This window comes from Rhinoderma darwinii, chromosome 7, assembly GCF_050947455.1.
Source record: "Rhinoderma darwinii isolate aRhiDar2 chromosome 7, aRhiDar2.hap1, whole genome shotgun sequence".
In the NCBI taxonomy this organism is placed as follows: domain Eukaryota; kingdom Metazoa; phylum Chordata; class Amphibia; order Anura; family Rhinodermatidae; genus Rhinoderma; species Rhinoderma darwinii.
The window spans coordinates 134,650,346-135,227,061 of NC_134693.1; the positions used below are offsets into that span (position 1 = coordinate 134,650,346).

The window sequence follows — 576,716 nt, forward strand, 5'->3', positions numbered from 1 at the left end:
TTTATTTTCCTACATGGCGCAATTAAAGAGTTTGTCTCGCAATGACAGTCTCTCTCCATATACACTATAAGGGTTTGTTCACACGCTTAACAAAAAACGGCTATAAAATACGGAGCTGTTTTTTGAGGCGTTTTTTTACGGACGTTTTTAGAGCTATTTTCCGTCCTGTCGGAGTGGAACGCCGTTGTTTGGAGGTGTTCAGCCTCCGTATTTTTAGCCATTTTTCGGGGCGTTTACGGGCCAAAAAACGGCTGAAAATAGGCCGTGTGAACATACCCTTAGTGTTTATGGACATAAAATAATTGGAATGGGGTCCCCTGCTACATGTGCCACCATACAGGATCCGTGTATGCAGAAATATAACTTGAAGCTTTGGGGCCGCCAATGTAAAATCTGTAACAGAGCCCCCACCTACCATGTGTAATTTATAATACTGGTGTCTTCTTATGTGGCAGAGGGCACCATGGCCCGGCTTGCGACTGGTACCTCTGCACCCCCTGAGATGCTCTGTTCCCAAATTCTTCTGCATGTTTACAAAGGCAAAGGAGCTTGGAAATACAAGACATTGCAAGTCAGAATAAAATTAAATTCCAATAATGCATCTGAAAAATATTGTTGATGTTTTATTATTTTATGGGTGTTGTTGGTTAGTCATGTTTATGTAATGTGCTTTATGTAGAATTGTCTTTCTAACGCTAGCAAAAAAAACATAAAACATTTTCATAAATGGCAACAATACAATAACAAAACAGGTGACACCATTCATTCATTCATTCATTCATTCATTCATTCATTCATTCATTCATTCATTCATTCATTCAGTCTAGCACCTGATGGTCCAAAAGACAGGATGAGTCCAAAATAGCATTAAAGGCATTGTCTGGTTTATAAAAAACATTTTTATATACCCTATAATAATGTTTATTTCCAGGTACATAGACAGCTCAATGATTTCCCCCTGTGGTGGCGCTGCAGGAAAATTAAACACTCACTGCCATGTCCCCCACAGATTACAAATGATTGCTGGAGGTCCTAGCCTTAGGGACACCATGTAACCAGCGTATCCTTGCAGGACCCTTTTAACAAAAATGGATCATTCAAAGTGCACAAGTCCTTTATATTTCATTTTAATATAAAATCATAAAATAATTCAGATTTTTTTTTAGGGTCAAATTCTAACATAAAAACTCCAGAAGCAGAGAAATGTGGTTGCAACTTTAAAGCACCTTCAACCATTGGCCTGATAAAATAAACTCAATGGGACATATATACTAGTATGCTCAGCAGAGGGGAATTTTAGTGTAGTGTGCATCCGCACCAAAGCACTGACCACCATAGCGGCACAAATCTTTCTTTAGTAAATAGGTCGCACAGTATGTGATTTGGAAGTCATGCCTGCTTTTTTCTTACACTTAGGCTTCATGCACACGACCGTAGCCGTGTGCATGGCCGTGATTTTCGGGTCGGCCGGCTGCGGACTGTCAGCCGTGAGCCGCCCGCAAATCGCGGGACATGCACATGGCTGCGGCCATTATTTTCAATGAGCCCGGACCGCAGAACACGGCCGTAATAAGACAGGTCCGTTCTTTCTGCGGTGCGGGCTCCCGGGCTATGCACGGACCGTAAAAACTACGGTCGTGTGCATGGCCCCATAGAAATGAATGGGGCCGCAATTCTCCCGTGGATTTTCGGGGGAATTGCGGCGGCAAAAACACGTTCGTGTGAATGGGGCCTTACTGCCATTGTATCTACAATATATAACTATAATACTGCCCTGTACATACAGGAATATAACTACTATAATACTGCCCCTTATATACAAGAATATAACTACTATAATACTGCCCCCTATATACAATAATATAACTACTATAATACTGCCCCTATATACAAGAATATAACTACTATAATACTGCTCCTATATACAAGAATATAACTACTATAATACTGCTCCTATATACAAGAATATATCTACTATAATACTGCCCCTATATACAAGAAAATAACTACTATAATACTGCTCCTATATACAAGAATATATCTACTATAATACTGCCCCTATATACAAGAAAATAACTACTATAATACTGCCCCCTATATACAAGAATATAACTACTATAATACTGCTCCGTATATACAAGAATATAACTACTATAATACTGCCCCCTATATACAAGAATATAACTACTATAATACTGCCCCTATATACAAGAATTTAACTACTATAATACTGCCCCTATATACAAGAATTTAACTACTATAATACTCCCCCTATATACAAGACTATAACTACTATAATACTGCCCCCTATATACAAGAATATAACTACTATAATACTGCCCTCTATATACAAGATTATAACTACTATAATACTACCTCCTATATACAAGAACTTAACTACTATAATACTGCCCCTATATACAAGACTATAACTACTATAATACTGCCCCTATATACAAGAATATAACTACTATAATACTGCCCTCTATATACAAGACTATAACGACTATAATACTGCTCCTATATACAAGAATATAACTACTATAATACTGCCTCCTATATACAAGAATATAACTACTATAATACTGCCCCTATATACAAGAATATAACTACTATAATACCGCTCCTATATACAAGAATATAACTAATATAATACTGCCCCTATATACAAGACTATAACTACTATAATACTACCCCCTATATACAAGAATATAACTACTATAATACTGCCCTCTATATACAAGACTATAACTACTATAATACTGCCCCTATATACAAGAATATAACTACTATAATACTGCCCCTATATACAAGAATATAACTACTATAATACTGCACCCTATATACAAGAATATAACTACTATAATACTGCCCCTATATACAAGAATATAACTACTATAATACTGCTCCTATATACAAGAATATAACTACTATAATACTGCTCCTATATACAAGAATATAACTACTATAATACTGATCCTATATAGAATATAACTACTATAATACTGCCCCTATATACAAGAATATAACTACTATAATACTGCCTCCTGTATACAAGAATAGAACTACTATAATACTGCTCCTATATACAAGAATATAACTACTATAATACTGCTCCTATATACAAGAATAGAACTACTATAATACTGCCCCTATATACAAGAATATAACTACTATAATACTGCCCCCTATGTACAAGAATATAACTACTATAATACTGCCCCTATATACAAGAATATAACTACTAGAATACTGCCCCTATATACAAGAATATAACTACTAGAATACTGCTCCTATATACAAGAATATAACTACTATAATACTGCCCCTATATACAAGAATATAACTACTAGAATACTGCCCCTATATACAAGAATATAACTACTAGAATACTGCCCCTATATACAAGAATATAACTACTATAATACTGCCCCCTATATACAAGAATAGAACTACTATAATACTGCCTCCTATATACAAGAATATAACTACTATAATACTGCCCCCTATATACAAGAACATAACTACTATACTACTGCTCCTATATACAAGAATAGAACTACTATAATACTGCCTCCTATATACAAGAATATAACTACTATAATACTGCCCCTATATACAAGAATATAACTACTATAATACTGCCCCCTATATACAAGAATAGAACTACTATAATACTGCCTCCTATATACAAGAATAGAACTACTATAATACTGCCCCCTATATACAAGAATATAACTACTATAATACTGCCCCCTATATACAATAATATAACTACTATAATACTGCCGCTATATACAAGAATATAACTAGTATAATACTGCCCCCTATGTGCAAAACAGAGTATATTAACATCTTCGTGTATATTTTGATTCTGTTCTCCCCCCTCAATACTTTAATAAGTAACTGATGTCTATGAAGTGTACATTACAAGAGCGCACTTGACTGGTGTCTCATTCAGAATAAACCTCCTGACTTACTTTTCGGTTTTGCAGGATCCTCTGGACGTTCTCCTGTATTTTATTTCACTAATGAATGCAAAAGATTGGACAACGGAATCCCAAAAGCAGCTGTTGTGAACAGTTCAGCTGCAGTTGGGATCCGTTAGCTGATCTCTTGCAAGTTCGGCAAATATACTTTTTTCCCCAAGATGTCTTCAGCCCAGAAGTCAAGGCATGATCTTGAAATAACACACTGTTTAGAAATTCTCTAGCTGTTATGGCTTAATGATCAACTAAGAATGTGGCACAGAAGTGCCCTTATCACTGTTTGAGGATGAAGAAAGGAAGAAGTTCTGCACATAGAAGGTGAAGAAGACAGTCTGTGGAATGTCGGAACATGACCAGGTACGTTACCAACCACACCAGTATCTGGGGTGTAAGTACAGGGGCTAGGGAGGTTGCAAGCCCCAAAAGCCCCTCTGCCATATAAAGAATACTGATAGTATAAATTACATAAAATAGTTGAAGGGGCCCTGTGACAGATTTTGCATCAGGGCCCAGGAGCTTCAGGTTACACCTCTGCCACTAACAGTTACCCCTACAAATGAATGAAGTTACAGCTATAGACTATATCATCAGTAACAAAAGACACAAGGGAACTTGCAGGGGGACAGTAGAGATTGTCTGTTTTAGAATATAACTACTATAATACTGCCCCCTATATACAAGAATATAACTACTATAATACTACCCCTATATACAAGAATATAACTACTATAATACTGCCCCTATATACAGGAATATAACTACTATAGTACTGCCCCTATATACAAGAATATAACTACTATAATACTGCCCCCTATATACAAGAATATAAATACTATAATACTACCCCTATATACAAGAATATAGCTACTAAAATACTGCCCTATATACAAGAATATAACTACTATAATACTGCCCCTATATACAAGAATATAACTACTATAATACTGCCCAAATATACAAGAATATAACTACTATAATACTGCCCCCTATATACAAGAATAGAACTACTATAATACTGCCCCCTATATACAAGAATATAACTACTATAATACTGCCCCCTATATACAAGAATATAACTACTATAATACTGCCCCCTATATACAAGAATATAACTACTATAATACTGCCCCTATATACAAGAATATAACTACTATAATACTGCCCCCTACATACAAGAATATAACTACTATAATACTGCTCCTATATACAAGAATATAACTACTATAATACTGCCCCCTACATACAAGAATATAACTACTATAATACTGCCCCCTATATACAAGAATATAACTACTATAATACTGGCCCTATATACAAGGATATAACTACTATAATACTGCTCCTATATACAAGAATATAACTACTATAATACTGCCCCCTATATACAATAATATAACTACTATAATACTGCTCCCTATATACAAGAATATACCTACTATAATAGTACCCCTATATACAAGAATATAACTACTATAATACTGCCCCTATATACAAGAATATAACTACTATAATACTGCTCCTATATACAAGAATATAACTACTATAATACTGCTCCTATATACAAGAATATAACTACTATAATACTCCCCCTATGTACAAGAATATAACTACTATAATACTGCTCCTATATACAAGAATATAACTACTATAATACTGCTCCTATATACAAGAATATAACTACTATAATACTGCCCCTATATACAAGAATATAACTACTATAATACTGTTCCTATATACAAGAATATAACTACTATAATACTGCTCCTATATACAAGAATATAACTACTATAATACTGCCCCCTACATACAAGAATATAACTACTATAATACTGCCCCCTATATACAAGAGTATAACTACTATAATACTGCCTCTATATACAAGAATATAACTACTATAATACTGCTCCTATATACAAGAATATAACTACTATAATACTGCCCCCTATGTACAAGAATATAAGTAGCACAAGGACGAGAAATACATTCTATGAATAAGGCCTAACAGATCCATCAACACTAGCTTGTTGACAGTTTCCAGGCGGTATTGCATATATTTATTACCCCAGAAAGATTTTAAAAACGAACCTAATAATAAGTAAAACAGCAAAAATCTAAAAAGACATATCACAATCATGCTGGTTTTACATGTGCTGAATGAAGAGCCAAAGGTGGAGCTTTGCTTTAATGTGTCACTGCAAATTACGCATTGAATAATAATTGAAAAAATTATGAATTTACTTCTTCCTCCTCTTCTGGAGTGAGATAAATCTAAAGATAGTTACTTATTTCCTGCATGAAACCACAGCTGCCGTTAAAAAAAACCAAAAAAACAAACAAACCATGCACTAAATTGAAGTGCCATCCATCACCCTGCAGCAGGCTGACTGTAATGGGCCAAGCCAAAATATAGGGGCACAAGGCGCATTATCTGTCTCTATTAAAGGGGTGCCTCTGGCTCAGATGGCATGAGCACCCAATGATTGCACACCCTATCCCACCCTTGCTGCACTCAAATATCAAACGCCCGAGGGATAGGTGCATGGTAGAAGGATTCAAAGTACACCAAAGAGAGAATCTCTGTGTCATGCTCCGCCCCTTTCAGACACTGCAGTAGACATAACACAGTGTATCAATTTGCCCGGAGTATTCCTTTAACCCATTAACCCCATCTGCCGTACATGTACGGCGGATGTGAGCCACAACAATATGGCTTGGGCTCAGGAGTTGAGCCTGAAGTGTATGCAGCGGGTGCCGGCTGTTCGATCCCCGATGTTTAGCCCCTCAGATACCGCTGTTAATAGCGACCACGGCATCTGAGCGGTTAGACAGAGGAAGGGGGCTTCTTCTGTCCCCTGATCGGGCCCATGGTAGCCAGTGGTCTAGTGAAAGTGCCTAGGTACGCCTTCTGTGTTTGATTATTTAGCCATGCCAGAGGCAGTGCTTAATAGTAGAGCACAGAAAAAGGCAGTACACAAGTATGAAAGTGTATTGCATGAGTGATCCAGTTATTGCATGGTAAAGTCCCATAGGGGGACAACAACAAAAAAAGAAAAAAAGTTTAATAGCATTTTAAAAAATATATAAAACCAAAAAAGTAAAAAAGTAAAAAAAACATTTTTCATATAAAAATATATAAACAATAAAAAACATAAATAAAATTTGTAAAAGTCCAAACTATAAGGCTATGTTCACACAAGGTATTTTGCCAAGTTTTTTGACGCGGAAACCGCGTCGCAAAACTCGGCAAAAACGGCCCGAGAACGCCTCCCATTGACTTCAATGGGAGGCGTCGGCGTCTTTTTCCCGCGAGCAGTAAAAATGCCTCGCGGGTAAAAGAAGCGACATGCCCTATCTTCGGGCGCTTCCGCCTCTGACCTCCCATTGACTTCAATGGGAGGCAGGAGAAAGCGTATTTCTCGCTGTTTTATGCCCGCGGCGCTCAATGGCCGCGGGCGAAAAACGGCGCGATAATCGCCGCGAAAATCGGCGTGCAGGGAGAGGAATATCTGCCTCAAAGTTCCAAATGGAATTTTGAGGCAGATATTCCTCCCCCAAAATACTCCGTGTGAACATAGCCTTAAAATACCAGATTATTTAACCCGAAGAGTGAAAGACGAAGGAGAAAAAAATTCACAAGTTTTTTGGTCACCTCACTTCCCCTTAAATAATGGAATAAAAAATGTATATGTACCCCAAATGATATTACTAAAAACTAAAGCTCACTCCGCAAAAAAAACAAGCCCTCCCACAGCTTCATCGATGGAAAAATAAAACAAGTTATGGATCTCAGAAAATACAAAACAAATTTTATTTTTTAACTAATTATTTATATTTTTTAAAAGTAATAAAACAAAAAATATATATATATATAAGGCCCCATGCACACGACGGTATATTTCCTTCGTAATTATGGACCTATTCATTTCTGTGGCCCGCGGACACCTTCCCGTATATTTACGGGAAGGTGTCTGTGCCGTAAAAAGCTTCCGTAAAAACAAAAAGGACATGTCCTATTTTTTTATTTTCCAGACCGTGCTCCCATACTTTATAATGGGAGCACGGCCCGCAAACGCAGACGGCTGTCCGCGGCTGGCCGTGCCCGTAATCACGGACCTTGATCATTGGCACGGTCGTGTGCATGGGGCCTAAATTTGGTATCACTGTAATTGTACTGACCTGTAGGAAAAAGTTAACATGTAATTTTTTTACACACAGGTGAATGCTTTAAATCAAAACCTAAAAAACAATTGAGAAATGGCTGTTTTTTTTCCATTCAACTACACAAATATTTTTTTTTAAATTTTTCAGTACATTATATGGTGCCATTAAAAACTAGAACTCGTCCTGCAAAAAAACAAGCCCTCCTACGGCTATGTCGACGGAAAAACTAAAAAACTAAAAATAAAATATGGCTCTTGGACGGTGGGGAGGAAAAAAAGAAAAAAAAAAGAAAGAAAGAAAATTGGCCTGGGGTAAAGGGGTTGCACCGTGAAAAAAAAAATGATACCTCCCAGGCAATATATATGAACTTATTAACGCATCTCTTCATCTTTATTGAATGTTGTGTTTATCTATGAAGATTATTTCACTTTTTGTATTTATACTTCCCATTTCAGGAAGCCACGCCCACTTCCTCTTCCCGACCTTGTCAGTGACCTTCAATAGTATTCCGGCATGGTACAGACTCTACGCAGGTTATATGCTATTGAGATGTAGCTAGGCGGAAAATGAAATACGATAGTTGTACATATTCCATAAAACAAGGGATCAGAAAATGATATACATTATACACAGCCAAGATGGTGCTGGAAAGGCCCAACAACTGGCCCAAGCATAAAAATACCTGATTTAAATTTTTGTATAATATTTTCTGTACAAATTCCTATTATTAGGGCATGACCACACGTGGCGGATTTCCTCCGCAACTGTCCGCATCAATGCCGCACAGAATCTGCGTTGCAGATTCTGCTGCGGATCTGCACAAAATGTGCAGTACATTGATGCGGACTAGCTGCTGCGGACTGCGGGGAAAGTACTTCCCTTCTCCCTATCAGTGCAGGATAGAGAGAAGGGACAGCACTTTCCCTAGTGAAAGTAACCGAATTTCATACTTACCGGCCGTTGTCTTGGTGACGCGTCCCTCTTTCGGCATCCAGCCCGACCTCCCTGGATGACGCGCCAGTCCATGTGACCGCTGCAGCCTGTGCTTGGCCTGTGATTGGCTGCAGCCGTCACTTAGACTGAAACGTCATCCTGGGAGGCCGGACTGGAGACAGACGCAGGGAGTTCTCGGTAAGTATGAACTTATATTTTTTTTTAACAGATACATGTATATTGAGATCGGTAGTCACTGTCCCGGGTGCAGAAACAGTTACTGCCGATCGCTTAACTCTTTCAGCACCCTGGACAGTGACTATTTACAGACGTCTCCTAGCAACGCTCCCGTCATTACGGGAGCCCCATTGACTTCCTCAGTCTGGCTGTAGACCTAGAAATACATAGGTCCAGCCAGAATGAAGAAATGTCATGGTAGTAAAACCAATACGCTCCGCAGCACACATAAGATCTGCGGACTTCATTGCGGAATTTTGACTCTCCATTGAAGTCAATGGAGAAATTCCGCCATGAGTCCGCCACTGCTCCGCAACAGACAGAGCATGCTGCGGACACCAAATTCCGCTCCGCAGCCTATGCTCCGCAGCGGAATTTTCAGCCTCGTCTAAACGAACACTGCTAAATTAAAGTGTAAGTCAATGGACAAACGGCTCCGCTGCGGATTAACGCTGCGGAGTGTCCGCAGCGGAATTTAAGTGAAATTCCGCCACGTGTGAACCCAGCCTTAGGCCTCATTCACACGACAAGGTTTCCCGGCCGGGTGCCGGCCGTTCATAAATCGGCCGGCACCCGGCTGCATTAGGAATAATAGACCCCTAATGGGGCTATTCACACGACCGATTTTTTGACGGCCGGGAAAACCGGCCGTCAAAAAATAGGACATGCTCTATTTTCGGCCGGGTACCCGGCCGCCCGGCTCCCATAGAAGTCTATGGGGCCGGGTAATACACGGCCATCACCGGAATGTGTCCCGAGTGATGGCCGGGTTTTCCGTCGCTTGCGCTCTATCTCCTCCTCCTCACAGTGCAGAGTGCATGTGAGGAGGAGTTGATGCCATTCGGACGATGGCTGTGTGCCTGTGTGGCAGGGCCGGGGTGTACAGCAGGTGGAAGGGAGCGCTGCGCTGGCTCCCTTCCCCTGCTTGTTTTAAAAGCGCCCTGGCCCGGCGACACCTTCCATGGCGCCGCTAGCAGCTGCTGCTACATCTATAGTGACGCCACTATAGCAGAGCGGGGAGGTATCTCCCCGCTCTGCTATATGCTAGCTCCATTTTAGCTCCCTGAAGGAGCGGAATCCACGTGTGTTCGGGGATTCCGCTCCTGGACAGAGCGCTTGATGTCTCTGTCCATATCTGGGCAGTGACATCAGGGAAAACTCCTGAAGCGGAATCCCCGAACACATGGGGATTGCCCTTCAGGAGTTGCCGCTGATGTCACTGTCCAGATCTGCCCGGCCCGCAACGGATGCAAAAATAATGCAAACCGGCCGGGAAAAATGGCCGATTTTACCGGCCGATACTCGGGCTCGGGCGGTACCCGGTCGTGTGAATCCCGCCTTAGAGATCTGTATCCCTCTCATTCTCAATGGTGGGACTCTTCCTGGAGTACCAACGTATTTACAGAGGACACGTCAGCTCTTCTGACATGCCCGTTTTTGTATACCCTGTGAAATAACAATTCTGGAGCATCTTTTAGAACTCTGCGTCGAGCCATTCCTCTGTCATTCCTCCTGGAAATGTATGAATAAATTGAGGGGTTACTATTCCCATTGTAAATAGGGTGTGTTATTACATACTGACACTATCCAATCACTGCTGAGTGTATAGGGACACGCCTCAATGGCAAGGTGAATGGTGAAGCCTAGTTGTCAATTTATTTTTACATTTCCAGGAGGAATAACAGAGGAACGTCACAATGTTGAAATCTAAGAAAGAATCCTACAGAATTGGTTTATTCATGGGAAACGGAAGTATTTACTAAAATAGTAACTAATGCTAGTTGTTAGGCAGTGTTTCCCTAGACACCAGTCTGTCTCAAATGACAGAATTTTGGTGGAGAACCCAGTAGCTCTTTCATTCACATACAAGACACATGAATGGTCTGTTACAGCTGGAGGGAGAGTAAGCTATAGTTTCTTGCCGAGATTATCGATACAATATTCGATCGAATTATTAATAATCAAACAATATTTTTTAATTTTATAGAATCCACACCAAAGGTCTCTGATGGCTATATGTTACAGTATGTGGCAGCATACAATAGACACCACAGACAAAACCAGTAAGAAACTGAGATGATCAAGCCTCCTCCTGAAGACCCATGGACACCGCTTTAGAGAGACCCTGCCCTGGAATGACACGATCACTCCCGTTGAGCCCAAGCACAGACTCGCCATCGGGAATATCGTGTCGCTCCAAAGCTCTCTCTTCCACTGCAATGAAGACGGCTTCAGTAATAGACCACTGTGTAAAATGCTGCATTAGAATATACAATACATTATACTGCGGCCTCTATATTAGGGATTTTATCGTATAATGTGGAAATTCTTCTGCATGAATTAAAGGGCAATTATATTTACAACTGATAATACTGAAAAAAATAAAATTTTCTGTTGCTGGAAGAATATAATTACTATAATACTGCCCCCTATATACAAGAATATAACTACTATAATACTGCCCCCTATATACAAGAATATAACTACTATAATACTGCGTACAAGACTATAACTACTATAATACTGCCCCTATATACAAGAATATAACTACTATAATACTGCCCCTATATACAAGAATATAACTATTATAATACTGCTCCTAGATACAAGAATATAACTACTATAATACTGTCCTATATACAAGAATATAACTACTATAATACTGTCCTATATACAAGAATATAACTACTATAATACTGCTCCTATATACAAGAATATAACTACTATAATACTGCTCCCTATATACAAGAATATAACTACTATAATACTGCTCCTATATACAAGAATATAACTACTATAATACTGCTCCCTATATACAAGAATATAACTACTATAATACTGCCCCTATGTACAAGAATAGAACTACTATAATACTGCCCCTATGTACAAGAATATAACTACTGTAATACTGCTCCTATATACAAGAATATAACTCCTATAATACTGCCCCTATATACAAGATACTATAAGGGTATGTTCACACGGCAGCGTCTGTAACGGCTGAAATGACAGGGCTGTTTTCAGGAGAAAACAGCTCCGTAATTTCAGCCGTAACGGCATGTTGAGGCGCTTTTTCGCTGCGTCCATTACGGACGTAATTGGAGCTGCTTTTCCATCGAGTCAATGGAAAACGGCTCCAATTACGTCTCAAGAAGTGACATGCACTTCTTTGACGCGGGCGTCTTTTTTACGCGCCGCCTTTTGACAGCGGCGCATAAAAAAAATGACCGTTTGCACAGAACATCGTAAGACCCATTCTAATGAATGGGCAGATGTTTGCCAACACTATCGAGGCGCATTTTCGGACGTAAATCGAGGCGTAAAACGCCCGAATTACGTCCGTAAATAAGCCATGTGAACATACCCTAATACTGCTCCTATATACAAGAATATAATTACTATAATACCGCCCCCTATATACAAGAATATAACTACTATAATACCGCCCCCTATATACAAGAATATAACTACTATAATACTGCCCTTATATACAAGAATATAACTACTATAATACTGCCCCCTATATACAAGAATATAACTACTATAATACCGCCCCCTATATACAAGAATATAACTACTATAATACCGCCCCCTATATACAAGAATATAACTACTATAATACTGCTACTATATACCAGAATATAACTACTATAATACTGCCCCCTATATACAAGAATATAACTACTATAATACTGCCCCTATATACAAGAATATAACTACTATAATACTGCCCCCTATATACAAGAATATAACTACTATAATACTGCTACTATATACCAGAATATAACTACTATAATACTGCCCCTATATACATGAATATAACTACTATAATACTGCCCCTATATACAAGAATATAACTACTATAATACTGCCTCCTATATACAAGAATATAACTACTATAATACTGCTCCTATATACAAGAATATAACTACTATAATACTGCCCCTATATACAAGAATATAACTACTATAATACTGTCCCCTATATACAAGAATATAACTACTATAATACTGCTCCTATATACAAGAATATAACTACTATAATACTGCCCCTATATACAAGAATATAACTACTATAATACTGCCCCCTATGTACAAGAATATAACTACTATAATACTGTCCCTATATACAAGAATATAACTACTATAATACTGCCCCTATGTACAAGAATATAACTACTATAATACTGCTACTATATACAAGAATATAACTACTATAATACTGCCCCCTATATACAAGAATATAACTACTATAATACTGCTCTCTATATACAAGAATATAACTACTATAATACTGCTCCCTATATACAAGAATATAACTACTATAATACTGCCGCTATATACAAGAATATAACTACTATAATACTGCTACTATATACAAGAATATAACTACTATAATACTGCTACTATATACAAGAATATAACTACTATAATACTGCCCCTATATACAAGAATATAACTACTATAATACTGCTACTATATACAAGAATATAACTACTATAATACTGCCCCTATATACAAGAATATAGATTTGAATGGGTAGTCCAATTTATATATTTTTTTAAATCTAACTGGAATCTTTACAGGTTATTTGTTTGCCAGAAACCACTGACTTCATTGAGGGCAAGGTAAAAAGAGAATCACATGCCTTATTTGTTGTTTTTTTAGATAGATTTTTATGACTGGGTCAGAATAACAAACTCTTCTGGACATATTTACAATATTTTTTTTTTACTGCGGGTGCTTCAAGTCTGAGTATAAAATGTGTATTCATATAACTATATCAGTTTATGATAATCGCGATCCTGTTGCTGTAGACAGTCAGAAGTTGGTCTGGCGTGAAAATAAATTCTCAGATCACCTCTTGGCTGTGCGCAGCATCCAGGGAAGGCAACATGTCTCTACATGATTTATGCTGGATCTGCTCATCTTTTTTATGTTATTTCCACCAGCAGGTGGCACTGTTAAATTGCCCTCAATTTATTAAAGTGGCGAATAAAGAAAATGTTGTATGTAGCCAAACTATTGAACATCTTTTTTTCATATCAACTTTCGCAAATAAAGAGACTATAAAATATCACTCAGAATTTATTTATTTGAACCGGTTGTTGACAACTTGGGTAAAGAAAGATATATATGTCTCAATTGCCCAAGGTCCCGAAGTCTCTAGGGAGCCCCCAGGAGGATGGGGCTCATACTTGTGTTTTTATATAGTGCAGCTTTCATGGCCATACTATTCAATCATTTACAATAAGGGGCCCCAATCAGGATGTCTGTCCAGTGCGCCACTTTAGCTAATGAAAGCCCTCTTCTAAACAAAGGGCACTGTTTCAGGGCGTAAAATATGAGAAAAGGTAGCATTACATATTGGGTATTCAAATGAATGGCGGTCCATGTAATGCATGGACAAGACGGGTCTGGCAGAGCGGTTCTCCGCTCCGGCACATAGGGGGAGGTACCAAACAGGGGAGCCCCCCCCTCTATAACGTTCATATGCCATAATAGGGAATATGGACAGGGGTTGTTGTCCATCATTTGGGGAAGAACTTTGGAACTTCTATATCCCAATGTTACAATCTGCCTAGACAACTGTATATAATACAAGTATAATGAAGTCGTTTGGAGAATAACAATCATTTACTTTTCTCTCGCTGCTGGTTAAACAAATAACTCTACACGTTACCATTATCACATGAGGAACCACCAGACGCAGAGAGCAAATTTATATAATTATGAGAACTGAATTTTATTTGTGACTCTAATCTGCATAGCAAATACATTTATTTGTGTATTCTAAATAGCTTCAGGGTAATGGAGGGGGCTAAGACTAAAGCGCCATAGCAAGACTGATGTGATTTTAATGGGATTGTCCAGGATTAGAAAAACATTGCTATCTTCCAAAAACAGCGCCACACCTGTCTATGGGTTGTATCCGGTACTGCAACTCAGTACCACTGAAGTGAGTGGTGGTTACGCTGCACAACCACACACACAACCTGTGGACAGATGTGGTGTTGATTTTGGATGACAGCAGCAATGTTTTTTTTAATCCTTAACAAGCCCCTTAGGCCCCATGCACACGACCGTAAAACCGCAGACCGGCTTTACGGACCCATTCGGTTCTATTAGCCGCGGACACCTTTCTGTAGCGCTACGGATGGGTGTCTGTGCCGTAGAACTGTGCCGGGAATTATGGAGAATGTCCTATTTTTCGGGCTGTGATTACGGGCACGGCCGTGTGCTTGGGGCCTTAAAAAGGAGTTTTCCAGGAGTTCACACGGAGTCTTTTGCAGACAGAAAATTCTGCCAGATTCAACCAACTGGAATTTTGAGGCAGATTTCGATCTGCCTGCACGCTGTTTGCCGCGTTTTCCGCTGCGTTTTTTGTAGCCTTTTTCTCCCATGGCCATTGAACGCCACGGACAAAACTGCCGTGAAAAACGCTTTTTCTAACCCCCATGTCAATGGGTGGTCAGAGACGTAAACGCCCAAAGATAGGGCGTGCAGCTTCCTTTTCCCGGTTTCACCGCTCGCGGGCAAAAAAATGCGTCCGCCTCCCATTGAAATCAATGGGAGGCATTTTCAGACGTTTTTTGGCGCGTTTTCCGACGCGGTTTCCACATAACAAAACTCTGTGTGAACATACTGAGTTCACACAGAGTTTTTTGCAGGAAGAAAATTCTGCCTCAAAATTCAGTTTGGGATTTTGAGGCAGATTTTGACCTTCCTTTACGCCGTTTGCTGCAATTTTCGCTGCGTTTTTCGCTCGCGCCCATTGAGTGCTACGGGCAAAAAATACGCTTTCTCTTCCTCCCATTGATGTCAATGGGAGGTCAGAGGCGTAACCGCGCAAAGATAGGGCATGTCCCTTCTTTCTCCCGCGAGGCGGGAGAAATCAATGGGAGGCATTTTCGGCCGGTTATTGACGAGTTTTGCGGAGCGGTTTCAACAGGTGTAAACAGGGCCTAATAACACATATGAAAATGGCATATTATAATAAACTAGCTTTTATACCCGGCGTTGCTCGGGAGGTCGACTTACGGTATAGATAGAGTAAAAGCTCACTATTTAAATACCTCTCAGTATGAATGTAATTGCTAGAGAGTGTAAATAATGTTATTGGAAGCACGGACAGCAAACGGACGACATCCATGTGATGTTCGAGTTTTAGGTATCAATTACATTGAAGAAAAAAATAATAAAAAAATTGTGAGTCCGTGAAAAACACATGCCACACGCAAAGCACACTGATGCAAAACGCAACGCACAGATTTACGCGCGTAAACCTGATCCTGCGTGGTCACCTAAGACAATGTCCTTTGTTGCTAAGCGACGGCCTGATGATATTCAGCTGATGAAATGTTATCTATCATGAAGGTATTTTGGGTTACGTATAGATTAGTATCAAAATTCTTACACCGCTCATTGATCGGTTATCATAACTAGGCTCGGGCTCTACGACGACACATAGTTTCCCACCATTTGTTTTAAAATTGTGTGATTTCAGGGATTCTAACAACCTGGGGGAGGGGGAACAAAGTTGCAAGAATTCCGACATGGTGAGAATTTTTGTAATCATTGCAAGTCGGCAACAAATTTTTGCCTCATAGGGAAACATCGAGGCTTCACGGGGCAGCGGCGAAGCCTCAATTTTACCGCGACTCACGAACAAGCAAATGTCACATGTCACAGACTTGTCAGAAGTTGCATCGGTGGGGGTGTGTGTTCTGTAACCTGCATGTAGTCCCATTGCAGTTTCATAAGATGTAGTCGGAAGACCTCTGACTACATACTTGGAAGAACACCATATAAAATTCTTCTTAAATCCTCTGTTCTCCATTGTGTAATGTCACATGGTCATATCGCTCACTGGCTGCTGCGGGACGTCACGTCACTATAGAGGAAACCACTGCAAGCCTGTGATCGCACTGAAGCACGGGAGAAGTGCAAGTTTGACGGCAAGTATAGGCGAAAGTTTGTTTTTCTGTTTCTTGCAGGTTGTGGGGGGGGGGGGGGGTGGAATTTTATCAAGTCATAGAAAATATCTAGAATTATTTTTCTTTCAATGTTTTCTCTAAAATTATGAGAGATATCACAGAATATATTGCTATTCCTACAAAGTTGCTGACATAATAGCGTTGCGCGCCACTTGAGATCCATAAGTGTTATTAAGGGACGCGGGTCACATGGGTGCAAGTTGCCACATATCCTGAAACTAATAATACAGAAATAACTTCTGTCACCCGATACTGTCTATATAGGGATATGATGAAATCTGTATATTATATTACTATATAGGATCACTGCACTGATGGTAATATCCCCCCCACCTGTATACTGACAGCAGGTCACGTGACCTCACCTGTGGAAGTTCCTGCCGTCCACTCTCACCACCCAGCAGTTCGGTAGACAAGCGTCCTGCACCTCGAAATCTCTCACGTACTCAAACTTGCTCTTTGCCATCTCCCTCCTCAACCGATGATGACCCAGTGAACGCGAATAATTCAATATAGTCAATCCACACTTCAGCATTGGCGGAAGTAACGTTAGCTGCACAGCGGCGTCTCTATGGTAACGGCGCATGGTCCATTTTAAACCAATGAAAAATCGGCCTTTAAACAAACTTTCGAAAATATATATAAGAAGAAAGACAATGGTGCATTTGAAATAATATATATATTATTATTATTATATATGTCACCATTTTCTTGTGTGCTGTATATATTTGCAGTCACGGGCGTTCTTGCACCTGTATACACGTTTTGTTTCATTTTGTTGGAATGTGTTGTTCAAACTTTTGTGTTGTTTATGTGATTTATATATGTGGGTTTAGTGACTGCCTCCATTTTTGATCTTGCCCTCCTCCCATTCTGCCCTGGGTGATTTTAATTAGTTTAGTGCTGGTTCCTACCATCCCCAAGAATGTGTAGTCTAAGGCCTCATGCACACGACCGTAGTGTTTTTCTGGTCCGCAAATTCCAGGACCGTGTTCCGTGAAATGTCCTCCGCAGTTCATCCGTATGTAATCCGCAAAATGCGGATAAAAAAAAAAGCCTAGGTAAAACAGGATGACGACAGAACTCATTCCCGGTCGTCGCCTAGCAACACTTCCGCAAATCTGCAAACTGCGGTTGACACACGGAGGTGTACCCGCATTTTCCACGGGCCCATTGACTTCTATGGGCGTGTCCGCATCGAATTTGCGGGCCGTAATAAGACATGTCCTGAGTTTGTGCGGCACGGATTTGCGGACATGCGGGGACCCGTGAAAACACGGATAGTGTGTATGGGCCCATAGAAATGAATGGGTCCGCAATTATCCCGTGGATTTTCGGGGGAATTGTGGACGCAAAAACACGTTCGTGTGCATGGGGCCTTAGTCCCAGTTCTGGGTGTATGTGCGGCGTAGGTTCCCACCTCATAGAGGACGCCTTGTCGTGGCCGGTGGGCTCACACAATTTGATCAAAATATGCGCTAAGAACCTCCCTATTTGTAAGTAGATTTAGCAGTAATGCATATTTATTTATATTTAGTGGCTTAGGTGGCATTAGTGTTCGCAGTGCGCTGTCGCCATTTTCTTGTGTGCTGTGTATGTATATATATACTGTTTATTTTCTCTGTATTACAACTGCTGTATCATCCCCGATGTTTACACTGCTGAGCAGCTTTATAATGGGTGGGACTACAGTGTTACTGACAAATCTACTCTGTTATGCCACAGTCCTGTGCTGGGAGATCACTGCACACAGTGAGGGGTTAACACTAAGGGCGGAGGTCCCTATTGCAAAATCAAACTAAAATCGATGGGATCTGTTACACAACTTGTTGAGAAGGATCTGGGTGTAATAATCTGCAGGCATCATATGTCCTAGGGGGAGCTACACTGGGGGAGTCACTTGTTGAGAAGGATCTGGGTGTACTTGTAGATCATAAACTAAATATCAGCATGCGATGTCAATCAGCTGATTCAAAGGCCAGCAAGATATTGTCGTGTATTAAAAGAGGCATGGACTCGCGGGACAGGGGTGTAATATTACCACTTTACAAAGCATTAGTGAGGCCTCATCTAGAATATGCAGCTCAGTTCTGGGCTCCAGTTCCTAGAAAGGAGGAAAAAAAATACAAAGAAGAGCAATGAAGCTAATTAGGGGCGCGGAGAATCTAAGTTATGAGGAAAGATTAAAAGAACTAAACCTATTTAGCCTTGAAAAGAGACGACTAAGGGAGGACATGATTAACTTATATAAATATATTAATGGCACATACAAAAAATATGGTGAAATCCTGTTCCATGTAAAACCCTCTCAAAAAACAAGGGGGCGCTCCCTCCGTCTGGAGAAAAAAAAGGTTCAAACTGCAGAGGCGACAAGTCTTCTTTACTGTAAGAGCGGTAAATCTATGGAATAGTCACCGCAGGAGCCGTCACAGCAGGGACAGTAGACACCGCAGGAGCCGTCACAGCAGGGACAGGAGATGCTGCAAAAAAGGCAAAGATCATTTCCTAGAACAAAAAAAATATCACCTCCTATGTGTAGAAATTTTTCCCTTCCCTTTTCCCGTCCCTTGGCTTGAACTTGATGGACATGTGTCTTTTTTCAACCTTAATACTAAGGTGAAGACATATTTGCATATTGTCCCCACATAACCTCACATGTGAGCAGAGAACATACGCTGATAAATTCTACTATAGCCGACAACAGTTTACAACACGTGTGATGTTATCTCGGAGCGCACAGCATGATATTCCCTAGAATGAAACATTTAAAGGGTAACTAAACGTTCAACAAATTTCTGACATGTCAGAAGTTTTGATTGGTGGGGGTCCGAGTCCTGAGACCCCCACCAATTGCTAAAATGAAGCGTCAGAAGCGCTCGTGTGAGCGCTCAACCGCTTAGTGTCTGTTCGGCTTTTTCCTGAAATCAATGTAGCGGAGTACTGACTCAATAGAAAGTCTATGAGCCTGTACTCCCCTACATCGGCTTTCCGGAAAAAGCCGAACAGAAACAAAGCGGCCAGCGTTCACACGAGCGCTTCTGCCGCTTCGTTTTAGCGATTGGTGGGGGTCTCAGTGCTCGGACCCCCACCAATCAAAACTTCTGACATGTCACTATGACATGTCAAAAGGTTGTTCAACGTTTAGTTACCCATTAAATGATTATATTAGAAAACATTTTTGGAGAATTTTTAATAGTTGAGCACAGTCAGGTCCATGTCCCTTCTAAAGTGGTAATTGCCTGTTTTGGAACCAATGGCTATGACTGAATAAAGCTATATAGGCAATTTTCCTTCAAGCAAATGTAGTATCATAAAAAGTGATTGTGATTGGCAGGGGCAGGCTGATAAAAGGTTTCGGCTCCTGGGCAATAATGGTCATGGGCCTCTTACCAACCACCATAGTTATAATGCACTCGAGAAAGGTTAACACAATGCCATACTGCACTATGAGGGTATGTGCACACGTAGTGTTTTCAGGCGTATTTTGGGATGTAAACATCCCGAAAAATGGCTGAAAAATTGGAAGCAGAACGCCTCCAAATATCTGACCATTGATGTCAATAGGAAAAACAGCTTTCTGTTCTGACGGAGCGTTTTTTACGTTGCTGTTTTTGTAAATGGCCGCGTAAAAAAAAAAACGCCTGCGAAAAAGAAGTGCATGTCACTTCTTGAGCTGTTTTTGGAGCTGTTTTTTATTGACTCTATAGAAAAACAGCTCCAAAAACGGCCGTAAAAAACGCAGCGAAAATCGCGAGTGGCTTAAAAAACATCTGAAAATCAGGAGCTGTTTTCCCTGTATTTTCAGACGTTTTTAATTTTGTGTGTGCACATACCCTTACGCATCGAATCAGGGGCTGAGGGTCCCTTTTCGCCATGGGCCCTCGGGCACTACCTTATAGAGTAACTGCACTTTTAAAATGTCATAGTGACATATCAGAAATCTTGAACGGTGGGGTCCAGGTGCTGAGACCGCAACTGTCGCTAAATCAAAGGTGCAGAAGCCCTGCGCTTAACACCCTGCACCTTCATCTGTGATCACTGCTCCTTGTCAGGCTGATGACTGGCTCACATAGAACGTATATGAGCCCATCTTCAGCATAATGAAGAGCGCCGATATCAGCCAAAGGTGCAGGGTGCCTACGTTTCAGCGGCGGTGGGGTCTCGGACCCCCACACCAATCAAAACTTTTAATATGTCTCTATGACATATTTAAACGTTTTGTTTTTTTTAAAGTGCAGTTACTCATTAAAGGGTCATTCCCAACTTAGACATTTAAGGCGTATCCACGGATCCCCAGGTCTGGGACCCGCACCTATTTCCAGAACGGGGGTCCCCTGTCCAGCCTGGTAAGGCGACAGCCATATCCAGGTGGAGAATGAATGGAGAGATGGCCAGCTACTCTCCATTCAATCTCACTAGGCAGGACAGGGGTCTGGTAAACCCCATTCTGGCGAAAGGCGTGGGTCCCAGAGTTGGGACCCACATCTTTCAGACATATTTATGGCATATCGGGGAATACCCCTTTAATGCCCGAATAGTCAGTGCATTTCTGGTACTTGGCTCTTTCGGTCTCACATTCACAATAATGGAAAGTGACATGGCATGCACGGCAACTTCAGGCACCAACATTTTTGGTAATCAGTGGAGGTCCCAGCGATTGGACTCCCCTCAATCAGACATTTATGGCGTAAATTCTATTAATAAGATACAATTTCTTAATTGTACAGGTGTATCTAATGGCGTACAAGGAAAAAAAAACAACCTGTTTGTTGCTATGACAACAGCCTCATTTAACTTTTTATTACTTACATTCTAATAAAGAACAATTGAGTCCATATTTTTAAAGAAAATACAACAATGATTTCTAGCACGTGTATGCAATGTAAGAGTTTACTCATTTATAGTAGGTTAATAGTTAATAAAACAACCTCAAAAACTATTTGCCACAACCAAAATGGCCTCTTAAACAACACACCTCTTACTGACGTCATATTCTGCGACAGGTCGCCTTTGGTTCTACAGAGATCTCCTTCCGCCAGACAACTAAGCAAAGCAGGAAAGTTCCGTTACAATCCGACATGGAGGCTAAGCCCTGCGGAACAGAACCAGTCTGGGTATCTGTAGCTCTTCGTGTACTGGGCAACGCACTGGAGGGCTCCTGTGCGCCCTCTACTGTATGGTTTAAAGAAAGCAGCCAGAAGAACCTGAGGAGCAGAGACTTCTTGGTACCCAGAGGAGCGCTGAAGAAAAGCTTCCCGGATGGAGAGGTGCATGCAGGTCACATGGGGATAATTAGTGGTGGAACTACAAGTCCCAGCATGCTTGCTGGTCCTTGTCTACCTTTGAGTTATTAGTGAATGGAAATATGCATTAGACTCAAGTCACATGATCTAACTGCGCAGCCAGTGTATCTAAGCCTATCATATGAATATACTGTCTGCTCAGCCAGTGTATCTAAGCCTATTATATGAATATACTGTCTGCTCAGCCAGTGTAACTAAGCCTATCATATGAATATACTGTCTGCTTAGCCAGTGTATCTAAGCCTATCATATGAATATACTGTCTGCTTAGCCAGTGTATCTAAGCCTATCATATGAATATACTGTCTGCTCAGCCAGTTTATCTAAGCCTATCATATGTGATACAGTCTGCTTAGCCAGTGTATCTAAGCCTATCATATGTTATACTGTCTGCTCAGCCAGTGTATCTAAGCCTATCATATGAATATACTGTCTGCTCAGCCAGTGTATCTAAGCCTATCATATGAATATACTGTCTGCTCAGCCATTGTATCTAAGCCTATCATATGAATATACTGTCTGCTCAGCCAGTGTATCTAAGTCTATCATGTGTGATACAGTCTGCTGCTGGGCTGGTGTATAAAATCTTATAATGTGTGATACTGTCTACTAAGTTGGTGTATCTAAGCCTTTCATGTGTGATACTGTCTGAGCTAATGTATCTAAGCCTATCCTGGTTGATACTGTCTACTTGGCCGGTGTATTTAAACCTAACATGTAGTACTGTCTGAAGTCTCATGTGTGATACAATCTGTTGCTGTATCTAGACCTATCATGTGTGACATTGTCTGCTCGTCCGGTGTATCTAAGCCTTTTTTTAATGTCTGATCCTGTCTAATGAACTAATGTATCTAAGCCTGGCAGTTTTTGGACCTATTGACTTCATCATCCCTTCCGCTCAGTTATTTGCTGTTTTTTTCCCCCAGGTTCCAGAAGACATTATACAGAGACTGACATCCCTGGCGGTCCGCGGCCTCCCCCCAATGAAGAAATGTCTGCAGTCTGAGGCCGGACTCGTCGTTCAGTTGGACAGACCTGCAGTTTTCCATCGAGTTCTCAAAGACTTGACTCCTTATCTGAAACCTCTTCCCTCCGTAGACGATGGACACGACATTATCATCCTGAACTGCGCTGCACTGCACAGCTCTGCACACCTGGACGCGTTCAGACTGAGCCACCTGAGGGCCGCGGTGTTAGCGGATCATCTGGCTGAAGTTCTCACGTTGACGGGGTCAGTAAATGCCTTCTACTCCATTCACAACTAAAGCTGCATGCAGAACTCCGTTGGTTATCCAGCTACAGAACCTCAAATCTTCCTGCTGGTTCTTTTTCTGCTTTGCTGTGTTGCATTGTGGGAGATGTAGTGGACTTACCAGCCACTGTACAGTAGTCTGATATAGGAAAATGTACATTTCCAACAATGCCATTCATTAGCGTGCTTTGCACTCCTGAGCCTGATCTTAGAGTGCTTTGCATTCTATTAATTACTAAACAGTTAGGAATCTGACGGCACTGTGTTGACAGATTCTAAATAACAGCCAACGGAATTCTGCGTGCAGCTTTGGATGTGACTGGAGTATAAGATATGATTTATCTCTGTGCAAGATAAGCAAGTTTGCAAAATTACTGGGTCTGCATTTTGTTTGTTTGCTTTACTAGAAAACAAGTATATCGGGTGCCCACAGTGCTCTGTAAGGAGGTGGAAGGATTCTTCAGTCAGCTGGGAATCTCCTGGCCTTGTTCAGTCGACACACCATCTCTAGAAGACACTATTTTAGGTTTTAAGGACTTCCTAAAAGACTATATTAAAAATAGCCATGATGTGGACTGTACACCGTCACCGGATGTAATCAGCGTGCAACTTAAAACTTTTGCAGAGAAGCACAACCTATGCCTTCAAGGATATGACTCCAATCTAGACTTCTTCCTTGGTAAATCCATATCAGATCACGTGTTTGAATTAGTTGGCAATAAGTGAACTTTTTTTAATTTGATTAAAATATCATCTTTCATTTGTTTATTGATATTAAATTAGCAGTAATGATTTTTCTTCAGCTGTGATGGTTGCAGTAGCCTATCACTGCCAGCAGATGTCACTGTTTTGAGCAGCCGGTATTGAGCTCTGTACAATAGTGACATCTGCTGGTCATATAGAAGTACTGCATGTGGTTTGAAGTTGCAGCTTTAATGTAAAACCCTTCACTCATAAATATTTTCCATAAATAGTAAATGAAGAAGATCTAAGACAAGTGGCGAGGCTGCAGAGATCAGTCCAGGAGACCGTGGTAAGTAACGACATAGTCTTCTTATTAATGTCCATTGATTTTCCACACCTCATACTCTAAATATCCCTATAATTTGGATTTATGTACCTTTGCAGCAGACATCACCCTGCACTGTGTTACACATCGTCAGCTGTGAGGACGAGTTCCATCAGCAGAAGCTGGACCTTCTCTGGAGATTGATGATCCCCAGCACTGGAGATGTAGCTCAGGTATAAACCAAAGCTAGGATGTATGTATCATCCACTGTCCCCATATCTAGCGGAGCAGTTAGTGAATATATTGATCATGGTGGGGTATACGGTTGTGTAGTATTTTGTATACCTATAACATACTGCAAGCGTTCAAGCTCCATTGACTTAACATGTTGCTTTTTCATCCCCATTTAAGTGCAGGTTTTGGATACAGCAGTTGTCAGTTGTTGCCATGCTGGGAGTTGTAGTTTTAACATCTAGATGGCCACATGCTGCAGAGCACTGATCTATAACATTGTACAGTATTACTGTGTCCGAGGTATACACAGACGCTGTCAATCTGGCTGCAGGGGGTTAATATGAGCTGCGGGATAAGACACTTCCTGCAGTTACAGCTCCTGATCCTGATCTGAGATTACAGGGGCTCAGCTTCCTGTTCAAAAAAAGTCTGGTCCAGCCCTTTATGTATTAGGCTCTGTTCACACAGTTTTTTTAACGCGAAAATAGCGCCAAAAAATGGCCGAAAACGCCTCCCATTGATTTCAATGGGAGACTAAGGCATTTTTTTCCCGCGAGCCGGGAAAAAGAAGCGACATTCCCTATCTTCGGGCATTTACGTCTCTGACCTCCCATTGACATCAATGGCAGGTAGAGAAAGCGTTTTTTGCAGGGTTTTTGCCAGCGCCGCTTAATGGCCACGGGCGAAAAACGCGCCAAACGGCGTGCAGGCAGATCAAAATCCGTCTGGAATTTTGAGGCAGAATTTTCTGCCTGCAAAAAAACTTTGTGTGAACAGGGCCTAAGGATGTATTTAAATGTTCCAATACGTTACCAGAACCTGATATATTTTGGGCATTGTATGCAGGGTATTGTTCTCATGTATCAGCCATGATACATTCCCATACCGTTCGTCCAGTAGCGGGCTCCCCTTCTTCACAGGTGCCACAACATAAGGGAGGGGGCTGGTTGAACAAGCACCATGCCCATATGTCCTTGGGGGTCACGTGAACCAGCAGGGTGGCTGCTTTCTTAGCTCTGCTCTTTGAGGGCACAGCTATGATCAGTGACTCTAACGTTACTGCATTGTCTATTGGAGTCTGAGATAGTATGAAATCAATCTACTGCCTCATCACTGGCTCAGGCTGCAGCTCTGTCCGTCCCCCATGCTTTACACTTCTGCAATAGTTGTTCAGATAAGCTGCTGTGTATATGCACATGCTCAGTAGGAAGTCAACTAAACTACCAGTAGGAAAAAGAAGATTTGCAGGTCGTCGCCACGCGTAGACTCCATAAAGGGGGACATCGCTTTAATCGGACGTTTCACTGTTGCTTGTATTGCAGAAACATTTGATATGTGGACCAGTGAAAGTTCTCAACTCCACATCACCCATCGGTTGCTCCCAGTACTTTCAGTAAGTTCTTCATAGATGTCTATATGGAACTTATCAGCAACGAGCATACGTCAGTTCTTCTGTCTGGTGGTTTGACTATAAAGAGGCGGCCATATTAATAACAGGAGAAAATTTGAGGCTTATGGTTGGCAGCAGTGATGTATTCCAGCCTCAGCCCTCCTCTTATTCCATTAATAGATTCTCCAGAATATTTTCTGCCTGTTTCGACCACAAGGGGGCAAACTTTCTGCAGCTTCTATTAGGATCAGTTGCAGCAATAACCAGATGTATACAGATCGCCCCCTAGTGGTGGCAACAGGCAGCCGATATTTTACATTATATAATTATTTACATATTTGATTTATACTTCACATATTTATATTGAATGAATCTTTGTATTAGGCTCTGTTCACATTTGCGTTTTTTTCCGCCAGGTTTCCATTGCTTCTTGAAGGTCAGTATTGTGTAGCACGCTGCGCTATTCTATCCGATAAAAAAACAAAACGCATAGCTGATGAAAATCTGACAGGCCCATTATAAGTCAAAGGGAGTAAAAATAAACACCCCAAAAAACAGATCATAACTGATAATAACATATCCGTCATGAATCCTGTGAAATGGGAAACCAGTGTGAACAGAGCCTAAGTGAGACGCAACAGTATTTGCTGATATGGGAATATTGGACCTTATTGGAACTTCTCTGTGCTCTTTTCCTCCACAGGCTCCGAAAATCTCAGATGCTGGAGGCCTCAGTCATGAAATATGGAGAAAGTGTTCAAGGTTGTAGATTGTGTATTTTAAATCTATATAAAGAATCCCGTTCACATGTCATGGCACAGAGCCACGTGGAGTGTAGGGCAACCCAGGTCTCCAAACAACACTGCACCTGACTGTTTACAACGGGAGCTATGATCAGGATCTCGCAGTAGTGCAGCCTCAGGCTTTCGGGCCTGTATCTTCAAGCAATCAAATCTCAGCATAGAAGTAAGGCCCCATGCACACGACCGTAAAACCGCGGACCGTACCATGGTTCGCGGTTTTACAGACCCATTCGGTTCTATTGGTTGCGGACACCTTTCCGTAGCGCTACGGATGGGTGTCGTGCCGTAGAACCGTTTCGGGAATTATGGAACATGTCAGTTTTTTCGTGTTTTACGCGCCGTGCTCCTATACTTTGTATAGGAGCACGGCCCGAAAATGCCATGCCCGCAATCGTGGGCTCTGATTACGGGCACGGTCGTGTGCACGGGGCCGAAGATATTAAAAAACGGGTTTCACATTTTTATTCTACGCTAGAGGACTTTCTAGGTAGGTCTCCCTTAATACCTGTATCTGATGAATAGGGATTAGCAAATCGATTGGCCGGCCCCCAGAATACAATGCGAGACACAAATGAGGAGACCAAAATGTGCTCATCTCTACTGATGATGTCATATGTTGGGGGTGGGGAGATGTCTTGTCATATGATGTCACATCTTGTGCTTGTTTCATGTCCAGGTGAGAGCTGGAATGACATTATTAACTCTCTAACCTCCGCTGCAATCAAGTTTGAGTTAATGGCAACACCTCATCGCTCTCAGGTAATTTATTCCTCCAATTGGAAAACGCACATTTAGCATAAATTTACATTAGTTGTTTGTATTGCAATTTTAAGAATCGTGGCAAAACTGTTGCAACTTTTACAAAATCGGCAAATGCAACAAAAACTACTCGTGTAAGTACACCCTTAGGCCTTGTTCACACAAGCGTATTTCACATCCGTGCGCTGTGCAGTTTTTTTCACGGACACCACACGGACCTATGAAAATGAATGGGGCTATTCAGGCATGCGTTGTTTTTCACGCCCCGTTTATCCGCTGCGTGAAACGCACTGCATGTCCTCTTTTGGTGCGTTTTTTTGAGCACCACGCAGTCCATTGAAGTCAATGGGTGCGTGAAATAAACGGACAGCACACGGACGTCATCCGCGTGCTGTCCGTGATTCACGCAACAGTTGCTAAAGAAATGAGGAAAAAAAACACCTTCAGTTTTTTTGCTGACGTAAAAACGCAGACGCGCACCGTACACTGTCACACGTAACTGCAGCGCAAGAAAAACGCTGCATTTTTTACGTGCGCAAAACGGACCCGTTCGTGTGAATAAGGCCTTCGTGTGAGCAGAGGAAGGGGATATGTTGGCATCCGCTCTGCTTTATATCCTACGGCTGTCAGGGAATGCTGGGAGTTGTGGTCTCTCAGCAGATGGAGAACCACAGGTTTGAGACCACAGTAGTAGATGGTGCCAAGGGAGTGAAGTAAACACAGGACTGCAAGATCTGACTACACAGGGTTTATATGTAGTCTGTAACCATGGTGACACATAGATCTGCATAAGAGGAATTGGGAAAAGCTGAAAATAATATATGATCCCAATCTAACGTCGTGACTTTTCTGTACTTAACTGGACTTTTTGTTTTCGTGCGCCTTACAGGTGAATCTAAACTTGGAGGAGGCCAACATCACAACCAAGGGAACAAAAAGTGGAGCATTTGTGATGTATAACTGCGCCCGGCTGGCCACCATGTTTGATCATTATAACGGCGCGGTCAGTCAAGGTACAGCCTCCTCGGCAGCAGCGGACGGTATTGTGGTTAGATCAGGTTGTGAACCATGTTCTTGTTTTTTTTCAGGTTTCTATCCGGAATTCCCTCCGGCCGCAGAGCTCAACTATTCCAGTCTACGGGAAGAAGTGAGAGAAAGCAACTTGTATTCTTATCAGATGATATTTTTCAAGACAGATTTAATTAAAGAACTCAGCGCCCCCTAGCTTTATATTTTCATATAACTAACCATTTACACATTGGCACGACTACCTGCAGGGCGGAAGCTTAAAAGCGCAGATCGTGTTCTGTTTTGGAAGGTTGCCCATAGGGGCGGCTCACTGCTTCTGTTTCATCACACAGGGAGAATGGCTTCTTCTCTTTAATTATATCGTGATGTTCCCAGAGGTGCTCAGTCAGTCAGCACAAATGTCCACGTCCTCCGGCGGGATCCGGGTCACAGCCAACACCGAAGTGGTAAGATATCTCCTGGGCTGGTTCACTACCATAGGAAAAGAGACTAGGACATTACTGAGTGGATACAGACGCAGCAGTGCTTTCCAACCTGTGGCTCTCAAGCTATTGCAAAACTACAACTCCCAGCATGCAGCTGTCATGGAGTTTTAGTTTTGCAACAGCTCCTCTGCTTTAGGGCCCCTCTGCAGTTGTTTTGTACCATTAGAAGGCTCCTTACCAGTCCCGATCGAGGGGGCTGAAAGCTGATTCCATCAGATGATTGACAAAAAGGGGGCACTAGCATATTTAGGCTCAGGCTACACGGCGACTTCGGTCGTGTGACGTGAAGATCGTAATGTGACATTTCAAAAAATGATTGTGATCGCCTTACGCCACGTGACTGCGACATGACAGTCGCAATAACCGGAAACTGCTGTATTTTTTTTTTTTTTTATTACAAGTTGCACGCGACTTTGCCTACATAGACTTCAATGTAAGTCGCATTTCGATTCATTTGTGACATGTCGGCGATTTATTTCTTTGACTTTCTTTTAGATGTTGCAATGCCTAAATCGCATGCAGCTCGCAAACAAATTTTTTTTTGTGCGACTATGTCTTGCCACCGAAGTCGACCTGTAGCCCCGGCTTCAGGGTGTAGCCACACGTGCCGGATTTGTGATCTGATTATCACAGCAAAATAAACAAGGCGATTACGCAAATGTCTTCATTTATGACGTCTCTTATGTATTGGGTTTATTTCAGGTTTGTAAATTCCTGGTCAGCCTCAGTATGGATTTCAGCTGTTACTACAACAGGGTGCACATTCTGGGGGTGAGTTATACCGGACGCCTTTAGAAGGAGCTTTCTTTTATTTCCACCATCATAAAACAACGCGTTTCGCGGATTTTGCAGGAGCCGCTACCTCATCTCTTCGGTCAGATGTTCGCTCGCTTGCAGCTGATGAAAGCCGTTCAGAGTACGCTGCATACTGCACTGAAGACGCTGCACATTTTGCCATTGACTCAGATATAAAACGGTCCCTGGAGGATCGCGGAACAAGGACAGAAGGGACTGGCGGGTTTCATGAACTCTGGTCACAGCATCAGCCTAAACACATGCATGTGGACTGAGGTTACAAAGTGGTCACATGTCCGAGTATGACCTTCATCCAGTAAATGGAGGAGGGGGTGACACCATAACCACCTCCCCATTTACCTATTGTCCAATTCTATTGTTTGCCTTCTGGAGATAAGCAGCGCCTGATCAGTCTGGCAAGTGCTTATCTTACTCCTCTATTCACATGAGGCGTTCAGGCTCCTTCCAAACATATATCTATGTCTATCGGGATTTTAGGGGGAGCAAATCGAGACAGTGGCCAATCTGGGAGGATAATTTCCAGCTAAAAAAAGATGAATATTTTTGATATTTCAGATTTAGCATTTATTATATGTTTTCATCCAAGTGTTTTTATTTAAAAGTGAATTGTATCTTAATGTGTTCGTACAATAATAAAGTTGTTATGAAATACGTCTTATTATAGAAGTGTATTGTGGTTTTATTTTCTTGCAGCAGATGTTTTAGTTAAATGTCTCACATTATCACAAAGCTTTAACCCCTAAAATCAAAGACTTCAAGTGTTCAAAGATCATATCCAGCTGTTTGGTTATATCTGTTTCTGGGAAAGCTGGGTGACAAATACAGCTGCTATTATAGCTTCCACAGGTGACATGTCCATTGCACCTTAATGGCATGTCTGTCAAGATATATTGTAGTATAGTACTATAATACTGCCCCCTATATACAAGAATATAACTACTATAACACTGCCCCCTATATACAACAATATAACTACTATAATACTGCTCCTATATACAAGAATATAACTACTATAATACTAACCCTATAACAAGAATATAACTACTATAATACTGCTGCTATATACAAGAATATAACTACTATAATACTAACCCTATAACAAGAATATAACTACTATAATACTGTCCCCTATATACAAGAATATAACTACTATAATACTGTCTCCTATATACAAGAATATAACTACTATAATACTGCCCCCTATATACAAGAATATAACTACTATAATACTGCCCCCTATATACAAGAATATAACTACTATAATACTGCTCCTATATACAAGAATATAACTACTATAATACTGCCCCCTATATACAAGAATATAACTACTATAATACTGCCCCCTATATACAAGAATATAACTACTATAATACTGCTCCTATATACAAGAATATAACTACTATAATACTAACCCTATAACAAGAATATAACTACTATAATACTGCTCCTATATACAAGAATATAACTACTATAATACTAACCCTATAACAAGAATATAACTACTATAATACTGCCCCTATATACAAGAATATAACTACTATAATAGTGCCCCCTATATACAAGAATATAACTACTATAATACTGCCCCTATATACAAGAATATAACTACTATAATACTGCCACCTATATACAAGACTAACTACTATAATACTGCCCCCTATATACAAGAATATAACTACTATAATACTGCTCCTATATACAAGACTATAACTACTATAATACTGCCCCCTATATACAAGAATATAACTACTATAATACTGCCCCTATATACAAGAATATAACTACTATAATACTGCCCCCTATATACAAGAATATAACTACTATAATACTGCCCCCTATATACAAGAATATAACTACTATAATACGGTCTCCTATATACAAGAATATAACTACTATAATACGGTCTCCTATATAGGAGAATATAACTACTATAATACTGCCCTCTATATACGAGAATATAACTACTATAATACTGCTCTTATATACAAGAATATAACTACTATAATACTGCTCTTATATACAAGAATATAACTACTATAATACTGCCCTTATGTACAAGAATATAACTACTATAACACTGCCCCCTATATACAAGAATATAACTACTATAATACTGCCCATATATACAAGAATATAACTACTATAATACTGCCCCCTCTATACAAGAATATAACTACTATAATACTGCCCCTATATACAAGAATATAACTACTATAATACTGCCCCCTATGTACAAGAATATAACTACTATAATACAGCCCCCTATGTACAAGAATATTATTATAATACTGCCTCCTATATACAAGACTATATCTACTATAATACTGCCCCCTATATACAAGAATACAACTACTATAATACTGCCCCCTATATACAAGAATATAACTACTATAATACTGCCCCTATATACAAGAATATAACTACTATAATCCTGCTCCTATGTACAAGAATATAACTACTATAATACTGGCCCCTATATACAAGAATATAACTACTATAATACTGCTCCCTATATACAAGAATATAACTACTATAATACTGCCTCCTATATACAAGAATATAACTACTATAATACTGCCCCTATATACATAAATATAACTACTATAATACTGCCCCCTACATACAAGAAAATAACTACTATAATACTGCTCCCTATATACAAGAATATAACTACTATAATACTGCCCCTATATACAAGAATATAACTACTATAATACTGCCTCCTATATGCAAGAATATAACTACTATAATACTGCCCCCTATATACAAGAATATAACTACTATAATACTCCCCCTATGTACAAGAATATAACTACTATAATACTGCCCCTATATACAAGAATATAACTACTATAATACTGCCCCCTATATACAAGAATATAACTACTATAATACTGCCCCTATGTACAAGAATAGAACTACTATAATACTGCCTCCTATATGAAAGAATATAACTACTATAATACTGCCCCTATATACAAGAATATAACTACTATAATACTGCTCCTATATACAAGAATACAACTACTATAATACTGCCCCTATATACAAGAATATAACTACTATAATACTGCCCCCTATATACAAGAATATAACTACTATAACACCGCTCCTATATACAAGAATATAACTACTATAATACTGCCCCTATATACAAGAATATAACTACTATTATAATGCCCCCTATATACAAGAATATAACTACTATTATACTGCCCCCTATATACAAGAATATAACTACTATAATACTGCCCCTATATACAAGAATATAACTACTATAATACTGCTCCCTATATATAAGAATATAACTACTATAATACTGCCCCCTATATACAAGAATATAACTACTATAATACTGCCCCCTATATACAAGAATATAACTACTATAATACTGCTCCTATATACAAGAATATAACTACTATAATACTGCCCCCTATATACAAGAATATAACTACTATAATACTGCCCCTATGTACAAGAATATAACTACTATAATACTGCCCCCTATATACAAGAATATAACTACTATAATACTGCCCCTATATACAAGAATATAACTACTATAATACTGCTCCTATATACAAGAATATAACTACTATAATACTGCTCCTATATACAAGAATATAACTACTATAATACTGCCCCCTATATATAAGAATATAACTACTATAATACTGCCCCTATATACAAGAATATAACTACTATAATACTGCCCCCTATATACAAGAATATAACTACTATTATACTGCCCCCTATATACAAGAATATAACTACTATAATACTGCCTCCTATATACAAGAATATAACTACTATAATACTGCTCCTATATACAAGAATATAACTACTATAATACTGCCCCCTATGTTGTGAAATTATTTTATTTATTGCAGAACAGCGCATTGTGAATAGCAGTTTATTGCAGCTGTCTCATTAACATATACACATATTTCTGCCGCTGGATCCAGTGCTGGGGACCCTGGTGTTGAGGCAACTCAAAAAATGAAAAGCTGAAATTGCGGCTGAAGTTGAGCTCGGTCACTGCGGGGACTGGAGGTAATTTCAGGTTGTAGAATTTATTAAAGGACCGTCTCTTGGTCACTCCGGTTCTGCCCCTGAGTTTAGCTCTACCATTACCCTTGTCTTTTACTGGTGTCTGTTCAGGGGGACTTGCCTTCAGGCTCCAGCTGTCCTGGTTAGCAGTCTCCCTCTGACTTTGGCGGCAGTCGGCCATGTTGTCGGAGCACGTCTTTGGGGATGGGATGCTGTGAAGGAGACCTGACATCGAGGTCTCTGAAGGAGAAGCTCTAACCCATGGCGTCATATCACTGGCAAGGATGGGCTGCTTCTCCCTGGTCTGTGACATCTTCGGGTCTGTTCTCTTTCCGGTATTTCCGATGCTAAGCGCTAGATTATAAAGTGATATTAGAAGAAATAATGACAGCTCAGCATGATAATATCTACTGCACTATGATAAAGGACTCCAGACTGAAGGGGTGGGCACTACCCAATGGCCCGCAGGAATAGAGGGCACAGGGGCCAACAACCATCATGGTAACTGCCATGGGGCCCAGCAACTGAGACCTGCCTTAAACTTCCACTCATCACACACCGGGGCCAAGCCTCAATGGGTACATCAAGGGGCACTGGTTCAATACAGGTGCCAAATGCTGGCACATACTGTAAGCCCCTGGACCACCAATATTACCCAGGCCCAGATCAGTTACCTGCAAGTAGTCATTTTGTAGGCTGTACCTGCAACCCATACAAGACTTTGTAATACATTTTGAGAACCGGCTACTTAAATAATAATTAGCCCAATAATTAAACGACAGTGAAGCCTTAACAGCGTCTCAAATTGTAAAATAGTAATACGGTATATATTTCATGACCATATTTTAGAGTTCGGTTTAAATATGTCCAGTATAGAAAAAAACCTTTTGTTGTTGGCTGGAAACTGTCAGCAAGCCTCTGTTGACAGATCTTACAAACCATATGTGTCTTAGATGATCTGTTGTTAACGGGCTGCGGATCTAATTGACTTATTAGTTATTACCCTAATACCACCTGCAGCCTGATTAAGATTAAGGGTGCCCATCATGTGGAGGGCGTGTGCCAGGTGGCAAAAAGGCATGCGGTTTTACGATGTGGGTTTTGGCCTCGAAGCTGAATGGCCGATACGTATATACGGGCACCCCAACTGCTTTTGAGTGTTAGAGCGGGCTTCATGAAGGGTTTGTAAGATAGAAGGGAATCTTATGATTGAAGCCGACTAGGTAAGTATATCTGGAGTCGGTGGGAAGCGGAGTTTAACTATGTAGTTAGTATGGAGCTAACCTGCTTGTTGACGGTTTCCTGGTAGCAACAAGGTATTTTTATTTTCTACACGGTACCTGATTCTTATAACAAATATAACATATACTAAAATAGGACAGCAAAAAAAAGGTAAAGAATTAAAAAGATGCTGGATCTTACTTGTGCTGTCTATACTGGACCAACACTGCTTAAACAGGTTGCACAGGATAATAAAAACACGAAAACATGTCTGCTTTCTTCCAGGAACGGCGCCACACCTGACCATAGGTTGTGTGTGGTATTGCAGATTAGCCCCATTCACTTTCATGGAGCGGAGCTGCAATACCAGATACAACCCATGAACAGGAGTGGCGCTGTTCCTGGAAAAAAAACAGCCATGTTCTTGTACTCCTGGACAACCCCTATAATAGTAGGTAGAAAAGTATCGCTTCATGACTTATTTCCAGTCATATGGATGCAAGAACAATTGCGCAAGTAGAGAAAATATGGCGTACAAAATTATAAACTGTTGCTACATTAAGAAAAACAAAAACGGTCACGGGAAAAACTAATTTCTTACACCCGTCACTAATAATACAAGATCAATATTATCTGGTTCATCTTATGCTTCTATTTTCTAAAATATTTACCCGCAGAATACAGAATTATATTAGATACCCGACACCCGCTGCCCGATTACCGAAACCTCCGCCATGACCACCAGTTATATACAGGAGCAGATGGCCACATATGGATTGATATGAATAGATTAGACTGTGAACCTGGCATCAGGTCGAGGCACCTGTCCTGTATTTTTAGTAAATTCTCTTGTAATGAGAGTGCAGAACGCGGGTGACGCCCCTGACATATAATCTGAAAACCATCGCACTGCGGGCGAGACTGACACCCACCTTAACGTGCCAAGTGCAGCGGCAGCCAGGCTTTGTACTGGATGCGCACCTTTCATTACCTGAAATTGTCATTTATGGGTGTCGGCAAGTGCCAATGATTTTATGTGGCAGATGGATAATTACAGCTGGTGGTGCCTGGCACTCCCTCAAACAGCCAAAGCCCTATTGAAGGCACAATTTTGGGCGGAGGCAGACAAGACTTTGAAAGTGCCGGACAGCCACGGTTGACTAAATACGTTTCCTCGCCCCCAACACACCTGCATTGGGGAGCTCTGCATCTCCCTGTGGCAGCATGGCATAGACAGAAATGCCTGCCCTACCCATATGCCTCTTGTACTGCCCATACCTGTGACCCTATTTGCTCCTTTCTTGATTAACGGCAAAGCAGATATTTTTCCTCGCTGGGCCACGTGTTCGGTTGAGGTGTTTTCCGGGCATCTGGCGTCGGCTGACGTCTGGGATACAAGAAGAACCACAACAAAAATGAACGGATGGTAAAATGAGACAAGGAGATTGTTCTATATCAGTGGAGTGGGGGAGGGGGAGATAGCGATTCGATATATACTATATTAGGTGACTGCAATTTTTTGAAGACCATTTACACCAAATATCGAGAGTATCTGGTTGACTCGCTCAGGGACGGCCATATTGGTTGTTCACACTTCGTTATTGCCCTACCTTTGGCTTATCGTATCTATAGGGCCTCATTCACCCTGCGTATCTCAAGAGTGCCCTTTTGGCATACGCAAGGCTGTTTTTTGTTTTTTTTACTGTATGGAATAGCGTAATAGACTAAGCTACTCAACGCAGAGCCATCGATTTAAAAAAAATGGTATACCGCACAGAATACGTTTTCTACTATTGGTTCGTTCGGATGACTAATGCCACTATAGCATATGTTGCAGCCTTCCGTCAGAGGTATATACGTCAGGAAATCCTCAGTGCTTACCTCCACTGGAAGGCAATAATGGTTTCCTGATGCTACGCTATTCCATACAGTGAAAAAAAGGATATGGAGTTACAAAAAGTTACAATTGGCATACACCGGGTGAACGAGACCCTATAGATACGTTCGGCCGAACGTAGGGCAAAAACAAAGTGTGAACACGGCCTTAGAAACGACTCGACAGAAGAGGGTGACTCATACCCCATTACTAACAACCCCCATCTCCATTGATTACAGTCTGCCACCCATAATCAACTTCAATTTTGACTTACCTTCTGCCGTGTTCCTCTGTTGCTGTTCCTGTCACTACAACCTCCTGGAGATAAAGCTGAAGACTGTTCTGTATTTTTGTAGGGCCTAGGGGTCAACGATACCACATGTGTGCCAGCTGCAGCCTCGTGACCAGGTACCATCACAGTCACCCTCTTAGAGGTCCCTTGATCTGACCTTCCTTTCTTGGAGACACTATTCCGGTGCATTGCAGAAGAGGTTTCTGGTCTTCAGTGGACCCATGCGAACATTTTAGCATTTTCAGGTCATGGAATAGTTATCCTATGTCCACGGCTCTGCATGGAGGGGCATCCAAGTTCATTGTCCAAGTGCAACTGGTGAACCAAAGAGGTTCCTGCTAAGGACTCAGATCAGAGGAGATGAATTATTCATTAAGACTCTTGGGTTGGGAGTAGATGAGCCTATCATGGGTGGCAAATACTTAATAATTCAGGCAGGCATTGGCAATGCACATTAGTATCCATTATAAAACCTGTCAAGAGAGCAACAGGCAGTGAATGGGAACCAGAGGATCATATTCAGACCAACAAAGAAGAGGCAGCTCAGGACCTTCCTACTATGAAGGTCAAGATCAGTGTAGGACATATACGTGTATCCATGAAGTCTTAGAATAGAAAACGCTTACTAAAAAATCCTGATACTTCAGAAACTCCTTTAGTCTGGCACCAGAAGATCCAAAAATCTTCTAGAATCTGTCAATTCAGAATGTTTACTATATAATCCTATAGACCAGAATATAACTACTATAATACTGCCTCCTATATACAAGAATATAACTACTATAATACTGCATCTTATATACGAGAATATAACTACTATAATACTGCCTCTATATACAAGAATATAACTACTATAATACTGCATCTTATATACGAGAATATAACTACTATAATACTGCCTCCTATATACAAGAATATAACTACTATAATACTGCATCTTATATACGAGAATATAACTACTATAATACTGCCCCTATATACAAGAATATAACTACTATAATACTGCCCCCTATATACAAGAATGGAACTACTATAATACTGCCCTTGTATACAAGAATATAACTACTGTAATACTGCTCCTATATACAAGAATATAACTACTGTAATACTGCTCCTATATACAAGAATATAACTACTATAATACTGCCCCCTATATACAAGAATATAACTACTATAATACTGCTCCTATATACAAGAATATAACTACTATAATATTGCCTCCTATATACAAGAATATAACTACTATAATACTGCCCCTATATACAAGAATATAACTACTATAATACTGCTCCTATATACAAGAATATAACTACTATAATACTGCTCCTATATACAAGAATATAACTACTATAATACTGCTCCTATATACAAGAATATAACTACTATAATACTGCCCCTATATACAAGAATATAACTACTATAATACTGCCTCCTATATACCAGAATATAACTACTATAATACTGCCCCTATATACAATATAATTACTATAATACTGCTCCTATATACAAGAATATAACTACTATAATACTGCCCCCTATTTACAAGAATATAACTACTATAATACTGCCCCCTATGTACAAGAATATAACTACTACAATACTGCCCCCTATGTACAAGAATATAACTACTATAATACTGCCCCCTATATACAAGAATATAACTACTATAATACTGCCCCTATATACAATATAATTACTATAATACTGCTCCTATATACAAGAATATAACTACTATAATACTGCCCCCTATTTACAAGAATATAACTACTATAATACTGCCCCCTATGTACAAGAATATAACTACTACAATACTGCCCCCTATGTACAAGAATATAACTACTACAATACTGCCCCTATATACATGAATATAACTACTATAATACTGCTCCCTATATACAAGAATATAACTACTATAATACTGCTCCCTATATACAAGAATATAACTACTATAATACTGCCCCCTATATACAAGAATATAACTACTATAATACTGCCTCTATATACAAGAATAGAACTACTATATTACTGCTCCCTATATACAAGAATATAACTACTATAATACTGCCCCCTATATACAAGAATATAACTACCATAATACTGCCCCTATATACAAGAATAGAACTACTATAATACTGCCTCTATATACAAGAATATAACTACTATAATACTGCTCCCTATATACAAGAATATAACTACTATAATACTGCCCCCTATATACAAGAATATAACTACTATAATACTGCCCCCTATATACGAGAATATAACTACTATAATACTGCCTCTATATACAAGAATAGAACTACTATAATACTGCCCCTATATACAAGACTATAACTACTATAATACTGCCCCTATATACAAGAATATAACTACTATAATACTGCTCCTATATACAAGAATATAACTACTATAATACTTCTGCTATATACAAGAATATAACTACTATAATACTGCCCCTATATACAAGAATATAACTACTATAATACTGCCCCTATATACAAGAATATAACTACTAGAATACTCCCCCTATATACAAGAATATAACTACTATAATACTGCTGCTATATACAAGAATATAACTACTATAATACTGCCCCTATATACAAGAATATAACTCCTATAATACTGCCCCCTATATACAAGAATGTAACTACTATAATACTGCCCCTATATACAAGAATAGAACTACTATAATACTGCCCCTATATACAAGAATAGAACTACTATAATACTGCCCCTATATACAAGAATATAACTACTATAATACTGCTCCTATATACAAGAATATAACTACTATAATACTGCCGCTATATACAAGAATATAACTACTATAATACTGCCCCTATATACAAGAATATAACTACTATAATACTGCCCCTATATACAAGAATATAACTACTATAATACTGCTGCTATATACAAGAATATAACTACTATATATACTGCCCCCTATATACAAGAATATAACTACTATAATACTGCCGCCTATATACAAGAATATAACTACTATAATACTACCCCTATATACAAGAATATAACTACTATAATACTGCTGCTATATACAAGAATATAACTACTATAATACTGCCCCTATATACAAGAATATAACTACTATAATACTGCCCCTATATACAAGAATATAACTACTATAATACTGCTCCTATATACAAGAATATAACTACTATAATACTGCTGCTATATACAAGAATATAACTACTATAATGCTGCCACTATATAGAAGAATATAACTACTATAATACTCCCCCTATATACAAGAATATAACTACTATAATACTGCTGCTATATACAAGAATATAACTACTATAATACTGCCCCTATATACAAGAATATAACTACTATAATGCTGCCCCTATATAGAAGAATATAACTACTATAATACTCCCCCTATATACAAGAATATAACTACAATAATACTGCTGCTATATACAAGAATATAACTACTATAATACTGCCCCTATATACAAGAATATAACTACTATAATACTGCCCCTATATACAAGAATATAACTACTATAATACTGCCCCCTATATACAAGAATATAACTACTGTAATACTGCCTCCTATATACAAGAATATAACTACTATAATACTGCCCCTATAAACAAGAATATAACTACTATAATACTGCCCCTATATACAAGAATATAACTACTATAATACTGCTCCTATATACAAGAATATAACTACTATAATACTGCCCTCTATATACAAGAATATAACTACTATAATACTGCCCCTATAAACAAGAATATAACTACTATAATACTGCCCCTATATACAAGAATATAACTACTATAATACTGCTCCTATATACAAGAATATAACTACTATAATACTGCCCCCTATATACAAGAATATAACTACTATAATACTGCTCCATATATACAAGACTATAACTACTATAATACTGGCCCTATATACAAGGATATAACTACTATAATACTGCCCCGTATATACAAGAATATAACTACTATAATACTGCTCCTATATACAAGAATATAACTACTATAATACTGCCGCCTATATACAGGAATATAACTACTATAATACTGCTCCTATATACAAGAATATAACTACTATAATACTGCCCCTATATACAAGAATATAACTACTATAATACTGCCCCTATGTACAAGAATATAACTACTATAATACTGCTCCTATATACAATAATATAACTACTATAATACTGCTCCTATATACAAGAATATAACTACTATAATACTGCCGCCTATATACAAGAATATAACTACTATAATACCGCTCCTATATACAATAATATAACTACTATAATACTGCTCCTTTATACAAGAATATAACTACTATAATACTGCCGCCTATATACAAGAATATAACTACTATAATAATGCTGCTATATACAAGAATATAACTACTATAATACTGCTGCTATACATACACTAAATGTACAAGTATATTGATGGAAACAAGTGCTAATTTACATGTGACTGGTCTCTCTTGTATGTTGGTTTAATGTACGTAAAACACGGCAAGAACTTCATAAAAATATAAATTCTATTTTATTTTTCTTCACACGGTGATACTTTTGTATCTTGTATTTTTAGAAAACAGTAAATATTCCAGATTTCTAGTATTTGCACTTCACGATTTCCAGGCCTTGTCCACAGATCACACATAGTTGCTCTTTATCCTTATTATGCGTCCAACAGTCTAACTCAGACACATCGGCCACGTGACAGAATCTGGTGGCCACGTGCTGCAGACCACTGTCCCCAAGTTCCCAAAGAGTCAGACGCTGATCCACAGACACAGATGCTAAGAGGTCATCCCGGAGGATGTGCAGGCCGGTGACGTGAGCGGAGTGAGCAGAGACTGACCGGAGAAGTTGGACATCTCCTCTTGGACCCTCCTTAGACATCTGGTCCAATGTTAACCAACAAACGCAGATGGAATTGTCATCTCCTCCGCTGGCGACCAGGTATTGACCATCCTTAGTCTTCTGGATACAGAGACTGTTAATCCCACACTGGTGAGCGGAGATAGTAAAGCAAACAGGTCCCAGATCTGTAAGGAACCGAATTCTTATTACTTTTCATTATAAATTCCTTATCTCCTGATCTGTTTTGTCTGGAACGATGTGATGTCGATTTTATTTTAATAATTTATTTAAAAGGAACATTCTAGGCAAAATTGATACACTACGTTATACTGAGTGCAGGGCCTGAGGAGGCGGAGCATGACACATGGACAGAATCCCTGTATCATGCACCGCCCCCTCAAGACCTACACTAGGCATAACATAGTGTATCAGTTTTGCCCGTTGTGTTCCGTTAAAGCGCTTGTCCACTTACCGTGTGCCGTTTTAATAATTAGGGAGGCCCTCAAACTCCCTAACGCAGTGTTCCCCAGCCATTGCCCCCTATATTTGGCTCCCCAACTGATGGTAGCTACAGGTACTGTTGTGCACTAGGGATGTGATAGCATTACTATAACTTAGGGGACTAGGGTAAAAACCATAACACTTGGCTAATCGCGATATAACTTTTAGTAGCTTTTTTTCTTTTAATTTTCAATGTGGCTCAATCCCATCTAAAAGTGGCTTGTGACCTACGAAAGGTTGGGGACCTCGGCCCTAATGAATCATTTTTCAATCACTGTGTGAGATAAACAATGACAGATTTTTTAGCTGTTTCCTAGCAACCGATGCAGCAGCTACTGGGTGACTACCACAGAACTTCTCACGCCTGTGGAAAACAAGGTAGACACCCACTATAAAGTCACAAAGTGATTTCTTTAGTTATTTTATACCACGTTTAAATGGGAACCGGTCATCAGTCTCCCCCCCCCTCCCCCAACCGTTACCCCTGCTAAATAGGTGCTGCGGAAACAAGTACCCGTGTTTGCAATTACAAACCCAACATAACCAAGAAAGGAAACTTTTAATCCCTTTGGTTCCATATGCAAATTATTCTTAAAGTGTCCGCTGAGCGTTCTTTCATCTGGAAAGTGTCCTGAGTTCTGGGCAGCAACCCCACCACATATAATTGACATCTCCTGCGGTCCTCCAGGGTTTTGAGGATAATACGGGAGACGTCAAGCATGAGCGGAGGGGTTGCCGCCGTGCATTTAGGACACTTCCCTGAACGCAGTGGACACTTGAAGGGAGAGCGGGTAAATTTTGTTTTGTTATTAATCTAAATATTTGTAATTGTTTATTTGTTGGGTGTTTTTGAAGTATTTTTTGTATTCTTTTCTAAGACTGGATCCAGGAGTCAGACATAGAGAAGATGCCAGACGCACAGAACCCTCCTGGTCATTAGCAGATGTTGTTTATGTGTCATGGATCGAATAACCCCAGAGACGTCACTCAGCGCTTAATAAATGTGTAATGAGCCTCTGCAATGTGCTCTGGTCCTAACGTGCTCTCACTACCTCCCCAAAGGCAACCAGCGCGCGCGACAATAACACGACTCAAGACCGGCGCTCCTCTGATCTGCCCCCTTCAGTAAACAATACAATCCACGGACGAGGACATAATCCACTTCAGTCACAACCGTCTTTACAATCTACGAAGATCTGACTTACGATCCGGTTATCATGATAATGGCGGACCATTATGGTTAATAATTTTTAAAAAAAACGAATGCTACATTCACACGAGCGTGCCAGATGTACGCGCGTAAATCTGTCCGTGTGCGTTACGTTATTGCATCTGAGCTTTGCGAGTGGCATGCGTTTTTCACGCACAGCACTCGGATATGTGTCCGTGTGCTGTGCGTGGTTTTCACGCACCCATTGACTTCAATGGGCGCGTAGGTGCGTGAAAACTCCTGCATGTGTGAACGGCCCCATTGAAATCAATTGGTCCGTCTGTGATTTCCATGCACTGCACACAGATGAGATTCATGTTCGTGAGATTGGGCCCTAATGGTCAAATGAGCCGTTACAAAGATCTTCTCTGCGAGCGTCGCCTCATCCATGCATTACATAGATAGCTTATTGATTTAAATGGGCACCGTGTAATGCTTTATTTCTCCTGTCGTGGCGCTGCAGGGGAATTGAACACTTGCTGCCAGATTCCCCAACAGATTACAGCTGATCGCAGGGATCACAGAAACAAAATGGATGGATCTGGCTATGGCAACTACTATAAAAACCTCAATGGTTTACACTGCAGGCTTCATCCAGAGAACTGGAGAGGTTTAGGTTACAAAGTGACTTCTTTAGTTTTCATATACCCCGCTTATGGGGCCAGCATATAGGATTTTGGTGCTAGTGACTAGTTATAAATGACGCACCCTATGTATAAAAGTTGAGAGACTCACCCTGCAAATTTTCCTTCTCCAGCATCCGGTCAGCCCGGGATATTGTACCAGATATATCCCAAAATGCAATGCGCCCATCAGTAGCAGCGCTGCACAGCATGACTCTAAGAGGGAGGAAAATTATCCAGTATCAGAATATAGTAAATTACAAAAACATCACACGATACATGAGGAACAAGGGATAACGTACGGCCCAAAATTCTCTCAGTTGTCTTACATGTTCAGATGAACTTGCGAGGGGGACGGGGACTAGTCAGAGTGTGGGAGCTGTAATGGCGGTCATATCGGTGGTCAACCAAAAAATAAAAACTCAGCAAAAGGTGAACAAAAACTTCACAAAAGAAGACGTAGGAAAAAATTCTATATATGATTTTTTTCTTATTATAGAGATAAATGGCCTTAAAAAAAAAAGGAGCGGTCTCATTAGGACAGACCCTGTCCATATGCTTTATGGATGTCACAGAGAGAGCACCTCGGATAGTCAGAGCCAAAAAGAAAAAGAAAAAAAAAAAATCGCTGCAGAGAGCGGCCCATGGGGTGGTGGACTCAGTGTGACATGTATTACATGGTTGCTAATTTATTTAAATGGAGGCCATGTAATACCACATTTCTCCTGTAGTGGTCACTGCAGGAAAAATGTGTTGGCATACCGCCGCTTCTGCGAGTGATCGCCAGGGATTTCAGATGCCAGTCCTCATTTTGAGACGTAGTAGCCCATATGGGACAACCCCTTTCAGTTAAATATTAATTGTTTTATGAGGTATAACATTTATCTGGTGCTTTACCTCGAATCATTGCCAGAAGTATGGACAAAAGTCTCTATTTTCAGTACACAGCGCTGGTGGTAGAAGGACTCCGCTACCAAAGTCATTTTTCGAGAACTCTCACTCATCACAAAAAATCTACAGAAACATAAAAAACATTAAATAAACTAAATAACACGATGATAATGTATTTCATGTCACTATGAACAGTCTAATATAATGAAGGGTTCCTGCCACCGGATAGACTTTTTAAAAGGGGTTATCCATTGATCGCTGGAGGGAGGAGGATTTTGTTGCTGGTGCCCTGCTGCGATAAGTGCCCACCTTTGTACATGTATATTACGCTAAGCTGAAATACCAGACACAGCCCATGAACTAAAGTGGCGCTATTTCTGGAATAGACTTATTTTAAGGCATCTTATACACGACTGAATATTTAAAGTGCACCTATTGTTGATTAATTTTAGAATACATATCCCTATGGGGGTTGGAGCTTCATTTTTCGTATATAGACCTTTAAATTCCCTGCATAGACATAGAGTTAAATGATAACATCCTGGATGCCTGCAGTCACCACTAGGGGGAGCTCACTGACAAAGAATTTAAACAGCTTCCATTGAACTCTATAATAAATTTGTCTTCAGTAAACTCCCCCTGTTGGTGGCTGCAGGTACAGGTTAAAGGGGTTTTACAGCTGGTAGGCCATCAATAGCTGATCGGTCGGGGTCCGACTCCCAGGTGACAGGTATACCCTTTAACTACTTGATGGGAATTTTATTGGTAATTCACACACACCTTACAGATCCATCGCTGCAAGCAGCCGCCAGATACACGCTGGAGGAATCAGGATTCACGCTGCCTGGAATCTTATCCACTGCCGTTATTGACAAGTATCTGACAAGAGGCCGGACAAAAAGACAATACATGAGACGCTGGAGGTTACCAATAAAACGTATGTACCGTTAATATTGTCCATGTACTGACAAGGAGGGAAATTTTGATATGTGCTTAGTGGAAATTAAAGGGAAATTTCCCAACGTGCCTCCGCTCCCTGGATGGATGGGGGAGGGGGTGTTACATATATTGGGCCCCTTCGGCTGTCACGGTAATACTCTGGGGCACATTTATTATTAGTCTCCTAAGAATGTCACATTATAATGAGACAGAGTCGTTTAAATTCTGGCGCTCTGTACAGAGGACAGATCCCCATTTAGGTTAATACAACCTAAGGCGTAGTTCACACGTAGCGGATTTCCCTGCGCAAAACAGTCGAGCATCTAAAGAATGAAACATTATAATCTCCTCCTCTGGCAACGCTGGGGGTCGGTTGTAGAGGGACAGGCGGGGGACCAGGAAAGCGTAGCCACAGGAGAGGAGAGTATTGTGGGTTTGTTTTTTGTATTACAAACTTTTATAGAGGCTCTGTCACCAGATTATAAGTGCCCTGTCTCCTACATAATCTGATCGGCCCTGTAATGTAGAGAACAGCAGTGGTTTTTATTTTGAAAAACTATCATTTTTGAACAAGTTATGAGCAATTTTAGATTTATGCTAATTAGTTTCTTAAAGACTAACTGGGCGTGTTTTTACTTTTGACCAAGTGGGTGTTGTAAAGAAGTGTATGATGCTGATTGGTCACTGATGAGAAGTGTATGATGCTGATTGGTCACTGATGAGAAGTGTATGATGCTGATTGGTCACTGATGAGAAGTGTATGACACTGATTGGTCACTGATTGGTCAGCCTCATACACTTCTTTACAACACCCACTTGGTCAAAAGTAAAAACATGCCTAGTTGGTCTTTAAGAAACTCATTAGCATAAATCTAAACTAGCTCATAACTTGCTCAAAAATGATCGTTTTTCAAAATAAAAACCACTGCTGTGATCTACATTACCGCGCCGATCAGATTATGTAGGAGACAGGGCATTTATAATCTGGTGACAGCCTCTTTAATATAGATTTATTTATTTTTTTTTAACGTAACTAGACTTGCGGATTTTGCAGTGAATCCGCAGGTAACTTGCAGCGAAATCCGGAACAATAAGATCTGCTTGCCGATTTCTTCTTCCGCATTCATTTTAATAGGGAAAATTGCCACGAAATCTGTGCACTTTCTGCAGCAGAAATTGACATGCGGTGGATCTAAAAAAAAAAAAAAATCTGAAACCGCAGGTCAATTTCTGGACGGAAAATTTCTGCAGCGTTTGTTTAAATCTCATTCACTTGGCGGCTACTTTATTCCTCTGCAGATTTTCTGTCTGCAAACCCGGACGGAAAATCTGCGGCAAATCAGCTCCGTGTGAGCTCAGCCTTACCGGAACGTTACCTGGTTTCAGGATCCATCTTCAGCATTCGATGTTTATTCTTGATTCTATCCCAGTGCTCGTCCAGGCGGTGGGAAGCTAAGTGGACGACTTGACACGTAACGCTGCCGTTAACCTCCTTCACTTGGATCAACAACCGATAAACCTCAATCTGAGCTCTACCCCCGGCTGTGAACAATAGGGTGGAGAGACCCTCAACGTCACGTGTGGTCCTGGCTAAAGCCAACGTTTTCACGCTGGAGAGATGGTCACTTATGGTGGAAAGGCAATGAAAGTGTTTGGGGTTTCTATTGAAGGCCCATATATTAACGGTGGTGTCTTCACTGCTTGTAATAAGAACGTCAAGATCTTCCTGGCACGAATTCTTGATCGTTCCGGCAAACTTAACGCTAGTCAGTTCTCGGCCATGCAGGGGTTCCTTTAATACGTTCTGGACTCTTTCCACCGGTTGACTATGGAAGGCGAATACATCACCAGATTTGATGTAGGAAAACACTTCTGTGGGACCTTCTTTCTTGTAGCTCCAAGACCGGTGTCCTCCACCACAAGGGATACAGAGCAGCTTCTCATTGGTTCTCGTACTCCACACCACAAAGTCAGTGGAGTGGAAACCAAGAAGGTCTAAGTCTCCGGCGGGTGTGAAGGACACACTTTCAATCCATTCCATCCCCTTGCAAGACTTGAGTTTGCGGAGCATGACCAACTGGCGTCCTTCCACCTTCAACTGCCGGTAATATCCATCTCGTCCACTGCTGTACACGAAGCCGTCGTGGCACGCCACCGATGTTACACCTAATTTTCCATGAATGCCAAAGAGAACGTGGACTGGCTCTTGGATGGAAAAATGAGAACTTTGATGGTTGGTGGCACTTTGTGAAGATACGTCCTTGACGGTTTCACCACCGGTTTCCCCAGAGACCTTCATAGGAAATAGCGCCAATGAACCTCTACGGTCACCACATACAATGAAACCTTCTTCGGGCACAAATGCTAAGCTGGTGTGCCATCTTTGCCTGCAGGTGGGTAGAAGAAACCTACACTTCTCCGTGACAGATGTGATATTTCCAGACACACACGTGACGTCAAGCAAAACTATTACGCCATTGGGACCAGAAGAAAACAGGCTACATGTATCTGTGGACAAACCCGATGAGGAGACAACCCAAGTCAAGCTGTGGACTTTACCTTCATGGTGCTTGAGCTCCTTGCAAGAATGACCACATGAAAGTGAGAAGATCTTAACGCTGCCCGTTATATTACCGATGGCACATAGGGTGGAGTCAGCCAACCGGACCACATCTAGGAGACCGTATGATTTATAAGTCCTATCTTCCAGGACCAAGGTCCATTGCTTGCTGCTAAAATTATAAGTGTATATAAAACCCAAGTCCGTCATTATAACAAGACAATTAATATCCGCTAACGTTATCGCCTTCGGGACCCCAATGTTCTTTGAGGAATCAAAATTTAGGTTCAAAAGGTTGCTAGACGGGGAAGATTTTTCTTTAATTTGCCAAAGTCGGATTCCAGAGTCTGCTCCACCAGTGGCCACCAAACCAAGGTGGTCTTGGACGGCGACGGCACGGATGCCTCGACCTTTGTGACCTTTAAAGGAATGAATAAGATCTCCACTGTAGCTCCACACGATACAAGCAGAGTCTTCCCCGATACTGATGATATGGTCGGGGAGAAGTCGGACTGACCACACTCGTGCTTGGTGCCCGTACAACACGAGGAGACACTGGACATCTGGATCGCGGTTCGCCAGACTGCCCACGTTCCACACCCGGAGGCTGCGATCATCGGAGGCCGAAGCCAAAATACCTCTCTGCGGTTCATAAAATATGCTGAAAATGACGCCATCGTGCCCGTTTATTCTCCTTCGAGGCTCCACTCTTCCTTCTTCATCGGTTTGGTCGGACATACCCCATATGACGAGCTGGTTGAACACCGTCCCGGAGATTAGAGCCAGCTCTGCCCAGGTTCTTCCTACAAAATGAGCAGAATACAAGATGCATTTTTCCGAGCAGTGAATTTCCTTCAGGACCTGACCCGTCCTGTAGTCATAACATGCTACAGAATTGTGCCCCAAGGCTACGCCAAGGTAAGCGGTAGACGGCGAGTCACCCCCGAGCCACTGAATGTCCCATATCCAATCACGCAGCTCTCGGAGTTGGCAGACTTTGGACAGACTTATATTGTGATCTCTTCTGCCGACATTCAGGACGATAAGACCTTTACTTCCAAACACACACAAGACAGAGGAGTCCGAGCCTTCCGCACTGGACGTCTTTATTCCATGGATGGTGTAACCCGCAAGAACGTTCTCCGTGACCCTCAGTGACGTCAAACAGCGGCTTCTCAAGCTATAAACGGTCAGATTAGGGCCTTCACCTAAAAAAAAAAAAAATACTTCATATTAGTTCTTAGTAATAGAGCTGTGAACTGTATGGCCGCTATTACAGCGGTTCTCATCCAGCTTTTCTGGGCTCCTGAATGGCAAACCTGTCTGGTTATATACCAACGTGGGATTCGTCAACATGTAGCTAGACCGGCTTGTCATTGAGGACTAGCAGGAAAGCTGGGTGGGAGCTGCAATGGTGGCAATAGTTGTCACCCAGCTTTCCTAGAAATAGATATAATCAAGAAATGGTGAGTTATTCAGCAATATGGGAGGGGGATGTGTAACCAGACAGGCTTGCCATTCAGGAATTTTGGAAAGCTGAATGGCAACAGTGGGAGCTGCAATAGCAGCCATATTTGTGGTCACCCAGCTTTCCCAGAAACAGATGTAACTGAATGGACGACAACTTGACAGAAGAGGACGACTGAACGACTTGTATTTATTGTAGGTGGAAATGTTCCTAAATAGTGACCCTCCGGTCCCGGGACAACATTTTAAATACGATGTGGTATGTGGAGGAATATTACCTGGTGCCCTCCACCTGCGCCCCCCACCTGCGCCCCTTTGCCGTGAATCCACTGTTTTAGGGTCCCCTCTGTGTTGTTTCAAAATGGCCACAGCGCTTCTGAGACTACGAGTCTGACACACTCCCACTGTTCTTGGATTGGTCAGAGCTGCTCACATGAGCAGTTCTGACCAATCCGTGAACAGAGGGAGTGTCTTAGACTCAGGCCTCGTTTACACGAGTGTGATATAGGCGTCGCACGGACCTATATTAGTCTATGGGGCCGTGCAGACAGGTGCGTGATTTTTACGTAGCGTGAGTCCGCTGCGAAAAACTCACGACATGTCCGTTCTTTCTGCGTATTTCTGAAGTCAATGGGTGCGTGAAAATCATGCGCACCACACGGAAGCACTTCCGTGGGAGGCGCGTGATTCGCGCAACAGCAGTGAAAAGGATGAATGAAAACAGAAAAGCACCACGTGCTTTTCTGTTTACAAACATCCAAACGCAGCCGCGCATCATATGGTGATAACACACGGAGCAGGTAAGTGGCTTTTGCACACGCAAAACGCACAAGCTCGTGTGAATCCGGCCTAAAACAGTGGATTCACGGCAGAGGGGCGCAGGTGGAGGGCACCAGGTAATATCACTATATATACCTCGTCACATTTATAATTTTGTTCTGAGACCAGGGGGTCACTTTATATATATATATATAGAAGATTCACACACATATTTATATATACACACATACACGCTTACCAGCCAGAAGATGATCACCCACAAACTCCAGTGCGGTAATTGGGGCCACCAGCAGCTGTGACTCCATCTTAGTCATACAGAGAAGTCTCATGGAATCACATCCAGAGAGGTCTCCCCAGGTGTCTCCATTAGTCTAGACGTAAATAAGAATTTTCGTTCACAATATAAAGCCGGACGTAGATGCAAAGCTCTGCCCCCGATCAGACAATGTAGTGCTTCTCCTATAGAGAATATGGGATCAACCATAGATTAATGGTCCTGTCCAAGATTAGAAGAACATGGCTGCTTTCGTCCAAAAATAGCGCCACACCTGTCCGCAGGTTCTGTCTGGTATTGCAGCTCAGCTCCATTAAGTGAATGGTGCCGAGCTGCAATACCGCACACCAACTAGGACAGGTGTGGCGCTGTTCTCGGGGGGAAAAAAAAAAAAAAACAGCCATGTCTATTTAATTCTGGCAATAATTTTAAAATAGTTATGTCTACAGCAGTATTCATCAACCTGTCTCTCCAGTTATTGCAAAACTACAACTCCCAGCATCGGACAGTCGGGGCCTGCTGGGAGTTGTAGTTTTGCAACAGGTGGAGAGTCACACGTTGACCACTACGACACTAGAGCAGCATACAGAGGTGCAGGATTGCAGTGGCCATTACAGCAGGTATATCAGGGGGTGGACCACAAGTGCCAGCATGCCTTGCCTCCCTATGCATGTGGATAAGAGCTGCCTCGCTCTGAACTGTCACCACTCATCATCATCGCAACTTCTCTGACTTTGTCCGCTACAATTATCAGCCATTTATTGAAACAGTGTATCAAATTTTCATCTTTTCAATGAATTGCCAGGCTTGTCATACTCACACACGCTTTTCAGACTCACTTCCGCCCGAGTTCGTCATGTGTTTCCGCTCATATCTCTTGTCCTATCACAAAACAGAATACTGCTGCCACAACCTCCGGGAATGTAAGCTAAATCGTGATTGGATGATTGGCGATAGACCCTGAAAGAATGCCTGGAAGCCGTTGCTAAGAGATGAGCAGCTTGGAACACGTGACCTGCCGGACCGTGTGACTTGCGGATGCAGCTTTGTAGGGTTCAGTTTGTAGTTATAGGGGTCATCGGAAACGAACAAAGGGGGAGATATTTGTGTATTAAAGTAGCCCCCAGCCCCCGTCCTTATCCTAATCTCCAGCCTCAGTCTATGAGTGGCAGGCACCTGATAATTCCTGCACCTGGTTCAGTTTCTAGTAGTTTATTCTTCCCTTGTATTGTAAATCATCTGTTCATGCACTGATTTCATGTCGTCGTTGTTGTGCACAGCAGAAAATCTGAACAATCAATGCTGCAGTGTAAAGCAGTAGGGATAGAGCAGCAGCCTGAGCATTTGAGGTTGATGTTACACTCCAGTAGACAATTCCACAAAGTTGGAGTCACAGAGCGGCTCCCGTTCTGCCGGACTCATTCTTATGTGGCTGCAGAGCAAATGCGACTTGACGCGGCTTTAAAGGGGTATTCTCAGAATTGACAATCACAGGATTAATATTCTGGTCACCCACGACTCCAAGAACGTAGGTCCCAAACCCCCCCCCCCCGTTCCTCATTACTGCACCCCCTTCTTGAATGAAGTGGCGGTCGTGACCGGAGCTCCATCCAATTTTTATGGGACTGACGAAAACTGTCAAACTCCTTCTTACTGAAGGGGGTGCAGGAATGAGGAACGGGGGGTAGGGGACCTATGTTCGTGAAGTTGTGGGTGGTCCAGGCAGTGATCAGACAATTATCACCTATCCTTTAGCTGGGTGATAATTGTCAATTCTGGGAATACCCCTTTTAATAGAACCCGTTTGGGGGTTGCATGTGATTTCATGTGACCCTATAGGAATATAATATATGCGATATCTCGCTGCAATCTAAAATGATTACATAAGTGCAATAATCAGACGTGAAAAGCAGCAAACGATGAAGAAAATGAACAGCAGATCCATAACCCCAAAGGTCGGGAATTCCTCCATTCGTCACCAGTTGCTTTACCACTTTTTTTAGCCAAGCGCTGAAATTTCATTACCAGAATCCAAATCCCATTCTATATTATACTGGGAAAAAGTAATATTAGACTACTGGTTAAAGGGGTTATACAGGATTTTAAAGGGGTTGTCCACTACCAGACAACTGAGGACCGATCCACTGGATACGTCATTAGTATATGACCGGTGCGGGTCCGACGCCCGGACCCCGCACTGATCAGCTGCTCCGGGTGCCTGCGGTCACCACATGTCATTGCACAGTATGCAATGTACGGAGTCGGAAGTGGTTGGCACCATACGTTGCATAGTGGCCGTGCTGCAGAATTGCAGCTCTGCTCCTATTCACTTGAATACAGTACCGCAGCTCGGCCGCTATTCTGTGACCAGAAGTTCCAGCATGGACGTCCGGTGCCTGGAGGCAGCTGATCGGTGAGGGGTCCGGGTGTTGGACCCGCACCGATCATACACGGATGATCTATCCAGTGGATAGGTCATCAGTTGTCCGGTAGCGGACAATCCCTTTAAAATCAGGACCTTGGGATAGGCCATTGATATTAGATCAGAAGGGGTCCGATTCTCAGCATCAGTTGTTTGAAAGGGCCGCGAGGATCGTGCGAGCGCTGCAGCCTCTTTATTGTTTACATCGGTTTCACTCTGGTCCGCAAACAATGAAGAAGCTGCAGCGCTCACACGATCTCTACGGCCCCTACAGACAACTAATCGGCGGGGGTGACAAAAGTCAAACCACCAGCGATCTAATATTGATGGCCGATCCTGAGGATTCCAATTCTAAAATCCTGGATAATCCTTTTAATAATCTTTGTAGAATAATATATAGGTGTTAGTGCATCACCTGTTGGCCAGATAGGGTACTGCGACTTTTACATTTCAAGTCAACAATTATACCTCTTAGGGTATGTGCACACACACTAATTACGTCCGTAATTGACGGACGTATTTCGGCCGCAAGTACCGGACCGAACACAGTGTAGGGAGCCGGGCTCCTAGCATCATACTTATGTACGATGCTAGGAGTCCCTGCCTCTCCGTGGAACTACTGTCCCGTACTGAAAACATGATTACAGTACGGGACAGTTGTCCTGCAGAGAGGCAGGGACTCCTAGTATCGTACATCACTATGATGCTAGGAGCCCGGCCCCCTGCACTGTGTCCGGTCCGGGTCTTGCGGCCGAAATACGTCCGTCAATTACGGACGTAATTATTGTGTGTGCACATACTCTAAGGCCGGATTCACAATTTCACACGCAGCGTTTTGCTACATTTTCATGGCGTTTTTCCTTCTATTTTTTTGAATGCGTTTTTGTTAGTGTGGCCAGATGTTATATTAAAGTCTATAGTAAAATATCAAACGCACTACACACAACTGCGTTTTGGTTTGTGGTGTTTTTGAAGTAATTTTGTGGTCAGTGGCATTTTGTTCCAAACGTAACATGTTCTGGGTATGGCGTTTTTTTTAGGCATTTTTCCCATAGGCTTCTCTATAGGATTTCAAATACGCCACCAATGAAAAAACGCCACCAAAAGCGCTTTAAAAAACGCATTTTACATTTTAATAACGCTAGCGTTATCAGAAGCCTTTTTTGATGCCATTCAAATTGGCAGAAAAATTCTGTGTGTGACTGAGGCCTAAGCAGTCCACTGTTTCTTCTCTCTAGTGGTATTCAACCCATTTACGATCCACTCCTGGTTCACTGCACTGTGTGAATAAGGCCTTAGACTATAATGGGGTTGCCATGTATCTCCTGAGGAAAGCTGTGCCAACAGGAACTGAAGATGTATGACATTCGGGCAAGTGCAGTAATTAGTTTCAATGATCAGCGGCGGTCCCAGTGCTCGGATCTCCACTTATCGTACCTTTATGGCATATGGTATGATAGGCTTAGGTTTGGCTCCAAGGCTCAGGATCTTCAAGCTGCAACATTGAGTTATTGGGAATTACTATGTAAAACAATATTCCAGAGTAACATAAGAGAATAGGCTTTATTTACAGGTTTATACATATCGGCAGCATAAAATAATAGTTGTGTCCAGCGTTATCTCCCACATTTATTGATGCCAATCCATTATCAGATTATAATCACTTCTCCTTGTAGACACAGCGGATGATGTCCGGATTATAGTCTTGTATCTGGGGCTCCCTGTAAGACAGAGGATTGTTGTACATAGGACTTCGCAATAGTTACGGATCGTATAAGATGGGGGCACTTAGTTCTGTCAGACCAGGGTGTGTACACTTTCGCAACCAATTCATGAACATGAAAAATGAAGCAGCTTTGCTAATAGTTTTGATTAAAAATCGATTGTTTTGTGTATGCAGCTCCTATGCAGACTATTGTGTCACCTTGGTTACAGACAACAAACACAACCTTTGTAGTCTGATCCTGCAGTCAGGTGTTGGCTGCGCATGATACCTCTAAGGCCGGATTCACACGAGCGTGTGCGTTTTGCGCGCGCAAAAAATGCAGCGTTTTGCGCGTGCAAAAGGCACTTAACAGCTCGGTGTGTCATCACCATATGATGCGCGGCTGCGTGATTTTCGCGCAGCCGCCATCATTATGACACTCTGTTTGTATGTTTGGAAACAGAAAAGCACGTGGTTTACTGCTGTTGCGTGAATCACGCGCGTCACAAGGAAGTGCTTCCGTGTGCTGTGCGTGATGCGCAAAAAACGCACAAATATAGGACATGTAGTGAGTTTTACGCAGCGGATACACGCTGCGTGAAACTCACGGACTGTCTGAACGGCCCCATAGACTAACATAGGTCCGTGCGAGGCGCGTGAAAATCACGCGCGTTGCACGGACGTATATCACGTTTGTCTGAATAAGCCCTAAGGGTATGTTCACACGGCTTAGCAAAATACGTCTGAAAATACGGAGCTGTTTTCAGGCGTAAACAGCTCCTGATTTTCAGACGTTTTTGTAACTACTCACGTTTTTCGCGGCGTATTTTACGGACGTAATTGGAGCTGTTTTTCAATGGAGTCAATTAAAAACGGCTCCAAAAACGTCCCAAGAAGTGACATGCACTTCTTTGACGCGGGCATCTTTTTAGGCGCCGTCTTTTGACAGCGACGCGTAAAATGACACCTCGTGGGAACAGAACATCGTAAAACCCATTGAAAGCAACGGGCAGATGTTTGTAGGCGTAATGGAGCCGTTTTTTTCAGGCGTAATTCGAGGCGTAAAATGCACGAATTACGTCTGAAAACAGTGCGTGTGAACATACCCTAAGGCCTCATGCACACGACCGTAGTGTTTTTCTGGTCCGCAAATTCCAGGACCGTGTTCCGTGAAATGTCCTCCGCAGTTCATCCGTATGTAATCCGTAAAATGCGGATAAAAAAAAAAAGCCTAGGTAAAACAGGATGACGACAGAACTCATTCCCGGTCGTCGCCTAGCAACACTTCCGCAAATCCGCAAACTGCGGTTGACACACGGAGGTGTACCCGCATTTTCCACGGGCCCATTGACTTCTATGGGCATGTCCGCATCGAATTTGCGGGCCGTAATAAGACATGTCCTGAGTTTGTGCGGCACGGATTTGCGGACATGCGGGGACCCGTGAAAACACGGATAGTGTGTATGGGCCCATAGAAATGAATGGGTCCGCAATTCTCCCGTGGATTTTCGGGGGAATGGCAGACGCAAAAACACCTTCGTGTGCATGGGGCCTAAGTCAGTGCACATATAACGGCTCCATGAGCCTGCAGAGTCACTACTGTATTTTGTTAGTTGGGATAAAAAAAACTTTTGCGACCACCAATCTTTGCGAGGTGGAATGAAAAAACAGCAATTTAAAAAAAACAAAAACAGCGGTTTTGCTTTCACTGTGTTCACCGAGCGGAAAAATGACATGGTATTCTTATTCTGTAGGTTGATACGATTACGGCGATACTAAATGTATTTTTTTCTTATGTTTTCCCAAATATTCTTTTATGTTTTGCAAAGTAAAAATAAAAATTTGTTTAAAAAAAAAATTGCTTTGCGTCGCCATAACATTTTTTATTTTTCCGTAGATGGAGCGGTATAAGGACGTGGTATGCAGCGCTCCTCATATCTCAGCTTCCTTTATATAGGATCCAATGACCACCATGTAAATCTGATTTAACCCTCTCATTACTCACATTGGCTTCATGAATGGAGATCTGCTCGTGGTCCATCGTCAGGTACGTCACCGCATCATGGATGGCGGGAAAGATTTGGGACTTGGTGATATTTTCGTTAAATAAGTTCCCATCCTCCAGTCCGGTTATCACTGTCGCTGTTGGAATAAACATTTAACATTGTACATGGACATAGAATCCTACAGGGATTTTAACCCAGCTTTCCCAGACCCCTGAACTACTTACCTGTACAGTTATGCAGTTATACATCCCCCACTCCCATATTTCTGCATTACAAGGCAGATTTGCCGTTCATGACTCTAGGAAAGCTGGGTTATAAACCCGTGGAATCTGTTAGGGGCCCCATATAGCTGAAGAGGACGACTCCAGGACATATATTGCTTTTAATAACGTATTGTACGGGTGGATAAAAGATCAAATATTTGATGTTTCACATGTGACCGGGGAATATGATCTGTACATTGCTGAGTCTCGAAATACGTTCAGGTCATGTGACCAGATTTGCAAAGCGCCAATTAAATGATTAGCACAATTATTCCTCTAATTAATTTTTTTACCATTGCATCCGACCAGATAGACGTCCACTTCAATCTCAGCAAAATTCTTGAAAATCTGCAAAACGAAAAAAATTTAATAATAATATCCCGAGATGCTGCAGTACAACAAACGTGTCCCTAGATATCAACAGGAAAACAAATTATACATTTATACAAATATTTTTATCTTCCAGACCAGTTGAGGCTGGATTTTGAGCTGATATTCTCCCTCACTTGCAATAGGTCTGTGTGAATAAGGTTGTCAGGTCTTAGGCCTCATTTACACGAACGTAATATACGCGCGTGCGACGCGCGTGCTTTGCACGCATGTCGTACGCACCTATATTAGTCAATGGGGCAGTTTAGACGATGCGTGAATTGCGCTCAGCACGTGTGCGCAGAAAAAAACTCACGACATGTTCTATAATCGTGCGTTTTTCGCGCACTCACGCACCCATTGAAGTCAATGGGTGCGTGAAAACCACGCATGCCGCACGGAAGCACTTCCGTGCGAACTGCGTGATTCGCGCAAGAGCTGTCAAACTCCTGAATGTAAACAGAAAAGCACCACGTGCTTTTCTGTTTACAAACATCCAAACGGAGTGTCAAATTCGAGATGAACGCACCGAACTTCACCGGGTTCGGCCAAACTCGTTTTGACCGAAACCGGTAAAAAATGTTCGGGTACGCGACGTCAGGAGACAGTCACTGTCCACGGTGCTGAAAGCGTTAAACTGGTTCAGCACCATGGACAGTGACTTCCACTCCGAAAATCCATGAACCTGTAAAAAAAAAAAAAAGTTCTGACTTACCGATAACTCCGGTCCGACCTCCCGGGATGACAGTTAAGTCCAAGTGACAGCTGCAGCCAATCACAGGCCAAGCACAGGCTGCAGCCAATCACAGGCTGCAGCGGTCTCATGGACTGCGGCGTCATCCTGGGAGGTGGGGCCGGATGACAAGAATGGGACGCGTCACCAAGGCAACGGCCGGGAGCCCGGACTGGGGGAAGCAGGAAGTTCTTGGTAAGTATGAAAGTCTTTTTTTATTCACAGGTTGGTGTATATTGTGTTCGGCATTCACTGTCGAGGGTGCTGAAAGAGTTACTGCCGATCAGTTAGCTCTTTCAGCACCTTGGACAGTGACGGGCGTCGACTAGCCTCATCTCTATGATGGCGGCTGCGCGAAAATCACGCAGCCGCGCATCATACACGGATGACACACGGAGCTGCCAAATGCCTTTTGCGCGCGCAAAACGCAGCGTTTTTTGCGCGCGCAAAACGCACACGCTCGTGTAAATCAGGCCTTAGCCTCATTCTGTACTGTGTGAATCAAGTTGTCAGGTATTATTCTCATTCTGCACCGTGTGAATAAGGTTGTCAGGTCATACCCTCGTTTTTCACTGTGTGAATAAGTTTGTCAGGGCTTATTCTCTTTTTGGACTGTGTGAACAAGGTTGTCAGGTATTATTGTCAATCTGCACTGTGTGAATAAGGTTGTCAGGATTTATCCTCATTCTGCACTGTGTGAATAAGGTTGTTAGGATTTATCCTTATTTTGCACTGTGTGAATAAGTTTGTAATGTATTATCATTCTGCACTTTGTGAATAAGTTTGTCAGGGCTTATTCTCATTTTGGACTGTGGGAATAACGTTGTCAGGACTTATTTTCATCCAGAACTGTGTGAAAAGGGTTGTCAGGTATTATTCACATTCTGTACTGTGTGAATAAGCTTGTCAGGGCTTATTCTCTTTTTTGGACTGTGTGAATAATATTGTCAGGACTTATTTTCATCCTGGACTGTGTGAAGAAGGTTGTCAGCTATTATTCGCAATCTGCACTGTGTGAATAAGGTAGTCAGGGCTTATCCTCATTCTGTACTGTGTGAGTAAGGTTGTCAGGACTTATCCTAATTCTGCACTGTGTGAGTAAGGTTGTCAGGACTTATCCTCATTCTGCACTGTGTGAGTAAGGTAGTCAGGACTTATCCTCATTCTGCACTGTGTGAGTAAGGTTGTCAGGACTTATCCTAATTCTGCACTGTGTGAGTAAGGTTGTCAGGACTTATCCTCATTCTGCACTGTGTGAGTAAGGTTGTCAGGACTTATCCTCATTCTGCACTGTGTGAGTAAGGTTGTCAGGACTTATCCTCATTCTGCACTGTGTGAGTAAGGTTGTCAGGACTTATCCTCATTCTGCACTGTGTGAATAAGGTTGTCAGGACTTATCCTCATTCTGCACTGTGTGAGTAAGGTTGTCAGGACTTATCCTCATTCTGCACTTTGTGAGTAAGGTTGTCAGGACTTATCCTAATTCTGCACTGTGTGAGTAAGGTTGTCAGGACTTATCCTCATTCTGCACTGTGTCAGTAAGGTTGTCAGGACTTATCCTAATTCTGCACTGTGTGAATAAGGTAGTCAGGACTTATCCTCATTCTGCACTGTGTGAGTTAGGTTGTCAGGACTTATCCTCATTCTGCACTGTGTGAGTAAGGTTGTCAGGACTTATCCTCATTCTGCACTGTGTGAGTAAGGTTGTCAGGACTTATCCTCATTCTGCACTGTGTCAGTAAGGTTGTCAGGACTTATCCTAATTCTGCACTGTGTGAGTAAGGTTGTCAGGACTTATCCTCATTCTGCACTGTGTCAGTAAGGTTGTCAGGACTTATCCTCATTCTGCACTGTGTGAATAAGGTAGTCAGGACTTATCCTCATTCTGCACTGTGTGAGTAAGTTTGTCAGGACTTATCCTCATTCTGCACTGTGTGAGTAAGGTTGTCAGGACTTATCCTCATTCTGCACTGTGTGAGTAAGGTTGTCAGGACTTATCCTCATTCTGCACTGTGTGAGTAAGGTTGTCAGGACTTATCCTCATTCTGCACTGTGTGAATAAGGTAGTCAGGACTTATCCTCATTCTGCACTGTGTGAATAAGGTTGTCAGGACTTATCCTCATTCTGCACTGTGTGAGTAAGGTTGTCAGGACTTATCCTCATTCTGCACTGTGTGAATAATGTTGTCACATCTAATCCCAATTTCACCAGAGTTTTTTGGACTCTGCATGAACTGGACAGTTTTAGAAATGGAGCTGGACAAGGTCTGACAACTCTGTTCCCACACTGCGGAACCTCCCTGAGATAAGAAAGACCACTACCAACATCAGAAACTGCTGTCTTACATAAGTAGAAAATACTTGGGTGGGAAATAAAGCAAATTCTGCCAAAAACCTGACACTTTTAGCAATTTTCACAAATGCATTAACATGTTCACACTTACTTTTCTTAAAACTTTGACACAGACCGTATCTACAAAATTCACCGAAGAGAAATCCAGTATTAACGAATGGAAATCCAGTTTCTCCAGACCCAATGACTGTAGCGTGTTCTTTCCACCTCTCTCTTCATTCGTAGTATGACCTGGTACAACTATGATGGATCCCTCCGCCATATCCTGCTCCTTGTGCTATTAGGGTATAGAAAAATCCTGGGTTTTATTATTACACACTAAATATTATACTATTACAGTGGTCTCCAACCTGTGGCTCCCCAGCAGGTGTGAAACTACAACTCCTATCGTACCCTGACATGCCCTGAGAGCAAATCAGCAAATCTGCTGACTGGCCCTTTAAATTTTACCTCTTCTATTTCATATTCAAGTTTTCCAAGTTCGAGGCGGTCAAAGGCGATGTTGTCATGTCCTTTCATCTACGAGAAAGAGAATAGTATTGTATTATGGTAGGAGAGGACGCCATATCCACCGCAAAATGGTAGCCATAGTTTATTTGCATTATGGAGACGTGAAGAAGTTGCATTTTGGCGCAGCTTTGGCGAGATTTGGACCTGTCGCACTCCAAAAGAAGTGAATGGAGGCCAGACATGTGACTTCTCCCGTTCACTAATTTCGTGCAGTTGTCGTGCAGCAATAGTGTGACTTTTCCATTGTCTTTCATAGGTAAGATGGGTGACTCTCTTGCAAAAGGCATCGTGGGACACAAGTTGTCGTCTGGTCCGAACCTTACAGCATCATGGTTGTAACTTCAGGTCAAGCAACCGCAGACTCCGCTTGTACAAGCAGAATGCTGGAGTGAGAGCTGCTTTGCATCATTGGAAATGTAGATGAGAAGCTGATCTGTAAAGGGTATGTATACTTTAACACCCATTTTTTTTATTTTTTTTTATTTTCCACCGCATCTAAAATAATAAATTAAGCAACTTTACAAATAGCCTTGATTAAAAATCTCCTACTGTTGTTTATACAGCTCCTATACAGATCTATGTGTCTCCATGGTTACAGACTACAGACAAATCCTGTGTAGTCTGATTCTGCAGTTATGCGTTACTATCTTTCCCATGCCTCCTCTTCTACTGTCTGTAGGTTATAAAGACGAAGGGTCAGAGAGAGTGGAGTAAGAGATTACTGCAGGATCAGACTACACAGGGTTTGCGTGTAGTCTGTAACCATGGATACACATAGGTCTGCATAGGAGCTGTATACACAAAACGATACAACATTTTTAAATGAAGACTCTTTACATAATTGCTTAACTTTTTTTTTAGATGTATTAAGGCAGTAGAAAAAAATGAGTTCCTAAAGTATACACACCCTTTAAGTTGCCAAATCAACTCTGTGGAGAAAAGTCATACAGGCCGACTAATAAGTACACATTGGGGTAATTTACTATTCGTTATACGACTGGCGCAGAAAATGCGTAAATGCCGCAATTTGCACAAAAAACCCAGACTTCTGCTTTGCTCATGGCACGTTACCAAAAAGTAGGCGGAGCTTAGTCAAAGGGCACAACGTCTTCAGCGGCCCAACAAATATACTAGAATTTTTAGAATCTGTATGCAATGAGCTCCCTCTAGTGGAGGCTACAGGTGGCGGCTATAACAGTGTTTAAAAAATGATTGCGGAAATCTATGCCAGATCGTAGCTGGCATCAATTTCCCTTTGTGGCACACGGACGGCCAGAGATGCGCCTAATATATTAAAAGGCGTACGCCTCTTAATATATAAGGTGCATCTTACTCCAACCTATTTTGTTTTTAGACTAGAGTATAAAACGCCAGTCTACGTAAATCTCCCCATCGTTCTCACCTCATTGCAGGGCTCATTCTCTTTCTTCGCTTTTTTCATCGCTTTAAGTTCTTTTTTCTGTTTTTTCTTTATGGCTTTCCTCTTCTTCTCGATCAGCTTCTCCACATCTACCCTGCACTATAATAGGCGATATGGACAGTGTAAATAGACCCTCACTCTGACAGACATTGACTTTAAGCCCCACTCATCCATTAACCACTTGTTATATAGAATGTTTTGTTGCTTTTGTAGTTCTGCTATAAGGCTGTGTTCACACCTTGCGGTAGTGTCTTGCGTGGTCATAAACTGCACGGCAATACCACATGCATTTTACCATGTGTTTTTTTACCATGCGGTTATTGGATTCACCGCATCACACTACCGCAAAGTCTGAACACAGACTAACCAATGCATCTCAATGATCATGTCCAGATAACAAAGGTGCAGAGCTCTTTATAAGTAAGAGCTCTGATACATTGTAACAAGCCCTGCACCTGTATCAGATGGACAGGATCAGGTCAGGTTTTCAGCTTCTGGCTGTAAACAAGAATGTTCCAATTCACTGACAGCAAACAGAAATTGACAATGGGACGAAATTAAACAGAGGGTATGTTAGAAAGTCCTTTAAATTCCCTTTTATTTTTACCTTCCGGTAGAGGGTCTCCACATACTGATCTGCATTGGCGTAATAGACGGTGGAGGAAGAGTGGAAGATTTTTATCCTCGGTATCTCCTTAGCCTGGAACATGGAAACATAAATGTATAAGTTGTAGCAGAACGAAAATAATCGATATTTATAATATGACAATATATTAAAGGGGTTGTCCCACGTAGGACATATATCACCTATCCACAGGTTTATTGCTGGCACCCCCCAATCACTAGAATCGGGGTCCCAAACGCCCCATGCCTGCGCTTGGGCACTGAGGAGGAGATTGAATGGAGCAGTGGTCACGCATGCCCCCTGCTTGTTTCCATCAGCCACATAGACAATGATTGGAACGGCAGCGCACATGTGTGACCACCGCTCAATTCCTCACTGTGGTCGTGCAGGGGGCTCCGACGTTCTATTGATGAGTGGGGCCCCCAGCGATCAGACGTTGATCATTTATCCTGGAAAGAGGTGATGACTTTCCTTTGTGGGACAACCCCTTTAAGTGAAGCTCCACCTCTGATTATCATTGGCTGTAATTTCCCTTTGCTGCATGGAAACTATCAACAAGTTGCTACTGACTGATCTGTTACCATTACAATGCCTATAAATGCATAATGATGTTTTGCCATTAATAGACTGCGGCCGCCCGGCTCATTATTACATGAATTCTCAATGCAAGTATCCAGAATTCATACATTAATCAAACTATTTGGATGTTCATGGGTTAGGAAACTGCTGCCGTGAGTAATACAAAAATAACATCATTTTAAGATCCGTCATAAGCAGCTATCCTGCTTACTGATTGCTTCTATGTAACAAGATTTTACAGTAAGTTGGGGTTTTACGACAATCGGGGAAACTTATACAGATTTAAAGGGAAAAGTTGCCGTTACCTGATCACACCTCGACACGTCTCTGTAAACACTTGTTTCATATACTTGGCCTAGGATGGAGTAGTTTGATCTGAAACAGATCAATAATAGACCATAAAAAATCAGATTGGGCCCCAATCCCTACTCAGAGCTTCACCACATGTGCCGAATGTACCCATTCATTGATTTCATCCACCACTAGGGGGAGCTCACCACATATGGGTTTATACAGCTAGTATTGAACTTAATGGAAACAGTGTAAATCTGTATGCAATGAGCTCCCTCTAGTGGAGGCTGCAGGTGGTGGCTATAACAGTGTCATAGATATTGGAAGCTGTTCAGTGTCGGGCCACTTCCACATGGGGCCCCATAGCAGTCGCATGCTCGGCCTCTATGTTAGGTACACCACTGATAGGATAGCACAGCAGACACAAGGACTACTCACAGCTGCGTCCTAAAGATAACGGTCAGCAAGGAAAATGCGACAGAGATGGCCAGACCTATGTCCATATTGAACAGAATTGTGGCAGCAAATGTCACCAACCAGGTAAACTGCAACAAAAAAAAAGAAATCAGTAACTAAACAATGTATCAGTGCAGGTAAAATGTGTCAATCTGGAGTCCAGACAGTTTAGCTCACAGTGGAATGTCCAGACTGGATACAATTGTAGCAAACCCTCAGCTGTGAGAAGTATTAGGCTTCGTTCACATTTGCGTCGGGACTCCTTTCATGGGTTTCGTCTGACCTTTCCATCAAGGGAACCCATAAACGGAATCCATAAGTTTCTGTTTGCATCACCATTGATTTCAAAGGTGACGGATCCAGTGCAAATGGTTTCCGTTTGTCACCGTTGTGCAAAGGTTCCGTCTTTTTGACGGAATCAATACCGAAGTCGACTGCGCTATTCATTCCATCAAAACTACGGAACCCTTACACAACGGTGACAAATGGAAACCATTTGCCCCGGATCCGTCACAATGGAAATGGTGATGCAAATGGAAACCTATGGTTTCCATTTGTTTCAGTTTGGATTCCGTTCTTGAGTTCCCCCGACTGAAAGCCCCGACCCATGAATGGAGTCCCGACGCAGATGTGAAAGAAGCCTTAGGTCTGTACTGGGTTTCAAACATTGTTTCTGTTCACTGACATCAAATAGAGATCTTGAAAAGGGTGAGGAATTGAAATGCAAACTATATTAGAAAATCACTCCTAGTGATATGCCATCACTATAAAAGGTGGGAATACCCCTTTAATGGTAATAGTATGTAAGTCACTGAAAATGGGATCAAACACCCCTAAGGGTTGGAAGGGTTTGTTGGGTAACGGAGCCATTTTTCTGTGGGGTCCTTCCTTTATAGGTTTAATTCCTTTCCTCTATTAAAGGGGTATTCCAGCCTGAAACATTTGTCACCTAGATAGGTATTACATCTTAGATCAGATTACTGGGATCGCCACTTATTGCTAAAATGGGGGATCCCATTTCCCCCAGCCGCACGACCACAGCTAGGAGGAGTTTGAATGGAGCGGCTATTGAGCATGCTCCATGACCCTCCATTCAAAGTCTATTCCACTGAATGAAACAGCTGAGCGTTAGGTGGGGGCTCCCAGTGATCGGACCCCCACTGATCTAACATTTATCACCTATCCAGTGGTGATAAATGTTTCTGGCTGGATTACCCCTCGTATACCATCCGCTTTACCAGAACTCCCTGATTATAATCTACGAGTGACATCATCAGGATCCCTGGATACGCTCAGTACTGACCAAGTCAACTCTGTTCCTTTTCCATAAGACTCTAACTTCTGAGAACTGTTTGAACATCCCCTTCAAATTGACAATGATGATTGACGCCAAAATTGCCTGAAATAAAGGCAAAAAAATACAACAATGTGAATTTCCCTGTAGAAGACAATTCCATAAATAAGATTAGATGACAGCTATTTAAGCAATTGCACAACCTGCCTGTTATTAACAGATCCCTTTCGCAGCAAAAGGGTAATAGGTTTCCCTGTGTTAAAGGGGTTTACCACTTTCTGAAAACTGATGACCTATCCACCGGATAGGTCATAAGTATATGATCGGTACGTGTCCGACACCCGGACCCCGCACCGATACGGCACTCCGGGCGCCGGATTATGTTGCCGGAAGTAGTTGGCTCCGGTAAAAGAATAGCGGCCGAGCTGCAGCACTGTATTCAAGTGAATAGAAGCAGAGCTGCTGTTCCGCCGAATGACCGCTATGCAATGGTCGGAGCCATCTGCTTCCAGCTCCAAGTACTGCATCCCGTTCCAAACATCTGGTGCACGGAGGCCGCCGGAGTTGCGGATCGGTACGGGGTCCGGATGTCGGACATGCACCGATCATATACTGATGACCTATCTGGTGGATAGATCATCAGATTTCAGAAAGTGGACAACCCCTTTAAAGAATTACTATTCCCATCTGAGACATTTCTGGCATATCCACAGGATAAGCGTTTTATGTAACTGAGTGCAGAGATGCGCACATGGACAGTCACCTCTTCAGTCTGGCGGAACGGGGTCAGTGGGGGATGTGCTAGAAATACCTTAGATCAGAGGTCAGCAACCTTCGCCACTCCGGCTATTGAGAAACTACGTCTCCCAGCATGCTCTGACAGCCAAAGGCTTTATTATTCAAGGCAAAGGCTGTTTGGACGTGCTGGGAATTGTAGTTTTTCAACTGGAGTGCTGAACCCTGTCTTAGATGGGAATATTTTTTGAGCAATAGTACAACCTTGTATACTATTTTCAGACTTCTCTCATAGGTATTGGGCACGTTCCTTAAAATCCATCCCATACATATGAATGGGGCTGTTTCTGCAGCATGTATATGGATTTCAGCCAGCCCCAATTAGATATGTGGGTCCAGTCGCAGGGGCAAACGCAGGATTTTTAAAGCGGGATTTCAAGTGCGTTTGTGCCCATAGCAGAGACAGTAAAATGACCGCTATTATATGGACTTTGCCAACTTGTACATAAATTACATCATACACTTTTAGGCTTTTATTCACAGGAACGTGTGTTAAATCGGCCGCGAAAAAAGGCCGTTTATTTACGGCTGATTGCATCCATGCGGGACCTGTTTTCATAGACCCCTCATAGTCTATTGATGGAGCAATGAAAACGGGCAAAAATAGGACATGTTCTAATTTGTAAGGGACCATTCACACTGTCCATTAATGAAACCGCATAGCAGCACGTTGATTTTTATGCAGCACTGTGACGGCCATTCGTGTGTATAAGGCCTTTCATGGGTTAGGGGATTCCAGACATATTCCTGGTAGTATAGAGTGGTTTAGCTGTTAGTACCTAATATCTCTGGTGGCCTAAGATGAAGAATGGGTTAATTTTGCTATACATGGTGGTTATGGGTTAATATCTAATATCCCTGGAGGTCTATGGTGCTTTAGTTTTTAACTCTTAATTTATTGAAGTTATTTAATTATATTTTATTGTTTAGGATGGTGCAGGGGTAGGGGTGTCTCGGGCAGGAAAGTATAACTATAATTTTATTTAATTTAATAAATTGGTCCAGAATTATTTTAAAGGTCGGGGTTCTGTTTTGTTTTTTTCCAAATCCCCTTGTTCCCTTTCCATAGCCACAGTGCAACATGATAAAAGTCTGTCTTCCTGCAGCTGCCACTAGAGGGAGCTCACTACATAGAAATTGTTACAGCTCTGATTGAACTCAATAATAAATCCATATGCACTGAGCTCCCCCTAGTGGTGACTAAAATAATTTCAGCCTTTTAAATATTTTGTTTTTCTGGAACTGCTCAGGGGTGGGTTTCTAGGCACTAGGACACCCCATCTAAATGCACCGCTGAGTCAGAAATTTCTGTAAGAAATCTGCCATGTTTGAACTGTTGCACCTTGTAGACCGATGTAAGGTTATACTGTATTTACCTTTGGTAAATCTTGAAAAAGTTCCCCAGCTCGCAATATAATGATGAAGATGACAAAAGACGCTACCGCACTGGCCACCTAGAATAGAGGATAATGTAGAAAAAGATGTTACAACCTGGTCTCTATCCTTTGGCTCTTTAGCTGTTTCAAAATGACAACTCCCATCATTCCCTGGCAACCTGCAGCTGTCAGGACATGCTGGGAGTCATAAAGTCTCATCAGCTGGAGAGCCACTAGTTGGTGATCTGTAATGGCGGCCATATTGGTTGTCACCCAACTTTTTCAGGGACAGATATAACTAAAAAATGCCTGAATGGAACTTGTATCAACTTGACAGAAGAGGGCGACTCTGCATGACGTGGATGACGTACAGGTAGATAACACACCTGGCTGTTTCCTCCAGTACTTTCTTGAACGAGAGACCTGGACACAGAGGCGCTAATAGCGAAACACTGGAAAAAGCTGCCGACCAAGTTACTGAAGCCGATAGCTATGAGCTCCTGTAAGAGAACACACCATTACCACGTCTGGGACCACCCTAGAACATGACGAAAACCGACCTAAGACATAGTATAATCGAGGGCACAAAGAGGACAATTCCTTTAAGTATCTTTAGTTCCTTAGCTTTTTGCTTCTTCAGCCTTGTCAATCATGATTTCTTACTGTTGGCAAAATACTATGAATATTTTTGTATTGCTCTAATGCATCTAATGTAAAAAATAACAAACTGCAAATAGTCTAGATTGAAAATATCCTATCGTTTGTGTATACAGCTCCTATGCAGACATAGTCACTGGCATCCATCTGCACCCACTCCTACTGTTTGTAGCATATCAAGAAGAGGGAACAGATAGAAAAGATTTACAATATACATAAGTGCAGGATCTGACTACACACAGGGTTTGTTTGTAGTCTGTAACCATGGAGACACTTAGTTCTGCATAGGAGCTGTATACACAAAGTAGCAGGACACTTTTTTTTAAAATGCATTGGAGCAATAAAAACTGGTCCAAAGTCTGTTCCAGCATGTATTTATGTTCTGAATATTTTTGTGCGGACTTTGATTCTACTCCGCATATCCCCAAATGTAGGTTTGTAGCCTCAACACTTGGCCTAATTATGACTACAACTCCCACCGGATTTGCCACTTGTATCTTGAATGGCCTAGTTATGCAGAATATAGGGGCAGGGATTATATCACTGTCTGGGTGAAAACTTTGGGCATTGTAACATATTGGTTGTAACTCCACTTTCCCAGAACCGTATTGAAATATGAAACTGCTGAATAGACTTTGACAGACTCCAGGATATTTTGGGGATTATTTCTAATTTTACGTGGAAATCTTTAATAATAAATATTAAGGAGCATAGGATTCTCACCCTGCAGCTGCATCCCCCCGTAACTCTACAACCCCTATAACCAGCTTCAGCCCTTCACTTAGGATCCTATTCTGCACAAAAGCATTAAAAGTGGCTGTGATCACTCACCTGGTTACTGTCCACTTTGTATCCGTGCTTAGAGGCAAACACTTTCCCCAAAGAAATGGTTATGGCGTAGCCCACCACAGCAATGGCAAAGGCGTTTCCAACAATATCTCCAAACAGGCTGAAGTCCGGTGACATAGGGAGCTTCAAGCTAAAGAAAATAAAAGGTTATTTATACATAGTTACATAGTTACATAGTTACATAGTTAGTACGGCTGAAAAAAGACATGTCCATCAAGTCCAACCAAGGGAAGGGAAAAGGGAAGGAAAAATTTCTACACATAGGAGCTAATATTTTTTTGTTCTAGGAAATTATCTAACCCTTTTTTAAAGCCATCTACTGTCCCTGCTGTGACGGCTCCTGCGGTAGGCTATTCCATAAATTCACCGTTCTTACTGTAAAGAAGCCTTGTCGCCTCTGCAGCTTGAACCTTTTTTTCTCCAGACGGAGGGAGTGCCCCCTTGTTTTTTGAGGGGGTTTTACAAGGAACAGGATATCACCATATTTTTTGTATGTGCCATTAATATATTTATATAAGTTAATCATGTCCCCCCTTAGTCGTCTTTTTTCAAGGCTAAATAGGTTTAATTCTTTCAATCTTTCCTCATAACTTAAATTCTCCATGCCCCTTATTAGCTTCGTTGCTCTTCTTTGTATTTTTTCCAACTCCAGGGCATCCTTTCTATGAACTGGAGCCCAGAACTGAACTGCATATTCTAGATGGGGCCTCACTAATGCTTTGTAAAGTGGCAATATTACATCTCTGTCCCGCGAGTCCATGCCTCTTTTAATACACGACAATATCTTGCTGGCCTTTGAAGCAGCTGATTGACACTGCATGCTGTTATTGAGTTTATGATTTACAAGAACACCCAGATCCTTCTCAACAAGTGAATCCGCCAGTGTAGCTCCCCCTAGGACATATGATGCATGCAGGTTGTTGGTACCCAGATGCATAACTTTACATTTATCTACATTAAACTTCATTTGCCAAGTGGACGCCCAAACACTTAGTTAGAAGAGGCTGGACGCAGCTGCAGACTTGAGGGAAGCCGACATGACCGTCCTGGTAGGGAAAGGGTTAATGTTAAGAGGTGAGGGAAAGGTGAAGGAGCTGAAGGAGGGACGGGGAGGAGCTAGGGGGGACGGGGGGGCCGTTACTGCGCTTCCCGCTGTTTCTCGGCATTGAGCCGGAAGCAGCGGGAGGAGTAATACACAAGAAGCAAAGCTCCCCGTTGCCCGGCTTTTTAGTATGGCAGAGGCCCTGATTTTAGAGCGGCTGCGTGCCGCTGCTGTGCACCACGGTCCCGGATGGCTGGAGGAGACCGTGGCTGCATTAACGCGGATCCCGGACGCCGTTTCGCCACGTCGGGCACGGCGTTCGGGGTCTGTTGTAAGGGACAGGCTCCCCTCCCCCGGCCCCCCTACGAGCATGGCTATGGCGGCGGGGGGGGAGTCGGCAACAACCGCTCCTGCGCTGGGCAGGCAGAGAGCGGTAGCAGGGGTGACGGCGATGCAGGCTGTGTCGACCCGTCCCTCTCGGCGGTCCCGACCTCCAGAGCGCCTGAGTCCGGAGGTAGTCCCGCGGACACGGCGTCGCAGAGGGAGCCCGATCCCGGACGCTGCAGGCCAGGCAGCTGGGAGGACCGCCCCTTCCCGGGCCCTGCGTCCTGGCAGGAATCCCAGGCCGCGACGGGGTCCGGCGGTAAGCAGGGAGTCGCAGGCCGGGCTCCCTGTCACCCCTCCCCCATCAGATGGAAGATGTCGAGAGCAAGGTACGGCCGCCCCGCATGGTGATGTTCCGGCCAGGGGGCAGGCTTCGTCAGGATCGTCTAGACGGACGACTAGATCTGCAGCGACGTCGAGGCAACAGGTCCGGTCGGAAGTCTGGGTCCCGGCGGTCGGGCGGCAGGTTGCCGGCCCATCGGTCAGCGCGTCCTCATCCCCTTTCCGAAGAGGTCGTTGGGAGGGACAGTCGTCGGCGAGAGAAGAACTGGAGGAAGGTGAACTGGACGTCTATCGTCGAGGTCAGGATGGTCCGGCTGACGGGAACACAGCGCCTGTGCAGCCCGGTGAGTGTATAACTCCATTATTGTCTTATCCAGCGATTTTTATGTCGGGTGTCGGCGGGGGGGCTGCTAGCATAGCATCGGGGGCCGGTAGTGGCGCGGGCGGACGCGACGGAGCGGGTTTGGCAGATTTAGTGGGTTGCTTACGGGAGCTGGTGGGGCGCCTGGATAGGGCCGCGGCGCCGGTAGTAACGGAAGTGTCCCCTGCGGTAGTTTGGGAAGGCCCCAGGGAAGTGGGATCGTTGCAGGCGCGTCCTGTGGTGGCGGTTAGAGAGGCGGTCGCGGTGTCGGTGCAGACTGAGGCACAGAAGGACGGCGATCGAGTGCGCATGGACGATCGTGCTCGGGGGGAGGTGTATGTTTGTTTTGAGGGTCCGTTGGGGGCGCATTTAAAGCAGGAGGTGCGTGATCGGATCTGGAAAGATGAATATGTTGAAATTTTTTCTCTCTTGCCGCTGGCTAAATTCAATTTGGATAAGAGCAAGCGGGATGAGAGTAAAAAGGACGAGGAGGAACGGCGGCGGTATAGGCTTATCCCGCAGACGTTCGTTAATTGGTCGCAGGCGTTCGCCATATTGGCTAGTGTGATAGGGGAAAAGGCGCCGGAAAATTGTTCGGCGTTATTTTGTTATTTTGATGCTATTGGGGAGGCTCATAGGGCGTATGGGGGTCAGGCGTGGCTGCGATATGATGAGCAATTCCGTCAGCGGAAGGCGGTTCGGCCGGCGATTCGGTGGGACCAGAAGGATATTGCTCTCTGGTTACGGGTTACGGCTCCGGTTAGGCAGCCCTTTCCCGGGAGCGGTGGCCAGGGAGGCCAGACTAGTCAGAGTGGACCAAGCGGCGGGGGAAAGGCGGGGTTTTGCTGGCAATTCAATGAAGGCCAGTGCAAGTTCGGGGCCACGTGCAAGTTCAAGCACGTGTGCTCCGAGTGTAATGGGGCATCACACGGGGCGGCAAAATGTCTGCGGAAAAAGAGGTCCGGGAACCAGCACGGGGCTGGTCAAGGGGGTGTCGCCGGTGAGGGTGGAAAAGATGGCCCCTTATCTAAATGAGTATCCGGATAGGGCGGCAGCTAAGTTGCTTTATGAAGGGTTTAGTGTTGGTTTTGTTATTCCTCCGCCTCCTTATGAGGTTCCGGTTACGCGGAGAAATTTAAAATCGGCTTACTTGCATGCGGAAGTCGTGTCGGAAAAGTTGTTAAAAGAAGTTTCGTTGGGGCGCATGTCGGGGCCATTTGTGGAGTCGCCGGTGAAAGATTTAGTTGTGTCCCCTTTGGGTATTGTCCCTAAACGCGAGCCCGGAAAGTTTCGTTTGATTCAACATTTATCGTATCCCAAAGGTTCGTCGGTAAATGACGGGATTGATCACGAGTTGTGTTCCGTAGTTTATACCTCGTTCGATAAGGCGGTGGGGTTAGTGCGGGCTGCGGGTCCGGGGGCGCTGCTAGCAAAAACCGACATCGAGGCGGCGTTCAGGTTGTTGCCGGTGCATCCAGAAAGCCAACGGCTGTTGGGTTGTTTTTGGAATGGGGCCTTTTACGTGGATCGGTGCCTTCCGATGGGGTGTTCTCTTTCTTGTGCATACTTCGAGGCGTTTAGTAGCTTCGTGGAGTGGGTAACGAGGGGAGTATCCGGGGTCGATTCGTTGATCCATTACTTAGATGATTTTTTGTGCGTTGGCCCGGGGGGTTCGCCGGTTTGCGGTAACTTGCTTCATGCCCTGCAGAAGGTGGCGAGGGATTTTGGGATCCCTTTGGCGCCGGAAAAAACGGAGGGCCCGGTAGCGACGATTTGTTTCTTGGGAATCGAAATTGACTCGGTGGCAATGGAGTGTCGGCTCCCGGCGGATAAGTTGGGTGCTTTGAGGCTGGAGGTGCGACGGGCTTGTAGAAGGAAGAAAATGTCGCTGAGGGAGCTTCAGTCGCTGCTGGGGAAGTTGAATTTCGCCTGCCGGATTATGCCGATGGGGAGGGTGTTTGGTAGAAGGTTGGCGGCGGCAACGGCGGGAGTGCGGGCGCCGCATCATTTTGTGAGGCTCAAGGAGGAGCACCGAGCTGATCTTCAGGTTTGGGATGACTTCTTGGGCCAGTACAATGGTCGCTCGCTATGGATGGCCCCAGCGCAGGATACGAGTGATCTGAATATTTTCACGGATGCGGCTGGGGCGGGTGGCTTTGGAGCTTACGGGGGAGGTCCGTGGTGCGCAGGTCAATGGCCGGCTAGCTGGGTGTCCAGTGGATTGACGCGGAATCTGGCCCTGCTCGAGCTGTTTCCCATCGTGGTGGCGGCTACCATTTGGGGGGACAGGCTCAGGGATAAGAAGGTCCGTTTTTACTGCGACAACATGGGGGTGGTGCTTGCCATTAATAACATCACGGCGTCCTCTCCTCCGGTAGTTCAATTGTTGCGACATTTAGTGTTGGTGTGTTTGTCGCTGAACGCGTGGGTGGTGGCGGTGCATGTCCCGGGTGTACGGAATTGTGTTGCTGATGCTCTTTCTCGCTCGCAGTGGGACCGGTTTCGGCAATTGGCCCCGGGAGCGGAACGTCTCGGTTTGGCGTGTCCGGATCATCTATGGGATCTGGTATCGGTCCCGTAGAGCAGCTGTTACAAAGGTCTTTGGCGCGCACGACGTGGAGGGCTTATGCTGCTTGTTGGAGGCAGTGGGAGGAGTGGGTAAGAGAGTTGGGTGATGTTAATACGGATAGAGACAGGTTGGTGGCACTTTTGTATTGGTTAGGGGATGCCTGGGAGGGGGTGTTTTCAGTAGCGAAGGTGAACCGGTTTATATCCGCGGTGGCGTTTGGGCTTAAGTTGCGGGGCTTGCGGGATGTATCGAAGGAATTTCTGGTATCGCAGGCTTTGAAGGGGTTGCGCAGAGGTAGGGTGGAGGCGGATAGTAGAAGGCCGGTGTCGTTTGCTTTGCTGGGCTTGTTGGGCGGTTCATTGGCATCGGTATGTCGTTCTTCAGATGAAATGGATTTGTTTCGGTTGGCTTTCTCGTTGGCGTTCTTCGGAGCATTTAGAATAGGTGAGTTGGTGTCGCCAAGTACTAAACAGGCAGGGGGGCTGAGATCTGGGGAGGTGAGCCTTTTTGCAGATCGGTTGGAGGTATGGTTGCGTAGATCAAAAACTGACCAATTAGGGAAGGGAAAACTGATAGTTTTGTTCGCTCTCCCGGGGTCGGTCATGTGCCCAGTAGAGTGCATGCGGGGTTTTACAAAAAACAGGGGGTCTCCAGATTTGCCTTTGTTACGTCATGTGGACGGGTCGTTCTTGTCCAGGTTTCAGTTTGGAGCTGTTTTTAAAAAATGTTTGACGGCGGTTGGGGTTGCGGCAGGCTCATATTCATCTCATTCCTTCCGGATTGGCGCAGCAACGGAAGCAGGGCGCTGGGGGTTGGATGATGAGGGGGTGAGGCGTATTGGTCGTTGGGAGTCAAAAAGGTTTAAGTCCTATGTCCGCCCCCATATGTTGTAATTTTGTTGTTTATGCTTGCAAATGTTATATGGTGGTGCCTAACTGTGTTTTCCGTTTCAGATTCGCCTCCTTGTCTGGTGTGGTTGATGGGTCATTCGTACGTGCACTGGGGGGCTTTGAGGGCGGACGTCCGCCCGGATGGTCGCCAGTTGCGCATTCCGCGACAGGATGCGGTTGTGCATTGGCTGGGGTTTAGAGGTATGTCGTGGAACAGGGTGTTGGCGGAATTCCAGACATATGTGCGGCTTGATAGGGTTCCGGAGGTTTTAGTGTTGCACGTGGGTGGGAATGACTTAGGAGTCCGCCCTTTTCGTGAGTTGGTGCGGGATATCAAACATGATTTGTTGTGTTTGTGGGTATCTTATCCCAAGTTGGTGGTAGTGTGGTCGGACATAGTCCCAAGGAAGCATTGGCGGTTAGCTAGATCGGTGGAGAGAGTCAATAAAGCTCGGATAAAAGTTAACCGGGCGGTGTCCCGTTTTGTGGCAAAGAACGGGGGCATTTGCGTGAGGCATAGGGATTTGGAGTCAGGATTGGGGAATTTCTGGAGGAGTGACGGGGTTCATCTGACCGAGGTTGGCATTGATATTTGGAGCTTGGCTATAGCAGAAGGCATAGAAAGGGCGGTGGTGGTGTGGAGGAACTCACAGGCTTAAGGTGGTCAAGGCCTGTTTCGCGGTGGCGGGGGGAGTCCTTGAGGCCAGTCAGTACAAAATGGTGGGGGGGTCGCATCGGGGGTATGCGTCCCCCAAAAAAGGTACATGGTTGAAGACTTCATCGGGTGTTATCCCTTTGAAGTGGTCTTCTGGTAGAAGGTATGTCACTTGAAGGCTTCATCGGGTGTTATCCCTTTGAAGTGGACTTCTAGTGGTCGGTATATCACTTGAGGGCTTCAACGGGTGTTATCCCCTTGAAGTGGACTTCTAGTGGTTGGAGCCATCTGCTGAGGTGAACGGTGCTTCCGAGCTGGTTTACGGCTGGAGGTAATTAGTGGTTTGCAGATGGCTAATTCGGTGTGTTCTTGAAAGGAACATCTGAAGGGGCTTCAAGGACTTCCTCTGCTCGGGTTAATGTTAACGTTTAATTGTTATTTATGATTCTGACCCATGTTGGGTCATGTGAATTATTAGGAGGAATTCTCTGGTGGATTCCTAACTAGTTATCCGAATGTTTCGGATTTAAATTGTTTTTATAAAACTGTGAAATTAATAAACGGCTGCTGTGGCCATTTCACATCCAACCTCGGTGTCATGTGTCGTTACTAAATGGGGGTGGGGGATAGTATGGTTTAAGGTTAACACACGACTCTACCTAGGCAGGTCAAGAAGAGGCTGGACGCAGCTGCAGACTTGAGGGAAGCCGACATGACCGTCCTGGTAGGGAAAGGGTTAATGTTAAGAGGTGAGGGAAAGGTGAAGGAGCTGAAGGAGGGACGGGGAGGAGCTAGGGGGGACGGGGGGGCCGTTACTGCGCTTCCCGCTATTTCTCGGCATTGAGCCGGAAGCAGCGGGAGGAGTAATACACAAGAAGCAAAGCTCCCACCCTCCCACCCTTGTTTTGTTACTCCTTAGGTCTTCTGTACGTCCGTATATGAGCGTTGTGTTTTATTTTGTGTGTTTATTTAACATGTTTTTCTTTTTTCCGGAGTAGGTTCTGTTGTCATGGCAGCTGGCGGGGGGAGTCCTTGAGGCCAGTCAGTACAAAATGGTGGGGGGGTCGCATCGGGGGTATGCGTCCCCCAAAAAAGGTACATGGTTGAAGACTTCATCGGGTGTTATCCCTTTGAAGTGGTCTTCTGGTAGAAGGTATGTCACTTGAAGGCTTCATCGGGTGTTATCCCTTTGAAGTGGACTTCTAGTGGTCGGTATATCACTTGAGGGCTTCAACGGGTGTTATCCCCTTGAAGTGGACTTCTAGTGGTTGGAGCCATCTGCTGAGGTGAACGGTGCTTCCGAGCTGGTTTACGGCTGGAGGTAATTAGTGGTTTGCAGATGGCTAATTCGGTGTGTTCTTGAAAGGAACATCTGAAGGGGCTTCAAGGACTTCCTCTGCTCGGGTTAATGTTAACGTTTAATTGTTATTTATGATTCTGACCCATGTTGGGTCATGTGAATTATTAGGAGGAATTCTCTGGTGGATTCCTAACTAGTTATCCGAATGTTTCGGATTTAAATTGTTTTTATAAAACTGTGAAATTAATAAACGGCTGCTGTGGCCATTTCACATCCAACCTCGGTGTCATGTGTCGTTACTAAATGGGGGTGGGGGATAGTATGGTTTAAGGTTAACACACGACTCTACCTAGGCAGGTCATGTTTAAATCTGCCTGCAATTCACAAACATCTTCCATAGTCTGAACTATATTACATAGCTTGGTGTCATCTGCAAAAATAGAAATAGTGCTATTAATCCCATCTTCTATATCATTAATAAATAAGTTGAATAATAGTGGTCCCAGCACTGAACCCTGGGGTACACCACTTATAACCGGTGACCATTCAGAGAAGGAATCATTGACCACAACTCTCTGGATACGGTCCTTGAGCCAATTCTCAATCCAATTACAAACTATATTTTCTAAACCTATAGTCCGTAATTTACCCATTAGGCGTCTATGGGGGACAGTGTCAAATGCCTTTGCAAAGTCCAAAAACACTAAATCCACAGCGGCCCCTCTGTCTAGACTTCTGCTCACCTCTTCATAAAAACAGATTAGGTTAGTTTGACAACTTCTGTCCTTAGTAAAACCGTGCTGGCTGTCACTTATAATGCTATTTATTGTCACATAATCCTGTATATAGTCCCTCAATAGCCCCTCAAACATTTTCCCCACGATGGATGTTAAGCTTACTGGTCTATAATTACCCGGGGAAGACCTAGAGCCCTTTTTGAAAATAGGCACCACATTTGCCCTGCGCCAGTCCCTTGGCACTATACCAGTCACTAGAGATTCTCTGAATATTATGAAAAGGGGGACAGAAATAACTGAACTAAGCTCTTTAAGAATTCTAGGGTGTAACCCATCTGGTCCCGGAGCCTTGTGCACATTTATTTTATTTAATTTAGCTTGGACCATCTCTACATTCATCCAATTCAGTATATCAACTAATATATTAACAGCACTGGCACCGGCTACATCAGCTGCTCCTTCTTCAGTTGTATATACAGAGCTAAAGAACCCATTTAGTAACTCTGCCTTCTCTTGATCCCCTGTGATCAACTCCCCATTACCATTATCTAGGGGTCCTACATGTTCAGACCTTGGCTTTTTTGCATTTATATGCTTGAAGAATTTTTTAGGATTTGTTTTACTATCCTTGGCCACCTGCCTTTCATTTTGTATTTTTGCTAATTTTATTACATTTTTACAGATTTTATTAAGCTCTTTATATTTTACAAAGGCTACAGCTGTACCCTCAGATTTGTATTTTTTAAATGCCCTTTTTTTGTCATGTATTGCCCCTTTCACAGAAGGTGTAAGCCATGTGGGGTTTAATTTGAGTCGTTTATACTTATTACCTGTAGGAATAAATTTTGCACTATAATAACTCAAAGTAGATTTGAAAATCTCCCATTTATCATTTGTTCCATTATTTGACATTAGTTCTTCCCAGTCCATATCCTGAATTGCAGCCCTCATCCTGGGGAAATTGGCTTTCTTAAAATTAAATGTTTTTGCCCTCCCAGCCTGCGTTTGTTTTTTACAGTATAGGTAAAATGTAACTATATTGTGATCACTGTTACCGAGGTTTTCACGAACATTGACATTCCCAACAAGATCTGCATTATTAGAAATGACCAGATCCAACAGAGCTTCACCTCTAGTCGGGTCTTCCACAAACTGGCCCATAAAATTTTCCTGCAACAGGTTGAGGAAATGTCTCCCCTTTGCAGTTGAAGCCGAACCATGACACCAATTAATATCCGGAAATTAAAATCTCCCATTATCACTACAGTACCCGCCTGTGCAGCCCGCTCCATCTGTTTATATAGCTGAACTTCCATCTCCTCAGTTATATTGGGGGGTCTATAGATTACACCAAAAGTAATTTTTTCAGTGTTTACCTCCCTTTCTAGTTCCACCCACAAGGTTTCAACCTCCTCACAGTCTTCACCCACTATTGTCTCTTTCACACTCGCCTTCATATCACTTCTCACATACAGACATACACCACCACCTTTCCTATTTGTCCTGTCTTTACGAAAAAGTGTAAAACCCTGTAGATTTACAGCCCAGTCATGTGAAGAGTCCAGCCATGTTTCAGCAACACCAACTATATCTATATTTTCTTCCAGTATCAAGGCCTCCAGCTCCCCCATTTTACTTGCTAGACTTCTGGCATTTGTGAACATACACTTTAACTTGCCTGTCAGTTTTTCACTTTTATTATCAGAAATGTGATTTGACATTAATCGGTCCTTTTTATTTACACTGATGTTTTGTAACGAAAGGATCTCCTTATCCTGTTGTCCAGTCCTCTCCCCACATTCTGTTTCTCCCCCCACCAATATAGTCTGACCCCTCTCTAACCTGGCTACCCCTTTTTTTTCTACATTGACCTCCCTCCTCAGCCCTAGTTTAAATACTCCGCCACCCCAGCTAGAATTCTCTCCCCCAGCACAGCGGACCCCCTTCCATTTAGGTGCAAATCATCTGCAGAATACAGTTTGTACCCCAATGAAAAGTCAGCCCAGTGCTCTAGGAACCCAAATCCTTCTCCTCTACACCAAGACTTCAGCCATGCATTTAACTCCCTAAGCTCCCGCTGTCTTTCCTGTGATGCGCATGGCACAGGCAGTATTCCTGAGAATACAACCTTGGAGGTCCTTCCCTTCAGCTTGTAGCCTAGTTCTTTAAAATTATTCTTAAGGCTCCTCCACCTACCATTTATTCTGTCGTTGGTACCGACATGGACCACGACAGCTGGATCATCACCAGCCCCTCCCAGCAATTTGTCCACCCGTTCCACCACATGCCGAACCCTGGCACCAGGGAGACAGCAAACCATTCGGTTGAGGTGGTCTTGGCGACAAATAATTCTATCCGTCTTCCTGATTATAGAATCCCCTACGACTATCAATTGTCTTGGCTTACCTGCATTACCATCCCGCCGACTACTAGCTGGGCTGTTCTCCCGGCTGTTAGGGAGATCAGTATCCACTAGGGCTGCCATTTCTGAGACTGACACCCTCGCATCATCACCCAACTTGGCAATTTTGCCTGGAATGTCAGAAACCGGATCGGCCTTCCTTGTCTTTGACCCCTTCCTACTGCCCCTAACTACATTAACCCAGCTACTTACCTGATCCTGAATCAATCACCAATTGTCCATTAGTTCCAGCCGAAAATTCTGTGCTTATTTTTTCATATAATTTACCTTTAAATTAAGTTTTACGGTTACAAAGCTTCACATTTACTGCATGCATAGAGTTAAATGGCACAATTCTGTCTACCTGCTGCTACCACAAGGGGGAGCTTACTGCATACTGAGTTCAATATGAGCTGTAAAATCCCTATGTTGTGAGTTCCCTTAGTGGTGGCTGCAGGTAGACAGAATTTGAAGCGTTTTCTTACAAACTTTTAAGACATATTATTCACTATTCCAATTATATTTATTTTATCTTGACAATGATTAATTGTTATATACGCTACAACTCACCCAACAGGGATGTGCCCAATGCTCTCAATCCCAAACTTGTTATATAATCCGACACCATATGATATTCCAGTGGAGACAACGAGCTAAAAATAATAAAAATTAAGTCAAATTTCACCTTTACTTGCTAAGTCATTATACAGTTATCTCTATAGGAAAATGTTTATACCTAGGGTGATTTAAAGGGCACTGGCCGCCTATACATAGTGGCAGCCATTTTTGTGTAAGCGGCTAATATAAAATTACACCTTATGGATACCCCAGGAACCAGGAGATCCCGCAGAGGTTGAAATGATGATTGATAATTGACAAGAGTTTATTGGTCCACATCCCACATTATAGGAGGGGCAAATGGGACTATTGCATTGGGGCTCCCACTATCTATGGACCACTACCACCGGAGTAATGGGTCACCTTGACAAGAATATCCAATTTTATGAGGATGCCTGATGATTTGCAGTTCACCCTGTGTCATTGATTAGGACTCAACAATGTTGAGAAATGTTTGATTCCTGCTATAGGTAAGCTGCTGAATTGGGCACTGCATGGCATTGTTATTTTGGCACTATATGGCAGTATTATTTTGGCATTATATGGCAATGTTATTTTGGGCACTGTATGGAACTATTATATGAAGACTGCATGGCACTGTTATTTTGGTGATGTATGGCACTATTACTTTGGCACTATATGGCAATGTTATTTTGGCACTATATGGCAGTATTATTTTGGCACTACATGGCAATGTGATTTTGGGCACTGTATAGTACTATACAGTATTATATGGACACTGCATGGCACTGTAGGGCAGTATTATTTTGGCACTATATGGCAATATTATTTTGGGCACTGTATGGTGCTGTTATATGCACACTGCATGACTGTTATTTTGGCAATGTATGGCAGTATTATTTTGGCCACCGTATGGTACTATTATTTGGACACTGCATTGCACTGTTATTATAGGTCTGTATAGCAGTTTTATTTCAGCGCTATATGGCAATTATATTGTGAACTCTGTATTGTACTATTATATAGACACCGCCTGAAATCTTTATATAGGGACTGTATGAAACTGCTATTTAGCTGCTCCCAGAGCTGCAACTTGAATCACCTGTACCAGAGCTTCGCAACTATCATGTGCCATTTATTATACCAGTGACTTCTCCTGTAGCAAAAAGGTCTTTGAGCCCCTTCAGGGCCCTGGTGCGACTGTCACCTATGCTTTTCCTATAGCTATGCCCCGGTCGCTGTATGCCAATGTTATTTAGCCACTGAATAGTAATATTATTCCTGCTACATGTGATATAATTATAGTTTCTTAATTATAACTTTGGCCATAAAAAACGACAACCAGTTTGGCCACCATATAACTAAGTAGATTTGATATCAGGAATTTTAGAAAGTTGGGTGTCAACTCTTGGGTGAGCTGCAATGTCAAATAAGTTGTCACCCATCTATCCCAAAAACAGATATAACTTAGAATATAAAAATACCTTACACTGGAGGGACAACCTATATTTCTATATTTTTTAATATTTACCATGATCAGTTCAATGGGAATTGGAATTACAAGTTTGGAAACAAACTTCTCATTCAGAAATTTCATCAGCAGGATAACGACGATAGCGATGATACTGGTAACCAGTGTGCCAATGTTTGTTTCTGTAATTCTTGAGAAGATTTTAATGATGGTCTAAACCCAAAGGAAAAAACAATGAAGTCAATGAATCAAGTCAAGAGGTTGTCACAGCCCCGCCCCTGTTACTAGCATCAGGGAATAGTCAAAGTTGGAAATCTCCACCCACTATATATTCGTTTTATTTATTTTTTCCATTATAGGTGGGCATATACTTTAATTAACCAAATAACTGGGCAGCAAATACGACTGATTCTCTTAACTAAAACATAGAAGGGAATCACCCTCCCCACAATGTAACTTACATATATTAATGACAACGGCTCGGTCTTCTGGCTCATTCTAATGCCAAAGAGGTATTTCAGTTGTGACACCAGCACATGGACAGCAGACGCTGTGGTGTAACCGCTTATTAGTGGGTCCGAGAGATAAGTGACCACAAACCCAAATTGAATGAGACCCAGAGCTATCTATGGAAGTGGGGAAAGAAAGAGTTAATAAAGATTAATACTGACTAGAACTGTAAAAAGTGTATTCAAATAAATATCTATCCACTATACATTACATTACTTATCCTGTACTGATCCTGAGTTACATCCTGTATTATACTCCAGAGCTGCACTCACTATTCTGCTGGTGGAGTCACTGTGTACATACATTACATTACTTATCCTGTACTGATCCTGAGTTACATCCTGTATTATACTCCAGAGCTGCACTCACTATTCTGCTGGCTTCAGAGCGTAGATTTCCCAGCATTCCTACACAGAGCTTGCTTTGGTAATTTGTATTCTGGGAATTGTCATATTTACACCAGAGACTGTACAGTAATCTGATGTAGGATTAACTAACTGTTCAGCTAGGCGGCTAGGAGTGTGTTTTACAACAAGCTTATTGACTGTTTCCTATAGCAACCAGCAGAATAGTGAGTTCAGCTCTGAAATATAACACAAGCTGTAACTCAGGATCAGTACAGACAAGTAATGTATTAACAAAGTGACACATTTTTGCTGCTCAAAGGGTAAGATACACTCTAATGACCAAACGTATAATTGCATTAGATTAGCACGTATAATAATAGAATTATTACACAGCGATATCTTACTTGAAACAGTCCTACAAGAAAAGCTAGAGCCATAGAGAGCTCCACCCTCATCAGGTCTCTGGCGACCGTGTCTATAGCAGTCGAATTGTCTCCAAGCATGAAGTTCTCATTGGGAGCCAGGGATTCGGTCACACTGGCGATCATGACACACACCACTGCAAATGAACCTGGATCACATAAAAGAGTCCATTAGTATTAAACATGTTCCCTGAGGCGTAGCTATAAGGCCCAGTTCACACTGAGTTTTTTTTACACGTTTTTTGAGGCGGAAACCGCGTTGGAAAACGTGGCAAAAAACATCCGTAAATGCTTCCCATTGATTTCAATAGGAGACAGAGGCGTTTTTTTCCCGCAAGCGGAAAAAAAACGCTTGCGGTAAAAAGAAGCAACATGCCCTATCTTCGGGCATTTATGTCTCTGACCTCCCATTGACACCAATGGGAGGCAGAGAAAGCGTATTTTGCGGCAAACGGCGTGCAGGCAGATCAAAATCGGCCTCAAAATTCCAAACGGAATTTTGAGGCAGAATTTTCTGCCTGCAAAAAAACTCAGTGTGAACAAGGCCTAATAAAGGGGTGCAGAGGTAGGAGTTGCACCCGGGCCCTGGGACCTTTAGGGCCCCTCTGCCACATAAGAAGACACCAGTATTATAAATGGCACATGGTAGGTCCGGGCCTGTTAGAGATTTTACATTGGGCCCCATAAGCTTCTTTGTTCCTGTATAATTTGAAGGGCCACTAAACATAAAGTCGGCACATTATAAAAGTGCAGCTGCGTTATAAGAGCGGCTAGTAGCGGTCACATAGGGCCAGATGTCCTTCATATGCGAGTGCCATTAAATAAGACTAGAGTCAGCCCCTCCCCAGCCTAAATTGGCTGATAACAGGGACCAGTAGAGATAAGATCGATTGTAGGGCAGTGTCTCTTTTACTGAGTAATAATCACATACTAATAGACGTTTTTGGGAAAAGACAAGCAAACCCAGGTTTTCATACTCTTTGGGGGGTAAAAAAAAGGGGGTGATAGCTTTGTACTATCCTTGAAATCAGGGGTCTTCAACCTGTTACTGTCCAGCTGTTGTAAAACTACAACCCCCAGCAGCTGTCAGGGCATTTCGGGAATTGTAGTTTCACAACAGCTGGAGAGCCACAGGATGAAGACTTCTGCCCTACATTGTGATGCCCTAGATATAAGGGTATGTGCACACGGCGGGGGTCCGTAACGGCTGAAATTACGGGGATGTTTCAGCCTGAAAACATCCCCGTAATTGCAGCAGTACCGGCATGTGCAGGCGCTTGAACGCCGCGTCCATTACGGCCGTAATTAGCGCTGCTATTCATTGGAGTCAATGAATAACGGCTCCAATTACGGCCAAAGAAGTGACAGGTCACTTCTTTGACGCGGGCGTCTATTTACGCGCCGTGATTTGACAGCGGCGCGTAATTATACGCCTCGTGTGAACAGACAAACGTCTGCCCATTGCTTTCAATGGGCAGATGTTTGTCAGCGCTATTGAGGCGCTATTTTCAGACGTAATTCGGGGCAAACACGCCCGAATTACGTCCGTAAATAGGCCGTGTGAACATACCCTAAACCTTAAAAGGGTTCTTTAGGTTGGGGGCGGTTTTTCATACTGATGACCGATCCAAAAGATAGGTCATCAGTAAATGATCGTTGGAGGTCCAACACCCGGACCCCGCACCGATCAGCAGTTCCGGCAGCTATGCAGTGGTCCGTGCCAGTAGCAGATGGCTCCGTATACTGCATATCGGCCGTGATGGGTTAATGCAGCTCTGCTTCTTGAATAGGGTGTCTGACTTCCACTGATCATATACTGATGACCTTCGTTGGATTGGTCTTCAGTATAAAAAAAAGGTTCCCTGCCTGAACAACCCCTTTAAGAGCCGATATGAGAAAATATAGAGCTAGGTATAGGATTACTGATGTCATTAGTATATATATAAATGTATCCCTGATCAATATTGTCCTGGTAGTAGCACTTTGTTGCACCCCTGATACCCAGCACAGGGCTCACCTACAGATATATGTCTAGAGGTACCGAGAAGGAAGTATATAAGCACGGGAAAGAAGGACGTATACAGGCCAAAAACAGGTGGCAGGCCAGCCAGGAGAGAGTACGCCAAGCCTAAAAAGAAAACAGTGTTAAGATGTTGTACACGGAAATATTCTGTATTCTCATTAACGTACACTATATGGCCAAAAGTATGTGGACACTTGACCATCACACATATGAGACTGCAGGACATCACATGCCAAAACTGAGATAGATAGATAGATAGATAGATAGATAGATAGATAGATAGATAGATAGATAGATAGATATTAGATAGATGATAGATAGATAGATAGATAGATAGATAGATAGATAGATAGATAGATAGATAGATAGATAGATATGAGATAGATAGATAGATAGATAGATATTAGATAGATAGATAGATAGATATTAGATAGATAGATATTAGATAGATGATAGATAGATAGATAGATAGATAGATAGATAGATAGATAGATAGATAGATAGATAGATAGATAGATAGATAGATAGATATTAGATAGATAGATATTAGATAGATGATAGATAGATAGATAGATAGATAGATAGATAGATAGATAGATAGATAGATATGAGATAGATAGATAGATAGATAGATAGATAGATAGATAGATAGATAGATATGAGATAGATAGATAGATATTAGATAGATAGATAGATAGATAGATAGATAGATAGATAGATAGATAGATATGAGATAGATAGATAGATAGATAGATAGATAGATAGATAGATAGATAGATAGATATGAGATAGATAGATAGATAGATAGATAGATAGATAGATATTAGATAGATAGATAGATATTAGATAGATAGATGATAGATAGATAGATAGATAGATAGATAGATAGATAGATAGATAGATAGATAGATAGATATTAGATAGATATTAGATAGATAGATAGATAGATAGATAGATAGATAGATAGATAGATAGATAGATAGATAGATAGATAGATAGATATTAGATAGATAGATATTAGATAGATGATAGATAGATAGATAGATAGATAGATAGATAGATAGATAGATAGATAGATAGATAGATAGATAGATATGAGATAGATAGATAGATAGATAGATAGATAGATAGATAGATAGATAGATAGATAGATAGATATTAGATAGATAGATATTAGATAGATGATAGATAGATAGATAGATAGATAGATAGATAGATAGATAGATAGATAGATAGATAGATAGATATGAGATAGATAGATAGATAGATAGATAGATATGAGATAGATAGATAGATAGATATTAGATAGATAGATAGATAGATAGATAGATAGATAGATAGATATGAGATAGATAGATAGATAGATAGATAGATATGAGATAGATAGATAGATAGATAGATAGATAGATAGATATTAGATAGATAGATAGATATTAGATAGATAGATGATAGATAGATAGATAGATAGATAGATAGATAGATAGATAGATAGATAGATAGATAGATAGATAGATAGATAGATAAAGAGATATAGATATGAGAGAGATAGATAGATAGATAGATAGATAGATAGATAGATAGATAGATAGATAGATAGATAGATATGAGATAGATAGATAGATAGATAGATAGATAGATAGATAGATATGAGATAGATAGATAGATAGAAGAGAGATAGATAGATAGATAGATAGATAGATAGATAGATAGATAGATAGATAGATAGATAGATAGATAGATATTAGATAGATAGATAGATATGAGATAGATAGATAGATAGATAGATAGATAGATAGATAGATAGATAGATAGATAGATAGATAGATATTAAATAGGTGAGAAAGATATACAAGAGTGACACGATCCTTTATGATTTACCTTGAGGTAATTGGATTATTCCAACGCTAAGTCCTGAGATCAGGTCCCCCAATATCCACTCCCTGGCCGGATACCGTGGAAGCCACCTCAGGACAGGGATATATTTCAGCAGCAAGGATTTGGCCATGGCCTGAGAACATCTTCAAAACAGATATTTATATTAGTTTCTTATGTGTAATCCCGGTAAAGCTGAGTGACCATTAAAGCTCCCACAGGTGTTGTCATCCAATTTTTCCAGACCCAAGAATGGCAAATTCTTTTAGTATCTCTGTATGGGGGCAGGAGCTGTACCTCTGTATAAACAGCCATATCTGCCATTCAGAATTATGGGACAGCTGGATGGCAGTCCTATCAAAGCTGTAATGGCGGTCATTTTGGTTTCCGCCAGCTTTCTCAGAAGCCGATATAACATGGAAAAACTGGATATAAGTTTTAACAACTATGTATGTATAGTTACTGGTCATATATATATATATATTTTTTTTTAGATTTACCGTGTCCGGTTCTTGAGTGTTCTCCAGAGGGGTGGTCTTACCACACTGGTCCTTGGAGCTATCCTGTCCAGATCAGCTTCACTTATCGCCTGCTGCCCCGCACATTGCCGGTGTACAACATTCTGCTTGTCCTGCGTCATCATTATCGGCTATAGTTGGGATACGGCTAAAGACATGAGCAGCGAAGGACTACAAGCTCTATGGCATTACTTCTATATAAGCAACTGTCAAGGAAAGAAATTCCCATTATTGCATTAACCCATCATGAATAAGACAACAGATTTATCAAAGAGAAATGTCAAAATCTATAGGGTCATTAACTGCTGGCTATGCCCATCTCTGCAACCATTTTTTTTTTTGTATTGCTCCAATGCACCTACAATTACAAATGAAGCAACTTTGCAAATCGTCTTAATTAAAAATGTTCTATCGTTTTGTGTCTACAGCTCCTATACAGACCGATATGTTTCCATGGTAACAGACAACAAACAAACCATGTGTAGTCTGATCCTGCAGTCATATTGCCTTAAACAGACAACTAATGATATAGCCACAGGATAGGTCTTCAGTATATGATCGGTGGGGGGCTGACACCCGGACCACGCACCGATCAGCTGCCTCCAGGCACCAGATGTCCATGCCGGAAGCAGATGGCTTCGGTCCAGAATAGCGGCCGAGCTGCAGTACTGTATTCAAGTGAATAGGAGCAGAGCTACAATTCTGCATCACGGCCGCTATGCACTGTACGGAGCCATCTGTTTAAGACACTGGTAACTGCATGTAATCCGGCGCTCGGAGGAAACCGAAGCAGCTGATCGGTGCGGGTTCCGGGCCCCCACAATCATATACTGATGACCTACCCTGTGGATAGGTCATCAGTTGTCAGCCTTTAATAATCTTCTGTCGGTCCGCTGTTTCATGCTCACTTACCAAATGTATGTTAGAAAGAATTAGGGGACTGATGGAAAGCAGTATGACTGCAGGATCAGACTACACAGGGCATGTTTGTTGTCTGTTACCATGGAAACATAAGCCTGTATAGGAGCTGTAGACAAAATATAAACATAAGACGATTTACAGTTGTTTCTTAACTCCTTTTAGATGCATTGGAGCAATAAAAAGGTAACTTAGTCGTTAAAGTAAAAATAAATCTAAAGAGCAGCTTATAATAGTACAGCAGCATTATAAGAGTCACTAATACCGGACACACATCTGGATGAAACCGTGGCTCGCCGCGTCTCCAAACTTCCGGTCATTCACTCCAGTCAGACTCAAATGGATGATACCAGGGAACAGTAGATTACTCCTAACAGCACAGCCACAACCCCCCCCCCCTGCAAAAAATGCACCATTGCTAGTGTGTTTAACTTTTCCCTATTAACTTCCAGCTAACATGTGGCCGCAGCAACCTTTGCGCCCCCCCCCCCAAAAAAAAAAATAAAAATAAAGCAATGCCGCTAAAAATGACAAACAAAACGGGGCATTTTCCCTGAAACGCTTTGTTCAAAGGCACCCTTAGGGTATGTGCACACGACAACGCCAAATATATCTGAAGTTACGGAGCTATTTTCAGGAGAAAACAGCTCCAGAATGTCAGCCGTTTTTACAAGCGCACGTGTTTTTCAATGTGTCTTTTACGGACGTAATTGGAGCTGGTTTTCTTTGGAGTCAATGAAAAACTGCTCCAATTACGTCCCAAGAAGTGACCTGCGCTTCTTTGACGCGGCCGTAATTGTACGCGCCGTCTTTTGACAGTGACGCATAAAATGACAGCTCGTCTGCACAGAACATCGTAAGACCCATTGCAGGCAATGGGCAGATGTCTGCCGACGTATTGGAGCCGTCTTTTCAGGCGTAATGCGAGGCTTAAACCGCCTCCATTACGTCTGAAAAGAGGTCGCGTGCACATACCCTTAGACATTTTGTGCAGGGGCTATGTACTGACTGGAGGAGTCGTCAAGCATGTCTAAATAGTCAAATGCAAACCTCCATCATGCCCCGAGCACACTGGGAGGTGTAGTCTTACAATAGAACAAGGTTACAGATCACCACCATAAAGAACATAATTGAGATGTGACTGCAAGTAAACCCAGTATCTCAGGAAGCTGAGATATTGGGGGTTGTTTGACAGGGTCCTGAGGAACCTGAATTGCCAGTAGTTGTTGAGGGAGAGTCACGGGTAATTTGAGCATGCTGTTACTTGTAGTTCCACCATGCCGCACGTTGCTGAAGCCTCCTATATACAGTATATAAGGTTATTATTTCTTAACTTACCATACATTGAATGACTTCCATCACATATAATACAAGTATTGACCTTCCCGGGCTGCAGATCAGTAATCCGGCTACAATACTCCCACGTGACTTTCTCCAAATCCTATGAAGGAGTTGTCACCGCTGCATTTATACTGGGTCACCCATATTATTGCCCAATAGCGTTTACACTGCCCCCCAGCATTGACTACCCTATAACAAAGGTGCCATAGAGATTACACCAAGTGAAACTTTTTATTGTCTTAACCCTTTCCTTTGTATGGACGAGGCTCGTATGATGATTTCACCTGCCAGTTATTGTACAGTGACCTTGGCGATGCCAGTCACATGACCCCACAAATATTGCAGCGGAACGTTTTATCAAAAGGAACTATTGTGTTCCTGATTTGGCTGCGCCCTTTTTTTAGCACATTGTAAACATCCAGGTTTACACATTTTCCCGTGTGTAGACAACAAGCACAAATATTTTATAAAAACTCTATTATCAAAGCACGGCCCTACAAAGATTGTGTAAAACAGGCCTGAAGTATGAAGCACAATGGGTTATTATTAACAGTCAGGTCTTATAAGGACACCTAATAATATTTCTTAGAAATTGTAAGAGGTACTTTATATAATACACACTCAACTTGTAGGACCAATGGGAGAAGAGGTGGGAGGAGCTTCATGGCAATCACTGGTTATGTCTATTGATGGATCATTGTGAAGCCCCTCCCCTTTAGTATATAATGGTATAGTTCAGTGCCGCAGCGGATTATCCTTGAGAAAGGGAAGGAGGATTCATTGCATTTACAAGGGACTGACATGTAGCCCCTTTTGAGGGTTAAGCAGCAGGGGAGGGGGGTGGGAGAGTTAAGTCTCAATTTAGGGTCCTCGTGGTCATGATCTATTAGTCCACTCTGTTCTTATAGGGGTGCAGAGTCTATATAATAAGTAGGGGCCTATATTGATATTCCAAGACAGGACTGTTTGCAGTCGATCAGTATGGTATAGGGAGCGCAGACCCCAAGTATCAGGATGTTATGAACATCCTAGTGTCACTATTAAAGCATCACCTCTAAATGCCGTATGTCATTGTTCACCAATTCCAGACAGCCAAGGCTTCTTAATCCTGGTAAATTAAAGGGGAGGTGTCTAGGATTGTGAAAAGCAACTTTTATTTTTCCAGAACAGCGCCACTCCTTGCAGTGGCTGTGTCTGGTATTGCGGCTCACTCATTTAATGTTGCAATACCAGACACAGACTATGGATATGAGAGGCACCGTTTCTGGATAAAACAAGCAGACTTTTTTTTTCTAATCTTGGACAACCCCTTTAAATGAGAAGATAAATGATTGTACGTTGGCACCAAAACTATCATACCTTAACTACAAACATTCCTTTATTCTCAAAACACATTAAAAAAAAAAAAAAAAAAAGGACCGTAATATAAGCATGAAAAAAGTAGAAGTTTTATTAAATTTAACATGTATATCAAATGTCCCAGTAAAAACCATTAAGACGCATGACCCTGGCTACTTTTAAATAGTAGCATCATATACTGATTTTTTCATCTCCCATCTGTACATAATGGAGGTTTTTTATTCTCATTCTTGGCAAAGATTAAAAGTAGAAGTGGATCATTTATTTTGTTCACAATCCCAAAATAAAAAAATATTACGATATAAATCTGATATTGCTTGGAAGTTACAACCGGAACGTCTATATATTATCCTGAAGACCCACAATCTGTGCATTCAAGTGCTGGTAGGAAATCGTTGCGCTCATATTCTTGTAGTCCAAGTCTGTAATAATAAAATACAGAGATTCATTAATATTTTCTGCTCTTAAATGGGAACTTATCATAAAATGGAACCTAATTTTGAAAATTTACACAGTCCGACTGAATGAAACATTATCGAATTGGAAGTCGATTTTGAATTACTTCCTTATATCTATTAATGAGTATTTAAAGCAGTTAATAAATCTTGCAGGCTTCATATTGGCCACTAGATGTCAGCACAACAATGACTGTTCCCACCTTACTTTACAGCTTGCTGTAAAGATTGAAGCTTGAACACAAACACTTATTAGATTTGTTTACACTGAATTACAGTAAAATCTATTAATTTTCTTGCAAATTGGGAGACGTGATCTTTTTCCAACCAACGTGAGGCTGTGACGCTTCCATATAATTAAAGGGACCATCACCTTTTCCTTCTAAGTCCTATTTTATAGGTAATTTTTTTTTTCTCAAGCAAAGAAATTACTAGTTAAGATATATATATATTTTTTTAACACTTACATGTTCTTCTTTTAGAGATTTCTTACTATGAATCCTTGAAATATAAGTGACGGCGTCATGGATGGAACAAAAAAGCTGGTGTTTGGTGATCGTCTTACTGAAGAAATTCCCATGTTCCAGCTGTTCTAGAATATTCTCTGTGAAGGAAATACACATTAGAATATCTGGAAGTTACTCACTAAAATAGTTCCATGGGTATTAAAAATATTGGGCCCACCAGAGGAAATAAGTCTTAGGGCCCTCCATCTATACAGAACAGGTGTGCATTCAATATTAATAGCACCGCAAATCCTATAAGAAATAGATCCTATTGGCAAGTAATTGGCACCAAAGTCACCGCCAAATGGGGATCCATTATTGTGTCAGAGCCCGAGCCCGCCGGAAGATCCCCTGTTACTCTGGCGGGCTACTCCAGATGTGTTAACACATGATTTAGTCTGGAGGTCCAGATATCCACCTCATCACCCCCAATATCTTATTCGGACCACCCACCACATCTCCAGACCGGGTGGCACCACCAACTTAGAAATACAAGTGTATAGGTAGCCGTTATTACATTACCATGACATCCAACCAGATAGACAGTCACATCAATTTCTTGGAAATCACGAAATATCTGAAAAATAAGAGAAGGAATACTGTACTATAAGGCTGTACAATTAGGAAATAACAATTAGGACATGAGCACGTCAGGCACTTTATACATTTATTAGAGGTTGCATTTTATTAAAGGGGAATTACACCTAAAATGTATATTTGACAAAGCCATGTCTGCATAGAACATGTGTAAGGCTCTATGTACTGATCTCAAAAATAGGGACCACAGAGCTCTGTAAAGCACCCCAAACTCTTTGTCGGTGCTCATCACTGTGCTCGTAATAAAGCGTCAGTGAAATCAATACTGTGGGCTGCGTCAGACATTGCAAGCGATGGAAACTAGTCTCTGACCAGCGCTGAATGGGTTTAACTCATTGGAAGAGGTTTAGATCTGTATGCAGAGAGCTCTCCCTTGTGGCGGCTGCAAGTAACTACAATTGTTATAATTTAACTCAATTACCATAAGAAGGAAAGCAGTGGGGGGCCAGTGTAGTGCTGGGCCTCTTCTCACCATAAGGGCTGATTCAGACAAACGTGCCGTTTTTGCGCACGCAAAAACCGCGGTGTTTTGCGTGCGCAAAAGGCACTTGACAGCTACGTGTGCCCTGTTCATATGGATGCGCGGCTGCGTGCTTTTCGCGCAGCCGGCATCATTATGACACTCCGTTTGGATGTTTGTAAACAGAAAAGCACGTTGTGCTTTTCTGTTTACATTCATTCTTTCACTGTTATTGCGCGAATAACCCTTGTCCCACGGAAGTGCTTCCGTGGGGCAATGCGTGATTTTCACGCACCCATTGACTTCAATGGGTGCGTGATGCGCGAAAAACGCAGACACATAGAACATGTTGCGAGTTTTACGCAGCGGACTAACGCTGCGCAAAACTCACGGACTGTCTGCACTGCCCCATAGACTTCTCTAGGTCCGCGCGAGCCACGTGAAAACCACGCGGCCGACAGACGCAAAACACGTTCATCTGAATCCGCCCTTAGGGTATGTCCACACGGCAAACTAAAAATGACAGTAAAATACGGAGCTGATTTTCAGCTGTTTTTAAAGCAAACGTTTTTACGGACGTTTTTTGGAGCGGCTTTTCTATTGCCTCAATGAAATACGGCTAAAAAACAAAAAAACAAAAAAAAAATGGCCCATCGGAATGAATGGTAGTTTTTTTCCCATTGAAGTCAATGTGCAGATGTTTGGAGGTGTTCAGCCTCCAGATTTTTAGCCACTTTTTTGGGGCGTTTATGGGCAGAAAAAAAAATGAAAATAAGCCGCGTGAAAATACCCTAAGGCTTATGGTAGGGGTGTGGTCTGCCGCTGTAGTAGGCAAGGCTTGCCTTAGACTTCATTCACATCTGCGTCGGGATTCCGTTCATGGGTTCCGTCTGAGTTTTCCGTCAGGGGAACCCACGAACGGAATCCATTGATTTTAATGGTGATGGATCCGGTGCAAGTGGTTTCCGTTTGTCACCATTGTGTAAGGGTTCAGTCGTTTAGACGGCATGAAAAGCGCAGTCGACTAAGGTATTGATTCCGTCAAGACGGAACCCTTGCACAACAGTGATAAATGGAAACCATTTGCACCGGATCTGTCACCATTGAAATCTATGATTTCCGTTTGGATTACGTTCATGGGTTCCCCTGACAAAGTTCAGACGGAACCCATGAACGGAGTCCTGACGCAGATGTGAACGAAGCCATAGAGGTGTGCGAACCGTGGTGTTGCACATCAGCCAACCATGCTGAAGGGGGCGCCACTGTTGACTTGGAACACAAAAGGTTGTGACCATTATCTTATTAATTTTATAGCAGTTTTAGTTAGGCATTGTATAGCACATTATTAGATCCCTTTATGTATGGAGCAGTTATATGGTCACTGTTGGTATTACTTCAGCACTGTATGGCCGTATTTACTTTGTGTATACTGTACTGTGCCTAGGTAGCTTTGTGTGTCACTGCTACATAGGCACTATACAGTGGTGGCTGCCTCTCTAGCATTGTTACTTAGACAACTGTAGGGAAATGTTATTTGACCAATGTTTGGAGGGGTTAAAAGGGCACCATATTGTATGATGTTATAGTTAGACACTGTATAACAGTACACCAATTGAGGGGCACCAACAGAAGGTACCACACAGTGCATCACCCAATGTAACGCTGGCCCTAATAGTGGGTATGAAATTAGGAGACAAAGGTTTCTGCCCCTCCAGGTCTCATATGTGAAGAGAAGGAGAACATAGAACACCATAAGATACTGGTCATATGGGATTTACATTTTTCAAAATCTTAATGCTGACTGTATCCACAAAGTTGACAGTGCTCAGATCCAGGATGAGCGAGTGGAAGGGACACGTGTTGGATCCCAGGCTCCTTAATGTGGTCTCTTCCACTACTTCATTAACTACTGGTTCCCTGATAACAGGGCTGTGGGGATAGATGTACTCAAGCTCATGTGCCTGGGGGGGAAAAAAAATAAATAAATTATAAAAATTGTGAAAATTAGGAATCAAATTAATGAATATTACAAATTAATAAGTTAAGTAAACAATTACAATTAAATTACAATAGAATATGAATGACAAGATAATACGCTGATCCATGATGAACAACATAAAGCCGGAGGTTGCTTATAAAAATATATATATTAAAACATTGGCTATTGTCCATATGCTAATGAGAGGCGCTGTCCTGGGTATTTACATAAGCCATAATTAGAATTAAAATAAAGACCTCAATAACATCAAGCCTGCTTGTTGATGGTTTCCAGCAAGAGAGATTTTATTCTATACAGTGCAATATGAAAACAAATTAAAAATAGGCAAAACAGCAAAAAGGGTAATGAAGACATATTATGAAGATGCTGGATATTACATTTTATGAGCTACATTTTATATATTCTACTGAATATATAAAATAAAGGGGTAATCTGGTTACAACAAGATACACCCTCTCCATAGGGTAAGGGGTAACTTGCTGATAGGTGGGTGTCCAACAGCTGGGATCTCCACCGTTTACGTAAACGGGGACCGCAAATTTGCCCGAATCCTTAGTTTGAACCAAGCGGCAGGTCGCTAATGCGCACTGCCGCTTTATTCATTCTCTATGGGAGCGCCGGAGACAGCCGAGTGCAGCGTTCAACGCTTTCCAGAGCTGCCATAGAGAATGAATGGAGCGCCTGCCACTCGGTTCAAACTTGGGGGTTCGGGAAACTTTGGGCTCCCCGTTCTCGTAACTGGTGGGGGTCTGAGCGGTCGGACACCCACCAGCTCGATCTGCAAGTTACCCCTTTACACTATGCATAGGGGGTAACTTGTTGTAACCGGAATACCCCTTTAATCTACCTGAAAACTGGAGTAACTCTGTATAAACATTATTCATCATGTAGTAATCCTAACTTACAGCCTGTATTATACTCCAGGAGCTGCACTCAAAATACTGCGGACCTCAGAGCTAAAATCCCTCATCATCTCCTGCTTGTTCAGTTTGTGCACAGAGATGGATCTAGTGGTTTATATTCTGGGAAACGTCGTCATCATACCAGGCACTGTCCAGTTATTTGATGTAGGAAACATTAACTGCCCCCCCTTCATTATAGGAGCTCGGCAAAGTTGTTAGGGGTGTGTCGACTGTTTCCGATGACAACCAACAGAGCTGTGAATGCAGCTCCGATATAAAGTACAGAGTCAGTACAAGTTAAGTAATGGAATGCATTTATAAAATGACGTCATGTAGATAATATCTATATATAAACTTAAGGTCAACGCTCGTTCATATCGTTTTAAACGCCTTAAATATTTGTTGGCAGCAGATCTCCTGGTGTAAACAGGGAGACGTGCTGCCGACATGATGATGATGTCAGCGGAAAAAAAGCCGCCGAAAAAAATGCACATAAATTGACCTGTGGTGCGTTTTCCTCAACCGCAGCATGTCAATTAATGCTGCGGAATCACAGCCCTTCGGTTGCGGGTTTACCCCATTGAATTGGCTGCAGTGGTCACATGGCCTGCAACGTAACCCCAGGAGGCCGGCCTGCGCGCAGAGAAGAGGGAGGTCTGTTTTTAAAATCTGCCGGCGCGGCTTTACGCAGCTTAAATTCCGCCAGAAAAACGCACCACAACGTGGGGAGATTTTTCCGACGGCCGTTCAGGGCGGATACGCTGCGCAGCTCGACACAGAGTGTCCGCCCTGAACATGCTGGGTGTGTTCGTACCCTCAGTGTCCAAAGGGAGCATACCCCTTAAATTAACTTGCTCTTGCGACACGCCTTATCTGCCCCTTTACTTTCAGGAAGAACATACTTTTTCGTTTAAAACCTCAGAATTCTTCTTTTCCTTTAACCCTTTCTTTGCCTCGGCCTTATCCTGCAGTTGCTTCTTTTTAGCTTCTTTCTTCTTAATCGCAATAAGTTTATCCACATCAGTACCGCACTGTAAGAAGGAGACAAGCTCTTTTATTTTGCACACTAAAGCCTAACAAATAAATGAAAGACATGGGATTCGTCTTCTGGAATTTTTGTACCCACCATCCTTTTAACAGCATTTGCATATAATTCGGCATTAGCAAAGTAAAGAGTGCAGGAAGACCTGAAGATCTTTACACCAGGGACCTCAAGAGCCTGCATGATAGATAAAAACACCAAAAGCACTCAGGCATATATTCAACAGGGCCAGATATTAAATATGTCGGAAATTGGTGTGTGTATATATATATATATATATATATATACACATATACACACACACAGATTTTTTTATTTGTACAGTATATGGCGGCATCATTTATTTGTACAGTATATGGCGGCATCATTTATTTGTACAGTATATGGCGGCATCATTTATTTGTACAGTATATGGCGGCATCATTTATTTGTACAGTATATGGCGGCATCATTTATTTGTACAGTATATGGCGGCATCATTTATTTGTACAGTATATGGCGGCATCATTTATTTGTACAGTATATGGCGGCATCATTTATTTGTACAGTATATGGCGGCATCATTTATTTGTACAGTGTATGGCGGCATCATTTATTTGTACAGTATATGGCGGCATCATTTATTTGTACAGTATATGGCTCATCAAAAAAGGAAAATCAAACCAGCACTCCAAGTGAAATGTACTCCAATGTGATACTGAACAGGTGCATAGCTAGGGTGGGCTGGAGGGCATGTGCTCTGGGTGCAAGGTGGGGGGTGCCAGTAGTTTACTCTGTCTTGGCTAGGGTATATAGATACGCAGAGGTAGGGCAGAAAACTATATCTTTGCCCCAGATGAAGGAAAGCCTATCAACAAGTCTGTATTCAACTAAGCTACTGTGACACATAACTATACTACATAAGGAAGAATACGGCCAGTGTAGTGCCACCTATTGGTAGCATTGCCCTAAAAGACTCCCTACTTGCTCAATCTTTACAAACAGAATCGGTACCCTTCATAAAATTCTAATAGAACAGTGACCTCTATGCCCACCTGCTGGCCAGAGGTGGTATATTCCACAATACGGATCAATAATTCATACCAATGTGACGCCTTAAATCACATTTAGCGTGACATTCGCAAAAAAAGCGACTTTTCCTCGCTACTCAACAAACTTGCAAAGTGAGAAGAAAATTGAGCGTGGTCTTAAAGGAAACGTCGTTTTGGCCACATTTATTAAGTAAACTAAATGGAAAAAGGCGAACATTTTGGCGCAAATCTACACCTACTCATAGCATTAATAATTAACCCTTTAGCTGAAAAGGAAGCTCACTGCAGGTCATAAACATAGGTTTAGGTAGTACAGGCCTCCAATATTGGGTATTGTATCTCCATATTGTGGAGTGTTTGTCCTTTATTTTGAATGAATCCTGTATTTTGGGCAGAGTTACCTTTTAAATCACTTTACCTGCTTATACTGGGACACATCTCTGTAAATATCTGTACTGGAAACCTGCCCAAGCATAGAGTAGTGAGGCCTGTGAGGGAACAGATCACCAAATGAAAACGTGTGGATTATCCCAAAAGACATTAAAAAAAAATCTTTTATCCAATAACAGATCATAAAACATTATCTGTGGTTTTACATAGGACTGCAGGTAAGCCTGCAGTCCTAAGTCACAAAATAAGTAGCTAAAAGACTCGGTCAGCACTGCTACATCTACTGTTAAATCTGTGAATGCTCTTCACATTCTCCGTCTCGTTTCATAGAACCCGAAAATACTCACCACTGTGTCCTGAAGATGACGGTCAAGAGGGAAAACGCCACCGACACAGCCAGACCCAGGTCCAAGTTCAGGAGTATTGTAGCTACAAACGTCACTAACCAGATCATCTGTAAAAGCAGGACACATCAGTGTAGTGATAACAACTTACTCTGGAAACTTTAGTCCTGCTTAACATGTGCCATGCAGTTCAAGACAATCTATTGTTCTCGGTTATCAGCTATTTTAGGCGGTAGTGTTCTTCAATGGTAGGATTGACAGAAAGTCCAGAAAACTTCCTGCCCCAAATGAGCATAGCAATGGATTAATCAGAGATCGATCGATCGATGCGAGATCGATCGATGCGAGATCGATATTAGAATGCATCCATCCTTTTAGAAGCTTTAGGGTTTGTAGACCTTTAAAGAAATATTGGTCAGACAGGACGAGAGAAAGTTTCTTACCAGATCAATTTTGTTTGATCTCCAAAGCGCTGGAATATCCATGAACTGCTTGAAGATTCCCTTTAAATTCACAACTACCACTGATGCCAGTATAGCCTGGGTGAATAGAGAAGTAAAACATGAATAAATATTTAGCCCAAAATTAAAAATGATCTACCATGATGTAAACCATGATTGTAAGTGTTCACTGACAGCAAGCAGAGATCTTGAAAATTGTGACGCATCGAAAGGAAAAAAAAAAAAACAATTATAGATGCAGCTAACATGGCTAGAAGTGTCTTCAATGACAGGGGAGTCATACAATACAAAAAAATAAAAATAAAAAAAATAGTCCAGCACTTGATAGTCCAGAAATCCACATGCACTCAAAAATGTGCCAGTTAACGGTACGTATAATTTCACAAAATTGTCTGGACTATTGATATTTCTGTTTGAAGCGAAGGACGAACATTGCATGGTAAAAATAAAATAAAAAAAAAAAAAAAAAAAAAGAAACTTTTTGGGGATTAAAAAAAAATGTAAGAAAAAATTAACAGAGCTATTCAGCATAATTTTAACAAGTGATTTTTGCTTAGATACAATTCTATGCTGTATCTAATCCTATGCTATGGGCCAACCTATTTATTAAAGGGCCCAGGACGCACGTAAAACTGAACTGAACAACAAAAAATAAGAAAAACAGTGGTGTTAGTTAATTATAGATTACAGGAAGGTCACCAGCTTTATTATTTAATTCCCACATAGCCAGAAGGTTATTACCTATTAACAATATTCCGCCACAATGTTAAGGTGGTATGATATTTACACAATACCACCATGGCTCAATGTTTTTGCAGGAACAATAGCCTAATAATATCCATCATTGTACACAAAGCCTCATTTTCTTGCTCGCACCGGCTAAACTAACCCAACCTGTCACAGGGGACAAAAACAGTTCTCTGATAAACTCACCGTAATGTAAATGAACTCACTTTTGGCAGGGACTCAAACAGCTCGCCAGCCTTAAGAATAATGATGAGGATAACCAAGGAAGAAACGGCACCGGCTACCTAAATACAGACAGGGATTAGTGTTTGATGGGAGATCATATCCAGGAGGGTACTGGGATATAAAGTGCTCAGCAGCATAAATACCATCTCATATTAGGTCTTACAACATTATTTATGTGGGAAAGCACAAGTTCTCCATCTGAATTTGAAGATCGTAACAATCTATATACAATAAAATAACTACTATAATACTGCTCCTATATACAAGACTATATCTACTATAATACTGCCCCCTATGTACAAGAATATAACTACTATAATACTGCCCCTATATACAAGAATATAACTACTATAATACTGCCCCTATATACAAGAATATAACTACTATAATACTGCCCCTATATACAAGAATATAACTACTATAATACTGCCCCATATATACAAGAATATAACTACTATAATACTGCCCCTATATACAAGGATATAACTACTATAATACTGCTCCTATATACAAGAATATAACTACTATAATACTGCCCCTATATACAAGAATATAACTACTATAATACTGCCCCCTATATACAAGAATATAACTACTATAATACTGTCCCTATATACAAGAATATAACTACTATACTACTGCCCCCTATATACAAGAATATAACTACTATAATACTGCCCCTATATACAAGAATACAACTACTATAATACTGCTTCCTATATACAAGAATATAACTACTATAATACTGCCCCTATATACAAGAATACAACTACTATAATACTGCTTCCTATATACAAGAATATAACTACTATAATACTGCTCCTATATACAAGAATATAACTACAATAACACTGCTCCCTATATACAAGAATATAACTACTATACTACTGCTTCCTATATACAAGAATATAACTACTATAATACTACCCCCCTATACAAGAATATAACTACTATAATACTACTCCCTATATACAAGAATATAACCACTATAATACTGCTCCTATATACAAGAATATAACTACTATAATACTGCCTCCTATATACAAGAATATAACTACTATAATACTGCCCCCTATATAGGAGAATATAACTACTATAATACTGCCCCCTATATACAAGAATATAACCACTATAATACTGCCCCCTATATACAAGAATATAACTACTATAATACTGCCTCTATATACAAGAATATAACTACTATAATACTGCTCCCTATATACAAGAATATAACTACTATAATACTGCCTCTATATACAAGAATATAACTACTATAATACTGCTACCTATATACAAGAATATTTCTACTATAATACTGCCCCCTATATACAAGAATATAACTACTATAATACTGCTCCCTATATACAAGAATATAACTACTATAATACTGCCCTCTATATAGGAGAATATAACTACTATAATACTGCCCCCTATATACAAGAATATAACTACTATAATACTGCCCCCTGTGTACAGGAATATAATGTTACATTGCTCTCAGTACAGATAAGGTTCAAATTATTTCATGAATCGGAGGTCTGTACCTGACTGTTTCCTCCCGTGCTCTCCTGCACCAGGCTCCGGGACATGGCTGTTCCAATAGTAAAACACTGGAAAAAGCTTCCAAAAGAATTACTCAGCCCCAGCGCTATGAGCTCCTGAAATACAAACAGAGCATTATATGTTACTATAATCTGTGAATAGGTCAGTATAGTTATATACATGTAGAAGGAAGATCCAGCTTGGAGCAACTTCAAACCTTTGGCATACAGAGAAATCCTAACACCCCATAGAAAAACTTAGAATGGGCCCCACTCCCCGCAGAGAGCTCCGGAATATGTTCTATGCTTTTATTAAAGTGTCCACCATTCTTGTTTGTAGATCCAAAATGCTGTGCTGATTAATTCTATTATATATCTGTATAAGTCTATAAGGCCGGATTCACACGAGCGTGTGCGTTTTGCGCGCGCAAAAGGCACTTGACAGCTCCGTGTGTCAGCCCTGTATGATGCGCGGCTGCGTGCTTTTCGCGCAGCCGCCATCATTACGACACTCTGTATGTTTGTAAACAGAAAAGCACCTGGTGCTTTTCTGTTTTCATTCATCCTTTTCACTGCTGTTGCGCGAATCACGCGCGTCCCACCGTGTGGTGCATGTGATTTTCACGCACCCATTGACTTCAATGTGTGCGTGATGCGCGAAATACGCTCAAAGCACAGACATGTCGTGAGTTTTTCGCAGCGGACTCACGCTGCGTAAAAATCACGCAACTGTCTGCACGGCCCCATAGACTAATATAGGTCCGTGAAAATCACGCACGTTGCACGGACGTATATCCCGTTCGTCTGAATAAGCCCTAATTCTGTCTGCCTGTAGTTACCACTAGGGGGAGTTAACTGCATTTAGAGTTATATACGAATATTAAAGAGGAGCTGTCCCCTTAACGGACATCTGTTTTAGTAAACATTTGTATTCCCCATGAAACAACATCTCTGGAGCATCTTTACTTACAATGATACATTGTACTGTACCTCTGTTATTCCTCCATGAAATTTAGGACTAAATTGACAACTAGGTGTTACCAATTGGGGGTGTGTCCCTACACAGACTAACACTGTCCAATCAGTACTGACAGAGTGAGATTGTGTAGGGACACTCCCCTATGACAAAGGGAATGGTAACACCCGGGTGTCCATTTTTTCTAACATTTCCAGGAGGAATATTAGAGGAACGGCACAAAGCAGAGATCTAAGAAAATTTGTTTCAGAATTATTATTTCACGGGGAAGACTAGCAAGCACTAAAATAGACATGTCAGGAGAGCCGACTGGTCCTATAAAATATGTATGTAGTGAGCTCTCCCTAGTGGCGGCTGCAAGTATTGTCACCACAAGAAGATGAAGCAGTGCCCCTTCACACCAAGGACCTCATAATAGACATATGCCATGCCCCTGTAGTGGGTGCACTGCTTGAATCATTACATAAGACAACTGCAAACATAACAATCCCCTAACAGATCATAACAATTGCTTCCTTTACAAGCAAGAGCGATGTGCTAATACCAGGCAGGAGCTCAGGGAATTTATACGCTAATTAATGAATGGATTGGGGGGGGGGGGGCTTAGATCCCAAATGCCCCCTTTATTTAATAGTGGGCAGCAAATAAATGGTAACTCATATGTTAAATTATTGTAAATTCAATATATGGATTGAAATGTCATCACATATTTGATAGAACCGACCTCACCTGGTTACTGTCCACGTTGTAGCCATGTTTAACAGCAAACATCTTAACCAAAGAGATGGTGAAAGCATAGACAACCACGGCAATAGCAAAAGCATTGCCAACCACGCTGGCAAACAGGTCAGTGCTTGGTATTATAGGAGCTTTCAGCCTAGAGACAGGAAAATAAAACGGCTGATAGCAGAGAACAATAGACTGCATTCAACTAAATGAATATTAGACAGACTTTAGGTTCAGTGTTTTAATTACTTGCAAGTAGATATAAACATTGACTTTGCGCCAATTAGATTAGTACCAGTTATAGATTCATGAATTGTAGGTTTCTATGAAGGGAGGGAGACAAATGGTCAACAATTCCTCTAGTGGCGCTTATCACAGAATCAGACAGGTTAAAATCCAATGGTTCCCCTCAGGGGTATACCCAGAAATCATAGCAAAACTCAGAATAGGCCAAAAACTGCACCATACCTGTTCAACAGGTTGGGTGTGGTTTGCAGCTCAGCCCCATTTACTTCAATAAAGCTGAGCTGCAATTCCACATACAACCCATGGACAGGTGTGGCGCTGTTTTTACAGCAAAGCAGCCATGTTTTTCAATCCTGGACAACCCATTTAATGTCCAAAATTCTACTTTTAGGTCCAAACTTCTGTGCTGAATATTTTGTAATATACCTGTAGAGGGGAGCTCTGTTTTTCTGATAACTAATATTCTAGCTGCCTGGAGCCACCGCTAGGGGGAGCTATCTGTGCATAGTGTTATACAGCAAGTATTGTATCTGTATGCAGAGAGCTCCCCCTAGTGTCACCACAGGCCTCGAGCAGTCATGTTCTCTGCTTCTATGGAAAATAAAGCAGAAGTTTCTACCAATAATTATCTAATGTCTACGGACTGATGAAGCAGATTATAACCCTTCATCTGCAACAACTTCTGCTCTGTGTATTATTTAATTACTTGATGTTTAAGCAACATATTTAATGTTTTCCTCTGACGAATGGTCTTATTAATTATTTAGTACTTACCCAGTTGGGATGTTTCCTACAATATCCACACCATACGCTCTGTTCAGATTAACGCCATATGATATCCCAGTGGCAACAATTATCTGAAAACAGAGACAATACCGTAATCAGGACGAGTACAGACTTACTAATTATATGGGGTGAGGGCTGGGAGTACGTGCCGAACAATACCCCTATGACCGCTACTTACGTAGGCACCTCCTGAATGGGAATACTACGGACTACGGGCATTTGGTCTTAAAGAGGCTCGGTCACCAGTTTATAATCTCCTACCTAAATAGGCACTTTGATGCAGATGACTACGCTTTTGGTTTTTTAAAATTACGTTGATCATTGACAAAGTTATGAACATTGTTCAATTTATGCACATTTTTTCTAAATGCCCAACTGGGCGTTCATTTCCTATTCACCAAGTGGGCGTTGTATAGAAGAGTGTAGGACGTCAGCGTCATACACTTTTCTACACAACACCCACTTGGTGAATAGGAAAAAAAAAACGCCTAGTTGGGCATTTAGAAAAAATTTGCATTTTTAAAAAACACAAAAAAACAAACCAGTAGTTTGACATCAAAGCACCTACTAGATAAGGTAGGAGAAGGGGAAGTTATAAATGGCACTTCCATCTTAATTAAAAAAAATGTATATTAATATGGCCAACATTAGAGTTCCCATAAGGCTGGATTCACACGCGCGCGCAAAAACCACTTGACAGCTCGGTGTGTCATCCGTGTATGATGACAATCACGCAGCCGCCATCATAGGGATGAGGCTAGTCGACGTCAGTCACTGTCCAGGGTGCTGAAAGAGTTAACTGATCGGCAGTAACTCTTTCAGCACCCTCGACAGTGAATTCCGATCACCATATCGAGCAACCTGTTAAAAAAAAAAAAAAAGAAAAGACGTTCGTACTTACCGAGAACTTCCCTCCCGGCCGTTGCCTTGGTGACGCGTCCTTGGTGACGCGCCTCTCTTGACATCTGGCCCCACCTCCCTGGATGACGCGGCAGTCCATGTGACCGCCGCAGCCTGTGCTTGGCCTGTGATTGGCTGGAGCTGTCACTTGGACTGAATTGTCATCCCGGGAGGTCAGACTGGAGGAAGAAGCCGGGAGTTATCGGTAAGTCAGAACTTTTTTTTTTTACACGTTCATGTATATTGGGATCGGTAGTCACTGTCCATGGTGCTGAAACAGTTTAACTCTTTCAGCACCCTGGACAGTGACTATCTCCTGACGTCGCGTACCCGAATTTTTTTGGCCGCTTTCGGCCAAAACGAGTTCGGCCGAACCCGGTGAAGTTCGGTTCGGTTGTCCGGGTTCGCTCATCTCAAAGACACTCCGTTTGGATGTTTGTAAACAGAAAAGCACGTGGTGCTTTTCTGTTTACATTCATCCTTTTGACAGCTCTTGCGCGAATCACGCAGTTCGCACGGAAGTGCTTCCGTGCGGCATGCGTGGTTTTCACGCACCCATTGACTTCAATGGGTGCGTGATGCGTGCAAAACGCCGAAAAATCACGGACATGTCTGCACGGCCCCATAGACACATATAGGTCCGTGCAACGCGCGTGCAAATCACGCGCGTTGCGCGGACGTTTTTCCCGTTCGTCTGAATAAAGCCTAAAGGTTCATACGTCCCCTGCCCTCCGAGAGGGATTGTCATTCCACTTTTCCAGTTTCCTGAATGGCATATTTGCAAAGTAATTCAGGGATATGGAAACAGGATGTATCAGTTTGTAGATAGAAAAGTTTGCTATTCAATAGTCTGGAAAAGTTGGCTAACACACTCTTAAGGCCTTATTACATGGGCCAATGATCGTATGAACGCTCACTCCCGATCCTGTGTGATCAGGGCAACGATCAGCCGAGCGACCAAACAAAAAAACGCTCGTTCATTGGCCGATCTGCTATTTATGCAGAATTAAAAATCATGGTTTTCGGCAGCACATCTCTGTGTAATCACGATGAAAACGTATAGGGATGAGTGATCAGAGTAACGATCGCTCGTCCCTATGCATAAGCAATCATTGCTCCGTGCGAAAGTAGTAAACGAGCGCCGAGCGGTTTCGTTCATCGGCACTCGTTCACACAGCCCACGTCGGGCCATGTAATAGGACCCTTATGGTGGCTAGATTAATTGTCACTAAGGTTTTTTATAGACACATAACTAAGAAGCTGCTGTGACCTCCAACGATCAGCTGTATTGTGGGGAAGTATTTAATACCCCATCAGCGCCTCCACAGGGAAAATTAAGAATGACATCTTCCCTATTGATATCAATGGGCTGTCTGTGTAATGCACGGAAGAACACAGAGACAGACTTTCTAAAACCGATCTAGCTATTAACCCAGAATTCCCTCATGGGGCATTTAAAAATATTTCTAAGCCAGTCAACCTTCAACCCCTAGGGCCAGATCTCCACAGTCTTTTGCAGAATGAAAAAATTCCCCACAATGCACTTAATCAGAAGGCAATGTATTAAAGGAACGCCAATAAGCTGGGAGGGGGGTGGATAAATGTAGTGCAGAATATTACAACCAGCAGAATTCTGAATGCAGCTCCTGGTGTGAATAGAGTATAGGATAATTGCCATGTTTTAAAACAAAATACAGGATACTAGAATAAATTATACATAGAGTAGATTTATTATATACTCACTGTAATCAGTTCTATAGGTACTGCTATCCGTATTTTTGAGTTGTATTTCTCATTCAGAAACTTCACTGCGAACAGGACAACGATGGCAATGACTCCAGTGAGGAGGGAAGCAACGTTGGTTTGTGGGAGTTTGGAACAAATATTCACAATGGTCTATGGGGGGATAAGGAATATTTACAAGGTGGACACATTACACAAAATGGCTATATATATATATATATATATATATATATACACACACACACACACACATATAAAAAATATATATATAATATTTTTTTTGTATTAACTTTTGTATCAACCAACAAAAATGACAGCTGTTAATTTTCCCAAGGCAGGTAGATAATAAAAGAAAACCTGGAAACCATGGGCAACTCTATCACTAATTCTATGAACTCTTACATAAATCAGAGACAAAGGGTGGCTCCGCTGGGTTATCTCCACACCCAGGATACTTTTTATCTGAGACAGTGTCACGTGGATAGCAGCTGCGCTGGTGTAACCCCGGACCAGGGGCTCAGAGAGGTAGGTTACTACAAAGCCAAACTGCACCAGTCCCAACAAGATCTGTAAAGAATGAGACAGTAGTAGTTCTATTCTTGTATATAGGGGGCAGTATTATAGTAGTTATATTCTTGTATATAGGGAGCAGTATTATAGTAGTTATATTCTTGTATATAGCGGCAGTATTATAGTAATTATATTCTTGTATATAGGGGGCAGTATTATAGTAGTTATATTCTTGTATATATGAGCAGTATTATAGTAGTTCTATTCTTGTATATAGGGGGCAGTATTATAGTAGTTATATTCTTGTATATAGTGGCAGTATTATAGTAATTATATTCTTGTTTATAGGGGGCAGTATTATAGTAGTTATATTCTTGTATATATGAGCAGTATTATAGTAGTTATATTCTTGTATATAGGGAGCAGTATTATAGTAGTTCTATTCTTGTATATAGGGGGCAGTATTATAGTAGTTATATTCTTGTATATAGCGGCAGTATTATAGTAATTATATTCTTGTATATAGGGGGCAGTATTATAGTAGTTCTATTCTTGTATATAGGAGCAGTATTATAGTAGTTCTATTCTTGTATATAGGAGCAGTATTATAGTAGTTATATTCTTGTCTATAGGGGGCAGTATTATAGTAGTTATATTCTTGTATATAGGGGGCAGTATTATAGTAGTTATATTCTTGTATATAGGGTTAGTATTATAGTAGTTATATTCTTGTATATAGGAGGCAGTATTATAGTAGTTATATTCTTGTTTATAGGAGCAGTATTATAGTAGTTATATTCTTGTATATAGGGGCAGTATTATAGTAGTTATATTCTTGTATATAGGAGGCAGTATTATAGTAGTTATATTCTTGTATATAGGGAGCAGTATTATAGTAGTTATATTCTTGTATATAGGGAGCAGTATTATAGTAGTTATATTCTTGTATATAGGGGCAGTATTATAGTAGTTATATTCTTGTATATAGGAGGCAGTATTATAGTAGTTATATTCTTGTATATAGGAGCAGTATTATAGTAGTTATATTCTTGTATATAGGGGGCAGTATTATAGTAGTTATATTCTTGTATATAGGGGCAGTATTATAGTAGTTATACTCTTGTATATAGGAGCAGTATTATAGTAGTTATATTCTTGTATATAGGGGCAGTATTGTAGTAGTTATATTCTTGTATATAGGGGGCAGTATTATAGTAGTTATATTCTTGTATATAGGGGGCAGTATTATAGTAGTTGTATTCTTGTATATAGGAGCAGTATTATAGTAGTTATATTCTTGTATATAGGGGCAGTATTATAGTAGTTATATTCTTGTATATAGGGGCAGTATTATAGTAGTTATATTCTTGTATATAGGAGCAGTATTATAGTAGTTATATTCTTGTATATAGGAGGCAGTATTATAGTAGTTATATTCTTGTATATAGGGGGCAGTATTATAGTAGTTCTACTCCAAATATGTATAGCAACTGGCTGAGACCAGTTGCAGTGCAGGTTTAACATTTAACTTATTTTGCAAGTGTTTCCACACCTAGAAAGAGCATCTGCAAAAATAATAAAAAAATGTTTTATGCTAGTCTAAGTATATGTGCAGATAAAATGCATTTCTTCTGTGCTTAGGTCACGAGTCAATTACATTATTCCCGGTCTACTTCCAAAGTCAGATAGAGCAGACATATCGGTTAACAGCAACACGTTAATGATTTCCAGACAGCAAAATAATATATTTATCTACATTATCCAGAAAAAAGAAGTCAGGAGGATTCAGGGTGCTATACTCTTAAGCCTGAACTATTCCACATCTTACCTGAAAGATGCCAACCAATAATGTTAAGGCGGATGCCACCTGAACCCTGACTGCGTCTCTGGCAACCGTGTCAACTACCATTGAATCGTTCACTGGTATCATAAAATTATCAGATGGCGCCAATGATTCCGTCACACTTCCCACCATCACAGAGATCACAGCAAAAGTTCCTATTGTGGCAGAAAGGGTTTGCATGTAAATATAGCCTCTCCCATTTCATTTATAGAGTGTTATTATACATGTATTTACCTGCAGAGATGTGTCGGGATGTGCCGAATATGGTGTAGAGGACTACAGGATAAAATGATGAATATAAGCCAAACACTGGGGGGACGCCGGCCAAAAGAGCATAGGCCAAACCTATAAAGATATAAATGACAAACAATAAAATTCTTAAGAACGATAAAAGTAATCAATACTTACCAACTCTTCCAGAACGTCCGAAAGATTGCCAGAAAAGAGGTCCCACAGGTGCCGCAACCTGACTAAATACTCACCTCTCCTCATTCCTGCAGTCCTCATGACTCCCGGGAACTGCCACAGACCACGTCCTGACACTAGACAGGACAGGACCAGGATACTCTATTATATATAGACTTTCTATTGAGCCCGTACACCGCTCCGAGGAAAGCGGATCAGAAACAAAGCGGTACGTCGCTCAGCCAAGCGCTTTTGCAGCTTTGTTTTAGCGATCGGTGGGTTCTCGGACCCCCACCAATCAAAACTTCTGGCATGTCACTTTGACATTTCAAAAGTTTAGTTACACTTTTAGGGTCAATTCAGTTTTTTGGCACCGATTTTGACACAGAAACTGCATCTAAATCAGCGACAAAAACTGGCCGAAATCACCCCCCATTGATTTCAATGGGAAGCAGAGGCGTTTTCTTTACGGAGTGTGTTTTGGCCGCTTGCGGGTGAAAAAAGCGGTATGTCCATCCTCACCGCGGTTTCCGTCTCTGACCTCCCATTGAATCAATAGGAGGCAGAAAGAACCCTTGCATTAGCTTCAATAGCCATAGGCGAAAAATACAGTAGATAAATAAGGGTAGGCAGTTCAAAATCTGCCGCAAAATTCCTGAAGGAATTCTATGTCAGATTTTTTTCGGTCTGCACAAAACTGTGAACAGAGCCTTGGGATGTCATCTGGGGTCTGTATATGTTTTTTTTCTAATGGCTTCATTTAGGTTCCGTTGGGTTTCCGTGTTTTTAGGTCACTGAATGGCTAATCTGCGTGTAGATCAGACAGCGGTTTAAACAGCAAAGCTGCAGAAGAAGTTCACATCAGATTTTTCCATATGAAAAATCTCCTGTGTGAACATGGCCTAATACCACACACTGGAGAGATTTAGTAAAATTCTGACTTGTGTTTTAGACACTTTTTGCTGCAAATAAAAAGGGTCTAGTAAAAAAAAGGGGTGTGGCTAAGAGTAGTAAAATGCACCAGATTTATTAACAAGGTGCAACTTTTTTTGCCGCAAAATAATGAAGCAAAGTACGACAGCCGTGAGCTGGCAAAAGGATAACCAAAGTATCTAAAATATAAAAAAAAAAAAAAATCTGGCCCATTTTTTCGTAATGGGGTTTTCCCGTCAGACATTTATGACATATCCACAGAATAGCTGAAATGTCAGATGCGGGTCCCACCTCTGGGACCCGCACCCATCTCTAGAATGGGACCCCCTAAACCCCGTTCTACCGCTCTGTTGTGGTTGAAGCGTGTGATTTCCGACCATAAATTATGGAAACAGCGTAACTAGCTGAGCTACGCTGTTTCCGTAACTCCCATAGTAGTGAATGGCAGTTACGGAAGCAGCATAGCATGCAAGCTACACTGTTTCCGTAACTACCGTTCAGTTCTATGGGACTTATGGAAACAGCGAAGCTCAGCGAGTTACGCTGTTTACATAATTCATTGTCGGAAATCACACGCTTCAGCCACAACACAGAGCGGTAGAATGGTGGTGGTGGTGGTGGGGGGGGGGGTTTAGGGGGCCCCATTCTAGAGATAGGTGCGGGTCTCAGAGGTGGGAGCCGCATCTGACATTTCAGCTATCCTGTGGATATGTCAAAGGTCTGATGGGAAATCCCCTTTAAAGAAAAAAAAAAAGTGGCAGATTTTTTCTCAGAAATAGCGCCACCCCTTGTGAATAGGCTGCGTCTGATATTGCAGCTCAGTCCCAATCACTTGAATACCACAACAACAGACACAGCCCATAAACAAGACTGGCGCGGTTTCTCATAACTATTCAGAATCAGGTTGTCTGGCTGCTGGTCCATATCAGTAGAGCATGAATGGTCATGAAAGGCATGTAAATCTTTTTTATTTTAATTTTCACAGCAGGGGTCCTGTACAGGGGGGAAACCAACTCCAACAACACCTACGGACAGCTGTACGGTACTTCTAATAAAGGCAACAGTGGTCCCTTATATCAAAACTCACTGAAAACCATTGTCCCTGTTGTCCATAGCAATAAACTAGTCTTGAAATTGAAACCTGAACTCTGGTTGGATGGTTCGATGGATAGAAACCAATCAGCTCCCTTCTTTTATTTTATAACCTGAACTTCAGAAATTAAAGCTGGCATCTGATTGGTTGCTAGGGACAACTGTGCCACTGGTCTGAGTTGCCTATGAATACACAAGGCCCGGTCCATGTTTTACCTTGTGGGAGCTGAATGATACCGACACTGATCCCGGATATGATGTCTCCTAGAAGCCATTCTTTGACCGGATAACGCGGCAGCCAATTAAGGATCGGAATAAATTTCAGCAAAAGGGATTTTGCGATTGTCCCAGAACATCTGGAATACAAAAAAAAACAACAAAAAAAAAAAAAGTGACTATTGCAGGATAATATGTAAATGTATAATTAGCTCATTAATATGTACATTTATAATGGAGCAATACACCGAACGAGCAGAAGACCATAAGGAATAAAGTTAGATTCGATTGGAGGAAACCCATGTAGGGCATACATTACATCTACATAAAATGTTAAAGAGGTTTTCCGGTTTTATGTAAATAAAGGTTTACTGTTGTATAAGGAAATGTTCGTCAACTTTTTAATATACTTTGCATATCAATTCTTCACCATTTTCCAGATCTCCGCTTGCTGTCCGTGAATGAAAACCTGTACAGGCCTTCTACTTCTAACAGCGGAGTTTTCTACAAGTGTATTTAGTCTAAACAATCCCCTGCAGTGGCGTAACTATAGGGGGTCGCAGTTGTGACCAGGCCTCATAGTCCAGGGGGCCCATAGACACCCCTGCCAATTGCGTAACAACCCACCCCCAAACTAGTACACCGGGACCCGTTATCGAGCCCCCTCTAGTCCCAGCAGGCGGCCCCCAGGAGTCGTCTGGCAGGAACCAGTCATGGGCAATGTCGGAGAGGCTGCTGAACACAGCCTTTAGCAATACCAGTGTGGGTGTACAGGTGCTTGGGAGGAAGCAAGACCCGAGCAGCCAGCACTCTAACCCACATGAAAAGGCCCCACATTGCAGCAGACACAAGACCACAATGGGACCCAGAACCTCCGCATCCCGTGGACGGTCAACAAAAAAGTGCTTGTCGCGACAGAAGGCAGCAAGCTCCATGGGCCTGGTGAGCCCCAGGGGCATAGGGCTGGATTCGGGGGTTTGTGGGGCTGAAGATGGGGTGTCTGTAGATGCTTCGGGGCTCCATTTAAGTTTGTTATGGGGCCCCGCAATTTCTAGTTACGACCCTGATCCTCTGTAAGCAAAATACATCAGCACAAGTCCCTCTTCTGTCCTGATAGTTTGCTACAGTGTATCAGTGAAAATTTATCCGCCTGGAGTCCAGACTGTTCTAGGGTGGATTCCATTGAAGCAAACTCTCAGATGAGTAATATTAGGTCTGTACAGGTTTTCAGCCTCTGGATATAAACAAAAATAGTCCCATTCACTGACAAGAAACAGAGATATGGAAAATGGAAAGGCATTGAAAATGGTAACAGAGGCACAGGCACGATCCGACATGCTTTGTCCAGAATCTATGGGTACTTGATCTCGCCCCCCAATTTGCCGCCACCTTCATACTTGCGTAGCTGGGAGAGGGACTTGGGCGAAACATTCACCCCTGAACAACGAGACCGCCTGTTCACCATGACGCATAAGTCTTCCATGGCCAGTAGATTTCAAGAGGCAGGATTTAAGATATTATCCTGTTGGTACAGGGTACCTTCCAGATTGCATGTTATGATCCCGGCGGCCTCGCCACTATGCTGGAGATGTGGGGATCATGTGGGTACAATCCTGCATATTTTCTGGGACTGCCCACTCCTGACTGGGTTCTGGTCCGAGGTGTGGCGTATTTCCGCAAAGTTCACGGATTGTCCTCTCCCGCGATCTCCGGGCCTCTTCCTGCTTCATTTGTGCGAGGTCCCACTGCCCTTGTATAGACGTTCGGTAGTTCGACACCTGGTAAACGCGGCTAGGGCATGTGTTCCTGCACCGTGGAGACAGTCCTGTCCGCCGACGGTGGGCATGTGGTTCGGCAAGATCCAGGAGATCATGAGAATGGAGGACCTCACGGCATCAATGAAGGGGACTCATGCCTCCTTCCTAAAAACATGGCGTGAATGGATTCGTTTCCAAACGACCGAGGAATATAAAACCATCATGGCCTCGTGAATTCCCGTCTAGACACGGTATGTCAGGTCAGCTCCCCCCCTCCCCTCTTTTTTGTTTTCTCTCCCCCATTCCCTTCTCTTTCTTTCCTCACTATTTTTGTCTTTTCTTCTTTCTGTCTCTGCATCTCTCTTCTCCTTTGATGCACCTGTGCGCACTCAGGATATATCATGCACGGCTGCGGGTTCAGGGTGCATATCGGAGATTCCTTAATTAACTGTATTTAGCGACATGGTACTTTCAGGTGACCCCATGTACTTATGCGGGGCAGATAACTGACCAGTGAAACGTAGACTGTTCTTCATTGCCTTTTGTCGCACTGTGTTGTGTATATTCTGTACGATTTGTAATATAAAAAACAAAAATGACAAATAAAAGAATTTATAAAAAATAAAAAAAAAGGTAACAGAAAGCAAAATTATGAATTTATTCATTATGGAGCCTAATATCATAAAAGGAGAGAAGTAAAAAAAATTATAAGTTAACAAAATTTTATGTAGATTATAGCTGCAAAATTGCTGTTTAAAGGCACAGTGACTCATATTAAAGCGACTCTCCACCTTTTAACATCATGCCATTTTTAGGTCCAACATTCTGTAATTATTCATCTCAATATATATCTTTATAGCGGACGGAGCTCTGTTTTCACAATACAGAGCTCCAAACACCTTGTATAGGCACATAGTCAAATGACAAAACTCTGCAGCTGCCACCACTAGGGGGAGCGATTTAATGCGGGTTTTATCGTGGAGTTCAAAGTATGTGATAAGCTCCCCCTAGTGGTGGCTGCATGTAACTAGAATATCATTTAAATGGTCATTCCACGTTCCCCTATCCTACCCCCCCCCCCCAACCACATCAAGGGGTGTGCATGAAATTTACAGCTGTGTATAAGAAAAACAAATCTCTGACTGCTATAAAGATTAATTCATAAAAAATTCTAGAGCCATTTAGATAAAAAACAAAATGGTGCCTTAGGGTCGACATGTCTATCGCCTATTAGTTCTTGACTCACCTAAACTTACTTCTTACTCTGGTTAATAGATGCCATCTGGAATCGTGAGACCTTGGAGCGATTTCTTCCAGTTCAGCCTCGGTGAAGATCGGGTTCTTCTGTAGATCACCGGGGCTGGGTGGATCAGCCATTTTTTAGGGCAGCAAGTCTTAAAATTCTAAAAAAAAAACAAAAAAAAACAGAAATCACCTTCATTGGGAATCCAACAGCAGAACCTCGTTATCCCCTGCCAATACACAACTGCAGGATCAGACTACACACAGGGCTTGTTTGTAGTCTGTAACCATGGAGACACACAGGTCTGCAAAGGAGCTATATACACAAAACGGTAGGACATTTTTAATTAAGACGATTTGCAAAGTTGCTTAATTTTTTTGTTTTAGATGCATTGGAGCAATAATAATATAGCAAAAATCTATATACCCTTGATGCATTTTTTTTCCCCCATTGAAGTCAATGGGAGTGTATTCACATGTGTGTATGGGCACATGCATAATAACTGAAAATGGCGCGCACACACTTGCACCAAATTTATAAAAGCATCTGGTTTCTGCTGGCTTCTCTCAACAGATCAGACCAGGGTCACACAAGCAAAAAGTCAGATTTCATTTATTTGTGTGACATTTTAGGCTCCAAAAATCAGTTCCACCACCAAACTTATATACAAGCCTGGCACAATTTAGTGAATTTGGCGCAGATACGAGTACATTTTGCACCATAGTTATTGATAAAAAAAAAAAAAAAAAAAAAAAAAAAAAAGGCCACGAAGGCCCTCATTTATTAATAATTGTGTATTTTACACCAATAAAATCAAAAGGTGGTAGTTGGCGAGAATGGCACCTATTAAAACGCGCACCCCTATTAATAGATCTCGTGCATTTGCCGTGAGCAGCCGTACATTTGACCCACCGATTTGTGAAATTCAGCTGGTAAACCCGCAGCACTTCCGTCCCGTGTGGAGCCGGCCTTTCCAGCTTTTACTACGCCCGTTTTTCCTTTTTGTAGCGAGAACGTCGCAAATTTGGCACAATTTTAGATGCAGCATTTAAATCGGTGCCATTTTTTGCCCAAATCAGGTGTAAACTGAATAATAATCTGGGTCAAAAACTGGGTACATGTAAAAATCATCATCATCGCAAGCATAGCTTAGGCCTAAGGGTCCACGCACACAGAAAAGCCTCCTGTGTATTCCCAGTGCGGCGGCACATGGAGTCCCTACGATTCACATTACGGAGCCGTAGGCACCCCCTGTGCCGCCGTATAATGCCTCCATGACACAGCATACAACGTACACCACCATATGAATCTGAGAAATAAAAATTGGAAATACAGTACGGGTACCATAGCAGGTTACGGGTGCCATATTACACAACACAGATCTGTAATATGGCCGTGTGTAGGAGTCCTAATAGATTCAATATGATTTCCTATGGATTACTAGCAGTATCACAGTCCTACCTACACCGGCAGTGGAAATCTGTGCCGTCCCAGCGGGCAGATAAAGGTCCTGTTTGTTTCGCAGGCCTTACTTTTCTCCTATTTAAAGGGACTTTGACCGGCACAGATCACTCTGGTCCAATGAATGATTCATAAATTACTAGTAAATCTGAACTTGATTCGGCATTTAAGGATCCGTCAGCACTTACCCTTTACTCCTCTTACTTCTTAAGTGAAGGCTTGGTAGTGTCTTGAGGGGGTGGATCCGGGTTAATTATATAACACCCGGCTATGTCTGAACTCGCTGCATCAAATCCAAGTATAACAACTACCTCTAGTGTTTACCGATGGGCCGGCGAAGAAAACTGCACTCCTCCAGCAGCCCGAGCTCTGGGCCTTTAAGGCCAGGATCACACACAGTTTTGATGCAGTTTTTGGAGCCAAACACAGGAGTGATCACAAAAGATCGGCGACGCATCAGTCTTTTCTATACGCCTCTCCTTCCTTTTGGATCCACTTCTGGTTTTTGCGTAAAAAAAAAACTGCACCAAAACTGCGTGTGTGTGGTCCTGGCCTTAAACTTGTTTACAGGTGGCCCTAAGGCTATGTTCACACAGGGCATATATGCTGATTCATCCGCCCTGGTCGTCGCAGGGAATTTCAGGCGAAAAACCGCACCAAATTGTGGTGCAGTTTTTCGACCGGAATGTCCGCAGCCGGAAACTGTACTTTTAAAATAATAAAAATCCCTCCTGGGATGACGTTTAATGACATGCGACCGCTGCAGCCAATCACATAGGATGAAACGTCATCCCAGGAGGGCGGCCTGGACGAAGAAAAACAGAATTTTGGGTAAGTGCTTTTCTGAGTTGGGTTTTTTGCGGCAAAAAAACGCAACATCTGCTATTTGTTGCAGGTTTTAACTCCCCATTGAATTCCATGGGGAAAATCCGCAACAGAAAACCAGCGATTACGCAAATACAATAGGCATGCTGCGGATTAAAATAACGCACTACAGGTCGATTTCTGAGCATTTTTATTTCCGCTTATCATTTATGCAGCGTGGACTTGAAAAAATCTCATCCACTTTGCGGCTACTGTATTATGCTGTGGATTTTCATCCGCAGTATTTACGCAGCCTGTGAACTTACACTGAGGGTGAAGGTTCACCTTTAGGCCAGGATCACACACAAACTTTTAATGCCGTTTTTGCTGCCGTTTTTTGGCTCCGTTTTTTTAACACAAAAAACGGAGATGCATCAGTCTTTTCTTTATATCTTTCCTTCCTTTTGGATCCACTTCTGTCTCAAGCTAAAAAAAACTGCACCAAAAACTGCATAAAAGTTTTGTGTGTGATCCTAGCCTTAGATTGGTTTTCCCATAGGCTTCTCTATAGGACATATAAAACGCAAGTACAAAATGACACTAAATGAAAAACCCCATAAAAAACGCATGTTAAATTTGAAAAACGCTAGCGTTTTTAGGAGCATTTTTTAATGCAGTTTAAAACTCCAGAAATTTTCTGTGTGTGAATGAGGCCTTAGTAAATTTTCTTTGATGTACTAAAAATGGCATGAATACCAATTCCCTAATATACTTCTGTGATGGTGCATTATATGTGGTTTATTGTGAGTCCTCAGCAGAGAGGGATAACTCTCTAATCAAGTACCACAGGTCGTGTCTCCAGCCTATGGACAATTGGACGAGTCAGAGGTGAAGTCCACAAGACAAAGTGTTGTCATTGTCCAGACCCCACAGGGGGTCATCAGGAGGCACCACAGTTATATTCAGCTCAGGTGCAGACCAGCAATCAAGGGTGATCCAATTATCTTCCCCATTGTGTTCTCATCCTGGCTGTGGCAATCCACATAATAGCACAAAGGACCACAACTCACTTACAGACAGTGTATGACTACAAACTAAAGTCATTATAATGATGGTGACTAGAAACTGCCAAGATGTTCCTCCCCCTGAGTGGATATAAGGGCTTGTCCTGGGGAGGATGGAGATCTTCTGGATTTAGACCTTCAGGAGAGCTGAAGCTGAGGCCAGCGCTCTGAAGATGTTCCTGGGATCACCTTATTTTGTGGACTGTGTGTTGTTCCTGCATTGAACGTGACTTGTTCTGTCAACATTGGATGCAATAAACCCTGTTGGAGTTGCCCTGTCGTCTCTGGCTCTGTTGATCGTGTATTAACCTAACTAACCCCATGACAACTGGTGTCAGAAGTGGGATCAACAGAGTGCAGGAGAGATGGACAGAGGTCTGCACACCAGGATGTCTATCGTGAGGAGAGCAATTGTGTTTTACCAGGAGGCAATGGACTGCCTTGGACCAAAGTTTACAGAAGACATTGAATGTTGGGCTTGGGATAAGTCTCTGACTATGGCAAGGAAGGAACAAGTTCTTGTGCGAGCTCGGGAGTTGCACCAGGAGACCATGGATGCTCTGGGATGTTTGGCCTCCAACGATGATAAGTTCTGGGACTGGGACTGGAATTGGTGTCTGGCAACAGCGGAGCGAGAGGTGCCGCAAACATGGTGTGAACGGCCAGCACAGTGTTATAAGGATTGTGCTGCTGCTCCAGGCTCTGATCGCTACAGATCTCCAGAGAAAGCTCCAGAGTGTCCTGAGGTGAGTGATGTGACGTCTGTGGGCAGCTTATACCATAAGACATGGGAGCACCAGGAGGAAGTAAAGGATTCTGGGCTTGATTCAGGACCGGAAGGAGTGCATACAGGGGATGTCAATGTATCTGCAGAAACGGGTCCTGTGGATGATGAAGATGCAGGAGATGTGGCTAGCACTGGTGTGGATGATGACACAGGAGATATAACTAGCACTGGTGTGGATGATGAGGATACAGGCGATATAACTAGCACTGAACCTCCTGAAACCTTTGGCACTGAGATCACCAGTGCCAGTTCTGAAAGCCCAACTGAGGTTAAGTCACACGATACAGCCCCACTAGTGAGCAATGATGTTTGTGCTTCTCCTGGCGATGTGTTTCCTGCATTCCCTTCACCCCAGGATTTCCAAGAGGTTGAGGAATCCAGCTGTATTATTACCTTGAGGTCTGATTTGTCTTTGTCCAGTGATGTTGTGGATATTACGGTCAGTATGGCCTCTCCAAGTGCACAGTCTTCCAACATGGATGAGGATGACACTGGAGTGTCAGCGAGTTGTATGGTGGAAGGAGTGTTGGAGGAGCAAGACTGCGAAGGACAAAAAGACACTGGTCCCAACAGCAGTGATGACCTTCATGATGGTGAGACTTCAGACCCTTTTCAAATATGCCCATGGCCCTTGTTTTCTCAAACCGATTGGACTTCTATCTCCCCATCTTCTGCCACCAACTTCTCTGGACTCACTACAATTCTGAACAGTGACTGTATTTTCTGGAATGATCTTTGCCTGGGTGATGGGTCAGATAGCCGGCCAGCATTACCCAATATATTGTGGTGGGATGCAGTGGGGAGGAAAGCGTCTGGATGGGCCATGTGGAGTCTGCAGAAACCTGTAAACTGGATAAAAGGTCCCAAGAAACCCCCTGTCATGGGGTTAGTTAGGTTAATACACGATCAACAGAGCCAGAGACGACAGGGCAACTCCAACAGGGTTTATTGCATCCAATGTTGACAGAACAAGTCACGTTCAATGCAGGAACAACACACAGTCCACAAAATAAGGTGATCCCAGGAACATCTTCAGAGCGCTGGCCTCAGCTTCAGCTCTCCTGAAGGTCTAAATCCAGAAGATCTCCATCCTCCCCAGGACAAGCCCTTATATCCACTCAGGGGGAGGAACATCTTGGCAGTTTCTAGTCACCATCATTATAATGACTTTAGTTTGTAGTCATACACTGTCTGTAAGTGAGTTGTGGTCCTTTGTGCTATTATGTGGATTGCCACAGCCAGGATGAGAACACAATGGGGAAGATAATTGGATCACCCTTGATTGCTGGTCTGCACCTGAGCTGAATATAACTGTGGTGCCTCCTGATGACCCCCTGTGGGGTCTGGACAATGACAACACTTTGTCTTGTGGACTTCACCTCTGACTCGTCCAATTGTCCATAGGCTGGAGACACGACCTGTGGTACTTGATTAGAGAGTTATCCCTCTCTGCTGAGGACTCACAATAAACCACATATAATGCACCATCACAACCTCTCCCCTCATATAATAAGTGAGCTGGCCATGTGGCCTACACAGGCCGCTGGCCACCTCACTCATAAGCCACTTATTACAGTTCAATAAGAACAGTCCACAGGCTGTAAAGAAAGTCCAGTGCACATGTATATCCGGGGCTAAGAGCAATGTCTGGAAACACAATCACAAAGTTCAAGACACTTCCACAAAAGTTCCACGTCATCTGTTCACTTTGGAAGAGCTGATCCGGAGGCCTCCAGGACAGTCCCGCCCGTGAGATGGAGTCTCTGGGGTCAGGGGGTGTGATGGTGCATTATATGTGGTTTATTGTGAGTCCTCAGCAGAGAGGGATAACTCTCTAATCAAGTACCACAGGTCGTGTCTCCAGCCTATGGACAATTGGACGAGTCAGAGGTGAAGTCCACAAGACAAAGTGTTGTCATTGTCCAGACCCCACAGGGGGTCATCAGGAGGCACCACAGTTATATTCAGCTCAGGTGCAGACCAGCAATCAAGGGTGATCCAATTATCTTCCCCATTGTGTTCTCATCCTGGCTGTGGCAATCCACATAATAGCACAAAGGACCACAACTCACTTACAGACAGTGTATGACTACAAACTAAAGTCATTATAATGATGGTGACTAGAAACTGCCAAGATGTTCCTCCCCCTGAGTGGATATAAGGGCTTGTCCTGGGGAGGATGGAGATCTTCTGGATTTAGACCTTCAGGAGAGCTGAAGCTGAGGCCAGCGCTCTGAAGATGTTCCTGGGATCACCTTATTTTGTGGACTGTGTGTTGTTCCTGCATTGAACGTGACTTGTTCTGTCAACATTGGATGCAATAAACCCTGTTGGAGTTGCCCTGTCGTCTCTGGCTCTGTTGATCGTGTATTAACCTAACTAACCCCATGACAACTGGTGTCAGAAGTGGGATCAACAGAGTGCAGCTCCATGGAGAACCACCCAGCGAATGAGTTCCGGAACTGGACCGTACTTAGTCTCCAAGAACGAGCCCGAGGACTTGGCCTGAACTACCAGGGACTATCTAAAGAGCCATTAATTGATCTACTGGTGAGTGCTAGCCAGGTGACCTCCTCCCAGGTGGCTAATGGACATGCTCCGGAGACAGGGGCTCTTACCGCTAAAAGCCAATGGTTAGTGTGGTATGAGGAGGAAATGGCAGCTCTGGGATCAATCGTTACTCAGGAGTATCAGCTGGAAGCTGCTAACATGGCAAAACAGAGACAGGCTGCAATGGAGGCCGAAAGAGGGCAGAATATTACCTGGGGTGAGAGCCGAAGAAACCGGGAAACTTTACGGGTCACCCGGAAGGAATTCAAGCCGTTTAATGAGGAAACTGGGGATGTGGAAGGGTTTTTCCAGGACTTTGAACAGCAGTGCGCCCTGCTGGATGTACCCACCTCTGATTGGATGCGTGTTTTAGTGGGGCTCCTTGAAGGGGGAGCCGCAGAAGCATACCGGACCCTAGACGCACAGTGGAACCGGGACTATGACATTGTGAAACAAACTATTTTGGACTACTATGCCGTCACCCCAGACTCACATCGGGCCCAATTCCGAGACCTTCCCTGTACTGCTGGTGGATCTTTTAGGATGTATGCCCATAAAATGTCCCGGGCGTGTCAGAGATGGCTGGAAGCCGAGAGCGCCTTCACTGTGGACGATATTCTACAAGCGTTCCTGAAAGAACAGTTTTATACCAAGTGCCCCCAGGAAATACGGGAATGGGTCCGCGAACGTAAGCCACCAACATTGAATGGAGCTGCAGCCCTGGCTGATGAGGCACTTACCATCAAACCTCAGTGGAGGAGGCTACTGGACAATAAACCTCAATCTAACCCAGCCCCCCGGCCACCTCCTGTCATATACGGCCCTCAACCCATCCGCAGGCCAATGACAACCATCACAACTTCTATTACTTGAATTGCCCTCGTCCAAACCCCATGAAGGGTTTGGACGAGTGCTGTTTATGATATTTGGGTTGGGTTTATGGAGAGGGTTTGTTACAATGGCGTCAGCACATCAGCCCCTTTCTACCCTCCTTTCAGAGAACCTAGGCATCTTGAACGGCCGCAGTATTGATTTCTGCACAATTGCCGTCCTATTACCCAAATTGGTCCTCTCGTAAAGGAAGTGATTTGGGTAATAGGAGTATATTAGGGAATTGTTGTATGAGCAATTCTCCGTTATACAGCCAAAGGTGAACCTACTGCTCCGAGCAGTGGTGTGCAGCATGAAGCCCTATAGATTGTGTGATGCAACAACTCCCAGGCTGATAAAATATGCTGGGAGTTGCAGTTTGGCAATAGCTGGAGAGCCACAGAACCTGAAGCACAGGTTTCCCTATAAACTGAGACTATTAGGGTATGTTCACACGCAGTAGCAAAATACGTCTGAAATTACGGAGCTCCTGAATTTCAGACATTTTTGCAAGTACTCGCGTTTTTTGCGGCGTCTTTTGAGGACGTTATTGGAGCTGTTTTTCAATGGAGTCAATGAAAAATGGCTCCAAAAACGTCCCAAGAGGTGCACTTCTTTTGACGAGCCACCATTTTACGCGCCGTATTTTGACAGCGACGCGTAAAATAAAGGCTCGTGGAAATAGAACATCGTAATTCCCTTTGAAAGCGATGGGCAGATGTTTGTAGGCGTAATGGAGCCGTTTTTTCAAACGTAATTAGAGGCGTAAAACGCCCGAATTACGCCTGAAAACACTGCGTGTGAACATACTCTTAATAATATTCACATATATACGGTATTTGTAAAAGTTTTTATACTTGTATAGGAAATGAGATTGGGGGGAAATTTAGGCTATGTGGCAGATTGATGCCCCAAATTACAGCATAATCCAAGTGGATGGGGTTATAAAAAATATGTGCAGAATTCAGGATACGGTGAATATTTTCAAATTCGCTGCAGACCTATTATGTTGCGGAAGTGTTGAAAAATGTTATCACAGATTTCATCCTTCTGCAAAGTGGATTTTGCAGCAATTTGCCACGGGTTCAAGGCAAAATCTGCAGTGGAATAATTCTGCCAAGTCTGAACTCACCCTTATTAATACTGTCTAAAGTTGCCCATCCACACAACCGTAATTTTGATCAAGTACGGATCCATTCATTTCTATTGCCCACGGACATCTTCCCGTATATTTATGGGAAGGATCTGCAAAAAAGAGGACAATGTCCTATTTTTCAACGGACTGATCACATGCTCCGTTGAAACAACGGTCGTGTGAACGGCCCAATTGAAATACATGGGTCCGTGTGATGGCCGATGCTTTAACGGCCAACACATGGACGAGAGTCACGTTCGTGTGAATGAGCTCTTAACCACACTCCTTTTTGTAGCCCCTTTTTAAACCAGATGTAAAAGTGCTCAAAACACACTTCAGTTTTCTGATCCAATTTGCTTAGTAAATTCCCTCCATTGTGTTTAAGACTTGATGAATGCGCAGTATTGTTCTATGTCATCAGCCATTCATCCTTGGCAAGCTTGACAGTAGTGTTTATTGAGGAACTTCTTCCTCACTTCATAACTTGATTTCAGATACAAAGAGATGGTAGAAAATCCAGCACCTGTTAGACCAAGATAAATTAAAAGCAGCCAAGACATGTTGTATCCGAAGTTCTGCCCTAGGGCCTGGGGGGGGGGGGGGGGGGGCAGTGGCCAATCTGCCACATAGGGGAATTTCCAGTGCCTATACTCTGTAGCGTGACATCACTGTATATTACCCCTGTACTGTCACATCACTGGGTTTATTATCTCTGTACCGTGACATCACCCTGTTTATTATCTATGTACTGTGTCATCACTGTGTTATTATCTATGTACTGTGTCATCAATGTGTTGTTATCTCTGTATTGTGACATCACATTGTTTATTATCCCTGTACTTTGACATCACTGTGTTTATTGTCCCTGTACTCTGACATCACTGTGTTTATTGTCCCTGTACTCTGACATCACTTTGTTTATTATCCCTGTACTGTGACATAAGTGTTATTATCTCTGTACTGTGACATCACAGTGTTTATTATCTATGTACTGTATCATCACTGACTTATTATCTCTATACTGTGACATCACAGTGTTTATTATCTCTAAACTGTGACATCACAGTGTTTATTATCTCTATACTGTGACAACACAGTGTTTATTATCTCTATACTGTGACATCACAGTGTTTTATCTATGTACTGTGTCATCACTGACTTATTATCTCTGTACTGTGACATCACAGTGTTTATTTTTTCTATACTGTGACATCACAGTGTTTATTATCTCTGTACTGTGACATCACTGTGTTTATTGTCTCTATACTGTGACATCACAGTGTTTATTTTCTCTGTAGTGTCACAGTGTTTGGTATAAAATATGAAAAACAGCTGTAAAGGGCACAATTCTGGTAAGGAGAGGGATTATTCCCCTACAATGCCCATGCAGCCTGTACTAGGCCTCAGTATTTCCTTACCTTTCATTTTCACAGAATTGTCTTCTCCTGAACTCAGACTCATTTCCTCAGCGTCAATCAGCCCCTTAGAATCAGAAAGTGCCTATTATCCCGTTTTCCCTGAATCCTAGTGCACAAAGAAGGATTGAAGGTATAATAAGACCTCCCTCTGGTTGTAGTCATAGGATATAACATCTTCCTGGCTCTCCTCTGGTTATTTAACCCTCTAGCAGCTACTACAGCTCAGTCCGCACAGGCAAGAAATATCGTACGGCCTTGTAACTATTTTTACATTTGCTTTTAGCAGTGGTTGGCGGGGGGAAACAGTTCTTGGAAACGGCCCAGGAGCAACGTATTTTGACGCTACTGGATTTTGCGTACATTATTGAATTTTTTATAAATTTGCTGCACGCCATGAACGCCGTGAAATAATTGCGGTAAATATTGCATCGAGCTCCTGGAAATTCAAAACTTCATATGTGACCACTGACTAGGAAGGTAAAATAAGCAAAAAATACTGTATAAATTCAGCAGTGGCCGCTGCAAGGGACATGTATCTTCCCTGGTGGTGATACCAGCCGATCGCTGGGAGTTTCAGGAGCCGGCCACATGATGAGACAAACCCTTTAAAGTCTAACTCCATTGCAATATCGGCATATATGTTGTTAATTTTCTTCCCTTCCCCTAATGTATTCTGGAGGCTGTAGTATTGAAGGTTGCCTAGCAACTAATTGCCTCCCAGTCTGGGTGACTACCATTTGACTACGTGCAGTCAGGCCCGGATTTACAATCTGTTGACGCAGTTTCCAGCGTCGCTCAGAGTAATAAGGCCTCATGCACACGACCGTATTTTTTCCCACCCGTAAATACTGGCGTAAATACGGGTCCGGTGTCACACGTATTCGACACATTTGCACCAGTATTTACGGACCCGTGCCCGTAAATACGGTTCCGGTGTCACCAGTATTCCACCCGTATTTACGGGCACGTTTTCGATGCAAAATTGCACTGCACTAATCGGCAGCCCCTTCTCTCTATCAGTGCAGGATAAAGAGAAGGGGCAGCCCTTTCCGAGGTAAAAGCAAAAGAAATTCATACTTACCCGGCCGTTGCCTTGGTAACGCGTCCCTCTCTTGACATCCAGCCCAACATCCCTGGATGACGCGGCAGTCCATGTGACCGTTTTGGGCCGTTTTTCCCGGCCGGTTTGCATCCGTTTTGCATCCGTTCCGATTCCGTTCCGAGCCGTGTTGCCGTTTTTAACGGCCGATTTTGACCCGTTTTGCATCCGTGTTTTTCCCTGTCCGTTTTAAAATCGGATGAATTTCATTTAAATTTGTTGCCACACACAGCCCTTTGTAGATAATGCCACAGCCCCCCTGGTAGGTAATGCCACCCAGCCCCCTGTAGGTAATGCCACAAAGCCCCCTGTAGGTAATGCCACCAAATCCCCTGTAGGTAATGCCACAAAGCCCGCTGTAGGTAATGCCACCAAATCCCCTGTAGGTAATGCCACCAAATCCCCTGTAGGTAATGCCACCCAGTCCCCTGTAGGTAATGCCACCAAGTCCCCTGTAGGTAATGCCACCAAGTCCCCTGTAGGTAATGCCACCAAGTCCCCTGTAGGTAATGCCACCAAGTCCCCTGTAGGGGATGCCACCCAGCCCCCTGTAGGTGATGCCACCCAGCCCCCTGTAGGTGATGCCACCCTGCCCCCTGTAGGTAATGCCACCCTGCCCCCTGTAGGTAATGCCACCAAATCCCCTGTAGGTAATGCCACCAAGTCCCCTGTAGGTGATGCCACACAGCCCCCTGTAGGTGATGCCACACAGCCCCCTGCAGGCGATGCCACCCAGCCCCCTGCAGGCGATGCCACCCAGCCCCCTGTAGGCGATGCCACCCAGCCCCCTGCAGGCGATGCCACCCAGCCCCCTGCAGGCGATGCCACCCAGCCCCTGTAGGTGATGCCACCCAGCCCCCTGCAGGCGATGCCACCCGGCCCCCTGTAGGCGATGATACCCGGCCCCCTGTAGGTGATGCTACCCTGCCCCCTATAGGTGATACCACCAAGCCCCCTGTAGGTGATGCCACCCAGCCCCCTGTAGGTGATGCCACCAAGTCCCCTGTAGGTGATGCCACACAGCCCCCTGTAGGTTGCACCCATCCCCCCCTTCCAGGAGAAGTCACTGACTTCAATGTCCATATATGGACAGTGTAGTCACGCACTTCTCCTGTAGCGGAATCCCTGGCCATAGAGTCGGGGATTCCGCTGCAGAAGTGAGTGACTTCGCTGTGTCCATATATGGACAGCGTAGTCACTCACTTCTCCTGTAGCGGAATCCCCGGCCATAGAGTCGGGGATTCCGCTGCAGAAGTGAGTGACTTCGCTGTGTCCATATATGGACAGTGTAGTCACGCACTTCTCCTGTAGCGGAATCCCCGGCCATAGAGTCGGGGATTCCGCTGCAGAAGTGAGTGACTTCGCTGTGTCCATATATGGACAGTGTAGTCACGCACTTCTCCTGTAGCGGAATCCCCAATCCCCGGGCCGGGGATTGGGGATTCCGACTCCTACAGGGAGCAAAAAAAGACCCTCCTCCTCCTCACATGCACTCTGCACATTCCGGTGATGGCCGTGTATTACCCGACCCCATAGACTTCACCAGATTCTCAAATCCCTATCTCCTATTGCATGTGATCGGCGCTGCAATGTAGATAACAGTAAAGTTTTTGTTTTTTTAAAAACGTTCATTTTTGGCCAAGTTATGAGCTATTTTATATATATTCAAATGAGGTTTGAAATGGACAACTGGGCGTTTTTTTTCGTTATGTCCAACTGGGCGTGTATTGTGTTTTTAACTGGGCGTGTTTACGTGTATGACGCTGACCAATCAGTGACCAGTCAGCGTCATACACTCATCTCCATTGATTTACACAGCAGCGATGTGCAGCCACATACACAGAGATTAACGTTAATCAAGTGTCCTGATAATGAATACACATGAAATCCAGCCTGGACGTCATGTGTATTCAGAATCCTGACACTTCTGAATCTTTTCTGTGAGATTTGCAGCAAGGGAAACGAAATCTCGTTTACCTCCGTAATCTCGCGAGATTTCGTTTCCCTTGCTGGAAATCTCACAGAAAAGATTCAGAAGTGTCAGGATTCTGAATACACATGACGTCCAGGCTGGATTTCATGTGTATTCATTATCAGGACACTTGATTAACGTTAATCTCTGTGTATGTGGCTGCACATCGCTGCTGTGTAAATCAATGGAGATGAGTGTATGACGCTGACTGGTCACTGATTGGTCAGCGTCATACACGTAAACACGCCCAGTTAAAAACACAATACACGCCCAGTTAAAAACACAATACACGCCCAGTTGGACGTAACGAAAAAAAAAACGCCCAGTTGTCCATTTCAAACCTCATTTGCGTATATATAAAATAGCTCATAACTTGGCCAAAAATGAATGTTTTAAAAAAAACAAAAACGTTACTGTTATCTACATTGCAGCGCCGATCACATGCAATAGGAGATAGGGATTTGAGAATCTGGTGACAGAGCCTCTTTAAGCTTATTGAAAAAAATATTAAACATTTTGGCGGAGCTCTCAGTACATAGTGTTTGCTATGAGGCCCTACGATTTTTGTGTACGCCCATGGTAGCTAGTCAGACCAAAAGAATAACCCTTACTAGCCTTATCATAGAAAATATATAAAGCCCTTCAAAAGTAAATATTATATATACTAGTCCTTCTCAGTGAACTAGAATGTCATCAAAAAGTTAATTTATTTCAGTAATTAAATTCAAAAAGTGAAACTCATATATTATATATGTGGTAGTTCAGAGCGCACAAGACCAGGGAAGGTGCATGAATAGGGTCCCAACCCAATCTCGTAGCGAAAGAAATATTCGGCACACAGGTTAGTGATTTTAGCAAATCTTTGAGTTTTATTTTATCAATAGTCGATGCCAGAAGTTTAGTGCGACGTTTCGGTCAGAATTTAGACCTTCATCAGGCCGAGTTCCTCCTGGTGTCTCGTTTATCCAGTTGTTGGCGCTACGTGTTTTAATAGCGGCTAACCGCTGTATTTTGTGCCAAATACATCGGCAGTTAAGGCAGTTGTCCAGGAGTAGAAGACCATGGCTGCTTTCTTCCAGAAATAGCACCACACCTGTTCATTGGTTGTGTCCAGAATTTCAGCTTAGCTCCATTGAAGTGAACAAGGCTGGGCTGCAATACCACATACAACCTGTGTACAGGTGTGGCGCTGTTTTTGGAAAAAAACACCTGTTTTTTTCTCCTGCACAACCCTTTTAAGATGATGAGGGATATTATTCTTCTTGATGCTAACCCTATGGCAATAACTCAGTACTTGATTATTACACCTTGTGTTGTTAGTATCTGTTACAGGAGCATATTGTTCCCATCCAGACACTCTGTCTTATGACCACATAAAATATACCTGGTAAATAGATATAGTATATACTGATATTATTCAGTGGTGTTCACCCTTTGAGGTGGCAGTATGCTCAGAAGCCATTTGGTCATAGATTCTTATCTACTGCCTTATTAGCATTACAATGGACCTCAGTACAGGAAGGAGCCATTGTAAACTGGATGTAGAGACAGCTGAGTATACTGGGAATAGATTTACCTATACTGTACAGATGCACATTGGAAGGTGTATGGGTGGTCATAAGGCGGAGTCAATTGAATGGGTGGGTTCAACCCAGGGATAGGAACATATAGGTCATGGGAAGCTCTTGGTGCTGGCTCTTTCCTGCCAGCCCTGGACGCTCAGCACTTAACATCAGGAGCAAGCTAAGTTCTATTATATGTGTGCTTTCTGTGTATGTATATAAGTATAATTATATTACAGCAGACTTTATATGTGTACATAGAGATATTCTAGGAATCTTATGTGGATTATAGATGAGTAGATATATATATGCTGTTTATGCATGAGTCTCTATATGTACATGTACTAATGGTCAGGCGCTGTATGTGGCTTGTAGTACCAGGAGACCGTATAAGGTTGGTACCTGGATTTATATTATATATACATACACATTACTAGTCACATGTGCAAAGTGTCCAGGGAAGGTAGGAACAGAGGCAGTTGTGTGTGGTTGTGTTGTCTATGTAATGTATTGTATCTTGATGTAGTGTAGTGATGGTTTGTCACGTCTATGTTATAAGTAAAGTATTTTTATATATTTAAGTATCTGCGAGGGTTGTATGTTACTCCTGTGGTGTGTGAAGGACTGGAGTGTGTGCACATTGTGAACAGTACAAAGTAAGCGGACTATATGAGAAACGAAGGTAACGGACTAGGAACGGAGAAAAGGGAGATAATACAGATAGTCATTTGCCCCCTTTAACAGTATCAATAGGGCGCTTCCAGGGCATAATTATTATAAACAAAGGAGTGAAAACTTTTATCACCTTGAATATGTTTTTATTCTTTTTAGTTGTTTATGGATCAATATTTACATCATATTTTAAGCAGGACCCATGAGTTATCATTTTAGCAGAAGTAGGTTAATCATGTATGGCATGTTTTGTGTTTTTTATCTATTTCATTGCTTTGGTCAAAATAAAAAAAACGTGAGACACAAAAATATTTTTTTAATTTCACGTGTTGAAAAAACAGTTATGGAGACATTGTGTGGGCATCACATGGTCATTACTAGATGCCCGCTGTATGAGACACTTTGGAAAACAAACCTACCTTAATTAAAGGATAACTCCACCATTAGGTATGTTTTTAGTTAAAGGGATTTATGAGGTTCCTCCAGAAACAGCGCCACTCTTGTCCTTGAGCTGTTTGTGGTATTGCAGTCTCATTCAAGGGCCCCCTTCATTATATCATAACATAGAAAGCTGACCAGACTCTTTTAGATTGATAAACACAGGCTCTGAAGAGAGGGACGTGTCACCATGACTACGGCCGGGTAAGCGCGGTGCGGTGTATCAGACAGAATGCCTTGCGAGTTCCAGGGCGGATACGCTGTGTAGTTTTATGCAGTGTATCTGCCTATTGTGTTCCTACCCTTAAAGGGGTTATCTAGAAAGATAAAATTGATGGTCTATCCTCAGGATTGGCCATCAGTATCTGATCGGTGGAGGTCCGACTCGTGGCACCCCCACTGATCAGCCTTCGTGCTGACATTGCTCAATACTGTAAAATGCTGACACTTCACTTGGGAGGTTATAATACTGTGAGCCGCTGCTACAAGTGTGTCTGCGTTTTATCGTATGGAGCATTGAAAGGAATGAAAAGGAAGCAGCCCTCGCAAGAGCCCCGCGGACCAGCTGATTGGTGGGGTTGCGGAGTGTCGGACCCCCACCGATCAGATACTGATGGCCTATTCTGAGGATAGACCATGCATTTTATCTCTCCAGATAAACCCTTTGATTATTACATATATGGGTGTCTGACCAAGATTCGCCCAGACTGGTGGGTTTGGCAGAACTTCAATAACCACGACGTAAATGGGGTAGCCGTAGCCCACAACTACTATTCACTGTTGGTCTTGGTGTTTACCATGGTGTGACACCCATAGTTTATAGGGAACCTATAGACAAAGGCATTTAGCCGAAACGTGCGTCGGCATGGGCGCCATTCCATGTGAACTAACATGGGTCTGTACAAAAAGTCTTTGTACTTATAGCATACATATGTATAGTATGTATAGATACGAACGTATCTTACATTTTTTTTCACTATTAAACGTTACTTCTCAGGTTTAGCACCAATATCATAATCATGTTTAGCTGTGATATACTGAATTATACATTTAATCCGTAAACAATGTTTATTTTTTTGTGCTGTTGGACTTGTATGATTATTTGGAGTAATAATACAGATATCTTGTTTTTTTAATTTTTTTTTTAGCTCTTTTGTGCACTTTTGTTTTTCTTCAATGATTTAAAGAGTCATGCGTTGGAGTGCGGCCTTTGATGATTTCCTGACATACTGCCCCTATACTATTTGAATAACCTTTTTGAGGTTACAAAACACGTACGTCTTCTACTATAAGGGTATGTTCACACGCAGTGTTTTCAGACGTAAATTCGGCCATTTTACGAATTACGCCTGAAAAAACGCCCCTAATACGCCTAAAAACATCTGCCCATTGCTTGCAATGGGTTTTACGATGTTCTGTTCCCACGAGGTATAATTTTACGTGTCGCTTTCAAAATACGGCGAATAAAAAGACGCCCGCGAAAAATAAGTGCATGTCACTTCTTGGGCCGTTTTTGGAGCCGTTTTTCATTGACTCCATTGAAAAACAGCTCCAATAACGACTGGAAAAACGCGAGTTGCTACAAAAACGTCTGACAAAACAGGAGCTGTTTTCGCCTGAAAACAGCTCCGTATTTTCAGACGTTTTTGGTCACTGCGTGTGAACATACCCTAATTGGTTTAAATACTCACATATATACAGTAGTACCGGCAGTCAATGATGTAGCAGGCTCTGGTACGTTTGCTGTTTACCGTTGTTTCTATGGTAGAATGAAGAGTGCAGAATCCTTCAATCTCGACTGTTTGTTCACCAGAAAATAAATCATATAGCGGGTCCTGTATTTCTATTTGGCCTTGTTATATACTGTTTTGTGTACTATGTATTCAGTAAAAGGAATCGAAGGCTATGTTTACGCGGATAAATTTTGTGTCGGATTCTGCCGCAAAATTCCACCTCCCATTCATTTCAATGGGAGTCGGACGCTTCAATTAATCAGCTAGCGGGAAAAAGAAGCGTCCTGCTCGATGTTTGGGTGGATTCCGCCCGAACCTCCCATTGATGTCAATGGGAGGAAGGAACAGTGTGAACTAGCCCTCTGTTTTGTGACACATTCCTTCAGGGACGGCATTAGGGGGGCAAACTGGGCAATTGCCCAGGGCCCTAATTCTCAAAGGGCCCCCTGCTTCAGCACTGCTGAAACGACTGTGAGCCCAGAACTGCTCTCTCCACGCTGACAGCACTGTGTGCTAGGAGAGGAGGCCCCGCCCACCTGCAGACCCGGCTAGTTGCTCAGTCTCTGTCGGCTCCTGCATCACCTACCTCAGCCTAGCTTGTAGTAACTTGATACAGCGTAACTTGATACAGCGTATTTAGCAGTCGGGCCAGACTTGAGGGGGAGGGAGACTGCAGACACTCAAACGCAAGAGGTTTCCTGCACTGTAGTGTCAATGCTCCTACACACACACCAAACTTCATCTGGTTAAAAGGTTAGTCTATGTGTAATGTGTGTATGTGTATATATGTATGTAATATATATGTTGTGTATGCAAATACTGTGTGTATAGTGTGTAAATACACAATATGTATGTGTATTGTACGTACTTGTGTGTGTATATATATATATATATATATATATATATATATACATATAATTATACGCACGCACGCGTTTCAGTCAGAATAAATTTACCATGAAAGTCCCTCGATAGCCCTGTCGGAGACAAACAGCAATCGGGGCACTTGTGATTCCATAAAAGTTAAAAATACCACCTTCTCTGGTCTTTCGTAGCGACGTGTCCCTTCTGGTAGGTGAGATAACATAGCTGTCCAATGCGATCCCTGCAGCCAATCACAGGGGACAGCTACGTCATCTCCCTTGCCGACAGGAACGCGTTGCGAAGACCAGGGGAGGCGGTGAGTATGGTGTTTTTTGTTTTTTTTTAAAATCTCCACTTCTACCCTTTTTTGTTCTATAACCTACATCTTGAATATTGCTGCGTCAAGAACTTCAAAGGTTTAGGATTATGGCTAATCGGAAAAGTTTATACAATTTGCACAAATTGAATTCGGTCCGAAATCGGTTCACTCATCTCTAAGGGTATGTTAACACGACTTATTTTCGAGCCGTAAACGGCCCAAAAATCAAAAGCAGAACGCCTCTAAACATCTGCCCATTGATTTCAATGGGAAAAATGGCGTTCTGTTCCGACGGGACGTTTTTTTTTACGTGGCCGTCTTCAGCTGTTTTTGGAGCCGGTTTTCATTGACTCTATAGAAAAACGGCTGTAAAATACGCTAGTCGCTGAAAATCAGGGGCTGTGTATTTACAGCCGGTTTTTGTTAAGCGTGTGAACGTACCCTGATACTTTCCCTCCTGGTTCTTATGTTTTAGCTTGGGTGCCACTGTTCTGTGCCCTGACGCTGTCACACACAACCTTGTGATTTTTGATGGCGTCAGGACACAGTACAGTGGTGGCTGGAGCTAAAGAGAAGCCATGGGAGGGTAAATAGGCAGCAACAGTTTGTGAAGTTTAATGACATTTTAGTGTGTAAAACCAGTCCACATTGTATACAGGACCTATATCAAACCCTGATCGCCGTGTAGAAATGACAGGAGCTGAGTGGCAGTAGAGAGTAACAGGCGCAAACGGTCATGTGACCTCAGTCGCAAAACAATAGCGCCACTAGATTTGGAATTCCTCTCCTTTCTACACGGCAGTCAGTTAATGTCCTCTATAGATTGAAGCCTCACACAAGTGAGGACTGATTTATACAGTCGCTCAAATAAAAAGTTATGTGCGTAGTTGTAATTTATATTCATAATAAGACGGAACCTAATGCCCTGAAAAAATAATAAACCACAAAGAAAAGTAAAGAAAAGTGGTGTGATGGATATTAGTCGACTACGCTATTGATTCCGTCGGAAAACCAGAAACCAGCCGGAATGGTGACGAACGCAAACCATTAGCGATGTTTCCGTCACCATTGAAATCAATGGTGACTGAAACGGAAGCTGTGCTGTCACTTTCACTTTCCGTTGCGGGTTTCACCCGACGGAAACCTCCGATGGAACCCCAGAACGGAAAGCGAACGGTGATGTGAACAGGCCCTAAGGCCTCGTGCACACGAACTTATTTTTTCCTCCCGTAAATACAGGTCCTTGGTCACACGAATTCGACAAGTATTGCACCAGTATTTACTGACCCGTGCCCGTAAATACGGGTCCGGTGTCACCCGTATTCCACCCGTATTTACAGGCACGTTTTCGCTGCAAAATTGCACTGCACTAATCGGCAGCCCCTTCTCTCTATCAGTGTAGGATAGAGAGAAGGGACAGCCCTTTCCGTAGTAAAAGAAATTCATACTTACCCGGCCGTTGTCTTGGTGACGCGTCCCTCTTTCGTCATCCAGCCCGAGCTGCCTGGATGACGCGGCAGTCCATGTGACCGCTGCAGCCTGTGATTGGCTGCAGCAGTCACATGGGCTGAGACGTCATCCCGGGAGGCCAGACTGGAGGAAGAAGCAGGGAGTTCTGGGTAAGTATGAACTTCTATTTTTTTTTACAGGTTGATGTATATTGTGATCGGTAGACACTGTCCAGGGTGCTTAAAGAGTTACTGCCGATCGTTTAACTCTTTCAGCACCCTGGACAGTGACTATCCCCTGACGTCGCCTAGCAACGCTCCCGTAATTATGGGTGCACACACGTAGTCACCCGTAATTACGGGAGCCCCATAGACTTCTATGGGCCTGCCCGTGATGTAATTACCACCTGAAATAGGACATGTTCTATATTTTTCAACGGCACGAGCACCTTCCCGTAAGCAGGTACCCGTGGCCAATAAAAGTCTATGGGCCCGTAATTACGGCCCGTGATTACGGGCGTTTTTACGTTCGTGTGCATTGGGCCTGTTCACATCAGCGTTGCCTTTCCGTTGAGGGGTTTCCCCGACTGAAACGTCCGACAGAACCCCTCAACGGGAAGACAACGCTGATGTGAACACAGCCTAATAGAAGGGGGGAAAGTGCTTACTTTAGTGGGGCATACTTCTAGTGTAATTGTATAAGAAGGTGGCCGTTGGTAAGGGTAATTATTCTGAAAATTTATTGTGACCATGCGGATTTTTTTTCCTGCAGAGTATCACTTCGGTAATTGTCTGCAATATACCCTTGTATTAAAGCGGTATTCCCATCTCAGACATTTATAGCATATCCACATGCCAGAAATTTCCAAAAGAGACTGGTCCCGCACCTTTCTCTAGAACGGTGCCCCCCTGACCCCCGTCCTACCTTCTGTTGCTGGACTCCAGGAATTATCTGACGAGGTGGCTGGATTTTTCGGAAACAAGAGAGCACGTTCTGCTACACTGTTTCTGGTACACAGATCTCCCGCAGACAGTGGGCTATCCTGTGACTATGCCATAAATGTCCGGAAAGGGAATACCAGATAAACACGTGTTCCGCCTGCTTAGCGAAATTTGTCTTATGTGCCGCTGATGAAGCGGTAAAAAACAAAACTAATACTTGTCGGTACAATATTTCCAGATTTGGGTCCCCACTTTTAATTTTGCCCAAGGCCACACTTTGTCTAAAACCGGACCTGCATTCCTTACATAAGTCCTATATGATAACACGATACATAAGCACATATACATCTTGCTGCCGTCTCCGTATCCTGGTGAGTTTATAGACTGCAGAGTATCCCGTTAAATTGCAGTTATTTCTGACAAGGAGCTGGACTCGCTGCTTTGTCCGTTAGAAACGTAGGAAACGGCGTCGTGGATTGAAGCGAAAATTGAGGCCTGCGTAATGTTTTCATTGAAGAAATTGCTGTTCTCGAGTTGTCGTAGCACAGCAGCTGCAAGAAAAGAACAGATTCATTGTCAGGGTGTCGGACCATACATGACGGCGCATGCGCGCTATCTCAGACGAGATATTGGCATTCAGGGCGGGCCAGTTTTCTGCGGTGAGCGGGCATAAGAAGAGGAAAGAACGAGATTGCCGGATTATTACCATAAAAGGCGCAAAATGTTTGCAGACCGTTAATTACGGTTAGAGGAGGAGTTTAGGAGAGGGGATAACGGCAATTAACTTTTGACATCAGCGGCCAGCAAGGGGTGAGTAGAGTTCAATAGGTGAATGCTGGAGACCGGTTCCCTTTAATTATTATTTCCTAAATTTATCACTAGAGACTGATCGAAATTCAAACAATTCTAGAAAATGTGGCAACTTACAGGGACAGTTTACAATATATACTTCGACTTCAATCTCTCGGAATTCCTTGAAAATCTAAAAAGGAAAAATAAAAAGAACTCAAATAGCATTAGGCCCAATATTTGAAAAGAAACAAAACAAAAAAATCACTTTTTTTTTTTAGTTTTGTTCCATTTATATCAATTTTCACTTACATTTTTCAACATTTTCGTTCCTACGGTGTCTATGAAACTGACGGCTGAAAAGTCCAATACAAGGGCATGGAAGTCCAGTTTCTCCAAACCCAACGAGCGGAGGGTGACAGGACTCTGTGGGATGGACTCACTCAGAGTCTTCAAACTTCCCATCAATCCTTCTTTGTTTGTCAGAAATTCCAATCCACTTCCCTGGACAGAATATAAACGACAAAAATATTTCACTATGAACATGATACACCTAAAAAAAAAATCACCTTTGATGTATCTTCTGTCAAATTCTATTCAGCGATTTCTTAGTTGAGTGACAATTAACACTATACTTCTTCTAGTGTATGGTCTACCTACAACAATCCATTTTCAGATACCCTTAGAGAATTGTCTCCCTTTAAGGACCCTCATCTATTGACTATATAATGGAGCACGGTTACAAGGAGTGTGTTAAGGATCTGCCAGGCACAGCTTCTGTATAGGTAATCAGTCTGCACCTGCTTCTATGTCTGTGAGACTGACTCCATCTTCCACCACTCAGGATGGCAGGCTTAGGAGTGGGAGAGCCTATCACAGCCTGGCTAGACGGAGCTAGCTCCCGCCCTCTGTCTATTTATACCTGCCTTTCCTGTTCCTCCTTGCTTGTGATTCTTCTCTGTTGGTTTCCTGGCCCTGCTGCAGCTTCTTGAACTACTTGTCCCTGCTTCGTATTGACCCTGGCTTACTGACTACTCTTCTGCTCTGCGTTTGGTACCTCGTACACTCCTGGTTTGACTCGGCTTGTTCACTACTCTCCTGCTCTGCGTTTGGCACCTCGTACTCTCCTGGTTTGACTCGGCTCGTTTACTACTCTTGTTGCTCACGGTGTTGCCGTGGGCAACTGCCCCGTTTCCCTTTGTTCTGTGTTTCCTTGTCTGGTTGTCTGTCGTGCACTTACTGAGTGTAGGGACCGTCGCCCAGTTGTACCCCGTCGCCTAGGGCGGGTCGTTGCAAGTAGGCAGGGACTGAGTGGCGGGTAGATTAGGACTCACTTGTCTGTTTCCCTATCCCTGTCATTACAGAGTGTCTCTTGCTCTGGAGAACCCAGCCTGTCTGTGCCATCTCGCTGCTATTTTTGTAATGCGGTTCAGAATTAAAAGTAATAATCTGATTGGTTGATATGTTTGACCCCTCCCATGAGGAGCCTAAATGCAGTTACCAGTTACACCTGTGTCTCCCCTCACCTTTTGTGTTTTAGCCAGAATGACTTTGGCCAAATTGATGACTTTCTGCAGGCCTTTGCTTCTCCTCTGAATGGCTTTCTTCTTCTTCTCTATCAGTTTGTCCACATTCACCCCCATCTAAAAAAAAATCATTTTTTTTGCAATCTGAGAATCATAACAACAATTTGAGGATCTTATTATGTCCCTCATTCTTCAGACACCAAACATCTACCTTAATCTTCAAGGATTTTGCATACAGTTCTGCATTGGCGAAGTAAATGGGTGAACTTGATTGGAAAATCTTTACACCGGAGATCTCTCTGGCCTTAAAACAAACAAAAAACTTTATCTATTTGGAATGAATAGTCCTTGAGTTCTCCATATTTGACAAGTCCTGTCATATTCTGTTTATTTCTCCCAGAATTATCTTGGTCTAATTCATGCTGAATTTTCAAAGGTCAAATATAATGGAAGCCACCGCAGTGCCCAGGGAGGTTGTCATTGTTGGCTCCCCCTAGTGGTGGCTGCAGGAAGTCAGAATCATATAATTTATCAAGTCAGAAAAACCGGAGATCCCCCTATACAGATATAATCTGAAATTAGTCAGCACAGAATTCTGAACTGGAAAAAAGCCCCATGATAGTGCAGATTAAAGCTAATATAACGGGAGGGCCTTCATTTTTTGTGATGTACAATTGGTGGAACTCTCAGTGGAGACAATTCTGACATTTGCTATGCAGCCCATCTCCCCGTGTGTGCCCCTGGACCATATTGAAAAATAACAACCTATTCTTGGTCTTTTTAAAAGCTGGTTGACAAGCCCTATAGGGACTGTTAGGGTATGTTCACACGAGGGCGTCCGTTACGGCTGAAATTACGGGGATGTTTCAGCCTGAAAACATCCCCGTAATTTCAGCCGTACCGGCATGTGCAGGCGCTTGAATGCCGCGTCCATTACGGCCGTAATTAGCGCTGCTATTCATTGGAGTCAATGAATAACGGCTCCAATTACGGCCAAAGAAGTGACAGGTCACTTCTTTGACGCGGGCGTCTATTTACGCGCCATCATTTGACAGCGGCGCGTAAATATACGCCTCGTGTGAACAGACAAACGTCTGCCCATTGCTTTCAATGGGCAGATGTTTGTCAGCGCTATTTTCGGCGCTATTTTCGGACGTGATTCGGGGCAAAAACGCCCGAATTACGTCCGTAAATAGGCTGTGTGAACATACCCTTATGGTTGCCAAGATTTAGCCCGGACCTCAGGCATATTATCTTTTGTATGCAATGGCCATCCTGTAATATGTCTGGGTTGCCCGTGTTATTTACCAAGGTATTTTTTTCAGCATCTCTGTAGATATCAGACTCAGCAACTTGTCCCAGAATGGAGTAATGAGGCCTGCGACAGTAAAAATATTATGTGCAGATAATAGTTTGTAATATAATCTTCATAATAAAATCATCATATAATACCATACAAAGAACATTACGTGTCAGTGTGTCATTATTATGTACCCCAAGGAGGCAGTGTATATGACTGCTATGTGGCCAGTGGTGAGAAGAGGCCTGGCCAATGAAATGTTTTTTCCCTGCTTACCATGACATTGCCATAGTAGTTACCTGCAGCTGCCAATAGGTGGAGCTCACTGCATACAGATTTTAAATCTCACATTGAGTTCCATACAAGCTGCATGAATACATAAACTATGAGCTCCCCCTAGTGGCGACTTCAGGCAGAAAAAAAACATATTGTTTCAACCAGAAACACAGAGCGCCCCACATATATAATGAAAATATTATAAAACTCACAACTGAGTCCTAAAAGTGACTGTGAACAGTCCAAATACGACAGAGACAGCCAGTCCGATGTCCAGGTTTAGACAGATGGTTGACAGGAAGGTCACAAGCCATATTAGCTGCAACAGGAGGCGTCTATCAGTCTTTGAGATGCACCATAATTAACAGCAATCTTATTACAGTAATTTCCTGCCATTTCGCATGTATCAACAAAGACGGCAAATATAACACAATACATCTCCCTGCATCACAATAAACAGAAGTGAAAAACAACATTCTTGGCAGCTCTAAGTAGAAATATTTATCGGCAGATGTCTCACTGCCAGTTTTTAAATTAGTTTTACAGCTAAATGTAACTGTGCAGGCAATTAACTCTTTCACAATGGGAAAGACTGTTTATCCTAAGCTTCACGGTTTGTGAATAAAATGTTAGAACTACAGTAAAGACTGACACAAATGCATTGCAGTAGGGGCGAATGAGGTGATGTAACAATGCAGTAGTAGATAGTAGGAAAAAGTAACCAAAAAAACTCATTTGCTGTTCGGGATCCGTGGAAAGCTGGAGGGGGGGGGGTATGCCATAGATGTTCAGGGGCCAGGGAAAGCAGGGTGGCCATCTTTTGGTTTTATTTATTGGTACTTCAGATAACTGAACTGTAAGTTAGAATTATATACATACACACAATATTTTTTGGGTTCTCCACAAATTTCATGAAAATGGTGACCCACAAATCAAACCCATAAACCCCATAGTACGATAGTGATGACAATGTCTGTACGGAATATGTTAGCGCTATATAAGAGCGATTACAGCTGTGTGATTGTGTTACTCACCAGATCATACCTGTTGGTCCGCCATAGGAGGGGTATATCCATGAACTGCTTGTACATGCCCTTCAGGTTGGCTATGACGATGGAGGATAGTATTGCCTTTAGAGAAAACAAAAAAAATCTATAATATCACGTTATAAAAATGGACCACTACATACAGATGTAGAAAATGATTACAATGGTTTGTTTTTAATGCAATCAAATCATTGTCTGCGGTTGTGCCCGTAATTACGGGTCATAATTATGGGCACGGTCGTGTGCATGAAGCCTAACTCCCTGAGCTAAGATAATGTGATCGTTTTACTCACAGTCCAATCAGAATCAATAAATGTCAGACAAATTACAAACTCTGCTCTGCTACATCTGTATGATTATGTGACCCTGTATAGCACAATCTAGTGTTTTTACATGATTGTGGTATTGAGGACCATAAAATCCGTGCACCCCTGCTCTGCCGTTCTGTTACAGGTCTAGTTGAACAGACATAGGGACCCATTACAACCTCTATTGCATCTACAATTACAGAACATTTAGGCCTTATTCACACGGAAGTGTCCGTTTTGCGTGCGCAAAAAAACGCTGCGTTTTGCGCTCGCAAAAGGTCCGTGTGTCAACAGCATAAGGTGCGCGGCTGCGTGCTATTCGCGCAGCCGGCATCATGATGACACTGGTTTTATGATTACAAACAGAAAAACACGTGGTGCTTTTCTGTTTTCATTCATTGTTTTTACTGCTGTTGCGCGAATCACGCGCAGCACCCGGAAGTGCTTCCGTGTGCCGAGCGCGATTTGCACGCACCCATTGACTTCACTGGGTGCGTGCAGAGCGAAACACGGCCAAATATAGGACATGTCGTGCGTTTCACGCAGCGGACATACGCTGCGTGAAATTCACTGACAGTCTGGACGGCCCCATTCAGTAACATAGGTCCGTGCGACGCGCGTGATTTCCACGCGCGTAGCACGGATGTATTATACGTTCGTGTGAATAAGGCCTTATCAAGGGTATATTCACACGGTGCTTTCTGCTACGAATTTGCAAAAAAAATAGTGTCAGAAACCACAATATGACTGCCCCATGTGAATATACTTTTACACTAAAATAAAAATCTCCAGTAAACGTTAGTTCTAGAGTAATTTTATCCTTTCCTGGCAAAGCTGGATTACAACCAATATGACAGCTATAAGCGAATAAATTCTTACCCTAGGAAGACAAGTAAAGAGCTCGCCCGCCTTGAGAATGATCACCAAAATAATGATGGCAGAAACCGATCCAGCAATCTGAAAATTATGACATAGTTTATTGGGAGAAACATTATATTACATTAATAGGCTGAAAACCCACCTCGAACATGTCCTACTCGCAGAGGTGCTGGGCTCGTTACAGTGTTAAGAGTTCCCTCCTGTAACGAGCCCTGGACCTGTGAGAGCACGACATAATCATGGCAATTTTTAGCTTTTGGATGTAAACAAAACATTTAATGACAGTAAGCCGAGATCTTGAATTCAGACTCCAGACCAGCCAAATAAAATAAAAGTTCAGACACCAGACCATATAATTACCCTCCACTGTCCCGTCCCCTCAGCTCTAGGGGGCCGCAGCACGGAGTCCTGATCCCACGGCACACTACGTCCTAACGCTGGATGGCATCAGGACCCACTGCTGCAGCCCCCGGAGCTGTAAAGGAGCCCGGCAGTGAGGAGGGTACGTATCCTGGCCATTATCTATTAGATAAATCAAATCTTTTTTTTTTTTTTTCTTAAATGTGGAAGGGATCGCTGCCGCACCCCCTCCACATTCTGCGCCCGGGACAAGTTGCCTTGGTAGACCCCTAGCTATGCCGTTGATTTACTGCCATGTATGCCCTTCCCTTCTATAGGTTGGCAGTGTCTCCCTTTCCTTCTTTAGACCACATCCCTATACAGGTTCCAACCACACGTTAAAATGGGGACGTGACCAAATTAGATTGTTCTCCCTCTTTCTCTAAGGGCCCCATAGTAGATGCATTCGCTGCCTCTATGGTACTCTGGCCTCTGCCATGTTCTCCTATCATTACCTGAGTGTTCCCTCCTGTGCTCTCCTGTACAAGGCTCCTGGACATGGATGAGGTGACGGCAAAACAATGGAAAAAGCTGCCGGTGAGATTACTTAACCCGAGTGCAATCAGCTCCTTAGAGGGGGAATGAAAATATAAAAATCGTGTTACTATCAGATAATGGATACTGGAGGGTTATTATAATTCGCTATTACCTGGGTTACATTTCTAATGTATAACGTAAAGGGGTTTTCCCATAATCAATATTTATCGCCTATCCACAGGATGGGCAATAAATATCTCATCGGTGGGGGTCTGACCGCTAGGACCTCCACCGATCACGAAAATTGAATTACTTTGCCGTTACTGGGTCCCCGATAGGAATGCGCATGCTCGACCACCGCTCCATTCGTTCATATAAGGCTGCCGAGCGTTAACTTTGACAGCCTCATAGAAATGAATGGAAAACGGGCCAAAAAACGCACCGAAAAAAACGTATCAAAAAACGCTTGTTTAGGTGCGTATTTTCCGCAGCAAAATACGCAACATGTGCATGTAGCCTTATCCGTACAATGATTGCATCCATATATTGATTGCCCCTTCCCAGTCTATATCTAACCATAACCACTGAGGAGTTTGTCATATTCTTGTTTTCTATTCCGTATCTTTAGTATTTGCTCATAGAACATGATCTATGATCTCCATGAAGTGTAAAAAATTATATCAGAGCTACAAGACTGAGAGTAACTTTTAAAAAAGAAACAAAAATAAAAGTGATAAAACGTACCTGGTTATTGTCTACCTTATAACCGTGCTTCATTGCAAACATTTTAGCCATAGATATAGTGATAGCATATCCAACCACAGCAATGGCAAAGGCATTCCCTGCAACATTTGCAAAAAATTCAGCATTGGGTACGGTTGGCGCTAGCAACCTGTAACAGAGAATGATAATTAAAATACAGATGTACAAGAATATAACTACCATAATACTGCCCCCTATATACAAGAATGTAACTACCATAATACTGCCCCCTATATACAAGAATATAACTACTATAATACTGCTCCTATATACAAGACTATAATTACTATAATACTGCTCCTATATACAACAATATAACTACTATAATACTGCTCCTATATACAGGAATATAACTATTATAATACTGCCCCTATATACAAGAATATAACTACTATAATACTGCTCCTATATACAAGAATATAACTACTATAATACTGCTCCTATATACAAGAATATAACTACTATAATACTGCCCCCTATATACAAGAATATAACTACTATAATACTGCTCCTATATACAAGAATATAACTACTATAATACTGCTCCTATATACAAGAATATAACTACTATAATACTGCTCCTATATACAAGAATATAACTACTATAATACTGCCCCTATATACAAGAATATAACTACTATAATACTGCTCCTATATACAAGAATATAACTACTATAATACTGCCCCTATATACAAGAATATAACTACTATAATACTGCTCCCTATATACAAGAATATAACTACTATAATACTGCTCCTATATACAAGAATATAACTACTATAATACTGCTCCTATATACAAGAATGTAACTACTATAATACTGCCTCCTATATACAAGAATATAACTACTATAATACTGCCCCTATATACAAGAATATAACTACTATAATACTGCCCCTATACACAAGAATATAACTACTATAATACTGCCTCCTATATACAAGAATATAACTTCTATAATACTGCCCCCTATATACAAGAATATAACTACTATAATACTGCCTCATATATACAAGAATATAACTACCATAATACTGCCCCCTATATACAAGAATATAACTACTATAATACTACCCCTATATACAAGAATATAACTACTATAATACTACCCCTATATACAAGTATATAACTACTATAATACTGCTCCTATATACAAGGATATAACTACTATAATACTGCTCCTATATACAAGAATATAACTACTATAATACTGCTCCTATATACAAGAATATAACTACCATAATACTGCCCCCTATATACAAGAATATAACTACCATAATACTGCCCCCTATATACAAGAATATAACTACTATAATACTGCCCCTATATACAAGAATATAACTACTATAATACTACCCCTATATACAAGAATATAACTACTATAATACTGCTCCTATATACAAGAATATAACTACTATAATACTGCTCCTATATACAAGAATATAACTACTATAATACTGCCCCCTATATACAAGAATATAACTACTATAATACTGCCCCTATATACAAGAATATAACTACTATAATACTGCTCCTATATACAAGAATATAACTACTATAATACTGCTCCTATATACAAGAATATAACTACTATAATACTGCCCCTATATACAAGAATATAACTACTATAATACTGCCCCTATATACAAGAATATAACTACTATAATACTGCTCCCTATATACAAGAATATAACTACTATAATACTGCTCCTATATACAAGAATATAATTACTATAATACTGCCCCCTATATACAAGAATATAACTACTATAATACTGCCCCTATATACAAGAATATAACTACTATAATACTGCCCTCTATATACAAGAATATAACTACTATAATACTGCCCCTATATACAAGAATATAACTACTATAATACTGCCCTCTATATACAAGAATATAACTACTATAATACTGCTCCTATATACAAGAATATAACTACTATAATACTGCCCCCTATACACAAGAATATAACTACTATAATACTGCCCCCTATATACAAGAATATAGCTACTATAATACTGCTCCTATATACAAGAATATAACTACTATAACACTGCCCCTATATAGAAGAATATAACTACTATAATACTGCCCCCTATATACAAGAATATAACTACTATAATACTGCCCCCTATATACAAGAATATAACTACTATAATACTACTCCTATATACAAGAATATAACTACTATAATACTGCCCCCTATATACAAGAATATAACTACTATAATACTGCCTCTATATACAAGAATATAACTACTATAATACTGCCTCCTATATACAAGAATATAACTACTATAATACTGCCTCCTATATACAAGAATATAACTACTATAATACTGCCCCCTATATACAAGAATATAACTACTATAATACTGCCCCCTATATACAATAATATAATCACTATAATACTGCCTCCTAAACAGTACATAAATATGGGGGTGAACAAGTAGGAAGATCTTAGTAGAATTTCCCTTAATTCAAAGTCACATACCCAGTAGGAATTTCTCCCACAATGCCTACGCCATAATTTCCATGAAGATTCACTCCATATGATATTGCAGTAGAAATGATGAGCTGGTAGACAGAAGATATGAGCACAGATGAGTCATGTTAATTATGTAATATATTGACCTTATATAACACCATGTAACAGAAGGAGATTCCAATATGAGCTGCTGCAGATTCACCTCATACAATAGAACAATTGTCCTCGATGACCAGCTGTAGGTGCAAAAGGGAACTATAAACACATAACTATTTTTTCATTCAATATATTAATTTTATTTTAACAAACCTAAACTATGAAATAGTGAATAAACTGTACTTGCAATACCACTCCTAACCACATGGTGTGCTGTTAAGAAACAAATAAAAGACTATGGGCAGTATTCTTATACAATACTCTTAAGCTCCACCTTGTGGATAAATATTTAGTTTCCTAATAGGGGACCTAGCTATACATGGGGGTGGGATATAATTTGACCTTTATTGTATCAGAAAGTAAATGAACCCAGTACTGGATATACACATAAAGATGAAAACGACCCCAGGTAGTTGGCAGGCACATTAATGAATTGCAGGAAAAGAAAGTGTCGCCCTCAGGCGACCAGCCTAATTTCCCAACTACCCTACAGAAAAATTAAAAGTATATCTTTATTAGCTACTTATAGCAAGACGACAACATACACAAATTTAAAATTCTCACTGTCAGATGACCGGATAACAATATTTTGCCTGTGGTGCAGGCTTGAAATAGCTACCAATAAGGTACGCATTAGCAAGTGTAGTAAGTTAAATTGTTTGACAATGGTCTACTAAATGGATAACCAAGTGAAACCGGTCAGTGATAGGATTTAAAAATTAGAAAGCCCCCCCGACATGTTTCGCTACTGAGTAGCGTCCTCAGGGGTACACGGGGCTAATGGCGACGCGGCGAGACGGAAGCTCTTGATATGGGCCAGTAACTGACGTTTAGTGAGGGTGTGTCAGCAGAACAGCCAATCCTGTCAAAGGTAACATGTCCGTAGCGTGGAGAGGGAAACACAACAAATGAAAAACTATATGAGTTTAACCAATAGCGCAAGGGCTATGGCACAGGCGCAGAGGAACAAAATCGGACTTAGTCTGTGTGTGTCACCTAAGTATAGCGGCGCCAGACGGCGCATGCGCAGATATCGTTTACACTGACTCAGAAAAAGAATAGCAAGTTACCATCAGTTAACGACAGAGGCAACGTAGGTGCAACCGACAGTCTATGTACATAGAAAAGTTGGTAAGTGAATTATAGAAATAAGTGAAAATAAAGGTATTAACGTAAACAGATGATTTTAAATTTAGTATAATTTAGTAAATTTTTTTTAAAAATATTACCAAGTCGGAAATAAACGAGGCGTGCATGACAAGTGCACGGCTCATTGGCGCATGCGCAAAGCGACTTTGATGTAACTCGGACGAAGGATGACACATATAATGACAAGGGAACAAAAAACCCACCCCATCATCACTACGCCACCAGAATGACAGGAAAGCATCAACCTATAATAAGTTAATGCAACAGATCCACCCAGTACGGCATAATAAAAAGGGTCCACATCAAGAGAGATAAGTCCTTTTCATAAATAGAGGAACAGTAAGTACCGTCCCCCATAAAAATAATTCTTAATATGTCGCCATATTGTGTAATAATCGTCATAAGAGTGGATAGAATACACATGTATGTAAGACCCCTACACTTAAAGTGTGGGGACAGTGAAATAATCCCCAAAATATTACAATACCTTGGAGAGGATACGGCAGGGAGAAGAACTTCAAAGTAGAAAGTAAATGGAACAGTGTCAATAAAGTATCCACTATATTTTACTGATGATAGAATAGGTCCAGAAAGGCTCATAGGAAGGCACTGAAAGTGAAACCCTCGTTAAGACCCCTAGGAGACATGGTGTTAAGGCGGTAAATCCACCGCGCTTCCTCCTGTAGGAGTCTGCGGTCAAGGTTACCTGCTCTGGGGCCCATTTTAATCTGGGTAACCCCCCAGAATTTAAGCAGCCCTGAATTGCCCCCATGGTACTCGTGGGTATGTCTCGAGAGGGTGGTGTCCTCCTTGAGCCTGATGGTACTTAGATGTCTGGATACACGTCTTCTCAATTCTTGCACTGTTTTTCCCACGTACAATTTAGGACATGGGCATCTAGCAATATAGACAACCCCTTTGCTCTGACAGTTGAGAAACTGTTTGACAGAATAGGTTTTGCCATCGGTCGGGTTAATGAAATCCTTAACAGTGGGCATATATGAACAGAAAGAGCACCTACCGCAGGGATGAAATCCCTTTACTGACGATGTAAGCCATGTAGATGGAGTGCTAGTTATAGTTGAATAATGACTATGTACTAAAAGGTCATGTAAGTTTTTCCCCCTGCGGTAGGTAATGCTAGGACTCTCAGAGATTGCCCCCTCCAAGTCTGGGTCAGCGATAAGTATATCCCAATGCTTCCGTAGAATCTGGGAAACTTGAGGGGAACAGGCATCAAAGGTGCCAATGCAACGAATGGCACTGGATGATCCGGTTTTAGCAACTATAGTTTCCTTATTGGACAGAAGGTCAGTTCTCGGAGCAGCCCTTGCCCTAGCGTAGGCCCTATGCAAACATTTCTTAGGGTATCCTCTTGCTCTAAATTTATGAAACAACTTATCACACTCCAGTTGGAATGATGCTTCACTGGAGCAGTTCCGTTTCGCTCTCAGGTATTGGCCTATAGGTATCCCTTTCTTAAGGGCTGGGGGATGATGACTTTCCCAATGTAAATAGTTATTTGTAGCTGTGGCCTTTCGAAATATGTCAGTTTGGACACCGCCACCAGGATCCAAAGAGATCTTAAGATCAAGGAAATTAATGACATGATCATGTATCTCATAAGTGAATCTCATGCCTATATGATTCGTGTTGAGTATAGACATAAAGTCAGTGAAAGTTTTGACATCCCCATCCCAAAGGATGAGGATGTCATCTAAATATCTACCCCAAAAGGAGATATGTGAAGTGAAAAAAATTAAATCATCGGAAAAAACCATAGTGTCTTCCCACCACCCCAGGAAAAGATTCGCATAAGTGGGTGCACAAGTAGTGCCCATAGCCGTGCCCTTAATTTGATGATAATATACTTTATCAAAAGTGAAATAGTTGTGTGTGAGTAAATAACGTAAAAGTGATAACACAAAATTGTTATGTTGTAGGAATTGAGTACCTTTAGTGCTCAAATAATATTTTACAGCAGTGAGTCCCAAATTGTGCTGAATATTAGAATACAGTGACTCTACGTCTATACTCGCTATCATTGTAGTGGAGGTGACATTGATCTCATGGATCCTGGTGACGGTGTCCTTAGTATCCTTAAGATATGAGGATAAAGAGGAAACGAAAGGTGACAATATTTCGTTCACATAGAGGCTAATACCTTGGGTCAAGTTATCATTACCCGACACAATGGGTCTCCCAGGGAGAGGAAGAACTGCTTTGTGGACTTTAGGTAATGCGTAAAAAGTTGCAAAGGTGGGAGTAGCATTATAAAGAAATTTGAACTCATCAGTGGTAATGAGGTTGTCATTCTTGGCAGTATTAAGGAGATTGTACAATTCAGGTAAGTAGGTAGCCGTGGGGTTACTTTCCAAGATGGCGTAGGTGGTAGTGTCATCCAGTAGTTTATGGACCATACTGACATAGTCAGTACGGTCCATCACCACTATATTGCCCCCCTTATCAGAGGGCTTCAGGACTAAGTTGTCATTTTTACACAGATCATCCAGTGCCATTCTCTCATTGTCACTAAGATTGCCAAAGATCTTAGATCTACCACCCTTCAGTTTTTTGAGATCGTTACAGACCATTCTGACAAAAGTGTCAATATGACTAAATTGAGAGAAGGGGGGAGTTAATTTTGACTTAGGACGTAGTGATGAGAGTGGCCCTACAACATCAGTGACACCAAATTCACTCTCATAGAGGAGGCCTTCCAAGTCCCTCAGGGTGTTAGACTCCAAACGGTCTTGTCGAGCAACATCTGAAACATTGCCCTTAAAATATTTATACAAGGCCAATTTTCTTGCGAATAGGTTTATGTCCTTGACCCATATAAATTCATCGAAACCTGGTGTAGGGGTATAGGAAAGGCCCTTCTTCAGTAGAGTTAACTGATGTGTATTCAGATGACTAGAGGATAAATTGAATATTTGCAACTCTTCGTCCTTTGATAAAAATGTATTTAATGTTAAGGTTTGGTCCCCCAGTTTAGACTGGGTGGGCCTAAAAAAGGAAAAGTAGCTCGGGGGCCGGCGACAGAATTGGCCATGTTGTCCCCAGGGTTCTGACTCAGATTTAAACGTGACTGTATATGATTGATCGGAGTGTTCGTAATATTTGGTATAGATGTTGAGGAGGATGCAGAAGGCATAGACAAAAAGCTGGAAGTAGTAGATGGACATCCTGACGCACGATTAGGGTAATTAGTACTTATTTGTTTAGATGTAGTAAATGTTCGTTTAGGTAGACTAAGTCTACTATTCCTGATTTTGCGTTTCGTGCCCAATCTTAAATTGTCAATATGTCTCGGTTCCTCCGGACCAGAAGTGTCCGATTCTGAGAAATCTGTGTACACAGTAGTACGTTTTGAGGTAGGATATGAGTTAGTTTTATATGTATAAACCTGTCCCAAGTCAAAATCCCTGCGGTCACGAATGTACTTCCGGTGTTTCCGCTCCTTAATTTCTCCCTGTAATTTTTCAATATTTTTTTGCAATTTAATTTCAGATATGCTAAATTCAGGGCAAGAATGAAAAACCTGTATATCTTCAATTTCTTTCTCTAATTGAACACTAATCTTACTGTAGTTCTGTCTCTCAAAGTCCAACAAATACTGAAGCATACGTATGGAGCTATCAGTAAGGAGTTCTTCCCAGCCTTTAATAAAGGTAGTATTATCCCTATAAGAATTAGGTGAAATATTGATTCTTAGACCCCTATATACTATTTTTTGTTGTATATAGGTCTCTAAGCTGGCCACTTCCCAACAGGATCGTACGTATTTTTGATATGTTTTTTGAAGATCCCTAAAGGCTGTTGATACATCAAATTGGTGCAATGGGATGTTCTCAACGGAGAAAACGATGGCAGCATCAGCCGACAGTGTCTCTATATTAGGTCTTTTAGACAAAAACCCTGCCATATCAAAACGAATACACTAATCGCTCAGTAAGTTGTTCCAGTTAGGAACGGGGTCATATAACGGGTAATTAACCCAGCATTATAGAACACAAAAAGATGAAAACGACCCCAGGTAGTTGGCAGGCACATTAATGAATTGCAGGAAAAGAAAGTGTCGCCCTCAGGCGACCAGCCTAATTTCCCAACTACCCTACAGAAAAATTAAAAGTATATCTTTATTAGCTACTTATAGCAAGACGACAACATACACAAATTTAAAATTCTCACTGTCAGATGACCGGATAACAATATTTTGCCTGTGGTGCAGGCTTGAAATAGCTACCAATAAGGTACGCATTAGCAAGTGTAGTAAGTTAAATTGTTTGACAATGGTCTACTAAATGGATAACCAAGTGAAACCGGTCAGTGATAGGATTTAAAAATTAGAAAGCCCCCCCGACATGTTTCGCTACTGAGTAGCGTCCTCAGGGGTACACGGGGCTAATGGCGACGCGGCGAGACGGAAGATATACACATGACCCGTAGAGAGAAATATTTACTTACCACCACCAGTTCTATAGGGATGGGCATACATAATTTGGATTGGAACCTCTGATTGACTTCTTTTACAGCAAAAAGGAAAACCAGGGCGATGAGGCTCACGACCAACGTGCCAATGTTTGTCTTGTGGATTCTGCCGAACAAACTGACTAAAGACTGAAGAGAAAGTAAGAATATAATATCCATACCCGATGATCTTTAATAACTTAGGCTGTTTTCTCACGGTTGTAATGTGGCCGTAGCTTTTGTATTACCAGGGACCGATTATTACGAGGACACGATGCTGCGATAGCGATCAGGTAGGTGGGATGGGGTCCTTACCAAAATTTTGCCCCCCAGCCTTTATTCGGCCCAGTGTTAAAACCTGGACCCGTTCTGTGGTACCACGGTCATCTGTGATATGATATGAAGTCCTGTTCAGCAGAACCTCGGTGGTCCGGGTGAGGTGAATATCTGCATGTCTGGTCTAAGTTCTGGGGGCTGTATTTCTTTGGGGTCTGTAGGTTTGAGGTCTGTATTGGGGTCTGGATCTGTATGTATATAAGTGGTCTGTACTCCTTTAGGGGTTCCTGTCTGGGTCTAAATTTGTTTAAGCGGTCTAGTCCTGTATTTATTTCTGGGGTCTATTTATTTAGGGGTCTTCTGTGTGTTCTCAGTGGCATAACAATCCCGGTTGCAAGGGGTGCAACCACGGTCGGGAGGGGGCCCATCACGGATCCCCTCAGGCTGATATATCAGGCGGTCTGTGCCGGCTGTATACAAGGTCCTGACGCTGGACGTTACGTGCTGCGTTGCGTGCAACATGCTGGACGGTGTATGCGCCGCGGCACAGACGGGACCTGATGTGGCAGCCTGAGGGGAACCCGGGGGGGACTTCCTGTGGAGAAGAGACGGAGGAGCAATGAGTAAAAGCTTTGTTTTTTTTTAATGTCTGGGGTTCTGATCTGAGAGGGGGTCAGACACTGGTTACTCCCCTTTGTGTTCTGTATTAGTTTAAGGGGTCTGTATTAGTTTTGGGGTATGAAAAAAGAGGATCAAATGCAATAGGTTGGGTGTGTGTCCTATATAATTGGGTGGGGTATCAGAAAAAAAAATGGCGCGCGTGCCGTTTCAAACGCCACTCTGTAAATCTCTTTGCTGTTCCTTCTCAAAAGTTGGCAAGTATGATTAAAATGTGTGTTTCCGGTGGGCCGCTGTATTGGATTTAAATGTTTTGTTAGTACGCAGTACTACTGTAGCTATAAGGCCTAATTAACACGAGCGTGTCCATTGTGCACGCATAAAAAATGCAGCGTTTTTCCTGCGTTGCGGTTCCGTATGGCATCCGTGTACGATGCGCGTCTGAGTTTTTTTTTTTATGCGCGGATGTCATCTGTATGTCAAGCGTTTTTTAGTACGTAAGTTTCGCACAGCGGACACGCGCTGCGTGAAAAACACATTGTCTGAATGGCCCCATTGAATTACATAGGAATGTGTGACGCCTGTTGTTTTAATGCGCATAACACGGAGGTGAAACACGCTCATGTGAATAAGCTCTTAGGGTATGTTCACACGCTAAACAAAAAACGCCTGTAAAATACGGAGCTGTTTTCAAGGGAAAACAGCCCCAGATTTTCATCCGTTTTTAAAGCATTAAGCATTTTTTTAAAATGCGTTTTTGGAGCTGTTTTTCTATTGAGACAAAATTGGCTCCAAAAACGGCTCAAGAAGTGACATGCACTTCTTTTTTACGGGGCGTTTTTTTACGCGTCATTTTTACAAAAGGCCGCGTATAAAAACGCCCCGTGGGAATGAAACACCGTTTCTCCCATTGAAATCAATGTGCACATGTTTGGAGGTGTTCAGCCTCTGCATCTTTAGCCGTTTTTTGGGAGGGTTTACGGCCCGAAAACCAGCTGAAAATAAGCCGGGTGAACATTCCCTTACACAGGCAGAGCCGTAGGAGGGCGGAAGTGATCTTAAAGAGGCTCTGTCACCAGATTTTGCAACCCCTATCTGCTATTGCAGCAGATCGGCGCTGCAATGTAGATTACAGTAACGTTTTTATTTTTAAAAAACGAGCATTTTTGGCCAAGTTATGACCATTTTTGTATTGATGCAAATGAGGCTTGCAAAAGTCCAAGTGGGTGTGTTTAAAGTAAAAGTCCAAGTGGGCGTGTATTATGTGCGTACATCGGGGCGTTTTTACTACTTTTACTAGCTGGGCGCTCTGATGAGAAGTATCATCCACTTCTCTTCAGAACGCCCAGCTTCTGGCAGTGCAGACACAGCCGTGTTCTCGAGAGATCACGCTGTGACGTCACTCACTTCCTGCACCAGGTCCTGCATCGTGTCGGCACCAGAGGCTACAGTTGATTCTGCAGCAGCATCAGCGTTTGCAGGTAAGTAGCTACATCGACTTACCTGCAAACGCCGATGCTGCTGCAGAATCAACTGTAGCCTCTGATGCCGATGTGTCCTCGCTCGTCTGACACGATGCAGGACCTGGGGCAGGAAGTGAGTGACGTCACAGCGTGATCTCTCGAGAACACGCTGTGTCTGCACTGCCAGAAGCTGGGCGTTCTGAAGAGAAGTGGATGATACTTCTCGTCAGAACACCCAGCTAGTAAAAGTAGTAAAAACGCCCCGATGTACGCACATAATACACGCCCAGTTGGACTTTTACTTTAAACACGCCCACTTGGACTTTTGCAAGCCTCATTTGCATAAATACAAAAATGGTCATAACTTGGCCAAAAATGCTCGTTTTGAAAAAAAACAAAACGTTACTGTAATCTACATTGCAGCGCCGATCTGCTGCAATAGGAGATAGGGTTGCAAAATCTGGTGACAGAGCCTCTTTAAATAACAATGCAACTTTTAATGGCATTCTGATTCTGTGGAAAACAACAACACCAATGGGCCAAGACTACCATAGTGATTGTCCATATAGGAGGCCAAGGCCAGAATACACAATATATAAAATGAAGATTGTGGGGATTTTATGGTCGTCGTTTATCAAACTGGTCTGACAGAAGGACTGGCCTTGTTTCCCATAGCAACCAATCAGAGCTTTGCTTACATTTCTTAAACTGCTGTGGAAACATGAAAGCTGCACTGTGATTGGTTGATAAATGAGGCTTATAACAACCAATCACAGTGGAGCTTTCATTTTTCCACAGCAGTTCAAGAAATAGGCTCTGATTGGTTGCTATGGGCAGTTTGGCTGTTACACGGTTTTAATAAATGAGGCCGATGCGTCTGGTTTATTTGTTATAGAAAGGAATTATCTTTAGCTGCAACAATAAGACTAGGACAATACAGCTGCTTGCTGTCAGTGAATAAAAACATTCTTGTTTAAATCAACAGGAAAACTGGAATGTTCCTAGCTGTATCCGTTTATATTAATACAGCTTAAGAAGACAAACACTGACACTCGATCCAGTCCAATATTCCTAAAAAACGGAATAAGAAACTCACATAAATCAGCGACAAAGGATGTGACCTTTCACTCAGAGGGAGGCCAAATATATGCTTCAGTTGGGAGACGGTAACGTGAATTGTAGCGGCGGTGGTGTACCCCCGGACTAGCGGCTCTGAGAGGTAAGTGACCACAAACCCAAACTGCACAAGTCCGAGGATAAGCTGCAAAAAAGACCATAATTACTCACATATGTCATCATATGCTTATAATTTACATCTCTGAATTAGTCAATTAACGAGCCCAAGTCCTTGAGTCACTCACCCTTTTGTCAAGTAGTGAAAAATTCTACTTGGCTAGATCTTTGTTATATCTGTTTCTGGGTGAAGACCTTATTGGGCACTGTAATGGCGGCCATATTGGTTGCCATCCAGCTTTCCCAGAAATAGATATAACAAAATGGCTGCATTTTAATTACAGTTCCCCTGGGAGTTGTAGTCCTACGTTTAGCAAATCTTGAGTAGTAAATCTGCCTAGTTCTGCAGGGTTCAGGGTAACCTAGCAACCACTGGACTTCCTGTCTGAGTGACCACTCGTTCTATTTGCTATGTGACAGACTGCCTCCCCGTGCTACACAGGCTCCGGCTGCAGGAAACAGAAGAAGATTGCTGCTTTAGAATAAAAACGAGCAAAACTTGGAGGAGGGGTAGGATAAATTCTGTGCACCATGGAACCAACCTGGGCTGGTCACCCTATCTCCAGGGGCCCCTATAGCAGCCACATGCAGCTCCCGACAATGACCTGACCAACAGAGACCCTTACCTGGAATAACCCCACCAGTAAAGTGATTGCAGCCACCAGCTCCACTCTGGCTTTGTCTCTTGCTACGGTATCGATGACCGTTTCATTTCCTGGCAATATAAAGTTGTCATTTGGTACCAGAGACTCAGTGACGCTGCCGACCATGATCGAGACCACGGCAAAACTGCCTGGAAGGAAAGCAAAACGCATAATCCAAACCCAAACCAGTCCCGCTGTTGTACAACGTCTGACTCTATTTCCCTATAACTGCATATATATATATATATGTAGATACATTATATCTTGTCTTGTACTGATCCTGAGTTACATCCTGTATTATACTCCAGAGCTGCACTCACTATTCTGCTGGTGGAGTCACTGTGTACATACATTACATTACTTATCCTGTACTGATCCTGAGTTACATCCTGTATTATACTCCAGAGCTGCACTCACTATTCTGCTGGTGGAGTCACTGTGTACATACATTACATTACTTATCCTGTACTGATCCTGAGTTACAGCCTGTATTATACTCCAGAGCTGCACTCACTATTCTGCTGGTGGAGTCACTGTGTACATACATTACATTACTTATCCTGTACTGATCCTGAGTTACATCCTGTATTATACTCCAGAGCTGCACTCACTATTCTGCTGGTGGAGTCACTGTGTACATACGTCACATATCCTGTACTGATCCTGAGTTATATCCTGTATTATAGTATTCCCTGCTTGTTCGGTCTCTACACAGAGCTTGCTTTATTGATTTACATTCTAAGAAGTGTCTTCTTTATACTAGTACAGTAAACTGATGTAGTAAAAACAAACTATATTATAGGAGCTCAGCTAAACAGTTAGTGTAATGTCTGTCGGCAAGCTTGTTGACTGTTTCCAGCGCACGGTGAACAGCCAGACCCCTTTGGTACTAATCAACTCATCGATTTTAGTGGATCCATGGCCACATATACCATATACTGCAGCATGTATCAACTAATAGTAAGCTAGCTTTCAATAAAACCCTACATGTGGTTCATCCAAAGTTCATTTTACCAAGTATTTACTTTTTTAGTTTACATACAATTTCTGCAGTAACTCACCCACTGACACGTGCCTAGAGGTGCCAAAAAAAGAATAAACAAACACCGGGAAAAAGGAGGAATATAGTCCAAAAACAGGCGGCACACCGGCCAGAAGAGCATACGCCAAACCTGTGGACGAGAAAAGGGAAAGATTGTTAAGGGTGGAACCAGAACTGTGTGTAATAAACTGTCCGAGTGTATAGTATTGTCATGTAATAATTCCGCTCAACATCGGTCATAGCTCATATAACCAGCGGCGTAGCAACGGTGACTAACAGGTACCCGAGTACTGGGGATGCCAACAAGTCTCTTTACCTTGGACAGGGTATTTAGATACAGGGAGCAGAGATCGGAGGCTTTGCCCCAGGTGAAGGAAAACCTACGGACAGATGCCTAATATAAATGGGAGGGCTATAAAATCCATAGAAGGAAGTGACTGTCAATTGACAGCTGCTCCTTCTTCCCTACATTGATATCTGATTGGTGCAGCAACAGGAAGGTTCATGTGTTTGGCTGACTGCATTTTACTTTCCGTTGAAAAGGTGAATAATATGGGAATAAAGGGGCAGATAATTAACCATTGGATACCAGGTAATATGCCATGCCCGGGGAACTACTAGATGCAAATAGTAAGGACTTTTTTTTTTTTTACAGTGTGGGTAGGTAAAAATAATTTTTACATCTATGCTCAGTCAGTCCATCTTCTATATAACATACAGATTAACTAGGAGGGTGCCTAGAATATGGTGGTGGACTTGCATTAGTCCACAGTGGGGGGGGCGTCGGTCCTCGGTGGGTTAGTCAGGCCCTGCTAGAACAGTCTATAGGAACACGGTAGTCAGTTTTAACTTCATTTTGTGGCAAAATAACTTTACCTTGTGGAAGCTGAAGGATCCCTACGCTGATCCCAGACACAATATCCCCCAGAAACCATTCCTTGACTGGATAGTGAGGAAGCCAGTGGAGAATCGGGAGGAAATGAAACAACGTGGCTTTTGCTGCTGATCCAGAACATCTAGAAAGTAGACCAGGATGTGTGATGATGATGATGATGGTGGATGATGATGAATATTTGACACATTTGGTAGTCCATCAATATCCTTCTAATCAGAAATGTAGTGTGAAGTTTCAAGGCCCAGGTGCCTCTGCACACCCTATAGTCATGCAACTGCTCATTATACATCAGATGGCACTACCAGTGCTGCATCTGGTCCTTGAATTCCCCACACATTAGAATAAAAATGTTTTTAGCAGTTTCTGATACATATTTTGTGCATTCTTACAAATCCCATTAGTGTCACACAGTCTATGGCATATAACATAGAGGTAGCTGCTGCAATAGCAATGGGGCGCATGGTGGCTAGTCTTCATGATGCGTGATGTGAATCTGCTCGGGGCTCTTACTATCCATAGGCAAACAATGGCGCGAGAAGACTGGTTGTGTGAGCATGCTAAAAAATTGCCGGACCCTACTGTCCCGAGAAGGAGTTATGGTGGTGCACCTATTTTGAGTTTTGCTATGTTGCCAGTGGCGTAAATACCGCTATAGCAGCCGTAGCCGGAGGCTCCGCTAGCAGCTGCTATGGCTCCTACAGCGCGACGCCACTGAAGGGGTTATTCATACAAAAGACATGCATCCCCTATCCTCAGGATAGGGCATACATGTGTGATCGCTGGGACGCCCAGCGATAAGGAGAACGGGGGACCGAAAGTCCCCCGAAGTTCTCCATGACAAACCTCGGACTTCCGGGGTCTGTTGGCAGTTCCATAGAAATGAATTGTGCACCGGTTGCGCATGCGTGACCAGCGCTCCTTTCATTTTTATTGAGCTGCGCAGACTCTGGAAGTCAGAGGTTTGTCATGGAGAACTTCAGGGGACTTTCGGTCCCCCGTTCTCCTTATCGCTGCCAGCGATCACACATGTATCCCCTATCCTGTGGATAGGGGATACATGTCTTTTGTAGGACAAACTATAAGCCGTTTTTTGTTTTTTTTGGGGGGGGGTGTGCTATATGGCGTTATCTACAGGGGGGGGATGTATGGCATTATCTACAGGGGGGGGGCTGTATGGCATTATATACAGGGGGCTGTATGGGGTGATCTACAGGGGGGCTGTATTGCGTTATCTATAGGGGGGCGCTGTGTGGTGGAATCTATAGGGAGGCACTATCTACAAGGGGGGGGGTTGTGTGATACCCAGCGGAGGGAGGGGCCCAGTCAAAAGTCTGCTATGGGGCCCAGTCTTTTCTAGTCACGCCCCTGTATGTTGCCCTTTCTTCTATGGACAACTAGTGGAAGGTGCCCAATCCTTTGGTTGTATAATGGGACCCCATCTTCAAAGAAATCACAATGCTTGTTTTTAATGATTGCAACATATAAATAATAAAACAATGCAGGTCATCTACTTAAAAATAATGGTCGATTGCCCACTTACCTGACTTTACGTTTGGCTGCACCGACGAGGGACTGAATGGTGCTCGTGGAACTGGGCAATGATTCCCCCAGTTCTTGCTCGTGAAACACGGGACGTTCAACACAGTATCTCACATCTCGATACTTCATCTCCTTGTTCTCCATGACTGAGGATCGTGAATCTACTAATGCCGTAATAATCTCCTTTTACATGAATGACCTAAGTGTTCAATTCTACAAGTATTGGAGAGGAACCTGCCAAGACACACACAAGCATCTTCAACTGCCTAAACAGTGATCGGTCTGTCCTCTTGAAGATGTTCATGACAAGACTTGTATTATATTATATTATTACCCTACTGCTTCCCAAATCACCCTATAAAATCACACATTTTGATATGATACTGCATCCATTTTTGTGCTTTATGCACTTAAAGTAATGGTGGCCATGGACAGGTTGGCGTCCGCTTGAATTCTTCAGACCCCAGTAAGCAAAAAATAAATAAAATAAGATTGATCATTATATGGAAATTTTTCAACATGGCGGAAAATCTTGAGCAAGACCGAGTATTCCAGTCTTTGGAGGCACTGGTTATCCCTTCTTAAGGCTTCGTTCACATCTGCGTCAGGGTTCCGTTCTGGCGTTCCGTCTGAGCTTTCCGTCAGAACGGGACCCTGACTGACACAAACGGAAACCAAAGGTTTCCGTTTCCATCACCATTAATTTCAATGGTAACGGATCCGGTGCCAATGGTTTCCGTTTGTCTCAGTTGTGCAAGGGTTCCGTCGTTTTGACGGAATCAATAGCGTAGTCGATTCCGTCAAAACAACAGAACCCCTTCACAACTGAGACAAACGGAAACCATTGGCACCGAATCCTTCACCATTGAAATCTATGGTGATGGAAACGGAGACCTTTGCTTTCCGTTTGTGTCAGTCAGGGTACCGTTCCGACGGAACATCAGAACGGGATCCTAGCGCAGGTGTGAACGAAGCCTTACATGGTGCCTTTCTTTGCCTGATCTTCGTATTTCTGCAGGCAGTAGCTATGATATCTATAGGTCTCCTGAGGCCTTGCCTAGGCATCGCATAGGGAGGTATGTCCAGATTGTATCAGAAGCGATAGTTATGTAGATAATTCTAAATTGTAAACCGGATGCTGTAGTCACAAATGCAGGTGCAAGAAAAGGCACAGGAGAGGCTGCAGACTGTGCCCTGTGCAGCAGCATGCAGCATGTCACTGGCAGTGTGCAAACTCCAGCCTATTGAAGGAAGAGGCATAGACAATTGGTTTTCAATAGCCTTACATGGAACAGAAAGCAGTCTGGAGGAGATTGTGACAATAGGTCCTTTTATAATGCTACCATATTAAGAGATCTAAAGCTGTGAGCAGATAAGGGCACCTGATGGCTGCTCGGCAGTGAGGCTGGGTTCACACGACCTATTTTCAGGCGTAAACGAGGCTTATTATGCCTCGATTTACTCCTGAAAATAGGGCTACAATACGTCGGCAAACATCTGCCCATTCATTTGAATGGGTTTGCCGACGTACTGTGCAGACGACCTGTCATTTACGCGTCGTCGTTTGACAGTTGTCAAACGACGACGCGTAAAATGACTGTCTCGGCAAAGAAGTGCAGGACACTTCTTTGCAACATAATTTGAGCCGTTCTTCATTGAAGTCAATGAAGAGCAGCTCAAGATTTACGAGCGTCAAAGACGTTTCGCATAATGCGAGGAGGAGCTTTTACGTCTGAAACGACGCAGCTGTTTTCTCCTGAAAACAGTCTGTCTTTTCAGACGTAAAAGGCACTTCTCGTGTGCACATACCCTAAGGGTATGTGCACACGCTAGCTTGCTTTTACGTCTGAAAAGACAGACTGTTTTCAGGAGAAAACAGCTGCGTCGTTTCAGACGTAAAAGCTCCTCGCATTATGCGAAACGTCTTTGACGCTCGTAAATCTTGAGCTGCTCTTCATTGACTTCAATGAAGAACGGCTCAAATTATGTTGCAAAGAAGTGTCCTGCACTTCTTTGCCGAGACAGTCATTTTACGCGTCGTCGTTTGACAGCTGTCAAACGACGACGCGTAAATGACAGGTCGTCTGCACAGTACGTCGGCAAACCCATTCAAATGAATGGGCAGATGTTTGCCGACGTATTGTAGCCCTATTTTCAGGCATAAATCGAGGCATAATACGCCTCGTTTACGCCTGAAAATAGGTCGTGTGAACCCAGCCTTATTGTTCTCCAATGCTCGGTCTATTGTAGCAGAGCCCCACATGTGGTGGTAGAATGGTTTAGTCCCATATGGTCATGGCTCTAGAAAAAGTGCCCTTTTTGCCCATTCTATATTTCGGTCCTGTGGGTTGTACTGGCTCTTTAATTGTAGGTCCCGATTTTACTAATTAAGCTTTGATTAATTTCATTTTTTGGAGATGCAGCCCTTAGGTGATAATTCAGAACTTATATTAGACAATGAATCTATGATTACAATGTCCATTCAGGGTTGTCTCATAAAGGACTGTTGTTTTCTCCATTTCATTACTTGTATATGTAGCTGTGATATGCCACTGTGCAATAAATTGGCAGCCCAAATTGGTGGCGTCACTCTCATCAATAGATGTTAATATTGCTAAATGTTTTCATATTTGGCGACCGTTCTCGCTATTTAAATGTTAATTTAACTTGGACAAACTTTGTAGTGGGCATGGCCGTAACCAAGCCGTTCCTATTTTGCAACATCGCATAGTTAAAAACTGGCCTGTTCTGATTACAGGAACCCTTTAAAGCCTTAAAATCGGTCATGTTGCAAATACATAGATTTACCTATTCTACTTTATGACATATACTCCAGTCACATCCAGAGCTGCTTTCAAAATGATGCTGGTTTCCCTTGTAAACGGACCGTTTATATGCACTATGCAGTAAGCCATGTGATCTTACAGCTTAGCCTATTGTGCAGCTATCGCCCAGGCTCCCTCAATGCACTGTCCTCGCAACAGGAAACCAGTAGAACTCAGAATTGAGCTTTGGCTGTGATTGGAGAAGAAAATGTACAAGCAAAGTATTTACAAAGTCACTCAATATTTCATGATACGCTGTAAAAGGTTCCTGTCTGTAACCAAGCCAAGCCACTAAAGATTATGGCATCTGTAGTTTAGCCAATTTCAATGAGTAGCACAGACTTGGTTACAATGTTCACACAGGTGCAAGGTTCGTTACAATACAGAGTTCTGATTACTGTAATGTAACAAGCCACGCGCGTGTGTGCGTGTGCGTGCGTGCGTGTGCACTGGAAGTAAACATTGATGAAGATTTCTATGGAATGACAGCAAGCAGAGATTTTAATAAACTGAAGAATCGATACAAAAACGATATATCGAAAAATTGTATAACTTTATTATACAATAAATAACCTTTATTTGTAGAAACCGTAATACCCCTTCATGATTTATATTTACTGGTGATTTTTCAGCTTTTTAATCCGTTATAAAAAAATAATTAATTCTAAATTAAATTCCGTAGTGAATAATAGGAGACTCACATGTGGCGCGTCATCTGGGTTTCTTTGCTTCCAGGACGATTTACCATCCTATTCCTAACGAATGCCTTTATATATAGTGCAGAGGTGGGATGTGCGAGTGAGAGAGATCTGTATAATATATTACCAATGTCCCGTAAACCGCTGATCCTTGAAGACGTCCTCTATAGGAAGAACACGCTGCCCCGACCTATTTACGCATGGGGCCAGCAAGGAACATCAGGGCAAAGGGTCCAAACCCAGGAGCAGATTCCTAATACAAAACTAGACACTATCGATATTCTAGATAAATTTTGGCAAATGGGAAGGGGGGGAGGATTTGATTCTGTAAATGAGGAACCCCTCCACCCACTTTGTCAGGAATGGACCCAAGTTTAATATCCTTTTATGGACGCGGCGATAACAACTATGTAAAAACATTACTTTATCAGGAAAAGGATTTATTTTCATTTTAACTTTTTTTGGTATATTAAAAAAAACCTTTATAATCCTTTTTTTTTTCTCTTCCCTTTTAGCCCCCCTACAAGACTTGAACGAGCGAACGTTTGGTCGCTTGCACAATATGCTGCAATACTTATGTTTTTCAGTGTATAGTACCTTAACTGGCTCCTATTAAGCCCTGCCAGAGCGGAAGGGTGGCAACCATCGGTACTCCGTGATCATGTCGCGGGGGGAGGGGGGACACCCCCTCCTTCTAAGGTCTGAAGCGACCGTGGCATCTAAGTAGTTAAACGACCGGGATCGGCGTTATCTCAGGTTTCTGACGTTGCAGTTAGGTTCATCTGTCACATACAGTCCACACCTGCGGAGTAAGGAGCAGGCTCTGCCCGTGAGCCCGCCTCGTGCTCCCCCCCCCTCCCCCCTTGGCAGCTGTGATGCCATTACATCACATGTCGCCAAGGGGTTAAAGGTGTAAGAAAACCCATTGTTACATACTCTATTAGGGTATTCTGAATTAATAAAAGAGGGTCTCCAATTCACATCTACAAAGAGCATATCTCTCTGGAGGACCCACCACATCCATGCAGGGCCGGCCTTAGGTCAGACGGCACCCCGTGCGAAATTATCTTTCGGTGCCCCACTCCCCTTCATTAAACAAAAAATGCCCCATAAAGTATAATGCCCCTTTTAATACAGTATAATAATATTTTATATATTACAACCCCTTCAAGGACACAGTATTTTGACCTCTAATTGTGCACACAATATTATGCCCCATGTAGTACCCCTACACAGTTTAATGTCCGCCTAGTGGCCCCCACACAGTATAGTGTCCCCAGTAGATTCCCCCACCTTTTCCTTGTAGATCGTGCCCCCAAACAAAAATTGTACTCGCTTAGGCCCCGTTCCCACGACGAACTGAGCTGCTCCACAACGGGATCCTTGCGTGACCTTGTAGTCTAGTACAGAGTTTACCAACGTTTTCGGACTCGAGGCAGCACTGGAAAAATAAAATTTCCTCAGGGCCCCTACCAAAAATTGTTTCAAGAAAGACCGAAAACGGCTAAAAACAAGCACTACACTCGTAGGGTATGTTCACACAGCGTTTTTTGTAAGGCAAAAAAAATTCCTTCAGGAATTGACGGCGTTGTTTTTTTTGCGTTTTTTTCTTCAGCCGTTGAAGCAAATGCAAAAGGCGCAGACAAAAAAGCTCTGAACGGGCGCCGCAGGTATTTTCTGGCTCCCGTTAATTTCAATTGGAGGTAAGAGGTGGAAACCACTTGAAGACCATCAGCCCCCCACTCACAGTAAAATGACCATCAGCCCCACACTCACAGTAAAATGACCATCAGCCCCCCACTCAGTAAAATGACCATCAGCCCACCACTCACAGTAAAATGACCATCAGCCCCCCACTCAGTAAAATAACCATCAGCCCCCCACTCACAGATTCCCCCTGTAGATAGTGCCACACAGCGCCCTGGTGGGGAGTGCCACACAGCCCACAGCCCCCTTGTAGGTAGTGCCACACAGCCCACGGCCCCCTTGTAGGTAGTGCCACACAGCCCAGGGGTTGGATCCGGCCGGTGCGCCCCATGCTGCCCTGGCGAAGCACATGATGCTCGTCATTCGGCACTTTAGTGATGATGCAGTTTGCGCGATGACGTCATAGCGCCGCTCGTTGTTCCGCTGGAGGAGGACTGGTGTCGCTGGAGGATGACGCGGCAACGGGACAGGTAAGAATATGTTATTTTTCCTTTTATTGTGGGCCTTAACTATAGGGGGCAATAACTACAGGAGAGCACTATATAGGGGCAATAATTACAGGAGAGCACTATATGGGGGCAATAACTACAGGAGAGCACTATATGGGGGCAATAACTACAGGAGAGCACTATATGGGGGCAATAACTACAGGAGAGCACTATATGGGGGCAATAACTACAGGAGAGCACTATATGGGGGCAATAACTACAGGAGAGCACTATATGGGGGCAATAACTACAGGAGAGCACTATATGGGGGCAATAACTACAGGAGAGCACTATAAGGGGACTAACTACAGGAGAGCACTATATGGGGGCGGCAATAACTACAGGAGAGCACTATATGGGGGCAATAACTACAGGAGAGCACTATATGGGGGCAATAACTACAGGAGAGCACTATATGGGGGCAATAACTACAGGAAAGCACTATATGGGGGCAATAACTACAGGAGAGCACTATAAAGGGACAATAACTACAGGAGAGCACTATATGGGGGCAATAACTACAGGAGAGCACTATAAGGGGAAAATAACTACAGGGGAGAACTATATAGGGGGCACGAAATACAGGGGAGGACTATATAGGGGACAATAACTACAGGGAAGCGCTATATAGGGGACAATAACTACAGGAGAGCACTATATAGGGGACACCAACTACAGGGGAGGACAAGTGGGCACTAACTACAGGGAACGCTACTTTCTACAGGGGGCTATATGAGAGACGCTATAGGGGTTTTTATACTGGGCAGCTATCGGGCAGACCAGCGTTCTTAGAACGCTCGTTGCCGATAATTGCCCTGTGTAAACAAGGCAGCGATCAGCAGATGAACGAACAAAATGCTCCATCATCTGCCGGTCGTATAGTCTTAAAAAGTTAAATCTTCTCGTTGTCGGCAGCACATCTTCTTGTGTAAACAGGGAGACGCACTGACTGCGTGATCGTAATGGATGGGGAAGATTGTTCGGAGTAACGACCGCTCGTCCCCATCCATAGCTCCATGTGACAGGAGCAAACTAGCGCCTATCAATGATGTATCGTTGATCGACGCTAGCTGCATCGGTTGAATATCGGCAGGTGTAAAAGGCCCTGTGTGTGGTGCATTACTTTACAGTGTTTGACACAATTTTATACAGGAGCACAGTGTATAGTACTATTATATTCAGGAGTGCAGTGTATAGTATTATTATATTCAGGAGCACAGTGTATAGTACTATTATATTCAGGAACACAGTGTATAGTACTATTATATTCAGGAGCACAGTGTATAGTACTATTATATTCAGGAGTACAGTGTATAGTACTATTATATGCAGGAGCACAGTGTATAGTACTATTATATTCAGGAGTGCAGTGTATAGTACTATTATATGCAGGAGCACAGTGTATAGTACTATTATATTCAGGGGCACAGTGTATAGTACTATTATATTCAGGAGTGCAGTGTATAGTACTATTATATTCAGGAGTGCAGTGTATAGTACTATTATATGCAGGAGCACAGTGTATAGTACTATTATATTTAGGAATACATTGAATAGTACTATTATATTCAGGAGTGCAGTGTATAGTACTATTATATTCAGGAGTACAGTGTATAGTACTATTATATTCAGGAGTACAGTGTATAGTACTATTATATTCAGGAGTGCAGTGTATAGTACTATTATGTTCAGGAGTACAGTGTATAGTACTATTATATTCAGGAGTACAGTGTATAGTACTATTATATTCAGGAGTGCAGTGTATAGTACTATTATATTCAGGAGTGCAGTGTATAGTACTATTATATTCAGGAGCGCAGTGTATAGTACTATTATATTCAGGAGCGCAGTGTATAGTACTATTATATTCAGGAGAGCAGTGCATAGTACTATTATATTCAGGGGCACAGTGTATAGTACTATTATATTCAGGAGCACAGTGTATAGTACTATTATATTCAGGAGCACAGTGTATAGTACTATTATATACAGGAGAACAGTGCATAGTACTATTATATTCAGGAGCACAGTGTATAGTACTATTATATTCAGGAGCACAGTGTATAGTACTATTATATTCAGGAGCACAGTGTATAGTACTATTATATACAGGAGAACAGTGCATAGTACTATTATATTCAGGAGTACAGTGTATAGTACTATTATATTCAGGAGTACAGTGTATAGTACTATTATATTCAGGGGCACAGTGTATAGTACTATTATATTCAGGAGCACAGTGTATAGTACTATTATATTCAGGAGCACAGTGTATAGTACTATTATATTCAGGAGCGCAGTGTATAGTACTATTATATACAGGAGAACAGTGCATAGTACTATTATATTCAGGAGCGCAGTGTATAGTACTATTATATTCAGGAGCACAGTGTATAGTACTATTATATTCAGGAGCGCAGTGTATAGTACTATTATATACAGGAGAACAGTGCATAGTACTATTATATTCAGGAGCGCAGTGTATAGTACTATTATATTCAGGAGCACAGTGTATAGTACTATTATATTCAGGAGCGCAGTGTATAGTACTATTATATTCAGGAGCACAGTGTATAGTACTATTATATTCAGGAGCGCAGTGTATAGTACTATTATATACAGGAGAACAGTGCATAGTACTATTATATTCAGGAGTACAGTGTATAGTACTATTATATTCAGGAGCGCAGTGCATAGTACTATTATATTCAGGAGCACAGTGCATAGTACTATTATATTCAGGTGCACAGTGTATAGTATTATTATATTCAGGAGCACAGTGTATAGTACTATTATATTCAGGAGCACAGTGCATAGTACTATTATATTCAGGAGCACAGTGTATAGTACTATTATATTCAGGAGTACAGTGTATAGTACTATTATATTCAGGAGCGCAGTGTATAGTACTATTATATTCAGGAGCACAGTGTATAGTACTATTATATTCAACAGCGCAGTGTATAGTACTATTATATTCAGGAGCGCAGTGTATAGTACTATTATATTCAGGAGCGCAGTGTATAGTATTATATTCAGGAGCACAGTGTATAGTACTATTATATTCAGGAGCACAGTGTATAGTACTATTATATACAGGAGCACAGTGTATAGTACTATTATATTCAGGAGTACAGTGTATAGTACTATTATATTCAGGAGTACAGTGTATAGTACTATTATATTCAGGCGTGCAGTGTATAGTTTTATTATATTCAGGAGTACAGTGTATAGTACTATTATATTCAGGAGTACAGTGTATAGTACTATTATATTCAGGCGTGCAGTGTATAGTTTTATTATATTCAGGAGCGCAGTGCATAGTACTATTATATTCAGGAGCACAGTGTATAGTACGATTATATTCAGGGGCGCAGTGTATAAGGAGCACAGTGTATAGTACGATTATATTCAGGAGCACAGTGTATAGTACGATTATATTCAGGAGCGCAGTGCATAGTACTATTATATTCAGGAGCACAGTGCATAGTACTATTATATTCAGGAGCACAGTGCATAGTACTATTATATTCAGGAGCACAGTGTATAGTACTATTATATTCAGGAGCGCAGTGCATAGTACTATTATATTCAGGAGCATAGTGCATAGTACTTTTATATTCAGGAGCACAGTGTATAGTACTATTATATTCAGGAGCACAGTGCATAGTACTATTATATTCAGGAGCATAGTGTATAGTACTATTATATTCAGGAGTACAGTGTATAATATTATATTCAGGAGCACAGTGTATAGTACTATTATATTCAGGAGCGCAGTGTATAGTACTATTATATTCAGGAGCACAGTGTATAATATTATATTCAGGAGCGCAGTGTATAGTACTATTATATTCAGGAGCGCAGTGTATAATATTATATTCAGGAGCACAGTGTATAGTACTATTATATTCAGGAGCACAGTGTATAGTACTATTATATTCAGGAGTGCAGTGTATAGTACTATTATATTCAGGAGCACAGTGTATAGTACTATTATATTCAGGAGTACAGTGTATAGTACTATTCTATTCAGGAGCGCAGTGTATAGTACTATTCTATTCAGGAGTGCAGTGTATAGTACTATTATATTCAGGAGTACAGTGTATAGTACTATTCTATTTAGGAGCATCGAGTGCTGGAGCATGACAATTTTATCTTTTGTTTATAGGTGCGGAAATGTTGGAAAAGTGAGAAGCTGAAGACATCTGAGCGGCAAACTGCAGTAATGAGTCGTGGCCGGGAGAAGTCATCATAGAGGACCAAAGAAAAGAGAAAAACAACGATTCCAATCTGAGAAGTCGTCACCGGTGAGTTACTAAATGTAAATGTTTGTTCTCCTTGTGACTGATCAGTATTATCGTTCTTTTTTTGTGAAACAACAACTCCCAGCATATCCTTAACATCATTCTGGTCATACTGGGAGCTGTAGTTTTATGCCATACAAACTTATATGACAGGGCTTAAACTGAATTTACAAATTATCTCTGTACTGAGCTGCATTTGTGCTTGTACTGAGCTTAGTTCTGATGCTGTATACATGTACTGAGCTTGGTTCTGGAGTTATATACATCATAACAACCAAGCCCAATACATATAAACACCACCAAAGAGAAGCTCATAACATATATTCAACTCCAAAACCAAGCTCAGTACATATATACAGCACCAAAACCAAGCTCAGTACATATATACAGCACCAGAACAAAGCTCAGTACTGCTATACAGCACCAGAACAAAACTCAGTACATATATGTGCTTGAACCAAGCTCAGTACATATATACAGCACCAGAACAAAGCTCAGTACATATATACAACACCAGAAACAAGCTCAGTACATATATACACCAGTTCCAAGCTCGGTACATATACTCACCAGAACCAGGCTCAGTACATATATACAGCACCAGAAGAGAGCTTAATACATAAATACAATACCAAAACCAAGCTCAGTACATAAATACAGTGTTGAGCTTGGTTTTCGTGCTGTATTTATGTACTGAGCTTGGTTCTGGTGAGTATATATGCATAGAGCTTTGTTCTGATGCTGTATATATGTACTGAGCTTTGTTCTGGTGCCATATATATGTACTGAGCTTTGTTCTGGTGCTGTGTATGTGTATGTATATGTATATATATATATATATATGTGCTGAGCTTGGTTCTAAGTGCTGTGTATTTGTACTGAGCTTTGTTCTGGTGCTGTATTTATGTACTGAGCTTTTGTTGTGGTGCTGTGTATATATGTGCTGAGCTTTGTACTGGTGCTGTATTTATATGCTGAGCTTGGTTCTGGTGAGTATATATTTACTGAGCTTGGTTCTGGTGTTGTACTTATGTGCTTGGTTCTGGTGCTATGTATTGTACTGATCTTGGTTCTGGTGCTGTATATATGTACTGAGCTTTGTTCTGGTGTTTGTATTTATATACTGAGCTTTGTTGGGGTGCTGTGTATATATGTACTCAGCTTGGTTCTGGTGCTGTATTTATATGCTGAGCTTTGTTTTGGTACTGTATATATGTACTGAGCTTGGTGCTGTATTTATATGCTGAGCTTGCTTCTGGTGAGTATATATGTCCTGAGCTTGGTTCTGGTGTTGTATTTATGTGCTTGGTTCTGGTGCTATGTATATATGTACTGATCTTGGTTCTGGTGCTGTATATATGTACTGAGCTTTGTTCTGGTGTTGTATTTATGTACTTGGCTTTGTTCTGGTGCTGTATATATGTACTGAGCTTGCTCCTGGCACTGTATCTGTGCATTAGCCGGGAGAGTCCACAGCCTAACTAAATGGGCTGAGCAGGCTTTAGATATTGAATGTACATAATGGGTGTTTCATTTTAATGAGCGTCGGTAGGTAGGTATATGTACGCTTATGTAATTATATACATAGTGTGGAAATCCACACTAAAACATTCTGGACAGGGAATTTCTTTATTTAAAGTCCACTTTAATATAGGGCGTATTTGGAACATTGTAATTGTTTTATTTTATTATTAGAATAGTTTTTCATGGCGTGATACACCGCAAAACAACGCGACCCCCCCCCCCAACGCATAGATCTTTGTCCGCAAAACAGGGAACATGTTAAAAATTTGAATCCCCCCCCCCCCCCCTTGCTGTAGATAGCACCACTGTAGCTCCCTAAAGGAGCAGAATCCATATATGGACATTGACATTAGGGGCAACTCCTGAAGCGGAATCCCCGTCCACAGCGTTGCCGACGCTGTGACTGGGGATTCCACTCCGGGAGAAGCTCCTGTCATCTGTGTACATTTATGGACAGTGACATCATTGGCTTCTCCTGGAGTGGAATCCCCGGTCACAGAGTCGGCAAAGCTTCAGGAGTTCCACCTGATGTCACTGTCGAAATATGGACAGAGACATAAAACTGAGCGCTCCAGGAGCGGAATCCTCGACCATATGGGGATTCTGCTCCTTCAGGGAGCTACAGTGGCGCTAGTAGATACTCTGCTATAGTGCCGTCGCTACCGCTGTGGCTTCTAGCGGCGCTGCCACCCATGGGGGAGCCCGACGCGGACGCCCTTGTGCCCGGTGTCAACGCTAGCAGCCACTATAGCTGCTACAGCAGTAGCAATGCTACTGAGTGAAGAATCGCCCGGGGCGGAAAGGCGACTGCTGAGTCGCCAGGCCTGGGCGCTTCTGAAACAAGCAGGGGAAGGGAGCCAGAGCAGCGCCCCCTTCCACCTGCTGGAGTGATGCACCCTGTGCAAAGGCACAGGTCGCACACCCCTAAGGCCGGCCCTGCATCCATGCATTACACGGACAGCCATTGATTTCCGTTGAAACAGTGTAATTCTTAATTTCTCCTGTGGTGGCGCTGCAGAGAAATTAAACACTGCTGCCACGTTTCCCACATATTACAGCTCATAGACTTCTATCAAAAAGGGGTTTCCCAAGTAGACAGCCCCTTTGAAGAGCATTTCATCCTAGCCATAAAAAAATTATTAGGCTGCCATGACACAGCTTTCCCGTATTCATGATTATATATATGGAAATGCTGGTGGTTTTTCTGCTCTATAGACATCTGTTAATAATTCCTGGAGTCCTCTGTCCACACGTAAATCCATAGCACGGGGCAGCAACATAAACATTTCAGGTCCACTGCACCTACAGACACAAATTCTTCATGCAAGCTGCAAATTAAAGTAGGGCAAATAGTTGTGAAAAATCCTGTATTTACACTGTCGATCTTGTATAATGTCCTCTTTGGAGAATATAATCTTGTCCCTTATGGAATTGCATGTTTTTCCATGATTTCTGGGGCTTTTAATTGGAGAAAGATGGGGCTGTAACACGTAACACAGGACTGCAGCATTAGACTACAAACAGGGTTAGTTTGTAGTCTGTAACCTTGGAAACACACAGGTTGGCAGAGGAGCTGTATACATTGTTTACAGAGTAAAGTTGCTTCATTTTTATTTTAGCTGCAATAGAGTAGAAAAAAATAATTGTAAAGGTAAACTCACCCTGTAAAATGATAAAGTTCTGGCTGCCTCCAGCAACCACTAGGTGGAGCTAGACAGTTTTATTATTGAGGGAGAGTTCACCCCAATGGCAGCAGCAGGCATTTAATTTTTTGTAATAAAGAAATAAAGGTAAAATAGGACCAAAAGCCTCTATGGTAGTGGCCTCCAACCTGTGGCTGTTGTAAAATGACAACTCTCAGAATGATGGGAGTTGTAAGGTTTCGTTGTAACATCTAGAAGACTTTGACCAGACACCGACAAACTCATTTTACAATATTTTTATTGTCAAATCTGGAGCTTTACTTTTACAATTTTACAAGAAACAAATGAAATAACTTTTTTTTGTTTCATTCTTCGACCAACAAATGAAAACCAAAAACAAAATTTCATACAAAAGAAAATCTGTCCCATAATCGTCTGCAGTTATTTATATTAATGCAGCATCGTCTAGGTGTTTGTGGCTTTTTTCTTCAATTAAAAATGTGGAAATAAATCCCTATGACAAAAAAAAATAATATATTTTTAATTGTTGCTCTGCGTGTGTAACTGGAAGGCCGGTTTCCCACGGGTCGGATACGCTGCGTAAAAAATGTGCAGCGTAAGTGACCTGGAACCTGCAGCACCTTCCGTCCGAAAAATCGCACCACCTGGCGGTGCGGTTTTTCGGACTGAATTTCTGTTGAAACGTCATCCCAGGAGGGCGTTCTGGATAAGTATGATTATATTTGTTTAATGTACCATTAATCATAAAGTACAGAGGAACCATATTGGGCCTCAGAAAAACGTGCTGCCTCCCTACCTGATAACCACACTGCAATGTTGCCGTGTATCAATATGAACCACCAGCCCTTCTGTTTTCCTTCGACTGACACCACAGCAGGGTGGAGATTGCCTGTGGTCACCCAATGCTGTTGGCAACAGTTGCTAGGCAACAAACCTTATTGAGGCACTGCCTAGCAAGTTTGGTGTTTGAAAAAAATCTGATTCAAAAGGAAATTCTCCCAACTCCCTAACAAATAATTACAATGATAAATTTTCTGGAGTTTCCCTTTAAAAAGAAAGTGTGCGTGCGCGCGTGTGTTTTACATATAAAGTTTGAAAAATAAATTTAAAACTAATGAAAGTGAATACTGCCGTTTTCAGAAATCTACTCTCTCTTTCCTCTGCATAAGACAATTAAAAGGAAAATAAATGTAAAAAAAAATTGCTGAAAAAAATAAAAAACACCCAAATTTCATATTTTCCATTACAATCTTATTTGTTTAAAAAACTAATAAAAAAAAAAAGATTTTGGAGTCTTTTTTTTTTGGGGGGGGGGATAATAACCATCATAAATATTTATCAAAAAACACAAAAACAAAAATTTGCTTACAAATGAGTCACGTAAGTAAAATAAATAGGCCGTAGTATAAATATGCGTAACAAATAGAATTTTGAGATTCAATCTTTATATACATTTCTGAAAAAATAAACACGTTTGTTCATTTTTCTGTTTAAACAACAGATAACAAAGAGCCAAGAACAAAAACACGCCAAGACCACACGCACACGTAGATGTATGCCGCTATACACACACGTATATGTCGGCATACGGCACCGGTTTCTGGGTTGCATGAATACTTTTATTTATACGTTGGATTACTTTTTCTGTCCTTTTTTTTTTACATAATGTCCATCTGCAGGATTCACAGCGCTGGAGCTCCGCGGCACAGAATATTACCATATTTTTTTCAGCCATTGCAACATTGATACATGCAGACATTGTGCCAAAAGTGATTGAGAGAGATCGGAACGCTTAATTCCTTATTACTTCATTAATGTTTTTGGTTTATTAAAGTGCACCTCCACTGTGTTCCCAGGTCGGGGTTTGTAGTGTCTTCCAAAAATGTCTATGTATGTGGAAACTGTCAGCAAGCAGTCTAGCTGTTGTAGATAGCTGCTGAACAGCAATTCTATAGAATGTTTATATATTTGACCAGGTGGCCTGGAAATCCACATATCTGGACAGAGCTAGGCCAGATAGGTGGATCTGAGCATGATTTGGGTAAAGCTTGTCTGGGTCCCGATTAAGGCCCCATGCGCACGACCGTGCCTGTAATCGCGGTCTGTGGTTAACGGCACGGGCGGCCGTGGACAGTCATCCGCATTTGTGGGCCGTGCTCTTATTATGGGAGCATGGTCCGTAAAATCAAAAAATAGGACATGTCCTATTTTTTACGGATGCTTTCTACGCCCGGACACCTTCCCGTAAATATATGGGAAGGTGTCCGTGGGCCATAGAAGTGGATGGAACCGTATTTTGATCCGCAATTGCAGACCAAAATTACGGTTGTGTGCATGGTGCCTAAGAATGTCAACATTTTGGAACGTTTGGGTTGAAACATCACACAAAAAAAAAAATATATCAGTGCATCACCGTTTGTTATTGTAAGGGTAAGGTCACATGGGGCGGCCGAGACACCATTTTTCAAATTTATATTTATTTTTTTTTACATAACCAATTTATTTCTAATATCCCCCTACCATGTACCTGGTCCGGAAAAAAAAAATACAACCAAACAAACAAATTTCCTCTTCCTTTTCCCTCCCTCTTTCTTTCCCTTTTAATTCCTTTTACTTCCAAATTCCTACCAGTTTTTCCAAATACTTTTCCCGTGATCTATTTCTTCCTTATTTTTACATCATGTCCTTTCATATTCTTTTATTCTGTTTACCATCCATATAATGAGGAGGATTCTCGCAGCTTGGCCGGAAAAATTACTTTTTAAAATTAAAATTTTAGATTCTGCTTATTAATTAATTCAAATTTAAAGAGACGCTAGTTATATTTTTAAATATGTAATGGCATGGGTCTTGTTATTTCATAACTCACTGCATTTCATACTGCTGTTTACCGGCAAAATCATGCGGCCAATAAAGAGGATGTCGCAGAATTAGAAAAACATGGCTTCTTTCTCCATGAAATAGCGCCATACCTGCCCATGGGTTGTGTCCGGTATTGCAGCTCTGCTCTAGTGAAGTGAATGGGACTGAGCTGCAATACCACACACAACCTGTGGACTGGTGTGGCACTGTTTTTGCAAGAAAGAAGCCGAACAGTATGTTGTTGCATTTTTGCGTCTGCCTCTCAGCCATGTCTCGGGCCCCCCCCCCCCCCTTTGTTTGGCCTTACCATAAATATATTTTTTATAAATGATTGGAAATGCTGTTTAACTGTCAATCAAAACCACAACTTCGCCTCTTCTGACTGCAACTGCATTACATTGATAAAGGGAGGTGATCATTTGCACTGAGGGGTTTTTCCTCAAGTTTAGAATAAAAGACACAAGGGATTGATGAAATACGGCTAATTGGTCAGAATCAAGCGCTGATAGGTGCTTCAGATTTTGCTGTAACTTCCTGCTGGGAGAGTGGGAGAGAGAGCTTTGTTATTCACAGTCTGGACACAGAGCTGTATACATGGCTGCTGCAAAGATAACATACTGTGATATACTGTAAAATAAATAACAGCAAAAACATTGGGGTACATTTATCTATAGTGTCAGAACAACGAAGGAAAAACAAGACGTTAAATTTAGCACAAATTGCGGCAAATGTATCAAAATGGCCCAGGATACATTATATATTTGCTACTACTGAAGTAATACTAAACACACCCCTACCCCACCTACGTATGTCCCCCAAGTAGAAAAAAATATATAGCACAAGTCGATTATATATTTGGCACAACCAAGAATAAATATGGTGCATGTCATTTGCGCCATTTTTTCTAACAACCATATTTAGCGTTGTTTATTTGATAAATGTGTCCCGATGTTTTTCTGTTAATGAATCCCGTACGCATTCCAAGCATGGGCTTTGACTTTCGTGACCGTTTTTGTGTTTTAACCCCTTTGTGACTGGATGTGAGACCATGTGGGTGTAACCGGCTCATCCTGCTATATTGAGAGGCCATTGGAGGTTATATTACGTACAGTCGTGCTTGCATACTATAGTCACAGGCAATCGACCAGGAGAATTCAGCAGGAAGCAGAGGAGACATGGCTACACCTGCGCATCGTTGGACATTCTATAAAAGTAGCTCTGTTTATATCGCTCTTTAAAGGAAGAGCAAATGGAGTGTAATATTTGGACAATTAAACACTTCTTAAAGCTCCAATTAAGGTTTGTTTCAAGTAACCCTGCCTCCGACTCCCATCTGTTAACATGTTACCTACACAGACTACAGCCAATCTGCGAATGTTGCCAAGAAATTCAGAAGTAACATCATATAATAATATCATCAAAGAGGTATGAGGCACAGAGTGTCTCCAATGAATTAGGAAGCCTTACACCTCGGGGTCCTCACTGGCACCCAGGACCGAATTGTGCGGACCGCTAGAGCAGAACAGGGAATTTTGTAATGACTCAAGAGTAAGGTCTTGCAAATTTACCCATGACCTATAGGCGATGCACTACAGATATTGACAAATCAGTACCAAATATTGAGGAGGCTTCCGTTTATACCTATTTTTCGGAAAATATAGATTTTTGGACCCCATTCTACGCAGCAGGGTCATGTCCTTAAAGGATATGTCCACCTTTCAACAGCACTGGTTGTCCAGTATTAGAAAAAAAACCCACATGGCTTTCTTCCAAAAACATCACCACACCTGTGATCAGGTTGTGTGTGGAACTGCAACTTAGGCCACATTCACTTCAATGGCGCTGAGTTACAATACCAAACACAACCCAGTGTGGCACTGTTTTTGGAAGAGCAGCCATGATTTTCCAATTCTGGACAACCCCTTTAACTGCTTATATATAGATATAATCTGCATAAAAAGGTCAGCATTTATCTTGTACTAATTCCCAGTCGCAGCCTGCAAATCACCAGGAGCAAGCTCTGTGCAGACACTAAACCAAGCAGGGGATGCGGCAAGATTCCAGCTCTGAAGCCGACAGAATTGTGAATGCAGCTCTGGAGTATAAATCAGACTCAGTACAAGATAAGTAATATATTTATAAAATGACTGAACTTTTCATGTAGATTAATGATGGACATGCCCTTTAAATTTCCCAAGGAATGTTGAGACTTGGTGCAGCCCACACAATGGCTGCCTGTAGTCTGTAAAGGCGAGGGGTATACCATACATTTCCCATATGTAAGGAACTCCAGACACCATAACATTTTCATCATAGTTTCTTTTTATACAATCATATTACAATACACACATTTTTCCCCCTCTCACCCTGTGTAGTAAGTTCCTCCTAATCCATCGGATTTTCCACTACGTTTTTCAATATCCAAACGTCGTCCCATTTTTCTCCTATCCCCCTTAAGCAACCCCCAACAAGGACATTGTCTGCATTGGAATGACATCGACAAATTGCTCCCAAAAATAAGGATAAAAATTTTCTGTTTTTTTTTCTTCCTTTTTTTTTAGCTCTGGTTACAAACGTACAAAAATGTATAAAAAAATGTCTGTTCAGTTTATGTGAACCTCTGTCCCCCTGATGACCATCTATTTAAAGGAGTCTCCCGCAGCAAGCGTTTCGGACGATACGTAGATACAGCGTTTGGTTGCGTCAGCGCTCTGACACACTTCCTTCCCGTCGTGGTTGTGCGCACTTGTTGATGGTCGATCTTGGCTTCGGTATTGCAGTTGGTAAATGGTTACCTGAGATTTCTGACCTCCTTCTGCTCAGTCACGTCTCAGGCCAGCGGGCGGGTGGACTACAGACCTCTGCTAGCAAATATGTAACCAGGTGCTTGCATACACAGCTGCCCATAGTATCTTCCTCTTCTTCTGCTCCCGTTGGGGTTTTTTTCAGGAATGACCATCATTTCTCACTAACCTGAAAAAAAAAACATATATAAGACTAGTTTATATCCGTCCTCCATTGTCCTCTTTACAGCCTTAACGCGAAAGGTTTTTTTTCCGGTTTGAAGTAAAAAAAAAAAACACAAAAAAACTTAATCATTGTATAATGAAAAGTTCTGCAATTTTTTCAAATACTTCCTGTAAAAATTCCTCACCATTTTCAAGATCTGTGCTTGCGGTCAGTGAAAAGAAGCATTCATGTTTTACACCCAGAGACTCAAACCCCTCCAATAACGCCAGGGGCATGGCTCATCACAACAGAAAGTTCTGATATACTGTAAGGAGCTGTGCACCTGTGTCAGTTGGACATAATCAGAAACAATTACTGCTACAGTGGAAAACAAAAATGGCAATCTCTCTAAAAAAAACACAAAACACAAAACATCTTAAAAGGGTTCTCCGCATTGTACAATCCCTACTTGTTAGAAGGGTTTCTTCACCATAAGCTGATCCCAAAGTGTCATCCTACTGGGACCACCAGCTGTGATCTGTGAGAAAACCTGGCAGTATGTGTTCCATTTCCCTGCAGTGCCACCACAGGGGAGATTAAGCATTACACAGTGTACATTCATATCAATGTGTTGTCTGTGTAATACAGGACCGGTCCACCAGAGAGAGAGGCGCTCTATGTAACCACTTCCCACTCTAGCCAAGAGATGAGGGTCCTGAACAAAGGACCCCCTTCTATTAACTCAGAATTTTCTAATGGGGTGTATGAAAATGGGTTTTCTAAACCAGACAACCCCTTCAAATCTATCGGATATATCGACAGGCAGAGTCTCATCCCCTGATTCCAAGAACAATGCAATTCTACTTGCATTTGCAATTAGTGAGCAGGTCTATCTCCATTGCTAAGGAGAGCGCTGGCTGTTTTCACAAAAAAATTTTGGGGGTGTTCAGCCTTTCCCTAGAGTCAACACATGGATTATGTAGGTAGTCCTCTGTATAGCCGATTCTGTTTGTCAAATTTGAAAAAAAATTCCACTTATACATAAAATGTTTTCAATAAAATGTCAGATTTTCTACCCTTAAATATCTTCTGGGCTTTGACTTACTCAGAATCTGCAGACATCTCGGATATGCTGTGTGATGTAGCAGAATGTGGTGTAGAAGAACACAGCAGAGATGGGGTTGAGGAGTTTTGCACTGAAGGGCTCACTGTTTGCTGGGCTGAATTATTGGATGAAAGGACGGATGTATTAAATGACGCGAGGATCGATGATAGAATATCTAGCTGTTCGGTGGACGGATGTCGACTGGGAACGGTGTCTAGATTTTCTCTGGAAGGTTGTCTTCTAGAGAGAGGTTCAAGGTTGTCCCTAGATGGAAGCCTTTTTGAAAGAGTCTCCAAATTTTCTCTAGATGGTTGCCTTCTAGAAAGAGGTTCTAAGTTATCTGTACATGAATGTGTACTAGGCACTGTGTCCAGGTGGTCTCTGGAATTAGACCTTCTTGATAAAAAGTCCAATTGTTCCCTCGACAGTTGCCTAGTAGATGCTAGCTGCTCTCTGGAAGGATGTCTTCTCAGCTGAAGGTCTAGCTGTTCCTTAGAAGGATGTCTGTTTAATATAGAGTCCATTCTCTCCCTAGATACTTGCCTGCTCGGCAAAGTGTTTACCCATTCTCGAGACCGCTCTCTTACCGGCCCCGGGTCAAGTTGCTCTCTTGACCCATATCGGTTATGAATCTCTTCTAGGTGCTCCTTAGATGCATGCCTTCTAGGTATATTATCCTTCCTATCACTTCTCATGTCGGACTGGTCTAAATGTTCTCTAGAACCGTGTCGGCTTGATATGCTTTCTAAATGTTCTCTTGATCCATGTCGACTGGAAATACTATCCAGATGTTCTCTTGAGCCATGACGGCTGGGGATGGTATCAAGTTCTTCTCGAGATCCATGTCTACTGGGTACGGCTTCCAGAAGCTCCCGGGAATTATTCCTACTCAGTTGCTCTCGGGACATCTGCTTTCTCATCAGCATGTCAAGCTGCTCTCGAGAAGAGTATCTGCTGGTCGGCTGAGAGAGACTGCCAGCTCCAGAATACATTCTGCCATACGAGGCTGCCGGTACCGCTCTGTGACCCAACGTGGAGGTCTTATACCACGATAATTCATTTGTCATCCTACCCATGGATGGCAAACCTTGTGGATACTGAAGTCGATTCTTCAAGATTCCTGAGTGGGAAAAAAATACAACATAAGTATCTATTAGGAAATATTTTTGGAAAATCTATTTTGGAATTCTTAAAGGTCTAGTCTGTCCTATAACTCGGTGCACCTGGTGAAAATGATAACCATATTTGTTTTTGCCAAATTTACATGTCATCTTTAGTTAGTATGATGTAGGTCAATGGGTGCAACCTCTTAATGGGGTTTTCCCAACTGCACAGCCCCTTCTTAGAGTAAAGCCGTCCCCTATCCTCTAATTTAACTCATGGTGATCTATTAGTGCTGGGGGCAGCTCCGTGCGGCCACTCCTTTCCCCTATAGCCATTCATTTACATGGTCACGCCGAGTACGCCAGCAGGGGAACCCCTGTAAAGAGGACATATGGAAAGGGGTACTCCAGATAGGACAACCCCTTTAAAAAGCAATACTACACAAAACATTCATACACATTTAATGCATTTGTGAAAGTCCGGTTTGTGTATGACCCTAGTCCAGTTACCTTTTCTCTGTCTATGGGAATGTGTGAGGGAATTTTCATCCCCACTGGTCAGGTCCGGTTGGTTATTGTTAGCTGCGTCTTTGTTGAGATCGAGACCAAGTTTCCTTTCAGACCCCCATTTCTGCAATGAGTTTGGCGGCCCTTCTGTTTCCCCCAGGGCCGGCCAATAGGACATCAAGTCATTGCCATCCATATCTGTAAGGAAAGAGAGGTGTCTACTCATTATTAAGCGTTGTAATGTCACTGAATATACTAAGTGTTCCATATAGACGGAACTTTAGGGCTTCGATGGGGTTATAGCCTTGCACTGAAACCCCTTTTGCACTGCTCAGAGATTTCGGTCACATTCACACTGCCATTGAAATCTCTGACCAGTGCCAAAGTGGTTTGAGTTCTGTGTAGAGCCTTTGACTCATGAAATTAGAGGTCAAGATCATCGACTCCAGAAATGTGATCTTCTCACATGTATCAATGACATTTTAGAAGATCGTTGGGACTGGAGTTCCCCTTTAAGAAAGGGATGCATGTGGCTGCACATGGGAGAGCATTATATAATATGAAAATTTAGAGAAGATATATTGAACTCAGCCGTCACCTTTAGGACTGTGATTCGCTGGGTTGGTCAGGAGTCTCTCACTGTGGGCTGCCCGTTTAAACTGACGTGGGAACCTGCTACGAGGGCGGACATTTTCTTCACTCTCCGATGAAGGTATAGACAGGCTGTGCTCTTCATCCAAAGAAAGGTCACTGTCCGAATCAGAATCTTGTCCTAGTGAGATTACATTGGCTATATTATTTGGGAGGCTAAACTACAGGGTATGTGTCACCAGGTAGGCCCTGTAATGTTAGGGTATCTATAAAATAGATGCCCCTAATATGAATGGGTGTGCCTAGTGACACATATCCTTTAATAAATCCAAGTGATGGTCAATGTAGATTAATCCGATCAGCTTAACCTGGCAGGTGTGAGGAAATGTGCCCCTTAAAGGGGTTTCCAGGATTAGAAAACCAATGCTGCATTCTTCCAAAAACTGTGCCGCACCGGTCAACGGGTTGTGTGTGGTATAGCAGCTTAGCTCCCTTGACTTCAATGGATCTGCAATATCAGACACAACCAATGGACAGGTGTAGCGCTGTTTTTGAAAAAAAGCAGCCATGTTTTTCTAACTTTGGACAACCGACCTTCAAAGCCTTTTTACATGGGCCAATAATCGAGCAAATGACCAATCATACGGACACTCGTTCCTGATCATTGCCCTGTGTAAACAGGGCAATGATCAGCCGATGAACGAGAAAACGCTTGTTCATCAGTTGATCTGTTCATTTATGCAGCCAATAAAATGGTCGCTAGTCGGCAGCGATCAATCGTCCCCATACATTACCAATCATTGCTCTCGTGAAAGCAGCAAACGATCGCCGATCGACAAGCTATCTCGTCGATCGGCGCTCATTTTCACGGTCATTATTGGGCCATGTAAAAGGACCCCTACTTTACAAAGCATTCTAGTTCTATTTAGGGAGAGTCTTCTTACCTCCTCCAACATCTCGATGAAACATTGCCATGTCTAGGTCAGTAGGACCGGAGTGATGACTCTGATCTTTGGCGGATCCCTGGCGAGCTGCAATGTTTTCCCTGCAGAAAAGTCAGCAAGATAAAAATAAATAATAATATAACATCTGTAAAGGATCTGCCAGGCACTGCTTCAGGGTTAACTCCCAGAATTAATCAGTCAACACCTGAGTGTACATCCCTGAGACAGACACCAGCTTCCTCCACTCAGGCTGGCAGGCTTAGGAGTGGGAGAGCCTATCGCAACCTGGCCAGACTCAGCTAGCTCCCGCCCTCGGTCTATTTAAGCCTGCTCTTCCTGTCCATCTGTGCTTGTGAATTCTTTCCTTGAGGTTTCCTGGCCCAGCTACAGCTCCTGCTACTTTTTGATCCTGCTCCATACAGACCCTGGCTTACCGACTACTCTTCTGCTTTTCGCTTTGTACCTCGCACTCTCCTGGCTTGACTCGGCTCGTTCACTACTCTGTTGCTCACGGTGTTTCCGCGAGCAACTGCCCATTTCCCTTGCTTGTGTTCCCTTGTTTGTTTGTCGTGTTTGTCATGCACTTACTGAGCGCAGGGACCGCCGCCCAGTTGTACCCCGTCGTCTAGGGCGGGTCGTTGCAAGTAGGCAGGGACAGAGTGGCGGGTAGATTAGGGCTCACTTGTCCGTTTCCCTACCCCCCCCCACCATTACAAATTCACAAGCCTTATACCTAGTCTACCCTGGTCCCTGACACCATTATGGAACCCCGTGAAACCCTGGCTCAGCAAATGCAGGGTCTCTCCCTACAGGTCCAGGCCCTGGCTCAGAGGGTCAACCAGCCTGATGCTACCTTGGTAGTTCCCCTCACCGCACCCCTTGAACCCCACCTCAAGTTGCCCGACCGGTTCTCAGGTGACCGGAGGGCTTTTCTCTCCTTTCGGGAGAGTTGTAAGCTTTACTTTCGCTTAAAGCCTCACTCCTCAGGTTCTGAGAGCCAGCGGGTGGGTATAATTATGTCCCGGCTCCAGGAAGGGCCCCAAGAGTGGGCCTTCTCCTTGGCTCCTGGCGCCCCTGAACTTTCCTCCGTTGATTGTTTCTTTTCTGCCCTCGGACTTATTTATGACGAGACTGACAGAACTGCCTTTGCCGAGAGTCAGCTGGTGACCTTACGTCAGGGTAAGAGACCTGTTGAGGAGTATTGCTCTGACTTTCGGAAGTGGTGCGTAGCTTCTCGGTGGAATGACCCTGCCTTAAGGTGCCAGTTTAGGTTGGGTCTGTCGAACGCCCTGAAAGACCTGCTAGTTAGCTATCCCTCTTCTGACTCCCTAGACCAGGTTATGGCTTTAGTGGTACGACTTGACCGACGTCTCAGGGAACGACAACGTGAACGTTTATGTGTTTTTTCCTCCGACTCCCCCATGATGCCTCCCGAAGTCCCGTTGCTTCGTTTGTCCCCTAAAGACTCAGAAATACCTATGCAACTCGGGGCCTCCGTGTCCCCTCAACAACGTAGAGAATTCCGCAGGAAGAATGGTCTCTGCTTCTACTGTGGGGATGTCAAGCATCAAGTAAACAACTGTCCCAAGCGTAAGAATGCTGCCAGAGAGCTCCCGCGTCTAAGTGATCATCGGGGAGGTCACTTGGGCGCACAGGTATTTCCCGTAAATATGAAACGTACTAAGATATTGCTTCCCTTTCAGGTCTCGTTTGGTGGTAGGTCTGCTACCGGCAGTGCCTTCGTGGATTCAGGGTCATCTACTAATATCATGTCTGTGGAATTTGCTATGTCTCTTGCTATGCCTCTGATTGATTTGCCTAAACCTGTTCCGGTAGTGGGTATCGACTCCACTCCTCTTGCTAATGGTTATTTTACACAGCATACCCCTGTTTTTGAACTCCTTGTTGGCTCCATGCATTTGGAGCAGTGCTCTGTACTATTGATGCAGGGATTATCGTACGATTTGGTTCTAGGTCTTCCCTGGTTGCAGTTGCATAATCCCACGTTTGACTGGAATACTGGGGAGCTAACCAAATGGGGTAATGAATGTTGTACGTCATGTTTTTCTGTTAATTCTATTTCTCCCCCTAAGGAGGTGAATACGCTACCCGAGTTTGTTCAGGACTTCGCTGATGTTTTCTCTAAAGAGGCCTCCGAAGTATTACCGCCTCATAGAGAATACGATTGCGCTATCGAATTGGTACCAGGAGCTAAGCTTCCTAAGGGTAGAATATTTAACCTTTCCTGTCCCGAACGTGAAGCCATGAGGGAGTATATCCAGGAATCCCTGGCCAAGGGTTACATTCGTCCCTCTTCTTCTCCGGTAGGTGCTGGCTTCTTCTTCGTAGGGAAGAAGGATGGGGGTCTTAGGCCATGCATTGACTACCGTGGCCTGAATAAGGTCACGGTAAGGAACCAGTATCCCCTTCCTTTGATTCCTGATCTCTTTAATCAGGTTCAGGGGGCCCAATGGTTCTCTAAATTGGATCTACGGGGGGCGTATAACCTTATTCGCATCAAAGAGGGGGATGAGTGGAAGACTGCGTTTAACACGCCCGAAGGCCATTTCGAATACCTCGTCATGCCCTTTGGGTTGTGCAATGCCCCTGCGGTCTTCCAGAACTTCATAAATGAGATTTTGAGAAATTACCTGGGGATATTTCTTGTAGTGTACCTTGATGACATATTGGTGTTTTCCAGGGACTGGTCCTCCCACATAGAGCATGTCAGGAAAGTGCTCCAGGTCCTTCGAGAAAACAAACTGTTTGCCAAAATCGAAAAATGTGTATTTGGGGTACAGGAGATACCATTTTTAGGTCAAATCCTCACTCCTCATGAATTCCGCATGGACCCTGCCAAGGTTCAGGCTGTGGCTGAATGGGTCCAACCTGCCTCCCTGAAAGCGCTACAGTGTTTTTTGGGGTTCGCTAACTATTACAGGAGATTTATTGCTAACTTCTCGGTCGTCGCTAAGCCTCTTACGGACCTCACTCGCAAGGGTGCTGATGTCCTCCATTGGCCCCCTGAGGCCGTCCAGGCTTTTGAGACCCTCAAGAAGTGCTTTATCTCGGCCCCCGTGCTGGTTCAGCCCAACCAAAGGGAGCCATTTATTGTGGAGGTTGACGCGTCCGAGGTGGGAGTGGGGGCCGTCTTGTCCCAGGGTACCAGCTCCCTCACCCATCTCCGCCCCTGTGCTTACTTTTCTAGGAAGTTTTCGCCCACGGAGTGTAACTATGATATTGGCAACCGCGAACTTTTAGCCATTAAATGGGCATTTGAAGAGTGGCGCCACTTCCTGGAGGGGGCTAGGCACCAGGTAACGGTCCTTACCGACCACAAGAATCTGGTTTTCCTAGAATCTGCCCGGAGGCTAAACCCGAGACAAGCTCGATGGGCGTTGTTTTTTACCAGATTCAATTTTTTGGTTACCTATAGGGCCGGGTCTAAAAATATTAAGGCGGATGCACTGTCGCGTAGCTTCATGGCCAGCCCTCCTTCGGAGGAAGATCCTGTTTGTATTTTGCCTCCAGGTATAGTCATTTCCTCTATCGAGTCCGATTTAGTCTCTGAAATTGCTGCTGATCAAGGTTCAGCTCCTGGGAACCTTCCTGAGAACAAGCTGTTTGTTCCCCTGCAATTCCGGCTAAGGGTACTTAGGGAAAATCACGACTCCGCACTATCTGGCCATCCAGGCATCCTGGGTACCAAACACCTCATTACCAGAAATTATTGGTGGCCTGGTTTGCCTAAAGACGTTAAGGCCTACGTCGCCGCCTGTGAGGTTTGTGCCAGGTCCAAGACTCCCAGGTCCCGACCAGCGGGCTTACTGCGTTCGTTGCCCATTCCCCAGAGACCTTGGACACATATCTCCATGGATTTTATCACCGATTTGCCTCCATCCCAAGGCAAGTCGGTGGTGTGGGTGGTGGTAGACCGCTTCAGTAAAATGTGCCACTTTGTGCCCCTCAAGAAACTACCCAACGCCAAGACGTTGGCTACCTTGTTTATCAAACACATCCTGCGTCTCCATGGGGTCCCCGTCAATATTGTTTCTGACAGAGGGGTACAATTTGTTTCATTGTTTTGGAGAGCCTTCTGTAATAAGTTGGGGATTGATCTGTCCTTCTCCTCTGCCTTCCATCCTGAAACCAATGGCCAAACGGAGAGGACTAATCAGTCTCTAGAACAATACTTAAGATGTTTTGTCTCTGACTGTCAATTTGATTGGGTTTCTTTCATTCCCCTCGCCGAATTTTCCCTTAATAACCGGGTCAGTAACTCGTCAGGGGTCTCTCCCTTTTTCTGTAATTTTGGGTTTAATCCACGGTTCTCCTCCGTTTCACCTGGTTGTTCCAACAATCCCGAGGTGGAGGTCGTTCATCGGGATCTGTGCACAGTCTGGGCCCAGGTTCAGAAGAACCTAGAGGCGTCCCAGAGCATACAGAAGGCTCAGGCCGATAGAAGACGTTCTGCTAACCCCCTGTTTGTGCTCGGGGATCTGGTGTGGTTGTCATCCAGGAACTTGCGTCTCAAGGTTCCGTCCAAAAAGTTTGCTCCCCGGTTTATTGGGCCGTATAAGGTCATTGAGGTCCTCAGTCCTGTCTCTTTCCGGCTGGAGTTACCCCCGTCTTTTCGTATACACAACGTGTTTCATGCCTCCCTCCTGAAACGCTGCTCCCCGTCCTTGGCCCCCTCGAGGAAACCTCCTGTTCCCGTCCTCACCCCTGAGGGGGTGGAATTTGAGGTGGCCAGGATCGTGGACAGCAAGATGGTCCAAGGCTCCCTCCAGTACCTGGTCCATTGGAGAGGATACGGGCCCGAGGAGAGGACTTGGGTACCCGCCCGGGATGTTCACGCTGGGGTATTGGTCAGGAGGTTCCACCTGCGTTTCCCCAGTAAGCCAGGTCCACTTAGAAAGGGTCCGGTGGCCCCTCATAAAAGGGGGGGTACTGTAAAGGATCTGCCAGGCACTGCTTCAGGGTTAACTCCCAGAATTAATCAGTCAACACCTGAGTGTACATCCCTGAGACAGACACCAGCTTCCTCCACTCAGGCTGGCAGGCTTAGGAGTGGGAGAGCCTATCGCAACCTGGCCAGACTCAGCTAGCTCCCGCCCTCGGTCTATTTAAGCCTGCTCTTCCTGTCCATCTGTGCTTGTGAATTCTTTCCTTGAGGTTTCCTGGCCCAGCTACAGCTCCTGCTACTTTTTGATCCTGCTCCATACAGACCCTGGCTTACCGACTACTCTTCTGCTTTTCGCTTTGTACCTCGCACTCTCCTGGCTTGACTCGGCTCGTTCACTACTCTGTTGCTCACGGTGTTTCCGCGAGCAACTGCCCATTTCCCTTGCTTGTGTTCCCTTGTTTGTTTGTCGTGTTTGTCATGCACTTACTGAGCGCAGGGACCGCCGCCCAGTTGTACCCCGTCGTCTAGGGCGGGTCGTTGCAAGTAGGCAGGGACAGAGTGGCGGGTAGATTAGGGCTCACTTGTCCGTTTCCCTACCCCCCCCCACCATTACAACATCAGGCGTTTTCCGCTTTGGACAATCCCTTTTTGTTAGAACGGTCCCCGGAAGATAAGCTGATCATAATGGTGTCCTACTGCTGAGACCCCCAGCGATCAGCATCACCTTGGGAACATGGCAGTAAGTATTCAATTTCCCTGCAGCGTCCCCACAGGAGAAATCAAGTATTACACAGTTTTCTTTAAAATCAATGGACTGTTCATGTAATACACAGACATGCTAGGTCCTCTTTGTAGCTCTGCCCTGGCTAATAGATAGAGGTCCTGAACAGAGAACACCCCTTTAACTCAGAATTCCCTAATACGGTATTTAGAAATGGGTTTTCTAAATCAGACAATCCCTTTAATATGTTCCTAAAAAGTACCCATTTCAAATTTTACAGAATCCAATGCATTAAAGAGGTAGAGAGAAGCCTGGTTAAAGTACTAACAATCCTCTTTTCCTTGACAGACCTGAATCAAACCGGTTGCTAGGTTGTAAAGCCCATGGTTGTTAGGATGAGTCATTCATAGCAACCAGTCTGTTTTAAATGACAGCAGAGAACAGGAAAAGCAGCTTGGTAGTAGTCACACCGTGTCCCATGCGTCCCACGCTGCACTATCAATCAGATTTTTGGAGTGAACTGAACTGGTCTACCTCAGATAGGCTCTGTGACTGGAGTGAGTCCGTGCGGTGCGGACACTGCTGACGGAGGAGACTGTGGACGCTCCTAATGTGATCCTGATCAGACCGCTCTCCTCAAATAAGGCCGTGTTATTGTAAGCATTGGGACCCTGGATGTAAAGCGGGAAAACAAAAATAATTATTGGTTCAAGGACCATTTGAGCTGCATCAGATTCATATATAACACAATGGTTACTACTAATACCAGCATGCAAAAACAAAACCGTGTATTACCCCCATCGGAGCCTGTCTGGACGATTCCTCTACCTGGCCCTTCTTGCCAAGACATACGATTTTCCAACCCTCTTGGACCTCTTCGTTGAATACGCAAAAAAGAACCAGCACCGCCAAACCCTGTGGGATCATTAGACATTGCTTAGGGGATTCATACATTATACAAGTCACAATTAGAAGCTTCGTGAAGCAAGAGGCATGTAGGAGCGGAGCGATAGAATATGGGATACGATGGTGATCAGGGCATCTGAATGACAGGCAGGGATGCAGTAATGGTACACGGGGGCGCAAATATGTTAGGGACCGGGATAACTTGGGTATTGTAATGACATGTGGAGGCTTATGGACTATAGGAAGGATATGTAAGGAAACAAAGATGGCGCATGGAGTCCTAGTAATGGTATACAGATGCAAAGTGATGACATAGGGACATAGTAATAACATGTAGAAGCACAGACATGGTACGCGGGATTAGTAATGATGTAGGGGTAAAGTATGGGAAATTAAGGGGTAATGGAATTGATATGATCAGAATGGCGAGTAGTTGGTATACTACTACGGGGACATGTTAAACATTAAAGAGGGGTTCCATCTTCAAATATACTATAGCTAGAACCTCTGATCTCAATACAGACCCCTCGTATCATAGCCATGCACTTACTGTGTCAGATCCTCCCGAATATAAATACAGACCCCCAGACGTGATCATCAGAGGTCCCAGATATGCATCAGTAGAAGGAGCTTTATTATTTTAAAGGGACAGTGCAATAACTTGCAACAGATGGAATATCACTCCTCTAAATACCAGGCCAGGAATACAGCGAGCGCACAAACCCCAACTACAGAACAGTCTTCCCTCACATTATAGTATCCGCTGTCCGCATTTTATTGCCCTGTCTATTATATAAGGCAGCGCTGAGATGAGACGTGCGCGATCAGATACAGATCTACCCTGGAAATGAATTATTCGTGTTGAGCCGTAGGAAATGATTTTACCTGCAGACTGCAGAGGAGAACATAGAGGTAGTGAAAGGCCAGAACGCTGTTATTTACAGCCAGCAGACCGAATAGCCAGGCAGTGCTGATAAACAGGAGAAGAATGAAGGAGCTTCGTATAGTCATGCTACAGGGAGATAGGAAGAAGCAGCAGAGAGCGCAGACATGGAGATTACACAAGGAAAGAGAACATTAACACAGTCATGTATTCTGTATACAAGGGGTCACTGTAAGGGTATGTTCACACACACTAATTACGGACGTAATTCGGGCGTTTTTGCCCCGAATTACGTCCGAAAAATGCGCCTCGATAGCGTTGACAAACATCTGCCCATTGAAAGCAATGGGCTGACGTTTGTCTGTTCACACGAGGCGTGTATTTACGCGCCGCTGTCAAATGACGGCGCGTAAATAGACGCCCGCGTCAAAGAAGTGTCATGTCACTTCTATGGCCGTAATTGGAGCCGTTATTCATTGACTCCAATGAATAGCAGCGCCAATTACGTCCGTAATGGACGCGGCGTTCAAGCGCCTGCACATGCCGTTACGGCTGAAATTACGGGGATGTTTCCTCCTGAAAACATCCCCGTAATTTCAGCCGTTACGGACGCTGTCGTGTGAACATACCCTAAAGGTCATGGCAGGGGGACAACACTAGGGAAGGGGGGGGGTCACCATATTCTTATTGCATGCCCCATATTACATTTCATTCTGTGCGTGCTCCTTGATTGCACCTCACGCAGGATTATACAAGACGTTCCATGCAAAACTGAATATACATCCAGTACAATATATCATTTCTCTGTTAGGTTGTTAGTTGATCCTTGGTTAACCAAGGGCGAGTTCATGAGGTCCATCATGAATCTATTAAAGGGACACTAAACCTAAGTTTTATATCCATTATTGCTATAAATGTGAATGTAATCTATTGTTCCCTGTTATCAGCCAGTTCAGTATCGGGAAGTCTGGTCATTACGTAAAAGTAAAAAGAATACTTCAGAAAAAAACACATACACGGTACTATGCTAAGTGCAGGGCACGAGGGGGTGGAGCATGACTCAGGGATCAAAGAGATTAGTCACGATCCGCACCATCAGACATAACACATTATATCAGTTCTGCCTGGAGTGTTCCTTTAAGAGGTGTATAATATAACATAATGGTAATATACTTACCCTGCTGCAATCCAGCGAAGTCGCTTCCTGCCGGCCGCAGAGCGCCTGGCCTGCCCAACCAATCAGGGTGCTAGGTGCCTTATTTAAAGTGCCAGCACGCTCGCCTCTGTGCCGGGTAGAATTGTTTGTTTAGCTAGCATCTACCTGTGTCTTCTGTTTTGACCTTATTTTTTTTTGTCCCTGACTATTCTTTTGGATTATCCTCTGTACTTCATATCCGCATCTGCTATATCGAGGTTGCCAAACCCTGTATTGCCTGACTACCATCCTGTACTCCCGAACTGTATCACACGCCCGATTCTGCTACATCACCATGGCCGATCCTTGGATTGCTTGACTGTTGCTGAGCTCCCAACATACCCAACTCTGCTATATAACCAATGAGGATTCCTTTTTATGTGAGTCGTCCTTCTCTTTCCTGCAATTCATTATTGGACTGTTGGCCGTTAAGGCCTTTTACATGGGCCAATTATGGGGGGCAAACAAGCGTTCCTGGTTATTGCTCTGTGTAAACAGCAACGATCAGCCGATGAACAAGCAAACGCTCAATCATCTGCTGATCGTATCGTTTATGCAGCCAAAAATATTATCGTTGCCGGCAGCACATCTTCCTCTGTAAATAGGGAGAAGCGCTGCCGACATGATGGAAATGCATAGGGATGTGCGATCGCAGTAATGAGCGCTCGTCCCCATACATAGATCCTTGTGAAAGGACCCATGAGCGCTGATCAACGAGCTGTCGGGCCGTGTAAGAGGACCCCTACTCTTAGCGCAGTATCCAATCTCCCAGTCATTTGTCTGGCTCCCGTTTCGCTGACGTTATCCTGAGAATCAACCAGCGGGCTAGCTAGAGGCACCGAAGTCCTGGGGCCAACCATCTAACCAATGTTGGGGGAAAGGGGGTAATATAGACGAATTGTGCCCTCCGGTGCGTTCTTTTTCTGGATATTGTAGGGACCGGACCGTAACAATAAAATAATATAATCACTTGAAAAAGAACAGGATACTGAACCCTGGACACACTTACAGAACAGATTTTTTCTTTGTTTCCTTCTGTCCGGGGGAGCAGGCAAGTTTGGCCACCATGAGGAACATAACACCATTAATCTGAAACAAACCATAAAAAGCAAGATGTAAGGAGGTCTGTACAAAACATTAAAAAGAAAGAAAGCAAGAACTGATAAAAAGATACAGTATGCTACAATCATTCTTGATGTGGGACGGGAATGATCAAATCATGGGAATAACTAAAGCAGCAGGAGAGGAGTGTGCTGATCTTGTGGGGGGCAGTGACCGGTCCACTCCTGTGATTATATTAGTGAGGACAGGCCTGTATATGATAGGGGAAGTGTCATGATGTAGGGAGGTTAATATGGAATGGGAGGTCACAGACAGGAAGTGACATGAGCAGGCTCCCCAGCAGTACAGAGAATTTCAGGCGAGGAACGTGTTGATCCTGTGTGATAGTGAGCTAGAAAAAAAAAAAGGGTCACATATGAGAATTAGATGGAGAAAGAATAGGAAACCATAGCAGCAGAGGAGCAAGGTCCCCAGCAGCACAGAGTGTTTTTAGGAGAAGAGTGTGCTGATCTTGTGGGAGGCAGCGACTTATCCAAATATGTGATGATGTTAGTGAGGACAGGGATACATGTAAGGAGGGTCGTGGAGGCAAGTGGGAAGTCAGAAACACAGCCCACAGCAGCGCAAAGTATTTCAGGAGGTGAATGTGCTGGTCTTATAGGAGACAATGAGCAGTTTCCCAGTTCAATAGGAGCTCTATCTAACAATAAACTGTTGGAGAACCTGCATTTCACACTGGGTATTGGCAACTTAATGGGTTCTTGCCCGATATTATTCATCCCACCTACCCACTACAATACTTTATTGTTACCTGTAAAATTGGGTGAAATTGGAGCGTATCCTCCAACGTTTTGCACAAGATGCCACAATTCCTGTATAAATGCTGGGTTTTCTTAAATTCCAGAATAAACTTAATTCATGGAGATGGAGCAATGTATTTAAATGATGGATTAAACCAAAAAAAAAATTAAAACAAATGCAAAGGATCAACCTTTAATGGCTATTATTAATGGAGGAATATTCACCACAATGACAATAGCGATGGGTCCAGCAAAACTCCATACAAGTTTATCATGGATTGAGATCCAGCAAAAGTCGGGGTTTCCATAACCTTCGGGGTCAAGTCCCACTGCCAAACCTGGGAGGAAAGACATTTATTAAGATTTGTGCTATGAGCGTAGGGTTTAGTGCTCAACGAGTCCTGGGCTCAATGGACAAATGTGGCCCTCCAAACCCTATCATTGGCCCTCACATTATAAGATACATACCTGTAATAATGGCTGGGACACCCCAACCAATTGCATGATAAAATCTCATGGCTCCGTAGTTAACGTTCCTGACTTCTGTCTGCATGCGGTAAATATGGAGTCCATCCACAAATAACCAGGCGAACGTGGACAGGAAGAAATAATGGAGCAAAATGGCAATCACGGTGCAGAGGAACTGATGAGAAATACAAGAGAACAACACAATTTATTTACTATGGCGTCTAGGGTCAAATAGATGCCTTTTAAGACTTCCATCACATCAAGGCGTTAAAAAACATCTGTCTCTGAGAAAGCTGGGTGACTACTATTTTAGCTCCCCTTCCCTGCACAGCGTGATCTCAGTCTCTATCACGAGATCCCGCTGTGCAGGGAAGGGTAAAAGCTTTATGACGCGGATAGGACCGTGTCATACAGGCACCGCCCCCAGTGAAACCTCAGCGTTACCGCCCCTTTGGGTAGTATGGCCTAATTAGCATAGTAAGAAAATGGCTAATAACTCGGAAAGTAAAAAATGTATTGGGATACAAATTACACTGACATCATCAGCGTGACAGTGCCTATGACATGAGGTAGGAAATTGGGCTTTACTGAACTGGTGACAGGTCGTCCACAGGATATGCCATAAATGTTTGGTAAGTGGAAGTCTCATCTATTGGGAAAATGGGGGTCCCCTGATCTTGTTCCGCCAGGTTAGGGGGATGCTGCATCCAGGTGGGGAGTTAATGGATAGGTGACCGCACACATGTGCACAACTCTCTCTATTCAAGTTAATGAGAGTTACGGAAACAGCCGAGCAAACATGTGGCCACCTCTCCATTCACTCTCCGCTTATATACAGTGGCTGCTCCACCTAGAAAATCAGTGTTCAGGGGCCGCCCGTTCCCTCATCCCAGAGATGAGACCCCTCACCTATCAGACATTTTGCACATATCCATGGATATTCCATAAATGCCTAATGTGGGAAAACCCTATTAACAAGTAATGTTAATTCATAAAGATCTCTATCCTCTTACCTCGTTTTCCGTGCTGTTGATGCCCAATAGAAACACAAGCTCAGAGAGAAAAAGTGCAGAGGCAATATTAGAATGGATTCCCCGCGTGTTGGATTTCATCCCCTTCAGAGATGTCAGGATCGCAAATGTTGACAGAAGAGCGGCCAGCGAGATGGACACACAGGTGTAGGAGACTATGGCCAAGGTGTCCAGATCCCCCTCCATTTGCTGTTTTATCCCCCAAAAAAATGAAGATTGACTTATAACGATCACACGTATTATATATAAGACAACGTCATCCCCCTCCCCCCCTACTGTACATTATAAGACCAATACTAGTCACAGAGAAGCTTCTTGGCCATATACAAACATAAGATGAATGCTATTATACAGGTGGAGAAATCCTACAGCTGAGGTCCGTTCTCATAATCCTCACTATAGTATTATGAAGCTTTTCTCGCCATGTGAGGCAATCAGATCAGAGAACGGAAACCCACGTGATCGCATGGAGAACGTATAAACTTCACAGAGGTCGCATTTTGTTCTGGACCCATAAACCCTAATAATTCTTTATATACTGTACTATAGATCTGGATAATAGCAGGACATGCTGGGATTTAGTTTCACCAAGATTGCAGATCATAGAATCACCTCACTTTGGTCTTTTAAATCTATTACCATTACAGCACGTTCATATTTCCCTTCATATCGTTTTTTTATGGATTATAAAAGTCCTGTAATGTAGAAAGCAGCAGGAACACCATAATAAAGAGAGTTCAGTGTATTTACCTCTCGATGGGAACCATCCATAAGGACTCCAAAACTACCGAACTGGGAGCACTGGCAGCGCACGTGTGTAGTGTTCCTGAAGATCAGCTCACAGTCCTTAGCTGTCCAACTCCCCGCTTGGTCTAATCTGAAAGTATAAGATACAAGGAAGATGTATAAAAAAAATAGATATTTCTATCTATGTATGTCATTATCTATCTACAAAGTATCTATCTCTTTAATCTATCCACCTATCTACCTATCTGCAAAATATCTATTTATCTACTCACAAGAGAGTCCAGATCAGCACTGTTTAGGCATCGTTCACATCTGCGTCAGGGTTCCGTTCTGGCGTTCCGTCGGATCTTCCCGTCAGAACGGAGCCCTGACTGAGACATAGGTTTCCGTTTGCATCACCATTGATTTCAATGGTGACGGATCCGGTGAGAATGGTTTCCGTTTGTCTCATTTGTGTAAGGGTTCCGTCATTTTGACAGAATCAATACCGTAGTCTACGGCGCTATTCATTCCACTAAAACGACAGAACCCTTACACAACTGAGACAAACGGAAACGATTGTCACCGAATCCGTCACCACTGAAATCAATGGTGATGCAAACGGAAACCTATGGTTTCCGTTTGTCTCAGTCAGGGTTCCGTTCTGACGGGAAGCTCCGATGGAACACCAGAACGGAACCCTGATGCAGATGTGAACGAAGCCATAGTAAGGCAAATCGTAGTGTGTAAGTAATAGGAATTAGGCTAAGTTTCTCTGGTAGTCAAATCCAACAAAAAAGCAGCACTCCCATTTAGGTGAAGCAAAAAAATGGACTTTGCATAAGCGATGTTTCGGTCAACAAAGGTCTATGGCTTGAGAAAGGTCTATGACCGAAACGTTGCGTATGGAATAGGTGTCAATTTTTTTGCTTCACCTAAATGGGAGTGCTGCCTTTTATCTATCTATCTCTCTCTTATCATACCTATCTATACAGTATCTATCGGGGGTGTATATATATATATATATATGAGGTGACATACTGGGTTGTATGATTCCACTGTACACAGACAGGTTTGCTTCTGTTCACTGTTTCCAGCAGTTGAAAGTCTATTATCAATGGCCCCTCGAGATCTCCATGGATAAAGGTCTGGTCTCGGAGAACGGACACACTCACGATGGGGGTATTCATCACCGGATTCTTAGGGAGCCTTAAAAAGAAATAGAAACAAAGCTTGTAGCGCTATTCATCATGTGATCTGCAATCTGTGCCGTTCCAACTTTTACAAAACTACAACCCCCAGCATTCCAGCTCCTGATTACAGTTGTAGTTTTGTAACATCTGGTGATCAACAGGAAGCAGACTGCTGCATTATAGTGTTGAAGAGGTTGCGCTGGAATGGCATGATCTATAGAAAGAAATCATGGCACTCACTGTAAGCTGGGCATCCAGGAAGGAAAGAGTTAAAGAAGTGCCAACGTAGGGAGCAGCACAAATATTTTTTACTCTATCATTTCTGGATGGCTCAGCTTAGACATATTGGGGCTCACCTGAGACTCCTTTTCTCTGTATTGTAACGTGCCGGCAACAGGTGACCCAGGGTGCGGTAAACAATGAGAACAAGTATGGTGGGCGCAGGCTCTGGTTCTGGGATGACTCTCTTTGGCGGGGGTACAGCTGTGCTTGCGTTGCTCTCCGGACTGGTTGAAGATGGCACAACTGTGGGTGGCGCTATAAAAAATAAATGTATTCACATGTAAGTTCCCTTTAAGACAAGAAGTGCGTGTATTCTCATATAGAGGAGCATTTACACCCCATAGGGGATAATGGAACAAAGTTAGAAAACAAAAGAAGTGCGATAGTGAAGTAGCCGAACGGCAGCAAGATTTTAGTTATTTTTTGCCATTTCCTGTACGGACACCAAATATTCTATATGTTCTAAAAAAAATTCTATACAGTAAATATATTAGTAAAAAAATCCCTTCAGTCGTCTTCATCTGTCAAGTTGTTATAACATCAGTTTCTCCGTTATGTCAGCAATTTAAAATGATATATTTTTGAAAAAATAGATGATAAAAACTGCATGTTGGAAAGCGCTACTCAAATGAAAGGATAAGCAGAGTGATGCTGATAGGTAGATTTATCGTACAAAAAGGAAGGGCAACGCGTTTCAACGCAGAATCTGCGTCTTCGTCGGGCGGAAATAAAGTAAAAACAAGCATGCCATACATCTTAAATACACATGTGGATGAGGGGGAGGGGATCAAAGGCAAAAAAAACGCCAAAAAAGAAACAATCAGGTACATAGATAAAAACAGATGTGAATGACGTCATCAGGTAAACTTAAGGGGGGAGTCACACGAACGTGTATTCGGTCCGTGCGGGCCGCGTGGTTTTCACGCGCCACGCAAAGACCAATACAAGTCTATGGGGCAGTACAGACAGTCCGTGCTTTTTGCGCAGCGTTTGTCAGCTGCGCAAAAAACGCGACATGTTCAATATCTCCGCGTATTTCGCGCATCACGCACCCATTGAAGTCAATGGGTGCGTGAAAACCACGCAGGTCGCACGGAAGCACTTCCGTGCGAACCGACTGAAACAGCGCACCAGCTGTCAAAAGGATGAATGTAAACAGAAAAGCACCACGTGCTTTTCTGTTTCCGAACATCCAAACGGAGTGTATTTTTAGATGAGCGAACCCGGACAACCGAACCGAACTTTACCGGGTTCGGCCGAACTCGTTTTGGCCGAACCCGGCCAAAAAATTTCCGGTACGCGACGTCAGGAGATAGTCACTGTCCAGGGTGCTGAAAGAGTTAAACTGTTTCAGCACCATGGACAGTGACTTCCGATCCCAATATACATGAACCTGTAAAAAAAAACGAAGTTCTGACTTACCGATAACTCCCGGCTTCTTCCTCCAGTCTGACCTCCCGGGATGACAATTCAGTCCAAGTGACAGCTCCAGCCAATCACAGGCCAAGCACAGGCTGCAGTGGTCACATGGACTGCGGCGTCATCCAGGGAGGTGGGGCCAGATGTCGAGAGGCGCGTCACCAAGGTCGCGTCACCAAGGCAACGGCCGGGAGAGAAGTTCTCGGTAAGTACAAACTTTTTCTTTTTTTTTTAACAGGTTGCTGTATATTGTGTTCGGCATTCACTGTTGAGGGTGCTGAAAGAGTTACTGCCGATCAGTTAGCTCTTTCAGCACCTTGGACAGTGACGGGCGTCGACTAGCCTCATCTCTATGATGGCGGCTGCGCGAAAATCACGCAGCCGCGCATCATACACGGATGACACACGCAGCTGTCAAATGGTTTTTGCGCGCACAAAACGCAGCGTTGTTTGCGCGCGCAAAAACGCAACGTTCGTCTGAATCTGCCCTAATACCCATTTTATGTACCTCACGATTTTTGTAACTGTGACTGTTTACCCGATTACGTCATTCACATCTGTTTTTATCACCTTTCTGGCGGTATGGCCCCATGCACACGACCGTATTTTTCATCAATCTGTAAATACTGTCCGTAAATACGGATCCATAGTCATTTATAGTCATCCGTAAACCATCCGCATATACTGTAAATATGGTCCGTAGTGCATCCGTATTTACGGATCCACCAAAAACCTGGGAGGAATCTAGGGTAATCTCCTAGCGTCACATAGCAACGCTTCCGTAATTACAGATGGCTGCGGATGCACATCCGTTGCCGTCCGTAATTACAGAAGCGCCAATAGAGGGAAGTCCATGCCATAATTACGGATAAAAAAAATAACATGTTCTATCATTTCTATGGCACGGACACCAATCCATAAAAATACGGAAAGGTGTCCGTAGCCCATAGAAATGAATGGCTCCGTAATTACAGATGAAAAGTACGGTCCTGTGCAGGGGGCCTAAGACACGTTTATGGCTGGAATACCCCTTTAAGAAATAAAATCTGAGCTCTGATTGGTTGCTATGGGCATAGTTTCGGGGGGGATGTATCCCAAATCGTGCATAAAAAAAGTAGAGGTGCTGCCTAAAGCAACCAATCAGATTGCTTCTTTCATTTTCCAAAGGGCCTCTGAATAATTGATTGGTTGCTATGGTCAACTCCTCCACTTTGCAGCAGTTTTGATACATTTTGCTGGTTGCGTCATACATGTATTGAGCTGGATATTATATAGATATAATGCTGGTTATTATAGATTACAATATATATAGAGGTTCAATCGTATTGTATAGTTACCTTCTGATTTAGGCGGCTTGAGGACCGAGGACGGCAGCACCACATGAGTGTGAGGATCCCAGGAAATCTGACCCCGAAAAAGACTGCTGTGATACCTGGGAAAATGTCTTCTTGGCGGGATCTGATTATCCACTCGCTCGATATTAACAACTGTCACAAGGAAAGGAGGAAGCAGAGTCTCAGGAGCTCCTCTATACAATCTGGTTGAGTTTGTGATGAATGTGTAGCAATAATTGCAAACCCACAATATCTCCAGACACTAGAGCGCGGTGCGGGCAGCCGGGAAACGCAACTAATCACATTGAATTCACATTTCTTTTCCTCGAACGGCTGCAAAGTGTCAGATGCACTGACGTTTATGCCATTTGGCAGTTTCCTCAGACGCCAGGGATTCGGAGAGAGCCACCTTATTGCCAGTCGGCATTGGACTTAATGAAGTTTCTTATTGTTGCTTCACAAATCACATCATTTCTCAAGAACGTTAGCAAAAGGTCAGATTTACAGTCATGGATTCTCACGGCTAACTTGCTAAGAGGAACAAATAATTAACTTTTAGCGATTGTTTTGCCATTTACCCATATGATTCATGTAGTAAAGTTGGGGAAAGTTTCTATCAACAGTTTTAAAAGAAGACTGTCCTTATAAATAGGTTGTTCTTTTCCAATACTATAATGTTGACTAATTTAAAGGGATTGTCTGGTTTAGAAAACCCATTTTTAAGTAACATATTAGGGAGTTCTGAGATAGTTCTTAGGTCCCCCTATTCAGAACCGTCATCTAATAGCCAGAGTGGAGAGCGGCTACAAAGATCATCTGTCCCTCTGGAGGATCCTGCACTTCAGTGTATTACATAGACAGCCCATTGATCTCAATAGGAACTGTGTAATGCTTAATTTCTCCTGTGGTGGCGCTGCTGGGAAATTAAACACTTGCTGCCAGGTTCTCCGCAGATTACAGCTGATCGCTGAGGGTCTAAGCGGCAGGACAACTTGTGATCAGCATATCATTTGAGAGCCCTTTTAATAAAAAGGGATTATACAAATCCCTTTTAATTTTGTTTGAATTAAGTACTATATTAAATCCATGAATGTAATGTGATGTGATAAATGTTATGAAGTTGGTTGAACAGTTTAGGCATTTCCTTCTCTTTCGTGGCCTAATAAGGCATATGGATAGGATTTGTCCCCTTTAAAGGGTAACTAAAGGTTCAACAAACTTCTGACATGTCATAGTGACATGTCAGAAGTTTTGATCGGTGGGGGACTGGGAACTGAGACCCCCACCGATCGTTAAAACGAATCGGCAGAAGCGCTCGTGTGAGCACTGAGCCCCTTCGTTTCTGTTCGGTTTTTCTCGGAAAGCCGTTGTAGCGTTGTAGACTTTCTATTGAGTCCGTACACTGCTTCATCGGCTTTCCGAGAAAAGATGAACAGAAACTAAGCAGCTTAGCGCTCACACGAGCGTTTTAGAGATCGGCGGGCGTCTCCGTTCTCAGACTCCCACCGATCAAAACTTCTGACATGTCACTATGACATGTCAGAAGTTTGATGAATGTTTTAACTAAAATTACAGAGACACTAATCGTAGGTTTGTTCACTTTTATTACGTCCAACAGAGAGGATGTTTGTTATGCAGAATTCCATGTTATCCCTTTGTGCCAGACTATTGTATTGAGAAGAGATATCTATAATTTCTAAAGGACAGCACAAGGATTGAACAAGATCAAAGGGATATCCGAGGAAGAGAAAAGGGACTAATGGGTATATAAAGAATGGTGAGTTATAGCTTTGCTTATGCCACATTGCTCATCCGCAGACGGATTTTTTACAATTACATAACACATAATTATATTACACTACTTGTACTTACTAATGTTTGGCGTCACCAGGCCAACTGGGTTCAGATAGGTGAGTTTCATGTTCCTGGCCAAGGTGCTGGCATATTCCTGAAACAGTTCCATGAGCCCGGCGCTGCCACGGTCACTCTGCAGGAGTGTTTCCCAATGTTCCTTGTTATGCAGAGTTAAGATAGAACTCCCTGTCCGGAGAAGGTTCTAGAAGAGGACAACAAAATGACGGTTATTATAATACACTGTATGTCCAGTATATCTCATACTCCAGTCACATCTAAAGCTGCATTTAAAATTCTGATGGCTGCCTGTTAGCTCTGACCTCCCACATCACCCTCTGCTGGTTCAGTGACTGAAACTGGGGCTATAAACAGAATCTCTCGCTCTGGAGGACCCAGCATGTCGGTGCATTACATGGACAGCCCATTGATTTCAAAGGGAACTGTGTAATGCTTCATTTCCCCTGTGGTGATGCTGCAGCGGAATTGAACACTTTTTGCCAGATTATAGCTGATTACTGGGGGTCCCTGCAACAGGGACAGCATACAACCCTTTAAAGAGGCTCTGTCACCACATTATAAGTGGCCTATCTTGTACATGATGTGATCGGCACTGTAATGTAGATTACTGCAGTGTTTTTTATTTAGAAAAAATATCATTTTTGACGGAGTTATGACCTATATTAGCTTTATGCTAATGAGTTTCTTAATGGACAACTGGGCGTGTTTTACTTTTTGACCAAGTGGGCGTTGTGGAGAGAAGTGTATGACGCTGACCAATCAGTGACCAATCAGCGTCATACAGCAACATAAACCCAATATAACGTTACTGCAGTGTCCTGAGAATGAATATACATTACCTCCAGCCAGGAGGGGATGTGTATTCAGAATACGGACACTTCACTAACACAATCCCGACAATACAGCACAGCAAGCGTAATCTCGCGAGATTACGCTGTAAACTGTCATTTCAAACAAGATTACTCTTGCTGTGCTGTAGTGTCGGGATTGTGTTAGCGAAGTGTCAGGATTCTGAATACACATCACGTCCTGGCTGGAGGTAATGTATATTCATTGTCAGGACACTGCAGTAGTGTTATAGTGTGTTTATGTGGCTGCACATAGTGATATAGCTATATCGCTATGTGCTGTATAAATGAATGGAGAGAAGTGTATGACACTGATTGGTCACTGATTGGTCAGCGTCATAGACTCCTCTGTACAACGCCCACTTGGTCAAAAAGTAAAACACGCCCAGTTGTCCACTAAGAAACTCATTAGCATAAAGTTATTATAGGTCATAACTCGTGAAAAATGATCGTTTTTCTAAATAAAAACCACTGCTGTAATCTACATTACAGCGCCGATCATATCATGTACAATATAGGCCACTTATAATGTGGTGACAGCCTCTTTAAGCATCTGGGCCTTAGTAAGTAACCTTGAATACCTGAGCACCATTGATGGTGAGGACAGAGTGTTCACCCTTCATTGGTTTGGCATTGCCCCTCTCACACCAAAAGCCACTGCTCTACATTAGACCCACGCCCACTAGGTACCAGATATGCCTTAATAGCATCTCACCTCTGTGAACTGGGCGTCTTGGGTAGCCGTTAGACCAAACCCTTCCTGCCTGTTCTCAAACTGCATGAGCAGAGACAGCAGGCGGTAGGTTATGTGGACGTCATTCCCGAAATACTGGTCCATGTGGTCTGTTACAGAGCGAAGACGTAGAGACAGTTTCTTGGACTCAATGGTATTTAGTTCCGTCTCGTTTCTCTCTAAATTGTCCAACTGTAAAGAGAAGAAAATAAATATGATTTTTTTTAAAGCACCAAACAAATAAGGGCAGGGTCACTTACAGGGAACCATTCACATTTACAGACCCATATATATATCCCTCCACATCTGTAAAGCGTCTCAGTAGGGACCATAAGGACTACATGCTATGTCAATTTATAAGCTAGAAAGCAAAGGGTCCACATACTGTTAGTGCAGAGGGGCCCGCAACTTTGTGTCTGCTCCTGGTCACATGACACACGTCCCTGCAGCTTTAAGAAGCAATGAGGCTTAAAGTCTATGTACACCTTTGAAATAGACTGTTTTTTATTTAAAAAATAAAAAAACAACAAAACTATTTGTGTGTTTAGTGCAACTTTCTAAATAGATTTTATTAAAAATTATTTTTACTTTGTGAGATACAGCTGCTTTGTATTTTGTATACAGAGTAGCAGTATCTTGTGCAGAGACCTGAATCCGTCAGGTCAACGGCGTTGATGGGATCAGTGTCAGCGGGTCCTGCGTGTAGGATCCACCTGTTATCGATCACATCTAAGTTATGAACTGTCACGCAGGACCCGCTATCACTGAACCCGTCAGTCCCGTTGACCTGACGGATTCAGGTCTCGGCACTAGATACAGCTGCTCTGTATACAAAATACAAAGCAGCTGTATCTTATAAAGTAAAAAATATTTTTTAATAACAAGTATTTAGAAAGTTGTACAAAACACACTGATAGACCATTTTATTAAAAAACAAACAAACAACGATTCCAAAGGTGTACATAGCATTTAAGCCTCCCTGCAGGGAAGTGTGTCATGTGACCAGGGGCGGACACAGAAGGTAGCGGGCCCCTGTGCACGAACAGTATGTGGGCCCTTTGCTTTCCCGTTTCTAACCTGACCTAGCATGTGGTCCTTATGGTCTCTACTGTATAATGTTTGCACTTCTTACCAATGTAGACAGTTCAGTGAAAGCTGGTGAGGTACAGTTAAACAGGTCTGGTTCAACCCAACCCCTCACATCATCACAGTGTCGAATGGCGGCTCCTGTAAGTAAGACATATAATGTATCTGGGTTACTTTAAAGAGGGGATTACACCGGAAGCAACATATAGCAAGCGACATTCCAGGCATGATCTTGCACTAGATTTGGGTCCGTTTATTACAGAATTAGGGAGCGTGCAGGCAGCTGGGATCAGTCATAAGCACTTCATGTTGCAGCAATGGCTGGTCAGGCAAAGGGATTGGATGCGGTGGCTATTACTGGGGAGTCAAATCACATAAAGCACACATAAGTAGGGGCCCAAGGGCCAATGGGTCAACTCAAAATCCTCACCTGAGCCCCTTACACCTGCATAATGGAAAGAGAAAGGGGCACGTGGCATAGGATAAAACAAGGGAATTAGATCATTAAAACCACATTATAACCCCAAGTGCACACATAGTACAAATATAGACCTGTCACTTTAAATATACAACAAAAAACTTGCAAAAAATAGCAGTAAACTAAAACAAGATTCAATCCAGAATACAATAACATCCGGGGGGGTTTAAAGTTGCAATAATGTGTTTGGGTGATGGAATCTAACGTCTCCCTGCTGGAGGTCTCCTTTAAAATTGTTGTGGGGGTGTTGACTGTGGCTGAAGCTGGGTGGGTTTGTATAAATATAATCATATCTCTCATTGTTTACATTAAGCCTTAAACAGGGGAGGGGGCCCCATAGCGAAATCAAAATGGGGCCCCCCCTCTCCACACCATGGAAGAGATTAGAGGCAGTGTAAAGGTTAGCAGGGATAATCATCGGTATAGGGCGATCATTCTATGATGTTAGCAGTCAGTAAAGGATACCTGTATGCAGTTCTTAAAGGGCCAGTATCATATATAATTATTCTTATAGAGCATTAACAAATTTTAAAGAACCAACTTCACTTGACTTTAAGATGGATCAATGGATTGATGTCTATTAGATGAAGATGGTAAATATTGTGAATGGCAAGAAAAGCGTATAGCCTCCTTTTTTAATTAAACGGTGTATCACCCCTCGGCATAACCACAGATTCAGTCATATTTATTTATCGAAACCATTAGAAGGTTTAATATCGCTATTAAATGGAAATTAGGCTTTACCTGGCATCTTACACATCTGAACATCGAGAAGCCACAAGGCATCTCTCCAGCTCCCTGACAGCCGAGTGACAGGCAGGGTATAAACAAGGTGGGCAGCGATCGGCAATGTTTAATGATTCTCTGCTGAGCGTTTGGCATAATTCTGGAAATATTTGGAGTGATGCTAATACGGAGCAATCTGTCTGATGAGAGCGCACTTGTTGGGGTGGCAGGATTGCAGTCTGCTCGTGGGTGATGTGATGACATGACAGCTAGTGGTAACATGCGTTCCAGCACAGTCGTGTTTTATTACTTACCTAAGGAGCCTTTTGGGCAGGGAACAGCAGCCGGGAGGCCAAACTTGGTCCTGGGCCACCAAACGCCTGAAGTTAAAGTTTTTGGACATCCGTCATAAATAACTGCAAAGCAGAAGGACATTGGTGAGGAGACAAGACTGCAGCCCCCGGCGCCTGTCTCATATGAGATTACATGTCTAGTATTATTAATATTTTCTATACATTACTGGTACCACGTCCTTAGCAAGCAGGTCTCCCAGAAATTTGCTTTTGGGACCCCCAGCGATCAGCTGGTATTGCCTGGTTCATAAATAGAATGCCAGACTTGTATAGGTCAGTACACACGGCGGATTCTGCTTGGCAGGTTCCGCCGCGGAATTATTCCTCCTTTCATACACTCCGATGGGAGGTTCGGGCGCAATCCGCCCGAAGATCGGGCAGGACGCTCCTTTTGTCTGCTAGCTGAAAAAAACAGCTAGTGGGAAAATGAAGCGTCCGACTCCCGTTGAAATAAATGAGACGCAGAATTTTGCGCCTGAATCTGCGGCAGGTTCCGCCGTAAAAATTCTGCCATGTGAGCAGGGCCTTACTGTTATGGGAAAAGCAGTAGGAGAGAAGAAGCAAAAAGGTGTAATACTACAGAACAATCCACCTTTCAGAGAGAGGTCCATTCAGGGTCTATGGACAGCTGGGTGTTTAAAGGAACAGTACCGACCATATCCATTATAAAGTATTATACATTTGACATATTGATATTAACAGCTGATTAGTATGAATTGGTGAGATACGGAGATGAACTGTGAGGCCTATTAGGAATGTCCCAGCATGTCTAGACACGAGTCCTTGCTGAGGAAATATAAGATCTGTAGGATATATAAGATATGTCTATCTAATTGCATTTTCAATTGAGAAGCCACATGATCTCTATCTGGGAGTGTTATTATATACTGATACAAAAATGATTACATTTACCCAGGATGCAACATCTGCTCAGGTTAAATCAATTAGAAAATGATTAGGGAGGAACAAGGGGAGAAGAATGGATGATTGGTGGTGGCGGCGGCAAGTTCTTTCACCACCTGCATGGTCGGACTGGCCCACCAGGATCATAGGGGATTTATAAATGGGCCCAGGCACTGACACAAGAATGGGCCACAAAGATCCAGCAGAGGGCATCCCAATTCGGAGTTGACTTTGGAACCGATCACTTGTCACTAGGGTCTAGAGGTCCTATTACACCGCCCGATATGGGCTGTGAAAACGAGCGCCGATCAATGAAGCAGCTCGTTGATCGGCGCTCGTTTGCTCCTTTCACAAGAAGCAATGATTGGTTATATATGATTGTTAGTATGGGGACTATCGTTCGTCCCCATACATTTCCATCATGTCGGCAGCACATTGTTTACACAGGGAGATGCGCTGCCAACAACGATAATATTTATTGCTGCATAAACGATACGATCAGATGAACGAGCATTTCCCCGTTAATCGGTTGATCATGGCCCTGTTTACACAGGGCAATGATCAGGGACGAGCGTTCATATAAACGCTTGTTTGCCCGATCACTGGCCCGTATAATAGGGCCTTATTTCTTATGGGATGATTCAGAAATAACCTATTACATCTTATTGATGATGTGTCCAGTGTACAAGGATTACAAAGCAGTTACATGTTCTGTCTGGATGGAGCGGGGCCCTTAGGATCATCTTTGGTGGGCTCAAGGAACCGCAGTCTGACACCTGCAAAGTATCCCAAAAGCATATCGCCTCCCATTGCCTGATCATAGAGATCTCACCTTCACAGCCACTTGGCGAAACCTCAGCAAACGGGCTGTCGCAGCTGTTGCACTGGCGTCCAATCACTCCAGGTCTACAAAAGCATTGGCCAGTATCTAGATCACATGACCTTGAAGAGGATCCAATAGGGTAACAATCACAAGGCAAACATGTATCGCTTCCTTTAGGATGATAATGATACTCCTGCATTATAAAAGCAATGAAAGAATTATTATTTATATACTTTTCCAAAACCCATAAGGCCATATACAGTTGATCTTGATAGTGGCATACCTACCATACAGGCAGGAGATATCACTGCTATAAGAACTGTTCCTTCTAAGTTGTGCGGTCTGGAAATGATAGGGTTAAAAACTTTAAACCCTACAGACAACTACTGCTGCTATCGGGGTTATTAACCTCATTGGTCTATGTTCACATGTGTCGGATTGACTGCAGGATCTCAGATTTCTGCCGTGGATGTGCAGTTTGATACGAGACGGATCCACGCGCAGATCAGCCCCATTCCATGGGGCTTATCCGCACGTGGAAATCTGTTGTCGTTTTTCACCACATTCTTGCCACATATGCAGATTTGCCATTGAAGTCAATGGAAGGCGGATTTCATGTGGATTTTGGCAACTCCTACCCCTGTCTTCAGATTTTCAGAGCGGCTAGGATTGTGTAAAATTGCTGCCAAAAATGGGGAAAAGGTGGCAGTGGGGCTGTGTATATATGGGCTGCCAGCAGAGGGCATGGTAGAGCAGAAGGGATGGGATAGTTGGGTATAGGGTGGGATATGGGTGTATTGGTGAAGCGGAGACGCCTTCCTCCTTATATATTATAATATAATGGTTACTATGCTGGTCCCTATGTGCAGCACCTATAGGTTTCTATGGTAGATGAAGCTGATATTTTATATGGCATAATCATAAAGTAACCAGCTGATAATAAAATAATGCTTTAATGACTTTGTGTCTTTTTTTTAGCATCTATTTACCTTGCAGTGGCACTGCCCATTCGTCTTATTGCAGTTTGGATCAAAGCCCTTATTGACGTCACAGTTACACGGTCCACAGGTTCGATTCCCCCACCATCCTTTAGGGCAATGATGGTCCATTCTAGGACAATCAGAAAGTAGCAGATGAGTATATAATATATAGGGGGGCTATGTTGGTGTGATTTATAGTCATACCCACTTCTTCACTCTCATAATGCTTACCTGTGCTCGCAGTATCTTCCAAAATGGTGCCCTGAGCACTCACATGTATAATCTAGAGGATGGTCTGGACGATGAGTGCACACTCCTCTATTTTCACAAGGGTTCAGCTGACAAATATCCATACAGCTATCTCCGAAGTATCCTGCGTGGAAAAACACAGGAGCCGGTTATCAACCAGCACCTAGAACCAAGCCGGACACTTCTATTGAAGAATTGCATTATGAGCAATACAGAGGCTTTGCTCTTTGATGTAATTTTCATTGCATAATGAAAGGTTTTGCTTATTTCTAATATACTATGTGTTTCAATTCATCACCATGTTGAATAACGCGCTTGCTGTCAGTGAATGGAAATGTTCTTGTTTGCATACAGAGACTGAAAACCCACCCTACCCACACAGCTGCAGGAGAGAGAGAGCTCTGATACACTTAACAAGCTGTTGGGCATGATCAGGCTGGGTTTTCATCATCTGGGCATAAATATTAATGTTTTCACTCACTGACAGCAAGCAGAGATCTTGGAAATGCCAAGGCATTTAAAGAAAAAGTGCATTAGAAAGTTGCAGTTACTGGAATAATTCTCTTAGAGCGGGGCACTTGCAGATGTCCCAAACTCTCTGCTGATTTCCTGCCGATGCCATCAACAGAATACAGGTGCTGTTTATGGAAGCCTGTACTCTGTGTATGGCGTTCTCACAGAAAGTTTTACTATGTTTTCATATTCATACAATACAATCTGCCGTAAATGGCGCTTTTACAAGGCAGTTGTAGGGAATCTGATTTTCCTGCAGCTCACTATTGCACCCACCTCTGCTTTAAAAAAAAAAATGATTCCAATATTAATATTAGGGGACTGCACAAAATGTTCCCCAATATAGTAAAGTGTCTATAAGCCTGGACTTTACTTCAAGTTGTATATCCAACTAGGAACATCATTTAATTTATAGGTCCAAAATGATGTGCTGATTAAATTTATAAAATATCCTTTATTCTGAAACAAAGCTTTAAATCCCCTGCTTCCCTTCACGCAGCCTCAGAGTTACATGATAAAATTGTGGCTGCCTGTCACCACCACTAGGGGGAGCTCACTGCATACAGATTTATTACTGCGTTCAATGGTATGTGAATATGCAGTGAGCCCCCTCTAGTGGCAGTTGTAGGAGGACAGAATTGTATAGGAGCAAAAGAGAAGACAGGAAATGCAGCAAAAAGACATTGATGTTTATAATGTAATTCACACCTGGGTGACAGACGCAGACATGACCCAGCCACGTGTCCACACAAGAACTGTTCCCCTGGCAGGGGTTAGGATCACACGTGTTGGTGACGTTACAGCCATTTTTAACATTGAAGACGTTACTTGGCTTGGGCAAGGTGATGCCACTGGATGTGTCTCCGAGACGCAGCCCCTAAAATGCAATAACAGTTTTGGTGATCAGTACAATATGCACAGAATGGGTCGTTTTCAGTGTGAGAATTATTTCAAAAGTGGAATATCACATAAATGTATCTTATGATGTCATATTAGACAAACAAAAAGGAAAAATACATATCTGACAAAGGCAGATAGGAAAATAGTCCTCACCTGTATACAGCCCTCCAGACCATTCTGTACCTCCTGGCCTGTCAGAATCCCCCCCACATACAGGTGTTTAACCCTCAGTCCATGAAGTTCATTCCCAACATTAACAGTGTCCTACAAAATGAGAGAAAATTCATCGTACATCTGACCCTTTTATGCAAACGTTCTAATTTACTTTGTGTTTCAATTTCGCATCATTTTCCAGGTTTATGCTTGCTGTCAGTGAATGGAAGCATTCCGAGGCTTGAAATCAGTCCTCCTCACACAGCTGCGATTTTGTAACAATGTATCCACCTAGGCAATCCACATCAGCACCACAATTCTCTGTCCTGGACTGTAAGCTGACAGCTGTCACCTACACTGATACATTGTAACAGCCTTCAGCTATGTGAGCAGGACTAAAACCTAATTTAGATGGTTGCATTGTATTAGCGTTTGAAATATTATATTAGGGAATTGTATGATTAGCCATTTCCTAATATAATGTTATTATCAAGCAGTTGTGATGCCAATAATATAGGTCTCCAGAGCTATGCAAAATCTAACTGCGTGCCATGGCCGGCGGGCATCATCAGAGGTGTAATCGGCCTGCCCACAGCGGCTGGTGCAAGGTACTGATCAGGATAGCCTCTATAATGCAGCTGCTCATTGGCCAAGTAGGATCATTTTTGGAATTGCTCACAAGACAATTCCCCAATATACGGGGTATCACTTTAAACGTGCACATACATATCGATCACATATAAAGCACTCATTTAAATGAGTAGAGTACCTGGTAAAACCCATAATCCAAATTGATGGTTATAACATAACGTGTTTCACGTCCGCTCCGCACATCGCGCAATTCCATCTGCAGGTCGTGCCACCTCCCATCATTCACCTGCATCTGGTCCAACAGGAGGGTGGAGGCTCTACTGGAACCCCGGCTGACGGAGAACGAGACCTGTCCAGAAACCAGCTGCAGGGAGAGATGGCAAAACAAGAGTCTTTGTAAAAAAATGTGGGGGGCAAATACTAATACAAAAGGAAAAGCTGCAAATAAACAATCCGATTCTTACTATCACTTTTATAATGCAAGGACACAAGAAAACGATGAATACTTGCCTGGCATTGAATGGTGGTATATTGACCAGCATGCACCTGCAGAAGCAATCCATCAGCTCGTCGTGTTCGGAATGCCAGCCCCATAAACCAGGGAATGGAGATTTTCACCTCGTTTTTAAAGTCCCAGGACAGAATTCCGCTCCCATTGAAACGATAAGGATGGTGCATTGCTGAGGGGATAAAAGTTTCAGGAAACTTTAAGATTTTCTAATATTAGGATGTCCATGTAACCCATATATCATGCTGAGAGGGGTATCCCAGTTTCAGCAAGTAAATGTTATTCTTTGTATAATGAAAAGTTATACAATTTTCCCATATACTTTCTGTATCAATTACTCACGGTTTTCAAGATCTCTGCTTGCTGTCAAGATCTCTGCTTGCTGTCAAGATCTCTGCTTGCTGTCAAGATCTCTGCTTGCCGAGGTGATGAAAATCTTTTCTAGTCATGTGATGAACACACAGGTGCCTGGCTCATTACAAGACAAAGCTCTGATAACTCTACTGTAACGCGCAGTGCAGCTGTGTGTGTCTCATATGACCAGGACAGATTTTTCTCCACTGGATGTAAAAAATGAACATTTATATTGAATGACAGCAAACAGAGATCTTGAAAACTATAAGAAAATAACACAGACGGTATATATAGACAAGAATAAACTTTATTTGCTGAAACTGGAATACCCCTTTAAAACCAGGAGCTGCTTTTCCTATTTATGGCCTCTAGAGGGCAGCAAATTTCTTCTGCTTCCTGCTCTGCACAGTCATACACACTTTATCATGTATAGTTCTATATGTTATATGCAATTATTACTTCCCATCACCCATGTGGTCATGAACGACACTTTCAGATCTATTTTTTTTTAATGTCTCAATTTCAATTGCAAATTAAAAAAATAAAAACATAAAGGAAAAAAAGGAACATTCAAGTACTCACCGATATTGCAGTCCTTTCCTCCAAAACCCAAGGAACAATCACAAGTGTATGTGCCCCAACCTAATGTACAGTTGCCTCCATTTTTACATGGGTTGGGGTCACAAAATGATTGCTTTGCATTACACCCTGAGAGAGAAAGAACACAAACACGAATTGGAATAGGACTGGAAAGGAGTTTGCAAAAGGGAACATTGCTGGGAGTTGTAGTCCATAGAAAGTTCGGCTCTTTGTTATGCATAGTTAGGGAAAGTTTGTGTGTTCTTCCACTAATCCCAACCGCATGTAGCACTAAGCATTGCATGTAAATGACTTGGAAGCAATGGAGGGCCTGCTCATAAAGTTGGCCATGAGATACTGTATATGTCACCAGATCCTGCAGATTTCGATGACATACAAAGCAAATTGAACAGGTGTGATTTAAACCCTTCCAGAACTATTATTTCCCCCAGAAAAGTGGTGCCAGAGAAGTCTGGTAGCCGCTTATCCACCTCCATCCTAAAATGCCTGCCATGCGTGTCCTACCTGCAGAGGTTCCGTTATTTGCTATGTATGAAGCCAGGTCAATCTTTCTGCTATCTATATACAGATCCTTCATACATCCTATGAACTCTCTGTGTGTCACTGGGAAGTTTTCCGGGAGATTGGGGACCCCGCCAAGAAGAAGAGGACCGGTGAGATCCAGGGACCTGCACGGATAAAGGAAAAACATTGTGTAACTGGAGTTGTACTGACTTATCATTAAACCGTGAGAAGACGTATGTACTTTATATAGAGGGGGCCCCAATCAGGATCCCCCCTATTAATGTGGAGAGCTGCTTCAAAGAGTGACTATCCATCGCCGGACCCACTTTGGAGGAAATTTATAAAACTAGTGCAGGGGATCATTTGCTTATAGCAACCAATCAGATTACTGCTCTCACTTTTCTGAATGCTTTTTAAAAATGAAAGCTGTATTGTGATTGGTTGCTAAGGGCAACTTCTCTATTTTCCCCCCATAGCTAGTTTATATAAATGTCCTCCTCTTATGTCCTAAACAGAGTAAAGCGGATTATGGGGGGGGGGGGGGATTTATGAAAATTAACAGAAAAACTGTCCTTGTTGCCCATAGCAACCAATCACAGCACAGCTTTCATTTTTCAAAAGCACTATAAGAAATGAAAGCAGAGCTGTGATTGGTTGCTATGGGCAGCAGAGACATTTTTCCATAAATCTCTCTATATGTACTTACTTTTTAGAACTGGACTGGACTCCTTCAGCCGCACATGTATAGTTTGCAATCTCATTGCTGAATTTTAAAGCCACAGAAATGTCGCAATCATCCACCGCCAGCACAGCTACCTTCTTCTTGGAGGGTCCTTGGGCCACCCCCATAGATCCGGTCTTAGGCTAAAAAAAATTATAAACATTCATGAAAACAAAATTAAAAATTCTCCTGTAACTTCGAGCCTTTGAGTCGTCCTATTCGGTCAAGCCACATGGCAACCAATATGGCCGCCAATACAGCCAACAAACGAGGAGCCACCCAGCTTTTTCCAAACTCCCGAATGGCAAATATACTGTGTTATGTACCAAACATCCCCTGTCCCCATAATACTGCATTACTGCAGATTTACCATCCAAGAGTCAAGGAAATCTGTGTGGTAAACTTCACAGGAGTTGTTATGGCGGCCATATTGGTTCTTGCCCTGTTTTCCTAGAAAGAGATATAACTGAGAAACATCAAAATAGTTATTTTCTTTTATGACGAGGACGACTCAAGGATTTATATGATGTGGGATGGTCCTTAATGAGAATAAAATAGTCATATCCCATCTACGTATACAGTCGGTGGGGTCATGTATGAATGTGCTGGATTAATGGAATAGGGAAGACGACCTAATGTAATGGGGTTACGACACCCATCAGCAACAATAGAGTAATCCCTACCTTGTTATAGTAGCGGAGCTGAACTGTGTGCCATTTGCCATCGCTGACCCCTCCAGGGACGTAGGGGGCCACCAGGGTGCTGGATTCACCTAAAATAACACCGAAAAATAATTTCCATCAAAACCGCGAACACGTAAATCCAGTTTTATCGACGACCCGGCCTCAGCATGGAAGGTGCAACTGCTTAATTCTGCCCAGGCCACCCTCATCATATTAATTCAAGGTGTTCCTGGGTCCCATTGCCCTATCAGCCCCCATTTATAATATAACAGATGTTCTTGCTAATCCAATTTCTGCAGCATCCATTAAGAAAAGGACGAGGTGTAATTAATAAAGTGGATTGTGTCTATCTCGTCGTCCATTAATGATACACTCAGCTCTGCGTTATTATACAGCAGAACCAAAACCGCACATTTATGCCGTGGATTCAATAGCAATTAAGGGGTTAGGAAAAAGCTAAATCTGCTTGCTGTCTGGGCTGTGGCTTCTCTGTCACAATGAGGACGGATGCGGGAAGATTTACAACATCGGTTATTGCATCTAAAGGGACCATCAATCTGCTGCCTGGGGTTCCTTACACACGAACGATGCAAACAGGACCGGCCGAGCTGGCGCTAATGCGCCATTTATCGAGATGTTTCCCCAACACATACGTGTCAAGGCCTCGTCGAGGATGGATGTGGCAGACGGGACTTTGAATGCTTTCCAAAGTGACTTTAACACATCCGACGTCAGACTCGTAACGTTAAATATTAATGACACCAAGGAATACTCACCATTGTATTTGCTGGAGAATGAGGGGGGAGAACACAGTTCTTTGGCTTATATTTGTTCTATTAATAACATGGGATATCCTCTAATCACTATAGACCCCCACAGACCCCCCCCCCCCCCAATCACTAAAATGTCTTTATTCCAGAGATTGGTGGGTGTCGTTCTTCAATGACTCATCTTACTTGTTCGTGAATAGAATGGCAGTATTACAGTAAAGACTGACACCCACACAGCAGAGCAGTAGGAGAGATGGAGCAAGGAGGGGAATGTAACTGCATAACAATGCAGATCTATATGTTGTCACCCTGTTACCTGTATATGAGTCCAATACAACAGAATGCTCATGGAGTTACAATATATTTCCATTCAATTTATATTCGTCTTTTAATATTTTTTGCACGACATGTAAAGATATGACCTGCGGGTGAAATGAATAGACATTTCCTTTTTCTGTATAGTGAAAATTTTCATGGGTGGATCTGAGGTATCTTAGTCCTACACTGACTACATGATCTTACTAGCCACATCATTTTCTTAGTAAACATTTGCAATTCTGCTGGTTGTCATGAGAAACCATTGACAAGATTGTCGTCAGACACTCCCCTAACAGATTAGCTGAGCTCATATAATGCAGGGGGGGGGGGGGTGGTGTAAACATTGCACTTTTCAGAATGGAAGACATCACTATAAGCTCTGCGCAGACACTGAACCAAAAGGGAATGCTGTGAGATTTCAGTTCTGAAGCCTGCAGAATTGTGAATGCAGCTCTGGAGTATAATACAGGCTGTACCTCAGGATCAGTACAGGATAAGTAATGTATGTACACAGTGATGCCACCAGCAGAATAGTGAGTGCAGCTCTGGAGTATAATACAGGATATAACTCAGGATCAGTACAGGATAACTAATGTAATGTATGTACACAGTGACCCCACCAGCAGAATAGTGAGTGCAGCTCTGGAGTATAATACAGGATATAACTCAGGATCAGTACAGGATAAGTAATGTAATATATGTACACAGTGACTCCACCAGCAAAATAGTGAGTGCAGCTCTGGAGTATAATACAGGCTGTACCTCAGGATCAGTACAGGATAAGTAATGTATGTACACAGTGACTCCACCAGCAGAATAGTGAATGCAGCTCTGGAGTATAATACAGGATGTAACTCAGGATCAGTACAGGATAAGTAATGTAATGTATGTACACAGTGACTCCACCAGCAGAATAGTGAGTGAAGCTCTGGAGTATAATACAGGATGTAACTCAGGATCAGTACAGGATAAGTAATGTATGTACACAGTGACTCCACCAGCAGAATAGTGAATGCAGCTCTGGAGTATAATACAGGATGTAACTCAGGATCAGTACAGGATAAGTAATGTAATGTATGTACACAGTGACTCCACCAGCAGAATAGTGAGTGAAGCTCTGGAGTATAATACAGGACGTAACTCAGAATCAGTACAGGATAAGTAATGTATTGTATGTACACAGGGACTCCACCAGCAGAATAGTGAGTGCAGCTCTGGAGTATAATACAGGATGTAACTCAGAATCAGTACAGGATAAGTAATGTAATGTATGTGCACAGTGACTCCACCAGCAGAATAGTGAGTGCAGCTCTGGAGTATAATACAGGATGTAACTCAGAATCAGTACAGGATAAGTAATGTAATGTATGTACACAGTGACTCAACTATTAATGTAGATTCATTCTATATGTAAACTGAGGAAAAATTCTGTCCACCACATATAACACAAAATACAAACCTGTGGAGTATTTCAGCTGCACTTGTCCGTCGTTAATCTCCACCGCAATGAAGTCGTGCTTCTCATTGAGCCGTCCATTGTAAAACAGGAGGCCGTTCTTCTCTTTGGTAGCAAATCTGAATAGGTAAAAAAGAAGCAAAATGTAATTCATAGTTATCTTAATAATCAAATAATTATTATCAGTGATTTATATTTTTATATATTGTTTTGTATTCAAACAATTTTTATTGAGAATGTCAAAAATCATGGAAAAAATCATATACAGTACATTTTCACAAACTCAGTTTTCCATTTTTGAGAATAAACTATTATTATATATTATCAGTTTTTTATATTATATATTATGAGTGATATATATTATTATTATATATAGTCAATAATTATTATTGTATAGCGTTGTAAAGAGGACCCATTCATTTACATAGGTTCCTGGCCAGTGGAGCTTGCAATCTAATGACCCTATGTCAAACATACACAGACACTAGGTCCAATCCCCTTAGAAGGCCGGTCACATATTCTGTTGACCAAACTTGGGAGGATTGCGGTGTCTATAACTCCATATGGTTGCGATTTGAACCTAGAGACCCTGTGCTCAAAGAAACCCTGACCATCAATGTACCACCATGTCACCCACAATATCCACTGCATTCATAACTATATTACATTACTCATCTTGCACTAATTCTGAGTTACATCCTGTATTATACTCCAGAGCTGCGTCCACAATTCTGCAGACTTCAAAGCAGAAATCTACCAGTACTCCCTACTGGTTCAGTCTCTGCACACCTGCTTTGGTAATTTGCATTCTGGGAAGTGTCAATTTCTCACCAGGCACTGTGCATTAATGTGATGTAGAAAAAACTAACCGTGTGCATGACATGAGCTAATGCAGTATCTGTCAACAAGCTTGCTGACTGTCTCCAATAATGTAATGTATATACACAGTGACTCAACCAGCAGAATAGTGAGTGCAGCTCTGGAGTATAATATAGGCTGTAACTCAGGATCAGTACAGGATAAGTAATGTAATGTGCATACACAGTGACTCTACTAGCAGAATAGTGAGTACAGCTCTGGAGTATAATACAGGATGTAACTCAGGATCAGTACAGGATAAGTAATGTAATGTATGTACACAGTGACTCCACCAGCAGAATAGTGAGTGCAGCTCTGGAGTATAATAAAGGATGTAACTCAGGATCAGTACAGGAGAAGTAATGTAATGTATGTACACAGTGACTCCACAAGCAGAATAGTAAGTGCAGCTCTGGAGTATAATACAGGATGTAACTCAGGATCAGTACAGGATAAGTAATGTATGTACACAGTGACTCCACCAGCAGAATAGTGAGTGCAGCTCTGGAGTATAATACAGGATGTAACTCAGGATAAGTAATGTAATGTATGTACACAGTGACTCCACCAGCAGAATAGTGAGTGCAGCTCTGGAGTATAATACAGGCTGTAACTCAGGATCAGTACAGGATAAGTAATGTAATGTATGTACACAGTGACTCCACCAGAAGAATAGTGAGTGCTGCTCTGGAGTATAATACAGGATGTAACTCAGGATCAGTACAGGATAAGTAATGTAATGTATGTACACAGTGACTCCACCAGCAGTATAGTGAGTGCAGCTCTGGAGTATAATATAGGATGTAACTCAGGATCAGTAATGTAATGTATGTACACAGTAACTCCACCAGCAGAATAGTGAGTGCAGCTCTGGAGAATAATACAGGATGTAAGCGAGAAGGAGTAGAATATAAGTAACGGAATGTATTTTTATTTTATTTTCCGATGAATGACTCATTTCACATGTATTGTTCTTGCTTTACTAAATATTCATTTTAATTACTGCTCTGCAGTATGTTGATTTCGATCTGTAATTAAGCCGCCACCGGCAATGCGATGTTGTGTTTGTAAATCTATTTATGAAGTGTGATACACAATGGTCGCCACACCGTAAAGATTTCAGTACAAGTTTCACACCAGGAAAATCAGTGGAGATGGAGAGGTATTAAACTGAGGATGTCCAAATCCATCTTTGGGGATTGCGCTTAGGTGGGGACACGGGCTGTGACCTTTAGTTGAAATGTTCCTCTATGGGGATTAAGCAGTTAGACATTGACAAGAAATTAATGTTTTTCCTTCAGCTTGAAATGTTCCCTTCTGCCGAACCACTCAGTTCTTATTATCACACCGAGCAGGATCCTTTCGCCTAGTCGTGTGGAGATTTTAATGGCCTTACTTAAGAGGGTCAAGTGGTTCAAGAGCGTCATTAGCAGATATAAATATCTACGAGGAGAAATGACAATGAAGAATACGACCTCGAATATCGCAAAGAGGCTGATGATACTTTATACCTGCCAAACACTAACAGAAGGATGAGTGCAAGCCATTGGTCTTGTGTGAGAATATATTATTGGACACACATATCCGGTATTAATGAAGGTTTATTGATTGTGGTAGGTTCCACAAGCAGAAGGACTCGATGGTTATTGGGTGGTAGAAAAATAAGATCCTATACGACAAACTGGAACTAATCCATGCCAATAGTAGAGAATGGAACAGCTGTCATGGAGCAGCTGTCAGGACTTCCAGTCATGTGATCTACAGAAAGACTAGGGGAGGCATAGCTCTTAGCCAGGCAGGGGAAAAAGATGCAACTTAGCTTATCCCAATAATGGACCTGGTAGACCTGGTAGAAGAGGGGTAAGGAAGGTATTCCAAATCACCCCTCATCCCACTACTGTTTAAAAGGGAGTTGAACATGTAAGTTAAAGGGGCTGTCCCTTTTAGGGAATTCTGAGTTAATAGATGGGGATTACAAAGAGATCTGGAGGACCAGGCACATCTGAGCATTACACAGACAGTCAATTGATTTTCCTGGACACCATGTAGTGCCTCAATTTCCCTGTGGTGGCGCTGTAGGGAAAGTGAACGCTTGCTGCTGTGTTCTCCCATAGATTACAGCCAATCACTGAGAGTCCAGCAGCAGGACTCCATGTGATCAGCTTTTTGGGGGACCTTTCTAACAAAAAGGGATTGTTTAAAGTGGACAACCCCATTAAGCTGGACACAAAGTTAGAAAGTCATTCCTGATGCACATTGTAATATTATTCATATTCTGGCCGCTCACACAATTTCAACAATTTTTGTATTGCAGAACAAATTCGTTCTCTTACACTACCAATAAAAATATTGAAGCATGGTATTTCCATCATACATCTCCACAGGATATGCCATAAATGTCTGATAGATGCAGGTGTCATCTCTGGTCCAGAACGGGAAGTTCAGAGACCCCCGTTCTGGAGATAGGTGTGGGTCTCAGAGGTGGGACCAATATCTAAAAGATACTTATGTCATATGCTGGGGATATGCCATAAATGTGTAAGATGGGAGTACCCCTTTAAATTTAAAAGAAAGCTTCTTCTACTAAAATCAAGTGGAGTAGCTCTCAGATGACAGCTGCTCCACTCTCTTCTTCTAACACTGATAATAGCCGTCGTTAAATTTTTTAGACAAATGTCTCGGCATACATACTATAGAGGTAGACAATGCGGCTGCTATGGGCATCTTGGAGAGAGGGGGCTCAGCCCTGGTAGGTGTCATCACCTTTGCTACTGGGTGGCGAGAACCTGGGCAGGACCCTTCTAAAGAGGAACTGTATTGTTAGCAAAGAAGAGGGTGGGTAATAGGCTCAAGGGACAAGTAAAGATCGTGGAGGTGAAACAAACACCAGACCCTTCTGTCATTGGTGTCAAACCTGGCACCATTATGATTTTTGCTCTGGGGCTCCCTCTCTTCTATGTACACCACTTGTCTCTGTCCACCTTCAAACTGACCATAAGCAAAGGGAGTTTTAGTTGATGCAAGAACAAGTGTGTCTTGTGATCATCCTTGAGTTTCTGATAATGAACAGTTATAATATTGGCTACTCAACATTGTAGATCAGCTGGACTGGTTGACGATTTGTGGTAACAAGCCTGTTGTTCGAGATCTAGATTGGTCATTGCTTTATTGGCAGCCCTCCCGTTCGTGCCCGTGTAATTTATCCCGTTACATTGAATGGCCTCAGGTCGCCCCGGTAGAGATGTTATTAAACGTGACCTTTTTAGGGCAGGAGATTAAATTTGCAGACTCAAAAGCTCATATAAAATATCCTCATAGATAATCAAATCTAATAAAATGTGACAAAAGTAATAAAAGACAGAAGAGACTAATTACTCCGTCTATGGACTGGAGCAGCTGAAATATGTAGAATTTATAATCCATAGAAAGTAATCAGGTGTCACTCTGCAGAACAGTGGGGGCACTGCCAGTCTACGGTGCAGGGGGGCTCAGACTGTAACATGCCCTATGCCTCGTTTTCCCCTGTTAAAATTTATTGGGGAGAAACGTATGGAATAAGTGTGATTGTGGCAGTGGTCGAGGTACAAACGTGGTACGTCTGTGGTGAACACACCCCTAAAGGCATTAGGGTATGTCATCAATGTGTAATCATGGGGGGTCCAGCGCCCACTGATCACCAGAAAGAAGTGACAGGGGCCCCTTCAATGTATTATGCAACCTAGCGCCACCCTTACCCATAATGTTGCACCTGGTATTGCAGTACAGTCTCATCTATTTCAATAGGATGAGCTGCAGTACCAGACGCAGCCACACTGGCACAGAAGGTGCTGTTTCAGTTACTGAAGTGAAGGGGGTGAGGTACTTGTTGGTTGTTCTTCTGTTCAATGTAGGTCCCTGGGCTCAGACCCCCACCAAGTAATTACACATGGAGGATAGGCCATATATGCTATATTCTGGAAAAACCCTCTAAGCTGCCTAGGCAAACAATCTAATGTATGTGTTATCAGGGAACTTTGGATGGAACTGTTATGGGGGCACTGTGGTTTTTATTATAGGGAACTATAGTTGGCTGTGTCAAGCAGGCACTGTGGCTGACATTATTACGTCACTCTGGATGGAACGGTTATGGGGCAATGTGGCTATTATTATAAGAGCAGTCTGGAGGGAACTATTATGGGGGTGCTGTGGTTGTCATAATTAAGTCACTCTGGTTGGAACTGTTGTGGGGCAATGTGACTATCATTATAAGGGCAGTCTGGATAGATTTGTTATGGGAGTACTGGTTCTCATTGAGGGAAACTACGGTTGGCTCTATCAAGGGGGCACTGTGGCTATCATTATGAAGAAACTTTGGATGGAATATTATGGGGACACTGCTGTAATTATTATGCGTGCAGTCTGGATAAAACTGTAATGGGGGTACTGTGGCTGTCATTATTGGGAACTATGGTTTGCCCTGTCAAGGGAGCACTGTGGCTATCTTTATGCGGCTACTCTGGATGGAACTATTATGGGGGTACTGTAGATATTATCATGAGGGCACTCTGGATGGAACGGTTATGAGGCATTGTGGCTGTCATTATGGGGAACCATCTTTGGCTCTGTTAAGGAGGCATTGTGGCTATCATTACAAGGACACTCTGGATGTAACTGTGGCTAGAACAGGAGAGATCCTTGTGGGGGCACTAAAGTTTTCATCATTGGGAACTATAGTTGGCTGTGTTAAGCAGAAACTGTGGCTGGAACTATTATGGGGGGACTGTGTCTTTCATAATGAGGGCAGTCTGGATGCAACTCTAATAGTGCACCTTGGTTTTCATTGTGGGGAACTATTGTTGACTCTGTCAAGGGGGCACTGTGGCTATCATCACTAGGCCACTTTGGATGGAATTATTATGGGCACTGTGGTTGTTAGTATTATTTATGCAGTCTGGATGGAACGGTCATGGGCGCTACGGTCGCTGTTATTATGGGGGCACTGTGTCTGCCTTGGTTCTCTTATTCCTCATCTTCTAGTAGGGAGTTATGCCAGGACTTTATAATTAAATAGACTACAAAATGTTATCATTTCCTGAAAGATAATCTTCATAATAATTTGTGATTTGTCCCCGCTCAGAGTCAGGCCGGATATTATATAAGACAAGTCCTGTCCTGAGCGCTAATCAATATCCTGCTTCATAAATGGATCGCTCCCATCAGGATGGATCAATCGTGAGTGTAAAAGCCACAGACTGATGGTCACAATTAAAATGATTCACTAACAATTACCGGCAGGAGGATCCTATGAATATTTCAGCAGCACGGAGATATTAATCCACTAAACTATCACACCTATCATCCTCAGACTAAAGAGAATTAAAGGGTTTTCCCATCGCAAACATTTATGACATATCCACAGGATATACTATAAATGTCTGATAGGTGGCCCGTCCGGCCTGGTGAGGTTTCTCTTCTGGGAACTTCCTTTACTCTGGCATCCAATAATCCAGAATGTCTGACATTACAGCACTTTTTGCGTTAATCATTGTTGTTGGGTTTTCTTCCTGAAGGGTCTCTTCCCTTATTGATGAGTTTTTATACTTTTCTATGAACATCCAATAATCCAGAATATTTGATAATCCAGCATCAGGTCCCATTGATAGAAGATTAAAGGAATTTTACTATCCCTATCTGAATGCTGTTAGTGCCTATTAATATGAGCCGCCGGCCCTTTTATTGTAAGTGATAACACTGGATCTCAGAATTGTCACCCACTGGCAGGCAGCGCCCGTTGCTAGGCAACCATGTTTCAGGCACTGAATAGCAACCACAGCTCTTGCAAACATTCAATATTCAGTCTGAAGGATTCAGCCGTAGAGAAGTGAGCCCTTTGTAAATCCTAGTGTATGGATCAGTCCGCCATCTTTTCCAGCATGGCTGAGGTCCGTGATTTGCTTGTTAATTCCCTATGACTCACAGTCTCAGATGAGGTAATGCCCCAAACATATAGGAAAAGCAGAGCTGTGACCGGATTGGTGGAAGGAGGGGCTGCTAATGACATCATCATCAATCAATTCTAATTCAATGAGTAATTGCTCGGCTTTGGTAAGAGGCAGGAACATACAAGACGGGGGGAGGGGGAATAAAAGGGACTGCAAAAATACAAGGAAAAAGATGAGGGCGATTTGCAGCCTCCTGGTTAATGTGGGACTACAAATCCCAGCTTTTTCCTGGAAGGGAGAGATCTGGTGACATCATACAAAGCCAGGAGAAGACGTTTTTTTTAATTTTTGCTATGAATATGCTATATAAATAAGGGACATGACTATTATGATTAGATAGATAGATAGATAGATATGAGATAGATAGATATGAGATAGATAGATATGAGATAGATAGATAGATAGATAGATAGATAGATAGATAGATAGATAGATAGATAGATAGATAGATAGATAGATAGATAGATATGAGATAGATAGATAGATATGAGATAGAGAGATAGATAGATAGATAGATAGATAGATAGGTAGATAGATATGAGATAGATAGATAGATAGATAGATAGATAGATAGATAGATAGATAGATATGAGATTGATAGATAGATAGATGATAGATAGATATGAGATAGATAGATAGATAGATAGATGATAGATAGATATGAGATAGATAGATATGAGATAGATAGATAGATAGATAGATAGATAGGCTGTGTTCACACTGTGTTTGCAGTGTACCTTTAATGTTTATGACAGGAAAGCACCTGGCGCATACATTACACGTATTCATAGGCCTCCGTTCACCTGACGGAGGCCAAAAGAGTGTCCTATTGGCCTTGGTCAGGTGTTATACCTTTTTTAGGCTGGAGGGAATATCATGGTTCACGTCACTATTCTATTCCAGAGGCATCCAGTAAAAAAATGTATACCGCGCGGGTAACTCCTGTAGCGGATTCCTACCAGTGGAATCTGTCTCCCATGGTCTATTATGACATCTATTTAATAGAGAAGATCCTATGATGTATGCTACATGTCACGCATCCGTCACAGCCTCCGTTTATAGTAAACGTCGCTAGCTTTTCCCGGCATATGCGTCTAACGGATACCATAAACGCAGTGTGAACATAGCTTTATCTGACATGTTACTCTTACTAAACCTCGAAGATGATGAGAGTTTTCTTTTCACCAGACAGACAGACAGACGGACGGATGGATGTACTTACGACAGTGACAGACTCATATGGAATCTCTGCCGCAGTCCACGGAACATCATAAACGATTTCGGAGGGAAGGAGCGTGTTGACAGTTCGCAGTATGGTTTCTCGAAGCCTCCAGATGGACACTGGCATGTGAAGCCGCCTTCCGCCAAGTTAGTGCACGTCCCCCCGTTTCTGCAGACACCGGGAACGCAGCGTCCTGAGCGGCTGTCCACTTCACAGTTGTCACCTGTAAGGAAAGAGAGAGAAAAGGTTTATATCGTCCTCACTGCTGCGGATCACCTAACTTTATAGGTGGATGGACTATTATTAGGAAACTGTTTGGTGCAGTTACGGTGTGGCCATCTTGTGGCTATAAGTGCAAGTGCGCCCATAAAACACCCAGAAGTGGAAACCTGCATGGTCACACAGGGCGGATATGCTGCGGAAAAGCACACAGCCTATCCACTCTGGTCACCGCAGGGAATTCCAGCCCCGAAAAAACGCACCAAATTATAGAGTGGTTTTTCAGACGGAACGTCCGCTGTGGAAAACTGCAGGTAAAAAAAAAAAAAGTTTCATACTTACCCGTAGCCATGGCGACGCATCCCTCTGCCGTCCTGCAGCCCGGCCTCCATGGATGATGTTTAATCCCATGTGACCGCCGCAGCCTGCGATTGGCTGCAGCGGTCATGTGGGATGAAACATCATCCCAGGAGGCGGCATGGACGAAGAAGCACAGAATTCTGGGTAAGTATAAGATTTTTTATTTTCCTGAGTTGCGATTTTTGTGGCAGAATCGCAGCTTTTCCGCTGCAAAAATCGCACCATCTGCTATTTGTTGTTTGTTTTATCTGCCCATTGAATTCTATGGGGAAAACCTGCGAAAGAGCAGCGATTACGCAAATAAAATTGACATGCTGCGGATTAAAAAACAGGCATTCTATGTCATTGGCCCATATGTTCATAGAAATTTACAGACCACGTTTGTCTGACCAATAAACAACGGTTTTCTTCACATACACACTGAATGGTTGCGTCTGGTGCGGCCATGTTGGCGCAAATTAAAAATGATATAAAGTTATTTAAAAAAAAAAAAAACATAAAAAAAAAAAATACCATCAGCTGAATGAGTCACTATATTGCAGTAACACTGAGTCACTGACTGATGGGATCTGAACTCTCATCATCTTCCCATCATTTAAGCAGCCAGACAGACCAATGTCCTTTGTACAACTCTTCTCCAGAAAGCAGAAAACTGTCTCTCTAGTGCCCCCTATAGGCGGCTACCCTATAAGTCAGTGTCCGACCCCTGAAACATAACTCGGTCATCTTTGTTCTGGCAACTGGTGGGGAGTCCTAACTCCAGTGATGCAATCTTTGAGGTGTCGCTTTACTGTTTAATGAAAAGTGCTGCAAGTTTCTTGTCTTTCAATTCCTCACCATTTTCAAAATCTCTGCTTGCGGTCAGTGAAAAAAAATACTTTTTCTATTCCGAGGCTGAAATCTTATCCCGATCATGCCTTGATGACAAAAGGTGTTACTGTGTATCAAAGCTTCCCGTCTCTTATCACTAGCCCTGCAGCTGTGTGAGCAGGATGGGGTTTTCAGCCTCTGATGTATACAATATTGTCTCCATTCATTGATAGCAAGCAGAGACTTTAAGAATCGGAAAGAATTAAAACACACAAGTATATTGGAAAGTTGCCAAACTTTTTATTATACAATGAATAAGCTTTATTGACACAAACGCTTGTAATATTCATGACGGGCAGAGACTCTCCTGGGCACTTGAGCGATTACTACTCTCGGGCACAGTGAAACATTTAACTGGCCAACCGCTTGCATGTCTAAAGCTAGGGGTGTAGCAGGAGTGGGGGGGGTGGCGAGAGATCTGCTCGGGCGCTGGATGCCAAAGGGGGCGCCAATAAGCCTTGGCCAGGCTCCTTAGACAAAGGATTCTCATTTGGGGGCAGATGGGGGGCAACTGACTACAGACAGACTGGTTGGCGCATCCCTAAATATAAATAATAAGAATAATATGGTCGTGCAGGATTACTGATATTTGCCTAATTGGCCTCCACTTTGGAAAAATAATTTTTTTTTTCAAAAAGTTTCTTTGTAATGATGGGACAATGTCAGAAAGTGGGGGCAATGCCCGGCAGGACAGGACAAGCTCTTGTTTACGCCTGAGGTAGGAATGATTGATACAGTCTCTACAGGCCACATATATAAGATTTCCTCTCTGCTGCTGGCATCACTATCACTTCACACAGCCCCATAGGAGGCAATTTCTTGGGCATACGGTGGAATGTACGGCTCCTGGCAGGAGTCATCCGGTGAAGCTTTGCCATGAACCCCTAAGTTGCTGGAAACAAGTAGTCAGCGCATACACAGCAGAGCCTTACACGTCGGTGCGGTGAGAAGAGTGTTAATGTGCCCGTTGAGGGTAGCATAGAAGGAAAAATACTGTGTCTTTGATGCCAGTGACAGATGGTACAGGCGGAAGCCCTCTTCTTCAAGGAGAATTCTCTTCCTCCTCAAACTTTCAACAATTGAAGAACAAAGAAACTTAAAGGTTGTAGAATACTTTGGTATATTGAAACGTCTTTATTTAAGCCATCGCCAGTGTAGCTCCACATTAGATTAGCAAGGGCTCTAAAGTCAGAGGATGTGCTACCTGGAAACTGTCAGCAAGGATGTTAGTTGCTTGTGATGGATCTTATTCGTCTTAATATTAGGGAGCTGCTATACATGCAATTCCCCTAATTTACCTACTATTTAACATCGCTGCTTTTATTGCCATACTTGCCAACTTTCCTAGAATGCCTGGGAGACTCCCAGAAAAATGGGAGATCTCCAAAACTCCTGGAAGAGCCAGAAAATCTCCTGGCTGCGCCGCGTCCTCACGACATACTCACCTCTGCTGTTCCTGCAGTCTTCTTTACTCCCGAACGCCGCTGCAGGAAAGGGGAGAGGTAAGTATGTGCTGGTCTAGGGTCTGTATTCAGGGAGAATGTGTTTATTTAGGGAGTCTAGTCTGGGGTCTGTATTTAGAGGGTCTGGGTCTATATTTAAAGGTCTGGGGTCTGTATTTGTTTAGGGGGGGTGGGGTGTTCTGACATCTATATTTATTCAAGGGGTCGGTGTATATTTAAGGGTCTGGGGTCTGTGTTTGTTTAGAAGGTCCGGTCTGGAGTCTGTAAATATTTAGGGGTCTGGCGCCTGTATTTGTTTAGGGGGTCTGCTCTTGGGTCTGTATTCATTTTGGGGTGTGATGAAGGGGGTCATATGCAGCATTTGTGATTTAAATGCCTTCATTTTGGGGTGTGTCCTACATAAATAGGCGGGGCATACAGGAAAATATTTTGCGCACTTCTACGCGCTGCTTCGTCTACCGATTTTCAGAATCTCCCTGATGTCCCTACAAGTTTGATCTGCTGCTATTTTGGGTTCACAGTGCAGATTTTTGCCCCCGCGATCATTACATTAGGAAATACCATCATTTGGAACAAAAAGAAACGGGAGGCCGGTTCTAGGGCAGGAAGCCAGGACTCCAGAACACAGATCCTGACAAAAGCAATTATAGGTTTTAGCAGGAAATATGCAATTGGCCTTTAAGTAACCCCCCCCCTGGAGATAATGCTTCCTCTACATGTGCTCCATTCATTGGAATTCATTTCTACCCTGTTCCCCTTTGCTTTCCAAAATCGTAAACGTACACAATGTAATTCACATTATAGTATTAAACGCCGCGTGTTCATTCTGCCGCCATCTAAACCGCAGACCATTTCCATTTAAAATAACAAAAAGACCTGCAAATGTGTGAAGTCGCTGATATCTCCTATTCAGGTAACCGATACGGGGTGACAACAACTGACGGCAGCCATTAACGCGCCCGTAGTAGTTGTCATATGGCATATAAATCAGGACTGCTAGACACCGTTATAGCTCTCTTTACCATACATCCCAACCGTTCCCTTATACGAGAGATTGTCCTGCTAAATGGACCCAGAAAGGGGCAAAGTTTATGTAAATATACCCTGACGTGGGTGTTCCTGGGTGGATCAGGGGCAAGGCTGGAATGCCCAGCAATTGGGGATTCAAAAGTTGGGAGGCATGGTCTCTACTATTGCCCTGCCAGTGACGGTGTCAGTATTTACAAAGTCCTGGAATTATATTCATGCACCAGGAAGATCAGGATGAACAAAGCTAAAGTTGCATGTACTTGTGATATGAATACTACTACAATAGGCCACCCATTTTTGTAAGATTTCAGGAAAAGTACATATATATGGGTGTTGTCAATCTTTGGCATCATTGGGATAACCACAGACACAATGATACTAGAATAATAATAAGTATACACGGTGTTTATAGTAAATTATTGTATCCGTTCTATTATCCAGAAATATATGATAACACTCATACTAGACCGGCAAAGATTTCTAGACCAAATCTTATTTCTTATTGCTGTAATTGGATAACTACTCAGATCAAGCAAAAATATTGGAACATTCATCGGATCAGGGTAAATGTGCTTGTCTACGACTTGGTTTATTTATGAGATGACATTTTCCAGACTCAAAGTTCTGCTCAGTATGTTAAATATTAAAAAGGCAGCTGGAACAATGAGAACAATTAGTCTGTTTGGAGGATATGAAAATCAGCAATTTCCCTTAATGCATGTTTGTTTCAGCACAAAACCGTTCATACTCTAAAAGCTTAAAACAAGAATTGTTCCCCTGCCTTCAACAGCTATTACTATAATACTGCCCCCTACGTACAAGAATATAACTACTATAATACTGCCCCCTATATACAAGAATAACTACTATAATACTGCCCCCTATATACAAGAATATAACTACTATAATACTGCTCCTATATACAAGAATATAACTACTATAATACTGCCCCCTATATACAAGAATAACTACTATAATACTGCCCCCTATATACAAGAATATAACTACTATAATACTGCTCCTATATACAAGAATATAACTACTATAATACTGCCCCCTATATACAAGAATAACTACTATAATACTGCCCCCTATATACAAGAATATAACTACTATAATACTGCCCCCTATATACAAGAATATAACTACTATAATACTGCCCCCTATATACAAGAATAACTGCTATAATACTGGCCCTATATACAAGAATATAACTACTATAATACTGCCCCTATATACAAGAATAGAACTACTATAATACTGCCCCTATATACAAGAATATAACTACTATAATACTGCTCCTATATACAAGAATATAACTACTATAATACTGCTACTATATACCAGAATATAACTACTATAATACTGCTACTATATACCAGAATATAACTACTATAATACTGCTCCCTATATAGAAGAATATAACTACTATAATACTGCTCCCTATATACAAGAATATAACTACTATAATACTGCCCCCTATATACAAGAATAACTACTATAATACTGCCCCCTATATACAAGAATATAACTACTATAATACTGCTCCTATATACAAGAATATAACTACTATAATACTGCCCCCTATATACAAGAATAACTACTATAATACTGCCCCCTATATACAAGAATATAACTACTATAATACTGCCCCCTATATACAAGAATATAACTACTATAATACTGCCCCCTATATACAAGAATAACTGCTATAATACTGGCCCTATATACAAGAATATAACTACTATAATACTGCCCCTATATACAAGAATAGAACTACTATAATACTGCCCTATATACAAGAATATAACTACTATAATACTGCTCCTATATACAAGAATATAACTACTATAATACTGCTACTATATACCAGAATATAACTACTATAATACTGCTACTATATACCAGAATATAACTACTATAATACTGCTCCCTATATAGAAGAATATAACTACTATAATACTGCTCCCTATATACAAGAATATAACTACTATAATACTGCCCCCTATGTACAAGAATATAACTACTATAATACTGCCTCCTATATACAAGAATATAACTACTATAATACTGCTCCCTATATACAAGAATATAACTACTATAATACTGCTCCCTATATACAAGAATATAACTACTATAATACTGCCCCTATATACAAGAATGTAACTACTATAATACTGCCTCCTATATACAAGAATATAACTACTATAATACTGCTCCCTATATACAAGAATATAACTACTATAATACTGCCTCCTATATACAAGAATATAACTACTATAATACTGCCCCTATATACAAGAATATAACTACTATAATACTGCCTCCTATATACAAGAATATAACTACTATAATACTGCTCCCTATATACAAGAATATAACTACTATAATACTGCCCCTATATACAAGAATGTAACTACTATATTACCGCTCCTATATACAAGAATATAACTACTATAATACTGCTCCTATGTACAAGAATATAACTACTATAATACTGCCCCTATATACAAGAATATAACTACTATAATACGGCTCCTATGTACAAGAATATAACTATTATAATACTGCCCCCTATGTACAAGAATATAACTACTATAATACTGCCCCCTATGTACAAGAATATAACTACTATAATACTGCCCCCTATGTACAAGAATATAACTTCTAGAATACTGCCCCTATATACAAAAATATAACTACTATAATACTGCCTCCTACATACAAAAATATAACTACTATAATATTGCCCCCTATATACATAAATATAACTACTATAATACTGCCCCCTACATACAAGAATATAACTACTATAATACTGGCCCCTATGTACAAGAATATAACTACAATAATACTGGCCCCTATGTACAAGAATATAATACTGCCCCCTATATACAAGAATATAACTACTATAATACTGCTCCTATATACCAGAATATAACTACTATAATACTGCCCCCTATGTACAAAAATATAACTACTATAATACTGCTCCTATGTACAAGAATATAACTACTATAATATTGCCCCCTGTATACAAGAATATAGCTACTATAATACTGCTCCTATATACCAGAATATAACTACTATAATACTGCCTCCTATATACAAGAATATAACTACTATAATACTCCCCCCTATATACAAGAATATAACTGCTATAATACTGCCCCCTATGTACAAGAATATAACTACTATAATACTGCCCCCTATGTACAAGAACATAACTACTATAATACTGCCCCTATATACAAGAATATAAATACTATAATACTGCTCCTATATACCAGAATATAACTGTTATAATACTGCCTCCTATATACAGGAATATAACTACTATAATACTGCCCCCTATGTACAAGAATATACTATAATACTGCCCCTATAAACAAGAATATAACTACTATAATACTGCCCCTATATACAATATAACTACTATAATACTGCCCCTATATACAAGAATATAACTACTATAATACTGCCCCCTATATACAATAATATAACTACTATAATACTGCTCCTATATACAAGAATATAACTACTATAATACTGCCCCCTATATACAAGAATATAACTACTATAATACTGCCCCAATGTACAAGAATATAACTACTATAATACTGCCCCCTATGTACAAGAATATAACTACTATAACACTGCCTCCTATATACAAAAATATAACTACTATAATACTGCTCCTGTATACAAGAATATAACTACTATAATACTGCTCCTATATACAAGAATAGAACTACTATAAAACTGCCCCCTATATACAAGAATATAACTACTACAATACTGTCCCCTATATACAAGAATATAATTACTACAATACTGCCCCCTATGACCTGATTTTCATAAGTTTTGCCTGCAGGTAGTATATACAGACAATGGTATCATATCTAATGTCTTCCACAATCTAGTATACAACCCTGGCTTCCTATCTTACATGTGGATAGCTTGTGGAGTCTGAGGCTAGACAAAAAGTCAATGGTTCCTGCGTTGTCTTAGCACATCAAAGAGTTGAGCGGATGGAATTATCCCTATAAGCGTGTTCCTCGGGACTAATAATTAACAGATTAGTATATTAAATACCAATTAAGTCTAACAAAAATGTAAATTCTCAAGTGGGGGGTCTGCCCAGAATAGAATGAAGGTGAATGACGAAACCGTTCCTTCAGTCTGACAGAAGATCTGTTTGACCCTTTGGGTGCTGGTGAGATACTCAGCATGAGATTCAGGAGAAGAGATATTCCTGGCTTATCAAAGGAAATAAAAGGGTGGAAGAAGCCGCATACAGAGCTAATGAAGACCTGAGTATTGTGTGTTTGATCTTATCTGTCTTCCAATCCAGGCACAATCCCTTTATTGATCCACTGTCCTGAATTAAGAAATACATTAACACTTCTCCGAACTCCACAAAACATGTTCTACTGCAACTGGCAAAAAGGCTTTTGTAACAATATTGTAAATTGAGAGGTGGACGCATATACACAGGTACAGACCATGTCACCCCCTATATATACTGAAGATACTCTACCCCTACACATAGGGGGCAGTATTATAGTAGTTATATTCTTGTATATAGGGGCAGTATTATAGTAGTTATATTCTTGTATATAGGAGCAGTATTATAGTAGTTATATTCTTGTATATAGGGACAGTATTATAGTAGTTATATTCTTGTATATAGGGGCAGTATTATAGTAGTTATATTCTTGTATATAGGGGCAGTATTAAAGTAGTTATATTCTTGTATATAGGGGCAGTATTATAGTAGTTATATTCGTGTATATAGGGGCAATATTATAGTAGTTATATTCTTGTACATAGGGGGCAGTATTATAATAGTTATATTCTTGTATATAGGGGGCAGTATTATAGTAGTTATATTCTTGTACATAGGGGCAGTATTATAGTAGTTATATTCTTGTATATAGGAGCAGTATTATAGTAGTTATATTCTTGCACATAGGGGCAGTATTATAGTAGTTATATTTTTCTATATAGGGGCAGCATTATAACTATTATAATACTGCCCCTATGTACAAGAATATAACTACTATAATACTGCCCCTATGTACAAGAATATAACTACTATAATACTGCCCCCTATGTGCAAGAATATAACTACTATAATACTGCCCCTATATACAAGAATATAACTACTATAATACTGCCCCTATATACAAGAATATAACTACTATAATACTGCTCCTATATACAAGAATATAACTACTATAATACTGCCCCTATATACAAGAATATAACTACTATAATACTGCCCCTATACACAAGAATATAATTACTATAATACTGCCCCTATATACAAGAATATAACTACTATAATACTGCTCCTATATACAAGAATATAACTACTATAATACTGCTCCTATATACAAGAATATAACTACTATAATACTGCCCCTATATACAATAATATAACTACTATAATACTGCCCCTATATACAAGAATATAACTACTATAATACTGACCCCTATATACAAGAATATAACTACTATAATACAGCCCTCTATAGACAAGAATATAACTACTATAATACTGCACCTATATACAATAATATAACTACTATAATACTGCTCCTATATACAAGAATATAACTACTATAATACTGCTCCTATATACAAGAATATAACTACTATAATACTGCCCCTATATACAATAATATAACTACTATAATACTGCCCCTATATACAAGAATATAACTACTATAATACTGACCCCTATATACAAGAATATAACTACTATAATACTGCCCCTATATACAAGGATATAATTACTATAATACTGCCCCTATATACAAGAATAGAACTACTATAATACTGCCCCCTATATACAAGAATATAACTATTATAATACTGCCCCTATATACAAGAATATAACTACTATAATACTGCCCCCTATATACAAGAATATAACTACTATAATACTGCCCCCTATATACAAGAATATAACTACTATAATAATGCCACCTATATACAAAAATATAACTACTATAATACTGCTCCTATATACAAGAATATAACTACTATAATACTGCCCATATATACAAGAATATAACTACTATAATACTGCCCCTATACACAAGAATATAATTACTATAATACTGCCCCTATATACAAGAATATAACTACTATAATACTGCTCCTATATACAAGAATATAACTACTATAATACAGCCCTCTATAGACAAGAATATAACTACTATAATACTGCACCTATATACTATAATATAACTACTATAATACTGCTCCTATATACAAGAATATAACTACTATAATACTGCTCCTATATACAAGAATATAACTACTATAATACTGCCCCTATATACAAGAATATAACTACTATAATACTGCCCCTATATACAAGAATATAACTACTATAATACTGCCCCTATATACAAGAATATAACTACTATAATACTGCCCCTATATACAATAATATAATTACTATAATACTGCCCCTATATACAAGAATATAACTACTATAATACTGCTCCTATATACAAGAATATAACTACTATAATACTGCCCCTATATACAAGAATATAACTACTATAATACTGCCCCTATATACAAGAATATAACTACTATAATACTGCTCCTATATACAAGAATATAACTACTATAATACTGCTCCTATATACAAGAATATAACTACCATAATACAGCCCTCTATAGACAAGAATATAACTACTATAAGGGCGGGTTCACACATGGCGGAATTTCACTTAAATTCCGCTGCGGACACTCCGCAGCGTTAATCCGCAGCGGAGCCGTTTCTCCATTGACTTTCACTTTAATTTAGCAGTGTTCGTTTACACGATGCGTACAATTCCGCTGCGGAGCATAGGCTGCGGAGCGGAATTTGGTGTCCGCAGCATGCTCTGTCTGTTGCGGAGCAGTGGCGGACTGGTTGCGGACTCATGGCGGAATTTCTCCATTGACTTCAATGGAGAGTCAAAATTCCGCAATGAAGTCCGCAGATCTTATGTGTGCTGCGGAGCGTATTGTTTTTACTACCATGACATTTCTTCATTCTGGCTGGACCTATGTATTTCTAGGTCTACAGCCAGACTGAGGAAGTCAATGGGGCTCCCGTAATGACGGGAGCGTTGCTAGGAGACGTCTGTAAATAGTCACTGTCCAGGGTGCTGAAAGAGTTACGCGATCGGCAGTAACTGTTTCTGCACCCGGGACAGTGACTACCGATCTCAATATACATGTATCTGTAAAAAAAAATATAAGTTCATACTTACCGAGAACTCCCTGCTTCTGTCTCCAGTCCGGCCTCCCAGGATGACGTTTCAGTGTAAGTGACGGCTGCAGCCAATCACAGGCCAAGCACAGGCTGCAGCGGTCACATGGACTGGAGCGTCATCCAGGGAGGTCGGGCTGGATGCCGAAAGAGGGACGCGTCACCAAGACAACGGCCGGTAAGTATGAATTTCTTTGACTTTCACTAGGGAAAGTGCTGTCCCTTCTCTCTATCCTGCACTGAATAGGGAGAAGAGAAGCACTTTTCCTGCAGTCCGCAGCGGCCAGTCCGCATCAATTTTCTGCACATTTTGTGCAGATCCGCTGCAGAATCTGCAACGCAGATTCTGTGCGGCATTGATGCGGACAGTTGCGGAGGAAATCCGCCACGTGTGGTCATGCCCTTATACTGCCCCTATATACAAGAATATAACTACTATAATACTGCCCCTATATACAATATAACTACTATAATACTGCTCCTATATGCAAGAATATAACTACCATAATACAGCCCTCTATAGACAAGAATATAACTACTATAATACTGCACATATATACAATAATATAACTACTATAATACTGCCCCTATATACAATAATATAATTACTATAATACTGCCCCTATATACAAGAATATAACTACTATAATACTGACCCCTATATACAAGAATATAACTACTATAATACTGCCCCTATATACAAGAATATAACTACTATAATACTGCCCCTATATACAAGAATATAACTACTATAATACTGCCCCTATATACAAGAATATAACTACTATAATACTGCCCCTATATACAAGAATATAACTACTATAATACTGCCCCTATATACAATAATATAATTACTATAATACTGCCCCTATATACAAAAATATAACTACTATAATACTGCCCCTATATACAAGAATATAACTACTATAATACTGCCCCTATATACAAGAATATAACTACTATAATACTGACCCCTATATACAAGAATATAACTACTATAATACTGCCCCTATATACAAGAATATAATTACTATAATACTGCCCCTATATACAAGAATATAACTATTATAATACTGCCCCTATATACAAGAATATAAACTACTATAATACTTCCCCCTATATACAAGAATATAACTACTATAATACTGCCCCCTATATACAAGAATATAACGACTATAATACTGCCACCTATATACAAAAATATAACTACTATAATACTGCTCCTATATACAAGAATATAACTACTATAATACTGCCCATATATACAAGAATATAACTACTATAATACTGCCCCTATACACAAGAATATAATTACTATAATACTGCCCCTATATACAAGAATATAACTACTATAATACTGCTCCTATATACAAGAATATAACTACCATAATACAGCCCTCTATAGACAAGAATATAACTACTATAATACTGCACCTATATACAATAATATAACTACTATAATACTGCTCCTATATACAAGAATATAACTACTATAATACTGCTCCTATATACAAGAATATAACTACTATAATACTGCCCCTATATACAAGAATATAACTACTATAATACTGCCCCCTATATACAAGAATATAACGACTATAATACTGCTCCTATATACAAGAATATAACTACTATAATACTGCCCCTATAGACAAGAATATAACTACTATAATACTGCCCCCTATATACAATAATATAACTACTATAATACTGCTCCTATATACAAGAATATAACTACTATAATACTGCACCTATATACAATAATATAACTACTATAATACTGCTCCTATATACAAGAATATAACTACTATAATACTGCTCCTATATACAAGAATATAACTACTATAATACTGCCCCCTATATACAAGAATATAACTACTATAATACTGCCCCCTATATACAAGAATATAACTACTATAATACTGCTCCTATATACAAGAATATAACTACTATAATACTGCTCCTATATACAAGAATATAACTACTATAATACTGCCCCCTATATACAAGAATATAACTACTATAATACTGCTCCTATATACAAGAATATAACTACTATAATACTGCTCCTATATACAAGAATATAACTACTATAATACTGCACCTATATACAATAATATAACTACTATAATACTGCTCCTATATACAAGAATATAACTACTATAATACTGCTCCTATATACAAGAATATAACTACTATAATACTGCCCCCTATATACAAGAATATAACTACTATAATACTGCCCCCTATATACAAGAATATAACTACTATAATACTGCTCCTATATACAAGAATATAACTACTATAATACTGCCCCCTATATACAAGAATATAACTACTATAATACTGCTCCTATATACAAGAATATAACTACTATAATACTGCTCCTATATACAAGAATATAACTACTATAATACTGCCCCCTATATACAAGAATATAACTACTATAATACTGCCCCCTATATACAAGAATATAACTACTATAATACTGCTCCTATATACAAGAATATAACTACTATAATACTGCCCCCTATATACAAGAATATAACTACTATAATACTGCCCCCTATATACAATAATATAACTACTATAATACTGCTCCTATATACAAGAATATAACTACTATAATACTGGCCCCTATATACAAGAATATAACTACTATAATACTGCCCCCTAACTACTATAATACTGCTCCTATATACAAGAATATAACTACTAGAATACTGCCCCTATATACAAGAATATAACTACTATAACACTGCCCCTATATACAAGAATATAACTACTATAATACTGCCTCCTATATAGAAGAATGTAACTACTAACTATATTATTGTACATAAGGGGCATATAGTAGACAAATGGTCTTGACTGTGCTCATGTGTTATATGGTTATTTGTGGGATATTCTAAAGCAAAGTATCCTGGGCTAATGACACATTCCTATTGTTGATGTGTGAATTTCTAGGGGTTATTGTTTTAGAAGACCTGAGACTGTACAGGAATCCCACCATTGAGGGTTTATAGCTCTGTATAGATGAAACCTCCTTAGTGCTATGTAATCTGATAATCCCAAAAACCTAATGGACTCTGCTGTACCTCCAGCGCTGCATCTGTCCTGAGAGGAATAATTGACAGATGATTCTATTAAATGGTATTTAAACTCGGGTCTGGATTATATTAAACATCAGGGCGAAAGTAGTCATACGGATAATATCCATATATTCCAAAATACAGACTGTCCGGGCTGTAAGATAAGAAAGGGTTAATTGGGGCACAGGATTTGCCCGACCTTTCACATGGAATAAGCAAAATAATCTGCAAGTATAAAATGACCAGTGGCATATCTGCTATACTACTGATATGGGGCCCATGGGAGAAGGAACCCGGTGCCAACCTGCACTTAGCGCAAATCTCAGATTCTAGAAATGCCACTTGAGTAAAAATCGTTTTGGTGCTGCCCCCTCAAGCCTGAAGAGGGCGGCTAAAACAGTCGATCAAGATCAAGGGTGTGAGGATCGCCAAGGATACATTGCCTAATAACCACAATGGGGTTGTCAGCTCATCCTAGACGACCAGTCTGTCCTATGACGCAGGAATTACCCTGAACTAAGGGCAATAAGGCTATGTTCACATAGTGTGGACACCCTGCATAAGAAGGTACGCAACGTATCCACACCGGCGACCGCAGGGAGTTCCGGACGAAAAACCGCATCTAATTGTGGTGCAGCTTTTCGGCCGGAATGTCAGCTGCGGAGAACAGAAGAGGTAAGAAAATCCATCAATTCTTACCCTCCGACGTCCTGCAGGCCGGCCTCCTAGGATGACGTTTTATTCCATGTGACCACTGCAGCCGGTGATTGGTTGCAGCGGTCACATGGGATGAAACGTCATCCCAGGAGGCCGGCCTGGACGAAGAAGCACAGAATTTTGGGTAGGTATAAGATTTTTTTTTTCGGAGTTGAGATTTTTTGGGCGGAATCAAGATTTTTGCGGTGGAAAAGCTGCAACATCTGCTATTTATTGCGATTTTTACCTCCCCATTGAATTCAATGGGAAAAACCCTCAATAAAAAGTATTCATGTTAGGTGTGAACTCACCCTAAGGCTTTCTTAGGAATTAAAGGGGTATTCCGGTTACAACTATTTACCTCCTAGCCGTAGGGTATGGGGTAACTTTCTGATCGGTGGGTGTCTGACAGCTCGGACACCCACCTTTTATGAGAACGGGGGTCCGGAACTCCTCTTTTTAACCCGAGCTGGAGGTCGCTCATGCGCACTGTTCCATTCATTCTCTATGGCAGCTCCGGAAGAAGCTGAACACTGCACCTCGGATAGGGGTTAACTTGTTGTAACCGGAATACCCCTTTAAACTACCCTTTCCAACCACTCTAAAGGCCATTTTGTTGTAGCCAGAGAGGTCGTCACTGCCCTTTCCCCTAAATATTAAGATACGTGTAATGTATAACGTACTGGTCTCAATGGCATTATAGAGTGGGCAAATTGGCCGCCCATCCCAAAAAAATACAGAAATCCATTTTACGTTGGTGGTTTGGAGGCCTCCTACCTTCTCCGTCATCTGCAGTTGCCACATCTCATCTTGTTCCTGATTGAATTTTCTGCTTTAATTAATAAGATTTCCTTTGTTGACTTCTCCCGGAATTATGAATGTTTTTGTATGCGGCAGAGAAAATCGCGAACGTGAACCAGATACCGTCATGAAATGCTAACGGAGTGCAGATGGTTTCCAATGGCTGGGGTTAATTATTGCAGGCTTAGCTTATCTTACAAATAATTACACGTTGCGGAGGAATTCAATAGATTTGTTTTTGAGGCTTTTGTGCATCTTCCCAGACATTTTTTTTTTTTAGCAATTTCCATTTTTTATTTATGGTTAATATATTCACGTGTGGGGAAAGCGCTGCAGACACCTTCATTAATGTTGTCCTGTCAGCACGGCGTGTGCCAGTAAAAGCCAAGGGGGGGAAATAAAGGAACGGATGCCACAGGCTGCCAGGCGAAACATGATTTATGATTGCACGCCCTCAGAATCCCCCCTCCCCTCTCCGTTTACGTGTAATGGAAACGCTGCACCCACCTGAACTGCATGCACCTCATAGCTGGGCACGCCTGGCACATGTTAACTGGTAATCATGGAACTCTAAAGAGCATTTTCAGCCATATTGTAAAATTGGACCTGATGGCAAGTAAACTGGTGACTGATCTCAGCTTCCCCTTTTCCCTTTGACAGTTCTACAGAACTACATAGAAAGTCTTCTCTACCATCACCACCAGGGGCGTAGCTGGGGGAAGGGCTCGTGGGGCAAGAGTCACGGGTGCTCAGTGCCAGGAGGGCTGGGCACTAAAAAGCCGCTATGCCTTGGCCAAGGTATTTAGATAAAAGGGCTAGGTTAAAGCCTAGCTACGACCACAAAGTAACGGCTGAAGACAAGTGGGAACTGACCTGGGTGCCATTTTGGGGGTTCCCTTCCCACATACATATGAAGTGAACGGAGATGTTTGACATTGTCTCTTTGTCGAATACCACCATGGTCCTAAAGACGAAAACGAGTGTCACTCCAAGAGATGCCATATGTGTGCCATGAGTGCCATCTTGGTTTCTCCATCTTACAGAATCTCAGAAAAGTCCCATTAGATGAGATCAACCAAGTTGGGGACCATCATAATCCATCCATTTCTTTGTCCTGGCCATTACAGCAATAGTTGCCCCCATACAGGTTATCCTGAATAATTTTAAACCACTCTCATATGTGATCTTCTATAGAAAGCATCATCTGCCCATGACACTGTCCCTTTAAGACCAGCACCCTCGGAGATTCCTCTATAGACACACGGATGTACGGTCCTTCAGTTCGGCATGTACTATTAATAGAGGATAAATGAGAACTCTGCATCTTTTTTGGGGAGGGAAGCGGATATGTCTCACCCCAGATCACCCGGAGAGTCTGAAAGAAACAAATCGTTCTATCTTCCTTTTCTCCATGCCGTATGTCCGCAGAGACGCCGATGACGCTGTCACTTCCTCTCGGAGGGACCACCCTGGATACCAGGATCCATACATCCGTATCTCTCATCTCTATATCTCTGCCTCATTAGAACATTGCAGAGCGATTAGACGAGTAACTGCACATTTTTAATTGCCGAGCGTCTTCTTTTATAGAAAAACATTTATCTGAGGAACCAATCAGAACAAGCCAAGAGACAAAATTATCCGACTAACTAATAGAGTTGGCCGGCGATAGAGAATAGATCTATCACAATCTATGGTGACTGCTCGATGATCCTACCAATTCCAACCTTTCCAATGAAATTTCTTACTCTTTTCGAGACAAGTGGCAGCAAAGTGAGTATTCGCTCATCCCGCTACTGATGACAGGCAAGTTCAACTGAGACGACGTTCATATTTTTGTCTAATTAGAACGGTCAGCTGTCTATGACCACAAATGTAGACTATCCCAAATGTGGTACCTACTGGAGATCTCATATGCTTATTCCAGATCTAAATGGGGGCACCCCTCTAATAGATTTAAAGGGATTCTCCCATCACACCCCACTCATAATAGCCCCGCATAACCATTCCCCGACCCTCTGAACCATAGGCCCAAAGGATCGAGATCGATGATCCACCCCCCTTGCCGAAGCTTGCACCTCCACTCCGAAGAAGGGAGGCCGGTGTTGCAGGGAAAAAACGGAAACAGAGGGCCACACATTTTCCCCCTAGACCTCGGGAGGGTCCCAAAATACTTGTGACAAAACGTGACGAACGCACAGTGAAAAAAATAAATAAATAAGTGAATGTGCGCTGTGATACCGCCTGGACATCCGCCAGGTATAAAAATTCCTCATCTCCCAGTCAGAAAGCCGGGCAAATAAAAGGTGTGTGCTCGAATAGCGTGAAAGACAAGTGCGTGCAAATGTGCCATCGCTCAATGGGATCCCACCCCCAGTGAGTTAGGGCACCCCAGGGTCACCAGCCCTGGGGCATTTAGCAGCTCGGGCTTCCAAGCTACCCAACATCAAGACCTCGATCCGGCGGTTGCCTGATCACCTACAAATGGTAGCTTTAGACCAAACGCGTACACCAGAGCAATGACCGTGTGGTTCTCTGCCCCTCACCTCGGCGTTCTGTCACCGCCGGGGAGGATTACGAACCTCACATAAGAACAGATACTACACTTGATCTTTGCCGAAAGGCCGAGAAGCGAGAATCCATATGCCCTTACCATTACGTTTATGGGTAACTTTAGGAAAAAGCTTGTCAAGAAACACTGTAGGGCCGTCTATCAGATGTCCTCGCGGAGGTGGTTGAGGGTAAACTCTGTTTGCCCATAATGACTTGTGCAATTTCCCCATTGGAGCCTAAAGAGTTAATTGAAGATTTGCCCGAGCAAGTCGTCTAAACAGAAACACATTAATGCCGCCTGCGCTTCCGGTCTCAGAAGCTTGGGTTTTAAATTAATAATCCTTTATCTTTTTCAACCACAAGACATTCCTTAAGGAATCGAAATGGAAATGTTAGGCAAGGAAGAACACATTCCTATAATCCCGTGTACTGCCGGGAGCTGAGATGTCGATGGAATCCAGGGACCGGATACTAAAGGGTAACAGCTTAACAAGGGTTAAGGAGAGCGCTTACATGGGTTAAGGGTGGAGAGAAAGAGATTTTTAAAGAACAATACATTTTTTTCTAGTAAGAAGGCGAAGTTCTTGGAAATTCGCTTAGTGGTTGCCAGACAAGAGCTGGAAATGTAATCATTTCTCTTCCTAATGTCACTTTTCTAATATACAGATATAGCAGGAGCCAAATTAACATTTGGCGGCACATCCAGCAGTGCAATCGATCACAAAATATTTCCCTTTCACTGTCTCCCAGTAGGTGGCGCTGTCCTAATATAATGCAGTTCAACCTGACTGAGGCACAATTTGGCACCTGTTACATCCGTTTTTCTTATTAAAAGATCCAAAATCCGTGGCTTACAAATGTGCAGCGATATAAGAGGAGCTGCGGATATCAGCACCAATCATACATCCTAAGGATAGGTCATCAATATATATTCTTGGGAATCCCCTTTAAGTATCCAAAAATTAGATTCAGCTATTTTTTGCTATATCTGTTCAGGGAAAATTGGGTACCAAAAGGTTACAGTCATTACGGCTCCCACGCGGGTTGTCGCCAAGCACCCCCTGCTTCAGTATCTCTACATAACTAAGCACATTTGCCAATCGGAAATCTAGGAAAGTAGACGACAACCCCTGAGGAAGCTGTAAAAGTGGGCCATCATGGTTGTCACCCGGCTTGATATAAGAGGAAACTCAAAAATGTATAATTATTGTTAATTTTTTTTTTTTTTACATTCGTTAGAAATTCACGTATTTTTTTAAGAATATGAGTGACTGCCCTGGTACCAGGTATTTTTGGCGCATTTCGTAAATGCTATTTATTTATTTTCTTTGGTGAAGATGAAACAGTGCCTGCGTTCATCCTACGACTTGACCGTGCGTATTCATCTCCTACAAGACCAATTCCCCAGACGCTGCTCAGAATTCAGTATAATCTCCAGTTTCATGATGGTAAACAGACTCATACTGGGTAAACAGCGCAGAATTACAGTACGGCACCTGTTGGCTTGATTGTCAACTAGCCAACCACATAAAGCCCCCCGAGGGAATGCAGCCAGCGGATCTATAATGTTTGCTGAGCTCAACTCAAGAGGACGTAAAGCATTTTTCTGCTCAACTAGTCAACGATCGTAATACAAACAAACACAAAAACAATAAAAATGTACCATAAATAATTTTTTTTAGATATTTTTGGAAACATGAGTAATTCGCTGGTGGATAAATCCCGGGAGCCACCGGTGCCAAACTTTTTGAGACTCTTTGTATGTCTATGATTTTTGATCGGCAAAGTCAAGCTGGATCCTGGAGGGGTAACTGGTTCCAAAAAGTTTACAATGTTTTTCCACCCCTTGGGGCAATCATGTTTATGGTTTATTTTTACTAGGAAATGGGAATCTATGGTATCCATTCATTTTCTCCTGGTTGTCTTCATCTTTGAGGTCGGTGGCTATGGAAATCTACACAGATAGAAAAAGAGAAGCACCTCCAGCTCACCTTGATATGCAGATGTAGTTCTAGGGAAGTTCATGCACGGATCCTTGTGTCGGCACACATTGGACAAGACCAGAGAAATTGGGTTGAATCCAGCACGGACAGTTAATTAAAATGGAAGAAATAATTCCAAGTTTAATTGGCCAGTATGTTTGGCAGGTTAAAATCAGGAATAAGGAGCACGGTGTGACATCCTGATGTTGTGGGGAAAAAATTGTGGTAGTGGTAGATAGAAAGCCTACGCGTTTCAGACGCTCCAAGCGTCCTTAATCATGGCTTCAGCGCGTAGGCTTTCTATCTACCACTACCACAATTTTTTCCCCACAACATCAGGATGTCACACCGTGCTCCTTATTCCTGATTTTAACCTGCCAAACATACTGGCCAATTAAACTTGGAATTATTTCTTCCATTTTAATTAACTGTCCGTGCTGGATTCAACCCAATTTCTCTGGCTATGGAAATCTAGTTTATCTTGAAGGTTCAAGTCCAAAGTCAAAAATATCAACACAACAATAGCATCCTGGTTGTCCAGGATTAGAAAAACATGGCTGCTGTCTTCCAAAACCAGTGCCATACCTATAAACAAGGTTATGTGTTGTATTACAGCTCAGTCATTCATTTCACTGGAGCTGAGCTGCAATACCACACACAACCTGTAGACAGGTGTGGCGCTGTTTTTGGAAGAAAGCAGCTATATATTTCTAAACCTGGACAACCCTTTTATTGCTGGTTCTAGGTACATTAGGGATGAAGAAATTAGTGTAGAGTTCAGGAGCTAGACCACTCCAAGTACCAGGTTGACTATGTGTTGGGGGCAGTAAGACCTTTCATAGACATCAATAGAAAATAACCCAAAAAGTTTGGTAAATCACAATTGAAGCTCCTTGGCGCTATGATGTTAACCCATTTCGCCAATATATATCCAAAAAATGCCCTAATGTAAACCGGTAGTGCCACCAAATTAGCCATGCATTCCAACACATAGACCTGTAATGCCACTACGTTAATCATTAATATTACCATATTAGTCCAGCGTACCAACCACAGCTCTATAATAGTAACATATTACACCACTATCCCAACATAAAGCTCTAGAAAGGCATCATGTAAGCCTATAATGCTACCATATTAGCCCAACATACCACCAAATAGCCCGCAATACTACCATGTAAGCCCATCATGCCACAATATTAGTCCACTATCAGGCTCCATTATGCCATTGTATATACTTATGGCAACAAAATCCACAGGATGTACCCAGAAAATATTAGCAAATTTGTTCCTTGAACGCAGGGTACAATTTTTTGTGGAGTTCTAAAAGGTTAATTAAGTCATTAGAACTCCTTATGGGCATTTACTTATGACTCCATAAAAAAATATAATCACAAAAACACTGACCTGTAAAGCGTTCCTGGCATATACACGTGTAGCCTCCTTCTCTTCTGGCGCATACGCCTCCATTTTGACAAGGGTTAGAGTAACAAAGATTAATCTCGATTTCACAATAATCCCCAGTGAAGCCTTGAGGGCACCGGCAGCGTAGACCAGTGATGGGGTGAATTGGACGGAAAAGTATGGACTCGGAAGCAATGAAAGGGGCCGAGCTGTCAAACTTGAGCACCGATATGCACTTCATATAGTTTTCACAGGGTTCACGTAGACAAACGTTATCATCAAATGGTAGGACCTCCAGCATGGAGGCCGAGGTCAGCGTCATCCTCTTCATGTACAGTTGCTCCTGAAGCTCTTCTGAGCTGAAAAACTGTGAGCGATCACCTTGGGGAACGAGAGCAGAAAAGCTGATGTTGAGTATGGAGCTCTTCACGTCGGTGTCATTCTGGATGTTGAAGATAAAGATGTCCTCCTTTGGGGTGGCCAACACGGTTGATACTCCCTCTAAGAAGCTAGTCAACAAAGGAGAGAGGAACCGCTCCTGAGACATGTTCTCCAGACGGACCGTGATACTGTTAGACAACATGTCTTCTGTAATGATGAGGACACGAAGGACACATTGGGCTGTCACACTATGGATGCCGTCTACAGAAGAGACAAAGGGTAGAGATCATTACATCATCGTTATTACATCATCCTTACATCATCGTAACAGCATCATTACATCATCGTTACATCATCGTTACGTCATCGTTACATCATACTTACATCATCGTTACATCATCATTACATCATCGTTACTTCATCGTTACATCATCGTTACATCATCGTTACATCATCGTTACATCATCGTTACATCATCGTTACATCATCGTTACATCATCGTTTCAGAGAAAATATATAAAACATTCTGCATAATGGAGAGCGAGTGGCCGATGTAATTTGTAACTAGCTTCTAACTTTTTGGATTACTTTTTCTCCTAACTTTTTGTGGTAGCCGTAAAGGTGGCCACATTGATGGGTCACCAAGCTTTTCCAAAAATGTATGTAACGTAAAAAAAGACCTGAACAGAATTTTTTTGGGACTAAAGACGACAATTCAAAGACTTGAAATGTTTTTCCTTTTAAAGGCGTTACACGTTTTTTTAAAATTGATGGTCTATGAGCGACCATATTGGTCATTGTTGGGATTGTATTGTATTACTGTTTTTTTTTTGTTAAAGCAATAAAAAAGAACAGTGGATACTAAAATTGATGGCCTATCCTTATACCTGAAACACAAGACAGACACCGCTATTTTTTTTATGATGTGCTCATGAATGTGATGGACATTAAGGATTGTACAAATTTATAAAAACATGGCTGCTTTCTTCCAAAAACAGCTCCACACCTGTCCATGGGTTGTGTTTGGCATTGCAGGTGACAGGGCAGATCTAGCAGATAATAGCACTTGCAAGTGACAAGGGCAGATCTAGCATGTAATAACAATACTTACAGGTGACCAGGGCAAATCTAGCAGATAATAACACTTACATGTGACCGGGGCAAATCTAGAAGATAATAATAACACTTACAGGTGACATGAGCAGATCTGGCAGATAATTATAGTACTTACAGGTGACCTTAGCAGATCTTGCAGATAATAATAACACTTACAAGTGAACAGGGCAGATCTAGCAGATGATAATAATAACAGCATTGTGAGAAACTAGACATGGACCGCACAATCCACAGTATATACGTTGATCTGAGCCGCTAGGCATAATTTAGAAACATGAACATGAGGTTCTTTGTAAACATTTTGATCAAACTGTATAAGCCCACTTGCCACTTCACGGCGACCTCTTTAAAGTGGGTCCCTACTCTAGCGGTTGCAGCACCGCATGGCGGCTACCACCACCGCAGCACCGCTCCTGCAGAGGGAGCAACCCAGGGGCCCAAAAGCACCCATGCCTTCAGACCGTGCCAAGCCTCCTTGGCTCTGGGCCACGTCCCCCCACAAGTGCAGCACTACAGCAACAGACACCACCATACAGCACCACAACATGTGAACAGATGGAATGAGCTCACCTTGCCATGCGCCCCCAGTGGCCAACTGAGAGCACAAGCAAGAGCAGGAACACTTATGAGGTAATTCCTGAATTAAAATCAGCTGGGTATTTTTTCAAATGCGTGGAGTGCTGGTACCAAGTAAAACAAAGGAAATGAGGAGCGCATGGCAAGGTGAGCGCACTCTGCAGGAGCGGTGCTGCGGTGGCGGTAGCCGCCATGCGGTGCTGCAACCATTAGAGTAGGGACCCACTTTAAAGAGGTTGCTGTGAAGTGGCAAGTGGGCTTATACAGTTTGATCAAAATGTTTACAAAGAACCTCATGTTCATGTTTCTAAATTATGCCTAGCGGCTCAGATCAACGTATATATTGTGGATTGTGCGGTCCATGTCTAGTTTCTCACAATGCTGATGATAATAATAACACAAGTCACCAGGGAAGATTTAGTAGAGAATAACACTTACAGGTGACCAGAGCAGATCTGGCAGATGAGTAATTTCACGGAGACGCAAAGGTGACATCCTATGACAGCGTCACATTTAAAGTCGCATATATCTTTAGTATAACCCATACTACTAGCAATGTTTTTCTATGGAGAATGAATGGCTGTGTGCTTGATTTTATGCACCCTTTTGCAATAGGTGTGGCTAAAACACCTGAATTAAATAATTAGAACAGCTGTCCACATAGTTTTGGCCATATAGTATATATGACCCCATCTGTGCAAGACCTTAGGGTTTAGCACAGCTTGATACCTGTGGAGTCACTCAACATAGGGAAGAAGGGCTGATGGCGGGTATTGATATGTGTCGCCATATTATTTGCTCCCAGTATGGCACATGAAGAAGACTTTTGCCAATCCCTGGAGGGTGCTCTAAGATCAATAAAGGGGTTTGGGTAAATGGAGGAGCGGCCGGCAAGAACCAGTCATATTCCATAATGACAAGTAGAACTTCACGGTTTGCTATGGATAAGTCTTCAACTCTTCTTCTGCTCTAGGTTCCATGAATGAGGACCATTGGCTTTAGACATAGCGACTATTGTCCCTCGTGTTAGAGAAGTGCAGGCACTTGGTGTAATGATGACCTTGGGTGTCCCGAGTTCTCTCTTAACTTGGAATTTTGGGAATTTGGCCACCAGGTCACCATAGGAGATAGATACACAGGACTTGATGGGTTAAAGTTCTAGTGACATTGTGATTTACAGTTCCGGTAATTCGGTGAGTCAGGAAAGTTATTATTTAGGTCTGTCAGGCTGGCCATATAAATGATTCATAACGCAAAGTAAAAGCTTTATGGCCAGCGACCTGCCTCATATGATCCTACTCTGAATAGGTTAGGGAGAGGCACGCGCGCTTCTTCTCAATTAGCCACTGATGTGATTGGGTAAGGCACAACAGTTTGGAATAGGGTCGGACCGGACTACAGGATCTTCCATTGTGGCCTGGTCCTGCAATGATAATAGGGGTTATACATTTTTGGGATTTTTTTAAGGAGTACCCTGTATGTCTTTTGGCCTGTTTGTGTAATGATAACAAAAGAATGAATGCATTTATTCTATATATCTATGTTGGCCTTCAGAAACACTTTCTCTGATGGGTCCAAGGAACCATAGTCTGGAACTGGCTTGAATACCCTAAATCAAAAACACAGTTCCAATAAGTAAATTCTTTATAACTGCAGTACCAGTTATGACCACCAGATGGATCATACCATTCCCAGTGTAATTTATAGCAATGTGTCATTTGTACATTACATCGGGCAGTAACCGTATATACATTATATTCTTTTTATTCATTTTTTTTAAAGGGGAATACAAAACCTGATACTCAAAGTACACAGCAGCACAGATCTCTTTGCCTCTGATATTGTCGTTACTACTGTTTATGCATTATTGAGAATTCCCGGGGGCCGTCACTGATGTTGAATTCCGCTTTTCCAGCTTTGCCTTTCAGTGACATAGTTATTCAGAGTCTTAGACCAATGAAGCAGTTCTTCACCATTAAGCATCTACTATCCAGGAGGCATTTTTCTCTACATAACCCTACAATGCGTCCATTTCTAAATTCACTGCCAGACCCGACACTGCACATAATTGTATTTCTAGGTGTCATTTTTCATTTGTGTTATTTACAGCGGCAGCCAAGGATGAATGGGTGCTTATACTGTATGAAGCAAAAAAATAAAAAATAAAAGTCTTTCAAGAAAATTTTCACATCATCATGTCGTCTTTAGTCTAAATACGGTGCTGATTTTTTTCTTAATATATTTTTATAGCGGTTGAAGCACCATTTTTCTGATACAGAGCTCCTAATCCCCTGCATAAATAGAGTTACTTGGTAAAATTCTGATTGCCTGCACTTGCCACTAGAGGGAGCTTATAAGCTTACTGCATACAGTGTTATTATTGTGTTCAATGTATGAACAGTATGCAGTAAGCTCCCTCTAGTGGTGACTGCAGGCAATCAACATTGTATGATCTACCTCTAGATGCGTAGGATTGAGCTCTGTAACAGAAAAACGGAGCTCTGATCGCTATAAAGATATATAGAGAAATTAACCTGCAAAGAATATTGAACATATATATATTTATAATGTTCAAGTGTGGACATTTAGTTTACAGAAGTTGTCTTTTGAGGGGCACTAACAATAATGAGCTCCCACAATCAACCGCTATCGCCTTTGGAAAGGTTTAGTAAATCGATGACACACCACTCTTTGATATAGCTAGGGGGGTCCTAACCAGGGCCCCCCATTACCCTCATAGGATGTATAGAAACATGTTGTCCATCCCCAACCCCTTTATGTTGTCTTGCTCTACCTAGATATGCAGTAGGATGGAAGAGTGTTGTATAACCGTCCACATAGGTAGACTTGCCATTCAGGAATCTGGAAAAGCTGACCCCTGTGGGATTGTAAGGGCAGCTATACTGGGCGGCCGGTAGCCCTTACAATGCTGTCTCTTTCTCCTGGTGTAATAAAGAACTGAACAAATCGATTAAAAAAAAAGAAATAAAAACAAGCGGCAAAGTTAATCAAACTTTTTTTTTCCAATTTGGACTGATGGAAACAGATTGCACCTTCAAGAAGCCAAAGTCATTTCTTAAGCTCGATGTGGAATTTTAATAAACCCGGTTTAATCTCCCGGTCTAGCTGAATGTTCTGCCCTTTAGGATTCACCAGGCAGCTCGTCAATATTTACTGCCACCCCTTAGTGGCAATGCAGGTATTGATCAGCTGGTGTCTCTCTTCGGCACACTGACGGTCGCTGCAAACCTCTCGGGTCGTAATAAGTACATCAATCACTATTGTTCCTTTCCAATAAAAAGCGCTTTAACCATTTCACGGGGGCAATTTGTACTGTAGAACATTTCCACAGTATTCGCTAAATCAGTTACTAGAAGGTAAGATTTAAAGGGGATATTACAGGAGACCACCCCCCCCCCCCACAGATGATTGCAATCCCGGATATAGAATCATATAATTTGTCCGTCCACAATTTCGAATAATGAAACCTATAGGACTGTTCATCCTATTCTTCCTGGTTCATAAGAAAGATACCAGAATTCCAGCGATGAATAACACACTGGCAGAGCTGCAGGTGCGAGCTTTGCATTAGTGACCACGTGCATGGACCCAGTGCACTGCCAACCAGTTCCTTGGCACTATATTATCCCCTAAAATATTGGAACACCAATTCTGTATGGGCACCTAAGATATTCTACAGCACGTAGAGGTTCAGGACGGGCCCACAGCGGTTAATCGGTACCGAATTACGGATTCGTGCAACACAAATCCATATGATAATTGGTGGAGCTCTTGGGCAGGGCAGATATTTACGATAACATCTGATGAAACGATCAATCACTGAACAGATATTCCTCCCGAGTCCGCTCCAGTAGAAGTTTAATTTTCCTTAGTGATAAGACCTGATTAGTCCTGTAATTTATAGGTCGGTCCCCCTTATATATTTCATAATAGTATTTGCAGAGCTGTAGATCAGACGTCTACAACCTGTGGCTCTCCAGATATAGCAAAACTAGAAGCTTAAAGAGGCTCTGTCACCAGATTATAAGTGCCCTGTCTCCTACATAATCTGATCGGCGCTGTAATGTAGATAACAGCAGTGGTTTTTATTTTGAAAAATTATCATTTTATAGCAAATTATGAGCAATTTTAGATTTATGCTAATTAGATTCTTAATGACCAACTGGGCGTGTTTTTACTTTTTACCAAGTGGGCGTTGTAAAGAGGAGTGTATGACGCTGACCAATCAGTGACCAATCAGCGTCATACACTTCTCATTGTTCCAGCCCAGCTTCTTTCACTGCACAATCACACTGTAACAATGGACTGGAACAATGAGAAGTGTATGACGCTGCTTGGTCACTCATTGGTCATTGATTGGTCAGCGTCATACACTCCTCTGTACAACGCCCACTTGGTAAAAAGTAAAAACACGCCCAGTTGGTCATTAAGAAACTCATTAGCATAAATGTAAAATTGCTCATAAGTTGCTCAAAAATTATTGTTTTTCAAAATAAAAACCACTGCTGTTATCTACATTACAGCGCCGATCAGACTATGTAGGAGACGGGACACTTATAATCTGGTGACAGAGACACTTTAAATAATTATTACAATTAAAATCTATAGGGGCCTATTGTCCCGTAATAGTCCCTGAGTAGCTGCATGGACAGTATGTCCTTCCCTGCCTCCTATATAATAAATCTAGCCTTGATCCTCTCTATATAATTTCCGGCTTCTTCCCACTGAGCAGTGTTTGCCGTATTGACCTCCGGAGACGCAATCACGGGTCAGTTATTCAAAAGACTCCAAAGAATGGCTTCTATTTCTGAATAAACAATGGCCGAAGATGTGCTGCATGGAGAATCAGGAATATTTGTCCCGTTCAATGACTAATTTATAGTGGGTTCATTCATAAGGGCCTTGGGCAAATAAAACAAAAATGTAAAAAAAATTCTTGACTACCCTCGAGCCATTTAAGCATAATGCACCCCTGCTATTTGGCCCTTTTACCTAATTACTCGGCCTCAGAACCATCGGGGGTGCCATACAGCTACAGGGAGGCAAAAAGTGAAAGGTCCGGCAAACAATGGCTGACGGTAACAAAGACACAATGAGCATTGGGGAGGACCAGAACTCAATGTAACGGATCTGAATAGTAGATGGCCCTGAATACAATAGACGGCGATGCATTGTTTAATTAACCTTTCGGCTGCCAGTCATCCCCCGAAGCATGCGTGCATGCATCAACGCAATGACATTACATGTCACCGGCGTTCTATCCAAGCTGTCATGTGTACACGCTCAACCATCGAGGGACAGGTTGCTTAGGTAAGATGAAGCAATATGATTCCTGTTAATGTTAAATTGTATTGCTATGTGCCTGGAATACAGAGGCGGGGGGATAACATATACACACATGGTAATGGGCTTATGCATTCGGCAGACTGTTTGCAGACTATCCCCCTGTCCAAAGACAGATAAAGTCATTCCAATTTATTACACCGAGGCCACAGAAGCGAATACTCGCCTTGAAAGAGCGGCATGAAAATGAGCGGTCCGTCTGCGTGTCTATCTCCACCGGAGCACAAGGCCCGTCCTGTTTGATAGGTCTCATGAAAGACACGCGGAGAACTTTTGAAATTGCGCAACAAAGGGATAGGGAATAATTATAGCGTTTGAAGAGCCTTCCCAAGCTCTTTATTTTTCGCCAACAATGACATCTGTCAAAGTCATAAGCGAACGTTGTAATCAGACTGTGAAATTAGGAAGCAAATATGAAAGAGGTTCCGAGACAGATGCTAATCATTCCGTGAGTTAAGTCTGAAAATCGTACAATCTTTACACAGGAAATCGAGGTAATGGGCAGGAATAATGCACTTAACCCTTAAGCGCTGGACAATAATGTTGTTCTAGCTGCTAAAAAGCTCACAAAATTGGTGGGATAAAGCCAAAAACCGATATGGCGTCTCATACAGGTGCTGGTCTGGACCACTACACCACCATCCAAGACGAGAAGCTTGGCCCAAGGGCTTTTTTGAATCCTTCTCTCGGAGAAGAGCCGTATGACCTTGACATTTTGGCATACCGATGGAGCCAGGGAACCCTGCAAAGGGAATGGGGTCACCCTAGTCAAGGGCGTCCTTGGCATGAGCGCCAAAACACCAACATGGGTTATGTCTGCACCATTCACACCCGTAAACTGTTCACTGGTCTGCATGGAATAATACGACTTTGGTTCTACCATACAATGGGTTTGTGGTCACAATGGACAACTTATAGGACAATATCTTGTTCCAACCTTTACGTGGTCCTTCCATCAGACAACCTCTTTTTATATGCCCCTTTAGGACACAGTTAGGCGCCTGCAGCGTACGCTCCTGGGACATATGTTAAACGGACCCATGGGCCCACATTAAGCCAACGAAGGGCAAAAGAGTATACTTTTGGCCTCCATCGGGCCGGTATCCAGTCGAGGACACATTTTTCCTGTTGTAAGGAATATCGGTAATCCATACAGAGACATTCAGTAAAGGCACGTGTCCCTCTGCAATAAACGTTTTTCAAACGTGGGATTCGTCAGAGGTATCTGTCGGAGGTTATCCGCCAGGGTGTCCTCACGACGGAAACTTCAGACGGACACTATGAAAGGAAACTTGGCTAACAGAGGGTTGATCCCCACCCAACTGAGGACCACGGCTCTCGAGGACAGAGGTCTACAATAAAAACAACAATAAAAGAACAATTCCTTGAAATCATGGGAATATACTGGCCCTCGACCTGCAATAAAGACGTTCCTAATGCATACCCAAAGCCCCTCATGGTCTATCCTTTGCATAGTGAAGATAAGCAGAAGATTTCGGTGCAGCTAGAAATAGTTTCTCCGTAACATCTCCATCCGACTGTCTTCCTTGATAAGCCCTGTTGCGCCTCACCCGTTATTTTAATCCGCATGAACTCGCATAGTGTGACAGGCAGGGATCTCTAGAATACAGGGCTGCAGGGCAGAGTTCCTGCATTATTCCCCTCCTACGTCTCAGACTCCGCGTTCTTCTTTCCAAACTCAAGACTTCAAAGAGATTTCATCAGCTTCCTTCCAGCAGGGCATTTCTCTCCTTAGCAAGACGGTCTGGCAGAGGGATGATTCTCGTATTCCAACAGCAACAATTGATCTCGGAGGGATTTTAACATAAACTATCCCTCGCAGTGATGTGTGCCTGTTTGTTTGGTGGGAAGGAGAATTTGTGTCTTGAGCGGTTGCAAAGCGTCAGAAGAATTGGGTTCTCATGATTAAGAAACGGTGGCGTACACGGAACAGGAGAAAGATCTATTTATAGCGCATTAACTCAACGTATGCATTATAAATGAACATTCGATGAGCTGGATTTCAGGAGTTATTAAAGCCCTGCCAAGCCGGAGGGCCCACAGTGAGACCTGAGATGTTCACACATTGCAAGAAGTGGGTCAACGCTTCTTCTCTGGCAACTACAATCATAAGGACTTTTATTGAGTATGTAAAAGTTTTCGGAGGTAACTCCATATGTTTTTTCATCCTTCTGAAGTGAGTTGTCTTGAGTCAAGTGAAGAAGCTCCATCCAAAGGGGACACTTCGGGAAACTGTAAGGGTATATTCACACGGCTTATTTTCTGACGTTTTTCGGACCGTAAACGGAAGAAAAATCGAAAGCAGAACGCCTCCAAACATCTGCCCATTAATTTCAATGGGAAAAACGGCGTTCTGTTCCGACGGGGCGTATTTTTAAAAAAAAAACGGCCGCGAAAAAGAAGTGCATGTCACTTCTTGAGCCGTTTTTCATTGACTCAATAGAAAAACAGCTCCAAAAACGGGCGTAAAAAAGGCAACGAAAAACGCTAGTTAATTAAAAGTGGCTGAAAATCAGGAGCTGTTTTCCCGTAAAAACAGCTCCGTATTTTCAGAGTTTTTTTGCTAAGCGTGTGAACATAGCCTAAAGGTTTCACTTTTGGAAGTACTTTAGAGATATACCACTTAGGCTTCGTTCACATCTGCGCCGGTGTTCCGTTCTGAGGTTCCGTTCTAAGGTTCCGTTACATACATAGTTACATAGTTAGTACGGCTGAAAAAAGACACATGTCTGAGGTTCCGTCTGAGCTTCCCGTCAGAACGGAACCCTGACCGAAACAAATAAAGCATAGGTTTCCGTTTGCATCACCATTTGATTTCAGTCGTGAAGGATCCGGTGCAAATGGTTTCCATTTGTCTCAGTTGTGTAAGGGTTCCGTCGTTTGAACAAAATCAATACCATAGTCGACTGCGCTATTCATTCTGTCAAAACGACATAACCCCAGCACGACTGAGACAAACGGAAACCATTGGCACCGGATCCGTCACCATTGAAATCAATAGTGATGGAAACAGAAACCTATGGTTTCCGGTTGTTTCAGTCAGGGTTCTGTTCTGACGGGAAGTACTGACGGAACGCCAGAACGGAGACCTGACGCCGATGTGAACGAAGCCTTACTCGTAAGGTACTGTTCTTAATGTAATTACTCCCTTTAGCAGCAGAACCTTTCTTATACGACATTCGGCATGCCCCCCGTATTCAAAAATTCAACTCAGATTACAGACTGCTGTTTATGGCAGCCTGTAGTCTGTGAGTGGCATTAGAAAAGTCTGGCAGGAAAGACACAGGACATTGCAGTTCGGCTCAGTTCACATTTCATTTTCAGGCACATCGGAGGTAGACGCCGGGAGTATTCCCCAACATATGCCTGAGTATGGTATAGAGTGGCATGTGTTGTCCATTGACTCCCATTGTAAGAAAAATGTATACTGCGCGGTATACGTTTTTTTACTGTGCCCCACTGCATTTAAAAGTGTAACCCACTACAATATTTGAAAAAAATATATGATGCATACCAGCCCAGCGTATGCCAAAAGGGCACTCTTTTGGCATATACTTGGTACATGGGGGTCTATGGGCACATCAGAATATACATGTTGGTATATACCTCCGACGTGCCTGAAAAACTAGATGGGACCTGAGTCTTCCTCTGGCAGCCCCCTGTATAATTGGAACAATTCTGCTGCTAGTGGGTGCACTTTTATATTAACATTATATAAGCCAATTGTTATATGGAGGTACCATGACTATCCATATGTTCATCAGAACCTATGGCACCCAAGAGTCATTTCCAGATGATACTGTGAAGGTTCCCAGCAGCCTGGCCAATAGAAATGGAGACTTAAAGGGGATGTCCATGATTAGAAAACAAGATCTGAATTCTTTCTGGAAACAGCGCCACTCTTGTCCATGGGCTGTGTCTGGTATTGCAGCTCAGTGCCATTCACTTGCATGGGGATTAGCTGCAGGAATGGTGCTGTTTCTGGAACATGGCAGACATATTAAAGAGGTTGTCTGGAATTTATTATGGCCATAAGTAGACAGGTTATAGGGGATAGAACAACTTTACCCGCCTCCTAAGCTTAAACTAGATATGGCAAGTACGGCTCAGCCCATCCTACCCCTCCCAGTACATTGTACGGAGAACAGCTAATGGTAATAGATCTGGCGCTGGCGGGTATGCCACTTGTGTACCTCTGCCACTTGCACCGGATCCGTCACCATTGAAATCAAATTGAAACTTATGGTTTCCATGAACGGAATCCCGACTCAGATGTGAACGAATCCTTAGAAGATGTCCATTCTCCCTTACTGCCATAGGGGTGACTGGAAGTGACAACCACTTCAAGGATATTCTGTGCTTCTAGCAATGGTTGTCACCTTCTCAGAAGCCCCCCCCCCCTTCAATAACCTTGTGATCCTTTAAAAGTAGAATTTTACAATAAAAAGTTGAAACATTTTTTTTTTGTCTTTTCAGAATAAAATTATGGAAATGATGCTTTGGATAAATTAAATCTACTAAAAGTAGTGTTTTTTTTTTAATAAGAAATTCTTCAGGATGCCGGAAATTAGGAACTGAATGCCTCAGGCGCGCAAAAAGTCGCAGTCCGTGGGCAGGAAAAATAAGAGATCACATTAGTGGCACCTTGTTAGTCATAGTCCAGCAGAACGGAGGACCCGCAGGTAGGAGACTATCACGGCAGGTTTCCTAAAGGAAGGCTCAATCACATCTCTGCCGTCCGCCTCTCGTAGGCTTCTCTCGGCGATGAAAGCGACAAAACCTCTTGGTGCAGCCGTGCGTGTGATTATGATAGAAAGCTTTGCAAGAAATCAGATGACATTACATTTGGACCATTTGCCCGTTTCTCCGCGGTGGGTAATCTGTGGGGTCATTGCTTTTTAAATTCACTCAGACCAAAACTGCAAAACGCCGCCTGTTCATATTCCTGTCCACGCTTCGAGGGAGTGAAATACATGTCTGACTCCAGTGCTGAAAAAAGTAATTTCCTTTGCTTTGTTTGCTTTTTGATCGTCTGTAGGTTACACCCATGTCTAGAAGAAGAAATATAGGATAGGGGATACATGTGTGATCGATAGGGGTCCGACCGCTGGGACCCCCAGCGATAAGGGGAATGGGGGACTGAAAGTCCCCCGAAGTGCTCCATGAGAAACTTGGGACTTCCGGGGTCGGTGTCCGGCAGCTCCATAGAAATGAACGGAGCGCCGGTCAGGCATGCGTACAAGCGTGACCGGAACTCCATTAATTTCTATGAAGCTGCCGAACACACAAGCCGTACACAGACCCCAGAAGTCCCATGCTTCTCATGGAGCACTTCGGGAGACTTTCGGTCCCCGTTCTCCTTATCCAGGAGACGGACCCCCAGCGATCACACACGTATCCCACTATCCTGTGTATAGGGGATACCCTGTGTTTTGTTGGACAACCCCTTTAAGATTTGGTGCAAATCACTTCATCTACCGCCTTTACTCACACTGGCGTTAGATATTGGGGCCATAGAGTCTGTATATAATTGTCATACACATAAGATTAGGATCGGCCTGAAAGTGCAATACGCAAAGTGACGAATATTCAGCTGTAATCGTCTCATCACGCCATATACTAGTTTCTATCGATGACGGCGGAAAAATCCAACATCACTTCGATGTCCGCTGGCAGCCATCGCAAACGATCATTCGTGTATAATATTTAAACAATGATTGTCCGAAATGGTCAAAATCAGCCATTTCGACCGACTTTCACCGTATGTGTATGGCCAGCTTTAGTTCCACCTATATTACCAAAACATATCCGAAACAATAGTCAATAACAGAAGGTTACCCCTTTCTATATGACCTATTAGGGTATTATGATGTCATCGATGGGGTTCCCCTGGTTGTCAAAGAGCGTCTCTCACTCTCTGGTGGATCAGACTTGTCCATGTTTCACATAGTCGCCTATTTATTAGAATGACCAGCATGTAATACTACATTTCGTTATATGGAAGGAAGTGTGAGTCATTGGCGCCATTTTCTGATACCGGAGAATAAATCTATGGCTGTTGATACAGTTGCCAGAGATACAGCCGCGGTTCAGGTGGCATTAGCCTTAAAAAGGGGTATTCCAGTTTCAGCAAATTTACTTTTTGTACAGTAAAAAGATATAACATTTTTCCAATTTACTTTCAGTCTAATTTCCTCATGTTTTTCAAGATCTCTGCTTACAGTCATTATATGGGAACCTTCATTGTTAACTACAAGTTGATACAAATCTGTCCTGGTCATGTAAAGGACACATAGGTGCAATGTACTGTAACGAGCCATGCATGACCAGGACACATTTAAGGATAATACCACCTGAACCCTGGCTACATCTCAGGCAACTGTATCAACGACCATTGATTCATGACAGCAAGCAGAGATCTTGAAAACCATAAAGGCAATTGATACAGATAGTATATTGGAAAATGTTATAACTTTTCATTATACAAATATAATTATTTGCTGAAACCAGAACACCCCTTTAACATTCTAGGGCAAATAGGGCAAAGTATGGGTCCATGTATTACACGGTGGCACATTCATCCAAATGGCCGGCCGGCATGTAATACTACATCGGTGTCACGGCCTCTACTGATTTCCGGGGGTGAACAGCTGATTATCAGGTTGGCTTCAATCTAAAACAAAAAGGGGGTTGTTGTGATGAGACACCCCTTTAATAATGAACACCTTGGATCCAGCTTATACCACAAACAGCCCCCTGGATAATATAAAAATCCCCCAAATTTATTTATTTTTTTACCAAAAATATACAAAAATAATAACCAATACATTTCAAATACTAATTACAAAAATGCAACAACGTGACCCCTATTGTATACCAAATGTAAGGTCATAACGATAACGCCATTCGACGCAGAACTTACAAATGTTAGGTAAGCACCAAAAAACACACGGGGCGTATACGCTGCGTAAAAGCACAAAGCGTATCCGTCCTGTGCACCGCAGGGAATTCCGGGCCCAATACCGCACCAAACTGTGGTGCAGTTTTACGCCTGGAATGTCCGCTGCGGAAATATGCAGCACTTGCCGGCCTGCTCCCAGGAGACCGCTGCAGCTTGTGATTGGCTGCAGCGCCGGTCACATGGGATGAAACGTCATCCCAGGAGGCCGCGCTGGAGGGAGGAACACAGACTTCTGGGTAAGCAGCGTTTACGCAAATACAATGGATATGGCCGAGTTCACACGTAGCGTAAATACTGCAGATTTTCCGCAACGGAATCTGTTGCAGAAAATAAGCAGCAAATGCAGTAGCAGCAAAGCGGATGAGATGTGAACAAATGTCAACCACACGCTGCGGAAATACTGAGCGGAAAAATTGCTCAGAAATTCACCTGTGGTGCGGAGTTTTATTCCCCTTTGGAAATTATTTGTTGCGGGTTTTTCCCATTGGATTCAATAAGAGGTAAAAGCCACAGCAAATAGCAGTTGTTGCATTTATTGCAGCGGGTTCGTAGCGATCCCGCCGCAAAAAACAAAATTCTGTAAAAGAAAACACTTACCCAGAAGTCTGTGTTCCTCCCTCCAGCGCAGCCTCCTGGGATGACGTTTCATCCCATGTGACCGCTGCAGCCAATCACAGGCTGTAGCAGCGATCACATGGGATTAAATATCATACCAGGAGGCCGGCCTGGATGACATCAGAGGGCCGGCCCCCTGGGATTATGCTTCATCCCATGTGACCACCGCTGCAACCAATCACAGGCTGCAGCGGTCTCCTGGGATGAAACGGCCGACCTGCTGGCTTGCCAGCTTCGTGCTGCAGTTTCCCGCAGCTGACATTCCGGGCGAAAAACTGAATCACAGTTTGATGCGGTTTTTCACTCGGAATTCCCTCCGGCGCGCAGGACGGATACGCGGTGTGCTTTTACGCAGCGTATCCGTTGCGGGCGAACTCAGCCGTAAACTCCGCACCGCAGGTCAATTTCTGAACGTTGTTTCCGCTTATCATTTACGCAGCGTGCGGATGAGACTTGTTCACATCTGATCCACTTTGCTGCTACTGTATCATGCTGCGGATTTTCTGCAACAAATTCCGTTGCGGAAAATTCACAGTATCTATGCTACGTGTGAACTCGGGCCATACATTACATGGTTACTACCCCAGGCCCCCCGATAAGTGAAAGGGGACCCTCTTCTATCAATCAAAGTCTAAAACTCAGCTTTTCTTTTATAATATAAGGAAATTCGCCGCTGTTCGTCACTAGAATTTGAGACTCATTATGAAGCCGGCACCGAGACGACTATTCACAAGGTCAGAGGAGAGGAAATATTAATAGTGGTTTGCCACAAATCTTTCTGTTCTCTGCGCTCATTACAGCTGCCAAAATGTCATTAAAATCTCTGTATGATCCATCATTACGAGTGAGAGCTGGAACAAAATCACAATATATCATTACATTATTAAGAATAGTATATCGGCGGCATTCAAAACTGGATGACGAGAATGGGGGGGGGGGGGATGGCGGGTCATTACATGGTTCCTGGATGTATATCAGACCAGCGTGCACTGACCATATAACTTCCCTAATGCCCCAACATCGTAACTACCAACCGGAGAGACTAGATTAACCCTTTGGCTCATCTTAGTTTAACAGTTTTTGGCAATTTAATATGTATTGGGGCTTTCAGACACACATGGGCAATTAGATTGACCCTATTTGATTATACGGACCGGTCCCACTGTTAGTTTTATGGCTCCGTAGGGATTAAAATGCATTACCTAATAGAAATGGAAATTTTTGAGTAAATCTCCATCTTTTCCCACAATTTAATTTTTAGGTCAAAAATGTTGTCCTGATTAATTTCATATTATATCTTTATAGCGGTCAGAGATTATTTTTTTCAGATACAGATCTCCAAATCCTCTATACAACCAAAGAGTTAAATAATGTTTGGATTGTTGTACATAAAAATACAATCCTGTTAACAAGACCCGACATCAAAAGTATAGGTAAATTTACGTTATGTGACTATTCAATGAGGTGGGGCTGCGACAAAATTAGTAGGACCATTATATTTTTGGGGGAGTTTATTTTTACTTTTTCTATTTCCTACATGGACTTTTTTTTAGAAATATCTAATTTATAACGCAGGCTGAGATGAGGAATGGCATAGTGTCACTGCTGCCAAGCTGAATAGCTGAGTCATTTTAGATAAACTGGTTGCTTGAGAAAGGAACTGGTCCTCCTTGTGGAGATCCAGCTGCAGGCAGTGTTACCTGGGAAAAATATGCAAATAAGCTCTTCTACAGTAGAAGAAAACTGTCTCTCTAGTGCCACCTACAGGTAGCTACACTGTAAGTCAATGTCCGATCCATTAAAGAGCCTTTACCAGCCAAACCAGAGGCGCCGATCTATAGGCAGCACAGTTCTAGCTCCTCGTCAGTACAGTGTAGAGTACTTACAAAGTTGTTAACTACAGGTGGCACTAGAGAGACATTTTTCTTCCTTCTGGAGAACTAATTTGGTTGCTAGGGATTCACTGCCTAACAACCACATTTTTTTATATGAAGTTGTCAAGCAGCTTCCCTAGTTATAGTAATCAGATTTTTGTAAGAATACATTTAGGTGAAAAATCCCTTATTAAAAGTAATTAGTAACCAGAACCTTTAGATTAGGACTAAATGATTAAGGGGGATCATGGAGAGCAGGGATCGGCCATATTGACTGGCACCTGGTCCGACCGCAAAGAAGGAGAGGTTTAATGGTTGTGGGACTAAGCCGTAGGGGTCCGCCATGTTGATAGACTGACTTCATGGTAGAGTCTGTGAGTAATATACAATGTTGACCATTGATGCTACACAACCATTTTCTCAGTATGGATCACTGCGCATTTGTAGCATTCGTAGATCATTCCAAATCCTGGTCAGCTAATACCTCCATTGGTTGGTCTGGCACGTAGGCTTATAACTCGCTTGTTGTTCTCCGTATCTCATTATCTGCTTTGGAAATAAGCAGATATCAATTTGAGGAGCTGACACCTGCATCTTCATGAGAGAAGCCGAGATAGAAAATAGTCCATTTCTCAGTGATGATGATATCTCGAGCGCCTCCACCCCCCCCCCTCTCATCCCTGCAGAGTCAAATTAAGTTCTGGAAATCCATCTCCTGCGAATACTTCTCTAGACTAGTCTAATAAAAATGATGATCGACAACGTGACTTATTACCCTGCACCATCCCATCACCACGGGCTCAGGCTGGCTGACAGTCATTTGTTTCAGACAGCACTGTGTACTTGTCAGACTCCGTCTTGAAGGCTACATTTCAATTCTGTATTGCAAACACAAAAAAGATCTGTAAGATAGTTTCACCAGCAAATATACAAAAAGTTGCACTGGCCCATGGCTCAAATTTAAAGGGGCTCTTTTCATTTGGGCAATCCCAGTCCCTATGCCTTATTAGGGCATATAGACGTCAAAGAGGCTGGTCCCCTGCTTGGGACACCCCACTTTAATTCAGATGGGACAACCCATTAAAAGTCGAACTCTACCAGGGTAATTGCATACATATATTTAGTTACTTTTATCTGCCTTTATAGATATAGAATCCATGTTGTTTTTTCCTCTTTTTTTTGCAGCTCTCCTGGGTTACTCTACTGGGTTTTTAAGGTCAGGCTGCCTAGCAACCACTTGACTTCCTGTTTGGGTGACCACCATTTGAGCACATGTATCTATCTGTACTGAAGTGGTCACAGGGAGTTTTATCTTCTGTAATCTGGAATCTTTAGGTGCCTTTCACTCAGGCAACAAGACGCTTGAGGGAAAAGTGCCGAAACAAGAAAGATTGTAGTTTATTTTCGGACAGTGATGCTTGGGCAGAAAGTTGAGGTTGTCACTTTCCATCCAACACAAAAAAGTTACAGTAAAACTCTACTTTTGAAGCCACTTCAAAATATATTACTCACTTTGGACAACCCCTGTCCAGCTGTCTCTCATCCATAAGAATCTATGGGTTTGGGTCTCTCAGGGCAATAGCCACTCTGGCTGATAGAGGTGGGGTATAGGGCATAGCGGAGGTGGACAACCCCTTTAAACAGCTATAAATTCAAGACGACTTAAGCTAGGAGAAGTATGGATAACATCTTCTACTGCAGGACATCACAATCCTTAATTACACAACCCAACCATGACGAATCTACAGGTGGGAGAAACCCTACTAGCACTCATCATGCCGACTGCATTTAAAGGGGTTGTCCAGGCACGGACAACTGATGACCTATTCACAGGATAATCAGTATGTGATCGGTGGGGGTCCGACATATGGACCCCGCGCCGATCAGCTGCCTCCGGGTATCGGATGTCCATACCGGAAGCAGGTGGCTCCGGTCACAGAATAGGGCCGAGCTCCAGTACTGTATTCAAGTAAATTTCAGCAGAGTTGATGTTCTGCAGCACGGCCGCTATGCAATGTACGGAACCATCTGCTTCCGGCTCCGACTCCTGCATAACATCCGGCGCCCGGAGGCAGCGTCGGACCCCCACCGATCATATACTGATGACCTATTCTTTGGATAGGTCATCAGTTGTCCGTGCCTGGACAACCCCTTTAGGGATATCTAAACTTTCCAGCATAATCCCCTTATCAAATATGTCATCTGCTTATGCTTCACTGACTTGGGAAGGGAAGTAACCCAGGCGTCTTATGGAGGTTCCTGGAGCAGGAATGTTTAGGATTGTTCTCCCTGCAACGCCCCTGTAGGAAATACAAAGCATACCAGCGCATCCATTGTAAATCAACACAGTTCAGTGCAGCTCTATTGTCTCCTATAGATAGGCTTAGCCTACTTGGATTCAATTCATTGAATGGGGGTTTCCAAGGTCCCCACTCTTCGTTAAAAAAACCATAAAAGCCTATTTGAGAAGGAGTTGTGAGAAGTTTTCAACAACTTGACAAGTGCTTTAAGCACCCACTGTCTTCTGGGTGGCACTGTGCCACCAACAACAGAGACATTGGAGAATAGACTAATGTAACACTGAGAAACTGTAAGAAATGTGACTATACTATACAGAATGTTCTGTGTCAATGTGATGAGGCAAGATAAGGATGCCCCATTCTCTTATTCTTTCCCCTGAAAACTTTAGGATGTCACTCATAACAGATGAAGGGCATTTGATGAAACATAGATAGATATGAAATAGATTAGATATAAAGATAGACAGACAGACAGACATGAGATAGATAGATAGATAGATAGATAGATAGATAGATAGATAGATAGATAGATAGATAGATAGATAGATAGATAGATAGATAGATAGATAGATATGAGAAAGATAGATAATAAGATGATAGATAGAACATAAGATAGAGCGATAGATAGATAGATAGATAGATAGATAGATAGATAGATAGATAGATAGATAGATAGATAGATAGATAGATAGATAGATAGATAGATAGATAGATAGATAGATAGATATGAGATAGATAATAAGATGATAGATAGAACATAAGATAGAGCATTAGATAGATAGATATAGATATAAGATAGACAATATAACATAAGATAGATAGATACTTCTATTTTTCTTGACCAATCCATCCATGTCCCTCACGAACCTCATGCATGAATTCCAGCAGTTCTCTAAACTCTCTAATTAATTTTTCTAAATCGGAAGCCATGAACATTTCCCTCCCCCCACCTCTCGCACTTACCTTAGAACAGTCCTTTATTTTTAAATGGAACACGACAGTTCTCAAATACCTCAGGGTTAAAATCCCATCTGATCTGAAAAATCTTTAAATTTCCCCCCCGCTCCTTGCTGACATACAGTCGGACTGCACTAGGTGGACGAAAGGTACTTTCACGTGGATGGGACGATGCACCATAGTCAAAATGAAGATTCTACCCAGGATCTTATACCTGTTCCAGGCCCTTCCTATAGCTATTCCACTCACGTTTTTGAAAGCGGTCAATTCTCTTCGTTCATTTGGGCCAGAAAATCACCTAGACTTAAACGCACGCTTCTATGTAGATCTAAGGAGTCATGGGGACTAGGACTTCCTGATATCAGAACTTACTATATTGCCTCCCACCAGTTGAGGATAATAGACTGGTGCAGGCATGCTCTCCTTAAAACGTGGGTATGTTTTCAACAGAGTTTCACTGAGATCCCTCTTTCTGTCATTCCATGGTTAGACCGCAATCAACTCAGACCCCTTCGCCAATACCCTACCATTGACCCTACACTACTATCCTGCTCCATTTCCTTAGTGAGGTCCTCCCTACTCCCAGTCCATTCTTCAATGTACCCCAATCTGGGGAACCCACTCTTCCCTTCAGGTCTGAAAGATTCAGTATTCCGATCCTGGTTCACCTCCGGCAAATTTACGGCATCCCATTTCCCGAGTGGCTCGGAATGGCTCTCTATTGCTGAAATGTCTCGGTTGCCTAACCTTGCGCCCTTGGGTCACTGCAGATCTCTTCAGGTCAGAAATGTTTGCTCCTCCATTTCGCCCCCCCCTCCTTATATCAAACCAGCAGGACACCTCTGGAAGATTTGTGTGATGGTTCTGGACTGATTCGCCATACATTTTCGACGATTTAAGCCCTGCTTCAGAATACTCCAGATCTACCTCCCCTAACTACCTCTTTCAATTTCTCTCTCGAACGCTCAAAGATCTCGCATCCTCATCCTGGCTCACAAGACTTCAATCAGTTCTAGTTATCAAGAAGCCGGTTATAAATTGCTATCTCGCTGGTACAGGGTCCCGGTTCGCCTAAACCGCTTCTTCCTCGCAGTTTCTCCTCTTTGCTGGAGATGCGGATTGGAGGATGGTACCCTCCACCACACCTTTTGGTCCTGCTCTCTACATACGCCATATTGGGATGGAATTAAGCAGGTGAGCCGCGAGGTTACAGATACAGACCTTCCTTTGGACCCGGCTTTCTTCTTCCATCACTGTGACATCCCCGTTGATGCTTATAAACGCTCACTGCTACACTTTTTGGTGATGGTAGCTCGCCATTGCATCCCATTAAATTGGAAAACTACCTTTCCTCCTCCTGGATTTCCAAGGTCAATGATCTCATGTACATGGAAGACTTAACCTCTTCTCTCAATGACTCATATAATAAGTTCTATCAAATATGGGCTCCCTGGATAGACTTTCAGAGCTCTGACTCATACAAAGACATCCTTCGTGTGATGAGTCTTGACCAACAACCCAATTGAGAGTCCGTTGTAGTGATGCAGCATACTACACCCTGACGTCATTCAATCCCTCTCTCGCTCTCTTTCTCTCTCACCTTCTTTTCTACTTCCTCTCCCCTTTCTTCTAGTCCTTATACTCGCCGGGTCTATTGACTACTTTACTGTTATTAGTTATTTGTATATTGCCACACACCCCCTATGTGAGTAGGGGCCACTGTACTGATTTATTCAACATGTACAGCGCCTTTGTATTTCTTTTTTGTTTATGTGTACTTTGTATCCCTTATGCTCTGAATTAAAGAATTAAAAAAAAAAAAAAAAAGATAGTTAGATATGAGATAGATAGATATGAGTTAGATAGATAGATAGATAGATAGATAGATAGATAGATAGATAGGACTTTATAAAAAAAAATCCTAGACTTTTGCTGCATCCTTTGGGTCAGTGAACACTTTCTTCCCCTGTAGACTTTGTCTGGAGCTCTGCGGGCCCGGATGCGCTGACCTTCTCTTATTACATTTGAATGTCTGACCCGTCTTACAGTCACTCCATGGAAACCACGTAACGTTATTTAACAATGACAGCGCCATGCTACAATGAGATTCACTTCACAGAGGATCTGTTGGTTTGGGCGATCAGAAAGACCGGTCCGAGTTATTCATTAACATCTAAACTGCTTAAAAAAACAACAAAATTCTTCAAAAATGGAGATTTTTCTGGACTACAAGCGCCCCCAACAACTCTGCAGTCTCAGCTGTCCCAGTGACCCCGTTCTCCTGATCCAGTGGTGGTTTCCTGCTCCATGCCTCTTCCATTAATGTTTGGGTAGGTATCAAGGGAGAGGGTAATGCACTACCCCCCTCACATAATAAATTATACACAATACAAAGCGTAGGGGGGACAACATGGAGCAGGAGACCACCACCGGGTTGAGAATGGAACATCTACAAGAAGGCATGGAAATGTGTGCTCTGGAATGATGGGTAACACTTCATGACTTGGCGCATATTTGGGTTTTATTGACAGGAGAACACGGTCCAAATGTGTAGGGCCTACTGTAAGATTTGGTAGAGGAACAAAAATCCTCTTAATGGTTTAGATCCAGTAGCAACAGTTACCTTAAATGTGGTTTCCCATCTCAGACATTTATGGCATATCCTAACCCACTTATCAAGAGTACGGGTGTCCCGAGACCCCTGTTCCACCAGATGAGGCTCTTTCTGTAACGGCCATAGACTAAAATGGAGAAAGCCATGGACACGCGTCTCCATTCAGTCTTTAGCTAGATGCACTTGGCGGAACAGGGGTCAGGGCACCCCAATTCTCTATATAGGTGGGGGTCCCACTAGTGGACTTTAATTGCACAGAGCTCTGACTTCGAAGACATGCAACATCTTTTATGATGGGCTGAAACGTTGGCTATCAACCAACATCACTAAGGCTCTTCCCAAAAGCCAAAGTCTTTCTAGAAGAATGGCGGCTGTCCATTTCCATATTATTGCTTATGGTTTTGGAATAATATATTTACTAAGTGTATATGGATGTGAAGCTGGGTATCTATATACACTGGCCATGTAGCCTATACTGGTAACAGAGTATTATATATATATATATATATATATATATATATATATATATATCACACCAATCTAATTGTTATAATTAGTTGCTCTTTAAAGGGGTTCTTCACTTTGGCCAATCTCTACTTGTTAGTAGGGTCCCTTGATAGTAAGCTGATCACAAAGATTCCCCCTGCTGTGACCCCCAAGCGATCAGCTGTAATCTGTAGGGAAACCTGACAGTAAGTGATCAATTTTCCTGCAGTGCCACCACAGGTGAAATTAAGCATTACATAGTGTCCAATCATATCAATGGGTTGTCTGTATAATACAGGACAGGACAGGTCCTCCGAGAGACGCTCTATATAACCGCTCTCCACACTGGCCAATAAATGAGAATCCTGAACAGGGGACGCCCCACTATTAACCCAGAGTTCCCCAATAGGATTTATTAAAAAGGCCTTTCTAAACTGGACAACCCCGTTATGGAGAATTGTTGTAGCATTCACAGTACATACATCTAAATCGTTTTTTCAATTAAGATGGCAGCGGAGGTGCAAAACAACTGCTGTCATTGAACAGAGAAGATGTAGGATGGAAGTAATGAGTTTAGAACCAGCAGGAAAAACTATAGAAATTAGACACAACAATCGCAGACGGGCTTATTACCGACTCCTACTGCTCATTATACAGGGTATGGATAAACACTGGAGTCTACTGATCTGGAGGATTTACGGAAAAGCTGTGAGGGAGTTCAATATCCACAAAAGTAACTTATTATTAGTACACAGGTCTTATACATGCACTGTATAGAGCACACACATCCGCTGGGGCAGGGGTGCACTCCAGTCAAAATAATAAGCCCCATCTATAAGCCCCATCAGGTCTTCACGTATTGCCAAAATACCCAACAGATCAGTCAATGTCAATATCATATGGGAGTAAATTTCAGAAATCGGGTATCGAATATCAGCAGAAGGTATATTAAGTCAGAGCACATCTATTTAAGGCAGTTCTCCGCTTTGGACAATCCCTACTTGTTAGAAGGTCCCTTTACAATAAACTGATCACAATGTGTCCTCCTACTGGGACCCCCAGCGATCAGCTGTAATCTGTGGGGAAAGCTGGCAGTAAGTGTTCCGTTTCTCTGCAGTGCCACCACTGGAGAAATTATGTATTACACAGTGTTCATTCATATTAATATGTTGTCTGTGTATTACAGGACAGGATTGGTCTTCCGGAGAGACAGACGCCCTATGTAACCGCCCTCCACTCTGCCCAACAAATGAGGATCCTGAACAGAGGACACCCCTCTATTAACTCCGAATTCCCTAAAAGGGTGTATGAAAATGGGAATTCTAAACTGGAGAACCCTTTTAGGCAATATTTATCTAGTCCTAGAAGATTTTTTATCTTAAGGGGTTGTTTGGTTTACACATATTTGGATTTGTGCATATTGATGCCACACAGGGGAGTCCCGAGTGGGGGACATTTACCCCTCTGGGGGGCCCGGTTCCTTTATTTCAATGGATGCCATGTGATGCTTCATTTTCCCTGGAGTGTCGCTGCACGGGAAATGAAGACTAGCCAGGGGATGCCGACAGCAGGCACCTAGTGAGCTGCTCACTATAGGGGGGGACCTGTATTGTTCTAAGGGGCTGTGCCAGCAGTCAGTAAATAAGGGTCCATGCATGCGGCGAAGCCCATATATTCCCTGTACAGCAACACACGGAGTCCCTAAGTGTCTGTATTATGGAGCCTTTCCCTGCGCCATGGTATAGTGCCACGTTGGCCTTGTACCCTCATGAGAATACCTCCATAATATAGACACTGATGGCAGACATGTCACGTATAGAATTGAAGGCTCGTGGAGCTATAATATGGATCCAGGGCAGGCTCTGGCCACCATACTACACATCCGTACAACGCTAAACCATAATACGGCAGCGTACATCGGCGCACGTGTTCTTCTGTCGAGTAGTAGGAACTTTGATTCACCAGGTTGTTCCTTTGTTTTGGGAAAAGTTGGATGACACCTAGTATGGCCACCATTAAAGCGCAGAATGGTAGTGATACATCCCCCGCATAGCGCTGTATAAGTAGGCAGGTATGCCGTTCAGGAATCGAAGAAAGCTGGGTGAAATTAAAAAAACGTACAAATAATTTTTTGCTATTTTTTTTTTTTACTCTACACTTCTCAAGGAGGCGACGTTACCCGTCATAATCTTGGTCACTCGCAGAATCCCATTATCCAGATCTTATTCCTGCCAAGGTTTAATTATGAATGAATTGATTTTCTATACAGATACCGTCGACCGCTTCACGCGATTCTGACCTACATTTTCACGGATGAGGATGAAGAAAGATTTTCAGCTGGGTGAGAACATTCGCTCCGTTTCTGCTGTAGACAGAAGGTTGAATGCACGTTCACCAGCCGCATCTGGAACATTAAAATGTTTTCTGCATACGTGGTCACCGGATGGTTTGGCGCCGTGCATTCACAGCATCGGTTTGCCCTCCAGATACAATTAACCCCTGGAGAGCCCTAATCTTGAAAGAAGTGATGAAGACGAAAGCCAAGACAGAGCGAGAACCATTATCCCAACAAGAAAAGCGCGTACTTTATCTTTACAAGGAAACGGGGGACTTGTTTTTATCATAGTCTTAGGTGAGAGTATATTTAAGGCTGGAGATGTCCTTCTCGGAAAAACTCATGAATTATGCAGTAACTATGGCCGTGCGGTCGTATGTTACGTATGATGTGTCTACCTACAGGATCACGCTCCGTAACGATGCGTTAAAATAATACAATTTATTGACGTGAGCCCATTCCTGGCAAGCCACGGTCTACCAATACATACTGGTACTACTCCAAAAACAATATCGACACCGGTGGGATGTACCTACCTAAAGAGGTCACCCTAGGGTAGCTGGTGAGCCAATCAAATGACATGCCCATCCTCTAAAGACCCCTTGTTCCAAGGAGAGACAAAATCTTGTAGACGTTTGGAACCAGTTAAACCAGTCCACATGACTTTCTTGGTGGCCAGACAATAAGAACTTTCATAGACTCAAAAAGTTGGGTGCCACTAGTAAACTTTTAGGCACATTGGTCCCCAGGTTTTTGACTGGCCAGGCCTTCTTCCAGGCACATAAACCACTGGTAAATGTAATGGGCTCATCATAGTTAATTTTGTGCCAATGGCTGCCAACGCAGAAGAGGTCATCCTGGGAGGGCACATGAGCCAATCAAGTGGCATTCACATACAGAACCCTAACACCAATCGTTATCTGGCCCTATAGGTTCATCAGGGTGATGACACCCAATTATATACCTCTTCCCGTGACATCACCCCTGCTCTAATACAGAACACCAGTGATTGTCTGTCCGCTGTCTCTAACATCATGTCCTCTCTCTATCTGAAACTGAATCTTTCTAAAACTGAGCTCCTTGTGTTCCCACCATCTACTAACCTCCCTAAACCTGATGTCTCCATCTCGGTGTGTGGCACTACCATCACTCCTAAGCAGCACGCCCGCTGTCTCGGGGTTATTTTTGACTCAGATCTTTCCTTTACTCCTCACATACAATCACTTTCACGCTCCTGTCATTTTCACCTAAAAAACATCTCCAGAATCCGCTCTTTTCTTACGGAGGAAACCGCCAAAACTCTCATTGTTGCTCTGATTCACTCTCGTCTTGACTACTGTAACTCATTACTAGTCGGTCTTCCCCTCACTAAACTCTCCCCTCTCCAATCTATCCTCAATGCAGCAGCCAGGCTCTTCTTTATGACCAACCGCTACACCAACGCCTCTAATCTGTGCCAGTCACTGCACTGGTTGCCCATCCCCTTCCGAATAAAATTCAAACTTATTACTCTCACCCACAAAGCTCTCCACAGTGCTGCTCCTCCTTACATCTCCTCCCTCATCTCTGTCTACCACCCTACTCGGGCTCTACGTTCTGCCAACGACCTTAGATTAAAATCCTCCATAATCCGAACCTCCCACTACCGTCTCCAGGATTTCTCTCGTGCTGCACCCGTCCTCTGGAATGCGCTACCCCAGACAATCAGATTAATTCCCAATATCCACAGTTTTAAACGTGCCCTGAAAACACATCTATTTAGACAGGCCTATAAAATTCCCTAATCTGACTCCTTTTCATGGCCCTCCATTTAGATTAGTCATCAGAATAAGATTCCCTCACACTCCTTCTCTTCATGTCCGTCATACACGGATACTGGCTGGTGACCGGCTCATGCAGCTTTATGTTACCACCGCATGTGTATAAAAATGGCCGGACCATTGTACAGAACAAACACTATTACACTTTGTGTCTCCCTTATGTCCTCATAGATTGTAAGCTCTTGCGAGCAGGGTCCTCACTCCCCAGGTATGAATTGTAAATGAACTTTGTCACTATGTAATGTCTGATATTGTTTTCATGTTCCCTCTACATTGTAAAGTGCTGCGTAATATGTTGGCGCTATATAAATAAAGATTATTATTATTATTATTATTATCAGGGTAAATATTGAGATAGTCATCCTGGGGCAACTTTTTGGGCCAGGAGTAAGACTTTACACCAACCACATCGACAGACACCTGGTCTCCCAGACTCCTCATGGTAAAAATTAAGTATTAGAGGTCGAATGCACACAAATTCAGTCTACAGTCTATGGGAAGAAAACACAAAATAGGGATTGGATAGATAAAAAGAGAATAACTCCTTTTTACAAAAAGGAAAAAATAGCAACACTACCGCAACCGCAATTTTCCTTTATGTGATATCAAGGTCACAGGCGACATTGCAACGATCAGATTTTTTTTTGGGAAACATTGAGATTGTGTTGCAGTAATCCCGAGATCTAATTGTGTTCCTTTTTTATTTCTTGGGGGGAGGCTTAGTCTTAATTGCGCTCAGTTTAAGAGTCTTCTCCCGGCATAATTTCCAGACAATTCCTATCAAGCTGTCTATAGGAGTAGACGGAGAGTCTCGTCGGCTGACAAGTCTTACAGGTTGAATGAGAGAAAACAGAATAGATGATATTACACTAGACTACAATTCAAAATGTGTTCCTTAGGCTCCATTCACATGACGTTTCTTCCCTACATTTAGCGTATACACCAGGAAAAAACTCCCAGCGCATACGTTTAACGGGGGCTGTGACAGATGCCAAACAGTGGCATTCGCCATAGACTACTATGGCATCCTAATAACATATGCATCATGAAAAGCTATAAAAAAGCTCCTGACGTATTCGTTTAAGGGATGCCTACGATGTAAGATATACAGATACATACATCACCCATAAGCGCTTATATAAAAGAAACGTATACAGCGCAATATACAATATGCCAGGTATACTAGCCACGTCCTGCCGTATACAGACATATTTTGGGCTCTACTGGAGTCCTATGGACGCGTTTAGCCTGTAAGTTGGGAGATTCCTGGCGTACACGATAAACGTAGGCAAAAATCCTTATGTGAATGGGGCCTAAATAGAATTCAGCAGTTGAGTTGATGGCAGTAAAGCGGAGGGGAACGAGTCGAAGAATGAGTATAAGAACTTCAAAAAACATTCTTGGGTCAATTGGTTTTCAATGAAATTGACCCTAGAATGTGACTGAGAAAGAAAAAAAAAAAAAACGGATGACGACCACCCATGGACTGGAGTTTTACAAACTCAAAAGGATAACAACACATTAGAAACCTATAAGGATCAATTGCATATAAATATCATGTAAAAGTATATTCCAGACAAGAAATTTACCTGATACCGTGACCAACATTGACGCCATCAAGGGACGGTTGTTGTCCAGTTTCCGACTGAGCCTTAATTCCCCACTGGAGTGATTGACAATCAACAAATTGAGCTCATTCCCACGTTCAAAGGTGTAGAAGAGTTTGTCAGACACATCAGGGTCATACGCTGGTATCCTTCCAATGACGCCAGAAGGAAAAGTGTTGGAGTCGTTGGAGATGTAATTATTGAAGAGTATCTGGAAGTTCTTCAGAACGGGAGTATTGTCATTTTGGTCGATCAGCTTGATATGTACAGTGGCTCTGCTAACCAGTGGGGCTGAGGTGGCCTGAACCACGATGACGTACTCAGGTTTGGTCTCATAGTCTAAATCTATGAGGGCAGTGAGCTCTCCAGAAAAGAAATCCATTTGGAAAATTTCGGGAATGTTACCTTCAACAATCTGATACATGATCTGGGCATTTGGACCTTCGTCAGGATCCAAAGCCTTGATCCTACCAACAACTGAGCCAACAATACTGTTTTCCTTTACAAAGACCTCAAATTCATCCGCTGGGAACACAGGGGCATTGTCATTGACGTCTTGAACGGCTACTTGTATACGGACCGGGCTCCTCTGTGGAGGTATACCCCTGTCCACCGCATAGGCTGTCAACTCATAGAAGGGAACAGTTTCCCGGTCCAACTTCCGTACAGTACGGATAATACCTGAGGTTGGTTCAATAGTGAAATCTCCGTCTCCATCTTCTCCATTTTGGAAAGTGTATTGTACCCTTCCATTGGCATGGGAATCTCGGTCGGTAGCAGAGATCTGAATGACGCTGGTGAAGGGAGGGGCATCCTCTGAGACTATCCCATGATATTGCGTGTTCAGAAACTGAGGGGCATTATCGTTGACATCATTGACCATTATTTCTACATAAGTGGTGTCAGATTTCTGGGGAATTCCATTATCTTTTGCCACGATGGCAAGGCTGTAAGTCATCTGATCCTCATAGTCCAGGGGGGCATTGAGTGTGATGGCTCCACTGTCTGGATGGATACGAAATTGAGGGATATTGTCTTCTAGAAAGTAACTGATCCTGGCATTCTCCCCCACGTCATCATCTGTAGCGCCAATTATCACTACGGTGCTTCCAATGGGACGGTCCTCGTTGATATCGACGGTGTAGTGCGCGCTCTGAAAGACCGGTCGATGAGTGTTTGCATCGGTGATGTTTATATGGACGTAACAGTTATCATGCAGGATACGGTCGGAAGCCGTCACCGTAAGAACGTAGCGTCTTTCCTGTTTGTAGTCAAGGGGCAACGACAAAGTGATTAACCCAGCTCCACCCTGAGTAGTGATGGCAAATCGATTGCGGGTATTCCCCCCAGTGATCTGATATGAGATGATACTATTTACATCCCTGTCTATGGCAGTGACACTAAGCACACTGGTACCCACACTGGCATCTTCATTCAGACGAATAAAATAATCCCTTTGGGTAAACTCAGGCCGATTGTCATTCACATCCAGGATTGTGATGGTGACACTGGCGGAAGCAGACAGCGGAGGATTACCATGGTCACGGGCCTCGACCCCAAATAAGTAACGTTCTTCGGTCTCTCTATCCAGCTGTCCGCTTACAGTGATCCAACCAGTGGCGCTGTTGACTACGAACGGGGTTGCGGATGAGACCCCGAGTAACTTGTATTCCAGACGGGCATTTTCCCCATAATCGGCATCAACAGCTTGGATGTGAATCACAGAGTGCCCCAAGGGGACATTTTCTAGCACATTAACTTGAAAGGGGGTACTAACAAATATAGGGGCATGGTCATTAATGTCTAGGATTTGCACGCTTATCATGCCAGTGTTGTTTGAAAGAGGAGGGCGGCCCGAGTCCTGGGCACGGACCCTCAGCGTATACTCCCTCTCGGTTTCAAAGTCTAGGGGGGTTACGACCTGTATGGCCCCATTCAAGCTGTCGATGGAGAATTGCCCCCTGCTGTTGCCACTAATAAGATTATAATGTACCACGGCATTATTATCCTTATCAAAATCAGTGGCCGTAACCCTTAAAATCTCAGTATGAGGTTTGATATCTTCTCGGATCTGAACTATGTAACGTTTCTCACTAAATTGGGGTACATTATCATTTTCATCCAATACAGTAATCTCAACCTTGACAGTAGATGACCTGGGGCCTGGGTCTTTACCTTGATCAATGGCTTCCACAATTAATGAATATTTTTCTCTTTTTTCCCGGTCTACCAGTCCGCTGGTGGTAATTAAGCCAGACCTGGCATCTATTTCGAGCACAGAATGGGCGGCTTGTTCGTTAACGAAACGATACTTGATATTGGCGTTGGCTTGAGAGTCAATATCGGTGGCCCTCAGTTGCAATATGGGGTATCCCTCTTCTACGTTCTCCCTAATGCTCTCCCTATACTCCCCCTGCTCAAACGTTGGACTGTGGTCATTTTTATCGGTGACGGTAACGGCCAACATAGTGGTCGCCGACAAACGTGGACTCCCATGGTCTATGGCCGTGACTCGAAAATAATGGAGATCCATGTTTTCCCTGTCTAAGATTTCAGTGGTGGAGATTAAACCAGTCACTGAATCTATACCGAAGAGCTCTAAAGATTTGCTATTCATCAAGGCGTCCATAGTGTACATCACCCTCCCCGATTCCCCGGTATCTGGGTCTTGTGCTGTCATGGTTATCACAGGGGTCCCTGGGGGCTGATTTTCGGCCACCTGAACCTGATAATTATATTGGGGGAAGTGAGGATGCCGGTTGGCTGCCCTGCGTGTTCTTATTAATGGAAGGGATGCCCTTTCTCTTCTCCTCCCACTGATCCCCTGCTTGACATCGTGTGTATGTGATATATGAGGGAGGTGGAATGGATTCGGCTGCATTTCTTTGCTGCCGGATAATTGTTGTTGAGTGTACAGGTCAATATTTGTCAGCTTCCCCGAGCCGGATAGTGGGAAAGTAGTTTTTAAGCAACCTTTGGTGGTGTTAAATGGGAAATAAACAGAGCAGGGTTCTTTCGGGGACAGCTCCGGCTGAGGTAGCAGAGCTGGGGGCTGTGTAGGAGCAGCTGCAACCACCCTGGGAGCTGTCTGATCTGCTGGTGCTGAAATATCCTCTCTCCACGTGTTGTCTCTCCAGCAATCCTGGATGTCGCTCAACCATCGTAGACCCCGGAGGAGGTCACAGGACTGGCAACCTGCAGATCCACCCTCGCCACGACCACCATCCGTCAGTTCAGAGCAGGCGTAGATGGCCATATAATCAGCCCCATAGATACAAATCACCGATAGTATTGCAGACTTGGGATGATCCGTATAGTATTCCAGCACGTAACAGTCCGAGCGAACCCATTTTATATTTATTTTATGCAACCGTGGATGTCTCCGCGGGCAGCGCCTGATGACCTGGAGGGCAGGTTGGTTTACACATAGCACAACCGAACGGGTGTCTTCCAAAAAAGCAAGAATCAGGCACTCCCCAGTTAAATTCCTATCTCCGGGAGATCCGTGCAAGCCCTGGTCACCCGCGCGGCAAAACAAACCCCACGAGTCCCCACGGTCCTGAGCAGATCCAACGCTTTTAACCATTACAATCCCCCGAGTAGCACCATGTCCATCCACATTCAACTGACCGGTGTCCCGGGTCCGATGCCCCCCGGAAAAACTTCTACAAAAGCAACGTACGGGGAAGACAAGTGGACAGTTCAGGTTGGAAAGGCAACTACTGTTAATTTTCAGAGCACTGACGTACCTGTCACTCCTACCGGCCATAATGTGTTGCAATGAACTCTTCTTAAATATTGTCCTATCGCTCGGCGCGGCGTCACTGAATGTCAGTAGTATCGGCTGGCAGTGGTGTACGAGAACGTCTTTACTGTGATTCTTAAGGCAATGGGGTCCGAAGGTGAGTGGACAATCCATAGGTAGCGCGGTTGATTTTGTAATCCGATAACAGGTTGGGGGGTCCCCTTTGGTCTTGTGTCCCTTGGTCCTTAACATAATACAGGCTGGAGGCACGGAGCTGGAATTTGGCAGATAACAGCGGGTGCCAGGTGCGTGCATTGGTTTCCCTCTGCAGCCCCCTATAGGAATGCACCTGCACGCGTTGAGCTGGCTTGACCCCCAAGTTCTTTGAATGCACCCAGATAATTGTCCAGCAATCCTCCTCGCTAGGGGTCCCCAGCCAAGACTTGAATGCCAAGGCTCCCGGCTGCCATTGCCTCCGGCCTGATGGGCTTCCACCATGCACTGAGCCCCCTTGATGTCACCCAGCAGCAGTAGTAACCTTGCAATGTAAGCCCCCTGCTCCACAATGCACATGACTGGAGGAGGGGTGAGGCTCCCAGGGCTCTCCCAGCTTCCTGCATGCTTCTCCAGGCTGTAAGTGAACAAAGGGCTGGAGAGGAGGAGAAGCAGCTGGAAAAGATGCAAAGACAGGCTTGTTCCCAGCAGCAGAGCAGCCATAGTATCCCTCCTCCTGCCACAGAGCAGCCCTCACTGGGCAGCAGTGCTCCCCTCCCCCGGTCCTCCTGTCTGTCTCCTTGCCTTGGCAGCTACCATCTACTCGGTGCTTCCCAGACTCTCCGGGCGCAGCATCTCCTCACCCTCCCTTCATTCAACACCAACATGGCTCCCGGCAACCCTAATGGTCCGCTCCCTACCCTTCCCCCCTTTACGAGAGTAAGGAGTTGGTAGATCCCGAGGCGCAGGCGCAGTAGCGGCAGGTGAGTCAGTCACAATGAATGCAGGCGCCATGTTTACTGTTGGCAACTGGGGAGCTGTCCGGGGTACTGAAAGGCAGATGTCAGCAGGAGAACTGTACGTGATATAGCCACCATATTGTCTATGGATATAAAGGATTTGGTGTGTGTGTGCGAGTGTTAAATAAAGTATATGGAGATGAATCCCAGCAGGGGGACATTGGAAACATCTTACGTTGGACTTGTTGCCAATAGCAACCAATCAGAGTTCATGTTTCATTTTCCCAGGACTGTTCAGAACAAGAAAGCTGAATTCTGATTGGTTACTTTAGGTATCTATTTGATAAATAAATATATATATTTATTTATCCACCTGTTCACATCATGTTTGTGATGTACGTTTAGCGTGTACGCCAGGAAAGATGCGATCTACACACTAAATGTGTTCATAAAGTTTCATTAGCCCAAAGGAGGCCAAAAAAATTTTCTTTTGGCTTTCGTTAGGCCGTTATATGTTAGTATACTGCGAAAAACAAATGGTATGGAGCAGCTTAGAAGGCCGCGCTATTCCATACAACGGAATCCCATAAACAACACACGGAATACACTTTTTTTTAACATGGCAGCCTATGAGTGATGTGTGGGATTAGTCACAGATATGTTTAACATACACGTCACAAGCTTTCTCCGGCATATATACTAAATCTATCTATCTATCTATCTATCTATCTATCTATCTCATATCTATCTATCTATCTATCTATCTATCTATCTATCTCATATCTATCGATCTATCTATCTATCTATCTATTATCTATCTATCTATCTCATATCTATCTATCTATCTATCTATCTATCTATCTATCTCATATCTATCGATCTATCTATCTATCTATCTCATATCTATCATCTATCTATCTCATATCTATCTATCTATCTATCTCATATCTATCTATCTATCTATCTATCTATCTATCTATCATCTATCTATCTATCTATCTATCTATCTATCTATCTATCGGTCTGTCTATCTATCTATCTATCTATCTCATATCTATCTATCTATCTATCTATCTATCTATCTATCTATCTATCTATCTATCTATCTATCGGTCTATCTATCTATCTATCTATCTATCTATCTATCTATCTATCTATCTATCTCATATCTATCTATCTATCTATCTATCTATCTATCTATCTATCTATCTATCTATCTCATATCTATCATCTATCTATCTCATATCTATCATCTATCTATCTATCTATCTATCTATCTATCTATCTATCTATCTATCTATCAATCAATCAATCTATCTATGTCCCTTGTAATCTATAAGCTCCCTTAGAGCCCAAGTTTTCCACTTTCAGTCTTCTCCATCATTACCGTCTCCAGTAATCGGCCGTTGATCATATCCCAGAAGATGATGGCATCCTGTGCCCGACACATCAGACCCCATATAGCAATGTGTCACCAGCAGTGATTAATATCCTATAATCGGCTTATTACTCAGGTTAATGATACATTGTTTCATCATCCTGAAGGTCCATATACAATTTTACATTGATGTTCCAGTGACTTCACCCTCAAGTGTTTTGGGTCCAGAACCACAAGCCCCAGCACAACGCTACAGAGCCAGCACTTATTAATGGCCAGGCGGGTGATAGTGACCTCTCGTGTCTCGCTTCACAGGAGGATTGTTCTTCTCTGTCTCCCCATGATTAATGGCATTAAAAAAAAAAAAATCCTAGACAGCATTTTGCCAGTTTCAATGATGGCTGTCAATGGTATTTCCCGGGTCCCCCCTCCTCCCTCCCATCCATGAATGGTACAGACCCAACCTCATCTGCTTATAGGAAGCTGCTGAATACATTAGTGAGAGGTCCGGGCTCTGGCTCATTGTCCCCAAAATGACAATGTGGAGGAGCCGCCCTCCGCTGCTCACATCAATGGCGCTTAGTTGTGTTCATTGAGCCAAGATCCCTCATTGTCTGGTCCTTTCACTCCTTCCATCCGGCCGCTTCCATTGGCTCAGCGTACCACGTCTTATAGCGGACAGATCTGCCAACGTCTTCAATCTTAAGCAAGTGGACAACATATGCAAGCCGGGCGATAAAAGCAACCGCCACTGGATCCTCATCCTGCACGTTCATAGTCATTGTTTACGATGGCGGCATCATTAGTATCATAATTGCAGCCATTTATTATTTGCCACTATACGATATGCCAGGCATGCCCGAGTTTGGAAGTTTTGGGCCAAGTCCGAACTTTTTATCTGTTTCCAGGAAAGCTGGGTGACAAGCAACATGGCCGCTATTACAGCTCCCATAACAGGTTCTCATTCAGCTTTTCTAGAGTCCAGAAAGGCAAATCAGCCCATTATGCAGTGATAAGTATTCATCTATGTGAAGATTTAGTAGAGATCTTGGAAAACTGGGTACGACCATATTGGTTGCCACCCTGCTTTCCTGATCAGCAAATCTGTCTATTTATGCAGTGACCCCATTGCTGCATTACAAGGCAGATTTTACATTCAGGACTCTGGGAAAGTTGGGTGGAAATTCCTGTGAGACCAGTAGCGACAATCATATCGGTTGCCACACAGATTTCCCGGAAACAGATATAACAGCTGAACAGAATTTTTAACAATGTGACAGCCATAAATGTATAGACAACCCCCCTCTGTTATGGGACAGTAGCGGAAGAGGACACGTGGGAGCAGCAATAAGGACAATCAAGTCCTGTCTGTCAATCGGCTACTCCCAACCAATCAGTATTGCTGGAAGGGTTCTGTTATATTAATAAGGGTGTCCTTTTCAGCTGGATGCCAGGCACCGAGTACAGCCCCAACCTCTGAATCTGGAAGTTGTAGAGAGCCGCAAGTAAGATCTCGCTAACCCAATACTGTATTCTTCAGGAACGTCACTGACCAGGAGAAATGTGAGTTACAGAATTACAAAACCCCAAAGATTTTTATATTCTGACATAAGTTGAAGCATATGTTAAACATTTTACAGTTGTCACTTCGTAAATACATTACTTATCCTGCACTGATCCTGAGTTACAGCGTGTATTATACTCCAGAGCTGCACTCACTATTCTGCTGGTGCAGTCACTGTGTACATACATTACATTACTTATCCTGTACTGATCCTGAGTTACATCCTGTATTATACTCCAGAGCTGCACTCACTATTCTGCTGGTGTAGCCACTGTGTACATACCTGACATCACTTATCCTGTGCTGATCCGGAGTTACATCCTGTATTATACTCCAGAGCTGCACTCACTATTCTGCTGGTGGAGTCACTGTGTACATATATTACTTATCCTGTATTATACTCCAGAGCTGCACTCACTATTCTGCTGGTGGAGTCACTGTGTACATACATTACATTACTTATCCTGTACTGATCCTGAGTTACATCCTGTATTATACTCCAGAGCTGCACTCACTATTCTGCTGGTGTAGCCACTGTGTACATACCTGACATTACTTATCCTGTGCTGATCCGGAGTTACATCCTGTATTATACTCCAGAGCTGCACTCACTATTCTGCTGGTGGAGTCACTGTGTACATATATTACTTATCCTGTATTATACTCCAGAGCTGCACTCACTATTCTGCTGGTGGAGTCACTGTGTACATACATTACATTACTTATCCTGTACTGATCCTGAGTTACATCCTGTATTATACTCCAGAGCTGCACTCACTATTCTGCTGGTGTAGCCACTGTGTACATACCTGACATTACTTATCCTGTGCTGATCCTGAGTTGCATCCTGTATTATACTCCAGACCTGCACGCACTATTCTGCTGCTTGCTATTGGAACCAGTCAACAGGCAGCACCCCTAACAGCTTGACCTATGCTTCTGTAATGCATCAGGACAGATTACTGAACAGCGCTTGGTAAAAGACTATACTTCCTAGAATAAACATCACCAAAAAAGTTCGTTAAAAGATTTTTAACTCTGGACTGCAATACAGGCTGTAACATCGAGCTCTTTATCAGGGCTCATTGTTGAAGGGGGTTGTCCAGTTTAAGCAGCCATTTATTTGTTTGAAGGGGCTACTGATGAAAAGTTAACGATACTTCCTGCAATCCGCTCAGAGGAAAAGGTCAGCGAGTCTTCTTTTCAAAAGGAGCGTTATGTGGCACTCACTAAACCGGACGGGCCATCTGTATAACTCGCAGCCTTCCTTTGTAGTGACTGCAGAGAGAAAAGGAGGATCCCCTATATTAACTCAGAGTTCCTACATATTTCAAAAGCGGGCTCAGTTTATGGGTTCCATCGGAGATTTATTCCAGGGGAACCCATGAACGGAAACCAAACTGAAACCATAGGTTTCCATTTGCATCATTTCAATGGTGACCGACCTGTTGCAATTGGTGTCCGTTTGTCACTGTTGTGTAAGGGTTCCGGTGTTTTGACGGAATGAATAGCGCAGTCGACTACAATATTGATTCCGTCAAAGCTGCAGAACCCTTACACAACAGTGACAAATGGAAACCATTTGCATGGGATCCGTCACCATTGACATTAATGCAAATGGAAACCTATGGTTTCATTCTGGTTTCCGTTCATGGGTTCCCCTGACATAAAGCTCCAAAGGAACCCATGAACGGAGTCCTGCATCTTAGCAAAGCATTAAAGGGGTTTTCCCATAAGGGACATTTATGACATATTCACAGGATGTCAGATAGATGCAGGTCCCACACCTATCTCTAGAACGGGGCCCCCTAATCCCAGTTCTAGCTCTCTGTGCTCCGGCTGACTCGTGTGAATTCCGACCATGAGGAAGGAAACAGCGTAACTCGCTGCGCTTTTCCATAAGTCCCATAGAACTGAATGGTATTTACGGAAACATCGTAGCTCGCGTGCTATGCTGCTTCTGTAATTGCCATTCACTACTATGGGAGTTACAGAAACAGCAGAGATCGCATTCTACGCCGTTTTCGTAACTCCTGACCATATAGTCAGGAAGTGTCCGGGAGGCAGCGGGAGCAGAAAAAAGGTAGAACAGGGGTTAGGGGGCCCCGTTCTAGATATAGATACGAGTCCCAGAGGTGGGACCCGCATCTGACATTTATGACATATCCTGTAGATATGTCATAAGTGTCCCTGATGGGAAAACCCCTTTAAGCTTTCGACTTTCCTAGAGAAATCCTTAGATTTTATTTCAGAAAAAGACATAGGGCAACACTGAATACAACAGGAAAAAGAATTTGTAATTATTTTCTTCCTCCAACAGAAACAAAATGTTGCAAATTAAAGGGGTTGTCCGAGATTAGGAAACATTACACTGTTTCTGGGAGAAAGCGGCAGATCGGGAGACGCGCTGCCGACATGATGGCAATATACGGGGACAAACGATTGTCGTAATGATCGCTCGTCCCCATACATTACCGATCAGCGTGCCTTGTGAAAGGAGCAAACAAGCGCCGATCAACGAGCTGTCTAATCGACCTGCGCTCGTTTTCACAGCCCATACTGGGCCATGTAAAAGGACTCTACTCTACCCTGTTGAGTTAAGCACATTAGTAGAATTATGATGCAAGTCCGACACAAGGAGTGCGGTAGTAGAGCAGTCATGGGGGATGGGGGGTATCATTATACAGATTTACAGACCATTCAGCGTCCGTGGAAAGCTGCATGTAAGGTCCTGTTCACATGTTTTCTGATGTACGCCAGGAAAGTTTCCGGCGCACACGCTTACTGTGTCTATAGGGCTCCATTAACCAGACGGGGTGTAAACCGGTCCTTTAGGCCTCCATCGGGCCAGGTATAAGTTCGTAAATGACAATATTCCATACAACGGAACCCTGTAGAAAGGCGGATCCCGCGCTATATACATTTTTAACATGGGTGGCATCCGTTTGATGTATAGTTTATGAACTTTCACGACATATACGTTAAACAAATGCCATAATAGCTTATGGGTGACAGATGCCCGTGATGGATGCCCAACTGTGGCATGCGTGATCCATAGATTATTATGGCATCGGTTTAACATATACGTTATAAAAAGCTTTCTTCCCTTGTATATGTAAAATGTGACGTGCATAGGGCCATATTCGTGCAGAGACTTCAATGGTGGACATTAGGGGTTGTCATCCAGCTAAATAAATAGAAGACCCGAAGTACCATAAAGGGAGCAAGCGACCGTGCTGTAAAAAAAAAAAAAAAATACCCTATTCCTGTAACAGTTGGCGGTTGTCACTCAGTGTCTTATCTTTGTAGGGGACTCAGAAATGACTGAATATAAAAATACATCGCACAATTATTTTTAAGGCCGGTTTACATTTCACTTCACAATGTGCGCCAAGCGACGATATAATACGATCAGCGCCAGTTTGCCAGATCATTGGCCTTTTGGGGTCCTATTGCGCAGCCCGATCTGGATCAATGGGTGGGGACGAGTGCTCGATACTACGATCGTTCATCCCCATCATGTCGGCAGCGCGTCTCCCTGTTTACACACCAAGATGTGCTGCCGACAAAGATAATATTTCTTGTAGCATAAACGTCACGATCAGCCGATGGCCGAGCGTTTGCTCATTCATGACTTGACCGTTGTCCGGTTTGCACAGGGCATAATCGGGAACAAGCCTTCATATGAACGATCATGTGCCCGATCATTTACCCGTGTAAAGGACTTTATTTCAGGTAGATATAACGGGGAACTAAAGGCAAACAGTAGGGGGCAGCACTTTATGTGTAAACAAGCTCCAAACAGCCCATTGGGATCAGGTGTAAAGATCGCGGACGATCAAGCAAGGAATATATTTTTATTTAAATAAAATGAACCCCTATATTTGCACACAAAACAAATCAAAAGGGGGTTCTCTACTTTAGACAGACACTTTTTATATGCCCTGTGGCACAAAAGAGGTCTCTCTCAATATGTGGATGGCTCATTGATTTCAATATTATTGCCTAATTTCCCCAATGATCGATTAACGATTAGCTCACCGATGGCAGAAGCGGCTATTAAACAGGGGGTGGAGTGTACTGCCCCTTTAAGAGAAATATCGGAACGTCTTTTGATTTGGTAATAAAAACACCAGACACAGACGTAGATGAAGAGATATTTTATTTATTCCATTTATTCCACAAGTGTTATTTCAAGTACGCGAAGACAGAAATAAAATGTACATGGGACGCAGTGCCACGAGTATACATGAATGGCGGATTACAACGGTTGAGGTTATAGGATGCAGACGCATAAAACTGCACATCATGAATGACTAAACCAAATGCAGGACAGCAAAATGACAATAATCGGTCAGTATTAAATCCACCGAATGATCAGTAATGAAGCATCAAAGTAACAGAACATGAGGACGGTCTGAAGTGGCGCAGCAAATCCAGCCATAGACCTTGTATACTTGTCCCCAATGAGATGGCAGATTCTCCTACTCTCTTAAGAGGGGTTTTCAAGGTTATAAAAACAGGACTTCTTTCTGACAAAACAGCACCGCACCTGTCCGCAGGTTGTGTATGGTATTGTATCCCAGCGCCATTCACTTCAATGGAACGGAATGAGCTGCAATACCAGACACAACCTAAAGACAGGGGTGGCGTTGTTTTCGAAAAAATAAATAAAAAAAAAAGCCATGTTTTTATAACCCTAACTCTATAGAGGTGACAAGAGAAGAGCGGCTGCTAAAATCCAAACTGTCCCAATCATCAAACATTGACACCTCGCAGACATTAGATTATGATCAGGATCCGGAAACCGTTCTGTAATGTATATGGCAAGCTTCAAATGAAGAACAGAGGGACGCTCAGCACTCTGCGGACGATCCTGAAGTTTTTGGCTTTGGCTAAGAAATTTGAGTCATCTTGGAGCCATATGGACAGCAATCCCAAAAGTTCAGAAATATGTCAAATCTGAAGCAAATGGGGTGCAATGCTCTGCAGACACCACAGGCCCCTTTGATATGTTGCTATGACATGATAAAACTGGATCGGAGGGGTGGGGTGATGGCTTTTAAGTTTTGCCGTGGTTTCACGCTTTCAACTTAGGTCCAGTCCATCGAAGGCCATACCCAACCCTGCAGAGTTGTGCGGAATTTAAAATCCTTACAGCAGAATACAGTCATCTTTTACAGCAGCTTGGATTCTGTGAATGAGTTCGCTGATGGCATTTGGAGCGCTGCAGGTTATTATAAGATCACGATTGTTTATACCGGGAGCTAATCCAATAAGAACACTACATTAGGAAATCGCTTGTAACGCAATTCCATAATATAACATTTAAAGTGGCTCAACTTTATCGAATAGGGAGTATAGATGACGTTATAGGACAGGGGACTATAAAGAAAAGTAGAAAATACACAACATACTGATGATAGGACAGTACAGGACCATGGACACCGCTTGCTGCTGATGTGTCTGGACCGTCACCGGTTTTACAGTAATTTACGCCATTTTCCTATATAGAACATGCGATACAATCAAACGTTTGTGATTTATGGATAAAATTTTCTGCTGTGGCTTTGACTAAAAAAATATCCTCCTTCAGATTCATGCAGCAATTGAGAGGCTGGTTAATAAAATAGAGAAATATAAACTTTCAGATTAGCAATATCCAGTACAAATTCTATTATATGTAACAAGGTTTAACAGACGCGCGACACGTTCGCTAAATGTAATTATTTCACATGCTATTAAAATATATTTTATAACTTAATGACCGTTCTGGTTATATGGATTGGATTAGAAGAATATGGCGGCTTTCTTTCAGAAACAGCGCCACCCCTGTCTATGGGTTGTGTCCGGTATTGCAGCTCAGCTCTATTGAAGTGAATAGGGCTGAGCTGCAATACCACACACAACCTGTGGACAGATGTGGCGCTGTTTTTGGAAGAAAGCAGCCATGTTTTTCTATTCATCATGATTACAGTTTTGTGTCCCTTTTCAAATCTCTCATACAATGTTTCATTTATGGTTTCAAGTGAAAGGCCATTCTGATATTTCCCGCATCTGCAATTTTCCAGCTGTTGCGAAAGTACAACTCCCAGCATGTCCTGAAATTCAGCAGCGCTCAAATAAGTCTGGACTGTTGCCTAGCAACAAGGGACTACGTTAAATGTTCCTGCCACTAAGGAGACCTGCGTAGTCACCTACTTAACGGCAGGACTGCAGGCGGCACTCTGCAAAGATGGCCGCCTTCCATGTGCTGGAGAGAATACGGTTGTGGTTTGGCGAAGAGAAGTAAGGATCGGGGAGGGTTGGGGGCTCCTTCTCCCTTACTTATTTTCAACCCAAACCGAATAGTAAAGCCTCATGCACACGACCGTAGTGTTTTATACCGTCCGCAAATACAGGTCCGTAGTCATCCGCGTATCTGGCACGCGGTCAGCAAATACGGTCTGTAAAAAAAAAAGGGAGGCTACAAATGAGGTCACCAATATGTCCCGACCCTCAAAAAAGTCACATGATCACTCTGGTGCAGTTTTCTTGGGGAATCCCCTGCCATCGCATAGAAACTCTTCCGCAATTACGGACGATTACACATCTGTAGCTGTCCGCAATTTTGCACGCGCCCAAAGACTTCTATGGGCGAGTCTGTGACGCAATTGCGGGCAGGAATAGGACATACTCTATATTTTGCGGGTCATTTCTATGGCCCGGACAAACATCCATAAACATACGGAAAGGTGTCCGTGGCCTAAAGAAGACGTACTTGACACTAGTGTTTTATCACATAGAAGGGGGAATCCAGTCTATAGATTTTATGATCTGTCAAACACACGTACAAAAGACAGTGGGGGTGACGTCTGATCTCGGACCACCACTGATTTCCAGAATTAAATGCTCTATAGGCAGATCAGACCCATTGGTACTCACGGATTCTCCGACCCAACATACTCAGCACAGGACCATTGATTTGTTAAAGGGTAACTAAACATTCAACAAAATTGGGGTCCGAGCTCTGAGACCCCCACCAATCGCTAAAATGAAACAGAAGTGCTCGTCTGAACGCTAAGCCGCTTCATTTCTGTTCGGCTTTTTCCGGAAATCAATGTATCGGAGGACGGACTCAATAAAAAGTCTATGAGCCCGTACACCGCTGCATCGGCTTTCCGGAAAAAGCCGAACAGAAACAAAGCGGCTGAGCGCTCACACGAGCACTTCTGACGTTTTGTTTTAGTGATTGGTGGGGGTCTCAGTGCTCGGACCCCCACCAATCAAAACCTCGGACATGTCAGAAGTTTGTTGAACATTTAGTTACACTAAGATTTCCAATAAGAAATCTCGGATTAGCGGTCCGTGCTCTATAGAGGAGCCTTTCATTCTTCAGCGGTAGTCCGAGATCACTGACGGGATCTTCTCATGTGTATCTATGACAAATCAGAAGATCATTGTGACTGCATTTCCCCTTTAAAACACAAACGTTGCTCATAATAGCATCCATGTGTCAGTAAGGGGAGCATAAAGGCCTGTAATAATTCAGTGCATTTCCCTCCTGTGACTTTCCGGACTCTTCTGGTTCAGTTACAGTATATAACCCAGTGTTATTGTGGTCTCGTCAATTATATCCGGCAGAAGGTGGCAGGGACCTCAGAAGAAACCTCCTGTATAGGATTAGTATGAACGTCAGCGTCCGGCATTACCCCATTCAACGTTTCTGGGCGTCAGTTTAGATTTAAAAAAAATCATAGCAATAAACTGTAAGTGCCGTCCGTAAATCCAGCAGGATCACAAAGGAAAGGACAGGACACATAAAGCTTCCAGTAAAACTCCCACAGACTCGTTATATAAGGCCTGAGAAGTATTATGGGGGAAAACCCTTCTCCAATACAAAATGAATTTCCTTACTTTTCAGTAGCACATACACCTTGCAACTACAGCAAAAGACGTAGCGCCCCCTATGCTATCAATGGGGCATAGACTGTAAACGGTCGAGCTCCGGCTTCTGCAGATGATAAACGCCGTCTTGTAAACGTTCGCCATTCCTGGTTGGCGTTGGTTCACCCGCTCTCCGGAGAGATCCGAGGAAACTCCTTGTAGATTTCCTGGATAATCATTTTGTCCATCTGACAGTGAGGTCCTTCCTCTTCTTCGCCTAGAATACGCTGCATTATGCTGTGCAGGTCCTGGCGGCGGTGCAGGTGTTGCATGTAATCGGTGGAGCGGATGATGGCGTAGATCAGGGAGAGGTACTCCATCCGGAGCTGCGGGGATAGGAGGTTTCAATAATTACATTGTGTATGCAAAGCACGTGGAGTCAATGTATGCGTTCCTACTCAGACGGCCGTTACATCCCAGAATGCCCTGCAAGCAACGTTTGGTAGCCTATCCAATGCATGAACTGAAGTCAGTGTTTATGGAGGTCGATAAGTAACTTGTACTTGGGTCCTGGTGCGAAGGAAAGTTCAACCCTAAACGTATGGTTGTCCGTTTAAGGTGGTTTACATCTGCGTTGTTTATTTCCATTCCATGCAACTAAAATGACCGTCACATGACCGACGCCACCAATGCCAAACTGGCCCAATTGACTATGATGGGGTCCGTCAAATTTGAGACAAAATACTGCAGCATGCAGAGCGAACTTAACTGTCATTTTTTACCGGATCTGCGATGGCAGTAAGGGTAAATGAGAAAAAAACGGATGCGGCAAATAGATTTGCCGCAAACTTTGCATGTTTTACACCGCAAAGATCACCTCTCTCATTGAAAAGGAGTAAAATCCTGTGAAAATACGCAGAAAGAGTGGACATGCTTCAGAAAACTTCTGACGTCATAAGTTTTGATCTGTGTGGCCCTCACCGATCGCTAAAACGAAGCAGAAGCGCTCAGGTGAGCGCTGAGCTGCTTTGTTTCTGATCGTTTTTTCTCGGACAGCCGAGCGAGCAGTGGGCGGGCTCAATAGAAAGTCTATGAGCCGTACAACAATTGCTCGGCTTTCCAAAAAAATCTGAAACTAAGCGGCTCAGTGCTCACCTGAGCGCTTCTGCTTCGTTTTAGCGATCGGTGGGGGTCTCGGTGCTCGGACTCCCACCAATCAAAACATTGGACAAGTCAGAAGTTTTCTGAAAGTTTAGTTACCCTTTAATCCACAGCACATCCATTTCCATGCGGATATTTTTCCGTAGCGTGTGGATGAGATTTCTTAAAATCTATTTTAATTTGCCGCTACTTTAATACACTGCAGAATTTCCGGCCGCAAACCTAGACAGAAAATCTGCAGCGTATACGCCACATGTGAACACACCCCAACGGGTGAATTTCCGAGGCTGTGAAATTGCCACAGGTTTTGCACGTCTCGGAAAAAAATCCTTGCGGAATTGAGGGCGGTCTATGGACTTTCAATTCCGCAGCGGGGCACTTCCATTGCGGATTTGTCGCGTATTTTACCCTTTTTCTACCGTGGATGCATTGCGCATTTGCAGTGAAATTTGCACTATTTGACCAGGCTGTGGCCTTCAGTTGAAATAGATAAAAACTCTAAAAAGAGAAGGAGGTTCTATGGTCATGTGGGTGCTGCACCGCCGTGAAGGAGCGCATTTCCCTTAGGTACTTGTACAAGGAGGAAAGAAGGACTATGGGGGGAAATATGTGAAAGACATGGAGAGGGGAAATGTGTATATACTTGTACATGGTTGGACTGGGTGACCAAAGGTGCCTCTCCATGACCTCCAATATGGCTGACAACTACTGCAACTTCTTGCTCGCTGTTACGGTAGGAAGAGCAGCTGTTCTAGGATACTTTTAGGGCTCACGGGATGATAGATGTCGTTAGAAACGCTATTGCTTTTTGTGAAGATTACTATTAACGTGCCGACACAGCACTCACCTTCTCTCCGGGAGAAAGATCCGCTATCTGCCGCACGGTGATATCGATCATTACCATCATGTCTGCGTGGTAGAAGATATTGGCTGTGTCTGTGCTGGCGAACACGTCCTGAAGAATCTTCAGCACTGAGTGCGGGGGCTGAGGCTGATGCTTGAAGATACTAACAGGATCGTCTAGTGATGACAGAGGAGATGACAGATAAGTGAACTCTTCATTACAAGCGCCGGAGGAGGGAAGGAGAATCACACACTCACCTCCTCTGTTAAGAATCAGAAGCAGCTTTTCTGTAAAGATCTTGACATTGGGACGTTTACACAGCGTTTTCATAATCACATTGTTCCCTGGAACTACAAGACAAAAAAACAAAAGTCATACAGAGGATGTGAGGAATTCTGTGTATTCTGCACTTACATCATACATATCCAAAGAGTCTTAGAGGATCGTCATTTATTTACCAAGATTAAAAGGAAATTTAAACACAACGGTTTCCTATCTCATCAGTGCTGAATTCTTGTATATAGGGACAGTATTATAGTAGTTATATTCTTGTATATAGGGGCAGTATTACAGTAGTTACATTCTTGTATATAGGGGCAGTATTATAGTAGTTATATTCTTGTATATAGGGGGCAGTATTATAGTAGTTATATTCTTGTATATAGGGGCAGTATTATAGTAGTTATATTCTTGTATATAGGGGGCAGTATTATAGTAGTTATATTCTTGTACATAGGGGCAGTATTATAGTAGTTATATTCTTGTATATATAGGGGGCAGTATTATAGTAGTTATATTCTTGTATATAGGAGCAGTATTATAGTAGTTATATTCTTGTATATAGGGGAAGTATTATAGTAGTTATACTCTTGTATATAGGGGCAGTATTATAGTAGTTATATTCTTGTATATAGGGGGCTGTATTATAGTAGTTATATTCTTGTATATAGGAAGCAGTGTTATAGTAGTTATATTCTTGTATATAGGGGCAGTATTATAGTAGTTATATTCTTGTATATAGGGGGCAGTATTATAGTAGTTATATTCTTGTACATAGGGGCAGTATTATAGTAGTTATATTCTTGTATATATAGGGGGCAGTATTATAGTAGTTATAGTCTTGTATATAGGGGCAGTATTATAGTAGTTATATTCTTGTATATAGGGGGCAGTATTATAGTAGTTATATTCTTGTACATAGGGGCAGTATTATAGTAGTTATATTCTTGTATATAGGAGCAGTATTATAGTAGTTATATTCTTGTATATAGGGGCAGTATTATAGTAGTTATATTCCTGTATATAGGGGCAGTATTATAGTAGTTATATTCTTGTATATAGGAGCAGTATTATAATAGTTATGTTCTTGTACATAGGGGCAGTATTATAGTAGTTATGTTCTTGTATATAGGGGGCAGTATTATAGTAGTTATATTCCTGTATATAGGGGGCAGTATTATAGTAGTTATATTCTTGTATATAGGGGCAGTATTATAGTAGTTATATTCTTATATATAGGGGAAGTATTATAGCAGTTATATTCTTGTATATAGGGGCAGTATTATAGTAGTTATATTCTTGTACATGGGGACAGTATTATAGTAGTTATATTCTTGTATATAGGGGCAGTATTATAGTAGTTATATTCTTGTATATAGGGGCAGTATTATAGCAGTTATATTCTTGTATATAGGGGCAGTATTATAGTAGTTATATTCTTGTATATAGGGGCAGTATTATAGTAGTTATATTCTTGTATATAGGAGCAGTATTATAGTAGTTATATTCTTGTATATAGGGGCAGTATTATAGTAGTTATATTCTTGTATATAGGGGGCAGTATTATAGTAGTTATATTCTTGTATATAGGGGCAGTATTATAGTAGTTATATTCTTGTATATAGGAGCAGTATTATAGTAGTTATATTCTTGTATATAGGAGCAGTATTATAGTAGTTATATTCTTGTATATAGGGGCAGTATTATAGTAGTTATATTCTTGTATATAGGGGGCAGTATTATAGTAGTTATATTCTTGTATATAGGGGCAGTATTATAGTAGTTATATTCTTGTATATAGGAGCAGTATTATAGTAGTTATATTCTTGTATATAGGGGGCAGTATTATAGTAGTTATATTCTTGTATATAGGGGCAGTATTATAGTAGTTATATTCTTGTATATAGGGGCAGTATTATAGTAGTTATATTCTGGTATATAGGGGCAGTATTATAGTAGTTATATTCTTGTATATAGGAGCAGTATTATAGTAGTTATATTCTTGTATATAGGGGGCAGTAAGTATTATAGTAGTTATATTCTTGTATATAGGAGGCAGTATTATAGTAGTTATATTCTTGTATATAGGGGGGCAGTATTATAGTAGTTATATTCTTGTATATAGGAGCAGTATTATAGTAGTTATAGTCTTGTATATAGGAGCAGTATTATAGTAGTTATATTCTTGTATATAGGGGCAGTATTATAGTACTTATATTCTTGTATATAGGAGCAGTATTATAGTACTTATATTCTTGTATATAGGGGCAGTATTATAGTAGTTATATTCTTATATATAGGGGGCAGTATTATAGTAGTTATATTCTTGTATATAGGTGCAGTATTATAGTAGTTATATTCTTGTATATAGGGGGCAGTATTATAGTAGTTATATTCTTGTATATAGGGGAGGTATTATAGTAGTTATATTCTTGTACATGGGGACAGTATTATAGTAGTTATATTCTTGTATATAGGGGCAGTATTATAGCAGTTATATTCTTGTATATAGGGGCAGTATTATAGTAGTTATATTCTTGTACATGGGGACAGTATTATAGTAGTTATATTCCTGTATATAGGGGCAGTATTATAGTAGTTATATTCTTGTATATAGGGGCAGTATTATAGTAGTTCTATTCTTGTCCAATATTATATACTATGTACAGTATCATTTAATGCAAAAAAAAAAAAATCATCAGCTTGGCAGAATAAAAGAAAATTCTATTTTTGACCCTACAGCGCAACTTTTTTCACTACAGTGCAAGGACGTCACCAAACAGCTCCCCATATCTCAGCTTCCTGGATGACTAGAGATGTTGGGGTTAATTGCAGCGACTCGTGAATGTTTAGGTGTGGAGTGTCAGACATACCTGCTATGTGCAAGTTAAACGCCAGCAGCACATTGCAGAACAGGTCGGGCAGCTGCTCGGTAGTGTCGGAAGGCAGACCGTCCTCAATCACTTCGAGAAGGAACTGGACAAACTGGGAGTTGAGATGTTCTGTTATAACGAGAGTGATATGAATGTATTTATTTTCACAGCTGCTACACATCATATGGCGAGATTCATGTCTCGGATCATTGATTGTGGGCACCGCTATGAACATATGTCCACGTGTGAGTGTGTATAGAGGGAAAACAAATGAGAACCCGTGCCAGATCGTAAACATGCCTCAAGGAAACTTGCCTGCTAAGCCAATGCACTAAATCATTGAAAGAGGCCAAAATTCACTGCAGAAGTCAGCGGCATAAAAACCAACAGGGACGTTATTACTGCTTTACCGGGGTTGTCCGGAATGGAAAAACCGCAGAGATACGAAGTGATACAAACTCCACATCACTGCATAACATCGTATGTTTTATTCAGGACTTTATCGGAGGGATTTGTAAAGATGCTACATTAATGGTCACCAAGCTTTACAAGAAGCCGATCCAACCAAAACAGTGGAAAAGGATTGTAACCCAGCTTTTCCAGAATCCCGATGGGATGTCTCATTATGCATGGATACAACTCCTGCCACATTTAAAGGGGTATTCCAACCATAAACATCTATGGCTTATCCATAAGATACGTCACAAGTTTGATAAGTGGGGGTCCCATAAGCCTCGTTCGGCAATCCAAAGACGCCATCGGCACACAAAAGAAAAGGAGTGAGCAGCGCACATGCACAGTCTGCTCTCACCTTCCTTTTGGATAGTGAAATGGTCCCGAATGGGACCTCCTTCAATGAGATATTTCTTACGTATCCTATGGATAAGCTAGAATTATTTATGATCGGAATACCCCTGAAGAGGGGATGGTCCTAACTTGCCTGGTCTCCGTGGCCAATGTCCTAACTTGCCTGGTCTCCGTGGCCAATGTCCTAACTTGCCTGGTCTCCGTGGCCAATGTCCTAACTTGCCTGGTCTCCGTGGCCAATGTCCTAACTTGCCTGGTCTCCGTGGCCAATGTCCTAACTTGCCTGGTCTCCGTGGCCAATGTCCTAACTTGCCTGGTCTCCGTGGCCAATGTCCTAACTTGCCTGGTCTCCGTGGCCAATGTCCTAACTTGCCTGGTCTCCGTGGCCAATGTCCTAACTTAACTGGTCTCCATGGCCAATGTCCTAACTTGCCTGGTCTCCATGGCCGATATATTACTACAACAGACAGGAGCAGATCATAGACGGCAGCACATAGAAAACCACCGGCTGACGGTCTCTGCTGCCTGATGTAAACAAGTCCTAATTTAACCCATCAACACATGCAGATGTAGGAGCGCCGCAGCCTTCGGAAATCACAAGGAGCATTAGCAGAACACTTACCGTAATGATGGTAGGGAAGAGGCTCCCCCATGGAGAAAATCATAGACAGAACTAACGCCGAGTAACACAGCTTCTGGTGCTCTGTAAGAGAAGGGAAGAGGATTTAGCGCAGGGTCCCCCAGTTTATGGAGGGGCACAATATTAGAATCCTTGGATTGGATGCCCCTAGTATATGGAGAAATGGCCAGACTAAACATTTAAAGGGCCATGAACTAGTCCAAGTATTCGATCACAGCTCCGGACAGGTCTATGAAGGTTTACAATTGTGATTATTAACCCCTTAATAGCGCACATTCTACCCTAATGACCAGGCACTTTTTAGCGATTTTCTGTTTGTGCTGGATTTCTATTTTTTCTTCAGAATAATAGAAACACGTTCTGACCTACTCCTAAGTAAACTGCTGTTGATTTCTTACAAAGGCGGACTCTATTCACTGACAGATAGCAGAGATCTTGAAAATGGTAAGAAACTGGAACACAAAGTCGATTAGAAAGTTGCAGAACTTTTCCTTATTCGATAATGGACTTACATAAAAGACCACAGAACTTCCTTGATGACTTTGTATCGCCCTCTGCCTCCTCTACCCATAACAATTAAACATTCAAATTGGGAATCTGGTATTTGCGAATCATAAACCTGGCACTGATCCAGAAAACAAAGAATTTAGGGAATTCATTTTAGGGATTAGTGGCAAAATATTCACACTGTAATGGAGTTAGAATCAGAGACAATGAAGATGGTGCTGTTATTGCTTGTGTCGCTTTCATGTGCTCTGCTGACACCACTGTTTTTATCTTCTTAGGACGGGGTGGGTGACGCGCTGCCAACCTGCATGACAATCCGTCCCCGTGGTGGAAATCTCACACTTCAAAGACCTTAGAAGTTTAACCAGTTGGCTCCAGTCACATTAAGCGGTTGACACAGATCCCAGGGAGCCCTCGCTGTAGACATCACATTCCCTTCCTGAAGAAGGGCACGGACGGCTTCTCCGAGCGTAAAAGGGATTAGAACCGACAATGCAGCAGCCGTCGGCCCCAAACTCCTAAGCCCCAAAACAGCTTACAAAGTCCCTGATTCAAGGTCGGTTTGAGAACTGCGCAGGACGCCGCCATCTAGTAACGTAATATCTTCCATTTTAGAGCAGACTCCAGCGACCATAACAAAAGGTAAATAATAAAAATCTCCGGTTTGATGCAGGATTTTACCCAAATAAGATTTTTCTTAATGGCATTTATAGAAGCTGCTTAACGACCGCAGATCTATCCGCTTCTGTAATAGAAGCTTCACTACAGCCCCGCCAGGACCTTTCACTCCGTTTATTGGCTCTGACGCGTGACAATCGGAATAAACGCACAGTTATTCGGCCTCATGTACACAACTGTGTTTTTTTGTCCGTGTGCGATCTACAATTTTGCGGATAACACAAGGACCCATTCATTTATATGGCCCCATGGACGCGACGTGTGGGGGGGCCACGTGTCCAGGACACGTCATTGTATCTGTATCGCAAACGGTTGAGCTCTGAACTGGGGAGACTTCACGCGGTTACTGCAAATGATGATTCAGGAGCATTGGCTTCACACATTTACTTTGCGACTAATAAAAGCCAGAACTATCGAGATAATCAGTAAGTTCAGACGACAACAGGTACCGAGCAGAGCTGGTAAAAATCATTGGTAGGAAAAACTCAATGGCATAATGGTTCGCATCGGGTACAGAAAAATGAAACGCAACGTGGGGGAGACCCGGAAGAGTCTTCATCAACATCTCAGGACATGGACAAACATCTCCGAGCAGCACTTGCGCCGGACCGATGGCGAACCGATATTCCCCATAATATTCAGAACGGAGGTTTTTTTTTTTTTTATACACAATGGACAGTGCATTGCCGGAGACCATTATAAAATCCGACCCGTGCGCTGCATTCCTATAGGATGAATGAGCAGGTTTTCTTTTGGCTTTATACCTTCACACTTCATTGTTGCAGCTTGTTACTAGGAGCGGTTTCCACGCACCAGAAGCTGCGGATTTGCAATCCTTTATTTATACTCGGTACATGTTCTGTAATGTCTTGCCGTGATTTATAAAGGGTTCCGCTCCTTAGTTTGAGCCCGTGAAGGCACGGCACGGCAGCGCGGAGAACACGGAGCGCTTCTGTCTCTGCCTTTTTTGTCTGCCTTGCAAGCTTTTAGCACAAAGTGACATTCATTTAGTGAATAATAAATACATAAAACCAGACGGCGAAAGATCACAGAGTGCATAAATATGACAAAGACTGAATGTGAAATAAAACCAGAGAGAAAAGGCCACCCAGGAGGCAGAGCCATTGTCCGGCTCCTCCATCAAAGCCCGGCACAGTGCGATTACATAATGAGGCCTTCCCTCCTTATGTATCCAGAAATCCTGTATATAAAATAAGCCGTCATTATTACCACAAGGAGCCGCCATGTACAGAACTCTAGTGGAAACGTCCGAATGTCGTGTTTTATTAGCTGCACCATTAAAAGGTTTCCTTGGTTTAGTAGACTCAGATTGTAGGTAGTCCCCGAGACCAGCTGACTTATGGGGGTCCCCCTTTGATTAGCTATTAAGTTACAATTCTGCAGAAATCCGTGGCAAAATCTGCATGACAAAAATGCGCAACAAATCCATGACATCTAGGGAATAATGCAGGTTTGAAAACCCACCGATTTTTTCCTCGCCACGTGTGAATTGGTTTTTGGAAGACCCCATTCACTAGCATTGTACTGTACTTTTCGGCACATAGAAAATTCTCAACCAATCCGCCACATTCAAACATGGCGGTTACCGAACTGACCGGAGAAGTGAGACCGCTTAGCGGTGGCTTTGCAGGGACTAGAGTGTCCTCACTGGTTGCCATGGCAAAGCAATGCAGCCAAAAAGGAGAGCTCCCTTTTCAGCACTTGATCTGGGGGTGGTGAGTAACAACGGCCTCACAGCCAATGGAAACGCCAGGCAAATTGTTGGTTTTCATTGCAGGCGTCCACAGTCACCTGTGGTCCTGTGGATTCCTTGTGCACCTCCCAGTTTTAGCTAAAAGGGGAACGTCCTAATTGGCGGTCGCTTCACAAATAGCCGATAAGGTCACCATTACAGCTCCAAGATGCAGCTTTTCCGGACGGTCTTCGGCCTGGTTATGCAGCAGCACTAGGAAGGGCATGTATCACGGTTATTACCTGGCAGATTTTAGGTATCTGGGGAAACTTACTCTATGGGAACTGTACACATTGTCATATTGGCTGCCACCAGTCAAATCCTAATTGTCAGGTTTTATCCACAGTCCTCACCACAACAAAAGCTTTACCTTTAACCAATGAATAGGAACCCCCATTAAGTTGCGTGTGATTTATAGGCCACTTTGCGGAACAAAGCAGAGAACATAATTAACCTGGTCAGATAAACCCTGACAATTTCTGCACACGAAGAAAGCAAAACGCAGCCAAACGGCTCGTTCTATCACAGCATAAACCAATCAGAGAAATCTGTTAGACAAAAACTCTTTGTGACTGAAGTACAGAAGGGGAATTCACCAGTAACAAATGATACGATACGTTGTATGACGTGATACGATATATAACACGATACGATGTGATACGATATATATGACGCGATACGCTGTGATACGATATATGACTCGATACGCTGTGATACGATATATGACGCGATACGCTGTGATACGATATAGGACGTGATACGATGTGATACGATATATAACGCGATACGATGTATGACGCAATACGATGTGATACGATATATGACGCGATACGATATATGATGTGATACGATACAATATGATGTGTGATGTGATACAATAGGATATATGAGGCGATACAATAGGATATATGATGTGATACAATATGATATAGGATGTGATAGAATAGGATATGATGTGGGCTGCTGTTGGCTTAAATTGCAATCGAAATGCAACAATTTGGGTGTGAACGAAACTTAAGTTTAATCTTCACCGATGGTATAATAGATGAGAATGATTCCGGTCTTCCTGTCACACTAATATCTTGGCTCTCATTCATAACGGAGCCACGACAGATCCATTTCCAACCAGATCCCATTAACTTTAAATGGAATCATTCAGGTTTCCGGTAGTTTGGACGGCAAGAATAGTTCTGCAGGCTACGTAATTCTCACCATCAAAAAAACCAGAACCCCGGAGGGAAAGGAGAAAATGTGTTGGGTTTCCTTCTATATAGTTTCTACAAATGATGGGCTTTCCTGTTCATACCCTGCTGTGTGGGTAGAGACTCCCTCCTGCGCTTTTAGCCTCCCCTTCCCTCCCATAGTGCCATGTACACTCTGACAGATGATATGAGGGCAGCCTCTCCTACTCCCACCGTTCTTCACTGCTCTGCTGTTGAGACAACTCCCCCTGCCAAAATAAAATCTGTCTACAGTTTACACCCATGTTTCCAATCTGTGGCCCTCTAGTTGTTGTTGTCCGTTTTTTTTCCCTTTTAATATATATGGTTTCTTAGCTTCAAACGCTCTCGTGCCGTTCCTCTGTTGTTCCTCCTGGGAATTTATGAATAAATTGACAACTTGGTGTTACCATTCCTCTTGTCAATGGTGTGTGTCCCTACACACATTGTCCAATCTGCGCGTATCAAACTGTGTAGGGACAGACCTTATTGACCAGGGGAATTTTAACACCCAGTTATCTATTTATTCATAAATTTCCCAGAGAAAAAGAGGAACGCAAAGCTGCTGCTTCTGTATTGTGCCAATGGGGATAACATGCAGGATATAGCACCTGTATTGCGCGGACATGAAAAGCAGCTGCGGGGAATTTGATTTCTCTGCAGCAGGTCTCGCTGGTTAAAGGGTAATAGAAATATGCTAAGAAAATAATATAGTGCATGAAAAAGCCCAATAATACAGGGGCTAAGAAAAAGGCCATACTTCCTGATTTCTAGGGTTTTTAACCTGCCCTGGTGTCAAAAATGATGGCCTTTTTATGTGATTTTGAGTAGATCTCATCCCACTTTCTGTGATTTCTTTATAATAAAGGGGCCTAGATGACGCCGGAGTTGAATGCTCCAATTGGAGAAGGGGCAAAAAAAAAAGACCAAAAATAAAAAAACAATCCTAACTTACTTCTACAGTAAAACTTTCTCCAAGGAGCTTACCTTGAGTGTGTGTCTGCATGTCACGGGCCAACTCCATGGGAAGGACAGAGTTAACAAGAGAAGAAATAATCGAGGCATCCAGATTGCACATTGCTCCGAAACACTTGAGAAGTAACAAGCGCAGCGGCACGCGATGCTCCTGAAAACCAACCACAAGAAGCCGTAAGATGCAAAGCCACTAATCCCGAGTTACATGCACACGACCGTTTGTATTTTGCGACCCGTAAACCACGGATCCGTTGTTTCTTGCAGTCCGTGTGCCATCAGTGTCCTCCGCATCCATTCCGTATGTCCGCGGTTTTCACGTCGCCATAGACTTGAATGGGCGAGCCGGACAGGAATAGGAGCTGCCCATCTCTCCTGATAGGGCGTCCTAGTGGCTAGACTCCAACCTGTCATACTTATACCATATGCCACAACTATTAGTGACCTAGGATGCGGAGGATGAGTATGAGCATAGCCACAAATGGCATTTAATTGAGGAGAGACCCCGATTTTACCATTTTAACGCTCATCATCCGTCTAAACACAAACAATGCTGAAATCTAATAAACCAACAGATGGAGGAGATCCAGGAATTATTGCGCTTTTTTTTGGTAGCCGCCAGATGCTTTTCTAACACACACCAATAAGTTTGTAGAATGCACTGCCAGGAATTCTGGGAAAATACTACTTACCATTTGATAATAAGTCACCAGGGACACGACGGCCTCAAAGTGGTTCCTCTTGCACATCTTCTTGCACACCTCGGGATCTGCATCTGTCTGGATGAGAATCGGGGCACGTTATGTCTACTTTGGGGATATAATTGTAGAATATCTTTAGATGGTGCACAAACAATTCTGTAAAATACGAGGCAAGGAGAAGAAGAGTCACAAGACACTTAGTCATATAACAGTTTGCTCAGCAGCGTTGTCTGTAATTTGCATTAACCCGGCTTTGTACCAAATTCATCATTTTTTTTGGGGGGATGGGGGAAATTGCTGCGCACGAATACCAACTATCATTTGTATTGGTCGAAAGTGGATCAACATGTCCAGCATGCAGAGTAATTCTTCACGTCAAATCTGACGGAATCGGCGATGGAGATGTGAACAGAGCCTTACGGGGGTAATTTAACGTATATCTGTAAGGGTGGGGGTCTACCGCAATGAATCGCTAGAACAAGGGACCCCAGTCCCTCTCTACCTTCCCAAAAAGTTGGATGTAGCGGGAGTAAGCATGCTCATACAACTCCTCCTCATCATGGACGTGCTGGTGGGGAGGGATGGGGGACCGGGTTCTTCTGTCCCAGAGATCAGCAGTTTTTGCAACAGTCGGACCCCCACCGATCTAACATTTAAGTGGATAGGTGATTAAGGATATCGGCTGGAGTAACAGCCAATTCGACTTTTTAGAGGCCTGGCAATAATGACTCTTAGGCCCCATGCACACGGCCGTGCCCGTTATCACAGCGCACGATTGCGGGCATGGCTGGCCGCCCGCATTTTCAGGCCGTGCTCCCATACAAAGTATGGTAGCACGGCCTGCAAAATGCAAAAGAACGGACACGTTCCATAATTTACGGAACATTTCTATGGCACGGACCCCCATCTGTAGCGATACGGAAAGGTGTCCGCGGCCAATAGAACTGAATATGTCCGTAATTGCGGACCGTATTACGGTCCACAATTACGGCCAGTTTTTACGGTCGTGTGCACGGAGCCTTATAGACATGAATAAAAAGCAACTAAAAAAATAAAATAGGCACCAGCAGCTAATTTCTAGGAGCATTGGCGCTCTGGGATTTAATGCAGGCGGCTCCATCCGACGTAGAAATGACATTTATAAGATTATGTAAATTTTCTCATAGCCCCACATGCAGCAAATGTAAACTCTGAGCATATGACGGGCTTTATACTGAAGAGTTCAGCGCATTCTGTCATTCATAAACATATTAAAACCACAGAAAAGGCCATACTCACAGATTAGGTGGTGGGTAAAATACCCGTTCCATGCCCAACACACCACTCCCCTCAAGGTAAGTGGGAGTGGCTATCATTATTTAAACACACCTGGGCACTTCCCATCAACAGCATTCTCTGACCTGGTTGCGTCCTGTTTGGAACGGGTATTTTACCCACCACCTAATCTGTGAGTATGGCCTTTTTCTGTGGTTTTAATTACATTCTATGTCCCATTTTTTTTGTACATTCATAAACATAGTAAGTAAAGACCCCCTTTAAATCAGCGTTTTAAAGGCTTATTCTTTAAGAACTATTCGCTCTGTGGCCAACCAGTCACTGAACATGAAGATAAAAGTCACCTATAGATTTACGCACCAGAATTAATAGGAGTTCCTCCAAGTAGCACAGGATGACGTTCTCATCTTCGTAGAGGGCCCAGCTGCGCTGCTGAGCATCGTCTTTGTGCCTGGCCAAGTCGGTAAAGATGACCTCCAGGCGCTGCTCATCGTGACAGATCTGTCCAGAAGGTAATCCAGCGCTGGAGTCCTGGCAAACAGACACATTGAGTATGAGATTAACGCAGTACAACTTTATTTGTAAAGGGATCCTGTGAACCATATGCGTTATATCGGTCTGCAAATACAAGCCGTGACCTGTGCCGTGCACCTGTATTACAACCAGTGCTGGCAGGGGAAGCTATGGACGCAGCAGTCGCATGATAGATCACGTGATCACCGAGTCCATCCACGCAGCGCCATTGATCACATGGTGCAAGTTCTAGATCGAGCGGATGATGCATTATTCCTGAAGACATTCTATGGGGGCATTGATGTTACTTTTTAGGTTGAGGCATGTGTCATTAATATGTAGAAAGTGGTCAACCCCTTTAACTAAAAGGATATTAGGTTTTTTTGTGTGTCCAATTAAGCCGGTACTCAGAAAAAAGTCATAGTTAGGATTCTGAGGTCAAGTGTCAATACTCATTACCAACTAATTTGCCTCGTGAATGGCGCTGACAATAGATATTAGAGTAATTTCTTAATATCTATTTATAGTGGTTGGAGCTTTGTTTTTCTAATACAGAGCTGCTGCATAGCCATGGATTTTTAATGCTATCTGTAACCACCACTAGGGGGAGCTTACTGGATACTGTTTATACATTGAACTCCATAATAACATAGTATGCGGTAATCTCCCCCTAGTGGCCGCCAGAATTTTAGCAGTTACCACCATGGTGGAGACGTTATCAAACTTTCTACACCAGTTTTCTGGCGAAGAAGTCACAAAAATCAGGGGGTGTGGCTAGATACCCAAAAGTGCGCGGGCCATTGTGGCTAGACCATTTTTTTTATATTATTGCAAAAATACACGCCAGCTCCTAGCTCCGCTAGATTTCACTCTGTGGGGTATAGCAAGATAGAGGCCTGTGCCGGGCCCCGTACATTGCCCCCCAAATCAGACTACCCCCGATTAGACACGCCAGTCTTCATAAATTCTCCCCCTATGTCTATACAGGAGAAATATATATAGAAACATATGTCATAAAAGCTTGTGGACTGCAGACGCACATGAAGATCACAATTATTAGGCAGGTTACTACAAGTCCAAGACATCTAAATCTCAGTGAAGACGTCCCCAGGAGATCTGCATTACAGAACAGAAATCGAATTTATTGAATTGCAATCTCTAGAGATGTCACTGAAAGCGCGGCCTCATTTACTAGTGACCCCCTCTCCCCCGGCCGGGTTATTATTACATACATGTGGGATAGTAACAGAACAATATAAAGCTCATGTCCTAGAACGGTGGGAGTATATAGGAGGGTAGGATTACAAATTACCATGTTTTTATCAAATATACAGGAATTGGAAATGTATTTACTGCACACCGGTGGCTCCTGAAACAATCGCTCCGAGCTATGGGACTTTGATGAAATAATAAGCGTCGTCAGAACAGATTCCTATTTCCCGTAGTTCCTTCCACGTCCATAGCACCACGATAGCGACGTAGCAAAACACGAAGAGTCTGGTTACAGTCAAGTGCCATATTCTGGATTATTGGACGGTCATACATAACATAGCAGTAAGGGTAGAGAACCTCTAGCTCAGGGGTCATGCAACCTTCAGCACTCCAGCTGTTGTGAAACTACAACTCCTAGCATGCCTTGACTGCCAAAGGCTTGATCATTACAGCTAAAAGGGGTCAGGGCATGCTGGGAATTGTAGTTGGAGTGCCGACGGTTGCTGACCTATGCTCTAGGTAGAAAACTCAGCCTCTGCTTCTAGTCTTGTGAGATTCCGGATTAGGTTGTTTTGTGTTGAAAAGGAGTCCAATTAAAAGAATTGTCATTTTGGATTTTGAGCTTAGATCTCTGGTATTGCATTGTATGGAGGGGTTTGTATTAAGGGGTATTCCTATGCCATAAATGCCTGATAGGTGGGGATCCCAGTGGTGGCACCCCAACCTATGAGGAAAACAGGGGGTCCCCTAACCCAAACTAGGTAATTTAATGCAGCCGCTAGCTGTTGTTCTTCAATGGATGGATGGATGGATGGATGGCCGCTCTCCCTATTGAAGTCTAAGCCTAACACGCTATACTCAGACCTTTCTGTAAATCCCACAGACGTCAACGGAGACACCCTCGTCATGCCCTAACAGGTATTATCTCAGGCAGCCCTAGGGACCTTTGTTATGTCCAGGGCTGTCTTAAAATGGTCAGCCTCGATTATCGCTTTCAGGTAACAGAGATCCCCCCTCCCTTGAGGTGCCGCAATCGCTATAGATCCTGGCAGTACAAGGGTTAAACAGCACGGACCTGAGTTTTCTTCAATCCCGGCCCTTGCCCCAAGGTGGTGGCTGTCAATCATCGCCCTCACAGGTGATCACACGAGAACTGCTGTCTCCGCAATCACAGCACCGTAAAGTAAAATCGCTCAGTACTAGCATTTACAGCAGATTCCTGGCCCGCCGTCGGACGCCCTCCCCGGTCAACTTTTCTAAAATGCCATTCAGCCTTTTCTTCGTTGCCATCACATCTGACAGGGGTTGTTACTCTGCGTCTCCAGACTCCTGAAAGGCAACATCAACCTGTGAATCTGCCTAGACACATAGGCAGGTGATGTATAGCGGAGTAACTAGGTAGATTTGGCATTCAGGAGCCTGGGAAAGCTGGATGACAACCCTTGTGGAAGCTGTAATGGCAGCCATATTTGTTGTCACCCAGCTTTCCCAGAAACAGATGAAATTAAAATGTATTTTAAACCTTCACAGAGGAGGACTATTTTAGACTCGTGCCGCCTCAACAATCGAACACACAATTTACACTGATGGAGGAATTCCCAAATCAATAGGGACAAGCGGAGAAATCGTAACTTTTACTCTCTCCTTTGTCTAATTAATCTCGTGATTATGACAAATCAGGAGACAAATGAAGTCGGACTTGTTTCTTATATTGGGAAGGCTGGGGCGGGCAGAATCCGGCAAGGACGGGTCAGCGCTGATAAAGGGAAACGTTCGGAGCCGTCAAAAATCCTGCAAAAATCAATATTGTCAGACACAAATTCAACAGGCGGCGTAACCTACGGGAACGTAATAATGTCATTATGACAACCGTCTCCTGCAGAGCAATTAAATAATACAAGTAATTAGGCGGCGCTGGGTGAGATTGAGAAACTCATCGTAGTATCGACGTACGGAACGGCTAGTATTAGCGGAAGGACTGGTTACGTGTCCGCTTACCAGCGACATATCCATACTATAGCGCAATTATATGAACACTAATCTGGAACGTTTGCCGACGAGCCGATGCTGCGGGGGCTGAAAACACGGGGTGTATCGTTATGTACCCGGTAATAGACATCCCCCTGCTTATTTTACAGCAGACATAAATATACAGAGACCAGGGGGTGGAATCTAGTCAATTACGAGTCTGTCGCTAAAGAGCCCGAGAAAACCAAAATTGAAATTATGCAGATGAGAAATGTAATATCTATAATCATGTCTCCGCTGGTGTCAATTACCATTAATATCATTAGTACAGCAGCTCACGGTACATCACACAGTTGCAGCTAAAATATTTGCAAGTAACGTTCATGGATAGTAGAAATAAAAGTGAAGATGACAAGGGGCCTGAGGGGGCGGAGCATGACACGGGAACCTCTCTAGTGTCACGCTCCGCCCCCAAAGGTCCTGAACTAGGCATAAAAATCTATATATTTTTTCGCAGAGTTTATACATTTTTATGAAGAAATCATTTCTCAATATCTTTCTTAATTTCTAAAGCTCCCGTCCTGCTTCCCCTCGGCAGCACCCGCATCTCCTCGGCTTCCACTACCGCTGCCTGTGGCCCGGCTCCGGGATCCGCTGTTGCGCCCGCTGCTGTCAGAAGGGAGCATGATCTGGGGAGATGGACGGTGGCGTACCGCACAGACAGATGCAATGGAAATTGTAGCGGATCAAAAGAACACCGCGTAGAATATAAAGGATTTATTTTTTCTCTCATCGCTTTCCATCAAACCGTAAACCAGGTCAGCATCAATATTTATGGAAGGCTTTTAATAAATTATTATTAATATTTATGGCATCCAATACAATATCATCAATAAATAATGGCGAAAAAAAATTATTCACCAAGGGGGACAGTCATGATTGGTGTCTTTCTGCGTTCAACTCTAAATTTATGAGCCTGGATTTACAATAATGGAATTTCAAACTTTTAACAAATAAACTAAAACTTTAAAGGGGTTTTCCCATGAAGGACATTTATGACATATCCACAGGTTAGGTCATAATAGATGTCAGATAGATGCGGGTTGCACCTCTGGACCTGCACCTCTCTCTAGAACGGGGCCCCCAAAACCACGTTCTAACTTTTTGTGCTCACGCTGCCTCCCGACCACTTACGGATTACATGGTCAGTAAGCTAGAACAGAGTGAAGGGGGCCCCGTTCCAAAGATAGGTGGAGGTCCAGAGGTGGGACCCGCATCTATCTGACATTTATGACCTAACCTGTGGTTAGGTCATAAATGTCCCTCATGGGAAAACCCCTTTAAGGGGTTGTCTTATGGAGACAACCGCGGTCCATATGAAAAGAATGGAGAGCCGCCAAGAATGGCCATCATGAAACAAATTTCCCCCGCAGAGAAGGCGTCCCCTGGCAAAGTCCGCTGTTTTCCGGGTAGCCAGAAGCCAGACCTGCGTCGAACAGCTGAATGCCGAGGCTTTAATATGAAAGGGGGGGGTCTCAGAGACCACTCCTTTAACAGGTACACGCCAGTAAAACAATTAAAAAAAGATAGCCCTCAGCACCACTAGTGGTTTCTTCTGTGTCAGAACTTTCAAATACAGTGAAGGCGACGTTTCGGCAATAAAGTGGCCTATGTGGGCTCAAGAAAGGCCATTATATGGCCGAAACGTCGCCATCATCTTATTTGCAACTTTTGATTAAATAAAGACGAGAATTATTTAACAATCCGGAGAAGTGGCTATACATTTTTGGGACTTTAGTAAAACAATTCATTCCACCCAAAGTTCTCCCATTGTTTTACATGTGCAGCTGTTTTAATTGCGGCGACCCTTACAAATTCCCAAAACTAAGTCCTGAGTCGTTGTCCCCCCCCCCCCCCCCGACCATCCTATAAAATTCTTCTAGGATAACACAAGACCCGTGTTGGTGCCTTGACGTTCTGGAATTATCTACGGAGCAGTAAAGGGGGTTTCCGACGTGCCATGGCCCCTTTGATTTTGGTCTGACATATGACATATCAATAGATACGTTGCAATAGAATGTCCCTTTAAAAGTGTCAATTTCCAGAATATCGGTTAATCTGGTCACACTGACGCTGGACTAGCAGACTAACCGTTTCCTCAATCAGTTTACCATCAGCCAGATCAGCTGGTTACCAGATTAATAGATATTCTACAAGGTCAAGCAATCCACAATCTTCATTCCTTCCTCCCAATGCAAAAATAAAATAGAAAATAATAAGGCACATGGATATAGGGTTAATGCGGTGAAAACAATTGCGCTACCTTGCCTTCCACTAGAGAGATGAGAATCTGCTCCATCACGGGACCTGTAGACGGGACCAAAGTCTGAATGTGACCGACGATGACACCGATGGCCACCCGAGACAGTTCATAGCTGAGGTTTGTGTTCTTTCTAACCAGTTCAATTAACTCGGCACCAATGGTTTTCGGAACAGTTGCAGGAGAGTTTTCCGTTTCCGGTGCCAAAGTCTTTGATGGTGATTTCGTTTTGTTCTCCTGGTTGACGGTGTTGAAGGCTTCCATGCAGGGAGGGGCCGGGGCAGCTCTCTTGGTTTGTGGGTTCCTGTCTATATCAGCGGTGCCCTCCTTGTCGGGGGGTGCTGGAGCGGTTCGTTTATTGAGAGAGTTTAGGGTTCTGGGGCTGGAGGTGCAGGTGTCCAGACATTGTGACATTGTGGTGTGGGCACTTCTGCTGGGGACAGGTGGGGGAGTGTGACTGGGACTGGAGGTTGCGGTGAGATGACAGGAGTCTGTGGAAGTAGTGCACAAGGTGTCGAGAGAGGACATGCTAGTAGTGGACATGTTTATTATGGATCTCGAGATTTTATCCACACCATCTAGAAAACAACAAAACAAATGCACAGGAAACGGCTTTTAAAAAGGAAACAAAGACAAAAATAAAACAGCAATTCATTTGATCTCATTTCCATGTGTCCTAGCAGATCATTCAACCTCCACTTCCCTTCTGACTAACCCGTATCTTGCTTTAAGGCAACTGACTGCAGCAGGAGCCCTCCTCCACTACGCGGTCTGCAATAGGAGACCTGGAACAATAAGCCACACCCACCAAGAACAGTTCCGCCCATCAACCAGCTGTAAAGAGGAAGGGATCAGGGAAAACAACATCTGTGATCTCTGCATAATTTCTACAACAGCTGCAGAAAATCCCACCAAACCAAAGTTTTATTCGGTTTACTTTTTTCTAGGGTTAGTGTCCCTTTAAACACTTAGGTTCTGGGGACCATGCATACAACTTGCTCAGAGTATGGCCACATGGTGCATCAGAATTTACAATGAGGTGCCGACCTCCAGACTACCAACAGTAAGACTAATCCGACGCTACCATCAGGCAGACACGGACTGATGGTTGCCCAGAAAAAACTGCTGCCAAATACACGGATGCCAAATCTGAGTCATTAATTTTGTCCAGGGCAGGATTTGGGTGGCAGTCGTCTATAATGCCCACAAGCAGCAAATCCGCAGTTGACTTTGAAGATAATCTGCAGCTGAAACTCTGATTCCGCCGCAGACTGGCAAGAGGATCCGCACGTGGATTAGCGCTACTGAACTTGGAGCTAATCCGCAGGTTTTAGCGCGGTCCTTTTTCCACACAGATCCTTTTAGGAACATGTGAATGGGGCATAAAATACCCCCATCCAATTCGGTCATTATTTATGTGCGGTTTCTCCACCTAAATTCTTAAGAATCCACAATGTGTGAACAAGGGCCTATTATGTGTATGGTAAAAAAACAAAATTAAAACCTGTGGACGTCGCAGACCAAACTCCAGATTATTCCCACGCTCCACACAAAATTCTATTCTATTTCCGGATTTTATAAATAGAGACCAGGGAATCATGTAACATGGGAATGGCCCAGCTGTCAGATCACTTGATGTATACATTTGCATTACACCGGCACAACAAATACATTCTGTTCTCTACCACAAATACAATTTATAGAAAATCCACTATTAGAAGGGGCATCGGTGCTTGGAAATCGATAGGTATCAGTATTACCAAGTATTGGAGACTACTTCAAGAACAAAAAAATACCACTTTTCCTTTGCACCTAATGACCCACAGAGTCACATACATGTTCAACCTTATCAACTATGTAACTATGTATATAAAGTGGTTGTCTTGGCTGGAGCAGCGACATGGATTGAACGTCATCGCTGGAGGCCGGACAGGAGGAATGTAAGTATGAACTTATTTTTTTTATTACATTAAAATTGTATTTTCCGCCTGCCGAGCATGGTACTGTCCAGGGTGCTGAAAGAGTTACCGCCGATCAGTGCAGCCCATTAACTCTTTCAGCACCCTGGACAGTACCATGCTTGGCGCACGGAAACGGAAATACGGAGTGCACACGGGATTGCACACGGCCGACAAAACGGACACACTGATCCGTCAAAAATGGGCGTGAAAACCTGTGTCGGAAGTGTGCAAGAGGCCTAATAGTACAGCCCTAAAGACGATGATGAATAGAGAATAAGCTTCAGGTGACTTACTTTTATTAGTCTGTGTCAACTGGGTGTTTTTTCTTTTTTCAGGTGGAGGTGGAGTAATCGGAGCAGCACGTCGAGGCTGTGGTGGAATCTAAAAAAAACAAAACCAGCAGACGTGAAGTAGCGATACATCAGATACATAGTCCACTAGTGTATGTACAAAGCACACACATCACCATACCTGATACTGGCTGTCCTCATCCGACTGAATCTCCGAGCTGGGCAAGCTCATGTGCCGATCCAATCCAGTTCTACACGTACCATTAGGCTGTCTCCCCGAATCTAAGTGGTAATCACTGGAAGAGGTCGCCATAGTGTTTGACTGGCTGGTCGGTGAGTGGGTTTTTCGGGATTGTGTTTCTTTCCTATGATGGATAAGTTTTCTGTATATAAAGAAAAGGTAGCAGACGGTAAGACGCTGTTCACAAATGCGTTATGGCTTCCGTTCATAATAGAAGAAGTCAGGACGCGGTCGGTTACATTGTCTGACAGACAAAATATCAATGTACCCCATCGTAAGTTAATGGGGTACGTTAGGGTTCTGCCTTTTTGACGGCAAGAATAGTGCTGCACGCTATGCTATTCCGGCCATCAAATCTGAAGGAATTGCTGACTGAGCGTCCAATGCAAATGTGAACATAGCCCAAGTCATCAGTGTGTTATATCATTAAACCCAACAGCACGCGGAGTGTAAATTTGTAATACTACTGGCCATAAAGCATGGTGGACAAGAAACAAGTCATAAATATAATGGCCAGTTGATATGGGATGGGACAGATCTGGGACAGATCTGGGACAGATCTGGGACAGATCTGGGACAGATCTGGGACAGATCTGGGACAGATAGATATGGGATAGATATGGGATAGATAGATATGGGATGGATATGGGATAGATATGGGATAGATCGAGTGCTAGGAGTACTTACTGCAGGACATCTCTCTGCTCCAGGTTGTATTTACCCCCATTCGTCATGGCCGCATTGTGAATAGCTTCAATAGCTCGATCAATCGACTGAAGTACGACGTCTTGTTCTTGCACCTGAATAAAGGAGACAAGACAGGGGTATGAAGTCTTCTTAAGAGCTTTATAAAAAATACTACACAGCCTTCAAATGAGGATAAATTCACACGCTACAGAATTGCTAACGATCTCCGACGCGGATTCTGCATTTAAAAACTGCAGCAATTTACATTACAATAAATATGGATTGGGTTTTAAATTCCTAGATATAAGCAGCCTCACAGACGGTACATGCACAGGTTTCACACACACCTATTTGAATGGATCCTGGTAAAATTCACCTTAATCTTCCTCATTCATGAACAGAATGCCAGATCATCAGTGAAGACTGACACAAGTAGAGCAATGAGGAGGAACATGTCTCTGTATAACAATGCAATATTATTTGCCATATCGGGTCAGTGGAAAGCTGAGTGTCAACCCCTATGAGAATATGATTACTGATTTCCACCCATAATAGCAAAGGTGATGTAGCTTTTGCTTCCAGAGGAAATTGCATGCTTGGATATTTAAAACAGTAGAAATTGTAGAACGTCCCCAGTAACCATGGCAACACGTCGCAGATAAAGCATTCCTGATGCTGAAATTGTCCTAAATAAATCAGATCATTGCCCTTTTTTTTTTTTTTTTTCCAGACCCTTCATAGCAAATCCCGGCTCATCCCATTTACTAAAACGCAGAGTATTTCAGATTTTCCTTCCAGAATTTGTAGGACAGGTAAACATTCCCCGCGTCTCTGCATCCTGACGACAAGCAATCATGTCACTTCATTACCTTCCACTTTAAGGCGATGTAACAGCTGGGAACCCGTAACATTGTTTCCATTCGGTTCCTGTCTATATAATACGCTCAGACGTTTTTGGGCTAACAGACGTAGCCGAAATGCGAATATATTTAGACGCTGTGTGTAAATAAACTCATCTTGGGTAAAAATAACGAGGCCGTCCGGTCCTAGATCTGCTGACAGCGAAGGGATTGGTGATAACCGGGGAGGATAAGGCTCCGCACATAACCCGATCACCATCCGAGTGGGAACACAGCTGGGGGCAAACTCACTGTCTGATTCTCTACCCTTATATTGTACAACTTCATCCGCCAATGCCGAGTCCGGAGCGGATATCAGTCACACATATGGATATAAATATATCTGTAGGGTCTCCGCACCAGAGATATGTGGGATCAAGTAGTGATCATGGGGGAGGGCAGGGAGTTTTCTGCACTTCTTGTCATTCATCCCATTGAAGAAGAACAATAGTCAGCCTTATGTCAACTCATCAGCAGAATACAGGTCTTTATTAAGGGCAGCCTATAATTTGTGAGCAGGAAACCCCAACTCTGCAGGGTACACCCCTCCCCCCCCCCCCCACCCCGGTCTTGTATCACCCCTCCTGACATGTCTGTTTCAGTAAATAATTGTATTCCCCATGAAATAACAATTCAGAAACATTTTTGAAAAATAATCTGCGTTGCGCCATTCCTCTGTTATTCCTCCTAGAAATGTCTGAATAAATTGACAACTGGGTGTTACCAGTTGGGGGTGTGTCACTACACAGACTGACACTGTCCAATCAGTGCTCGGTCTTCGACTGCAAGGACACGGTTCTTTGACAAGGGGAATGGTGACACACCCAGTTGTCAAATTATTCATAAAATTCTAAGAGGAGTAACAGAGGAATGGCACAACACAGAGTCCTGATAAAATAGGTTTCTGAATTATTTCGTGGGGACTACAAGTAGTTACTAAAACAGACATGTCAGGAGAGGTGACAGCTCCTATTTAAGTAAGCAGATTTGACAATCCCTTCTTTATCACCCAGCTTTCCTAGACCCAAGACAATATTAAATTGCAGTTAAAATACAATCAAAAGCACCTACAAACATCAAACCGAACCTTCAATACAAAATGAGCCGTGCAGAAAAAAAAGATATATATTAATCTGTTTTTTTTCCCCCCTTCTTCCTCCGAGCAGGTCATGTCGGCAGATCGATAAGGAACAGGAGAAGGCAGATCCCACACTTCACCTGCAGCCGTCTCTCCGCAGCCGGGAAGGTTTGCTGTCAGCATTTAGAGGAGAAAAAGCAGCACAAGGGAAATGAAGGAAAAGCCACGGATATACTCAAGACTAAAGATTAATATTGAGCTACAGACGTCACAAGTGTGTGAGGAGAGAAACAAACCAGAACTGGAAAAAAGATGGACAAGGTCTGCAAAATATACACGGAAGGGCTTGTCCACACGTAACGGAATTGCTGCAGAAAATTTGTACACGTAACTGGGGCTCAAATCAATGTACCACCCCCATTATCAATGACCAATGCCTAACAAATGTGTTATTTCTATAGTCGGAGGTGGTGGGGTGAGGAGATGGCATTTCATGGGGAGAAGGTTCCCTATTAGGGAATGTTGAGTTAATAGAGGAGGGTCCTCTGTTTAGGATCTTTATCTCTTGGCCAGAGTGGAGAGCGGTTAAAACGATATGAATAAAACACTGTAATGCTCCATTTCCCCTGTGGTGGCGCTGCAGGGAAACTGAACACTTACTGGCAGGTTTCCTTACAGATCACAGCTGATCGCCGGGGATCCCAGCAGGAGGACACTTTGTGATCAGCTTATTGCCCAGGGATCCTCTTAAAGAGGCTCTGTCACCAGATTTTGCAACCCCTATCTGCTATTGCAGCAGATAGGCGCTGCAATGTAGATTACAGTAACGTTTTTATTTTTAAAAAACGAGCATTTTTGGCCAAGTTATGACCATTTTTGTAATTATGCAAATGAGGCTTGCAAAAGCTAGTGAAAGTATTAAAAACGCCCCGATGTACGCACATAATACACACCCACTTGGACTTGTACTTTTAAACACACCCACTTGGACTTTTGCAAGCCTCATTTGCATAACTACAAAAATGGTCATAACTTGGCCAAAAATGCTCGTTTTTTAAAAATAAAAACGTTACTGTAATCTACATTGCAGCGCCTATCTGCTGCAATAGCAGATAGGGGTTGCAAAATCTGGTGACAGAGCCTCTTTAACAAGGAGAGATTGTCTAAAGTGAACACCTTTAAGGCCGCTTAGAAATGCCTTAAAGGGGTTGTCCCAAGTTGACTCAAATTTTTTTTTTTAAACATTCTAAGCAGGAAATGAATTTTAAAACATTTGCTGTTAAAAAAAATTTAAAATTCATTTCCTAAGTGCCTTTTTTTTACACTTGATAACTCAGCAAGTGCTGGTTATCTTTTCTAAAAAGGGGCGTGAGCGGCTCGATGTCAATCAAGCCGCTCCGCTCTGCAGTGTGCGCGCTCCCGATGTTGCTAGATACTGTAGTTCTAACAACATCGGGAGAATGTTCGTCTCAAGCGGGCATGGTAAGCCCGATTGAGACGAACTTACCGTGAATGTCAACTACCCTACACTACACTACATTTACCCCGTTTCGGCAAACAACTTCTCCCCCACCCTGTCACTACATGTAATGTTTGTAGCCGCCGTACCGGTGCTGCATCAGCACCCGGCGAACAACTAAAAATATATAAAAAAAATAAACTCACCTAAGACGTTCTAACGGCGCTCTGAACGGTCCCGTCACTTGCCATCTTCCTTCTTCTTGGCGCCGCTCGCATTCATAGTAACAATGCATTGTGGCGCAGATGACGTAATCATATCAGGCCCACGTGATTACGTCATCTGCACCCACCGCTCTGTTATTGTGAATGGGAGAAGAAAAGTGACGGGACCTTTCAGCTCTTCGTGGGAACGTCTTAGTGAGTTTATTTTTGTATGTATGTTGTCATGTATGTGTATATGTGCATGTATGTTTTCTTGTATGTATGTTGTCCTGTTTGTATGTGTATATGTGCATGTATGTATGTTTTCATGTATGTATGTTGTCATGTTTGTATGTGTGTATGTTTTCATGTATGTATGTTTTCATGTAGGTATGTTTGCATGTATGTTTTCATGTATGTATGTTGTCATGTTTGTATGTGTATATGTGCATGTATGTTTGCATGTATGTAAGTTTTCATGTATGTATGTATGTATGTTTGCATGTATGTATGTTTTCATGTATGTTTGTTTGCTTGTATGTATGTTTGCTTGTATGCATGTTTGCTTGTATGCATGTATGTTTGCTTGCATGTATGTATGTTTGCTTGTATGTATGCATGCTTGTATGTATGTATGTATGTATGTATGTATGCTTGTATGTATGTTGTCATATTTGTATGTGTATATGTGCATGTATGTTTGCATGTATGTATGTTTTCATGTATGTTGTCATGTTTGTATGTGTATATGTGCATGTATGTTTGCATGTATGTATGTTTTCATGTATGTATGTTTGTATGTATGTTTTCTTGTATGTATGTTGTCATGTTTGTATGTGTATATGTGCATGTATGTTTGCATGTATGTATGTTTTCATGTATGTATGTATGTATGTTTGTATGTATGTATGTTGTCATGTTTGTATGTGTATATGTGCATGTATGTTTGCATGTATGTTTGCTTGTATGTATGTATGTTTGCTTGTATGTATGTATGTATGTTTGCATGTATGTATGTTTGCTTGCATGTATGTATGTTTGCTTGCTTGCATGTATGTTTGCTTGTATGTATGTTTGCTTGTATGTATGTTTGCTTGTATGTATGTATGTTTGTTTGTATAAATGTCTGTATGGCCATGTATGATACTGTCTGCCCTGTATCTAAGCCAACTTTGCCGCAGGCTTCTATACATGGTATAACAGTCAGTATCACACATGAAAGTGAAACTAAGCCTACGACATGTTTTATTTCATTTTTTTTTTTTATATTTTTGATTTTTTACAGGTTTGGTGTTTGGACTACGTCGGTTTCGAGGACTACTTAGATGACGCTTTTTTATTTCATCAATAAAATGGTTAATGAGGGTTGTGTTGGGGGTGCTTTATTTCAATAAAATATTTTATCTATATCTTTGTGTTTTATTTTCAAGTTTTATTACTATCACTTTAGTAATGGCCGCTGTCTGAGTGACAAGGTCCATTACTAAGGGGAGGCTTAGTGTTAGCCGGTACAGAGGCTAACACTAAACACCATTATTACCCCGGTACCCACCACCACCAGGGGTGCCGGGAAGAGCTGGGTACGATCCAGTACCCGACCATCTGTTGTGATGGTCGGGCTCCGGGGCGGCCGCAGGCTGGTATTATGAGGCTGGGAAGGGCCAAAAACAGTGGACCTTCCCACCCTTGTAATGCTAGGCTGCTGCTGCTGTGTTGTATCTGGCTGGTTATAAAAATGGGGGGGACCCCACGTCATTTTTTTTTTATTATTTATTATTTTTTTTTATTAAAAAGACATGGGGTTCCACCCAATTTATCATAACCAGCCACAAACAACACAGTGTTATTAGCCTGGGAATGTACTAAGCCAGCGGCCCCTCCCACCCGTGTAATGCCAGGCTGCTGCGGCCTTGTATATGGCTGGTTATTAAAAATGTGGACCCAACGTCTATTGTTAAATTTAAAAAAAAAACCGACGTGGGGGTCCCCCACATTTTTATAACCAGCCCGATACAACACAGCAGCAGCCTAGCATTACAAGGGTGGGAAGGTCCACTGTTTTTGGCCCTTCCCAGCCTCATAATACCAGCCTGCGGCCGCCCCAGAGCCCGACCATCACAACAGATGGTCGGGTACTGGATCGTACCAAGCTCTTCCCGGCACCCCTGGTGGTGGTGGGTACCGGGGTAATAATGGGTGGTTAGTGCTAGCCTCTGCACCGGCTAACACTAAGTACCGCCTTAATAATGGACGCTGTCAATCAGCCAACTACCATTATCTAGGCACTAATAAAGTTTGAAAAAAAAAGACAAAGACAATTTTTTTTTATTGAAATAAGAAATCCCCAACAAAACCCTCGTTAACCATTTTATTAAAATTTTCAAAAAACGTAGATCTATGCAGTAGTCCAACGAATCGAAGATGTAGTCCAATTGGTACATCAAAATCTGCAACAACATAAAAAAAAAAGTTATCAATGTGAACAATACCGATACTTATACTCACCTACACACACACACACACACAACCATATACACAAACACATAAACACACACCCATATATTACACAAACACACATAAACACACACAAGCACACACATATACACACAAACACACACATACACACAAACATATATACACAAACACACATAAACAAACACACAAATATACATATACAAAAATACACACACATACACACAAACATATGCACAAACACACCCATATATACACAAACACACACACATATACACACACAAACACATGTACACAAACACACCCAAATATACACAAACACACACACAAACATATACACAAACATATACACAAACACACCCATATATACACAAACACACATATACACACAAACATGTACACAAACACACCCATATATACACAAACACACACATATACAAAAACACACACAAACATATACACAAACACACCCATATACACATACACAAAAATATACACAAACATATACACATACACACAAATACACCCATATATACACTCACACATAAACCCACACACATACACAAACCCACACATATACAAAAACACACACACAAACATATACACACACAAACACAAAAATATACACAAACATATACACATACACACAAATACACCCATATATACACTCACACATAAACACACACACACACACACACACACACACACACACACACACACACACACAAACACATATACACAAACACACCCATATATACACAAACACACACACACACACACATATACACACTTACCTTTAGCGGAGCGCAGACTTCTCCTTGCGACGGGTGCCTTTCCACTGCATCTTCTGCGCATGCGCCGAGAAGCGCCGAGATGCGCGTTCACGAGCAAATGACATCCTCTGCTCCGGACGCAGAGGATGTCATTACGCATGCGCGGCCACCGCTAAAGGTAAATAGCGGTGGCCGGGAACCTAGGCAACGAGCAGGATACAAAGAGGGACCGACCGCAACTTCAATCAAGAATAGCAAGAAAACGACATCGCTGGACGACGGACAGGTAATTAGAATTCTTCTTATTTTTACATGGGGGAGCTTTATAGCTCCATTTATCAACTTGGGACAACCCCTTTAATTTAAACAACAGCTCCACACCATCCTCCTCCTAATGTAACATGTATCGGCTGATCGAGACTTCTCAAACATTGGGGACAAAAATTTTTGGGGATCTACCCTTTAAATCCTCTGTCTAGCTGACAGACTCTTGTTCCTATAACATGTCTAACGGTAGCGAACGGAGCTCTAAAAACAGTATGATTAAATAAACATCACCAGGACAGATAAGATTACAATCATCTCGAGACGACCGTCCAGGAGACAACTTATATAGAATACGCCGTCCAGAGTAAGCGCAGGACGCAGACGGACGCGGTTATCATCTCATGTACGTTTCTAGCAGATGCCAGATTTGGCGCGCCTTTTCTTGGGGGAAACACTATTCTATTCCCAATATCACCTGTTGATTGAGGGTCTGCCGGCCCCACTGACAGCTTGTAAACACCACACAACCTATCCCACCAAGACAACCCCCTTTCCATAGGGAATTTCATTTTCAGTGAATAAAAGTTATTCTTTGTAGACATATGCAGTTATCCTGAGCACGGTTTTGAAGATCTCTGTTTGCTGTGATTGAATGGGAACCTTCATTGTTTACTTTTAAGGAATGACTTCCAGGTCACACAAGGGACACACTGTTATTTGTAACTTGTGACGAGCCATGCATCTGTGTCCCCATCACATGAACAGGCCAGTGTTCGATCCTTTGGAAGTAAACAATGAAGGCTTCTATTCAATGACAGCTCCCCTGAAAAGAATGTAGTCTTACACAACACTGTGTCCTACAGAGCAAGAGACGCTCCTTGCAGCAAAACTCCACTCTGGCTAATGGGGGGACGGACAAGGACACAAATGAAGAACGCTGCATTGTTCCGTTCCTTCATTATTCCTTCTAGAATTATATGAATAAAATGACAACTAGTCAAAGAGGCGTGTCCCTACACAATCCCACTCTGTCAGCACTGATTGGACAGTCAGAATGTGTAGGGACACAACCCCAACTGGTAACACCCAGTTGTCAATTTATTAATATATTTCTAGGAGGAACAACAGAGGAACGGAATTGCTATTTAACTGGGAATACAATTACTAAAACGGACATGTAATCTTTAAAGGGTCCATAATCACTCCAAAGTGCAAAATACAATAATACAATAGGAGTTTAGGATGAGATGTCTAGGGCTTGCTCTCCTGACCCTCCACCGATGCCTCCAGCCTACGGTTTAGGGTAACTAGACATTCAAAAAACTTCTGACATGTCAATGACCTGTGAGAAGTTTTGATCAGTGGGGTTCCGAGCACGGAGACCCCCCCCCCCCCCCCATCGCTAAAACAAAGTGGCAGAAGACTTTCTATTGAGCCCGTACACCAATTGATCGTTTTTCAAGAAAAGCCCATGGGAGACGAGGCGGCTCAGCGCTTCTGACGCTTCGTTTTAGCGATCGCTGGGGATCTCAGGGCTCAGACCCCCAACAATCAAAACTTCTGACATGTCAGAAGTTTTTTCAATGTTTAGTTACCCTTTAAAATAATAATGGCAACGTTTTAAGTGGGAAACAGATGTTATAGAAACCAATGAAACGTAGCAGTAAAGGCGGCGGAAAAGTAAAAGCCAAAAAGGAACCCCCCCAGAGATCATTGTCAATAGAGAAAACCTTTAATATTGTTTTGAAGAAACCTGATAATGTAATTAGCATTCAGTCTTCCCATGTAAGACGAGGGGGAGCGTTGCCTCCCCCCACTGCTGCCCCTGACCCATGGCACCATCAAACATCATGCAAACAAGCCGCTGAAGCATGGTGGAGCAGAACTCTGTGATTAATCTCTGACATTAATTAGCATCTCACTTCATGGGACCATTACATCCATTTCTGCAGGAATGCAAATTGCGCTGAATTAATAGAATATATAAGGTCCACTGATTACAGGAATCACACCAATAAAGATTTAATCAGAATTACTATTAGTACAGGTAGCTTTTAATGTGGAGATGGAGTCAGGACGACAGTAAATTTGAGGTTAGATGATTTATTATATCGAAGGTGACCATTCGTGTTGTGCCTCACGTATTAATTTTGTCTAATTTTAGCAATCCTAATATTTTACCTAATCAAAAGGGATTGCCTGATCCGGAAAACCTCTGTCTATGTGTCCGAAGGGCATATGGAGCTCATAAAAGTAATTCCGCACTCAGGTCCCCCCTCTATGAGCCAGGTTGGAGAACTGCTATCAAGTAGCGGATCTCATTCTGGCGGTCACTGAGTAATATTACATTTCCCTGGCAGGGAGCAAAATGTGTGACTGGTCGCTGTGGTCTCTGGCTACTGTACTACAGGGGTTGTCCGCTTTAGATAATTCCTACTTGTTAGAAGGATCCTTTGACAATGATCTGATCACAGAAAGTGCCCCCCCCCCCCCCTGCTGGGACCCCCAGCGATCAGCTGTAATTTATGGGAAACCTGGAAGTGTTACATTTCCCTGCAACGCCACCACAGGAGAAATTAGGCATTACACAGTGTCCATTCATTTCAATGGGCTGATTGTGTAATACAGGACAGGTCCTCCACAGCAGGAGACGCTCTTCAGAACCGCTCTCCACTCTGACCAGGATCCATTCATGCTGAGAAGAGGCTGACTGTAGTGGAATGAGTTACAGGAAATCTAGAAAACTCCCCTACAATTCGTTTTTGTATTTTACAACTACAACAAGAATTTTCGGTTCTGCTTTCCGGCCTCGCTTCAGTTGCTTTGAATTTTTGGATTACCGCTGAGCACAAAAATAAAGGATCACTCGTTCTGTGAAGCAGAACTAAGCCAGTTATCCAGCGGAAAAAAAAAAAAAAAAGTGTGTTAATAATGTGGTCACCCAAGGATAAAAGGACGCGTAATGTCACGTTGACCGAAATGTCAAAAACGATATTGTTCCTGGTCAACAATGGTGGTCGGTGGAGGCTCACACATTGTTTTGTGCCAAATTTGTTAAAAGACAGAGCAGAGTCTTGTTCCTGCACTTTCCCCTTTAGTGTTGTGTATTTTATTCCTAGGTTGCATGTTTTCCGGATAGGATCTTCCCATGATGAAGTGCTAGGGACCTTAACAAGTCTGTGCAGCATGGAGAGGCAGTCTCCTTTACAGCACATAGGACTCCCTGTGACCAATTCAATACATGAAATAAAAGGTCGAGCAAAGCAATCAGGACCTGCAGCCTTCCTGCCAGCGGGACGATTTTCATACTTTCTAGATACACAAATAAACCTGAATTATAAAATAAAAAATCATATTACTCCCCCATACACATATTTTCTAAAAGTAGACACCTGGCACATTGTGAAGATGCCAGCCAGTACTTTACACTCATGGGCACCTTCATGCATCAAACTAGAACGTTCTGTAAAAAAAAAAAACGCACAACAATTCACGTTTGTGGCCAAAAGCCTGAGCCCAGCAGAGCCGCACAACAACCTCCGAAACATAAAAGCTCATACACGCCACTTATGTCTATAGACCGACATCTTCCCAAAAATCTCTGCAATCCAGAGGGCATTAAACATTTGAGTCACGGAGACAATAAAATGTCCTGAATAGATGCAGAGGGAGATTAGATGTGTAACTGGTCATCTCCTTACCTGTTTAGTAGGGGAAGAAAATCCTAAATGTGACAGGGAGTAAATATCCTCCTCCGATTGGTAATCATGTATGACCCCCCTGGGGGTCACTGGAAGACAGATATATATATATATATATATATATTTTGCGGATCATTTATATGGCACAGACATGCGTAAATATACGGAAAGGCGTCCGTGGCCAATAGAACTGAATGGGTCTGTAATTACGGATGAAAACCACGGTCGTGTGGATGGGGCCTTACAGGCTGTTTTTTTCCTTCCTGCTCTCATTGCAGCTCCCTCCTCCCTCTCTTTACACAGACACAAAGTAGCTTTAATGTGATACCCTTATATTCTAGTCACATCAATCGTTTACAATCATCACGTATTCCATATGTCTTTGGCAGGGTTAAGGCAGGAGTGCAAATCAGATTCTGAAGAGACACGTAATACTAACTGGACTATGCGAGGGCAGATATTGGAGACTGGCTGTAAAGTAGCCAATACCAGACACATTTTTCCTAGATGGCCTGACCAATTAGCGTCTCTTTCCACTATAGCCACATGGCATATAAAATATCTGAGACTGGCACGCTGAAGAACAGACAGATGGAGCCGTAGTTGAATGTCTGGTTAGTTCGGAAGGGAAGTCGTGATCCTCTAGTTCCTCCGAGTCACTTCTCATTTGTTCTAAGGAGGAGCACCAAGAACTAAGGCCTCACGCACACGACCGTAAGGGTTTTTACTGTCCGTAAATACGGATCCGACGGCTACAGATACACATCCGTAGCCGTCCGCAATTGTGGAAGAGCCCATAAACTTCTATGGGCGAGTCCATGCCGCAAGTGCGGACAAGTTCTATATTTTACGGATCATTTCTATGGCCCGGACCCACATCCGTAAACATACGGAAAGGTGTCTGTGGCCAATAGAAATGAATGGATCAGCAATTTTATCCGTAATTATGGATGAAAACTACGGTTATGTACATGGGGCCTTAGAGGAGACATAACACACACAATCCTCACCTACTAAATAAGGCTTCGTTCACATCTGCGTCAGGACTCCATTCATGTGTTCCGTCGGAAATAGGTTTCCGTTTATATTGCCATTGACTTCAATGGTGACGGATCCGATGCAATTTGGTTTCCGTTTATCACCGTTACGTAAAGGTTCTGTCGTTTTGATGAAATGAATAGCGCAGTCGACTACGATATTTATTCCGTCAAAACAACAGAGCCCTTAGACAACGATGACAAACAGAAACCATTTGCACCGGATCCGTCACTAGTTGTTTGTTTGGATTCCGTTCATGGGTTCCCCTGACAGAACGCTCCGACGGAACCCATGAACAGAGCCCGGACGCAGATGTCAACGCGGCCTAGAAGCGCTGTAAACTGAGTATATAGTATCCCGGGCGCAGGTTGTAAGAGAATACAGTCTGGAAGATAAATGGGAACAGCTGTCGCCTTTTTACAGACCAGCTGTATTTTTGGCATTCCCAATAAGAACGTCTGGACTTATAAACATTGCTCGGAGGGATCTTCAGTTATCATCAATTTCTCTTTCTCCTTCAATCAAAGAAAAATGGGTAGAAAAGCAGAACCACGAAACAATCAGATGTGACCGTGAACCGAAAACTACACCACTGCAGAGCTGGACACATCCCAGGAGCCACCTACAAATTTGCTATCGGCACCTAATTTTTTTGGGTTCTTTACTACTAGTCCCTTAAATTTTCTTATTGCCTGGACACTAAAAACTGGAGTCTTAAAATGCAACATAATCCCAACAATCTAATGTCTAAGGGGGGCCTCCGAAGTCCTCCAAACTTCTGTTAGGGAAACCAAGGAACCAGCAAGTTAGATAGGTCGGGGCTTGAAGAATGTGGCCTCGCAGCTATCAACTCAGGGAAAGTCTGCTACCACACCGACCCCCTGCCAGGGATCCTGACATTAACTGCCCTAGACCACCAGGGATCCTGACATTAACCGCTTCACTGCGTTAGACCACCAGGGATTCTGACATGAACTGCTTCACCGCCCTGGACCACCAGGGATTCGGAGATTAACCGCTTCACCGCCCTAGACCACCAGGGATACTGACATTAACCGCTTCGCTGCCCTAGACCACCAGGGATTCTGAGATTAACCGCTTCACCGCCCTAGACCACCAGGGATCCTGACATTAACCGCTTCGCTGCCCTAGACCACCAGGGATTCGGACATTAATTGCTTCACCGCCCTAGACCACCAGGGATTCGGAGATTAACCGCTTCGCTGCCCTAGACCACCAGGGATTCTGAGATTAACCGCTTCACCGCCCTAGACCACCAGGGATCCTGACATGAACCGCTTCGCTGCCCTAGACCACCAGGGATTCGGACATTAACTGCTTCACCGCCCTAGACCACCAGGGATTCTGAGATTAACCGCTTCACTGCCCTAGACCACCAGGGATCCTGACATTAACCCCTTCACTGCCCTAAACCAGCCAATAATCATGACCTGTGCGTTAATATTTCTTGGATGCTTTTCTGCTGCGCCGGCTCACACCCGGTCAGAGTTATATGTCTGAAGTATTTCCTGACGTTTACCTCCGGCGTGTGCCACTGTATAGACATACGTCATCTATAGGAATTACTAAATGCCTCTGAATGGAATACCACAGTCTACTACGCAATGCCATTCCGTAAAAGGGATACCGACGTATACCGGCCCAACGTATGGCAAAAGTATACTCTTGTTATACGTCAGGTCAATGGAGCGCTGTGATTATGTTCAGTGCACACAGCGAGCGTAGTGTTTAAATGTGACGTCAACACAACCATAGCGGGAAAAGTGTCCAGGTCCCCAACCGCCTACTCAATGGCTACTAAGGCTTAGAGGGAACATTGGGGATAAATGCCATATAATGTCTATGGTTAACATTATTGGTTTCTCAAGTACCTTGTCGAATCATGTATAGGAGGTGGATATGGGGAGGCCTTCGTTCTCTGTGATTTTAATTGCAAAAAGCCTTTTCCACAGGATACCTCCGCAGGTCTATTTTGTAAGATTTCTCTCCTCTATGTGGGGTATCAGTTACGTGGTTACGAGGCCTCCGTTATTTCAGGACTATAACCTGGTAACCCTAATCATCTGGAGCTACTACCCCCACCCCCAGGTCCTGGAATCCCCGATGTCACCCAATTCCCGTGTACTACCAGGCTGTATGTGACATTTCATTTTTCTTCCCGCGGCCTCCAACAGATTTATTGCATGAACATATAGATACGCTCTCCCTCTAAATGATTAGCTTTGTTTAGCCGCGCCGTATTATCTGGGGTTTCGGCTTCGGTTATATGCCGCCTGTCAAGGAGCTGAACATCATTATAAACAGCAAATTCAACATTCACTTCAGGGTTACAATAATTGACTACAATAGCAATCGTCCTCGGATGCCCTGGGAGAGGGGAAGAAAAAAAAAATGTCACGTTACACCGTATACGAGAACTAAAAATAGTGGCAGCTATTCCCCAGACGAGGCGCATCAAAACAGACGGTACGATCCGCGTGACAGGCGCGTTCAATGCAATTCCAAGGTAAAGGGCAGGAAAATCTCTTTTTAATTCAATCGCGTGTCGTCTCACTTTTATGAGGATCACGAGTTCCAGCTGCCAAGTTCATCATTGCTTTATTGATTTTTCTTTTTGCTTTTTTTTTTTTTAAAGAAAAATAAAGTAAAAATAATAATAGATCATAAAAAGAAGAAGAAGATATCAAACACTGCAAGTGTATATATATATCAATGGGAGAGAGGGAGAGGGAGAGGGAGAGGGAGAGGGAGAGGGAGAGGGAGATAAATAGATATGATAGAGATAGATAGATATGAGAGCGATCGATATGAGAGCGATCGATATGAGAGAGAGAGAGATAGATAGACATAGATAGAATCACGATTGTCAGATCAGTGCTAATTCTATAAATCGATCGCCACTTTTCAATGTTCATTCCCTGAAGGTTCATGCTTCAATATTTGGACTGGTGATTATGGATTAAAGGGGATGTCTTAAGAAACTCACCGGGGTACAGGTCCGTCTTCCGATACCAACGACCAAACATTTCTCCTGCAGCAACCACACCAAGTCCTCCACGGTAAGAGTTGCTTTTTGGACTGATCCCTCTTCTATAACGTCCTGATGTCCTAACAGGTGACTAACCCCAGGGTCGGACAGGCCACAAGAGTAACCTCTGGTGGGCCCAGGCTATGACACAATAATAGGCCCCAAAAGGTCCAACAGAAGACAACCCCATTTGGTGCCAATTACTTGCACTCGGGTCTATTACTTATGGGTCGAGTCATAAATAACCTATTAGACCATATTGATTATATGTTCTGTATACGAGTGATTACGATGCAATAAAAACCACGGCAAAAAAACGTGATTTGACCGCAGCTCAGGTTGCTGTAAATTAGTAATGAACGGCTTCTTAGGTTTTGAGCCACTAAGGGTATATTCAGACGTTGCGGTTGAGGTGTGGTTAAAACCGCATTAAAAAAAAAAAAAAAAAAAAAAATTTAAAAAAATCGAATGCCATCTAATGCCTCATGCACACGACAGTGTGCGTCGGCCGAGTCCCGTCAGTGATCCATGGAAAGATAGGACATGTCCTAGGTTTCCACAGATTGGAGAATCGGGTTAGTTTTCACGGACCCGATTCACCCGCTAAGGTGAATGGGTCCGTGAAGACTATCGGGTGCCGCTCGGATGCCGTTAAAAAGGGCCCGAGTGGCACATTGGTTGAGTGCCACTGGCATAAAATCGGCATGTGTTATGATCGTGATTTATGCGTTTGATTTTTTTTTTCCCCGTTAGGGGCTCAAAACCTAACAAGCTGATCACTATTGGTTCACAGCGACTCTAGAGGGTCTATTCACGTGGTCAGGTCAAATGGCGGTCAGATTAGCCCAATATAGCTGCAAGAGGTCACAGTTTTGGCGCATATTTGCTGTAACCGCTGCTATAAACCGCGATTTGCCCACACAGTGTGAATGGACCCTACCTATGAAATTCTTGTAACGGCTGATAGTCAATGTCTGAAGACACCTGCAATATATTTCTGTCCCCAAAGCCAATCCCATCTACAGAATCGGAGAAAATAAAGGATTTGTGCAGAGGATACCGAGGACGTTGCCATTTCATTTCAGCACAGCAGCTCGTATAAGGATTCCGGTGCCAGAAACACAGGAGAAACGCAATAGGAATCCAAGCGTCTGATATCCATTAAGAGAACATCATAAAAACATCAAGACACGGCAGTCATCGCGCAGCAACACGTGTTCAATAACCACATTGTTGTTCCCAGTGACGGCCCCTCCAAGAGCACTAAAAATACAAACCGCAACATCGCAAAATAAGGGTATGTGCACACACACTAATTACGTCCGTAATTGACGGACGTATTTCGGCCGCAAGTACCGGACCGAACTCAGTGCAGGGAGCCGGGCTCCTAGTATCATACTTATGTACGATGCTAGGAGTCCCTGCCTCTCTGCAGGACAACTGTCCCGTACTGTAATCATGTTTTCAGTACGGGACAGTAGTTCCATGGAGAGGCAGGGACTCCTAGCATCGTGCATAACTATGATGCTAGGAGCCCGGCTCCCTGCACTGTGTTCGGTCCGGTACTTGCGGCCGAAATACGTCCGTCAATTACGGACGTAATTAGTGTGTGTGCACATACCCTTAATCCACACAGTTCTGCAGTGCTGAAAATTAACCTTATTTGCAGAATTGGGAAGAAGAAGCGTGAAAAGCGATCCGTACTTCTCATTTTGACAAGTCAAATCAATTCTAAGGATTAAAGAAGCAGCGAGCACATTCTTAGCGGGAGAGCAGAGCTGGCCGGATGTCAACAAGCATGGAAAAACACAGCGCCAAGTGTAAATCCCTGCAAGGTTATCAGCCGCTATTTCCAAAGGCATGTGTAATTCCACTAGCCGCCAGCAGGTGGAGCGAGGCACAATGCATTTCATCTATCAATGAAAAGCTCTTTTAAAAAAAAAAAAAAAAAATCACAAGAAAGTGAAAGGTTATTTAACGGATTTGTTTGATTTTTCCATTGCCCTATTAGGGTATGTTCACACGATGAGAGGCATTTACGTGTGAAAAGACAGACTGTTAACAGCTGCCTCGTTTCACACGTAAATGCTCCTCCTCGCATTTTGCGAGCCGTCCGAGACGCTCGTAAATCTTGAGCTGTGCTTCATTGAGTTCAATGAAGAACAGATCAAATTACGTGGCAAAGAAGTGTCCTGCACTTCTTTGCCGAGGGAGTCCATTTACGCGTCGTCGTTTGACAGCTGTCAAACGACGACACAAATTACGGGTCGTCTGCACAATACGTCGGCAAACCCATTCAAATGAATGGGCAGATGTTTGCCGACGTATTGTAGCCCTATTTTCAGGCGTAAAACAAGGCATAATACGTCTCGTTTACGCCTGAAAATAGGTCGTGTGAACCCAGCCTTAGGCTGGATTCTCACTTTGTGGTTTAAATGCTGCAATAAACGAATTATGGCAGCGACGTGAGAACACCGATTAAGGGTATGTTCACACGGCCTATTTACGGACGTAATTCGGGCGTTTTTGCCCCGAATTACGTCTGAAAATAGCGCCTCAATAGCGCTGACAAACATCTGCCCATTGAAAGCAATGGGCTGACGTTTGTCTGTTCACACGAGGCGTAATTTACGCGCCGCTGTCAAATGACGGTGCGTAAATAGACGCCCGCGTCAAAGAAGTGACCTGTCACTTCTTTGGCCGTAATTGGAGCAGTTATTCATTGACTCCAATGAATAGCAGCGCCAATTACGTCCGTAATTGACGCGGCGTTCAAGCGCCTGCACATGCCGTTACGGCTGAAATTACGGGGATGTTTTCAGGCTGAAACATCCCCGTAATTTCAGCCGTAACGGACGCCCTCGTGTGAACATACCCTTAGACAGCATTCAAAAATAGAGGAAGAGTCACTAGTTTAGGACCTGCATCAATTAGCTGGAATTGAGAGCAGCTACAAAGAGTCTCTCTCTATCTCTCTGGAGGACCCATGATATCCATGCATAATGTAATGCTTAATTCCCCCTGTGGTGGCGCTGAAGAAAAATTAAACACTTGCTGCCAGATTCTCCAGCAATCACTCTGGGGTCATCCTATTTTTGGGGTACAACCCCTTTAAAAAAAAAACAAAAAAAAACAAAAACTGCTTAGGCCTTAGCCCTATGATTTGCATACAAACTGCTTTCCCCTTAAAAGTGAGCAGCTCGATATGTACGTACAACAACCATAACGCACGTCTTCTCCGCCAACAACGAGGTACCATTAATTCCCCAAGTGACTTAGACCATGATTGCATCGCTATATATGAAGCTAAAAATATTTCTATTAAAAAAAACCAAAAAAAAACATGAAAACAATAAAACAGCGAGATTATAGCTGCCAGGCTGGAACTGTAGGAGAGAACATATTAAATGCCATCAATATTAGCACAAAAAATACTTTCATCTAATTTGAACTATTAATTTTATGCAGAGAAGAATCAATTATATTTGCATTACACAAAAGAGGGAGAAAAACTCACACGAAACAGCGGAAATCCTCAAGTAGACAAAAAGTACTAAAACATTCTGCACTGCAAAGGTCATAGGGGAAGTAATTGTGAGCGGCACAGGGGAGCGCGCCAGGGATCACAACGGGAGATGTGGCATGGAAGTCGCCAACCGTGATCAGATGAATTCACTCACTAACCCTATAACGAGCTGTAGGAAATTCACTTATGGTTTTAATATCCATCACCTGTTCAAGCCGCAAGGACAAAAACCGCATTGCAAAATTGCAGCAAGTCGCGGCAAAACCGCAACATGTGGTACATCACTGTCACATGGCCGCTAGGTGTATGGTCACCCGAAGGATACGTTCACACAAGGCGGATACGCTGTGTAAAACGACACAATGTACCGTATTCTTCCTGGAACCCACAGGGAAATCCGCACCAAATTGTGGTGCAGTTTTTCGGTTTATACTTACCCCGTTCTCATGGCGACACGTACCTCTGTTGTCCGTACAACCCGGCCTCCTGGAATGATGCTGAAGCTCATGTGACCGCTGCAGGCTGTGATTGGCTGCAGCAGTCAACATGGGAGGAAACGTCATCCCAGGAGGCTGGATTGTGCGGACAACAGAAGAAAGTGTCACTATGACAAAGCCCAGGGGTAAGTATAAACATTTTTACTAATTTTAAACCAAAGACGCCGTTTAATTTTTTTTTACGTGAGTTGCGATTTTTGCAGCGGAATCGCAGCTTTTCAGCCCCAAAAATCGCAACATTAGCTATTTGTTGCAGGTTTTAACTCCCAATAAATGGACACGTAGATTTTAAAAAAACGCAACGCCCCAATTTACGCAATTCCGGCAATAGAATAACCGACAAAAATCAACCCCTGTAAATATTCCCACGATCTGATAAAGCAAGAAATGGCCGAGTGGAATGTGACAGAATACAACAACTCAAGGACTTCTATTTTCTGGTGATTTTTTCCGGTCCCTTCAGAACTTTCGCCTGGATGTTCTTCACGAATTTAGTGCAGAGACAAGAAGCCAAATGAATGAGGGAGGGATCCTACGTGACACGGTAACATTAATGAGCCCTCGGGGGATACAGGCAGCCGTGCTCGCTCCTGGATTTTAATAATGCATGCCTGGGGTCCACAGGGGCCCGACCTGAGCGATATCAACACCATAACACAGTCAATTATGCATGCAACATGGCGCCGTAAATTAAAAGTAAACATTTCCTATCTGAGTGATGATTTGTAGCCACCACTTTCATGAGTCTATTAAATCAGAAATTGTTCAATAAGGTTATTTTAGGATGAAGGATCTCGCAGGAATCGGCGACAGAATCTGGATTGGACGTCTGGGGTATGAAGAGCTATAATATCGGATTGGGAACGCCAGGCAACGTGGAAGCCGAATCACAGCAGGACATTATAGGCGTATAATCCACGTCAGTAAATCACACAAATGATGCCCATCCCACCGCGTCATTCCTCAGATATTCTCAACTTCTCCTTGCCGCCCTTTCCCTGCTCTTGGCTCCACTTCAGCTCAACCAAATTAGGAGGTCGAAGATGTCAATCTGATTGGCATGAATGTCCCACTTTTAAATAAAGCTCTGCATCTGCTGAAGCTATGATATAAAACACAAGCCAGCTGCTGCAGAACCTCTTGATTAAGAAGGGCGGCTTCATGTCAATCCTATAGTAGAACTTATTTCAGAAGCGGCGGCATTATGTCAATCAATAAACCCTCCATATTCTCTTACTTTAGATGCGAGACAGAGATAGAGATAGATATAAGATAGAGAGATCTAAGATCGAGATCTAACATAGAGAGAGATCTCCTCTCTCGTCTCGTCTCTCCCTCTCGTCCCTCCCTCTCTCTTGTCCCTCCCTCTCATATCCATCTCTCTCTCTCTCTCTCTCTCATATCCATCTCTCTCTCATATCCATCTCTCTCTCACATCCATCTCTCTCTCACATCTCTCTCTCTCTCTCACATCTCTCTCTCACCTCTCTCTCACATCTCTCCCTCTCTCACATCTCTCCCTCTCTCACATCTCTCCCTCTCTCACATCTCTCCCTCTCTCACATCTCTCCCTCTCTCACATCTCTCCCTCTCTCACATCTCTCCCTCTCTCACATCTCTCTCACATCTCTCCCTCTCTCACATCTCTCCCTCTCTCACATCTCTCCCTCTCTCACATCTCTCTCACATCTCTCACATCTCTCCCTCTCTCACATCTCTCCCATCTCTCCCTCTCTCACATCTCTCCCTCTCTCACATCTCTCTCTCTCTCACATCTCTCCCTCTCTCACATCTCTCTCTCTCTCACATCTCTCTCTCTCTCACATCTCTCTCTCTCTCACATCTCTCTCTCTCTCTCACATCTCTCTCTCTCTCTCACATCTCTCTCTCTCTCTCTCACATCTCTCTCTCTCTCTCTCACATCTCTCTCTCTCTCTCTCTCACATCTCTCTCTCTCTCTCTCACATCTCTCTCTCTCTCTCTCACATCTCTCTCTCTCATCTCTCTCTCTCATCTCTCTCTCTCTCACATCTCTCTCTCACATCTCTCTCTCACATCTCTCTCTCACATCTCTCTCTCTCATCTCTCTCTCTCATCTCTCTCTCTCTCACATCTCTCTCTCACATCTCTCTCTCTCTCTCTCACCTCTCTCTCTCTCTCTCACCTCTCTCTCTCTCACATCTCTCTCTCTCTCTCACATCTCTCTCTCTCTCTCACATCTCTCTCTCTCTCTCACATCTCTCTCTCTCTCTCACATCTCTCTCTCTCTCTCACATCTCTCTCTCTCTCTCACATCTCTCTCTCTCTCTCACATCTCTCTCTCACATCTCTCTCTCTCATCTCTCTCTCTCATCTCTCTCTCTCTCACATCTCTCTCTCTCTCACATCTCTCTCACATCTCTCTCTCTCTCACATCTCTCTCTCTCTCACATCTCTCTCACATCTCTCTCTCTCTCTCACATCTCTCTCTCTCTCTCACATCTCTCTCTCTCTCTCACATCTCTCTCTCTCTCTCACATCTCTCTCTCTCACATCTCTCTCTCTCTCTCACATCTCTCTCTCTCTCTCACATCTCTCTCTCTCTCTCACATCTCTCTCTCTCTCTCACATCTCTCTCTCTCTCTCTCACATCTCTCTCTCTCTCACATCTCTCTCTCTCTCACATCTCTCTCTCTCTCACATCTCTCTCTCTCTCTCACATCTCTCTCTCTCACATGTCTATCTCTCTCTTTTATATCTATCTCTCTCTCTCATATCTATCTATCTCTCTCTCATATCTATATATCTCTCTCTCATATCTATATAGAGATAGATATAAGATAGAGTAATAGATAGATAACTTTCTCTCTCTTTATCTGTACGGTTCTCGGCGTGGATGAGGTTTCCGGTCGCAGTTTTCAGCGGATGTGACTTGCATGTTATATGAATCATACAGACCAGGGCGAGCACGACGTCCCAGAACGTGGAAACTGAACGATGTTTGCAGAATAGGGGACAATTTATTCTGCAGTCGTTAGACATCTTGTACAGCTGTTATTTTCATATGTAATACCAGTGCCTATACCAGTGTCTATACCAGTGCCTATACCAGTGTTTTCAGGAGCCTGGAATTACACAGAACAATTCCTAATCATTAAATGTAATCTCCTAAATCCCATCCGAGGACGTTCTACTATTCCCCCCTCTAATCTGCACATACACACTAGGATTAATGTTGGCGGGATCAGTCAACAATCTAATGTGTATATGAGCAGCGTGTCTGCCCCCGACAGCAATAGCTGGGGAAAACTAGGACCAGTTGGATTTCAACACGCTCGACCTTACATGGAGATAAGCAGCTGCCAGAGGTGTCTGATCGCTGCTTGTCTCACCCTCCCTGTTGAAATAAACGTGCAAACTCAGCTGCGCAGTACGTGCGTGTTTATGTGTAAGGCCGCTTTATGACGGCAGCTTGGAAAAATGCAGCAAAACCTGCAGCAAAAACCACCTATCAATGCCACCCCCTGTAGAAACGCTGCCCTTCCCTGCCCTCTCCAAGGAAACAAAATTGTCAAGGGGGTCCATGTTGCACATGCCGAGTGGTAAACGGCTGCAGAAAATAGTGAAAGACGGACCTTCCGACTACAAATGAGGAAGCCCATCTTTATATTCTATCAAGAGGTTCTGCAGCAGGTGGTGTGAATATTATTAAAACATCCTGCAATAAATTATTAAAGTCACTAGAAATCTCCGCTCCATGACCTGTATAAAAACCCTCGAGCGGCAGCCGTGTGCGGTTATGTGGCCGCGGCAGCCCTCTGTGCCTTGTAATAGCCTTAGGACTTGTACACATGTAACGGAATTGCTGCGTTTTTCTCAATGTTGTGAGATGGTGACGTCTCCTCTGAAAAACGCAGCAACGGACGTGCTGCGGTCCGAAAAATACGCAACGCAGGTCAATTTCTGTTCGGAAATTTGACGCAGCGTGTGGATGAGATTTGTTAAATCTCATCCACTTTGCTGCTACCGTATTCTGCCGCGTATTTTCTGTCCGCAATACCGGACGAAAAATACGCAATTCCACGTGTGGACGAGCCCGTATACAGCTGCAGGGACTGTACGGAGTATGAAGTGTAATCGCTCCATCGTTTTAGCTACAATTTAGTTATAAAACCGTAACAATCCGATGTCATCCCGATATAATGGATTCATGTTAACAGGACGCAATTTCCCGCTATAATGTATCGTACATTTACTTCTTCAGTTTCCCAGTCACATTTGTTCAACGAAAGTGGATTTGACATTAATTCTAGGCATGCGGTTATCAGATTGCTAATGCGCGGCGTATAAAGCATGGAAATGACTTCTCGTTGCGTTAAATGGTATATTTTGCATCGGATTATACGGAGACTTGCTGGTCTAATTGCACGTCCCGGACGCCTGATGGACGCAGGTCACAGCATTGCTGCGTAGGGAGACATATGCCGCCAAGACATACAACTATAAGGCTGTGTTCACACACACAGTCAAAAACGGCTGAAAAATACGGTGCTGATTTCAGAGAAAACAGCCTCTGATTTTCAGCTGTTTTTGAAGCTGAAAACTTTTTTTTGAGGCGTTTTTGGAGCAGTTTTTCCATTAACACAATGAAAAACAGCTCCAAAAACGGCTCAAGAAGTGACATGCTCCTTTTTACGCGCCGTTTTCTAAAACGTTGTCGTAAAAAAATCTTAACGAAACACAGTTTTTCCCATTGAATTCAATAGGCAGATGTTTGTAGGAGTTCAGCTACCATTTCTTCAGGTGTATTTCGAGGCGTTTACGCCTGAACACACAACATGTGAACATACCCTAGGAGTGTGTTCGCACAGGTCGGATACGGCATAGAACACGTAGCGAATTATGGTGCAGCTTTTCGGTCGGAATCACCACTGCGGCAAACAGGATAATAAAAAACAATAGTTACCAGTGGCGTTGCCGTAGCGGCATCCCTGTTCTGAGTGCAGCCCGGCCTCCTTTGAGGACGCAGCAGCCCATGTGACCGATACACCCTGTGATTGGCTGCCGAGTCACATGAGATGAAACATCGTCACAGGAGGCCAGCAGCATGGAGAACTGCGGAAGCAGTTGCTATGACAATACTGGGGGGGGGGGGGGGGATAAGTATAGACTTTTTATTAAATTTGAACTTGAAAAGGGTTTTCCGCCACAAAAATCGCAACATTTGATATTCGTTGCAGCTTTTTCCTTTCTATTGAACTCAATGGGGAAAAAAAAATGCAACAAAAGTGCAACAATTTCACAGCAAAAAAAAAAAGCCCACAGGTCAATTCATGAAGGTTTTCTCAGCGGATTTCTGCGGCGTGTGGATGACATGCTCATCCATCTTGCTGCTGCTGTGGTACGTTGCAGATTTTCCGCAATTAAATTTGTTGTGGAAAATTAGCAGCTAATCCGCCCAGTGTGCACAAACCCTAAGGCTCTGTTCACACCACGTTTGGAGCGCACGTTCAGATTATTCAACAGGAGATATTCCCAGAACATCCACCGAACATATCCATAGAGATTTATGGACCCGGTGGATGCCAAAAGTGTGTCTGCGGATGGGAAGATGAACGTTGTATACTTTTTTTTTTTCCTCGCTGCATTCTCCTATACAAGTGGCCACTGAAAAAAAACCAAAAACTTTTAACCTGCGGATGACTTGTGCCCCTATAGGTCATACATCAGGAGATTTCCCTGGCGTATATGCCGAATGTAAAGGGAAAACGTAATGTGAGCAAAGACATCTATAAGACCTATAAGGACAGTAAACAGAGGGCCTCAGTCCTACAGGATATAGGTAAGGAAAAGCCACTAAGATACCCATAAAATAAGGGGCGCTCTGTACCCCCGGCCTCGATAGCGTGTCGACACGTAAACACTGCAGCTAATCACATGATGCCGAGAGATCACCACTGGATGTACAGAGACCAGCGGGGGACCAGGGAAGAGTTGTCATAGGAGCGCCAGAGGAGGCGAGTAGAATGGTTTTGTTTTTTTACCCTCCGCTATTGTCCGCAGGGAAATTCAAAACAAATTTTGCACGATTTGATACAAAAATTCAGCGCTTCATTCTTTATTTTGATTGCTCCCCGCTACATCGATAACACTTCTGGGCACCGCTGATTAGGTCTTCAAAGGATAAGCGGTGAAGAGTGCCAGCGTGTCGACACCAAGCAACTTCAATAGGATGTACCCAAGCATAAGAACCAGTGAAAGGCCTAGATCACACAGAGTATGGCGCAGTTTATGATGCGGAAACAGCGCCAAAAAAACGCCCAAAAACACCACCCATTGACTTCAATGGGAGGCGGAGGCGTTTTTTCCCCGCGAGCAGTAAAAATCGCTTGCGGGTAGAAGACGCGACATTCCCTTTCTTCGGGGCGTTTCCGTCTCTGACCTACGGAGGCAGAAAAAGTCGTTTTCGCTGCATTTTTATCTCGGCAAGGAGTGCAGGCAGGTCAAAATCGGATTTTTCTGCCTGCAAAAAACTCCATGTGAACAGGGCCTAAAGATCTGAGACTGCAGCATAACCAGGGAAATTTACTAAAAGTGCCAAGGAAAAAGTGGAGAAGTTGCCCATAGCAACCACTCAGAAAAATGAGCTGGAATCTGATTGGCTGCTATGGGCAACTGCCCCACTTTCCCTTGGCACCAGTTTAAGCAAAACCCCCCCAATTATGTTTACATTTATAAAAAACTGGAGTAAAAACCGAAGCACAAACGTGCGCCAAATGGATAGAACACCCGATTGTCTGCAGCTGCTAGGGAATGCTGGGAGTTGTAGTTTTACAACAGCTGGAGAGCCGCAGGATGGAGACCCCGGGAGTAGTAATGAGCGGTAATGTTTGCTTCTTACGGCACCGTCACAGGCGGGCACGGTTCATGGGGTATAAATGCCACAAGGTATTTGGCCAGCGGTCTGAACGTACAGAAATAATCCTGTGTGCCCGGACCTCCAGGACCCGCAGAGCCGGGAGGGTCAGAGAATATTTTAGAGGAGTCCCGTACATCAGGACAGTCGGGGGCAGCCGCAAGCACGTCATGTCAGCGCTTCAATCAACTTTATTAACAATAGCGGGAACAACAACAACACCGTGTAGACAGGATATGGAAAAAGCTCTGTAATCACTAAGTACTTAGGGCATATGAGCATCAGAGAGGGACTATCCACTACCGACCGTTTTGTGTATTCAGCACCCCTGCAGACCTATGTGTCTCCATGCTATTCCTTCCACTTCTACGGTCGGTCTGTAGGATTTCACACTATCACCTCCGTCGGCAGTTCTGTCCTATTTGATGGGAAGAATATTGCAACATACAGTATTATTGTTCCCGTCAAAGCGACGGAAACTCGACGGTCCGTCGGGCGCCTGTGGCGGATCCAGCACCGCCATCATGACTTCGTTATAATGGTGGAAAAAAATGTGACTGCAGGTCAGGGATTGTTTGTAACCTGTAACCATGGCGATCCATAGGTCTGCATAGCAGCTGTATACACAAAACGGTACGACATTTTTAACCAAGACTATTTGTAAAGTTGCTTCATGCTAAATTTTAGATGCACTAAAAGCAATAAAAAAAAAAAATACATAGAAACCAATGGTAAAGTTACAGAATCCAGTGCAGGAGCGGACAGCAGGTTATGACGTCACTACTATTACTGACGTCACATATAGTATAACCTAGTGGCGTCAGACACAGGCTGTGCTATGGCCGTTGTATAGCCGCTCACCTTGATCCTCTCCAGGTAGGAGGCCGGCACGTAGCCCGTGTCCCCGCTGCTGCAGCGGCTGGCCAGCCACCAGTGCTGGTTACATCGCTCCAGGATCAAGAAGTTTTCCCCGGCCCCGAACTGCATAGAATTTGGCTCTGGAGAGCGGAAGGCGTACAGGGCTCGGTACATGGCGGAACCGTCCTCACACCGGGCCGGACCCTGAGTGACTGAGCGCGTTCACGCCGCCGGAGTCCCCGTCAGTCATGTGATTTTGCGCGCGCACGACGCACAGCTTGTCCACTAGTGACGCGCACCCGCATGGTGTTTTTTTTTCCCCTCTGCCTTTTTTTTTTAAACAAACTTTATTTAAACATCACAATGTTATATTTTTAACACTTTAATGTTCTTTTTTTTAGTGTAGGAAATTTAATTTAAAAGTCATTTTCTTGTAACCACTTTTATTATTGGGGGTTCATGAGCTTGAACCTTTGTGGATTACAAAATTGGAAGGGCAATGGCGCTTTATAGAGTATCCATATCCCTTCTATTAGGGAGGTAGATTTCCGTGACTGGAATCAATGATGTGAGGATTATGTTGAAAAATTCCTGTCACGGAAATTGCGGACTCCCTGAAGGTATACAGCACCACTGCGCCTTCATATACTGTATCAGTGGGGGCGATTGTTTCCGTATCTCTATAACGGAGAGTAAACGCACATGCTCGACCCCTCCTACAGGCATCGCCATTCACGGTGAATAGACAGACGCCATTTACAATTACATGTATGATCGCCAAGGTTGCTGAAGCCAGACCCGAGTCGATCGTCTAGTCATTGGGCCGGCTTTAGTATAAAAATTGGTTGTCATGATGAGACCCCCTTTAAAGCTTGGGCTACACACCATTAAAAATTTAAAATCCTGCGCGTCGCACGGACCTATGTTAGGCAATGGGGACGTTCAGACTGTCAGTGATTTTCACGCAGCGTGTATCCACTGCGTAAAACTCATGACATGTCCTATACTTGGCCGTTTTTTGCGCATCACGCACCCATTTAAGTCAATGGGTGCGTGAAAATCGCACACGGAAGCACGTGATTCGCGCTACAGTTGTAAAATAAATGAATGAAAACATAAAAGCACCTCCTGCTTTTATGTTTCTAAACATAAAAACAGAGTGTCATAACGATGCCGGCTGCGCGAAAATCACGCAGGCACGCACCAAATACTGATGCCACACGGAACTGCTACGCGCGCAAAATGCAGCGTTTTTTACGCGCGCAATACACACACGCTCGTGTGAATAAGGCCTAACCCATAGAAGTCAATGGGTGGAATTTAAAATCATGTTCCGTGATTTCATAGTTCACATGTGCAGATTTGTTCCGTTTTTATATCATCCGTATTTATGCAACATTACAAAAAATGAATCAATGTGTTAAAAAGTTAAGGAGGAGAAGGCGAAGATTGGATCCAGCGCTGAGATAAATGTAAAAGGGAAACTTCTTCCAAGTTTTATTTAGTATTTAAAAATTAATTCGGCAGGATATTTTCCTTAGTACAAAGGGTAATACAGGATATATACAATGCCTACGCGTTTCAGACGATGGCTGCGTCCTTACTCATGGCTTATGTTATACATGTTATACATAAGCCATGAGTAAGGACGCAGCCAGCGTCTGAAACGCGTAGGCATTGTATATATCCTGTATTGCTCTTTGTACTAAAGAAAATATCCTGCCGAATTCATTTTTAAATACTAAATAAAACTTGGAAGAAGTTTCCCTTTTACATTTATCTCAGCGCTGGATCCAATCTTCGCCTTCTCCTCCTTATCCATGCCGTGTGCCGACACGTGGACCCGAGCGCTAAAAGCAGTATAAGCCTGCATCAAGGTGAGCTGGAGGATTTCTCCCATTTTTTCTCTGTTAAAAAGTTAAATGGCAGAGATCAGAAAATCCTCTTCACCGCTGTAAGGCCTTGTTCACACTGTGCAGATTTGCTGCAGATTTTACATGCATTTTTTAAGCCAAAACCAGGAACGGAACCTAAACAGAAAAAATATATAAAGGAAGGTCTTATATTCTCTCCTGAATCCAATTCTGGTTTGGGTTAAAAAAAATATATGCAAAATCTGCAGCAAATCTGCACAGTGTATACAAGACCTATGAGAGGCAGTATGGCACAAGGTTGTAGCTGTGCAACTATGCCTCACGGAGGTGACATATGGTAGTACATGAAGTGCCTAGGGGTCCCAAATACAGAACCGTAGGGACTCTGTGTGCCACCGTCCAGGGTCCGTGCATGCGGCGTTGTCAGTCATTTCTATTTTTCTCTAGACCTTGCTTGTATGGAATAGACGTGTGCACAGAGCCTGTAAGACAGCGTTCAGTCATGTATTATATACCTGTATGTTCTTCTCAAAGTGGCACCATATTCTACAAGTGGCACCACCATATTCTCCAAGTGGCACCATATACTCCAAGTGGCACCATATTCTTCAAGTGGCACCATATCCTCCAAGTGGCACCATATCCTCCAAGTGGCACCATATTCTACAAGTGGCACCATATTCTACAAGTGGCACCACCATATTCTCCTCTAGAAGTGATGGCACATGGCACAATTTTTCATTTAGTTGGAGGTGCACTTTTTGTTGCAGTTTTATAGGCCAAAGTCAGAAGTGGATTGTAAAGGAATGAAAAGTATAAAGGAAGGACTTTTTGGATCCACTTCTGGCTTTGGCTCAAAAAACTGCATCAAAAACTGTAGGTGTGATTTCAGCCTAACTCCAATTTATATGCGCACCGTATTGCAGGTCCATATAACACGGATCCGTACGGTACTGTGCATGAGACCTTATGGAGAAAGAGAAAGGTGAGCAGTGTTATAATAGCAGAAAATTGGCTCTTGTGATCTTGGGGAACTACAATGTCTAGCATGCCCTGCTTGGCTAATTGACATCAAAACCATCCCCTAAAGTAGCATGATTTTTTTTTACATTGTCTATCATATTTTTCTTGGAATATTTTGCCGGTGTGCGAATTATTAAGGTAGTAAATGCTAAAAAAAAAAAAAAAGTTTAACATTAGCATTAGTCTATTTATGTGGCCACAGCGCCACCATCTGGTTATTTTCCGAAATAATTCGAATGTATATCATCAGTTGTTTATATAGAATAATCATGATACAGTATGTAGTGTGTGTATATATATATATATATATATATATATATATATATATATATATATATATATATACACACACTACATACTACATACTGTATCATATATATTATATTGTATAGTGCTACTGATATAAAGTTCATATAGATTTCATCTAATTAAGATTAATCATTACAGTTATTAAGAAGTAATATTTATAGCTAATTAATTATTCTACGTGTTTCTTACCGAAACCACATTAATATACATGATATCTTTCAATAAAAATTAGGAAAAATAAAGCACAAAATCCTTAGCGTCCCTGGGTGGGCTCGAACCACCAACCTTTCGGTTAACAGCCGAACGCGCTAACCGATTGCGCCACAGAGACTCATGCGAGATAAAACTGAGAACATGGGTTTTGATCCGTAAATTCGAATCCTGTGACCGCTAGCTCTTTTTTTCCATGGAGATGGAATCCAATAAGAAGCATTCTTTATAGTGTGATCTTATATTGCTATGGCTTTCTACTGACAAGATGACATGACAACTTCCAGAAGCCAAACCATCCATTCCATTACACAGGTAATATATTCCATGTACTATATACACGGGGTGTATTCAATGATAGTGTTTGTAACTGGCTTCAGCATTCATCAGCCGAAATAGCTCAGTTGGGAGAGCGTTAGACTGAAGATCTAAAGGTCCCTGGTTCGATCCCGGGTTTCGGCAGAAGGGTTACATGTTTTTTATTTTTAGATATATTTACTATATTATCTGTTTGTGATTTATAACATAACTTTTTTGTTTTGTTTTTTTGAGGGGGAGCTAGGGAAGAAAGATGAATGCGTTTTTATAAATTATTGTATATAATCAATTGGTTATTACATTCATTACATTCTCTAGTTTTGATATTGCACAAGTTGCCATTTTTAGTTTTTCTATTTTATGTTACAGCTACAGTACATGTCAATATTTTTAAAAGGATCCAAAGTTGTAAAAGTTTTGAGACAATTTTTTTTTAAATTATTACCTGAAAAAGGGGAAGCGGGATCCCCACCAGGTACCCCCTGTATACAATTGAATATACTAACAGGTTCTGGCACAGGACAGGAAAGTATTTTTTACTTGGGGGTGGGGGGTTGCACTCTTATTTTCTGGTGGTGGCACTATGTGTGGCACCATTATATTCAGGGTCACAGTCATGGTATTATTCAGGGGAGCACGGTGTGTGTGACAGAATTATATTCAGGAGCACAGTAAGTGGCACTATTTTGTTCAGGGGGCACTATAAGTGGTACTATTATATTCAGGGACACTATTTGTGGCACTATTGTATTCAGTGAGCACAGCATGTGGCACTATTATATTCAGGGGCACTAAATGTGGCACTATTATATTCAGGAGCAAAGAGTGAGGCACATATAATTTACATGACACATAGTGGGGTACTATTATATTCTGGTGCACAGTGTGTTGGGCTATTATATTCTAGGGCATAGTAAGTATGACTATTATACTTTGGTGCACAGTGTGTAGGGCTATTATATTCTGGTGCACAGTGTGTAGGGATATTATATTCTGGTGCACAGTGTGTAGGGCTATTATATTCTGGTGCACAGTGTGTAGGGATATTATATTCTGGTGCACAGTGTGTAGGACTATTATATTCTGGGGCACAGTGTGTAGGACTATTATATTCTGGGGCACAGTGTGTAGGACTATTATATTCTGGGGAACAGTGTGTAGGACTATTATATTCTTGGGCACAGTGAGTAGGACTATTATATTCTGGGGCACAGAATGTGGCACAATTATATTCAGGAGGCACAGTGTGTGGCACGATTATCTTTGTACAGTGTGGCAGTATTATAGGCACGGGGGAAGGGGCTATGTGTGTGTGGCACTGTTGTGTAAATTCCGAAAATTACAATTAATTTCCTGAAGCATCGGTCTTGTGTACATAAGTGGCGTAACTAGAACTGGAAGAGTCCCATAGCAAAATGAGGAGGGCCCCCACCACCTAGTGACCGGAACCTGAAACAGCAACATAAGTAGCAATCATTATAGGTATGGATAATAGCGCCATAAATCACAGAACCCACATAGCAGCGCCAGATAGCTGAAAGTCCCCAACTTGTTATTCCCAACAAAAAGGAACAATGTTCTTGCACCTGAGTGGGCCCCTCAACCTCTGGGCCCCAGGGCAGCTGTTCTGGTTCTAAAGCTATAGTTACAACTATGGTCTGATAATTCAGAATGTTCAGTAATCTGGCACCTCAATATAGCAGCGCTATGTAAGATCATCGGCCTGAAATAGAAGTATTCAACATGAGTGTAATATAAGGCGTTTGCAGTGCCCGCTTGCCATATGAGCCAGGAAAGCGCCCGTCCCGGTACAAACCTTCAACATACACATAGGACCCAATTCACCCTAAAAGGGACTAACAAGCTGGTTGTCCTTGCAGATGACATTTCCTCTTTAACAAATGGAGAAAAGGTTGAAATATAGTGACCTCCTGTAATATCTTGTTGGGGCAGCAATACAGACACGGATATGTGCCAGCGGCAGACATACGGGCAGCGGGAGGAATTTTTTAAATGTTACACACATAAGTAAAGGGTCCAGCTTTATATCAGCTCACATCTTATTTACAATGTCCTTCTGCACCATCTGTTGTCCGGGCACCTGCACACAACTGACTGATCCTTGGCATCGGTTCCATCTCTTCTTGGCTCTGGCAAGGGACAACGGGCATAAGGACAAACATTGGCTATTCCATGCCCTTGAAAGGAACTTGGGAAGGGAACAATTGTCCTTGCAAGGGACAAAGATGTAATTGTTTGCTACTGTGTATCACCGCATCTGATCAGAGGCGAATTCCAAGGGTCTGTCCATTCTTCCCCTGACATTACCAGTATTACAGGGTTGTTCTGCAACCAGATCTGTACTAGTTTCTGTGGATTTTTTTTCCATAATGCTGAAGTAAATCTGTCATACATTTCTACATGGAATATCATTCATGTGGAAAACATCCTAACCTTGTATTGCCCCTCATATACACATAGTAGTAAAGTAAGTGCAATGTTCACCATTGGTGTGAAGAATATTTTTTAGGGGGCAGTATTATAGTAGTTATATTCTTGTATATAGGAGGCAGTATTATAGTAGTTATATTTTTGTATATAGGGGCAGTATTATAGTAGTTATATTCTTGTATATAGGGGCAGTATTATACTAGTTATATTCTTGTACATAGAAGCAGTATTATAGTAGTTATATTCTTGTATATAGGAGGCAGTATTATAGTAGTTATATTCTTGTATATAGGAGCAGTATTATAGTAGTTATATTCTTGTATATAGGGGGCAGTATTATAGTAGTTATATTCTTGTATATAGAAGGCAGTATTATAGTAGTTGTATTCTTGTATATAGGGGAGCAGTATTATAGTAGTTATATTCTTGTATATAGGAGCAGTATTATAGTAGTTATATTCTTGTATATAGGGGGCAGTATTATAGTAGTTATATTCTTGTATATAGGGGGCAGTATTATAGTAGTTATATTCTTGTACATAGGGGGCAGTATTATAGTAGTTATATTCTTGTACATAGGGGGCAGTATTATAGTAGTTATATTCTTGTATATAGGAGCAGTATTATAGTAGTTATATTCTTGTATATAGGGGGCAGTATTATAGTAGTTATATTCTTGTATATAGGAGCAGTATTATAGTAGTTATATTATTGTATATAGGGGGCAGTATTATAGTAGTTATATTCTTGTATATAGGAGCAGTATTATAGTAGTTATATTCTTGTATATAGGAGGCAGTATTATAGTAGTTATATTCTTGTATATAGGGGGCAGTATTATAGTAGTTATATTCTTGTATATAGGGGGCAGTATTATAGTAGTTATATTCTTGTATATAGGAGCAGTATTATAGTAGTTATATTCTTCTATACAGGAGCAGTATTATAGTAGTTATATTCTTGTATATAGGGGCAGTATTATAGTAGTTATATTCTTGTATATAGGGGCAGTATTATAGTAGTTATATTCTTGTATATAGGGGCAGTATTATACTAGTTATATTCTTGTACATAGGAGCAGTATTATAGTAGTTATATTCTTGTATATAGGAGGCAGTATTATAGTAGTTATATTCTTGTATATAGGAGGAGCAGTATTATAGTAGTTATATTCTTGTATATAGGGGGCAGTATTATAGTAGTTATATTCTTGTATATAGAAGGCAGTATTATAGTAGTTGTATTCTTGTATATAGGGGAGCAGTATTATAGTAGTTATATTCTTGTATATAGGAGCAGTATTATAGTAGTTATATTCTTGTATATAGGGGGCAGTATTATAGTAGTTATATTCTTGTATATAGGGGGCAGTATTATAGTAGTTATATTCTTGTACATAGGGGGCAGTATTATAGTAGTTATATTCTTGTACATAGGGGGCAGTATTATAGTAGTTATATTCTTGTATATAGGGGGCAGTATTATAGTAGTTATATTCTTGTATATAGGAGCAGTATTATAGTAGTTATATTATTGTATATAGGGGGCAGTATTATAGTAGTTATATTCTTGTATATAGGAGCAGTATTATAGTAGTTATATTCTTGTATATAGGAGGCAGTATTATAGTAGTTATATTCTTGTATATAGGGGGCAGTATTATAGTAGTTATATTCTTGTATATAGGGGGCAGTATTATAGTAGTTATATTCTTGTATATAGGAGCAGTATTATAGTAGTTATATTCTTCTATACAGGAGCAGTATTATAGTAGTTATATTCTTGTATATAGGGGCAGTATAAGGGCGGGTTCACACATGGCGGATTTTCACTTAAATTCCGCTGCGGACACTCCGCAGCGTTAATCCGCAGCGGAGCCGTTTCTCCATTGACTTTCACTTTAATTTAGCAGTGTTCGTTTACACGATGCGTACAATTCCGCTGCGGAGCATAGGCTGCGGAGCGGAATTTGGTGTCCGCAGCATGCAAGGGATGTTGCGGAGCAGTGGCGGACTGGTTGCGGACTCATGGCGGAATTTCTCCATTGACTTCAATGGAGATTCTAAGTTCCGCAATGAAGTCCGCAGCTGTCATGCACATGTTATGTGTGGTGCGGAGCGTATTGGTTTTTTAACATGACATTTCTTCATTCTGGCTGGACCTATGTATTTCTAGGTCTACAGCCAGACTGAGGAAGTCAATGGGGCTCCCGTAATGACGGGAGCGTTGCTAGGAGACGTCAGTAAATAGTCACTGTCCAGGGTGCTGAAAGAGTTAAGCGATCGGCAGTAACTGTTTCTGCACCCGGGACAGTGACTACCGATCTCAATATACATGTATCTGTAAAAAAACATATAAGTTCATACTTACCGAGAACTCCCTGTTTCTGTCTCCAGTCCGGCCTCCCAGGATGACGTTTCAGTGTAAGTGACGGCTGCAGCCAATCACAGGCCAAGCACAGGCTGCAGCGGTCACATGGACTGGCGCGTCATCCAGGGAGGTCGGGCTGGATGCCGAAGGAGGGACGCGTCATCAAGACAACGGGCGGTAAGTATGAATTTCTTTTACTTTCACTAGGGAAAGTGCTGTCCCTTCTCTCTATCCTGCACTGATAGGGAGAAGGGAAGCACTTTTCCCGCAGTCCGCAGCAGCTAGTCCGCATCAATTTTCTGCACATTTTGTGCAGATCCGCAGCCGTAATCCGCAACCCGGATTAGGTGCGGCATTGATGCGGACAGTTGCGGAGGAATTCCGCCATGTGTGGTCATGCCCTTATAGTAGTTATATTCTTGTATATAGGGGCAGTATTATAGTAGTTATATTCTTGTATATAGGAGCAGTATTATAGTAGTTATATTCTTGTATATAGGGAGCAGTATTATAGTAGTTATATTCTTGTATATAGGGAGCAGTATTATAGTAGTTATATTCTTGTATATAGGGGGCAGTATTATAGTAGCTATATTCTTGTATATAGGGGGCAGTATTATAGTAGTTATATTCTTGTATATATGTAGCAGTATTATAGTAGTTATATTCTTGTATATAGGGGCAGTATTATAGTAGTTATATTCCTGTATATAGGAGCAGTATTATAGTAGTTATATTCTTGTATATAGGAGCAGTATTATAGTAGTTATATTCTTGTATATAGGGGCAGTATTATAGTAGTTATATTCTTGTATATAGGGGGCAGTATTATAGTAGTTATATTCTTGTATATAGAGGCAGTATTATAGTAGTTATATTCTTGTATATAGGAGCAGTATTATAGTAGTTATATTCTTGTATATAGGGGCAGTATTATAGTAGTTATATTCTTGTATATAGGGGCAGTATTATAGTAGTTATATTCTTGTATATAGAGGGCAGTATTATATTAGTTATATTCTTGTATATAGGGGGCAGTATTATAGTAGTTATATTCTTGTATATAGAGGCAGTATTATAGTAGTTATATTCTTGTATATAGGAGCAGTATTATAGTAGTTATATTCTTGTATATAGGGGCGGTATTATAGTAGTTATATTCTTGTATATAGGAGCAGTATTATAGTAGTTATATTCTTGTATATAGGGGCGGTATTATAGTAGTTATATTCTTGTATATAGGGGCAGTATTATAGTAGTTATATTCTTGTATATAGAGGGCAGTATTATATTAGTTATATTCTTGTATATAGGGGGCAGTATTATAGTAGTTATATTCTTGTATATAGAGGCAGTATTATAGTAGTTATATTCTTGTATATAGGAGCAGTATTATAGTAGTTATATTCTTGTATATAGAGGCAGTATTATAGTAGTTATATTCTTGTATATAGGAGCAGTATTATAGTAGTTATATTCTTGTATATAGGGGGCAGTATTATAGTAGTTATATACTTGTATATAGGAGGCAGTATTATAGTAGTTATATTCTTGTATATAGGGGGCAGTATTATAGTAGTTATATTCTTGTTCATAGGGGCTGTATTATAGTAGTTATATTCTTGTACATAGGGGGCAGTATTATATATGGCCAAGTAATTTATTTTTTTTTGTCTGATATTCGTATCTTGATATTATCATTGTGACCTTCCATTGTCAGTAATTTACAGATCATGTCTCACTAATCAGTGTATAATCACATTACATTACTGACAAGGTTCTTTGCTTTACTTCACCTTGATCAATATCTATTGCCGATCTGTAATTCAATCAACACCCCAAAATGAGCCATAAATTACACAGTACATCTCTTTCTTTCGTATAATTAAATCTGTTTATTTTCTAAATGACTGGAACACGGTGATAAACATTAAAATCAAAATTTATGAAAGAACCCAGACATATATAAGGCTTTTATTATGGGGAAAAACTGGAGCACAACCATTATGGCTGTCATTATAGCTTCCAGAGGGGTCGTTACCCTGCTTTTTCTAAATTCTGAATGGCTTAATTAATTATAAAGTAATTTATTGCCTTCTATTTTATTTCTGTATAATTAGTAGGCTTTGCTGTTCAGTACTCTAAAAAAGCTGGGTGACAATATCCCTTTACGGAAGCACTGACTTTTCCAAATCTCAATTGTTGTGCCAGTGTGGCGGAAGTAGGCTCCAAAACGTACAAGCTATTTAGGGACATTTATCCAACATGTCTCCTACATTGACAAGTTTACACATTTATGGCGGTGGCGTGATATGTAGGTGCAGCATTTTATACCAAACCTACGTCAAACACATTAATAACCAATGGCATAAATGCGCCAGTCAGTGATACGTGTGGCAGACATGGCATGCAAAAAAGGGAATGATTATTGTTAACAATACAAATAATGTAACAAATTTAAGAATTGTTGTATCTATGGTCCGGGCCACAAGATACAGTCGAAGTTGGAGCAGTTAAAGGTGAAGGGGTGCAGAAGTGGCAGTCACACTTCCGAGCGATGAGGGGGCCCAAATAACCCTCTGCCACATATAAAAGCACCAGATGTGAACCATCTGCAAAAAAAATCTATTATATAGTTTACTTCATTATCACCTGAGAGACGTAGATGTGAGGCCAGAAAAAGATATAATATTTCCATATATTTTCCAGAAACGCTTAAATAACATGGCAAATATCTACCCAGAGGTGTAATATAAGGCTCCTGTGCAAAATCTATTCCAGGGGTCCACTCACCTGTCTTGTGCCATTTATAATACTGGTGCGGCAGAGGGACCTTTTCGCCGGCTTAGACACCAGGGCCTGTGTGCGACTACTATCTCAGCATGCAAAATAGGAAACTAATTCCTGAAAAGCCTGAAATGTTGTTACATTGTAAATCTTTTCCAGGTCTTTTTTTAAAAAAATTACAAAAAATTGACACCAACTACTATAGGATTGCAAGCGATCAGCAAACATCAAATCATTAAACAATCCACCACTAGATGGCAGTACATACAGTAAATAATTACGGACTACTATTCTCTCCTTAGCAGGAAATCTTACTGATATCTCAAAATATAACAAAACATATCAGTTCCAGGAAAGTTTCATTGTTTTTCCTGCTAACAGAAAAAGGTGAGCGTGTTATAGTCATGAACAGTGCCAATACAAAGAATTCAAGATGGAAAATAGAAAATCAGACATCTCCTAGTGTCACCGAAGTACTGGGATCCATCTAAACCGCCCTCATTTCTTCTATTACTGGAACCAAACAATACGGAAAGCCATGATTAAGGACGCAGACCGCGTCTGAAACGCGTAGGCACCTGCTTATTCATCCCAATGAACCACGGATACCAAAGACATACGGACTATACACTTTTAATCTCCGTCCAATAAAACTTGGAAGAAGTTTCCATTTTTAAACAGACACCTATGGTCTCAGCGCTGGATCCTTCCCTCTGTTCTTGTCTAATAGAAAACTTTGCAGAATATCTGTTGAGTATAGAAATATCCCTTTAAAATCTTAGCCTGGGGATCAGGTACTCCAGTTACCTCCGACTACACCACCGGAAGAAATTTAGGTTACTTGATTTTGTGCTAAATTTACCCAAGTGTGTGTCTGAGATCTGAAAATCAGGCAAGTGTCTCCTCTGGGGACAGTGTCAGATAGGAGTGGATGGAGTGTGGGTGCCATATAAATATTAGGTGTACATAAAGGAGATAAAACTTTGACACGTCTTCAAGGATGGAGATTGTTTTTCCTTTCAAAGGTCTATCCACATAAGAGAAAGGCACACTGATCAACAGTAATGTAAGTGGTAGCACTCAATGCCAGGCAGCAGCTGCAAAAGCAAATGAAGAGATCTATAAAAAGGTCAATTAAAACCCCTGATTTAAATTTAATATTATCCCTCTACCAAGCCCTTGTAAGGCATCAATTTCATACACTGTAAGGGCTCTTGCCTAGGAGCATGTGTGCCACCTGAGTCCCATCCGGGATCTGTGGAAAGATAGGACATGTTCTATCTTTCCATGGATTGGAGAGTTGGGTCGGTTTGCACTGACACGATCCACCCACTGAGGTCAATGGGTCCTGGAAAACTATCGAGTGCCACTCGAGTGCCATGAGAAACGGCCCGAGTGGCACTTAGTCGTGTGCAAGAGCACTAAAAAGTATATAGGAATGCTGGAGATGCTCAAGGCAGCGAATGAAAGGCTTGAAAAATTGGGGCAAGGGGGGCGCTCGCGAGCTGCAAACCAAGATGGCCGCATGCTGAGGTAGCTCCGCGACTCCTGGGCACAACAGCTACAAAAAGCTTATATTTGAGGTGAATTCCCTCGCTCACTTACCCTTCTCCTCCATCCGGAGGATCTTCTGCCCGGATTGTCCATGGTTCGGAAGAGTGCGGTGGGGCGAAAGGACTTGAAACCACCGGAGTCCTCCGTCCCTGCCCCCACACCTGAGATTGCAACATCGCCCGCCATGTCGACCGTTTCTGAAGACGAACTACAGGCCTCGCCTGAGCTCATCGCAGGCTCCCAAGAAGACGGTTCACAGCTATCTGAACCCCAGTTCACTACCAGAGATGCCTCTCTGCTGCAGAAATTTAAACAGCTCTTGCAGCAAGAACTGCAACTTACCGCGTCTAAGCTGTCGAGAGATCTTACCCGAGAGATACGTGAACTGGGAGCCAGGACTAATGCCCTGGAAACCAAGATGGACGACACCATCGAAGTTCTGAACGCGCACGATGCCGAATTTGACTCGATGAGAGCAGACCTGGATTCTACAATGCTTCGTTTAGAGGACTTTGAGAATCGTGCACGGCGGGGGAACCTCCGGATACGAGGTTTGCCCGAGACATATGAGGACCTTAGTTCTTCCATTACAGCCCTGTTCCAAGAGCTGGCACCGGGCCTTCCAATAGACAGGTTGGAGATGGATCGGATCCATAGGTCGCTCGGCCCTAAGCGACAAGACGGCAAGCCACGAGACATAGTGGTGAAACTCACCTACTATGCCACCAAAGAAACCCTGTCCCAGAAGGCCAGAGCATCACCAACCCTCATGTTTCAAGGCCACGAATACCAGATTTTTGCTGATCTTTCCCCGATCACTATACAGAAACGACGGAATATGAGAAACCTGCTAGCTGTTCTACAGAATCGCCAGATAAGATATCGCTGGGGATACCCCTTCAAACTACAATTCACTCTGGATAATAAATATTATTCGGCCAACTCAGCGGAAGAGCTCAAGCAAATTTTGGTCTCCCTACAGCTTTTACCGGCTGACGCTGAACGCTCAAGCCAACCTTCTCAGGGACGCCGGGACGGGCCGCAGCTACGTCCCATTTGGAATAAGGTACCTCCACGCAGACCGCCTGGGAGAGCTGGAGTTGTTGCTGATGTCCGAGACGATCCTGGCTGATGGATGAGTACTTTTTAACATGTTTCACCCTGTGTATTGGCTCACCTACAGCGGAGACTGTTCTGAGGATTGGGCAACCATGGCGGCCATGTTTTGCTGTATCCGACAAAAGTTTGCAGTTTAACTGATTGAAATGTTTATTAATTTGGTTCTGACCCTTCCCTCCATTAATATGGTTGTCATTGTTATTTTTCTGTCTTGCCGGCCAGACACCCTTTGCCTTGCTTCCTGGCGGCATTGAGTGTATGGCCCACAGGGGTTCAATCTGCGATACAATTTGAGGTTATTGATGGGCCCGGCCCAGCCTTATGCTGATCGGAACGGGGACGTGAGTCTTGGCGCAGTGCGGCCTGCCTGTCACTCACTGCCCCAGGATTGGGGGTGGTGGGTGGCGGGTATGCGGCCCCGTGGCGGACAACACAGTGCGGCGGGTTATGTTTAACTACACTGAATAACTGTCCGAGACGATCCCGGCCGATGGGCGAGTACTTTTAACACGTTTTAACTTGTGTATTGACCCATCTACAACGGAGACTATACTAGGTCCTGAGGAATGGGCTGCTATGGCGGCCATGTTTTGCGGAACCTGACAAAAGTTTACCGCTTAACTAAATGCAATGTTTAATAATTTGGTTCTAACCCTTTCCTCCATTAATATGGTTGTCATTTTTCTGTTTCTGTCTTGCCGGCCAGGCACACTCTGCCTTGCCTCTCGGCGGCGTGGTGTGTATGGCCCGCAGGGGTTCAACCCGCGCCATAATTTGAGGTTATTGATGGGCCCAGCCAGGCCTTATGCTGATCAGAAGAGGGTCGGGATTCTTGACCGTGGTGCGGCCTGCCTGTCACTCTCCGCCCCGGGACCGGAGGTGGTGGGTGGCAGGCATGCGGCTCCGCGGCAAGCGACACAGTGCGGCGGGTTATGTGCAACTGCACTGATTAATAGATATGTTTGAAATGTGACCATATGTTTGTAAAGGCCTCGGCGCGCCTGGTCCGCCATTTTATTTGAGGCAGAATGTTTTGGGAGACTATTGTTCTCTTCCCTCTATCCACAATCCCTGGTTTGTTTCCCCCTCTTTGTCATGACAACGCCTTGGGGTTCACCTCAATGGATTACCGTAACCACACCTTTGTGCCCAGGTGTTGGTGACCCCGGATTCTATCAGTAGTACCCCCTGTGCTACTGTCTACCCTACTTGGCCGATTTTCGGACACTTTCTCTTTTTTATTTTCTATGCATATTTGTCTCTATACCCCTTTTTACTTAATCTGTTTCTCCCACCCCTTTCCTTCCGGCCCTTCTTTCCCTTTCCCCCTGTCGGTCAGAACTCAGTATAAAAGTATTAGATCCTACAGATGGCAGCATCTGCCTTAAAAATAATCTCACATAATGTCCAAGGCTTCAATTCTCCACATAAACGATCAAAGGCATTTCATTTCTATAAAGCCTGTCGTGCGGACATTGTCTGTCTCCAGGAAACCAGATTCTCTGTCACTTCTAGACCAAAATATCTCAGCGCACATTTCCCTGTTTTCCACGGCGCATATGCTCATGAAAAGCGACGTGGGGTAGTTATTGCCTTCAGGAAGAATCTCCCCTTTCTTTGCAAAACGGAAATTCTTGACCCCACTGGTCGTTATGTGATTCTTGTTGGCACGCTATTTGATATAGAAGTGACATTAGTGGGATATTATGGACCAAATGATTTCCAAACAGGGTTTTTTTCCCACTTATTTAAATTGATAGATGCTAATCGAAAGGGCTTACTAGTGGTCATGGGCGACTCAAATCTGGTAATCAATCCCTCTATGGATAAATCCCCAGCCCCGACCGCACCCACATCTCAAACTTCCTCATCCACGTTTAGCGACATGTTACGCACGCATGATCTCCAAGACCTGTGGAGGGAACTTCATCCCAGTACTAAGGATTTTACTTTTTACTCCAACCCTCACTCCTCTTTTAGTCGCATTGATCACATATTTACGTCGCAGCGTTCACTACCATTATGCTCCGCTGCAAAGATACTTAGCACACCCTGGTCAGACCATAACCCTGTAGAGGTCTCCTTCTCTTCTCTGATCCCACGGGGGCTCTCTTTTAATTGGCGCCTAAACGACTCCCTATTGACATCCAAAGACTCATTTGCGCAGATTGAAGTAGCTGTTAAGGAATACTTTGAATTAAATATGGGTTCCACGTCATCGCCGATAATACTATGGGAAGCCCATAAAGCCACCCTGCGAGGGGCTCTCATTAGGATGGGGTCCATTAAAAAAAAAAACAGAGAAAAGAAAATAGCAGATTTATACCGAACGTTAAATCAAAATGAAAATGCTTGGAAACAGACTCCTTCGCTTGCTAATAAGGCTTTGGTAGAGGCCACCAAACTAGAACTCGATCTTTTATTAACGGAACAGGCTGAGCGCAAACTACGATGGTCCAAACAGCGCTACTACTCGCAAAGCAATAAACCTGGTAAACTTTTAGCACGCCAACTGCGAGTTCCTGTGGTGCCAAAAGAACTTGTTAGATTGAGGACAGCCTCCGGAACAATAACAGCTGATCCTAATAAGATTGTCTCCCAATTTAAACATTTCCTTTCTAAATTGTACTCATCCCCCCCACCTTTTGACCCCTTGAAGGCTGAAGGCCTATTTGCTAATCTGATCTTCCCGGGCATCACCCCCACCAATCTTGATGCCTTGGAGGCCGAGATATCTGAGACGGAAGTTCAGGCGGCTATCAAGGAGTTAAAACCTTCCAAATCTCCTGGTCCAGATGGATTTTCCCCATTATACTACAAAAAACTTTCCCCGCTCCTAAGTCCGTATTTAACCCAACTCTTTAACACTATCCGAACTGGCACGACTCTTCGGGTACCAACCCTGACGGCACATATTGTAATGATTCCAAAACCCCAAAAGGACGCCCTTCAAATTACTAATTATAGACCAATATCCCTCCTGAACACTGATATAAAAATTTTAGCTAAAATTCTGGCGGCTAGAGTCAACCGCTTCCTTGACGGGATAATACATGGGGATCAGGCAGGCTTTGTCCCAGGCAGACAAACAAGCGATTGTACCAAGAGAGTTATATCCCTGGTTCACCTGGCACGTAAGAGAAATGTGGCTTCAATGCTCCTTTCACTTGACATTCAAAAAGCTTTTGACACAATATCCTGGTCTTACATGGATTTTGCCTTGGGGAAGTGGGGGTTTGGCAGCCATTTTATGTCTTGGGTGCACGCCCTCTATTCTAACCCTACTGCTAAAGTTTGTTATGCGGGTTATCAGTCTGCTTCCTTTTCTATTGAACGAGGCACCAGACAGGGATGCCCGCTATCCCCTATTCTATTTATTCTAGCGCTAGAACCTCTAGCTATGATGATTCGCCAAAATCCGAACATCAGGGGTCTGGAGTTAGGGGGCGTGCAACATAAATTGTCCCTCTTCGCTGACGATATGCTACTTATGCTCTCCCAACCCCTTATCTCCCTTCCTAACTTAATGCAAACTCTATCAGAATTTGCTTCAATATCTGGACTGGCTATAAACCCCACGAAATCCATCGCATTAAATATTAACCTGACACAACAAACTATGCACTCATTACAAAGCCATTTCCCCTTTCAGTGGGCCAGACATTCATTGAACTACCTGGGTATTCATTTGACCCCCTCCTATGATCAGCTGTATTCCGCTAACTACCCCTCCCTTATCCGCTCTCTAACATCCTCGATGACATGCTGGCAATCTACATATCTATCCTGGATGGGACGCATCTCTGCAGTCAAAATGACCATCCTTCCAAAGCTCCTCTACCTGTTTCAAACCCTGCCAATCAAAGTCCCACCACACATTTTGCGTCTTATTCAGAACCGGATTTCTTTCTTTATTTGGAGGGGAGCGCGTCCTAGAATATCCAGGTCTACACTTTGCTCGCCAAAGGCAGATGGGGGCTTGGGGGTTCCGAATATTTCCAAATATTACCAAGCAGCTATGATAGCGTCCTTAACTAAATTGCATGTTTCTGTAAATATGCCTTTATGGGTATACCTGGATATCCCGGAGACGTCGCCAACCCCGATCCAATCATTACCGTGGGTACCCCCCTCCCTTCGCTCTCCTCATCTTTCCCCCACACTTACGCACATTTTAACGGTATGGGACTCTGTCAAATATTCTAGCAGATTGATCTCGCCGCACCTTCCTCTCCTTTCGCTGTGGCATAACCCCCTGTTCTCCCCAGGCGCGGACAATTATCTTGCATTTAAATGGTGGTGGTCGAGTGGTATACTCAGAGTTCATCATCTTCTAGCGCCCACTCACTCTCGGATTCTCTCGTTCTGTGAGCTTCAGACCTCTCGGCAGATTCCCAATGGCGAAGTATTCCGATATTTACAACTCAAGAATTGGATTACTTCTCTTATTCATAATAAGACTGCTTCTGACTCCTTCTCTCAGTTCGAGCGAATCTGCGAAACTAGCCCTAACACTAAGGGGATCATATCAATATTATATAAGTGGCTTCTTAACAATCCCACACCTGTTCCTCACACATATGTGGATCGATGGCACCGGGATTTGGGGGTGACGCTTGAACCAGCAGATTGGCACAGTATCTGGAATACAATGTCGCACTGCTCTATTAATATGAATATCTTAGAATCAGCCTATAAAGTCATGATGAGGTGGTATCTGGTTCCTAGTCGACTTGCCCGCGCTTTTCCCACCTACCCCGACTCATGCTTTCGTGGTTGCCACACTCCCGGTGACATGCTCCACATCTGGTGGTCCTGCCCAAGGCTTATACGATTCTGGAGTAGGGTGTTTGGCCTCGCCCAAAGTTTATTCGGCATACTTATACGTAGGGACGCTAGGATAGCTCTTCTCCATTACAAACCTCCAGAACTCACGAATGCACAATTTCGACTATTCTCTTATATCCTATTGGCTGCTAAAATAACTATCGCCCACTCCTGGAAAAAACGTACAGTAACTTTTGCAGAGGTCAAAACAAGAATAGACCAGATATTTGTGAACGAAAAACTTACAAGTATCTTATTAGATAGAGTTGCCGGATTTGAGTCGCTCTGGTTACCCTGGATTAGCTACGCATACCCTCACCTGCCTGCCAATATGATTACTGCTTATTAAAGTCAAACGACTTCTTTCATAGCAGATTTCTGGCCGACAACCCCCCCCTTACCTTCCCAGCTTTCCGCTATACTCTTCCCAATCCTTCTACTCCCCCCTGTTTCGTCTCTTGTCTTTATGCTGTTTCTTTTATTATATCGAACCTGCATATTTACTGTTACTGCAACCACGAATATTCGACACTTTGTCTTTATAATTGCAATATAATTTGCTGAGTGTATAGATTGATTTTTTGTTCAGTATTATTTATTTGTGTTTTCGAAATATGCCCTTCACCTTGTTGTAAAAAACTTCCAATAAAATTTGTTGAAAAAGAAAAGAAAAATTGGGGCAAATTTAATACTGGGGTCCAGAACTTGAAAGTGGTACCTCTGGGTTCATTGCTGCATACAATAAAATAATGCATCCTATGGCACAAAAAGAACAGAAGGGCCCCGAATGACCCTGGTTGCAGCTACCATACTCAAGAATTCAGTAATGGGACAGCTTTACATGCTTTTAGCCTTTCCATACTTTATAATTAATAAAGACACTCAAGTTGGTCCCCCTAAAAAAAAATTATAAGCCCCCTAATGCCTCTATGGCTCATATGACCTTGGTGAATCCCTTTATCTACATCCCTCTCTTCCTCCAATGCTTCTTCCTATAATATTCCCCATTTTTTTCCCGTGATTGGAGAGGGCGCGTCCACTTTATGTGGAATGTAAATATTTTTGCACAGGGCTGCCAGCCTGAAATCAGCAAACAAAGTGAATAAATTGCAGCAACGAGCAGTAGTCAGCCAGGAACATTGCACTGCAGTAAATACAATACGATGTCTTCTCCTTGGTAGAGCCCGCAGGGTGCATTTAAGGCCGGAGGGTCAAAATCCACATTCCTTCTTGTATTAATATCTACTTGCTTTAACCTTTGCTTGAAGAAAAGAAAAGATCTCAGCGAAATACAAAGTACAGATCAGCAGAATGAGAAATCATTATGAGGTGCTGACCCGCACATGACTATGTTTTTGGGGCATTCACCTACCGGCCATTCCAAACTCCATCTCATCATGGACTGACCCTTAGTACGTAGACCGTGCAGGGTTCATACTGCACAGAGGTGGCTCACCAGGGTTTTGTAGATAGCAGAGTCCACATTCCAGATGTAGCAGAGCTGAATGGGTCATCTTGAGTATTGTAACTAGCAGATGACAGATCTTGTAGAGCCGAATGGGATATTTAGCTTATCACTGAGTTAAAAAAAACAACTCATAAGGCTACTCTGCAGTCCTATGTAAAACCATATACAGTGAAGGAAATAAGTATTTGATCCCTTGCTGATTTTGTAAGTTTGCCCACTGAAAATCACATTGTCAAAATTATATATATTTATTTGCATTTTGCACAGAGAAATAAGTATTTGATCCCTTTGGCAAACAAGACTTAATACTTGGTGGCAAAACCCTTGTTGGCAAGCACAGCAGTCAGACGTTTTTTGTAGTTGATGATGAGGTTTGCAGACATGTTAGATGGAATTTTGGCCCACTCCTCTTTGCAGATCATCTGTAAATCATTAAGATTTCGAGGCTGTCGCTTGGCAACTCGGATCTTCAGCTCCCTGAATAAGTTTTCGATGGGATTAAGGTCTGGATACTGGCTAGGCCACTCCATGACCTTAATGTGCTTCTTTTTGAGCCACTCCTTTGTTGCCTTGGCTGTATGTTTCGGGTCATTGTCGTGCTGGAAGACCCAGCCACGAGCCATTTTTACTGTCCTGGTGGAGGGAAGGAGGTTGTCACTCAGGATTTGACGGTACATGGCTCCATCCATTCTCCCATTGATGCGGTGAAGTAGTCCTGTGCCCTTAGCAGAGAAACACCCCCAAAACACAATGTTTCCACCTCCATGCTTGACAGTGGGGACGGTGTTCTTTGGGTCATAGGCAGCATTTCTGCTCTTCCTCCAAACACGGCGAGTTGAGTTAATGCCAAAGAGCTCAATTTTAGTCTCATCTGACCACAGCACCTTCTCCCAATCACTCTCAGAATCATCCAGATGTTCATTTGAAAACTTCAGACGGGCCTGTACATGTGCCTTCTTGATCAGGGGGACCTTGCGGGCACTGCAGGATTTTAATCCATTACGGCGTCATGTGTTACCAATGGTTTTCTTGGTGACTGTGGTCCCAGCTGCCTTGAGATCATTAACAAGTTCCCCCCGTGTAGTTTTCGGCTGAGCTCTCACCTTCCTCAGGATCAAGGATACCCCACCAGGTGAGATTTTGCATGGAGCCCCAGATCGATGTCGATTGACAGTCATTTTGTATGTCTTCCATGTTCTTACTATTGCACCAACAGTTGTCTCCTTCTCACCCAGCGTCTTACTTATGGTTTTGTAGCCCATTCCAGCCTTGTGCAGGTCTATGATCTTGTCCCTGACATCCTTAGAAAGCTCTTTGGTCTTGCCCATGTTGTAGAGGTTAGAGTCAGACTGATCATTGAGTCTGTGGACAGGAGTCTGTTATACAGGTGACCATGTAAGAGCTGTCTATAATGCAGGCACCAAGTTGATTTGGAGCGTGTAACTGGTCTGGAGGAGGCTGAACTCTTAATGGTTGGTAGGGGATCAAATACTTATTTCTCTGTGCACAATGCAAATAAATAGATATAATTTTGACTGTGATTTTCTTTTTTTTTTTTTAAATATAATCTATCTCTCACTGGTAAAATTAACCTAGCCTAAAAATTCTAGACTGTTCATGACTTTGACAGTGGGCAAACTTACAAAATCAGCAAGGGATCAAATACTTATTTCCTTCACTGTATCATGATATCACAATGAGGTTTGCCAAAGGACAACCTTACCACATGTGACAAAATCAGCACTGCTACATCTGTATGTCCAATTTTGAATCAGTTGCCTATGGAGAAAGTACATGTTGTAGCTATTTTTTTTATTAACTTTTTTTTAATATATTTTTTGCCTATTTGTATAGATTTGTTTGAATCGGCAAAATTTATTGGACACATTTAGCTATAAAGTTATAAGGAAGTGACACCAAGCTAATGTAGAGTGGAATATTAAAACATTGGCTTACGTAAAAGAAAGTCTTAACCAAACAACATTTTTCCAATGACTTTAATTGGCAAAACTGGCATTGTGCACACAGATTTCACTAACACACCTACATAGTGACTATGGAGACTTTGTACTGTAGTTTACGGGCATGTTTTATAATATGTGAATCCATCATTGTGTGTTTAGCCGGAAATGTCATAACATCACAAATAGGATATTATTTAAATATATACTGCAATAGCGTTAGCGAATATAATAAACTTTATAACATATCTTATTAAAGAAATATGCCTCTCTCTCTATTTATCACCCCCCCCCCCCCATTTAAACTGTTCACAGGCCCTCAGCTCACTAAGTGATCAGGTTACAGCTGCCTATAAATGTCTATGGAGAGGAGAGGGGGAGGAGGAGAACAGGAGCAGAGTAAGAGAATGTCAGGAAGACACACAGAGAAGAAGCCAGAGCTTGTAGTGAGTGTTATATCTCATCCCAGCGCTAGATTCACATCTACAGTGCTCATTACTGGTGTATGATTTCCTTCATGCTGCTTCTGCTTCGAGATGAGAACTGAGAATTAGGGTATGTGCACACACACAAATTCCGGACGTAAATCGGGGGTATTAACCCCCGAATTACGTCCGAAATTACAGCTTGAATGCGTTGACAAACATCTGCCCATTGAAAGCAATGGGCTGACGTTTGTCTGTTCACACAAGGCGTATATTTACGCGCCGCTGTCAAAAGACGACGCGTAAATAGACGCCCGCGTCAAAGAAGTGACCTGTCACTTCTTGGGGCGTAATTGGAGCCGTTATTCATTGACTCCAATGAAAAGCAGCGCCAATTACGTCCGTAATGGATGCGGCGTTCAAGCGCCTGCACATGCCGTTACGGCTGAAATTACGGGGATGTTTTCGCCTGAATACAGCCCCGTAATTTCGGCCGTTACGGACGTTGTCGTGTGAACAGACACTTAATAGAGCCTGTAGAGGGGAAAACTGCTAAAAAATGCAGAATACAGGTCATACCAGCATGCTCCATATCACTATATACAAGAAGATGTATAACTTATACCAGCTGTACATATATAATTATATACAGGAGATTCCCAGGTTATACCAGCATGCTCCATATCACTATATACAAGAAGATGTATAACTTATACCAGCTGTACATATATAATTATATACAGAAGATACCCAGGTTATACCAGCATGCTCCATATCACTATATACAAGAAGATGTATAACTTATACCAGCTGTACATATATAATTATATACAGGAGATTCCCAGGTTATACCAGCATGCTCCATATCACTATATACAAGAAGATGTATAACTTATACCAGCTGTACATATATAATTATATACAGGAGATACCCAGGTTATACCAGCATGCTCCATATCACTATATACAAGAAGATGTATAACTTATACCAGCTGTACATATATAATTATATACAGAAGATACCCAGGTTATACCAGCATGCTCCATATCACTATATACAAGAAGATGTATAACTTATACCAGCTGTACATATATAATTATATACAGAAGATACCCAGGTTATAACAGCATGCTCCATATCACTATATACAAGAAGATGTATAACTTATACCAGCTGTACATATATAATTATATACAGAAGATACCCAGGTTATACCAGCATGCTCAATATCACTATATACAAGAAGATGTATAACTTATACCAGCTGCACATATATAATTATATATAGAAGATACCCAGGTTATACCAGCATGCTCCATATCGCTATATACAAGAAGATGTATAACTTATACCAGCTGTACATATATAATTATCTACAGAATATACCCAGGTTATAGCAGCATGCTCCATATCGCTATATACAAGAAGATATATAACTTATACCAGCTGTACATATATAATTATATACAGAAGATACCCAGGTTATACCAGCATGATCCATATCACTATATACAAGAAGATGTATAACTTATACCAGCTGTACATATATAATTATATACAGAAGATACCCAGGTTATACCAGCGTGCTCCAATCACTATATACAAGAAGATGTATAACTTATACCAGCTGCACATATATAATTATATACAGAAGATACCCAGGTTATACCAGCATGCTCCATATCACTATATACAAGAAGATGTATAACTTATACCAGCTGTACATATATAATTATATACAGAATATACCCAGGTTATACCAGCATGCTCCATATCACTATATACAAGAAGATGTATAACTTATACCAGCTGTACATATATAATTATATACAGAAGATACCCAGGTTATACCAGCATGCTCCATATCACTATATACAAGAAGATGTATAACTTATACCAGCTGTACATATATAATTATATACAGAAGATACCCAGGTTATACCAGCATGCTCCATATCACTATATACAAGAAGATGTATAACTTATACCAGCTATACATATATAATTATCTACAGAATATACCTAGGTTATACCAGCATGCTCCATATCACTATATACAAGAAGATGTATAACTTATACCAGCTGTACATATATAATTATCTACAGAATATACCTAGGTTATACCAGCATGCTCCATATCATTATATACAAGAAGATGTATAACTTATACCAGCTGTACATATATAATTATATACAGGAGATACCCAGGTCATACCAGCATGCTCCATATCACTATATACAAGAAGATGTAGAACTTATACCAGCTGTACATATATAATTATATACAGAAGATACCCAGGTTATACCAGCATGCTCCATATCACTATATACAAGAAGATGTATAATTTATACCAGCTGTACATATATAATTATATACAGAAGATGCCCAGGTTATACCAGCATGCTCCATATCACTATATACAAGAAGATGTATAACTTATACCAGCTGTACATATATAATTATATACAGAAGATACCCAGGTTATACCAGCATGCTCCATATCACTATATACAAGAAGATGTATAACGTATACCAGCTGTAGATATATAATTATCTACAGAATATACCGAGGTTATACCAGCATGCTGCATATCACTATATACAGGAAGATGTATAACTTATACCAGCTGTACATATATAATTATATACAGAAGATGCCCAGGTTATACCAGCATGCTCCATATCACTGTATACAAGAAGATGTATAACTTATACCAGCTGTACATATATAATTATATACAGAAGATACCCAGGTTATACCAGCATGCTCCATATCACTATATACAAGAAGATGTATAACTTATACCAGCTGTACATATATAATTATATACAGAAGATACCCAGGTTATACCAGCATGCTCCATATCACTATATACAAGAAGAGGTATAACTTATACCAGCTGTACATATATAATTATATACAGAAGATGCCCAGGTTATACCAGCATGCTCCATATCACTATATATAAGAAGATGTATAACTTATACCAGCTGTACATATATAATTATATACAGAAGATACCCAGGTTATACCAGCATGCTCCATATCACTATATACAAGAAGATGTATAACTTATACCAGCTGTACATATATAATTATATACAGAAGATACCCAGGTTATACCAGCATGCTCAATATCACTATATACAAGAAGATGTATAACTTATACCAGCTGCACATATATAATTATATATAGAAGATACCCAGGTTATACCAGCATGCTCCATATCACTATATACAAGAAGATGTATAACTTATACCAGCTGTACATATATAATTATATACAGAAGATACCCAGGTTATACCAGCGTGCTCCAATCACTATATACAAGAAGATGTATAACTTATACCAGCTGCACATATATAATTATATACAGAAGATACCCAGGTTATACCAGCATGCTCCATATCACTATATACAAGAAGATGTATAACTTATACCAGCTGTACATATATAATTATATACAGAATATACCCAGGTTATACCAGCATGCTCCATATCACTATATACAAGAAGATGTATAACTTATACCAGCTGTACATATATAATTATATACAGAAGATACCCAGGTTATACCAGCATGCTCCATATCACTATATACAAGAAGATGTGTAACTTATACCAGCTGTACATATATAATTATATACAGAAGATACCCAGGTTATACCAGCATGCTCCATATCACTATATACAAGAAGATGTATAACTTATACCAGCTGCACATATATAATTATATACAGAAGATACCCAGGTTATACCAGCATGCTCCATATCACTATATACAAGAAGATGTATAACTTATACCAGCTGTACATATATAATTATATACAGAATATACCCAGGTTATACCAGCATGCTCCATATCACTATATACAAGAAGATGTGTAACTTATACCAGCTGCACATATATAATTATATACAGAAGATACCCAGGTTATACCAGCATGCTCCATATCACTATATACAAGAAGATGTATAACTTATACCAGCTGCACATATATAATTATATACAGAAGATACCCAGGTTATACCAGCATGCTCCATATCACTATATACAAGAAGATGTATAACTTATACCAGCTGTACATATATAATTATATACAGAATATACCCAGGTTATACCAGCATGCTCCATATCACTATATACAAGAAGATGTATAACTTATACCAGCTGTACATATATAATTATATACAGAAGATACCCAGGTTATACCAGCATGCTCCATATCACTATATACAAGAAGATGTGTAACTTATACCAGCTGTACATATATAATTATATACAGAAGATACCCAGGTTATACCAGCATGCTCCATATCACTATATACAAGAAGACGTATAACTTATACCAGCTGTACATATATAATTATATACAGAAGATACCCAGGTTATACCAGCATGCTCCATATCACTATATACAAGAAAATGTATAACTTATACCAGCTATACATATATAATTATCTACAGAATATACCTAAGTTATACCAGCATGCTCCATATCACTATATACAAGAAGATGTATAACTTATACCAGCTGCACATATATAATTATATACAGAAGATACCCAGGTTATACCAGCATGCTCCATATCACTATATACAAGAAGATGTATAACTTATACCAGCTGTACATATATAATTATATACAGAATATACCCAGGTTATACCAGCATGCTCCATATCACTATATACAAGAAGATGTATAACTTATACCAGCTGTACATATATAATTATATACAGAAGATACCCAGGTTATACCAGCATGCTCCATATCACTATATACAAGAAGATGTATAACTTATACCAGCTGTACATATATAATTATATACAGAAGATACCCAGGTTATACCAGCATGCTCCATATCACTATATACAAGAAGATGTATAACTTATACCAGCTGTACATATATAATTATATACAGAAGATTCCCAGGTTATACCAGCATGCTCCATATCACTATATACAAGAAGATGTATAACTTATACCAGCTGTAACTATATAATTATATACAGAAGATACCCAGGTTATACCAGCATGCTCCATATCACTATATACAAGAAGATGTATAACTTATACCAGCTGTACATATATAATTATCTACAGAATATACCTAGGTTATACCAGCATGCTCCATATCACTATATACAAGAAGATGTATAACTTATACCAGCTGTACATATATAATTATATACAGAAGATACCCAGGTTATACCAGCATGCTCCATATCACTATATACAAGAAGATGTATAACTTATACCAGCTGCACATATATAATTATCTACAGAATATACCTAGGTTATACCAGCATGGCCCACAATATATATATATAATTTTCCACTGTGTCAGACAAGAAATAACTTTCCTGCCTTGTTATTAAACAACATTTTATCTTTGCTGAATCCAAACACCTACTCCAAGTTCTTACTAAATATTTGCATTGGAGATTTGCAGGTGCTCAGCCCAGAAACCTTGATAGGAATGATCAACCTTTTCCTGATTGACCGATCCCTTTCTGACGCAGAAGCCGCTGTTGTTTCCACTTTATATCTCTGTTGTACCAGCCGCCGCACCTTTACCACGGTGAACTAATCGCAGGGCGTCAGTATAAAAGAGGGTGTGAAAACATAGTCAACTAAACGCCACACCATTCCCAATAATTACTAATAGCAAGTCATATTTAACAAGTGATTAATGCACCTTTAGAAACGTTCTATGACTGGCACAGGCATTGGCAGGGGCAGTGGAATGGCAGGTGTGTGCCCACCTCATGTACATAATTGCAGTTTGCGTAAATCACATTGCCTTATTCAAGCATGGGCAAAAGGGGCAACTAACCTGGGGCCACTACTACCCTCAAAAAGCACCAGCACTGTATGGTGGTATTAATTAGGGTCTGTAGGGCACTATTTGAGCACTATATGGCAACATTATGTAAGCACCACGTGGGCACTGTATGGCAAGATGGTTTTTGCCCAGGGGCCTATACAGAGTTAAATCTGGTCCTATATATGGCGTCTATTTTCTGCCAATGGCCCACTATTAGGGCATGTTCACATGGCGCTCAAAAAAAACGACGTGTCAACATGTCAAATACGCTAGCGTTTCTTGTGAAGCGCTTTCTAAAATACAGGCATTTTTTACGTGGTTTTTTTCCGTGTTTTGCACGCTTTTTGGTGCACAATTAGGATTCTCATTGACTATGGGAACATTTGCCGTGTTTTTTGCACGCTTTACGCGTCAAAGAATTGACCTGATGCATCTTTTTTAGTAAATACTCGTATTGCCCATAAAATAACAATTCTGGAGAATCTTTTTTTTTAGAACTCTGAATTGTGCCATTCCCCTATTATTCCTCCTAGAAATGTATGAATAAATTGACAGCTGGGTGTTACCATTCCCCTTGTCAAAGGGGCGTGTCTCTACACAGTCCCACTCTGTCAGTCCTGATTGGACATTGTCAGTCTATGTAGGGACACACCCCCAACTGATAACACCCAGTTGTTAATTTATTCATACATTTCTAGGAGGAATAAAAGAGGAACGATACAACACAGAGTTCTAAGAAAAGATGCTCCAGAATTGTTATTTCATGATGAATTCAATTATTTACTAACACAGACAAGTCAGAAGAGGAGACTGATCCTCTTTAAATTCTGTTTCTTATCTTTGTGCTCATTCTGTACAACCGAGAGACCTTAACTGAAATGCCAGGGGCCCATAACAAATATCTGAAGGGGCCCCACAGTGCACGAAGATCTTTTGCCTTTGAAGTTTTCCAATTATCGTTGTACTGTATTAACACAATGGCATGGACTCCAACCAGGAATACACAACTGAACCACATCCCTTATTTGTCCATAATTCTGCAAATTACATATTCAAGAATTTAGGAAAGCTGGGTAAAGTTGGAGGTATATGGGTATACCACCTACCATGTGCCCACCACCTATCATGTGCCCACCACCTATCATGTGCCCACCACCTACCATGTGAACGTTATAATACGGGTGTCTTCATATGTTGCAGAGGGGTCTTTGAGCTACCTCAGGTCCCAGGTGTGGCTGCTACCAGGGCCGACCTTAGGATAGATGGCGCGCCGTGCAAAATTTTCTTTCGGCGCCCCACCCCATCATAAAAAATACCCCATAAAAAGTATAATGTTCCCACACAGTATAATGTCCCCTAAGTGCCACACACAGTATACGGCCCCCTGTAGTGCCCCTACACAGTATAATGCCCCCCTTAGTGGCCCCCCACAGTATAATGTCCCCCCTCCCCTGGGTGCCACACACAGCCCCCCACCTGATAGGCTGCAGGCGGAACAGCCTGTAGCATAGTAAATGGCACAGCAGAGGGATACCTCCCTGCTTTATCATAGGATTCCATGGTATCTGCGTCCTAAGGACACAGATACTATTGAATGTAGCGTCGCTACCACTGTAGTAGACATAGCGGCTGCTAGCAGCGGCACAAGGCATGGCCTGTGACGCCACTAGCAGCCGCTATGGCTGCTACAGTGGTAATTACGCCACTGAGCAGAGAAGAAGCGCCTGGGCGGATAGGCAGCTGCAGCGTCGCCGGGCCCAGGCGCTTCACAAACACAAGCAGAGGAAAAGAGTTAGCGCAGAGCCCCCTTCCACCTGCTGGAGTGATGCGCCCTGTGCGATGGCACAGGTCGCACACCCCAAAGGCCAGTCCTGGCCGCAGCCTCTGCACCCCCTATAGCTACTCCCATTTCTGGAGTTATACCCTTGGTACAGACTTGAGCTGATGGAAGTGTAATTCATTGTATCACAGGTAGGTGGCAGCATTGTGCCAAAACGTGAGCTCTGCGGACTTGCCAACTGCTGGATATCAAGCATAACCATCTCGGTGCCATATTGTGCAAAGCACCAAGCCCAATTATTACACGGTTACATTTTCTGCTTTTAAATATACGAATGTGGGCGTAATCCTTGCTGCATGCCATTTTAAAGTGCCACTTTCTTTTCCCAAAAAATTGCGTTTCTTTTTATATATACTCAGGCAAAGGGGAGAAGCGTGGGCGAGGGCTGAGCACGCCGTGTATACAATCTACAGGGTACTTGTTATATAACGCTGTCTAAATAAAGACTCAGCGGCGACAGAGCAAAGAACGTTTGAATTTTTTTTTTCTATAACATTTGCAATATTATATTCGAGAATTTAAACCATTAATGGAAGAGAAAAATATTTGACTTTTTCATAACGATTTTAAAACGAAATGGATTAATCTGCATTATATATACCTCCTGTTGCCGTATTGGGCAGCCATTATTTAACACAATTAAATGGTCACATGGTCAGACCCTTTAAATCCCTTTAAAGGGTAACTAAAAGTTCAACAAACTTCTGACATGTCATAGTGATGCCAGGAGTTTTGATCGCTGGCGGTCTGAGCACTGAGACCCCCACCGATCGCTAGAATGAAGCAGTAGAACTAGCGCTCGTGTGAGCGCTGAGCCGCTTGCTTTCTGTTCGGCTTTTCTCGGAAAGCCGAGCAGTTGATATACGGACTCAATAGAAAGTCTATGAGCCCGTACTCCGCTACATCGTCTTTCAGAGAAAAGCCGAACAGAAACTAAGCCGCTCAGTGCTCTCATGAACGCTACTGCAGCTTCGTTTTAGCGATCGGTGGGGGTTTCAGTGCTCAGACCGCCAGCGATCAAAACTTGTGACATCAATATGACATGTCAGAAGTTTGTTGAACGTTTAGTTACCCTTTAAAGGAGTTGTCTACTTTGGCCAAATCCTTTTTTTTTTTTTTTTTTTTTTTTTTAATTAGTGTAATTCTAAATATTGCAAACAATTGGGTAATAGATCACAATAGTAACAATAACAGTGTGTACATAAAGAGAAACATCAGCAAGAATATACACATATATAACTAGCAAGTACAAGTTATCCAGTAGCCAAATCATACAATGAAGCACAAGGATATTCAAAATCATTTTTCAAATGCTAAAGATAAACAAGTAAACAAAACAAGTCACCTTTGTCGCATTTCAGAGCCGTGAAGGAGGTCACATCTCATCCCATCAAGAAGATGAGGAATTAGGGTATGTTCACACGAGGTTATTACGTCCGTAATTGACGGACGTCTTTCGGCCGCAAGTCCCGGACCGAGCACAGTGCAGGGAGCCGGGCTCCTAGCATCATACTTATGTACGATGCTAGGAGTCCCTGCCTCGCTGCAGGACAACTGTCCCGTACTGTAATCATGTTTTCAGTACGGGACAGTAGTTCCACGGAGAGGCAGGGACTCCTAGCATCGTACATAACTATGATGTTAGGAGCCCGGCTCCCTGCAGTGTGTTCGGTCCGGGGCTTGCGGACGAAATACGTCCGTCAATTACGGACGTAATGGCCTCGTGTGAACATACCCTTAGAGTGGAATCACAGGGCAGGATTATCATTAGGAACATCCATGGTAGTCAACCATTGACCCCATTATCTTTTGAAATTTGTCAGGGCAACCCCTGTGATAATACCCCAGTTGCTCATAGGTAAGGACAGTATTTAGAAGCGATTTCCATGATGATATCGATGGAGCTGTATCTGCCATGGCTATAGTTTTTCTATCCAGAAATAAAAAAACTACCAGTGTGGTGCATCCATTGTTCCTCATCTATAAGACCCAATAAGGCTATTTTTGGGCCATTGTTCTTCATCTATAAGAACCAATAAGGCTATTTTTGGGGTATACAACAAAGGACATGGTAACAATGGAGTAATGATGTCATATACCGGTCTCCAAAATTCAGATACAAACGAACATTCCCAATTGAGATGCCAAAAGTCCGCCTCTGGTTGATAACATCTATGGCAAGCTGATGTGGGTAGTCTACCCATTCGGTGCAGTCGCACAGGGGTGAGGTAAGTTTGGTGTATAATATATAACTGAATAAGTTTATTATTTATTGCTGGAGACACTGTCAAATGCGAGTATAAAATGTCAACCAGGTCTTCAGGAGAAAGATCTGGTATCTGCGTTTTCCACCTAACCAATGCTGGAAGCGGAGCAGAATTAATTTTGGCCGAAAGCAAAGGGGTATATAGCGCTGAAATAAGACCCCTAGGGCCTTGAGACTTCAGTATTCCAATAAGAGGGTATGCAGATATGAGCGAAGAGTGAGGTGGGAATTGTGTCTGCAGGGCATGGCGAAGTTGGAAATATTTAAACCACTGTAACTCCGGGTAATACCCAGATCCCGCCACATCTGGGAGTCCGGCAATGACTGAATATATGGTAATGTAGGGTTGTGCCATAAAGGAAGTTCCGGAACTGTATCCCTATAAGCAAGTAAACTTTTAGACGTGCGCCAAACCGCCAAAGCCAGAATATGCATAGGAAGCAAAGCAGTACGTGTAGTGAATCTGGGGTATTCTAAAAAACAAATCAAACTATGTCCTGCAACCAATGAAGCCAAATAATAGTCTGTGTCAGAAAGAGGGACATTGGACAAATCCTTTTTACTACGAGAGACAGGGTGTCCCACTCAGGTGTAATCGGTGGGAGAACCTGGGAGAAAGTGTTGTATTTCCCAGCAGTGCCCCCGCAGGTGAAATGAAGCATTACTCAGTAGCTAGTAAAATCAATGGGCTGTCGGTGTAATGCATGGACATGCCATGTCCTTCAGAGAGTCCTCAATGATGGATCCCTCTATTAACCCATTATTCCCTAATAGGATATTAAAATATAAGTTTCCTAAACCAGACAACCCGGTAGGAAATCTCCTTTAACATGAGTTCCCCTTTAGTAGGAATCAGTGACATCATTGGGGGATGGGGACTTCCCAGTTTGTCTACACACATCAGCCTGTGCATCTATATTTATAGAGACCTGGGATGACCGCAGGAGGTCGAGGAACAGTATAAGATAAATACATTGTCATGTTATTCCATGGTATTAGTATTCCACCAGAAGGTCCAACATTCAAAGTTTCATCAGGTCCCCCTTATTGAGGGGCATTTGTGCGGCAGTTACTTCGTTTTTCTCCCTGGTGGTTTGGTTGCTTGTAGTTTATAATCATCCTGTCCTCACTGTAACGGAAATCAGCTATATTATGCACTGATTTCCTGGTTAGTTTGTGCTCATACACAGTCAATCTGAATAAGCAGAGCTGCAGTGTAAAGTATGAGGAAGGGGCAAAGAAGCAGCCTGAGCCTCTGACTACCTCAGACTCCAACAGACAATGCAGATAAACTGGAGCCACTGATTACAGCTGTGTCCTAATAAAGCAGCGCCAAAAAGAGAATAATGTCAGATATTATTGGCTATAAATCTAGATAAATTGTGTTTTTTTTTTTAATATTTTGCTTTATAGATCTTGATCTTAAAATGTTCCTCCAATTTTACAAACTTCTGACAGGCCATAGAGATATGTGACATGTTATGAGCCAATTTTATGCCATAGTGCTTAGTTGTCACAGGAAATAACATAAAGGGGTGGAGTCTGTCACAAAATTGCCAGTGTGGGAAAATATGTGTCATGGAGATATCAATGTCAAGTTGCTACAATGTAGAAATCATACTGTAACAGTCAGCACTGGTAGCACAAAGCAATTACATTATACAGGTAACGAATATATAGAGACCCTAGTTAAAAGCGGATTTTCCATTTTTGGATGGAGTTTCCCTTTAAATATGACCCGCACTCCAAAGTTATCACTTGTTTATGTGTTGAGGCCAAAATAGGGGAGCGAAGGTTCCATATCTGTGCCCTGAACTCCACAACACCTTGTCCTGCCATTCCGCCGGCATTTCCTCCTTATCAGCTGTCATCTGTTTCTCACTGTCAGCTACGACCGAGTCAACAACAAGGTGGAGCAGCTCCGATCTGAACAGCTATAGTGGGTGCCGATAATACCAGTGGCAGCTGGGACCTAGTACCTGAAGAGACCCAAAGTCCCCTCTGCCGCACAAGAAGACGCCAGTATAGGAAGCGCACATCGTAGGTGAGGGCCCAGTTACAGATTGTGCATTAGGACCCAGGAGCTTCAAGTTACTCCTCTGATCTATTCAGTGAGTAAAGGGCCTTTTACACGGACCGATAAGCGGCCGGTGCAGCGAGCGTCAATGAACGAGACATCGTTAATCGGCGCAGCTTGCTCCTGTCACACGGAGCTATGGATGGGGACGAGCGGTCGTTACTCTAATAGCCGACAACGATAATATTTCACTTTTTTAAAATGATATGACCGGCAGGTGATTGAGCAACGAGCGTTATATGAAAACTCGTCTGCCCGATAATCGTCCTGTGTAAAATCTGTTTGCGTTGTGGCTCCCGTCTGCAAGCTGCGCTATTTTTCCCATAAAAAACAACAGACTTTTCTACAGAGGCGCCTAACGGAATCTCCGATGCAGATGTGAACAAAGCCTAAACCACATTTCCTATCAAATCCAAAAAATCCCAGTAAGGCTGTGTTCACTTGTGTGTTGGAAACAGAAGCCTTCATTGCAGATTCTGTCAAAAACGCACTATTTTTTGGGGTAAAATGATGGATGCCATGATGGAAATGATGGAAGTTTTCCGGCATGTGACGGATTTGTCACAGCATTGAGTTCTGTTTTTCTGCAAATATGGCGGAACAGAAAAACAGAATTCCTAGCGCAGATGTGAACAGAGCCTAAGTCGTTAAAAATTCTGTTCACCCATTTTTTCTGTTTCAAGTAGAGCTGTGTGACAAACAATATGGCTGCCATTACAGGGTATGTGACCCATTTAAAGGAATTGTCAAAGAAAGAAATCACATTTTCAAATAGCCAATTAGTAAATTCTGAGTTATAAGCGGGGGTATTGTCGTCACGCCACTCAACTACAAAGAGTGTCTCTTGATCTGGAGGACCCTCCACATCTATGCATTACATAGTCCTTTAATTTTTAATAGACTGTGTAATGCTTAATTTCACCTGCGGTGGCGCTGCAGGAAACCGAAGGCTTTCTGCTGGATTCCCTCACAGATTACAGCTGATCGCTGGGGGACCCCAGCAGTGGGACACCCTATTATCTACTTTTCCTTCTAACAAACAGTGATTGTTAAATGTGGACAACGCCTTTAAGTAATTTGAACAAACAAGTGACAACCACTGTGAGAGCTGTAATAACAGACATATTGGTGGTCACACAGTTTTTCTGGATATCACTTTTTTAACTACTTAGTCAAGCAGTGGTGTCACGTTGGGTTCGTGGACCCACTGGGCCGTACTGCATTGGCAGTCTGGCAGCTGGCCAATGCAGGGTGCAGGTCACAGTCTATAGTTCGTATAGGGTACCTGTGGCAGCTCGGACAGTAGCAAGGCAGGCTCGGCTGGGACTAGGCAGCAGGTAGACGTCAGGCGTGGAGTAGCAGGACAGGCGTGGTATACAGTACAGCACGACTACAGCTCAGCACGGCACTTGACCGGGATAGCACGGGATACAGGAACAGGGAACACTAGGAACTGGGAAACACTAGGAGACCATTTGCATAGTCAAACTTAGGGTACGACAACAACCCTCAGGCATGGGTGGAAGGGGCTGAGCCCTTCTTATAGTAAAGGGTGCTATTGGCTAATTAAACATGAAAGTCCGGTGCTCTCGCTGCACCTTTAAGAGCAGGCACAAGCGTGCGCGTCCACCCTACGGGACACGACCGAGGTGAGCGGAGACTGGGGCCAGCGCTCGCAGATCCATGGCTGTGGGCGTCAGGAGGTGAGTGAGCTTAACGGCCCACGGCCATGGGCATGACAAGTGGTATGTGCTGTGCACCCATACGGCTACATAACTAGGTGGATTTGTCGTTCCGGAACATGAAAAAGTTGGGTGACAACCCCAGGTTGAGCGGTACTGGAAGCCATATTGTTTGTTACTCTGTCCCAGCATTCCATGTTATTTTTATTTCTTTTTTTCTGTGTATATAACATTCTATTTCCGTCTGTATATCTTTTATTTGTTAACCAAATAATATTTCATTTTACTCCAGAGCGAACCGCGAATCTAGCGACAGTGGCGTTCGCTCTCGTTTTGTCAAGTGATAGGTATTATGCTGAATTCCTGAATGATAAGTAAATACTTTCTCCATGTAACAGCCAGACGTCCATAGAAACACGCAATGTGAGATAAGAAGCACTTGACTGACTACCGGCCTTCTGAGAATAGGAGACATTATATATACACTATATTGATAAAAAGTATGTGGACACCTCCACATTCCACCGACAGGAGCTTTATTGACGTCCCATTCTATATCCATAGACATTAATATGGCGCTGGTTCCCCCTTTTGCAGCTTAAACAGATACCACTCTTCTGGTGAGACCTCCTATAAGATTTTGGGGTGTCTGTGGGAAATTTTGCCCATTCATCCAGAAAATAATTTGTGAGGTCAGACACTGATGTTGGGGGAGGGGGTCTAGCTCGTAATCTCCATTCTAGTTCATCCCAAAGGTGTTGGATGGGGTTGAGGTCAGGACTCTGTGTGGCCAGTCAAGTTCTTCACACCAAACTCCCCACACACAGATTTGCCAGATATTATATGTAACCAGGGCTGGTGTCAGCACCCGGCGAACCTAGGCAAGTGCCGGGTCCCACTACCCATGGGGGAACCTACTCGGCCATAGGGTGCTGACACTGCTCCTCCAGGAGTGGAGTCCCCGGCCAGATGATTCCCGACGCTGTTGCCTGGGATTCAGCTCCTGGAGAAGCCCCTGACGTCACTAACCATATATGGACAGTGACGTTAGGGGCTCCTCCAGGAGAGGAATCTCCGGCCAGGGCATCTGCAACGCTCTGGCTGGGGATTCCGCTCCTTGAAGAGGGCTGTGTGGCACTACATATGAGGGGGACTGTGTGGCACTACATATGAGGGGGACTATGTGGCACTATCTACAGAGGGCACTAAATATATGGTGGAAAACTAGGGGCCTAACTACTATATGGGGGCACAAACTGCAGTTTTCTGCCGTTTTACTACCGCTGTGAGTTCCCCCGTAAAGCGGCCCACTAAGTCTGTGTCGCCCAAGGGCCCACATAAACCTGGAGCCGGCCCTGTATGTAATATATGCAAATACTGGATTTTCATAAAGAACTGTATGTATCTGTGTATTGTATGGACATAGAATGCACGTGCCTATTATATATATATATATAATATTTTCTAGATTGTGTGGTGTGGTAAGCGATGCATGGCTACAGGGGTAACCGGCCACGTAGAAAGGAACAAATTATAGTGAGGGCAAAATGTCCAATTGTCCCAGGGGCCTCATAATTTAGGAACCTTCACCAGTCTCATGAACTATCAGTCCTGTTCCCTGCGTTGGTCTCCTTCACATGTATGGAGTTCATGTGGAACTGAAAGTCTCAGCATGCCCTTGTGTGGCTTAGGATATAGGAGCATAATTACGACAGGACATCAAATGTGGAAACAGCACGGCTGCTAATTATATTGTTTTTTAGGTATTGATGCATTTTTTTCTTTGGTGGGAGATTTTTAATACTGTGATAATTCCTTTGCAGATCAGCAGAAAGTTTTCCTGTTACCGTGGAAACTGAGAGCGGATTCATTGTCATCAGGATTTGATTGTACTGTTAAAAATATCTCTATGTTCTGTTTTTGTGAAAGGAAACTGATAACTATGATGGACGGGAGCCAAGATCTGCAAGTGTGGTCACGTAGAGCGCCGCCTCATAGAAACGATAGTAACACAGCTCTGTATATGTCAGTACATTTCCACACAATGTTGAGAAATGAAAATAGCGGCTGTATAACTTCTGCGCTCATCCAGACCAAAGAAATTTGATCAGATAAGATTTAAATTAAAGAACAGCTCCAACCACAGCTGATCTTACCCATGGTTGTTAAGTAGACACTATTATAATATACCCCCTATATACAAGAATATAACTACTATAATACTGCCCCTATATACAAGAATATAACTACTATAATACTGCCCCTATATACAAGAATATAACTACTATAATACTGCCCCTATATACAAGAATATAACTACTATAATACTGCCCCTATATACAAGAATATAACTACTATAATACTGCCCCCTATATACAAGAATATAACTACTATAATATTGCCCTTTATACAAGAATATAACTACTATAATACTGCCCCTATATACAAGAATATAACTACTATAATACTGCCCCCTATATACAAGAATATAACTACTATAATACTGCCCCTATATACAAGAATATAACTACTATAAAACTGCCCCTATATACAAGAATATAACTACTATAATACTGCCCCCTATATACAGGAATATAACTACTATAATACTGCCCCCTAAATACAAGAATATAACTACTATAATACTGCCCCCTATATACAAGAATATAACTACTATAACACTGCACTCTATATATAAGAATATAACTACTATAATACTGCCCCCTATATACAAGAATATAATAACTATAATACTCCCCCTATATACAGGAATATAACTACTATAATACTGCCCCTATATACAAGAATATAACTACTATAATACTGCCCCCTATATACAAGAATATAATAACTATAATACTCCCCCTATATACAAGAATATAACTACTATAATACTGCCCCTATATACAAGAATATAACTACTATAATACTGCCCCCTATATACAAGTATATAACTACTATAATACTGCCCCCTATATACAAGAATATAACTACTATAATACTGCCCCTATATACAAGAATATAACTACTATAATACTGTCCCTATATACAAGAATATAACTACTATAATACTGCTCCTATATACAAGAATATAACTACTATAATACTTCCTCCTATATACAAGAATATAACTACTATAACACTGCACTCTATATATAAGAATATAACTACTATAATACTGCCCCCTATATACAAGAATATAATAACTATAATACTCCCCCTATATACAGGAATATAACTACTATAATACTGCCCCTATATACAAGAATATAACTACTATAATACTGCCCCCTATATACAAGAATATAATAACTATAATACTCCCCCTATATACAAGAATATAACTACTATAATACTGCCCCTATATACAAGAATATAACTACTATAATACTGCCCCCTATATACAAGTATATAACTACTATAATACTGCCCCCTATATACAAGAATATAACTACTATAATACTGCCCCTATATACAAGAATATAACTACTATAATACTGTCCCTATATACAAGAATATAACTACTATAATACTGCTCCTATATACAAGAATATAACTACTATAATACTGCCTCCTATATACAGGAATATAACTACTATAATACTGCCTCCTATATACAAGAATATAACTACCATAATACAGCCCCCTATATACAAGTATATAACTACTATAATACTGCTCCTATATACAAGAATATAACTACTATAATACTGCCTCCTATATACAAGAATATAACTACTATAATACTGCTCCTATATACAAGAATATAACTACTATAATACTGCCTCCTATATACAAGAATATAACTACTATAATACTGCCTCCTATATACAAGAATATAACTACTATAATATAGCCCCCTATATACAAGTATATAACTACTATAATACTGCCCCCTATATACAAGAATATAACTACTATAATACTGCCCCCTATATACAAGAATATAACTACTATAATACTGCCCCCTATATACAAGAATATAACTACTATAATACTGCTCCATTTTGGCAATAGTATTGATCTGAACAGGTAGAAGAACTTTTAGGGTATGTGCACACACACTAATTACGTCCGTAATTGACGGACGTATTTCGGCCGCAAGTACCGGACCGAACACAGTGCAGGGAGCCGGGCTCCTAGCATCATACTTATGTCCCTGCAGGACCACTGTCACGTACTGAAAACATGATTACAGTACGGGACAGTTGTCCTGCAGCGAGGCAGGGACTCCTGGCATCGTACATAACTATGATGCTAGGAGCCCGGCTCCCTGCATTGTGTTCGGTCCGAGACTTGCGGCCGAAATACGTCCGTCAATTACGGACGTAATTAGTGTGTGTGCACATACCCTTATTCTACTTGAATTGACATTTGCTTTCTTTTAACATCAACATTTACTATTTTATTACCATACCAGTATCTGTATATGCAGTTAGTTATTTGCAAATACTTTACCTATTTTGAGTTACATTATTCAGAGCTGCATGCATAATTCTGCTGGCTGCTCTTGGTAATAGAATGTGATGTGCCTTATTTCACTTGTGCCCTCACAGTTTAGCTGTAGCTGCATTCGGAATCAAAATCAATACAAAACAACGATAGCCATGAAAGGATGGATGAATTTCTACCACTATATTCCCCTACATTATAACTGGCATGCTTCTCCCTACTGCTATGTTGATGTGGCCCTCAATGTTCTCATCATGTCGCTGTATGGCTATGTTCACACGGAGTATTTTGCAGGAGGAATATCTGCCTCAAAATTTAGTTTGGAAGTTTGAGGCAGATTTTCCTCTCCCTGCACGCCGATTTTCGCACCGTTTTTCGCCCGCGGCCATTGAGCGCCGCGGGCATAAAACACCGCGACATACGCTTTCTCTGCCTCCCATTGAAGTCAATGGGAGGTCAGAGGCGTAAATGCCCGAAGATCGGGCATGTCGCTTCTTTTTTCCCGCGAGGCAGTTTTACTGCTCTCGGGAAAAAGACGCCGACGCCTCCCATTGAAATCAATGGGAGGCATTTTAGGGCCGTTTTTGCCGAGTTTTGCGACGCGCTTTCCGCATCAAAAAACTCGGCAAAATACTCCGTGTGAACATAGCCTATATTTGTTTTTGATGAAGGGTTCAGCTCGTATCCAGTTTATTTGGGAAAACCTTTAGATGACGTCTCTGTTTCCTGCTGAAAAAAATTCCGAAACTTCAAGAGCTTTAGTGTTGTAGGATCACGGAGCGTTGCATTCCCGGCTGGATGTTTTTGTGGATCTTACATAAGTCTATGATTGGGCGAGGTGCAAGAAGACCATTGAATGCAACGGAGAGTAAGGGCATGTTCACACGCAGTGACCAAAAATGTCTGAAAATACGGAGCTGTTTTCAGGCGAAGTACTCGCGTTTTTCGCTGCGTATTTTACGGCCGTTATTGGTGCTGTTTTTCAATGGAGTCAATGAAAAACAGCTCCAAAAACATCCCAAGAAGTGACATGCACTTCTTTTTCGCGGGCGTCTTTTTACGCGCCGTATTTTGACAGCGACGCGTAAAATTACACCACGTGGGAACAGAACATCGTAAAACCCATTGAAAGCAATGGGCAGATGTTTGTAGGCGTAATGGAGCCGTGTTTTCAGGCGTAATTCGAGGCGTAAAATGCCCGAATTACGTCTGAAAACAGTGCGTGTGAACATATCCTAAGGCCACATTCACACGAGCGGATCAGATTCACGCACGTTTTAATGCACCCAGTGACTTCAGTGGGCGCGGACTCTCGCTGTGTGAAAACTCACACATATGTGAACGGCTCCATTGAAATCAATGGGTCCGGTGTGCTGCGCGTGATTTCCATGCGCTGCACACGGACGTTATTCACGTTTGTGTGAATGGGCCCTAAGGCTACGTTCACACAGGGCGGTTACGCTGCGTAAAGGTACGCAGTGAATCCGCCCTGGCGGCCTCAGGGAATGTGCGCTGCAGAAAACTGCACGTAAAACATCCTGCAGGTGTAACTGTCTAATCTATGGCTCCGTCCTATTCGGCACCAATCATGCCCGAAGGGAGGACAGTGAAGGACTTGTGTAAAAAAAATATCTTGAACATTTAATGGGGAGTATAATATATGACAAGGGCCGGCCTTAATGCGACCTGTGCAGACGGTCAACACACCACGTGTCATCTCTACCCCCTGGAGCTTGTGACCACCACCAATCTTAAAGGGGGTTTCTGGGACTGCAATATTGATAGGCAACCTGAGTGGAGGTCCAACTATATATATACACACGCACACACATTCGAGTCACATTATTATGAGCAGCAGCTAATATGCAGAGTAACCGGCGCGTGCAGCACGGACAGCATTAGACGGGCTGGGAGTGATCAATAAGGCGCTGGTCGGTGGTCTCAGGTATCTGTCACCGTGCTGACTGCAGAACATCCCACATCCCAGGACGATCGAGGTTGCACAGATGCTCAATTGGGTTCAAGTCTGGTGAATTAGGGGGTCAGGGAAGTACTTGGAAGTCTTGGTCCTGGTCTTCCAACCACTGTCGGACATTTCTAGCCGTGTGACATGTCGCATTGTCTCGCTGGAAGATTCCATCTGCCCCAGGGAAGACAATCAGCATTTATGGGGGGACATGATTTGCAACGATGAATTTATACCCACATCGGTTCAGAGCCGTCCACATGGATGAGTGGCCCAGAGAACGCCATGAAAACATTCCCCAGACCATAACGCTGCCGCCACTGGGTCGTGTTCTTCCAGCAATGGTTGCCGGGTATTTGTTCTCTGATGTTTCTCGCCTGACACGCCAACGTCCATCCGTTCCATGAAGCAGAAAACGGACTCATCGGAGAAGACGACCCTTTACCAATCATCGGTGGTCCAATTCCGATACTGCCGTGCAAATTGAAGCCTTTTTTCCGCTGCACCTTTGTTACACAGGAGCAGTGACCATCCGTCAGCTCCAGAGCCCCATACGCAGCCGGGTTCGCGGAACTGTTGTATTAGACCCCCTGCCTGGTAGCCCCCTGGTTGATTTTCACGGTGAGCTGCTCCGCTGTAGCGTGTCGTTCGGCACTCGCGCACCTTCGTAACCGACGTTCACCTCTCACACCAATGGCACGTGGTGCTCCGCAATTTCCACATCAGTTATTCCCAATGGTGCCATTTGTCCACTCACGATACACTCACCACAGCAGCACGCGAACCGTTCACAAACTGCGCTGTGTGAGAAATACCGCCACCCTCGGCCCGAAAGCCAATAATCATCCCTTTTTGAACCTTTGATAAATCGCCCCTTTTACCCATGACAACAACGAGTGATATGTGATCAGACAGCCGACCGCACACCTTATATACCCACCAAGCCACGACATGTCACTTCCTTCATGGGCTACGCGCTGCCGACGTCGAAAGTAGGAGGTGGTCATAATAATGTGACTACTGTGTATATGTACTATATTGCGGTATTATTTCAGCACTATATGGGGGTACTTACTTAGGCATTGTGTGGCACTGCTTCTTAGGCACTGTACAGTGTATTATTTTGCTGTTTGTAGTGATGGCGGCATTGTATAGTAAGTGTTTATTGGGCACCTGCTGTATGGCGGTTATAATAATAGCACTGTATATTTCGTGTTTTGTTACTCGTACTCTGTGACTGTTCGCTTTACTTACGAGGATTTATGAGGATTCTTGCGTGCGTTGATTAATGCATTTATCTTGGCCCTGAGCGTATAACTGACCTCTTCTGTCAGATTGCATTTGTCACAGAGTGGGCCGAGGAGTTGTGTGGGTTTTCTCTGTGACGATTGGAATTTTTCTGGGTGTAGTCACGTAACCATTGACAATTGTAATTTTGCTGTTTACGGAGAACACAATGTATTTTCCATCAAAAAAGAGAAATCTTGTCACTGGTCCAGCGGTCAAAGCAAAATACAGAATTAAAGATACGTAGACGACATTTCACAATGGCAAAACATGAGATCACAACCCAATATTAGACAATATGTTTACAAAGTATAAATTTACATATACTGTTGAGTAACTTGTTGCTTTATTTTGCTTGTGTACTAATTTCGAGATATATAATATTGTTTTCTCTATTCACAACCAAAGCTGAATTCAATTTTCTACGGCTTTCCTAATACCATTGAGCTTTGATTGCAGGAGTCCGGATAACGGTTACCCAATGAGAACCAAGATGTCAGGTCGGTATGTGACTACAGAGTGTTAATAAACCACCTTCTCTATCCAAGGGCAAGCAGTAGAATGTAAAAAAAAAAAGCTTTGGATGTGATTAGAGGACAGGCGTAGCTAGTAGGGGAACAGAGAGGGCACAAAGTGGACGTCTCTAGGTCCCAATTTTGGTGGAGCGGTTAATAAATGGCTCCTAAAGCATTCCCTAGAACGTGGTACTAGCGAAGACTCAGGGAGGGCATCGTGAAACAGTCAGAGGCGGCAGAAGATAAGACACAACATAAGAGAAGGTAAGTGAAATGAGAGGGGGGCAGAGTAATGGCATACAGGGGGCAGAGTGATGGCATACAGGGGGCAGAGTGGTGGCATACAGGGGGCAGAGTGGTGGCATACAGGGGACAGAGTGATGGCATACAGGGGGCAGAGTGATGGCGTACAGGGGGCAGAGTGATGGCGTACAGGGGGCAGAGTGGTGGCATACAGGGGACAGAGTGATGGCGTACAGGGGGCAGAGTGATGGCGTACAGGGGGCAGAGTGATGGTATACTAGGGGCCAGATCGATGCCATATTAGAGGGCAGAGTGATGGCCATACTTCCCAAATGTCCCAGATCCATCAGGACAGTCCCAGATTCTGGGCGGTGTCTCACTGTCCTGGCCAGTCGGTGGCATGTCCTGGTTTAAACTGTATCTGTGTCCTTAGGACGCAGATAGAGTTGAATCCAATGGTGCAGCAGAGAGCCCTCAGCCCCCTGCTCCACCGTCCACTATGTAATGTCGGCTGTGAGCCGTTCGGCACAGGCAGGCGCGATGTAGTGACATCATCGCGCCTGTCTACACCAAGCCAGACACTGCACAGACCGGAGGAGTAGAGGGATCTCCTCCACTCGTCGTGGGAACGGTTTGGTATTTATTTTATTATTTTTATTAGGCACTATCGGGGCATTATACTGCATGTGGGCAGTTATGGGGGCATTATACTGCGTAGAACAGCTATGGGGGCATTATACTGTGTGGGGGCAGTTATGGGGGCATTATGCTGTGTCCCCCACACAGAGGAGGCATTATACTGTGTAGGGCAGCTATGGGGACATTATACTATGTAGGGCAGCTGTGGGGGCATTATACTGCATGGCGCAGCTCTGGGGGGCATTATACCATGTTTGGGTAGTTATGAGGGCATTATACTGTGTAGGGCAGCTATGGGGGCATTATACTGTGTGGAGGGGTGTTATGGGGAGCATTATGCTTTGTGTGGTAGTTATGAGGGTATTATACTGTATAGGGCAGCTATGGGGGCATTATGCTTTGTGGGGTCACTATGGGAACATGATACTATGTAAGGCAGTTATTGCAGCATTATTCTGTGTGGGAGCCGCTGTGGGGCATTATACTGTATGTGGGCAGCTATGGGGGCATTATACTATGTGGAGGTGAGTTATGGGGAGCATTATACTGTGTGGGGGCAGCTGTGGTTCATTATACTGTGTGGGGGCAGCTGTGGTTCATTATGCTGTGTGGGGGCAGCTATGGGGCATTATACGCACGCTGCATCTTTTGACCCTCTTTGCAATACTTCAAAGTTGGGCGGTATGGTGATAGCATATAAAGGGGCAAGGGGTGGCATAGTGGGGGCAGATTTATAGTTGTATACATGTGTTACCTGGGTTGGGGGCACACTCAGTCCTCAGATCTGTTCTCCCCCTGTGCTGATCCTCTGGACTAGATTACATCATCTACAACTCCAAATTAGAAGAGTGACGCAAAGTCACATAAGGAATCAGCTTTGTACGTGGCTTTATGTTGTGGAGCGGTGTTACGGTTCATACAGGCGTCACAGTTCAGGTCTGGGAATGCTGGGATTTGTAGTGTATTACAGGGACATGGGGACATAGTTCAGCGGTTCCCTGGGGAATGTGACCAGAAAGAGTCCGGACGTCAGACCTTTCAGATTCTAATGGATGTAAAAGAAAGCTCGTCCTTCAGTCCATGGACAATACTTAGACTGGAGCGAAGCGCTGAGCCCCCCTCCCTCTATTTAGGATGGTGTCAGCGCTGCTGGATGAAGACGTGGTATAGTCATGATATTTCACATTGTGCAGCCAGAGCAGGACATTGGGGGCATTCTTCGAAGTAAAAGCGCCCTTCATCTGGAAACTAGGACTCCATGTACCAGAAAGCGCTAGCGATGGCACAGCCAACGTGGGGGCCAGGAGGCAAAATGCCTGGTGTTTATCGCACACTTCAATCTCATCTTTAGCTCAATTAACCCTTTCTTACCTACAGAAATGCCAACAGTCAATATAATAACATACAGTTAATAAAAAAAAATTAAAGGAGTTGTTCAGGATTAGAAAAACATGGCTGAATTATTACAAAAACAGCACCACACCTGTCCTCAGGTTGTTTGTGGTATTGCAGCTCAGCCCCATTCACTTCAATAGAGCTGAACTGCAATACCAGACACAACCTGTGGACAGGAGTAGCTCTGTTTTAATCAGATTTTATTACAAAGGTCCCCTGACATCAAGCCGATCTGTGGCGGATCACCATAGTAAGTGTTCAATTCCCCTGCAGCACCACCAGTGGAGAAATAAAGCATTACACAGTGATGATTAAAATCAACGGGCTGTCTATGTAATGTATGGACATGCCGGGTCCTCCAAAGTGAGAGACGCTCTTTGTGGCTACTCTGGTTAATAGATGAGCGTACTGGAGCGTCCTTTAATAACTTCGATTTTTTTAATCAGGGATTTAATTTTATTATAAGGTTTTCTAAACCAGACCTTTTATTGTGTGACTAGTTGCATTGCAGTGGAAATTGCCCTTGGATGCGACTATATCCCTGGTATTATATGATGAGGTGAAGTTGGTCTTTCTAGGACAGTGTTTAATATGTCAATCCCTTTTTAAAGCCGAACTCCACCCAAGACCTTAAAGCTCCGTAGTCGCACCACGGGAACTCAGCATTTAATATCCGTTTACATCTGCAGCTTCCAGACATGGAAAGTGTCGGGTCCTTGTCATCCACAGGCCTGAGGTGATGTAGACATTGTGCAGGGACAGAGAGAAGTCCCACGTTCATTGTGTGATTCATAATATACGTGACAATATACATGCTTCATCGTTCTCCATCTTTTAAGCTACAATGATATTCTCAGATCATCTTCTTTAAACGGAATTTCGTTTTTAAACCCAAAATGTTGGTCTTTTTAAGTTTATACTATAAATATGAGTGCCTGAAGCCACCACTAGAGGGAGCTCAATGCATAAATATTCATGCAGCTCGCATTGAACTCAATAATAAATGTATTTTCAGTGAGCTCCCCCTAGTGGCGGCTTCAGGCAGCTAGAATATTAATATTTAACTCTATGGCTAGGTAAAGGAACACAGAAGATTTGGAGCTCTGTTTCAGAAAAAGGAGCTTCGACCCCTATAAGGATATAGTATGGCTGTGTACAAGCTCCGAGTTATATTGCAGATAATTATGCCTTTGATTTCATGCTGAGATTTTTTTTCTGATGGAGTCATAAAGAATTTTTTTTTGCATAGGTCCGCCAGATGCTATATAGTGGTGATTGGCTGCACGGTGATTGGTGATTGGCTATATAGTGGTGATTGGCATGCAGGAATTGCCGTAACCCCACTTCGATTGGTCCATATAGGGAGAAAATTCACAAGCATTGATGTCCCAGAGGTCAGACACTCACCGAACAGACTTTGATAATGAATCTAATCAATATGTCAACATTATTTATGGTGGGTAATCACAAACAAGTTGTCTGGTCTAGGAAAAATATTTTCAAATATCCTATTAGGAAATTCTGCATTAATAGAGGGGATTCTCCCATTCAGGACCCATCTATTAGCAAGAGCGGCTACAAAGAGTGTCTCTCACTCTGGAGGACCCGGCATATCCACGGATTACACAGACAACACATTGATATGAATGAGCACTGTGTAATGCCTCATTTCCCCTGTGGTGGCGCTGCAGGGAAATTGAACACCCTCACAGATTACAGCTGATCGCTGGGGGTCACAGCATCAAGGCATCATGTGATAAAAGGGACAATAATGAACAAAAAAATACAAACTAAAAAAAATGACTTATTAGGATTTTTTTTGTCTTTTTAAAATTCCAAGAGATGTCGAAAAATGCTATTTTTTTTTCTTCTTTTCCTTTTTGTTATTTTACATAAAACGAGCTGTTTACAGTTTCATCTGAGTCATTCTGCCGTCTTGGACAACATCAAAGACAATTTAAAGGCTTTGAAAATTGATAATAATATTAAAGGGTTTCTCCGAGTGTTATGGGAGCCGCCTGGAGACGTTACGGCTGCGCTGCACTAATTGGTAAATGTACAACAGGTTTTAATAGACGAACCTTTGGCCGCACGTCACAGGGCTGGTAACTGGCGGCCAGTAATGAAACGGTTAACAGAAAACTTAATAGAAACCATAGGGTGCAGAGTAGTTGTCACCCGGGGAGACAGACAATGGGATCTGAATCCTGCGGGTCCTGTAAGCACTAAAACAGATTAATGTAAGAAAAACAAATTTCCTCTCCAGGATCTGAGGAATTTAATAAGTGTTTGTGAGGCGCGAGGCAAAACTCATTAAGGGCGCTCAGAAATGTAATAGCTGCAAAAAGTGAGTGAGTCCACTTATGTATCAGTGGTTTCCAACCTGTTGCTTTTCTACTGCTGCAAAACTGTTCACACGCTAAGGCTGGGTTCACACGACCATGTTACGTCCGTAATGTACGGAACGTATTTCGGCCGGAAGACCCGGACCGAACACAGTGCAGGGAGCCGGGCTCCTATCATCATAGTGATGTACGATGCTAGGAGTCCCTGGAGCTGTTTTTCTATTGAGTCAACGAAAAACGGCTCCAAAAACGGCTCAAGAAGTGACATGCACTTCTTTTTACGAGGAGTTTTTTTACGCGGCCGTTTTTTAAAAACGGACGCGTAAAAAACGCCCCATGGGAACGGAACGCCGTTTTTCCCATTGAAATCAATGGGCAGATGTTTGGAGGCGTTCAGCTTCCGATTTTTCTCCATTTTCTCCTATTCACTTCAATGGGAGAAGAGGCTGCAATACTGTGAATCGCCGCTACTTCCGTGTCGACGATTCGCAGTGAGCAAGAAGAAAGGAAGGGGAATCAGCGCTCGTACGAGAGCTGCACCCCCAAAACAGCTGATCAGCATGCGTCTCGGTAGTCGGACCCCGACCCATCAGCTATTGATGGCCTATTCTGAGGACAGGCCATCAATTTTTAGCGACTGTAAAACCCCTTTAATCCTTAATATGAAAATAATTAAATTCCTGACATCCTAACAACAGTAGCTGAGGGTCAACTTAAGGAACATTTACGTGGAAACGAAAAAAAAAATGTCCTTGAGTCGTCTATTCAGCAGTTTCTTAGTTGTATCAGTTTCTGGGAAAGCTGGGTTACCACCAATACCGTCGCCATTATAGCGCCCGTAGAAGTTGTCATAGTTGTCAGTTTCTTAGGGTGCTGAATGGCAAATCTGCCAGTTATTCATTAAAATATCACTGCACTACAGTATTGCTGCAAACCAAAGCAGATATGCCATTCAGGGGTTTGGGAAAGCTGTGTGATAATCCCTGTGAGCCTATTCATTGCTACCATATTCTCATCTAGCTTTTTCGGAAACATACCAAATGCGGCCGGAGGAGAGTCACAGGTTGGGGGTATTGGGTGTAAAGCTCAGTCTTAGTGCTTCCACATGGGTTGTCACTCAACTTTCCCAGATACCTGAAAGTCAAATTTGTCTAGCTATGCTGGGGGTTGTAGTTTTGCAACATATGGATATGGACAGGTTGGAAAAAACTGATATAGGGTATATAAACTCATATAAGCACAGGTAAACCAAGTTTTAATGCTCTGATACAGGTTCTTACCCAACTTTCCCAGACTCCTGAAGGACAAATTTGACTAGCTATGAATCGATACTCATATTTCACTCCTTAACTTGGGGGATTTGCAGTTTAGGTTATGAAAAAGCGGCTTGACAACTCCTGTGGTGTTGTAATGGCGGCCATGTTGGTTGTCACCCAGCTTTCCCAGGCACTGATAGAATTGGATAATAGATAAAAATTCTGGAAATAATGTGAATATTTTTCTAGATTGAAGAAAGACAGAGGAAAGAAAAATATTTTCCCAGGACATTTTCCATGTTATCAGATTATCCGATTCTATTTACGTCAGCGTCATCGTCTGTAGGTCAGAAAATAAGATAAAGGTGATTAAATATAAATATATATAGAGTTCAGCTGCACCAAGAGTCTAGATCCAACGTCATCCAATATGTGCTAAGAATAAAGTCATCACATTCTATAATAGCAAAAAATCAACGATATTTTTGGGCAAAAACACCATCTGAAACAAGATTGATCTTTACAATGTTTAGAGCAGCACAGAGTATTTCAGGATAGGAGTGGGCTCAACTTGTGGGAGTCTGGTCATGTGGCAGGGAATGAGGAGGTTGATATAGACAATTAGAAGGTCATAGACAGAAGGAGCGGGGTTCTCCAGCAGCACAGAGTATTTTAGAAGAGGAGTGTGTTGATCTTGTGAGAGGAAGTGACCTGTCCACCCATGTGTTATTAAGGACCCAAATGTATGTGGCAGGGCCAATGTCATGGTGTAAGGAGGGGAATGGAAACATTAAAAGGTTATAGACAGAAGTTGCAAGGTCCTCCAGCAGCACAGAGTATTTTAGAAGAGGAGCGCGCTAAACATGTGAGAGGAAGTGACCTGTCCACCTATGTGTTATTAAGGACATAAGTGTATGTGGCAGGGCCAGTCTCATGGTGTGAGAAGGGGAATGGGAACATGGAAAGGTTATAGACAGAAGTAGCAAGGTCCTCCAGCAGCACAGAGTATTTTAGAAGAGGAGTATGCTGATCTTGTGAGGGAGGTGACCTGTCCACCCATGTGTTATTAAGGACACAAGTGTATGTGAAAGTGGGAAGTGTCATAGTATGAGGAGGGGAATGGGGATGTGGGAGCGTCGAAGACAAGAAGGAGCAGGGACCTAAAGATGGACAGAGTATTTTAGAAGAGGAATGTGTTGATCTTGTGACGATAATATGGAGGAGAGGGCTGCATGTGACAGGCAGTGTCATGATCTGAAGAAAAAAATGGAGACCACATAATTAGTGGAACGAACAGAATTCCCAGCAGAACAGAGTATTTCAGGAGAGCAGTGAGAAAATATTGTTGTAGAGCTGCCCTACTCATCTGATTTTATTACTGAGGAAAGTAGTAAGAAGGGTTATAAAGACAAAGAGGCGGCCTCTGTATGGGTAGGACCACACACAACGTATTCAGTGCGGATACACTGCGTTAAGCTGCGCAAGGAATGCCGTCCGGAAAATAGCACCACATTGTGATGCGTTTTCCCGGCCGAATTTCCGCTGCGAAGCGGCGCCGGAAAAAAATAGTTCATACTGACCCCCTCCCTCTTCTCGGTGCGCAGTCCGGCCTCCTGGGATGACGTTGCAGGACATGTGCGGCTGCAACTTGTGATTGGCTGCAACGGTCACATGGCCTGCAATGTCATCCAGGGAGGCCGGACAGGAGAAGAAGCAGGGGAACTCTAGGTAAGTATAACTTTATATATTTTTTTCTTTCACTGTGATCCTGCCGCAAATATCGCAATACACACCACTTTGTTGAATTCAATGGGTAAACCCGCAATAGAAGAGTTGCGTATCCGCAAAATTAATTGTCATGCTGCGGTTGAAGTAACCGCAGGTCAATTCATGTGCGGTGTTTTCGGCGGATATTTACCGCAATGTGGGGATGAGATTTGTTGGAATGTCACCCACACTGCTGCTACTGTAAAACGCTGCAGATTTTCCGCAATTAATCTATTGCAGAAAATCCGCAGTGTTTATGCCGTGTGTGTTCCTTCCCCACAGGTGCAGAGTCCTCCAACAGCACAGAGTATTTCAGGAGAGAATTGTTCTAATAATGTGGGAGGTAATGACCAGTCCACTCTTGTGATCATGTTACTGGAGAGTGGTAGGGGCACTGTCATGAAAAAAAACATGACACTGTCTCGGTCACGCACAGTTCCTTAGGTTAAAGTTGCACTGTGTTCTTCTTGAACCCATTCACTTATAATAATCAGCGCGAGAAGGTAAAGACTTCACATCTGTGCCATAAAGTGAGGTCACCCGCAGATCAATACAACAGTGATAGCACCCGACTATATACTGGGCACTAGATATCTTTATTGCCCCATCGATGGATCTCCCACGGCTGCACGAAAGATGATGTCAGGTCTATTCTGAGCCACAATCTCCACTCCATAGGTCGGCTTCCCAAGAAATGAAAATGTAAATTATAATTACATTATATTACTCTGTAAATTACTAAAATGGCGACACTGGATTAGATTAAAAATCACTTACTGCAAATCTGCAAGTAATTCATGAAGCCCCCTCCCCCACAGATTGTTCTTACACATACGGCAATACTGATAATCACGTTTAACTTACCATTGAAATTAGTGACAAAATAATGTATTCCAAACGGCGGATTGCTGCATAATGCACCATGGTACATTAACCCCTTCCCGCTCCTTGACGTACTATTACGTCATGGCAGCTGTATCGTTCGCGCTCCATGACGTAATAGTACGTCACGGGAGTAACGGCCGTTTCGGCCGTCCTCCCGACACATACAGGAGCTGTGACGCTGCTGTCTTGTTCAGCAGCTGTCACAGCTCCTACAGCGGGGACCGATCGCTGTGTCCCCGCTGATTAACCCCTTAAAAGCCGCGTTCTATAGAGATCGCGGCTTTTTAGGGGTTAAGCTGCCATCGCCGGCCTGCTACGCGATAGCGGCCGGCGATGGTGACTATGGCAACCGGACACCAAACAATGGCGTCCAGCTATGCCATAGACGGAAGCCTAGTGGGTCCTGACAACGTCAGGACCCACTATGCTTGCTGTCAGTGAGTAGCTGACAGTTCTAATGCACTGCACTACGCATGTAGTGCAGTGTATTAGAATAGCGATCAGGGCCTCCTACCCTCAAGTCCCCTAGTGGGACAAAGTAATAAAGTAAAAAAAAAGTTAAAAAAAGATGTGTAAAAATAAGAAAATAAAAGATTTAAAAGTAATAAAAGTAAAAATCCCCCCTTTTCCCTTATCAGTCCTTTATTATTAATAAAAATATATAAACAAACAAATAAACTATACATAATTGGTATCGCCGCGTCCGTAACGGCCTGAACTACAAAACTATTTCGTTATTTATCCCGCACGATGAACGCCGTAAAATAAAATAATAATAAACCGTACCAGAATCACAATTGTTTGGTCACTTCACCTCCCAAAAAATGGAATAAAAAGAGATCAAAAAGTCGCATGTACCTAAAAATGGTACTGATCGAAACTACAGTTCGTTACGCAAAAAATAAGTCCTCGCACGGCTTTATTGATTGAAAAATAAAAACGTTATGGCTCTTAGAATAAGGTAACACAAAAAGTGAATGATTGTTTACAAAACATATTTTATTGTGCAAACGCCATAAGACATAAAAAAAAACTATAAACATCTGGTATCGCCGTAATCGTATCGCCCCGCAGAATAAAGTGAATATGTCATTTATAGCGCACGGTGAACGCTGTAAAAAAAAAAGAATAAAAAAACAAATAGTAGAATTGCTGTTTTTTAGTCACCACGCCACTTAAAAATAGAATAAAAACTGATCAAAAAGCCGCATGCACCCCAAGAAAACTACAATGGATTCCTCAAGGGGTCTAGTTTCCAAATTGGGGTCACTTTTGGGGGGTTCCCAATGTTTTGGCACCACAAGACCTCTTCAAACCGGACATGGTGCCTAATAAAAAAGAGGCCTCAAAATCCACTAGGTGCTCCTTTGCTTCGGAGGCCGGCGCTTCAGTCCATTACCGCCCGAGGGCCACATGTGGGATATTTCTCAAAACTGCAGAATCTGGGCAATAAGTATTGAGTTGCGTTTCACTGATAAATCCTTTTGTGTTATAAAAAAAATGGTATAAAGAGGATTTTCTGACAAAAAAAATAATTTACATTTCACCTCTACTTTGCTCTACATTTTTGTGAAACACCTAAAGGGTTCATAAACTTTCTAAATGCTGTTGTGAATACTTTGAGGGGTCTAGTTTCTAAAATGGGGTATTTCATAGGGGTTTCTAATATATGGGCCCCTCAAAGCAACTTCAGAACTGAACTGGAACCTAAAAAAATAAATAAATGAGGCAATACTTCGCTTCTTACATTATACGGATAATGAGCCGTGCCCACCCCGAGATGACCCCAGTTTTGACCGTTTGTATAAACGGAGACCCCTATGAGACCGTTCCAGTGCCCGGTTTTCCCCAGCATACACCCCGAGAAGTGTATTTCTATTGATGAGTCCCTGTTACATTTTAAAGGGAGGGTTCAATTCCGCGAGTACCTGCCGGGTAAGAGGGCAAGGTATGGCGTGAAGATGTATAAGCTGCGAGAGTGCATCAGGGTATACCTACAGGTTTAGGATATATGAAGGAAAGGCCACCCCCAAACCAGACTGCATCCTGGACTACAATAGGTACATGGGAGGGATGGACTTGTAAGATCAAGCCCTGAGGCCCTACAGCGCTATGCGGTGTGGTATAAGAAGCTGGCCGGGCACATCATACAGATGGCTTTGTACAATGCGTACGTGCTACGTCGATGTGCAGGCCAGACGGGAACTTTCCTGGAATTTCAAGAGGTGATTATCAAGAACCTAATCTTTAGGGACCAAGAAGGGGGGGCACCCAGTACTTCTGGGAGCGGGGCCACACGCATCGTACTAGGGCGGCAACACTTTCCAGGGGAAGTTCCCCAAACTGGCAAGAAGGGAAAAAGTCAAAAGAGGTGCAAAGTCTGCTATAAGAGGGCGATAAGGGATGACACAATATATCAATGTGACACGTGTCCCGAATAACCAGAGCTCTGTATGAAAGAGTGTTTTAAAATTGATCATACATCCCTTGGTTTATAATTTACCCCAATTTTACTTACCCTGATGCACTCCGCACAGCTTATCCCCCCTCGTCTTTCCCCTCTGAGCCCTGCTGTGTGCCCAGGCAGCTGATAACAGCCACATGTAGGGTATTGCCATACCCGGGAGAACCCACATTACAGTTTATGGGGTGTAAGTCTCCGGTCAAAATGCTCACTACACCTCTAGATGAATGCCTTAAGGGTGTAGTTTTTAAAACGGGGTCACTTCTTGCGGGTTTCAACTGTACTGGTACCTCAGGTGCTTCTGCATACATGACTTCGCACTAGAAAATCCCCAGTAGGCCAAATGGTGGTCCTTTCCTTCTAAACCCTCCCATGGGCCCAAACGGCAGTTTATCACAACAAATGGGGTATTGCGGCCCTCACAACAAATTGCGCAACAGAATGGGGTATTTTGTTTCTTGTGAAAATAAGAAATTTTCAGCCAAAACTACATATTATTTATAAAAAATAATTTTGTTTTCATTCCCAGCCCAATTCAAATAAGTTCTGTGAAGAAACTATGGGGTCTAAATGGTCACATTACCCATAAATGAATTCCTTGAGGGGTGTAGTTTCCAAAATGGGGTCACTTCTGGTGGGTTTCCATTGCTTTGATACCTCTGGGGCTCTGCAAATGCGACATGGCAGCCGAAAACCAATCCAGCAAAATCTGGACTCCAAAGAACACACAGCGCTCCTTCCCTTCTGAGGCCTCCCATGGGCCCAAACGGCAGTTTATTGCCACAAATGGGGTATTGCTGCACTCAGGAGAAATTGGGCAACAAAATTGAGCATTTTGTTCCCTGTGAAAATAAGAAATTTTGATCACAAATGACATTTTATTGGAAAAAATGTCATTTTTTTAATGTCACAGCCCAATTGAAATAGGTGCTGTGAAAAAACTGTGTGCTCAAAATGCTAACAACAACCATAAATGAATTCCTTGAGGGGTGTAGTTTCCAAAATGGGGTCACTTTTGGTGGATTTCCATTGCTTTGATACCCCTGAGGCTCTGCAAATGCGACATGGCACCCGAAAACCAATCCAGCAAAATCTGGACTCCAACAAACATATAGCGCTCCTTTCCGTCTGAGCCCTCCCATGGGCCCAAACGGCAGTTTATCACCACAAATGGGGTATTGCCACACTAAGGACAAACTGGGCAACCAAATGGGGTATTTTGTTCCCTGTGAAAATAAGAAATTTTGATCACAAATGACATTTTATTGGAAAAAATGTCATTTTTTTCATTTCACAGCCCAATTCAAATAGGTGCTGTGAAAAAACTGTGCGGTCAAAATGGTAACAACAACCATAAATTAATTCCTTGAGGGGTGTAGTTTCCAAAATGGGGTCACTATTGGGGGATTCCTACTGTTTTGGCACCTCAACACCTCTTCAAACCTGGCATGCTGCCTAAAATATATTCTAATAAAAAAGAGGACTCAAAATGCACTAGGTGCTTCTTTGCTTCTAGGGCTTGTGTTTTAGTCCACGAGCGCACTAGAGCCACATGTGGGACATTTCTAAAAACTGCAGAATCTGGACAATACATATTTAGTAGTGTTTCTCTGGTAAAACCTTCTGTGTTACAGAAAAAAAAATGAATAAAATTGAAATTCCGCAAGAAAAATGAAATTTGCAAAGTTCACCTCCACTTTGCTTTAATTCCTGTGAAATGCCTGAAGGGTTAAAAAACTTTCTAAATGCTGTTTTGAATACTTTGAGGGGTCTAGTTTTTAAAATGGGGTGTTTTATCAGGGTTTCTAATACATAGGCCCCTCAAAGCCACTTCAGAACTGAACAGGTACCTTAAATAAAAGGCATTTGACATTTTCTTAAAAATATGAGAAACTGCTGTTTATGTTCTAAGCCTTGTAACGTCCAAGAAAAATAAAAGAATGTTCAAAAAACGATGCCAATCTAAAGTAGACATATGGAAAATGTGAACTAGTGACTATTGTGGGTGGTATAACCGTCTGTTTTACAAGCAGATGCATTTAAATTCTGAAAAATGCAATTTTTTCAAAATTTTCTCTAAATTTTGCAATTTTTCACCAATAAACAATGAATATATCGACCAAATTTTACCACGAACATGAAGCCTAATGTGTCACAAGAAAACAATCTCAGAATCGCTTGGGTAGGTTTAAGCATTCCCACGTTATTACCACAAAAAGTGAAATATGTCAGATTTGAAAAATGGGCTCTGAGCCTTAAGGCCAAAACTAGGCTGCGTCCTTAAGGGGTTAAAGTGGAGTCATTTTGTAAATACATTACATTACTTATCCTGTACTGATCCTGAGTTACATCCTGTATTATACTCCAGAGCTGCACTCACTATTCTGCTGGTGGAGTCCCTGTGTACATACATTACATTACTTATCCTGTACTGATCCTGAGTTACATCCTGTATTATACTCCAGAGCTGCACTCACTATTCTGCTGGTTGAGTCACTGTGTATATACAATACATAACTTATCCTGTACTGATCCTGAGATACAGCCTGTATTATACCCCAGAGCTGCACTCACTATTGTGCTGGTGGAGTCACTGTGTACATACATAACTTATCCTGTACTGATCCTGAGATACAGCCTGTATTATACTCCAGAGCTGCACTCACTATTCTGCTGGTTGAGTCACTGTGTATATATAATACATAACTTATCCTGTACTGATCCTGAGTTACATCCTGTATTATACTCCAGAGCTGCACGCACTATTCTCCGGGCTTCACAGCTAAAATCTCATATGGACATCATAAAGAGGGGGTTGTTACCCCTCTTAAGACCCTCCTCTAATAGCCAAAGAGCAGAGCAACTCCCGCTCTTAGTACTCAGAGCAACCACGTAAAGCCATATTTCTACAGATGGGACAATCCCTTTGAACTGTCCATAGACATTTGGTGGAATTATCAGTCGGCTTTGGCTATGACCCCTGACACCCATTAACCAGTCATATCACCTGGAGCAAAGATACCTAGAGCTGTATCTAAAAACCCTGATCAAGGCAGAGTGGCTTGTTGACGCCCACTATGGCACAGGCCACACCAGCTACAGTCGTAGCTGCGACCAAGTATGAAGTTTATGTCTTGAATGGTGGATCCACATCATAGAAACAACATAGTAAGTACATAACCTACAAGTCTATAGGAAGGTCAATACCAGCTTAGTCAAGACATGACTTCTACATGATGAAGTCACCAACTTCTCCTTGATCAATAGTATAGACTCTTTCTTGAAAGGAAATATCTCTCAGCAGTAATGTAGTCCATATTACACGCCAGTCCTCAGCGATGACATCAGAAGAAATTGGAGAGGTGTGTATTGCACTTTCACTGATAAGTTCTCCCAGTGCATGTGGAGTTAGTCCTTTATCTACTGCAGAGTCCATAGATGGTAAGATCCAGGAGATCACATTCCATTTAACTTTATAGCCTCATAATTCACTATTACTCATTAGATTAGGGATGTGCTGCAAATTATAGTGTAAAGATATGAACGGAATTCTAGAACCGGCAAAACCACAAGGTTAAGAAAAGGGGGAAAATCAGTCCTCACATAACACACGTTCCAATCAGGAAAATAAGTGATCAACAGTAGAAAAAGACTGCAGTCCATTATAATATTCCAACAAATAAAAAGATGAAAAAGTGACAGTAGTATAGTAGTTATATTCTTGTATATAGAGGGCAGTATTATAGTAGTTATATTCTTATACATAGGAACAGTATTATAGTAGTTATATTCTTGTATATAGGGGCAGTATTATAGTAGTTATATTCTTATACATAGGAACAGTATTATAGTAGTTATATTCTTGTATATAGAGGGCAGTATTATAGTAGTTATATTCTTGTATATAGGGAGCAGTATTATAGTAGTTATATTCTTGTATATAGAGGGCAGTATTATAGTAGTTATATTCTTGTATATAGAGGGCAGTATTATAGTAGTTATATTCTTGTATATAGGGAGCAGTATTATAGTAGTTATATTCTTGTATATAGAGGGCAGTATTATAGTAGTTATATTCTTGTATATAGGGGCAGTATTATAGTAGTTATAGTCTTGTATATAGGGGGCAGTATTATAGTAGTTATATTCTTGTATATAGGGGGCAGTATTATAGTAGCTATATTCTTGTATATAGGGGGCAGTATTATAGTAGTTATATTCTTGTATATAGGGGCAGTATTATAGTCGTTATATTCTTGTATATAGGGGCAGTATTATAGTAGTTATATTCTTGTATATAGGAGCAGTATTATAGTAGTTATATTCTTGTATATAGCCAGCAGTATTATAGTAGTTATATTCTTGTATATAGGGGGCAGTATTATAGTAGTTATATTCTTGTATATAGAGAGCAGTATTATAGTAGTTATATTCTTGTATATAGTGGTAGTATTATAGCAGCTATATTCTTGTATATAGGGGCAGTATTATAGTAGTTATATTCTTGTATATAGGGGCAGTATTATAGTCGTTACATTCTTGTATATAAGAGTAGTATTATAGTAGTTATATTCTTGTATATAGGGAGCAGTATTATAGTAGTTATATTCTTGTATATAGGGGCAGTATTATAGTAGTTATATTCTTGTATATAGGGGCAGTATTATAGTAGTTATATTCTTGTATATAGGGGCAGTATTATAGTAGTTATATTCTTGTATATAGGGTGCAGTATTATAGTAGTTATATTCTTGTACATAGGGAGCAGTATTATAGTAGTTATATTCTTGTATAGAGGGGGCAGTATTATAGTAGTTATATTCTTGTATATAGGGGCAGTATTATAGTCGTTATATTCTTGTATATAGGGGCGGTATTATAGTAGTTATATTCTTATATATAGAGGACAGTATTATAGTAGTTATATTCTTGTATATAGGAGGCAGTATTATAATAGTTATATACTTGTATATAGGGGACAGTATTATAGTAGTTATATTCTTGTATATAGGAGCAGTATTATAGTAGTTATATTCTTGTATATAGGGGGCAGTATTATAGTAGTTATATTCTTGTACATAGGGGGCAGTATTAGGGCATGACCACACATGGCGGAATTCCTCCGCAACTGTCCGCATCAATGCCGCACAGAATCTGCGTTGCAGATTCTGCAGCGGATCTGCACAAAATGTGCAGAAAATTGATGCGGACTGGCCGCTGCGGACTGCAGGAAAAGTGCTTCTCTTCTCCCTATTCAGTGCAGGATAGAGAGAAGGGACAGCACTTTCCCTAGTGAAAGTCAAAGAAATTCATACTTACCGCCCGTTGTCTTGGTGACGCGTCCCTCTTTCGGCATCCGGCCCGACCTCCCTGGATGACGCACCAGTCCATGTGACCGCTGCAGCCTGTGCTTGGCCTGTGATTGGCTGCAGCCGTCACTTACACTGAAACGTCATCCTGGGAGGCCGGACTGGAGACAGACGCAGGGAGTTCTCGGTAAGTATGAACTTATATTTTTTTTTTACAGATACATGTATATTGAGATCGGTAGTCACTGTCCCGGGTGCAGAAACAGTTACTGCCGATCGCGTAACTCTTTCAGCACCCTGGACAGTGACTATTTACAGACGTCTCCTAGCAACGCTCCCGTCATTACGGGAGCCCCATTGACTTCCTCAGTCTGGCTGTAGACCTAGAAATACATAGGTCCAGCCAGAATGAAGAAATGTCATGGTAGTAAAAACAATACGCTCCGCAGCACACATAAGATCTGCGGACTTCATTGCGGAATTTTGACTCTCCATTGAAGTCAATGGAGAAATTCCGCCATGAGTCCGCAACCAGTCCGCCACTGCTCCGCAACAGACAGAGCATGCTGCGGACACCAAATTCCGCTCCGCAGCCTATGCTCCGCAGCGGAATTGTACGCATCGTGTAAACGAACACTGCTAAATTAAAGTGAAAGTCAATGGAGAAACGGCTCCGCTGCGGATTAACGCTGCGGAGTGTCCGCAGCGGAATTTAAGTGAAATTCCGCCATGTGTGAACCCGCCCTTATAGTAGTTATATTCTTGTATATAGGGGGCAGTATTACAGTAGTTATATTCTTGTATATAGGAGCAGTATTATAGTAGTTATATTCTTGTATATAAGGGCAGTATAAGGGCATGACCACACATGGCGGAATTCCTCCGCAACTGTCCGCATCAATGCCGCACAGAATCTGCGTTGCAGATTCTGCAGCGGATCTGCACAAAATGTGCCGAAAATTGATGCGGACTGGCCGCTGCGGACTGCAGGAAAAGTGCTTCTCTTCTCCCTATTCAGTGCAGGATAGAGAGAAGGGACAGCACTTTCCCTAGTGAAAGTCAAAGAAATTCATACTTACCGCCCGTTGTCTTGGTGACGCGTCCCTCTTTCGGCATCCGGCCCGACCTCCCTGGATGACGCTCCAGTCCATGTGACCGCTGCAGCCTGTGCTTGGCCTGTGATTGGCTGCAGCCGTCACTTACACTGAAACGTCATCCTGGGAGGCCGGACTGTAGACAGACGCAGGGAGTTCTCGGTAAGTATGAACTTATATTTTTTTTTACAGATACATGTATATTGGGATCGGTAGTCACTGTCCCGGGTGCAGAAACAGTTACTGCCGATCGCTTAACTCTTTCAGCACCCTGGACAGTGACTATTTACAGACGTCTCCTAGCAACGCTCCCGTCATTACGGGAGCCCCATTGACTTCCTCAGTCTGGCTGTAGACCTAGAAATACATAGGTCCAGCCAGAATGAAGAAATGTCATGGTAGTAAAAACAATACGCTCCGCAGCACACATAAGATCTGCGGACTTCATTGCAGAATTTTGACTCTCCATTGAAGTCAATGGAGAAATTCCGCCATGAGTCCGCAACCAGTCCGCCACTGCTCCGCAACAGACAGAGCATGCTGCGGACACCAAATTCCGCTCCGCAGCCTATGCTCCGCAGCGGAATTGTACGCATCGTGTAAACGAACACTGCTAAATTAAAGTGAAAGTCAATGGAGAAACGGCTCCGCTGCGGATTAACGCTGCGGAGTGTCCGCAGCGGAATTTAAGTGAAATTCCGCTATGTGTGAACCCGCCCTAATAGTAGTTATATTCTTGTATATAGGGGCAGTATTATAGTAGTTATATTCTTGTATATAGGGGGCAGTATTATAGTAGTTATATTCTTATATATAGGGGGCAGTATTATAGTAGTTATATTCTTGTATATAGGAGCAGTATTATAGTAGTTATATTCTTGTATATAGGGGCAGTATTATAGTAGCTATATTCTTGTATATATGGGGCAGTATTATAGTAGTTATATTCTTGTATATAGGGGGCAGTATTATAGTAGTTATATTCTTGTATATAGGGGCAGTATTATAGGAGTTATATTCTTGTATATAGGAGCAGTATTACAGTAGTTATATTCTTGTATATAGGGGGCAGTATTATAGTAGTTATATTCTTGTATATAGGGGCAGTATTATAGTCGTTATATTCTTGTATATAGGGGCAGTATTATAGTAGTTATATTCTTGTATATAGGGGGCAGTATTATAGTAGTTATATTCTTGTATATAGGGAGCAATATTATAGTAGTTACATTCTTGTATATAGGGCAGTATTATAGTAGTTATATTCTTGTATATAGGGGGCAGTATTATAGTAGTTATATTCTTGTATATAGGGTGCAGTATTATAGTAGTTATATTCTAGTATATAGGGGCAGTATTATAGTAGTTATATTCTTGTATATAGGGGGCAGTATTATAGTAGTTATATTCTTGTATATAGGGTGCAGTATTATAGTAGTTATATTCTAGTATATAGGGGCAGTATTATAGTAGTTATATTCTTGTATATAGGAGGCAGTATTATAGTAGTTATATTCTTGTATATAGGGGGCAGTATTATAGTAGTTATATTCGTGTACATAGGGGCAGTATTATAGTAGTTATATTCTTGTATATAGGGGGCAGTATTATAGTAGATATATTATTGTACATAGGAGCAGTATTATAGTAGTTATATTCTTGTACATAGGGGGCAGTATTATAGTAGTTATATTCTTGTACATAAGGGCAGTATTATAGTAGTTATATTCTTGTACATAGGAGGCAGTATTATAGTAGTAATATTCTTGTATATAGGGGCAGTATTATAGTAGATATATTCTTGTTTATAGGGGGCAGTATTCTAGAAGTTATATTCTTGTATATAGGGGGCAGTATTATAGTAGTTATATTCTTGTATATAGGGGGCAGTATTACAGTAGTTATATTCTTGTATATAGGAGAAAGTATTATAGTAGTTATATTCTTGTATATAGGGGCAGTATTATAGTAGTTATATTCTTGTATATAGGGGGCAGTATTATAGTAGTTATATTCTTGTACATAGGGGGCAGTGTTATAGTAGTTATATTCTTGTATATAGGAGCAGTATAGGTATATTCTTGTATATAGGAGCAGTATTATAGTAGTTATATTCTTGTATATAGGAGCAGTATTATAGTAGTTATATTCTTGTATATAGGAGGCAGTATTATAGTAGTTATATTCTTGTACATAGGAGGCAGTATTATAGTAGTAATATTCTTGTATATAGGGGCAGTATTATAGTAGATATATTCTTGTTTATAGGGGGCAGTATTCTAGAAGTTATATTCTTGTATATAGGGGGCAGTATTATAGTAGTTATATTCTTGTATATAGGGGGCAGTATTATAGTAGTTATATTCTTGTATATAGGAGGCAGTATTATAGTAGTTATATTCTTGTATATAGGGGGCAGTATTATAGTAGTTATATTCTTGTATATAGGGGCAGTATTATAGTCGTTATATTCTTGTATATAGGGGCAGTATTATAGTAGTTATATTCTTGTATATAGGGGGCAGTATTATAGTAGTTATATTCTTGTATATAGGGAGCAATATTATAGTAGTTACATTCTTGTATATAGGGCAGTATTATAGTAGTTATATTCTTGTATATAGGGGCAGTATTATAGTAGTTATATTCTTGTATATAGGGTGCAGTATTATAGTAGTTATATTCTAGTATATAGGGGCAGTATTATAGTAGTTATATTCTTGTATATAGGAGGCAGTATTATAGTAGTTATATTCTTGTATGTAGGGGGCAGTATTATAGTAGTTATATTCTTGTACATAGGGGGCAGTATTATAGTAGTTATATTCTTGTATATAGGGTGCAGTATTATAGTAGTTATATTCTTGTATATAGGGGCAGTATTATAGTAGTTATATTCTTGTATATAGGGGGCAGTATTATAGTAGTTATATTCGTGTACATAGGGGCAGTATTATAGTAGTTATATTCTTGTACATAGGAGGCAGTATTATAGTAGTAATATTCTTGTATATAGGGGCAGTATTATAGTAGATATATTCCTGTTTATAGGGGGCAGTATTCTAGAAGTTATATTCTTGTATATAGGGGCAGTATTATAGTAGTTATATTCTTGTATATAGGGGGCAGTATTACAGTAGTTATATTCTTGTATATAGGAGAAAGTATTATAGTAGTTATATTCTTGTATATAGGGGCAGTATTATAGTAGTTATATTCTTGTATATAGGGGGCAGTATTATAGTAGTTATATTCTTGTACATAGGGGGCAGTGTTATAGTAGTTATATTCTTGTATATAGGAGCAGTATAGGTATATTCTTGTATATAGGAGCAGTATTATAGTAGTTATATTCTTGTATATAGGAGCAGTATTATAGTAGTTATATTCTTGTATATAGGAGGCAGTATTATAGTAGTTATATTCTTGTATATAGGGGTAGTATTATAGTTTATTTGTTTTTAGGACTGATGTTGAGTAAAGGCCAGCAGTGTTATAATGACTGGCACCGCTGGCATTGCTCTATGGTAATGACATTTGGGCTGCAGAGATTTAAAAGCATAATGTAACAGCCAGGCACTAGCTGTTTACAATGTAGCAGAGCCAAGACTGCCATGTGCATTCAGCTGTTCCACGTGCTCCTACAAAACACTTCTACTGCTTGCTAAGCTCTCACACAACATTGTCGCATCTCCAAGCCTGATTTACACACTTGTCAGGGTGGATACAATTGGGTGTATTTTCTGCTAAATAATCAATTGGGCTCTTTTCAAGAAAAATGGGTGACAACCAAGGACTTTTACACTTGATTTACTCTCATTTCATACTATTTATGACCATTTGATAATCCGGCACCTATCAGGTTCTGCTATTGCCGGATTAAAGGACTGTACTGTATATTATTAGTTGTAGTAAGATAAATGTTATTCATCTGTTGCACCTGATCCGTGGAGTACATCGCGCTCATAGTTTCGCCGGTACATTTTAGTAGTGTCATCCTGAATATCAGTTGCAGGGAGTGAAAGACATTCCGCTGGTGCCATACCGATGCCATGTTTTGTTTTTGCCATGGGATAGATTTCATCACACAAGGAGCGGGACGTCTGACCTTTCCACTGACACTTATAGCACAAGCGTTGGAGACATTCCAAGTCCTATACACAGGCAACAGCCGCTCAGCTCCCATCATCCTACATAAGTCCAGGGCTTCCCCCTTACACGACACATGGCAAGGAATACATAATGGCTTATTGTTCCGCTCATAAACACATCACATGAGCGTTCCGGGACATTAACCCATTCGCAGCCAGAGCCAATCGTAGCATCAGCTATGCAAAACTCTTGAATATCATAAATCGCCATTCAAGGAAAGGAGACAGAATGGGAATATTACCATAGACGTAACGCTAATCATTAACGAACCAACCGCATGACTCCGTCCAATGAAATGCCCGGGCAACAATGGGTTATGCAAAGCCACTTTAAACCCTTATACTAAAGGGGTCGTCTGGTTTGGGAAGCCCATTGTCAAAATCCTATTAGTGAATCTAGAGTTAACAAAGAGCATCTCTCTCTCTCTGGAGGACCCAACATGTCCGTGCATAACACAGAGAACCTATTGTTTTTAATGAGAACTGTGTAATACTTCATTTCTCCTCTGGTGGCGCTGCAGGAAAATTGAACACTTGCTGCTAGGTTCCCCCACTGATTACAATTGATCGCTGGGGGTCCCAGGTGTAGGAACCATCACTTGTAGCACCGCTGTCCTCTTATGTGGCTGTGGGGCTTTTGGGCCCTAAAAAAACACTAAGACCAAATTAATCTACGATCTCGGCACCGTCTATAGTTATGTCTCTGGATGCTGGGTCAAGCTTTAAAAATTAAAAGGATTGTCCATATGACCTAATGTCATAATGGGGGTCTGGTTAGGGCCCCCTCTATTAACCAGAAAGTTGAGCCACTGCAAAGAGCAGCCAGACATCCGGAATTAGTTCACTATTGAGACTGCTACCAGAGGTGTTATCATAGGGGAGGCCTGGGACCTTGTACTAGAGGGGGAAGTCCAAAGGCCGAGCGCTACAATTAGGGTGCAGCCACACATCGTGGTTTTGTAGCCGCATAACCGCAACAGAGCCACTACATTATGGTTGGGGGGTGCTAAAGATTTTGCCTTAGGGCCCAGAAGCTCCTGTGGGGGACCCTTATTGCCTGGTGGTCCCTATCGCTCTCAGTCCCCTTCTATACAGTCACCGTCACATAGTACGAGTTACTATTTCGTACAATGTCAGGTCTTTGGTATAAATCACAAGATTTATTTGCCGTCTTCATTTACAGGAGTTTGTGAGATTTTAGTAACTGAGTTTTACAGATTTATGGCGTAAAGGTTAAAATGTATCACAAATGATAGAGGAAGTTTTCATTTTCTTCCTCTTTCGCTGTCCATCGCTAATATGCTCACATAGCAGAGCTGTGCGTGAGAGTTAGTCATTTGGCACAATCTGTGGCTTTATATAGGACTGCGAGAAAACCTTCAGCATTATTTTGATTTAGAGTTATCACTGTATCAATGAATATTAAATGGCAAATTCAGCTCTGCTACATCTGTAATACTGAGGTTTTTATGTGTCACCATCCCGCAGTCAAGGCTTATAGATTGCACCAATAAATATGTGCTAAAAATAACATCATACACTCTGGTACTGATAAGGACGCTCATATTTCACAGGGTTTATGTGAAGGTGGCATGGTCCTGCGAGATCAACCGTATTCAAAAAACTCTATGCAGATCTAGCAGATATCAGGGGCGTAGCTATAGGGGCGCAGATGTAGCAGTCGCACCCGGGCCCTGATACCTGAGGTGGCATATAGAGCCCTCTAGAAGACACCAGTGCTATAAATGGTACATGGTGGGTGGGGGCCTGTTATAGATTTTGCTTTGGGGCCCAGGAGCTACAAGTTAGGGTATGTTCACACATTAAACAAAAACAGCTGTAAAATACGGAGCTGTTTTCAAGGGAAAACAGCCTCTGATTTTCAGCCGTTTTTTAAACCACAAAAGTTTTTGGATGTGTTTTTTGCGGCCGTTTTTGGAGCTGTTTTTCTATTGACCCAATGAAAAACGGCCCCAAAACCGGTTCAAGAAGTGACATGCACTTCTTTTTATGGGGCGTTTTTTTTTCTCGCCGTTTTTTTCAAATGGTTAAAGAACGCCCTGTCAGAACAAAGCGCAGTTTTTCCCATTGAAATCAATGGGCAGATGTTTGGAGGCGTTCAGATTCCGTAATTTCAGCAGTTTTTTGGGGGGTTTACAGTCCATAAAACGGCTGAAATCAAGCTGTGTGAACATACCCTCGCGCCTCTGGTTGGTAGTATTACTTCAGTTTTGCACTACATCTTGTGACGGTGTTGACTCAATGCCTCCCTATTGTTGCCTGCCAGGGCCAGCCTGGCAAGCAATGGTGCCCTGTGCGGTACCATACAGTTGTCTAAATAGCAATACCATACAGTGCCACCATCACCACCATACACTACAAAAATAATATACTTTACAGTGCCTAAGTAGCAGTGCCACACAAAGAAATACCACCATACAGTGCACAAATACTGCTATATAGTGACCACATAACAGTTCCATACATAAACTAATCTAATAACTTGCTATACAATGTCCAAATGATACTACAACCAATAGTTAGATTTATGATGGTCACAAGTCTCAGGTGCCAGGCCATCTGTGGGGGTCTCAATACGCAGGGCTGGATAATGCGCCCTGTGCAACCACACAGATCGCAGACCCCTAAGGCCAGCCTGGGTGCCCGCTTCTAGAATGACCATGCATCCCAAACGTAAAGTGGTGGTCCTATATGGACAACGCATTGTCTAAGTGAAGACTCATTGGCGATCAGTTGATTGCTGCAAGTTTGGAAGCAGAAAACCCCTGGCGATCAGCTGAAAAACTCCCAGCGATCGCCAGGATTAACTGGGCAGCGGCATATTTTCCTGCGGGATTACACAGCTCCTATAGCTCCAAGAAGGGCTCTTCTCAATAAGGCATATGGACGAGTTGTCCCATTAGGACGAGAGAAGAATCTCAGTATTTTATAAAATCTGGTTCACTACACTGGCAGGGGTGGCTGTCTCAGTAGGTCACCGGTGCAGCAAAAACATCACGTAGGACCCTGATCACACAAGAAACTGTTTAAACAAGATCAAACAAGAAATCGTTACATTCTCATGGAAATCAATAGATAAAATTAGCAAAAAGATTCACATTTAGGGTATGCTGAAAGTAAAGCATGTGTGGGAAATGCCATATTTGGCCCATCTGGCCACTTCGGAGTAAAAATCTGCAGTAAAAAGAAACTCCCAGTGTGAATGCAACATGAATATAACTGGTGTTGTTTGGAGGTGGGATTGGTGCGGCACCTCAGAAGTGGACAGAGCCTGTGGGGCCCTATAAATACCAGGTATTTATAGCATGGAATCCAACGTGCCAGCGCGCTATGTGCTCTACTTATACCCTTGGCGCTCAGACAAACCCTCATCACTGAGTTTGTGTCCCTGGTCCTGTGCCAAGGAATACCAGTTATAAAAGCACAATAAGCACACGGCATTCTGGCTCGTGTCTGCCCCATTCTCCCGGCAGAATTTTGCTTCAAAGCTCAAGAAAATGACCATGAAACTAATTATCATCTGACCCGCCGGCCCCTTCCTCGAGACAAAGGGGAGCCGAAGAACGCTATAACAATTAGTGGAAAGCCCCACCACAGTGACCAGCCTCACCCTTCCTCTCCAGTGTGTCGGCATTCTGCGAGAAGTATAGACAACCCTAATAGAGGAGAACTACAGAGCCCAGCATACAGAAATGGATATCTTTAGGGCATGATGGGAGTTGTAGTTATCAGAGACAGAGAGGTACACATTGTAGTGACGGTCTATCCATCTGTATAGATTACAGAACCCAGTGGTGAGGTTTTGCGGTCCGTATTTGCAGCCCCCCTTGCACTGATTCGTGTAAATCACGGTCGTGTGCATGGGGCCATAGAAAAGAATGGGTCTGCAAAAATAAGGTCGCGTGCATGAGGCCTAAGGGGTACAGAGGTTGCAGTCGCACACGGACCCTGGTGCCCCTCTGCCACATCTGTGAAGACCAGTACTACAAGTCTCGTGTGATGATTGGGGGGCCTTGGCAAAGATTTTTAATAGGGGCCCAGGAACTTCAAGTTACGCATTGACAGAACGTTAAGGGTCAACGCACATGATGCGTATTAAGTGTGGTTTTGCCGCGCGTATTTGTGTGCAGCATAACCGCAGCGTAATACAGTACCAGCATAGTCAATGAGATTCCAGGAAACCCCATGTACACGCTGAATTATTTTTCTGCACGTAAATTGACCTGCGGTGCAGATATTAAAATCCGCAGCATGTCAATTTCTTGCGTTTCCGCTTGCGAATTGTAGTGCTGAGGAAAATCGCACCAAAACCCTCAGCATGGAAACGCGCCGAAAAACGCATCAAAACGTAAACACTGCTCCGAAAGATGCATCAAAAAATGCACGATTAGGTGCTGTTTTTTTACCTGTGAATTTCCTGCATATTGCTGCGATTTTTGTGCGTATTTCCTGCAGCAAAACACGCAACGTGTGCATGTAGCCTCAAGGCCCCATCTATCATTTCAATGTGTCGGAGGAACAGCTGATGGCGGGGGAGCCCTAGCGATCAGCTCATTTTTGGGAGACCCTGAAGTAAAAGGGAGGAGGGGCTGTCCAAACCGGACTCGCCAAATTTGTGGTTATTATTGTACCCACTTAATGTAGTGCCCATCAGGGGCTTGGATGGAGCGTGCCATATATACCAACTTGCTTTGCTCCCCTCATGGCAGTCAGCAGCATCAGGAGGGATCAATGAACAGAGAGAAGTCACAGCATCCAGCCAGTCAGCAGCACTGAGAAGGATCATGTGACTTGCTCCCACACTCATTGGAAACCGTGCATGTGTCACATGATCCCTCCCGGTGAGGATGACTGGTCACCACCTATACGCCGCTCTGTGATATTTTTGGCTCTCCAGTGATGTCATGATTACAGGAATATCTCACACCCACCCTTCATACTTCAGTAACGTCCCTTGTCCTCTACCACCCATGTGTCGGTCATTGGATACACTACTCCAACCCCCACTCCGAAAACTTGCTAAGGTCAATTATCTGGCTATGAAACTCTCCAGTGTCAGCGCTCCACATAGTAAAAGTCGATTAGAGAAGGAACGGATGTGGCCGATTACTACACATGCCACAGGGTGGTCATCCAGCTTTCCCAGACTTCTGGAGAACAAATCCGCCTAGGAATGCAGGAATATGAAGAAAACTGGAATTGCAATGGCGGCCATATTGCTTGTCACTCAGTTTTCCTAGAGACAGACATAACTAATAAAAGACTGTGTATAATAAATCAGGGGTTGTCCAGTATTAGAAAAACATGGCTGCTTTCTTCCAAAAACAGCGCCACACCTGTCCAGAGGAATTGTGTGGTATTGCAGCTCAGACTCATTTACTTTAATGGAGCTGAGCTGCAATACCAGACATAACCCATTGACAGGCGTGGCACTGTTTTGGGAAAAAGCCGCCATGTTCTTCTAGTCCTGGACAACCCAAGAAGATGACAGAAGGGAATGTCGCGGACTTCAATTTACTGGTGACTTTAGGTTAGGTGGAAATGCCCTTTAAGGTAAATACCCGAACAGACGTAACTTGAACATGAATTTACGAGGTCAGATTCGCTCGATATTTTTAATTACAACCACAAATACGTTGCGGAAATAATGAAAACTGAACTGTACCAATAACCTAGTGACCCCAAATGTGCAGCACAAGAGTCTGTATCTCGTGTGGCACGCTCAATACATCGATCAATATACTATTATCCCAGCCCATGAATGCACTGAAATCAATAGGGGTGGGGGGGCAGGGATGAAAAAACACTCGGGGGGGGGGGGGGGGGGTTAGCCGAACCGGAGCAAAGTAAAAGTGGAGCAGTTGCCTATAGCAAACCAATTCCATCTCCACGTCCATGGTCAGGGTTGGTGGGATGTGGTGTTGGGTATTGATTTTAATCCGGCATCCTATAATCCAGAAAGTCTGATAGAACGGCGCATTATATTAAGGAATTTCAGAAAACCAGTGGAAAAGCCAATTAAGGAAATCCCTCAATACCAATAATGGCAGATTGTGTTTAAACACCTGCGTTTTACATACTTTATATGACCATCGAGAATATTTGGTAATCCGCCACTTTTTTCATTTTAAAGGCTTGTACATTAATCCAGAATATAAAATAAGATTGATGCCGGATTAAAGGAGTTTTACTAGCTAGATGTGTAGTGTCGTGCGCACAGCCATCAGTATTGTAAGATATCACTTTCACATAGAAACCGTGAGAATATGTTCTTAGGGTATGTGCACACACACTAAATACGTCCGTAATTGACGGACGTATTTCGGCCGCAAGTCCCGGACCGAACACAGTGCAGGGAGCCGGGCTCCTAGCATCATACTTATGTACGATGCTAGGAGTCCCTGCCTCGCTGCAGGACAACTCTCCCGTACTGTAATCATGTTTTCAGTACGGGAGAGTTGTCCTGCAGCGTCGTTCATAAGTATGATGCTTGAAGCCCGGCTCCCTGCAGTGTGTTCGGTCCGGGACTTGCGGCCGAAATACGTCCGTCAATTACGGACGTAAATAGTGTGTGTGCACATACCCTTACAGCGCTGACGGCTGCGTGCGATGATCTCCCACCACAGGACTGTCTGCAATGTCAGAGCGCAGCTGTCAATCACTCTCCAGTTCCCGCCCACAGTGAGAGTCTCAGCATTGTAAAGCATGTGGATAGCCTTGCAATAGCTCAAACAGAATAAGGGTATTGAAGTCAATGGGTGCGTGAAAATCACGCACACCCCACGGAAGCCCTTACGTGGGACGCGCGTTATTCGCGCAACAACAGTAAAAGAATGAATGTAAACAGAAAAGCACCACGCAGCCACGCATCCATATGAACAGGGCATACGGAGCTCACGCTGCTGCCACGCGCGCAAAACGCATGTGTTTTGTGCGCACGGAAAACGCTCACGTTCGTCTGAATCCGCCCTTAGTATTCCGCTTTTTAGTGTTCCCGCACCGTATGCTGATGAGCATAAGAGTCATATCTTCATTCCTCAAGTCTTTCCGAGTTTACCCCGCCTCCTTACTTTTGATTGACAGCTCCTCGCCTTCCCCCAGCACACAAAATCCTGCGCTTGTGCATTGATTTCCTCTTCTGGTGTTTGCGCACAAAGGGACACCGGATTATTACGATAAAAGGCGCAAAATGTTTGCAGACCGTTATTTACAGTCGGAGGAGTTTAGGAGTGGGGATAACGGCAATGAACTTTTGATAGCAGCGGCAAGCGAGGGATAAGTAAAGTTCAATAGGTGAAATGCTGGTGACGGGTTCCCTTTAAGCGAGTTCGGTGCGGTCTCATGAGGCTCTTGTGCGGTTGATTTTGACATTACTTTAAATGGACAGTGTGTATAATAAAATGTAAGAACTGCTCTCCTGGGACATTGTATCAGATCTGCGGAAGCCCCAGGTTAGGCCTCATGCACACGGCACAGGCAGCCGCGGAGTGTCATCTACAAATCACAGAACGATTTAAACGAGCCCGGACTGCAAATGCGGCCCGTATAATGAATTGTCCTATTTTTTTTTTGCGGTCCGTGCTCCCGGCCAATGGACAGACAAACCACGGTTGTGTGCATGGGCCCATAGAAATAATGGGTCCGTAATTCATCCATATTTTTGCAGATGAATCGCAGATGCAAAAACACATTCGTGTGCATAGGGCCGAACGTGTCCGTTTTGCATCCGCAAGAAAGGCGCGGTTTTTCCTGTGTTGCAGTGCCATTCGCCATCAGTGTGTGTTCTGTGTTGGTGCACATTTTTTTATTTTATCTCTGCATTACTTTAGCAACTAGTGTGCCATCCGTGATTTTCACGCACCCATTGCATTCAATGGCTACGTGATGCGTAAAAACGCACCAAAATAGGACGTGCAGTGGGTTTCACGCAATGGACACACGCTGCGTGAAAACCAACGCATGTCCGCAGAGCACCATTGAAATTCATAGGTCCGTGTGCACAATGGAGGTTGCAGCTCGGACGACCACATTATACACTACTGCACTAAGGGTATTGGTGTTGATAGAGTAAACTCGGCCAAAGACATTCGATCTTTTGGGCAGATCCCACCGATATTCCAGCATCTATGAGGTCTGGCAGTTCATATGTTGCTGAGGGGGGGGAAGGGAATAAGGAACCAAAAAGTTGTACTGCAGCCTGTCCAATCCTATTAGTTACCCTGAGGTTATTGGTGGTGTCTGGTTGCCACTTGTGCCCCCTCTGCTCTACTAAAGTAATTAATGTAGCAGTCAGTCAGGGTGATGGGTATCCCTTGGCTGACAGCTCGATGATGTATATGAGCTTTAGTTACTCACACACAATTATAGAAATCCAAAGTTAAAGTTTAATTAGTCAGATATTCCTCATCATCGAAAGTTATGGAGGCAAATGTAACTAGTAAAATGTGGCACTAAAGTCTATCCCATCACCCTTTGCTGCGCAGTTGCCTACAATCTATTGCTCCCAGTTATGAGCAATTTACACCGGCCAAAGATCATGAAAACTCACGTCCATATGGAGGCTTGTTCTTGATCATTGCCCTGTGTAAACCGGGTCACGATCAGCCGATGAATGGGAAAACGCTCGTTCAACGGCTGGTCGTTTTTTTTTTATGCAGCGCTAAATAACATTGTCGGCAGCACATCCCGCTTTGTAAACAGGGAGATGGTGCAAACGCATGGGGACAAGCGATCGTAGTAATGATCGCCCGTCCCATACTAAACGATCATTGCTCAGTTTAAAGGCTGAAGCGAGTGCCGATCGACAGGCTGTATTGTCGATTGGCGCTCGTTTTAAAAGTGGTAAACCAGGGCAATATCTGCCCGTGTAAAACCACCTTAAGGCCAGGGCTACACCTAGAATTTTGTAGTGTAAGGCCTTATTCACAAACGTGTGCGTTTTGCGTCCACAAAAAACGCACCGTTTTTCGTGCGTTGCAGTTCTGCATGCTATCAGTTTTTCATGTCAGTGTTGGTGCACTTTTTTTATTTTTCAGCATTTCTTTAGCAACTGGTGCGTGAATAACGGACAGCACACGGATGACGTCCGTGATTTTCACGCACCCATAGACTTCAATGCGACGCGGTCCGCAAAACAGTAGGCCATGCAGTGAGATGCACGCAACGGACACGCTGCGTGAAAACCAACGCATATCTGAATAACCCCATTAAACCGCATGGGTCCGTGTGCCGTCCGTTTTTGTTAACGGATAGCACATGGATGTATACAACATTCGTGTGAATCAGGCCTTACTGATGAATTTTAACTATTGAGTTTCAGCCCAAACGAATACATCGAGCTGCATGCAGTCTTGTGGACTGCAACGGTCACTCAAAAGTTAAAAACAATCAACAGCGCTACAGAAAAAATATCTAGGTTTAGTCCTGGCCAAATAAATCAAGAGCAACTGTAGAGTTAGAGGGATAAGTGTCAGGAACTCCAGAAGACTTTCCCCCTATTAGAAACTTCCAACTATAGTGCAGAATTAAGCTAAAAGACACACGGCAGAGGCATCTCTTATTCTATAGCCAACACTTTATAATACATTACCCATTAACTTCCTATAGGGGTGGACGGGTACAAAACCATCCGAATTCCCCCAAAAAATTATAATTAAATTCTACTGCGCTTACAATAGGGGAGAAATAACCGGAGCCTTTACAAGAGTTACAATTTATAGAAGATATTTTATTAATTATTTTAGAAACCAAAAAAAAAGAAATGCATCCATTGCTCATAACTCGACATGGTGATGGGACGTGGTAACGACACAGCAACATAATTCTCCTAGAAATAGCAGAGGCGGCCATTTTTATGGGTAAAATCCTCATTGACAAGAGTGCGGTCATGAATTAATAGGGATTATGGTCATCGGAGAGGTATATCGTGCCTCAGTGTTGACCCCAATTGTAAGGTGCAGTCTTATAAAGGACTGTCTGCCCAGCAGAATGGCCGCCTATGGTCATTGAGTGCCTTTCCCTAGGTTCTCAATGGGTTTCATGAGCCATCGAAAAACCCCACTGAGATCTTAGTGCAAGTTTCTCTTGGACCAGTCTCTCTATCAGTCATTGAATAGCGGGCTTTTGGACATGGCAGTAAACCAACAGCATGTGAGAGCCATATCGATACCCATTACTAGGAGAATGCTGGCTGTAAACCCAATGTACTAAGCTGGAACATCTGGTGGTCATGACATACATTATTGCTATCAATATCCCATCTATGGAAGCTAGACATACCTAGGCCAACTATATAGAAATGACCAGCGGAAAGGACGACTTCCTACATCTGCAAATTCCATAGGTCAACCGGAGCAAGGTGTTGGTAAATAATCTGAAAATCAAACCAATGCTTATTGTACAGTATATATTTAAAAAAAACAACAATAATGCAGGAACTAATATGATCTGACATTAAACTGAAAGAAAAAATACCATTTGCATTCCATTCCAAGCAGGTACCCGTTCTACTGACACAAAGCAGATCTTTGCTTTTTTTTTTTCCTTTTTAATAATTTTCTGTTGTTCCCCTTAACAGACACGTCACAAAATAGAAGTATTTGGTTTAATGATCGCTTTAGAGAAGCAAATAAAAAGTGCAAATAACATGGAACGCATTATCGTGGTAAACTCAAGGCTTCTTATTCGATGAACGGCCCCTCATTCAATACACACCGCAATGACCCTTTGCTAATAGCAGTTGGTATTTTAGTTTTGTGTGTGTGTGATAAAAGGCACATATGTTCATGAAGTTACATTATCCATTATAATGTCCCACTGCTATTGTAACCTGGGCGGGAGCCCAATAAATAGACATATTAGAATGGGATCCAATGGAGCGTAACTCTTTGTCGTTTTTTTTCCTAACAGTAGCATTTGCTTTATTATCCCATATCGGTCATGGATATTCTGGTTTGAACACCGTAGTTCAGGCAAAACTATGTAACAGAGGGCCAAGCTTCATCAAGCACCTGCGCATTGAATACAGTCCGCATGATTTCCATGGTTTGGTGCATAACATACCAAAAACATAACCAAAAAACAAAACAAAAGGGGAAGGGTAGGGGAACAATAGGGTCGGGTTAAAAAAACAACCCACAAACATACACACGGGTGTAACAGAGGTATTTGAATCATCAAATATGGAATGTTTTAGATTTAAAATAAATAAAGTATAACAATATTAATCAGTGCTCTGTCCAGCACAGCTTAGTAAATGCCCTCTCTGTTTTTAGAACAAGTCTTCGGACAGGCGAGGCCCATCGTATCCTGTAATGATTTTTACCACCACAAAGCGGTCATCATTGTGGAATAGACATTGTTATTCTAGTGCTTTTTATGAACGTAGTTTTGCATCTCTTTTATTCGCTGCTGTCATCTCTTATTTCTTTAATAATAGCTATTAAATTCTGGAGTCCGAAAATGTAGCCCGTGTCCTGGCCTTCGTGTACCACGCTGTCTTCCCTGTAAAACTTGCAGGTCGTGTGTGCAAAGTCTATCATGCGGACGTCTACGTTGCTGGCCGAGTGTTTGTTACTGGAAGGTTTGTAGGCGTAGGCTCCAGCCGATTCGTCCGAAGACTCCTCAGATAGGTCCCCTAGGTCTTCAGAGTCGGAGTCCATGGGAACCTCCGGCAATTCTTTCCCGTCATAAATAATAAGCAGTGAACTGGAATAAAAACGATAAGACTCCTGTTTTTCTAAAACCATTTTAAGTTCGGTCAGTTTTTTGATTACAGGGTCAATCAGTTCCCGGCGCAGGTTTTTTCCATTGTGAAAGAACTGGTAAAGTGCTTCTTTAAAGCCCTGGACTGAAAGTTTCCTGCCGTGGTATTTGTTCATAAACATGAGTTGCCCGGTGCCAGTTTGGTAGACCTGCAAATAGAGAAATAAAACTATAAGAAGAGGCACTTTGCAGCATACATGTATACATTAACCTAAGTAGGAATGACGTTTCAGCTGAAACTTCATCTGGATATCGCAGTTCCCTAACACTTATCTGAATCTCTCTTTTTACAATTTAGTGCAACCTTAGAATATGGCAGAGTATCAACAAATTAAAATTCCCTGCCATTTCTCTATAAAAGCAGAAAACAGACTGCCAATTCGAAGAACCTATATACCGTTATTAGAATAGCAGACACAGACGACCATAAAACAGCCAGGGTCTGTAGGTGCCAGCCAACCTATGGCCTTCCTTCTCTATCATTTGGTCACTTCTACCCTTAAAAGGGAACATTCTGGCCTAAATGCTTGCCCTAATATTACCAATTTCTATCGGAACCGAGAGCGAACCAACAATAGTAATACATTAAAACCATTCAACACAATCTAGGCGTTTAGGACGTTAAATAATCGATCCCGTAAGTTTTTAAATATATGAAGCGAAAATGTCACGTGACACTGGTTCTGTAATAATGGACTGTGAACTAGACATATTGCGGCAGCTGTATAAAGCGTTTATATATTCGTGATTAGGGGCAGTGCAAGAACCACAAGGGAGAATAGACCTGGTAAATTATGCAGCACAAGTATACTTTGTAGAAAACACAGATGGATCCTCATAACAGTTACAATAAAATATGAAACAAAAAGGACCTTCCCGCATCTATCATTTCACGCTACTACATAAACCCATAAACAACGCTGCACATCCCAAATGCCGTCAGAACAGGGTTTTTTTATGTTTCATGCCTGTAACAAACCTCAGGCAAGATGCTGTGCAAGGAATGACTCAAAATCCTCACCTGCATACCACACACCCGGACTCCAATAATCGCAGACGTGCTTTGCTGACACTTCTGGATTTGATTGGCTTTCTTTTCTTCTGATGCATCGTCGCCATGTTGCCGCGTCCCCATCTTTAGATCCAAGACACACGGTACCTGGTACCGACAAGTCAGATTTTCCAATAAGATAAATTCTGACTAGTTAAGGAAACCACGCGTTGAAGTTAAAAAATAAATGAATAAATAAATAAATAACCCTTTGTAAACGTAGGGTGAGCATTTGGCAAACAGACACGGTATAATCAAAGACAAATAATTTATCATTCAGTTTGTAACAAAACCTGCAAAGTGTAAATGAACAAAATGATCAACGATGAGTTGTCAAGTGTCTCCAGATCTCAAGATGATTATTCTCAGGCAGGCTGCTCATTTTGAGGCTATTTAATTTGAAACACCAAGCCAATTGGCCAGCGGCTGCCATTACTTTTTACTAATCTCCAATATGCATTTTCCCTTCAAAGAAAAGCTGCTACTGCTGATGTTTATCAGACGACATCAGCCAAGGCAGTAATCTTTTCATTTGCCCTAAAGTGTCGTGTCTGAAGGGTAAACTAAGGAGACACTAAAATCTTTGTTCTATTCGGAGAACAAGATGAGCATTTGAAGTGATGCTGAGCATTTAGAGTTAATCCGCTTTCCCTTCTAGTACACGATCAGACTGCCTAAGACATGATAAGCTTAGATTAAACGGACTGTGGTGTCACCTTTGCTAACTAGAGGCAAACTCTGCTACGTGCAACACAACAGTTCATTGCTATGTATTCAAGAACCTGTCCCAGGAAGCTTTGATTTATTATTGGGTCCCTCACCAAGAAAGTCAGGGTAACTTGTGCCCATCATTGGACCACTATCCTGCTGTTTTAGAGTAGAAAAGGGAAGCATGATCTAACCAACATAATGGAAACATCTACTTGCACAATACGGAGCTGTATAAATTAACATTTGTGCCTGCGTAGTCCAATTGTTGTATCAGGTTGTGTGTTGCCAGCTTTACTAGTGGTTGGTGTAGATCCAGTCATCTCACTTCCCAGAAGGATCTAAAACCACTTTCTGAAGAGCTCGAACAAAAAAAACCGATAATTTATAAACATTTTGCAGACCTACACAAGGTAAGCTGACAGAATGTTGTTTGGGGGAGGGGGGTGCTGATTTACTTGAGCCATCTATCTATACAGCATATAAGTATTGGTAGGAAAGGATACTATATTGGTTTCGGTGTTTGGCATTTTCCTTCATGCGCTGGAGCTGTTGCTGGTGACATTTCATACTCCATGGGTTGTGCTTAAATAGTGAACCGACATTCCCTTTTTTTTCCACGCTGTAATACAAGACTTCAGATTTCTTTAACCATTCAAATTCTTCTTCTAGTTTGTGGCTGGAAAAAACAAAAAACAAAGATAGAAAGTTACAAATACTTAAAAAAAAGTTATGGTACAGAAACAGGCACTTAAACATACTTCTTTCTGCTTGTATTGCCATAGCGTGCATGCTCTGATATTAAAGAGTTCACTTTGGAGCCGTTTTGCAGAAAACAGCAGCAGATTTGCTACTATAATGTCAGCAGTGTACAAGTCTGTATTTAAAAAGTCAAAAAAGCAAGTTTCCTGCAAAACATTCAGATTGCTCTGGTAGCGAAGCAGCACAGCTGCAAATAAATATTGTGAAATATTCTTCCCATGTTAGGTTGTGGGTCAACTCTCCCACGTCTTTTTTCATCAAAAATGGGAACAGATCTCATGGGAGAGGAGAAAGAGGACTTGACGGTTTCCCCACTCCATTGTGTAGAGAGCCAGGGTTCCCGGGTTCCCCCCCCCCCCCAAAAAAATGGAAACCTGACTGGTTGGCAGTGAGCTGCCAAGCAGTTGCCAAAATGTCATACCATATTGCCCTCTAAAAATTCTGAACCTCACCTTTTCATTTTCTCTTCTTTCCTATGTTGCCGAACCCTTTCCTTGGTAAGGTTATCGTTCTCCAACAGAAGACCTTTTTTATTGGACCACCTGAGGAGTTTACTTTTGGCCTCACTGCAATCTGACATGAAGTCAACCTTTTCCAAGTTGTCTTGGTCCCGGTTTAAAGGATAGGCAATTAGGCACAGATTTCCATCTTCATCTTCTTCAAAGCTTACAGACACCACACCTGCAGAGGTAGAGAGGAAGACTGGTTTAGAAACAAGAGGTGGAAGGCAATCGAGATCTGTGTTGTATGTATCTTACCCAATCCTTAGCAAATATCCTGTAACAGGCCAAATCTCATCTGCCAACCAAACAAATATCAAACAGCTAAACATAGAAACACCTGACATAGAAACAAGGCATACATATAAGTATATATATATATATCAAGACACATTGCTTTATGGAGCCGTTTAGATTCAGCAGAGCAAAACACAACTCTGACAAAATAATAACAGGAGACAATTTCCATTCATAAAAATATTTATTGAAATAAAATAAATATTCTTTATTGATTGCAATTGAGAAAAACGAAGATGTAAAACAATTTATATTTACATCTTAAAGTGAAACACCAGAAGCGTTTGCATTTATGCACCGATGCAAAGCAAAAAGCATTCAATATCACAAAACTATGAAGGAAGGGTTCAAGGCATCCGATTTGGAGATGTGCAAGCATAGCAAAATAAAAATAAAAGCAACAGAGACAAACAATACAGCGAACGCTACCTGAAACGCTTCTGTTCTGTCACCAGGGATTAAAACCTTTACTTAAGGTATTAGGTAGAGCAAATCATTTGCTTATTTTGCATTAATACTAATTAAAAGCAAACACGTGTAACAAAGCAAATGTAATATTCTTCGTGGTGAACTCTTTAAAAGCACTTTGTTGTCTGCTCATATCAGAGTCTCTAATGCACTGATAGTAATAAGAGTCTTTAGCAATGGTTCAGCTGATTTCCAGGATTGCCATAAAAAGTCCTCATCGTCCTGAACTGTCCCTCATTTCTAGAGATGTCGCCCAGCTCCCTCAGGGCAGCAGGAGAGAGCGGCAAAAAACGGACCTGGGACTTTTACAGGAGCTCGGGAGGGTGCACAGAACTGGACAGTCTTTGCTTTCAAGCACACAAAAAATAAATAAACGGAAGGACACTAAGAGGGTAAAAGGGAAAAGCGAGCTAGCAAACAGCCTCCGGTTTAATTTCCGAGTACAGTCAATGCATATCGACCATGACCGTTTGCCCACCCTCCACCACATTAAGAACGAGAACACCAAAAAACAGAAGCTAAACACAAAATAAATAAATAAAACAGAGCACAGCTCATAAGATGAAATGTTAACATTTGGGTTTCTCAAACCATCCGCTATCTTGCACGAATAATTCTCAATTACCGCAAACATCTTTGTTTACCTGTAACGTATGGAACCGTATGGCTGACAGCCACGGCCAGAAGACAGAGGAGAGAATATGATATAAAGTATCCTACCTCTATGAATCACCTTTCACTTGCAATTACACCAAATTACTTAAGAACAAAGAATATTGACTCAGGAATGTAAGCCCTTGAGAACCGGGATTTCCACTTGCATAATTCAGGTGACTCATTCCAGTGTTTAACGCAACCCTTTAATCCAAAAATAAAGTTCCATTTCCTCTGAAAGGGAAAGTTCCCGGAATATATAGGAAGCAGTCTCTGCACATTTCTTCCTCGTATTTATCCTGCGGATTTTTTCCAACATCAGAGACAGGAGTTTTTTACCACCGTACTCTAAAGTGAATGCGTAATAACATAAATCTTTTTTTTTAATTTAATTAAACCAAAAAATGTAAAACTAACCTCTTTTTCCGCAATAAAAGGAAAAGTTTAAGAGAGAAGAGAAAAACGGGAGAGAAAAAAAATAGGCAAAAAACAAGTCTATATTGGACCAGGTAGCTTTAAACACTGATCTTCTCGTTTTCCACTTACCTACAGGAGTCTAAGGGAGACTTAAGGCCACAAGCACAGCTTGTCTAAACTCTAATGCTTTTTAGCCAGCCAAGAGACCCATTGGTAAACTCCAACACACGCATCACAGCCTGTCCCTGACATCAAAATGTAAAAAAAAAAAAAAGAATAATTCCCAAAACTGCTTCTGAAGAAGAGCTTTAGGGTAAACAAATCATAGTGACATTTGTACAAGACCCAAGAAGGCAGCGCCCCCCCACACGGAAGCCAGGACTTACCTTTATACTGAGGTGTAAATTTTCTGATCTCTGCAGGGAGCGTTTCATAGAACAGGTGCTCCCTTTGAATGAGGGGCTTACAGATGGTCTTGTCGTTAAAGCGAAGGACACAAGAGTGCCCCCCAACCTGGTGTAAAAAAGGCTCGAGCAGAACTCCGTTTGCGTAGCGCTCCACTTCCATAGCTCGGAATGCTGGGCTCATCGTTACTGCACATTAGAGTATGCACAACGGCTTGTACAGGTCTGTCCTTTAAGGCGGCTTACCCGGTCTCTGTTAAAACAAATGCAAAGAAACAAGGTTCCCTCCGGTTAGACCAGGGCAAGATTTAGTCTGTGCATGTATTAAAAAAATCTCTCCATAGGTTTATATCAAAGAGCACAATCCACAGTGTCTTTCCTTCGCCAGGCAAAATCCTCAACTGAGCTCTCAGCCTTATAGCACGGAGACAAATAGAGTGATGTCACACGGGAGAAGAAAAACAAGCTTGCGAGCTCCTCCTGCAAAGACGCCCAAGCCAATGACATATGTATCTGGGAGTATCCCAGAAAACAGGCCAGGGAGACAAAAGGAGGTGGAGTAACAACGCTGCTGCTCTCAGCTGTTTTTGTCTTTCTGAGCAACAAAATATTGATACTATACAGCGAAGAACCGCAAACCTGGCCTAAACAATGGATATATTACAATCATACGACTACGAACGCTTCATTCAAATCATCTTTACATGGATATATACGGGAAACCATTAGTAATACACAGATATATATATATATATATACACACACACACACACACACACACAAAACCATTTATACCAGTGGCCTCCAACCTTTATCTCTATAGTTATTGCAAAACTATAACTCTCAGCATGCCCGGACAGATATTACAATAGGTCGCAAAATATTTGAGTAAGGCTTCGTTCACATCTGCGTTGGAGACTCCGTTAGGGGGCATCCATCGCAGATCCGGCAGGGATTACCGGAGACAATGGCGCGGCATTCTGCACTATTGTCTCCGGTAAAATTAGACACCCCGACGGACAGCCGACGGTACCTATTAAAGTCAACGGGTTCCGTCCGCCGCTGGCAGTGTCCGTTCTGCAACGGAACCGTTGCTTCCGTTATTCCCTTGTTCTGCTCCTCTGACCGCGCAGAACGACGGAAAGTCACAACGCATGTGTGAACGAAGCCTAACATACGTTATTTAGCTAATCCGTGCAGTATTTTGTAACAGAAACGCAGGATGGAGAAGCACGTTCCTGACCTGCCTCAAACATGTGAATGCAGCAAGCACAAAAGCATCAATTACCACTGCAGACAAAGAACAGAAAAAAAGTGGAAACCTGCACCATTCAGCTCCACACGGATTTATTTGAAAGCACGTACTGCGTTGGTAGACGGAGATGATCTTGCGTTCACTAGCAGATTCAGATTGAACACAAACATTTTTTATTAAGACGGATACGAAGTATCAGAACATTTATTTATTTTTACAGGTTTCAGGCACTAGAGGGAGCTCTATGCTGCATTTTAAGAAGCGATTCTGCCAGTACGCCTTTCTTTATTCATTTGTATAACTCTCATATTACGTCCATTTTTTTCTCTAAAAAAGCATGTGAGAGCTAAAGGAACAGCTTGGTTTATTTGACAGTCATTCCCATCAAATTTGATCCCTCCACATGCAGAATGTAAACACAATTTATTTATTGTACAACAAAAAGTTCTACAAACTTTCTAACATGTCTTTCAGTACCTCCCCTTTTTCCAGATCTCTACCTGGTGTCAGTGAACAGAGACATTCCATACAGAGGCTGGGAACAAAACAAAATGAGAAAAAAAAAAAGAAGGAACACACATGCCAACTATGTGAACACATTCATAAATTTACATTCACTGTTCACTCACACGTATTGGAGAATAATTGAGTTGAATTCATATAACCCACTTAACGCTGTGTGTCCATGAAAAAAAAATTTGCTGCAAAAACGCATGCATTTCTGCCACAATTTCTGATGCAATTTTTAATGCACGGCCAAAAACGCCTCATCTAAATGCACCCAAATAGTTTGCGTTTATCGAGAAAATTAATTCAACCTGCTCAAGTCTGTGGTTGTATTCACACATTATGGTTTTGTTGCAGTTTTTGGGATATGTGAACACTACAGTATGTCCACCTTTGCAAAAAAATAAAATAAAATGGAACCTTGCAAAAAATTTAATTCAAATATTCCTCTGTTTTGTGTATATACACTATAAGGACAAAAGTATTGGGACACATACACAGTACACCTACAAGAGCTTTAATGACATCCCATTGGAGTTGGTTCCCTCTTTGCAGTTAAACGGCTTCCACCCTTCTGGGAAGGTTTTCCACAAGATTTTGCAGTGTCTGTGGGAATTTTTGCCCATTCATCCAGAAGATCATTTGTGAGGTCAGACACTGATGTTGGAGGAGAGGATCTGGCTTACAATCTCCGTTCTAGTTCATCCCAAAGGTGTTGGATGGGGTTGAGGTCAGGACTCTGTGCGGCCATTCAAGTTCTTCACACCAAACTCCCCCACCAGGTCTATGGACCTTGTGCACTGGGGAGCTGTCATGCTAGAACAGAAAAGGCCAAACCCCAAACTGTTCTCACAAAGTTGGAAGCTACAATTGTCCAAAATGTCTTGTGTGCTGGTATTAAGATTTCCCTTCACTGGAACTAGAGGACGACCCCTGAAGAATAACCCCATAACATTACCCCACCTCCACCAAACTTTACAGCTGCCACAATGCAGATAACGTTCTCCTAGTAGTCACCAAACCCAGACTTGTTCATAAGATTGCCAGATAGAGAAGCGTCACTCTACAGAACACGTTTTCCACTGCTTGAGTCCAGTAGCGGCGGCTTTACACCACTCCATCCGACGCTTGGCATTGTGCTTGGTGATGTAAGGCTGGCATGCAACTGCTCGGCCCCCATGATGACACTCCCAGGCAGTGTTTCTGTGCGGATGTTAATACCAAATTCAACAATCAACAAGTGTGTCCCAATACTTTTGTCCATATAGTCTATCTTTGCAGATCTGTCTCTCCAGGGCAACCCAACCGCAAACAAATCCAGTGTGTAGTCGGATTCCGCAATCATGTGTTTGCAAAGTTGCTCTTTATTTTAGATACAGTGTGTACATATACTTTAATTACTAATGTCAAAATTAACAAAAGATAAGATAGAAGTAAAGTAAGGCTGTAATCCAAATGTTTTTAAGCTATATGGAGAATTTGGGTCAAATTGTAGAGACCAGACCACAGGTGGATAAGTGAGGAAAGCGAACACAGAGCCGCGCCCCGGTGATTTTCAGATCATTAGCCGACTCAGGATGACGCGACACTTTGGAGATTTCTTGGCACACGCTTGTGTTTCTGTTTTAAGAACTTCACATAATTCACAGAATATGCCATGAATGTCTCATAGGTGTGGAACGTGCATCTATCTCCAGAAAGGGGTAATAAAAATGCGTGGGGATGCGTGAAGTGCAAAAAAATAAGACACGTTCTATTTTTTTCAAGGACCCTTCACACGCTCTGTTGAAACAATGGTCGTGTGAACAGTCTCATTTAAATACATGGGTCCATGTGACGGCCGTGATTTCCAAGTCAGCCGGCCACTGAGTGACAGCCGCGAGCTGCCCGCAAATCGCAGGCCGTGCACATTATTTTCAATGAGCCCGGACCGCAGACCGGGGAATTGCGGCCGCAAAAGCACGTTCGTGTGCATTGGGCCTTAGGGTGCGATGTGCTTTAGAGTCGCATGCAATTTAAGGTGTGTGAAATCCAAAAGACATGAAGAGGGGAGAGAGAAAAAATAAAAATTGCTATAATGTCACAAATTAACTATGATATAGAAGTCGGAGAAAGTGATTTTTTTTGTGGCTGTCTTTTCGCGGCCTTTCACTGTGCGTGTAGAAACACAACAATATTCACAAGCATTACTTGCCATTTTGCAATGCGATCTTCGGGTCGCATAACCAAAGACACTGTGTAGCCCTAGCGCTATTGTCATGTACATTACAGCCTAAGCTACATAGGATTTTACACCATCAAAATAGTCTGCGAGCAGTAACACTTTTTAGTAACTTGACAACACACTATGGATAAGCAGCAATTACATATAAAACCCCTGCCCCAGAAGAAAACGAGTAAAAGTGCAAAAACAAGTGACTGAGCCCTGAAGATTTACTCCTCAAATATTGACTTACATCTAGCCAAGGCGTTAACATTACTGTAACCTGGGGTTCCCTACCTCCGCCATCCGATCAAAAGATGTGACGTCAGTGTGGTGACGTCATCATTATGCTGACCATTACCTCATAGTTTCACTGTGACAAAAAAATTCATGCAAAAACATTCCATTCAGCTTACTGAGCATTGTGTAATATAGTCATCACGTACGCAGTCATGATATATAGTAAACATTGTGCTGGTTAGGGAGGGGTTAACGTTACATAGATAAATATGCTGTATGCTGGGTAAACATTAAGCTATAGACACGGTGGAACAATATTGTTTAACTCCAGTTCTCACGCGGCAGCAATACACTTCAAAACTGATGTAGCTTGGACATCTGCCAGTAAAAAGAATTGACAGCATCTCGTGTGCTTCAATGGGTTTTACCGACTTCGACATTTATGGTATATCCATGGGATATGCTATAAGTGTCCCATAGATGCAGGTCTCACCGGTGGGACCGGTACCCATCTCTAGAACGGGGCACCGTGCTACGCCGTTTCCGTAACTCAAATTCACTTCTACAGGAGTTTCGGAAACCACGTAGCGCAGCTGTTTCCGTACTCCCGACCACCTTGACAGACCGTGGCAGGGAAGCCGGACAAGGTAGGACAGGGGTTTGAGGGCCCCTTTCTAGAGATAGGTGTCGGTCCAAGAGGTGAGAACTGCATCTATCAGACATTTATGTAATATTCTGTGGATATGCCATAAATATCAAAGATGGGAAAACCCCTCTAAGGAAGAGTAATAGAAATTTAGTGTGTCCTGGTTTAGGTGCAGGAGCTGCGTTTATTACATTGATCAATAATTTCCAAACTGTCAAGTATTTTATTTGCCTCCAATACAGCAGACAAAACATGTACAGAGCTAAGAAATACTTTATTGCTCCCCCCGCCACCCACTCACTCGATCGCATATATTTCAACAGAGGGGTGAGTTAAGCCACAAGTACCCCGAAAAACAAAAGAAACCGACAGGTAAACATCCAAATCCTAAAGACCAATTTATCAAATATACAGAAGTAAAAGCGACACTGACCCAAGTCGACTTCTTTTATTTATTGCTTAATAGCAATAAACGAACAAGAGGGTACAGACTGATATTCACTTGTTTGTTTTCCACTATTGAGCAATAAAGAAAAGAAAAGTTGACTTGGGCGAGCGCCGCTCTATCTGCTTTTACTTCTGTACACTCGATGGACTTTGTCTTTGAGCGGAGCACCTCCTCTGACTTTAGTCACGGAACTCGACAGACAACAAAGTGGGACTTGTATTGTAGTGGGACTTTACTATTGAACAGTGCCGACCCACATGGTTTTATCCTGTGATCGTGTACAAGATACTGTTGGCTTTGTCAGCCACTCCAGGAAGCAATATTAATTTTTTTTCAGCAGCCCAGAAATAAGAGGTTTTATAAACATGAACAGAAACCACCAAAAAAGTTAAGAACCAGTAACACATTTGTAGACAAATTAGCTACCTTAGTGTTTTCGTATCCTGTTGGAGGGGTACCGGCATGTAAAGGCGTTCATCCGAGGTTATCAGTTAAGAAAACCTTCCATGCACACTTCTACACGAAGGACTTGTTCACACGGACGCATGTATTTCAATGGGGCTGTTCACACGGCCGTTGTTTTACCGTGTGAAGGGTCCGTTGAAAAAAAGAACATGTCCTATTTTCTTCCGTTTTCACGGATCCCTAAACTCAAGTCTATGAGGGATCCGTGAAGACGGGTCCCGCACGGGTGCAACTCGGACGTGAATCTAGCCTTAGGGAGCTATTACATTAATTAGGGCTGTGAATACGAACGCCGATCAACGAGACAGCTCGTTGATCGGCACTCGTTTGCTCCTTTCAGAAGGCGCGATGATAGTTTAGTATGGGGACAAGCGATCGTTACTACGATCATTCACCCCCATACATTTCCATCATGTCGTCAGCACATCTCCCTGTTTACACTTGGAGATGCGCTGTCGACAACAAAAGTATTCAATGCTGCATTAACGAGCAGATCAGTCGATGAACTAGTTTTCCCAATCATTGGCCCGTGTAAAAGTGCCTTAAAAAATTAGGGTCAATATCTGAAAACAAATTCAAATCAGTTCTAGGTTACTGAAAAAAACAAACAGTATTTCAGCAACAAAACCAAGCGCCTACTTATTCCCATATGGATGGTTTTTCTGCTGCCCTTGTTTTCCTCCATGTTTACTGTTCTGGCTGCTAGGATACAGAGCTGACATGACCAGCCTTTACCTTGCACTAATGCAATTATCCCCCATGGGATAGTATATGATCTGTGTCATTACAAGGGCTGTTTCCTACAACGAATAACATACAGCCGTCTCCTGTGACATTGATGTGGGATCACCTGTAGGTAGAGAAATTAATACTGGATAGTCTAGAGTTACACCACCTAACACAGTTTATAGTATTACAGCAAGCTAAACATATTCAAACACGAACCTGATGGAATATACCAAATCTACAGGTGTTGAAACTCAATTGCATTAAGTCAACTACACAAAGTGGAACTGCAAGGCTAAATAATTGAGAGAGTAGGCTGGATATCTCATCGGTCATCAACCAGACCACGGCTCAGTTCAATAACAGATCGGAAATACGCAAGAGATGGCAAGAACATAACAAAAATCTACCCACCTATATGTTGTGTCTACACGTACAGTAATAACATACAAATCCTAACACCATCGTCATAGGGCCAGGATCACACAAATTTATGATGAAGCATTTGGTTTCAATTTTTGAGCCAAAGCCAGAAGTGAATCCGAAACGAATAAACTGTATAAAGAAAAGACGAATGCATCTCCTTTCTTTGATGTCCACTCCTGTGTTTCCAGACTTTAAACCAGCTTTAGAAAAGAATGAACCTATGGAGGAAAGTACCTATCCCTGCTAGGACACAATTTTACATATTTAATAATATGGGAATGCATACGCATCATTTTGCATTTGTTGAAAGATGCCTCATATGCCATTAGCTAATCAGTATTGGATTAGACAGATATATACGTAGATCGTTGGTAAAATCCTATGCCTGTTATATTCTTAGCACTAGGATGACATCTACATGTGTGGGGGTGGCACTAAAAGCAGCAGAGCACAGTGTTACAATATCAACCAAGGCAAGAAGGGTAAAAATTAGAACCTCAGTGAGACAATATTACTCTTGAGATAAGAATGCATTGGGATTTCTGTCCCATTAGGCAACATGGCATGATAGGAATCCTAAAACATGCCTCACCTTGAAAACTTGTCTAAAGCCGACCCCCCCCCCCCCACGATTGAAGCTCATTACCCTCAGTCTATGTGCAGCAGGTCCCTGATTGTCTTCTTCATACTGGTGGTTCAGTAGTTTGTAATCATTGGGACAGATTACGGTCAAATGTTTCCCAGGCGCAAAATAACCTTCTGCCCATTGCCACGTAGTCGTGCCCACTTGTCAAGCAAGGCACCAAGGGTGTCTAAAACCAGTTAATAAAAGTGCCACATGGCATGTGCGCCAGAATTGTGCTCCATTATGTCCCAGCTGTAAAAGAAATGACCATGCACTTCTTGCTAAGCTTGTAGTGGGCTCAGATTTGTACAAAGCAGTAAATTTTAATATGCAGAGCTGCAGTGTAAAGCATAGGGAATAGAGAAAGTTATTACCAGGTAAGCATTAGCTATAAATAATGACAAATAATTATGAAGTTCAGGAAAATAACAAGAAGCAAAGAGGAAGAATAAATCTGACCACCCCCACATCCCAGATCATAACCTCTATAGAACAAGCATGAAGCAGTGGACATCACTGATAGATTTGCAGGTTTAGTGACCTACTTAGAATGCTAATTGGCAATTATGACAATTAGGATTCCTCCTAAATAGCAGTGATGTCTTCTCTTAAAACAAGATTATTATTTGTTGTGAGCACTAAAAAAAGGACAACTCCACCCAGAGCGGGAAATCCAATTGTAGTTGGAAACCCAACTGTGTTTGTTGTGATAATTCTCCCATTTTGGCAGGTCACCTGGAAGAGGAGTTGACCCCTGCTCCTGCTAGCACTTTAACCCCTTCAGGACTGAGCCTGTTTTGGCCTTCAGGACTAAGCCGATTTTTCAAATCTGACATGTGTCCCTTTATGTGGTAATAACTCCGGAATGCTTTTGCCTATCCAAGTGATTCTGAGATTGTTTTCTTGTGACATATTGTACTTTACGTTAGAGAAAAAATATTTATTTGTAAAAAACACCAAGATTTGTAGAAAATGTGCAAAAATTAGCATTTTTCTAAATTTAAATGTATCTGCTTGTAAAACAGATAGTAATACCACACAAAATAGTCACTAGTTAACCTTTCCCATATGTCTACTTTAGTTTTGCATCGTTTTTTGAACATTCTTTTATTTTTCTAGGATGTTACAAGACTTAGAACTTTAGCAGCGATTTCTCATATTTTCAAGAAAATTTCAAAAGGCGATTCTTACAAGGACCATTTTCGTTCTGAAGTGGCTTTGAGGGCCTTATATATTAGAAAGTCCCCATAAATCACCCCATTTTGAAAACTGCACCCCTCAAAATATCCAAAACAGCATTCAGAAAGTGTTTTAACCCTTTAGGCGTTTCACAGGAATTAAAGCAAAGTAGAGGTGTAAGTTACAAATTTCATTTTTTTTTTTACAAAATTAATTTGTAATAAAACAAAATCTATACCACAGAAGGTTTTACCCAAGAAATGTAACTTATTATTTATTGCCCAGATTCTGCAGTTTTTAGAAATATCCCACATGTGGCCCTAGTGCACTCATTTACTGAAATACAGGCCTCAGAAGCAATGGAGCACCTAGTGGATTTTGGATTTTTTTTTGCATATATTTTAGGTACCATGTCAGGTTTGAAGAGGTCTTGTGGGGCCAAAACAATAAAGACCCCCAAAAGTGACCTCATTATGGAAACTACACCCCTCAGGGAATTTATCTATGGGTATAGTTATCATTTTGAACCCACAGTTTTTTTGCTAAATTTATTTGAATTAGTATGTGAAGATGAAAATCTACTTTTTTTCTGAAAAAACTTAGAAATGTTTAATTTTTTCAAGGAATAAAAGAGAAAAAACACCCCAACATATGTAAAGCAATTTCTCCCGATTATAGCAATACCCCATATGTGGTAATAAACTGCTGTTTGGACCCACAGCAGGACTCAGAAGGGAAGGAGCACCATTTGGATTTTGAAATTCTGATTTTGCTGGAATAGTTTTCAGTGCCGTGTCGCGTTTGAAATGCACTGGAGGGAACAAAATAGTGGAAACCCCCGGAAAGTGACCCCATTTTGGAAACTACACTCATCAAGGAATTTTTCTAGGGGTAAAGTTAACATTTTGACCCCACAGTTGTTTTGCTGAATTCATTGGAATTATTCTGTAAAGGTAAAAATCTACTTTTTTTCTGAAAAAAGGTAGCCATTTTAAATTTTTACAAGGAATAAAGGAGGAAAAGCACCCCAACATTTGTAAAACAATTTCTCCCGATTACGGAAATATCCCATATGTGGTAATAAACTGCTGTTTGGACCTACAGCAGGGCTTAGAAGGGAAGGAGCGCTATTTGTCTTTTGGAGCTCAAATTTAGCTGAAATGGTTTTTGGGTGCCATGTCGCATTTGCAAAGCCCCTGAGAGGCCAAAACAGTGGAAACCCCCCAAAAGTGGAAATTACACCACTTAAAGAATCTATCTAGGGATATAGTGGGCATTTAGACCCCACAAGTCTTTTGCAGGATTTATTAGAATTAGGCCGTGAAAATGAATATCGACATTTCTTCCACTAAAAATTTTTCAATTTCACAAAGGATAAAGGGGGTAAAAGCTGCCCAACATTTGTAAAGCAATTTCTCCCGAGTACGGCAATACCCCACGTGTGGTCATAAATGGTTTTTCATTAGAAAGTAATTAACCCTTTCTAGACTGATCCATTTTTTTCCTTTTCCTTTTTAGTTTTTTCCTCCCCGCGTTCCAAGAGCCACAACTTTTTTATTTTTCAGTCAATGGAGCGGTATGAGGGATTATTTATTGAGGGACGAGCGGTCGTTTTTATTGGTACAATTTTTTGGTACATACAACTTTTTGAGCACTTTTTATTACATTTTTAGGTAGAGCCAAGGTGACCAAAAAACAGTGATTTTGCCGTTTTAAATGCTTTATTTTTCACCTGAGACGCTCCATACATCACCCCCCACACTAAGACATGCTATGTCGTGGTGCGCGCAGGGGTTAATGTGCAGCGGATGGTGCAGAGTGAAAATTACAATTTTCCACTCATATGCCATTTTAGTGCACTACATGTTATGCCCAGTTTGTGCCACTGAAGACAAATACCTCATAAAATATTAACCGGGTTCTCCTGGGTATGGCGATGCCATATCTATGGACGTAAACTGGTGTTTAGGCACGCTGCAGGGCTCAGAAGGGAGGGAGCGGCATTTGGCTTTTGGGGCGCAGATGTAGCTTGGTAGTAGTTCTGTTTGGGGTTTTACTGGTGTTTCAGTTTATAATGTGGGGGCATATGTTATCTGTGCGGAATACATCAGGGTACATGTTATCTGTGCGGGGTACATCAGGGTATAATAAGAGGGTATAATAATGGGGTAAATAAATAATAATCCCCAGATATGTGGCCGGTGTCGCACTGATAAATGGCGTCCGATCTTATCTGCTTTTGGAACACTGCACATTTTGCATCGCCATATTCTGAGAGCCAGAACGGTTTTATTTTTTCTCCACCGGAGCTGTGTGAGGGCTTATTCTTTGCGGGACAATCTGTAGTTTTCATTGGTACCATTTTGGGGTACCAGAAATTTTTTTGATCACATTTTATTCAATTTTTTTGGCAAGCAAGGTGACCAAAAACCATCAATTCTGACAATGTTTTTTATTCTTTTTTTTTCTATGGCGTTCACCCTGGGCTATAAATTACCATTATATTTTATACTGCGGGTCGGTACGATTACGGCGATACCATATGTATATAATTTTTTTATGTTTTGCAGCGTTTGTGCAATAAAATCACTTATTTATAAAATAAATTATTTTTTCTGTCACCATATTCTGAGAGCCATAACGTTTTTATTTTTCAGTCAAAAACGCGGTGTAAGGGCTTGTTTTTTGCGGGACGGGTTGTAGTTTGTATTGGTACAATTTTGGCGTACATGAGACTTTTTTATTACTTTTTATTGTATATTTTGAGAGGGTTGGCAACCAAAAAATTGTGATTCGGGCACTGTTTTTCGTTTATTTTTTTCGCGGTGTTCACCGTGCGGGAAAAATAATATTACAGTTTTATAGTTGGGGTAGTTACGAACGCGGTGATACCAAATATGTGTACTTTTTTTAACGTGTTAATTTTTTTCCTATAATAAAAGACTTATAGGAAAAAAAGCATTCTTTGTTTATGTCACTTCTAACTTTTATTTTTACACTTTTTAAAAACATTTTTATCATCTTTTTTTGTACTTGTCCCACTAGGGGACACTTAGACTTGCAGCTCTGATTGCTGCTGGAACACATTACACTACACACGTAGTGTAATGTGTTCTAACTGTCATTGTGACGTGACAGTCACACTGACAGGAAGCATCAGAGGACCAGCCGGAGGCTGATCCTCCGAGGCTTCCGTACATGGCAACCCGGAGGTCATTGTCTGGCCTCTGGTTGCCGTGAGAAGGATCACCAGCCCCCGCAAATACATGTGGGGGGCTGCCGATCCGCTGTAAACCTCTTCAATGTGGTGATCGCAATCGACCACCGCATCGAAGGGGTTAATTGCTGATTTCAGCGGCGACAGGCGGCTGATCGGCAACGGGGAGAGCAGGGCTGACACCTTGCACAGTTAACCGCCGCTGCGGTGTAGCGCCGCGCGGCGGTTAACTGTCAAAGCACTGACGTTAGTGCACGTCAAGGTGCGCGAAGTGACTGCTCACATTGACGTGCATTAACGTTAAGGTGCGGGAAGGGGTTAAGGTCAATGGTAAATAAACAATGAAAAAACTCTGTGTAGGAGGAAATAAAGTAATTTACAGCAGCCTGTATTCTGCCTATGGTACACCATTTTATGACAGTCTGTAACATGACAGGCTTCCCTGCCCTTTCTGGCACATACAAAGGATATTCGGATGTATATAAGTGAATAGCTAGATGTGCAATAAGAGTTGGTTTACCACTCGTCCACTAAACGTGTGGGGGACAATTTTAGAAACTGGCTGGGAACTGAGCTGTGTATTAGGAAGAAAATTATCGGAGATGCTCCGCATTCCACAAACATTTTCCAACGTTCCGCAACTATAGTCTATTAATGTTTTATTGTTTGTGTTTTCTACTGAGTATTGAGATGTTTTATATCTTGCAGCAAGACACCTGGCAGGATTAGAGGCAATTTGTAGCTGGAATGTACATTGTTTGTAAGGCAATTATGGAAACAACGTGATAAACATCTCTGCAAAGCTACTTACTTATCCACCAAGTGCAAAAAAAAAACTTACATGGAAGATGCATAATGTGATGTGTGACCTGGGTTGTCAGCAGCAGCCAGTCATACATCTACTGTCCTGACTGTGCACCCCAGTAAGGGTGCGCTCACATGTAGGTGCTTGCATTGTATTTCTGCAGCATATTTACAATGTATGCCTATGGGAAAAATATTCCGCAACACTTTGCAGAATATTTTTTCCCATAAGAATACATTGTAGTTTCCTGCAGCGTATTTTTGTTGAAATACCATGTAGGCACGCCACGTGTGAGCGCACCCTTACTCTTTGCAATAATTTTCATAGGAGGCCTCAGTTGGCCGTGTATCTTGATATTACAGGAAGGAGGAAAGTGGAAATATCACCTTTAACCAGACACAGCATTAGCAGTTTTGTTTGAGAAGTTATTTGAATGTGCACTGAAGGCTTTAGCAGATTAGAAACAGGAAACCACAGATCTCTGCTCAGACGTTAACTGTTTCACTATGTATTGCTGACTTTTTTTTGTGCATTTTTGGCAAGAGCAGAAAACTATTTTGTCTGCAGACAAGTCTGTTATATGGGAGCTGTGTGCACCCATGAAATGCCACCCCCCTCCCAAGCAGCCCTCATCAGGTAGGCAATGCCGTGTGAAGCCTCAGTGAATGAGCTGTGCTCGTTACTATATTTGGCGTCAGTACGGATAGGCCAAGGTGTAGACTCAAAGTCAGTCATATATCAGGCCACCTATAGATGACAGGGAGAGTCATTTGATGAAGGTGAATTTCTGTAAACTGTGATGAGAATCTTAGGGCTTGTCCACACAACGGAATTGCTGCAGAAAAGTTCTGCAGCAATTCTGCATAAAGTAGTAGAAATTCCGCTGCAGAAAAACCACAGCATTTGCTGCGTTTTTTACTGCAGAAAATGGTGCGGATTTTGCGGCTTTTTTCGCAATGTTGTAGATGGTGACGTCTCCTCTGAAAAACGCAGCAATTCAGTCCGCAGCAGGAATTGAAATGCGCACCGCAGGTCAATCTCTATTCGGAAATTTTACACAGCGTGTGGATGAGATTTGTTAACTCTCACCCAATTTGCTGATACTGAATTCTGCAACGTATTTTCCGTCCGCAATTCCGCTACACATGGACAAGCCCTTATAGTAAGGTAGGACAAAATACTATAGAATTAAATTTAGAGACCATTTTGCCAGTCTAGTTTATAACCTCCTTCAGAAATCAGTCATGCGACAATCTATGATGGAAATAGTGAGTGGTTATTGCTGACGTTTTCATGGGAAACTGCTCTCAGAGACATAAATAGAAACACACGCGGAACATAAAAATTTATGGAAAGATTTTTCAAGAATCTGAACATCCAACACCATCTTATATCTACGTCCTGCTTCAGAGCCAGCCAATAGATAGGTCCCAGTTCATGGCGCTGGTATTTGGACCGCAATAACCTTGTGTAATTACAGCGTACAAGTGAAAAGTTAGATTTATAGGAATAACGGTCACTCATTGCCAGTGGCATATTAATAGGATACAAATGTTCAAGCAGTCCAGGGCCAATATGCTACGAAAATCAGGTTACAGCATCAGCTGCAAATAAATGACAGGTACAAATAAACTGCTTAGACAGGTGCGTGGTCTAGTAAGGACACAAAATAAATATTTTTTTTTTTAAAAAGACGGGGGAGTGGCATGTATGTATATACAAATAATATAATAGTCAAGAAATCTCAAAGAAGAAAAGTATATTTTGACTTAAAAAAAAAAATAAAAATTGTCCTGCATAACTAAATCTGGCCATACATTAGCGATGTCAGGCGGTCGTTTTCTGTATGACTTGTCGTTCATGGTTGATCTGTGAAGGTTACCGTTTCGGACAACAACAGCATAAGTTAAAACGACGAATTGCAGATGGATCACTGCCTTGATCTGTAGCCAGGCCTTGTCTTCTATCGATGGGATGTAGATCTGTCGTTTGGCATGAGCGACTTTCCAAGATTGCACCCGACAATGACTGAAAAAATCCTACACTGAAAATCCACAGATAACGGTCGCCCGTCGGTGACTTATGCTTATTCGTGTCACAAAAAGGCGGCAACAGTCGGCAGAAAACTTTCTAAATCTGCCCTTTCGGCCGCCCAAATTCTCTAGAGTATGGCCAGGTTTACGGTTCGATCAGCAACAGAATTCGAGATACACACGCGGACGCCATTCGTAACTATTGAACGCAAAAATGTATTCTCTAAGCCCCACAGGGTTCACTACATAATGATGTACGTTCGGCACGATAATCTTAGATGTTAATAAAACACATTCACACACAATGCTGCAACTACCAGCGATTTCCTGCCGTGCCAGTAGCAGCAGCAGCCTAGGATATTTCTAGTGAGATAAAGCTGTAGAATACATGATCTAGATTGATGACACTATGGAGAGGCCATGAATATTCTCTAGTTAGGAGCATGGATGGCAGGTCCCAGGCCGGTTCAGTTAGGGGGGCATGCGTCCAGGACACACACAGGGTTAGGACAGGCCATGGTGAGATGGGTTTTCATTATGGCCTTGCTTGGCATTGGGTATGAAGCCTGGAATACAAATCAAGACACGGACAGAACAAGCCATTATCACCCCCCCCCCCCCCCCCCCCAGAGGACACAGCTCCTGGAAGAGGGTACATCTGATGCCTGACGGGAACATGGAGCCAAGACACGTATCCATAACATAAGCTTACCCATCAAAGCAAGGGGAATATATACATTATGTAACAATGATACTATAACCATGCCAATCATCTTCTCTATATAAGGGTTATGTAACCATTCCCTGCAGTCATTGCGGTCTCTTATATCACACACAGACATCTTGTAGGCTCTATATAAAAAAATGTAGGACTACCTAGAAGTCTACAGTCATCCTCGCACTCACACAGTAACTTGTCAGGCCGGTTTTATAGGGAGGGCGCCCTGCTCGCCATTTTTAGACCGTAGCTCTCAAATTCAAAACATACATATAAAACACAGACATGCTCTCCCACTCCCCCCGCACGCCAATTTTTATACAATACGACCACACAACGCCAGATACTTCCATAAAACGCCAATACTGCCACCATATAATACCTAATATCTCCATACAGTACCCAAATCCTACCATATATCTATCGCCCACATACCTCTGGCACATATTTCGTACACAATACGGCCATTCAATGCACAAACAACGGTCAGAGTCCAAATAACATTGCCATAAAATGCCTAAATAGTGATTTAGGGGTTAAAGGTAAAGTCCCTGAAGGTCTAGGACATTGAATGAATTAATGGTAAAGTCCCTGGTGCTCTGGGGCATTAAAGAGGTTATTAAAATGTATAACTTATCAATATTAAAATCGACGAGGGTCCGACTGTTGGCACCCCAGCTGATCAGCGGTTTGAAGGGGCCGCGGCACTCGTTAGGGCACTGCAGCCTCATCATTGTTTACACGGTTTTCCTCCTTGTTCGTATTTGCACGCACCGTTACATTTGTAGTCAAGTGAATGGGACAGCGGTGCGGAACCTCGCAGGGCCGCTACAAACCATGTAAAGAATGAGGAGGACGCGACCTCTTCAAACAGCTGACCGGCGGGGGTGCCGACAGTCGCACAACCACCGATCTAATATTGACGGCCTATCCTAAGGATAGGCCATATATTTTTTTATAACCCGAAAATCCCTTTAACTAGCATTAAAGGGTAACCAAACTGTTAGGCTATGTTCACACGCAGTGAGCAAAAACGTCTGAAAATACGGAGCTGTTTTCAGGCGAAAACAGCTCCTGATTTTCAGCCTTTTTTTTTTTTTAACGACTCGCGTTTTTTACGGCCGTTTTTCAATGGAGTCAATGAAAAACGCCTTCAAAAAAATCCCAAGAAGTGTCCTGCACTTCTTTTGACGAGCCGTCATTTTACGCGCCGTATTATGACAGCAACGGGTAAAATAAAGGCTCGTGGGAACAGAACATCGTAAAACCCATTGAAAGCCATGGGCAGATGTTTGTAGGCGTATTAGGGGCGTTTTTTCATGCGTAAAAGGTACAACGCCCGAATTACGTCTGAAAACACTGCGTGTGAACATACCCTTATAGTGACATGTCAGAAGTTTTGATTGGTTGGGGTCCGAGCACTGAGACCCCCCCACCAATCGCTAAAACGAAGCGGCAGAAGCGCTCGTGTGAGCGCTCATCCACAATCACGTTGCTCCTGGGGACCAGTCCTTGGGAGTCACCTAGGACGAGGGGGCCGTAGGCAATGGCCCATTTTGCCAGCCCCTAAAACCAGCCCTGATTGTAGTTCCACATGACCCACGGAGGCCACTTTTTTTTTTTTTTTTTTTTTTTTTTAAAGCTGGATTTCTCGAAAAACCATTCAAGACCCCAAACAATATAGCACGAACCGGATGGACTTACATTTTCTACGAGAGAACTAAGTAATAGTCACATGCCATAAATTCCTCGCCGTGCCTATAAATATGTGGCTGCGATGTCGGACCCGCTGCATACGTATTCCTAGACCACTTTATTTCAGGTTTACAAGCTGTAGGGGAAATAGAAGGGACGTATTATATATACATATATAGGGCGGCGGCGCGGCCACTATATATGTTAAACGTTTGGCGCAAAATTCTCTCACAACAAACCGCGTGACGCCTCCCCTATAGACATTCACTAAATGTAGCGCAACCCTCGAATATGCAAGGTGAACACGAACGATCGGATACCCTCGACGCCTGCCGCGACATTCGTCCGGTCAAATCTGACAGGATCTGCAACGCAGATGACAGAAATGCATCATGGGTACGTGTCATGCAATAATTTCTCAATGCAAACACACACATATATATATATATACACACACACACACTTTTTTTTTTATTCGGCTACCATATTAAAAAAAACGGTATCCAGGCGTAAACGTGTCACGCATACGTCCCTATAGGAGCGGTATAGCATAGGTTTATATCGCTATTTTTTCCGTAAACGTCACATAGGGCCCGGATGTGACGTTTCCTGAGGTATTTTGCACCATCCTGTCTCACGTACACACTACAAGTCTCAGCATAACCTGTCAGACTCTCTACCTCACGGCGCGCTGAGTCGTCTGTATGTACCGCACTACTGCAGAGTCCCTATAAGCTCTTCCGTGGCATGCTGGGAGTTGTAGTCCTACAACAAACGAAGGCCTATTATTTGCATGCGTCAGACGCTAAATTTCACAAACATCCGGTTACCCACCCACTCGTCTATCCCCACCTGATACGTAGGTCAGATATTCACAGACGGGATATGGAGGGTGAATGTCAGTGTTTGTTTTACCTGCGCTTCACCTTCGTCCCGGCTTTCGAGCTGCTTCTTCTCTTTTGTCTCAGTGGAATCAAAATGGCGGAGTAGGCATCTCGGCCTCGGTGTAGAGCCTCCTTCCTATTGGTCGGATACAAGAGGCGCTCACTGATTGGCTGCGGGTTCGGTTCTGTTGCTAAGGGACGGGTGGTTACTAAGGTAGAATGTGCCAGATTCTCCTCAGGGAGAGAAGAGTGAGGAGGTGGGTGAGGGGGAGCTTAGTCATGTGTACAGAGACAATGGGCGCTAGGCACCTGTGTATTTACATCAGTAATGTCTCCACAGGACAAGTGTTTGCTTTATGTCACTTCTCCTAGATTGTGGAAGGTTTATAGCCTGTCAAGTGCAGAGGAAGGAAAAGATAACACTTTAGCAGCTTTTTGTGCTACCGGTCTTGTGTAAACCGGCCAAACATGGGTTAATCTGCCACAGCCCGACCGCCATTACGATATTTTTCACTAGTGGGGTGCAGGTTTTAAATCGCCGTACATTGCGAAGATTGTTGCAAAATTTTCTGTGCGTTATCGCAGGTCACACGTCCGTCTACTACGATATTCTATACAGCAAAAAATATATACATGGTACGTGCCGCCGTGTGTAGGACGCTGTTTTGACATAGGCCGGGTCCCTATTGATGCGTTTGGCGTTTCTGTCGGGAACGCTGCTGGCAAATACGGCGAACGTAGTTAACGAACGTGATGTGAACAGAGGTTTAAAGGGAATGGGTCGTGTATTTAATCACGTGTTTGGTCTTTTTTTATGTTGTGGCTATTTATTTTTTACTTGTAAATCCTTCCCTGAGGGCGGCCATATTGGAGACACGCTTTCTTAGTCCGCACAGCAGGGTGTGTGCGCTTTATGGCAGCCGAAATGAATGGGAGTCAGACAGAGAAATCTCAGAGATTATTAGTTTCCAGGAAGTGATGGAGTACAGCCCCTCCCCCACAGACCAGGGGGCGGCAGGAGAGCTGCATACAAAGCCTTAGGCCCCATGCACACGAACGTATTTTCGTGGTCGCAATTCACCCGCAAATTTGCGGGTGAATTGCTGCCCGATTCATTTCAATGGGCACATGCGCACGGCCCAGGAGCCTGGACCGCAAAAAGAACGGACATGTCTTATTACGGCCGCATCTTGCGGTCCAGGGTCATAGAAATGAATACACGCGGCCATGTGCACGGGCCGTGATTTGCGGGTGACACTCCACGGCCGTCCGAGCCGCAAATCACGGCTGTGCACACCACTACGGTCGTGTGCATGAGGCCTTATCTGCGTATAGTTTTGCTACCCCACTATATCTAGGCCTCCAGTCATACATTAGAGCTGTCATTAAAAAGGGGTTGTCCGGGCACGGAACGGTTTTTCATACGGATGACCTATCCACATGATCATCGGTATATGATCGGTGGGGTCCAACACCCGGACCCCGCACTGATCAGCTGTTTCGGCTGCCTCCATGTTATGCAGTGGCCGGTGTTGGAAGCAGATGGCTCCGTGCATTGTATAGCGGCCGTGCTGCAACTCTGCTCCTATCCACTTGAATACTGCAGCACGGCCGCTATACTGTAACCGGAGCCTTCTACTTCCGGCACGGTCGTCCGGTGGATAGATCATCAATATGAAAAACCGCCCCGTGCCCGGACAACCCCTTTCACTTGCCGGCCTTCTTGCTCGTAATGCAATTCCCTCATACAATTAAAGTGTCGTCACAGTTGGAGCTTCAGTTCCTGAAAGGTGAACATGAATTTACAGAAGTTTCCGGCACCTCCTTGGCTCGGTTTACTTCAATGTCTAAGCAGAGCACTTAATCGTGATAGACGTGATTAGTCATTTCAATGTGTGACTAGGTGCTGTCATGTTTTATAGCCATGCTACTACAGACAGCCTCTGTTTGTGACTGTGTACTAGTAGAAATCAGTGAACTAAACCTGTGGCTCTCCCTCCTACTGGCTGCCCGCCCTCCGTCCCACTGACAGCCTGCCCCCGACCTAATGAAAGCCTTTCCTGCGCCTTACTGACAGCCCACGCTCTGCCATACTGATGGCCCGCCCTCCGTCCTACAGAAAGCCTGTATTGAAAGCCCTCCCTCCCTTCTACTAACATCCCACCCTCCCTCCTAATGACAGCCCACCCTCCCTCCTAATAACATCCCACCCTCCCTCCTACTGACAGCCCACCCTCCCTCCTACTGACAGCCCGCCCTCCCTCCTACTGACAGCCCACCCTCCCTCCTAATAATATCCCACCCTCACTCCTACTGACAGCTCGCCCTCCCTCCTACTGACAGCCCACCCTCCCTCCTAATAATATCCCACCCTCACTCCTACTGACAGCCCACCCTCCCTCCTACTGACAGCCCACCCTCCCTCCTAATAACATCCCGCCCTCCCTCCTACTGACAGCTCTCCCTCCCTCCTACTGACAGCCCGCCCTCCCTCCTACTGACAGCCCGCCCTCCCTCCTACTGACAGCCCACCCTCCCTCCTACTGACAGCCCTCCCTCCTACTGACAGCCCACCCTCCCTCCTACTGACAGCCCGCCCTCCCTCCTAATAACATCCCACCCTCCCTCCTACTGACAGCCCACCCTCCCTCCTAATAACATCCCGCCCTCCCTCCTACTGACAGCCCACCCTCCCTCCTACTGACAGCCCGCCCTCCCTCCTACTGACAGCCCGCCCTCCCTCCTACTGACAGCCCACCCTCCCTCCTACTGACAGCCCACCCTCCCTCCTAATGACAGCCCACCCTCTCTCCTACTGACAGCCCACCCTCTCTCCTACTGACAGCCCACCCTCCCTCCTACTGACAGCCCACCCTCCCTCCTAATGACAGCCCACCCTCTCTCCTACTGACAGCCCACCCTCTCTCCTACTGACAGCCCACCCTCCCTCCTACTGACAGCCCACCCTCCCTCCTACTGACAGCCCACCCTCTCTCCTACTGACAGCCCACCCTCCCTCCTACTGACAGCCCACCCTCCCTCCTACTGACAGCCCACCCTCCCTCCTAATGACAGCCCACCCTCCCTCCTACTGACAGCCCACCCTCCCTCCTACTGACAGCCCACCCTCCCTCCTACTGACAGCCCGCCCTCCCTCCTACTGACAGCCCACCCTCCCTCCTAATGACAGCCCACCCTCCCTCCTACTGACAGCCCACCCTCCCTCCTACTGACAGCCCACCCTCCCTCCTACTGACAGCCCACCCTCCCTCCTACTGAGAGCCCGCCCTCCTGCTTACTGTTTGGACCATTGTTTTAATCTGAATCAGTTAGCTCTACACACGATTGGTCCAAGGGGTTTAGTTGGGGTCATTTGCATACCGTGTCGGAAAACAAACTAGCCCACCCAATCGAAGGGGATGTTTGGTTGGTACTGGACTACCCACTGGTTTGGATATTTTAGAGCATTACACAATACGATAAGTATACTACATGGACATACTGGTTCTATGTAAAGGAAGGCGCTAGTAAGTAACAAAAGTAGGAGGAAAAAAGTATGGAGAATTTTAAAGAGGATGTGTACCCGAACTTCTATTTATACCCCAGGCTGAGGTGGAGGTTGACAAGGGGTGACTGCTTCCAAGTTGCACTTCTCGCTGGCAGCACAGGGTCATACAGCTATAAGTTCAACTTCTGAATCTTTTAAGACCGACTGGTTTCTATGGATACACTTCCTAACAACCACAAACCTTTATATGGAGTTGCTAGACAGCATGTCTCTAGCAACCAATCTGTCTTAGATTATCAGCTGAAGACCAAATAGTTAATGAGCTAAGAGCAGAAATCAACAAGCAGACGGGGCATTAATCAAATCACCATTTCATTCTGCTGTATAGATAAGAAGTTTCTAAAAAAAATAAAAAATTGTCGTAGAACGTCCTTATATCATCAAATCACTTTTAGCCCCATGTAAATGATGGTATTGTGTGTACAGCACTGCAGACTATGTCAGAATATCATTTCTTTACTCTTTTCTCTGACGTCACATGCATAAGGCGGCACGGCCGTAATTAACCTGATCATTATTTTCTTGTAAACCAATTTGTAACCTGTTTATAAAACGTTTATTCTCAAAGGGCGTAAAGAAAACGCGTTCATCATCCAAACCTAACAAAGTCATTTACCATTGTGAGTGTCACAATGTCACACGCATTGACAACCGGACGCCTTGATTGCTGTTTTTGCTTGTATTATTTTTCATCCACGCCCATTGCTTTAATTTAATCTTCCTCGTCTAAGTTTCTGCCGACTCCTAAGTTCTTCATTGTTCACTATGGAAAGTTTGACGATTCGACCAGTCGATCTCTAGTAAGATACATAAGTAATGACGAACCGTTGAGCGATGTACGGCAAATGAACTGTAGAGCTATACAGGCTTTATTAAATCTGTTATTGGCGGGACAGGCTGTTTATAGGACAGAACAATCAGATTCCTGGATTTATCGCAGGAGACATCAAAGTTTACTACAAGAGCTCGGAAACTTTCCTGGAAAGACACATAATCGTTCCGTCTTCTGTACGATATCTTGAAGACAAAAAGTTCTTTTATCTCCTCCCCTACGTAAAGAACAAATGTTCTCGCTGTATTTAAATTACATCAATTTTTGCATTCAATAATGGAGATACTTGCGATTACACTACGGATTTCCAGCTGGAGCTACAGCGGTATTCGGAGCGCAGAACAATAGATTCTCCGAAGGTATCAAATCAATACACAATAATAGAAGACGAGGTGTTATCCTGAGAAAGCGGCTTCTTCTTCTTCTGTAGAATTTAGAGTACAAGTTGTTTAAATGCACAAGGACGGCAAATGACTGGAGCGAGAATTAGGGTTTGTTCACACGTCTTAACAAATTACATCTGAAATCACGGAGCGAAAACAGCTCTTGAATTTCAGAAGTTTTTGCAAGTACTCGCGTTTTTCGTGGGGTGTCCATTACGGAAGTAATTAGAAAACTTCTCCAAAAACGTCCAAAGAAGTGACGTGCACTTCTTTGACGCGGATGTCTTTTTACACACCGTCGTTTGACAGCGACGCGTACAATTACACCTCGTCTGAACAGAACATCGTAAAACCCATTGCAAGCAATGGGCAGATGTTTGCAGGCGTAATGGAGCCGTGTTTTCAGGCGTAATTCGAGGCGTAAAACGCCAGAATTACGTCTGAAAATAGGCCGTGTGAACATACCCTAAATGTATGTTCACACGTCTTAACAAATTACGTCTGAAATTACGGAGCTGTTTTCAGGCGAAAACAGCTCCTGAATTTCAGACGTTTTTGCCAGTGCACGCGTTTTTCGTGGGACGTCCATTACGGACGTAATTGGAGCTGTTTTTCAATGGAGTCAATGAAAAACGGCTCCAAAAACGTCCAAAGAAGTGACATGCACTTCTTTGACGCGGACGTCTTTTTACGCGCCGTCTTTTGACAGCGACGCGCAAAATTATACCTCGTCTGAACAGAACACAGTAAAACCCATTGCAAGCAATGGGCAGATGTTTGCAGACGTTTGCAGACGTAAAACGCCAGAATTACGTCTGAAAATAGGTTGCATGCACATAACCTTACAATCATGTGCAGTATATGAGTACACTTGCTAATATACATTCCGGTCCCCTGTCGCTCTGATTCTGAGATTTTTATAGCGCTTCCGGGAGATCGTAAGTCTAGTTGCACAGTCTTCTTTGATGACGATACGACTCTTCATAAGGTGATCGGCCCCGCTGTACTCTATGTACCGTAATCGCTTTACTACTGCTCCTGCTTGTACATAGAGTACAGCGGGATCGGTCACGTGACGAAGAGTCGTATCGTCACCAAAGAAGACTGTGCAACTAGACTTCCAGTCCCCCAGCAGCGCTATAAAAATGTATGGAAATCTCAGAACCAGCACGACAGAGGACCGGAATGTATATTAGTGAGTGTATCACATCGCTGCTAACCATTTTTGGTCCCCACATAACCCCTTTAATGTTTGAAAGACATGCATTTAAATGGGATAATAATTGTATGTTTTTTCTTAACTTGGATCGCTTGTCTTTCCTCCTGTCTCATTTGGTAATAACTAGCAGATGCCTGTTTACACAAGGAGATATAACGACGACAAACAATAATTTATAGGCAACTTAAAACATTAGATCGTCTACAAGCAAGCAATTTCTCGCTGATTGTGCAATTGATGAATATGTTTACACCTTCCAATAATAGCAAACTTTTACGCAGTCTTACGATATTTTATATAATAATCGCCACCTGTGTAAATTGCCCTTTAAATATTGTCTATGGTCGGAGTCCATGTACGTGAAAGGGTAACTAAACTTTAAAAAAGACTTTTGACACGTCATAGTGACGTGTTTTGACATGTCAGAAGTTTCTAATGAGCCCGTACACCGTTCCGAGGAAAGCCGATCAGAAACGAAGCGGCATTGCGCTCACCCGAGCACTTTTTTCGCCTTGTTTTAGAGATTGGCAGGGGGGGTCTCAGTGTTCGGACCCCCACTGAACAAAACTTCTGACATGTTAGTATGACATGTCAAAAGTTTTTTATAAGTTTTGTTACCCTCTAAGGTGGCCATGGATAGATGTCACAGCTTATCAGTCCAGACTACTCTATTAGCAATCACGTTTGACTGGGCCGAATATGTGCGGTATTGGACACATCTGGCGCCACTTCTCTTCGGAGGACACAATAGGATTGGTCATGAGATCAGGGGTTTACATAGAAATAACGAGACCCATAGCAAAAATTTAAATATATCATTGCTCCTTTACATCTTTAGGCAGTGCTTGGTTACCTCCTTCTCTTGGAGGAGAGACGTATGGCCACTGTCTTGCCCCCCAATAATATTTGTTAACATTGGGTGGAGGGGGAGACTAACATTAGCTAGGCCTCATGGTAACTCTGGGATTGCCTATGGGATGTTGCTAGGAAGAAGGAGCTGGTGGGTTATGTGCCCTGGGTGCTGCGGGAGGATGAGTACCTTAACCAGGGTCATAGCAGGTGGTTGGCTACTGGGGCATGAGTGTGGGGATGCCAACAAGACACTCTACCTTGGCTAGGATAAATAGATACAGGGCTAGGGCAGCAATCCTGAATGTTTGTCCCAGATGAACAAAAGCCTAAGGGTATGTTCACACGAGGGCGTCCGTTACGGCTGAAATTACGGGGATGTTTCAGCCTGAAAACATCCCCGTAATTTCAGCCGTACCGGCATGTGCAGGCGCTTGAACGCCGCGTCAATTACGGCCGTAATTAGCGCTGCTATTCATTGGAGTCAATGAATAACGGCTCTAATTACGGCCAAAGAAGTGACAGGTCACTTCTTTGACGCAGGCGTCTATTTACGCGCCGTCTTTTGACAGCGGCGCGTAAATATACGCCTCGTGTGAACAGACAAACGTCTGCCCATTGCTTTCAATGGGCAGATGTTTGTCAGCGCTATTGAGGCGCTATTTTCAGACGTAATTCGGGGCAAAAACGCCCGAATTACGTCCGTAAATAGGCCGTGTGAACATACCCTTACTACGACTGGGTTGCCCAAATGGTATATATGGTCTTGGATACAGTCAATTCTGTCTAGTCCATGTTTCCCCCAACAGGAGACATCAAAGGGCGGTTCGGTAGGTCCCATTAACATTATATTGTTGGCAGATCCCACCAACTAAAATCTTGTCAATAACCAGTGTTACACTGCCCTAGAGATCAGGTGTAGGAACTTTCTGGCCTTTTGACATGACCCATCCACTTTTTATTGGTCATACATGGCCAGATATCTCACTGACTGACACTAAGACACCGGCACCTCTTCGGAACCTTTGATACGTCAATCAGTGTGTCGTATGGATGTTCATAGACACTCTGTACTTAGCACATCTATACAGATCTACTATAACTTGCAGTATATATTCATACAACAGGGGTTGGGAAGTTTTTCTCTGTATGAAACATTCCGAATACAGTCCACGTATTTTGACCAGGACTACTGAGATATAATTTTTATTTTCGAGGGTGACATTAATTTTTATTTGGACTTTTTGGACTGAAATTCGTATCATGTACTAAACTGAAGCACAAAGTAACTCATGTTATTGTGGCGCAGAACTGTTTTTTAGGGTGAGTATACACATTACTTAAAGTCAACCAAACCCGCCGATTTTTATCTAATGTGCATGGGGGTTTTTCCGATCCTCCTCCAAATTTAGATGTCGGGAGAAAGAAGGGTTGGGGATGTTTGATTTCAACATGACCGATTCTTTGTTGCCGTTGGAGATAAACTGCTTATTCCCCTCTCCCTTTTGACAACACATGCACATTCGGCCGAGCCAGGCGTGCATGTGTATGGAGGAGTCATGTGGAATAGCTGTCCAATGGCAGCCCTTGTAAATCTATGGGTAGCTTTATTCCTTGATCGACTAATCCGCATACAATTAGAGAAGTTATTTAATAATTGCCGTCTCATATAACAGGTTGTGCAATCTCCTTCATTACTGTTTCTGTCATGTTAGATGTTTGTTTACTGATGATTAACTATTATGTATATACAGTGAGGTCCAGAATTATTTGGACAGTGACACAATCTACATGATTTGGGCTCTGCTGCCACCACATTGGATTTGAAATGAAACAACTGAGATACAATTGAAGTGAAGACTTTCAGGTTTAATTCAAGGGGTTGAACAAAAACATCTTGTGAAACGTTTAGGAATTGCAACCATTTTTCTACACAGCCGCCTCATTTCAGGGGCTCAAAAGTAATTGGACAAATTAACGTTACCATAAAAATTTTTTTTTTTTAATTCTTTGTAGAGAATCCTTTGCAGGCAATGACTGCCTGAAGTCTGGAACCCATGGACATCACCAGACGCTGGGTTTCCTCCTTTGTGACGCTTTTCCCGGCCTTTACTGCAGCGTCTTCAGTTGTTGCTTGTTTGTGGCTCTTTCTGCTTTAAGTTTTGTCTTAAGTAAGTGAAATGCAGCTTGATCGGGTTGAGATCTGGTGACTCGGCCATTGCGGAATATTCCACTTCTTTGCCTTATAAACTCCTGGGTTGCTTTTGCACAATGTTTTGGGTCATTGTCCGTCTGTACTGTGAAGCGACGTCCAATCGACCTTGCTGCATTTGGTTGAATCTGAGCAGAAAGTAAATCCCTGAACACTTCAGAATTCATCTGGCTGCTTCTGTTTTCAGTCACATCATCAATAAAACACAAGTGACCCATTGCCTTTCGCAGCCACGCATGCCCATGCCATCACACTGCCTCCACCATGCCATCACACTGCTGCCACCATGCCATCACACTGCCTCCACCATGCCATCACATTGCCTCCACCATGCCATCACACTGCCTCCACCATGCCATCATACTGCCTCCACCATGCCATCACACTGCCTCCACCATGCCATTATACTGCCTCCACCATGCCATCACACTGCCTCCACCATGTTTTACAGAGGATGTGGTGGCTTTGGATCATGAGCCGTTCCAAGCCTTCTCCATACTTTCTTCCTCCCATCATTCTGGTCCAGGTTGATCTTAGTTTCATGCTGTTCCAGAACTGGGCGGCTTCTTTACATGTTTGGTAAAGTCTAATCTGGCCTTTCTATTTTTGAGGCTGATTAATGGTTTGCACCTTGTGGTAAACCCTCTGTATTTGTTCTCATGAAGTCTTCTCTTTATGGTAGACTTAGATACTGATTCACCTACTTCCAGGAGAGTGTTCTTCACTTGGGTAGATGACGTGAAGGGGTTTTCCTTCACCATGGAAAGGATTCTGCGATCATCCACCACTGTTGTCTTCCGTGAACGTCCAGGCCTTTTGGAGTTCACGAGATAACCAGTGCGCTCTTTTTTTTTTTTTTAAGAATGTACCAAACAGTTGATTTGGCCACTCCTAACATTTGTTCATCTCTCTGATCGAATTCTTGATTGTCTTTCCGGCCTAACGATGGTGGTTTCACTTGCATTAAGAGCTCCTTTGACCTCATGTTGTGGGTTCACAGCAACAGCTTCCAAATGCAAATGTCACACCTGGAACCAAATCCAGACCTTTTACCTGCTTAATTGATGATGGATTAACAAGGGAATAGCCCATGCATTCCATTAAATAGCTTTTGAAATAATTGTCCAATTACCTTTGATCCCTTGAAAAAGAGGCAGCTTCACATTAAAGAGCTGTAACTCCTAAACCATTCCTCAAATTAGGATGTGAATACCCTCAAATTAAAGCTGAGGGTCTGTACTTTAAACCCTTATTGATTATATAACTGTATATTCAAGATGTTTTGGTAAACAGCTAAAACGCCAAAACTTGTGTAATAATTCTGGACCTAACTGTATGTTAATAGTATATAGATATCTTGTCAATAGCTCAGTGATTTAGGACGTAAATCACATTTTAATAGGCACGGTCTAGTTTCAAAACAAAAGCAGAAATGACTTGGCTGCTATTCGGTTATGCAAGAGTAATATTCATTCCAAAGCTAATATTATGACACCCATTAAATAGAGTTTCACTGTTTTGTTATCATCTCCTTCAAATCATCACTATGTTTAGATGAAAACAATGATGGGTGACGCCTGTAAGGTTGTTGCTTAACCCACCATGGATTTGCCTTTAGGCTCCAAATGTACCTTTCTATGCAAAAAGATAGTGTGATCCACATCTGATCTTCATGAAAAATACATACAGGTCTCTCTATGGATATATCCTATCCATAAAGATCAGACTGATAAAGTTTTCATGCAGCAAGAATAACCAAAGACAATGTGGACCCTTTGTGACACTAGAAGTAGATTTAGATTTTCCTGACATATAGAAACTTAAGGGGGCTATCCACGACCGGACAACTGATGACCTATCAACCGGATAGGTCATCAGTATATGATTGGTGGGGGTCCGACAACTGGACCCCACACTGATCAGCTGCTCCGGCCGCCTCCGGGCTACCGTCATGGCATAGCAGCCGAGCTGCAGTACTGTATTCAAGTAAATAGGAGTAGAGATGCAGTTCTGCAGAACGCCCGCTATGCAGTAGTCGGAGGCATCTGCTTCCTGTTCCAAATACAGCATACCGTTCAAAACATCCGGATGCAGCCGGAGAAGCTGAACGGTGCAGGGTCCGGGTGTCGAAACCGCACCGATCATATACTGATGACCTATCCTGATAAGTCATCAGTTGTCCGGTTGTGGACAACCCCTTTAAAGAAGTTTTCTTATTGGAGCCAGCAGCTCCCAACACCCCTGTCAAGCTGCTGATTTTGCTAGGGCAAACCTCAGCCTGCCAAACATTTTCCCTGCAGCGGCCACTGCAGGAGAAATGTAGTATTACGTGGCTGCCATTCATACATGTATGGCTCGAGTCTACCAGTTCTGGCTCATAGATGGGAGTCCTGAACCGGGACTCTCTCTATGATGCCATATGGCCTAATGGGGCATATTGACAGGGGTTGTCTTCTAGAGACAACCCCTTTAATGGGTTGCCATGGTACCATGTATGGAGCAATTCATTTGACTGTGTACTATCCTACAGTTCACAGCCCCCAGGTTTGCCCTACTAGTGGTAGCTACTACAAAAATCGACAGAGACCTGAGCTCTGACTGCTATAAAGATATATTAAAATATGAACTTTAAGGTTGAGTTTGGTATAGAATTCATGCGAACCCTCTTTATTTCAGCAAACAATACATGAAGTGTTTCCTTGCACTCACTTGTACTTTTTTGCCATGATTATTATTATATACAATAGATACAATCTTCACAGGCCATGTTTCTTATTTTTGACAGGTCCGTGATTTTTATGCTTTGGTAGCAAGTAACAACCAGTTCAGCATTTGAGCATCTCCAGACGACTAATATAATAAAGTCCGTCTAATCACTTCACTCCACAATCTAATTTGGCAGAACCGGTAAGTTCCACCTTAATTATTTTGTTTTTCTATCTGAATTGTGGCCCTTAACCTACTTAACCAGCTGATAAATGATTTGTTCTTTTATACTGTAAGCGCATATGAAGGCAGGGCAACTTACCAGTATAATATATAACTATCATTAATGGGTCAATTACCCAGTATTTCACACTTGACAGGTCTACAAAATGGAGATACAGTAAGTTATATAGAGTTCTCCTATGTCCATGTCTAATAACAGTGGAGGGCTCGTAGATGAATGTTTGCTATGGTATGGTATACTGCATCCTTATAATAATATATTATTAAGGTCTACATAGAATTAGATGTACTAGGCATAGGCAGGTAAGGCAGCCATCTACGGCACCGCCTCGGGCCCCCAAATCTGTGGGTACATAGATGGCCCTCTACGCAGGTAGCAATGCTCCTACGTCAGCCAGGTCCTAAAGATGAGTAGAGTTCAGCTCACGGAACCACTGTTTAAGATTAAAGTCTGGAGATTAAGATTTCCACCACTGGATGAAAAAAATGGACTAAAGGGGTTGTTTGCTTTGGGCAGTCTCTGCTTGTTAGAAAGATCCCTTAATAATAAGCAGATCACAATGTGTCCCACTGCTGGGTCCCTCAGTGATCAGCTGTAATCTGTGGGAAAACCTAGCAGTAAGTGTTTCGTTTTCCTGCAGTGCCCCCACAGGGGAAATTAAGTATTACACAGTGCCCATTTATATAAATTGGTTGTCTTTGTAATGCAGGACAGGACATGTCCACCAGAAGGAGAGAGACGCTCTTTGGAGCCTTTTCCCATTCTGGCCAAGACATGAGGATCCTAAAGGAGAGCCCCCTCTATTAACTAAGCATTACTTAGTAGGGTATATGAAAATGTTTTTGTTTTTTTTATACCAGACAACCTCTTAAATAAAAGGACCTATCACTGCGCCACTTGGTCACCTGGGTCAAACCCAGTTAGGTCACAAGAGTCTAGGCACTATGGAAGCGAAATTATGCCACAAGGTCACCAGTGACCGGGCACTGTATATAACATTGAATCACCGGAGACTATGTACACTATGTACTATTATGTCATCAGGGACTGGGCACAGTCCATACCTTTTGGTCACCTGGTGATGAACACATTATGGATTACTGAGTCACCAAAGACTCAGTACAAAATGTACTACTGGGTCAATAGAGATTTGTCGTGGACCATACCAATAGGTCAATGTGGACTGGACCCTTTATATATCATTGACCACGAGACATATCATGGTCCATAGGGACTAGAATTTTTATATATAACTGGGACTTTTGTGTGGTGCCACCATTTGCCATAGTTAGGGAAAATTAACTATTGAGTCTAATAAATTGTGTACATGTATATATTGTGTTTTACATTATTTTACAGGATATATAGGCAGATAATAAAGATCAATTAGAAAAAAGTTGATTAAAAAGAAATATTTTCCATGAAACCATATCACTCCATTAACATGGCTGGAAATAGAAATGCGTGAAGTCCAAGGTCAACGCAGTTTATTACTTTTTTCAATATGTTTTGAAACATCAGAGAAATGAGAGGTTACGTCTCCACAATTGACAGCTCGTATTTCTTGCCTATCCGGATTCCAGTTAACCCCTCAGTCCCCATTGATAACAGCCCTACTCCCGTCCCATAAAGTGTTATTTTTGCGAATTTGAAAAATTGTTAAGTGGTTTTAAGGAACAGACTCGTTCATGAGTAGAAATACGTAAGTGTTTGTGTCCATGACCATATGTTGTTAATCCTAATAAACCGGTTTATCCACTGGATGTGTTCACAAACAGGTACTTGTGCAGCTTAACGCTTACTGCATACATTTCCCAGGGCTGAATTTTTTTTAAAGTGCTTCTAGGCATTAACCTGCGTCTGAGCTTTTTGTGACCTGATCACTAAACCATACAGCCGCAGCAATTTACTTGGAAATCTATCGTCACAAAATAAATGTTTAAATCCCAAAATTTTTAGTGGTTTTTGTTTTTCCCTATCTATATTAGAAAAAAAATCCTGAAATATTGCAGTTTTCACATTGGCCAATGAATCTTACAGTAGGATAACTTGACTTCCTATCATTTTTCAGCTTGTGCTGTGTACACTGGGGAGGGTCTGCAGTCATCAAATTATCAGAGGGCAGGATTACAATCAAAGGTATCATCTCTATTATAAAGCTGGAGCAGATAAAACAGGATCACACCACTGACAATAGGTGATGGGGACAGCTGCCCCTATAATAATGTAAAAAAAAATACAATAAAAACTACAATATACAAATAAAAAAAGTTCAGTATAGACTTTTAATCAATAAAAAAGTCTAAGCACCCAAAAATATATTATGATGATTGCTGTCGATCAATTATACTAAGTTTTCTCTAGTAATTTTTTCTAGTTAACTTTTTATAATCTATAAAATACTGAATTTTTTTGGACATTACCCTTCCATGACCAAGGGTCGTTGATGCCCCTGTGTCCAGGTCAAATTTTCCATTTCTAATAAGCACTTCTTTAAACGATAATATCTTTGGAACCGCTTTGAATATCACAACTACTTTTACTTTGTTTTTTTACAAGACTTATGAGGCTTTCGTGTTCTAGATTAGTTTAATTAATTCCATGTTTTTAATTTTTATTCTGAGCAGACAAATCACAAGAAATGTGAAAAAAAAAACACTTTTTTGAATTTTTTTATATATATTTATCTATATTATATGGAGATATATATATATATACACTACCGTTCAAAAGTTTAGGGTCACTTAGAAATTTCCTTATTTTTGAAAGAAAAGCAAATTTTTTTCAATGAAGATAACATTAAATTAATCAGAAATACACTCTATACATTGTTAATGTGCTAAATGACTATTCTAGCTACAAACGTCTGTTTTTTAATGCAATCTCTACATAGGTGTATAGAGGCCCATTTCCAGCAACCATCACTCCAGCGTTCTAATGGTACATTGTGTTTGCTAACTGTGTTAGAAGGCTAATGGATGATTAGAAAACACTTGAAAACCCTTGTGAAATTATGTTAGCACCGCTGTAAACAGTTTTGCTGTTTAGAGGAGCTATAAAACTGACCTTCCTTTGAGCTAGTTGAGAATCTGGAGCATTACATTTGTGGGTTCGATTAAACTCTCAAAATGGCTAGAAAAAGAGAGCTTTCATGTGAAACTCCACAGTCTATTCTTGTTCTTAGAAATGAAGGCTATTCCATGCGAGAAATTGCCAAGAAACTGAAGATTTCCTACAACGGTGTGTACTACTCCCTTCAGAGGACAGCACAAACAGGCTCTAACCAGAGTAGAAAGAGAAGTGGGAGGCCCCGCTGCACAACTGAGCAACAAGACAAGTACATTAGAGTCTCCAGTTTGAGAAATAGACGCCTCACAGGTCCTCAACTGGCAGCTCATTAAATAGTACCCGCAAAACGCCAGTGTCAACGTCTACAGTGAAGAGGCGACTCCGGGATGCTGGCCTTCAGGGCAGAGTGGCAAAGAAAAAGCCATATCTGAGACTGGCTAATAAAAGGAAAAGATTAATATGGGCAAAAGCACGAAGACATTGGACAGAGGAAGATTGAAACAAAGTGTTATGGACAGACGAATCGAAGTTTGAGGTGTTTGGATCACACAGAAGAACATTTGTGAGACGCAGAACAACTGAAAAGATGCTGGAAGAGTGCCTGACGCCATCTGTCAAGCATGGTGGAGGTCATGTGATGGTCTGGGGTTGCTTTGGTGCTGGTAAAGTGGGAGATTTGTACAAGGTAAAAGGGATTTTGAATAAGGAAGGCTATCACTCCATTTTGCAACGCCATGCCATACCCTGTGGACAGCGCTTGATTGGAGCCAATTTCATCCTACAACAGGACAATGACCCAAAGCCACCTCCAAATGATGCAAGAACTATTTAGGGAAGAAGCAGGCAGCTGGTATTCTATCTGTAATGGAGTGGCCAGCGCAGTCACCAGATCTCAACCCCATAGAGCTGTTGTGGGAGCAGCTTGACCGTATGGTACGCAAGAAGTGCCCATCAAGCCAATCCAACTTGTGGGAGGGGCTTCTGGAAGCATGGGGTGAAATTTCTCCCGATTACCTCAGCAAATTAACAGCTCGAATGCCAAAGGTCTGCAATGCTGGAATTGCTGCAAATGGAGAATTCTTTGATGAAAGCAAAGCTTGAAGGAGAAAATTATTATTTCAAATAAAAATCATTATTTCTAACCTTGTCAATGTCTTGACTATATTTTCTAGTCATTTTGCAACTCATTTGATAAATATAAGTGTGAGTTTTCATGGAAAACACAAAATTGTCTGGGTGACCCCAAACTTTTGAATGGTAGTATATATATATATATATATATATATATATATATATATATATATATATATTGGCTTGAAAAAGATCCCATTAGGTTGGCTCAAAAGGGGTGATTAAACACATCACCGTTTTCATCCACTACTTTGGAGTGCTGCCTCAATTCTTTTGCCTGCTGTATTTCTGAGGGCTCCTGGCCTGAGCCTAGGAGGATTTGCACCCACCACTGGAGCTGTGCTGCTTTCCTATTTTATATATTTATATATATATATATATATATATATATATATATATATTCCAAGAATCAGGCAGCACTCCAGAGATGTAGCAAAAGTAGAAAAATGTAGTCAAAACAGCAAAGTTTCAGCTCCACCATAGAGCCTTTCTCCAGCTGGAGAAAGGCACTATGGTAGAGCTGAAATGTTGCTGTTTTGACTGATGGAATAAAGCACATTTTTCTATTTTTGCTACATCTCTGGAGTGCTGCCTGATTCTTGGAATATACATTTTGGGTGACTTTGGTCGTGTCCCTGGCGGGCTTGCACCCTCATCTTTATGAACTGACTATGCGGTTAACATTTTTTTGTTTCTCTCTCTCTCTCTCTCTCTCTCTCTCTCTCTCTCTCTCTCTCTCTCTCTCTCTCTCTCTCTCTCTCTCTCTATATATATATATATATATATATATATGTATATATAGATATAGATAGATATACACATACATACATACATACACACACACACTGTACAGTTCTGTAACAATTAGTCGTCTTCTCTCTTCATCACTCTGGATCGTTGTGAGGGGAGAGTGAAGAGAGCTATAGGGCTACATATACACAACGTGAAAAAAGGATCAACTGTCAGATTTTCATGACTGGTTTGCATCAATGTGTCTCAAAATTTGAATCCATTTCATGGCCGTCTGACCGTTTTTCACCGCCAATTGCCATCCATTTTTCATGGATGAATTTTATTCGTTAGGATTTTTTTGTCCCAGCCACCTGAAAACACCACAGTGCCCATGTACATAGTGACGCAATACCACTGTAGATAGTGCCATATTGCCCAATGAATATAGTGCCAGTGCCAACGTAGTGCCCACTGTAAATAGTGCCACATTTCCCACTGTAGATAGTGCCCACATAGTGCCACACACAGTGCCCATTTAGATAGTGCTACAGTGTCCCCTGTAGGTAGTGCCCATATAATGCCACAGTACCCATGTAGATAGTGCCACACCCCCTGTAGACAGCACAACGCCCCCTGTAGATAGCGCCTCCCCCTGCAGATAGCAATAGCGCCACCCCTCTGGCGATAGCGCCACCCCCACAGCAGATAGCGCCACTTTCCAGTGCCACTCCGCCTGTAGATAGCAGCACCCCCCATAAATGGCACCCCCTTCCTGTAGATAGCACCACTGTAGCGGACTTCCATGCCTGAGCGTTGGCAGCACTGTGGCCAGGGATTCTGCTCCAGGAGTAGCCCCTGACGTCACTGTCCATATATGGATGGTTAAGCCAGGGGCTTCTCCAGTAGCGGAATCCCCGGTTAGAGTGTCAGCCGGGGATTCCTAGAGAGAGCCCTTGACGGTGGACTGTGACGTCAGGGGCTCTCTCTAGAAGTGGAATCCCCGGCACAGAGCGATCTGACACCGGGGGTTCCACTCCTGGTGGGAGTTTAGGTGGCGCTAGAGGGGAAATGAGGGTTCGATGCTATCTACAGCGGGGGGGTTTCTATCTATAGGGGGGTGGCACTATTTACAGTGGGAATGTTGAGACGTCGGGTGCTACCTCTAGGAGGGGAGTCCACGGCCTCCTAGAGGGAGCTTAGGTGCCGATATCTACAGGGGGTTTGCGGGGGTTGTGTGCGGCTCTATCTACAGTGGGGGATGTATTACGGGGCTCTTAAAGCCCCGGCAGACATGAGAGTGCAGCGCTGCTCACACTGAAGCAGCACTGCACTCCTTAAACCTCGTTCCAGGCCGCCAACATTTTTATATGTGACAACTGCACGGGGCATCAGCTGTTGGAACGTATATAGCCGTATGGCAGTCATGAAAGGGTTAAAGAGGACCTGTCAGCTCTCCTTTGTGATATAGTATACTAGTATACAGGAGCTGTCTGCTCTCCTGTGTGGTGTAGTATAAAGGAGCTGTCAGCTCTTATGTGTGGTGTAGTCTAGAGGATCTGTCAGCTCTCCTGTCTGTTGTAGGATAGAGGAGCTGTCAGTTCTCCTGTGTGGTGTAGTATAGAGGAGCTGTCAGTTCTCCTGTGTGGTGTAGTATAGAGGAGCTGTCAGCTCTCCTGTGTGGTGTGGTAGCATAGAGGAGCTGTCAGCTCTCCTGTGTGGTGTAGTATAGAGGAGCTGTCAGTTCTCCTGTGTGGTGTAGTATAGAGGAGATGTCGGCTGTCCTGTGTGATGTAGTATAGAGGATCTGTCAGCTCTCCTGTGTGGTGTAGTATAGAGGAGCTGTCAGTTCTCCTGAGTGGTGTAGTATAGAGGAGCTGTCAGGTCTCCTGTGTGGTGTAGTATAGAGGATCTGTGAGCTCTCCTGTGTGGTGTAGTATAGAGGAGCTGTCGGTTCTCCTGTGTGGTGTAGTATAGAGGAGCTGTCAGTTCTCCTGTGTGGTGTAGTATAAAGGAGCTGTCAGCTCTTATGTGTGGTGTAGTCTAGAGGATCTGTCAGCTCTCCTGTCTGTTGTAGGATAGAGGAGCTGTCAGTTCTCCTGTGTGGTGTAGTATAGAGGAGCTGTCGGCTGTCCTGTGTGATGTAGTATAGAGGATCTGTCAGCTCTCCTGTGTGGTGTAGTATAGAGGAGCTGTCGGTTCTCCTGTGTGGTGCAGTATAGAGGAGCTGTCAGTTCTCCTGTGTGGTGTAGTATAGAGGAGCTGTCGGCTCTCCTGTGTGGTGTAGTATAGAGGATCTGTCAACTCTCCTGTGTGGTGTAGTATAGAGAAGCTGTCAGCTCTCCTGTGTGTTTTAGTATAGAGGAGCTGTCAGTTCTCCTGTCTGGTGTAGTATAGAGAAGCTGTCAGCTCTCCTGTGGTGTAGTATAGAGGATTTATCAGTTCTCCTGTGTGGTGTGGTGTAGTATATAGGATCTGTCAGTTCTCCTGTGTGGTGTAGTATAGAGGATCTGTCAGTTCCCCTGTGTGGTGTAGTATAAAGGATCTGTCAGTTCTCCTGTGTGGTGTATTATAGAGGATTTGTCAGTTCTCCTGTTTGGTGTAGTATAGAGGATCTGTCAGCTCTCCTGTGTGGTGTAGTATAGAGGAGCTGTCAGTTCTCCTGTGTTGTGTAGTATATAGGATCTGTCAGTTCTCCTGTGTGGTGTAGTATAGAGGATCTGTCAGTTCCCCTGTGTGGTGTAGTATAAAGGATCTGTCAGTTCTCCTGTGTGGTGTATTATAGAGGATTTGTCAGTTCTCCTGTTTGGTGTATTATAGAGGATTTGTCAGTTTTCCTGTGTGGTGTAGTATAGAGGACTTGTCAGCTCTCCTGTGTGGTGTAGTATAGAGGAGCTGTCAGTTCTCCTGTGTTGTGTAGTATAGAGGATTCTCCTGTCAGTTCTCCTGTGTGGTGTAGTATAGAGAAGCTGTCGGTTCTCCTGTGTAGTGTAGTACAGAGGATCTGTCAGTTCTCATGTGTGGTGTAATATAGAGGATCTGTCACCTCTCCTGTGCAGTGTTGTGTAGAGGATCTGTCAGCTCTCCTGTGTGGTGTAGTATAGAGGAGATGTCAGTTCTCTTGTGTGGTGTAGTATAGAGGATCTGTCAGCTCTCCTGTGTGGTGTAGTATAGAGGAGCTGTCAGCTCTCCTGTGTGGTGTAGTATAGAGGAGCTGTCTGCTCTCCTGTCATGTAAATACTTAAAATGCAGATTTTTTTTCCCTAGGATCGCCAAACTTTAGTGTTGAAAAATACAGTATCTTAAGTGTAGGGGTTGAACTTGCACCCACTACTGTTCCTCAAGGACTTAGGTTCACTGTTGGTGATTCTGCATTTACATATTTAAACATTTGTTATAGTGCGATCCCAAATCTATATTTATTGGAGTAGCTGTGATCACCGCTTTGCTCTGCAATTCCTCCAGCAGAATACAGGCACAATTTACTATAGTCTGTCTATGGCACAAAAGATATAGGCTGCACAAAACAGTGGTGGATAAATAGTAGATCATGATCTACTGGAAAGTACCTCGTAGTAAGGCCTGCTAGATCTTCATGCTAGGTAACCAGACTGTTCTCAACACAGAAGTGGGAAAACTGCCTCCTTATAGGTGAATTATATATGGGCTTGACCAGTGCTATTAGTGGGTGGGAGTCTTACACAGTCCCTGATGGCTAATATACACTATAGCACTGAGCAGGGCCGAGAAGAAGAGCAACATGGTCGTATATGAAGTTTTATTATGAAGCAATTAGTAAGTAAATGTGGCTGATGTTTTAATTATGGGGAAAAAGGGGCATTCAAAAAAGTAGATCCCAAACGGAAAACGATTGGCCACTCCTGGCCTATATCTACTGACTGGGAGGCTCTGAGGAACTTCTCCTGGCTTCCCTGATCTATTATCTCATTGCTCTTGCTTGCCAACGTAGCTATTCTGATATCGGGTCAATAATAAGAAATTGACATTTAAGCAGTTCCGTCATTTATTAACATAGGTTGTCCCAATATGACCCCGCACATCTAAAAAAACGATAAAACATATAATAAAACTGTTCAAGTACGATCCATGAAATTTTACGACTTCTGTTTTACCTTTTGCTAGTTATTTTTGGCTTTAGCTCTACATACTTTCCCCGCTGTACGTTTCACAGCCTAGTTTGTTTTTCTTTCTTTGGCTCAAAATCCAGGATGCCAATTTGTTTTTCTGAGAATATTTCACAATAATTAACATTCAGAAATAGCCTCAAAATTCAAGAAATACCCAGATGGCTCTTTTAATTGCTTTTTCTTTGTCAAGTATTTTTCATGATATAGAGGCTGCGAGTTCACACACAGTATAGGAGAGCTGCCAGGACGTCACACAGCCGGGAGTAAGCACACAGTCACTGGCGAGGACTTTGTTGACAAAAGCAAATAATATCTGGTGCTGGTGCCGCATACACATTTACCATACGGAACAAATTTTTTCTATTTTTCTAAAGATAATAATGTAATCATGGGTGGACAACCGTACCCTCATCCTCAGTACAAACTTCAACTTGGCCAAGTAAAAAAAAATGCACAGATCCCCATATATTTCCCCTGTGCTCTAGATGTGTCCTCATATCACTCCGTGTCCTCATATTACCCCACGTTAGTGCGCTGCTGCAAGCTGAAATATGCCGTCCTCTACCCAGAGAACCGTACAGAGTTGTTTTGTTTTCAACTGTGAACGATTTAGAGCGACTCTCATCTCTAGAGAAAAACTAGGAGCAAATAGGAAATAGAGTGAACGTAGTAAGGGTTTTATGTGGCCCCGTTTATTCTTACTAGGCAAACGCATAACAAATATACTATTTATGGAATTGCGTATTGTACATGCGGTATTGATATGATGATAACACCAGAGCTGCATCAGTCTCAGAGGATCCTTGGGCCCACCAGAGGAGATGATTCTGAGGGTCCCTCCAGGGGCGTAGTGGAACATCTGTCCCAGGTGCTGGGTGCCAACAATCCTCTTTGCCATGGCCAGTGTATATTTATACAGGGCTAGGGCAGCAAAGTGAAGGAAAAACTAGCTACTTCTCTGGTCCACCCTCCATCTATACAGAACCTGTGCACTTTTAATTGCATCACAAAGTTTGTTGTATTGTTGCCTTACCTTGCCGTTTCTGGAAGCCTCATAGAAATAGAGCACTAGTGCACATACTCGGCACTGCTCCATTTATGTCTATGGGGCTGCCAATATGGGGCTGCCAAAAGTAGTTCTCGGCAGCTCCGTAGAAATGAATAGAGCGGTGGTTGAGCATGCGCACTACCGCTCCATTCCTATTGTGCTCCCAGGAACATCAAGATAAGCACGTTCTCGGGATTGGTGGGGGTCCCAGCGGTTGGACCCTCACCCATCAGATATTTATCACCTATCCTGTGCATAAAAGGTCCCCCCACCTACCATGTGTGTTTTATAATACTTCTTAGGCGGCAGAGAAAACTTTGCACCCACTCAGTGCCCGGATGCGACTGCTACCTCTTCACCCCCTATAGCAGGGGTGAGGAACATTTTTTCTGCCAAGGTCCATTTGGATATTTATAACATTATTCGTGGGCCATACAAATTTATCAACTTAAGGCTCGTGGCAAATGCATTTAGGTCTTAACTCTACATGAGGCCCCAGCTAAATTTTAGGAGCAGGAGGAGGACGGACGGAGCCAAGTAGTGTCATTCACTACTAGTGAATGAGGCGGCGGCGTTCTAAGTGAGGTCGATGCGTTCTGTGTTGACCCGGGAGTGGTCCAGTCATCTGACCTGAGTCATCTGACCTCACGTCACAGACGTGAGGTCAGGTGACTGGGCTTGTCCACTTTTGGGCCAGCATGCACCAACCTCACTCAGACCGCTGCCGCCTCCTCCACTTGTAGTGAATGACACTACTTGGCTCCATCCGTCCTCCTCCTGCTCCTAAATGTGAGTGACGTCACTCACATTCAGAAGCAGGAGAAGGGCAGATGGAGCCAAGTAGTGAATGACGCGGCGGTCTGAGTGAGTTCAGTGCGTGCTGGAGGGCCAGACCAAATGATTTTGCGGGCCTTATATGACCCGCAGGCCTGACGTTCGCCACCCCTGCCTTATAGTTACACCATTGCTGAGGGCATATCATCAATAAAGTCTAAGTTATTTGGAACCAACCTATAATAATAGACCCTAGTGGCAAGTGATTGGCTGCAATGTCAACTCCAAATTTTCTTCTGCTGGACCTTATGTGTTATGTTGTATTAGGTGGCCCATTTTTGTATCAGAGCCCACTGGGGTATGCTCTGGTGTGTGTCAACGACAATGGTATCTGTTAGGGCTGCATATAGGGAGTTTGAAATTCCCCTCCGCCCTTTAGGGTTACTATTAGATTACTCACACAATTAAAGAGATTCATTCCAAAAGCAACACTCTGTTAGGCAATTGTTATTTATTCCATTCCCTAATATAATTATTAAACTGGCCTCAAAATGAAGCGTCACTTTTTTTTTTTTTTGTAAAACTCTTTTTATTTTTCTAAATTACAAAATACAGTCATATGAAATATATAAGAACAAAATTACACCATTCTGCGACAGTACTTTTCCATAACAAAAGCATTAACAGCGAAAAAAAATAATACATTTCTTATTGTCTTAATATGTTAATATGCAGAATAGAATAGTGCAAAGTTTTCAAAGATTTCTGCCTCTGATAACATGGAAGAATGAACTAAGAAACTATATACATGAGTCCCTTTCTATGTAAAGCATACTTAGAGATCTGAGTAAATGAAATATGTCCACACAGTAGTCGTATAACAATGAAAATTAGAATCAAAATTACGCTTAAGCAGGTGGTAAAAATCCTATATGAACGGTTATTTAGACGAATAGAGGCATTTAATTTATGATAATAATGATAATAATAATAATAATAATAATAGAAGGGTTAACTGCCTGTTTAGTTGTGTTAGATTCCAAAGTGCCCAGAGTCTTAAAGAGGCTCTGTCACCACATTATAAGTGCCCTATCTCCTACATAAGGAGATGGGCGCTATAATGTAGGTGACAGCAGTGCTTTTTATTTTAAAAAAACGATCTATTTTCACCACTTTATTAGCGATTTTAGCTTTATGCTAATGAGTTTCTCAATGGACAACTGGGCGTGTTTTACTATTGACCGCCGGAAGGTTTCCGGCGCCATTTTCTTGTGGACCGGAAGCCACAGCCGGACAGTAAGATGACTACTTCCGGTCGCGGCTTCCGGACATGTGTTTAGAAGCAAGGACTAGGAGCGGAGGGAGCGGACGGAGCGGAGGGAGCGGCGGCGGCGGTAGGAGCAGGTAAGTTATGTTTGTGTATGGTCGTGTTTTACTGTGTGATTACCACTGTATGTAAACCTACTACACTGTGCATTTGCTAAAAAAATGGCGACACACAGTGTAGGAGGTTTGAACATTCAACCCCCTCCTTTCTCCTGGCACTAGCCAGGATAAAGGAGGGGGATTAATTGAGCACACTAGAGCGACTGTGTCTTCTCCAATTTTGCAGCATAAAGCAATAAGGTTGCTTTACCACATGCCAATGCTGCAATTTTGGGAATTGCTCCCTCTAGTGACCAGCACATGGAAATGTTATAAATTAGAATCTAATTTATAATATTTCCTGACTTGTGAAAACATTTTAAAAATTAGAACAATGTCTAATCATGTATACACTAACTGTTTAACTAAAAAATAATAAAAAAATTCTAGCGACACATTCCCTTTAAAGGGGAAGGAAACGTGTTAAGTTTGCAGAGTTGACCTTCGATCGTTTCCTGGTGACCTTTATGGACAACATTTCAGAAGCGGATTATATTTCCTGTGATACTTTCACACCCACAAGTTTTCCTGTAAGTATTGCTGGAGAGCAGTGGGGGAGGGCTCTAACGTAGCTACGCATTTTAAGTTATTACCCTATAGCATGGGTTCCTCTATTTTACATTCTCTATAAATTTCAGTTTGCTCAGAGATTTTGCCCCAATCAGACCAATATTATATCAAGATGGTAGGGTGGGAATGGAGACATTTTTATTTCTATTGTAGGAAAATAAAACAGGTGTCTTCACTGTAATGAACGTTTACACGCCACAAAAATAGCGATAATCACGACCGTTACAGCAAAAAAGTTTATGCACATCATATAGGTGAATCATGTTATTCATTTACACGGTGATCATTGATACGATTGATTGTGAACATTTATTGTAAGATAAACCCATGACCCACTTGTGTGACTGCTGAAGTGTTAAAGGGCTTGTCCAGGATTAGGAGAAGAGGTTTCACTTATTTTCCCCAGAAACGCCTGTCCATGGGCAGTGTCTGGTATTACAGTTCTAGGCCCAAGTTGCACGGGCAATAAAGTACCCACATTTTTTGACTTTGATCTTATCTCACATCTATCTATCTATCTATCTATCTATCTATCTATCTATCTATCTATCTATCTATCTATCTATCTATCTATCTATCTCACATCTATCTATCTATCTATCTATCTATCTATCTATCTATCTATCTATCTATCTATCTATCTATCTATCTATCTATCTATCTATCTATCTCATATCTATCCATCTCATATCTATCTATCTATCTATCTATCTATCTATCTATCTATCTATCTATCTATCTATCTATCTATCTATCTATCTATCTATCTATCTATCTATCTCATATCTATCTATCTATCTATCTATCTATCTATCTATCTATCTATCTATCTATCTATCTATCTATCTATCTAAAGTCCAAATACAATGTCAGCCGCACAGCCTTGTAAATCATAGGTGGGTGCCGACCTGCCCAGGTCAGGGCTAACAGACCTGCTGTAGTAGAATCCAAAAATCAGGCAGCACTCCAAGGTATAAGCAAGGTAGAAAAAGGTGCTTTATTGGTCCATATACACACGACGTTTCAGCTCAACACAGGAGCCTTTCTCAAGTGAGCCTATCTATCAAGGAGCCTATCTATCTATCTATCTATCTATCTATCTATCTATCTATCTATCTATCTATCTATCTATCTATCTATCAAGGAGCCTATCTATCTATCTATCTATCTATCTATCTATCTATCTATCTATCTATCTATCTATCTATCTATCTATCTATCTATCTCATATCTATCTATCTATCTATCTATCTATCTATCTATCTATCTATCTATCTATCTATCTATCTATCTATCTATCTATCTATCTATCTATCTATCTATCTATCTCATATCTATCTCACATCTATCTATCTATCTATCTATCTATCTATCTATCTATCTATCTATCTATCTATCTATCTATCTATCTATCTATCTATCTCATATCTATCTATCTATCTATCTATCTATCTATCTATCTATCTATCTATCTATCTATCTATCTATCTATCTATCATCTATCTATCTATCTATCTATCTATCTATCTATCTAATATCTATCTATCTATCTATCTATCTATCTATCTATCTATCTATCTATCTCTATCTATCTATCTATCTATCTATCTATCTCTCTCTCTCTCTCTCTCTCTCTCTCTCTCTCTCTCTCTCTCTCTCTCTCTCTCTCTCTCTCTATCTATCTATCTCATATCTATCTGTCTGTCTATCTAAGATATGTAATATCTATTTATCTATCTATTGATAATACCTAAAATCAACACTTTCTTTTCTTTTTTCCACCTTATTTTTCTGCTGAGCCTGTGATCTCAGGACTAGGAGGAGACATATCTGTTGCTATCTTGGCTACCTGATCTTCAGAACACAATCTGCTTGACTTTCACATCAGTTTATTCTACAATCTGATGTTTTGTTTACTGAAAACGTCTTTGTTTGGCGTCTGGGCTGCTCCTCATTATATGTTTCTTTTGGCCACACTTGTCTCAGCCGTTTACCTCCGAGCCAAACACTTGTCTTGTTCTGATCTTCTGCTAAAGCTAAAACAACTGTCAAGTACTGTATACAGGGGTGGGATTCAAATTTTTAACAACAGGTTCCCTGTTTTATGGACGAAGACATGCGGGGGATGGGTTTTGTGGTGTATCACGCCATTAAAAATGATTCTAATAATAAAATAAAACAATTATGATATTCCAAATACCCCCTTCATTAAAATGGACTCTAATTCCCTGTCCAGAATGTTTTAGTGTGGATTGCCACACTATTTATATAATTACATAAGCGTACAGACCTACCCACACATTATATTAAACTCACCTGTTACGTATAGGCCTATATGCACACATTCAACATCCTAAGGCTGGGTTCACACGAGCACATTAACGTCCGTAATGGACGGACGTATTTCGGCCGGAAGTCCCGGACCGAACTCAGTGCAGGGAGCCGGGCTCCTAGCATCGTAGTTATGTACGACGCTAGGAGTCCCTGCCTCTCCGTGGAACTACTGTCCCGTACTGAAAACATGATTACAGTACGGGACAGTTGTCCTGCAGAGAGGCAGGGACTCCTAGCGTCGTACATAACTATGATGCTAGGAGCCCGGCTCCCTGCACTGAGTTCGGTCCGGGACTTCCGGCCGAAATACGTCCGTCCATTACGGACGTTAATGTGCTCGTGTGAACCCAGCCTAAGCGTGCTCGGCCCATTTAGTTAGGCTGTGCACATGAGAAGGGTGGAGGACAGTGTGGCGTGCGCAGTATGCCGCAACAACTCGCCTATCTACTGCACAGATACGGTGCCAGGAGCAAACTCAGTACATATATACAGCACCAGAACCAAGCTCAGTACATATATACAGCACCAGAACAAAGCTCAGCACAAATATACAGCCCCAGAACAAAGCTCAGTACATAAGTACAACACCAGAACCAAGCTCAGTACATAAATACAGCACCAGAAAATAGCTCAGTACATAAATACAACACCAGAAGCAAGCTCAGTACATAAATACAACACCAGAACCAAGCTCAGTACATATATACAACACCAGAACAAAGCTCAGTACATAAATACAGTACCAGAACAAAGCTCAGTATATAAATACAGCACCAGAAGCAAGCTCAGTACATATATACAGCACCAGAACAAAGCTCAGCACAAATATACAGCACCAGAACAAAGCTCAGTACATAAGTACAACACCAGAACAAAGCTCAGTACATAAATACAGCACCAGAACAAAGCTCAGTACATAAATACAACACCAGAACCAAGCTCAGTACATAAATACAACACCAGAACAAAGCTCAGTACATAAATACAACACCAGAACAAAGCTCAGTATATATATACAACACCAGAACCAAGCTCAGTACATAAATACAACACCAGAACAAAGCTCAGTACATAAATACAACACCAGAACAAAGCTCAGTACATATATACAACACCAGAACAAAGCTTAGTACATATATACAACACCAGAACCAAGCTTAGTACATATATACAACACCAGAACAAAACTCAGTACATATATACAACACCAGAACCAAGCTCAAGACCCGTTATCATTACGATTCATTGCACAAATGACCAATGATTTTACACAGATAAAAGCTGGCATTGTCTGGGGTGGTATGGGTAAATATAAATGCCGCTTATAGTGACGTTTACAGTACATTTGTCTACCTAGAGTCGTTGCTAGGCAGTCATGGCGCTGCCCGCCGGGAAGGGAAAACTCATTGAGCATTCAGGAGTGGTTTAAAAATTGTTCCATGTAAACTGGTCTTACACAATTCAATTATATCATACAATCAAGAGCAATAATTTTCATTTATGAACAATCAGTTTTAACCACTGATATTTCAATTATTCATCATTGATCAATTTCCACTAGGTTATGGTTAGGGCTCATTCAGACAAGCGTGATTCTCGTCCGTGTGCTGTGTGTTAAAACAACGCCAGAACACGGACCCATTAATTTAAATGGGGCCATTCACACATGCATGAGTTTTCACACAGCGAGTGTCCATTACGTGAAACTCACTGCATGTCATATATTGGTGTGTTTTCACGCACCTACGCGCCCATTGATGTCATTGGGTGTGTGAAAACCATGGACAGAACACGGACGCGCATCCATGTGGTGTCCATGTTTCTCGCATCAATTACATTGAGAAAAAAAAAAGTGCTTGCAAGTGCGTGAAAAATATATGCAAAGCACACTGATGCAAAAATGCAACGCACACGGACAGGTTTATGCGCATTTTTAACGTGTATACAGGGTCGGGACTAGGGGTAGGCGGAGTAGGCAGTTATATAGGGTACAATTAAAGGGGGAGGGATGTCATTGATTATAAATACGTGTTAGCGTGGCCACCCAGCCCTGCATTGAGGGGATGAGGTTTGAGGGAAATAGGGAGTATCTTTTTACCAACGAGAATACCAGGGATTGGTAAGGAACAGGGGGCAATTAAATTAATATTTCCCTGTACAGCAGCTCTCATGCTGAACTTCCAGGACCGAGGTTAAAGAGCGTTCTGCATCTATTGCCCAACAGCTCAGGCCACCTGTTGGCACTAGCCAGCTCATACACGACCATGGTAGGGATTTAGATTGTAAACTCTGCAACTGGTGCGCCTGAACTCCATAGATAATATGAAGTTGTATAATACTAGTAATAAGTTTGAGCTTTTTCTATAACCACTGCCATAATAGATCCTGATGATTACAATGTTCTTATTATCATGAATATAGTTATGGATCATTTGTTGCAGATAATAGAATGGAAGGTTATAAAAGGATCACACGCCGAGTAATAAACCATTTAGGAAACCTAATCCCCACTATATAATCCTGATAGGCAGCATACTCGCTGTGTAGTACTTGCCCCAGCTGCTGCATGACTGGGATATATGTACGCTGAGTGACTCGGCACAGCTGCAATTTTCTGTACATTCCTCCACTGAAAAGAAGTGATGACGTCATCATTCTGCAGAGGAGATTTTCACATCGTATACTCGACCCTATTTATCCTGCCTCAGTTTTGTTGTATTGTAGAGTTATTGTCTTATACATTGCAGCTACAACAAATAATTATAGAAGTTTGATGACGTGCATAGAATCCGCATGGATCTTGAGCAAGCGAGAATGGTCGGTCGCTTTTGTTTGAAATAAAAGTCGCAATATTATGTCCATTGGGAAAGTGTGGCTGACGAGTTGGATATTTATCTGTTCGCTCCTTTGTTTCCTGAAGATAAGCGGCATCTGAAGTGTGTTGTAGCCGCTTATCTCACTCTATAGAAATTGCATGCCTATTAGTGGAGGCATGTTAAGAGGGGAAGAGTCCTTCCACAATTCTCTGCTTTTCACTAGTTTTTATTAGGTTTTCAGAACAAAACAAATATAAGAACAATTGTCCACGAAAATTGGACAGGGCACAATAAGTAACAATAATTTGGTTCCTTCCACAATTCTCTGAATTGCAGGGGTCTCCTTTCTGGGTGGGACCGAGATCTATAGGACTACAGTAAAGATAGACAAACGACTTTATTGATAGGTCACTGCTTTTCCACCAGGGACTGGGACCAGACACTGTTTAGGTCCAACCACTGGTTGACATACCATAAAAGTTAATTGTGAGAAAACCCCATAGAAATAATTTTTTTTGACAATTCCAGGATTTCTGAGTATATGGGGCTTAGCAGAAACTTCTCGGTAACAGACAAATAATGATCTGTCTCTAGGCTGAGCTTACACATAAAGATTTTTTTTCCCAATTTGATTTGACACTTTACATACTGTAGGGCAGTGGTAACAATTTTAGTAATTTGGCGAATTTATTCATTTTGCTCTTTTTTGAAGCCTCTATGTGTTGGCGAAGCATAAACGTCTGAGATTCTGAAGATGGATAATTTGTCCCGTTGACCGTCGGTGATAGTGAGACATCTGCCTGTGTAAATGGAAAGGTCTCTTTATCATTCGCTCTATCTTTCAATCCAGCGCAGGAGTCTTATTAATAGAAAACAATCCGTCAGTAAATCTGTGAGAGTTGAGATCTTTACTCTTGATGAGGTTATAAACTGTCATGTCAAGTTCTCACTTAGAGCAGCAGATTCTCCAGATATCAGTATGAAGTGTTGGATGCGCTTTGTGAAGCCGATCTCTAAAGCCTGACAGACAGCGATACCCCGGCAGCCTGTCACTACACCAGCACACGTTACATAAAGAGCGCAGCTAACGTGATGTCACCTAATGACTGAGCTGACAGGTAATCCCACTCTCCAATTCTGCACAGTATTTCCCTTCATCTCTGCAATCGTGTACTAGAACAATCCTAGTTTGTGTATAGATATCTTGTGTGTATATATATATATATATATATATATATATATATATATATATATATACTGTATATGCATTTCAGTATCAAAATACATATGCAACTATTTTGCAAAACATACTTCCTTAGGGCTTGTCCACATGTAGCAGAATTGCAGACGAAAAAATACGCAGCATAATACAGTAGCAGCAAAGTGGATGAGTTAGAAAAAATCTCATCCACACGCTGTATAAATACTGAGCTGAAAAAACGCTCAGAAATTGCTTACGGTGTGGAATTTTATTCTGCAGCATGTCAATTGTATTTGCGTAATCGCGGCATATTTGCTGCAGGTTTTCCGCATTGAATTCAATAAGGAGGTAAAACCCGCAACAAATAGCAGTTGACGCGTTTTATGTGGCGGGTTCACAACTATTCCACTGCAAAAAAACGCAATTCTAAATTTAAAAAAAACACTATACTTACCTAGGAGTCTGTGTTTCTTCCTCAAGGCCGGCCCCCTGGGAAGACGTTTCATCCCAGGGGACCGCTGCAGCCTGCTACAAGGCCGGTTATTGCAGCAGTTTTCTGCAGCGGACATTCCGGGCGAAAAACTGCATCACAGTTTGGTGCGCTTTTTCGCCTAGAATTCCCTGCGGCGCACAGGGTGTATACACTGTGTGCTTTTACGCAGCGAATGTGAACATGGCCTTAAAGGGGTTTTCCAGTCCCAAAAAATTGAAGGCCTGTCCTCAGGATAGTCCATTAATATGTGGTCAGTCGGGGTCCGACTCCCGGCACTCCTGCCGATCAGCTGATTTTAATGGGCCGCAGCGCTTCACAGCATCACAGCCTTCTCCTATTGAAGTGAATGGGAGAAAGCTGTAATTTTGTGAACCCCAGCTACAAGTGTGTCAGCGATTCACAGTGTGATCAGTAGAAATGAAGTACGAGCGCTGTGGCACCTTCAAATAGCTGATCGGCGGGGGTGCTGGGAGTCGGAACCCGACCGACCACATACTGATGGCCTATCATGAAGATAGGACATCAATTTTATGGGACTGGAAAAACTCTTTTTATGGTGTTCATTAAGGGTACTTATGCCACAGCAACGCCTTCCCACAGTACTGTATCTTAAGCCCAGAATCGGTGTCCCACTCCAGCTAGAGCAGGTGCCAAAGTAGTCTATTGACACATGGTTTCCTGCTCTAATGGCTGGGATTGGAGTTACCTCCGATCCCGGGCGTTTAACCCCTTAGATACCGTGGTCAATAGTGACCACGGCATCTAAGTGGTTTCAGAGGAATGAGACTCCCTCTGTCACCCCCTCGAAACCCTGGTAATGCGATAACGGGGTGCTGATGGTTTCCATGGCAGCTGGGGGCCTAACAAAGGCCCCCAGGTCTGTCAACAGTGTATGTCTATTAGGCCCTGACTCTGCCTGTCAGTTTTACACTGACCGGCTTAATACACTGCAATACAGAAGTATTGCAGTGTATTATAAAAGCGATGAAACGCATAGTGAAGTCCCATAGTGAGACTAGTTGTTTTTTTAATTTAAATAGATCAATAAAGTTTATAATAAAAAAAAATAAAAAACCAATTTCTTCCCCTTACAAAATGCTTTATTATTAAAAAAAGGGAAGAAATATACACATAATTGGTATCGCCGCGTTCTTGTTGTTTACCTGCATGTTGAATGCCGTAAAAAAATATAAAATGAAAAACAATGCCAGAATTGCTTTTTTCTGTTCAACCTGCTGTCTAAAAAAAAAAGCTTCGAAATTATCCCTTCCTGCAGCCACCACTAGGGGGAGCTTAGGAACTTACTGCATACTGTGTTATTATTGAGTTCAATGTATACATTGTATCCAGTAAGCTTCTAAGCACCCTCTAGTGGTGATGCAGCCTAAAAAACAAAGATTTTTTTTGTTTTAATGTTTCCATGTTCACAAGAAGATCTTTTATATAACGTTAGGTAGTTCCCCCTTGAGCAGAAACTGTGACCAAGGTTCTCAATGTCATTTTTTCCTATTGCACAAAGTACATTGTGTACTACATAAATTACCTATTGGGATGCCCTTTACCTTGTACAGAACAACCTCTCCTGAGTGCTTTGCTAGCACTCTTGAGATCTTCCCTACATACAATTGTTTTTGCAAGACTATAGAAACTTTCCAACCAAAACCTCCCTGATAACGGCTATAAGTGGGTTGTGAAGAAAAAACATGAAATGAAACAGCTTCAGCCAGTAAAAGTTATGGTGGAGCCTGAACTTTCATTTCAAGGAAAGCCACTAACTGCCAGTCAGGTACGTTATCTCTTCACCGTTATCTCTTCACCCCGTCATTTCTAAGCTCCTTTGGCAGAAGATAAAACCGCTTCTGATTATAGTGCACTTTGTTTTCAAAAACACATTATATTGGTCCAGAAGGTGAAAAACAAAGTGATTAAGAGGCATTTATTTCAGACTCCAATACTCATTACTAGACTTGTTTAGTTCTGTTATGGCATGTATTAGGCTGGCTGGGTTACACAATGGGTATGCTGCAAAGGTGTAGCTAAAGAGGGTTGCAGTCGGAAACGGGCACCTAATCCATGGGGGAAATACGTCCCATGTCACTTAAAGGGGTTTTCTCAAAAACACATGTATCCCCTATTCACAGGATAGGGGATACATGTGTGATCGCTGAGATTCTGACCGCTGGAACCCTCAGCGATGAGGAGAATCGGGGACTGAAAGTCCCCTGAAGTGATCCATTAATTTCTATGGAGCTGCTGGAGACAGCGGTCCCAGAAGTTCCATAGAAATTAAAGGAGCGCAGGTCGAGCATGCGCACCAGTGCTCCACTTCCATGTGAGCGCTCAGCCGCTTCGTGTCTTTTCGGCTTTTTCCGGAAAGCTGATGTATCGGATTACGGGCTCATAGACTTTCTGTTGAGTCCGTATACCAATACATTTATCTCCGGAAAAAGCCGAACAGACACAAAGCGGCTGAATGCTCACACGAGCATATCAGCTGCTTCGTTCTAGCGATTGGTGGGGGTCTCAGTGCTCGGACCCCCACCAATCCAAACTTCTGACATGTCACTTTGACATGTCAGAAGTTTGTCAAATGTTTAGCTACACTTTAACTTTTGCAACCATTTGCTTTTATTGCTCTAGTGCAAAACCATCTACCCCCCACCCTCTTCCGTCTGTACATTAGCAAGAAAAGGGGGCAGACTACGAAGGATTTGTTTGTAGTCTGTTACTATGGAGACGAAGGCTGTGCACACAACTATATGTTGCTTTTTTTTAAAAAATTACACGCATTGTAGCAATAAAAACATATTGCAAATCTAGTCACACATTAAAACTCATAATAAACTAATAAAGATTATCTGTTGATTCCTGTTGATGCCAGTGGACAACTATACTCGGTTCTTATACTTATAAGTCAAGGTCCTCAAATACTTGGTATGTTTTATTCTTTTTTTTTTCCAGTCTCTATAAATCAATTCTGTGTCAAGGGCTAATTTTACCTAAGGAGTAACATAAATGTAAAGATTTCGTTTTGTTTGGTTCACCATCTATGTGTTTATTAGAGATGACTGGAGGTTCACCAGGTTAAATTTGTGCCATGGATTTCGACTTTTTGCACGCTCTGGTGAATTATAAAATTATATATATTTATTTTACAAGGCATATAAATCCTATATAATGTTATTTATGGTGAGCGATATATAGTTCATATACTGGGGCCAATGTTCATTATGTTTATTGGCAATGCATTTTTCTGTGCCACAAAATTTGCGCTGAAATTAGCGACTGTTCCAAATTTGGAAAATAACAAAAAAAGTAGGAGTAGTTTTAGGCGCTAAATTTTTATATGGTTTTAAATGGTGGAGATTCCGTAATTGCGGATCAAAATACAGATCCATTCATTTCTATGGCGCACGGACACCTTCCCATATATTTACGGGACGGTGTCAGGGCCATAGAAATGATCTGCAAAAAATAGGACATGTCCACCGTGCTCCCATCCTTTATAATGAAAGCATAGCCCGCAAATGGTGGGTGTCTGTCCACGGCCAGCCGTAGTCGTAATCCGAACCGTGATTGCGGGCATGGCCGTGTGCAGGGGGCCTAAAGCATACAATGAACTATATTATTGCACCTTCGCATATGACATCCGATCACACCAAATAATACAACCCCAGAATACAAGATTTATCATATTATGCATATTAGCTTTTTTTTTTCTGTCTCTTGAGTCTGAATCAAAGCTTATGACTTAAATATAGGGGGAAGCCACCTGCATCAAAAAGCGCTTACGTAAAATGATTATTCACCATTTTAATAAATCAGCAGAGAGAGAGAATGCTGACCTCTTCTTCTTTGTGTGTATTATGTACTACAAGATCTATTCACACCGGGAATGAGGGCTATACATAGCCTGTCAGATCTCATTGTAAGGATTATCAGCACCTGGCCAGCTTGTCCTTGATAAATATGTAGCTTAGCGAAAAACCTCTTTATATTGTGTTGTTTCTAGAATTAGATGAGCAGGAGACGTCAGAGAGAAGCCGCTTTTACATTATCTGGTAAACAACGTGAATGCGTTATCAAAGTCAAAGCAACAAAAAAAATATATTTTTGCTATTACAGTGATTATCAAAAATATCAATCGGAATTGACAAAAGTGTAGGTACCATAGAAGTAGTCGCTATGGATGGAGATGCCGAATTAAGATGACCCTCTTCCCATTTTCCTTCCCTATGGGCAGTGCGAATCTGTCTTGGGTTCTTGCTCCCGACCTACCGCAGGAGGGACACATATGGTTCATTATGAGTAAAATCTACTTCTCCATGTATGTCCTTGTTCCTAAAGGGGATGTCTCACCACGATAATCCCTGTCCATACTGCCCTAATAAGACATATGGATGTCATATGTGCCAGAACAGAGAGCCGATCTTTTGCGGAATTGGCCCACACATGCATTACAAGGCGGCCGCTGCAGGGGAAATGTGTGGCTGCCCGTGGCTCCCCCTACGATAACTGCTCATCCCTGGGTGGTAGAGAAGCCGGACCCTCGGCAACCAGCTTTTTTTTTAAAAGGGGTTGTCTTTATGTGACAACCCCTCCAAATTAACAAAATTTGGGCTGAAATTGTCTAAATATTCACCTAATTAGGAATAAATAAAGAGATAATATATCCTAATATAGCATATTTATTCATGTTAATCTATTCATCAGTTGTAAATGAGGGACCGATGGATTTCGGTCAATAATAGGGACTGTCCTTCCTAAAGATGTGCTTATGGGACCTTCAGTGAGACAGTACCCCAAAGATGTCATTACAGCATAAGAGAACAGCAGCAGTAATGTCACGTGACTGGTACGGGGCCCATGAGCACATTTTCTTTGGGGGCCCAGAAGCCAAATTTTATTCCGACACCCTGCCCCAATTTCAAGTTTCTCTGGCCTGTATGGGTCTTCCACCCGGATTAGGGGAGCCCCATCATCCCTTATGCTCTATGGCTTTTTTGGGGTATCTGGGTAGTGGGAGGTTTTTCATGTTCTGTACAGCTGGTGAATGTGAAAACTTTACATCATCCCAAGGACAAAGCCTTCCAATGGCCGATTATTAAAAGTTCTTAGAAAACCAGGGACAGTGACAAATACAGTATGTTATTACCAATTTTGCAACAAATGCAAAAAAGGACACTGTCCCCAGCATTTCACATGAAGCGATAGATGGCACACTCCGGAAAACATCATAAGGAATATTAATAGTGCATATCATTTTTACTGACTTTCTTTTTAAAGATGCCCTCCAGAGATGATTCACACGTTTCAGGCTACAGGAACAACTTCTGCTCGTTCCCGAAATAAGTCGTAACCATCAGACTAAATGCTATAATGAGCTATCGTTAAAATCGGGTGATGTTTATTAGAATTTCAAGGCAGGCAGTGACTGACAGAACATTTAACGTGGGCTTCCAGTATTAAAAACACAAAAAGCTGGGTGTGTGTTACAGGATATATAATAAAACTTCTGATTTTTTACAAAAAATCCTGTGTCTAATCTTAGTTTTTAAGGGCTTTGGTCTAGGCTGTGAACACTACTGTTTTCTGCAGACAATGAAATAGAAAATATCTGGGTACTGCCCTGCCAGGACCTTCCTCCTCGATGATATCACCACAGATCTACATTTCCCTGCAATCCATAGTTTTGGGGATATTTCTCTGCTTGTCTCTCTTTCATCCAATAGAAAATAGAAGGGGTGTGGCAATGGGAGGGCGCAGACACTGACTGACAGGCATATGAAGGGGTAAGGGAAGGTAGTCAAGCCCAGAAAACATGGTAATTTCATTATACAGACTTGTAATCTCAGAGGATGACAGCCAGTATGGCATTAAAGGGGTTTTCCGGGACTATAATATTATCTTTAAGATATCTTCAGGACGGGCCATCAATATTAGATCGGTGGGGATTTGACGCTCAACAGCCCTGTCTGAAGGCCTGCACTATGACTGAGCTTCAATGAGATGCAGCACCAGAAACAGCCACTGACAAATATACGGCGCTGTGCCTAGTAAACAATGAAGGGGATAAGGCAGCTGATCGGCAGTGGTGCCGGGAGTCGAACCCCCACCGATCTGATTTTCATTGCCTATCTTAAAGAGGACCTATCACTTGAATACATTTCGCATTTTGTTCGGTTGAGCAGCTCCCATAATCCCTGGCAGCATACAGTGTCAGTACGCGATGCCTTGATAGTTATCCAGAGATCTCACGGCTCTAACTGTAAACAGCGCTGTATATAGCATTTTTTCATGGCGTTCTCTGGGCCACTCAGCCATGTGGACGGCTTTGAACCGATTTGTGTATGAATCCATCGTTGCAGGTCCCGTCCCCCCCACACATGATGATTGTCTTCCCTGGGGCAGATGGAATCTTCCAGCGAGACAATGCGACACGTCACACGGCTAGAAATGTCCGACAGTGGTTGGAAGAGCAGGACCAAGACTCCCACGTGCTTCCCTGCCCCTAATTAGCCAGACTTGAACCCAATTGAGCATCTGTGGGTCCGCCATCGTTTTATTTGCTCTATGGATCCTCCCCCACACACCCACAAATGTGGGATGTTCTGCAGTCTGCACGGCTCCAGATACCGAAGACAACCGACCAGCAGCTTATTAAGTCACTCCCAGCCCGTCTACTGCTGTCCGTACTGCACACGGCGGTCACTCTGGATAGTCATGTGGATTGTCACGCTGCTGGTCATAATAATGGAACTCGACTGTGTGTGTGTGTGTGTGTGTAAGATCTGGCGTTGTGACCGTGTATGATGCCGTGGATTATGGGAAGGTGCCAGCCGCATATCGTGCGCTGCTCAAATAGGAGTTTAGACCCGACTCCTGTTTTTTTTTTCCTGAGTTACATTTATATAGTTATTTATTTTTATGGGGGCTAAAAACACAAAACCCCATCCAGGTGATAGGTCCTCTTTAAGGATAGGCCATTAATATTATAATGGAAAACTCCTTCAATGATGAGGTGGATCTAATAAAGTGGCCAATGCATTTTAATGACAGATCCACATAAAATCAACCCTCAAATTGTCAAACCTTAAATCTCCACAAAAAAAAAAGGGTAAAAAAAAAATAAAAAATTACAGAAATGTTTTTGTTTGGAAATGACTACACGGGGGCAGTGTATTCACTCTTAGTACCTACTGAAACACTAGCCCTTACAGAGCTTCCATTGTACACAAATCAAGTACAAGCTGCTCTTTAATTGTAAGTTAACTACAACTCTGATCATCCCAGTCACACATGAATGATGACAAATTCATTTCAACAAAAGCAGAATTGCTGAAGATTCTGAGAATTGCATAAAAGGATGTTTTCCCTTATATGATTGCCTTCAATTCCAGCTCAGTTCACAGTTTTCTTTGTTCTGAACGATAATTGAATCCTTACAATTTGCAAAAATATATTTATAAAAAAAAGAGTAATTACTGAGAAAAGACAAAACAACACTTAAAAATAACATAGAAAATGGAGGATTATCTATCTATCTATCTATCTATCTATCTATCTATCTATCTATCTATCTATCTATCTATCTATCTATCTATCTATCTATCTATCTATCTCATATCTATCTATTGTCACGGTTTGTGGGTATGTGGACCCACTAGGCAGCTGGCCAAACAACAGAGAACCCCAGCAATACAAAGTCCCGCACAAGGGTACCTGAATAGTCCAGACAGTGGCCGCAGCTCTGGCACAGATGGAGGTGGGAGCAGCAGGTAACGCCAGATGTGGCGGATGACAGCAGGCACCGCAGGTTATGCCAGACGTGGCGAATCACACTGGACGTGGCGGATGACACAGGACGTGGCAAGCAACAGCAGGTGCAGTAGACACGACTCCAACTAGTAGGCACAGGAACAAGAACACAGCACGGGATACAGGAACAGGTAACAGAGCACGGGTAACAACTGGAACGGGAAACACTAAGGGACCATTTGCAAGACAGACTTGGGATATACTAACAACGCTCAGGCAAGGATCAGAAGGACTGGGGCCTTCTTATAGACCAGGAAATCATGTGGGTTGATGATGATGATCCATGGCTGCGGACGTCAGGAGGTGAGTAGACCCGAAGGCCCGTGACTATGGACGCTACATCTATCTCATATCTATCTATCTATCTATCTATCTATCTATCTATCTATCTATCTATCTATCTATCTATCTATCTATCCATCTATCTCATATTTATCTATGTATCTACGTAACTGGAGATGTGGTAGAGGAATGTCAGCAATGGAAGAAGGTCAATGAATTAAAACTAAAAACCCAAAAAAAACATCACGTTTTTCTTCTCCGTGAACCATATTTTCAAGGAGTCAGTGAGGTGGATCTAGTTAATTAAAAACTTGCTAAACTGCCAGAGAGCAGTTAAATATCAACTATTCTTTTCCATAGCATGCCTAGATCACTGCTACACGGGTTACGTCACTGGGTGGTTTCATCTCAAAAAGTTAGATATTTGTGTTGGCCATCAGGGTTTCTCCCTTTGCAAACAACAGAGATTAATACACTCACACTCACACTCACATAGCTCAACAGCAAAATGTTATCTTCAAAATACTGTAATAACATAAACTGGGCAAAGAGAGTTATTTCTATGGCTGTTCCCTGCTGTGCAGCTAAGGGCCTGTTCACATCAACATTTGGTTTCCGTTGATGGGTTCCGTCAGACCTCTCCATCGGAGGAACCCATCAACTTTCCCTAGTCGACTTTGCTATTGATTCCGTCAAGAACCCGGAAACCTTATGGAACGGAGACAAACGGCCTTTCCGTTGATAGGTTACTCAGACGGAAAGGTCTGACAGAACCGTCAACGGAAACCAAACGCTGATGTGAACACACCATTACATGGCTTTCGGTAATATTATATTACAGGCCTAGTGGTCTTTGAGTCTTTAAAGGGTAGTCCCATCTGGATGACCCCTGTGCTTATGTTTTATCAGGGCATATATAGACGTCATAGGGTGGTCCCAAGTGGCTTTTGGAGTTAGGCCTTGTTCACTTGGCGCTCAAAAAAAATGACATATAAACGTGTCAAAAACGCTGGCGTTTTTGTAAAGCGTTTTTTAAACTACGATTTTGAAGCGATTTATTTTCGGTGCGGAATTAGGACTCCGATTGACCAGGGGAATTAGGCCCTGTTCACAGGGTGTGTATTTCACGCGTTTTTCAGCATGTTAAACGCGTAAAAAAATGCGTAAAAAAAGGCATTGTGTAAAAAAGGAAGTGTCAGAGCAATTCTTTGGCGCGTAATCAATGGGAGTCCTAATAACGCAAAAAAGCGCCAACATTTGTTTGTATCTTATAAATAGTTGTCAGCTTCTGGAGTGTAGGACGCATTTAAGACGGACGGAGATACTATTATGTGTATACAGTTCATATACAGATGTATGTGTCTCCATGGTTACAGGCTACAAACAGACCATCCTGCAGTCACGTATTATTCCATGCTTCGTGCTAACCTAAAGACAGAAGAAGAGGAGGCAGATGTAGGGAAAAATACATGACTGGAGGATCAGACTACACATAGGGTTTGTTTGTAGTCTGTAACCATGGAGATACATAGGTCTGCATAGAAGCTGTATAAACAAAAGGATAGGATATTTGTAATCAATATCATTTGCAAAGTTGGTGGAGCCCCAATGACATGCATGGTAATTCTATAGAGGTGGGGGTTGATAAGCAACTTACAGTATCTCTTGGGAAAAAAACTAGAATCACACAGATATTATACAATTTGTCCAATTCTGTTTTTCCCTTGGCATCTTGTGAAGGGACAAGGGTCTACCATGGGCAGCTTTATTCTATTCTGTGGCACTCTTTTTTTTTGGATCAATCTTCTCTCCAAACTAGGATATCTGTTTTTTCTATACAAGGAATGCGCAATGAAAAATTCTGCCGTTGTCATTTTTTTCTCACCAGATGTTCTCTGGGGGAAATCTGCATTCAGTGAACAGCAGTGTGGGTTGAAGGCAACTTTATGCCTTGTCACTGACATGGTTAAGCAGAAGGTTAAACCTAGCAGTAACAGCAAATTGACAAACATAGACTATTACACATACATATAGAATGCAGGTAGCTAATTATGGAGGATCATTGTGGCCTTGAACATTATGCACTGGAGGAGAAAGTTCCCTCTAAACTACATAATATGGAAAAAATGTTTCATGAAGTATATTTCATAAGACCACATTATGGTCGGAAAAGTTATGAATATAAAGAAGGTGACCCAGAAGCCTTGGGTAGAGTCTCCAACAAATTTCCAACTTCTCTAAATTCCTTCTAACCTTAGGACCTCGCTGTTGTTCATTACTGGTTGTGTTCATATATGCCATGTTCACCATCCTATGCCTATATGTCCATCTCTTCTCCAAAATGTGAATAATTTTTATTTGATGTGTATCTGGAACTTGGTGAATCAATTCTACCCTCTTTATTAAATTGGTTGTCACAGTCACAGGGTATGTGGACCCACTAGTCCGCTCCGCCGTAGCGGAGCGGCAGCTGACGAGGTCTCAGTCTATATGAAAGTCTACAGCAGTTCGTAACACTCGGGTACCTGAACTAGTCCAGACAGTGGCTGTGGCTTCAGCACGGATGGAGGTCGGTGCAGCAGGTTGCGCCGGACGTGGCGGGCAGTACAAGACGTGGCAGAACATACTGGACGTGGCAGAAAACACTGGACGTGGCAGAAGACACTGGACGTGGCAGAACACACTGGACTGGGAGGTGTGTGAACCCTACGGCCTATGGCCATGGACGCTATATTGGTCATTTCACTAAAATAACCCCTTTCCACATTCTCTTTTATGGCATATGGACGTCATAGATGGTGGCTCCTGCTCTGGACCCCCATTCCCTATGAGCAGGGGTATCCGCTTCTCCCGCTCTGGCTGACCAGGCCCTTCTTTGTATTACATGGACGGCCCAGTTGCAGCAGGGGAAATGTAGGTCTTCCCCCATAGATCAGCTGTTATCACCAGGGATTTTCAGAAGACGGGTCTGCGTGATCAGCTGATCGCTGGGCCCGCTTCATTACAAATAGGGTTGCCCATTTAACCCCTTAACAACTGCCGTATAGCCTTTGTACGGCAGCCGTTCGGGGTAGTTATTCGCCATTTCACGGTGGCACGTCAGAAGAATTTTCCTGCATCGGACGGGGAGCTCCTGAAACCCAGGCTGTTGCGAACAGCCTCAGGCTTCAGGGCATTGATCGGAGACCACTGGCGGTGGTGTCCGATCATATTTAACCCCTCAGATGTGGCGCTCAATAACGGGAACCGCATCTGAGTGGTTTTAGAGGGAGGGGGCTCCATCTCTCACCCCACTGGCATCCTGCGATGCAATCGCGTGGTGTCAATGGTTTATATGGCAGTCAGGGCCTAACAAAGGCCACCAGGTCTGACTGTTAGGCCATGTCAGATGGCCTGTTTTACACTGACAGGCAATAATACACTGCAATACAGAAGTATTGCGGTGTATTATAAAAGTGATCAAAAGATCCCCCAGTGGGACTAAAGAAAAAAGTTTAATAAAGTTGGAAATAAATAAATAATAGTCCCAAGTAAAAAAAATTAATAACCCACTTTTTCCGCTTGCAAAATACTTTATTATGAAAAAAAGTAAAAAGTTACACATATTTGTGATCGGCGCGTCCGTAACGACCCAACTATAAAGTTATTAAATTATTTCACCCGCACAGTGAACGCGGTAAAAAAATAAAAAACAATGCCAGAATTGCTATTTTCTGTTCATCCTGCCTTCAAAAAAATTTAATAAAAAGTGATCAAAAAGTCGCATGTACTCCAATAAAAACTACAAGTAGTCCTGCAAAAAAACCTCTCATACAGCTGCATTGGCAGAAAAATAAAAAAGTTATGACTCCTAAAATATGGCGACACAAAAATAAATAATTTTGAGAAAAAAAAAAGTTTTTACTGTGTAATAGTAGTAAAACATGAAAAACCGATATAAATTTGGTATCACTGCAATCGTAACGATCCGTTGAATAAAGTTATCATGCTATTTATAGCACACCGTAAACGGTGTAAATGTAAGTAAAATTTAACGGAAAAAAGAATGGTGACATTTCAGGTTTTTTTTACACTACCTCAACAAAAAAGTCAATAAAAAGTTAATCAATAAATTATATGTACCCCAAAATGGTGCTATTAAAAAATACAGCTTGTTCCGCAAAAAAAAGTCCTTATACAGCTATGTCAACGGAAAAAAACAGTTATAGCTCTTTGAACGCGACAATGGAAAAAATAAAAAAATTGCTTGGTCACTAAGGTTTAAAATACCTTCGGTATTAAAGGGTTAAAGACTTGTGAAGTCCAAAACATATTCGGTTTCCAGTTTATGTTTTTAATGAATAAGTAAGGAATTTATTATTTTATATGGATTGGTGTTGTGGGTGTTTTTGCTTACTTGGGGCTAGAGTTGCTTTGCTAGGTAGTTATTAGACACCAATGGGTTAATTCCTACAACTGTTGCGTTTCTTTAGTATGGCAAGAATAAACCTTTCTGAGATTGGACAAGTCTTCCGCTCAGGCTCGGAGAGCTTTTTTTCTTTTACTTCTATATGAGGGAAGGGAAGTGATGATCACATAACGGGCTTCCCAATGGTTGGCACTTTTTGCATTGGTCTCCAGTCTTTAACCAACCTGCACAGTACTTGATGCCGGGAAGATAACTTCACATTGAAGTTTGTCCAGTGGGGAATTGAAAACGAGTGGACTTGTTCTTTAAAGTAGACAAACTTTGAGGATTTATCTCCTGCTCCAGATGCCAGCCGGTCAGGTCATTAGACGAATTCACAATGGTTGAGTTTCGATCCAAGGAAACAAGCAGTCAAGCCGAAGATTATAGTCTGCGCGTGCTGTTATTGCTCATTATACTTACGAGAATATCATGTGAAAACATGACGGAACTGCTGGGATCCTGACTTCCCTTCACTTCTCATCACATCAAAACATTGTTCCCGGACTCTTTATTGTGTGAGAGGGAACATTTAGGGGTTTTATGCTGTAAATTCTCTTTGGAGCAGTAAATGGAAGTTGACAGATCATGCAGAAAACGCTGCCAAAATGTTACACTTTTTGACCGATCATTTTGGATTTATTTTTTTCCGTTCCTAATTTGTGAAAGGGATGGAACTGATGGCACTTTAAAATTAATGTTCAGGCCAAAAATATGCTATAAATCAGTGCCATGCCACAATCATAATCTGGCTCGACGTAGACCTAGTATAAACACTTGCCAACCCTTTACTTCCCAAAATGATTCGCCTTCACCAGGGTTGGACTTGCCTACTAGAATACTAGAGGATCCTCCAGAGGGCCACAGCCCTGACACATTTATGGGCCCTTAAGGTCTAGCAGAAGACAACCCCATTTGGAGCTGACTTTGGTGCCAAACACTTGCCACTAGGGTCTATTTCTTATGGGTTGGTCCACAAATATCCTCTTAAACTGTGTGTGCAATCATAACAACAAAGATCACAATGCATTTACAAGTGGACGTGCACATGTGCTGTATAGATGGAGGGTGGGTCCTGAAAATTATTTCCACTGATGGACCCAAGAACCCCAGTCCCACACATTCCCCCACACAGGGCATCATACACTGGAAGTCTATACAATAAATGCAACTTGACAGATTGCCATCAAAGGGGTTTTCTTATGATCAATATTTATTACCTATCCACAGGATAGGTGATAAATATCTGATCGATGTGGGTCTGAGCACTGGTACCTCCACCAATCACGAGAATAGGCTTACCTTGCATTCCTGGGAGCCCCATAGGAATGGAGTGGTAGTGCGCTTGCTTGGCCACTGCTCCATTCATATCTACGGGGCTGCCGAAGATAGCGTTTGGTACTTTTTATACTTTGTTCCTTTATACTCATGCTTGTCCCAACACATAGCTGTAGAATTTCCCATAACTCCATAAACATGACATAAGCAGCTCTATAACTACTATGTTTTCCATGTTACCTTTGTTGCTACTTGTACTCATATCCCAGCTGTGACGTCGCCGAGTTCCAGCACAAGCGAAGAAGTAAAAACGAGACAATTATTAACCAGCAGAAAGTACACCGTGTCTGTTCTTGCCTCGTGTTTACTATGGTGGCGCTTATAAATATTGGGAATACTGTTACATATAATCTCAAAGAACAGTAACTAGATTAAAGAATTACCAGTCACATATATTGCACCTGAGTAATATCCTAAAGTCACTGGATTGGTATGAGGAAGACAATGTATGTGGAGGCGAAGCCAGCGGATACATAATTCTATTATTAGTTCTTGTGGACTAAAGCTAATAACTGTTATTCTAAGAGATCTAGGAATCTGCATATACTGTATGGGCAGGATTAAGTCTATCGGGCCAGCCAAGTGTCCGATCCTAGAATCTGTCAGGGCGAATAAACTTCTTTCTGCCTCATATGAGGAGACCAGTAGAGTAATGACACATGATAGTTTGGGGTGCTTTGCGGATTTTGCATTGGGGCCCAAGAGCTTCAAGTTATGTGTCACGCCTGTGGGGTATGTGGACCCACTAGGCCGTTCCGCCGTAGAGGAGTAGCAGCTGGCCAAACAACAGTCAACAGTGTCTGAGGTAAGAGCACTTTGGGAGATAATCTGGCAGATACTCGGAGAAGCAGGCACGTGGTGTAGCTGACACTTGACACAGATGATGCTTGACGTGCAGATGACACTGGACGTGGCAGATGACACTAGACGTGGCAGATGATACTGGATGTGGAAGATACTACAAGACTCCAACACTAGATACAGCTCAGGAACAAACACAGTTACGGGATGCAGGATACAGGAACACTGGGAGCAGGATATGACTAAGCGTGCTGGTGGTCAGTAACCGCGGACACAACATTATGCCTGCGAGGCCAGTAAAGTAAGGGGCATAATGGGGGGAACTTTGTCGGGCATGTGCCCCTGGGTGCCCGTAGAGGGGGACAAGAAGCCACTCTGCCTTGGCCAGGGTATTAAAGGGGTTGTCCATGAACGGACAACTGATGACCTATCCACAGGATAGGTCATCAGTACATGATCGGTGCGGGTCCGACACCCGGACCCCGCTCCGATCAGCTGTTCCAGCTGCCTCCAGGCACCGGATGTTGTGAACGGTATGCTGTAGTTGGAGCCAGAAGCATTTGGCTCCATAAACTGCATAGCGGCCGTGCTGCAGAACTGCAGCTCTGCTCCTATTAACTTGAATACAGTTCTGAAGCTTGGCTGCTTTTCAGTGACCGGAGCCATCTGCTTCTGGCATGGATGTCCGGTGCCTGGAGGCAGCTGGAGCAGCTGATTGGCGCGGGGTCCAGGTGTCGGATCCGCATCGATCATATATCGATGACCTATCCTGTGGATATGTCATCAGTTGTCCGTTTGTGGACAACCCCTTTGAATACAGGGCTAGCGCAGCAAACTAAATCTTTTCTCTAGGTGAAGGAAAGACTAGTTACAAATTTCCCTATGGTAAAGTAGAGAAAGGTTACAAAATTTATAGGGTAGAACAGGGATTCCATCATTTAAACGTATTCTTTTTCCATTTAGTATTTTTTCTATACTTGGATTTACCAGTAAGCTCATTTCCTCTGAACAAGTAATGGAAGGGATTGGGTCTTGGATCTTAGAGCATCAGTATGTTACTAATTTTGGCAGCCCTTGTGTCTAATTTTGGCAGCCCTATGGCAGGCAATAGAGCCAGTTGAAAGTTGGCCCTATCTGCCTATCCTATGGATAGCGAACCCCATGACAGATTTCCATTGTGCTGTAGCATTGTCAAAAGAGGGTGGTTTTTCTACCAAAGTTAAACTGGAAACGGAAAAAGTTTCTAAACTGTCTATACGCAGGACAAAATTGGCCATCAGATAGATGACTAGTTGTCTGTAAATATTTTTGGCCAATAGTATTACATGCAAAGAAAAATATAATCAGATGTAGAAATAAAATTCCCTATGGGTTGCTCTTTTATAATAGAACCTATCCATAGGGTATGTACATACATCATTTAGACATAATCATTTTCCCCACGTAACACGACTGTACTCCTTATAATATTGTACCAAAAAAGAAGAATGCATGGAGTCTTTAAGTCAAAATATAAAACATGTACTTTATTTGACAAAGTCTAAAAAGTTATTATCACATGAACTATTTTAAAAATGAAACACCACAGATGACAGACAAAAAGACCGCCAAAACATGAGATGATTACTCATAAGATTTCACATAACCGTTACGTATCAATATATTCATTGGTGTGCAGTATCATAAAGAAAGTGCATAGTGCAACATAATTACTTGAATCATAGATGTGTCTGATTCTAAAGGTATGAGAAATATACTATTATCAGTATCAATCTAAGGGCAAATAGAGACCCCCCTACCACTATTCCATTATTTTTTTTTGTAAAGTGCAAAGTGCAAGCAATGAATAATCTGAACAGAGGTGGACTACTGACCCATGATGCTGTATCTCAAGAAATGGCGACCTGCCCCGACGCGCGTTTCGGCTTCCGCCTTCGTCTGGGGGTGGCACTTACTAGTCTCTACTTCCTATTTATCCTATCTACTAACCAATTGGGAACTGTTGTGCTCAGCTGCAGGATATTACCTGAGAAAATCTCCGTCATTTTCCGGCGTCATGACCGCGATTATCCAGGGCATCTCATCACATGATGTGGGCGTCATGTGACACGTGGAGTGCGTGCGTGATTACATCATCGCAACGCATCACCATCACTGCATTTTATAGACGCCGACTCATAGTGAGATGTCATGGACGCCTGCGCATGCGCACCTGACACAGACCCGCACCTTAAAAACTAAGACTTCTCTACATGTCTATGTTAGAGGGCAAGGAACGCACCAGATAGTAATTAGCACCTGCAAATGGAACATGTATGCTCTTTTATAATGTCTGAATGACTGTCCATTGGCCATTGACGACATAGCCAATTCATGGCCGACAAGAATGGAAAAGTAGTCGGAACCATTGGTTTTGTTTGACAATTATCTCATGTCTATGGGAAGTTTACTGTTGTGACCATGGCGGGATTACATTTAGGGACATTGTTGTCTTAAACCTCGTCTTTCCTAATGTATTAATGATTAACACGCAAACTCAAAGACCTGCAAAACATATTGATTTGTCTGTGTTTTATTAAAGTTTTTCAAAGTCCAGACTAGTCACAATCCAAAAAGGGAATTCTCTATCAGGAAAAAAAGTTAGGAAATCCTTGTTTAATCTGCCAAAAAGTTGTCTCCACTTACAATTCTTGTATTCACTAAATTTTTATTGATTTTCGAAAAGGGACAATAAAATAAATTCAGATCGATGACCCACAGGGTGCTTGGCAATGTCAATAGAAATAAGTATACAATGTTGATGTCTCATTTTAGAATATCTATATATTCCGGTTATAAGCATATGAAAGAACTGGTAGGTTATCAGCTTGTGTCTTCTCATCCCCAAAGAAGAGTTTATCGGCCAAGATTTTCAAAATAACAACCAATTGTAACAGATGTGATAGAAAATTGCTAAAGAAACCTGTAAATTAATTTGTACAATACAGTAATGCATAAAGCCGGAAGAAGAGCTGCAGCGGAGATGTGATTTTTGTCTCTCCTGCTGTCCATTTTTAGATATTTTATGGATGCTCATTTTATCCACATATATAGTACATGCTTATTTGATGGAAATGCTCAGGGAGACAGGGTAATGACACACTGACACTTGGGGTACAGGATAATGATACACTGACACTTGGGTTACAGATCAATGACACACAGACACTTGGGGTACAGATCAATGACACACTGACACTTGGGGTACAGGGTAATGACACACTGACACTTGGGGTACAGATCAATGACACACTGACACTTGGGGTACAGGATAATGATACACTGACACTTGGGTTACAGATCAATGACGCACAGACACTTGGGGTACAGCTCAATGACACACTGACACTTGGGGTACAGGGTAATGACACACTGAGACTTCGGGTACAGATCAATGATACACTGACACTTGGGGTACAGGACAATGATACACTGACACTTGGGGTACAGGATTATGATACACTGAAAATTGGGGTACATGATAATGATACACTGACCCTTTGGGTACAGGATAATGACACGCTGACATGTGGGGTACAGGATAATGATACACTGACATTTGGGGTACAGGATAATGACACTGACACTTTGGGTACAGGATAATGATGCACTGACACTTGGGGTACAGGATAATGACACGCTGACACTTGGGGTACAGGATAATGAAACACTGACCCTTTGGGTACAGGATAATGAAACACTGACCCTTTGGGTACAGGATAATGATACGCTGACACTTGGGGTACAGGATAATGACACGCTGACACTTGGGGTACAGGATAATGATACACTGACACTTGGGGTACAGGACAATGGCACGCTGACATGTGGGGTACAGGATAATGATACACTGACACTTGGGGTACAGGATAATGACACTTGGGGTACAGGATATTTATACACTGACACTCGGGGTACAGGCTAATGATACACTGACACTCAGGGTACAGGATAATGATACACTGACACTTGGGGTACAGGATAATGACACTTGGGGTACAGGATAATGATACACTGACACTTGGGGTACAGGATAATGACACTTGTGGTACAGGATAATGATACACTGACACTTGGGGTACAGGATAATGACACTTGGGGTACAGGATAATGATACACTGACACTTGGGGTACAGGATAATGATACACTGACACTCGGGCACAGGATAATGACACACTGACACTTGGGGTACAGGATAATGATACGCTGACACTTGGGGTACAGGATAATGACACGCTGACACTTGGGGTACAGGATAATGATACACTGACACTTGGGGTACAGGACAATGACACGCTGACACGTGGGGTACAGGATAATGATACACTGACACTTGGGGTACAGGATAATGACACTTGGGGTACAGGATAATGATACACTGACACTCGGGGTACAGGCTAATGATACACTGACACTCAGGGTACAGGATAATGATACACTGACACTTGGGGTACAGGATAATGACACTTGAGGTACAGGATAATGATACACTGACACTTGGGGTACAGGATAATGACACTTGTGGTACAGGATAATGATACACTGACACTTGGGGTACAGGATAATGACACTTGGGGTACAGGATAATGATACACTGACACTTGGGGTACAGGATAATGATACACTGACACTCGGGCACAGGATAATGACACACTGACACTTGGGGTACAGGATAATGATACGCTGACACTTGGGGTACAGGATAATGACACGCTGACACTTGGGGTACAGGATAATGATACACTGACACTTGGGGTACAGGACAATGACACGCTGACACGTGGGGTACAGGATAATGATACACTGACACTTGGGGTACAGGATAATGACACTTGGGGTACAGGATAATGATACACTGACACTTGGGGTACAGGCTAATGATACACTGACACTCAGGGTACAGGATAATGATACACTGACACTTGGGGTACAGGATAATGACACTTGGGGTACAGGATAATGATACACTGACACTTGGGGTACAGGATAATGATACACTGACACTTGGGGTACAGGATAATGATACACTGATACTTGAGGTACAGGATAATGATACACTGACACTTTGGGTACAGGATAATGACACAATTGCACTTGATACCCACAATAATTGGACACTGGTATTTTGGGATCCAGACGTATATATATATTTCCTTAGTGACACTTCCTCCAGATGAACATTTAGTTTTTAGACGTTTCAATCTCTTTTTAGTGGTTGCAGAAAGAGGAGTCAGGGTTTCAGGATGCCAATCTACTGCTGACAGAGTGGGAGATGTAGAAAAAAAGAGAACCGTGGGCACATGTGCCAGGCAGGAAACGCAGCTGAGTAATCACTGCTGACTAGTAGCGTGGGGCAGCCAGATAACATTTTTGGAGAAAAAGCAATTTTGTTGCCATGGTGCACATATTATATTCTGTGGACGGAGACATTTACTGGAGCAGGTGCTATACATTGGACTTCAGGGATTCATGCACAAACCGAGTAGAAATCTGCAGATGATGCATGTGGTGAGGGGCAGATCCTGAGCAAAACATGAACTGTGAGCATACAAGCTACAAGACTGTCCCCACTCAAAGCTATTAAGGACAGTGGTCTCCAACAGGGGGCTCCCCAGCTATTGCAAAACTACAACTCCCATCATGTTTCCTTATTAAAGGATGTTTCCCACTGTGAACCAGAATTCTGCCCCTTTTATTTGAATGCAATATCAGATTCAGAGTTTGGTCAGAAGCCGCGCTGTGGAGGTAGAGAATTAATAGGGGCTGCTGAGCTTACCTAACCCTGCGCCCACTTCGTCCCCTGAGTTGGTGATGGTCAGAGAAACTGTTTCTCGATTGATCAGACAATGATGGTATATCAAAGTGAAAATGAAGAAAAAACACCAGTGTGAACAAAAAAAGTATCTTGGTGGATGCTGGATTTCTGGGCCTGAAAACCAATATTGGTCACCATTACAGTGTCACCCACCTTTCCATTAATCTTGAATGACTTAGAAATCTGCATTATTACTATATGAATCGTTACACCCCTACCCCTTGCTTTGCCTGTGTCTGTGCCAGTCTTCACCATCATTCTGGAATTATATTCATGAGTCCATATTGGAGAATTTTTGATACACTGTGGCACTGCAAGGAATTGTGGGAAGATGGATAATTCTAAGACAGTTAAGGGGGTTTTACACCGGGCAATTATCGGGCAGACAAGCGTTCATATAACGCTTGTTGCTGATAATTGTCCTGTGTAAACAGGGTAATAATCAGCAGATGAACGAGCAAATGCTCTATCATCTGCTGATCGTATCGTTTTAAAAAACGGAAATATTATCGTGGTCAGCAGCACAACTCCCTGTGTAAGCGGAGACGCACTGCCAACATGATGATAATGTATGGGGACGAGCTATCAGAGTAACGTTCACTCGTCCCCAAACATAGCTCCGTGTGACAGGAGCAAAACGAGCGCCGATCAACAAGCTGTCTCGTTGATCGACGATCGTTGCATCGGCCAGAATTGTCCAGTGTAATACGGCCTTAAGGAATGCTGCATCTGTGGCTGCAATCCATGGGGTCTCCTGGTATAAGAATAATTGGACGTGGATATCTTGGATCTGTTCATATTCTCTCGCAGCCAAACTGCGTCATGTCCCCTTTATGGAGGGAGTTCAGCTCCCAATTATTCATAACATCAAAACATCTCCAGTCTGTATGTAATTTATCGCTTCGTCCCATATTGGTTAATATTCATTTGGCTTCTGCCGTTGTTTTCTATTACACATTCTGTAAAAAATTGCGCTATTATGCAATCACTAATTAAATGGCCATTGTCCATCCATGGCAACGAGGACGGCAGGCCAGCATCGCCGCACATAGATACTGGAGTGTCTATTATGGGAAATTACTTTCTATTAATGGTTAGTGATGGATACAGAAGTGTCTTCTTTTATGCTGAATTCTGCTATAACCCTCAAATCGTCCTAGATCGGGGGAGCCTTATGTAATGTGCGGGATTATCATGGCCGATAAGAGCTTCTCCCTTTGCTTCCAACATCCCGTAAACCCCACTCCCTGTTTGATCTTTGATGATTTTGTATTTTTTTTTACAATTTAATTATTATTATTTTTTCATGTTTTCAGTATAACAACATATAAAAAAACAATAGACAAAAAGATACGTAGGCTGGGGAAGAAAATCACATCCTTAGTGCAAATTACACATGACCTGTAAAAGGAGAAGCGTCACAAAAAAAGTCTGTTTAAGGGGAGATTTCCCATAGACATTCACAGTACATCTATTCGATATGTTATCAATGTCTGATCAAAGGGGTTCAACTCCCAATACTGAGAAGGAGGTGCCAGTTCTTTTGGTTGTTTCTGTACCGCACATTCACTGTGATAGAGTGTGATTGTACAGGGCCCACCTGCTTAAATTTACTATAACCGCCTGTGGTGCGCAGCGGCAGATTGGACCTGCTGGAGGATCCTCTGATGGACCAAGCCGCCGAACTGCATTGGTAAGCTTAGCTTACTAATGCAGAGCGGAGGTCCGGCCGCTCGCATCCTTGATAACAAAGCGTTACGGCGCAGATGACGTAATCATGTGACGCTGACGTGATTATGTCATCAGCGTGACTGTGCCGCACCGCATTGTTATTGTGGATGGGAGCAGCGCCAAGTACCTGCAAGAAGACAGTGGCAGGACTGTTCAGCTCGTCGTGGGAATGTGTTGGGTACGTTTTAAAATTATTTTTATTGGCGCAAAGGGACCACACTGCGGGCACAAACTGGGGGCCTAACTTTTATATGGGGGCAGGGCAGAAACTGGGGGCATGAGTTTTATATGGCTGCAGAAACTGGGGGCCTAACTTTTATATGGGGGCACAAACTGGGGATTCATTTTTATATGGGACACAAACTGAGGGCCTAAGTTTAATATGGGGGCACAAACTAGCGGACTAACTTCTATATGGGGGCACAAACTGGGGACCTAACTTTAATATGGGGGCACAAACTGGGGGCCTTACTAATATGCAGGCACAAACTAGTGGACTAACTTCTATATGGGGCACAAACTAGCAGACTAACTTCTAAATGGGGGCACAAACCGGGAGCCTAACTTCTATTTGGGGCACAAACTAGTGGACTAACTTCTATATAGGGCACAAACTAGTGGACTAACTTCTATATGGGGCACAAACTAGTGGACTAACTTCTATATGGGGCACAAACTAGTGGACTAACTTCTATATGGGGCACAAACTAGCGGACTAACTTCTATATAGGGCACAAACTAGTGGACTAACTTCTATATGGGGCACAAACTAGTGGACTAACTTCTATATGGGGCACAAACTTTTTGGACTAACTTCTATATGGGGCACAAACTTTTTGGACTAACTTCTATATGGGGCACAAACTAGCGGATTAACTTCTAAATGGGGGCACAAACTGGGGACCTAACTTCTATATGTTTTGCACTAGTGTTTTTCAAAGATTACGTCTTTACAATGTTTCCGAATAAAATGTTTTCATATTCGATGTCTAGTTTTTGCTTTTATACTGCTGCCGCCGCTCGATTTGCGCCGCAAAAGGGCCCACATAAACCTGGAGCCGGTCCTGATTGTACATCGCAGCCACCTCTCTGTCGGGAATAGGAGACCGGGCACCCTCATTGTTGGTATCTGTAGCATTTTATGCTACTCTTTATATACTATTTCTACATACAAAAACGGCACCAAAACTAAACTGAGTAAACAAGGCCTAATGATTGCAATAGGAAATTGCGCAAATCGTAATTTGTAAAGGGCTTGTCTCAGGACAGACATTGATAGCATATTCGTAGAATATACTATAAATGTCAGACAAACGGGAGTCTAACCACTGATTGCTAGAACGAAGTGGAAGCGGTGCTAGGTAAGCGCTAAGCAACTTTGTATCCTGTCGGCTCTGCTTGGATTTCTTTAAAGGCCAGTTATAATCAATGGCCGACCATTGACCCCAGCTGATCGGACATTGACGGCATATCCTAGAGATATGCCATGAGACAATATAACAGGAGTCAGCAACCTTTAGCTGTTGTGAAACTACAGATCCCAATATGCCTCAACAGCCAAAGGCTGTATTATTCCAGCCAAAGGCTGCCAAGGCATGCTGGGAATTGTAGTTTCACAACAGTTGGAGTGTGAACCAAGAATATCCTTTAAGGAAATTGATCATTATGTAATTTCCTAATACACTGATTAAAGTGCATTAAAATATTAAAACTTTGTATTCTATCCTTAAGATACATTTAGGCCTCATTTTAATCTAGTCACATGACTGAGACAAATCCGTCGGCAATTTACAATGAAAATGACACCTTATATATGGCCCCCCCGGTATGTTGGAAGTCTAGGGGAGGTTATTATAGACCTGTAGAGAGAGGTCACTCAGGTTTGACATAATGACTGGTAATTTATCTCACATTCTGTCTCGCTCTATAAATACTACATTATCGCTATGTTTATTATAGTTAAGCGCCGTGACAGGAGCAATGCGTTTAGGAGGCTGCGTGCAACACAACACCAGAGCTCATTACATAGAGAGGGCAGCTGCCTTGGATACACATAGCGGTAGGTCAAAGATTGCAGTGTAAACAGCCTGTACTCTGCAGAGAGACCTGTGAACAAAACCAGGACTCTACATGACATTATCTGATCTGAAAGCTGGTCTTTTGTGCATAATTAAAATTAATGGTAATTATAGACAGTGGAGCCCCATTATTATGGCCAGCAGCTTATATCCAGAGTAACCGCGGTGTGCAGCACGGACAGCAGCTAGACGGGCTGGGAGCGACTCAATAAGGTTCTGGTCGGTGGTCTCCGGTATCTGGAGCCGTGCTGACTGCAGAGCATCTCACATTTGCTGGAGGGTGCGTGTGGGAGGATCCATAGAGTGAACAAGACGATGGAGGTCCCACAGATGCTCAATTGGGTTTAAGTCTGGTGAACTAGGGGGCCAGGGAAGCACTTGGAAGTCTTGGTCGTGCAAACCACTGTCGGATTTCTAGCCGTGTGACATGTCGCATTGTCTCGCTGGAAGATTTCATCTGCCCCAGGGAAGACAATCAGCATGTAGGGGGGACGTGATCTGCAACGATGGATTCATACCCAAATCAGTTCAGAGCCCTCCACATGGATGAGTGGCCCAGAGAATGCCGTGAAAAAATTCCCCAGACCATAACGCTGCCGCCACCGGCTTGTGTCCTTCCAGCAATGGTTGCCGGGTGTTTGATGTTTCTCGTCTGACACGCCGACGTCCATCCATTCCATGAAACAGAGAAGGTGATTCATCGGAAAAGACAATCCTTTGCCAATCATCGGTGGTCCAAATCCGATACTGCCGTGCAAATTGAAGCCTTTTTTCCCGATGCACCTTAGTTACATAGGAGCAGTGACCATCCGTCTATTTCGGAGCCCCATACGCAGTCTGGTTCCCTGAACTGTTGTTTTAGACACATGTCTGGTAGCCCCTTGGTTGATTTTCAGGGTGAGCTGCTCCACTGTAACGTGTTATTCGCCCCTCGCGCACCTTCGTAGCCGACGTTCACCTCTCACATCAATGGCACGTGGTGGTCCGCAGTTTCCACGTTGGTTATTGCCAATGGTGCCATTTGTCCACTCACAATACACTTTTACCACAGTAGCACGCGAACAGTTCACAAACTGCGCTGTGTGAGAAATACCGCCACACTTGGCCTGAAAACCAATAATCATCCCTTTTTGCAACTCATTATTTTACCCATGGCAACAATGAGTGATATGTGATCAGACAGCATATCACACACCTTATATACCCAGCAAGCCAGCCAATGACACATCACTTCCTTCATGGGCTACATGCTGCCGACCTCGAAAGTAGGAGGTGGTCATAATAATGTGATTTGACTGTATATATATATATATATATATATATATATATATATATATATATATTTATTTTAATCTTATTTTTTTCTGCAATTGGTTCTCTGCTGAGTCTTTATCTTCTGGTTTTAAGAAATTGCACATTATATTGCAGATTTGCACTGGAAACAAGTGCCAGATTAAAGTAATTTCACTGAATATTGTATTGTAGAACATTCTCGCAAAGTATTAGAAATCTACGTGTTATATGGGACGTTGCCCTCCTGTCCCACAGAGGGCAGCAAAACTATCAACGAATCGTGGCCATGTACAATGGAAAGTACAGCAGTATACACTGTAACACGAGCGCACACTATTGGGGGTTATGATTTGCACTATTCATTCCAACTGGCGGACCGCTTTTATGTGTTGTTGTTAATTTTTTTTTTGTTATGTTCCTATCAAAAATGATGACCCCCTTGTCTGTCTTTAGATGGCCATACTTGGGACAGTTTGCTTCTGGTCCAAGTAGGATTTCTATATTAATTATCTGGATGCTATTTGTTAAAGGAGCATACACTAAAAGATATCTGTAGTAGTTATATTTTTGTCCATAGGGGGCAGTATAAGAGTAATTATTGAGGAAAACATTCAACTTAATTTGGCAACTGCTGAAGGGTATGAAAGTGGCCACCATGAGCCAAAAATGCACTCTGCACAGTTGTCACTTCCTTTCCCCAGTGCTTTTGGCAGCTCATATAAAGTGCATTACCCAGTAGGGGGCGACAATGAGCACAAGAGAAAGCTCCTCCCAGCCCTGCTCATCATTTTCTGAGCGACCACATGGATGGCCATTATAGTCAATGGTTACCATGTGGCAAAAACAAGCTGCACGAGACAAAGTGCCACGGCACTTTAAAAGCGTCATTGATGGCATATTTTGTCCAGTTTAGGAAACCCATTTTCATATACTCTATTTGAGAATTCTGAGTTAATAGAGGGAGTCCACTAGTATCCTCCACTCTTAGCGGTGAATGGTTACAAAGAATGTCTCCCTCTCTCTTTCTCTCCCTCTCTCTGGAGGACCTGTCCTGCACAGACAACCTATTGATATAAATGGGCACTCTGTAATCCCAGGTGGTGTCGCTGTAGAGAAATTGAACACTCACTGACAGGTTTCCCCACAGGGGGTCCCAGTAGGGAGACACATTGTGATCTGCTTATTGTCAAGGGAACCTTCAAAAAAGTAGGCATTGTCCAAAGCGGAGACCCAATTAAAGGGAATGTGTCACTAGAATTTTTTTTATTTTTTTTCAGTTAAACAATTATTATCTGAGTGATTACACATTGTTTTAATTTTTTAAATTTTTTCACAAGTCAGGAAATATAAATTAGATTCTAATTTATAACATTTCCATGTGCTGGGCACTAGAGGGAGCAGTTCCCAGAATTGCAGCATGGTCACTGTGGTAAAGCAACCTCATTGATTTATGCTGCAAATTTGGGGTGGACACACTCTCCTCTAGTGTCCTCACACAATCTCCCCTCCCTTCTTCTGGCTAGTGCCAGGAGAAGGAAGGGTTTGAATCTTCAAACCTCCTACACTGTGTGCCGCCATTTTCTGAGCGACTGCACAGTGCTAGGAGGATTAGATACAGGGCTCAGCAGACAGTATAACACAAACATACACGAACATAATACACAGATCACATAAACAAACATAATAAACACATCACATACACGAACATAAATTACCTGCCGCCGCCGCCTCTGCTCCTATTCCTTGCGCCTTCGCTTCCTTGAACATATGGCCGCAAGCCGCGGCCGGAAGTCGTCATCTTACTGTCCGGCAGCGGCTTCCGGTCCACATGAAAATGGCGCCGGATTTCGCTCTGCAAACGAGCTTCGTCTTGGTTTGTGTGGGAGCGGCGCAGACAGCGTACACTTCAGAGAATGGAACGGCTCCCGTTCGCATTCTCTATGGCAGGGGTCGGGAACCTATGGCTCGCGAGCCAGATATGGCTCTTTTGATGGCCGTATCTGGCTCGCAGACAGGGCTCCTACCTGTCTATGGGAGGGATGCACGTTGCAGCCGCACAGCTCAGTATAGTACACATGACTATGAGAGCGGGGCTGCGGCTGTGTAATTCAGCCACAGCCCCGCTCCTGAGTCCTGACATATGCGCGCGGGGTCAGCATCATGTGATGCGGCCGGCGCTGCACTAATGATCTGCGGCATTGAAGACAGAACATGGCGGGCGCGCTACAAAGCACCCCCATGTTGTCTTCAGTGCCTGAACTGCCGCTCATTAGTGCAGCGCCGGCCGCATCACCTCATGCTGACCGCGCGCGCACTTCCTGTCAGGAGCGGGGCAATGGCTGTATTACACAGCCGCAGCCCCGCTCTATAACGCCGGAGATCAGAGAACCTCTCATCTCCGCCGTTATTCCCGTGAATGCTGCGATCACAGCTGACTGCAGCATTCAGGGGAAAGTGAGAAGGGGGGATGCCCCTGGATCGCATCACAGGGAATTCCTGTGACGCGATCGAGGGCCATACCATATATGGGCAGACAGCCCAGGGTCTATTGACGGACCCCAGGGCTGTCTGACCATATCTCTTGTTGTTAGGATATACCCAAGTATGTCCTAACAACTGCCTGTGTATTATCTGTCCACAGGCTAATGTACTGGCACATATCTGATATATGTCAGTACATTAAAGTTTAAAAATAAAGTAAAAACAAAGTATGGTTACATTTTTAAAAAAATATACACCTTCACCTTTTTTACAATAAACATTAAAATAAGTCAATACATAAAATACACACATTCAGTAATGGCGCGGACAACAATGTTTTTGCATCATTTATGATGTGTACGCTGTAAAAAAATGAAATAAACACGGCTTTCATTCACTTATTAATGTGAGGCGCGAGGTGCGATGAATTTACCCTCCATGTTCCTCACATTAATAGTAATTAACCCCATCATGTACCTCGCCTATCTGCGCATGCGCGAGTTCAAAGAGACAGAGAGTCCTGGGTCCTGCCGCCGATGGCCATAGTGAAGCGCTCCTGCACGAAATGGTGAGTATATCTTAAATTCTATATTTTAAGGGTAAAAGTTGGGGGTCGTCTTATACGCCCAGTCGTCTTATACGCCGACATATACGGTAGTTCTTTGATGGCCTGATAAGCATTGGCGGCAGTGGTGAGCGGCAGGGAGCATGGACTACATTTCCCATAACTCCCTGCATAGCCGCGCCGTCTGCAAGCACGCACCTGCGTCCCCTAGTGAAGCGGCATCTGCCTCCTCCCTTGTGTCTCCCTTGGACGTTCCAGAAACCCCTGGCTGTGCTGCTGCTTTGAAGGTGAACATTATAACATGGAAATTGTTACACAGCCTCATGGTCAGCAGCAGTGAGCTGCATCAATAAAGGGGCTGTGTAATACAGTGTGTCCCACCAACCCCCCCTTCCCACTTCACCCCTGAAAATAATCCCACATAATCCATAATATAGCCCCCCCCCCCCAAAAAAAATAAAAATATGGCCTTAAAAAACATCTGCCACCCATATTACACTCTTGGGGGCTTTAAATTAATCTCTTGTGGGCATAAGAAACTGATTTAAAGGACCCACTATCAGGGCAAAAATCTGTTCTGAGCGCTTTATTACAGCTCTGGAGGTCTCCCAGATGGGTCTGAGCCTCTCTTTTTTGTTCATTTTCTGTAAGACCAACACTTTTAAAAGGGCCACTGACAGATACAATTGCTCCAGCGGTCACTTAGTACACAAAGGAGTGTTCCTCTCTGCTGCACTAAGCCACCGCTGGACCTAAACAATAATTCGCTGTAAAATAATAAAATAGATAATTGACATAACTGACAATGCGTTGTGTGACATGTCCAACATTCCAGCTTCTTTCTTCTGCGAATGCCTCAAAGCTGGCATTCTCTCAACATCAGGTGGGAAGAATGCCAGCTTCCAGTCATGCGCAGGAAAAAGAAGAAGCCAGACTGCTGGACTGATGTCATGCATCGCAAGCTCACAATGTAAGTTATTTATTTAATTTTTTTACTGCTAATTACCATTGTTTCAGTCCAGTTGTGGCTTTATACAGCAGGGAGGAGCATTCCTTGCTGTACTAAGTGAACATTGGAGCGATTGATCTGTCAATGGCCCTTTAAACATATTGTACGGCTCTCGCGGAATTATATTTCAAAATATGTGGCGTTTACGGCTCTCTTAGCCAAAAAGGTTCCTGACCCCTGCTCTATGGGGTTGTATGTGCCGTATTCCATCTCTGTATGTGTCGTTAATCGACACATACAGAGATGAAAAAAAAATGGCAGCCCCCATAGAGAGGTAAAAGTAAAAACACAATAAAAAGTAGAACATGAGAACACAAATAAATAAAATGTATGTTAATATCATATTAAAAGTAATATAATAATAATAATATAATAATAAAAAATAATCATGACACCATCCCTTTAAGTACTGACAGAATGGAAATTCATATAAAAACTTCATTTTGCAAAAAAAAGTTTTATAATATTATTTAGGATTTATTGTGATGATTTGTGGCCAGAAATAAGTCTCTTGTCTGACATATTTTGCTCACCTTGTCCTGATCTGTGCATTACTCTATCCCTCTGTCACACTCGTCCTCACTGACCTCTCTCTCGTAATTCCTATAGCTGCTTAGTATAGCTGCAAACAGTCCACAAACTCTCTGACCTCGGCATTCAATAGACTAGAAGGATCCCTCATGCAATGTAAATGTTTATGTAGATAGTGGTATGCCGGGTGTCTGCTGTTTAACTACCATCTCGGGTATCTGATATGAACTCCTAGGATATAAAGCCTTGAGATAGTGCCTACTATCACACATAAGACGGGGGCATGCAAGTTTATGCATTCAGCAGCATTATAGTTGTGACTATCCTGCTCCCGATACTATGTACTGAGCAGATTGTGTAGATGCATGTTGTTAGATGGTGAAAAAAACAACCCATGTAAACATAGGGTAAACAAACCCATGCCCCCAGCGCTGCCAGACTGCACCACTATCCACCGAGCCACCATGCCAACGACAGTCCCTGTAATTTCCGATTAATTGTACAATTTTATGGATTATTTCTTTGGTTCCTGTTTAAGGTCCTCTCACACTGGCCCATTTTAGCCGTGTAAACAAGCGCTGATCAATGAGACAACTCGTTGATCGGCACTCGTTTGCTCCTGTCACAAGGAGCTAAGTATCGTGACAAGCGCTCGTTACAACGATCACTCGTCCTCATACATTTCTATCATGTCGGCAGAGCGTCTCCCTGTTTACACAGGGACATGTGCTGCCGACAATGATAATATTTTAGGCTGACGAAATGATACGATCGTTCATTGGCTGATCGTTGCCCCATTTACACAGGGCAATGATTGGGAACGAGCGTTCTGTAAACGCTTGTTTGCCTGATAATAGGCCCATGTAGAAGGACCCTTTAAGGAGCACTCCACTTTATTTTTTTTATTGCATCCTCCATTTGTATGTTGGTGTTTCAGTGGGGTGCTGTTAATACTTACCGATCCCCGCATCTTGTATTTTTCGGGCCCAGCTCTGACTTGTCCGGAGTCACTGTGCTTTTGAATAAAACGGAGCTCAGGCTCTCAATGCATTCCTGTGGGAACCAGAACGAGGGTCCATAGGAATGCATTAAGAGCCTTCCAGTTTTCTGAAAAGCAGCAATTCCAGACCAGGTCAGAATGAAGATCACGTGAGCGGCGCTGGACCTGAAAACGACAAGATGTGGGGATTTTAAGTATTTCGGCACAAAGCTCCCCACTGAAACACCAATGTACGAATGGAGGGTGCAATAAAAAAATAAAGAGTGCCTTTTACACTGGGCAATTATCGGGCAGACAAGCGTTCATAGAACGCTCATTGACGATAATTGCCCTGTGTAAACAAGGGAGCGATCAGCAGATGAACGAGTAAACGGTCGTTCATCTGCTGGTCGTATCGTTTTAGAAAACGGAAATATTATCGTTGCCGGCAGCACATCTCCCTGCCGACGCGCTGTCGACATGATGATAATGTATGGGGACGAGCAATCAGAGTAACAACCGCTCGTCCCTATATATAGCTCCTTGTGACAGGAGCAAACAAGCACCGATCAACGAGCTGTCTCGTTGATCGGCACTCATTTCATCGGCAAAAATTGGCCGGTGTAATAGGGCCTTTAGTGTTTGCCGGGTTGTTAACGATAAAGAATCTAATCTGTATGGGGATAGCCTGAGTGCTCCTCGATGTCTCCCTTTAAAAGAAACAAGGGTATGACAGGATGGATTTTAACCCATGACATCTTTTTTTTTTCTGAAATTAAACTTGCAAGTTTATGGGGAAATCAGGGAGCATAGATGTCTTATAGTGTATGTATGACCACCTATACCCAATATATGAAAGCCTATTACTTCTTACACTAGGGCGTAAAGTAACCACGGGCCCATAGCAAAACTTGGAATGGAGCCCCACTGCATCTTGACCACCTCCAGAAACAAGTTCAGAACATAAAAAGATTATAATTATTTGTCCTATGTGTCTTTGAGAAACATACAGGGAAAATGCATGGAGTGATGTCACAGTAAAGGTATAATGCACACAATGATGTCACACCATAGCGATAGTACAAACCGTAATGTCCCAATAAAGGGATTATTAACTCAATGAAGTTATAGCACAGGAATCAAGAGTGCAGTGATGTCACACTACAGGGATAATGCACACAGTGATGTCACAGCATAGAGATCATTCACGCAGTCATATCACAGTACTAGCATTTTCTCATTGACAATACATAACACAGTGATGTCACTGTAGAAGGATAATGCACAAAGTGATGTCACAGGAGAAGAATGGACACAGTGATGTCACAGTCAGGGATAATGCACATGATGATATCATAGCACCGGAATATATAACACAAAAACGTCACCATGCATGCAGTGACATCACTGCACAGGTAAAACAAATAATGATGTCACAGTAAGGAAGAGGGATAATGCATACGCTCTGACAACAACTGAGCAGAGAATCGGAAGCTGAAACTGTGACCATCCCAAAATCACCTAGCTCTGTAAATGCACCCCACCCCTATCTCGCTGATTCCCATAATAAAGGGGCACCTGCACCGTAAAAGGCACCCAAACCTGTTTAGCACTTTTTAGAAGATGCCAATACCATTAAAAATATTTACAACCATGTGAGGACAAAGATTGCCGGATGCACTAAATAGAATAGCAACCCCCTAATATTGTGGTTACGTCGTCTTTACTAGACAAAAAAAAAATTCAAAGCACAACAAAATTCACAGGTTGTCTGTCAGAACGTGACCAATTAACGGTCAACAGTTGTGAAGAAAAATGTATCTCATGTCTACGACCAGGCGAAGATGGAATTGTTCTTTAAGGCCTTATTCACATGAGCGTGTTTCTCGTCAGAGTGCTCCGTTGCGAGAAACTTACAGCATGTCCTATTCTAGAGTCCGTTGTTGCGAGACAGACACACCGTTAAAGTCTATGGGTACATTAAAAAGGGTGGAATTGCTCTATCAGGGGGATCCTATGTATTAGATTACCTGAGAATCATGTGGCTCTGTAGCTTTAAATAGCAGTTACACGCCACATATGAGGTCCCATGCACACGACCATAGAATTTATCCGTAATTATGGACCCATTCATTTCTATGACCGACGGACACCTTCCCGTATAAAGCTTCCGTAAATAATAGGACATGTCCTCATTTTTTTATTTTACGGACCGTGCTCCTATACTTTATAATGGGAGCACAGTCTGCAAATGCAGATGATTGTCCGTGGCCGGCTGTGCCCGTAATCACGGTCTGGGATTACGGCTACGGGCGTGGGCAGGGTGCCTAAGGCTTCATGCACACGACCGTAATTTCATCTATCCCGAAATACTGTCCGTAAATACGGATCAGTAGGCATCCGTATTTCATCCGTATACACGTAAGGGTGTCCGTAAATACAGTCTGTATTGCATCCATATTCCATCCGTATATACGGATCTGTACAAAAATAGGGAGGTTGCAAATGATGTCATCAATATGTTGCCTAGCAATGCTTCCGTAAATACGGACGGTTTACGGATGCACATCAGTAGCCGTCCGTATTTACGGAAGTTCCCAGAGACTTCTATGGGAGAGTCCGTGCCGTAATTACCGACAAGAATGGGACCAGTTCTAGAATTTTTTCAGCACGGACACCAATCAGTAAGAATACTGAAAGGTGTCCGTGGCCAATAGAAATGAATGGGTCCGTAATTAATATCCGTAATTACTGATGAAAAATACTGTTGTGTGCATGGGGCCTAAGGTCCGCAAAAACTGAGCCATTCACTTTCATTGAACACTGACAACTTTCCGTAGCACTACGGAAGGGTGTCAGTGCTGTGGAAATGTTCCGGGAATTATGGAACATGTCCGTTCTTTCGCATTTTGCGGGCCATGCTCCCATACTTTGTATGGGAGCACGGCCCGAAAATGCGGCTGTCAGTCAGCGGCCGGCCGTGCCCGCAATCGCGGGCTGTGATTGCGGGCACGGTCGTGTGCATGGGGCCTTAGGAAGGAGAAAATAACAAAGATCTGAATATTTCACAGCTCAGCACAAAAGTTTATATTCCGGGTCTGGATTTTGCAATGCAACAAGAGAAGTGAAATCGACTTGTGCAATGTGGGAAGACACCTGCAGTCAGAAATACTTTCCTATCAGAGTCACACCTTGATGACGTGGAGATGAAAGAGAACGTAGCCGCAGTATTGTGTGCCACGTGGCAAGCTCTGATAGAGACGGCCTATAACCGACTGCGGGAGTTCATTATTGTGACACTTCTGCTACTTCGCTATATATATATATATATATATATATATATATATATATAAAGATCAAAAATATTTTCTAATGATCCTTTTGTAGAAAGTATAATGGAAAGCTGCCAATACAGATAGCACAGGGGTTGTCACCCAGCTGTTCTGAACTCCTGAACGGTATTAGTAGTAATAAAGATTATTATTTATGGGGGCACTCTTTGGGATGAATCAAAATGGGGGCTTCACACCGCTTATCCTAGAGAGAAGAGCCAAGATCTTGTTTGCTCTTGCCCCTTCTTATCCTAGTAGGAGAAAAGGGTTTTGTGTATCTTATATTGTGGTGGCTGTGAAGAGGAGCCACTACATGGATATACACCTCCCATGGGTGTAACTATAGAGGTGCCTTGGTGCTATATAAGAAGACACTAGTGTTATAAATGACACATGGTAGGTGTGTTTTATCTTTCCATGTTAAAGTAGGAGGTTTCCGATGTAAACTTCAGACAGAAGGCTGCATCGTATACCACTGTATAGACCAGACATGGGCAAACTACGGCCCGCGGGCCACATACGGCCCGTTAGGCTTTTTAATCCGGCCCGCCGAACTTGTCCAAGATATATCCGTCCTCAGCAGCTGCTAGTTCGCGCAGGAGGACGGATATATCCGTCCTGTGATCGCGCGGGTACTGACAGTTTACCCACGCGATCAGCGGCAGGAGCACGGCTGTTATACACAGCCTGGCTCCTGCTGCAACTGCCGGAATCGAAGCACGCGCCGATTCCGGCAGTTTAACCCATTAAATGCCGCTGTCAACAGTGACAGCGGCATTTAATGTGTTTGACAGAGGGGGGAACTCCCTCTGTCTCCGAATCGGCGCTCCCGCAAACAAATCGCGGGTCGCCGTCGGGTTTCCATGACAGCCGGGGGTCTAACAAAGACCCCCAGGTCTGTCTTCAGCATCTGCCTGTTAGGCGATGCCAGAGGCATGACCTAACAGGTTGCCTGTCAGTTTTACACTGACAGGCAATAATGCTTTGGTATACGAAGTATACCAAAGCATTATATATGCGATCGGCATATCGCATAGTGAAGTCCCCTGGTGGGACTAAAAAAAAAAAAGTAAAACCGTTAAATAAAGTTTGTGAAAAAAAAAATAAAAAAAATTACAGTCAAAGTCAAATAAAACTACTTTTTTGCCCCAAAAAGTGATTTAATAAAACGGTCAAAACAAATCACACATACACATATATGGTATCCCCGCGATCGTAACAACTTGACCAATAAAATGAACACATTAATTAAACCGCCGGATGAACGGCGTCCAAAGAAAACGCAAAAAACAACGGCAAAATTCTCTCTTTTCTCCCATTCCCCCCATAAAAAATAAAATAAAAGTTCATCTATAAGTCCTATGTACCCCAAAATAGTACTAATGAAAACTACACATTGTCCCGCAAAAATCAATCCCACGTACGGCCACATCGACGGAAAAATAAAAAAATTACGCCTCTTGGAATGCGGCGATGCAAAAACAAGTAATTTTTTTCTAAAAGGGTTTTTATTGTGCAAACGTAGAAAAAACATATAAAACCTTTACACATTTGGTATCCCTGTAATCGTGCCGCCCCATAGAATAAAGTTAACATGTTATTTACGCTGCATAGTAAACGGCGTAAATTTATAACGTGAAAATTAATGCTGGAATAGCTGCTTATTTTCAATTCTCTCCTAAAATAAAGTTAATAAAAGTTAATCAATATGTTATAAGCATCTAAAAATGGTACAATTACAAAATACAACTCGTCCCGGAAAAAACAAGCCCTTATACGGCTATGTCGACGGAATAAAAAAAAAGAGTTACGACTCTTGGAATGCGACCGTGGAAAAACAAAAAATAATCCTTGGTCATTAACGTGCAAAATGGCCCGGTCATTAAGGGGTTAATGTGGCGCGTATTTCTCTTTATTTCACTTTAATTTTCACTTCGTTTCACGTCACCGTTAAGCCCTTCGGTTTTCAAAGAGTACAATATCAGCCGTCACTTTGCCACGAAGCATGCAAACTATGCTAGCAAGCAGTCAACACAAGAACGGGCGGCTACTGCTCAGAGGTTGGCAGCTAATTTACAGAGTCAACAGAACTTTTTTCTTGATAAATCACAGTGCGTATGTTATTTTAATCTATTTAGATTTCCTCCTCCCAGTATCTGCGAAATAGTATGTAAATGCCATATCTTGCATATTCCTTGAGACAAATTTATTAACTGATAAGGGCTATTTTTCACATTTGAAAGACAGTTAATAAATTGGGTTGTAGTGTTCTTACTGTGCTATGAGGTTTGCACACACTACATTTAATGCTTTAGTATATCCGGCCTAAACACTCCCTCCAAATGCTCCTGGCCCGGCCCCTCTGTCAAATTTTAGAACCCATTGTGGGCCGCGAGTCAAAAAGTTTGCCCACCCCTGGTATAGACGTACAGTGGGATACCTCGACCGAACTCCCCCACCCTCCCAGGCAGAGCACTACCTAAAGTGCTGTGCCCGAGAAAGCTCCTGACGTCACAGTTTATATCTGGACAGTGATGTCAGAAGCTTACAATGGTGGAGTCCCTGGCCAGAGCATCGGAAGTGCTTTAGATGGGGACATCGGCCCTGGGGAAGTTTCTGATGTCACTCTCCATATATGGATAGTTACGCCACTGGAGCTCCCTGATGCATATGTTCAACGGAGACCTGTGACAGATGCGATACAGTGGCCTCTGTCACCCATAGGCCCCCATGTTAAAGATACGTGTACTACTAGAATATCCTCAATTTACAAGACAGACAGAGCTGCTCCCTCTACACAGGGTAGCAGAGTGGCGTAGCTCCAAGTCTATATTACATTTTAGAGATACCCTTCCAGAGTTACCTTTGTGGCACACCCCACATTGCCATCCTTACAGACTGTGCCTGACCCTCCATTTTGGAAAAACCTAGGGATAACGATGGTTGGAGATGTGTTTAAAGAAGAAGCATTTCTTACCCTACTTAAATTACAGGAGACTCGCCATCTTCCCCAACTACACTGGTACAGATATTTCCAGCTTCGCCATGCCAGGCCTCCCTTAATAGGTATATTGAAATCACAGGGCCCTAAGGGGCTTATTTCTGCACTATACACTTATCTGTTATCGACTAGGGTGACCTCGACACCACTACCGGTGTATGATAAGTGGTTAAAGGGGTTTTCCGAGTTAAAATGCCTGTGTGTTAATGCTTGCTTATTTGGAATTTTAGACTAAGAAAAATGGACACATTATACACGTATATTCTTGAAAGAAACTTTATTTTTTGCCAGAAAGGTGATAGCGATGCACTGGATGGGAGACAGACCTCCATCACTCTCGCGATGGAAAACACTAGTTAACACTGTCATACCTTATGAGCGCTTGGTGTATCAACATCGGGGCTGTCCTGACAAAATTTGGGGTTTATGGTTCGATACTGCTGAATCTATTGATGTGAAGTACTCTTGGCTCACCCATTACTGCCCTCGTTGATTTGCATTGATCGCTCTCCACTGTTCCTTATTCACACGTGCATTTTTATAGTGGCTTTGACAACAGGTTTTGTTACTAATGTTTATATTAGTTTATATAAAAATCTTTGGAATGTTGCTACTGCAATGTAATTATTTCTACTGTATGTACATGATTGTATCACTTGATATGTGCATTTTTGATGTATTAATGTATATAATTTCTTTTGTTTGCAACATTTTAAATAAAACAAAATAAAAATAAAAATATACGTATACTGCGTGATAGACGTTTTTGGGCTCCGTCTAGCTATTGAAGCCCTATGGACACGATTAACATAGGGCTAAAACGTAGGTGCCTTATAGATTTTGCATTTCAGGAGCTTTAAGTTACATTTCTGACACCACCCATGAGGAACTTTCCTATGGGTAACTTATGTTAAAGTCTCCCCCTACACAGTTCCCACAGCAGATGCAGGGGCTTCCTCTATGGTACCGACCCCCTGGCACACAGCTGTGTATGTCTGCGGGGACGTTCTGGATATTTGAAGAAGTAGATTTCTGTTTTAGGGTGTTTAATCCCTGCCCCCACAACTTGCAGCACACGCAGCATTCACCATCTGGGGATGAAGCTTCTTCAGTTCCTATGGATTTTTCCAAAGTCCTGAAAGTAAATAAACTCACTGACCTCCGAGTTCTCCGAATCTCCATATTCAGATATTTTCTAGTTCACTGCAAATATTTGCACAGATTAGAACAGAGAAGTATTGACTTGCATGGCAGAGACAATCTATTATCAGTTCTAATATTGATATTTCAGATATACGGGATTATAATAAAGAAAAAAGAGATCTCCATCCGATGTAAAAGGTTATAAAACTTATTAGCTCAGAATGCTGAACCTAAAAAGGTGTTATAAGGTGGGCCATAGATGTGACATTATTATCAGTGGTATCTGCTGTCAATCTCATGTCTATGGCAACTGGCAGTTCATTCCAACCTGTCTGATCTTCTTGTTTACTCTGAGATAAGTGGCGACACAGGTGCCTGGCAGCCGCTTTTCCTGTTCTCACCATAGAAATAATATACTCATTTGGCCAACCCGAACAGACATTTTATGACGGCGTGGAATGATTATCAGGGAACAGCTGTCTCATATCTACGGCTATCAGAGGGGCAGCAATAGAAGCAGATTTTTTTTTTATTCCACCAATACCAATCGGTCTGATATATACACAGTGGAGTCACATTATTATGACCACCTCCTACTTTCGACGTCGGCAGCGCGTAGCCCATGAAGGACGTGATGTGTCGTGGCTTGGTGGGTATATAAGGTGGGCTATAGGCTGTCTGATCACATATCACTCGTTGTTGCCATGGGTAAAATGGGCGATTTATCAGAATTGCAAAAAAGGGATGATTATTGTTTTTCGGGCCAAGTGTGGCGGTATTTCTCACACAGCTCAGTTTGTGAACTGTTCGCGTGCTGTGGTTACAGTGTATTGTGACTGGACAAATGGCACCATTGGGAATAACCAACGTGAAAACTGCGGAGCACCTCGTGCCATTGGTGTGAGAGGTGAACGTTGGCTACGAAGGTGCGCGAGGGCCGAACGACACGCTACAGTGGGAAGCTCACCGTGAAAATCAACCAGGGGGCGACCAGACGTGTGTGTAATACAACAGTTCAGCGAACCCGAAGGATGGTCACTGCTCCTATGTAACAAAGGTGCATCGGAAAAAAGGCTTCAATTTGCACGGCAGTATCGGCATTGGATCACCGATGATTAGTAAAGGGTCACCTTCTCCGATGAGTCACGTTTTCTGCTTCATGGAACGGATGGACGTCAGCGTGTCAGGCGAGAAACATCAGAGAACAAACACCCTGCAACCACTGCTGGAAGAACACAAGCCGGTGGTGGCAGCGTTATGGTCTGGGGAAGTTTTTCTCACCATTCTCTGGGCCACTCATCCATGTGGACGGCTCTGAACCGATTTGGGTATGAATCCATCGTTCAGATCACGTCCCCCCATACATGCAGATTGTCTTCCCTGGGGCAGATGGAATCTTCCAGCGAGACAATGCGACACGTCACACGGCTAGAAATGTCCGACAGTGGTTGGAAGACCAGGACCAAGACTTCCAAGTACTTCCCTGGCCCCGTAATTCTCCAGACTTGAGCATCTGTGGGACCTCAATCATCTTGTTCGCTCTATGGATCCTCCCCCACGCACCCTCCAGCAAATGTGGGATGCTCTGCAGTCAGCATGGCGCTAGATACCTGAGACCACCGACCAGAACTTTATTGATCACTCCCGGCCCGTCTAGCTGCTGTCTGTGCTGCACACGGTGGTTACTCTGGATATTAGGTGCTGGTCATAATAATGTGACTCCACTGTGTATATATACCACTCCACCCTGCAGCTTTTGTGATGGAACAGCTGCAGTATGAGAAATAGAGAAGTGAGACTGAGCCATTAACACATTCCCTAGCTTGCCCACCTAGTACATAACCCAACCGAGGCATGGCAGAGAGGACTGGCAGTTTCTGGGTTAAATGTGATTCAGCGGTAAGACTGGAAGCTCAGCATTACTAGAGGGGGAACATCTGACATTGGTTAATATGACGAAGCTGAGCAATGGGAACAACAAAAACAACCACGCAGTCCTCTTCCATCAAGCTGTTCAAAATTCTAGTCAATTATTTCACAGATTTATCTTTTTATGGAAAAGCTGGGTGATAACCAATACGGCAAATCTGCCTAGTAACACAGTGATACGTTATTGCTGAAAATTCCGCACACAGCCACGTTACTTAGTCTTATTGAGGCACTCGTAGAAGTGCATCGGGTCTGGAGAAAATGGTGGCATGTTCCATCAGATGCCGTACGTACGGAGCTCTTCACGCAGGGGAGAATACTCTGTACATACGACACCCAATGGAGCATTGTACTCGCACGTTCTTAAACACTTAAAAAAAAACCAGTGACTTTCAAGCGTTTTTTTTTTAAGTGTTTTAGGTGGCGTTTTTTATCTTGTAAAATTTTGAGTATGCGTTTTTTTTCTAGCTTTTTTGAAGCCCTATAGAGCAGCCTATGTAAAAAAAAATGCCAGAGCATGTGGCATTTAAAAAAAAAACAAAAAACACTAACCCCAAAAACGCCACAAACGAAAATGCTTTTTCTATATATTTTACTTTATACTTTAAAGTAACATCTGGCCGCAGTCTTTTTGACCTAAAAGAAACGCCAATGAAAATGCCGCGGAAAATGCAGCAAATGCTTTATGTGAATGCAGCCTAAGGCAAGTTTAGCATGAGCGTAATATGAGCGCATTTCTATGCCCGTATTGCCGATGTAAATCCCAGCGCAAGGCGAGTCTAATGACTCAAACTAACTGTATCATATGGACCCAGAAATGCGTCTATATTAGGCTAGATTCACACTTTGCGGTCAGAATACGTGGTTTTCGCTGCAAAACTGCGCCATTTCCCCATGGTTTTACGAAAATTGCTGTTAAAATGGCATCCAGTTCGTCCGGTTTTTCTTGGGATTATCTCGCAAAGTGGGGCGGGCGGCCAATGGTGGATTTATAGTAATAATAACTTTGTGTAAATTTTACGGCATGTTGCAGATTTTGAAATTTGCGTACTTTTTACTTGATTCTTGCAGCGGATTTGACCCTTTGCAATACAGGTTTGTGGCCATATTACCCCCAGGCCTCATGCACGTGGTCTCATTACGACTCTGTACTAGCTCCGAGCTGTATGGAGCCATAATACGGCACCCACAGAAATCCATGGGGCCATACCGTACCTCCGTATGCTTCTGATTTTATAGGTTTTCTACCTGATACAGAAACCAACCGAAAAAAAATTGTTTAATGTTTCACCAGATGCCATATTGAGGAGTTATTTCCCCCCCCCCCCCTAGAAGCATTGCCTCCTCGTGCACAGGGCTCTACAGTAAAGTGTCAGTCTTCACTGTTGGTCTGGCATTCTATTCCTAAATATGGAGGATCAGGATGAACATAGCTATAGGCCATGTCCAGATAGCAACGTATGTGATATGTGAGTAAGATTGTGGCCGACAGATATAAACAGAATGCAAACGTGTTATTATTTCTTATTTTTATAAACCGTGAGTATCATTCATGGCTGCAGTCTCCAGATATAGCTCTTTATATCTGAATGATTGACTTTCCTTTTCAGGAACCACATGCAGCATCGGCTGTATCATCCATGTGACTCCTTTCAAGTGTTTTGTTCTGCATTCATCTATCCTGATGAGGGAAAAGGTTAACAAGTACTGAATATAATTAAAAAAACAAGCACGGATTCAGACGAGTCTGATGTGTAATATTACACTGACGGGCCTGTCATCCCACGTGAGGCGGCACGTGTACTCCTGCACGAAGGACCAGTATATACAGAACCCCTCCGCAGTGCTCTCATCCCCTCCATTGTTATAAGCCTCCCATCCAATCCATGTGCCACCACAGGTACTCGCAGCTGTGAAGTGGGCGCATGAAGCAGCCCAATAGATATTAATATAGTCAATGTCTCCCATATGGTTCATTCGACTAACCACGCAATCATCGCAAGCAAACTCTAAAACTGCCCCAAACAATAGGATTCTATGTAATACTAAAACAGCCCGATTATTGTGGATTTAAAGGGCTACTAAACCTAAAGTCGGCAGCTTATAAAAGTGCAGCAGTGTTATAAGAGGAGCCACCGATATCAGTCATGGTTTTGGAGATCAGTAGTGATCATGGCGGGCAGGGAGTTATCTAGATTTCCTGTCAGTCATCCCATTGAAGAACACTACATGGAATGGCTGATAGCAGAGAACACTAGACTGTATTCAACTGCATGACAAATGTACATGAAAGTAGATAAAGTTTAGGTATGGCATCACTTTAAAGGGGTTGTCCAGTTTAAAATAAAACTTTTCATACACCCTAATAGGGAATTCTGAGTTAATAGAGGGGGGTCCTCTGTTCAAGATCCTCATATCTTCAGTGGGGAGCGGTTATAAAGAGCATCTCTCTCTCTCTCTCTCTCTCTCTCTCTCTTTCTCCCTCTGGAGGACCTGTCCTGTATTACACAGACAACACATTTATATGAATGGACGCTGTGTAATGCTTAATTTCCCCTGTGGGGGCGCTGCAGGAATATGGAACACTTCCATGTTTCCCCACAGATCACAACTGATCACTTGGGGTCCGATCAAGGGGCCCCTTTGTGATCTACTTACGGTCAAGAGACCCTTCTAACAAGTAGAGATTGTGCAAGCGGAGAAACTCTTTAAGCACTCTCGTGAACGGCCATATTGGGGATTTGTAATATGGCACCTATAGAAATATATGGACCAATACTGTACCCTGTTTTATGTGGAAATATACAGTGGTTTTTTCTCACTTATCTATAATGAATCTTTTAGGAAGAAAAAATCTGGTATATTGTATCGCATGCTGTATCACAGAGGTTCCTCCACTAGAAGGATCACTCATAGGGTAGACTACAGTGCTTCACATAGGTACCATATGGTGGCACACATATTGCACGTGGATCCATACTACGAAATAATTTATGGAAAAGCTGATTGACTAACAATATGGCCGACATTATGCTCCCTCAGGGGCTGTCGCTCAACTTTCCCAGACTCCTGAATGTCAAATCTCCCTCTTTGAGCAGCAATACATCCCCTGTTCCCTGTACATATATAATATATACAGCAGCGGTCAATCCCATCTCATCTACGTGTAATGTAGCAGCACATATACTCAGGTGCAAAAGTACAAACATATATGAAGATTAAGGCCTTGTTCACACACTGCAGATTTTGCATGCATTTTTTTTAAAGGGTAACTAAACGTTCAACAAACTTCCGACATGTCATAGTGACATGTCATAAGTTTTGATTGGTGGGGGACCGAGCACTGAGACCCCCACCAATTGCTAAAACAAAGCAGCAGAAGTGGTCGTGTGAGCGCTCAGCCGCTTCGTTTCTGTTCAGCTTTTCCCGGTAATCAATGTATCGGAGTACGGGCTCAATAGAAAGTCCATGAGCCCGTACTCCGCTACATCGACTTTCCGGAAAAAGCCAAACAGAAACGAAGCGGCTGAGCGCTCGCACGAAGAATCCAGAAGAAGAGACACTTAAATGCGATCCTTTATATAGATCTTCAGCTCCGGTTCCTTTCCCGGCTTTTGCTTAAAAAATGCATGCAAAATCTGCATGAAATCTGCACTGTGTGAACCCAGTCTTATCCATTACCCATAATCCAAGCAGTGATTTGCTATCATAATATGTCATTCGAGACAAGTTTACAAGGGAGTGTTAATTACAACCACATTGACGTGATACTAATCAGCGGCCGCTAGTGCCGACTATCAGGTGTATTGCAGTAAATTTCTGCCTCGGGGACAGGTGTCTGGATAGTAATGTACCTCATGAGGGGCTCCTATTCCCCTTTCATTTCACTACACTCATTCTTGCTTTCTGCTCATAAACCCGACATTAATTCAAAACATCATGTCTGGCAATCGCTATAAAAAAGCTTTTCATTGGGAGTGGCTGCCGGTGTTCTGCAATTACATGCGTTGCTATGGTATCTGCAGTCTCATTCTTTTCTCATATACCTATATATTCCAGAGTGCTGCAGTGAATTGCAGAACTATCCATCTGTATACTTAAAAGAGTGTGTAGACATTTGCAACCATTTTATATTGCCTCGATGCATCTAGAATAAAAAATAAGGCAACGTTGCAAATAGACTTGATTAAACATATCCTACCGCTTTGTGTATACAGCTCCTAAGCAGATTTATGTGTATCCATGGTTACATTGTACAAACAAACTCTGTGTAATCTGTTCCTGCAGTCTTCTGCCCTCTTCTTGGTAACCTAAAGAAGAAGAGGGGGCGGATGCAAGATCAGACTACACAGGGTTTGTTTGTAGTCTGTAACCATGGAGACACATAGGTCTGCTTTGTATTCAAGTTAAACAGGATAAAACAAGACCAGACAGGCAGATTACGGGCCTATAACCTTTATTTTTTGGGTGCCCAGACCTGTCTCTCGCTCCAACCCTGCATATTATTAAACTTCTTAATTTCCAATGGCTGCCATTCATGGTGGATAAGGGTGCAGCCCAAATCTGTGGCGGACGCATGTGGATGGAATTACGTCCACAGGCGGTGGCCAATGACTGCACGATTGCTGGTATTACTTGCAAAATTTTGCGTCCACTGGCCACCACATGAGGGCGCGGTTTCCACTTAATGCTGTCGCTGCAACCATAAAGGGGTCATTGTAAGGCCTTATTCAGACGAACGTAGAATACGTCCGCGTGACGGCCGTTAAAACAACGGACGCATGTATTTCAATAGGGCCATTCACACGGCGGTTAAAATAACGGACCATGTGAAGGGTCCATTGAAAAATAGAACATGTCCTATTTTGTTCCATTTTCACGGATCCCTCCATAGACTCAAGTCTATAGGGATTTGTGAAAACAGGACCAGCACAGGGGCACTTGGCACATGAAAAACGAACGTTTTTCAGGTCCGAGTTTCCACATGTTCGCCTGAATAAGGCCTAAGGTATACATGTTTCCTAAGAAACCCACAAGGGCTCTTTGATTTATGGGTAATGTGATCAGAAATAATGAGCTGTGCACTGTACGGAGATACATGACGAATAACAGATTAATGAATATTATTCCTGCACATGACAGCGTCGTCCATACAGAAGAAAAGGTTATTTGTGTCATGTAAAATGTAGACATACAGGGCTTGTCTCAGTAATAGGTGTTAATTAATGGAACGTCGGGTCAACCTTTGCAGCTGTCCTCTGGTTACAGTCTGGGTATTTTGGTATACACACACGGAGCTAAAACAAGACACTTCTGGAACTGTCTCAGCAATCGCAACTTCCACACCCGAATACTTCTCGAGTAAATTAGGACTTTTCTTGTTCTGAAGTCAAGTAAACAGCCGAAGATCAAACAAGGAAATGTTGTCCAGAGATGTCATAGGACAGGGGACTTTTAAAAGGCTCTTTCCTTCCAGACTATGATATGGGGAACTGTTTGCAGTTTCCTGAAAGCTCAGAAAATCAGAAGTAGAAGTGTCTGGACACTGGTACATGCTTAAAGAGGCTCTGTCACCAGATTTTGCAACCCCTATCTGCTATTGCAGCAGATAGGCGCTGCAATGTAGATTACAGTAACGTTTTTATTTTTAAAAAACAAGCATTTTTGGCCAAGTTATGACCATTTTTGTAGTTATGCAAATGAGGCTTGCAAAAGTCCAAGTGGGTGTGTTTAAAAGTAAAAGTCCAAGTGGGCGTGTATTATGTGCGTACATCGGGGCGTTTTTAATACTTTTACTAGCTGGGCGCTCTGATGAGAAGTATCATCCACTTCTCTTCAGAACGCCCAGCTTCTGGAAGTGCAGACACAGCGTGTTCTCGAGAGATCACGCTGTGTCGTCACTCACAGGTCCTGCATCGTGTCAGACGAGCGAGGACACATCGGCACCAGAGGCTACAGTTGATTCTGCAGCAGCATCAGCGTTTGCAGGTAAGTAGCTACATCGATTTACCTGCTAACGCCGATGCTGCTGCAGAATCAACTGAAGCCTCTGGTGCCGATGTGTCCTCGCTCGTCTGACACGATGCAGGACCTGTGAGTGACGTCACAGCGTAATCTGGCAGAAGCTGGGCGTTCTGAAGAGAAGTGGATGATACTTCTCATCAGAACGCCCAGCTAGTAAAAGTATTAAAAACACCCCGATGTACGCACATAATACACGCCCACTTGGACTTTTACTTTTAAACACACCCACTTGGACTTTTGCAAGCCTCATTTGCATAACTACAAAAATGGTCATAACTTGGCCAAAAATGCTCGTTTTTTAAAAATAAAAACGTTACTGTAATCTACATTGCAGCGCCTATCTGCTGCAATAGCAGATAGCGGTTGCAAAATCTGGTGACAGAGCCTCTTTAAAGAGAACCCGTCACTAGGTCATATAAATTGAACTGGTTTACTGACCTGAATAGCGCCATCTCCCTGATTCCAGCGCGGTTTTTCTTTTTTTCCTGGACCCTCCCGTTCCAGAGATATGGCCCACTGTTGTATTGGCTCCCTATGCGCTAATTTGCTGTAGATAGCCAACAAGGAGCGATCTATCCTCAAGCTGCCTCATGCTGATTGGTCAGCATCAGAGCCAGGGATGCTAGCTCCACCCTGTTGGCTAACTGCAGCAAATACGCATATAGGGAGTTAACACAACAGTGGGCCATATGTCTGGAACGGGAGGGTCCAGGAAAAAAAGAAAAACAGCGCTGGAATCAGGGAGATGGCGCTATTCAGGTCAGTAAACCAGTTCAACTTATATGATCTAGTGACAGGTCCTCTTTAAAGGGATTTTCCAAGAAATATAATTGATGGCCTATCTTTACAATAGGAATATCCTATGTAGGGGTGGACACAGGATTTTGTCAAGGGATTAAGGGTATGGTTACCTTGCAACTGGGGTCCTGGGTTCATATATGTCAGCGCTATATAAGCGACCAAAAGAAATAACTTATGTCCTCATAAATCATAATATCACTATACAGTACATCTAAATAACACTGTACAAATACCCAATGCCTTGATATAGTGCACAAATAACACACCCATATAATAACAGCCAGCATTCACACCATATATAATAGTGCCAGCAGAGTGTAGTGGTACTATCTGTGGTGATCTAGTAGTAAAGGGGTTAAATTATCACTGTCATTTTATTTCTGAACACTACACTAGCTTGGCTGATGACAGGGAGCAATAGACAGCATTCAACTGCACAGCAAATGGACATAAGATGAACTATAAATTTAGACCGGAGATGCTACAGCTTGGAAAGTAACATTTCAGGCATCAGCTATCCTCACAACACAAATTGGTGTTGGACTACAGATGACCTTACCTAAGAAGGAAGATATTGAGGTGGAGCGCATATTTCCATTTTTTACTTTGTCTGAAATTCAATTCACTCAAATCGTCTTCAATTATCTTTTACTGTAAGTGCTCAGACTCAAAGTGCAAGATGCTGTCTATACAAAAGAGGCTCAATGTTCTGCAAAGTGCACCAGTAGACCTTTATAACCAAAACATTTTGGTAAAAGGGCAGAGATTATCTGGTATATATAGAAAACTACAACTCTCAGCATGCCCTGACAGCCTGCGTCCTGGGAGCTGTACTTTAGTAACAGCAGAAGAACCATAAGTTGGAGACCACTGATATATGTATATGTCATATATAAGTAAATGATAAACTAGCAACCACCATTTTTCTGAACATCCTGTCATTTTATTGATGGACATCTAGCTTCATTCCAGTCTAAAATAGCTGATAACAGGGAACAATAGACTGAGCAAATGTAGAAAAGATACACTTTAAGGGCCCTTTTACACGAGCCAATGATCAGGCAAACGAGTGTTCACAGAACGTTCATTGACCTGTGTAAACAGGGCAACGATCAGCCGATGAATGAACAAACGTTCGTTCATCGGCTGATTGTATCTTTTATGCAGCCTAAAATATTTATCGTTGTCAGCAGCACATCTTGATGTGTTATCAGGGAGACGTCCTGCCGACATTATAGAAATGTATGGGGACGAGTGATCGTAGTAATGATTGTTCGTCCCCATACATAGCTCCTTTTGAAAGGAGCAAATGAGCGCCGATCAACGAGCTGTCTCATTGATCGGCGCTCATTTACATGGCCCATGTCGGACTGTGTAATAGGACCATTAGTACTTTGAGTGCATGAGGGTGTAGAGTTCTGAATGGGATGCGGATCTAATTAGCTCATTCCCATCTTTTACCCCCTGCTCATTAATATGAATATTGGAAGTGTTAGTATAAGGAGCAGGGAGCAGCCCTGAATAGGCCATGATGCGGCCAGCAACCGCACCGGCACCATGTTCGGCGCGGCTGTCAAATAGCCTGTGCATTATTGCTAGTAAAACGGCCCTTTACCTGCAAAATCGTGCGGCCATAAGCGGTGTATTAATTAATGGCCGCACGATTTTACAGATAAAGGGCAATTTTACCCGCAATAACGCGCAGCCATGTCATGCACCGGAGGCTGATTTCTGGCATATGATATGGTCTTGTGATCCCATAAGGGATCTTAGATAGTTCTTCTGTTATCTTCATTGCTACATACACCTTGTCACGTTGGGTACGTAGACCCACTGGGCCGTACCGCCTTGACGGTATGGTAGCTGGCCAACAGGTCACAGGCTATAGTTCATATAGGTGTACCTGTGATAGCTCAGACAGTAGCAAGACAGGCTCGGCTGGGCTTAGGCAGCAGGCAGGCGCCAGGCGTGGTGTAGCAGGTCAGGCGTGGTATACAGCACAGCACGACTTCAGCTCAACGCGACACTTGACCAGGATAGCACGGGATACAGGTTACAGGTAGCAGGAACGGGAAACACTGGGAACTGGAAAACACTTAGGAGACCATTTGCATAGACAGACTAGGGTAACGACAACAACGCTCAGGCATTGCAGGAACGGGCTGGGCCCTTCTTATAGTCCAGGATGCTCATGGGCTAATTTAGTACTAATTTCAGGTGCACGCGCTGGCCCTTTAAGAGCGGGCACGAGCGTGCGAGCGCACCCTACGGGACCCGGCCGGGAGAAGCGTAAGTGAGCGCTGGCATCTCCTGAGAAGGAGATGAGGACCAGCGCTCACAGTTCCATGGCTACGGGCATCAGGAGGTAAGTGAGCCTGGTGGCCATGGGCATGACACACCTATCCCTTTATGCCCTTATCCCTTTAAAGTTTGTCTATTTGGTATATTAGATGAAGAGATATGGAGACTTCACACGAGACTGGTGGTTCTGTAGCGCTCTCTCAGTCTGTGTGTTCTTGCGGGAGGGAACACAGTGCAAGCCGCCCTGACACTGTCAGTGTCAGAGCGAAGACATCATGCCCTCTTGCCATTTAGTTAGATAGAAACACTCCATTGACAGTTCAGGGGCTTATTTACATATCGGGTGCCAAATATAACGGCACCGATATGTAAATAACGGAGGAAGTTAGAAAAATTATTTTAAGTGAGACAGTGTTTGTGAAGCCCGGCCTATTACATGCTGCAGTCAGCTGCACACGTATGGGCAGGTGAAAGGTTCTCTTTAAAATAACGCGCAGCCATTAACAGGCTATTTGACAGCAGCACCGAACATGGTGCCGTCATGGTTTTCGGCCGGGTCAGTGCCGTCCCGTGTGGCTTTACCCTTACTCTTTGTCTACTTGCTGGAGCATTTTTTTTGCTGTCCCTATTCCGATTTGGTTTTGTAAAATTTTTGGCAAACCCTTTACTTTATTTTCAATGATATTAATAACAATATTGATGATTAAGAAGTTATATTTATATTACATGTAAATACATTTCTTGTTTACAATCTGGATTAATCGCGTGTTGTTTGGTTTCAGGCGATAATCTCCCATCCAGGAATAGCAGGAGGATCACAGGTATTCTTCTTTTTTATTAAATCCTATTATCGAGATGTGCGCCCGGGAGGGTCTTAAGGTGAATGTTCTCATGTGACACGCGGCAAAGCTCCAATGGAAAATTAAAGACTGCGCTATTTTCAGACAGGTGAGAAGACTTTAACGTCAACTCTAATCTCATTGAGCCCCATTCAGTCAATGAGGGAGATTATCCATACACCAAGCTCATAATGCAAGAAGGTCAGATTGACACTTCAGCTAATACCCCGGTTCTTCTCCAGCAACGTGACATACGATACCGGTAATAAATCATCCCAACAAAAGCAAACTGCAATCCTAAAGACTGAGGGAATCTTTGGATGTTAGGTATCACCTCGTCCCCTATATAATAGAATAGCAAAAAACGGGATAAACGGCGCTGCTTATGTAAAGTACGGTTTATTGGAAAGGATGCTACGCGTTTCGGCGCCGAAACGCGTAGCATCCTTTCCAATAAACCGTACTTTACATAAGCAGCGCCGTTTATCCCGTTTTTTGCTATTCTATTATATTACGTTGGAATCTCCACGGGAGTTGCGTCTGGGATTGGCAGCAGCTTATCGATACAAATTACATGCCGGTAATTTGCCACTGAACAGGTGAGCATTTATGTACCTTTTGCTCCTTTAAACTATTGATTCCGCTACTTGGCGCCGTGTCTTTTGCTCTTTTGTCTAGTACCTCGTCCCCTAAGATTAAAAGAATCATCGGTAAATATAAGTCGGTTTTCTGGCCTTTTCGATTGATGGCCTAAAGGCCATAAATGTATGATCAGTGCATGTCCAACCCCAGGGGACCCCCACCAATCAGCAAAACGAAGGTGCCACAGCACTCACCTATATAAGATACACCATCAATGTGCAATCAATGGGGTCTCTCCACTCCAACCATGGCACTTGTCTAAGGATATGCCATCAAAGCTTGGAAAACCCTTTAAAGGGTAACTAAACGTTCAACAAACTTCTGACATGTAATAGTGACATGTCAGAAGTTTTGATTGGTGGGGGTCAGAGCACTGAGACCCCCACCAATCGCTAAAACGAAGCTGCAGAAGCACTCGTGTGAGAGCTGAGCAGCTTTGTTTCTGTTCGGCTTTTTCCGGAAAACAATGTATTGGAATAGAAAGTCTATGAGCCCGTACTCCGATACATCGGCTTTCTGGAAAAAGCCGGACAGAAACGAAGCAGCTGAGGGCTCACATGAGCACTTCTGCCGCTTTGTTGGAGCGATTGGTGGGGGTCTCTGTGCTTGGACCCCCATCAATCAAAATTTCTGACATGGCACTATGACACGTCGTCATGTTAGAAGTTTGTTGAACGTTGAGTTACCCTTTAAATTATTCTCTTCTAAGTTATATCTGTGGGTGGATGAGCTGGGTGACTACTATTATGACTGCCTTTACAGCTCCCATAGGGACAGTCATCCAATTTTCCAGGACGCCTCATAGAGTATGTCCGCATGAACACCATTTTACAGTTAACAACATATAGAATTAATAAGTAATAACTAGTAACTTTGTAAATACATTATGTTATTTATCTTTCTGAGTTACAGCCTGTATTTTACTTCAGAGCTGCATTCACAATTCTATGGACTACAGAGATGAAATCTCCCAGCATTTCTTGCTGGATTAATGCCTACATTGAGTTTGCACTGGGCATTTGCATTCTGTGTAATTTAGCCTTTACTGCAAGCAGTGTACAGTAATATGATGTATGAAAAACGAACTGCTCCCCTGCATTAAAGGAGCTCAGCCAAGCTATAAGGGGTGTTTCTGATGATAAGCTTGTTGATTGTTTCCAGGAACAGCCATCAGAATTAAAAATGCATTTCTGGAGTATAATACAGGATGTAACGCAAGATCAGTACAGGATAAGTAATGCAATATATGTACACAGTAACTCAGCCAGCAGAATAGTGAGTGCAGCTCTGGAGTATAATACAGGATGTAACTCAGGATCAGTACAGCATAAGTAATGTAATGTATGTACACAGTGACTCCACCAGCAGAATAGTGAGTGCAGCTCTGAAGTATAATACAGGATATAACTCAGGATCAGTGCAGGATAAGTGTCACGAAGCAGGGTGTGGACCCACTGGGCTGTACCGCGTAGCGGGATGGCAGCTGGCCAAACAGGTAAAGTAAATAGTTCAATAGTTCAGCAAGGATACCTGAGGCAACGTAGACAGTAGCGAGGCAGGCACGTTCTGGACCAGGCAGCGGGAAGACGTCAGGTGAGGCGTAGCAAATCAAGCGTAGACTGTAGCACAGCACGGCAACAGCACAGCACGGCACTAGAACTGGGAAACAGGATACGGGATACAGGAACAAGGTACTCTGGGAAACTGGAAGACACTGGGAGACCATTAGCACAACAAACTATGGGTAACAAACAATGCTCTGGCAACGCTCTGGCAAGACTTCCTGCAAAATGCGCGCACTGGCCCATTAAGACCATGCGCGGGCGCGCGCGCGCCGGAGATAGTCTCGATATCCGGAAGTGATTGCCGGCGCCTCAAAGGAGGACGAGGCTGCACGCAGGTAAGATGCCCATGGCCACGGCCATCGAGGTTTAAGTCAGAACGACGGGCCGTGGCTTTAGACGTTACAGTATCCCCCCTCTTACGCCCCCTCTTCTTGGGACCAGAGCTGGAGAGAAACTTCCTCACAAGGACAGGAGCATCGATGTTCTCCTCTGGCTTCCAAGACCTCTCTTCTGGGCCGAACCCCCTCCAATCCACTAAATAAAATGTCCTTCCTCCCACCTTCTTGGTGGCCAGAATCTCCTTTACTTCGAAAGTCCCCGATGAGCCGCCAGGGACCACTGTGGAACTAGGAGTCCTGGAGTAGCGGTTCAGGACCACGGGTTTCAGCAGGGAGACGTGAAAGGAGTTAGGAATCCTGAGGGTAGGGGGGAGCCGCAGCTTGTAGGATACGGGGTTGATCTGCAGCAGGATTTCGAAGGGTCCGAGGAACCTAGGGGCAATTTTGCACGACGGCACCCTCAGCCAGATATTCCTAGAAGACAACCAGACTTTAGTCGCTGGAAGGAACTGCGGAGGCGCCCGTCTTCTTGAATCTGCCTTTCTCTTCATGCGGTCCACCGCTAACAGGATAGAAGATCGGGTCTGTTGCCAAATCTGTAGAAAGTCCCTGAAGGTCGAGTCGGCTGCAGGAACCTGGGACATAGTAGAAAAAGGAAGAGGTATACGAGGATACTGACCATAGACGATGAAGAATGCACTGGAAGTGGTCGAATCACTGGTGTGGTTGTTAAAAGAGAACTCTGCCAACGGGAGCAACTGCACCCAATCATCATGGCGCCTGGAAACAAAGTGACGTAGATAGTTCTCCATAATCTGGTTAACTCTCTCGACTTGCCCATTGGACTGGGGATGATAGGCCGAAGAGAAGTCCAATTTTAAACCGAGGAGGCCGCAGAGTGCTCTCCAAAACTTCGAGGTGAACTGGACCTCTCGGTCCGAGACAATATGCAGTGGCAAGCCGTGCAGACGGAAGATGTGTTGTATGAAGAGGTCAGCCAATCGCGTAGCAGATGGCAGGCCGGTCAAGGGCATTAAATGAGCCATCTTGGAAAATCTATCCACCACCACGCAGATCACACTGCAACTCGCAGAAGAAGGAAGATCCGTGACAAAGTCCATAGCGACATGTTGCCAGGGGGCAACGGGCACAGGCAGTGGTTGGAGCAGGCCAGCAGGTCTGGAGTGAGCGACTTTATTTGCTGCGCATACCATGCATGAGGAGACAAAGTCCATAACGTCTTTGAGTAGTGTGGGCCACCAAAACTGACGGGTGATTAGATCTTGGGTCTTATGAGCACCTACGTGACCTGCCAGCTTAGAACTGTGACCCCAGCGAAGAATTCTTCCTCGGTCAGCCAGACGCACAAAAGTCCTTCCCGGAGGAATGTCTAACTTGCAGGGGATTCACAGAGAAGATGCAGGATGGGTCAATAATATTCTGTGGAGATTCCATGGCGTCCTCAGTTTCAAAAGATCTAGACAAGGCGTCGGCCCTCATATTCTTGTCGGCAGGTCGGTAGTGGAGTTCGAACCGGAACCGAGCAAAGAACAACGACCACCTGGCTTGATGAGGATTCAATAGCTGGGCCGTCTGTAGGTAGGTCAAATTTTTGTGATCCGTGAAGATCAGGATATGATGAACCGCGCCCTCCAGTAGATGTCTCCACTCCTGCAGAGCCAGCTTGATGGCCAGTAACTCCCGATCCCCAATCGAGTAGTTGCGCTCTGCGGAAGAAAACAGCTTAGAATAGTAGCCACATACCACAGCCTTGCCTTTCGATCCTCTCTGGAACAACAGTGCACCAGCACCAACCAAGGAAGCGTCCACCTCTTACGAAAACTGTAGGGATACATCAGGATGGTAGAGAATGGAGGCAGACGTGAAGGCTTTTTTTAAGGATTCAAATGCGGCTTCAGCCTCCGGAGTCCACATTTTGGCATTCATACCCTTCTTAGTGAGGGTGGAGATAGGAGCAGTCAAAGATGAGAAGTTGGGGATGAACAGCCGGTAGAAGTTGGCGAATCCTAGGAAGCGTTGTATGGCCCTTAAGCCTTGGGGGCGTGGCCACTACAGGACAGCCTTTACCTATTGGGGGTCCATCTTGAGGCCCTGATCGGAGATAATATAGCCCAGGAAGGATAGAGATTTCTTCTCAAATACACGCTTCTCCAGCTTGGCATAAAGGCGATTCTCTCTTAGACGGAGCAACACCTGGCGGACATGACTTACTGGATCTGGTGAAAAATGTAATTGACAAATTCTTGAAATACTGCGGGGGCGTTACACAGACCGAAGGGCATAAATAAGTATTTGTAGTGCCCATCACGAGTATTAAAGGCAGTCTTCTATTCGTCACCTCGACGAATCTGAATTAGATTGTAGGCCCCCCGCAGGTCCAGTTTAGAAAAAAATTTCGCACCCCCCGGATTCGATCAAACAGTTCAGAAATCAAAGGCAGAGGGTACCTGTTCTTCACCGTGATCTGGTTTAGGCCTCGGTAGTCAATGCAAGGTTGTAGCGATCCATCTTTTTTCTTAACAAAGAAGAACCCCGCTCCGGCTGGGGATGAAGATTTACGAATGAAATCCCTCTCCAGGTTCTCCTTAATGTAGGCCGACATGGACTGGGTCTCTGGCAAGGAGAGAGGGTACACTCTACCACGAGGAGGAAACGATTCAGGAACCAGGTCGATCGGACAATCATATGCCCGATGTGGCGGCAAGGTCTCAGCCTCCTTTTTGTTGAAGACATCGGAGAACATGGAGAAACAAGAACGCAACCTTGTCAAAGGCTGAATAGGGGCCGGCTGTGGCGACTGGATATGGCCCAGACAGTGGTCAAGACACTTCGGGCCCCCACTCTCCAGAGTTCCAATCCAGGACGGGGGTGTGCAGACGGAGCCAAGGCAAACCCAGCAGCACGGGGTTGACGGCCTTGGACAGGACGAACAGGGAGATGAATTCAGCATGAAGGGCTCCCTCTTGGAGTCTCAACGGCTTGGTTACGGACACAACTGGGTCAGGCAATGGCAGTCCATCCACCGAGGCAACGATCAATGGCCTTTCAAGCGGGATAGTAGGCAACTGAAGAAGATCCACAAGGTCCTGGCAGATGAAGTTGGCTGCAGAACCGGAGTCCAGATAGGCAGAGACCGGATGGGACCTCTCGCCAGCAATGATGGTTACGGGAATGAATGGTTTGGAAGAGAGTTCTTGATTCAATGTGTTGACGCCCAGGGTTGTCTCTCCAACCAAATCTAGGTGCTGGAGTTTTTTGGTTTCTGAGGGCACAGACGCACAACATGGCCAGGGAGGCCGCAATATAAGCAAAGTCCGGAGGTTCCACTGCGCTGTTTCTCCTGGACCGATAATTTTAGTTGGTCTACTTGCATCGAGACCCCGGGCAAAGCAATAGAAGTAGGCAAGAGGGGTTGCTGGAAGTTGGGTGCCAGATGAACCTCGTGAGAACTCTCCATCAGCCTTATGTCTACCCGAGTGGCAAGCAGAATCAAGTCGTCCAAGGCAGGAGGCAGGTCTCGAGCAGCCAGTTCGTCCTTGATCTCGGACGACAGGCCATGCCAAAAGGATGCCTCCAAGGCCTCATTGTTCCAGGATAGCTCTCCTGCCAGAGTCCGAAACTGGATCGTATACTCGCCCACGGAGGTGTCCTCTTGGCGAAGGTTGAAGATAGCAGTTGCTGACGATGAGACTCGCCCTGGCTCCTCAAAAACAGTTCGGAATATTCGCGCGAACCCCTGGAAATCTTGGGTCTCGGGTCCCTGACGTTCCCAGATAGGATTAGCCCATGCCAGGGCCTTGCCAGTCAGGAGGGATATGATGGCTCTGTCTGACGGAAATGCTCGGGAGTGCAGGGTAAAATGAATGTGGCATTGGTTCAGAAACCCCCAACATGCACTGGCGTCTCCATCAAACTGAGAGGGCAATGGCAGTGAGAACCGAGGATCCGGGCAGGAACTGCCTGGAGGAGTAACAGGAGGATCGGCTTGAAGGGCTTGCATAGAGGCAGGAAGAGAAGCAACTAGTGTCCCTAGCTGCTGCGCCATAGAGTCCACTGCCACAAGGAGCTGATCCTGCCTAGCTCGGAGATCCAGCAGGTCCGCCTGCACGGCTTGGGACGTTGCCAAGCCTTTGAATTGACCAGCGGAGTTCATGGCCAGAGCGTAGTCACGAAGCGGGGTGTGGACCCACTCGGCCGTACCGCGTAGCGGGATGGCAGCTGGCCAAACAGGTAAAGTACAGAGTTCAATAGTTCAGGGAGTATACCTGAGGCGACGTAGACAGTAGCGAGGCAGGCACGTCCTGGACCAGGCAGCGGGAAGACGTTAGGTGAGGCTTAGCAAATCAAGCGTAGACTGTAGCACAGCACGGCAACAGCACAGCACGGCACTAGAACTGGGTAACACGGAAACAGGATACGGGATACAGGAACAAGGTACTCTGGGAAACTGGAAGACACTGGGAGACCATTAGCACGACAAACTATGGGTAACAAACAATGCTCTGGCAAAGAGCAAGAGGGCAGAGCCCTTTTTATAGCCCAGCCCCTGGGTTAGATTGCAGACTTCCTGCAATATGCGCGCACTGGCCCTTTAAGACCGTGCGGGCGCGCGCACCCGCCGGAGATAGTCTTGATGTCCGGAAGTGAGTGCCGGCGCCTCAAAGGAGGACGATGCTGCACGCAGTTAAGATGTCCATGGCCACGGCCGTCGAGGTTTAAGTCAGAACGACAGGCTGTGGCCACAGACGTTACAATAAGTAATGTAATGTATGTACACAGTGACTCCACCAGCAGAATAGTGAGTGCAGCTCTGGAGTATAATACAGGATGTAACTCCGGATCGGTATAGGATAAGTAATGTAATGTATGTACACAGTGACTCCACCTGCAGAATAGTGAGTGCAGCTCTGGAGTATAATACAGGATGTAACTCAGGATCAGTACAGGATAAGTAATATAATGTATGTACACAGTGATTCCACCAGCAGAATAGTGAGTGCAGCTCTGGAGTATAATACAGGATGTAACTCAGGATCAGTACAGGATAAGTAATGTAATGTAATGTATGTACACAGTGATTCCACAAGCAGAATAGTGAGTGCAGCTCTGGAGTATAATACAGGATGTAACTCAGGATCAGTACAGGATAAGTAATGTAATGTATGTACACAGTGACTCCACCAGCAGAATAGTGAGTGCAGCTCTGGAGTATAATACAGGATGTAACTCAGGATCAGTACAGGATAAGTAATATAATGTATGTACACAGTGATTCCACCAGCAGAATAGTGAGTGCAGCTCTGGAGTATAATACAGGATGTAACTCAGGATCAGTACAGGATAAGTAATGTAATGTAATGTATGTACACAGTGATTCCACAAGCAGAATAGTGAGTGCAGCTCTGGAGTATAATACAGGATGTAACTCAGGATCAGTACAGGATAAGTAATGTAATGTATGTACACAGTGACTCCACCAGCAGAATAGTGAGTGCAGCTCTGGAGTATAATACAGGATGTAACTCAGGATCAGTACAGGATAAGTAATGTAATGTATGTACACAGTGACTCCACCAGCAGAATAGTGAGTGCAGCTCTGCAGTATAATACAGGATGTAACTCAGGATCAGTACAGGATAAGTAATGTCATGTATGTACACAGTGACTCCACCAGCAGAATAGTGAGTGCAGCTCTGGAGTATAATACGGGATGTAACTTAGGATCAGTACAGGATAAGTAACGTAATGTATGTACACTGTGACTCCACCAGCAGAATAGTGAGTGCAGCTCTGGAGTATAATACGGGATGTAACTTAGGATCAGTACAGGATAAGTAATGTAATGTATGTACACTGTGACTATATATAATCTGGTGGTTTGTGGTGGACATGCACTTAAATGGAAATTCTGCCTAGTTATGCAGTGATATTTCCTTCAGGTGAAATACTGCAGGGGCCAGAATGAAAAAGAAATGGCAAGTGTGAATTGTTAAATTTTGGGTAACATCTTTAACTTGAATTAAATTCACCACTACTTCTGACCAGTTTTTCTGACATTTACTTCAATGAACCTGAGCTTCAATACGACACACAACCCATGGACAGGTATAGTGCAGCGTTTGGAAGAAAGCAGCCGTGTTTTCCCCCTTAATTATTAACTGGTAAAGCTATTTTGATATCTTGAGATTATATTATGCAGCTTAGTATTTCTTAGTTAATTTATGAGGACAAAGTGTCAAAGCAGCAACGGTACACTCAAGTTATCGAGTTCCAGTGGCGGCAGGTAAACCTGTGGGTTGCATTAATGGTTTAATAAACTCATTTACTACCTACAATTGGCCTGATAACTATATTCAATCAGCATCACGTGACCCTGTCATATTCTGCTGTTTTACCCTTTTACCGGTTTAGAATAATGGGACTTATTAATACTATTGTTCTGTAAAATGCTGCCATTTCCTGCTGCAAGTATGTAATGTGGCCACAGTGATGGATGACATCACTGTCTTGTGACATAATCATATAACCTAGAGTCTATAGTGGAGCAATGTGACAATGTCATTATGTCACATGACCACATAGATGTAATTCACCATACATCCCATTGGCCCTTTACATAGGGCTGCGATTTTCCGGCAGCACGATTCAGAACCACATTGTAGTATTATTATTATTTTTTTAGAACTTTTTAAAAAGAATATTGAAAGGAAAAGCATTTCAAATTCTTTTAAAAATCATCTCATGGTATTACCATAATATGTATGAGCCTGTGGTCCTTGTTCAGGACTATGCTATTACTTTGAGGGTGTGTTCACACGGCAGCGTCCGTAACGGCTGAAATTACGGTGCTGTTTTCAGGAGAAAACAGTACCATAATTTCAGCCGTAATGGCATGTTGAGGCGCTATTTTGCTGCGTCCATTACGGACGTAAATGGAGCTGTTTTTCTATGGAGTCAATGGAAAACGGCTCCATTTACGTCTGAAGAAGTGACAGGCACTTCTTTGACGCGGGCGTCCTTTTTACGCCCCGCCTTTTGACAGCGGGGCGTAAAAAAAATGACCGTCTGCACAGAACATCGTAAGACCCATTCTAATGAATGGGCAGATGTTTGCCGACGCTTTGGAGCCGCTATTTCGGACGTAATTCGGGGCAAAAACGCCCGAATTACGTCCATAAATAGTGTGTGTGAACATACCCTAAAACTCACCCACCTGTTTTATATTAGGGTTCCACTCATAGAGAGCAGAAGTATGTCACCCAGTGGTGCCACGACATGGTGACTACAAAAAGTTGCAGCTGACAGCAGCTTTTCGACAAAGGAATGTTGTTGCTCACCAGTTGTGGGGCACTTGTACCCTATGGAAGACAATGGTAATTGCAAATGGCACAAGACAGAAGATTTTGCTGGGTAGCCTTGGATTTGGGCTCAAGAGAAAATTGCTGGGTGCAATGTACCGCAGATCCAAACCTTACTGCCTTCAAAACACGCTCAGCTGTTTTTATTAGGAAATATTTCCACTGCCACTACTGCATGCCAACAACAGTTAAAACTGCCAGGCATGTGTTCTTTTGACTCACAACCATTGCTGATGTACTGCCACCCACACCTGGGTACTGTACAATGAATAGGAGTATTCTGCCGGCATGAACTTTTCCTGTTCTTGATCATCGAGTCTCCACCCCACTAAATGTTTTTTGCATTCGATGCCCACCACCCACCCTCAGCCACGTGAGAAAATCTTTGTGTCACATTTTTGTTCCATAGCAACAACTATTTAATTTGGCTCATAGACAAATAAAGGATTGTGTTGCAATGACTATTGTTTTTTATGTGATCCTACCATCGAACCGGATCGAAGATGCGTGATGGGGGCAGTGTGTCGCCCTCCAGGAACCCCAGTCCACAGATTCAGACCAAGTGGGCTTTTCAAATGAACATCTTGTAAGCATGACAAAGCAAGGGCCGGGTCCACCAGAGCGAGTGCTGCTCTTACCATGTGGCTCTCCGTTCTGGTCCCCCCTCTACGACATCCATATAACCTCATAAAGCATATGGACAGGGGTTGTATGATATACTGTAGATAAAGGGGGAGATTTATTAAGGAATTTGCACCTGTTTTCTGGATGAAAAAAGTAGCAAATATTGGCGAATACCTGTTTTGCGCAAAAAGATTCAACTTATTTTCCATTTTACACCGCCACTTTAAAAAAGGGTGGGGCTTACTGGTGGGAGGGCCAGCCTGACAGATTTACTGTAATTTACGCCAGTGATTGGCACAGATTTACTCCATAGATTTCAGTTTGTGATGCACGAACAGCCCAATATACACTAAATGTATTAAGGGGTTTTCCACTTTCTGACAACTGATGACCTATCCACCAAGGTGCCCCATAGTGACCCCCAAGCGGCCTTAATTTGCCATGACCATGATGAGCATATGTATATGATCGGAGCGTGTCCAAAACCCGGACCCCGCACCTATCCGCCACTTCGGCTGCCTTCGTGCACTGGATGTTTGGAACGGTATGCAGTAGTTGGAGCCGGAAGAAGATGGCTCCGACCACTGAATAGCGGCCTTTCGGCAGAACTGCAGCTCTGCCTACTATTCACTTGAATACAGTACTGCAGCTTGGCTGCATTTTGTGACGGAATCAATAGCGCAGTGTTCCGTCGAAAAAGCGGAAACCTCCCGGAATGGTGACAAACGGAAACCATTAGCAATGTTTCCGTCACCATTGATATCAATGGTGATGCAAATGGAAGCTAAGGTTTCCGTTTGACTTTCCGTTGAGGGGTTCCACGACGGAAACCTCAGATGGAACCCCTGAACGGAAAGCTAACGCTGATGTGAACAGGCCGTAACAGGCGCATCTTACTCCAGTGGGCTTCTGTTTAAGACTGGCGTCTATGAAATACCAGCCTAAGTGAATTTCTTCCAATGAGTCTTACAGTGTGAATGTTACCAATAGTGTAACTACTAGGGTAGTAGACTTAGCACCTATTATAGGGCCCAACAGCTAGAGAGATAAGGGCCCATACAGACTAAAGGTACTTTTACACTGGCCCATTTTGGCTGGCACAACGAGCGCCGATCAACGAGACAGCTTTCACAAGGAGCTATGTATGGGGACGAGCACTCGTTGCTACGATCGCTCGTCCCCATCCATTTGTATCATGTCGCAGTGCGTCTCCCTGTTTACTCAGGGAGATGTGCTGCCGACAACGATAAGATTTCGACATTTAAATCGATACGATTAGCAGATGATCGAGCGTTTGCTCGTTCAACTGGTGATCGCTGCCCTGTTTACACAGGGCAATTATCGGGAACGAGCGATCTTTGAACGCTTGTTTGTCCGATAATTGGACAGTGTAAAAGGGCCATTAGTTAAAGATGCCATAGGGCTAAGGTACAGATCCTGAAAACGAGCTGGAGTCCAGATGATGTAGTAGGGTTGAAAAAAATGGAAGGAAAAAGAAAGTAATTAGAACCTTTCCATTTCTCATTCTCAGTATCTGCTCATCATGGTCATGGTCATGGCAAATTAAGGCCCCTTGGGGTCACATTGGGGCCCCTTGGTCACTTTTATGCCACTGAATGTTACCTTGGAGTGCAGATCCAGTCCGGTAGTGGCACATAAGCTGAAAATAGTGACAACCACTCTGGGCCTATGACCTATGTCCCTTCCGTCACTCAGAGGAGAAAGAAGATCTTCAGGCTAGGAGACGTTGGATTTAACACTTTGGAAGCACTGAATGTGGCACAAGACTTTCATCATGTTGGCAAATCTCCTCGAGATGACCTGTCGTAATGCCAGCTGATACATGGACTAAAGACGTGCAGAGGTCTCTACGGGTCATCTTCCAGGATATGGTATCCTTTATTGCTTTCATCTACTATCTGTGTGTAAAATTTTACTGTGGGTCCTGCATTAGTCTTAGAGCAAGTTCTCACGGGTTTATTTTCCCCACATCTTCACATAAATTACATAAATTATGATTTCTTAGAACTGCTAGAATCTAAGACCGATGATCCAAAAATAGCAGGTCCATGCTGAATAAAACGTACAAAGTAACTACCACCAGGGGGCACTGCACCAGTGCTGCCACATACCCTAGAAAACAACAACAATTGGGTATGTATGTTGGCATAATAAAATGGTGAATTAAATAGATAAATTTGATCAGAACAAAAATAAACCACATACAAAGCTAAAAGCATTTAAAACAGAATCCTGGGGGCTACCACCGTGATAAGTGGCCAGACACAGGCCCCCACTAAACCACCAATCCCCTAGACACAAACTGCTAATACACAATGGACCACATGGTCTAAATACGAGGAATAAATAGATGAACAAAATGTTGCATCAGTACGATAGATATGTGTAACAATGTTACCAGTCTGGGGAAAGGGGACAGAATGCCCTATGTGTATTGCCACAATGTGGATTCTTCTTCTGGGGTCACAGGGGAAAGGGGCAGAATGCCCTATGTGTATCGCCACAATGTGGATTCTTCAGGATGACCCATGAAGAAGCCACGTTTTGGCGATACGCATAGGGCATTCTGCCCTTTTCCCCTGTGACCCCAGAAGAAGAAGCCACATTGTGGCGATACACATAGGGCATTCTGTCCCCTTTCCCCTGTGACCCCAGAATAAGAATCCACATTTTGGCGATACGCATGGGGCATTCTGTCCCCTTTCCCCAGACTGGTAACATTGTTACACATATCTATTGTATTGATGCAACATTTTGTTCATCTCTTTATTCCTCGTATTTAGACCATGTGGTCCATTGTGTATTAGCAGTTTGTGTCTAGGGGATCCTGTGTCTGGTCACTTATAATGGTGGTAGCCCCCAGGATTTTGTAGAGCATGTTTGTGACGTTTTAAAAGCTTTTAACTTTGTATGTGGTTTAATTTGTTCTAATAACATTGATCAATTTAATTCACCATAGTATCTTTATTATGCCAACATGCATACCCAATTGTTGCCGCTGAATCATACTTACCCACAATTGGGCAAATACTTTTTCTAGACATGATGGTTATGGCTCATTCACACGAACGTGAATCTCGTCCGTGTGACGGCCGGTAAAACAACAGCCATAACACGGACTCATGTATTTCAGTGGGGCCGTTCATACGACCGTTGTTTCAACGAAGCATCTGAACTGTCCGTTGAAAAACAGGAAATGTCCTATTTTACTGCGTGTCACGCATCCCTCAATAGACTCTTGTCTGTGGGGGATCTGTGACAACGCGTCCTGCACGGGTCAACCTCAGACGTGGAAAACGGCAGTGGGCTACGTTCGTGTGAATGCAGCCATAAAAACACACATCAAAATCATTGTCCTGCCGTGGCTCTGAAGACATATCTAAGAATACTAGATACCTGTGGTGGCGTTATAGAGGCTCTGACACTGGTTTAGTAATGCCCTATCTCCCAGATAATCTAATAGGCGCTGTGATGTTGATAATACTAGTGAAAATTGTGTCCCATAACGTTTATTATTTGAAAAGTTATTAACTTTTTCCTAAGTATGTAAATGAGCCTTTATTAGACAACCTGCAGGTAGCAGCGATTCTCCTGAGGTGGAGCCTCCTCACAGCCTCTGACGCTGTCCTATCAGCATGAATGATCACACTGTTGCTGGGCAGGGAAGGGGGAGAAGCTGTATGATGATTGGACAGCGTCACACAGAAAACATTGCACCGCCCAGAGTGAAAAGAAACAGTCCCCTCCTATTTGGCAAGTATAACCAAATTAGCATATTTAGAAAAATGCTCATAACTTAAAGTTTTTTTAAAAACAAATCACACTGTAGTTATCAGCAGCAAAGCGCCTATTAGTTAGGAGATTGTAATGACGGGGTAGGGAGACAGACAGGTGAGCCCTAATCTACCCGCCACTCAGTCCCTGCCTACTTGCAACGACCCGTCCTAGGAAACAAGCAGAGCAGAATCACAGGCAAAGGAGGAACAGGAAAGGCAGGTATAAATAGACAGTGGGCGGGAGCTAGCTCCGTCTGGCCAGGCTGTGATAGGCTCTCCCACTCCTAAGCCTGCCATCCTGAGTGGTGGAAGATGCAGTCAGTCTCACAGACATAGGAGCAGGTGCAGACTGATTACCCACGGGCGTCGAGACAGAAGCTGTGTCTGGCAGATCCTTTACAGAGATAGGGAATTAATAAACTGGTGACAGAGACTCTTTAAAGGGAAGGTGTCACGAAAAAAAAATTTTCATATGTTATTGCTTTTAGTATGTCATTAAAATAAATTTTATTTATTTGTGTTTTTGTGTTGTACTTTTTTCTTTTTTCTTTCTTATACTTCTCTATGGGGGCTGCCATTTTTTTTCCATCTCTGTATGTGTCGATTAACGACACATACAGAGATGGAATACGGCACATACATCCCCATAGAGAATGCGAACGGGAGCCGTTCCATTCACTATAGCGTACGCCGTCTGTGTGGGAACGGCGCATGCGCCGCTCCCACACAGTCCAAAAGGAAGGTCTTCGGCAGAGCGACATCCGGCGCCATTTTCATGTGGACCAGAAGCCGCTGCCGGACAGTAAGATGACGACTTCCGGTCGCGGCTTCCGTCCATATGTTCAGAAGCAAGGACTAGGAGCAGGTAAGTTATGTTTGTGTATGTGATGTGTGCGTATGTTTGTGTTATACTGTGTGATTATCACTGTATCTAATCCTCCTAACCTGTGCATTCGCTCAAAAAATGGCGACACACAGTGTAGGAGGTTTGAACATTCAACCCCCTCCTTTCTCCTGGTACTAGCCAGGATAAAGGAGGGGGGATTGTTTGAGCACACTAGAGCGAGTGTGTCTTCTCCAATGAGGTTGCTTTACCAAATGCCAATGCTGCAATTTTGGGAATTGCTCCCTCTAATGACCAGCACATGGAAATGTTATAAATTAGAATCGAATTTATAATATTTCCTGACTTGTGAAATAATTAAAAAAATTAGAACAATGTGTAATCATTTATATACCAACAGTTTAACTTAAAAAAATATATATATTTTTCTAGCGACACATTCCCTTTAAGTCGCTCCAGCTGAAATTTTTCCTCATGGGTCTCACCAGATTATGGGTAAGAAGACAAAGGATTGTCACGTTCTAAAATATTGCTTGACATCAACCGTGTAGCTGAGTGCTATATCTCCTATATTATATAATGCCTCAGCAGAAGGAAAAGCTAAGGGAAAACAGAAGGCGACAATGAGCACAGAGGAACGTTCTGCCCTAAATAAATAAGATAGGAAATCTGTGCCGCATCCTGAAGCATGATGGGAGGGACATTTAGTCAAATCCTTTAAAAAAAAGAAAAATATCTTGATTATCCTCCCATTAATCTTAATATCAGTTGTGACTGGGACTGCCCTTTAAAGTGATTGTCCACCTTTTAACACTATGTCATTTTTCAGGTCCAGCATCCTGTGCTGATTACATCTGTATAGGGGTCAGAGCTTCATTTTTCTGATACAGAGCTCTAAATTCCCTGCATAGACATAGAGTTACATAATAAAATTCTGGATGCTTGTAGCCACCACTAGGGGGAGCTTATGAGCTAATGTATACATTGAACTAAATTTTGAATCTGTATACAGTAAACTCCTGAGCTCCCCCTAGTGGTAGCTGCGGGCAGACAGAATTTTATCATGTATATCTATGGCTATATGGTGCAGATCAAAGCAGTTTACACAAGCAAGCACTGAACTGACATCGGATGATATGGGGACGGGTTCTCTTTAAGTTTGCATTGTTCGACAATTAATTGTTTCTTCTCTCACATTACCTCATTTCATTCTCTATAATCCTGGTAGATTTTCTAGAAAGCCTAGTGGTTAATTTGTCTCTGGGTGAAAGTAATTAACACTTCGAGGTTATAATCTATGCTTTAATGTAAAGCAAGCCGATCTCCATGTGGGGGTGTCACATCTGCACCCATTCATTGATGTTAATGGTTCCATGACTCATACGCACTGACAGACCCACCCAGAGGAAACTGGATGAGAGTTTCACAAGGCGTTTATTAGCAATGAGTATGAGGAATCCAGTCTAATTACATTACAAGGGAAAAAGGTCTATATACCATGGAAGCAGAGATATACATATGATATATACATAGATATCCGTTCAGTAGGGCATTATGTAATGCCGAGTTCTCCCTGTAGCCAGCTGGTCACATCTGTTCTGCTGAATGGACAATGCAATATTGATATTTCTCATGGAAATCCTCTCCCTCAGCTGTTTTCATGTTACGAGTAGAAATGTAATAAGATCTCAGCAAATTCTTGGATTTCCACGAACACGCAGGCAACGTTACAATTAAAGAGCGTTTCAAAATAAAAACAATCCCAAATGAAAGTCCAGAAGCCGTCTTCAAAAGGTAAAACTTGTTTTCAGCTCAGTAAAACAAGGTGACAACCCATATGGTCGCTATTATAGTTCCTATAGTTGTCACCCAGCTTATTTATTTATTTCAGTTACCTATATAGCGCCAACATATTACGCAGCGCTGTACAGAGTTCCGTTTTTTTTTTTTTACTGTCCCCATTGGGGCTCACAATCTAAATTTCCTATTGGTATGTTTTTGGGGTGTGGGAGGAAACAAGAGTACCCAGAGGAAACCCACGGAGAACATACAAACTCCATGCAGATGTTGTCCTTGGTTGGATTTGAACCCCAGCGCTGCAAGGCAATAGTGCTAACCACTGAGCCACCGTCCTGCCCTAAGCCACTGTGCTTTCCCGGATGCCTGAATGGTAAATATACCTAGTTATGTAGTGACTTGGGAGTCAATTAATATATAACTAGGCAGGTGTGTGATTCAGGAGTCTAAGAAAATCAGCCGACAACCCCTGTGGAACTGCAATTGTAAGGGTATGTTCACACGCTTACTAAAAAACGCCTGAAAATACGGAGCTGTTTTCAAGGGAAAACAGATCCTGATTTTCAGCCTTTTTTTAAGCAAACTCGCGTTTTTCGCTGCGTTTTTACAGCCGTTTTTGGAGCTGTTTTTCTATAGTCAATGAAAAATGGCTCCAACAACGGCTCAAGAAGTGATATGCACTTGTTTTTACGGGGCGTATTTCTATGCGCCATTTTTTCAAAAACACTCCGTAAAAAACGCCCCATCAGAACAACGCAGTTTTTCCCATTGTAATCAATGGGCAGATGTTTTGAAGCGTTCTGCTTCAGATTTTTCGGTCGTTTTTCGGCCGTTTATGGCCCGAAAAACGTCCGAAAGTAAGCCGTGTGAACATACCCTCAGGCCTCATGCACACGTCAAAATTCTGGTCAGTATTTTGCTTATGTATTTGGAAGCCAAAACGAGTAGTGGAACATAAACAGAGAAAACCTATAATGGAAAGATTTGCACCTCTTCCGTGTTTTGGACCCACTGGTTTTGGCTTCCAAATACTTTGGATCATTAGGGCTTGTCCACACGTAACGGAATTGCGGATGGAAAATACACAGCAGAATACAGTAGCAGCGAAGTGGGTGAGATTTAGCAAATCTCATCCACACGCTGCGTAAATTTTCCGACCAAAAATTCACCTGCGGTGCATATTTTTCGTACTGCAGCATGTCAATTCCTGCTCCGGAAAGTGACTGAATTGAGGAGTTTTTCAGAGGAGATGTCACCATCCCCCAAAATTTAGAAAAACGCTGCAAAATCCGTACCATTTTCTGCTGTAATTCCGTTACGTGTGGACAAGCCCTTACTCAGCTTTCCCAGAAGCAGATATGGCTGCTTGACAGTAAAGCATGATTCAAGAACTATTGATTTATTATAGAGGGCATGCCCTTTTAAATATTCTCAAACCCTTGCGAAAATTAAATAACACTTCGGGCAAAACTGATACTGTGTTATGTCTAGTGCAGGGCTTAAAGGGGTTTCCAGTTTAGAAAACCCATTGTCATACGCCCTATTAGAAATTTCTGAGGTAATAGAGGGGGGTCCCCTGTTCAAGATACTCCTCTCTTGGTCATAGTAGAGAGCAGTTGTAATGGGTGTTTTTCACTCTGGAGGACTTGTCCTGCATTACACAGCCAACCCATTAATATAAATGAACACTATGTAACGCTTTATTTCCCCCTGTGGGGGCACTGCAGGGAAAATGAACGCTTACTGTCACATTCCCCCAAAGATTACAGCTGATCGCTGGGGGTCCCAGTAGGGGGACACTTTGTAATAGGCATTGTTCAAAGTGGATAATCTATGACACAGAAATTCAAAGAACATTGAAGAAAAAATCTCTGTGTCACGCTCCACCCGCTCAGGCCCTGCAGTAGGCATAACACAATGTATTGGTTTTACCTGGAGTATTTCCTTAACACCCATTATTTGCCAATGTATTTCTGATTAAACAATATTATACACCAAGATGTTGATAGTTTGCAGGGCAAGTTAGAGGTAGTGGAAACTGGGCAATTTCCCAGTCTCCCCTTTTATTAGTGGGCCCAAAGGATGGATAACCCAGGAGCAAACTAAAAACAACCCAGTGTTATTTGTACAGCGGTGTTATTTGGGAAATGAATTGTACTATTATGTGGGCTCTTTAAGTATTACTTGTATACAGCATATTATTTGGGCACTACTATGTGGGCTGTATATGCCAAAATTAATTTGGCACTATATGGAGGTATAATAGTATTATGTGGGTTGAAATTGTATAAAAAAAACTGGCAATCAGGTGAGGCCTTTATAAAAATCAGTTTTTGATCACAGTAGGAGTGCAGAGGAAGCAGTTGCATTCGGACCCTTGTGCATGAGGGCCCCAAAGGCCCCTCTGCCACATAATAAGATACCATAATTATTGAATTGGGGCCTCCGAGCTTCAACTTACACCTCTATGATATGAAGCTGTGCCACCACCACATGCTGCTTATATGTAGTACCAGCCTATGGTGCAGCTATGGGGATGCAGAGGTAGCAGTCGCACCCGGGCCCTGGATCCTGAGGGGGCCCAAAAACCCCTCAGCCGCATAAGAAGACACCAGTATTATAAATTATATATGGTAGGTGTGGGCCCTGTTATAGATTTTGCATTAGGGCCCAGGAGCTTTAATTATGCCTCTGTGTAGTACTGGGGTGACACCTCTGCACCCCCTATAACTACACCAGTGACATTTGCAATTTCACATTCAATTTACTACTGAAAATGCCATTTGAAGATGAGGCTGCTGTGGACGTCAGGATTCAAGGGTTAAACCCAGTTGGCACCTAGTTCTGTGGGGTTGTGCAATGACTTAAGACCTGTAAACACTGCAGCTGCAGTAAGAACACTTGCCTAAAAGAGTGTTTATTCCAAGTCACCGCTTGAGTCACAGAATCGGGAAGATGGCAGAGAAGGAGCTTCAGGTTTTTTTACGAATTGCGTCCACGTCTGGTTTATTGTTGGGAGGCCAATAATTCCTTTTTCGGATCTTTCTTTAGTTCTAGAAGCATTGCTGGGACTATGACTGGCAGTTCTAGTGCTGGGGAGGGTGGAATAAAGTGATATCATACCTCCATGTATAATAATTGTGCCAATGCCAGGCTGTATTATACTCTGCTAGAGACTATCCCTATATACTAACACTGGGCTATCCCCACCAGCAGTCCAGGGGTTTAACTGGAAGTCATAGGGCCCCATAGCAAAGTCAGGAATGGGGCCCCTACTTGTTGGCCGTAAACTGAACTGTAGTAATGCAAGCAGCAGCATTAGGCTCTGTGTACATCTGCATTAGAGATACAGATTCCATCCGATTTGAGAGGAAAATAGTGCTGTCTGCAGCACTATTTTACTGTCAAAATGGCGGATACCTTGGCAGAACCTGATGGCTACCGGAAATTCCCGACGGAATGTGCTGCGGGTTCCAGATCGGATACGCTGCTCCGTCCTCAATAAGGATGGAGTCTGGACAGCAATAACATCCAGCAGACATTTGCTCACATGTTACAATTATCTGCATATAGTTCTGCCAATCGAACATGAAGTACATAAGTTATACTGACCAGGTATAAAATATTGTGTAAAGTCAGTGGCATGATCAAGGTCACAGAGGTATCCCACTTATATTCTAGTAATATGATTTATCTTCTTTGAATGATAAAGATTAAAGATAATATATTCTTCAGGTTCAGGTGAATGTAGAAGTAATACTTTGTGTAGATTAAGGCTTTGTTCACATCTGCGCCAGGGTCCCGTTCCGACGTTCCGTCTGAGTTTTCCGTCAGAACGGGATCCTGACTGACACAAACGGAGGTTTCCGTTTCCATCACCATTGTATTCAATGATAACGGATCCGGTGCAAATGGTTTCCGACAGAACCCTTGCACAACGGAGACAAACGGAAACCATTGGCACCGGATCCGTCACCATTGAAATCAATGGTAATGGAAACGGAAACCTATGGTTTCCGTTTGTGTCAGTCAGGGCTCTGTTCTGACGGAAAACTCAGATAGAACGTCGGAACGGAGCCCTGACGCAGATGTGAATGAAGCCTAATACATGATTTATGAAATCAAATAGTAGCACAAATCGAATACATATTTAATAGGATATCTCAGGCCGATTATCAGTCTTATTACACTGGCAGACATTTGGTGCTTGTGTAGATTGATCTACATGGAGGATTCATCGTAAGCGTGGGGATGAACGAGCGTTAATATGATCGTCCGTCCCCAGACAGTTTGCATATTGTTGGCAGCACATCCCGTTTACACAGAGAGATGTGCTGCCAACAAACTAGGATTTTTTTTTTTGCCCACATAAAAGAAACGTTTAGCCGACAAACAAGCGTTTGCTCGTTTGTCGATTGATTCCTGCCATGTTTACATGGCTGAATCTTTGGCTCCACTTATTTCAGGATTGGGCAGTTTATAATCCAATAATCGAGCCACCCATCACCAGTAAACATACACCAAGTCTTTCTGTTAGGGTATTAAAGGGTAATTAAACTTTTAAAAAACTTTTGACGTTATAGTGAAATGTCAGAAGTTTTGATAAGTGGAAGTCCGAGCACTGAGACCCCCACCGATCGCTAAAACGAAGCTGCAGAAGCGCTTAGGTGAGTTCTGTGCCGGTTAGTTTCTGATCAGCTTTCCTCGTCGCGGTGTACGGGCTCAATAGAAAGTCTACGTGCTTGTACACCGCTCGCGCGGCTTTCTAAGGAGAGCGGTTATAAAGAGCCTGTCTCACTCTGGGGGACCTGTCCTGTATTAGGGCTTATTCACGGACATTAAAACAACCACCATCACATGGACACATGTGTTTCAATGGACCCTTGTGCAGGGTCCGTTGAAAAATAGAACATGTCCTACTTTCTTCCGTTTACATGGATCTCTCTATAGACTCAAGTCTATGGGGATCCGTGAAAACGGGACCTGCACGGGTGAAAATTCGGACGTGAAAAACTAACGTTTTTCACGTACGAGTTTTCCCACGGTCGTGTGAATAAGCCCTTATACAGAAAACACATTGATATGAATAGGCACTGTGTAATACTTAATTTCCCCTGTGGTGGCGCTGCAGGCAAATTGAACACATACTTACAGGTTTCCCCACAGATTACAGCGCATCACTGGGGGTCCCAGCAGGGGGAAACTATGTGATCTGATCATTGCAGAGGGACCCTACTAAAAAGTAGAGATTGTCCAAAGCGGAGAACCCCTTTAAATAAGTACAAACCAATAAAAATTTAAAAACAGCAGCAAAAACAAATCCAACGACTAAGAGACCATGTTCTAATCATTAATATCTCTACGTGATTAGCGATATCTGTGTCTGGTAAAGCTGGGTGACAACCAGTAAAGTCTCAATAACAAGTGCCGTAGGGGTAGTCACCCAGCTGTCCCAGACACCTGAATGGGATTTTTTTTGGGGGGGTGATTTTTAAGAACGCATTTAGAATCTTGGAATCATCACCAGTTAATTGTGAATGTATCAGAGAAGACTGAAATAAAAATATGAGGTTTCAAATCAGGAAATCTGGCAAAGCCCACAGGTCAGGCAGATTGTATGTGTTGTCAACTCAATGTTCAGGGGTTTCTAGGAAACTCTTGGATATGGGCCGTGCATTTTTTCGCTGGATGTTTATCTTATTGGGTGTGCCCTGCTTTTGTTAGGATCGTTTCAGTGGCTGAAAGTCCAGATTCATTTCCACACATCAGTGGAAATCTGAACATTCCCCCGCACCCTGCACTTTCCATTTGCAGTTCTGACTTTTTAGAAAATAAATTTACAATCTTCAGATTTTTGCTAGTGCTCTAGGACAACATAATTATAATCAAGGCATTGTGGGAAATTTTTAAAAAGTTACGTCAATAAGCCTGCTTGTCTCGAGGACCAAAATAACCTGCTCACCTCTGCTTGCTTTTTGAAATAGCCGTATACTTAAAGGGTATGTCCACATTTGAACACTATGTTACAGCTTACATATGAAATAAAAGGGGTTATCCGGGATTAGAAAAAACATTGCACTACGCCAGTTTTCTATTGGTTGATTCTGGAATTGCAGCTCTGCTCCATTTAAATTAATCTAGGGGTGAGGAGCACTATCTACAGGGGGGCTGTATGGCACTACATAGGGTATTTGGGGGCGCTATCTACAAGTGGAGCTGTATGGCAATATTTACAAGGGGAAGGTGGGGGCACTATCTACAGGGGGCTGTATGGAACTATTTACAAGGGTGAGGTGGGGAGCACTATCTACTAGGGGGAGGTAGGGGAAACTATCTACAAGTGCGGGGCACTATCTACAAGTGGGAAGTGGGGGCACTATGTACAAGGGGGAGATGGGGGCACTATCTACAAGTGGGAAGTGGGGGCACTATGTACAAGGACGGAGGGGACACTATCTACATGGGGGAAGGGAGGCACTATTACTATCTGCAAGGGGGTTGTGACACTGTCTACAGGGAGGGCTGTATGGCACAATCTACAGGGGGGCTGTATGTCAGATTCTACACGGGGGCTGTATGGCAGAATTTACAGGGGGGCTGTATGGCACTATCTACCGGGGGCGCTATCTACAAGGGGGGGCTGTGTGTGGCACCGAGGGGAGGGGAAAGCCCAGTAAAAAGTTTGCTATGGGGCCCAGTCTTTCCTAGTTAGGCCCCTGCTATACCCCAAGTGTCAGTATCATTGTCCTATCCCCCAAGTATCCGTGTATTACTGTTCTTGGACTGAATATTGCTTCTCCTGATCACAATTATGTACCAATTATTTTCTTTATCCAGTGTGCACCTGTCTTGGAGCTCTTTCCTCATTTTGTATCAAGAAAGTCTAATTGTGTTCCATCACTAACGTCCCCATGGATGATTTTTATTGCATAAGAAAACACCAACACCTGACATTGACATTTCCAACACAGTAAGGTGCCCAATAACACCTGAGGTCTCACTGCCATTCACAAGTCTCAGGAGATATCATTGCTCATTCCTAGAATCCTTTTTCCAAAACTTGCAATGTTCCTAAGGTAATCTGGAAATGAGTGGTGTTCAAGATGTTTCCATTATCTACAGACAACACTCTGGTGAAACATAAAATGAGATATTAATACATTATAGGATTATCTTGAATGTTCGTCCTTGATTACCATTTTGTTTTTATCTAAATAGGTACAAAATTCTGTACTGATTCATTTCTTATTATATCTTTATAGCAGTTAGGGCTCCAGTTTTCTGATACAGAGCTCCAAATCCCCTGCACAAACATAGATAAAAAAAAAAAAAAGATAACATGGTGAATACCTGCAGCCACCACTAGGGGGAGTTTAGGTGCTTTCTGCATTCTGTCTATACATTGAACTCCATAATAACCCAGTATGCAGTAAGCTCCCCCTAGTGGTAGCTGCAGGCATCCAGCACTTTATATTTTAAATCTATGTCTTTGCAGGGGATTTGGTATAATATATAAAAAAAAATAAAGCAAAGTTTGACCACTTAACAATAGAAACCTATAAAGACACCATTACTGCCCCTATTGGGGTTGTCATCCAGCTTCACCATATTCTTATATAACAGATCTCCCTAATTATATACTAACACATCTCCTACTCCCATATCAGCAAATTTAATATTCACGACTATCGACAAGCTAGTGCACCAAAGGGGAAGCAACTCCTCTATCTGAGGAAATAACTAAGATTTGCATTTTCCACTGAACCAAATGCTTCTGTACTGAAAATATTGCCCTCAGTCATATACCCTGTACATGCATTTAATATAGATGGCCTTCAAAAATGCAAATTAAAAATCACAGTGCAAATTTCATGTTGCTAAGTGATCCCAGGAAGCATTTGCAACAGGGCAAGTGTCTCGTGTGGACCAGATGCTGTTGATCTCAGAGGAATCGCACTTCCCCTACCCTTATCATGTCTCATAATATTTATTTAAATCTTCTATGTTCTTGGAGGCCTCCCAGCATCGCACCCCTGACCTTCCCGCATGTAAACTGCCCTCTTGCCTGTCTGACTTCCTCTTTGGACAATCTGTCCCATTTTTATTTGCTCTCGGACGCAAGAGGGGTGAGGCAGGGACCCGTCACCTGGCAGAGGGGGCAGATTGTCCTTACAGATCTCAGTACAGCCAGATAATATCTCATGACATAAAACCCACAGAAGATCGCTCTGGTTTTGGATTTGCCCACATCAAACGTGAAGTTACTATAAAAATATCTGCAGGGTTTCCTAAATAGTACAGGCAGAAAACTGGTATGTACTGGTTTCCACTGGATTTTAGACACTAATAATAATATTTTAAACATTTATTTAACCCAACAAGAATGCATAGAGCAGATTCAGCACTCAGACCCCTTTTGAAACCCCTCAACCTTATTTGAAAGCTCTACAGATATATTATCTACCCTGGGTGGAGATATCTCTTGTGCTCAAGATTACTTCCCCCTATGTACAAGAATATAACTACTATAATACTGCCCCTGTGTACAAGAATATAACTACTATAATACTGCCCCGTATATACAAGAATATAACTACTGTAATACTGCCCTCTATATACAAGAATATAACTACTATAATACTGCCCCCTATATACAAGAATATAACTACTATAATACTGCCCCCTATATACAAGAATATAACTACTATAATACTGCTCCTATATACAAGAATATAACTACTATAATACTGCCCCGTATATACAAGAATATAACTACTATAATACTGCCCTCTATATACAAGAATATAACTACTATAATACTGCCCCCTATATACAAGAATATAACTACTATAATACTGCCCCTATATACAAGAATATAACTACTATAATACTACTCCTATATACAAGAATATAACTACTATAATACTGCTTCTATATACAAGAATATAACTACTATAATACTGCCCTTGTGTACAAGAATATAACTACTATAATACTGCCGCCATATACAAGAATATAACTACTATAATACTGCTCCTATATACAAGAATATAACTACTATAATACTGCCCCCTATATACAAGAATATAACTACTATAATACTGCCCTTGTGTACAAGAATATAACTACTATAATACTGCCCCGTATATACAAGAATATAACTACTATAATACTGCCCTCTATATACAAGAATATAACTACTATAATACTGCCCCCTATATACAAGAATATAACTACTATAATACTGCCCCCTATATACAAGAATATAACTACTATAATACTGCCCCCTATATACAAGAATATAACTACTATAATACTGCTCCTATATACAAGAATATAACTACTATAATACTGCCCCTATATACAAGAATATAACTACTATAATACTGCCCCGTATATACAAGAATATAACTACTATAATACTGCCCTCTATATACAAGAATATAACTACTATAATACTGCTCCTATATACAAGAATATAACTACTATAATACTGCCCTCTATATACAAGAATATGACTACTATAATACTGCCCTAATATACAAGAATATAACTACTATAATACTGCCCCTATATACAAGAATATAACTACTATAATACTGCCCCTAAATACAAGAATATAACTACTATAGTACTGCCCCTATATACAAGAATATAATTACTATAATACTGCCCCCTATATACAAGAATATAACTACTATAATACTGCCCCCTATATACAAGAATATAACTACTATAATACTGCCGCTATATACAAGAATATAACTACTATAATACTGCCGCTATATACAAGAATATAACTACTATAATACTGCCCCTATATACAGGAATATAACTACTATAATACTGCCCCCTATATACAAGAATATAACTACTATAATACTGCCCCTATATACAAGAATATAACTACTATAGTACTGCCCCTATATACAAGAATATAATTACTATAATACTGCCCCCTATATACAAGAATATAACTACTATAATACTGCCCCTATATACAAGAATATAACTACTATAATACTGCTCCTACATACAAGAATATAACTACTATAATACTGCCCCTATGTACAAGAATATAACTACTATAATACTGCCCCCTATATACAAGAATATAACTACTATAATACTGCCCCTATATACAAGAATATAACTACTATAATACTGCCCCTATATACAAGAATATAACTACTATAATACTGCTCCTATATACAAGAATATAACTACTATAATACTGCCCCCTATATACAAGAATATAACTACTATAATACTGCCGCTACATACAAGAATATAACTACTATAATACTGCCCCCTATATACAAGAATATAACTACTATAATACTGCCCCCTATATACAAAAATATAACTACTATAATACTGCCCCTATATACAAGAATATAACTACTATAATACTGCCCCTATATACAAGAATATAACTACTATAATACTGCTCCTATATACAAGAATATAACTACTATAATACTGCCCCCTATATACAAGAATATAACTACTATAATACTGCCTCCTATATACAAGAATATAACTACTATAATACTGCCGCTATATACAAGAATATAACTACTATAATACTGCCCCTATATACAGGAATATAACTACTATAATACTGCCCCCTATATACAAGAATATAACTACTATAATACTGCCCCTATATACAAGAATATAACTACTATAGTACTGCCCCTATATACAAGAATATAATTACTATAATACTGCCCCCTATATACAAGAATATAACTACTATAATACTGCCCCTATATACAAGAATATAACTACTATAATACTGCTCCTACATACAAGAATATAACTACTATAATACTGCCCCTATGTACAAGAATATAACTACTATAATACTGCCCCCTATATACAAGAATATAACTACTATAATACTGCCCCTATATACAAGAATATAACTACTATAATACTGCCCCTATATACAAGAATATAACTACTATAATACTGCTCCTATATACAAGAATATAACTACTATAATACTGCCCCCTATATACAAGAATATAACTACTATAATACTGCCGCTACATACAAGAATATAACTACTATAATACTGCCCCCTATATACAAGAATATAACTACTATAATACTGCCCCCTATATACAAAAATATAACTACTATAATACTGCCCCTATATACAAGAATATAACTACTATAATACTGCCCCTATATACAAGAATATAACTACTATAATACTGCTCCTATATACAAGAATATAACTACTATAATACTGCCCCCTATATACAAGAATATAACTACTATAATACTGCCTCCTATATACAAGAATATAACTACTATAATACTGCCGCTATATACAAGAATATAACTACTATAATACTGCCCCTATATACAAGAATATAACTACTATAATACTGCCTCCTATATACAAGAATATAACTACTATAATACTGCCGCTATATACAAGAATATAACTACTATAATACTGCCCCGTATATACAAGAATATAACTACTATAATACTGCCGCTATATACAAGAATATAACTACTATAATACTGCCCCCTATATACAAGAATATAACTACTATAATACTTCCTCCTATATACAAGAATATAACTACTATAATACTGCCGCTATATACAAGAATATAACTACTATAACACTGCCCCTATATACAAGAATATAACTACTATAATACTGCTCCTATATACAAGAATATAACTACTATAATACTGCCCCCTATATACAATAATATAACTACTATAATACTGCCCCCTATATACAAGAATATAACTACTATAATACTGCCCCTTATATACAAGAATATAACTACTATAATACTGCTCCTATATACAAGAATATAACTACTATAATACTGCCTCCTATATACAAGAATATAACTGCTATAATACTGCCCCTACATACAAGAATATAACTACTATAATACTGCTCCTACATACAAGAATATAACTACTATAATACTGCCCCCTATATACAAGAATATAACTACTATAATACTGCCCCCTATATACAAGAATATAACTACTATAATACTGCTCCCTATATACAAGAATATAACTACTATAATACTGCTCCTATATACAAGAATATAACTACTATAATACTGCCTCTATATACAAGAATATAACTACTATAATACTGCCTCTATATACAAGAATATAACTACTATAATACTGCTCCTATATACAAGAATATAACTACTATAATACTGCTCCTATATACAAGAATATAACTACTATAATACTGCCCCTATATACAAGAATATAACTACTATAATACTGCTCCTACATACAAGAATATAACTACTATAATACTGCCCCCTATATACAAGAATATAACTACTATAATACTGCTCCCTATATACAAGAATATAACTACTATAATACTGCTCCTATATACAAGAATATAACTACTATAATACTGCCCCCTATATACAAGAATATAACTACTATAATACTGCCTCCTATATACAAGAATATAACTACTATAATACTGCCCCCTACGTATAAGAATCAGTGAGGTTACAGCATTTTCCCCTCCAGTCTCTACATTTTTCTGGCTGTGATGCTGCCTCCTGACACTGTGTCACACTAGTAATAACATTCATTAGCGCTGTGTCATTGTTTTTTGCTTTTCTAAACATATAAGGAATTGTTATGCTCAGAAGCAAAATTGGATAAGCAAACTAGCAATACCCGGCTGCAATCACTCCAGAGTCACCATGGAGCCAAGAAGTTCCTCCTATCATCTTAAAATGTACCAGTTTCCTACGCAGTGGTGGCAGCCATTTCCTACACCGAATCAAATCTCCCTTATTGTGCCTCATGTATTAAAACTATCTCTGAATGTCCTTGTTGTCCATAGCAACCACTCACAGTTAATGGTGCTTCCCAAGGTAACCAATCAGATGCTTGCTTTTATTTTCTAACATTTAGTTTCGAAGTGAAACCTAGAATCTGATTGGTTGCCATGGGCAACACCACAGTCCCTATTTCTATTTTCTATTACATTTCCTGTCTAGTATTTTTTCCTCACCGTGGTTGTTACCAGACTGTATAGCTATCCAGTGACAATACCCATGGGAAAATGGATGACTGTAATAGTAGCCACATTAGTTACCAGAATTAAATATAAATGAGAAGCGACTGACAACTTGCTCTTTAGGGGTGCAACAAACTGTGAGGAGGCGCATCATGCGACCTTACAATCCATTGCAAGTGTAACATGGAGCTCCTGGGCCCTAATACAAAATCTGTAACAGACCCCCAACTACGTATGTCATTTATAATACTGGTCTCCACATGAGGGGCAGAGGGACCTTTTCGGCCTCCGTAGGCCTCATGCACATAGCCGTAGCTGTGTGCACGGTCAGTGATTACGGCACGGAACGGGCAGCGGAGTATCATCCGCGGGCCGCACGCATTGCAATTGCAGTCCGGTCTCTGGGCAATTCACGAACCACGGCCGCGTTCGTTGGCCCATAGGATAGTGTTCGTTGGCAATTGCCTATAGTATACGGCCGCAAATGCACGGTGGTGTGCATGAGGGCAACAGGGCCAGAGTGCGATCACACCCTTTGCACTCGCTATAGTCATGCCCCTAATCACAATGTGCCAGTAGTGCAATTATCGCATCATATACCCCTATGCAGGTCCGCACTTGACTATGGGGGTACAATTGTGGGGTGTTTTACCGTGTCTAGGGTGCCGATTCCTTGGTCAAGTGCTGGTTAAGTTATAATTGTGCCACATGCAATATTACAGCTCCAGAGAATCGACATTAAAGCCTATTAGCATCCATTAAGATGAAGAGGAGACGCGATGTGCAGGAAGGTTCAAGCAGAAAATGTTATTTTACAGGACGCAGGGTGATTATTAGTGGGACGTTAATGGAGACGTCGTACATATTTTAGGTGACAGCAGAGAAGAGAAGTGACCCGGGTAACTCCTGCCTATGAGAGGCGCCATTAGCTGATAGCGGCGGCTGACACCACTCCAGAGGCCGTGAGCCGCAATGGGTCTTTTAAAAGCAAAGGATTATCCGGGTTCCCGAACAGAGCAGAGCGCCAGAAAATATGTTAAAATCCCAGCTCTGGTATCACTGTGCCGCTCAGGAGTCTGGGAAAGTTTGTGCTGTAATATGGCGGCCATATTGGTTATGATCCGGTTTTCCAGAAACTAGCATCTGATTAGAGTTGACTCAAGGACTTATGGTTTATTTTTTTTAGGGGAAAATAGACTTGAGTAGCGGGCTGCTCTCTCGCAGTATGTGACTGATCCCTGCGTCTCCCCTTTGTATACACATAGCCGCAGACGTCTTTACCATATGGTGCCAGGGACTTTACGCTGAATACATCCAGAGAAACTGAGACGTCAAACATTGACCCACGGACATAACTCTTCAGGGTACCCGGCTGTATCGTCCATATAACAGTACATGGCTATCTTGTATACAGAGCTGTACTGCAGCGCCAACTGTTTACATATAGCAAGACTACTACTCTCAGCATGTTATATATGCCGGCAGATCTGAAGACAAGCTAGACGATGGAGGACGGTCCACGTCTCTACCAAAAAGGATGAGAAGCTTTATAAACCCCAAATTGTACCCGACTGCAAACACAAAATACAAAAATGGATTTCACAAAACTAAATTCTGTGGCACAATGCGATATATGGCCCAAAATATTGCTAGGAGTTGTTTGTATAATTTTACTTTTTATGACTTGTCAGACAGGATAAAAGTAGAATAGGTGGAGGGTCTGACCTGGTAATGGTGGAGGTCCCAGAGGTCAGACCCCCCCCCCCCCCACCAATCATACTTTTATGACCTGTCCAAGCTCCAGGACTCTCAGCATTGTCACTTTCTAACATGTCTAAATGACACATCAGAACTTTTAGAAAAATGGAGAACCCCTTTAAATGACTTCCGCAAGTTATTCTTACACAAACTATTCCAGTTACCCATGAAAATTACTTTTTTTTTTACATCTACAGTTCTTTCAGATCCTCCGGTGTCCCGCAGAGACTCGCTGTTTTCTGTAGCACGTGTATAATTGCGGCATCATATTCAGCGCAGCCATTGTAATAACTCCACATTATGGCAGCCGCTGCTCCAGCACAACAAATGTTCCAGGCGTGGACATGTTGTAAGCAGCTGTGGGGTCGGTGTCATGTAACTGGGAATTATTCCTGCTGCTTTGTGTTTTGGCGCAGTGTAGAAGCGCTGTGACTGGCTGATCACCCTGTTCTTTTCCTGAGAATCGCTGACTTTACTTCTGAGAAACAAAAACATGCCGTCAAGTGTGCTGCTCAGCCCGCGCCGGCCACAGAGTTCACTGCACATGTAATGTCCCAGCCGTCTGATGACTGTAATCATATACATAACTGTCATTGCATTCTGGGACTGCGGGATATGCTATACCGTAGCTGTGAGCCAGGCGTCAGATCCTATACATTTAAATTGCAAATAGCACATATGACCCCAAAATCAATACAGACCACACATCAGACTTGGCCAGGCCCCCCTTTATACATACCCCACATCAGAATTTTCCTGTATACAGACCCCATACCAGTCACCACCCGGTTACAGACCTCAAATCACACCCCCTCAAAACTACAAACCCCAGATCAGACCCTCTGAAAATTACAAACCCCAGATGAGACCCCCCTTGAACATTACAAACCACAGATCAGACCACTTAAAATTTACAAACCCCAAATCAGACCCCCTAAATATTGCAAACCCCAAATCAGACCCCCTAAAAAATATAAACCCCAAATCAGACCCCCTAAAAATTACAAACCCCAAATCAGACCCCCTAAAAATTACAAACCCCAGATCAGACCCCCTAAAAATTACCAACCCCAGATCAGACCCTCTAAAAATTACAAACCCCAGATCAGACCCCCTAAAAATGACAAACCCCAGATCAGACCTCCTAAAAATTACAAACCCAAGATCAGACCCTCTAAAAATTACAAACCCCAGATCAGACCCCCTAAAAATTAGAAACCCCAGATCAGACCCCCTAAAAATTAGAAACCCCGGATCAGACCCCCCTAAAAATTACAAACCCCAGATCAGACTTGCCACTAGTTTTTTTTTTATGTATTGGCTCATAAATAACTGATTAGACCCTACAGGTGATATTACAGCTGTATAGATGGAGGGTGACCCTCAGAATCATCTCCTCTGGTCCCCCCTCAGTCTGGTACTGGGTGTAGCTCTATGCTGTAAGTCAGTGGTCCCCAGCTAGTGGCACATGTGGCTCGCACCCCCCTGCACTGTGGCTCGCCATAGGAACCCTAAGTTGTGACCATATTCTCTTGTTACAATATGACATCCACATTAACAGTATTACAGACATATCACCAGATAAGCACCAATTTGGGTGGTGGAATACCAGTGGGTTCAATTTCAAACTGAAATATTCACCTGCAAATAGAAATGTCCCGAATTTATGTTACTCTACGTTTAAATGTGGCTCCCGGCCATCGCTCATGGTTGAACGTTGGGGACCGCCGCTGTAAGTGCTCGATGATCCCTACACTGGTTGATCAGAATCTTACTGGGGAGCACAAGATGATGATCAGGTACTGGGGACGTGTGAACCATTTTTCCCTAGATTTGACAAAGCAGAAGATATTATTGTGGAGCCGCAGAGTTATAATGTATCAGCATGTGTTATAAATATCCTGTTCCCACACAACATAACTGGTTACTATTAGGAAAGAATTGTAACCAGTAATAAGATCTGACACATAAATGCTTCTATGTTGTGTAATGGTCAGACCGCCGGGTTCCTGATCAGCTGTTACCATAGGCATAGGCTACGTCCTGCAGGGCACTACATGTTACAACACAGTATTCCTGGACTTCACTTTCTAGTGTGTACTTGTTTCTGCTCCTGGACTATATTAAGGCTTCTAACACATGTGCTAGCTATATGATATCATAGGGACTGAAGATAGACAGCTCGGGACTGTTTGGTACTTGTGGGACTATAACATCCAGCATGCCTTGAAGGGTTATTCCTATCACACCAAGTGATGGCATGTCACTAGTATCGATATGCCCCTTCATTCTCAGGATCGGTGGAGATCTCGGCAGTCGGACCCCTACCGATCGCATAGTGATGACCCTACTGATATACTATCACTATGTGGGATGGGAAAAACCCTTTAACAATCAAAGACAATAAAGAGTTAACTCAGTCGTTTGTTGTTGCTTGCAGTTCAACCTTGCACTAGGTAGGAAGTCCTGGGTCTGATCCCGTTTTCTATTCATTTACAGGGGAAAATATATATCCTGATTTGCTAGCTTAAAGGGATTGTCCACTTTCAGAGGGGACGTTGTCATAGGACTTTTAAAGTGAATGTCCACCTATCAACATCATTTTGTGTTGTTGTTTTTTTATCTAAATACTGTAGATCCAAAATTCTGGGCTGATTTACTTTCTACTGTATCTTTATATCGGTCAGGGCTCTGTTTTTTTTCTGATACATAGCTCCAAATCCCCTGCTGCATACAGTTTATACACTGAACTCAATTATAAAACAGTATGCAGAAAACTCCTCAGCTCCCCCTAGTGGTGGCTGCAGGCAATAATAACTTTATTGTGTATTTACAGGGCTTTAGAGCTCCAGCACAGAATGTTGATCATTGAAGCTCCCATGTTATATAATGCCAGGGTCTGTATACATCTTACGTCTTGATGTAGAGCAATGGTCTATTCCTGTAAGGGTATGTTCACACGTGACAGATCTGTTGCAGGAATTTCCACAACTGAATATCCATCCCGTACATAGAAATTTCGCTGTTTCTGCAGCAGGTGCATGAATTTTTAGAAAGCCCCCTTCAGATGTATGGAACAGTCACAATAAATCTGCCATATACCCTAAAACCCCAAAGACCATTTATACATGGCGGCCATAATGTTCAATAGGGGGTTGTTGAAAAGTGAATAATCCCTTTAAATGAGAAAGGTGCCATTCTGTCTTTTGTAATACATGGCCGCCATGTAATTCTATATTTCTATTCCCTCTATAATCAGTTTAGGCCCCCTGCACACGGCCGTAGCCGTGTGTACAGTCTGTGATTACGGCACGGACGGGCTGTGGACTGTCATCAGCATTTGTGGGCCATAGTTTTATAATTTTGTACTATGTTAGGCTAGATTCACACGAGCGTATGAAACCTCAGACTGCCGTTTTTTCACGTCTGAGGTGCATCCATGCTAGACCCCTGCAGGACGTGTTATCATGCATCCCCCATAGATTAGAGTCTATCGGATGCGTGAAGCGGAAAAAAATAGCATATGTCCTATTTTTTCACTGACCCTTCACATTCTCCATTGAAACAACATTGAATTACATAGGTCCATGTGAATAAGGACTTACACTAATAACCCCGTTGTCCCCGGTCCCTTTATGTACACACAGTGACGGCCATAATCCCTGGCTGACGTCCATGTTTACCTTTTTATGGGGTTTTGCAAATTAGAAACCTTCATCCCTCTGAGTTGGGGGAGGGGTAGCTGCGAGCTGCGCTTTAGTCAAAGTCTTCGCTTCCTCTTTATAGCGTTTATGGACACATTCTATTTTGACTTATTTTTATCCTGATCTCACATCGTGAGGATTATGATGTTCTGCAAAATATTCCCAGCACTTCAAGTGTTCGGGGATTTCCGGATTGGGAAGAGAAGTGCGTTAACTGCAGCTGCCCATCGAAAGGCATCGGATATTGGAAGTTCAAGGTTTAAAGTCAGTTTCTAATAGACTGAGGGTATGTTCACACGCACTAATTACGGACGTAATTCGGGCGTTTTTGCCCCGAATTACGTCCGAAAATAGCGCCTGAATAGCGCTGACAAACATCTGCCCATTGAAAGCAATGGGCAGACGTTTGTCTGTTCACACGAGGCGTAATATACGCGCCGCTGTCAAATGACGGCGCGTAAATAGACGCCCGCGTCAAAGAAGTGACCTGTCACTTCTTTGGGCGTAATTGGAGCCATTATTCATTGACTCCAATGAATAGCAGTGCCAATTACGTCCGTAATGGACGCGGCGTTCAAGCGCCTGCACATGCCGTTACGGCTGAAATTACGGGGATGTTTTCCGGCTGAAACATCCCCGTAATTTCAGCCGTTACGGACGCCCTCGTGTGAACATACCCTTATAGTAATAATTCACATCTGACATATAAGGGGGATGTATCACTGCATGACTAGGTGATTTAGCCCTTCAGGAGTTTTGGAAAGCTGGGTGGTTGTCACCCAGTTTTCACACAAACACATAACTAAAAGACAGCTGAATAAATAGTAACTTGACAGAATTCCTCACCATTTTTAAAGATCTCTGCTTGCTTTCAGTCAATGGCAACAGCACATACAGATCTAATAATTCTCACAGCTGAGGGTTTGCTACAATTGTATGTAGTTTACACAATACTCTGTGAACTAAACACATCAGAAGCACAGGTCTCTCTCCTATCCTGATACTTTGCTACAATGTATCAGTGCAGGTAACATGTACACGAATGAAGTTCACAGAGGATTGTGTAGACTGGATACAATTGTAACATTGTTTCTAGGTCAGTGGGTTCCATCAGGATTTATTGGGATCTGTTAGAAAAAGGATGCGGCCCAGCAGTCATTGCTCTTTTATGAATGGATGTCATGACACTTATGTGGACAGAGTTAGGTCTGTATGTGTTTGCAGACGAAGGGGATGGGGGAGCAGGTGAGTGTTTTGTACAATCTTGTGTATAAGTGGGTGACCATGTGACTAGTTGCAGCTTTCCATAACCTACAGAATGGCTGACAATGTTACTGAACTTCCTTGCTGCACTTACAATAGGAAGAGCAGCTCTGGAGCACAAACTGCTGCTCAAACAAGTGAAATACTATGCAGACCAAGAGAACAGGAACATTCATGAGTACATGGAGGTTGTATTTGTCGGTGGAGAGAAGCTTTACTACATGAAGTAAGTTATATTGTTGAATGTTTCTGTATTAGGTATATTGCTGCTTTTTTCTGTATTAGGTATATGGCTGATTGTTTCTGTATTAGTTATATTGCTGATTGTTTCTATATTAAGTATATTGCTGCTTGTTTCTGTATTAGGTATATAGCTGATTGTTTCTGTATTAAGTATATTACTGATTGTTTCTGTATTCTGTATATAGCTGATTGTTTCTGTATTAGGTATATGTCTGATTTTTTCTGTATTAGGTATATAGCTGATTGTTTCTGTATTAGGCATATTGCTGATTGTTTCTATATTAGGTATATTGCTGCTTGTTTCTGTATTAGGTATATAGCTGATTGTTTCTGTATTAAGTATATTACTGATTGTTTCTGTATTCGGTATATAGCTGATTGTTTCTGTATTAGGTATATGTCTGATTTTTTCTGTATTAGGTATATAGCTGATTGTTTCTGTATTAGGTATATGGCTGATTGTTTCTGTATTAGGTATATAGCTGATTGTTTCTGTATTAGGTATATGGCTGATTGTTTCTGTATTAGGTATATGGCTGATTGTTTCTGTATTAGGTATATGGCTGATTGTTTCTGTATTAGGTATATAGCTGATTGTTTCTGTATTAGGTATATGGCTGATTGTTTCTGTATTAGGTATATGGCTGATTGTTTCTGTATTAGGTATATTGCTGATTGTTTCTGTATTCGGTATATTGCTGATTGTTTCTGTATTAGGTATATTGCTGATTGTTTCTTTATTAGGTATATGGCTGATTATTTCTGTATTAGGTATATGGCTGATTGTTTCTGTATTAGGTATATGTCTGATTTTTTCTGTATTAGGTATATGGCTGATTGTTTCTGTATTAGGTATATGGCTGATTGTTTCTGTATTAGGTATATTGCTGATTGTTTCTGTATTAGGTATATGGCTGGTTTTACAGAACCAGTATCTCCAGTTTTTAGCTGTTCCACGCTGCTCCCTCCTGGGTTTATTTATTAGAAGTGAGAATGTCTCTGTGGACATGAAATAACCAGCGATGAGAGAGCGATTGTCCGCCGGCCAGGACTCTCTGTTCTCTGCCTTTTGTTTGGGGAGATATTTCCACATCCAGAGTTGATCCATCTCCAGAACAGATTATTCTCCATTTTCATAGAAACCTTTGGACACAAATGAAAGATTTTTATTTTTTATATATATAGCTGCTCTGATTGTCTGTCAGGAGCTCCAGAGATACATTCAAAGGGGGAACTTGGGCCCCAATGCAGAATCTGTAAGGCCCCATGCACTCGACCGTATTTTCATCTATTCACAAATACTGTCTGTAAATACCTCATCCGTAATTCATCTGTATATACGGATCCATGAAATTAAAAAAAAAGGGAGGCAGCGAATGATGTCACCAACATGTTGCATAGCAACGCTTCCATAAATACGGACGGTATACGGATGCACATTCGTAGCTGTCCATATTTACGGAAGCTCCCATAGGCTTCTATGGGTGAGTCCATGCCGTAATTACGGACAAGAATAGGACAGGTTCTATAATTTTTTCAGCACGGATACCCATCCGTAAAATTACTGAAAGGTGTCCGTGGCCAATAGAAATGAATGGGTCCTTAATTACGGATGAAATATACGGTCGTGTGCATGGGCCTAACAGGGCCCCCAAGTATAAGGCCCCAAGGGCACGGCCGTACAAGCTATGGGAGCACGGCCCGTAAAACACTGAAAAACGGACATGCTCAATAATTCCCAGCTCAGTCCTACGGCACGGACACCCATCCGTAGAGATACGGAAAGGTGTCCGTGGCCAATAGAACTGAAATGTGGCCGTAATTACGGTCCATAATTACGGGCGATTTCACGGTCGTGTGCATGGGTCCTTATGGTCTCCTAATTTGGACCCGGGTCCTCTGCACCCCCTAAAGTTACACCCCTGAACACAATGTGCCTGTAGTACAACTATCACACAATATACCCCCATACAGGTCCACATTTAAATATTGGGGCATTGGATACATTTATTTTCATAGGAGCTCATTGTCATTGCTGCCAGTTGCTTCTCAAGCTTTAATTAGAATACCTGCGAATACAATTCCATAAATCGCCTCTTGTGTGAATTATATTAATACCACATTGGGTCATTTTTGTGCGATCTCAGACCGTTACATAGGCAACCTTGAATGACGGCCATTAGGGTTTCCAGACCCTAAAAATCAGCATTGATCTTTCCTTCCTACCCTGTTGCTTGTGCAAGTGTCAGTCTTTACGGAAGTTTATGAAGAACCAGGAGGCCTAGAATGATAAGAGGTCCTATCCAGGTTATAGATACAAATGTGCAGCTGTGGAAAGAGGAACATTTTTGGATAATCCTGTGAATCTGATCAGTAATCCATGCTGCATATGTAACTGCAATGTATGGGGGGGGGGGGGGGTCTGGAATAGCTCTGTAATGTCTTTGACGTTTATGAATACAGATGGGATTAAATGGTTATTTGTTCAATATCTGTGTTAAAATCTAAACTGTGCTACATCCCGCTGGATTATCAGAAAAACAAGCGCACACTTTGCTTTAAAAGGAAATATTTTGCTTGGTGAAAAGATCTTTTCTGTTTTGTAGTCAGAAGAATAATTAACTGGAGTCATGGCTTCCAAATAATCTGCTCGTTCCTCAACAATGTCACAGATTAAGCTACAGGGTTTAACCCTCTGCGCTCCAAATCTCCAGCACAGCTTCTATTCCGTACACAAAACACAATGTCCCAGAATTCAAGCAAATCGGCTCCACCTAGTGGTCAAGAAAATAGGAACAGGAAAACAACAACAATAATGGAACTTGACGTGAAAAGATTTAAAGCCCAAACAAAAAAGATGAATGATCACTTAGAAACTCTGTATTTGTGCATTGCTTCCTCTGTATTAGCGGTGGGCTCTGTTCACATTGCCCTTTAAAAGCTGTCCATTGATTTAAAGAGGACCTGTCACCTCTCCTGACTTGTCTGTTTTAGTAAACAATTGTATTCTGCATGAAATAATAATTCTGTAACATGTTTTCTTTGTCTATGTTGTGCTGTTCCTCTGTTATTCCTCCTAGAAATGTATGAATAAATTAACAACTGGGGGTGTGTCCCTAGACAGACTGACACTGTCCAATCAGTGCTGATAGTGAGACTGTGGAGGGACACACCCCCTGACAAGAGGAATGGTAACAGCCAGTTGTTAATTTATTCATACATTTCCAGCAGGAATAACAGAGGAACGGCACAACGCAGAGTTTTTAGAAAATATGTTCCAGAATTGTTATTTCATGGTGGAATACAAGTATTTACTAAAATAGACATGTCAGGAGAGCAGACGGGTCCCCTTTAAGTGTATGGTTAAGATCATACCGATAGCGGGGGCACCTGTTTCAGCAGCTCTTCACATTGGTAATTTGAGTGGGGGCATCTATTACCTGAAAATGCCCTAATAAGTTGTCTCAACCACATAATCCCTATTACCCCTTACATGTAACTGTATGTCATGGCCAGGGAGGAGAAGTATGGAATGGACTCACAGGCTGAGCCCTCTCCATACCTAGTGGGTGTTGACTGTATGTTACAGCCAACACCTGATTGGAATGTCCAGGATCGGAGATAACACCGATCCCAACATTTAAAAAACGTAGTTGTCACAGTCAATAACCATTGCGGCATCTGAGCCATTAGAAAGAGAGGGACCCTCCGCCATCTAATCTCCCTACTCCTTTGACGTTATTGCGAGGTCCTGATAGTTGTTATGGCAGGGTTGTGGCCTGCTGAAGGATCCTACGTCTGCCATCTTGGCCCTCCTATTAAACCCTATTAATAGGAGAGCAGTAAATGTACAATATACTGAAATACATCATGATCGCTTGTCCAGGTCCCCCGGTGGAACTAAAAAAAAAATGTCAAATAAAAATTAAAAAAAAAAACCTTTTCCTATTTCCCCCATAAGTAATGTAAAAAAAACAGCAAAATACATAATTGGTATCGTCACATCCGTAGAAGTCAGAACTATTACAATATAACATTATTTATCCCGCACGGTAAATGCCGTAAAAACAACAGAATTGCTGTTTTTTTATTACCCCGCCTGCAAAAATAAAGGAATAAAAAGTGATGTAAAAGTTGTATGCACCCCGACATGGGACCAATTAAAGCTTGTCCTGCAAAAAACAAGCCCTCACACAGCGACTGCAGCAATACAGTTCTGTAATCTGTAGTGTAGTGCTCGCAGTACCGCGGCCACGTTCACCTTCCTTGCTACAATGCACGCAGCCATCACACAGCGATCTTTGGCCGTGCGTCCTGTTGCGGCCAAAGTCACCGTGTAGCCCCAGCCTTATAGACTATTTTGTGCTGGGGGTGGCCCTGGACAGAACGAAGTTTCCCTGCCTGTTCTTCCATTCTTTCTGCTCCACCAGTACAGAACAGGCTCAGTCCCTCCATTGACTATTGTGTGTGTCCTTGAAGTAAAACAAACACCTAGATACTTGCAATTGTGGCGTTTGCCTAGTAACAGCCAAGATTGCGGAAAGGTTTTATGTAAGAAAAGAAGATACATTCAAATGTATCAATGATATAAACCTGATACTTATTTTAAAGGCACAGTAACCCTATTTAGTAACCTCTACATTGATATTAGAAAATTAAACCGAGTGAGAAAAATGATTCCAGATTTAGTGTCTAAGTATAAGTTATATGTATAATAACTGGTATTTCCGCGCACAGACAAGACAAAAACCTACGTGGACCGGTGTCAGTCAGCTCTGCTCTGGGTTCTTCTCCATATCTGAGAATTATCTGGTTTTGGACAGTTATAGGGAGAAGATTTTTCTCTGTGTCTTATTATTTGTTAGATAGGAGTGGACTGGTAATATAGGAGGTCAGAAGCTTCAGGGAAATCAGCAAACTGGCGCCAAATCAGGCCCAGGAGCCACAAAGAGGTGGTAATAAGGGACTGGGTGATGCCACCTGACCCTGTTTACAATGCCCGAGAGAACAGAATTAGATTTCCCTGTGGATCAATTTGGGTAATAAGAGTATAAGGGTATGTTCACACGCAAAAAGGCTGTAAAATACAGAGCTGTTTTCTAGGCAAAACCGCCTCTGATTTTCAGCTGTTTTTTAAGCATTGAATGTTTTTTGATACTTTTTTTGCGGCTGTTTTTGAAGCTGTTTTTCAATGAAGAACGGCTCCAAAAACGACTCAAGAAGTGATACTCACTCCTTTATACAGGGCGTTATTTTACGCGCCGTTTTTTCAAACGGACGTGTAAAAAAACCGCCCCGTCGGAACTAAACGCTGTTTTTCCCATTGAAATCAATGAGCAGATGTTTGGAGGCGTTCAGCTTATGTTTTTTCAGCCATTTTTCGGGGTGTTTATGGCCCGAAAAACGGCTGAAAATAAGCCGTGGGAACATACCCTTAGAATTAGGGAATTTCTCAGAGCAATGGGAGAAAGCTGCAGTGTCACTGATGGCGAGGCCCATGTAAAATTAGGTTGTCACAACCCCGCCCCTTCTGAGTCGTTCTCTTCAGTTAATTTGACCAAAAAAAATGGACAAATTTTTTTTTTATCCCATCACCGGAGACATGTGACATAAAGTAGTAAAGTAGTGCGTTCAGCGTCTCGGCACGACGCACAGAATGAGGAAACATTATTTCAACAAAGTAAAATATTATTGCTATGGGGCAGGGGAAACGTGTGGAGGTTTGACTAGTAGTAAGGGCATGTTTATCTAGTATATGGGGGTCTCCGGTTTGGAATCCCCCTCTATTAGTGACAACCAGTAGCCATGTCCAGGGTTGTTCTAGGGGAGCAAAGAGCAACCTCAACATGTTAAACGGCCATTGATTTCAAAGAGTTCTTTGTTTTCCTAATAACAGTAGACTGAATTCAGGTGTAGTGTCCCTTTAAATACCCTTTATTTCAGGGGTGTAGCTATAGGGGTGCAGAGGTAGCATTTGCACCAGGCTATGCCACATAAGCAGACACTAGTATTATAGATTGCACATATATTGGGGGCCAGGGCTTCAAATTACTCCTCTGCCATAATTAGATAATCAAGTGGCTTCTAAGTGGGCCCCTAATCTGCATATGAGGTGATGCTGAAAAAGGTCTGGGCAAATCAGCGGCTCTTCTCCATCCACTTGACTTTGCTGATTCAACATGTCCTGACACTACATCGTACCTTTATCTCAAGGACTTTCCAATTGCGGCCCCCTAAAGGCTCATACACATGAGAGTATTACTGATTCGTGTATCGTCCGTGCCAAGGACGTTCACTACATCTGTTTAATAAGGGCATCTACAAACATTGCTTCTAGTATGAGGTATGTATACATAGAACAGATGCAGCAGAGCTGAGTTTGTCTATGCACTCTGATGATATAAAGAAGGTTTACCAAGACCACCGATAACACATTGTGATATCACCATGAGTCAGATTACTAACTCAGCTCTGCTACATCTGTATCAGTGGGCGTACGTATACAGCGTAGTCCATGTAACCATGGTCCTCGAGATCTGCTTCCCTTTAATACCGGGCATGTGATTCAGATTACTATACATTGTACATGCAGGTGTGTGGGCCTATGGGCCACGTGGATTTTTGCCCTGGAGCAGACGAACCTGTCTACACGTGTCATTTGTAAGAAGCGTACTCCACACGAGATGATGTTATGGGGTCACTGGGTTCTTTCCTCTGCAGGGGAAGTTTCTAAACATTTTCCTATCTCTAACTTATCACTCACAAGGCAAACAACGTCTTGTCCAGGATACTTGTGTTTGCCCAATAAATGCATTGATCTGAAAGTTTCTGCAACATCGGCCATTTTCACACAAATGTTTGGTTCTGCTATCTAATAAGTCCTTCAAGACTTGGCCCCCAGTATGAAAGCTATACCGGCCCCTCCACACTCCCCCAGTTATATCACGTGTGCCATAGACCTTAGATTGTATAGGATTGATTTGTGTACTGTGCAATGATAAGTCACCGCATCTGTGTCCTGCCTATTATGGACCATTACTTCTGTGAGGAGCTATGGGCCCCTCAGTTTTAGGGCCCATTAAAGACTGCTACCCCTATAGCTGCACAGAAGATGTCCATGAGTGGATACCCCTCCCTAAGCACCAGAATGAAAAGGGCACACATCGCTCTTCTGAATTCCATACCCCTGCGCCCTGTAGCTCAGAGATATTCGGATCTCCAAGATCTGCCAATGGTATCCCTCTCAGATCTACAGAACTGTAATGTCCGCTTTAGATGATCCCTTTTAATTAGAAGGCTTTCCAAAAATTAGCTGATCACAAGTCGTTCTGCTGCTGTGACCCCCAGCGATCAGCTGTAATCTGTGGGGGGACATGGGATCACCTGTTCAGTTCCCCTGCAGCGCCACCACAGGAGAAATGGTGCATTGCATGGTGTCCATTGAAATCAATGGTCTGTCTATGTAATTTATGGACGTGCTGTGTCCTCCATGAAGAGATATTTTCTTAACCAGAAAAAAAAAGAAAAGAAATGCGTCAGTCTTTTTTTTATACCTTCCCTTCCTTTTGGATCTACCTCTGACTTTGGCTCAAAAAACGTAGCCAAAAACTGCATCAAAACTCCATGTGTGATCCTGACCTTAATAATAACCAACGTGGCTACTGCCGACAATACTAAAACTGTATGTGCCCATATGATGTCACTAACGATGATTGCTCCTTATAAATGGAGCGTCGTACGACTTCCTACATCGTCAACCGGCGCTCGTTTCTCACAGAAAATCTGCCAGTGTAGAAGGACCTTTAGAACCAGCTGATTATCTAGATAAATGAAACACACTAAGTAACCGCCATCTTGAAGGGTTAACAATCAGAGGTTCCAAGAGGACAGGATATTTCGGGTAGTTCCGGTAATCCAGCTAAAGCTAAAAGTAGAAATATCCTTTCTAAAAACACACAAAGCAGAATATTGTGTGGGGATTACAGGTCCTTACTCCCCGATTCATGGACTAATCCTTGTTATATCACGTAGTGTATACAGAGACAGCCACGGCTTGTTCACACAAAGAGCAGTTAATGTCCCGCTATAAACCGCTTTCTTCGGAGGCGCGTGCTGCTAATGAAGCCGCCACAGTCACTTCCTGTAGGAAGTCAAGCGCCTTTGGAAGGGAACATGGCGTGATGTGGACTCATAGGAAATATGCGGCCTGTACACAGAGCGGTCAATAATGTTCTCAGATGAACTATGCCCGGGGATACCCTCTCAAGCTAAATGGGAGGTTATAAGAGGAAAGCGCCAGGTCCACCCAACTGTGGCCTATATGGGTGTTGGGTACAAGGAGCCAAAATGAGGGGCACAGCTGGATCTCCACAGGAGCAATTCCCTCTGGTGGTGGCACCCCCAGCTAAGCAGCTACTTAAACTTATATGGGCACTGACCTGGGAACCTTCTCGTTAATGATCCTTCCGCAGGTTCACCTACGGAAATCTTTGTCTGAAGGATTAGGACTAGAGCCTTTTGTCTCTTTGAAATATTATCCTAACAGATTTTCAGAAGAGTATGGGGGGTTGGCTGGTCTTCTTGGTTACTAGATGCCCCAACCTCCCTTCTAAATGTCTTGAATCATTCAGTACATCCTATTTCCACCCCACCACCATTGTGTATCCTATATCAACCTACTACTACCCAATCTCCCTCTCGACTTGTGTACAGGAAATTGCCAATCAACTATGCCCTCACCAACCAAGATCACGAGTCCTACACAGATGGGGCCTAGGACTGAAGCTCATCAACAGATTTATGATTTCGGAATCTGGAATTGACACAGACTACCCGACCAGCGAGGCTTCATATCGGTCAAATCAGTGATCAATTTTTTTGGAACCTGTCATATGATGTATCCATCATAGAGTATAATTACCTTCTGAGAAGGTGCAATGGATATTATGAAATCTAGTTAAAGGTTTCTCTATTTTGGACAACCCCTACTTGTTTGAAGGGTACCTTGGCAATAAGTAAATCACAAAGTGTCCTCTTGCTGGGACCTGCAGCGATCCTGGCAGTAAGTGTTTAATTTCTCTTCAGCGCCACCACAGGGGAAATTAAGTATTACACCGTTGTAATCTGTGCAATGCCGGACAGGACAGGTTCTCCAGAGCAAGAGATGTTCTATGTACCCGCTCTCCACACTGTCCAAGAGATGGGTCCTCTGTTCAGGGTCGTCCTCTCTATTAACTCAGATTTCCCTAATAGGGTGTATGGAAATGGGTTTTCTAAACCGGACAACCCCTTTAATGTTCTATTATGCTACTAAAAATGGTTCATGTCGGTAAAGGCCTCATTCAAAAATACCTTCCAGGAAAATAAGTTCAGGTCATTTTGAAAGATGCCAATAACCTCTCAAGAAAGCCATCTATGAGTGCTTAATGCTGTACTCATCCTCTCAAATTCTTGGCATTGGTGCAGCCCCCATATATTCCAGCCCCACGGCCGTTCCAGTCTCCTGGCCAGGTTCTCCGTTGTCCTTTGCAGGCCAAATAGTACATAGTTTACCAGAGATCGAAGAAAATGAGTCACTACAGGCTCCAAGGTTCTACAGGCAGCAGCCAAACAATACAGGTGACGTGTCTACAGGCTGGTGGCCATGTTTACGCTCCTCAGAAAAATCCTTCCTCGATATTTTGTATGAAAAAACGAAACATCAGAGATATTTAGGAAGAAAATCTGACATTTAGATCAATTCAGGAGCATGAATCCAGGTCTGATGCGATTGGTAGATGGAACAGGTCAGGTGGGCCCTAGAGGTCAATGAAAGACATCACTTTAGGACACCCTGCTGCTCCACTGACAGCCAGGAACTTGTGCTTGTGTGGAGTAGAAGGGGGACTTTTGGGCCCCTACAACTTCAGTGGCCCTGCTTGATTCAACTATTTTGTCCACCCCTGGCACCTAGAGTAGTTATTACTTATTGAAGCTGCTGGGACCATTAATATTGCATAGAAGAACCAAAAAAAGGTGGGATGGGGAAAGTGAGAAAAAATAAAAATTATATATATGTACCAGGAGGCTTCTATATGCCTCGTATTCTACTGTCTCTAGATTATCTAGAAGAGGGGACAGAGGCAGTGGAGTAACACATGACTGCCGGATCAGACTACATAGGGTTTGTTTGTAGTCTGTAACCATGGAGACACATAGGTCTGCATAGGAGCTGTATATACAAAGCAATAAAAGAGTTTTCAATCAAGACTACTTGAACAGTAGCTTCGTTTTTTTTATTTTAGATGCCTCTGGAGCAATAAAAAATAGTTGTAAAATTTACATACCCTTTAAGACTCCCTAATGGGTAATTACAATGGGAAACCTCATCATGTTAGATCCTCACCTTCGCTTTAGGTAAGACGGAAGATGGAGCATGGAAGATTCTTAGAATATAATTTTGGGTTTTCATTAACTGTTCCCATAATCATCAACATTAAAAGAAAAAAATGCTGGAAATAGATCCCTCTGTGTGTAATGAATCTATAGAATATACGAGTTTCACTTTTTGAATTGAATTACTGAAATAAATTAACTTTTTGATGATATTCTAATCCATTGAGAAGGACTAGTATATATATTTATATGTGGACACAATCAGCATGACTGAATTTATACAGACGACTTTAAAAATGATTGAAGGCCTAATCTTGAGGTTCTTTTCCATTACAGCTGAATTTTATATCCTATGACCATCTGATAATCCAGAATATTGGATAATCCGGCTCCTGTCAGATACCGTTAAATCTGTATCTGGAGTAAATAGATCGTGAATAGATTGTGACCCTATCGATCTGGAGGACCACTCTCAATGGGCACCACTACTCCCCTTTTAATTCCCAGTTAGAGATATTTCGGAATACCACCATTAGATGTAAGACACGAGGACGGTTATCTGCAGGCCGGAGGTTATTTGTGCAAGATATCCGTAATCTCCATTGTCACAGGTTAATAAATAATTCCCAAAATTCCTTTCTCCAATGTGGAGACTGATACCCCCATCACTCACTGAAGCAAACACCAATGTCCCCAGCGCCTGTCACTGCGAAGCAAATAAAACCCGCAAATGTTTGCACATTAATTCAGTCTGAAAAACACCAGTGGGAGCGCGGGGTTAATGAGTGCGGGCTGCAAATTTGTTTTAGGTTCCATATTATGTGAAATGGTAATTGCTTTACACCAAAAAATTCACATGACAAACACAGGGGTGTCGATGGAAGAAATGCTTGAGGCTATGTTCACACGGGGTATTTTGCCGAGTTTTTTGACGCGGAAACCGCGTCGCAAAACTCGGCAAAAACGGCCCGAGAACGCCTCCCATTAATTTCAATGGGAGGCGTCGGCGTCTTTTTCCCGCGAGCAGTAAAACTGCCTCGCGGGAAAAAGCGACATGCCCTATCTTCGGGCGCTTCCGCCTCTGACCTCCCATTGACTTCAATGGGAGGCAGGAGAAAGCGTATTTCTCGCTGTTTTATGCCCGTGGCGCTCAATGACCGCGGGCGAAAAACGGCGCGATAATCGCCGCGAAAATCGGCGTGCAGGGAGAGGAATATCTGCCTCAAAGTTCCAAACTGAATTTTGAGGCAGATATTCCTCCCCCAAAATACTCCGTGTAAACATAGCCTTATAGTTCTAACCTACATCGGGACAATAGGGCCCAATACTTGTCCTCCTTCCTTGGTCTCTATGCTGGTAAATAGGACTAACATGAGCCCCCCTCTTCTTCAAGGATTCCCGATTTGCTGTCTGTGTAGTACGTATGCCCATGAGGTCATTAATGCGGACAACAATTCTTCGTCCGTCCGTCCCAGAGTTAAAGGAAATCTACAGAAATCTACAGAAATTGTTGAGCAAATCCATTGCTTTACTTATATCAGAGTGATTTTAGGTTTCCTGGTGTGCTCTTCTCTAGTTAGGTCTAAAGCTTAATTCAGAATTCTGCTGCTTTACTGTTACCACAAAGCAGTGCATTGTGGGAGCTCGCATAACAAGTACACAGTCAAGGTACCCAGAAGCATTCAATGTACGTTGGCCAAACCTGTAGATCTCAGTGGGATCGGCGGACCATCTAATGTGTATAGAGATGTCACGACACTCCCCCGATGGCGGCGGAAAAGAAGGATCGGGCAAGTTAGGTTTCAACATGCCCGATCCTTTGTTTTCACGGAAGATAAGCTGCCATTAGAGCTGTTTGGCAGCAGCTTAGTTCCCTCTCCCCATTGAGAACACAAGCACGCTGCGCCGCATGTGTATGGGGGATTAAGAAGAATAGCTGTGCATGGCCATCTTTAGACCTTAGCTGTTAGGTCACATGTCTGTCAACTGGGTGGAGCTAAACAGCTGTCTGTTTCCAAGGACAACCAGTAAAATGTTGAGAGCAGCTATGCAAATTAGCTCTCCTCCAGGAAGAAGAAAACTGTCTCTCTGGTGCCTCCTATAGGTGACTATCGTGTAAGTCAAGTTATCATGCAAACCTGTAGCCAGCACTGTTTCAGAGTTTTTGCTCCTCATCAGTAAAGAGTAGAGTTCTGGTTGGCTGGGTGAGAAGCCTTTGTAGCAGCTTTAGCTGGTTGGGAGTCTTAAGGGCAATGCTCCCTGGGATAAAGTATATCTTCCGAGAGCAGCTATTTATATAAATGAGGGAAACAACAAAAAATAACTCAAAATGAGTCCAAAGATACAAAAGCAAATTATACAGCAACCAAAAGCTGATTGACGATTCTCAAAATGCGTCAAATTGTATCCAGACTAGACAATCCCATGTGAGCTAAATACATCAGCAACGCAAATCTCTCTTCTATCCTGATGGTTTGTTGCAATGTATCAGTCTGGAGTCTGTTTAGCGTATAGAGGATTGTACAGACTGAATACAATTGTAGCAAATCCTCAGCTGTAAACAGTATTGGGGTGCGTCACACGCAGCAGATTTTGTTGCAGAAATTTCTGCGACGCAAAATCAGTTTCATTCATCTGAACGTGGTTGTTTCTGCAACAAAATCTGCCGCGTGTGACTGCACCCTGAGATCTGTATAGGTTTTCAGCCTCTTCTTGCTGTCAGTGAATGAATGAATTCTTGTTTATAACCATAAATGTTAAAAACTGCCAACAACCAAACTGTAACTACATTATACAATGACTCAACATCATTTATGTTTTGTATCTTTTTTTTTTATCATACAACC

General features: G+C 42.6%; 9 protein-coding genes, 5 long non-coding RNA genes, 2 other non-coding genes and 1 pseudogene across 28 annotated transcripts; 7 read left to right on the forward strand and 10 right to left on the reverse strand.

Moving 5' to 3' along the window:
- Positions 1-22,335: 22,335 nt before the first annotated feature.
- Positions 22,336-31,062, forward strand: DALRD3 (DALR anticodon binding domain containing 3). 2 transcript variants are annotated; one of them, XM_075831733.1, is made up of 13 exons: positions 22,336-22,583; positions 23,546-23,850; positions 24,279-24,550; positions 24,846-24,904; positions 25,000-25,113; positions 26,437-26,507; positions 27,208-27,266; positions 27,984-28,066; positions 28,956-29,079; positions 29,155-29,213; positions 29,428-29,541; positions 30,283-30,351; positions 30,433-31,062. In XM_075831733.1, exons 1-13 carry the CDS (start codon positions 22,395-22,397, stop codon positions 30,550-30,552), a joined length of 1,638 nt encoding a protein of 545 aa, XP_075687848.1. In that variant the 5' UTR covers positions 22,336-22,394; the 3' UTR covers positions 30,553-31,062. The 2 variants fall into 2 exon arrangements, with proteins under 2 accessions (XP_075687848.1, XP_075687849.1); XM_075831734.1 differs by having other exon boundaries at positions 25,003-25,113.
- Positions 31,063-34,309: 3,247 nt separating this feature from the next.
- Positions 34,310-38,024, reverse strand: LOC142657484 (uncharacterized). Its single transcript, XM_075832521.1, has 3 exons — positions 37,818-38,024; positions 36,946-37,054; positions 34,310-34,800 (listed from the first exon to the last, which is right to left on the reverse strand). The coding sequence occupies exons 1-3, from the start codon at positions 38,022-38,024 to the stop codon at positions 34,310-34,312; spliced, it is 807 nt and encodes a 268-aa protein (XP_075688636.1).
- A 4,352-nt stretch (positions 38,025-42,376) lies between these two features.
- On the reverse strand, positions 42,377-52,814 carry WDR6 (WD repeat domain 6). The gene is made up of 7 exons (XM_075831739.1): positions 52,781-52,814; positions 51,925-52,145; positions 48,256-50,647; positions 46,721-46,819; positions 45,947-46,063; positions 45,162-45,265; positions 42,377-42,900 (listed from the first exon to the last, which is right to left on the reverse strand). The coding sequence occupies exons 2-7, from the start codon at positions 52,013-52,015 to the stop codon at positions 42,464-42,466; spliced, it is 3,240 nt and encodes a 1,079-aa protein (XP_075687854.1). The 5' UTR covers positions 52,016-52,145; positions 52,781-52,814; the 3' UTR covers positions 42,377-42,463.
- A 108-nt stretch (positions 52,815-52,922) lies between these two features.
- Positions 52,923-65,025, forward strand: LOC142656819 (uncharacterized). The gene is made up of 4 exons (XR_012849760.1): positions 52,923-53,008; positions 57,985-58,134; positions 62,578-62,763; positions 64,359-65,025. It is a non-coding gene; the product is annotated as an uncharacterized LOC142656819 (long non-coding RNA).
- Positions 55,949-91,556, reverse strand: LOC142656818 (solute carrier family 26 member 6-like). Its single transcript, XM_075831744.1, has 21 exons — positions 91,283-91,556; positions 89,009-89,232; positions 88,515-88,654; positions 86,631-86,741; positions 84,596-84,762; positions 83,796-83,960; positions 83,395-83,547; positions 81,855-81,937; positions 70,646-70,793; positions 69,544-69,657; positions 69,158-69,235; positions 66,996-67,091; positions 65,675-65,781; positions 65,251-65,320; positions 64,349-64,441; positions 63,724-63,840; positions 62,262-62,330; positions 61,903-62,088; positions 58,650-58,704; positions 58,093-58,229; positions 55,949-56,103 (listed from the first exon to the last, which is right to left on the reverse strand). Exons 2-21 carry the CDS (start codon positions 89,149-89,151, stop codon positions 56,080-56,082), a joined length of 2,256 nt encoding a protein of 751 aa, XP_075687859.1. The 5' UTR covers positions 89,152-89,232; positions 91,283-91,556; the 3' UTR covers positions 55,949-56,079.
- Positions 91,557-92,884: 1,328 nt separating this feature from the next.
- On the reverse strand, positions 92,885-126,945 carry SLC26A6 (solute carrier family 26 member 6). Of its 3 annotated transcripts, XM_075831741.1 has the most exons (20): positions 126,810-126,945; positions 116,724-116,880; positions 113,721-113,860; positions 111,309-111,419; positions 111,060-111,229; positions 109,124-109,288; positions 108,722-108,874; positions 106,067-106,149; positions 105,050-105,197; positions 103,348-103,461; positions 101,785-101,862; positions 100,814-100,909; positions 100,374-100,480; positions 100,055-100,124; positions 98,690-98,782; positions 98,466-98,594; positions 96,441-96,623; positions 94,128-94,182; positions 93,567-93,703; positions 92,885-93,066 (listed from the first exon to the last, which is right to left on the reverse strand). In XM_075831741.1, exons 2-20 carry the CDS (start codon positions 116,852-116,854, stop codon positions 93,046-93,048), a joined length of 2,184 nt encoding a protein of 727 aa, XP_075687856.1. In that variant the 5' UTR covers positions 116,855-116,880; positions 126,810-126,945; the 3' UTR covers positions 92,885-93,045. The 3 variants fall into 3 exon arrangements, with proteins under 3 accessions (XP_075687856.1, XP_075687857.1, XP_075687858.1); XM_075831742.1 differs by lacking the exon at positions 126,810-126,945 and having other exon boundaries at positions 116,734-116,843; XM_075831743.1 differs by lacking the exons at positions 113,721-113,860; positions 116,724-116,880; positions 126,810-126,945 and adding an exon at positions 113,500-113,529.
- An 11,138-nt stretch (positions 126,946-138,083) lies between these two features.
- On the reverse strand, positions 138,084-165,913 carry LOC142656822 (solute carrier family 26 member 6-like). Of its 3 annotated transcripts, none has more exons than XM_075831751.1 (19): positions 165,723-165,911; positions 161,604-161,836; positions 160,045-160,184; positions 159,188-159,298; positions 158,109-158,275; positions 157,346-157,510; positions 153,890-154,042; positions 148,121-148,203; positions 145,603-145,750; positions 144,837-144,950; positions 143,983-144,060; positions 142,784-142,879; positions 141,962-142,068; positions 141,482-141,551; positions 140,385-140,477; positions 140,174-140,290; positions 138,960-139,151; positions 138,786-138,840; positions 138,084-138,409 (listed from the first exon to the last, which is right to left on the reverse strand). In XM_075831751.1, exons 2-19 carry the CDS (start codon positions 161,744-161,746, stop codon positions 138,258-138,260), a joined length of 2,184 nt encoding a protein of 727 aa, XP_075687866.1. In that variant the 5' UTR covers positions 161,747-161,836; positions 165,723-165,911; the 3' UTR covers positions 138,084-138,257. The 3 variants fall into 3 exon arrangements, with proteins under 3 accessions (XP_075687866.1, XP_075687867.1, XP_075687868.1); XM_075831752.1 differs by lacking the exon at positions 165,723-165,911 and adding an exon at positions 165,129-165,199; XM_075831753.1 differs by lacking the exon at positions 141,962-142,068 and having other exon boundaries at positions 142,794-142,879; positions 165,723-165,913.
- LOC142656824 (uncharacterized) lies at positions 157,104-210,961 on the forward strand. Its single transcript, XR_012849763.1, has 3 exons — positions 157,104-157,468; positions 203,421-203,579; positions 210,603-210,961. It is a non-coding gene; the product is annotated as an uncharacterized LOC142656824 (long non-coding RNA).
- On the reverse strand, positions 176,645-282,423 carry CELSR3 (cadherin EGF LAG seven-pass G-type receptor 3). 3 transcript variants are annotated; one of them, XM_075831745.1, is made up of 36 exons: positions 277,743-282,423; positions 248,737-249,375; positions 226,986-227,208; positions 218,928-219,043; positions 216,381-216,469; positions 215,683-215,840; positions 214,977-215,140; positions 214,455-214,580; positions 213,521-213,690; positions 213,189-213,374; positions 212,420-212,530; positions 212,075-212,243; positions 210,836-210,977; positions 210,614-210,734; positions 209,634-209,817; positions 207,860-207,961; positions 206,772-206,786; positions 206,388-206,482; positions 205,238-205,447; positions 203,675-203,858; positions 201,806-201,955; positions 199,124-199,304; positions 198,616-198,783; positions 197,599-197,725; positions 196,831-197,037; positions 195,818-195,992; positions 195,575-195,687; positions 194,497-194,576; positions 192,295-192,421; positions 191,299-191,418; positions 191,038-191,174; positions 184,877-184,977; positions 183,940-184,113; positions 183,345-183,539; positions 181,732-182,851; positions 176,645-180,650 (listed from the first exon to the last, which is right to left on the reverse strand). In XM_075831745.1, exons 1-36 carry the CDS (start codon positions 282,220-282,222, stop codon positions 180,623-180,625), a joined length of 10,887 nt encoding a protein of 3,628 aa, XP_075687860.1. In that variant the 5' UTR covers positions 282,223-282,423; the 3' UTR covers positions 176,645-180,622. The 3 variants fall into 3 exon arrangements, with proteins under 3 accessions (XP_075687860.1, XP_075687861.1, XP_075687862.1); XM_075831746.1 differs by lacking the exon at positions 206,772-206,786; XM_075831747.1 differs by lacking the exons at positions 176,645-180,650; positions 181,732-182,851; positions 183,345-183,539; ... (1 more) ...; positions 184,877-184,977; positions 192,295-192,421 and having other exon boundaries at positions 191,087-191,174.
- Positions 245,321-245,430, reverse strand: LOC142658224 (U2 spliceosomal RNA; annotated as a pseudogene).
- Positions 282,424-282,507: 84 nt separating the features above from the next.
- On the forward strand, positions 282,508-314,728 carry LOC142656823 (uncharacterized). 2 transcript variants are annotated; one of them, XR_012849762.1, is made up of 4 exons: positions 282,508-282,576; positions 285,280-285,399; positions 311,243-311,487; positions 313,722-314,728. It is a non-coding gene; the product is annotated as an uncharacterized LOC142656823 (long non-coding RNA). The 2 variants fall into 2 exon arrangements; XR_012849761.1 differs by lacking the exon at positions 313,722-314,728 and having other exon boundaries at positions 311,243-311,567.
- Positions 291,321-343,164, reverse strand: NCKIPSD (NCK interacting protein with SH3 domain). Of its 2 annotated transcripts, none has more exons than XM_075831749.1 (13): positions 342,887-343,164; positions 316,169-316,281; positions 315,422-315,623; positions 315,244-315,331; positions 312,993-313,567; positions 307,337-307,507; positions 305,693-305,779; positions 305,016-305,154; positions 299,853-299,933; positions 298,424-298,552; positions 295,529-295,621; positions 295,275-295,447; positions 291,321-293,652 (listed from the first exon to the last, which is right to left on the reverse strand). In XM_075831749.1, exons 1-13 carry the CDS (start codon positions 343,055-343,057, stop codon positions 293,449-293,451), a joined length of 2,226 nt encoding a protein of 741 aa, XP_075687864.1. In that variant the 5' UTR covers positions 343,058-343,164; the 3' UTR covers positions 291,321-293,448. The 2 variants fall into 2 exon arrangements, with proteins under 2 accessions (XP_075687864.1, XP_075687865.1); XM_075831750.1 differs by lacking the exon at positions 342,887-343,164 and adding an exon at positions 319,811-319,887.
- Positions 343,165-346,346: 3,182 nt separating this feature from the next.
- Positions 346,347-346,420, reverse strand: TRNAN-GUU (transfer RNA asparagine (anticodon GUU)). The gene has a single exon. It is a non-coding gene; the product is annotated as a tRNA-Asn (tRNA).
- A 268-nt stretch (positions 346,421-346,688) lies between these two features.
- On the forward strand, positions 346,689-346,761 carry TRNAF-GAA (transfer RNA phenylalanine (anticodon GAA)). Its single transcript has one exon. It is a non-coding gene; the product is annotated as a tRNA-Phe (tRNA).
- Positions 346,762-375,402: 28,641 nt separating this feature from the next.
- Positions 375,403-387,742, forward strand: LOC142657391 (uncharacterized). Of its 2 annotated transcripts, XR_012849916.1 has the most exons (4): positions 375,403-375,480; positions 377,407-377,562; positions 379,570-379,624; positions 381,101-381,406. It is a non-coding gene; the product is annotated as an uncharacterized LOC142657391 (long non-coding RNA). The 2 variants fall into 2 exon arrangements; XR_012849917.1 differs by lacking the exons at positions 379,570-379,624; positions 381,101-381,406 and adding an exon at positions 387,442-387,742.
- A 31,030-nt stretch (positions 387,743-418,772) lies between these two features.
- Positions 418,773-444,287, reverse strand: IP6K2 (inositol hexakisphosphate kinase 2). 3 transcript variants are annotated; one of them, XM_075831755.1, is made up of 7 exons: positions 444,194-444,265; positions 443,288-443,414; positions 426,073-426,343; positions 423,803-424,031; positions 423,095-423,267; positions 421,851-422,026; positions 418,773-420,978 (listed from the first exon to the last, which is right to left on the reverse strand). In XM_075831755.1, the coding sequence occupies exons 3-7, from the start codon at positions 426,272-426,274 to the stop codon at positions 420,466-420,468; spliced, it is 1,293 nt and encodes a 430-aa protein (XP_075687870.1). In that variant the 5' UTR covers positions 426,275-426,343; positions 443,288-443,414; positions 444,194-444,265; the 3' UTR covers positions 418,773-420,465. The 3 variants fall into 3 exon arrangements, with proteins under 3 accessions (XP_075687870.1, XP_075687871.1, XP_075687869.1); XM_075831756.1 differs by lacking the exon at positions 443,288-443,414 and adding an exon at positions 443,959-444,043 and having other exon boundaries at positions 444,194-444,234; XM_075831754.1 differs by lacking the exon at positions 443,288-443,414 and having other exon boundaries at positions 444,194-444,287.
- Positions 444,288-444,395: 108 nt separating this feature from the next.
- LOC142657392 (uncharacterized) lies at positions 444,396-538,996 on the forward strand. The gene is made up of 4 exons (XR_012849918.1): positions 444,396-444,419; positions 456,011-456,132; positions 526,435-526,473; positions 538,756-538,996. It is a non-coding gene; the product is annotated as an uncharacterized LOC142657392 (long non-coding RNA).
- The last annotated feature ends 37,720 nt before the right edge of the window (positions 538,997-576,716 follow it).

Coding starts and splice junctions, on each gene's coding strand:
- LOC142656822 (XM_075831751.1), bottom strand. CDS start 161,746: ATGGAGAACAAGGAGATGAAGTATCGAGATGTGAGATACTGTGTTGAA. Junction 140,291..140,384: donor CAAAATCCTTGAAGATTAAG/GTAGATGTTTGG, acceptor ATTTTTTTTTAG/ATGGGGGTGAATGTGGACAA. Junction 139,152..140,173: donor TTCTGGCTAAAACACAAAAG/GTGAGGGGAGAC, acceptor TATTCTGTCCAG/GGAAGTGGATTGGAATTTCT.
- LOC142657484 (XM_075832521.1), bottom strand. CDS start 38,024: ATGCACCGGAATAGTGTCTCCAAGAAAGGAAGGTCAGATCAAGGGACC. Junction 37,055..37,817: donor ACAGAGGAACACGGCAGAAG/GTAAGTCAAAAT, acceptor CTTGTATCCCAG/ACGTCAGCCGACGCCAGATG. Junction 34,801..36,945: donor AGGAGCAAATAGGGTCACAG/GTATGGGCAGTA, acceptor TTTATAATCTAG/CGCTTAGCATCGGAAATACC.
- DALRD3 (XM_075831733.1), top strand. CDS start 22,395: ATGGAGGCTAAGCCCTGCGGAACAGAACCAGTCTGGGTATCTGTAGCT. Junction 22,584..23,545: donor AAAGCTTCCCGGATGGAGAG/GTGCATGCAGGT, acceptor TTTTTCCCCCAG/GTTCCAGAAGACATTATACA. Junction 29,542..30,282: donor TCACAGCCAACACCGAAGTG/GTAAGATATCTC, acceptor GGTTTATTTCAG/GTTTGTAAATTCCTGGTCAG.
- IP6K2 (XM_075831754.1), bottom strand. CDS start 426,274: ATGAGCCCAGCATTCCGAGCTATGGAAGTGGAGCGCTACGCAAACGGA. Junction 423,268..423,802: donor AAAGAAGAGAAAATGAAAAG/GTGAGGTTCAGA, acceptor TGTTTTTTCCAG/CCACAAACTAGAAGAAGAAT. Junction 422,027..423,094: donor CAAACACCGAAACCAATATA/GTATCCTTTCCT, acceptor TTAACTAGTCAG/AATTTATCTTATTGGAAAAT.
- LOC142656818 (XM_075831744.1), bottom strand. CDS start 89,151: ATGATGACGCAGGACAAGCAGAATGTTGTACACCGGCAATGTGCGGGG. Junction 84,763..86,630: donor CTCTAGACATATATCTGTAG/GTGAGCCCTGTG, acceptor TATGTGATCCAG/GTTCATTTGCAGTGGTGTGT. Junction 83,548..83,795: donor AGCCGTTGTCATTAATATAT/GTAAGTTACATT, acceptor CTTTGGGTTTAG/ACCATCATTAAAATCTTCTC.
- CELSR3 (XM_075831745.1), bottom strand. CDS start 282,222: ATGGCTGCTCTGCTGCTGGGAACAAGCCTGTCTTTGCATCTTTTCCAG. Junction 213,375..213,520: donor ATACCACCATTCAATGCCAG/GCAAGTATTCAT, acceptor CTCTCCCTGCAG/CTGGTTTCTGGACAGGTCTC. Junction 182,852..183,344: donor TTCCCATAGACAGAGAAAAG/GTAACTGGACTA, acceptor TTTCCCACTCAG/GAATCTTGAAGAATCGACTT.
- NCKIPSD (XM_075831749.1), bottom strand. CDS start 343,057: ATGTACCGAGCCCTGTACGCCTTCCGCTCTCCAGAGCCAAATTCTATG. Junction 305,780..307,336: donor AGGAACTCCTATTAATTCTG/GTGCGTAAATCT, acceptor ATTCTCATCCAG/ACAGATGCAGATCCCGAGGT. Junction 293,653..295,274: donor ATCTTTCTCCCGGAGAGAAG/GTGAGTGCTGTG, acceptor CTATCCCCGCAG/CTCCGGATGGAGTACCTCTC.
- SLC26A6 (XM_075831741.1), bottom strand. CDS start 116,854: ATGGCTGATCCACCCAGCCCCGGTGATCTACAGAAGAACCCGATCTTC. Junction 105,198..106,066: donor GTAGGAAACATCCCAACTGG/GTAAGTACTAAA, acceptor TCCTGTCTCTAG/GCTGAAAGCTCCTATAATAC. Junction 93,067..93,566: donor AATCTCTAAAAGAAGAACAT/GTAAGTGTTAAA, acceptor TTATTATTACAG/ACTTGGACTACAAGAATATG.
- WDR6 (XM_075831739.1), bottom strand. CDS start 52,015: ATGAGACTTCTCTGTATGACTAAGATGGAGTCACAGCTGCTGGTGGCC. Junction 50,648..51,924: donor GGGTGATCATCTTCTGGCTG/GTAAGCGTGTAT, acceptor TTTTTTTTTTAG/GTGAAGGCCCTAATCTGACC. Junction 42,901..45,161: donor GGAGAAGGAAAATTTGCAGG/GTGAGTCTCTCA, acceptor GGTTCCTTACAG/ATCTGGGACCTGTTTGCTTT.